Genomic DNA, 458122 nt, shown 5'->3' on the forward strand with positions numbered 1-458122 from the left:
AGAGATTAATGGACGAAAAAAATACGTACAATGCGTACTAATATAATAAATTCACTGATGCCCCCACGACTTCATCTGCATGGATTTAGGTTTTTAAATCCTGCGGGAACTCTATGATTTTCCGAGATAAAAAGTTGTCTATATCTCTCCAGTTCTTTTACTATACCCACGAAAAATCATGTCGATTCGTTGCTCCGTTGCGACGTGATTGAAGGACGAACCAATAAACAAACAAACAGACACACTTTAGCATTTATAATAAGTATGATTAGTGATGCAAAAAGGCGTCTGTCTAAACTAAAGACTAACGGCTGAATCTTGCCGAAATTTGATACACAGACAATTCACATCTTGGAGACGGATCCAGGATATTTTTTGACGTCGAAAATTAAAGGATTTCCACTCAAGTTTTAAATCAAATTCGCAAGGAAGAAGATTGAAGCATCAAATAGGAGCAAATATTATTAGACCTTTCACAAATTTTATACCTACCTATGGAAAGTAGTAAAATGTATAACCTTTTAACATTTTAACTATCGCGAGTCCGACGCATACCATTCCTTTTACGGTTAGATCTCAATTCACTGCGTAACTATAAACAACAGCGTCTTCCATGCTTCAAAATCGAACACCTATAGCTGATGCGGCAATAATTTATACGTAAGACAGTGTTCATACGAATGTATAAATCTAGTCTGATTACTTTCGCAAATATAAGTTTTATGTTGTGATGATTTAGTGTTTAAAGTTACATGCGCAAATGTTTAAATCTAATTTATTTCAATCCATTTCGTTTATTATGAAAGAGGTTTTAGAATTCGAGCGTATAAATAGGTCGATCCTAAGCGTCACCATTCCTTTCTTTCCGAGTTTTGGATACGACGACAACAACAGTCGAAATAAAGTATGTAAGTATTTTTATTTTATATGTTTATTTTTGAATTAAGCAACTAGGTACCTATTGAATTTTTATTTGGAGTTTTCATGTTGATAGTTACTTAAATTGTTTTTCAGGGCCTCTTCATCTTTCATCAATCCATTTGACGAAGACGAAGACCCCATCGCTTTGGTGCAGCCCCCATCAACATCGAAGTCTCTTAAGAAGAAACGTGAGGTGAAGCGGAAGAAGACGATCAAGAAAAAGGAGGTGACTTCTTCTGCTCCGAAGAATCCGTTCGAATCGAGCGGATCGGAATCTGAACCCGAAACGTCTCCAAATACACCTACGAGTCCATCTGTTAAGCGGAGGAGGTTTATTACCGAATCTGAGGTGAGTTGTCTTATTTATATTTTATTGGATTAAAGCTTTTAAAAGACTTCCCAATAAGAATGTTGTTAGGCAATTGGTCTGTATATAAATTTATGAATATAGTTTGTTAAAGTTATTATTTTGTTAGGGATCATATCCGAAGGGTACCAGTGGGATCCTATTACTAAGCTACCGCTGTCCGCCCGGACGTCTGTCTGTCAGCGGGCTTTATCTCATGAACCATAATAGGTAGAGAGTTGAAATTATCGCAGATGATACTAAATTGAATATTTTTCAATTTCAGGATGAATCTACTAGCAAGCCAGTGCGCGCTGCGAAATTGAGAAGTTTTCTCAGTCGGCGCGTTGCGTCGGGGTATACATCCCAATCAGACCCATCGAAGAAAGGCAGCTACTACTTCGAGCTGCGCGTCTACAACTCTGAAGAAGTGGAGAAACTCGCGAACAATGAGCGTTGGAAGCATGCCATCTGCACACTAAAACTTGCAACTGATTTAAATTCGGTGGTATGGAAGTCCCTCACCAAATTAATTGATGATAGTAAGGCTGAACTAAAAAATATTCAGCCCATTTTATACCCTGCAAATGAAAATAATTTCTAAGATAAATTTTGTAAATTAAATTTTGTAAATCTTAGAAATTATTTTCATAAATAAATTCAAAAAATATTTCATCTGCAACATATTGTATATAATAAGTATGACAATTAAATTACTATCTTTATGTTTGTGCCTGTAAATATTTTTTAACGTGTTTTTTTTACAGAAATTACAAAGCCTAAACCATACAAAGCCTAGACCATACAAAGCCTAGATCATACAAAGCCTAGACCATACAAAACCTAGACCATACAAAGCCTAGACCATATGAAACTAGAAATATAAAAACTAGAACCATATGAAACTAGAACCATATAAAATTAAATTAACGTGTTTTTTTTACAGAAATTACAAAGCCTAAACCATACAAAGCCTAGACCATACAAAGCCTAGATCATACAAAGCCTAGACCATACAAAACCTAGACCATACAAAGCCTAGACCATATGAAACTAGAAACATAAAAACTAGAACCATATGAAACTAGAACCATATAAAATTAAATAAAAATGTCTAAATGTTCATATCGAAAGATTTGAAGTTGGGATATTAATAACGTGATACTTACAGCCCTTATACTCTTACTAAGTCTGCACATTGTCTGAAAATAACTAGATTACTTTATTTTAATACAGTCATCTCATAACTATCCAAAATTTAAAATCTAGAACTGAGAAACTAGAACCATACAAACTAGATACTTGACATGTTTGAATGTTGATATCGAAACATCGCATTACTTCCATTCTATTAATAACTGTTTACTGTTTATTAGCCAATAGCTTGATTTATTATTTAGCTGTATTTCCTTACCGATTTTTTATACGCAGAATATTAAAACCAGAACTGAGAAACTAGATACTAAATAGATAAACAAGATAAGCAATTCTATGAAATTGAAAATGTTTTTCTGCAAAGAGTGTAACCTTTATGTTAAAACATCTATATCGTCACATAACAGAACAAATACTCATAAATCTAATAGTTTATTTCAATCTAGATATGAGAATGTGCAAATTATAAAAACGGCTTTTAGAAACAGAATAATCAGTTACAAAGTAAATCCGACCTCTACAACTTTAGTTCCAGAGAGTTTTTTTTCACAAATATTTAAAACCACACGCGAGATCATAAATATATCTCTAAAGAAACACACTGCCATTAAAGTAAATTTCGAGTTATTTGTTTCGTATATTTTACCAAAAAATTTTGAAAAGTCTATTAAATCTTTCAGTACTAAATATGGTATTATAGTCCAAAGTACTGATATTGATAATTTTTTATTACAATGTGCTCAAAAGTTAACTTGCAAATGCGCAGAATTCGAACAGTCAGAATCTGGTTGGACAATTGATTCTATCAGTCATTTGGAGATAAATATTAATAAATATAATCCTCTGAAAGGTGGATCATATTTGGCATTACCATCACATATAAGAAATACAAAATCATGTCTAAATATTCATAATTTCGATGATTGTTGCTTTTTATGGTGCATTGCTGCTAAAATGTATCCTACAAAACTTAATTCCAATAGAGTTTCATCATATCCTCATTATTCATTGCTTTTTGACATAAGAAATATGACATTTCCTCCGGGAATTGAAGATATTAAAACCTTTGAGAAGAACAATCCAACTATTAGTGTAAATGTTTATGGGTTAGAAGCCAATAATACAGTTACAGGTCCTTTGTATGTGACTTTAGCTCGAAAACTTACCCATGTTAATTTATTATATATTACTAAAAATGACAAAGCCCATTACTGTTTGATTAAAGACTTTGGCCGACTTGTGCGAAGGCAATTAACAAAACACAAGTCTAAAATATTTTTATGTGATGAATGTTTTTTATATTTCGCAAATGAACAAAAACTACACAATCACGATTGTGCTAAAAGACAAACTGTACTTCCAGAAGATGGTAGTAAGTTGCATTTTTCAAACTATGAGAGAACTCAAAGAATTCCTATCGTGATATATGGCGATTTTGAGAGCTTGCTTTGTAAATATTCAAACGAAAATAAATCTCTTTATACTGAAGATATACAAACACATGAACCATCTTGTTTCGCTTATTACATATGTTGCCATTCTAAACCTGAGCTTAATGACTTTGTAAGCTATCGCGGACCAAACTGTGGTAAAAAATTTGTTGAAAGCATTACGCGAGATGTAAAAAGATTGCACGGTATTTTAAATACAAATAATCCAATGTTTCCTCTTACTACCGAAGAGTTGACTTCATATAATGAAGCAAAAATTTGCTGCATCTGTAAAACAATGTTTAAAAAATATGATATAATAGTAAAGGATCATGACCATTTTACAGGTAAATACCGAGGCCCTGCTCACAACACTTGTAACATAAATGCAAAAAAATGTACGTTTATACCGATCATTTTTCATAACTTGAGTGGTTATGATTGCCACTTATTTATTAAAGAATTATCAGAAATTACCGGAAAAACGAGCTTGATACCAAAATCTAAAGAAAAATATATATCATTCACAAAATTTTTACCTATTGATAAAACAAATGCTGCTCAACTGAAGTTTATCGATTCATTTAATTTTTTGAGTTCGGGTTTGGATAAACTGGCAAAGAGTCTTCATCCGAATGATTTTCAGCATATGCGTGTATTTATTAAGGATGAACACTTATTAAATTTGGCCTGTAAAAAGGGTGTCTATTGTTATGATTATATGGATGCATGGGAGAAATATAATGAAACAAAGTTACCAAAACATTCGATTTTTTTTAATAAACTCACAGGTGAAAATATTTCCATTGAGGATTACGAACACGCTTTAAAAATATGGAAAACTTTTGGTATAAAAAACTTAGGAGAGTATACAGATTTATACTTACAATGCGATGTCTTATTACTATGCGACGTTTTTGAAAAGTTCAGAAATATGAGTTTAGACTATTATAATTTAGACCCCTGCTATTATGTATCATCTCCATCTTTAAGTTGGGACGCAATGTTGTTATATACTAAAGTTGAGCTTGATTTGATTTCTGATGTGGATATGTATCAGATGTTAGAAAAAGGTATTCGAGGTGGTTTAGCCCAGTGTTCATTGAGATATGCTGAAGCAAACAATAAATATTTACCATCCTACAATAAAAATGAGTCAAGTACGTACTTAATTTATTTAGACTGTGTCAACCTTTACGGTTTTGCTATGATGCAAAAAATGCCAATGCGTGACTTTAAATTTTTAAATGAAAATGAAATTAAAAATTTTGATGTAAGGAACATTTCTAAAAAAAGTCAGTGTGGATATATTCTCGAGGTAGATTTATGTTATCCGGATAATATTCATGATGCTCATTCAGACCTACCATTTGCTGCGGAAAAATATTCTCCTGCTCAAAATCAAAGCAAAAAATTGGTGGCAAATTTATATAATAAACATCGTTTTGTTATTCATTATATGCACTTGCAAGAATGCTTAAAGAATGGTTTATTGCTTTTAAAAATATACAGAGTGCTATCTTTTTATCAGGACAACTTTTTAGAGCCTTATATTTTTTTAAACACAAGTCTCAGACAAAATGCCAAGTCTGATTTTGAGAAAGACTTTTTTAAAAAGCAGAATAATTCTATTTTTGGAAAAACGATAGAAAACAAAAGGAAGCAGGTTGACGTAAAACTAGTAAACGTTTGGAGAGATACTACAAATAATACTAATAAATTGAATGGAGCGGAAAAATATATTAGTGCACCACATTTTCACAGTTTATCAATTTTTTCTGAAAACTTAGTAGCTATTCAATTGAAAAAAACAAAAATTGTCTTAGATCGACCAATATATATTGGATTCACGATTCTTGAACTGTCGAAAACGCATTTGTATCATTTTCATTATTCGGTCATAAAAAGAATCTATGGAAATAATGTTCAGTTATGTTATACGGATACTGATAGTTTACTATATCTTGTAAAAACTGATGATTTTTATGAAGATATGAAAGATAACATTCATTATTTTGATACTAGCAATTTTGAAGATGATAATATTTTTAATATGCCGAAAGCTAATATGAAAATACCTGGATATTTTAAAGACGAAATGGGAGGAGAAATCATTTCTAAATTTGTTGGTTTACGCGCAAAATTATATTGTTTACTTTCTGAGAAAAAAACTATCAGTAAAGCAAAGGGTATCACGAAGCCTGTGACAAAAAAATTAAACTTTGAGAAATATAAGAAAGCCTTATTTTGCAATGAAAATATAAGAGATGATATGTTTGTCATACGATCAAAAAATCATCAGGTTTTTACTCAGAAAATTAATAAATTAGTATTAAATAGTGATGATAATAAAAGGCAAATAATGGAAAATGATTTTAAAACTTTGCCTTGGGGGCATTACAGCACGATTCTTTAGTAAAAATATTATGCTAAGTACCTATGTATTTTACAAATTTTTATGTGTCTAATTTTAATATTAGTTTTAATGGTAATTTAGCATTTAATAAATTTGATTAAGTTTACCACAGTGTTTTATTTCAAATAAAATCACAACATATTTTATATTCCCTTTATTAATTCAACCAATTATTTACATTACTTCATAAACTTAGTACTTAACATAAGATTAACGTATTATAAAAACTTACTACTTAATGGAAAATATTCGGACTACAACTTACTTGCATGATATGAAAATATAAAATATACTTTATACTTTAATTAGAACTCATTTATGCTTTTTATTTTTACAATCGCAAAATAACAATAAAATAATATTAAATTTAACTATTCAGGCACACTTAGCTTTTGTATAATCCTATTAATTAAATCTTCTGTAGCATCCATCATATTGTCATAATTATCACTCACTATGTACTGTACACTCAAATTAGTCTTTGCACTGTTCTCCTGTTCTTTACTATCAATTTCAAGTATTTCAATTTTTATAATGTGGCTTCCCTTTGCTTTATTTTTCCGTATAACAAAAGATGAATCTGGAGCTGGTGAAATCACATGATCTATTTTTGGAAGCTTCTTTTTTAAAGACAATTTATTTTTCTTTTTTATGGTTTTCAAACTGGTGTTATTTTCAAGTGTTTCATTATTTTTTTGCTCACGTAAAGCTTTCAATCTATTCTCTTCTTCTCTTTCTAAAATAGCATCCAAGTCTTGAGCTCCATAAAATGGATTATTCATACTTGTGTTTCTTTCGTCATCCGTGAAATAAAAGTCCGACATGATGCTGTAACAAAATACAAAATTTTATAAATATAACAATAAAACAACATTTATAAAAATATCAATAAACAAATTCTAAAATAGAAAAGAATACAGTCAAAATATTATATAAGTAATTTTTTTCACTAACCAGAAGCGAGTGAGTTCCTTGCGTGAGAAGATCTGGGAATGAAAATTGTTTAGTAACAAATCTATGGAGTCAAGTTTTCAAAACAATTGTATATACTTGTATGACATTCGTCCGCATTATGCAATCTCTAGCGACATGTTAGAACCTGTTTAGTATTAAGTTCTTACGAATTTCAATTTCATACTATTATCACAAGGTTTAAATTAAAATGTATACCTACATTTTAATATAATCATCGACAAATAATAGTGCGCTAGACAAGTGCGAAGTGAAACACGAATGTGATACCTACAAGCAATACCTTAAAATTTAAATCAACTAGCAATAATATGAAGTTATTTAATAAGTTGCATTTTTAAAATTATCATCAATCAGTAATATGAAGTTGATAAAACAGGCTGAATCATTAAAAATAAATTATATAGATGTTGAAACACCACCACCATGCTTTAGCCGACATAGTAAACTTCTACCAAACATAATTCGATGCATAATTTGCGGACCCTCCAACTGTGGGAAAACAAATATTATGATAAACTTATTATTGCACGAAAATGGACTTAAATTCCAAAATGTTTATATTTACTCAAAGTCCACTTTTCAATCTAAATATTGTTTCCTACAAAAAGTTTTTCAAAATACTCCAGATGTTAAATTTATTATGTTCAAAAATAGTGAAGAAGTTATTTCGCCAACTGAAGCCTTAAGAAATTCTATTTTCATTTTTGACGACGTGACTTGTGAAAATCAAGTTAATATTCGAAATTATTTTTCGATGGGCAGACACAAACAAATTGATTGCTTTTACTTGACCCAAACATATTCAAAAATTCCTAAGCAATTAATACGTGACAATGTTAACTTTTTAATTATTTTCAAGCAAGATGATATAAACTTAAAACATATATATAAGGAACATGTTAATTCTGATATGAGCTGGCATGTCTTTAAACAATTGTGTGCAAGTATTTGGAAAGATCCGTTTATGTTTTTATCAATCAACAAAGATTGCGAACTAAATAACGGTCGGTACAGAAAAACATTTGACATATTCGTGAAATTCGACTAACAATTTTACAATTATATACCACATACGAGACACAAATTTAGTCAGTCAAATGAGAGCACTGGTAAGAATACCTACCCATATTTAATTTAAAAATGGAAGCCGTTGTAAAGAAACAATTAATTAAATCAATTGAAACCATCAAAAAGAAAGCAAAACAAATGCGTGAAGAAGAAGATGATTTAGAACTAAAAAGGCGCAAACTTTTTAAATCCATAACGGATTCATTAGAATCCATAGTATTGCAAAAAAAAGAAAATAAAAACAATAGTCACCATGATTTACCAGATACATGTTCACCTTCAACTTCTGATAAAATTAAAAACATAGAAAATGATGATAAAAATTATGTAACACCAAAACCAATAACTTCTACCCAAAATTTTGAAGAAATCGAAGAATTCTATACTCCATCTCCAACGCCTGAAAAAAGCAATGAAATCTATAATTTGAATGTACCTTTTGGTGTACGTAATGAAAATAGTAATTTAATGATTGGAAATACAAAAGTAACATTTTCAGATGGTGATGCTCATAGCAAAAATATGATGGCTAAAATAGGAAATAGATCCTATGAAGTAACCCCAGGTTTGGCAGAATTATTATTTCAGAGTAAACCAGATGTAAAGATTGTATCTGATCAAGATAAATTAGTATATAAAGATATTTTATGCAATACTAGTGCACATAGGAGAGATTATAACCCTACGAATCAGATTAAAGGCGATAAAGGGACAAAATATACTAAAATTGTGAAACCTCTCTTTACTGATAGTGAATTAAAAGAAAAAAAACAAGGTGGTTTTATGCCAACTCTTAAAACTTTGAAAAAAAATACAGATTTCATATACTGGGATGATCCGAATGAGTTAGTAGATAGATTGAAAATTTTAATTGCTTCAAAAGATGCTGGCAACACTAGTCATGACAATGAGATTATATCAATAATTGAAGAACTTAAAGAAGCTGGTATAATAAAATAAGTATATAAAAATAAAACCTGGTTACATTTTTGCTTAGTTCTATAAACACTGTTGAACATGAATGTCAACAAGTTTGGTCATCATGTACACAAGAAACTGAAAATGGATAGCTCTGCCTTAGAAAATATCTTTGATGCTCAACATAAAATCATCAAACATGTTGGTACACCCATTGACCCAAACGACTGTGCTACTAAACTATATGTTGACAAATTCTTAGATGGGCTCTATATACGATTAAAAACAGTAGAGGAAACATTGTTGCAGTTAAAATCAGAAATAAATAGTCTAAAAAGGAATATAGAAGGTGTAAGTCGTAAATTCAAAAAATGAGCAAAGATAGTGTAGTAAATGAAATACATAAAAATGTTAGGAAAAATTTTCCTCGAAGACATGTTATACTTAAAGACATTGATGATGTATGGCAGGCCGATTTAGTTGATATGCAATCATTCTCAAAAGATAATTCACAATATAAATATATTTTAACAGTCATCGATGCTTTTTCAAAGTATGCATGGGCATATCCGCTTAAACTTAAAAATAAAGAAACTGTGACTGAAGCATTTAGTAAGTTACTAGAAAAAGGTCGTGTTCCCAAAAATCTACAAACTGATTTAGGAACAGAATTTTATAATAGTTGTTTCAAAAAATTATTACAAAAATACGGTATAAATCATTATTCCACTTATTCCACTAAAAAGGCGTCAATAGTAGAAAGATTTATAAGAACGTTGAAAACTAAAATGTACAAGCAATTTAGCTTGCAAGGGAATTACAAATGGAATGATGGAACCCTCGAGCACATCATGAAAAAATATAACTCCACATTTCACAGAACAATTGGTACAGCTCCAGATAAAGTTAATGAAAAGAATAAACAAAATATACTAAAAAGATACAGACTACTACAATTATCAGCACCATCGCAGAAACGTTCAAAATTCAAAATTGGAGATTATGTAAGAATAAGCAAATACAAAGGAACTTTTGACAAAGGATATACTCCCAACTGGTCAACTGAAATTTTTAATATAGCTCAAGTTCAAAACACTCATCCAATTACTTACCTTCTAAAAGATGCAAGACAGCGACCTATTTTAGGATCATTCTATACTGAAGAATTACAAAAAACAAAACATCCTGATATATATCTTATTGAAAAGGTTTTAAAAACAAAAGGAAATAAATTATATGTCAAATGGTTAGGTCTGCCGCCTAGTGAAAACAGTTGGATAGATAAACTAAATCTTTTATAAACACATTTTATGTTAACAACTTTCAGTCTCTTATTATCTACGATACTGAGCAGAGTTCTCTTTTATTAAAAATGGAGAAACAACCATCCAAGCGTAAAATGACTTTGAGAAGAAAATCTAACAATTTGAAAACAAGTAATTCTGGTGCTGGTTTTAAGAAAAGCTTTAAGGATATTGTATCTCGCGCGAAAAAACATATCCATAAATTGAAACCTAAATGCAAAAAAGCTGCAATCGAATTAGCTCTTGCTGCTGCTAAGGAATTAGCAGCGACATCTTCAGTTAATGTACCGCGTATAATACCCATACCAAAGACAGGTGGGGTTTTGCCACTAGTCCCCATATTTGCAGGATTGTCTGCCGCGGGCAGCTTAGCGGGTGGTACTGCTAGTATAGTGAAAGCAGTCAATGCTATTAATTTAATGAAAAAAAAATTTCAAGAACTAAAGAGACATAACGAGAAGATGGAAACATTGTGTATCGGAAAAGGATTATTTATAAAGCCCTATGGTAATGGTTTGGGAATATACACAGCAAAGGAAAAAAACTGATTCGGCGGCTACCTAATCGTGCTCTAAGTAACTTGGATATTCTAAAAATTTCAAAAAATATTCCTTATTTCAGAGGTGTATTTATGAGAAATGAACTTCCAAAATATCCTTTTAAAAAAGAGTGTGGTATCATCAACTTAGATAGCTCTCAAAATCCTGGAACTCATTGGGTAGCCTATGCAAAAATAAATAATTACATTGAATACTTTGATAGTTATGGTAATTTGAAACCGCCTAAAGAATTTGTAAAATATGTGGGAGCGAATATTAATTATAATTATGACAATTATCAAGGATCTAATTCTTATAACTGTGGCCATCTATGTATCAAATTTCTTATTAATTTTTGGAATAAAAATTGAAAATAAATAGATGATACAAAAATATGTAAGCTCATTTAACCATCATGTCTATTACACTCACGATCGTGGGTGAAAAATCTATTCTAGAATCATTTTACGCCCCTCCTCTTATTTTGGAAGACGAATATGAGTGTGGCTTAGTATATTTTTCTGCATTTAATTCAATTCCAAATGTAGACTATAATAATAATGTGTTTGAATATGGAGAAGAGAAAAAAAGAATTCTTATTCAACCAGGTGCTTACGATTTACAAGATTTGTATGAATACCTAAAAGAAAGAGTTGAAAATTGTGAATTACAAATAAAATCTAACATCAATACAATGACATGCTCTTTGTACTGTACTGAAACTATAAACTTTAATTCAGAAAATAGTATTGGACCTATGCTAGGTTTTTCTAACGAAAAACTAAAAGCAAATAAATGGCATGAATCTACAGAATCCGTTAACATTCTACCACTGTCTGTCATAAGGATCGAATGTGATCTTGTACAGAGTTCGTACACTAACGGTTCTCCTTCACATATTATTTATGAGTTTGTGCCAAACATTCCTCCAGGTCATAGATTTATAGAATCTCCAAGTAATGTGATATATTTTCCGGTCAAAAGAAAGATAATTTCATCAATAACAATAAAAATTTTGGATTTGGAAGGCAATAATATAAATTTTAAGGGCGAAACTATTGTTTTGTGTCTTCATTTGAAAAAGTCAAAATGATCGTATTTAACAAAAGTAATTATTATAAAGAGTATAACCCAACTATTAAGAAAGTTATTACCAAGGAAAGTGTAAAACAAAGAAGACGTGTTAGAGTATATAAAAAAATTCATCAGAGTAATAAACAATTTCTTAAAGCCCTCGGCTTCAAAGTATGAGCCTCCTTCAGATCAACGAATTACCTGAATTCGATAACTCTATCGAGAGTTATGAGGTTCATACATATAATCCATACAATAACAGTTTCAATGAAAATGATGAAATTCGGATACCTATTCACCAGCAAGATATTTACGTGTTACCATCAGCCAGTTCCATTTACATTGAAGGAAAAGTTTCGGTGACTCATAAAGATCAAGCTGGCAAAGTTCAAAAGAAAAGTGTTGACTTCAGTAATAATGCAATTGCATTTCTTTTTCAAGATATCCGATACGAAATGAATGGTGTTGAAATCGATCGTATTAGAAATGCTGGAATAACTACAACCATAAAATCTTTCATTTCAATGAATAGCGGTGACAGTAAAGCGGCTGCTGCTTGGGGTTGGAATATAGACGGATTTAAAAATCAAAATGGAAATTTTAATGCTTTGATACCCTTAAATAAGATTTTAGGTTTTGCTGAAGACTACAATAAAATAATAATAAACTGTAAACATGAACTCATACTTAACAGAGGTAGTACTAACATAAATAGTGTTGTCATGGGTAGCGATGATATTGTAGACATTGATATACAGAGAATCCAATGGCGAGTACCACATATTAAAGTATCAGATCAGCAAAGATTAATACTTTTAAGGAAATTAGAAAAAGATAATCCCGTACAAATAGCATTTAGAAATTGGGATTTGTATGAATATCCATTATTGCCAAAAACTACCAAACATTCATGGGCGTTAAAGACTGCTTCTCAATTAGAAAAACCTCGATATGTTATATTTGGTTTGCAAACTAATAGAAAAAATGTTAAAAACAGAGACAGCACAATATTCGATCATTGTACATTAACCAATGTCACATTATTCCTGAATTCCCACTATTATCCGTATGATGCTTTAAATCTCAAGTTTGAGGAAAATAAATACAGTATATTATACGACATGTACACCAAGTTTCGTCAGTCGTTTTACAACCTTCCTATTGATCCACTGCTTGATCTTCATACATTTAAAGAAATAGCGCCTTTATTTGTCATAGATTGTTCCAGACAAAATGAAAATTTAAAAACTGGTCCAGTTGATGTTCGTCTGGAAATAGAAACGTCTCAGGAAATTCCAAGCAATACCAGCGCTTACTGTTTAATCATAAACGATCGTCTTGTGGAGTATAGGCCGCTGAGTAACATTGTTCGAAAACTATCATGAAAATTATTGTGGACGTTCAAGGTTTTAAAAATGATCAAAATTACTTTCTGCCTAAAGAGATTGCTATAGTGTATAGTGATCGAGTTCAAGTTTTGTTAATAAAACCACCATATCCCTATGAATGGCTAACAGACACAGAAAAGAAACAAGTTAAATGGATTGAAAAGAATAGAAAAATATTATGGAGCGAGGGAATCGTGCCTTACGAGACCTATAAATACCATCTAATAGATATTTTAAAAAATAATGATATTTATTGTAAAGGCCTTGAAAAGCAGTTATGGTTAAAAGATATATTAAGTAATCCTAACGTACATAATTTAGAAGATAAAGGATGTCCTCGTTTATTAACATTGTATGAGTTGTATAATTCACATTCTGACATATATAGTTGTGTTTATCATCCGACCATCTGTGCGCTGAAAAATGTAACTTGTTTAAAAAAGTGGTGTATGAATAATAAAGTTTTAGATGATTAAATATGCTTGTTTAATTTCCATATACCTGCTTCTTTTATTTAATTTACTGATTATACTCGTATTGAAAACACAATATTTGGTGTAGGTTGTTATAGCCAAATAGTTGTTTTTCATGTTGTAAAAATATTACATTTGAAGAGTAATTTTAAAATTCAAGGTTTCTTAGTACCTATCTAGTTTTATCAACATATTTGCTCGTGCAAATAGAATGAATATTTCGTTCTTAAACCATGTGAATAGTTTGTTCAAAATACGGATAGTTGATTAATTTTTGCTTGGATTTAGCTACACTCCATTTATTTAATGTGTTGTTGAGGACAGTAGTTTAGAATTGGGGAATTCTGTATCAAAATTGGTGGCGATTTTGGATCACGGCGAGCGAAGCGAGCGAGCGTAGCGAGAGTGATCCAAAATCCCCACCAATTTTGATACAGAATCCCCAATTCAACACTACTGTCCTTTGTTTGGAAATGCGGCCGCGGGGAGCGCGCGGCACAGCTGAGTCGCGGTCACCGAGGCCGCACCAACCGGCAACCAGCCAGGGCCAGTACAGCTCCGATCGCGAACACGTGTGCACGTGTCTCCATAACGCACACACCCAAAACTTTCTTACGTCAAATGGATATAACCTAACACAGGAGTTAAACCAACCCAAAATGTGATTACAGTGCACCCTAACAAGTAATATGGGCCACTGAAACGTGTTTTGTGCTTATACAAAAAGTGTTAAGTGTTTCAACGATGTGAAATTGTGACGAAAAAAAAAGGAATAATGAGTATCCAAAAGTGTCTCCTGGATAACTCCAGCAGGATGATCAAGGCTATGTCCAACGCGAAATCATCTAACAATGAAGTGAAAACGGTGAGTAGGATGTGAATAAGGTGAATCGTTTAAACAAAGGCGTAAAACGGTTCAACTTGTAGGTTATCTTTTACACTACGTTTGCGTTTATGGTTAAAAATAGACTAAGTTAATCATTTGGTGCGTTCATTAAGTTGTATTACGATTAATTTGTGGTTAATATACCCAGCAGATGTAATTAAATGCATAATTGTGCGCGAAATGCCTGTAAGAATTTACTTATTTCATAATGAATTGTTTTTGAATGCCATTTCGAGGAATCCGGATTGCACTTCTTTGACATTTTGATTTTGCCGTTTGAATTGTGAAAACATGTATGCTATAGGTATTAAACTTATCCAAGCATGCGATTTTAAAATATTCAACGTTGAATTGTTGTTATTTTGTGTCCTCTACCTGAATTGTACTTTATATTTGACTACGCTCTAACTTGCTAAAATAATATTTGATCAATAGGTAATTTGGTTTATGTTTTAACTATGCATTAGGTTTAACTATTATGCTCGCAAAACAAGTTATAATGTTCAAATGTGTACCTACTGTTTGCACATTGTGATAGATTACCTCAGTCAAGTCTAGTTTGGTGAGGGCAATCTATCATTATATCGCACGGTACAAATGTGTTGCGGATACAGTGTGAAAAATGACATTGACGATATCATGAAAAATGATACTGACAAAACCTCATACCTTCCTAAAATGAAATAGACCGTACCTTATAATATTTGCTCCATAAAACGTTTGCCTAAATTGAAAATCGATATAAGGGTAACTACCTACCTACCCATTTGCCAAATATCTTTTTTCCGCTGGTATAAATTCAATTACGCATCCTCCACAAAAGCGGGTATCTAGGACTCACTGGCAATGCTAAAGCATACTTCAGCATACCCACTAAAAACCCAGTGGTACCGTCCACGTCAAGTATGAGGCGTCTCAGGATCCCAGGTATCGTATTCGACTGAGATGTCCCGCGTTGATCCAGCATAGGTTTACACCAAATTCCCATGCTCTGTAATACCTGCACGCTAACACTCAGTAGGTATGATAATAGTTTTATCTTGACCAATTTTTACTTGATCAGCCAATACTTTAGTCAATTGTTTAGCTGATTATATGAGACGCCAGGGATGTAATCTTCTATGAACGTACACTGTTAACTAGACATAGGCCTTCCTAATAATTACCTTACTCGGTTTACGGCCTTCCTCATCTAACAACTTCCCACCACCCTAAGATTTCTCAAGCAATCTAAAGATCAGCCCAGCTGATTACCTGATTTACAAGCAATCTAAAATTCAGCCAAACTATTGCCGATATTGGCTGATCATTTAAAATGTGTCTGCAGCGGAAGTAATATATCATAATTACTTCAGTTTCTGCATTAACTTTCCATGGCTATGACCCGTTAGCATAATATGTGACCTACTTCGAATAAAAAACTTATAACGCAACATATTGTTAACCAAGCGCGCAGTAATCAAGCTAGGATTGCCGGCTCGCTGGTTTCCACACAAAGAGGTCAGCGTTTAAGGCATTTGACCTCTGTTTCTATCTCCGTTAAACGATTTGATGAGACCAAATGCGTTGTTTGATGTGATAGAGGCATGCGTTGTTTGATAATAAATGTTTGATATTACATGAAAAATAACATCTATAAGGCAAGCATGCTCCAACTTAGACTCTATCACCGCTTTTTATTAGGCAGGATTGTCGTCCAGCGCAAGCCTACTTCACATTAGAAAAAAAAGCTTTGTGTCAGCACGAGATTTCCAACGATTTTTTACCATAGGACTCTGGGGTACTATGGTCACATTACCCGAAGCCTGCCTGGTAAGTCGGGATAAAATTACCTATAGTTGTGGGTAAGGTAGAGGGCAAAATACATACAGTAGATCATCTAAGGGCTGGTCTGATCAGGTCAAGTCTCTCACTGTCCTTCCATTTACAACCGCTTTGAGAAAAGCTGAGGACTGAACAGAGTGGAGAGTTATAATTACCAGCGGTATGAATATACATAATTGAGCACAGCTATGAAGAGTACAACCAAGAAGAAGATAAAAACAGCTGCTTATTGCTAAAATATGGCTGTTCTCTGAATTTCTATCTTATCTAAAGTTTTTAAACCTATAATCTGGCATTAGATCTCCTTATCTCTTGATCTCTTTTGATCCCTGTCTAAAGTTACTTCTCTAATCATTATTATCTACTCGTAAGACCTCCGTCATAAGCCTTTTTAGGTGATACTTAAATCACTTGTATAGGTATTAGTCACTTTAACCGGGAAAGTCTAATTAAATGACGATTCCGACTTCTAAATTGTCTTTGTAAAAATTTGATATATTTGGAAGAAAACTCTTTGCCTGAAAAATGAAAATCGTCACTTGTTTGTATCAAGTATGATTATTATAACCTCCTGTTTAGGATTACTCACTCACTTAGTCAGTTTGACAGGGAAAGATCTCAATAAAAATAATGAAGGTCAGAATAGATACATGTATAACAAATCAATCTCACAGCCAACGAAGTGTAACATGAGCGGACAGTGGACACCGTGATATATGGCCTACCAGCTCATTTAACGCTTACTTGATTAGTATGATCTAAATATATAAAAGGAAAATGTGAGTGAATGATTGCTTTATCAACTCACAGTTCAAACTACTGGTCGGATCGGACTGAAATAAAAATGGTGAATTAAAAAGAATGCCCGGCTGGGGTTGTTATGGACTTTCAGATCATTATCTTCACTTTTTGATTGTCAATGTGGAATTTGTTTCCACATCAAAAAGTGGCAATGGCACCCAATTTGATGATCGCTTATAAAGAATTTTTGAAAATTCAATCCTCTATCAGGTAAAATAGGGTTTTGAAATTTGTGGACGAAGCCGCAAATATAAGCTAGTTAGTTATATTTTACGAGGCGATTTTGATCCTAAACTCACGGTCAGTTTATCTCATAATTGAATCAGTGGAGCGGCTGCACTTCGACCCTTTTGATTTTTTGGTAGACGTACCTTTTTCATCGTTGCTCAAGCAGATACTTCTTCTGAAAATAATATCTGTTATGAGTTTTTTATTATCTATATGACCTCTATTCGATACTGAAACTAATTTTTGGATCATCTACATCAAGGTCAATAGATATACGACCTCTGCTGGACTTAGGTCTATTGTAAGGTCTTTCAGATGCCACGGTCTTTTGCCGCCTGAACCCAGCGGATTCCTGCAATGCGTATAGCACCTTGGTACCCCATCATCTATCTGTTTTTGAACTACGTACCCTAACCGCAACCAGTTCAACCAAAAATAACGGAACGTTGCGTTATCTGTGCGTTGAACTATGTCGATTACTCTGGTTCTTCTTAAGGATTCTAACTAACTTAATGTTTTGTAGTTGGCAAACAGATAACAGATCAATAAGTAAACGACTGAAAAATGAAAAACAAAATTTAAGTTACGTACTTAAAGTGAAAACAAGTAACTGAAATTCTTATAGTTGAAAATAAATCATCTTTTATCCCTGGTTGCTGCTTTTATTTATGTCTATAACCTATCAAACAGTTGATGATAGCGAATCCCTTTGCCTTTGCATTAGTAAACTAATTGCTATCAGGAACTGAGAAGAGGGATCCGACTTTGATCTTATCTAACTGTTAACTGCCTTATCTTATATCGGGATCCACAAAGGTGGAATGCACTTAAACCCACTCAATACGGATCAACCTTTTACCCTTTGCCTTTCTCCTAAGTACTTGTGTTCTAGCTATTAGAGTTGTCTGAATTGCCCACACATTGAAGTAAGTAATATGATAACTTACCGTTTCACTGGAATTCCTCGTGCCGTACATAATGATTTCATAAGGTTTCATAATTTCATCCAAAAATTATGGTAGTAGACACTAAGTACCTAAATGCTACTAAAGTACAAAAGTTAAGTACCAAAAGGAGGGCCAAAAAATATTCTTTTGCATGATGCAAGATATCACTGCACTAAATTTTGTCAAAATCGGTCAAACGGATGAGCCGTGAAAAGGTAGCAGACGGGAAGACAAAGAAACAGACACACTTACGCATTGTAATAATAATATGCCAAGGGCTACACAACGTACCTATTAGGATGATGATATTCGCCATCAGGTGACTCGTAACCCATTGGAGTTACAGTTTTATCAGCGGTAATATAAATCGTGCGGAGTTTTTCACAATGTCACTCTGTGCCGTGGCCCGTGGGACGCGTTGTAGCAAAGAATTGTTTATTTGTCGCATATAACAAGCTTTGTGACGCTAGCTTGAACGTGGATGTGACTCGGAGAAATAAATGTTTTACTGAAATATCCATTCCCACGATGCAAGCTATTTCAGCACGAATCGGCCATAGGAAGCTAGTTTTTTTGACGTGACAACGTCTTATAATTCGATAGAGCCGGCTGCACGCACGAAAAAACATGACTCATGCGGCGTTACCTCGCTCTGAGGCGTTCCATGTAAGGCTTGAAGTGCAAGCGAAAGGGCGGAACGAGCGACAAAGAAGCACAATCGGCCTTTGTTGTCACGTTTAACTATCGTCAGTAAACCGACTTTACAGACAACCAATTTTTTAAATTACTAAATGGGCTTGCGCTTGGCTGCAATCACACCAAACAGGAGATGATAAGCCTGAGGTCTAAGGTGGAGCGCGCCTGCCCAGAAGGTGCCTATTCACTCTTCTTTTGAGGGCACCAATATTATAGCTTGCAGGAGAAACGGAAGCCGGAAGGGCGTTCAACAGTAGGCAGGTAGACACACTTTCGCATTTTTAATATCAGTATTGGGCTCATTCCTACTAGTACAATAGTTTAGTTCAACCGTTGAACCACTACTCTACAATGTGGTTGACCTACTGAGACTTTCAGACGACCCGTTATATTTGCCCGTTGAAGCTACAATTTTATCAACAGTAATATAAATCGCGTGAAGTTTTTCACAATGTCACACTGCGCCGTGGCCCGTGGGGCGCGTTGTAGCAGAAAAATTAATTATTTGTCGCATATAACGAGCTTTGCGACGCCAGCTTGAAAGTTGATGTGACTCGGAGAAATAAATGTTACAGTGCAAATTGCCTCTGTTCTGACATAAGTACATGATACAGTGATGATATTTTATTTATTTGGAAAATTTTATTGCACATACAAACTTATACATATACAGAGAAACATTACAAGAAACTATACTACATGGAGCAAAGGCGGCCTTATTGCTATAGCAATCTTGGGTGTACGGATTTAGTGATCAGAGCGCGGGGTGGTGCACAAAGTAAAATTAATAAGCATAAAAGGGTTATGAGATGATTTTGGGACGCCTAGTTATATCTGCTTCAAAGTTTGATACATATAATTTATGCTTTAATTAAGTAAATGCAAGCTATTTCTGTACAAAATTTCGGCAGAATCGATAAAACGAATGGGCCGTGAAAACCTAGCTGACAGACACGGTTATGCATTTATAATATCAGTATCGCATTCCCACTAGTACAACCGATTAGTTCAACCGTTGAACTAGTGAGACTTAGATGACCCATAACATTTGCCCGTTTGAAGCTACAATTTTATCAGTAGTAATATAAATCGTGTGGAGTTTTTCACAATGTCACACTGCGCCGTTGCCCGTGGGACGCGTTGTAGCGAAGAATTAATTATTTATTTATAGCTTATAAGGAGCTTTGAGACATCTGTGTGCTTGAGCTGAGCCACATTTGTTAAAAGTGTGCTTTCATATTCATTGAAAATGTTAGACTGTGTGAGAGAAGGAAACTTAGGTAACCATAGCGCCTTAATCAGCTGCAAAATGTTGAGTTGTTGGAACTTGGACTCCCCGTATGAGAGGCCGAAATGTTTAACCACTAGGCCACCTAGGCTATCATCGTTACCCCACGGTACAGTGAACCTCAGGCTTAGAGGCTTATAAATATTTGCGTAGGCTCTACACCTAAACTACTGACATAACTGGCTCGGATACGGCCGTTTAATTTATAATTAAGTTAGGCCTTCGCTACTGTGCCTACCAACATGCAAACTTGAAATTCATTAAGCTTAGCTAAACTTTACTTACAACAAATCGCTGCTAGTGGAATTTTGTAATAGTTGCTCTACTGGACAGTGAAATAGTTAGACAAATATTTTCCTAGTGCCTACTCTCGTTTTATACTACTGTCCCCTAAAATTTTGGTCTTAGCGAAGGGTAGTAATGTTAACAATTTCGTTTGTAACAAATAATAAGCCACAAGAGATAGAGTTTACTAAGAAAGAAAGTTAGTATAGGGTTCTCTCTGTTACGCAATCCCATACAAATGACGAAGACAAAAATTTAAATGGGCGGCAACCATTTTGAGTCACAGCTCTTGTGTTTATGCAAGGGCATACTTTTAGGATGAGAAGGGTTAAGGCTATAGTCCACCACGCTGGCCAATTGCTAATTGGAAGACTTCACACACCTTTGAGAACATTATATAGAACTTTTATGCATGTAGGTTTCCTCAGGCTGTTTTCCTTCACTATAATAGCAAATAATTTGCTCATAACGCACATAACTCTCTCTTACTGTACTATTGACTAAATACTAAAACAGCAGCATAAATTCAACCAATACCAACAATTTCCATGATTGCTTTTTCATAATCACCAATTTGCGGTTAGTCACATTGTGATCACCTGTCTCTGGTGCCTCAATGCTTTTACAGTTTACACTCTTTGACAGACGATAAAAAAACATTAAGTATCACACTAATATTATAAAGGCGAAAGTTTGTATGTGTGTGTGTGTGTGTGTGTGTGTGTGTGTGTGTGTGTGTGTGTGTGTGTGTGTGTGTGTGTGTGTGTGTGTGTGTATGTTTGTTACTCCTTCATGCAAAAACTACTGAACGGATTGGGCTGAAATTTAGAATGGACATAGATTATATCCTGGATTAGCACATAGGCTACTTTTTATCCGGGAAAATCGAAGAGTTCCCACGGGATTTCGAAAAACCTAAATCCACGCGGGCGAAGTCGCGGACATCGGCTAGTTTGGATAATATATTTTGAAGGTATTTGGTCTGTAATTGGCTAGTCGACTCCTTATTGGAGTAATAACTCTGCAACTCCTTCCCGAGATCTCGTAAACTTGTAATGGGAAGGTGAGTTCTAACGCTTGTGTGCAAGTGGGGCACACTCGTAAAACAAGATGTTAGGAAATAAATTGGGAACTTAGAACTTATTCTCGAGTTATTGGAACAGGAAATGGAAATAGCTTTATTTATTCAAGAAAAAGTTTTACTATTTTGTAACTATTTGGCTGGTAGATTTTTAATTAAGTACCTAGATAATTTAAGAAAGTAAGTAATAATAAACTTCTGCAAAATACTACCGTGATGTATTTATTAAACCTGTATGGTAAAGGTAAGTGGGAACTACGAACACGTGTGTGCAAGTGGAGAACAGTCGTAAAACGGAAGGGGGCGAAACAAATTGGGAACTTACTGTCAAGTTATTTGCTCATGGAACAGGAAATTAGTTTAATTTACTCAAGGAAAAGCCTTACTTATAACTATTTGGCTGGTACATTTTAATCAAGTACCCAGGTAATTTTAATAAGTAATGAACTTCTACAAAATACTACCGTGGTCTCGTAAGCTTGTGCGGAGAAGGTGAGTTCAAAAGCTTGTGTGAAATCGGAGCTTACCCAAGCAATAATTGGAAACAGGAAATAGCTTTGTTTACCTACTCAAGAAAAAGCGTTACTATAATATTTTATGATTAGTTGGTTGGTGGACTTTTAATCAAACATTCAATTTTAATCAGTTATAAACTACTGCAGAAACCTACCGTGGAGTATTAAGAGGGGTCTCTCCGTCACTCGCTCCATACAAATGTAGTTCTTCTCTCATTGGAATACTAACCAATCAATAATCATACTCAATGGAATTTTGTAGAAACGTTCCGGGAATTAATATCTATGCCTGTGGTTTTTGCAGATTTCCATTAAAATATTCAGTTTCAAAGTTACGCGGTCTTAAAAATTCACCTACAAATCTTTGAGCCCCTGTTATTTTAAAACTACATATTTTTAGAAAAATATCTAAAACACCACATCCACAGATATTAGTTTCTAGAATATGTCTGAGTTGCTTAATATTCAAATGAAATTGGGGCTACGATTGTATGGAGTAAGTGACGGAGAGAGCCCTGTTAACCTTGAACTACGAACACTTATGTGCAAGTGGGGCACACTCGTAAAACAACGTAGAATGAAATAAATTGGGAATTTACTCTTGAGTTATTTGCACAGGGAACAGGAAAATGGAAATAGTTTCGTTGACTCAAGGAAGAGCGTTACTATTTCATATATGTAGTTGGTGGACTATTAATCAAATATTTAATTTTAGTTAGTAATAAACTACCGCAAAAACTACAGCAGTTTTGTAAACTTGTAGACGGGACGGCGGACTCAAAGATCAAACGGCAGTGTGCACTCGTAAAACAGAATGGAACGAAATAGATTGGGAATTTTCTCTCGAGTTATTTGTTCGTAGAACAGAAAATAAAATAGCTTCGTTTACTTTACTTAACTGTTTGGTGGTGGACTTTTAATTAATTAGTTAATTAGTAAGTTATAAATTACTAGCTGACGCCCGCGACTTCGTCCGCGTGGATTTAGGTTTTTCGAAATCCCGTGGGAACACTTTGATTTTCCGGGATAAGAAGTAGCCTATGTGCTAATCCAAGATATTATCTATCTCCATTCCGAATTTCAGCCAAATCCTTCCAGTAGTTTTTGCGTGAAGGAGTAACAAACATACACACACACACACATACACACAAACTTTCGCCTTTATAACATTAGTGTGAAGTCTGATATTAGTGTGATTACAAAAAACTACCGTGATCTCATAAACTTTTAGAGGAAAAGGAGTATGTGTAAGCGGGCGCACTCATAAAATAAGATAGAACGAAATAAATTTGGAACTTTTGGCTTGTTTGGTCATGAAATAGGAAATAGCTTTCCGTTTATTCCAGAAAAAAAACCTTACTTTTTCTATTTGGTTGGTGGACTTTTAATTAATTACCAAGCAATGAACTATTGCAAAAAACTACAGTGATCTCGTAGAAGGAAGATGAGTTCGGACGCTTGTGTGTGAGTGGGGTACACTCGTAAAACAAGATAGAACGAACTAAATTGGGAATTTACTCCCGGATTGTTTGCTCATGGAAAAGGAAATAGCTCTTCGTTTACTCAAGAAAAAGCGTCACTTTAATGTAAGTAGCTATTAAAAAACTTCCTACTACTTCCTTCTTTAGGCGGATTTCTAATTAGAAAGAACTATGCAATTAGCTGGATGTAGGTGAAGACAAAAGGTTAGTACAACGTTTAGTATTTTGTACATACTAAGTGGGCCACGTGAAACAGAAAGAGACATGCCTACATAATAACTTGGAAAATGCCTCTTTAATTTCTACCCGTGTCTTATATTTAGTTCTTGAATTTCTCGAAAATATTTCGTGTTCTGCGCAAGACGTTGAATAAAATGAAGTATTCCTTGGAACTTGGAAGTGACTCAGACCATTAGGACTTAGACATTATAAAGTGACAAAAGGACTGGTTACTTTGCAAGAATGTGAACGCTTTTGTGCAGTCTAAAACTGTAGATCAGGAGTAGATTTTTAGGGTTCCACAGTCAAACAATAGTCTACAATCAAAAGCTAGCCTGCCGGCTTTATATGCGACAGTTTAACTAGACTACGAAGAAAAGCGTCCCAAGATGCCGTTACTGTCGGGAAGCACTCACAAAGAGTCACAAGGTGAGAAGTAAGTGGGAAGTAAAATGGAATGACACTAACTAATATTACTGGGAAAATAACTTGGAAACACTCTCGAATAGCGCCTGGAGGGAAATGTCTTGAAAAATATCATGTTATGCGTTTTGACGTCATAAAAGCGCAGCGCTGAATATGATTCTGTTTACGTACTGTTTTGTACCTACTGACTTTATTGTGATTTTTAACCTATCTATTTTTTTTTATTCAATATAGGCAAGCGCTTGACAACAATCACACCTGATGGAAAGTGATGATTACCTAGAAGATGCCTAGGTATTCGCTCTTGTTTTAAAGATACCCGGATTGTGATTGGTAGGAAACACAGATCGCAGAAGAGTATTCCAAACCTTAGCCATGCGTATTAGGAATGTTGATGCAAAACGTTTCGTGCGTGTAGATGGAATGTCGACGACATAAGGATGGAAACTCTCCCGAGGACTTACAACAAAGCTTTGGTTTTGTTGTCAGGCAACGGCCACATCACGGTTCTGATAGTGAATGTTGAACTTTACGCTTAACCAAACAAGATTATGCTCGTAATCCTTTAAGGGGATAATCATAAAGTAACACGGTAGGCACAGTCTTCAAGCGTTTGTAAGTACCAACCTGTTAGGCAGAAGGCAGTCTTTAAGCCTGTATGTACCAACGTGTTAAGAGCCAGGATGGCATAAGCACGTATCTCATCACCATTGGAGCAGGCTTTACGAGATATAAACGACACGTACATCTAGTGACTGTATTATATTGTCAAGTGTGAAAATTTTTGGTCATATTCTGTTCAATAATACAGTTTTTAAACTAAATTGACATGACAGGTCTAGATGTATTGCTATGCAATCCCTTGTACTATACCTAATGCTACTGTGGAAAATATTAAAATTAGATCTAAATTCTATACCTTCCCATTTCGTTTAGAGAATGTGTCCAGAATTAACAGGGCTCTCTCCGTCACTCGCTTTATACAATCGTAGTTCCAATTTCATTTGAATATTGAGCAACCAAAGTCCATGAAATTTTGCAGACATATTCTAGAAACTAATATCTGGGTCTGTGGTGTTTTAGATTTTTCTAAAAATATGTAGTTTTAAAATTACAGGGGCTCAAAGATTTGTATGTAAATTTTTAAGACCGCGTAACTTTGAAACCGAATATTTTAACAGAAATCTGGAAAACCACAGACATAGATATTAGTTTCTAGAATATGTCTGCAAAATTTCATGGACTTTGGTTGCTTAATATTCAAATGAAATTGGAACTACGTTTGTATGAAGCAAGTGACGGAGAGACCCCTCTTAACATTATTATGTCAAATATTGGCCGCGATGACTCGATAAAGATTGATCAAATCAAACCAAAGTAACAACTCCACTGTTTACCCAAATTCGCAATTGATTTGATTTGAAAGTATTCAAGCCAAGCTTTTCTGACCTTTGGAATGTTGTGCAGATCACCCTCAAACGAATAGGGACTAATTTGCGAACGGAAAAACCGTTCAGAACGTTCAGAAAGCAGACTCAACTGTCCAAATTATAATCCAGAACTTTTTAATGCTAAGATAACGCCATGATCCTTAGAACAGGACACCATTAGTTCCACATGAACTATGGTGATGGTGCCAGCGATGAAGATCAGCAGAAACCGTCGGGAGGCGATCTTGAGTCACTTCCCCTCAAACTCAGTTCCCTCACAGCGTAACTCGCACTCTGTGGTGAGATCGATTGAAAGAGGACCCCGGACGGTTTCGAAACAAGTCGGACTACTCCGACTAACACGTGAACTTGTCAGAGTGAATATTTAGGTATATTGTACTAGATGATGCCCGCAGTGATTTAGGTTTTTTGAAAATCCCGTGGCACTCTTTGCTTTTCCAGGATAAAAAGTTGCCAATATCAATTTCTGGGACGCAAGCTAACTCTGTACCAAAATATAAGTCGATTTAACGGATGGGTCTTTGAGAATCCCTTGGAAACTCTTTGACTTTCCGGGATAAAAAGTAAGTATAAATAAGTAAGCCAATGTCCGCCCCCGGGATGTTAACTAACTGTACCAAATTTCAACAAAATCGGTTAAACTGTTGGGCCGTGAAAAGCTAACAGACAGACAGACAGACACACTTTCGCATTTATAATATTAGTATGGAAGTATGGATATAACTCACGATAGTTTAAATGCTGAAATAATAATAATCAAGGGGATGTGAGAGATCTGTGTATCAGTTAGTTCAATTCCCAGTGTATTGATCGCACTAGTTTCAAGGGTTATTTGTCGCATACAAGTAAACCTCCCTCAAACGCTCTCCGTATTTGAATACCTCTCGTCTAGTTTCTAGGTTAATAAACAAAGGAATTACTAGTACTATTTGTCAACGATTAATAGGAACAATTTGGCAACAATTGTTACGTATATTCTAGCAAGATGTGTTTGCTATTAACTCCAGTTGGTAGCGTTCGCGCGTTCATGTTAGGGCGTTAGTGCACTTATTCGTATTCGATTCTACTGACCTTTATACAAAATGTACGTACGCTTGTGCACTAATTTGGTTCGCATTTATACGTATCCATCAAAATACGAATCAAATGGGTACACACTTCGAAGCGTATTTTTACGAAAACGAATCGAATATGAATGGGTGCACAACCACCCTTAAGATAAAATATTTGGATATTATTCTCTCTTAATATCATGATCATCATCATCATCATCAATCGATAGACATTCACTGCTGGACATAGGCTGCTGCAGGGACTTCCACACGCCACGGTCTCGCGCCGCCTAAATCCAGCGGCTCCCTACGACTCGTATAATATTATGTCGTCTTTTCATCTAGTGGGGGGGGGGTCTTGCGCCGCCTGAATCCAGCGGCTCCCTACGACTCGTATAATATTATGTCGTCTTTTCATCTAGTGGGGGGGGGGTCTTGCGCCGCCTGAATCCAGCGGCTCCCTACGACTCGTATAATATTGGTAAATCTCAATAGATGGCGCCACCTACTTCAAAAATTGTATTAATTGCTTAACAGAAGACGTGGGTATTCCTCACCCATTCTATCCTATATATCCTTTCCTTTCCCACTCATGGACTTCAAGCATACGCAAGTGTAATGCGCTAAGCTGAGAGTCAGTGCAATATAATCCATCGTGTCCGCTGCAAGTGTGCAACATAATCTATTGCTGGCGTGAGACACTACTTTTCGTGCAATAATTATACCTCGTGCGCGCCGCCATTGTGAAGTTATACATACCGCTCATCGAAAACTGTCTACGCCCAACACGACACGGAGTGCAACAGCGATTTACAAATATACCCTGGCCAGGGATGGTGAAAGTGTGGTGACGAGAAAGCTGCAGTTCGGAACAGACCTTTGAACCATTCCAGCCACGTAAGTCCAAATTTACCTAACCACTCCCTGGAGGACACACCCATTTTTCTCCTTCGTCGAATGCTACGTTTTTATGGGGCAATTAACCGCTAATACAGTCCATTAAAATCAAAAATAATTTTGACCGCACGTTTTCAAGTATGGTGGCATAAGGCCCCCTTTAATTTTTATTTTGGAGCTACCATATTTTATGGTCCATTCTCGAACCGGATTTCAGAATCTTTTAATCGGATTTATGGGCTTATCCATCCGATTTCATAATAAAATTGACTCGACTCTTTAATTTAATCAAATTATAGTAATATAATTTTTAGTACCGCCTACCTACGTCGAGTCAATAAGTTTGAATTATTTCAAGTAGCATTCACGATTTATGGATACCTAATGTTGCATTGTGTCGTAATATTGCAGAATTATTAGATTATAAGTACGGCCTACGATATACCTACGTAATTCTATCGTTTGATATTCTAGGTTAGAAGTAATAAAGTATTTTTTATAAAATTTCATATTTACCCGCATGCTTTATTATTTCGGTATAAGATTTAACCATAATATAATTCCGCAAACCTGGGAAATAAAACGTATAGATCTACTTATAGGTACGTAGTAGTTAACATTTAAGTTGTCGTTACTTATAAGACGCGAATAAGGTAGGTACCTACATAAGTTCCGCTGTCGATTTTATGAATAGACTAATGTAGGTACGAGCCATTGCGCGCAGAGTAGGTATTCAACCAGCATTGTGATTATTGTTGCACTCAAATACGCGTTCCGTAAATAATATTTTTACGTTTGCAACGCAATAATTTAACCGCTCGCCTAAATATAGGAGTTGTGTGTTTTCACAGTATAACCAACGCATTTTATAGTATATAATTACCGCTAAACTATATTGGTTACATAATATCGATATTTTTTAATTGACATATTTAACCAACATAGTTAAATACCATATTAAGTTGTGTTCGGTTTATTTAGGTACTTTGAGTTTTAAAAATGACTACAAAGGGTGATTCAGATTTACCGCGTACACATGACGAATGTCAAATGTTAATATTAGAATCGAAACGCGATGCGATGTTTGCTCGGATGCAACGAATCTACGATGCCGCCTTGCAAGTAGAAATTGATTCTAGTAAACTACCTAATCTTTTATGCCAGTCAGGTAACCTAGACACTTTACGAAAGGAATTCGAGCAAACACTAGATTCATATAACGCTATACAGTTAAAATTGAATCCTAAAAATCCTATTAATTATCAATCATGGATGTCATTCGAGGAATTATTTTGTTATGTCAAACAAGTCTTAGCGACTAACAGCAATAAAGAATCTGAATCTAACATGGCGTCTTTGTCAAAGTTCCCTAAATTAAAATCGCATCTTCCGCCTATTGATCTTATTTCATTTAATGGTGATTTAACTAAATGGCCGTTGTTTTATCAGCAGTTTAAAAGTATGATTCATGATAACCCGAATTTAAATAATAGTGAAAGGGTATTTTACCTAGTCGGAAAATTAACTGATAGGGCTGCCGCAGTTTGTTCAGGGTTGCCAGCAACAGCTGAAAATTATAATATCATCTGGGATGCCTTAATACAGAAGTACGACGACCCCCGCTCGCTCGCTTCCGCTTATTTAAATCAAGTGTTGCAATTTAAGCCACTTGCTAATAATAATGATACCGCACTAGATAATTTCATAAACACTTTTGATTCATCGGTAGAAGCACTTAAACAGTTAAAAATTGATTTGACTGATTTTATATTTCTTCATTTGGCTACGCTTAAATTAGATGAAGATACCGTTAAAATGTTTGAGCTTATTAATCGTAAGAAACAAATTCCAACGTATAAAAGTCTTATAGATTTTGTGAAGGAACAGAGCAAGGTGCTGTCTAGAGGGAGCAATATTAATGCACAGTTGCAAAATAAAGCTCGCTCTAAACACATACCCACACCTGTCACGAGGTCTACTAAGTCTACTAAGTCTTTTGTCAATACGGAAAGCGCTCGTAGCTCTCATGAAAATCATAAGTGTGTCGTCTGTAAAAATGAAAAGCATGACCACTTATACAAGTGCGCTGAGTTTATGAAATTAACTCCTAGGCAAAGGTACGAAATTGTTAAAAATAATTCATACTGTACAAACTGCTTAAGTACCTCGCATAAATATTCCGCTTGTAGCAGCACTAAAAACTGCTCAAATTGCTTTCCGCTTAAACGTCACCATTCAAGTTTGTGTTTCGCTAAATCTAGTAAATCAAACTGTAGTGTCGTTGTCAATGCGCCAACGTCACATATCTGTCCGCACCTTTATAATTGCACACTGTCGCAATCCGCTAATTCGGATGATATGTCTCGCACTGTGCCGAGCAATCACTCTGAAAATAATGTAATTCAACCCGCTCATGCGTCAGCTCCGACGTCCTGTCCGACGTCCGTTTTGACGTCCGCTCGGACGTCCGCTTATACGTCCGCTAATCAACCCGCTCATACGTTTGCGCATACGTCCGCTTATACGTCCGCTAGTTCTCCCGCAAAAATTAATGTATCAGAATCGTCCAATGATTCATCCGCTAACATTGCCGCTTCTTTATGTACTATATCTCGTGAACATCACGACCGCACCGCTACAACCGCCTTATTGGGCACCGCTAAAATTAAAGTACTAGATAAGTACAATCGCTCTCACTTTGTGCGTTGTCTCATTGACCCCGGCTCACAAAGTGATTATATTTCTATGACTTGCTGCAAGAGATTATCATTACCTGTTCACCCGCAAAGCCGCTTCTCTGAAGTTCAGGGAATCGGTGGCACTTCTCAAAAGATACTTGGGATTTCCGACTTTAAATTCAAATCTCGTTTTGATGATACTAAAGAATATTACATACGCCCGCTTGTGGTCGAGCAGATTACGTCACAGCTGCCCGATGCGCGTGTAGACGTAGCAGCTATGAAGTCTTTAATACGAAATATACCTCTCGCAGACGATGAATTCTCGGAACCAGGAACTATTGATGTGTTGTTGGGAGTAAATCGCTATTGTGAAATCTTACTTTTCAATAAACTGACAGGTGGTGATAATTCGCCTTCCGCCGTTGAAACCACGCTAGGTTATATAATTCTGGGTGACGCACCAGTCGTCCCTCAGCTCCCGCATACCGCTGCTTTTTGTGCATTTGCTCGCGAACCGCTTCATAAAAATAATAATTTAGAAAACCTTCCGATATTGACAGAACCTGAAATAGGATTCTTGAACATTGCTCCGCCAGATTGCAAAAATATTAACACCGCAACAATTAATCTTAACTCTGACGATAGTTTCGCTGTTGACATTCTCTCTAAGGACACCACTGCAAAGACAATCAATACGTGTATCGCAGGTGAAGAGAATGATTTGATGCTTGATATGAAAATTTCCAAATCTGACTTACGCTTAAGGGACAGTGAAGCTATTCAGAAGGGTTCGGAGAAGGATTCTATTTCAGAGGTTCCCCCTGAGAAAGGTACCGCGTCTGGGTTTAAATTGTCACATAACTCTGTCATATCTAATGATGTTATGTCGACCACTCTCTTCAGAACTCTTCGTTCATATTGTAACCTGCACGCTGAGATTCTTAATACTTTGTTCAATGTTAGGTTTTGTAGAATCGCTTTCTTTGAAACCGTGAGGCAAATGTACATATATTTCGAAATAAATTCCCCGCACCGCAAACATCAAATAATCTTATATAGATTTGATAGTGATGACCCGCCTTGTAAACATACATTTAACCGCGTCACTTTCGAATTGCGCTCCTCTCCCTTTTTGGCTCTTTGCACTCTGCGCGAAGTTGCTAAGAAGGAGAGAGAGAGATGGCCTCTTGCCGCTGCAATTTTCGAAAGGGACATCTGTATTGGTCACCTTGCTTCCGCTGCTTCTTCCACTGAGGAAGCAGTTGCGATAGCAAACGAGCCAATCCAGATGTTCAAGTCTGGAGGATTTGATCTAGTCAATCGGACTAGCAACCCCTCTGAACTGATACAATATACACCGCAGTCTGAAAGTATATCTTTTGCAGATGAGCATGCTTTCAAGCTTCTAGATATACATTGGTTTTCCGCTTCTGATAATTTTGTTTTTAAAGTTTCGCAACCGCCTACATCTTGTATGAAAAGAGCTATACTCTCAGCTACCGCACGTCTGTATGATGATTTAGGCCTTGTAGGTCCAGTCATTTTATTCGCTAAATTAATCATAAAAGAGTTATGGCTTCTGAATATGGGATGGGATGATTCTCCACCACAACACATTGTTGACCAAAATGAAATTGTTTCGCTTACTCGTCTAGTAAATTCGGTCTACGCTACAATATCCTCTCGCGTAAAAATAAAGAAAGTCCTCGCATTCTCAGATTCAGAAGTCGCCCTCTGCTGGGCACTCTCGTCACCGCACAAATTTAATACTTATGTAGCTAACCGCATTTCTGAAAATCATACGCATTTGTCGCCACTTAAGGTGAATTTTTGTCATAACGTAGAGGTTCAAAATCCTGCTGACTGTGTATTTGGTGGTCTTATGCCCACACAGTCCTCAGGATACGCACTTCGGTTGGAGGATCCTTCATTGATTTCTGTACCTTCAGAAGAATGGCTTCTAGCCAAGCGCTCACCTCATGATAATTCATACTTACCTGACGATGAATTTCCTTTTCAAAGGTTTCCACTCGCTAAGAGCTCTGTTTTTATTAAAGGTTTAATTACTAACACCTCTCAAGATTTTGAACATAATTCATATATTGATTTGAGTAAAAGAATTTTAGTTCGAATTATTTATCTAAAAACCGCTACATTTGTGCTAGTTCTTTTAAAAGGCTACCTAAATGCGAGATTATATTCGCTATTATTAAATAGGTTTCTATTATTGTACGCTATAATTCAGTCCTTCTGGAAACATTTAAAATTTAAGCATTTGTACTCATTGCGAGTTCACATAAAGTTCAAAATCACTTCGCATCCAGTTAAGGAAAGAGTTGTAGTTTTCTTTATTGTTGAAAACGCACCACCCCTCCAGTGGCCAATTGGAATTATTATCAAAGTGATGCCTGGCCGAGACGGAGTGGTTCGTGTCGCGCAAGTTAGAACTAAGTCTGGAACTTACGACAGGCCTATAGTTAAGCTTTGTCCGTTGCCAACTCAGTAGTTTTAATTTATATTTAAGTTGTAGTTTACTTAGTCTTAAGTTATCTGCAATATTACGCACCCTTGCAATATGGGTTTAATTTATAAGTTTAACGCTACTTTATATCCTTTTTACTTAATAATTTGATGAAGCAGAGCCTTCATGCTGAGGGGCGTGGTAAATCTCAATAGATGGCGCCACCTACTTCAAAAATTGTATTAATTGCTTAACAGAAGACGTGGGTATTCCTCACCCATTCTATCCTATATATCCTTTCCTTTCCCACTCATGGACTTCAAGCATACGCAAGTGTAATGCGCTAAGCTGAGAGTCAGTGCAATATAATCCATCGTGTCCGCTGCAAGTGTGCAACATAATCTATTGCTGGCGTGAGACACTACTTTTCGTGCAATAATTATACCTCGTGCGCGCCGCCATTGTGAAGTTATACATACCGCTCATCGAAAACTGTCTACGCCCAACACGACACGGAGTGCAACAGCGATTTACAAATATACCCTGGCCAGGGATGGTGAAAGTGTGGTGACGAGAAAGCTGCAGTTCGGAACAGACCTTTGAACCATTCCAGCCACGTAAGTCCAAATTTACCTAACCACTCCCTGGAGGACACACCCATTTTTCTCCTTCGTCGAATGCTACGTTTTTATGGGGCAATTAACCGCTAATACAGTCCATTAAAATCAAAAATAATTTTGACCGCACGTTTTCAAGTATGGTGGCATAAGGCCCCCTTTAATTTTTATTTTGGAGCTACCAAATATTATGTCGTCTTTTCATCTAGTGGGGGGGGGGGGGTCTTGCGCCGCCTGAATCCAGCGGCTCCCTACGACTCGTATAATATTATGTCGTCTTTTCATCTAGTGGGGGGGGGGGGTCTTGCGCCGCCTGAATCCAGCGGCTCCCTACGACTCGTATAATATTATGTCGTCTTTTCATCTAGTGGGGGGGGGGGGGGTCTTGCGCCGCCTGAATCCAGCGGCTCCCTACGACTCGTATAATATTATGTCGTCTTTTCATCTAGTGGGGGGGGGTCTTGCGCCGCCTGAATCCAGCGGCTCCCTACGACTCGTATAATATTATGTCGTCTTTTCATCTAGTGGGGGGGGGGGTCTTGCGCCGCCTGAATCCAGCGGCTCCCTACGACTCGTATAATATTATGTCGTGTTTTCATCTAGTGGGGGGTCTTCCAACGCTTCGCATTCCAGTGCGAGGTCGCCATTCTAGCACCCTGGAAAGTTGGGACCCCAAAGTCTATCATTTGTCGAACTATGTGCTTTGGCCACTGCCACTTACTTTTATTTAGGTAAGATCCATTGTGACATCTGTAGATATGACCATAGATAATTTATTTGACATGACATGATCAATCCATTGCCGGCCCACTACCGAGTACGGGTCTCTTCGAGTGAGGAGGGTTTAGGCCTTAGTCTGCCACGCTGCTGGCCCGATGTGGATTGGCAACTGGAAAGTTAGAGGTGCGTGCCCGGGATCGAACCCCCGACTTCCAATTAGGAGCCGAACGTTCTAACCAACAGGCTATCGCACTTGTACCTAGTAAATTATCTCTGACATGAATAACTACGGAACCTACCTTATCTGAGTTCTAACATGCACTTGGCCGGTTTTTTCTTTAGGTAGGTGTAAGGGTCAGCAATAGTGTTTGTGTAGTGAACAAATTAGTTTAATGCCAAGTTCAGAGGCATGTTGCCAATGAATTTGAACTTGGCAGGATTTTGTTGTACTGCATCAATCCATCATCGTCTTTACTCTTCATAATGATCAACCCCTCATCGGCTCACTACTGAGCACGCAGTAGTCTATGTCCAACTCAAGGACGCAAGCTGGATCTGTATCAAATGGATGATACCCGCATCTTTATCCACGTGGATTTATGTTTTAAAATCCTCGATTTTCCGAGATAAAAAGTAGCTTATATGCTTTCCATCAGGGATGCAAGTTATCTCTCTGTACTAAACGGCCGTAAAAGCTAGCAGACAGATAGAAAGTTTATAATATAAGTATGGATTACAAATGCGAAAGTGTGTCTGTTTGTCTGTTACCTTTTTACGGTTCAACTGTACCGACGCAGATAACCAACCTCGGGTACTTTTTATCCCGGAAAATCAATGAGTTTCCATGGAATTCCAGGCAGACGAAGTCGCGAGCGCTAGCCAGTAGTGTAGGTATTGACTATTGACATACTAGATCCACTTACTACTCATATACACTAGTATCATAATGACATCTGATTCAACTTAGTTATTAGATCTATATTGTTATCAAATGTAAGGGCATTCGTGTGCAAACCACAGACACATGTTAGATAGGTAACCTAGTTAGTTTTCGCTCTACATACCCACCATTACCTATTACATAACATATTATGTATATACACATAATAATATTATGTGGTCTATCTATATTCAATATCGATCTATATTTATAATAAAACTGTAACTGATTTCTGTACCTGCATTAATTACATATATTTTGAAAATTTTAATCGGAGGAAACGTAATTTATCGATATAGACCCCAAAACAATTTTTTTAGAATTTTTGTCTGTCTGTCTGTCTGTGCCCACATCACGCAAAACTACTGAACGGATTTAAATGAAAGGTACAGTACCCATTCCGGTTTAACATATAGTCTACATTTACATTACATTATATAGACTAGCGCTTGGCTGCAATCAGACCTGCTAGCAAGTGATGATGCAGCCTAAGATGGAGCGCGCTTGCCAAGAAGTTGCCTATTCACTCTTGACTTGTAGGTACTCATATTATAGGTGGAAGGGAAAACTGACGCCGGAAGGGCGTTCCATATCCTAGCGGTTCGAATTAGGAAAGAGGAAGCAAATCGTTTCGTACGTGTTCGAGGAATTTCGACTACGTACGGATGCAGACCTTGACGATGGTAGAAAGGTGAAGGAGGAACCAGGTCAAAGTTCTAGTAAACGGTCTGCAAGTGACACATTACTAGAGTGAACTGATGTGTTCAGAAAAGCTAACCTAGATATTTTTCAACACTCCGCTTCGTTATTTAAAAACAAAATTAAAAACCACCTAATGAGTTTTTAAATATTCCATAGTAAGTCTAATATAAAATATTTAAAGATTCATTTTGAAATTGTAGGGTGCTATTTTTAGTCTTTTTGTAGTTTTTATTGTTAGTTTTAAAAATTGTTGTACTTTTGGCTTTAATTTAACTATTATAGATTTTATGCAAAGAATGTCTTAGGTTAAGTTTTACTATTTAGAAGTTTTAGATTAAGCATGTTGAGTTAGCCTGTAAGTGAGTATACATTGATAGTCCTAAGTTTATATAAGTCGTCATAATTACTTTTCTTTGTATACCGTTGGCTTCCTATTAAATAAAATAAAATAAAATAAACTTCATTACTGATTTCATAATCTGACACCGAGTTTGTTTTCACTTACGGAATACAGGTTTTGTTTATATGGTTGGAGTAAGGGATGCGTACATACAGGGCTGTTGGTTTAGGTTAATGTGTATGAACAGGTGTTTTTTAGCATCCGTGCGTTGAAATGAAAGTGTAGTGGAACTTCGAAAATGGATTGGAGACATGTCTTAGATCGTCATCTATCAATTTTCAAAATATCCAATACACTTTCCAAGAAGCGAGTTTTGATAAGTAGTAAATAGTTGTAGGTAAATAATATTGTACTTAATAAGTAATGAGTACATACATACACCATTCATGATTAACCCAGTTCCGCCCCACTACTGAGTACGGGTCTCCTCTCAAAATGAGAAGGGTTTAGGTTATAGTCGGCGACGCTGGCCCAATGCGGATTGGCAGACTTCACACACCTTTGAGAACATGGAGAACTCTCAGGCATGCAGGTTTCCTTACGATGTTTTCCTTCACCGTTAAAGCAAGTGATATTTGATTGCTTAAAACGCACATAACTGAAAAGTTAGTGGTGCGTGCCCGGGATCGAACTCCCGACCTCCGATTAGGAGGCGGACGTTCTAACCACTAGGCTATCACAGCTATACTAGGCTCTCACAGCTATATGTACAATGTACATACACCATTGTTGCCTAGTAATTGTAGTAAATTCACCGTGAAATACCACAACAAAGCTGCTCAAGGCAGGAAAACGTTCGTGAATTTGTCACATTAACATAACTGAAGCTTTTTAATAGCGGACGAAATGTGCATAAAATACGCTTTTAAAAAAAATATTTTATAACTATTTTCACTGAGTATGTTAAAAATATTAGCCCTCTAACAAAAAAAAAATGTAATTATATAATTTTCACTCTTTACAACTTTTTAAGAAAATTCGTATGAAAATGATAAAAACTCATACCAATAATGAATTCTTCATCCAAGAAAAAGTCATTGAAATAAAATAAAAATACTGATTTACAAACAATTTATAATAATTAGTCATTAGCATTACTAAACAGTGAAAGTATAGTCAAATGATCCATAAAAAATGCAATGCACGTGATTTTCACGCCACTTTAAATGCCTCGTGTTTCTGATAAATATTAATTACTGCTCGTATGTGACGAATCTGGGCTCATTTGGTTCTAGGACTTGTACCTACTAAGATAATGTGATTTTTGAAGTCGGTTTTATTTTTCTTTTAAAAAAATTTTATTTCACAATTTTTAGTGGCCCCACTGTACTATAATATGTTATGCCCAGTTAAAATCCTACTGTTCACTAACTATTACACTGATCGCGAGCAATTTGCTCTTATACATTGAGGAGGTTTGTCCTCCATCTCCGAAGATATTCATCAGATCTTCACCAAATTTATATGGGACCACCTGCACAGTATACCCTTTCAAACAAAAAAAAATCCAAATCGGTCCAGGCGTCTTTGAGTAGTCGGGGAACATACATTAAAAAAAAAATTCAGACAACAGAACCTCCTCCTTTTTTGGAAGTCGGTTTAAAAAGGTTGTCGAGTGGCACAGCCACTCGAAAATCTGCCAAGTGAGTCGGAATATGAACTCGTTCATGATCGATATACTTATTGCATTCCTACAATGGCGATGTTTACAAAATATATGACGCCCTGACCAAGATTTTGTGATGTAAGTACTCGAACCTTTAAAGTTCCACGTGTGCAAAGCCATGGGCTGAACACTAGTAAATTAGCAAACCTGTAAAATAATAGTTTACTAGAAAGTCATTGTTTACTAGAGAATGCCCGCGACTTCGTTCGCGTGGATTTCTGTTTTTAAAGATCCCATGGGAACTATTTGATTTATCGGGATAAAAAGTAGCTTATGTCAATTGCAGGGACGCAAGCTACCTCGATTCCAAATTTCATGCAAATCGGTAGAGGGATGGGTATTTAGGAATCCCGTGGGAACTCTTTGATTTTCCGGGATAAAAAGTAGCCTATGCCCACCCCCGGGATATAAACTAACTCTGTACTTACCAAACGTCAAAATCGGTTAAACTGTTGGGCCGTGAAAAGGTAACAGACAGACAGACAGACAGACACACTTTCGCATTTATAATATTTGTATGGATTTGCTCATGAAAATTACAAAGGTAAATGTGTGTTTGTTTGCACATCGCAGTGTCACATTTAGACTCATAACTACTAAACCGATTTTGGTGGTTTTTTTTTACAATTTTATAGGACATCAAATTAAACGCTGACCTGAAAGTATGACTTCACAAGGGTATCAGGGTTGTGGGCATGCCAATCGTGCCCACAACGGTGGATCCGTGCTTGGTCATAGTTGTCAACCAATAGATGTCCATTGCTAAATATAGTCTCTTGTAGGGACTTTCACACGCCAGTCTTGTACCACTTGAAGCCAGCGGCTCCGTGTCTCGTTTGATGTCGTCTTTCCACGCCTAGCAACAACCGGATCCCTAAAAATGGTAGGTACCTACCAAATGGATTCATAAACACATATACATATATCTTCTATATCGTGGGGAAAAAACCGGCCAAGTGCGAGTCAGACTCACGCACTGAGGGTTCCGTACTCGGGTATTTTTCCAACATATTGCACGATAAATCAAAAACTATTATGCATAAAAATAAATAAAAATCTGTTTTAGAAAGTACAGGTTAAGCCCTTTCATACCCCACTTGGTATAGTAATCTTACTTTGAAAATTGAAACACATTTTAATTTTTTTTTTTAAATGATGTTACATCATACAAATTCGCGGGTTTCGGATTTATTCCTGTATTTGTGCTATTTAGACCTACTTACCTACCAAATTTCATGATTCTAGGACTACGGGAAGTACCCTATAGGTTTCTTGACAGACACGCCGGACGGACGGACGGACGGACAAACAGACAGACAGACAGAGAGACAACAAAGTGATCCTATAAGGGTTCCATTTTTCCTTTTGAGGTACGGAACCCTAAAAATTACGATTTACGTAATGTAGATTTTTCCCCACGATTCTATTATCGTTGATCGTATGATTCGAATGGATGAGCGAGGTTAAACCAGCAGTAGGATGCATCTGTGACAAGTGATACGATTGCAACTGCATTTACATACAATAAGAATGCTAAGCGGCTGCAATATTGGCACAAAGAGATTCACAGTTTTGATGCAACCGTATAATGTGTTGATGTTATCTGTCTCGATTGTAGTGATGTGTCATCCTACTTAACAGGGCTCTCTACGTCACTCGCTTCATACAATCGTAGTTCCAATTTCATTTGAATATTAAGCAACCCAAGTCCATGAAATTTTGCAGACATATTCTAGAAACTAATATCTGTGTCTGTGGTGTTTTAGATTTTTCTAAAAATATGTAGTTTTAAAATTACAGGGGCTCAAAGATTTGTATGTAAATTTTTAAGACCGTGTAACTTTGAAACCGAATATTTTAACAGAAATCGGGTAAACCACAGACATAGGTATTAGTTTCTAGAATATGTCTGCAAAATTTCATGGACTTTGGTTGCTTAGTTTCAAATGAAATTGGAACTACGTTTGTATGAAACGAGTGACGGAGAGACCCCTCTTAATATTATAAACGCGAAAGTTTGTATGTATGGATGGATGGATGTATGGATGTTTGTTACTCTTTCACGCAAAAACTACCGGACAGATTGAGTTGAAATTTGGAATGGAGATAGATTATACCCTGGATTAACACATAGGCAACATTTATCCCGGAAAATCAATGAGTTTCCACGGGATTTTTAAAAATCTATATCCACGGGTAATGATACATACTTTAGCATTATTACGGTGAGCGTTACTTCGAGACTTGATAATGATGATGATGATGATTGATCTGCGTTACTTTGATGTCATCAACCAGTAGACGTCCACTGCTACTTACAGGTCTCTTGTAAGGACTTTCACATGGCCACGGTCTTGCGCTGCCTGAATTCAACGATTTTCTGTGACTCGTTTGATGTTTGTCCTTAGGCGGGGGTCTGCTAACGCTGGATTCTCCGGTGCGAGGTCGCCATCTTAGCATCTTGGGAACCCAACTTTATTGGTTCTTCACTCTGTGCCCCGCTCATTGCTACTTCAGTTTCCCAACCCGTTCTACTATTTTGGTTACTTTGATTTTGCTATACGGAGCTCCGCATTACTGATTTGATCATTTTTAAAAGATTATTACTAGCCATGCTTATAATCCCACTTCCCCTCCAACTAAGTGTAAAACTTGTGCTAGGAGTAGGTACGACAATAGTGCAACGGGTGGAGTTTGATCCGCCGATCTTTCGGAATTCAGTCTGCCCTCAACCGTTGAGGTATTGAGGCTGTAAAGAGAAACTCTGATCATAGCTCTCTCATTCGCCCGCTAAGAAACTGAACATAATACGAATAATTTTGAAGCAAATACCTAAAGTCATAAACCGGTATTAACCAAATGATGTATTCTCATCACATAAGCAGTAGATTACTGTGACCATTAATTAGCTTCCAAGTCCGACCTACGAAATTGATTTAATGACATTATGAGTAGTGGCCATGTATAATTCAATGCTAATTATACAATATCACGACTTCATACTGTTATCTACGTGTTGTCTCTGAACCAGGGCCTGGCCCTATGAGCTAATTGCTAATTAGGTTAGGTGACGGGAAAGAGCACTCAAAGATTGATAAGTACAAAATTGAAAATCCCCGACACAAAAAACTCTATAAGAAAACTAGAAAAGAGCTGATAACTTTCAAACGGCTGAACCGATTTTCTTCGATTATAGCTAAGAACACTCTCGATTGGCTCACCTTTCAAACAAAAAAAAACTAAATTAAAATCGGTTCATTCGTTTAGGAGCTACGATGCCACAGACAGATACACAGATACACACGTCAAACTTATAACACCCCTCTTTTTGGGCCGGGGGTTAAAAAAAACGACTTCAAAAGTCAATACAAACTAAAAAAATATTTCTTGTTTATACACGTGTATATGTATGTTGAAGTCGGGCAATCGTCACACTTACTTTTTGCATGAGTAGGTATATCGGTGATATGACCTTGATGTTTTTACCCATTAATACAAGTGTAAATTAAAAATTTACAACACCCCCGACGATCCAAAGTATTTGAGTTTTCCAAAACATCATTTTCAAATAAATAATTATGTATTTAGGACGTTGCCATCTTGACAGCTTGACATTTGTCTATTGACATAATATTAAGAACCTAACGGTTATCTAACCTTCTTTTCTACAAGAAAACTAGAAAAGAGCTGATAACTCTTAAACGGCTGAACCAATTTTTTTAGATTATAGCTAAGAACACTCTCGATCAAGCCACCTTTCAAACAAAAAAAACTAAATTAAAATCGGTTCATTCGTTTAGGCGCTACGATGCCACAGACAGATACACAGATACACAGATACACAGATACACAGACACACAGATACACAGATACACACGTCAAACTTATAACACCCCTCTTTTTGGGTCGGGGGTTAAAAATGGTCCAGTCTACAGAAGTTTTCACTTCAATTAGCGTGTCTTGAACTTTTTACCTATCTCAAAATCACTCGTCGCGTCTAAAGAAGTCTTGACTTCAATAAAATCCGCAAATGCCGCGAGAGGTAACTTAATAGGTACCTACCTTATCAATAAGTCGTCAGTGAACAGGTGCAAGCGCTCGAGCCAAGCCGCCTTTATATTGTTTATGTTAACAGCCGATAGCATGCTATAAACAATGCTGTGGGTGGTCACCATCTATATATACATATAATATAATAAAATTGTAGAAAAGCGGTGTCTGTACAATGGAAATATATAAAAAAAAAGTAGCAGGGGTTGTTATTATATCGATGCCGAACCCGAAATTGTAATTAATTTTTTTTGTCTGTTTGTCTGTGTGTTTGTGCACGCTAATATCAGAAACGGCTTATTCGATTTAGATACGGTTTTCACTAATATATTGTAGTAAGCTTCACTTAACATTTAGTGTTTATTTCATGTCAATCGGTTCATAAATAAAAAAGTTATGTCAATTTAAAGGATCACGGCGAACATTCACCATTCCACGCGAACGAAGTCGCGGGCACAGCTAGTATTTAAATATGATACTGAACTTAACTCGGCTTTTAATCGAAAAACTTTGGGTTCACACAAAGCGATAATTATACTATAGACATTGCTCGATTTTGATAATGCCTTTGATACTTATTCTATTCGCTATCTAGTGAGTTCTGTTAACATAATATTATTATATTCTGGGTTAGTGATGGTTTTATAAGAGCGTAGCGGTTTTATAAGCTTGTTTTAGTACTATTAAGTATCGGTGGTATAGTCAAGACTCGTTTTCTGACCGGTCTGCCGTCGTCAGGGTTGGCGTCCCGCAAGGAGGCATGTCACGTCCTCCTTTATTTATCCTCACAATTTTACTACATTTCTGTTGTAGATGACAGAAATAAAATACATAATATCAGGTAATGGTCAGTAAAAAAAAGCTGTGACAGCCTAGTGGTTGGAACGTCCGCCTCCAAATCGGAGGTCGGGGGTTCGAGCACACATCACTAACTTTTCAGTTATGTGCGTTATCACTTGCTTTAACGGTGAAGGAAAACATCGTGAGGAAACCTGCATGCCTGAGAGTTCTCCATGTTCTCAAAAGTGTGTGAAGTCTGCCAATCCGCATTGGGCCAGCGCGGCAGACTATGGCCTAAACCCTTCTCATTCTGAGAGGAGACCCGTACTCAGTAGTGGGGCGGAAATGGGTTGATCATGATCATGATGAATGGTCAGTAATCAATTATTACAGCAGCACTTTTCTGACTGAAATTAGAGTAACTTCCTCAGTGTGGACGAAGTGTTTCCTTAGGTGGCAAATCATGATACGTTTATGCGTTTATGCTTTACAGCATAATAATCGAGTATGTACATCGGAGTCTTGTCACACCACTCAAGGGCTAACTTAAAATTAAAAATTTATAACACCCCCGACAAGTGAAGGTTACAGTAACTAGAAAAGAGCTGATAACTTTCAAACGGCTGAACTGATTTTTTTGGATTATAGCTAAGAACACTTTCGATCAAGCCACCTTTCAAACAAAAAGAACTAAATTAAAATCGGTTCATTAGTTTAGGAGCTACGATGCCACAGACAGATACACAGATACACACGTCAAACTTATAACACCCCTCTTTTTGGGTCGGGGGCTAAAAATCAATTTGTTTATTTGCCTCTTATCACTGTAATATTTGGTGTACCGATATGACACAGGTGTGGTAAATCATAGGTGAATCTCTGCACTTTTCCGGTCGTAACTAGTCGACGTTGATAAAGTCACGATAACAGCTTTAATCCCAGGGTGCGATAGATTTTCCGGCATAAATATTTAATTTTGTTTGTGTACCCAATAAATAGTAGAGAACTCCTGTTTGTGGAAATGTACTGAATGTGTTTTTTTATAGTACGTAAGCACGGAAAGTTTTATAAAATAAATTAGAGACTTCCACATAATATTATATCTAGGTACTCATGAGCGTTGAACTTTTATTTAAAACCTGGTCCAGTTTGGATATTAAATTTTATCTCTAGAAAAAAACTTTTATGAGTTATTTTAGAATGTTTACTTATTAAATGCAAAATTAAATGATAACTTAGGTCTTAAATTAACAAAGAGAGAAACTTGGGAGAAATGAAGAATGTGCCGTGAATTTTCTACAAATCTTCCGAAATTCTAGCTGGCGTTTCTCAATCGGCAGAATCTGCTTTTCAAGCCAAGTAGCAGACTCTATATTAAAATATTCTTGATTTTATGTTTAATTTATATTTTGTTGCATTTATTTTTAACAGAGGGTGGAAAGTGGACTGAAGAAAGTGGGCCTGGCGATGCTGTCCCTGTCTTTGCCGCTCGATGATAAACATAAAGTCAGTAGCTCGTGTGAGGGATGCTTCTTGTGTGTGTGTGTGTGTGTGTGTGTGTGTGTGTGTGTGTGTGTGTGTGTGTGTGTGTGTGTGTGTGTGTGTGTGTATGTGTGTATGTGCGTGCGCGCGCGTGTGTGTGTGTGTGTGTGTGTGTGTGTGTGTGTGTGTGTGTGAGCCTTTCCTCAACGTCCCCTATTCTCAATGCTTGCCTTCTCCATGAGTGCGTCTACTGCGTCCTCTGCTCAGGTTCAGAAGGACGAACATACCCCTCCCGCTAGGTCATAATATTAGGCTAGCAAACAATATCCCATGAAGAAAGATTGCTAACCATGTTACCGGGGTACTCCGGCACAGGCACTGCTTTTCCCTCCGGACGTATCCGAGAGGGACTCGCAACACTCAGACACATGGGGAGGTTACCTGGCTGGCACCCCGGTGGCCGCTTGATTTATTCCTTTTTTTCATGCGGAATTCCTCATGGATACCACCGCACCGACATAACGTCGACATAGAGTCCGACATAACGTCTGTGCCTCTCCGAGGTATGGACATTATGTCGGATTCTTACCGACTAAACCCCACGGTGTTCCACGCATCGCCTGGTGGCTGGGCTATACGAGGCCAAACACATTCACGCAACCCAGCCAGCGGCGCCTGCTGAGAACCCTCCTCAGGGGACCAATATGGTCCCCTGAGGACGTCTACACACCGTCTGAGGCGCACCACGAAGACCAAGGCGCGCCTTCCGACTCGAAGACTGGTTTCTTTTCGGACGATAGACTCCGCTTGATTTGTCCCTGGTTTAACTCGGAATAATATTCAGTTTCTGTTATTGTACACCATAACGCAAAAATCGTATTCAGCTTTTTGTTTCACACGTGTGATTAATTTTTGTGATCAAATCGCGATTATTTTTGCTGTGATCATGTTTGCTGTGTGTTTTGTTTTGATTTTTATTGACTAACTAAACATTTGCTGATTCCGGCTTTAGGCGTGTGAGTTGTTTGTTTTATTGCCATCGTATTAATACCTATTTCTCATTTTATTTGGTTCAATTTCGTATAGTTGATTTTATTGGACATATTATTTATTGCTGTTTTTATAACTCTACGTTTGTTGTTTTTGTTCAGTTTAAATTTACTGAAATTCACATTTTTTGTAATTTATTTATTTTCATGAAATTGTTTGACTTTTGAGTAGGTTGTTACTTGCTAGGTCCTGCAGAATCGTCCCATCATCACTAATCTATAGCCAGCCAATTACTGAGTACGGGGCCTCCTCGCAGAATCAGAAAGGCTAAGGCTATAGGCAACCACGTTGGCCAGGCGTGAATTGGCAGACTTCACACACCTTTGAGGACGTTATGAAAATCTTAGATATGGAGATTTTCCCACGATGTTTTCCTTGACCGTTAAAAGCAAAACTTTTGCAATCTAAACTGAGTTTTTTACGCCGCTTACTAAGCCTTATCTAGAAATTAAACTATTCAAAATAATCTACTATTTAGTTTTAAAATGTTTTAAGAAAAGATAATGAAAATAGATTATTTTGAGCATTGCAACCTTAATATCACTTAACCTACATTTTAGTGAAAATCATTTTAAAATTTAAATGCAGTGACGGCATTTTTCTTAGTTAGTGTTCGCGTTCTCATATAACTATATACTCAGGTAACTAAAATTTGCATATCGCATCATGCATTTTACACCTCACTTGATGTAGCTACCTTTAAACTTTTATGAGAGTGCACTGCAGATGTCGTAAATATATTATTTTTAAAGGCCTTTTGGTCTACCTTTTTTAATACAACGAGCAATGTGGCAACAGGCGTGGCACATAGTTCGAGGAGCCGATACACGTCGCGTTGGGGTTCCCAAGTCCCAACTGCTCACACCACCGGAAAGATTAGTATTGGCAGACACCATTAGGTGGACAGACGACAAACGAATCGTAGGGAATTCATACAGTGGAAGACCGTAGCGTGTGGTATGGGAAATTTGTCCAGCTGTGGATATCCATTAGCAAGAAATTCAGCAGAAGCAGCTCGAGGCAGATGCAGGGAAAAATCATGAGATGAGAGTGAAAGCGAGCCAGCGAGAGAGAGAGAGAAAGCAAGCGAGAGGGAGAGAGAAAGAGAAAGAGAGAGAGAGAGAATTAATATCAAAACTGTTTAAACGCGTGTTTGTTGGTTTATCCTTTTTTTTACGCAGCAACAAAAAATCGAGGTGATTTTTAGTGTTCCGTACCCGAAGATACCATCGGGACACTATTACTAAGTCTACCGTTGTCCATCCATCCCTCTGCCCGTCAGTGGATTGCAGTTTTCACAGAATGTGTTTTTCTATTGCCGCTTTTTATTATTTGTTGTTATAACAAAGTAAAGTTGCAAGATAGACGGTATGATTTAAAAAAAATGTGTTATTTCTTGTATGATGGTATGGGAACCTTCGTGTGTGAGTCCAACTCGCACCTGGCACGTTTTTTGCATTGATATTCCTAGTCAGAGTTGAACGGACAGTGACATAGCTATTTTTATCCTAGAAAAAAAGGATCCCTCCGGGATAACTTAAATCCACGCGGATGTAGTAGCGGCCAAAAGTTATTAAATTCATAAAATACTAAAATGGTTTCTTTAAGCCACTTTTATTTATTGTATTATATTCTCTGTACAATGCATTAGAGAAAAGCTTGTACATTTATGTTTAGTATCAAAAGATGCTTTCAAGAGCACTTTCTTGATGTAAATAAGTTAAATTGCTGTGAAATAGCGTCTTTTATTCGATTAATTTGAAGCAATTACGGGTAGTTGCTCCGTGTACCGTCTGGTCCTTTGAACCGGATAAATCGTTGTATAACGGGTCATCGTCTTTGGATCTATCCATCCATTCATCTATCAGGTTGTATGCGTCCACTGCTGGACATAAGCTTTTTCAAAATATCGCCTTCAAATGTTTTTGAACTGGAAATAAACTCTTAGCTTTCTATCATAGGGTAAAGTTTGATGAATTTTCTTCACCTAGTACCTAGTAATATTAAGGATGGATTCCAAGGAATCCAGCATCCTCTCAATCCATAACTGGGCCACTACTAAGTACAGGCCTCATCTCAGAATAAAAAGGGTTTAGGCTATAATCCACCACGCTGGCTAATGCAGATTGACAGACTTCAAATACCTTTGAGAACATTGTGGAGACATTTCAGGCGTGCAGGTTTCCTCACATAATTCGAAAGGGCGATAGACGTTGGGGTCCCAAGGTGGAATGGCGACCACGCATCGGAAAGCGCAGCGTTGATAGACCCCCACTAGGTGGATGGACATCAGGCAAGTCGCAGTGAGCCGCTGAATTCAGGCGGCGCAAAACCGTTGCGTTTGAAATTCCCTACAAGAGACCTTTCCAGCAGTGGACATAGGTCTCTTGTAGGGTCTCATAGGGGTGGTGATGATGACGATGTTTTCCAAGCAAGTGATATTTAATTTCTTTAAACGCATGTTACTTTGTATGCCCGGGATCTCACATTCTCACCTATAATGGCACTAGATCTTCATATGATGTGACAAATATGACACCTTACACAATACCACGTAGGTACCTCTGATTTGCGTTCAATTTATCCATATATTTGTAATTATTAAGACGACAATGGGATGAAATATATCTATTAAGAACTTTGTAAATCGTCAGTTATTTACTATGTATCGACAGATTAATTTTGCATCAGAATTCAAGGCCAATCCTTTGAATGTAAGTACTTATTGGAAACGAATGTCATTGTATGCCCACTACCTACCTCGTTTAGCCATCCGTAATAATCATTATTATACTTAGTTATATAAGTACCTATAAAAGACAAATTGACTGACAAACATACCAACATACCTACAACTCAAACTGCTAGATCTGGAAACTTAAGATTTTGCGTACCTTCCTATCGTCGTAACCTATTAATAACGCCATAACATAAACTGAAAACTGAATACTGAGAACTTAATACTGAATACCGAAAAATGAATACTGAATATTGAATACTGAATCCTGAAAGCTGAATACTGAAAACAAAACACTGAATACTAAAAACTGAAAATGAAGATAAAGAAGCTAGAGCAAAAACAAAAACTAAGATAAAAACTACTATTAACCCGGAATTAATTAAATAAGTATTCAATTAAATAATAATTAATTAAACTACTATAATTATCAGCTACCTGCATTGTACTGTTTAAATCTGTTTAGTGGTTTTCGCGTGATGCGCGTACAGACAGACAGACAAACATTCCAAAAAAATATATTTTGGGGTCTATATCTCAGATTAAAATTTTCAAAATATATTAAATGAACAGAAATCGTCCAGTTACAGTTTTATTATAAGTACGATAGATATAAATATATAGCTAATAAAAATAATAATATTCATTGTATTTCAAAGATAATATTGTCATCAATTTCGAATCATGATTCTAATCTAGATGGGAAATGCCATATTGATTTTGGTTGTGATGGTTTTAGTGAGGTTTTAGTCTAATTAGTGCCTAGCCTCGTCGTTTGACGCTTTTAATAAAATATCAGATAAAGTCTTAAACACACATACCGCGTGACGTAGCGTGTCTTTTTGCGTCTCCTTTTTTAGTAAGATACAAGTTAGCCCTTGACTGCAATCTCACCTAGTGGTAAGTGATGATGCAGTCTAAGATGGAAGCGGGCTAACCTAGAATGGATATGGCAGTTTTCGTTAAACCCATACACCTTTGCTTTCTACACTGCTTCGCATCGGAACGCTAAATCGCTTGGCGGCACGGCTTTGTCGGTAGGGTGGTAACTAGTCACGACCGAAGCCTCCCACCAGACCCGACCAGAAATTTAGAAATTATAAAATTCCAAACCCCTGCCGGCAATCGAACCCGGGACCTCCCACTAATAAGACCACAACGCTTACCATTGCGTTAGGGAGGCCGTCCCAGAACTGATAGCACAGCAGTATAAGGAGACAGAGTAGTCCAACGCTTTTGGTCTCGTGGCAAATGTCCCGGCATATGTCGACTATGGATATCCTGAGACGCTCGTTACCAGTTACCGCACTATTGCTGTCTAGACAGCTCCGTTGAACCTCTGGTAGGTAATAACTAATAAGAAACATACCATCCTTACCCTGTGGTTGTAATATAGATGGTTACATTAGCGTTTTCCCCAGCTCACTCCAGTGTGTTCGCTTGAACCAGTGGGTCAGTCAGTAGCAACAAGGAAGAAATGGTTTTTGAAAAAAAAAAAAAAAAAACTGTTAAGTTTTCTGCTGGTATTTTCTCAAAAGGATCGTATTTCGGATTGGTGCAGTTGATAGAGTTCTGACCTATTATCCATATCCATACTAATATTATAAATGTGAAACTGTGCGAAAGTGTGTATGTCTGTCTGTCTACTAGCTTTTCACGGCCCAACAGTTAACCGATTTTGATAGGTGCAGTTTTAGCTTACATCCCGGGGAAGGACATGGAAAACTTTTTATCCCGGAAAATCAAAGAGTTCCCACGGGATAAAAATACCTAATTTAACGCGGACGATGTCGCGGGCATCATCTAGTATTAAATGGTTTTGACTTAGACTTTGGTGAGACGTTATGTCGTACAGGGTGCGTAAACGCGCGTTGCTGCCGTCGCGCTTGTTGTGGGTTGAAGGCCTTAATAAAATATCAGTTAACTGGGTCGACTGGTAATTTAACTGCTATGAAAATAGATTATCTTTTAATGACTTTATGATAAGGCTCGATGTGTTTTATTTTATACGGGGAAAGGTATTTTTAGTTTGCGCTTCAAATAATGAGTATCTATTGCCCAGAGACAGCCGTGACCTGCTTATTTTATTTATTTACTAGCTGACGCCCGCGACTTCGTCCGCGTGGATTTAGGTTTTTCGAAATCCCGTGGGAAATCTTGGGTTTTCCGGGATAAAAAGTAGCCTATATGCTAATACAGGGTATCATCTATCTCCATTCCGAATTTCAGCCAAATCCGTCCAGTGGTTTTTGCGTGAAGGAGTAACAAACATACACACACACATACAAACTTTCGCCTTTATAATATTAGTGTGATTTTATTTTATTTTATTTTTAAACTTATAGAACGTACAGGGAATTTTTGTTACTTGATTTATAACTTTGAAAGTTTCATGCCTAAGGCTGATATTTATAGAGCGCACTTAGACTTTGCTCAGACTTAAGACACTGTTAAAACGAGACAGCGTTATACCGTTAGCATAAATCTGTCTCGTTTTAACTGAAACTTAAGTCTAAGCAAAGTCAAAGTGCGCTTTATAGATTTCAACATCAGAGTTCCATAATATTCCCAAAGGTCTGTGAACTCTGTCAATCCTCACTTCATCGGCGTGGTGGGCTATGGCCTAAACCTAAACCCTTCTCATTCTGAGAGTAATGCTCCGTGCTCAGTAGTGCAGCTACATGAATGATTCCCACAATCTTCACTTAGAACGTATGCCTACTGTCTGATATAATTCCACAGAACTAACAATTTCAGAGGATTATTTCATCCGAAAAGGCCAAGAATTATTGCTTGTACCTACAGTCTAAATACTCTAAAGGATTTTAATCAAGGCTAGGCTTAGCTCAAAGGGTTTAAGCTGATATTATTAAACGCGGCAAAACTCGGGTTAAGTATACCCATACCTCTTGTGAGTTTATCTCCTACCATTACCTCAGCATGGCCACGAAACTAGCGGCAATATCGTCATCATCAAGCCATCGCAGGCTCATTACTGAACACTCATTACTGGTCTCTTCTCAGAACGAGAAGGATTTGGTCATAGTCCACCACACTGGCCAAGAGCTGCTTGGCAGACTCAACCACATCTTTGAAAACATTCTGGAAAACTCCCAGCTCTCAGGCATACCGGTTTCCTCGTGATATTTTCCTGCACTGATATTTAATTCATGACTTATTTCAGATTACGGGTTTTAATGTAAGAAACGCCGCTTTAAACAAACAAATAAATAATAATAATAAAAAATGAACTTTATTTCAAGCAATAAAATAATGACCCATAAAAAAATTATATTGTGACAAAAAATACACAGTATGTAGCAGATACAGAATAGGTAAATTAAATTTATGAATCAAAAATAAAAGTTGAAAAAATAAAATAATTGTAAAAATACTCCTAGAGCTAACAATTTTAATAACTAATCTAAGTAAAGGTGTTGTCGCACCAATGCAGGTTGGTTGGTTTATGCTATACCACGCCAGTCTTGTGTAGGTTGTTTAAACGCTTGTAGCGAACCGCTTAGCTTATACAACCGATGTTTTAATGGCTGCACTTATTGAGATAGCCAAAGTTTCGTCTTACGGCATGAGAAAAGTCGTTTTAAGTATCGTTATATGACTCCTTTAGATCTAGATATTGTTTATGCACTTATAGGAAAATGTTAAAACTGTGGATCTTACTCCGCCTGAGCTTGTGCAACCGATAGTTTAGCGGCCGCACTATTATCACATAATATTACATATATATTACAAATATCATTTTACAGCTTAAAAAACACCGCCTGAAGCATATTATAGCCACACGAGTCCCTTAATATAAGTTTCTTACACTGGAATTCATAGTCAAGATAGGGGTTTTTTTGGGAGATCATTCCGACGACGTGACATCTCATATTGAACCTTAATGCATAGGTTGAGTACGGCACATGCCACCTTAATGGTCCCTTAAAGAAGTCCCTATTTTTAACCCCCGACCCAAAAAGAGGGCTGTTATAAGTTTGACGTGTGTATCTGTGTATCTGTCTGTGGCATCGTAGCTCCTAAACTAATGAACCGATTTTAATTTAGTTTTTTTGTTTGAAAGGTGGCTTGATCAAGAGTGTTCTTAGCTATAATCCAAGAAAATCGGTTCAGCCGTTTGAAAATTATCAGCTCTTTTCTAGTTACTGTAAACCTTCACTTGTCGGGGGCGTTATAAATTTTTAATTTACTTACACTTGTTAAGTATGAATTCCAGTGTTAAAGACTTATTAAAGTTAAGAATTTCCACACCGTTCAGCTCATGCGACCGCTGTTGTAATGGCCGCACTTATTGAGATAGCAACAGTTTCGTCTTACGGCATGAGAAAAGTTTCAAGTATCGTTACAGTAGGTACTAATTCTGTATCCATGTCGTTACAAGACTCCTTTACATCTAGATAGTGTTTCAAAACTTTAAATACTTACATGATATTTAACCCCCGACCCAAAAAGAGGGGTGTTAGTTTGACGTGTGTATCTGTGTATCTGTCTGTGGCATCGTAGCTCCTAAACTAATGAACCGATTTGAATTTAGTTTTTTTTGATTGAAAGGTGGCTTGATCGAGAGCGTTCTTAGCTATGATCCAAGAAAATCGGTTCAGCCGTTTGAAAGTTATCAGCTTTTTTCTAGTTACTGTAACCTTCACTTGTCGGGGGTGTTATAAATGTTTAATTTACACTTGTTATTTATATTTATTCTTATTGCGCTAATGACAGTCCGCGATACTGTCTATAAAATTATAACTTTTTTAATTCGATTTGATTACAATCTCGATTTGATTTAATTTTGATTGCAATTTCACCTGATGATAGGTAAGTAAGGGTCAGACCCCAGTGAAGGTCTATGGCCGTAAAAAAACTGCCTTACCCGTTCCAGGTTAGCTCGCTTCCGTCTCAGACTGCATCATCACTTACCGTCAGGTGAGATTGCAGTCAAGGGCTAAATGGCTTTCAAACGGATGAACCGATTTTCTTGGATTATAGCTTAGAACACTCTCGATAATTATTTAGTTTTTTTGTTTGAAGGGTGGCTTACCCTTCAAACAAAAAATTCAATTAAAATCGGTTCATTAGTTTAGGAGCTACGATGCCAGAGACAGATACACAGGTACACACGTCAAACTTATAACACCCCTTTTTTTGGGTCGGGGGTTAAAAATAAAAATAAACTTAAAAACTCTTTGATTTTACGGGATAAAAAGTTGCCCATGTCAATTTCCGGGATGCAAGCTACCTCTATACCTTTCAAATAAATTGGTTAAACGGCCTTTAAGAATTCCGAATCTTTAAATTTTCAGGATAAAAAGTAGCCTATGTCTTTCCCGAGGATGTAAGCTAACTCTGTACCTGTTATCAAAATCGGTTTAACTGTTCGGCCGTGAAAAGCTAGCAAACATACAGAAACACTATCGCATTTACAATATTAAGTATGCATGATATAGGTATAAAAACATAGGGATTGGTTCATACAGTCAGTCACCTTGGGCTACTATGTATTCTGAGCCTTGGGTATGACGAATTATTCGAAATCACTGTTGATACGGGCGCGTTCGGCCCGCCGGATATTGAATACCTATTACCTAGTCTAAACACACTTTAACCAGAGATTGCTATAGTGCGTTTCATCGAATAGTACTTATGGCGTTATGTTGGTTCCCCTGTCTGTTGGGTGGTCATTGGCACCATATTGGCATGAGAAGATGCAGATTTTGTTTATTTTCATTTGATTTTCATTTCATTCGTTCAGGAAAATCAAATTAAAATAAACAAAATCTGCGTCTTCTTATGCAAATATGGTGCCAATGACTTGGACAGACAGGGGAGCCAACATAACGCCATAGGTACTATTCGATGAAACACACTATAATACAAGTAGGTACTAGATTGCTAATCTCTACCATAACGCCCATAACCTAACTATATTATATAACTGTTGCGTCCTTTATCAGACTTAGTTACACCCGGAACTGAATTTAAATAAAATTCAATATTAATATTATTTAATTAAATTTTTATATTATTTTATTTTATTTGATATTATTTTATTTTATTTTTAGTTCGAAATTTAATTCACGTCATGTCCTATATGATGTTTTTTTTATGCTACATCTGAGACTACCACATGAGTCAAGATCCCCATTTTTGCTCATGTGACTCTACCATCATGCATCAGTTCGGAGAGTAGGTAGATTCTACTGAGAAGAGCTGGCAAATAACTCAGCAGTTAGGTAGATAGATAGGTACTTTTCTCAAATAACAAAGTTACAATATTTGGCTACAATGTCTTTCTTGTAGGCTAAAAGTTCAGCCTTCTACACAAACTTTGTCATAAAGGAATTTATCAATTGTATAAAGTAATGTTATTAAAGCATCGAAGTTATAAGTGGGTAGGTATAGTACGCGACAGGTCGAGATGGCAATCGGCGTGGGGTCACAACGCACACCCGCACAGCCCCTACGCTAACCTTGTGCGGGATAGCGCGGGTGACGTGCGGGGCGTCCCCCACCTCATACCCCGATTGCCATCTCGACCTGTCAATTCAATTCAATGCAATTCAATTCAATTCGCGTGAAATAATGTCGCGTACTACATGTTGTGTAACAATGACACCTCACACCTTGACCTTGTTGGTCCACTTGCACTAACCCGTTAGATAAATAAAGGCGTAAAGTAGGTATTTAGATTTAACCTGCTACCTACCTAGTACTTATCTGCTTTAGGTATGACCTTTCCTTCTGAACTTTGAAATATAACTTTGAATCGAAGAGTTCACATGGGATTTTTGCAAACTTGAATCCACTCGGACGAAGTTTTGAACATCATCTTGTTAAATATCTTAAAGTAAAGCATTAAATACATAGGTAAGTTTTTTGATTAGGAACTGTTGGTACAGTGTTCGGTATTCGGCAGACATCTAAAAATCCGCATTACTCAACTTTAAACTCTTTTTGGCGGATCTTAGTCCGCAAGTAAAAGGAATTCAACCACGCCATTGGTTGATTAGTCTGCCCTTGTTTCCCGTTTTTTTTTTTTTTGGGGTTTGGTCAAAGATGACTCCCTCCCACTCCTGTAAATTATACAATTGCTTAAAAAACACCGAAAGCCACATAAAAAAACCAAAAGAACACCGCTTCCCGAGTTGTGCCACGCTACGCTACTTTTTGCTTAAGTTTTTTGCTAGTCACACGTTTTTAAAAGAAACTGTCCGCAAAACCTAATTCGTGTGGATATCCCCTTATAAATGTAAATATTTAATACTACGGCCCCTTGATTAAACAAATTGTCTGATTGTACAGCTCTTGTTTAGTCATGACTTAACTTATCATGGCCCGGTGCGACGAGGTGACTTTGTACTGACGTCTGATTCGTTTCGGTTTCATTTATTATTTATATTTAACCTTTCTTTGTATAAAGAGAATAATTGAGGTCCTTTGTTAAAGTTCATTGAATATTATCCTCTAAATATTACTTACCTTTCCTTTTTGAGATACTCTATTCATTATAAAAAGATATTTAAGTATTTATATGTTCAGTGTTCCCTTCCAAGTGAGCAAATTATTATTTTCTTCAAAATAAGTACTACTTAGTTGTCATTAGATAAATACTATGTTTACCTATTTAGAAAGAGTAGTTAGGTATTTTTTAGTACAAAACGTAAGATATTATTTTAGTATTTTTATTCTATTTCTAACACAATTTTTCACTATTTGTATTAATAAAATATGTAAGTTATACGTACTGACGGTTTAGATTATTTTTGTTTTCCCCAAAAATATTTTATTTTACCATTTCATTAATTCTCTCTGATATTAAAAGTCAGCCACCGTAAAGAAACATGACAGGGTCTATCCAAGCAAAAATAACAACATTTTAGGCATTCTCCAAGTAAACTTTATAATCAATAGGTTGTTTCAATCCGTTGCTGGTAAAATTACTACAAAGAGATAGCAAACTTATTGAAAATAAACGAATTTCGGGTACTTATTGTGAACACAGTAATTAATTTTGAGATTAAAATTTAAGACAGCGAACTTTTGTTAGAATACCGCTACCTTTTGTACAAATTATAACTTAAAACAAAGTAAAGTAATTCTATTGTGCTTTATTAAGACTTTTTTAGATTTACCACTTACTTTGCGAGACCGTTATCCGCCAGTACTCATTAATCTTCGTTCAACAGTCTTTGTTTTGCTCGTTTTGGAAAATTTTGAACAAAGTGACGCTAACCTAAAAGATAAAGAGGCTAAATAATGTATCCCTCGTTCAATATGTCGTTATAAACTAATTCAAAGGACCGCATGAAATTAAGAATTAATTAATAACTAATGCTTATGACATTTTAAATTAAATTCAACTGCAGTATATTACGTATAAGCCGCTATACACCGGGACTTTAATATGCTCTATCTTCATCCTACCCACGCTAGGAATAGTTAGTAGGTATTCTAGGCTCAGATTAATTCGTTAATCTGAATTTGCATGCATTTTAGCATCCCGAGCACAATCAGCGCCACAACGCTTTCTCGCGTCTTTTTCATCTTATTTTAAAATAGTTATTCCAAAATAAGTAAAATCCACGTCCTTTGTTAGTTTAAGTGTAATCACCATTTTAAATTATCGATTAAACTAAAAAAAGCACGTCACATCATTGTGACGTCACATGCCAGTACTTCATAGGAGCTCGCATACTAAGCGCGTTTTGACATTTGATAAAAAGATACTATTTGACTAGTTGTCAAACACTGGATTGTGAATGTTGACAGTCATCATCATCATCAGCATGTGGACGTTCACTGTTGGACAGAGTTCTTCCCTAAAGAGCGCCACCGCACCCCGTCCTCAGCCTTCCTCATCCAGCCGCTTCCCGCCAGCCGCTTTATATCTTCGGTCCATCGTGCTGGAAGGCGTCCCACACTACACTTGCTTATACGCGGTCTCCACTCAAGGATTTTTCGGCTCCAACGGCCATCGCCTCTACGACAGGCATGGCCTGCCTATTGCCACTTCAGCTTGCTAATAGTTTGGGCTATGTCAGTGACCTTGGTTCTCCTGTGGATCTCCTCATTTCGGATCTTATCCCTCAAGAAACTCCTAACTCTCCATAGCTTGCTGAGGACCTTTGAATTTGTGGACAAGGCCGTTTGTCAATGTCCACGTTTCAGCACCATAGGTGAGGACGGGAATGTTGACATTATAAACATTTAATTAAATAATTGTCGAGTACCGCACGCCAAGGTTACGTCGACTCACTGTAACGTGTTTATTAAATAAAGACACGATACAATTTGCTCCTGCGCAGTATTGTAACACTTAGAAGTTCAGTTTATGAGTAGATTGTGTGTGGAAAATTTCTCCTAAACGTTGCGTAGTGCTGAGTGAGAAGTGTAAAACTGTTAAAAAAATTATACCCAGTGATTGTATTAGTTATGATGTTTTGTTCCATGTTATAATGAGTGGTTTTTAAAATGCTTAACATTTTTTGGATATTATAATATTAGGTAGAAAACTTCTTGTGTGGTAAATGAACTTGTCTATCAATTGTGATTTCTGTAGGAATCAGTTGTTTAAACTGAAACTGATACTTAGTTCTCGTATAAAGCCAAGAAATTGCGCCCAAAATCATTGTCAAGTTCAGTTTAATTTAATATAGGTAGGTATTAGGTACATAAATAATAATTATTTATTCATAATAGACAAATAGGTATTTTATTGCATTTTTTTCACAAAATATTGGAAACCGGTCAAGTGCGGGTCAGACTCGCATGCAAAGGGTTCCGCCATCGTTCAAGTTATAACACCATTTGTCATTTTTTTAAATTACTTTTTAAGGTCAACTCCTGTACCTATTACAGTTCATGATAACCCGCAGACAGACAGACGGACGGACAGCGGAGGCTTAATAATAAGGTATCGTTGGCATCCTTCGAATACGGGACCCTAAAAACAACGGGTTTTCTGTACAAATGATTCACGACTATATTATTATTCAGAGAATATAAAATCAAATATTATAATTTCAAAAATCTTCAGTGATCTTGCCAATTAGGCAGGTAAAACGGTTGGTTTCCTGGGTTTGAGATCTAGTTATGCATAAATAAAGGGTAACTTTGAACGGGTCCAATTTGCAATTCAAGAGTAACCCTCGGCTATCATGATAAGTAACGTTTCGTTTAACGTTGAATACTTAAAACTTGTTTTCTTGTTCACCACTTAAAAACTTTCAAATGTTTTGAATTTCCCATGATTAATTTGAACAATATCAAGTAAACAAAAATCTATCAAAACAAATATATCAAAAAGAAATTAGAAATGCGTCAAGTGCGAGTCGGATTCGCGCACGAATGGTTCCGTACCATGGTACAAGAAATAACACTTTATAATTTATTTATTTTTGAGATGTAAGCCCAAATTCAGTTTTCGGATTTTTCCCCTTACTTGTGCTTTATGAAATAAAAATTAAAACATCCAATGACTTATTTTGATAAAAGAATAAAAATGTCAAAGATAACAGAAACAAAAGTTCAGTTTTAGTGATCAAAAGATAGTGAATTTAGTGAGGCACTTTAAAGATGACGTCACTTGGAATTCCTACGGAAGCTCCGATACATACCATCCTCTACACGTCGGCATATCTACAGAAAACTATTAAGACCATTATAAAGGTAAGCACCTATAAACTTGTTGCAACTTAGTGAGGGACTTTAAGGAGCAAGCGATGGGTCTGCCCGCGAAATTCAAATTTTACTTGGTTTTTCGCTATTTGTAAACTAATACGACAGCGTAGGCTTATGGCACTTTAATTGCAGCAATTTCAGTATCATCCTCACAGGTTTATATAAAAATCTTTACTTGAAAGGGTCCAGTTTAAGAAGTTAGTTCTAGTATCGACTAGTTTGTGAGTTATAGTCGATACTAGAACTAACTTCTTAAACTGGACCCTTTTGTGGAAAATCAAAGATTTCCCACAGTATTTTTAAAAACCTATATCCAAGGGAACGAAGTCGCGGGCACTGGCTAGTCACACTAATATTATAAAGGCGAAAGTTTGTATGTGTGTGTGTGTGTGTGTGTGTGTATGTTTGTTACTCCTTCACGCAAAAACTACTGGACGGATTTGGCTGAAATTTGGAATGGAGATAGATGATATCCTGGATTAGCACATAGGCTACTTTTTATCCCGGAAAATCAAAGAGTTCCCACGGGATTTCAAAAAACCTAAATCCACGCGGGCGAAGTCGCGGGCATCGGCTAGTCTTCTATAAATATCACATCACACCTTTATAATAATCACACTAATATTATAAAAGCGAAAGTTTGTATGTGTGTGTGTGTGTGTGTGTGTGTGTATGTTTGTTACTCCTTCACGCAAAAACCACTGGACGGATTTGGCTGAAATTCAGAATGGAGATAGATAATATCCTGGATTAGCACATAGGCTACTTTTTATCCCAGAAAATTAAAGAGTTCCCATGGGATTTCGAAAAACCTAAATCCACGCGGACGAAGTCGCGGGCGTCAGCTAGTATTATATAAAGGCGAAAGTTTGTATGTGTGTGTGTGTATGTTTGTTACTCTTTCACGCAATCACTACTGAATGGATTTAGCTGAAATTTGGAATGGAGATAGATAATATCCTGGATTAGCACATAGGCTACTTTTTATCCCGGAAAACCAAAGAGTTCCCACGGGAATTTTAAAAACCTACATCCACGCGAACGAAGTCGCGGGTATCAGCTAGTTGTAAATAAATGATTTTGTCTTCAAAATAGCAATATAAAGCAATTTAATCCTTTGTAAGCGGAGCTAATTTTATTCCTACAGAGACGTAATTCGATCTAGGGTTCGGTCCGCGTTATTAAAATCGCAATTTGGAAGGATGACAACATGACGACGATGCTTGTGGAAATATTATCTTTTATGATACTTAAATTTTGCTAAGAGAAGTTTCCCTAGCGCGCTCCCTAGTGCTCTACATACAAACGTAGTTTGGTTCTCATAATATTAACCAATCGAACTGAACGAAATTTTGCAGGCCCTTTCCAAAAACAAATAGCTGCGTCTGTGTCTGTGGTTTGCGAGACACAAATGGAGATATTTGTTTCTAGAAATTTTGACAATTGCAAAGAACAGATTTTTGGAAATTCCACCCCTAAGGGGGACAAAAGGCAATGAAAATTTGTACGTCATTATTATTTTAGTGGATAATATATTAAAATCTGAAGTCTATTAATGCACCATTTTTAGCCATTTGAATTATTATTATATATTATCTTTAGATAAATTATGTTGTTGAAAGCCTAAAATTCAGTGTACAGAACCCTTGTACTTAATGACGAAAAGTTCTTAACTAGGTTTTTTACTCGTAAATAAAGTATGATTTATCAAGGCATTGACGTCATTAGAGAATGATGAACTCTATTTACACTTACAGACCTATTTATACTACTAATTCTAGGAAAGTCACTAAGATTTTGCTAGGCTTTTTTATTTGCTCACTATAAAGAACATTTTCACTACAAACTATTTGTGACAGGGAAATAGCATAAATCGGGATTTGACCATATACCCTTAGGGATAGGTCAATTTTTCACCTTAGGACGATTTAAAACGATAACTCAATTAGACCATTATTTTCACTAAACAAATCTAGTGATATGATAAAACACTGAGCCTAGTTTAGTGACTAGTGAAACACCTCATCCATACTAATATTATAAATGCGAAAGTGTGTCTGTCTGTCTGTCTTTCTGTCTGTCTGTCTGTCTGTCTGCTACGTTTTCACGGGCCAACCACTGAACCGATTTTAATGAAATTTGGTACAGACTTGGGATACATCCCGGGGAAGGACATAGACTACTTTTTATCCTGGAAAATTGAAGAGTTCCTACGGGATTCAAAAAACCGAACTCCACGCGGGTGAAGCCGCGGGCATCATCTAGTAATATAATAATATAATAGAACCTAAGTTAGTAGATAGTAGATACCCAATAGAAACAGTTCACGTAATCCATCCATACTAATATTATAAATGCGAAAGTGTGTCTGTCTGTCTGTCTCTCTGTCTGTCTATCTGCTACCTTTTCAGGGCCCATCAGTTTAACCGATTCCGACGAAATTTAGTACAGCGTTAGCTTATATCCCGGGGACGGACATAGGCTACTTTTTATCCCGGAAAATCAAAGAGTTCCCATAGGATTCCCAAAAACCCATCCGCTTGACCGATTTGTATGTTTGGTACCGAGGTAGCTTGCGTCCCTGTAATTGACATAGGCAACTTTTCATCCCGGAAAATCGAACAGTTCCCACGGGATCTTAAAAAACCTAAATCCACGCGGACGAAGTTGCGGGCATCCTCTAGTCATTTATTTATAAAATAAAACACTTTTACAGTAGGTACCTACTGTGCATCGCCTTGAACAAATGTAATTTTTTCCAAGTGCGGTTTTATTGCCGATTTTACGATTGCAGTTAAATAGATCATGTCAAAATTTTCCAGCATCGACAACCCTGGCGATTGGTAAACGAAACCTTTGACACTTAAAAAAGAACCTTATAAACTGATAAATAGAACGAAATTTCCCTTGCATGATTACGAAAATATTTTCATGTAAGAAAGAACCTTATTTACTTTTTCGTAAAATACGTTTGAATTAGCTTTGCCGTTACATAAAGAAGGAAATTATAGATCAATTTTGTGTTATTTACAAAAAGGAAAAACATAATTTATTATTCTCTTTTAATGCACAATGATTAATGGACCTAGTTAGTACCTACCTGCCACATGATACTAGGTCAACGGGAAGACAAGGTTTTCTTGACAGACAAGACAGACAGACAGATAACAAAGTGATCCTATTAGGGTTCCGTTTTTCCTTTTGAGGTACGGAACTCTAAAAATGAAAAATCAACAAAAACGTAAAGGAAAAATTAACGTCTTTAACTACAGTTAGCGTGTTCCGGTTGAGTGCAGCGGTAATCTTGAGGCTAAGGTAAAACAGTTAGCTTGATTACGGTGTTTCAGCTGGAAGCCTTTTATTGCATTTGCACATTGAGCTACCGATTAAATTGCCGCTTTGCTGAAGGCAAAAATCGTTGAAAATGGCTTTTCTTTAGGTAAGCACCTACGTGTTTTGTTTAAAAGTAGATTTACAAAAGAAATCAATAAGTATGCGAGGACTTTTTAGTTTTTCATCAAGGGCTACATCAAAAATGTTGCCTGGGACTTCGTATGCTTGGAATTTGAATTTAGATATTTTTTGCCAAGGAAACTCTTTGAATACAAAGTTGCCCATATCCGTAACTATACTGGCGTAATTTTTAAAAGAAATTCATTATAGGCAAGCGCCAACCGCAAGATCACACCTGATAGAAAGTGATTATGTGGCCTAAGATGGGATGGGGATCTTGTTATAAAGATACCCGGATTGTAATTGGTAGGAAACATAGTTCGCGGAAGAGTATTCCAAACCTTTGCCTTGCGTATGAGGAATGATGTCGCAAAACGTTTCGTGCGTGTAGATGGAATGTCGACGACATAAGGATGGAAACTCGCCCGACGCGACGTCTTATGGTTGGCTGGTAAAATGATGAAGGGGGTAACGTAAATAATAAAAAAAATTGGTTGTCTGTAAAGTCGGTTTACTGACGATAGTGGAACGTGACAACAAAGGCCGATTGTGCTTCTTTGTCGCTCGTTCCGCGCTCTCGCTTGCACTTCAAGCCTTACATGGAACGCCTCAGAGCGAGGTAACGCCGCGTGAGTCATGTTTTTTCGTGCGTGCAGCCGGCTTATCGAATTATAAGACGTTGTCACGTCAAAATAAATAAATTAAGTAATTATAAGCAAGTAGCTGTAATTGAAACTACGTTTAACACGAGTAAGTAAATAAGTATATAGCGAACACTTCGTCAACGGTGTATTATAATCAAGTTTATTACTCCGTAACTTTGTTTGATGGAGCAAGTTAAATATGGACTGCACTGCACGCGCCTAGCCTGTGCTAACTGAACTACCAGTTTAACTAACAGTTAATGGAATGAAGCACTTGATTGTTAATACCATTTTATAATAACTTTGTAATCCTATATTTTAACTTCAATATATACTTAAAGTTCTGGACTTCTGTTTTCTTTACTAAGGAGTAAGGACACTCTTAATAGGGTGCGGTATAAAAGAACCTTTGCACATCACGACATTTTGACGCGTAATATACTTAAATGAATCTAAATATATGTACGGAAGCAAAAGGTGACCGACTGACTGACTGACTGATCTACTGAGGCGCGTCATAACTCATACTACTGGACGGAACCGGCTGAAAGGCATGCAGATACTCCTAGTTATTAGGTATGACGTGGATATCCGCTAAGAAAGAATTTTTAACAAGATAAAGTTGAAAACTAAAACCCGACTGCGATCGTCTTAATAAACGCTGACATATTGGAGTAAATTGTTTTTCTGTCGCTTGGTATATTTTAATGATGTTGTACAGTATTTCAGAATTTTAGAAGTAACATCCTTTAGGTCAATTTTTTTCGTATAAAATATAGCTATGTCACCCGGGCCCTTACAATGAATCAATTGACACCTCATTCATCAAAATCGGTCCAGTAGTTTAGACACTACGGTGGAATACACAGAATTTAGATACAAACATACATACACACATACATACATACATACATAGACTGCTAAAATCATTACTCTACCTTTTGGCTTTGCCGCAGTCGGGTAAAAATTTTACCTCTAAGGGGGTAAAATAGAGGGTTAAAATTTGTGTAGTCCACGCAGACGAAATCGCGGGCATAAGCTAGTTGAAAATACAATCGCAGTTCGCAACCCCCATATACATAGGGCCAGGCCCTACCACAGTGCGAACCACGAAGTATATAATGTTCAAACGTACGAAATCCAATTGTGTTTCAATAATATTTTATAACAAAACCCCTTTACAGAATTTAATTTAAATTCAAAATGGCCCCTCTAAATTGTAACCTAAAACACGTAGCTTTGTAAAATCGAGACAATGGTTAGTTATTGCGATTCCGGACAATGAAATCAAATTAGTGACTTAGTCCGGTCTAGTGGATCCACTTTATTAAGTTGGCAAACGTCCATAACTAAATATATTTCATTTAAAACTTCGTTACTATTTGATCTGCTCAAAACTATTGCTATTTGATGTTTTAAAGTCAACTAAAGAAGAATGGGAAAAGTACGCTAAATTAATCAAACATATCAATAAAATGTGAGAAGACGATGAATGGGAGAAACAAAGAACACCCTTAAAACCGACCTTGTGAGTCGGACTCGCGCACCGAGGCTTCCGTACTCGGGTATTTTTTTCGTCATTTTGCACGATAAATCAAAAACTATGCATAAAAATAAATAAAAATCTGTTTTAGAATGTACAGGTATGATACCCCACTAGGCATAGTCATGTAACTTTGAAAATTTAAACTTTTTATCAGGTTTAAAGATGGCGTCAATATGCTACAATATGAAGGAATTTATTGGATCTTCTTAAATTGCTTACAAATATTATTTTGTTGTAACATTTTACACGTCTGGATTATTTCATAGGCGCCTGTGGGGCAATAAAATTTATTTAAGGGCATAGCTTGTACTGTTTATAATCGAAGCTCGTGGCACAAGATGTAACGTTTTTTGTATAACTACTACTAATGTGTGGTAGAGCTAATAGATGCCACCACTAGGACGGACTACATTATGTTAAAATGAGGTTCGTTTAGTATCATAGAAAAGAATAAAAATAAAGAATAATGTGATTGTCATGTCAAGATGTCAATATTCGAATAGAGAGTTCCAAAATAAAAATGTTTTAGAAAACATGGCTCTGGTATAAAAATACAATTATCTCACATAATAAAATGTAGTTTCAGTAATTATAATTTACAATACTTTAACACATTAAACGAGATGCAAGGAGCTGCTGGATAGATGCTGCTGGAAGCGGCAAAAGACCGTAGAGAGCGATTTTATTTTCAAAAAAATAAATAAAAGGATTTTCAAGGACCTTAAAAATATCAAGGAGTTTTCAGAAAATGGACGACTAACGGTTGAAATGATGACAAAGACTTTTTAAATCACAAAAAGCCACGCAAAAGCATCGAAAAAGAAATGTCACACTCAAAGCTTGTATGGATTTAGGATGAGCGTTCTTACTAAGATTGCTCTGGGTGTTCCTTGCTATGGTTCCCAAACAAGAAGCTCAATTTTGTCTACGACAGATGTAAAAGTGCTTATTAACTTCTGACCTACCCTGTGAGCACCTCGAGAGATCGACGATTATGTATTAGGCTATGGTGACGTGAAATCATAGAAAAATAGGGCTACCATAAGGCTACATGCGTCAAATGTGCTAACATTTGCCAGTGCCAGTGACCTCGAACTCGACCTAAGCTCACAAAAATCAGACTCACTACTATTGGGAAGAAGCGACAGCTCACTGCTCAGGTGACAGTAGTTTATGGGCCTCCAAAGCGCGTGAATTGTACCACACAAAAAATCTTATCCCAACAAAATACAAGTACAAGGTCGTTTTATTTTGGGAAAACACACTCCCGTGCCATGCGTAAATATTTATTTGATGTGAGTGCATTTTTACATATCGTCTGTTAGAGTAGGTAGCCGCGTGAAAAAATCGAGTAACATTTCTTTAATCAAACTGACCGTTTACCAAATACTGTAAATAGTTTAAATAATAATCAATGTAAAATTTTGAACTGTTCAAATTATCAGAACACAAGTATAAATTAAAAATTTATAACACCCCCGACAAGTGAAACGGCTGAACATGGACTGAACCGATTTTCTTGGTATATAGCTAAGAACACTCTCGATCAAGCCCCCTTTCAAACAAAAAAACTAAATTAAAATTAGTTCATTAGTTTAAGAGATTTAGTAGACTTTTGCTGGTCCATCGTAAAGGCACATAATGTAGTACTTGCCTCAAGAACGAGTCATTCCGAACAAAAATGTACCTACTATGACTCTGAGTCTGACTGTAACATGACTAACCAAGTTTTGTATAAAAAACTTTTTGCATAATAATTAACAAGATTTAGTGTAAATTAAAAATTTTCAACACCCCCGACAAATCATTTTCAAATAAATAATTATGTATATCTAGGCAACGTCCATCTTGACAGCTTGACATTTGTCAATTGACATAATATTATGAACCTAACGGTTATGTAACCTTCTTTTCTACAAGAAAACTAGAAAAGAGCTGATAACTCTTAAACGGCTGAACCAATTTTTTTGGATTATAGCTAAGAACACTCTCGATCAAGCCACCTTTCAAACAAAAAAAACTAAATTAAAATCGGTTCATTCGTTTAGGCGCTACGATGCCACAGACAGATACACAGATACACAGATACACACGTCAAACTTATAACACCCCTCTTTTTGGGTCGGGGGTTAAAAACAGAACATCGCGAGGTTTTTAGAGCAAAAATATTGCTAGTCAACTTGCATATCTTAAGAAATATTTCTATGCAAGAAAAGTTTCTTCAATTTACGTTGGCTGGGTTTCATCATTGCAGTACTTTAAGCAAAGGAACCACTCCAAGTCGTTTTCATAGCGTTTCATAACGAAGCAAAGATGTTTGTGGAACAGATAAATTATTATTTTTCAAGAGCAAGAAAATAAGAAAATGTAAAAGACACTATCCTGTTGCTTGAGAAATTCTATTTTTGGTAGGTTAGGAAAATAAAATTACCTGCAAATTTTCGTTCGCTCGTCGCTATCATAACAGAATAATAATATCCAAAAGATTCGCGCCAGGCAGTTGTCCGAAGTGGATATCCAGCGAAAAAATTATTCCTTACGGTTTTGAAAAATCTCTTGCCGATGCCGGGACGCTACTCTTATAAGCCATCCTTACTCAAAAACTTTATGAAATACTAGTAATACTAGTATAGTATAAACTCTACGACACTGAAGGGACTGCGCATTTTATACGTTATTGAGATTTAACTTATCATTTCAATTAAAAGTTTAAATCTAATGACCTTGATTTTTAATATTGAACTGTCAATTTCCCAATTCTCAATCCAATACGGACTCACTCAATGAGCATGAATCTCCTATCAAAAAGAGAAGAGTAAAGCGATACGTGAAATACTTATTGGAATGTTAGTTAAGAAACTTTGAGAAGAAAAACTGCAATCCCAAAATAAAATTAATCTTAACATGATATAATTTTTTACAGTTGTTTAAAGTTGAACAATAATCTTCTTTTTGGGAATAATCTTTAAACTGAAACCTAAAAAGTGTCTAAGTAGGTATATGTGTGTTGGTCTGACTGACTATTACCTTTTTACGGTCCATGGTCGATCAGTTTAACTGGTTTTGACGAAATTTGGTAAAGACATAGCTTGCATCCCGAAGACGGACATAGGCTACTTTTATCCCGGAAAACATCGTAAAATCAATATCATATGTAACTTACGCAATTAAAGTTTAAGGAACTTAACACACAAAGGTAATTTTTTTATAACTTAGTATCTAACTAATAAGATTTTGTTGAGTTTGATAAATATGCATTGCGAGAGTTTTATTGATTTTTTCAAAAATTCTGTATTTCAAGATAATTTTCGTTTGTTAATAATATAAGTGTGATACCACCTAATCTCGAGCCTCCATCTACGGGCACCTCTAATAAAGACCCGGGAAATTCGCAATTTTCTCACGGAAATGTTATTATTTTAAGATGGGATATAATAGGCATAGCTACTCGTGAGCACCGAGGGATGAGGTCGAACTGGGGAAGAGCTAAATTCTTCATTAACTTTAAATAAGGTTCATAAATGGAAATGAAAATACCTTTTCAGAATCACAAAATTTTTGATTAGGATGCCCTGCTTCGTTTGAGAGTTCACAATTTTTTTTCTTAATGGGGGACTTCGATGAAAAGAAACCCTAAATGTTACACTCAAGAGTCTAGAATCAGCGCGTTGATTCTGGAATCTTGAGGTTTGAGCTGTACCTACATTGCTATAAAAACCTTTTATTTTTGTGATAAAACAACAAATTCACGATTTTTATTCTAGGGCTCTAGGTCAACGGGACCCCCCCATAAGTTTTGATTCCCTTGACGAGTCTTGACAGACACAACAGACGACAGACAACGAAGATATCCTATAAGGGTTCCTTTCGGAATTAAAAGTTGTTCTTCATTTTTTTTTTCTTTTAAAAAAAAAACTTGGCTCGTCCTTTTAAAATCACTTCGGAACTCCTCGGCTTCGCTTCGCCCTTCTAATACTACTCGGCTATAAATGGCTTTCTGTATCTCTGGCCTGGACAGTAATGTATTCCCGCGCTATCCCGCCATCTCGAACTATCGCGAATTATACCTACTATAGTGTATTGATTTATTGAAACTGTCCAGTTTCAGTTTTGTCATAAGTTTAGATATTGCTTCATTGCGATGTTGCGGCGTAGTCCCTGGCGGCCGAAACATGCAACGTTTATAGAAAAAGTTTTTTCATTTCGACTCGTATAAAGTATTGCGACTGTAGATTGCATTTGGACCCTTTTGTATGTACACAGCTGAAAAAATATAAAAGCTGCCTTTTAGATTTTTCTTGTTTATCTATTCATCTATAGGTACTATAGAGTATATAGAGGAAAATATAACCAATGGATACTATAGACGTATTTTTAATTTTACCTCTCGAGTTTCTTGCTGGTTCACATCGGTGGGAAGGGCATTCCAAAACAGTAGTAGATTGACTTGACGATTTAAATTTCCAAAGCACATTATAAAAGTATATTAGACTAGCTGATGCCCGCGACTTCGCGACTTCGTTCGCGTGGATGTAGTTTTTTAAAAATCCCGTGTGAACTCTTTGATTTTCCGGTATAAAAAGTAGCTATATATGCTAATCCAGAGTATAATCTATCTCCATTCTAAATTTCAGCCCAATCCGTCCAGTAGTTATTGCGTGAAGGAGTAACAAACATACACACACACACACACACACACATACAAACTTTCGCCTTTAGGTATAATATTAGTGTGAAGTGTGATTCTCTGCTCTTTTTCTATTTTTTCCAACATTTTGCACGATAAATTAAAAACTGTTATAAAAATAAAACATATACATAAAAATAAATAAAAATATGTTTTAGAATGTACAATTAGTAAAAAGCCCTTTCATATTATAATACCCCACTTTATATAGTTATCTTACTTTGAAAATTGAAACAGTTTTTCTTAGTTTCTGATAAAAGTGTAGATTTCTGATAATAGTTATGTAGAAATAATATAATATCTATTGTCATTACTAAAATAGAACCCAGAGTTAGAACCCCATTTATTCCTGTTCAGTGTGAAGGAAAATGTGCAATATTTCAAACTCAATGCGGCGTGATAACTCATCCCATGATCATTGTACTCGTAAGTTATTCCGATGCCAGCGTAATTCCATCCCACGCTGGGAGTATGGGAATCGCATTTAAATTGGAGCTTCAATGGGTTTAGCTGAGAACTTTTAATGAAGTTAAAATATGATGATCGTGCATAATCAATATATTAGTCAAATATACTTTTTTTTTAAATATTGATGAAGTATATATTATAGACAAAACAAAGTCGCTTCTTGCCGTCTGTCCCTCTGTACGCTTAGATCTTTTAAACTACCGCAACGGTTTTTAATGCTGTTTTCATCAATAGATAGAGTTATTCAAGAGGATGGTTTACCTAGACGTATAGTTTAGTATTGTTTTGTGTTAATTTGTTAAAAAATGACAATAACTGTTGAAGTTGTCGTAAGAAATCAAGACGACTGAGAGCTTCCATTGAAAATGCAGTCTTATTCTTTTGAAATACCTATAACAAAATACTGACACCACATTTTTTTAACCCCCGACCCAAAAAAAGGAGTGTTATAAGTTTGACGTGTTATCTGTATGTCTGCACCCTACTATTTAGCTACTAAGTAGCCGTTTGGCATTCAGTTTGCGTGAATCACACCTAAATCAGATCTGTTTTGGATGGGATTTAGGTCGTTCATCTTATTATCATAATGTTCAAACATTACCGCTTCTATTTCAAAACTATTTTCTTTGGCGTACAATCTCATTGTATTTTCGTATCTTGCAAATTTGGAGTGGGTTTCTGTAATCTCATTGGCAGATCATTCGCAAGCAAATGTTCAGTATTGGCCTGAGAGACAGATTTTTTCAGGAAATGTTTGGTAAATTACAACCATTGAACTAGTATGTATCACCCCTTCTAGTACTAAAGAGAGAGCCAGCGCGTGCCAGGCCTTCATTATTTCAATAAAAGCTAAAAGTTTCTCAGTAAAAAAAAAAAGATAACTATACCAAGTGGGGTATCATATTATGGAAGGGCACATGTACATTCTAAAACAGATTTTTATTTATTTTTTTGCATAATAGTTTTTGATTTATCGTGCCAAATGTCGAAAAAAATACCCGAGTACGGAACCCTCGGTGCGCGAGCCCGACTCGCACTTGGCCGGTTTTTTTTAACTTTCTTTATTTCTGAAATGACTAGTTATTATTCTAACAAAGGATACCTAAAGTTGTAGTACCGTACTACGGTAATACAACAGTTTTACGAATACGGTCCGACCTTAGCGATTCGCGTTCAGATTTTAGTACGAATATGTTATGGTATACGAGTGTATATGCTAAATAGCGGTGACCTCGTCTTGATTAGCGAGTTTTATGTTATGTACCTAGATATATGAAAGCGATGATAGTCTAGTGTTTAAGACATTAGCCACTTAGGGCATCCAGGACACGATCGTCACCCCACGTAACGTCATGGACTATGGCCAACCCCTTCTCATACTGAAGGAGACCCGTGCTATGTTTGTGGGTAATGTTATCTAGAACTATCTAGATCTACTTTTACCGGTACCTATTCATAATGGTATCTAATGTACTAAGATTAGATACCAATACCATTATGAATACCGGGAAAAGTAACAATAGAATAGAATAGAATAGATTAGAATAGAATAGATTTTTATTCAAATAAACTTTTACAAGTGCTTTTGAATCGTCAAATAATTTACCACTGGTTCGGAATGCCGTTCCTACCGAGAAGAACCTTACTTATACCAATACTTACTTATACCGGCAATTACCTTATAGTATCTATGTGACAGGTCAAAATGGCAATCGAGGTGGGAACGACTCCGCGCACCCGCACAACCCCGGGATGGCGCGAGTGGCGTGGTCCCCCCCCCCCCCCCCCCTTCATACCCCGATTGCCGTCTCGACCTGTCGCCGATTATCATCTCGACCTGTCGCGTACTATACTTAGGCTACTCTACTAGGTAACATCAGGATATCTCATTAGAAGTCTGGTGTGAAATAGTAGCGAAAAAACGGAATTATAATTACTGCAGTGTACCAAATTCGGCTTTGCTGGAATATTGTGGTAGAGAGAAAATGCTGGGGTGCATTAGAGTAGACAAATAGAGTCGTTTTTTTGCACGTTTGGGAATAAAATGCAATGCGCGCTCGGTATAATGATAATGAATGTATCCTTTGGGACTTTATTTTAGAAAAAAGTAGGTAGGTACTAGTGTACTGTAGATACGTTTTTGTAGCTTCTCTATGTAATTAACGTCCTAAACTGAGTTTGTTTTTGGCTATCTAGACCTAACATTTATCTCATCATCATCATCATCAGCCTGTGGATGTCCACTGTTGGACATGGCCTTCCCTAATGAGCGCCACCACACCCGGTCCTCAGCCTTCCTCATCCAGCCACTTCCCGCCAGCCTCTTTGTATCATCGGTCCATCGTACTGGATGGCGTCCCACACTACGCTTGCTTATACGCGGTCTCCACGCAAAGACTTTTCGGCTCCAACGACCATCGCCTCTACGACAGGCATGGCCTGCCCACTGCTACTTCAGCTTCCTTTAGTTTGGGCTATGTCAGTGACTATGGTTCTACTGCGGATCTCCTCATTTCGGATCTTATCCCTCAGCACTTATTACCGTGGGAATTTCTAGAAATCAGATCTTTTTCCTTGTCTACATTATAATCTCCGTGCAAAATTTAAGCAAGTGACTTTTTAAGAGTGTGGTGAGTCAATTATTGAATCAAAACTATAAACAACAGTAAAATAATAAAAAATTCAAAATGGCCACCATGAAAATTATTAATTAATGCAGGATTTTGTGATGGCTTAGTAAGAGTATGTAAGACTTAACCTATTAAGATTGTATTTTTCTGCTTACAGGTAAGGCAACGAGGGTGTATGTCATTCAGGTACCCCACGTTATTTGTAAGTAAAACGATTGAAATTCCTACAAGCCCACGTTACCACTTCTATGCCTGTTTTAAATTCTGTGGGCTAGCCCCATCTCTTATTTATTCACGTAGGTTCCTACTAAGTATAACTTAAAACTAAAACTTAATAATTTTAATAACAAAGAAATGTATTTAATAGGGTTGAAATAAAAGTTACTTAATCGCAATCAAGATTACTTATCTATATTTTTCAAACAATAAAATTACACCATAAGTAAAGTAGGTATACCTATATAACACCACGGAATAAAAACACGCAAACATCAAAAAGCTTTCAAACTCCTTAATTTCTAAATTTTTCGAAAAATCCGTAAAATAACAAGTTATGGACGTGTCGGTTTACTTTTTAATTGTAGTATGAAATCATGAATATAGCTAACTTCAATATTAACAGGGCTCTCTCCGTCACTCGCTTCATACAACCGTAGTTCCGATTTCATTTGAATATTAAGCAACCAAAGTCCATGAAATTTTGCAGACATATTCTAGAAACTAATATCCGTGTCTGTGGTGTTTTAGATTTTTCTAAAAATATGTAGTTTTAAAATTACCGGGGCTCAAAAATTTGTATGTAAATTTTTAAGACCGCGTAACTTTGAAACCGAATATTTTAACAGAAATCTGGAAAACCACAGACATAGATATTAGTTTCTAGAATATGTCTGCAAAATTTCATAGACTTAATATTCAAATTAAATTGGAACTACATTTGTATGAAGCGAGTGACGGAGAGAGCCCTCTTAATATTGTACTTTATTTTTATAAGTACAAAATAAAATATATTTATTATTTAATACTTGACAGGGCGTAGAATTATTCATATTAATAAATATGTAGTACACTTATAGGCAAAGGGTAACCATTTTTAAATAGATTTATTCGGGACAAGTATCAAACACATCTTCTACAATTGATATTTTTATATTATTGTTGTGTAGCAAAATAAATGAAATGACAACTCTTCTTCCATTGTAAATGCAATTATCATCTACTTGTAAGATAATATACCATTGTAAGTAAATGCAAATAGTTATTACAAAATAATACATATGAGTATTTAAATCTATAATATTAATTTTAATGGCGCCGTCTTATTGCTCTACTAAATGTGGTATCTAATCTTATCTGTTTGCACTTTACTTATGAGCAAATATTTCGTCCCACTTTTTAATCATATAAAACATATATTGAATGGAAATTATATTGAATGTACTAAGTCAGTTGTTACTTTTTGGTTAGTAGCAATAAAATCATTCCTAAATACTTAAATGTAATTAATAATAATTCCTAAATGTTTTTATTTAATTTTTATTCCTAACTAATTCACATTAATAAATACCTATCCTCAAAGGCGTAAAATTCTTAAAATAAAAGGACGGTTTACAAAATCCGGTTTTAAAAAATTAATTCGTTATTATACATAAAACTTAATAAGTAGTAAATGTAACACGCGGAAATGATCATGCAAAAGACTATCAAATTGAATTGCAAACCAAGAAGCTAAATCAATATTAAATTTTTATAAATGCATCTAATATCTAGACATGTTTCACACCAGCAATCTGAGTAACGCTTGAGTAGTTACAAGCACAAGTCCAAAAGAGAGCAAAATATTTGCTGAAGATACTGGCTTTGGTGGCCGATAGTGAGTCGCGATGATCGGGTCCCAGAACTCTGTAGTTTCCCGGTTAATGTGCGTGAGGAGTTCTTCACTGTATAGAGCGATACGGTTTGAAGTTTCTCCACCACTCATCAGTAGTATTGGTGCCATCTGTAGGGTTATGGGATCCCAGGGTGTTGCCGTTTGTGGGAATGCTGGAGCAGGGTTCCTAGAAACAAAAAAAAATTGGATTAAGTTTGGTTCTTGCATGTACAATTTGTAAAAGCGGTGATATCATAATTGTAAAATTCGGCCCCCTATAAGATGATGTACATTTGGGTGGACTAGTAACTACGCTACTAGATGGCGCTGAGTGTATACTCGAAACACACTATATAATACAAGTACTATCGAAAACTGGATGTACTTAAAGTAATAAATAAAACTTACCCATTATATGCGAACCCTCTAAATCGTTGGGTGATTGACATAGAAGCAGTATTGTCGGCTGTTCTCAAATCGTAGTTAAGTAGATAATTAAGAATTGCCCCATGTCGCGCACCGTTGAGAGGAATTTGAGGGTACGCCCAGTCAGAGTTTTGTGTACCTCTGAATGTAAATTTAAACAGCCAAACATTAGCATTTGATGTCAAAGCTCTTTCCTTAGTTCCTCTTATAACGGGAACAAGTATTAAAGAGTCTCCGTGGTATTCTAGATAGTCTTCAATCGTTTCCATATTAACTGTTCTTTCAGCGAAGTAATACTGACGTATGTTACGTATCACAGCGGTTCGATTATCTTCAGATTCAAAAGCAAGGTCCACCGGTATGAAGTCTCCAAAGGTAGTTTCCATTTTATCAAGCCAGTTGTTGACGGCTGCCTGTCCAGCTCGTACCGTTCCTTCCCTGTCCACGAAACCAGCTATGTATGGAATATGGGTGTAGTTTCCAGATCTTAGAATATTAATCGGTGCATCGGATAGGAACGTGTCGTTTGGATTCAATTTAGCATTCTCAACACATGGAGCAAACAGTAGGGAAGCATTATAAAATTCGAAATCTGATAGAACGCCGGAGAGTAGGCTGATATCAGTAGAGGCAAGCTTCTTCGCCAAATCTTCTCTCGAAGCGTCCGTGTATCCTAATTTTCTTCCTACTTGTTCAGCATAGCCTATAGGATCGTATGATATGGCCCACGGAGCTAATCCCGATCCACTCAGTACAATAGCTTTATGCGTTAAATTTTGAGACATTGGTGACAGGGTAATCAAATCAACTATAGCTGCTCCTGACCCGTGACCTATTAATATGACATTGTTGGGATCTCCTCCAAAACCAGCTATATTTTCTTTAATCCATTTTAGGCCTTGGATGATGTCTTTTAAACCGGCGTTACCTGGAGCATCAGTCACTCCAAGACACAGGAAACCGAAGATTGAAAGACGGTAATTAATGGAAACAACCAGCAGATCTTGTTGGACTAGATTCTTGAAGTTATATGGAGTTCTGCCTGTAGACTCATACTCTTCTCCTTCAATCCATACCATTACAGGTTTGGGTGTCGTTAAATTTTTTGTATGTATGTTGAGTACTAGACAATCTTCTTTGCCAATGAGTCCTCGTGGGCTTGGTTGGGCACACAGTATTGTGTTGTCTATGGCATGGAACTCTCCAGGGTAAACCGGCGGTGGCGTAGGCGCCTGAAAAACAACATTTTTGAATTAATTTTTGATGTCATTAGTCACTTACAACGGTATTCAAATAAATAAAATAAGTTTAGGATATCTTTTGTGGCTTGGCCTTCAAACCCTATTTGGGACAATAAATTGCACTATTGTTTAAAGTTTAAGCCCACTCAATGTAGCAGCTAGTACATTTTGTTGATTTTATCATTTTCTTCATAATAACATGTCTACCCTTTTTGAATTCCAGTCCGTTCTATTCCTGGAACATTATCTAAGTTATCGATACCTCTTATCATGAATCGGTTAATATCTTTAGATTAGACGTCAGATACTTGAACGCTATCGGACTTGGCCCTACTTAGTCTTCATTGGCCATGTTTTTCAATGATATATTTTTACAGAGTTTCTTGAAAGCCTATCTAGTGTATTTCGATAAGTCAAGCAGTGACTAACGCTCGATTCATAGTCAAGATAGGGCTTCTTTAGAGGACGGTTCAAACGACATTGTTTCACATTCAACCTTTATGCAATACATTACGGTTGCGTACATGTTGTCTAAATCGTCCTCCAATAAAGCCCCTAACTTGAATACGAATTCCGTAAGCAATCTTGTTTTTATATTAGTAAAATTATTATCTTAAAAATAAATTAAAAATATTACTCAATTTTTAATTTATAGTTTTTAATTTTTAATTTATTTTTAGTTTTTAAAAATCCCGCAGCAACTCATTGGTTTTCCGGGATAAAAATTACCTACATACTTCCTACTACCTTTCAACTATCCCGATGTTAAAAATAAAGTTGATTGGTTGCTTAGCTAAGGCGTGAAAGAAGGACAAACCAACTAGCCAACATGCTTTTGCATTTATAATATTAGTATAGATATTTACCTAGTTAAATGTAAGTAGATATATTACATACAATACAAGGCGACGATTCATAAATGCATAATACCTAACATGATTTCTTAGTTAATACAAGTGTAAATTAAAAATTTATGAAACCCCCGACAAGTGAAGGTTACAGTAACTACAAAAAAGCTAATAACTTTCAAACGGCTGAACCGATTTTCTTGGATGATAGCTAAGAACACTTTCGATCAAGCCACCTTTCAAACAAAAAAAAACTAAATTAAAATCGGTTCATTCGTTTAGGCGCTACGATGCCACAGACTGATACACAGATACACACGTCAAACTTATAACACCCCTCTTTTTGGGTCGGGGGTTAATAAAAGAAGATTCCTACCTACCTACTGACTGAACGATATTTCTTTAAACAGCTTAAATTAAACTGTTGGGTCTAGAAACTTGAGATTTGGACCTAGATTAACAGAAATTTCCTCAGAACGAAGCTGGTGTGGGTTGGCTGGTTACACTACTTAAATACTATTATATGATATTTTAGTCTTCGCCTATTATGTAACTAACTTTTGACTATTATGTAAAAGTAAATCACTCAACCAAGGCTTTACGGACAGTTTTGATTTATCTAGGTAGATTTATTGAGCAAAACCTTTTGACTTTTTTATTTGAAACGGTAACGAGTTTCTTCGAAGCCAATGAAAAAAAAAAACATTTAAAGTACCGAACCAAAAATCACGTGCATTTATTGGGTTCAACTATAATTTTTGTTCAATTTTCAATCTTATACGTTAATATTTAAAGTTCAAAAATTGTTTAAACTTAGTTCTCCTTAAACAGGTTTTGGACAAATGCCACAGACATTAATAACGGAACGCGTTTGCGATAAAAATTGCAACTTCTGTAGTCATCGATCTTTTGGAAATTTCGTGACCTAATTTTAGCCCTTATGACAAATTACTCAAGGGCTATAATAGTTTAACGTTGGGTTCTTTAACGATATTAAAGCGGAAATCATTGTGTTATTTAGTTGAACTGAAATAGTGCCTATTCTCTTTCCATCTTCCTTGTTGAAGGTCGCAATCCTTCTATTGATCACATGATAATAGGGTTTTATTGGTATACATACATTACTAGGTATGCGGTGAGCCCCCAAATTCTTCTACAAGGTTAATTAAGGTTAATCATTAAGTATGTAGGTCCCCGTAACTTTTTAAGAGACTTTCATTATTTCTTCAAGTCAAGATGACTCTGGAATGGACTCTGAATCCACCACATTCATATTTTAATTGCTTCATACCTTATAGGTAGATGGTCTTTAGTATTGTTATTATAATAAAAGTAATTTATACTGTAAAATCAGAAAAATATGTAGAAGTAGTTACGTGAAGGTTATGCATATATGAAGTATATGTATATCACATGTTACTGTAACTGAGGCAAAATACGAAAAGAACACTGCATTTTTATCCCTATGTCGATTGCAATAAAGTTCAAATAGGTTTATAACAATACAGTAGTACCTACCTAATCACTTGCATAATTTCATTCATGACGCTCTCTAGTAGAGATTCCATTTGTAACTACTGGAATCAGGACAAGGTATTTATTTTCAAAACTTTTTGAATAAACACAGGGTCTGTGTAATCGAAAAAAAATTACGGGGAAAGTATTTTTGAAAATTATGACATATTTAATACCTCAATTGGTCCTATAGAAGCTTTTGATAATAATTTTAAGAATGAAATTAGATGGATTTGAAAATCTTTCTTGTTGACTAAAATTTTTCGTAATATTATGTAAACCGAATATTTGGATGGTCGATGGTCAATTTAGAGCTGTTTTCTTTAACTACAACAATTATGGTAGTTGACGAAAGTAGCACAGTATGATTATGAGTGTAGGACGTAGGTACATCATGCAGAGCCATCTTCAAACTGAAGCTCAGCAGTCAGTTGTGGAAAACTTTTGCTCATATGCTGTTTTCGTCATATACAAATACTTGTGTCGAGTCCACTCTCTCGTATCATCGAAACATTTCCTCCTTCATCGTCCAGGTACTTCTTTACTGGGTATCTTGCCTTTGAGAATCTACCGTGGGTAAAGGGTTCCTCGTTGTATATGATCGAAAAAAAAGCAACTTTTCTTTGTATGAGAGTTGCCATCAGCATCCGTTAGCAATTATCTCTTTCCAGTACACCGTATCGTACTGTACCGTTAAATTTTACCATTACATATCTAACTACATTGACATACTAAACTTTTTACTTAGTTCTTATATTAATATTTTAGTGTCTCAGCGAAATGTCGAAGCACTCACAATTTTATTGATTATCTCTATATGCAGTATTTATTATTATGTAAACGATAGTAGATAATAATATACTAAAAATAATGTAGGTACAAGGTTCTTCTACTTCTGATTCCGTATTTCATTTCGAAAAACCACATTTTATTTATTCAAATGTTCTTATTTTTAGCGATGATAGTATTCGTATCAGTATGTATTCTTGACTTTATGATATCACCAACTTATGATTTATTGATTTATTTTGATTTGTTGATTTATTAACTTATATGTTTTAGACAAGATCTACTCATATTATAAACTATTCAAAATCCTTAATCTATTAATGCCTTTGTTTAGAATCAAACTATTTGTTAAATTATAACATGGGTACTTAGTTATATCTTGAAACAAGAAAAATCCGAGGAAATTTGTGCACATGGCAACACTACAATCACGTGCACTTGTGTTTTTAATCGGCTAAATCTTTTATGTACAAAGGCAAAGGCTTATAATACCTGACGTACCTACATGTATTTCGAATTTAAAATTCTTTTTTTACAGACAAATAATCCGAATTAAGTATAATATTATACAGCAGGTAGGTATAATATTATCAATTTACATTATTATTTTATTTTAAAAATTAAACAATTAGTATATTTTTACGTGACGTTTTCAGTCATGTTTTTCATTTTAGTTTAGCGATATAATCATATCTATTTGCTTACTTTTGTATGAACAGTATTTTTGAATATTATTAGGTAGGTAGGTACCTTTTGTCTTATCAACTGTTAAATGAATGAATGTGATAAGTAAATAATTAATTAGGCACCTACCTAGTAACGGACTCATTATACGAGTAAGTAGGTAATTACTTAAACTACATAGATTAAAAGTTTTGACATTACATTATTCTACCCAGGTAAAATTAAATAACTTAAGAGGGCTCTCTCCGTCACTCGTTTCATACAATCGTAGTTCCAATTTCATTTGAATATTAAGCAACCAAAGTCCATGAAATTTTGCAGACATATTCTAGAAACTAATATCTATGCCTGTGGTTTTCCAGATTTCTGTAAAAATATTACGTTTCAAAGTTACGCGGTCTTAAAAAATTTCATACAAATCTTTGAGCCCCTGTAATTTTAAAACTACATATTTTTAGAAAAATCTAAAACACCACAGACACAGATATTAGTTTCTAGAATATGTCTGCAAAATTTCATGGACTTCGGTTGCTTAATATTCAAATGAAATTGGAACTACGATTGTATGAAACGAGTGACGGAGAGAGCCCTGTTGACCAAATTATGTCAAATTTTTCTACATAGGTACCTACTTACCTACCCATTTTTCTACTTACCTACTATACCATCAAATTGAAACTTTTAGTACATTAGTAGGTGGTTAGTTAATCCTTATTTCTCCAAAAATGTAGACGAAGTACCTTCAAAGTAGGTAGGTACTTACTCAATTAAATACGTGACTAAAATATTGTATTTTTAAACTACGAGTGGGTAATGAACAAAATAATCATGAAATCTTTTTGAATTATTGACCCATTTAATTTAATTTACTTATCGTTTAACTCCACCACAATTTAACGATCTTTATTATAAAAAAGTTTCTTTAATTATTTTTAGGGTTCCGTAGCTCAAAAGGAAAAGAACCCTTATAGGATCACTGTCGTGTCTGTCAAGAAAGTAGAAACCTATAGGGTACCTACTTCCCGTCGACCTAGGATCAGGCAGGCAGGTAGGTCTTATAGCACACGTAAAAGAAAAAGGTAACATCACAAAAAAAAAATGTGGTCATGAACAAATAATAATTAGTATTTCCAACTTTCAATGCAAGATTAATATACTTACCAATGGGGTATCATATGCAAGGGCTTTACTTGTACATTATAAAACAGTTTTTTATTTGTTTTTATGCATAATAGTTATAGATTTATAGTGCAAAATGTCGAAAAAATACGACTGTAGTACGGAACCGGTGCGCGAGCCTGACTCGCACTTCACCGGTTTTTTGGGCTACTTTGTATTTATCGTATCAAAAGTTTTACAGTTTTAGGTATTTCAAATAAACTAACTGCTACTAAGTCTTCAAATGATAATATCAATGACGCTAAGCCTTCAAGTAAAGTGATATCAACAAACGTTACCTTGAACCTGTTTTCGCCGCCTGTACTACCACCATAATGTAGTCCATAGAAGGCCAAATAATCGCCATCTTCAATACGCTGTCCCACAACCACACCTTGGGTAGTGTTTACTCGGGGCGCTTCCTGCGCGTACGCAAGCGCACACAGGCACAGCAATAACCACATTTTTATTACACACACACAGGTAAAACTTTAAACACGTGCGTTCTCTCCAATGAACCGGCGTCGAATGTCTGTAGTGTGAGTGTGCTATCGAGCGAGAGTTTCTTTTATCACACAGATAAAATGTCTAAAGAGCCTAGTACTCATTAGCCCCAAGCTCGGCCAACAGACTCCTCGAATATTTATATGACCAATAGGGTTTATTGACTTACTATTATTATACCATGATTGGGTTGGGTATATTTTTCATGCGCGTCCGACTTTCCAACTTTTGTGAGTTCTCAGTTCTCATCAAAGGATTTTTGCGCAATTCGCAAGCTGCGTTATAAGACTAAGGATGAGTTTCCGCTAAAGTGCTGATATGTGTTTCCAATCGCGTTACTTTTAGACGAAAATAACACGTCTCCGCTCCGATTCCGAAATGTTTCTTACGAATTTGCTTTTAGATACATGGTAAAAATAATATGGTACCAAAATATGTATCAAAATTGATGTGGTGTGCAAATGACAAAATAACTCGATAGAAGCGAAGCTTTTTATGCATCGTATATCGAATCTTGTACTCTATCGCGCTCACTTATATAAGCGTTTAGAAATTCCTTCACTCAATTTATTCACATCGGCCGACACACGCCGAAGCGGCTAGGCTGGGCGAATGTGTACTGAGGCCTTATGAGGTCATCACTTTAATGTTCTGACTTCGACCATTGATATAATATAAAGAAGATTTGCATAAAATGTGCTCTTGTTACGAATTATTATGGGTGTTCTTGACCTTGGCAAGCGTAGACAAAATAAAATTGGATTAAAGTTCTACGAGTGCTTTGAATCTTGTTTATTGCATGGTGTCTTTGGAAGTCTAAATACATGAAAAGAATAGGTGACTTGACTGACTGATCTATGAACACACAGCTCAAACTTGTGGACGGATCAGGCTGGCAGGCAAGGGTTTAGGCCATAGTCAGCCACACGGATTTGCAGACCTCACACTCCTTTGAGAAGATTATGGAGAATACTTAGGCATGCAGGTTTCCTCACGATGTTTTCCTTTACCGTAAAATGTATCGTTAGCAACATTTAAAGTAGGTATAGGAACTATCAGACCTATTAAACGTAAGTACACTGTTTTCTTTTACTTAGCGAGAGTGACATTTTGTTGTTTTCTAATGGCGCGCGTATCTATACTAATAAATAAAATTGGAGTGTCTGTCTGTAATATCGAAATAACTACCGCATATTAAGGTCATATGGTTATTTGAACGATACTATAACTGAATCACACGTTTTTAAAATTTTTGTCTGCCTGTCTGTCTGTCTGTCTATCTGTCTGTCTGTCTGTCTGTTTGAAAAGGCTAATCTTCGGAACGGCTGAACCGATTTTGACGGGATTTTCACAGACAAGTAGAGAATTGACCAGGGAGTAACATAGGCTACTTTTTTAACCGACTTTCAAAAAGGGAGTTGTGTTTTTCTACCTATGTACACCGAAATCTCCGAGATTTCTGAACCGATTTGCGTCATTTCTTTTTAAATCTATAGAGGAACTTTGCGACATTGTTTCATAAAAAATTTGGAGTCCAACTCCTCAATCCTGATGCTGCAGGGGATCTGACCAATCCACGCGGGCGAAGCTGCGGGCATCAGCTATTGTAAATAAATTAAATAGAGAGTCATACTATTTTCTTTTGAATATCGATTTACTATTACGAGTAATAAATTGTGAGGCAATCTAGAATGACGAAGAATTCTATTTCTTATCTTATCAATGAGTAAGGCACTAAGGCCCCTCCTTTTAAGTCCTAATCAATATATTTTTTTTCAACATACCTATCTATACATAATATATAACTCATACACTTTTTTTTGATATATTTTTTTACTGTAATATCAGAAGTATTTATAGAGAAAAATGGGGAAAACATTCGGTGTTTTTCATTCCCATTTTTCACATAAAACTAAATAGGTTTACGATAAAAATATTATGTCTCAAACGAACGTAATTTTATTCTTGAGGGCTTGGCCGAGCCACATTTGTCGAAACTCGAAAGTGTAATGATTCTTTCACAACCATTGAAAATGTTAGAATGTGCGAGAGGGAAGGAAACTTAGCTACCTGAATTCAACTAACTAGGTAATAGGACTTACCCCGTTATGTCGAGCAAAAGTTCTTCTCACAAAAGAATTCAGTAAAGGTCCTGATAAATCAATTCCTGGCTAAAACACTCTAGGCATAGATCCTTAGAATAAGTACCTACCATACCTAATCTACTTACTATTGATCCCGTTAAAAAAGATTACAGTAATTCAGCAACGTTTTTTTAGTAACTTGTTACAGAACCGTAATGCAAGGGATAGATGGTACAAGATAAAGTTGAAAACTAAACCCGACTGCGATCGTCTTAATAAACGCTAAATATTATAGTGAAATTGTTTTTCTATCGCTTGGTATAGGTATTTTAATATTGTAGTACATTAATTATATTTATGAACTCAAAATTTTCTCCTCTTTCATTTGACATCCCACTCGATACAAAAGCAAAAAAAAAAAATTTGGAGACCCTCACTTTTTTCATGTAACATCCGTTAGGTCAATTTTTTTCGTATAAAATGTAGCCTTTGTCACCCGGACTTTTACGACGAATCGATTGACACCTCATTCATCAAAATCGGTCCGGTAGTTTAGGCGCTGCGGTGGAACACACAGAATCTGGATACAAACATACACACATACACACATACATACATACATACATACATACATAGACTACTAAAATCATAACCCTTCCTTTTGGCTTTGCCGCAGTAGGGTAAAAAATGAGATGAAAAAGACAGAAAGCACTCCAATTAAAATTTTATTCCATAGACAAAAAAATGTCCAAAAATATATTCGCCGTTTTTCTTTCACGTATATATCTACCGTTCTTCAACTTGTATGATTTAAAAGAATTGGTAACATGCTGAAATCGTGTATAGTAATGAACACTGAAAAGTTAACAGAAAGACTGACACATCGGCCCACTACTGAGTACGAGTGTCCTCTCAGAATGAGAATGGCTTAGGTCACAGACCACCACGCTGATCAAGTGCGAATTGGCATACTGGATACTTTACCAGCTTTCAGAACATTACGAAGAATTTTCAGGCACGCAGGTTTCCTCACGATTACTTCCTTCAGATTTTTTTAAAATAAGTTGCTTTAATTGCTTTAAAATAATGTATTTCAAAGTACTTAGTGTACCTAATTAAGTACCCAATCCCTTCATTAAACTTGATGACAAACAAAATGTAAGTTGGTAGTGGTAAACCATTATTCTTATAGTTAGGTATAAAAGCTAGCTTATTCAGTATTTAACTAATAGATTCTATACAAAAGACCTAGGTATATTAGTTATTCGTAAAAACTTGGTAAAGTCCATCAAAAGGCTACTTTAATAATGAAAATTTTAATTAGAGTTTCAGTTTCTTATTTCAAGGTTCCTTTTAAAAATGTAAAGAAAACTTTTACCTTGGTTCTATTATTTCTGTTATCTTTTGTAACTCACTTTTAATGATTATTTTTAATAAATAAATAAACTTTTATTTCAGGCCATTAGACCCATAATTTTGTTAGTATGACAAATCACTTAAACTATGTTAGTAGGTACTTATTTCTAGCTTAACAACTAATTCTATAACTAAAACTATAACTAAAAAGCCCGAGGGAGCCTCTTGGCGCCTATGTGCTAATACTGGCAATTTTTTAACTAAGGGTCAGTTGCGTTAAAGGCGATTAACTTTAAATTAAACTTAATAATCACTTTAACTTGTTAAACTAAGGTTACAGTTACAGTTTAATTTGGCTACAAACAAAAAGCAATGTAAAGTACGAGTACACATATTGCGCAAGTCAGTATTCGTACCTCTATGGGAGATGGTAAATTGTCAAAACTTAACAAACTCTGATTTTCGCGCAATCAATTAGCTTTCATTGATGCTTAAATAAAAATTTAACGATAACCTTCCTTTAACTAACTGATGTGCAACTGGGCCAGTCCTCGTGCCTGTCGCTTTTCAAACAAAATAGGGAATAGAATAATTTCCACGCTTTTACGTATTCTGGCCATATTCTGGCGCACGGGTTGTCACCTACAGGAAACCTACAGGCTAACTTGAGTGAGACGTGCCAGAAATAATGTTTTTCGAACCTTCTAGCCTTTTGCGGATAATTTCACAGCAATTATTTTGCTTGCGTTGCTTTATAGAACGATTACCTTTCCTACTGAAGATATAGGAGTAATCCGTTATTATAATCGCGGATTTTAGCCTGTCTGTTACATTTCCACGGCCCATCCATTTAACCGATTTTGACGTTTGACACAGAGACAAGTTGCTTGCTCCCGGAGACGGACATAGGCTACTTTTACCCCGGAATATTAGTTTTCTCTGGATGAATAAAGTAGGTACCTACGTGATTTGTTTCATGTCAGTCACGTCAAACATCATAACTCGAAATTCCAAAAACCCCCGACACAAAGAGCTCTATAAGAAAACTAGAAAAGAGCTGATAACTTTCAAACGGCTGAACCGATTTTCTTGGTTTATAGCTAAGGACACTCTCGATCAAGCCACCTTTCAAGCAAAAAAAAAAACGAAATTAAAATCGGTTCATTCGTTTAGGAGCTACGATGCCACGGACAGATACACACGTTAAACTTAATATAACACCCCTCTTTTTGGGTCAGGGTTAAAAATATTAAATCATGGGACAAAACCTTACGCACACACACGAGTACGTATATCCGTTGTGTGAATAATCTATGTTTTATTCACCTTCTAATGAATTCTTGAAACACTAGTATTATTTGTCATTATGAGGATAAAGAAGATTTGCAGCAAGTAAGTCATAAGTAGGAACCTATTTGGATAAAATAATACACATGTTAAAAAAACCGGCCAAGTGCGAGTCAGACTCGTGCAACGGGAGTTCCGTACTCTGGTATTTTTTTCAACATTTTGCACAATAAATCAAAAACTATTATGCATAAAAATAAAAAAAAATCTGTCTCAGAATGTGCAGGTAAAGCCCTTTCATATGATATTCCACTTGGTATAGTTATCTTACTTTGAACAATTGTAAATTAAAAATTTTCAACTCCCCCGACAAATCATTTTCAAATAAATAATTATGTATATCTAGGCAACGTCCATCTTGACAGCTTGACATTTGTCAATTGACACTTGAATATTATGAACCTAAGGGTTATCTAACCTTCTTTTCTACAAGAAAACTAGAAAAGAGCTGATAACTTTTAAACGGCTGAACCGATTTTCTTGGATTATAGCTAAGAACACTCTCGATCAAGCCACCTTTCAAACAAAAAAAAGTAAATTAAAATCGGTTCATTCGTTTAGGCGCTACGATGCCACAGACAGATACACAGATACACAGACACACAGATACACACGTCAAACTTATAACACCCCTCTTTTTGGGTCGGGGGTTAAAAACGAAACACATTTTAATTTTTTTTGTGATGTAACCACAAATTCACGGTTTTCGGATTTTTTCCTTTTTGTGCTATAAGACCTACCTACCGTACTAGACCTAGATAGATGGATTTGGCTGAAATTGGAATGGAGATAGATTATACCCTGAAACAAATACAGAAAACCTGAAAACATTGTATTTCTCGGTTGGAAAATTGTTTCAAACCTATTATTTATTTGTTCATGCAGTGCTATGGAACTCAAATAGTTCTGCCTACAAAGTTTAATAAAAGTTAAGTTATATTTAATCCTTTGTTTAAGTTACATTGTAACGATTTTTCTTTACTTTACACTTTTACGTTTATTAGTAGTATTCGGCCTGACCTTGTTTTCAGACTTATTACAGTTTTAAATATTCAGGGTTTACGTACTTTGTTTCAGTGTTTTAACAGCTTTATGATTAGTAACTCACACGCCATCACGCCTATGGTAAATCCATTATCTACCTACTGTCATGATTTTTACAATTTTATATTCTATAGCACAGCATTCGCAATATTTTTTGTATAATCTGTGAGTTTTATAGTGGCAACATTAACTAGGATCTGATTGGTCAAGTTAAAATAATCCAGTTTGCCACGCAAATTCTTTGGCCAATCAGAACGTAGAACTCTCTTGGACGAAAATATTGTGGGCAAAAGTGGGGAGAGTGAGAAATTTGAGAGGGGAAAAGGAAAACGGAGCATTGAGCATTCATTCTAGTTCGTCGATCAGTAGAGAGAGCTTGTGTGTTAATTTGTACTAGTGATATAAGTATTATGGTGATCTATGTATTTAATTTAAGTTAGTAAAAGTGATAAACTGAAGTCTCTGGGTTTTGTATTCATCAAAACTCAGAAGTGGTACGAGATCTGCAGTCCCACATATTAAGGTGTGTATTTTATTTCTTGATATACTAAACTACATAATTTTGTGACTACCCATAACCCTCAAATAGTAAAATAACGAAATAGAATAGAATTGGATATGCGGATAAATTGGATTTATATTTGGTCTGGCTACTCCATGACAATGTTTATCTGATTAATTGCGGGTAGCATTTGGTCAGGGCTACTCCCTGATAATGTTACTAAGCGATTATTTCTGCATTCCTTTGATATTCGAATTCTCAAATATTTAATCCCAAGTAGTTAGATATGCAGATAAATTGGATTTACATTTGGTCTGGCTACTCCATGACAATGTTTATCTGATTAGTTGCGGGTAGCATTTGATCAGGGCTACTCCCTGATAATGTTACTTAGCGATTATTTCTGCATACCCTTGCTTTTCGAATTCTCCAAATCCTAAGTCCAAGTCCTAAGAATAGTAATTCCTACAAAAAAATTTACTATTTGGGTGTTATTATTATCTCTTGCTTGACTGTGCAGGTAGTTTTAAATACATTTAAGTTTTTTTATTCAAATATGGCAGTCACCGATGATTTAAAGTGTACGAAGTTATTAATTTTGGTTTAATTTCATTTTTAACCCCCGACCCAAAAAGAGGGGTGTTATAAATTTTTAATTTACACTTGTATTGATATAATGATCAAGCAATTATTGTTGACACACATAACAGACTTGCCTACGCAATCCAATCCAAGTTCAAAACAATGAAATTAAGTCCCTACAAAAGAAACTAAGTAAGTTTTAAAGAGAGTGCTACCTAAAGTATGGTTATGTGTGCCGTAAAGTGCGGTTATGTGTGCCGTAAAGTGCGGTTATGTGTGCCGTAAAGTGCGGTTATGTGTGCCGTAAAGTGCGGTTATGTGTGCCGCAAGCGCAGTTATGTACTGCAGGAGCGGTTATGTAAGCCGCGAGCGCAGTTATGTGTGCTGCATGTTATAAGATACTTACTAATCGTGATAAATACTGGCTATTCTATACTATTTTAATATTTGAATTTAGTATTATAGATAAGATAGATTTAATATTATAGATAGATAAATGTTTTCTGATTTTGACGTCAAAAATATATACATAATAGATATATATATAAAAAAATTATAGATATTAAAAAAAAATGAAAATAAAAAAAATATATATATATATTAAAAAAAATATATATATAAAAAAAAGTAATAATGAAAAAAATATATATATTAAAAAAAAATATATAAAAAAAAGAGTAATAATGAAAAAAAAATATATAAAAAAAAATATAAAAAAAATATATAAAAAAAAAGTAATAATAATAAAAAAAAAAATTATAAAAAAAAATATATATATATAAAAAAAAAAAAAGATTCTAACAACACGTGTTTCGATTATTTGACACTGCAAGGACAGTTAGGTGTTCCACGTGTCTGGTTATGTGTGTCACAAAAAAGAACTGTGTATATTTGATTTACAGTTAGTTGAGAGACAGTTCATAGAATTCCATAATATATTATCAATACATTAAAAATAATTCGGCTAATAATAGCGGTCAAATTATTTTACTACCCCTTTTTTTGGTTGAAAGCAAAATTCATTAATAGTCATTTAGTATCACCATGAATTAAAGGAACACTTTACTAACGTTGCTTATTTTTCTGTCGAGTACATGGAACGAGCCAGTCGGGGACACAATCGGCGTGGGGGCAAGCGCTTGAGAAAGCGATCTCCATCGCCGCCTGAAAGGCGTGTCCGCAAGGCACGCAGGTGCGTCTCTCCATCATGGACGATAGAGGAGATTGAGACCAGTGCCCTGGGGCATGCGTCAGAGGTTCTCATACCTCCAGCATTGCCCACCTCGTCGTCACAAGCAGCCTGAGCAGCAACCAATGGCGCCAGCAACGAGCTTCACAACAGACGAGGAGAACAATTATGTCAATGAGTGAGTCAGTGAGTGAGTGGTAATCGAGCTATATATAGTATTATGCAACCTAAGACTGACAAGAGCAAAATTTTGTACAGCAATCATGTTAATGTGATTCCGGAATTTGACCCGTCTAGCATAACGCAAACTATAGATAGTTGGATAAGAAAAGTTAAAGAATGTGCTAGTATTTATGAATAGGACCAAAAGCAAACCGTACATTTTGCGTTACAAAAACTTGTGGGCCTTGCAAAAAAATGGTTCGAGGCTTTGCCTTCCGTCAATTACACATGGGACGAATGGCGAGAAAAACTTCGAAAGGCATTTCCGAACGAACAAAATTACGGTCGGCGTTTGGAGGAAATGCTTGCACGCACTTCACGAAGTAACGAAAGTTTAAAAGAATACTTTTATGACAAATTAACACTGATAAATCGCTGCGAAATCACGGGAAAAAAAAGCAGTAGACTGTGTTGTTTATGGTATTTACGATAAATCGGTTCGGAATGGCGCGCAAGCATTGAATTGTAGTGAACCTGAGGATCTATTGTTCTTTTTGAATTCTCAGCGACCTACTAGTGATAACCTTGTTAAAAAGCGTGTTGATGGAAACCAATCTAATCCTGTTGCTCAAGAACTGAACTTGCCAAAATTTGTCTATGACCTACCGGTAATTAAGGGCTTCGGTAATTCTTCCGTTCCCCCTTTGTATAGAAGTCCAGTTTCGTTACAACTCGACGATGTTGCAGCTTGTATTGAAGTACTTGTAGTTAACGATAAGTTCTTGCGTACTCCTCTACTAATTGGCCAAGACTTCACGGAGTTACCATGCGTAACAGTTTTAATAGACTCTAATAAGTTGATTTTCTTTAACAATAGACATTTTTCAACAAGATAGTCAACCACTTAAATTAAAAACTGTGGGTTCTACAGAAGTACAAAGAATTGGGTTAGTTAAAGTGTGTACTGAAGATCCTAGTTACAGTGGTGATGTTTATATAGAAGGGTATAGTTGCGCAGAACCAGGAAGAGAGTACCATATGCACCAGGGAGCTTACCGAATTAACAAGGGCAAGGGGCATTTATTAGCATCAAATTTAAAATCTGACGCGTTGCGTATAGTCCCACAAACTCTGGTGGCTAGGGTCACGCCTTTGGTAGAAAAAGCTATTTGTAATGTGAATAGAACCACTAAACCGCGCGGAAATAAGAGTTGGAAAGGACGTTAATGCAGACACTTTGGATAGATTGTAATTTGTTGCAGTCATATCGTGACTGTTTTGCGATGAATCTTAGCGAGATTGGACTAACAAAAGATACTGAGATGACTATTGACGTGACGGACATCAGACCTGTAGTATACCGCCCTTACCGGCTCTCACACCCGGAAAGACAACAAGTACCTGAAATTGTAGAGGATCTTTTACAAAATGAAATCTTGAACAGGGATTCCAAAGACTGGAAGAGGTTCTTCAACTATTTCGAAATTATGGGTTAACTCTAAAATTGTCCAAATGTAGATTCTTTGATAGCTCGATAAACTACCTGGGTTACGAAATTTTAATTAATGGAATAAGACCCGATGTTACTAAAATCCAGGCCGTGAAGGATTTTCCGGTGCCTCAAACAGTGCATGAGGTTCGACAATTTCTTGGTTTAGCAGGCCTTTTCCGAAAATTTGTTAAGGGGTTCGGTGAAATTGCACGACCCCTAACAAATTTGTTAAAAAAGATACTCCTTTTAAATGGTCCGAAGTAGAAGCGGGGTCGTTTAATTCTCTCAAGGATAGGCTTATAGAACGCCCCATATTATCTCTCTACAATCCCAAGTTAGACACTGAACTTCATACAGATGCCAGTGCATTAGGAATAGGCGGAATACTGTTACAATGGCAAGAAAACCCGCGAGTCCTAAAACCAGTGGCGTATTTCAGCAGACAAACTACTGCTGAAGAACGACATATGAGTTAGAAACTCTGGCTATAGTGTGCTCTCTAAAAAAATTTAGGGTGTATTTAATGGGAATCAAGTTTAAAGTAGTTACAGACTGTCACGCTTTACGTACAACATTAACCAAGCGTGATCTCGTCCCAAGAATTGCTAGGTGGTGGCTCCAAATAAGCGAATTTAACTTTGAGATCGAATATAGACCAGGGGTACAGATGGCTCACGTCGATGCATTAAGCCGAAACTCTAAGTTGCCCGGGGTAGATGAGGAACCCTCTTTAACGGTATATAATATCAGTACGGAGAATTGGCTCTTAACCATGCAGATGTCAGACCCAGAAATTAACCGTATCATAAAAATCTTGAAACCTGAGAACGACGAGGAATCAAAAGACATTAGAAAGAACTTTGTTGTCAAAGATTATAAATTGCACAGGAGAGTCAAAGATAAGTTATGTCTTGTGGTTCCTCGTGGTGCCCGGTTTCAAGTGTGCAAAGCTAACCATGATGATATCGGACACTTAGGTGAGGCTAAGACTGTTGACAAAATTCAGGCTTTATATTGGTTTCCTAAATTACGCAAATTCGTAAAAAAAAAATATGTTCGATCATGTGATGTATGATGTATGTAACAAAAACTCTTTGTATATTTTTTAATGTCAATAATAATAAATAAATTTAAAAAAAAAAAATGTATTCACTGTGCATACCATAAGGATAGTACTGTTAAGCAAAAGGCTGGTTACTTGTTTCCAATTCAAAAGGCAGACATCCCCTTTCATACGATTCATATCGACCACCTCGGTCCATTTGTGAAAAGCAGGAAAGGGAATGCCTACATTTTGACGATAGTTGACGGGTTCACCAAGTATGTTTTTGTAAAACCTGTTAAAGATACTAAAATCAAAAGTACTGTAAGGGTACTTGAAAGCATATTTTATGATTTCGGGCTACCCACTCGAATTATTTCAAATAGGGGTACTTCTTTTACCTCAAGAGATATTAAAAAGTTTTGTGAACTTCAGGGTATCAGGCACGTACTAAATGCAGTTGCATGTCCACGATCCAATGGTCAAGCCGAACGCTTCAATCAGACCATATTAAATGCATTAGCTAAGAGCAATTCGTGTAAAAATGATCGTGATTGGGACACGCAGCTGGGTCAGATACAATGGGGTATTAACAACACCATAAATGCTTCCACTCGCAAAACGGCATCAGAAGTTTTGTTTGGATGTAGACTTCAAGACAGTTTGTCAAATAAGCTTGATGTTAGTTCGAACATATTACCGACTGATATCAAATCATTAAGAAACGAAGTAAGCACAAATATCAAAGATTGTCAGATCAAACAGAAACAATACCATGATTCGGGACGAACTCCTGCTGCTGTTTTTAAAGAGGGTGACCTTATTAAGATAACTAGAACAAATTACTACAATAAGGGCAATAGCACTAAATTGTTATCAAAATTTATAGGACCATACAGAATTGTTCAAGTTATAGGAAATGATAGATATAAAATTGGTACTATTCCTGGATTTGATAAAAAAAACTAAACCGTTCCAGACTGTTGTTGCAGCAGACCGAATAAGGCCATGGGTATAAATATTAGCCTTCCAGAACTTAAGTCGAACAAGATGAGTAATGATTCAATTGAGTCTTCTGACGACGACACTGATGATAATATCCTATTATCTGTGTTGCAACAGCAGTCTCGGTTACGTAACGGTTGATCAGTAATCAAAATTGTAAAGAAATAATAGTTGTTAAGAAACCGAATGTCATGATTTTTATTATTTTTCCTGATGTGTGATTTGCTTGTATGTATAGTTATTGTATGCTTACAAAAATTGAACTATAAATGTTGGTGTTTAACATTATAAGTTAAATTATTATTTAGGAATTATTATTTGATTTTTTTTTTTGTGAGATTTTCCGATTTGTGATTTGCTGTATGAATAATTTTCTTGTCTTTACAAAAATGTAACTATAGGTGTTGATGTTTAAAATTATAAGTTAATTAATTGTTAGGAACTATTTAATCAATTTTGTTCCTATACCGATAACCGAGTATTGATGTAATAAAGCTAGGTTTCATAAATATATTATTGTACACCGGGAGGTTGCACAAAAGCGGATGGCCGAATGTCATGATTTTTACAATTTTATATTCTATAGCACAGCATTCGCAATATTTTTTGTATAATCTGTGAGTTTTATAGTGGCAACATTAACTAGGATCTGATTGGTCAAGTTAAAATAATCCAGTTTGCCACGCAAATTCTTTGGCCAATCAGAACGTAGAACTCTCTTGGACGAAAATATTGTGGGCAAAAGTGGGGAGAGTGAGAAATTTGAGAGGGGAAAAGGAAAACGGAGCATTGAGCATTCATTCTAGTTCGTCGATCAGTAGAGAGAGCTTGTGTGTTAATTTGTACTAGTGATATAAGTATTATGGTGATCTATGTATTTAATTTAAGTTAGTAAAAGTGATAAACTGAAGTCTCTGGGTTTTGTATTCATCAAACTACTATTAATTTTATATACAACTAGAGGATGCCCGCGACTTCGTCCGCGTGGATTTATGTATTTAAAGATCCCGCGGAAACTGTTTGATTTTCCAAGATAAAATCAATAAAATGCCTATGTCAATTACAGGGATTAAGCGGATGGGTTTTTAGGAATCGGATTTTCCGGGATAAAAAGTAGCCTATTGTAAGGTTATTTTTAAAAATTGATTTGAGTTGTCAAAAATAATATAAAATTATTAATTTATCTAATGCAGGTAGATTGATAAAATCGATATTTGGCTCATTCGATGTCATACAATCTGTTGCTAGGAGGCCAACAAGATTGAACTTGCATAAATACGGGTGTTTCGAAGGTTTTAGTTCAGTCTCCTTCTGAGATTCGGAGCGATATCGCATATTTTCGGTATTTGGATTGTGAACTGAATAATTAGATGTTGTGATAGCAATCACGCTCTAATTAAATTATTTATTTTGGCATTAGTTTGTTTAGATTAAAACTCTCGGATAACCTTACACATTAAACTTGTGTTTTTTTTGTGTTGGTTTTGGAGAGGACATTCCAATAATTCGATAAAAATATTTAAATAATACCTGCTTTTCTGAGTGACGCCAATAATTCAGAAGCGGGACGTGTCTCACGTTGCCTTAATTTCGCTTTGGTATCTTTTTTTAAACAACCCACATTTGATTAAAATTTTAATTGAGTTTGATTTGGTGATTAAAATTTTTAGTTTTTTTTTTAAGAATTTAGTCTTTTGTGAAGTGGAAAGTAACTTGCAATAAGTGGTTCAGATATTGTATACATCGAATGGGAAGTTAGTCGTTTGGATTTATTGTTGACTTGATATTAAAACTGAGAGTTCGGCAGTTCAAGGGTAGGTTTTAATGATTTGACGGAGGGCAGGATAGCCCATGATTTGGATTTGACTTAGGGCAAGGAAGCCCGCGACTGACATGACAAGATTGATTAGAAACACGAGGACGTGTTAAATTCAGGACGGCCGAACTGTAAGGTTATTTTTAAAAATTGATTTGAGTTGTCAAAAATAATATAAAATTATTAATTTATCTAATGCAGGTAGATTGATAAAATCGATATTTGGCTCATTCGATGTCATACAATCTGTTGCTAGGAGGCCAACAAGATTGAACTTGCATAAATACGGGTGTTTCGAAGGTTTTAGTTCAGTCTCCTTCTGAGATTCGGAGCGATATCGCATATTTTCGGTATTTGGATTGTGAACTGAATAATTAGATGTTGTGATAGCAATCACGCTCTAATTAAATTATTTATTTTGGCATTAGTTTGTTTAGATTAAAACTCTCGGATAACCTTACACATTAAACTTGTGTTTTTTTTGTGTTGGTTTTGGAGAGGACATTCCAATAATTCGATAAAAATATTTAAATAATACCTGCTTTTCTGAGTGACGCCAATACTATGTCCGTCCCCGGGATATAAGCTAACCCTGTACCAAATTTCGTCAGAATCAGTTGAACTGTTGGGCCATGAAAAGGTAGCGGACAGACAGACAGACACACTTTCACTTTTACTCTGTCTTATCCACCCGCTCGCCGCCACCTTCGTCAGGTCATGGGTCCAGTGGGCTTGAGGTCGTCCCACACTGCGCTTACCAGTAAGCGGTGTCCACTCCAGAACACTACCAGAACAGAACCAATAACTTATAAGTAATGCTTTGGGATAGTCAGTCAGACTAAAAACTATCTGAAGACAGGAGACCTTTTTATTGGAGTATTTTTGGCATCCTGTGTAGCTATAAGTGACCTACAGAAGAGTGTGATTAAGAGCAAATACATAATATATTATGTACTATATCATTTAGGGCCGTGATCGTAGCTTGTTGTCTGTGTGGGGGTTGAATTGCTCATATTTGGCCGAAAGCCAACGCTAGTGGTAATAACTTTTGATACGCGGTTGTGTGCAAACAATATTTTACTTTTTCGCAAACAATAACACCAGACACTACAATCTCTATGTACTAGATTAGATAGACTACATTAAATACTAGGTTGTCTGTATATTGTAGAGCCTTGTAAAAATTCGGACCTTAGTGATCCGTATTTAACAGGCTTTTAGGTCTGACCTAGTAACCCTCAATAGTAACCCTAAATACTTATTTAAAAAAAACACTTAAAAATATCCATCCATCCATCCATCAGCCTGTATATGGACATAGGCCCTTAAAAATATGATACATTAATTTTTAGTTGATCTATGTTTGCATTGCATCCATCTCCATATTAAAGAAAACGACAAAAATACTTAAGGTAATTGCTATTTGACAAATCGCAAAAATGCTGTACTTTGAAGTAAATTGTTTATTTTTCTAAAGCATTAACATCTATTGAATACATGCAATTAAAAACTTCAGTTTGTGAAGATTATAAGGGCCTTTTTTAATTTAGTATACATTATCCCAATAATAAAAAAAAACAAGTTGAAAACATTGCTGTTCGCAACTTGTTCTGTAAAAGTTTTCTTTAACATCTTGATACTTTGAAGCCAACCTCCAGAAAATGATATGTTTAGGTTTAGCAATCAATTTGAACTGTTAGTTTTATACTAAATGTTTTTCATTTCTTAAATAATCTAAAACTAACCAAAAAACTTCCTGTGCTATTTATTTTCTTGCAGGCGCTCTATGGAATTCAGTGTCCACTGGACTGTCATGGCGGAAGGACTGTGCGCGTCATTTCGTCGCAAAATATTATTTAAAATGAATTTAAGCTTATTATTTTTGAATGAAAGTTGTGTTTATAATCGTTGAAAAATAAAATAGGGATTTTTTCATTTCTAAATGAAGCCTGCTTATATACTAAAATTTATTCGAAAGTTACGGTTTTACCAGGTAAATACTCGGAGGTTGTCATAGATTATGATGACAGATAGTAAGTGTTCTAAATAGGTATTATACCTATGTTTTTTAGGAGATAGCGCGCCTCGTTTCGGGCGCCGTGTTCCGAAATGGATTTCGTAGTAGTGCAAGTTTGGTGCAAGCCCCACATGACGGAGGGGTATGCGTCAGGCATTTCCTGTGTACAAAAAAAGACCTATATTTCGGATCCATTTTTCATCACTGACATCATGCACTATTCAAAGACTGGTCTTCAAGCATTGAGGAATTTTGGACGAGAGACATCTCGAAGGTTCCCGAAGGCTGCCTAACTGAGTTAGATTTGTCGGCTAGCTAGCTTTTTTTGAAATTGGACCTACTTAGCTGGATTGTGTGTTAGAGATTTCTTATGAGATATTATATGTACATAATATAACCATCATAAGGAAGCTCAGATTCATGCTGCGGGCAATGGGGAGAGCCTAAAGGTTGGAACGCCATTTCGGCGGCCGTGTTTCCTGCCATATATACCATAGATACCTGCAAGCCAAGAGTGAATAGGCATCTTCCAGGTAAGCGTGCTCCAACTTGGACCTCATCATTGCTTTCTTTAAAGCATGATTGTCGTCAAGCGCAAGCGCAAAGATTCAGGCGGCGCAAACCCGTAGCATGTGGAAGACCCTATTAAAGACCTATGTTCACTGTGGACGTCTGTCGGTTGATGTTGATGATTATGTCTTTAGTGCAAGTAGTTCAGTAGTTTCAGAGTTTATCGATAACAAACAAACAAACCTTTCCTCTTCATAATATATGTACTTAGTAGCGCAAACTTGGAAAAAATCTCGTGGAAACTCTTTGATTTTCCGAGATAAATGTAATTTTACCTGGCAGCCCTAATCAATTTTATCACTGATAATAATAACTAATTCATAACCGTTAAAACTAAGAGTCAAAATCTCGTTTTTCTAGTCGAGTTCCGTAGGCTCTTTGAACCCACCGCATTATTATCCCAAGAAAACCTACCATTAGATGTAGGAATAATGGAAAGAGGTCACAACCCTCAGCAATAAAGAATACGATGCGGAGAGAGATGTCACTCTCAAGGTCTTTAAATGTATCCATGCAAAAAACCACGTCGACTGGTTGCTCCGTTGCAGCGTGATTGAATATTAAACCAACAAACACACTTTCGCATTTGAAATATGGCCAGTGATTATAAGAAACAGTTTAAATCTCTCTCTGAGAGACGTTAGGCAAAGTGAACACGAATTATGACACTTCTGTGTTCTTATACAAGCTTAGGTCTCTCAATTTTGTCAATTAATGTCAAATTTCTTTCTCAGATCAAAACCTAGTAAGTGGTTTAAATTCAAGAGAAGTTTAGGCCGTAGTCTTCAACAAGAAACTCGGCGGTTGCTCTTTTCAAAGATTTGATGTACAATATTAAATTGCTTAAAACGCACATAACTGAAAAGTTAGTAGTGCGTGATTCCAGGATCGAACCCCCGACTTTCGATTAGGAGGCGGACGTTCTAACCACTAGGCTATGACAGTTTTTAAATTAAAGGGGTTTAAATATTTTAGTGTGAAGACTGGCCTACACATTTATTCATTAGATGTGCATCACTTTCTTTTTTAGGGTTCCGTACCTCAAAATGAAAAACGGAGCTCTTAAAGGATCACTTTGTTGTCTGTCCATTTGTCCGTCCGTCCGTCAAGAAAACCTATACAGTACTTCCCGTTGATCTAGAATCACGAAATTTGTTCTCGGATTTATTCCTTTACTTGGGCTATGAGAGTTGAGACCTATCTACCTGCCCATAATTCTAGGTTAACGGGAAATACCCTATCGGTTTTCTTGACAGACACGACAGACGGACAGACGGACAGAAAGACAGACAACAAAGTGATCCTATAAGGGTCCCGTGTTTCCTTTTGAGATATGGAACCCTAAAAACATTATGTAAGTATGCAAAGTATTTCCCTTGCAAGCCATATTTAACAGTTGACATGTAGAGGTCATTGACTTTTCCTATCTTACTTTTAAGTTTTAATGCATCATTAAGTATTTACTGTTTTGACATGGTATTTAGATAATGGGTGATATTTATTTTATTTAATCTAATTCCTTTGAAAAACTTAGTAAGGCGCATTAATCTATAAAAAACCTAGCCAGTTCATAGACTTACTATGTTTTAAAATGGTCAAAGCGACTTACTAGCTTTTAATTTTACTTTAATGTGGGTGTCCTTACAATACAACGGGACATACTATGAAAGTTAGGCTTATGACATAAAACGATTTTCGGAAAAATGACATTTACTTTGTTTTTTTTTTTTTTTTTTTTTTTTTTTTTTTTTTTTTTTTTTTTTTTTTAATTTTATGTTTTTTAATGTGTGAAAATATTACAATAAAACTTAAAGCTAGCCTTATCTAATTACTGTACAAATCATGCCCGCGTGGAATGGTGCCAAGAATACTGGCTGCATTTCCGCGTTGGACAGCCAGGCTGATCCGTTGCGCAAAAAATGAGCCAGCCCTTCTGTCACCCGATGAGGCTATTAAACGCGGTGAAATGTCTCGTAAAAATTTCTTTGCACTAAGACTCCATGGCCCCAGGGTCTCCACGGCAAACGGAACAAAAATGTAACTCTCAATAAGAGAGGCATACTTGCGCCGCTTGCCGTTTTCAGCCATTTCTGCTGCGGCTCCCGGTCTTGATACTGTCTCCCTGATATGACACGGGGCCAATGTGTCAACGCACGTTGCGTCCCACATTAGCGCCCGTCCCCGTTCCCAGGGAACCAGCGTCAATCCATCAGGTCTCTTGCCATCATCCCGACTAATCCCTGCCGGCTCAATGAGCGCAGGAACGTCTATGGTGGCAAGAGCCCTTTTGATCGTGTCGTTAAGAGAGCCATGCCTAAATAGCCTACCAGCGCTCCTTTGGCAAGAGAGTCCGTGAATTCCAAATTTATCAACCTCTTTTCCACACGGACATCTGTGCTGATGGCACAGCGGTGTTCCCAATCTGAGACCTAGAGCCACACGAAAACTTTCATTATCTAAAAGGGTGCCGAGATTTTTGGATGGCAAGGCATGAAGCCAATACCCAGATTCCTTTTCCGATAATGCTAGGAGCCTGGCTTGATCTCTGTCACTTGTAAGATTTTGCAGCAAATTTGAATGTGTCAGCTGAACCAATGGCAAATCCCAAAGTTTTTGTGTAGAACGTTCCTTTGGAATATCGACATTGGGACATCTGACCTTCCAACTCTCTAGGGCCTCTGTGGCATAGGTCAATGATATTGAATTTGATTTGAGAATTTGAGAGCTAAGCTCTCTTATACTATGCACAGAGGACAGAAAAGCTGGAAGAGCTACACTGGAAATTTTCCTCACGCCGATGCCACCGTACTTGACCGGTAAAGTAGCTTGGTTCCAGGAGTGCTCATCAAAAGTTAAATTTAGAATTTGTTCTAGTGTACTTTTAAGGGTGGCATCCATATTATCGAGTAGTCCAGGAAATTTCCAAATTGGGCTCGCGCGAAGGATATAAATTAATTTAGGTACGAAAAGGCAATATTTTAGGATCGAAAATGCAATGTGAGAATTTAGAGCGCCCAATTTGTCGGTATTAGCCGAAAATGTTCTAATTTTTTGATCCAAAAGTGGTTGTATGGATTCATTATAAAGAGGAGCACCAAGGAGGCAAAGTGAATGTTTATCGAGTATCTTAATGCTAGGGGTAATTTCGTTAAATAAATCAGAGGCCAATCGTATTCTATCTTGCGACAGTTTTTCTGTGAAAAACAATTCGCATTTCGAAAAATTTAGTTCTAAACCAATTTTGCCAAACTGTTGCTTAATATGGTTAAGATCTTTTAGAACGTCATCCACGTTGCCCCCAATGGTTCCATCATCAAGATACCATATGTTAAATTTAGATGTTAAATTTGAAATATGGTTATGGATCCCTAAGCTGAACAGGGCCGGACCTAAAGGATCCCCCTGCTGAACGCCTACAGAAGACTTAATATCGCTATCTCCAAAAAATAATTTTGAAGCTGAGCTGTAACATTGCCAGACATATGGATAAATTTCAGGAAGTTGCGTTGAGACTTCGGTCAGCAAAGTTGCCCTGTCCAAAGAATTAAAGGCATTCTTTACATCTACTTTCAGCAGTACTTCAACCTCGCCATTCGCTAAGAATGTACGAGCCGAATGAACTGCTGCTTCACAACCTCCTTTACTGCCGAATCCAACTTGAATAGGTTGGAATTTATCCTTTAGGGTAGAGACTATGTGTTTACACGCTAATTTTGACGCCAAACGGCGAAACGTACAACCAACAGCGATGGGACGGATGCCGCCATCTTTCTTATTAAAAGCACAAAGCCTCGCACCATAAAGGAATGGTAAAAAGGATGAATTTACCTCGCCAGATAACATGAGATTACAAAGTCTGGTAATGTCGCTCAGTAGCGCCCTGCCGGCGTCCCCAGCAGTAACTCCCACAAGATCCTTAAGATGTTGTGGCGTTATGCCGTCCATGCCGCCAGCAGAGCCACTAGAAAACGACATTATCGCAGCGTAAGTATCTTCGTCCTTTATCTGTAAGTGAGAAGTGTTAGAAGGTGGGTCTGGCAGCAAAGAATCGATATTTGGTAAAGGATGCTTTTCACGTAAAGCTTCTAGCGTTATATCATTGAATGGAGCTAGTGTATCATTAGAAAACAAAATGCGGGCAGCGTTTTTAAGATCCCCATCCATAACTTTGTTTTCCACAATTTTCTTCAAATTATAATTTTGTGTACGAAAAGAGCAGTCAGGAATTGGAAAAACGCGATTAGCCAAACTATTTTTTTTTAATTTACTACATAACGACCCGCTTTCTGTTTTATTTACATAGAAATGTCTGTATGCGAAAAAAAAGAGGTTTTGCCAATCCAAAAGTGAATTTGATAGTACATTTTGGATAGTATGCGATAAGGATCTAGCTAACGATATCCTAGCTCCACGGGGAATGCGTTTTACTAATGGGATATTTTGACTATATTTGGATAATACAATTTCAAATGGTACCTGGTTATCGCTTCCTGATTGGGTTTGATCGCACATTAAATTTGGGCATGTAAGAGGCCGTGTAGGCGGTCCGTGACAACGTGTGATGTGAATATTAAGGCCTTTGCGACCCTTAAACCGCCTGCCATCGCTACAGTGGGAGCATTCTAGGTATTCACCTTGAGAAGCATTGGGGTTCATACTTCAAAACACGTAAAAAGAAAAACACTAAAACACTACACAATAGCGTCTATAAGCGCGCGGAGCCCCGACTGCGGCAACCAGGAAGCCCGCAGAGCAGGCGCTGCCCGTTGAGGCCCCTGAAACAAAAAGTGCTGTTAGTATCGCATATCAAAGGTGAAAATAATACCACGGGGTATTTCGCGAATAAGAGCCAATTTGATGCCAATATTACTCCAAAATAACCGCGCCAAATATTAAATAAATAAAAATTTTGAAACGAGACAATTTTTCTCATTGACATCTCATTGACATCTCCATCATCATCTTTGTTTTGATATGGGGCGGTCGATATAATTAGGTACTAGGGTAAAGGCTCAAGTAAATGAACAGATTGGACGTTTTTACATGTATTAAGAGCTGGAATAAAAAACCGGCTGATATACCTTTTTTAAATATTTTCTTACAAATTCTTACACTTTTTTCAATTTCAATTTCGAAACCGTTTTCCGTTCAAACCGTTCAAAAGTGTGTGTGCGTGCGTCCATGTGTGTGTGTGAGTGTGTGTGAGTATATACTTGTCTGTATGTTTGTACGAGTGTTTGTTAGTGTGGTATTGCGTTGTATAACCACATGAGTAGCGAACAGAGTCAAAGCTTCATACAAGCGCGCTACGATAGGTACACTACTACAAGCTTGAGGCGCGTGTGTGCGTGAGCACAGGCGCTACGTCGCGTACGGAGAGAAATCGGTTTATACCGGCTCGGCCTGTGCTCAAGCTCAGGGGCTGCAGTACACGTCGCGCGTCGTGTTTTCATTTAATTTAATGTTAATGATAATAATTTAAATAGTGTTTAAAATCTATTTTCTTGAACTGTCATAGATTTTGTTCAAAATCAATATTTGAGGATCCCTAGGATCACAAAACAGGATATTGTTACCAAATTTAAAAAAATCGACGCCATTTTGAAATTCTTTGTTAATTGACCGATTTCGTTCAAAATCGATATTTAGAGCTCCCTGGGATCACGAAATAAGAAACTGTTACCAAAATTTAAAAAAGTCGACGCCATTTTGAAATTCTTTGTAAATTGACCGATTTCGTTCAAAATCGATATTTAGAGCTCCCTGGGATCACGAAATAAGAAACTGTTACCAAAATTTAAAAAAGTCAACGCCATTTTGAAATTCTTTGTTAATGGACCGATTTCGTTCAAAATCGATATTTAGAGCTCCCTGGGATCACAAAATAAGAAACTGTTACCAAAATTTAAAAAAGTCGACGCCATTTTGAAATTCTTTGTTAATTGACCGATTTCGTTCAAAATCGATATTTAGAGCTCCCTGCGATCACAAAATAAGAAACTGTTACCAAAATTTAAAAAAGTCGACGCCATTTTGAAATTCTTTGTTAATTGACCGATTTCGTTCAAAATCGATATTTAGAGCTCCCTGCGATCACAAAATAAGAAACTGTTACCAAAATTTTAAAAAGTCGACGCCATTTTGAAATTCTTTGTTAATTGACCGATTTCGTTCAAAATCGATATTTAGAGCTCCCTGCGATCACAAAATAAGAAACTGTTACCAAAATTTTAAAAAGTCGACGCCATTTTGAAATTCTTTGTTAATTGACCGATTTCGTTCAAAATTGATATTTAGAGCTCCCTGCGATCACAAAATAAGAAACTGTTACCAAAATTTAAAAAAGTCGACGCCATTTTGAAATTCTTTGTTAATTGACCGATTTCGTTCAAAATCGATATTTAGAGCTCCCTGGGATCACAAAATAAGAAACTGTTACCAAAATTTAAAAAAGTTGACGCCATTTTGAAATTCTTTGTTAATTGACCGATTTTGTTCAAAATCGATATTTAGAGCTCCCTGGGATCACAAAATAGGAACCTGTAACCAAAATTTAAAAAAGTCAACGCCATTTTGAAATTCTTTGTTAATTGACCGATTTCGTTCAAAATCGATATTTAGAGCTCCCTGGGATCACAAAATAAGAAACTGTTACCAAAATTTAAAAAAGTTGACGCCATTTTGAAATTCTTTGTTAATTGACCGATTTTGTTCAAAATCGATATTTAGAGCTCCCTGGGATCACAAAATAGGAACCTGTAACCAAAATTTAAAAAAGTTGGCACCATTTATAATTCTTTCTAAATTGACTGATTTCGTTCAAAATCGATATTTAGATCTATCGATCGATATTTAAAGATCGATATTTAAACTAGGCAATCACAACAAAAACAAACTTTACCATCTTGTTGAACAAATAACTATTGTTAATTAAATTGTATCCTCCAGTGCCAGCCCTACCAAAATAGTTATAAATTTTGCTCGCTTCTTAGAAGCTTTGCCTCTGTTTGCTACTCTATGGTATAACACCATGTTAGTAAATCTTAGTATATTTTTAACCGACTTTAAAAAAAGGAAGAGGTTCTGAATTCGTTGGTATCTTTTTTTTTATGTATGTTCCCCGATTACTCAAAGACGCCTGGACCGATTTGGATTTTTTTTTTGTTTGATAGGGTATACTTTGCAAGTGGTCCCATATAAATTTGGTAAAGATCTGATGAATATCTTTGAAGATGGAGAACAGAACTCCTCAATGGATAAGAGCAAATTCAATTTTTTTTTAATGTATGTTCACCGATTGCTCAAAGACGCCTGGACCGATTTGGAATATTTTTTTTTTTTTGAAAAGCTAGGTATACTTTGCAGGTGGTCCCATATAAATTTGATGAAGTTCTGATGAATATCTTCTGAGATGGAGAACAGAACTCCTCAATGGATAAGAGCAAATTGCTCGCGATCAGTGTAATTGCTTAGTAAACAGTAGGGTTTTAGCTGGGCATGGCATATTATTATAGTAGAGTGGGGCCACTAAAAATTTTGAAATAAAAAATTTTCAAAATAAAAATAAAACCGACTTCAAAAACCACAATAACTTAAATTATTTTTTACTTTTTAGTGTTTGTGATTTTGAAGTCGGTTTTATTTTTCTTTTGAATTTTTTTTATATTTATTCTGGTATTCTTCTTTCTTGTATATGGATCCCTCTTGGGTATCCCCATTTCTCTCTGTCTTTGGTACTATCAAGCTAATTTTCTCTCGCGATTTGCACAATAGCATTAGACCAACGCGTCTTCGGTCGACCTACCTGTCCTTCTTTCATCTGTAAAAATCGATACAATATGACCATTTGCATTTCAGTTTTAGGGCATGTCTCAAGGTGTCTGTAGGCTTTGTCTTTTTTCTTATGTCTTCAATTCTCACTTTGAATATTTTTTGCTTAATTTATGCACCTTGCCATCGCCCTTTAGCAAGTCACTATTTCTTTTTATATTCTTTGTCTGGACCCATGTTTGGCTGGCATAGGTAAGGCATGGCAGGATGCATGTATCTATAACGGATCTTTTAAGATGTACTGGGTAAGCTCCTTTCATTCTTTCCTTTTGTGCCCAGTAAAACAAGCATACTCGGGCTACTTTGAGAACCCATTAGCAGCTAACAGCAAGGCCTGGACTCCAATTTTTATATGTGGAAGCTGTATTTCCTCGTTGCGTTTATGAGCAAATAAGAATAGTTAACTACTAAAAAAAAATTATAATTTGGCGCAAACCATCTAAACACCATGATGATTATTATTTCTGCGTTGTGAATATTACCAGAAGAAACAGCAAAAAAAATTGTTCCAAGCGGCTCTATTGTAACTTGCAGTCTGCAATTTGAACGATTCTGACTTCTGGTGATAAATCTGTACCTCAGCCCCAACCCAGTACCTCTAATCTACCATTCTACTCTTAACACATTCAGTAGCTGATGTTGCACTTCCAGCGACTTGGATGCAACAAGGGCGTTAAGTTTCATTTTCTCTGTAGTCATTTGGACTGTTTTCCAGAAAATTTAGGTGACTTTCAAACTAAGATAACTATACCAAAGGGGATAATATCATATGAAAGGGCTGTATTATACATTCTAAAACAGGTTTTATTTATTATTATTATGTAAAATAGTTTTTGATTTATCGCGCAAAATGTAGAAAAAAATATACAATAAGTCAAAAACTGAAAATCTGACATTTTTTTTAAAATTCCAAGCCGAAAATATACTTAAGAATTTATTAATAGGAATCGAGAGTTTATGCACTAGATAGAGTTCGTTCATTCACTGAAATTCCCAGTTCATTTACTGGCAATTTATCCTTTTGTTAAATAAAATAATTTATAATAATTAATACCACGCATTTTTTTGCGTTTTTGATATTTAAATAATTTAAGAGTGTATACCTACTGTGTATAGACACAGATAAAAAAAAATATAAAAATTATATATAGAACGATTCTCATAAATCTTAATTTTAGGTCAAAGTCAGGGTAGTCCTTATTCGTTCATTTACTGGATCTTTTACCCTCCTACGTCAAAATACTAAAAGTCCGCGTAAATTTCGCAGATTGAAATGTCTGCTTGATTAATTGTCAATAGAGGGTCATGACATGTCAAAATTGCTAGTTTGAAGGGGAAATCGTCAATGTCATTCGCATAGGTTTTCCTCTTAATCTTCAATATTTGAGGTAAGCTATGGGTTAGCTTGAGAATTACCCAATTCACGTTTCACCATGGTTCAAAATATGATGTGTGAAGAAAAAAGTACCTATTCAAACAAAGATTTTTTTAAATTCAGATACAAGTTAGTCCTAGCAACGGATCAGCCTGGCTGTCCAACGCGGAAATGCAGCCAGTATTCTTGGCACCATTCCACGCGAGCATGATTTGTATAGTAATAATTAGATACTAGCTTTAAGTTTTATTGTAATATTTTCATTAAAAAATAAAAAAGTTAGTCCTTGACTTCAATCTCACCTGGTGGTAAGTGATGATACAGTCTTAGATGGAAGCGGGTTAACCTGGAAGGGGTATAGAAGTGAAAAAGGTGTAACGAAGTGTAAATGCATATCGTTTTGGGCTGTAAATTGTAAACCTAGCTTCTCGTCTGTGTAGGGGTTGGTTGCTCATATTTGGCTGAAAGCCAACTCTAGGGAGAATAATTGCTGTTATGCGGTTGTCTGCAAACAATGACATATTACGAACAAACTATAATGAACTTTATTACATATACGAGAATTTATCCGCGAATTCATCTCTGAAATGCCTACTATGCCTCTAATATACCTAAAATGTCTCTAAAATGCTACTATTTCAGACTTTAGTAAACTTAGTTCAAAGTTATCAAGCATTATTGATTTGAGCAATTATTCACTTCCGTCCGAACACGGAAAGGCATAGACTCTTTTGAATTGGCTTATTTTTGTACTAAGTATTCATTATATATTTAAGGTGTAACTATTTTACACTAACACTCTTCACTTTTGTAAAATCTAAGTGAAGATAGTTCTCAAAATTTATGCATTCTATAGATATTATTATTTAGATTTGAAAACGTAGCTTTTCGGTTGTGTAGGGCTTGAACTGTTCATATTTGGCCTAACGCCAACTCTAGTGCTTAATAACTGTTGTGTTTGTATGTAAACAATGAAACAAGACAATACATAATATGCTCAAGTAAGCTATAGGCAAACAGAAATACTAGAAAATATTAGATTAGATTAAATATACCTAATTTCTGTGGAGCGCTAGAAATGAGAATAGAAATAGACTAAGAGCCCGCAAGGGTCAGACCATCGTTATTTTATAAAAGCAGAAACTTTAACTTGTGCATGTCTTTTCAATGTTTTGTTGAATTTCTAAGTTTTTGGTACAACATTAATAAGTCTCTATATTCTGATGCGGATGTACCTAACAACTTAATTAGCATCATGGATACCTAGGCAGTCTAAGAGCTTAAATAAATAAAGTAAACCTGTTCTGTAAACTGTAGTTCAGTTGAAACGTTTACCAATCCGCAGTCCGCACTAAAAGGATTAAATCGGCTTTGGATCTGCGCTCTTTTATCTCTATTTCTACATCCAGTTCCGGTACAGAGCCTTGTCTATGTAGGTAACTACTAACTAGGATTTTTCCTACGACTTCATCCGCGTGGATGTAGGTTTAAGAATCCCGTGAGGATTCTTTGATTTTCGAGGATCTACGTGAGATCGCAATTCGCTATCTGCTCTCTCAGTCTCAATCCTAAAGGTGTTTGAGATCTGCCAACCCACACTAATTGGGAGTGTGATAAACTATGGCCTAAACCCTTCTCATTCTGAGAGCAAAGTCGTGCTTAGTAATGGCCCTGTAATGATGATGGTAATGAGATGAGATTGCACTCAAGATATTTTTTAAATAAAAAATAGCGAGCAAACAAGCAGGCGGGGTCACCTGATGTTAAGTGATTATTACCGCCGCCCATGAAAATTTGCAGCACCCGAGGTCGATGCGTTGCTGGCCTTTCAGGAATTTGTTGGTCCTTCGTTTGAATAAATCCATATTGTAATCTATTGATTGTAATTTGTCATTGATTAAAAAGTTTTAACTGAAATCGGTTTTTAAATTGCGCTTTTTTATCGTTATAACCCGTTCCGCTGTAAAAGCTCGTCCATTTAGGTATCTAGGTACTTACATTCTACGCGAGCCTGAATAGCCTTTGAAATTTAGCGCACGTCCGTGACCAATCGACTGATTTGAAAAATTGGTTTTCTACTTGCATGGATCGTTGGCAAGTTACCGTTAGGCATAGCTATAAATTGTCTCTTTTTAGGTCGTTCCTGTGATCGCCTACCTGAATAAAATATCTCACTTGTACCTTTAAAAGGTAGACTTTGAGCCATGCTACCGCGACAGGCGACACAATAGAACGCACTTTGGCTTGTTAAAAGGAGACAGCGTTATATCACTGGCATAAATCTGTCTCTATACATGTAGATTGTAGACTTTGGGGTATGCGACCGCGACTAGCGACGGCGGCATGCGACATCGTAGACAATATCCCGCGTCGTGGTCTCTCACCTTAAAAATGTTCTTCTAAATATACAAAAGGAAAAGCTGACTGACTGACTGACTGACTGGCGCACTTACTGACTGCACGGCATCGTACCGGAACGCTAAATCGCTTGACGGCACGACTTTGCCGGTAGGGTGGCCACGACCGAAGCCTCCCACCAGACAAGAATATTGCTAGAATCGCAATAATGTTGTGGTCTGTATTTATAGTACTCCACATTATCTTTTATTCTTTCTTTTACCATATTTAACGGTAGTTACATCGGTACCTTGGGTCCAGATAGAAGATACAATCAATGCTGTATTTGAAAAGAGCGAAATATTTCTATGTTCTATGTTCTAAATTATGCTTTATAGGCACGACTTACGTAGGCACTGTTGTATGATGTTTTATTTCAAGAGAGAGACCACAGACAATAGTGACATAGACAATAGACAATATATAACATTCTGCTTAAGTGACTTTACACGACAGTAATGGTGACTTTATACAACATCTCCCTTTTTAAATAAATAAATTATTACAATTTTTTAGTTGACATTTTAAGAAGTTGAACACTATGACATGACATGACATTATTGAGTAAATTGCTAATTAGTTAATTACAAAGAGACAATTTTTTACATAGGTACATAAAATAATAGTTTAAGTTTTACATATAAAAGTATAAGTTTTAAATTACATTTAAAGTTACATTTAGTTAAAAAGTTACAAATCATATTTCATAGGTAATTTAATTTCTCTACCAGATCTAGTCACATACTTGTAAAATTCCTTAGGTTTATGAACTGAATCCATGAATGAATCTGTAAATGAATCATGGTCTGCTTCCACCTGTCTCTCGCTTGGTTCCTCTTCCCTTTGATTAATTTGGGTTTCAGAAGCATTGGATGGCACCTCGGAATCGAACTTGTGACAACTTTCATTGGACGTGAACCTTATCTGTACTCTATTTCTCCTGTACCTATTACCTTTACTGTCTTCTATTATGTATGACCTCTGACACTTTAACCTTTCTTTAACAATAGCAGGAAGCCAGTCTGAATTAGGATTCTTTTTAAAAGTGACATGATCACCAGGTTGTAAAAGTGGTAATGGTTTTTTATTTCTATTGTAATAACTTCTACTTTGTGCTCGGTCTTTATCAAAACTTTTTTTATAATCACTGAAGGTGACTACTTTAGGTTTAAGCTTTTTATTAGTGACTGGTATATGCATTCTTAGATTTCTGGACATTAATAACTGAGCTGGAGATGGAAAGTTAGCTTTAGGTGTATTTCTATACTGTAATAAAGCCATGTATGGATCTTTATTAGACTCCAAACATTTTTTTAATAAATTTTTCATAATTTTGACAGAACTTTCAGCTTGACCGTTAGACTTTGGGTGGTATGGACTTGTAAGTTTATGTTCAATATCCCAATTATATAGAAATGATTTAAACTCTGCTGAATTATAAGGTGGACCACCATCGGAAACCAGGGAGACTGGTATCCCGTGGCGTGCAAAAATAGATTTTAACTGTATTATTATGTTAGAAGCTGTATATCTACTGTTCAGCATTGCTAATTCAATAAATTTTGAATAATAATCTGTGACAACTAAATAAGTTTTGTTATTAAAATGCATTAAATCAATACCTACTTGCTGCCATGGAAATTTGCTTATATTATAGCTTTGCAATGGCTCTGGCTGATTATTAGGCTTAAATTTAGCACAAATAGAACATTGATCAACTAAATTTTTTATATCTGCACTCATGTTTGGCCAAAAAATAATATTTCTAGCAAGACTTAGACACTTATTGATGCCTTGATGACCTTCATGGACTTTCGTTAACATTTCATTTTGCATTGACTTTGGAATAATTAATCTATCATTTTTAAACAATAAATCATTAATGACATGAATTTCCGCCTGAATATTCCAGTATGACTTCAATAAAGGATCTACTTGATTTTTACTAGTAGGCCATCCATCCTGACAGTACTTTTTTAACATTTGCAATTGACCATCTAATTTAGTAGCTTGTAAAATTTTATTTTTGTATTCTTCACTTATAGCCAAGTTAGAATATACTGCATTTACATGACATGACAAATCTGACTCATAATTTGGAATATAGTTTTCTTTTAAAGCTGCCCTAGACAATGTATCTGATATGTACATTTCTTTACCAGGCACATGAATTACATTTAAATCATAAGCCTGTAAGGCAAGCATCATTCTTTGTAGACGTGCTGGTACATCGTGCAAAGGTTTTTTAAATAAATAGACTAAGGGTTTGTGATCTGTATGTACAGTGACCCTATTGCCATAGACATATTGGTGAAATTTTTCACAACCAAATTGAATAGCGAATAACTCTTTTTCTATTTGAGCGTATCTTTCTTGAGTTGTAGTTAGAGTTTTAGAACTGTAGGCTATAGGCTGTTTATTTTGCATGAGCACTGCTCCTAATGCTTTCTTTGATGAATCGACTGACAAGACTATAGGTATATTTGGGTTGTAATGAGCTAAGACAGGTGCATTTGTGATTGCATTTTTTAAAGATTGGAAACTTTTTTCACAATTTTCATCCCAGACCCAGACTGAGTCTTTTTTTAGAAGATTTCTTAAAACTTGAGTTTTTTCCGACATGTTTTGAATGAAAGGACCTAAATAATTTATCATACCTAAGACTCTTTGTAGTTCTTTGACATTAGTTGGGGTAGGCATGTTGACAATAGCCTTGACTTTTTCCTGATCGACCTTAGCACCTTCTTTACTAAAGACATAGCCTAAAAAACATACTTCTTTGACTGAAAATTTGCATTTATCTTTATTTAATTTTAAATTGACTTCTCTTGCTCTCTGCATGACTTTATATAATCTTTTGTTATGAATTTCTTCTGTTTCTCCATATACTAGAATATCATCGACAAAAACTAAGACTCCTTCAAGATCAGCAAAAATTTCTGTCATTACTCGATGAAAAATTTCTGACGCAGCATTAATACCATAAGGTAATCTTAAATAACGATAACGACCAAAAGGTGTTTGAAATGTGCAAAGATCTGAGCTCGCACTATCTAGTTTCAGCATCCAAAAGCCAGAAAAAGCATCAAGATGTGAAAAATAAGAAGCACCTTTTAATATTGACCTAATTTCATCTATACTTTTAAGAGGATAATGTTCTCTGATAATGTATTTATTTAAATTCCTAGGATCAAGACAAATTCTTAACTGACCTGACTTTTTGACAGTGACTACGACAGAATTTACCCATTCAGTAGGATGTGTGACTTTTTCTATGACGTTCATTTCCGACATGCTATCCAATTCTTCTTTTAATTTGCTATATAATCCAAATGGAACTTTTCTGGGAGGATCAACGCATGGTACTGCATTGTCCTGAAGCTTCAAGCGACAAACAGGAGGTAGACATCCAAGACCCTGAAATACATCATTAAATTCTGTTAATATTTGACTTTGAGACATTTTTTTATTGTTGATCGCAAAGACTCTTTTTAAGACACCTATATCAACACATGTAGGTAGACCTAAGACTGTAGAACAACTAATGTTAGCTATATAAAATGATATTCTTTGTTGACAACCATTAAAATTGCAAATTAAATCACATTGACCTAAAACTTCTATCGACGACCCATCAAAACCTTTTACATTGGCTTGAGACTTTTTAATTATTGACTGTGACAATTTTAATGTTTTAAATGTATTATATGACATGATATTTATATCAGCACCAGAATCTAATATACATTTGACTTTTACATTGTTTATAAACATGCTAAGATACCAAGACTTATTAGAATTTGAAGAATCACTGCAATTTTTCACCATTCCTATAAAAAATTGTTCACTGTTAGACATCTGTTCTGTAGAATTGACCGTTGACTGTAAATTTCTAATGTTATTTTTGTTAAAGTAGCAAAATTTTGAAAAATGATTGAGACGATTACACGAATTGCACTTAACTCCTTGAGCTGGGCATTTGAAGCGATGAAATTGACCACACCGTCCACAGGTTTTGTTATTGGCACTGCGCTGACTAAATGGACTCTGACTGCGTTGCCTTGACTTGACTTGACTATGTGACATACTTTGTTTATTTGAAGAACCTCTGGACCTTGACCTTGGTCTTTGCCTTTGTATGTGCATGACTGTGTCTGGACATTGTGTACTCTCAATTTTTTGAGCATTTTCTTGCGCCATGATGACGGTTTTTGCTAGTGTAAGTGTTCTTTCAAGAGTAGGGTTGTTTTCTTGCAGTAATCTTTGCTTCACATTAATCAATTTGGAACTCATGTTCGCTATAAAGATGTCTCTGATTAATGAGTCTTTTAGCTCTCCAAATTCACATTTATTTGCTTTGTTCTGCAAGTCAGTGATGAAACAATCAATAGTTTCCTCATCTTTTTGGACCCTCGTGAAAAATGAATGACGTGTCATCGTTAGGCTTTTTTGTGGCTCAAAGTGATTGTCAAATTTGTTTTTTACTTCCGATAATGTTATCTTCTCTAAATCCAAGTTAAAAGAATTGTAAATCTCCACGCCTTTTTCACCGACAGTGTGTAGCAATATGGCTATTTTACGTTTTTCGGACGCAGCTTCCAGGTTCGTGGCGAGAAGGAACATTTGGAAACTCTGCCACCACTTCTTCCACTCCACTGCATTGCTCTGGCTATCAGCCTTCGAGACGACAAGTTTGGGAACATTATTAAAAATGTTTGATGTCGAACACGTGTCGTTTGCCGACATGACTTGAGGAGTTTTTTCTGTGTTCGGCATTTTGTCTAAATTGTTTTAAACTGTAAATTATTTGATTAACTTTTACGACTGATTTACTAATTTTCGACAAAATCTTGGTACTTTTTAGCAGTTTGACTATTCATTTTAATTTTAATTTTTATAATTCTGACACCATGTTGTATGATGTTTTATTTCAAGAGAGAGACCACAGACAATAGTGACATAGACAATAGACAATATATAACATTCTGCTTAAGTGACTTTACACGACAGTAATGGTGACTTTATACAACAGGCACTACGGTTAAATGGTTCAATTTTGGATGTAAGCCAAATACAGCAAAACATGTCTAGTAAACGCCTTCTGTCCAAATCTGAGAAATAGCTTTGTTTTGGAAAGGTAAATATTTAGTCTGAAGAAAGACTAGCATATATTCTAGTTCTTCTTCGACCTAGGGTTGTCACAAAGGTCTTTAATCATTGAAAACCGGTTAAGTGCAAGTTAGACCCGCATATGAAGAGTTCCGTACCATCGTAAGATATTATAAGTTGGTAGGTAGATAAAACACTACATATATGTTTTTTTTTAATTTGCATGGCCACTATGCAAATTAAAAAAAAACATATTTATTATTATTTGTAGGTATGGCGGTAATATAAATACACACTTTGTAAAAATTTCAACTTCCTACCTGCCTCTCCCTTAAAGAAGCCCCTATCTTGAATATGAATTCCAATGTAAAAAATCCATAATTCTATTTTTGACAGATTTACATCAACTCTACGTCGATGTAAATCTGTCAAAAATAGACTTTATTTGACAAATCCTAACAAGATTGACGCATAGGTAGGATTTTTCGTACAGCTACTGAAACTCAACGCATATGCCTACAGCATATACCTATCTTAGTGTCTCCTTTTTAGCAGCGTTTCTCCACTTTTTTATCTTTTTCCCGTAGTGTATGGTTTGGAAAATTTGATTGGTAGAATCCCTTGATCGACATAGGATTCTCACTCAATTTCGAAGCTTACCGACTGAGCTTCACGGAATCGGTTTTGTACTGTTCAAAATTGGATACGTAAGATAAAAGAGCAATCGTTGAAAAGATCGGTTGAATACCTTTGGTGGATTATATTATGTACGAGCTGACGCCCGCGACTTCGTTCGCGTGGATTTAGGTTTTTCAAAATCCCGTAGGAACTCTTTGATTTTCCGGAATAAAAGTACGTCGGAATCGATTAAACTGTTGGGCCGTGAAAAGCTAGCAAACAGACAGACAGATAGATACTTTTAATTTAGTAATGGATTGGACAACCTTAGTAGGGGACTGGTGCAGTAAACCTAGCGATAGCGCCCTATAGAATTACCGTGTATGTAGTTATTAACCTAGATCTTATCTTTGTAGAAAGCAGCTAATTGTAAAACAGTAGTTTCAAGTCAAGGACGAGTAGCCTTTTGTGAAGGTCAGAGGTCGAGATTGCAATTGTAGAAAATGGGTAAATAACAGTTCATATACTATGTATATGTATTTCTCTATGTTATATTCATGGGTTTAGAGGTCCGATCGAGTGTAATCCATAACAATCAATGACTTTCTATACAAAAGTCATTGATAACAATACATAAAATGCGAAAGTGTGTAAAAAGTTGTATGTTACATTTTTGCCGAGTTTCTTGCTGGGTCTTCTCGGTAGGAAAGGCATTCCGAACCAGTGGTAGATGCTTTTGACGATTCAAAGTATTTGTAAAAGTGTAATTGATTAAAAATATTTTGTATTTGAATTTGTAAGATACGATAGTCTTCGTGGGGGGTTTTCTGTGAAATTTCTAAAGCTCGAAATCCTTTGCTCAAAAAAATTACTTAAATGTAGTTTGAGTCATAAAACCGTATCTGTCATCAGTCTGTCTGTTACCTTTTCACGACTCTTTACCATTTTTTATTTTTTATTTTGATACTGTAAATTTCCATAGGAATAATAAAAATCCAAAGGTGGTACTGAATAGTGATGATTGTTACGTGCGGGTTTTTAAAAAGTCCTAAGTATGGTTTTACGCATTTTGTCACATACGATACGATAGTTTACGTGTGAACTGTTGAAATTTGTCTAAAGCAAAGTTATAGGAATTTTGCCACATACGATAGTTTACGTGTGCGCCATTACCTAATGTTGAAAGCACAGAATAGAACCTTTTAATGTCGCTGATAGACAGGTTTGTAATTTTGTGGATGGTGAAAAATGTGGTTAAAATGTTAGAATCAGACGTAGGTGCGGTGTTTTAATAATAACCCAGCATGATATAACTGACCTACTTAGCGAGTCAGCAATTGAACCAATTGATAAGAGTTGGAGCTTCGAGCCAAGTTGCTATCAAGGAATGAAGATCTTTTCCAGTTTGCAGATTGTACCTATTATATTAGGTTGATAGCGAAGTTACTTTCACAGTCCGACTTCTAGGTTTCTTTTATTTTCAGTTAAACACAAGAAGATATTTTGGTAAATGTACTTTTCAATATTTTATTCTTACCTAAGTAGGTAGGTATTTAATTATTCATATAGAAGTCAATCGATACCTATACAGTGACGTAAAATGAACTAGAAGCAACTATAAAATTTTGATACTTTGTGTGTAGGTATGACATAGTTTTGACAATAACGTTTATTTTGTTTCAATCACATGTTGCCAGAGTTGTTTAGAGTTTTGTCCTGCGGTTATTGTACGTTGATAAAAACGGAATATTATGACAAAAATGGGCATAATTTTAAAGTAAAGCACAAAATCATTAATGCCAGTCACATAATTAGGCACATTGTAAATTCTTGCTCTTATGAAGTTCCTGATTTTTTTGCTTGCAATGCATTGATGACAAATCGTAATAAAGACAACAGGTTTAATTAGAGGTAGGTAGAGTTCGTCAAATTAACAAAAGACTTGATGCTAATATTAACAATACGCTGTCAAAGAATGTCCCGTTTCAAATATTATAATGTTTTGATTCACCCTACCCATAGGATAAGAAGTTGGGAAAAAAAAATCTATTGTACTCTACGGCAACAATGATTATACGTCAACCATAACAAGACCCTTTTCTACATACTATAGTAGTTAACGAAGGTGTTTTGTTAAAATGGAGATGTAGGAACGAGATAGGAATACGCAAAACAAGAAAACGGTGCATTGATAGAAAGGGACAGACATGTGTTAAACTGTTACATGTCCGTTGCAAACAGCTGTCATCTTCAGTAACCGCGTGGTGCAGTATTGCGTAGCTTGCATTTCTGTTTATCTATGTATTACACTCAAAATAGTATCATGTGATATAAATAATTATGATAAATATGTGTTTCCTTTCGCGAATTTAACGTAAATTGTTAATTTAAAAGTGTAAACATGTGTGCGGATTTGATAAGGCTTCTCAAGGTAGATATTTTATTTATCTATTGCATTTATATGTCAGATTATTAATATAATATAACGTAGGTTACCTAAATTATTGTATGGTGTTTACTTATCTGTATTAGGTGAGTTGAATGAGCTCTCTGACGCAACGGTTTGCAGTTTGCACCAATAAGCGGTCCCAGGTTCAATCATTCGATGAATGGTTAGGTCGGTTTGGAAACAACTGAGCAAAAATCAGATGATTGACTTTACATTGTTATTTCTGAAAAGCTGTAATGAGAGCTTTACCACATATTATTCCGCGTAGAACTTCAATTGCCATTATTTAAGTAGGACATGCTGAATGTAAGATAAGTACATAATTCCTTTAAAAAAAAAGGTAGGTAATTGGTATCTTAATTATTTTTAGAATATATATATACCTATCTACAATTTTTTTAGAGGATAGGTGGAGTACTATCAGGGTTCTGCGATGATATTGCTATCCCTTCTATCCTGCCTAAATCAGTTTAGTGTTTTGTCTTCCTGAAGCAAATCTAAATCATGCCTTATTTTCTTCGTGAAACAGGTGGAGTACCAGCAGTCCACGGTACTATTTCTTTCATCCATCCCACCTTAGTTAAATTACACTTTTTTCTGAAGCAACCCTAAATCATGTCTTTACAGGACGGGAATGAATATGACCCCAACATGTAGGGCTTATAGTGTCGGTTGCTACATGCTAGCTCATATTCTGGTATCCGAATATCTTTACAACAATTTGGCAATCCGACATTTTCTTTACACTCGCCGCCACAACCTTTAACCCGCTTTACCCTAATTTAGACTAGATCTATCTAAACTATACCGTATTGCTCATACACGATAGCCCTAGATAGATAAAGTTCAGGCTATCAACCTATTATTATAATCTATCAAGCAGTCATCTGATTCGGGTGAACAATTTATTCGACCATACACTAAATTAGTAAATAAATACTATTTTATTTATAGAATGGACACAGTGCCGACTTAAAAAAGGCAAGTTGCTATACGACATATGCCCAGAATAAAACTGCGTACAGAGTTTCTTTAGCAAAACTTTTAATAGGCGTCCGGCGATGTCTCAATACTGTGAGCCTCGCTTCAGAAAATACCTACCTTGTTAGGCGTCAAGACATCTTCTGAAAAAGGTTATATTGTTACGGAGCAAAACTTTTACAAATTACTTTCGGAGATCCCTTAGGTATAAAAACATTTCAACTTATTATTTAGGCACGTCAACCAACATGCCCGGCCCGCCAGGCCATAGTTATTTTAGTTTATCTACTTGGATCTTATGATGTCTTCTTTTCCTTCGAGAGCTGAGAAGTAAAATCCTCATGGATGTCTCAAGCATACACCACGCAATTATATAGATACCACATCCCCACCATTTCTTTGCATTTTGCACCTCGTGTCAAAGTCATCAGCCAACAGTTAAGAAAAGAAGGATCCTCCTTCCTTGTAATTAAAACGAAAACAAATTGTGACTGCTCTATCATGACTATCATAGTCTCTACTAAAGAGAATGGAGTAGGTAAGTACCAGCTACCTATTTACTTGGCCTGTTGCCTGTACTTTATGATATCCTAATCATTCTGACTGGGTACTACTCCAAGCTCAGCACTTCACAATAATTTTGAAACCATTATTTTGTACAGTTTCTTCAATAGTTATTTTAGTCTACATGTGACCTTTGATGCCCTAGTAAAAGAAATGGGTGGATCAGTGCCAACAATCTTATAGTTCAATCCTAGCAAACTTTCTTTCTAAAAAGCATTATAAAGATTAAAAGCAAAATATTAAACAAGAGATATTTTTAATAAATAATAATTATTCTGTGCTAGCACGAAAATCATTTAGAGATAGAGATAAATGTATGGGCTTTTAAAATCTTGTGGCAATTCCTTCCAGATTTAAGTGCTAAAGTTGTCATCTACAAAAAATATTGATCTTTCAGTTCAACTGGGAATCGAAGTTTTCATTGAAAACGTTTTAATATTGAAGATTTACTTAATTCTAGCATGTTTCTTGTATTTAACTAATCATGATATCCTTCTTATTCACCATAATACCTATATAGGTTCTGATTTATGTATGGTGCCTTGCCAATAAATAGATATAGGTTTCTATAAACCGACCATATGAAATATGATCGATAGTCCCGTGATTGTGAAGGGACTAAGGGCGGGCTAATTGGAGCAGCCTATAAATACGAAATGCGTATGTGCTGATAGGTGATTGATTTCATCGATCAACGGTTTGTAATTGAATTTTTGAAACGCTAGAACTGATGTGAATGAAATGGCAAAACATTTTAAAAGACTATTTTTTTTCAAAACTGGAAATGTAACAATACAACTTAAAACTACCCTTATCTAATTACTGTTTATAACATTCTCGCGTGGAATGGTGCCAAGGATAGATGAAGAGATAAACTAATACTTTGTTGCTGCGGATTTCTGCAGACATAAATTTTTTCTTTCTCTACTTTAAAAATATTTTAATAGGTAGTTTGTATATTTAACGTACATGTGTTTAAATGCAGTAGTGTGTAACGATGGAAATAACGTAGTAGTATTCTATAAAAACCCTTTTATATAGAATGAAGACTTGGCTGACTTGAAGCAAGAGAGATTTTTAAATAAAAGTAAAACAATAATATAATATGTATACATAGTAAAAAAAGTTGATCGTAGTTTCAAAGCAAAACAACCTTTTATCTACTCAAAATGTGCTTGAAAGTAACTTCAAATGCAGCAATTTGTAGGAAGCGTCAGATGTCAGCATAACCAGATTATGCTAAAATATTCCGCATCTCACCCCTCGGGTTCACTTCGCTCGGAACAACAGGTGCGTGGGTATTAAAAAAGTAATATACCCCTAGTATAATACAGAATTGGTCGATACGGAGTTTTAGAATTTTTTTACGGGATATAACCATCACCTTGCCCACCTATCTACAAATACAACATTTAAATCGTGACTAACTTCGATATAACACCTTTGACCTGTTTTCATGAAAAATTGTCGAGCTTGCGTTAAAAATTAGCATTTTTGTGAATGAATCATTCATAAGACTTGAGACAACGATATTGGCTGAAAATTGAAATGAATTATCAGTTAATTCAGGGGTTTAAGTGCAGAAATTCAACCAATTACCTACGACAATTTCGATTCTCGCAATGCTATAATCAAATGTTCAATGCTAGGGGACTGGGCTTAGGTACTAATAAATGGAAACAATCGGCTATTGAGCCATTTGTGTTTATAGGTCAGTTCAATTAACCCACCCTGAGCCCCTAAACAAACAGTCGTATTGTAGTTTACTCATATTTCACTGAAATTGATCTAATAACCATTTTACAGCACTGCCGTATAAGTTGCATATAAAATAGTTTATTAACAATTTTTTTATTGTTTCAGGTATGATAATGACGTTTGAAGCTACTCTGGAAATCAACCTAAATCTTAAGCCCGTACAAAATTAATAATCAAAATTATTTATTTGTTCAGCGTCAATTTTTACCTGTTCACTAAACAATAAGGGTTCTACTAGAGGTTCGACTCAAAATATAGATTTATTATTGGTATGGTAGTTTTTATAACAACTTCCATTCTCCATCTACGAGAGAAAAGTTTATCTTTTTTTAAAGAATATAGCACATTTATAATTTCAATATGGCAAAATAGTGCGAAGCATTTGAATACGCACACTGACGACGTAAAATCCTCTAAGTAACACTAACGATAGTTTACTATAAAAAATTGCAAGACACGATTTTTATTATACCTATGCGCAAATTATTAACTACGTAAAAAGTCATAAATTTAACACACTATAATTTACAGACTGCTCAACCTGTTTGAACTAACAAACAGAAAACAGAATAGTGACATAATATAGTGAGTATAGTATATCGTGACAACTTAACCGTGCTGTTTCCAATAATCTGTTAATCGCCTAACGTTATCATGATTGATGGATTACAATAATTGAACATGTTAGGTACCTACTGTTGAAGATATTTTGAGCACAATTGGAACAGAATTTTTTATTAATTTTATTTAAGTGCTATGTAATAATTTTTAAAATAAGATCAGAATTGTAGAAAATGCGGGAAGTTTCTAAGTCCATTTTTGTCATATTTAAAGTAGCAATGCAAGCTAATAGAACTTATTCTTACTTTTTATGCTAAAACTGATAACTCCTATGAAAGACCTGACCAATGCAAAAAGTCTATACAACCCTTTTAGACGCAACTATTGTTGTTCTTCGAATTAAGAATTTTTGACTTATCGATTTTTTGCATCAGAGCCTCCATTGCAGAATCGCCACCACATACTCGTAGCTGGAAATTGCGCTCTTAGTGTCTTGCCGTAATACCGTTAAAATTTAGAACTAAAACCATGATACCAGTAACATACCATCCTTACTCAGTGGTACCTCGGTTGACTTACGATTGTTTACGTAGATGCCAAGAATTCTTATACAATATACATATCTGTCTTTTCCAACTTTCTTAGAAAATTTTTGTGTGAAAATTTAGTATTTTATTTATAAATTTCCATCAAGCAACACTTTTAAAATTAAATATAAAATGTAGGCATTATTTTATGCGTACAGTGACCCCTTGTGAGTTCACAAAATACAATGGAGGGCGCTGAACGCCAGTGAATCTGCGTTTTTTGCCATAATTAGTCTGAGTGATTAATTGATTTAATTATAATATTTACCTAACCCTTTTTCACACCGCGACCTTTGTTTAAGTTTAATTATTTTAACTACCTATCTAAGCTATAGCCTAGATAAAGACTCTGTTGAGTACATTGTATGTACATTGTTAATATTGAAAATACAAAAGTGTGTCTGACAGTCTGTTGTTTTTTCATGGCCCACCGGCAGCACCCTGGAGATGGACATAGGCTACTTTTTATTCTGAAAAATTCAAGAGTTTCCGAGGGTTTAAAAAAAACTAAACCCACGCGGACTAAGTCACGGGCATTATCTATGTAGTGATAAAATAAAATAAAAGCTACCTCGTACCCGTTTAATGAGAAACTAGGGGTGAATTTGAGGTGGCAGTTGAAAAAGTTATGTAAGCCGCTATTGTGTGGAGTTGAAAGTTTGGCCAGACTCAGCTGATGCAAACCTACAGCTCTGAAACAATAATATAATTCCATCGAATACATCGATGTATAATTCACAATTAGAGATCTAATTTGTTCATGTTGTTCGTTGCATGCAAAACAAATAATATAATTATTATTCTATAAATATATAGTACAATCATTGATTTTGAAAGAGCCACCCCTAGGAGCACAATCAACTTAATGGACTACACACAACGGCTCATTCTAAATAGAAAAATCATAGATAGACAGTTTTGTATTTATGATATTATTTAGATGAATTTAATTGCCTCTATATTTCTTCCCTCAGACGACTATGGCAGAGAGGAACGTTGTGTTAATCCACCCTCTCCCTCTTGAGAAGAAAGACCGCGTTGCTCTTTGTCGGGAAAATTCCCACCCGGAAACAAATTCAATAGGTCTGAGCAATTCAATGGGTCGTCCTGAGAATAAATCTCGAAAACGAGTGCCATTTCGTAAGAGTTCAAGAGCTCAAATAAAAAAACACTTGCATTAAATTGGAACTTTTCCAATTTTTACTACGGAAGGCAGTACGATGGAATTATTTAAAATAGTCGTACTTTTGAAAACGCATTTCAAAAACAGATCCACGAGACACATTTATGTTTTGATTTGGTGTTATTGACAGCCAATGAACAACTTGGACGATTAAAAAAAAAATATTGTCAAATGCGAGTCGGCGTTACACACGAAGGGTTCTATTTGTAAAAGAAACACTTTTTTTTTTCGAATTTTTAGGGTTTCGGTATCTCAAAAGGAAAAATGGAATCCTTATAGGATCACTTTGTTGTCTGTGTGTGTCTGTCTGTAGAGGGAGATTTTTAGTGTCTGATTTTTTTTGGTAATATTTACAGCCCATTTTCGAACTACTTTTGAGATGTATTTTATGGCTACCTATATCAAACAATAAGCAACGAGGCGGCGCAAATGCAAAGGCGTCGTATAATATTCCCAAGATTTCCCTCCGGCCTGCATGTACGTAGATATTGGACGTGTATATTTGGCGCAGTACGACAATTGAATGCAAGGTGTAAAGTGTAAATTATCGTAACTACAGTCACGGTAATATTATGTATCAGTATTCCAACTTCATACAAACGGACGAAACGCGAGCTATACCTACGCACCTCGATGTCGGCAGGCGCTCGACACGCAGACAGTCGCGACTGTGCCGCAGTGACGAACGGGCGGTGTTTTGTTTTTCTAACAATAACCGCGCGATTTTTTCGTTGTATGTGAAACCCGATCAAAGAAGCCACAATTTCAGCTCAGAATGTCGGTATTTAAGGTACCGGGACTACAATAAGATTAATTCGCAAATTTTTTGATTGTACCCAGCGATGATTTTGTGGAATATATAGAAAAAATGGAGAAAATATTCCGAACTTCATTTAAAACCAAATATATAAATTGTAAAGTAGCTGTAGGTATCTATAACCAATTAAAATATATTCATTTTTCTCCATCTTGTCCATGTTTCCCAAAACAATTTTTAATTAAAAGCTTTATACTAGAATGCGGATTTTTTAAACTTTAAAATTTAATAATTCGTAACGTTCGTTTTCTACGTCTCAGTCGAGGCGCAAATATTTTTCGGTCTCAAATGTATAAGACCGATTTGTTATTCAATCATAAACATGGTTTTTTAATTAAATCTACCAATTAAAAAACAACACGCATTTTTATTGAACATTTCCTATGCAATTCACAAAGTATTTTATTTGTTTATATAAAAAAAAGTATATTTACAATCACAAAACTAGATGGAAACACAAAGTAGGCAAGTGTAATTAAACTGCTGGAGGCGGGCAGCCCTACCGCATGTTTACGTACCGCGCAACTGTAGGTATCTATTTCAAAGATACGGCCGAGTTAGAATACTGTATAGATAATATTACCGTGCTACAGTCATTGCTTATACAGAAACTGACATAGATGTGGCGCAGATACATACTTAATATTATTTACTGGCGGGTTTTGATGTCTTTAGCTAAACAAAAGAGTATCTGCATCTTTTTCTTTTTAATAAAAAAAAAAAGATGCTTAAACTAAATGCTAAAACAGGACAGAAAATGAATTTAAAATTAAAGACTTTTTAGGGTTCCGTACCCGACCCAACAGTACCCTATTACAAAGCCTCCGCTGTCCATCCGTCTACCCGTCCGACTGTCTGTCAGTGGACTGTATCTCACTAACCCATAAACCGAAACCCGTAGAGAGTTGAATTTTTCACAGAGTCCGTCATCTCTGTACCTACCTAATAGTTACTATAAAACTACTGTTGGATAAAGTAGTTTTCTAAGAGTGAAAGAATTATTAAAATCTGTTCAGTAGTTTTAGAGTTTATTGATTATAAACAAACAAACAAATCTATTCTCTTTATAATATCATAAAACTATTGGATAAAGTAGTTTACTAATAGTGAAAGAATTATTAAAATCGGTTCAGTAGTTTCAGAGTTTATTAATTACAAACAAACAAAATGAGTAACAAGGCGCAGTTGAAAATGGGTTGTGTAATAATATTCCCTAGATTTCCCTACGGCATGCATTTACGTAGGTATTGGATGTGTAAATTCGCGCAGCGAGAGAATTCAATAACGCCGTAAACTATCGTAACTATTTATAGCCACAATATGTGTGCAGACTGTAGTGTAAGCGAAACATGAACTAATAGGACGGATGTAGCCTATGTCGGTGCTATTTAGGTATGTGAAGTATTTTAAGAATATTAGGCAGGTTCGTCATGCTGACTAATATATACCCCTTTCCCCTCCAATTAAGCGTAAAGCTTGTGCTAGGAGTAGGTACGACAATAGTTCAACGGGTGGGGTTTGTACCGGCGACCTTTCGGGTCTCCTCTGACCAAGTGACTTCATACAACTTTCTCAACATTATCTACAGGCAGCGGACCTACAGTGCCTTGCGTGTTCAATATAACAATGTGCTGAGAGCGGTGTTGAGGAAGCCTCGACACTGCAGTGCGTCGGCAATGTTTGCGGATGCTCGCGTGGATGATTTCTACGCGATCATGCGCAAGCGTGCCGCGTCCATGATGCGCAGGCTAATGAGTAGTACCAACACTCTTCTCAGCGCATTGGCCAGGAAACTAGATAGTCCTCTCTGGAGGTGCTGGGGGGGTGCGCACATAGGCGCCAAGAGGCTCCCTCGGGCTTTTTAGTTATAGAATTAGTTGTTAAGCTAGAAATAAGTACCTACTAACATAGTTTAAGTTATTTGTCATACTAACACAATTATGGGTCTAATGGCCTGAAATAAAAGTTTATTTATTTTTTATTATTTTATTTTATGGAGAACTCTCAGCCATACAGGCTTCCTCACATTGTTTTTCTTCACGTTAAAACAAGTAATATTTACCTAATACAATCCATACTTTCATAATAATATTATAAAACGGAAAGTGTGACTGTCTGTCTGTTAATTGGTTTGGTAGTTGTCCACTACCGATCCGTTCAACCGATTTTGAAGAATTTTGATACAGGATATATTATGCTAGTTTTGGTCCCGGAAAATCAAAGAGTTCTTATGAGATTTCTAAAAAACCTAAATCCACATGGATAAAGTTGCAGGCACCATGAGCTACTTGGTACAGAAATACCGTGCACCCTGGAAACGAGAATAGACTGCTTTTTATTCCGGTTAATCAAAGAGCTCCCACGGGATTTTAAGAAACCTAAATCCATACCGACGCGGGCATCATCTCCATACTATTTAACATATCCATACTATTTAATCCATACTTATATTATAAATGCGAAAGTGTGTCTGTCTGTCTGTCTGCTACATATTCGCTACCCAACAGCTTAACCGAGTTTGACGAAATTTGATATAGAGTTAGTTTATATCCCTGGGACGGACATAGGCTACGTTTTATCCCGGAAAATCAAAGAGTTTCCACGGGATTCCTAAAGACCCATCCGTTTAACCGATTTGTATGAAAGGTACCGAGGTAGCTTGCATCCCTTTAATTGACATAGGTAACTTTTATCCTAGAAAATCAAACAGTTGCAACGGGATCTTTAAAGACCCAAATCCACGCTAATGAAGTCGCTGGCATCCTCTAGTTAACAATAATTTCTTGTTAAATATTCGGTTGGATTAGTTTGGCAATCCTATTAGTCCCTATCCCTATTATTGGGTCCAACAACTCCCGTGAATATCGGATATTTTGTATCGGCAATAAATATACAGTATTATTACAGCTTGTAATAACTAAAGCCGTTACTTATACCCATGTCGAACAAAGCGCGGATAAACAGACTAACATTATTGTTCCCTAATCTCTATAGGTAACCTATCCACGGAGTGAAGTTAGTAGAGCGCTCTCTTTGTTACGTAATCACACTAATATTATAAAGAAGAAAGTTTGTATGTGTGTGTGTGTGTATGTTTGTTACTCTTTTACGCAAAAACTACTGGACGGATTGGGCTGAAATTTAGAATGGAGATAGATTATAGCCTGGATTAGCACATTTTCCTTTTTTTTTTCATTTGACTTTTTATCCCGGAAAATCAAAGAGTTCCCACGGGAATTTTAAAAACCTACATCCACGCGAACGAATTCGCGGGTATCAGCTAGTCCCATATAAAAACAGAGAACGCTAATACTAACTGATATTTTTTTTCTCTCGTCTGGCTTTACAAAGATTAGCCAATGTCAAGTTTGTAGTTATTTGTAACAAGTTAGTTAAACTATACAAGTATGGACCCCGTCTGTGCCGGCGCTCGCCGACACACGCACGGCACCCCCTTAGAGCGCTTTCCAGTCAGTTTTAACAAAAAAAACACTCCCAAAAAGGCAGCACGCCCACCAGCTAACACCAACGCAGACGAAGTCCACTGATATTTTGACTACCTCCCTGGCCCAGTGGTAAGCGCTGTGGCTTATTAGTGGGAGTAGCGGGGTCGATTTTCAGCAAGGGTTTGGAATTCTATAATTTCAAAATGTCTGGTCTGGTCTGGTGGGAGGCTTCGGCCGTGGCTAGTTACCACTCTACCGGCAAAGCCGTGCTGCCAAGTGATTTAGCGTTCTAGTACGATGCCGTGTAAAAACCAAAGGAGTGTGGGTTTAATGAAAACTGTCATACCCCTTCCAGGTTAACCCGCTTCCATCTTAGACTGCATAATCACTTACCACCAGGTGAGATTGCAGTCAAGGGCTAACTTGTATCTAAATTTAAAAAAATACTAACTTCATTCCGCGGATAGGGTATAGGGCCAGTCTGAAGTCAGAATTACTCTGAAGAGTAATTAGGTATTCTCAAAATCAGTAATAATTTCAGCACCCCAACTCAATCAATTACACCCTTGTCAGAGTTTGAACATGTCATGCACTCAGCGAGTTTTTTCAATTTTTGTTGTGACGTATGATTTTTTTTTATAAAATTAAAAAATTCATCTTCTTTATTACAAGTTCAATTTTTCATTATCACATTCGACGGAAAATGTGAAACAAAATCTGTTCGTCATCATACTTCGTGCAAGGTCACGGGCTGACTGCCTTCTTATTTTTAGAAAGCTTGACAGATTCCCATACTTTTTTTAAATATGAAATATGAATCGTGTCATACGAGCAGGCGTGTCACCTGATGCTAAGTGATTACCGCCACCGCGGAAGCTCATAAAGGCCGTGGCATGTGGAAGTTTCTATGAGAGTGAATAGAAATAGAATCAAATAAACTTTTTACAAGTCCTTTTAAATCGTCTAAATAAATACTAATGGTAAAGGTGGAAATGGAAAAGGTGTCTAGTTGGTATTACACTAATGCATATTATGTTGGTATTACACTAATGCATATTATGAAGGCGAAAGTTGGTATGTGTGGATGTTTGTTACTCTTTAACGCAAAAACTATTTGTTGGGAATGGAGATAGTTTAACCTTGAATTAACACATAGGCTACTTTTTATCCCGGAAAATCCAAGAGTTCCCACGGTATTTAAAATGTTTTACTTGCAATACAAGACTTCATAAAGTAGTGAAATAGAGCCTATAAATTATAAGCCCCTAAGCCGTTAGTTATACCCGTGTCGAACGAAGTTCAAATGCCCCCAAACTTATGGCGATATTTACTTCCATAATGGTACAGGGATTTGTGACAGATTATCCCTTTATCAAACTTTCTGTTTACTTTCCTCACTCTTGTCTCTTCGTGGAAATCTTGGTATGTAAGTATTATAATTAATTATAATCACATTAATATTATTACGGCGAAAGTTTGTATGTGTGTGTAAGCGTGTTACTCTCACGTCTCTCACGTAAAAACTTCTGGACGGATTTGGCTGGGGATGGATAAAGATTATTCTTTGGACAAAATATAACTTAGGCTACTTTTACCGGGATCGCGTGGGATTAAAAAAAAATGTAGCATCATCTAGTGACTATTCCATACTAATATTATAAATGCGAAAGTGTGTCTGTCTGCTGCGTTTTCACGGCCCAACTGCTGAACCGGTTTTAATGAAAGGTACAGACTTGGGATACATCCCGGGGAAGGACATTTAAGCTACTTTTTATCACGGAAAATCAAAGAGTTCCTACGGGATTTCAAAAAATCGCAATCCACGTGGGCGAAGCCGCGGGCATCCTCTAGTCACACTATAATATTATAAAGGCGAAAGTTTGTATGTGTGTGTGTGTGTGTGTGTGTGTATGTTTGTTACTCCTTGACGCAAAAACTACTGGACGGATTTGGCTGAAATTTAGAATGGAGATAGATAATATCCTGGATTAGCACATAGGCTACTTTTTATCCCGGAAAATCAAAGAGTTCCCACGGGATTTCAAAAAACCTAAATCCACGCTGGCGAAGTCGCGGGCATCCTCTAGTTTAATATAAAATGTTTCAGTTGCAATACAAGACTTCATAAAGTACCTCGTGAAATAGATCTCATAAATTACGAGATGTACCCCTTTAAGCCCTTACTTATACCCGTGTCGAACGAAGTTCAAATGCACCCAAACTTACGGAACCCTAAAAACTGTCTTTAAACCTTGCTTGTAGTTATATCCATTACCTATTACTATCCAACTGGTACTATCCAACCCTAGCACTTCTCCTTTCAGCAAAGGTTGCCTGGTAGAGATTGCTAAAAGCAATAAGGCCGCCTTTGCACACAATTGTTTTTTCTGTTTTCTTCTCTCTGTGTTGTGATCCTTTACATGTGTTTTTGTGTTCAATAAAGTGTTTCTATCTATCTATCTATTAGTTGATGCCCGCAGCTTCGCTCGCGTGGATTGGTCAGATCCCCTGCTCCATCAGGACTGAGGAGTTGGAATCTAAATTTTTTATGGAATAATGTCGCAAAATTTCTTTATCGATTAAAAAAAAACTACGCAAATTGGTTCACAAATCTCGAAGATATCAGTGTAATAGGTAGAAAAACACAACTCCTCCATTTTTCAAAGTCGGTTAAAAGTAGCCTATGTTACTCCTTGGTTAATCCTCTACTTGTCTCTGAAAGTCCCATCTAAGGCTAATCTTCGGAATGGCTAAACCTATTTTGGTTTAGCCATTCCGAAGATTAGCCCGTTCAAACACACGGACACTTCAATTTTATTTATTAGTATAGATTGAAAAGTCAACGACCAAGATATTAGAGGTATCGATCCATCTCAATAGCTCTAGAAGTTTATAATGGAGAAGTTATTGGTGTTTGAGTTGGAACTAATTGCGTTTTAATTGCTCTCAAGTATTTCGAATTAATGAAAACGTCTTGGAGGCGCGATATCTGATATTAGATTTTTAACCCCCGACCAAAAAAGAAAGGTGTTATAAGTTTGACGTGTGTATCTGTGTATCTGTCTATGGCATCGTAGCTCCTAAACTAATGAACCGATTTTAATTTAGTTTTTTTGTTTGAAAGGTGGCTTGACCGAGAGTGTTCTTAGTTATAATCCAAGAAAATCGGTGCAGACGTTTGAAAGTTATCAGCTCTTTTCTAGTTACTGTAACCACTTGTCGGGGGTGTTACTAATTTTTAATTTAAAACTTGTCACTTTGAGTAATTATGAATCTAGGGTGGATTTTTTATTTGACAGCTTTGACTTGTAGCATTCCCAATATGACTTGTCTCCAACTTCTTCCGTCTGGATTTAGGTTTAAAAAATCCCGTGGCAACTCTTTGATGTCCAGGGATGAGAAGTAACCAATGTTACTTTCCAGGTCTTTAACTATATCCAAAAAATTATGTAGATCCGTTGCTCCGATATGGTGTGGATTGATCGACAAACCAACAAACAACACACACTTTCTACACAGACTTACAAGATCCAGCGGATTTTATAGGTTTGCTCACTATTTATATACAAAACCTCAATAGCTCAGCGGTTATCGGAGCGGTCTGAAATCCGAAAGGTTGGCGGTTCAATCCACACCCTTTGCACTATTATCGTACCCACTCTTAGCACAAGCTTTAAGCTTAGTTGGAGGCGGTGGTAATAGAAACTCTGGTGAAAATTTCAATTATTTACCTATTACGGTTCATGGACATGAGATACAGGCCGCTGACAGACAGACGGATAGCGGAGGCTTATTAAGAGCATCCCGTTGTACGGAACCATCCAAAGATGCAGTATATGCTGTTGCTTACAGCTGAAACAATTTTCCTGTAAATGGGAGGCAAGTGTTTCAAAGTGAACATGTTACTCTAGCAAAGGGTTACGCCGTGAACTTCAAACGAGGTGAATAAATGTTGCTCCTGTTTTGCATTGCAGCACTTGAACTGTGAACTTCTCGTTTGAAACTGAACCTCTGCTTCTAAATGCGTGTCTTTGATATTTCAGCTGGGTGCTTTCAGCTTAATTAGTAAAATTGTATCTAGTGTAAATTATTTAGACACTCGAAATGGGGGCGGTCCTTTAGCAACAGTAAAATGCAATTTCTTAGATTTATACGAACGTTTATACACAACTAGCTGTTTTTCGAAATCCCGCGTCGATTTTCCGGGATAAAAAGTATCTTATGTGCTAATCCAGGATATTATCTATCTCCATTTTAAATTTAAGCCTAATCCGTCTAGTGGTTTTTGCGTGAAGGAGTAACAAACGTACACTCTTTGATTTTCCGGGATAAAAAGTATTTTATCCCGGAAAATCAAAGAGTTCCCACGGGAATTTTAAAAAACCTACATCCACGCGAACGAAGTCGCGGGCATCAGCTAGTGAGGGATAAATGCTGAAGAGGCTTTAATGAAAGTTTCACCTTAGCAGAAAGGCAACAGAACTATGGTATGTTTCAAAGTACCTACCTAGTTCAGCAGAGTAAAGGATTTCGCGGTGAACTTTAAGCGTAGTAAATGAATGTTCCTGCTGTTGAACCATAACTTTCCTCGTTTGAAATAAACCCGTCGTCGAAGTTTTACGTATTTCACGGTGAAATTTTCACCGCCGCGTTCTAGTTTTATTGCGCTCTAGACTAACACCCGTATTCACAAACGTTACTATGAGGTCTCATAGTGCGCTCGAACGCACAGTGTCCGTTCCACCAATCAGATGGCTGTATCACGTCAATTTACAATGATCTGATTGGTGGAACCTACACTATGCGTTCGAGCTTACTGTGAGACCTCATAGTAACGTTTGTGAATACGGCCGTATGTGCGGCGCCCGATACTTATTGCGATCTAGATTAGGTGAGATCTCATACTAAGGACTAACCTACCTGTTCCCACGTGTAACGACTATGTAATCCTCTTTTTGACCATCTTGAAAAGTGTTTCAAAGTGCACAGCTTCGACATTGAGTGCAGTTTCCAATGCAAATGATTTCGCGGCGTGGTAAATGAATGTTCCTGCTCTGCACTTGAACCATAACTTTCCTCGTTTGAAATAAACTCGTCGTCGAAGTTTTGCATATTTCACGGTGAAATTTTCACCTCCGCGTTCTAGTTTTATTGCGCTCTAGACTAACACCCATATTCACAAACGTTACTATGAGGTCTCATAGTGCGCTCGAACGCACAGTGTCCGTTCCACCAATCAGATGACTGTATCACGTCAATTTACAATGATCTGATTGGTGGAACCTACACTATGCGTTCGAGCTTACTTTGAGACCTCATAGTAACGTTTGTGAATACGGCCGTATGTGCGGCGCCCGATACTTATTGCGATCTACATAGATTAGATGAGATCTCATACTAAGGACTAAACTACGTGTTCCCACGTGTAACAACTGTGGAATTCTCTTTTTAAACATCTTGAAAAGTGTTTAAAAGTGCTCAGCTTCGACATTGAGTGCAGTTTCCAGTGCAAAGGATTTCGCGGTGAATTTTAAGCGCGGTAAATGAATGTTCCTGCTGTTCTACACTTGAACCATAACTTTCCTCGTTTGAAATAAACCCATACAAACTCGTCGTCGAAATTTTGCGTACTTCACGGTGAAATTTTCACCTCCGTGTTCTAGTTTTATTGCGATCTTAGACTATGTGCGGCGCCCGATACTTATTGCGATCTAGATTAGGTGAGATCTCATACTAAGGACTAACCTACGTGTTCATACGTGTAACAACTATGTAATTCTCTTTTTAAACATCTTGAAAAGTGTTTCAAAGTGCACAGCTTCGATATTGAGTGCAGTTTCCTGTGCAAAGGATTTCGCGGTGAACTTTAAGCGTGGTAAATGAATGTTCCTGCAGTTCTACCCTTGAACCATAACTTTCCTCGTTTGAAATAAACTCGTCGTCGAAGTTTTGCGTACTTCACGGTGAAATTTTCACCTCCGCGTTCTAGTTTTATTGCGATCTAGATTATGTGCGGCGCCCGATACTTATTGCGATCAAGATTAGGTGAGATCTCATACTAAGGACTAACCTACGTGTTCATACGTGTAACAACTATGTAATTCTCTTTTTGAACATCTTGAAAAGTGTTTCAAAGTGCACAGCTTCGATATTGAGTGCAGTTTCCAATGCAAATGATTTCGCGGCGTGGTAAATGAATGTTCCTGCCCTGCACTTGAACCATAACTTTCTTCGTTTGAAATAGACTCGTCGTCGAAGTTTTGCGTATTTCACGGTGAAATTTTCACCTCCGGGTTCTAGTTTTATTGCGATCTAGACTATGTGCGGCGCCCGGTACTTATTGCGATCAAGATTAGGCGAGATCTCATACTAAGGACTAACCTACATGTTCGCACATATAACAACTATGTAATTCTCTTTTAAAACATCTTGAAAAGTGTTTCAAAGTGCACAGCTTCGATATTGAGTGCAGTTTCCAGTGCAAACGATTTCGCGGTGAACTTTAAGCGTGGTAAATGAATGTTCCTGCTGTTCTACCCTTGAACCATAACTTTCCTCGTTTGGAATAAACCCGTGCAAACTCGTCGTCGAAGTTTTGCGTACTTCACGGTGAAATTTTCACCTCCGGATTCTAGTTTTATTGCGATCTAGACTATGTGCGGCGCCCGATACTTATTGCCACTTTCCGAAGTAGGGAATAGGAACCCATTAGGAAACTATTTGCCCTACAATCTACCTACCTTAAATATTTTTTCTTGGTGTTCTTTTAAATTATTGTGATATTATTATTAATTATTTTACGAAATAATTATTTTCAAGTATGAGTCGTACAGTGCAGTTACTGGTTAGTGACTCAGTCATATTGCACGAAATAATTTCAATGCCTCCCGATGGAAGTTGTTTATTCCATTCGATTGCATTCTCACTATATAATTCTATTGATTCGCAATTAGCAAGTAGCGTGCGTGCGGCAATTGTCGAGTATGTCTGTCAACACTGGCAAGATTTGAGCGCATGGACGTGCAACGAACACGGCGAGCCTTACGATTCTGTAGAACAGTATCGTGCGAGTATGCTTCAATCGAATACCTATGGGGCTGTTTCTGAATTAAAGGCCGCAGAGAATTTGTATCCCATAAGGATCGAAGTGTACCACGATGGCAGCTTGCGTGGTATATTTGATATTTGGTGAAGAGGGCCATCCTATAAAGCGTTTTCTCTTTTCGGGCAATCTATTGTCAGGACATTATTATTATTATTAGTGCCACTCTCAAGAAATACTTTTAAAAGCCTTAACTTTAAAAAGATCTGAAAGATAGTTAAGGTAAGTAAAGTTTTTAGACACCCTATAAGGTTAGGTACGGAAATCTGGTTTTTTAGATGAAGTTCTTTCTTGGTTTGTTTCTATTATCGTGTTGTTTTAAAGTTTAATTCTGTACAATATTTGTGAAGTAATTTTAATAAGTTCATGAAGAGAAATCAACTTCACAAAAAGTTATGATATCCCATCAAAAACATAAATGTGAAAAAAGTGCCAAGTTCGATAGAGAAAATGAGAGATTGTAAGCTTCGCCGATAAAAGGTAAGCTTCGCCGATAAAAGCATTGATATCTAAATAGGTGCCAAGTTCTTATAGGTCTTTATATCATTCCTACAAGAATGTACAAGAAACTTTGATCGTTTTAAAATATTATTTTATGTTATTGAGTACATATAACTTGGCAAGTTTTAATAGTCGGTAAATTACATTTAATGTTTAATATAAAATATAGTACACTTTGCAAGTTTTGATATTTGCCAATACATTCTTAAGCTTAAACTAAATTTTATGTTAAACGTAAAATGTGATTTACTGACTTTTAAAACTTGCCGAGTTATATGTACTCAATAACATAAAATAATATTTTAAAACGATCAAAGTTTCTTGTACATTCTTGTAGGAATGATATAAAGACCTATAAGAACTTGGCACCTATTTAGATATCAATGCTTTTATCGGCGAAGCTTACCTTTTATCGGCGAAGCTTACAATCTCTCATTTTCTCTATCGAACTTGGCACTTTTTTCACATTTATGTTTTTGATGGGATAAATTCATACACGCAGTGAAATTCGCGGTTGGGCGTAATTTATGACCTGCCGTCGGTTGTTATGAACTTAATAGCTAACAATAACCGTTCTTTATACAGCTTTAACGATAGAAAAAGAAATAAAGTAGGTACTTAATTCACTTCTAAAATTCTTCTTCTTCATCATTGTCATTATCAACCAATAAGCACCCATTGCTGGACTGCGTCTTCCACACGTCGTTTGTCCACCTAGTGAGGGGTCTTCCAGTGCGAGGTCGCCATTCTAGCACGGAGCACCTTGGGACCTCAACGTCAACCGGGTTTTTGAACTATGTGCCCTGCCCATAGTTATGCCGATTACTCTGGTTTTCTTTCATTCTGATTTTGATCACGTAGAGAATAGAATAGAATAGAATAGAATAGATTTTTATTCAAATAAACTTTTACAAGTGCTTTTGAATCGTCAAATAATTTACCACTGGTTCGGAATGCTGTTCCTACCGAGAAGAACCAGCAAGAAACTCGGCGGTTGCTCTTTGCGGGTTGAGAGACTCCAAGCATAGCTCTCCGTCACTCCGATGAGTGACTCTTGACTTTTCTTATGAAATATCAGAGTAGAGTCTCATTTTCCATTGCAGATGACGTGTAAACTGTAATGGGCAAGTTAGTGCGAGTTCACCCCTAAGAAAGCCTCCCTAACAGAACTATTTCTACGTGATGAAGGGACACTCACTCACCTTCGTCAATTTACCTTCGCCCGAAACGTAAGGCCATCATAATATTAACTACATTATCAGAGGTCAAAATAATATTTACTATATTATCAGAGGTAAAATGACTCTGAAACACCCACAAATAAAAATAGTTAAAAAAAATATAGTACTGCAATAAATTAAATCTGTCCAACTTGGAAAGTGATAAATATATCGCAGTCTAAATTGGCGGTTAGGTGAAGATTTATGGATAAATTGCAGCCTGTGAACTTAGCAGTTCAGCTGTTAGTTAATAGGTTAAATTATGCAGCTAGTAAAAACATTACCATCTAGGACCTAAGAAGTATTTGCTTAAATGGTTTCCACTTAGATCTTGTTACACTTACACACTGTTAGAAGTGACAATATTGGAAAATCTTAAACTAACTGTAAAGAATATCAATCGTAAACATTTTATGTATCAAAATATGTCAATTTCTTAAACTCTGGTCAAGTCTAGTGAATCTAATCGATCAGTCTACCCTCAAAACTTACCATCAAGCATTTCTCGTAACCCTACGATGGAGTATAGACACCGATTTCTTCCGAGATAATAATATGTGTGCTTCCATCGCATCGCCTGCATCTTTGTTTCATCATGAGTCAAAAAAATTTACTAACTTGATTAAAAATTTAAAAAACTACTCACATATTTACAAGAGTATATAAAATAAACTAGAGAAATACAATTTTCAAGTATCTATTTGCAATCCTAAAACTAACCTATCATACAATTCCGTATAAACACTATTGAACGTGTCATGTCTTTTACAGGAATTTTCACTGGTTGTCACGCATATTGGATGTTTTCCATCATACATTACTCCATTGTATGATATCTTATACTTCTTCACTTCCTCCAGTATATTTCTTAGACATGCACATTGCCAAGGGTTCTGATTGAAGTAAAACTTTGTTAGTATCGCCCCAGAGTTTCTTAGTTCCAAACAAAAGTTGTCAGTCAAATATGTAATACGGTTGCTTGCCAAATTCAGGTTTTTTAACGATGTCCCACGAAAAGCATTTACAGAAATACTTGTTATTTCATTGTGTGACAAATCAATATTACCCACGCTCTTCATATCCTTAAATAGAGTATCTGGTATATTAGTTAATTTATTGCCTCGTAATACTATTACTCTGAGCTTTTTCAATGACTTGAATGTATTGAAATCAATCGATTTTATAACGTTGTAGGCTAAGTTAAGTGTATTTAGATTTTCCAGATTAATAAATGTTGTTGCATCGTCGAGTTTCGTAATCTGATTGGTAGATATGATTAGTTCTCGCAATGTTCTAAGATTGCGTCCAGTAGCAAATGCAGGTATTTCAGTGAGTAGACACCGATCTAAATTCAACGTTCTCAGATCCTCCAAAGCACTTAATAGGTTTTCTGGTGATTGATTCATGTTATTTCTTGCGAAGCTTATGTAATTTATTTTCGTGGATTGATCAAAAATATAAGGATTTATATCTTTACCTTTCAACGCATTATCTGATAAATCCAACCATTTTAGCTTCACTAGCGGATCAAATATTGCAAGCTCTAAATTTTCTATTTTGTTCCCACTTAAATCTAAAGTATTCAAATTAGGTTTCTGATCGAATAGCGAAAATTCGGTTAGCAAATTATGTGATAAATTCAGATGGTTAACTTGTAACATGCCATCTAGGACTCCCAATTTTAGTTCGGAGATTTTATTTTGTGATATATCGAGGTATTCTAGTGCAAATAGGTTTTCGAATGCTTCTAATTCTACTTGGGAAATTCTGCAGGCGCGAAGAGTCAGTTTTATAGTATCGTTGTTATCAGATACTAGACCTCTTTGTAGGTTGTAGTCGGAGTTATCAGTTGGAGTGCAAGTGACATGGTGTTCTGTTTGCTGGTTCGTGATTTCGCATTTCGGGGTCGCTTTTACGAAGATAAGGAAAAAAAGTAGGAGGTGACAACTGCAATATATTTTTGATATCGGCATCTGGAAGGAGACAATTTTTTGGGATTATTACGACTCATCAAAATCAACATAACATTTGGACGAAGTCGCGGGCATCCACTAGTGGTTAATACTCTGTATTCTATAATATGAACACGTTTCAAAATATTTGGAAATACACAAACATTTCCTATTCATCTCTTGGAGATCATACTCGTAGTCTCACCCTAATACAAAACATTAATGGTATTTTGTGTTTCTATTATGCCTTTGGAGGAATAATTTATGATTTCTATGATTACGCTATAATGCTATTTTTATGACCTCCTTGGCTCAGTGGTGAGCGCTGTAGTCTTTTAAATGGATGGTTCTGGGTTCGACTCCATGATAGGGCCATTTGGTAAATTCTTCAACAGGTCTGTAATGGTCTGGTAGAAGGCACTCTAACGGCAAAGTCACCGCGAAACTACTTATTTAGCTTTCTGGTAGGATGCAAAGTCGCGTAACTGCTAATGCATAGATAACGAACAGACAGACAGATAAACATTAATATTTTAAAATAAGAAGACAATATTATATCCCAATTCCCATACCTTAGTCAATCTGCATCTTTTAGACACCACAAAAGTTCACAGCCGTGACTTTTATCCTTCACCAATGGAAGTTTCACAAAGATTTCACTGTGAAAGCTTTGATTTTGTGAAAGTTTCACAAAATCATCACCCTTGGAATTAATTTCCTTTGTTTTCCTCACTGTCACTGTCTTGATCAATGTTTTAACTTTGAAATAGTATTGCAAAATGATACGTCCGTAGTCCGTACGCGTTGTACGCGTTTAGTCTCTCTTTATAGCGGTGATGCTAAACTGGTTACTGTCACTGACCTGTACAATACAACTACGCTGGACTTGTTATTGCCGACCTGTTATTGAAGCAACTTGATTGTCGCTATTTGTTGCCCAAATAGTAGTGAGCGTCTCGTGTCCATAGTCGGAATTTAATGTTAGAGATGAGACATTAAGAGGGCTCTCTCCGTCACTCGTTTCCACTCGTTTCATACAATCGTAGTTCCAATTTCATTTGAATACTAAGCAATCTAAGTCCATGAAATTTTGCAGACATATTCTAGAAACTAATATCTATGTCTGTGGTTTTCCAGATTTCTGTTAAAATATTCGGTTTCAAAGTTACGCGGTCTTAAAATTTTCATACAAATCTTGGAGCCCCTGTAATTTTAAAACTACATATTTTTAGAAAAATCTAAAACACCACAGACACAGATATTAGTTTCTAGAATATGTCTGCAAAATTTCATGGACTTTGGTTGCTTAATATTCAAATGAAATTGGAACTACGATTGTATGAAACGAGTGGAAACGAGTGACGGAGATAGCCCTGTTAAGACATAATTTGACACAAATTGTCAATTTTAATTTCCGATACGTTCGGTAGGGCGCCTTGAATCGGCACTAAAATAACTGTCATTGTGTGTGGCACCTTATCTAGCGTATTTGTATATGTCTATATCTGTCGTTAATGTAGACATAGTGGTTATTTGTTGAAAAATAGACTTTATTTTCTGTGTCATTAGACTTTATAATGATTTGGCATAAACATCAGGACTCATGATTCTTCAATCATCATAACTGCAGTGGATACAAATTGAACCTTGTCATCCTATTAATAAGGTTTCGGTACCTATTCAAGGAAATCCAGAATTTAAAAAGGTTTTACGATAATATTATATTTACATACTTACTTAAATAACAATATAATATTATTGTTAGATATTATGTAATAATTACTAATTAGACTTTGCGAAACGATTAATAAATAGTTATTACTTACTGGAATAGGAATTAGGCATCCCTAATATGTAGGTACATACTTCATAAATATACACATTCGTCATAGATAGCTTTTATCCCGGAGAAGGACATGGGCTAGTTTTTATCCCAGAAAAGCAAAAAGTTCCAGCGGGACTTTTGCTTTTCAGTCCATCCGTTTAACCAAACTAAAAACTTGATGCTTGGGTATTGAGATAACTTGCAAATTGCATCCCGGAGGTGGATAGGATTGGAAATTTGAAAAAAAAATAAGATCTCCGATTCAAAAAAATTAAAGAGATCCTGTTTAAATCAGAAAACAAGTTAATTTTAAAACACTTGTTTTCAACTCTGAAATAAGCTACTTTTCCTGGAATATCAAAGAGTTTCCAAGTGATATATAAAATCTAAATCCACGCGAGCGAAGTCGCAGTCAACACCTAGTTATGTAGATAAGTAATACTGATAAAATTAAAACAATGTCGCACCCAAAGTGACGACATTAAAAATCGCGTGTTCAATTTAGTTTGAACAATGGAAATATATTCATAATTAATTATATTCATTATAAAATTGTGTCAGGTTCGAAATAATTTCACTTTAACATGCTAGCCGTGTTTGTTCTCGATGTTCTATTTTGTTTTGACCAGTACCTATTTAAAGCTATGGCCACACCTGCGTGTTATGAACGCAGGAACGGGAGCGCGATGCGGAAGCGTCCACGATGCGTAGGTAACGGTAGGGCTGATAATGGCTAACACTAGAGTGGCAAGCTGGGCAAAATGCCATGGGCCCACAGATCAAGGGGTCCCACCCTGAACCCCAGATGGTGGTGCTGAAAAGGTGCTTCTCTCGTGGGCAATATTACAAAAAAAATGACGCTCACTTCGCTTCCGCTTATTCTTTTCTTCTCTAAGTTCATTTTTATTCTGATACAAGACTGCGATTTCACCTGGTGGTAAGTGATTTTTTATAAAAATTTCAAGGCCATTTTGAAATTTTTAATATTTTTTGTTATAACGGAAATAAAAATACGTATTCTATGAACATTTCAACCTCTATACCTAAAACGGTTCACGAGATACAGTTCGCTAACAGACAGACGGGCGGACAGCGGAAGCTTAGTAATAGGGTCCCGTTGGCACGCTTCGGGTACGGAACCTTAACAAACGCAAAAAGAAATAAAATCTTTGCTAAAATGGCTTAATGTTGCATAATGAAAGTTACTTTGTTCTCTATAATTACATCATTAGCTTCAGAAAGTCTGAACTCTGAATATAAAGCTGAACTGCTAGTGACAAAGAAAATGAACGCTAAGCTCCTTGCTTTGAAAAGGGACTTTCTGTTACATCATAGGTATCTTGTTAGTTCTTTTCGTAGAAATTTATAAAAAGCTATCTTCTAATGCCATTCTTCACTAGCGGGCTTGAATGAAGGCACGTCCGAGATATTCTCAAGGATGACAGAGAGGGAAATCGGATGACGGAAGTCGGATCTAGTACGTAAGCTACCATACAAATAGTTTTATGACTACTTCGGTACGTATTTTCACGAATTCGGATCGGATGAGTGCGTAACTGCCCTAAGCAAGTGATAGGTATTTAATTATTTATTCTGAAAAGTTAGAGGTCAAATCCCGGGCCCCCGAAGTGGAGGCCAGAGTTTTTAAGGATTAGGCTACATTATTCCTACGGTTATCAATAAAAACAATACATGTGGCGGTAAATATTTCATTGGAAATGAATAAAATTCATTCGTTTTCATTCAACTTACATTTAATTGAATATTCAAACAGTTAGTGTAAACTGTGATAACAGTCAATAAAATAACAGAACGGTACATTTACCGAGCGATAAGTACTAAATAAACATTAAAATATCAAACATTCACGAATATTTACAAAAATAACATCAAGTTTAATTGGAAACTATAAATGATCTCCACTGTAACAATTACGAACAATACTATAATTTTAAAACTAACCTAGCTAACGTAACTATTGTTTTATTACAATGAAATAATAACTTTATATGTTCATGTCACGCTACCGAAATTGTATAATATATATGTTGTTGTTGATGTTGTATAGTTTGTTATTTAAATTATTTTTATGTTACATGATGAGTGATGACTAATATCATGACAAGTGATGATGCATAGGATATAACTGCAAATCTAGAACGGGAAAATGACTATAGGCTAAGGAACGTATTTGTTTGAGTAAAGTTAATAACATTACAGAATAATTTTAAATACAGATAAAAAATTTCAGCGATCACTAATCATCACTAAAATACGAGTATGTAATATCACTGGTAGTAAGTGAACCGTGGCCTCCAGGCTCGATTCCAAGGGAGGTGAAGGTTTGAATCCTGCCGGTTCCACAATTTTTGATATGTATTTAAAATTATCTAGAAATTAACTTGAAGTGTAAGTAAAAAGTAAAAACACTATCATAAAAATTGTAAACATTATAGAGATATTAATGGGTCATCGGATAGTTACCGGATAGATATCGGATACCTACTTAAACAAGATAAATAAATTTTCATTTCATTTCACTTTAATCGAATAACTAATGAAACACAATAGCAGAATATCAAATTAGATTTAGAATAATAAAACAAAGCAGGATAGTAAAATGAGGTCATAGCTCATTAGAGCCACCCGGCACCCGACCTGCCGGGCGATTCAGAACACTCGATTCGGTAAGTTATCGTACGATGAGATACCGAATACCGATACCGATACTTTCAATTGAAAAATACATCTTATCGTACGATAACTTATCGAATCGAGTGTTCTGAATTACCCGGCTGCACGGACTCGTGCGGTTAGTATTCTTATGGGTATAGGTACTTTATATGGACTTCTATAGACATGCGCTCACTACATCAACTCCGTAGCGTCAGCGGATCGCCACGCTCGTCTAAATGGTCAGGAATTAAAAGCAATGCGTAAATGCAATGAGAATGAATGCAAACAGAGGATGTTTTCACGGACACTTTTCCGCTCCTCTTGTAATTATTTATCAAAGCTCGACACAGCATTTTCCTTAAGGCGCTGTGGTTATCTTAGCTTTGTTTCCTTCTGTCATGCACATTCTAATATTTTCAATGTTTGTGAGAGAATCTTTTTACAAATGTTGCTAAGCAAAGTCTTAAACAATAAACTTGAGTAGGTTACAACACATAAGACATATTTTCATTGTAATATCAGTAGTATTTCATAAAGAAACATGGCGGAAACATTCAGTATTTTACATCCCTATTTTTCTCTATCAAATCTATATGTATACTCGTATTTCGAAAAATATGTCTAAAATGAGCGTAATTTCATTGTTTAGGATTTGTCTGAGCCACATTTGTTAAAGAAAAAGATTCCGACGAATTGAGAACCCCTCCTCCTTTTTTCCAAGTCGGTTAAAAAGTGTACGGATTCTTTCAAAATCATTGAAAATGTTAACATGTGTGAGAGAGAGGGAAACTTAGGTAACCGAAGCGAGTTAAGTGCCATTTTTCGACCAATAGAGCAGAAAGAAAGAGATCCTGTTCAGTTCAGCTCATTTTGAAATTTTTCCGTCCTCGTTCAGTTCCTTCAGTTCGTCCTCGTATTTCTGCGAATAGACTCCTTCAGGGTCATACTTTTCGACGAGTTGTTTCCAGTAGTCCTGTTCATGCTTCACCAGGTGTGCGATGACTTTACGGACCCCTTCCTTTTGCCCGTCTGTACACGTATCGCATCCACTCTGTAGTGCTTTTGTTATATGAGCTAGAATATAAAAAATATTTTTATAGGGTAACGAAGTAAAACAATGCAATATAGTTTCATCCAGTCCGTCTGTCTGTCTGTGTCACAGCCATTTAAAAATAATTACAATATGGGTAGAGCTGTAAGGTTGTACAGTTATAGAACTCTAAGCTACAATAATTAAATTTTGAAAAAAATAAAGTACTTAGATACCTATAAGTCCTGAACATGAAAAGCGAAAAATTAATTATTCTTCATTGAAAGCCTCTATATTATTAATAGCAGTGACAAGTTTTTATAACTATAGGTACTAAACAATATTACAGCTCTTATAGTTTATTTTTAAAATTACTGTGATAAATAGACAGACAGACAGACGGACTAGATAAAACTATGAGGGTTCCCTGTTTAACTACGGAACCATAAAAACGGCGTAGATTAATCATTGAAGCATGGAACTTGGGTATGTTGGAGAAAACTGGGTTCTGCCTATTCATCTTGCTCCAAGGGATCGTCCCTTTCTTAATCGTTGTACCAACCCCTAACATAAATCTGTGAAGAGGGTTAAGGGATTTTTGGTTAAAAATTTATTCCTTTAACTTACATTTTAATTCTCTGCCCTCTGGTGTACACCGTGCTTTATCCAGAACGCATTTTATATACGCTGTCAATAACCTCTTGTTTGCTAGAACTTCATATATGTTTACGGAATTGAACCTGTCTTTGTTGGCTTGTGCTTGAACGTGTATGATTGAAGCTATCAGGATCACAGCTAGGAGCAGCTTCATCCTAGAACAGAAATATTGTGTTGCATTTCTCAACTATATCAAAGGGTGCGTCATGGAATTGGTATAACCATCACTAACTAGTGGTGATAATAAAATAAAAAAAAGAATACCCGGCTGAGTTTGTTGTGGGCTCTTCTCAGACTTGGGCGCCCTGGGCGACTTGGAACCCTCGTAGCTTTAGTTTTAAGTTTACGTAATTAATTATCACTATTCATTAAATTTTTTACTATTAAAAAGGTATTATCACACACACAGACAGACGGGCAACGAAAACGAGATTGAAGGATCCTATAAAGGTTGCTTTTGTCCTCTAAAGAGGGAAGGAACCTTAAAAATAGTCTTTTCTTAATACACCGCCCACGCCCAGAAATCTTATTCACAACCTAAAGGTCATCCTCAAACTTACTAAAGTGAATCTGTGAAGCAATTTAGAGGACAAATAGCGAGAAAAGGGCATGTAGCTACATTTCATTGAAAGGGAAACTAAAATAGCTATATTGTGGCTTATTCTGTTGTATCTTTAGAATTTATGAACTAAACTAAAATGAATTAGTATAATGCCTGCGGAAAAATGTAGCACTAGATTTTAATCCTGTTTAGGGATTGTATCCAACAGAATTACCTAACCACACTGATGCCACACTGTCCATTAATCTTACGGCTTTAGAAATAAGTTAGGTTTTGGGGGCCCGTTTATAAAACTAAGCTTATTTAATTTTTTTTATTCCAGGTAAGTTACCCGAACGCACCAAGCTCCAAGACTTAAGGACTTCTAGGCTGAGATCTATAGTGTACTTTGACTTTGACTTTGTTCAGACCTAGAGTTAAAACGAGATAGAATTATGGTTCTAACACATTGAACCAGCTATTTCAATGTGTTAGAACTAGTGGGACACAGCTGGAACTAGTTGGGCTTACTTTGACTATAATCACGTGAGTCCAGCCGGTTATTAGTTATGGGGCAAGGGACGGGTCTGCCTGCGAAATTCAAATTTTATTTGGTTTTTCGCAGTTTGTAAGCTAATACGACAAAGTAGTCTTATGGCGTTCTAGTTGCGACGATGGCATTTCATTTCCACGTGTTTATATAAAAATCTTTACTTGATAAGGTCCAGCTTAAGAAATTAGCTCTAGTGTCGACTAATTTGTGAGTTACAATCGATACTAGAGCTAATTTTTTAAACTGTACCCTTTCAAGTAAAGATTTTTATACAAATAGGTGAGGATAATACTGCCATTGTCGCAAATAGAATGCCATAAGCCTATTTTGTCGTATTAGTTTACAAATTGCGAAAAACCGGTCCGACCCGACGCTTGCCCCTTAATTATTTTTGTGCCGATTCGAAGCGCCCCATCGAGCGTACCGGGAATTAAAATTGACACTTGCCAAATCGTCTTCGTGTTGAGAGAAGTTTCATCACTAACATTTAGTTCCGAATACGCTCACAAACGGTGACTGCAGCTGTTAGCGCCAAGATGGTGAAAATTAGATTGCTTCAAAAACAGATCAGCAATAGAGCCCAACGTACATGTATTAGAGAGGTCAGTGCTCTAACATAAATCTGTCTCGTTTCTATAATAGGTAAAGTCTTAGAAAGTCAACGTACACTAAATCACAGGTTTCAGCTTACACATGGTTTCAAAGTTCGTAAGTAACAATCAAAACCACACTTACTTGATCCTATAAATCCTTTAACACACTCATGAACTGAACTCCTTAAATAAACGTTCTGAACTAATGAATCATTAACGATTTTCTTCATTTTATACCCGCCGGCAATCCTTGTGACGATTTCTTACGATAATTAACATCTGCTTACTTTATCAGACACGCGATCAGATTTTAATTCGATAGAATTTTCTATTCAATGTCAACTTCATTAAAATTTATGAGAAAATTTTCTGCGTTCCTTGACATTGTATGGACCAGTTTTTTTAACTAACTAGCAAAGATGTTTTATATTAATAGAGGACTCTTCGTCAATTGGTTTATACAAACGTAGTTTCATTCTCATTTGAATGCTAAGCAACCATAGCCTGTAGAGACTTTGTGTAGTCGGGGTTTTAGTTTTGAACTTTATCTTGTTCATGCATTTAAAACCCAGTATACAAATAAAAATACGAGTATATTCGGAAATATATTTTCCTAAAGCCACAGCCTAGTTTATTACGAGCTTACTGGGGAATTTATTAGCACGAAGCCCCCAAAAGACTCATTCACCACCCGCCTAGCCGGGCTTCGGACACCTGAAATTCTGCACAAATATATCACACTGCGAGAACATTCTAAATTAGTTTTAGAAATAACGGATATTTTAGAATAGTGTCAACGGATCAGCCTGGCTGTCCAACGCGGAAATGCAGCCAGTATTCTTGGCACCATTCCACGCGGGCATGATTTGTATAGTAATTAGATAAGGCTAGCTTTAAGTTTTATTGTAATATTTTCATTAAAAAAAAACTAAGTAAAAAAAAAAAGTTTTAGAAATAAGTTGCTTATTTATTTTTTCCACGCACATGCAAACTGTGGAATCAATTTCGATCGACGGTGTTCCCATTAGATATTACAACATGGGGTTATTCAAGGGGCGGACCAACAAATTCCTGAAAGGCCGGCAACGCATCGGCTTTAGTGCTGCAAATATGCATGGGTGGCGGGTACTCACTTAACACCAGGTGACCCGCCTGCTCGTTTGCTCGCTATTTTTTATTATAAAAAACCGCACAGGGTGCCACCATAAGCAATTTCACCCTCGCCACCTGTGTGCCTGGTGCACCAAATTTCTTTTCCAGGCACATGCAAACTATGGAACCAAATCCCTTCGGCGGTGTTTCAACTAGATTTCCACATTGGATTATTCAAAGGGTGGATCAGTAAATTCCTGAAGGTTTCAGAAAAAATGTAGAGTGGAGACTTAATATGCTAATATCTACTTATAAAGCATTATTAAGATAATAGAAAGTTCACTAGGGAATATAGTAGGTATAATATACTAACTTACAGCACATACATAAAACTAGGTCAAAAGTGCCATTTAGTAGCGACTTAACCGGTAAGCTTATGCAGCTGGGAAGTGCTTCGGAATATAAGAAAATGTTAAATAATGATCCTATTACTTTCCAAGCTTACGCTAGGCACTTTTTTACCCGACTACGGCAATGTCAAAAGGATGGGTTATGATTTTAGCAGTCTACGTATGTATGTAGGTTTGTATTTATGTGTGTTCCACCGTGCAAAACTACTGAGCCGATTTTGATGAATGAGGTGTCAATCGATATGTTATTATGGTCTGGGAGACATATACGAAAAAAATTACCTGGCGGATGTTACATCCAAAAATTGCTATTGTATTCGGGTACGGAACCCTTTCAAGCGTAATGAGAGTTTTAAAATTAATAAAATTCTCCTGTCTAAAATGATTTACAAAGGACAAATATTTAAGCACTTAAGGTTAATAAAAGAAATTTTGCACTGAAATGTGGAGAGCTAAAACTGAAATAAAAAGATAACGATGGGCGAACTGTTACGTGGGCAAAACGTGAAAATGCTAGAAAATAGGGTTGTCACCCGCGTCTGTACATAATAATATACCTATGTATATTATATATGTCTTTCCTTAATTAATGTATGGTAAAGATAGATATTTTTTCTTGACTTTTGATATAGATTTTTTTTTGAAAACGCGTAAACGACGCGCTTAGACGTTTAAAGTTTGGGTTTCACGTCTTCATGATTAGTTTTTCGATTTGATGTTTAGTTCGCAGTAATGCCGATCGCATTTAGCATGCGTTTTCTGCAAGCTTCCAACCTAGTACGAGAAGGTACGAGTAGTAGTACTTAACGGAAGGTCGCGATTGTTAGTACGACGCAAATTCGTACGAACACGCATCAGGCCAGAGAAAGTTCTAAATGCCGTACTTTGCGGGTAGTTCTCCTCGCCATTTATAGAAATTGGTAATCAAATGGTTCCATTCCATTCCATTCCATCAGCCTGTATGCGTCCACAGCTGGACATAGGCCTTTCCAAGAGCGCGCCACCAAACACGGTCCTCCGCCTTCCTCATCCACCCGCTCCCCGCCACCTTCTTCAGGTCATCGGTCCAGCGGGCTGGAGGTCGTCCCACACTGCGCTTACCGGTACGCGGTCTCCACTCCAGAACACTTCTGCCCCATCGGCCGTCGGTTCTGCGACAGACATGACCTGCCAAATAAATCAAATGGTTACTCAATCTTTTTATATTATTGATCCGATTATTTTGAAGACACGACAAAATTTAGGGAATCATTTTACTGAAATATACTACGTTGAAACTTGAAAGTTAGCAGCCGAAAAGAGCATAATATAAAAGTTTCAGTAACTCCTAAATTTTCCGCATACAAAACATTTGACATGAATGGGAGAACTTTTTAATAAAATGCTCAGTTTGAATTTTAAAATATTCTTTGCTTACCGTAGACCAACGGAACAGTTCTACGGCATTGAGTGCCGCCTTATCCTAACAGCCGACTCTTCGTAGCATTATCAAGTGGTCAGGTCGAACAAGTAAAATAGTGCAATGTATGAATTGTATTATGCACTTTGTCTATCAATTGCAACGTAGCGAATTGTCACAGGCAGATAGAGCAGCTAATTTTGAAAGTAGGTTTTTTTTTTGGAAATCTAGTACATACAAGATAAAGTTGAAAACAGAACCCGACTGCGATCGTCTTAATAAACAATGAAACATCATAGTAATTTTTTTTTCTGTCGCTTGATATATTTTAATGTTGTAGTAGGTTTATATTTTTGAACTCAGGATTTTTTCCTCTTTCATTTGACACCCCACTCGATACAATAGCAAAAAAAAAAATTTGAGACCCCCACTTTTTTCAGGACGTAACATCCGTTTGGTCAATTTTTTTATATAAAATGTAGCCTATGTCACCCAGACCCTTACGACGAATCGATTTACACCACATTCATCAAAATCAGTCCAGTAGTTTAGGCGCTACGGTGGAACACACAGAATCTGCATACAAACATACATACCCACATACATACATACATAGACTGCTAAAATCATAACCCTTCCTTTTGGCTTTGCCGCAGTCGGGTAAAAATGTCGCAGCCCTAAATCATCCTGAATTACGAAATCAGTGTTGACACATTGATTTAATTTGTTATGCCTTTCTATTGTAACGTTTGTGTATTTGAATTTGTTAGGAGTAAATTGGGCGTGTGTTGTTTGTTTGCGTTGGTAAATCAGCCTGATTAGGCAGAACAAATTAGCAATTAGTAAGATTCTGTATTGTAAACAGCTACGGTGGAGAGGCTTTTGAACAGAATACTAATTAATTGTGCTACATTTAATACAACGAGAATTATTAAGAAAATCAACGTATAGGTATACCTACTAGCTGACAACCGCGACTTTGTTCGCGTTAATGTAGTTTAGGACTAGTGGTTGCGTGATCAACCCATTTCCACCCCACTACTGAGTACGGGTCTCCTCTCAGAATGAGAAGGGTTTAGGCCATAGTCTGCCACGCTGGCCCAATGCGGATTGGCGACTTCAAACACCTTTGAGAACATGGAGAACTCTCAGGCATGCAGGTTTCCTCACGATGTTTTCCTTCACCGTTAAAAAGTGGACTAGTGGTTAATACGTCTTTTTTATTCGAAGGTCGGGGGTTCTTAATCCTGAGCATACAACTCGAACTTTTCGGAGTTGCGTGCGTTTTAAGCAATTAAATATCGATGTGAGGAAGTCTTCATGCCTGAAAGATCTCCATAATGTTTTCAAACCCTTCTCATTCTGGGGGAGAAGTGCTCTGTAGTGAAGAACTTTAGAATTGCATTGTTAAGAAAATAGAGGGGTCTCTCCGTCACTCGTTCCATACAAACGTAGTTCGTCTCTCATTGGAATACTAATCAATCATACTCAATGAAATTTTGCAGAAACGTTCCGGGAACTAATATTTAGGCCTGTGGTTTTCCAGATTTCCGTTAAAATATTCGGTTTCAAAGTTACGCGGTCTTAAAAATTCACATACAAATCTTTGAACCCCTGTAATTTTAAAACTACATATTTTTTGAAAAATTTAAAACACCACAGGCACAGATATTAGTTTCTAGAATATGTCTGCATTTCATGGATTTTGGTTGTTCAATATTCCAATGAAATTGGGACTACGATTGTATGGAGTAAGTGACGGAGAGAGCCCTGTTAAAAAGAAAAGTTTGCGGATCTCTTCAATCAAGGACAAAATTGATACGCCAATGGTTCTGAGTTTATTAAATGAGATCAGATCAGACAATATTATCGTATCATCTTGTACCGTGTCCGTAGAATCCGTTGTGATCATCGGGCTGTGATTGAATGGTTGTTTTACACTCTACGACGACGACACGACTTCTATATTAAATTTCTGGATTCTACCAGCTGTGTTCAATGGAACCACGTATCTAACAAAAAAACTTGCTGTTTCCACAGATTTGGGTTGTTATGGATACTTGCAGTTGTTTTTTTTTTTTTTTTTTTAATTTATAGACTAGCGAGTGTTTGGTTGGCAAAACGATAGTGCAGCCAAGATGCAGCGCGTTCGCTAGAAGATGCCTATTTCTTTAAGAGTGCCTGTTTGACGTTTTCATTACGTACATCTCAAAAGAAATTGAGATATTTCAGTATATTTATTCGTTTTTCAGAAAATACGTCCAATTGGTATCGTTCCGTTTAAACGTCCTCAGCCGGGGCTCTCCAATTATTCTAATCCTTTCAGTCGATCTCAATACGTTTCAGTGATTCGAGTGTCGTACCGATCCACTTTCATACCACATTGAGTTTTAATTACTGCTTCCAGTTCAATGGAATATTATAATCACTATTTTCTTTATTATAAAAAAACCGGTCAAGTGCGAGTCAGACTCGCGCACTGAGGGTTCCGTACTCGGGTATTTTTTCCAACATTTTGCACGATAAATCAAAAACTATTATGCATAAAAATAAATAAAAATCTGTTTTAGAATTTAGAGGTAAAGCCCTTTCATATGATATCCCACTTGGTATAGTTATCTTACTTTGAATATTGAAACACATTTTAATTTTTTTTTAATGACGTAACCACAAATTCGCGGTTTTCAGATTTATTCCCGTACTTGTGCTATACTACCTGCCAAATTTCATGTTTCTAGGTCAACGGGAAGTACCCTATAGGTTTCTTGACAGACAACAAAGTGATCCTATAAGAGTTCCGTTTTTCCTTTTGAGGTACGGAACCCTAAAAATGTTCAGTGACCAGCTGTATTTTTAAGGCCCAGCGCTTACAGACCAAGTGGACTATAGCTGACTAGAGTCAACTCAACGCTAGTCACTTTTGAACTAAGTCAAAGTAAATTTATTCACAAATGTGAATTAAAAATTTATAACACACCCGACAAGTGAAGGTTACAGTAACTAGAAAAGAGCTGATAACTTTCAAATGGCTGAACCGATTTTCTGGGATTATAGCTAAGAACACTCTCGATCAAGCCACCTTTCAAACAAAAAAAACTAAATTAAAATCGGTTCCTTAGTTTAGAAGCTACGATGCCACATACCTACACACATCAAACTTATAAAACCCCTCTTTTTGGGTCGGGGGTTAAAAATAGGTACTTTTGTACTCTTTTTGATTGTCGATTGTTGGATTTGTAAGGTAATGTACCTAATTGTGATAAATTGATTACGTACCCTTAAAACTAAAGCTACTAAACTAAACGTAAAGAAACGCGCTTCGTCCTTACAGTTTTTATTTATTGATCGATGCCCAAAAGATGGTGTAATTGTATTGTTAGTATATTATTGTAACTTTTAAGATTTGAAAAGAGCAACTGCTGTGTTTCTTGTCGGCATCCCGAACCAATTGTAGAGTCGCATTCATAGCATTAAAGACACTAGTTTTTCTAGACGAAATAAACCTAAATTTTGACTTAGATTTATTATTTTGATAGTTTTGATACTGAAGAAGGTGTTATTAACTTGGAGATATGACGTCAAGAACCGCAAATTAACGGTTAAACTTTTCTTTCTAATTGCGTCTGTATAAAAACTCTTTATTTATGGACGGCACATGAAACCCCGAGGCCTGTTATTAACGCGAAATGTTAATATAGGTGTTCATTTATCATGTTTTTGCTGCACGACGTTGGTTTAGTTAGGTGGTTAGACATTTTTATGATCTACATACAAGGTATTTATATTAAAAATGGCCGCCATACAAATTAAAAAGTGTTATTTCTAGTGCCATGGTTATACCTACGGAATCCTTCGTGTGCGATACCGACTCTCACTTGACCGGTTTTTAAATCCATACTAATATTATAAATGCAAAAGTGTGTCTGTCTGTCTCTCTGTCGATCTGTCTGTCTGTCTGCTACTCTTTCACGGCTCAACCGCTGAACTGATTATAATGTGTACATACTTAGGATACATTCCGGGGAAGTATATAGACTTCTTTTATCCCGGAAAAACAAACACTTCCCGCGGGATTCCTAAAGACTCATCCGTTCGACCGATTTTTATGAAATTTGATACCGAGGTACCTGTAATTGACAAAGGCAACTTTTTATCCCGGAAAATCAAACAGTTCCCACGGGATCTTTAAAAACCTAAATCCACCCGGACGAAGTCGCGGGCATCCTCTAGTATATAATAAACTGTGATATTAAAAAACTTAAAAAACCCGCGCCCAATTTATTGATTACTACCACTTAAATACACAGTGAAAAGTAAATTATTATGATTCAAAAGGCCGGAGACATCCTTAGGTTTTGTGGGAACATTAATATAAATAATTGGGTAATTAAATCCAAGGCTTTAAACAAATGGTGTGGTCACATTGTGTGAGGGTGTGTTTTTTGTTCGTGTTTTATTCCACTAACAAAAATGGGTTATAAAACGCAACGAATAATATTTCTTACTAGCTGATACCCGCGACTTCGTTCGCGTGGATGTAGGTTCTTTAAAATTCCCGTGGGAACTCTTTGATTTTCCGGGATAAAAAGTAGCCTATGTGCTAATCCAGGGTATAATTCTATCACTGTTATAAATTTCAGCCCAATCCGTAGTTTTTGCGTGAAGGAGTAACAAACATACACACACACACACACATACACACACACACACACACACACACACACACACACACACAAACTTTCTCCTTTATAATATTAGTGTGATTAGCCCATAGGCTGGATATGTAGATAGTAGCAATAAAGCTGCCATTATATAATGGAGTTTTATAGTAAGGAAAAAAAAACGCAAATGGGTAGGTACTTAGGCTGGACAAAAAACTGCTCTTTAGTTTTCCTTCCTGGGCCCAGCTGGTCTGGTCAAGCTATTCGTAGAAAAAGCACAGAACGAGTAAAGCACTAACAACCATACTGATTCTGATCGCAAAATTGATGCAATTTATCGAGGATTGTAATCTTTGAGAATATTCGCATCTCTTTCTTACCAATCTAATAAGAAAAGGATAAAAAACTAAAATTGATTTAAAACTGTCAAACCTCTCTGTCAAAACTTTAGAGCACAGCATTGAGGCTAGAGGAGAGATTTTTTTTTTGATTGGGAGATATGAGCTTGAGATTAGAGTTTGAATTTGAAAAGTAGCACTAAAATTTTGAGTTTTTAATTTTAAATTCATTTTCCGTCCTCTTTTTAACCCCCGACCCAAAAAGAGGGGTGTTATAAGTTTGACGTGTGTATCTGTTTGTTTCATCGTAGCTCCTAAATTTTAGTTTTTTTGGTTTGAAAGGTGGCTTGATCGAGAGTGTTCTTAGCTATAATCCGAGAAAATCGGTTCAGCCGTTTGAAAGTTATCAGCTCTTTTCTGGTTATTACTGTAACCTTCACTTGTCGGGGGTGTTATAAATTTTTAATTTACACTTGTTAGGAATATTAGAATGAAAAAGATGCCGATTAAATTTAGTTTAGAATAACATCAAAATAGACACCATTATAGTTTCTTTAATAAACTTATATGATGTACGTTCATATTATATGTGTATGATATCGTACCGATATTCACGTATGATGTGGATAGGTAGTCATCCGGGCTCGTTTCGCCGCCCGGGACCCTTAATCATCAGCTCAATACGTGACGAGCTGTCGCAATAAATTTCATACGTGTGTATTGCTCGGATAACGTTTTCCAGTAAATTCTGTAATTTGGCTAGGGTATCGAACATCTACCTATATTTGCCAGTGGCTCTTGAACGGGGAACTACTGAAAGATTGTACCTAATATTATACTAATGTCCATAAACTAGTTCTTATGCTACAGGGTTGCTGCCCGTCTAAGTTATTAGAATTCAGGAACGGTTAATTTTGAAATAATATTTTACGCGCCGCGTTCATGATATGAAGCTACAATATGAATTGTAGGTAGGTATAACATCACAATTCACATCCATTCAAATACTTTCTGACTAACAGAGTTGTTCATATATAATTATATAATGTAGGATAGAAGCAAGCGTTATTTTACGGAAGCCCATGATATACAAGGAACCAAAAGCTTAATTTGCTATTATCCGCTAAACCAAACAGATCGGTGCAACATGCAGCATGCGACATGCATCGCCAAAACCACCAAAACTTCAAAACCAGTTCAAAACAGAAATAGCTACTCAGTTTGACCTAAATTACTAAACAGGTGTTAAATATTAAAAATGGCTGCCACGTTAGCGTGTCGCGCGCACCTTGCTACTTAATTAGTAATCATTTAAATCCACGTTTCACGTGAACTTCAGTGCATAATGTATATATTACGGAACGGAGTGTAATATGCAGAATTTTTTAGATATGTGTCTGTGGATTGTCAGATTTTCGTAAAAATGTGTCTGTATTTAGTTTCAATGTCACACCGACTCAAAGACTTTTATCTTTGAGCTCGTGTTACTTTTTAACTAAGTACTCATTTTCACAGAAATAGAAAACTACAACCACAGAAAAGTAGCCGAGCGACAATTGCTTAGAAAATTGCTGATGTAAGCGCACCATAAAGAAACGCTTACACGGGCAATCGAAATTCCGCAATTCCAGGCAATTTACATTACTTTGCATAACATTGCTGAAGTTTTCATGGGGTATTGCAGAAAATTGCTTTATGCCATATTAAGCGTACCTTAAAAGAAACAAACTCTAGCGCGTTCTCCAGCGCTTTCCATGTGATAGTTTTTTTAAATTCTCATTTAGAGAGCTGGGTCATTAATGCGACCATGTTGCTCTCGTAAGTCTATACTATATTATTGTAATAAGTACTTAAAACTAGATCTAAATACTATTTAATGATTATTTCTACGATTTATGTTACTACGAACCATTCTGTGGTTCCCATTGAATATTTAACCAATCAAACGCAATGAAATTTTGTAGATAATAACATACCAGAGCGAAACTCAATAAAGATATAAGAATAAACAAATACAACCCTTATTGCTTGATCAAGGCTTGATACCGAGCAAAACTAAATTAGTGCAATCTAACTATGTAATTGATATATGTAACACGTTTGCAGCTCCGATCGTCTCAGCCAAAAGTGTCGAACGCTCGACGGCCATTGCCAATGTAGTTTTCCTAGATGGCGCCTCGGACCTGTTCGTGAAAACATTACCGACATATGTTACGTGACTTCCGTTCAAAAGAGGCGACAAGGGCGCTAACATAGACATGTTACGTTACAAAGGTACAGAGAGCATATCCCCAAGTTTCACGCGTTCATATCACAGCTGATCCTTTGGGCTGTGTTCGCTATTAATATAACAAACGAGCTACGATCCTCACACCCCTTCCTCGTCGAAGTGGGTCATAACTGGGGACCGACCAAAGATACTCTATTACTGGAAATGTCTTGTATGGATGCAAGCGTTACTTTGCAGAAGTCCATAATATACAAGGAACCAAAAGCTTAATTTGCTATAATCCGCTGAAACAGACAAATCTGTATGGTGCAACATGCAGCAAGCAATAAACACCACCACCACGCAGAATCACTCAAATCCTAAAACGGAATCGGTAGGATTTGAATTTACACCCATACAGACAAAACAAAATAATTCAAAATAGTATTATGAATTTTGCTAGCTGTCAAAAATTATAATAATGGGGCTAAAGATAAAACAATTTTTATCTTCGAACAGACGGATAGGTTGAGTTTTCTAACAATATCTTTGAATAATTTTATCAGGATCTGGGAAACGAGCATGGCATATCTAGTTGATATAACTAACTCTGCGTAAAGTATGCAGGTGCGATACAGCATAGTTTATGCCAGAACTGCTGTTTAGGGTGATAAATTGTTTTGCAAACTAGACTGAACATCTATTTGCTACTTTAATTCGTGACAAAGTTAAAATTGTAGAGCTGTGCTTTAGAGGAAATCACACTTTTTTCGTTTCTCAAATTTTGGCCTGTCGCTTGTCTCCCGTGTAATATTATCATGACGATTTCGCCGCTAAAATCCAATTCCAAACAGCCAAATCCGTCCATTAGTTTTTGCGTGAAAGAGTAACAAACATACATACATCCATTATCCATACATACAAACTTTCACGTTTATAATATTAGTAGGATCCTAGTTATTCTAGATTCTAGATGCTTTCCAAAGTGAAAATTTGTTACAAGCTCTGGAAGAAACGTGCCATCCTTTAACAAGTATTATTGTAAGGAAAATACATTGAAAACTAGTTTCCAAAGAGAGGAAAACGAAGTAGTAACAAATTCAATTTGTAAATATAAGGGAAATGTAGGGAAAATCCGAAACGGATGTGGGAAACATCAGAAGGTTTTTATCGAGCGATATATTATTACATTTTCTGGGAAACATATTTTCAGAATTTGCCGATAATACCAGTATTGATTGAATTAACCCTTTGGTACGCACTTGCGGTTAGGTTGTAAATATAGTATATTTATGTTTCCATTGGTCTCTTTATCACTTGCTCCTTGCTCCATACAAAATATTATGTAGTTTAGCTCTCATTAACCTAAGGAACGAAATTTTGTAGACAAGTTCAAAAAACTAATATCTGTGTCTGTCATTTACTAGTTTTTCGTAAAAGTACGTATCTAGTTTTAGGGTTACACGAGTTAAAAATAAAACCGGCCTAGTGCGAGTCAGACTCGCGCACCGAGGGTTCCGTACTCGGGTATTTTGTCCGACATTTTGCACGATAAATCAAAATCTATTATGCATAAAAATAAATAAACATCTGTTTTAGAATGTACAGGTAAAACCCTTTCATAATATGATACCCCACTTGGTATAGTTACCTTACTTTGAAAATTGAAACACATTTTAATTTTTTTTAAATGATGTAACCACAAATCCACGGTTTTCAGATTTAGTCCTTTATGTGTGCCTAGACCTACCTACCTGCCAAACATGATTCTAGGTCAATGTGAAATACTCTATAGGTTTTCTTGACAGACACGACGGACCGACGGAAGGACGGACAGACAGACAGACAGACAGACAGACAGACAACAAAGTGATCTTATAAGGGTTCCGATTTTCCTTTTGAGGTACGGAACCCTAAAAAGATTGTTTGTAAATCTTTCTGCCCGTATAACTTTGAATATAAATAAATATTTTATTAGTAGTTCGGGGGAGGTATTGGGAATTAGTTTCCAAGGAGGGAAAACGAAACCAAATTCAAGGAGATGTAGGCTGTAGGGATTCAGGGAAATGTAGGGAAAAAGGCGTAACGCCTTTTGGGGAATTGGGTACGAAACCCTAAAACCATACCAATCCATCCAAAACCAAACCATCGTCTTTCCCGGCTCAGTGGAAAACCTATTTCCACTTAAGTTAACGCAATGTAAACTTCTATAGCTTGTAAGTACCCAATCCTAAATTGGATTTATTCCCCCGCGGCGCGGCTTGTCGTTGTTTACAAGATATTCAACAGGCGATATTTCCATTTGTACCCTTCATCTCAAACAGTCAACAGTTTAAATTTTTATATTTCTCTTGGCGAAAATGTTTTTAACCGACTTCGAAAAAAGGAGGAGGTTCTCAATTCGTCGGAATCTTTTTTTTTTATGTATGTTACCCTATTACTCTAAGGCTGAGACACAGGGCTGAGATCTATAGAGGGCACTTTGACTTTGCTCAGTCTTAAGACACTGTTAAAACGAGACAGCGCTATATCACTAACATAAATCTGTCTCGTTTTAACCGAAGCTTAAGTTTAAGCAAAGTCTCTATAAATCTCAGGGTAAGACATCTGAACCGATTTGGAAACATTTTTTTGTTTGAAAGGATATACTTTGCAGGTGGTCCCATTTAAATTTGATGAAAATCTGATGAATATCTTCGGAGATGGAGAACAGAACTCCTCAATGGATAACAGTAAATTGCTCGCGATCAGTGTAATAGCTTAGTAAACAGTAGGGTTTTAACTGGGCATAGCATATTATAGTACAGTGGGCCACTAAAAATTGTGAAATAAAAAAAATTCAATTTATTTTTTTATTTTGGGACAATTATATACTAGTGAATTAAGATGAATGAAAATGTTGAAAAGCAACATAACCAATGGTAGGTACTGACTACTGACTCTTATCTTTTATGGTTCAAGTATTTTCAGCAACAAGTTTTCTAGGTTCAAGTATTTTCGCTAACAGATACCCTCTTTTTTAGGTTCAAGTATGGTTCAAGTATTTTCAGCAAGGGTGATACTCCACGGGCCCTCAGTGGGTCGTAAAGAGACTAATAAATTAAGTAGATAGGTATTTATTGTCGATCGTCCCAACGTTTGTGTTTACTACAATGCTAGCCAATTACTTTAGTTCTTTGTACGAATCACTAAGATTTTGTTATTTTAAGGACATGACCTGATAGGTCGTTACTGACCGACAGGAAAGTTGAGATTATGATATTGGTATAGTCGGTATTGTTTTTAACCCCCGACCCAAAAAGAGGGGTGTTATAAGTTTGACGTGTGTATCTGTCTGTGGCATCGTAGCTCCTAAACCAATCCTAAACTAATCGGTTCACTAGAACCGATTTTAATTTAGTTTTTTTTTGTTTGAAAGGTGGCTTGATCGAGAGTGTTCTTAGCTATAATCCAATAAAATCGGTTCAGCCGTTTGAAAGTTATCAGCTCTTTTCTAGTTATTACTGTAACCTTCACTTGTCGGGGGTGTTATAAATTTTTAATTTACACTTGTAGTTGTCGAATTTATGGGTGTTCTGCTAAAACTAATTCTGTTATATATGATTTCTAAAGTAGATTACGTTGAGAGATCTAAAGCTAGTGCTATCCTTTTACTTTCGGAGCACTATGAAAGGGATAGAAATTAGCCACAGTGTCAGCCAATCAAAGGTAAGGTGCCGCCAAACGATTTAACGTTCACAAGGTGACATTGCAGTCAAGAGCTAATTTGTATCTGAATAAATAAAAAAATGCGATTTAAGTGCAGTAGCTTTTCTAACACTTATTATACTAAAATACATTTATCCCCATTTTTCACCGACTTCAAAAAAGGAGTAGCTTCTTAATTCCTCAGTATCTTTTTTTTACCGTCTTATGGTCATCCTACACCCAAACCTCGTTGTTTATGGAACCTGTCGCAGTTCTGTTACGGAGCCTACATTAGCTCGGAGTGGTGTTAGTGACAATAAACCAACCGAAACACTTAAAAATTTGCTAAAACATTTGAGCCTACAACGTTCCTAAATTGGGGAATTTCACGTCCTAATGAGTCCATTAGGCTTAGGTGTTCAAGCTAGTGGAGTCTCGCTGCTTTAATTTCTTCAACCATATTAAATTTCTTAAAAAGTTTCTTGTTCTTTAAGAAATTAAATATCACTTGCTTTTAACCTTGAAGGAAAATATCGTGGGGGAACTTGCATGCTCAAGTTCGCCTTAATGTTCTCATAGCTGTGTGAAGTTCGCACTTGGTCAGCATTTTAGACATGGCCAAGCCCTTTCTGAGAGGAGACCTATGCTCAGTAGTGAGCCAGCGATGAGTTGATCATGAAGATGTGATGATTCAAAAGTATATTATCTGTCCGTCTGTTGCCTTTTCACAGTTCGACCAATATAGACATTTGGCGACAGAGCTTGCATCGCAGTACGAACATAGACATTTTATTCCGTAAAATCAAAGACTTCCCACGGGATTTTTGAAAATCAAAATCCACGCAAACGAAGCCGCGGGTAATAACTAGTGCTTAGTAAATTAAAGCAGCTTTTAAAAATAGTTACCTGACTATTTTAGCAATTAGTAACTCTAGGACATGTCACTTAAACTAACATGGCATCTCTGCTCATCTCAAGAAGCTGTGTAATTAGCGTGTCATTCAAGAGCATTAAAGGCCTGGTCAGATACAACGCGAGTTGGCTCCGACGTGCGGAAGCAGCTTATGATAGACTCTTCCTTCGTTTGAATCACGTGACGCGACATTCTCTATGTACTAAGCACTAGAAACATAGATCAATCCAAACTATAATTTTTCAACATGAATTGATGATAAGATATTTTAATAAACAAAATAGCTCGGCTACTGGCATTGCCATACTAACATCACTCGGGTAACATCAAAGCGAAAAGCAGTAATGTTGCTCAGGTATTGCGTTGTCTCACTCAATTGGTTACGCTCATACTGGCCGGTGTTCCTGTAGTTGTAATAGGTAATTAATTAAGTTCGCTTGTATGAAGTGTCGGGAGTGTGTGTTGAGTTTAAATATTTATGGAAGACCATTTTTGTTCGGAATGGCCAGTGTATTACAAGAAACTGTATGAGTCGTTGCGCTTTGCTTCGTAAAGTTGCAAAGCGCGACTGTGACGCTTGCAACAGTAGCAGCGCGACTCCTACCTGCCCACCGCAGTGTGAGCTTTTTTAGAAAGTTCCATGTATCACAATTCTAAGATCCTATTGGAAACGTTGCCATCGCGCGTTTTATTTGACCAAGCCTTTACTCGCTTCTCTTTGTAGAAGCAGCGCAATTAAAGTGTCAGTCAAGAGCATTAAGAGAACTGAATACCTAACTTTATTCAAAAACCTAACTTTGAATAAGGTAAGTTAAAGACATTGAAATCTTCACTCAGAAAACGTGCTCTTCTTCGGTGAATAATTACAATTCAAAACAACGCGACGCAAATCACTTTTATCTATTAACATAATAGATAAGTATCTATTTTGAGCTGTGCGTTGATAGATAAGCCAGTCAGTCAGTCAGCTTGTCTTCTTTAACCTATAATATTTAAATGAACTACCATCCCTGAGTTAACACTACCAGTAACTTGATTTTCAATAACATATATATAATAAAGTTAATGCATTGACACATATCTACCCACTAAATAGAACTAATTGCAAAAAAACACTAATTTCATACTTACATAAATTATCTTATGAAGACACCGAAAATTTACTTACCACTTTTAAATAACTTATAGAAACTGAAGTTATAGATTTTCTCCAAATACCCTCGAAACTTTTCACACTATTGTATCTTACACACCCTCTCTCATAACACACATACACACACATATATAGCAGACATACACTATAGGTACTATATTAGTCTATTTCCCAGAGAGATCATCTTGTATGTATATATGTAGGTATATATTAAACTTCACTGTAACATAATGTCAAAAATGTTTTTGTTATTAATAATATTTTCTTATTTTTATTGTTTTTAATATTCAAGTCTGTAAGGGGAGAGCCCTGATGCCTATAACACGAGTGTACAACTTATTTTAGGCATCAGTGGTTTAACCTAATTCTTGGTGGTAATTTTATGGTGAAACAATAAAAGATTTATTATTTATTATTTATTATTATTTAAATGAACTACCATCCTTGAGTTAACACTACCAGTAACTTGATTTTCAAGTTACAAACTAGGAAGTTACAACAGAACTAGCAACTAATTGCAAACACGAATTAGTTATCAAAATGTTTCTCTAACCGACAGGTATTTTAGGAATCTGTATTCTGGATTGTTATTACGGCAGGTAGAACCAGGACTTTGCCTGTAAGAGGGGAAAATAATTTAATATTTTTAACAAATTCACAGAATTTTAAATAAGATAATAGAACTAGATGGTGATGGAACAAGATAAAGTTGAAAACTAAAACCCGACTGCGATCGTCTTAATAAACGCTGAAATATTATAGTAAAATTGTTTTTCTGTCGCTTGGTATATTTTTATGTTGTAGTATTTATATTTATGAACTCAGAATTTTCTCCTCTTTCATTTGACATCCCACTCGACACAATGGCAAAATAAATTTTTGAGACCCCCACTTTCTTTCATGTAAAATCCGTCAGGTCAATTTTTTTCGTATAAAATGTAGCCTATGTCACCCGGACCTTTACGACGAATCGATTGACACCTCATTCATCAAAATCGGCCCTGTAGTTTAGGCGCTACGGTGGAACACACAGAATCTGGATACAAACATACACACATACATACATGCTTATATACTTCCTTTTGGCTTTGCCGCAGTCGGGTAAAAAAAATAGGTGGTAGACTAGCGGTTATGACGTTGGCCTCCTAGTGATCGAGCCCCGTACCCCCGTACGGGGTTCGATCACGGATACTCACTCCGCACCTCTAATTCGGGATTATGTGCGTTTTAAGATTAAATATCATTTGTTTTGACAGTAAAAGAAAATCGCGAGGAAACCACCTGCAGAGCCCTGAGTTGGTTTAAATACCTATTTGAGACCGTTTAATTTTGAAATAAGTTTTGAAATTAACTAACTTCGTTTGTATAGAGCGTGATAAGAAACCACTTTTCTTATAAAGTTACATAAGAGTCCCTTTTTAGGGTTCCGTACCTCAAAAGGAAAAACGGAACCCTTATAGGATCACTTTGTTGTCAGTCTGTCTGTCTGTCTGTCTGTCTGTCTGTCCGTCCGTCCGTCCGTCCGTTCGTCTGTCCGTCGGTTCATCCGTCCGTCCGTCGTGTCTGTCAAGAAACCTATAGGGTGCTTCCCGTTGACCTAGAATCATGAAATTTGGCAGGTAGGTAGGTCTTATAGTACAAATACAGGAATAAATCTGAAAAGCGCGAATTTGTGGTTATATCATGTAAAAAAAATGAGTTTCAATTTTCAAATTAAGATAGCTATACCAAGTGGGGTATCATATGAAAGGGGTATCATACCTGTACATTATAAATTAGCTTTTTATTTATTTTTATGTATAATACTTTTTGATTTATCGTGCAAAATGTTGGAAAAAATACCCGAGTACGGAACCCTCAGTGCGCGAGTCTGACTCGCACTTGGCCGGTTTTTTATTTACTTTATGCGCAGCGACCGCAATTACCATTTCTGTACGGATTTTGAATTCTACGGTTACTCCATAGCAGTCGTCGGATTGAAATATTATGTTTTCAAAAGCTCCCCTTTCTTTTGTTTTCTCGCTCTTCAGAAATACGTCTTTGTGCCGTTCGCAGTCAAGACGGGAAAATGTGGAAAAATCTAGGGAAAAATGAGTGAAATTTTTCACTTCATCTGTTAAAAGCATAATAACTTCTGTTTGTTCTATATACAAACATCTTTGTGAGTTTTAAGTTGCGCAAAAATCTCTGAGGTGTTATGCATACGAATGGAATGGAGTGGAGTTGAGTCGATGCATTTTTTAACCAACTTAAAAAAAAAGAGGATCTCAACTCTTCGGATTTTTTTTTCACCATCCTTTTGCGCAAACGTTTGCCTGGCTGTCGGCTGTTCATCGCAGATATGCAGCTAGTGTTCGTGGCTCTATCCTACACCAAAAAACCAGTCAAGTGTGACTCTGACTCTCATAAGAAGGGTTCCATACCATAGTACAAGAAATAACTACATATCTATGGAAATAACACTTTTCAAATTTTTTTACGACGTAATTGACGGTTTTCGAATTTTCCCTTTTACTTGTGTTATAAGACATTGCTACCTGCCTTTCATGATTCTAGGTCAACGTGGTACGTCTTTACTGACAGACAGACAATGAAATTATCCTGTAAGTGTTCCTTTTCTCTGGATATACTTACGGAAACTTAAAAATAAAAGTCTCTTGCCCAAAAAGTATTCATTACACCGAACTGTATATAACAAGTTATAACCGGCTTATTATATCTCAGGAGCAACTTATCACTGTCTGTTAATTTAATATCACAATGAGCCGTCAGCAAAACGTCCGCTTAGCTCACGAACTTTCTGATAGGTATCAGGCAAAAGCTCTGAGCTTTGTACTGTTGCAGAGTTAGAAATTCTAAGTTCGAGTTTAATGAGTTTAGAATTGTTTTAAATGTCACATAGGATATTATTTTGAGGACCTTTGACACATTGTAAGTACCTAGTTGTGTCAGAGTGAGGGAACTCACGAATTGATCCTGAATTGATTTCAAATATTTAGACTATGGTGACCTGAAATCGAAGAAAGCAAAATAGGGTTGCCTGCATCAAATGTCCTAACATTCGACGTCTGCCAGTGACGTTTTGTTAGAAGTTCGGGATAATCGGGGAACATACATAAAAAAAAAAGATTCCGACGAATTGAGAACCTTCTCCTTTTTTTGAAGTTGGTTAAAAGTGGCTTTTAGTCGCTAGATATCTTTTCACAAGTGGCAGGCACGTTTTAAGAAGATTATAATATGTATTTCACTGGAGTGTGTCTGGCGTTTATATTTTATGCCCTTCGCTTCCGTTGTGCGAGTTTCGGCTTCCGAGGGTGAATTTTGTATTAGAATTTACTACACGCTTGATTTATGCTTTCCTGGCATCTATACATCAAAGATTGATAAGGACTCTACTTTTCAATTTCATAGTAGTCACACTTAATATTATAAAGGTGAAAGTTTGTGTGTGTGTGTGTGTATGTTTGTTACTCTTTCACGCAAAAACTACTAGACGGATTTGTCTGAAATTCGGAATGGAGATAGATTATACCCTGAATTAACACATAAGCTACATTTTATCCCGGAAAAATCAAAGAGGTTCTACGGGAATTTGAAAAACCTAAATCCACGTGGACGAAGTCGCGGGCATCAGCTAGTACTTAATATTTTATTTTATTATATTTGAAAGGAAGAGTCAGAAATCAATCTACGGTGCAGTTCTGATGAGTGGGTTGTGGTGCATTCATCACAATCAGTTATCTCTCAGGCAGGTTTCTTAACAATGTTTTCCTTCACCGTTAAAGCAAGTGATATTTAATTGCTTAAAATGCACATAACTCAACCCAACAAAAGTTTGAATGTAGTTAAAGACCTGGATATTGACATAGGCTACTATTTACCCCGAAAAACAGTTCCCCACAGGATTTTCACAACCTAAATCAACGCAGACAAATTCACGAGCATAGGCCGGTACCTATAATATTATTTACTTCATACCTTACCTGCGTATACCATAGTAGGTATAAAGTAATTAAAACACTCTCCCTAAAGTAATATCTAAATGTAATAATTAATAACACTTCGCTTTCAGAACTCTCGGAACTTGTCACCAATATTCCGAGCTTGAGCTTTCTGCACGAAAGTCGCATACCAACCAATTAATACATAACACATTACAACTCCTATTAGTTAGAACTTTGGATGAAATGGCGGTGCTCACTGTTAAAACTTTTGCAGGAAAAACAATTATTTTGTGTTGTTTCGAATACCTCCTTGGCACTGTGGCCTACGACCCAGGCTTGATTCCTGGTAGGGTTTGGAATTTTATAATTTCTAAATCTCTGGTCTGGTCTGGTGGGAAGCTTCGGCCGTGGCTAGTTACAACCCTACCGGCCGCTAAGCGATTTAGCGGTCCGGGACGATGCCGTGTTGAAACCAAAGGTTAATAAAAACTGCCATACCCCTTCCAGGTTAGCCCGCTTTCATCTAGGACTGCATCATCACTTACCACCAGGTGAGATTGCAGTCAAAGGATAACGTGTATCTTAATAAAAATAAAAATAAATCTTTTATTTTCCGGGATAAAATGTAGCCTCTCTCCAGGTCATTAATAATATCTATTCAAAAACATCACATCAAGTCAAAGCAGTCTTTTGAACGTAGTTGGATAAAAATTAAATCCTTTGAATCTATTGATACCCAGGGATATAATATAGTAATTTCGCTTGCATAAAAAATCTAAAATAACATTAAAAGTTTTTTAATGTAAAAGATCGTCTAAAATCTCTATTACAATAATAAAGGTAAGTAGAAATATTTTAACGAAAACACCCTTCTTAAAAACTTTTAAATTAATTAGAAATCGAGGCGATATTGGATAACTTAAGTTATAAACTTCAACGATTCTTCTAATAATAATTAATTTAAAAGCAAAGTGGAAAGTTAAGTACGTACTAGAGATAATGAAAAGTTTTATCTGAATTTTACAGTAAAAAAATGTTTTTAGGGTTCCTTTATATCTCTAGAGAAAAAAGGAACCCTTAAAGGATCACTTCATTGTGTGTCTGTCTGCTTGTCTGTCAAGACCCGTCAACGGTTTACGGCCAGTAGGCACTAGTCTATTTTGTGTCCTTTACAAAAATCAAGGGATTTTACTGCAATTTGCAAACAGCGTTTACACATTGGCCGGCACTGGCCAAACGTATTGGTGGTCCAATGTATACTGGCGCTTTATGCAGAGCTTGGTAGTTATATATAATGAAAGCCCTGAGAGAACAAATAACCAAATAATCTAGGTTATTAACATTCGCTCGAACAACCCTAAATTGGACTCCAGGCGAAAACGAATATTCAAGTTTAAACAGGGCAAAGTCCAAGCCATAGACTTGGAATGCCTAGATGCCGCATGTTGTTTAAATATATGCACGGATTTTTGTCATACTATAGTAGTTTTCCCTATTTACAATGACATCACGCAAGTCATTTAGTTTCATTTTTAACCCCCGACCCAAGAAGAGGGGTGTTATAAGTTTGACTTGTGTATCTGTGTATCTGTCTGTGGCATCGTAGCGCCTAAACGAATGAACCGATTTTATTTTAGTTTTTTTTATTTTAAAAGGTGGCTTGATCGAGAGTGTTCTTAGCTATAATCCAAAAAAATTGGTTCAGCCGTTTAAAAGTTATCAGCTCTTTTCTAGTTTTCTTGTAACTTTGAAACAGACCGTTAGGTTCATAATATTATGTCAATTGACAAATGACTAGCTGTCAAGATGGACGTTGCCTAGATACAAAATTATTTATTTGAAAATGATGTTTTGGAAAACTCAGATACTTTGTCGGGGGTGTTATTAATTTTTAATTTACACTTGTAGTATTTAAATTATCGTGAGTGATATTTATTATAAATGAATGACGCCTTAACTTACCTGTATGTCGGAGTATGCCCGACTAGTTTCGAACCCGTCCTGAAACCTTATTCAGGGGCCATGGGATATGGGCACCACATCGCGAGCAGAGGTCCCACAAGGACCCCGTACAGGTTCAAGACTAGTCGGGCATACGCCGACAATCAAGTAAAGCCAATGTATGACACATTTATACATTGGCACAATTTTATTTAGAAAAAGAAATTCTAATACATATTGACAAATGAGTGAAAATACAAGTGTAAATTAAAAATTTATAACACCCCCGACAAGTGAAGGTTACGGTAACTAGAAAAGAACTTTCAAACGGCTGAACCGATTTCCTTGGATTATAGCTAAGAACACTTCTCGATCAAACCACCTTTCAAACAAAAAAAAAACTAAATTCAAATCGGTTCATTAGTTTAGGAGTTACGATGCCACAGACAGATACACAGATACACTCGTCAATCTTATAACACCCCTCTTTTTGGGTCGGGGCTTAATAAAATAGGCCCCTGGCTCAAGCTTCAGCTCAGCTCAGCTTGGGATATCATCACGGATGAAACTGGGAAACAAAAAGTGCATAACAATAAATTGGAGTTAAAAATTAATAACCGTATTATTGACTCCAATATTGAAATTGCAAATACATTTGAGAATTTTTTCCAGAACATTCCAGTCATCACTACTAGTTCCCTTAGCTCTTCACCAACAGAAGCCTATGATCTTCTCAGGGCCAATGTCACTGAATGCGGTGTGTTGTTTAGGTTTGAATACGTTACTCCATATGACATTGTTAAAGTGTTCAAATCTTTACAAAGCAAAAAAACCGGAGATCTGTGGGGAATATCAGTAAAAATAATTAACAATATTATTGATATTATTGCACCATATCTAGCCTTAATTTTTAATGAGTCTGTGGATACAGGCGCTTTTCCAGATCTCATGAAATGTAGTAAATTGATACCTCTTTTTAAATCGGGTAGCAAAAGTGACCCAAACAATTACAGGCCAATTTCAATTTTGCCAACACTGAGCAAGATATTTGAGAAAATCATGCTCAACCAACTGCTTCAGCATTTCAATTTAAATAAGCTACTCCATTCTGAACAGTATGGCTTCACTAAAGGTCGATCAACAACCGACGCGGCCGCAATGCTGTTAAAGCATATATTCAATGCGTGGGAGGGGTCACAGAATGCCATTGGTATTTTCTGTGATTTATCCAAGGCATTTGATTGCGTTGAGCACGAGACTCTTTTAGTTAAATTGAGCCACTATGGAATCAAAGACACTGCGCTTGGTCTCATTGCGTCCTATCTTAGTGATCGTATTCAAACAGTATGTGTGAATGATGTGAAGTCATCCGGATCAGCCTCACTAATGGGTGTTCCTCAAGGCTCTATTCTAGGTCCTTTCATGTTCTTAGTATACATAAACGATTTACCATATGTAGTCCAAAATATTTGCGATATCGTACTATTTGCTGACGATACGTCTTTGATTTTTAAAGTCGATAGAAATAAGGACAATTTTGACGATATAAATGGTGCCATATCTCAGGTAACTCACTGGTTTACTGTAAATAATCTACTTTTAAATGCAAAAAAACTAAGTGTATTGAATTCGCACTGCCCAATACCAAGAACACAAGTAACATTAATTTAATGATAAATAATGATATTTTGAAAATAGAAGAGACTACTACATTTTTGGGGATAACCTTAGATGCGAAGCTGCAATGGGGCACTCATATATCAACTCTTGCTGGCAAACTAAGCTCTGCTGCTTACGCGGTTAGAAAGATTCGACAATTAACTGACGTGGAGACCGCAAAGATAGTATATTTTGCTTATTTTCATAGTATTGTCTTATGGAATCTTAATATGGGGTAGAGCGGCAGATATTGGGAGAATTTTTGTATTACAAAAAAGGGCAATACGCGCAATTTATAACTTAAAACCACGCGATTCACTTCGAGAAAAATTTAAGGAAATAGGTATCCTTACCGTAGCCTCTCAATATATTTACAACAACATAATTTTTGTAAGACAAAATATTCTTAGTTACAAGAAGGTTGGCGATCTACACAACAGGCTGACTAGACACCGTAACAGGCTTGCGACTCCTACGCTCCGTCTCAGGAAGGTCCAAAAGTCATTTGTGGGAATGGGTATAATCTTCTATAACAAAATTCCTCAGTCAATTTTGGATTTGCCTTTACACAGGTTTCAAAAAAATCTATTAAAAATATGCTCCTGAGAAAAGCATATTATACTATCGAAGATTATGTAAATGATAAAAAAGCGTGGATCTGAACTTCGATTCGCTCCAGCAATGCGCAGGACTTCAATTGCTTGTATACATGGCATAATATTGTATATCAAATCATTGAAAAGAGCAACCGCCGAGTTTCTTGCTGGTTCTTCTCGGTAGGAAAGGCATTCCGAACCAGTGGTAGATGCTTTTGACGATTCGAAAGAACTTGTAAAAGTCTAATTGAATAAAAACATTTTGAATTTGAATTTGAATATGAATTTTTCGGGCACGCCCTGTACGTACGGCTAGCGGTATCTGGCTACTCTAAGTCCTTGGTCCAAGTCAAATAATTTATTAATGTAAAGCTGTTGCTGTTGCTGAAAAGTTCTGGACGATAGCGAGAGTACAACGAGTTTTGTGTTTTATTTGTTCAATGTTAAGGTTCGAAACAAGTTGTCTCGTTACAATATATTCAAATTCCTGCATTTTGGGGTTCTGCATATTGAAATGCAGTGCATACTAAAATGGCAACACGATATTTTAAAAACTATGCTACTATTTTATAAACTAAGAAATTTATATATAGAAAGGAAAACCTAACTGACTGACTGATTGGTCTATCAACTCACAGCTCAAGCACTGGACGGATCGGGCTGAAAGGCATGCAGATAGCAATTACGATGTAGCCACACGCTAAGAAAAGATTTTTGGAAATTCAACCCCCAAGGGGGTAAAATAAATATAACTAGTAAAATAAATATAACTAAGAAATCACTCTTCACACTAATATTATCGAAAGTTTGTGTATGTGTGTGTGTGTGTGTATGTTTGTTACTCTTTCACGCAAAAACTACTGAATGGATTTGGCTGAAATTCGGAATGGAGATAGATAATATCCTGGATTAGCACATAGGCTACTTTTTATCCCGGAAAACCAAAGAGTTCCCACGGGATTTCGAAAAAACTAAATCCACGCGGACGAAGTCGCGGGCGTCAGCTAGTAACTAATATTATCGAAAGTTTGTGTATGTGTGTGTGTGTGTGTGTGCATGTTTGTTACTCCTTCACGCAAAAACTACTGGACGGATTTGGCTGAAATGTGAAATGGAGATAGATAATATCCTAGATTAGCACATAGGCTACTTTTTATCCCGGAAAATCAAAGAGTTCCCACGGGATTTCGATAAACCTAAATCCACGCGGACGAAGCCGCGAGCGTCAGCTAGTAATGAAATAAAGGCTGCATAATTAATTCGTAGCACACAAACTAACTCTACGTTTGTAGTTCGGCTACAGGCGTAGTACTGCTACAATAGTGCTACGAAAAATGCGTAAACCAACCAAAAAGTAATTATTTATTAATTGAAATGAAACCGTGATAGCCCAGTGGGTAAGATGTCCGCCTCCTATTCAGGAGGTCAGGGGTTCAATTCCGTGCATGCCTCTAACTTTTCGAAAACTTTAACAGTGAATAGCGTTTTAATTCAAATTCAAATTCAAAATATTTTTATTCAATTAGACTTTTACAAGTTCTTTTGAATCGTCAAAAGCATCTACCACTGGTTCGGAATGCCTTTCCTACCGAGAAGAGCCAGCAAGAAACTCGGCGGTTGTTCTTTTCGAAGATTTGATATACAATAGGTATTATGCCATGTATAAAAGCAATCGAGTTCCCGCGCATTGCTGGAGCGAGCTGCAGGTCAAATCCACGCTCTTATGTCGTTTAAATAATCTTCGATTGTATAATATACTTTTCTCAGGAGCATGTGTAAAGGCAAGTCCAAAATTGATTGAGGAATTTTGTTATAAAAGATTATACCCATTCCTTTACCCATTCCCACAAATGACTTTTGGACCCTCCTGAGGCGGAGCGTAGGAGTCGCAAGCGTGTTACGGTGTCTAGTCAGCCTGTTGTGTAGATCGCCAACTTTCTTGTAACTAAGAATATTTAATTACCTACACCCTATATTATTATTTTAGAGAAGGAATTATCTAGATTGCATCAGCGATATACATGGATTGCATTAAGTTTTCGCTTCGTACTACTTAGTGATAATTGCTTTTTGCTAAAGTAATAAAAACGTTCGCGAAATTTCAACTGCAATATTTCAGACGAGTATTTTATGTAATTTAATATCTGCGAAACCTAAATGCAGGGAGAATTTCAGTAATTTTTCTACTTACATTAATTATCATAAGATACCTACTTGCTTAAAAAGTATTTAACATTTTTTAATATCCGTAATATTATCTGCAATACCTACTAGATTTAAAAATAAAGAACATCTCTTCAAACTATAGAAACACTATAGATATAAAAGCCGGTTGTTAATCTGCATGTCATAGGGAGATTACGCACTGCATCCGATCCGAATCTGTGAAAATACGTTCCGAAGTAATCATAGAACTACTTGTATGGTAGCTTACGCACTAGCTCCGACTTCCGTCATCCGAGTTCTCTCTGTCATCCGTGAGAATATCTCGGATGTGCCTCGGATTCAAATCGAACATAATATGACGCAGACATGTCAAAGATGTCCACTGAATAGCTTGAATTTGGATCAGAGATCGAATTAGTGCGTTAACAAGTGTAAATTAAAAATTTATAACACCCCCGACAAAGTATTTGAGTTTTCCAAAATATCATTTTCAAATAAATAATTATGTATCTAGGCAACGTCCATCTTGACAGCTTGACATTTGTCAATTGACATAATATTATGAACCTAACGGTTATCTAACCTTCTTTTCTACAAGAAAACTAAAAAAGAGCTGATAACTCTTAAACGGCTGAACCAATTTTTTTGGATTATAGCTAAGAACACTCTCGATCAATCCACCTTTCAAACAAAAAAAAGTAAATTAAAATCGGTTCATTCGTTTAGGCGCTACGATGCCGACAGACACACAGATACACAGACACACAGATACACAGACACACAGATACACACGTCAAACTTATAACACCCCTCTTTTTGGGTCGGGGGTTAAAAATATCCGAATTCGGTCCGAGTTTTATGTATCCGTATTTTTACGGACTTTGATCAGATGAGTGCGTAATCGCTCTAACAGTTAGTTACCTATGCCTTCGTGCATCATTCGTATAGATTTTGGTATGCCAAACAGATTTGTCTATTTTGGCCAATTACAGCGAATTAAGTTTGTTATTCCTTGTGTATCATGGACTTCCGCAAAGTAATGCCTGTTTCTACCAAACACTGTTCATTTAATTGAGTTGAAACTTTGTACATTTGTTGTTGGCACTTGCGGTTAGGTTTTTTACGTGGTACATCTATAGTGGAACGAGTCGCATTGCAACGCATGGCGGGCATTAGCTAATAAGTACTTAATGTTGTTTAATTATTCTCGAATTTAGTCCAATGGTAAATATTTGTTAAATTATTATTTAATGGCCATTCCGTTAAGCAAACCGAAAGTTTCGGTAGAACTAGTCTACAACTTTGGAGAAGTCTGGAACTGCTGCCTCGTATGTCGCTTGAACATAAATATCGGAGTGGCTATTAAAACTAAACAGCACAACAGCTATTATTAATTACCTATTTATTAACGACTTAGGTTTTGACCTTTTGTCCTTATGCGTAACGGCCATGGTGAAATATTGTAGGCAGAGTTTTTTGAATGGATTTGGGACTTAATTACCTATTTAAAAAAATACGTACAATTACTCTCCAAGGCGTGGGCCGGGGTATAACACCCCCATAGATATTGGCATATACACTTACTCTAGATATGGTGTGCCTTCACGGATATAAAAATTAAAAATGTAATATCTAGTAAAAATCCAGGAATCTGGAACTGGAATCCAGTTCTTTTCTATAAGTTATTTCATACATTTTGCAGTAGTAAATATTGCCAACGAAACAAAAAAAAAACCAAACTGCCCTTTTTTCGAAATGGGTTTTATAAATTACTAGATGACGCCCGCGAATTCGCCCGCCTGGGTTAAAACATGTGAGAACTCTTTGATTTTCCGGGATATAACCACTAAGTCATCAAAATTACATCGATCCGTTGCGACGTGATTGAAGAACAACCCAATAAACCAAAAATTATACACACTCTCGGATTATAATATGGGTAGTGATAATTATGTCTTTCAGGACTTTACAAATTACAATACAATACTGTAAATAAACAAAACAATTCAATACTCGAACTCAATAGAGATTGCGTTGGTGCTTAAATTCCATAATAAAATAACCAATAGTCCAACACACGCTGCGCGCTGCGATAAAGCTATTTTCTGTATAAAATATTTCGCTGTTGTTAACCCACTTCTATAACTTACTATAGCTATGATCACAGATTAGCAATCATACAGTCGGAAAACATTGCCACTTCAAAACACGCTGGATGTCAAAAACAAAGCCCACCGTAAAGGATGCACGCTGCATGCGGTGCGTTCCCCATCCGATAACTTTTATTATTTATAATATAAATAGCGAGCAAACAAGCAGGCGATTCACCTGATGTTAAGTGAGTACCGCCGTCCATGAACATTTGCAGCACCAGAGGAACCGCCAATGCTTTGCCGGCTTTTTAAAAGTTTGTTGATCCGCCTCTAGAATAACCCCGATGTTGAGATCTAGTGAAAACACCGCCAACAGACGTTAGCTCCACAATTTGCTTGAGGGTGGAAAATAGATCTGGCACAAGGGGTGCTCAAGTGCACCAGGTACCCTGGGGGATGTGTGCGGTGCAGTTATAGAAAAGGACTGCAAACTATATATTTTTCTAGTGTCTGTGACCAATAAATGTAAAAGTATAATAAAGTGCAATTTCTTTTGAAACTGTGTTAAGGGACGTATCATTTGCGCAGAGAACATGTGTGAATGGTTGGCAAAATTCCTTATTGTGGCGTCGAAGCGATTCGCTTCCTCGTTTCTAGTCCGGATCGATAGAATATGGAACGCCCTTCCGGCATCAGTTTTCCTTCCAGTTTTACTATGGGTACCTTGAAGTCAAGATTGAATAGGCAACTTCTAGGCAGGCACGGTCCATCTTAGGCTGCATCATCACTTACTAGCAGGTCTGATTGCAGCCAAGCGCTAGTCTATAAAATTAAATAAAAAAAAGGCGTACGCCGGTGCATTTCTCAAATATATTAATCGCCTCTCTGTACGATTGCTAATCAGTTGTCATAATGCTGAACAAGTACGCAGCGTTATTGCCCGATAACTGCCGACCCAAAAAGGTGTAAACGATATGAAACTAAAAACATCATATTCGCCTTCAATCTAGATATTAAAAGGTAGGAATTTGAGTAATCAAAAACTATTATGCACAAATATAAATAAAAATCTGTTTTGTACAGGCAAAACCCTTTCATATGATACTCCACTCGGCATAGTTACCTTACTTTGGAATTTAAAACCCCCAATTTTCCCCTTTATCGCTAAACAAAAAAAAACGTTTTTTTTTTTTGTTTCCAATGATGTTGAACTGCTATTATACACAACTATTCCGAATTTTCGGGCGGACGGACGGAGAAAGTCGCAGTGCATAAGCACGGTAATACATAATATTACCGTGGCATAAGGGTTCCATTTTTACCATTTTGTTACGGAACCCCAAAAAGGAGGTTGTGTATCGCGAGTAACAATTTTCGTTTGTTTGTTACAGAAAACAACACGCAGTTGGATCGAGAGCACATTCCAAAAGCGGGAGTGCAAATGCTTCGTGCCCAGCGCTAAAGATGAGCATGTGTGAGTAACCACTACAGCTACTTATATCAGTCATATGCTTAACAGATAGCTAACCTTCGTCGTTTAGACGAGCATCGCAAAGTACCTAATATTGCTGTAAATTTTTAACGGTGAATCCATGTTTTGTCTCGGCTAGCTAACTCAGATGCCGATGAGTTGAGAGATGAGAGAGATGCAGGTCCGAGCTGACCTTCGTCATATAGACGAGCATCGGAAAGTAATATCGCTGTAAATTATTAACGGTGCATCCAAGGTACTCGTACATCCGGATGTTTTGCCTCGGCTAGCTAACTCAGCTGCTGATGAGGTCGCTGCAGTGGTGTAGGCACTGGACAGGCAACTGTTATAGTTTTAGATAGTTGAGCTTTTCCTGTCTTTTAGATGCAGTTGTTGTTGTCATTTTTTATTATAATAACTTTTTCTATTTATATGCGCCATAAAATGCCAAAATCCAGATGTTCCTTTTTTTAGTTAATTTTGCATATTATATTTATGAGAAAATTTCTACTATTCAGTGGTCTTAAAAATTGGAGTTCATAAATAAATAAATAAATAAAGTATAATACAAAAAAAAACGATTTTTCATTGAAAATCCTAGTCATCAATAGTGTGAAACATCAGGAGCATTAAGCAGATGTTCATACAATCACACTAATATTATAAAGGCGAAAGTTTGTATGTGTGTGTGTGTGTGTGTGTATGTCTGTTACTCCTTCACGCAAAAACTACTGGACGGATTTGGCTGAAATTCGGAATGGAGATAGATAATATCCTGGATTAGCACATAGGCTACTTTTTATCTCAAAAACCCAAAGAGTTCCCACGGGATTTCGAAAAACCTAAATCCACGCGGACGAAGTCGCGGGCATCAGCTAGTACCTATTATTGTATGAAAAAAAAATACTTGTCAAAAAACTCGTCGATTCGACAATAGTTAGCGTCAATAGCCAAAGCCCCGAACTGTTCTCAGTAGTGAGCCGGCGATGTATGAAAAAAGCGCTTCCGTGGCGTGCACTACATAAACTCGGTGCAAAGCCGGGACGGATCGCTAGTACATAAAATATATCGCACGTTGTTTATAAATTCTCATGAACCAACTAATATTGTTAGCAGACATTCTCGTAACGAGGTGAAGTTGCAAACTATCTCAATTTGCAACACTTACTCCACTAAATCATAGTTTCCGCTACTGGCTTAATGCGAAGTTCAGCTCACAAGTACAAGTACAAAGTAGATACCTGCCTTGAGGTTTATAAGGCTTTTAACAAACTTTCTATATAGAGTGAATATTTTTAAATCTTTGTCAATTTCACAACTTCCCTATTGCTCAAATTAGGATGATGCCTACGTCACAAAAATAAATTATTTCTTTAGAAGGTCTTCCGAAATTCGTGATATCCACGTCCTTATGAACTACTTCGTGGGCAAGCTCCAGTTTTGATTATTAAAACGATCTAAAACTGTCAAAAAGTTTTATTGCACAGATACATACATAATATTACATACATTCACAAACACATTAGCACAAAATATATATCACAAAGGTATATTTTTAAGGTCCATGGAAAGATCGTAGGAATCATTTGTTTCAGGATTAATGAGTAAATGCCTTTAAATCATGTCTTCGTCAAATGTAGTCAACGTTTTTGGTTGGGCTTGATGTTTCGTTCTTGGCTTCTGAGTTTTCTGAAATAGTATTCACAAAGTTAATCTAAGTAACCTTAAAGCAGTAGTAAAAAAAAATACTTGAATCTATACTAATAAATAAAATTGGAGTGTCTGTCTGTAATTTCGAAATAACTACCGCATATTAAGGTCATATGGTTATTTGAACGATACCATGACTGAATCACACGTTTTTAAAATTTTTGTCTGTCTGTCTGTCTGTCTGTCTGTCTGTTTGAAAAGGCTAATCTTCGGAACGGCTGAACCGATTTTGACGGGATTTTCACTGACAAGTAGAGGATTGACCAGGGTGTAACATAGGCTACTTTTTTAACCGACTTTCAAGAAGGGAGTTGTGTTTTTCTACCTATGTACACCGAAATCTCCGAGATTTCTGAACCGATTTGCGTCATTTCTTTTTTAATCGATAGAGGAACTTTGCGACATTGTTTCATAAAAAATTTGGATTCCAACTCTTCAATCCTGATGCTGCAGGGGATCTGACCAATCCACGCGGGCGAAGCTGCGGGCATCACTAATAAAGACTAAGAAAAGTATGACTAACACGCCGGAATGAGCGTGAGTACGTTCTGTTTGTTGAAGCGCGAACTACTTATAGCGCGCGTGTAATAAACTCATATATGTATATTGTATATGCCAAAATCAGAGTGAAAGAGTAAGGAAAATCTTGATCCTGAATCGACATCTGTTAAATCATAATAAAAGAAACTAGAAATCTAAGCGTGAAGCTCACCCGACTTCATACATACATACCTACACGTGTAGACGGTGTAGAAACAAAAAATATTTTTTACTTTGTAGTTGTTTTGGAAGTCGGGTTTTTGATCCAAATTTTCGGATTCTGTCTAAACGGATTGGCATGCAAAAAGCTATTATGACGTAGACATCCGCTAAGCAAGGATTTTCGGAAGTTGAACCACTGACGGGGTGAAATAGGGGTTTGAAATTTGTGTAGTTTACGCGAACGAAGGCGCGGGCGTCAGCTAGTCCTGTATATGTAGAAAGAAAAATACTTACAATGTCTTTCTTCTTGATTGGTTTAAGGGTGTCAGCATACAGGTTCCAGAACATAGTCACATGGTTCGTAGTCAGCATGCGGTTTTGCAGCTGGCAGCTGATTCTCCAGGTTTCGTTTGGCGCTTCACTCACTATACCTGGAAATCCATACAATTATAAATGCGATAGTGTATATCTTTGTTTGCTAGATGTTCACCGCCCATCCGTTTAATTGATTATGACGTTTGGTTTAGAGGGAGACAGAGAGAGAGAGAGAGATCTATAGTAGTAGTCTCTATCTATAGTAGTAGTTGTCTCGGTTATGAAAATCGGTTAAAGTTTTTAGCATCATCATCATTACCTATAAGCGTTAATGTTTTTCAAGGTCTTTGGGTCGATTTTTCAATCGTCAAATCACTTTTATCTGAGGAATAAATTTGACGTTTTGATAGATTTCCTGTAGAAAAATGACAAAAAAAAGTTATTTAGCGACTGAAAAATCAGGCCTTAATATGTAGATAATGCTGGGTACGTAACGTGTTGTACGTAAAATTCAAACAACCCATGAGAGTTAAATTTGAAACAGCTTATAAAACATGTTTATACTTAAAGTAGAATGAATTCAAAGAAATTTATTTCTGCCAAGTTAAATGTGTGGCATTTAATTTACATCAAGGCAAGTAGATTGTTCCCCTGATTCCCGTAAGACTTCTTCATTGCAGACAGCGGTGCAACAATAAATTACTTACAGCTCCTTTATTTCCTTGTTAGACAGCTAGAGAGGAGGGAAACGAGAAAGTAATGTAGATACTAGACACCGACTATGTTTAGATAGACTAAGAGAGCATTCTCCATGGAAACATATTTTGGGTCTCATCTAAATCAAAAACTAATCTAATAAATAAAAGGAAAAATGACTGACTGACTGATCAATGCACAGTTCAAATTATAACTCAAAAATTTAAAAACCCCCCATAAGAAAACTAGGAAAGAGCTGATAACTTTCAAATGGCTGAACCGATTTTCTTCGATTATAGCTAAGAACACTCTCCATCAAGCCATCTTTCAAACAAAAAAAAAAAACTAAATTGAAATTTGTCCATACGTTTAGGAGACGATGCCACAGACAGATACACAGAAACACAGACACGCAGACACACACGTCAAACTTATAACACTCCTCTTTTTGGATCGGGGGTTAAATATTGGACGAATCGGGCCGAGGCATGCAGATGATTGATTGATTGATGATGATATTATGATGTAGACATCTGCTAAGAAAGAGTTTTTAAAATTCATCTCCTAACAGGGTAAAAATGGGGTTAGAAATTTGTGTAGTCCTCGCCGACGAAGTCGTGAGCATTCATAAGCAAGTTTGAATTAAAACCAATGAAACTCATGAAATTTTATAGACAACGAAAAAAGAGTGAGCGTGGTGAGAAATGAGGGTCGGGTACTATTGAATGTTGTAGCTTACCTAACATAACACAGATCCTCAATTTGCCGGACAGCTCATGTAACAACGCTTTCTTGTCCCTATTCACTGGATAATTTCGCTGAAACAAGCAGTAAAAAGAAATTATAGAGCTAGGATCTAGCAATTTCTAGACGCAATTGTGTAGCCGCGAAGTTATCCTGTAGGAATCCTGCATATATGAATCCTGTATATAGGAATCCTGCATATAGGAATCCTGCATATATATGAATCCTGCATATAGGAATCCTGCATATATATATGAATCCTGCATATAGAAATCCTGCATATATATGAATCCTACATATAGGAATCCTGCATATATATGAATCCTGCATATAGGAATCCTGCATATATATGAATCCTGCATATAGGAATCCTGTCTACCTCGGAATGAGGTAATGGAGAGTCAATATGCACCTAGTCTGAAATATGTTAGGATAAATAAGAAACTAACACTGATATGATCTAGAATAGAGCTGGTTGGAACATCCTGTCTCCACATCGATAGGTTTCTTACTGCCTCGAATATCATTTCAGGAGTTATCTGTAAATAATTCTTAGCTTCTTAATCCGAAAATTTTCGATTTGAACTAACTGTAACACCAGAGTTAACTAGAGTGAACTTTCGGTTTGATCCTTAATCGACACCTGAGAAATATTAGGCTGGGGAGGGTGACGTGAAATCTAAGATACCTAGTCGTTTCATAGCCTACCTAGCCTACCTAGATTTGAGCCGGCCGGTGAAGGTGAAGTCTTGAAGTTTTGTCACAAGTTTCATAACTGATGTGATCTGTGGTAGTAGATACTATTTGTATGAGGCCTAATAAAAAAAACTATTTGAAAAAAATACCTAAAGAAGGCACTGCAATATAATATCATCATCATCATCATCATCATCATGATCAGCCCATGGCCGGCTCACTACAGAGCACGGATCTCCTCTCAGTGCGAGAAAGGGTTAGGCCATAGTCTACCACGCTGGGCAAGTGCGGATTGGCAGACTTCACACACCTTTGAGAACTTTATGGAGAACTCTCAGGCATACAGGTATCCTCATGATGTTTTCCTTCACCGTTAAAGCAAGTGATATTTAATTACTTAAAACGCACATAACTCCCAAAAGTTAGAGGTGTATGCCTGGGATAGAACCCCGACCTCCAGTTGTGAGGCGGACATCCTAACCACTAAGCTATCACAGCTTGTATAATAATATAATATATCTACCCACTTGTTATTTTTCATCGATTTTCAACTTGGGCTATTGGTGAAAGCTTTCAGCCGAGTCGTAAAAGTGGGGTAGTAAAATATTATTTTTACATAGAAGCTTTTTAGAACTTTCCTCCGACTGGCTTCAAAAGCACTCGTATAAGCAATGGCAGTAAAAACATTTTCATGACATTTCTAAATAATTGTACCTACATACAGGAAAACTTTTAAAAAGACGTTTCCTTAGTTTTTAAGCCCCGACCCAAAAAGAGGGGTGTTATAAGTTTAACATGTGTATCTGTGTATCTGTCTGTGGCATCGTAGCTCCTAAACTATTAAACCGATTTTAATTTAGTTTTTTGTTTGAAAGGTGGTTTTTTGATCGAGAGTGTTCTTAGCTATAATCCAAGAAAATTGGTTCAGCCGTTTGAAAGTAATCAGCTCTTTTCTAGTTAAGAGCTGTAACCTTCACTTGTCGGGGGTGTTATAAATTTTTAATTTACACTTGTAGGAACTGTATTTCAACTGCAAAATTGCAGTCACAATACAGTTTTACTGCAGTTCACACAATTGTATAGCAACTGTCGACTGACTGCGCAGTCCGCGTGCAGTCGGCGAGCAGTTCTATTAATGTCACTCAGTGTGAACTGCACGCGGATTGCGCAGGCGGTCCATAGTTGTAGTTGTGTGAACTGCAATAAAACTACATCCCAATTGCACTTGTATACTATAACAGTTCACGACAGTTACCAAAAATTACTGTCGGCTTAAATAATGAAAAGATGAATCGTTAGTGACAATATATAGAACAACAATTACGCAAGTAATATGTAGAAGATTCGGCGTAACAGTTGTATGAAGAAGCGCGTACATGAAGTATTACCCTAAGGTTGAAACCTATAGAGCGCACTTTGACTTTGCTTAGACTTAAGTTTCAGTTAAAATGAGACCGATTTGTGCCAGCGGTATAACGCTGTCTCGTTTTAACCGTGTCTTAAGTCTGATGAGCAAAGTGCACTCTATAGATCTCGGCCTATGGGCGCAGCGCAGAGCATGCGCGCGAAGTTTTCTAATCGCGTGACACATTACGCTAATTTCTACCAGAGAATGCGCGAGCACGCGCGGGACTGCGCGCGGATGCGCGAGTATCCGCACGGATGCATTGATTTTAGATATTATTTCAATGAGGATAATGTCGATAATATTTGGACTGTGAAAAATGCTCTGCGCTGCGCTCCGCCATACGTGCGCCGGCCCTAAGAGTACTTATTACTTGCCTCGCTATATTGTACTTCGGTGTTCTCAACAGGTTCAGAATTGGAAGCGATGTATAGAGGTGACAGCATGCTACTTCTTGTCCCCACCTGAATGGTTTCTGCAACGGTTCACGAAAATATACAGCTTGGCTAGAAGGCCAACGTCTCAATCACTAAGCTATAACCATATGAAATAATATTCATTACTAGAGGATGCCCGGGGCCTCGGCCGCGTGGATTTAGGTTTTTAAAGATCCCGTGGGTATTGTTTGATTTTCCGGGATAAAAAGTTGCCTATGTCAGGACGCAAGTTACCTCAGTACCAAATTTTATACAAATCGGTTAAGCGGATGGCTTTTTAGGAATTCCGTGTGAACTCTTTGATTTTCTGGGATAAAAAGTAGCCTATGTCCATCCCCGGGATATAAGCTAACTCTATACCGAATTTCGTCAGAATCGGTTAAACTGTTGGGCCGTGAAAAGGTAGCAGACAGACAGACACACTTTCGTATTTATAATATTAGTATGGATTACATACATTGTTTCAAAACAATGAAAATCTAACCTGATTTCATTAACTTTTTATTAATTGGAACTTTGTCCTCTCGATGCTTGTATTCAATATAATTCCTAACTTTATTTCTGCAGTTTTCACAAAATTCCGTTCGCAATACGTACTCGAATCTAGTAAAGATATATCACAACAAGATGATGCCCGCGACTTCGTCTGCGTGGATTTAGGTTTCAAATATCTCGTGGGGACCCTTTAATTTCCGGGAATAACAATGGCATAATATTCCGTATCCGATGCAAGCTATCTCTGTCCCAAATATGAGTAAGTAGATCCGCCCGCCCGCAACTTTTTCCAGGTGAATTTAGGGTTTTTTTAATAATCCCGCGGGAACTCTCTGATTTTCCGGGACAAAAATAGTCTTCGTCAATCCCCGGTATGCAAGCTGTTACAGAAAATCAAAGAGTTCCCATGGGATTTTAAAAAACCTATATCCACCCGGACTAAGTCGCGAGCATCGTCCAGTTTAATACAATTTCACGAGAATAAAGTGAAAAATTATTTTTTACAGTAACAAGCTAAATAAATATTGGAACTCATCGCACATTGTACCTATAGTACGCGACAGGTCGACATGGCAATCGGGGTATGAGGCGCTACTAGCCGATGCCGGCGACTTCGCCCGCGTGGATTTAGGTTTCTCGAAATCCCGTGGGAACTCTTCGATTTTCCGCGATAAAAAGTAGCCTATGTGCTAATCCAGGATATTATCTATCTCCATTCCAAACAGCCAAATCCGTCTAGTAGTTTTTGCGTAAAGGAGTAACAAACATACACAAACACACACACACACACACACACACACACACACACACACACACACACACACACACACACACACACACACACACACACACACACACACACACACACACACACACACACACACACAATCTTTCGCCTTTATAATATTAGTGTGATAGTGTGATTTTACTTGGGCATTTTAAGTTAGACTATACCTCCGTTTATAGCTCCTTCGCCTCCTGCAGCTGCTACATACGTCCGATGCGGCAGGCGACCGTCGATTGGGGCTTGATCTAGAAGTCCCTCTATGATCTTTTTCGTCCAGCCTTTGTTTTGACGGTGTACTTTCCGGACGCCTAGGCGCTGGTCGCTTTCTTTTAACAACTCTTCCCCTCTTAGTTCTTTGGGGTTTTTTTCTGCCACGGCCTTTGGCAGCCAACTGTCTCCCGTAGTGGGATGCCAGCAGAAGCTCAACCACACCAGTCATTTTAGGCTTTTTAGGTTTACTTCCTAATGAGCTTAAACTGTCACTGTATGAGTAGATTGAATAATTTCCTTCATCTGAACCCGGTTCATCGTCCGAATCCGGTCGGGCATGTTGGTCTTCGTCCTTCTGGTCCACAGAACTGCTTGTGGTTGGTTGTTGATGGTTTGGTACGTTGGTGTTGTTTATACTAGTTGTTGATCCTTCATCGTTCTTGTCCGCGTTTTCGTCTTCCATTCTAAATTTATTTCTAATATACCTGATAATATTGATTGATTTTTAAACAGTTGTACGGAAAATTTAATAAAAATATACAAATAAATATATATTATAAATTAAGCAAAATTATCACATCACATAGATTTTGAAAAAAATGTTCAATTGAATTATGAAAGAAACAAAAGAATTTTTGATTAAATCGAATGTCAAGGCACTTCAAGAAAAGAACATAAGAAGTCAGAAAAGGCCATGAAAAGGCCACATTATAAGAAACTTCTTTACAAATTAAAAAGACTTTCCCACTTTGCTATCCCCCAGTCCCCCAGTATAATAATTTTAAATAAAACTGTAATCTTGTTGTCAACAGATGCTGGTGTGGGCTCAGCAAAACGGCTCATGGTAGCAACATTCCAACAGCGCCGGCGGGTGAAGCATGGGTGCCCACACGACACACCCAGGCTGCACCCACGGACGCATACGGCACCGTAGAATTTCAAGGAGGACCACATCCGACCAAAGCACAGGTGTGTACTATTCCCACAGCGCCACCCGCGCCGGGTGAAGCATGGGTGCCCACAAGACACACAAAAATCTTCTTACATAAGGAACCAAAAGCTTAACTTGCTGTAATCCGCTAAACCAGACAAATCTGTATGGTGCAATATGCAGCATGCGATATGCACCGCTCGCCCTCCCACTGCTAAACATGCAGGATAAGCCAGCCACCAAGCAAGCAAAACGCACCTCCACCACGCAGCACACACAAATCCTAAAACCACTCGATGCACGTTTCGCCCCGACACCGGAGCATCCTCAGGAGATGTAGACCTTACAATGCCCAATTGCAGACACAAAATACAAAAGAAATATACAAAAATGTTCTTGTTTTAGTACGTCCGCCTGTCCCACGACACACGACCAGACCTTATAGTCCAGCTGCTGACGCGGGAGTGGGCTCTCGACCGACCCAAGCTGCTCATCACGATACAGGGTGGCAAAGCTAACTTCGACCTGCAACCCAAGCTGAAGAAGGTGCTGAGAAAGGGACTGCTGAAGGCTGCGAAGACCACCGGAGCATGGATATTTACTGGAGGGACCAACACTGGTGAGAAAATCTTATTAAAAGCTCTTTAGGGTTCCGTACCCGAATGGTGCTAAACTGCCTAACGGGACCCTACTACTAAACCTCCGCTGTTCGTCCTTCCGATCGTCTGTCTTTCAATGAGCTGTATCTCAAGAACTGTAACCGAGAGAGAATTGAAATTTTAACAAAATGTGAAAAGTGTTATTTTTAACCCCCGACCCAAAAAGAGGGGTGTTATAAGTTTGACGTGTGTATCTGTGTGTCTGTGTATCTGTGTATCTGTCTGTGGCATCGTAGCGCCTAAACGAATGAACCGATTTTAATTTACTTTTTTTTGTTTGAAAGGTGGCTTGATCGAGAGTGTTCTTAGCTATAATCTAAAAAAATTGGTTCAGCAGTTTAAGAGTTATCAGCTCTTTTCTAGTTTTCTTGTAGAAAAGAAGGTTAGATAACCGTTAGGTTCATAATATTATGTCAATAGACAAATGTCAAGCTGTCAAGATTGGCGTTGCCTAAATACATAATTATTCATTTGAAAATGATGTTTTGGAAAACTCAGATACTTTGGATCGTCGGGGGTGTTATAAATTTTTAATTTACACTTGTTATTATTAAAATAAAAGTGTTATTACGATACGATGGTACGTAACCCTTCGTGTGCGAATCTAACTCCCAGTTGCTGCAAGCCGAGACGAGTTGATTTTTAATTGATGTGGAAACACACCCCCATTTTAGTGATTTAACATGCACTTTATCATACATATTGACACATTTGTTGTTCTAAAACAGGTGTAACGCGACAAGTGGGCGACGCGTTGCAGTTGGAGCGATCGCAGCGCGCCGGTCGCGTCGTCAGCATCGGCATAGCGCCTTGGGGGATCGTGGAGGGGGCCAACGAACTCATCGGCCGGGGGAGAGACGTGCCTTACCATGCGATAGCATCGCCAAGGTATTTCTTTTATTTTACATGTATCACGACAAGTAGCGACGCATTGATCGCAGCTCGGAGGTCGCGTCGTCAGCATCGGCATAGTGTCTTGGGGGATCGTGAAGGAGGCTAAGCTAGAGTAGAGTCGAGTCGCTAGAGCTAGGCTAGAGTCGTGCCTTATCGTAACGCGACGAGGCAATGATCGCAGCGCGCATGTCGCGTCGTCAGCTACGGCATGGCGAATTGCCTGTATCTACATATTTTCGCGTATGTAAATTTTTTTTTCGTTTGGATAACAGGACGATTTAACTCTGGTCTTCAACCCTGCCCATAGGCCTCTTTTGGGTCGTTTTAATAAAATAGACCTGCTGTCTGGTGGGAGGCTTCGGCCGTGGCTATAGTTACCATCCTACCGGCAAAACCGTGCCGCCAAGCTATTTAGGTTAGAATTTAGGAAACCAAAGGTTTTAATAAAAATTGCCATAGCCATTCCAGGTTAGCCCGCTTCCATCTTAGACTGCATCATCACTTACCATCTGGTGAGATTGCAGTCAAGGGCTAACTTGTATCTGAATAAAAAAAATAAAAAAAGACTTTGTTGTTATCGAATACTTTATTCACAGCACGTCTTGTTTGAAAGGGTCCGGGGTCGTGATGACAGTTGAAGACTGCAGGCCGTTCATCTGGGCTTGGAACAATACATCGTTGATCAGTTTCTCAGCTAGTATCCTCATGTTCGGAGGCAGACCTCTTAATTTTGCCGCTACGTTTATACCTAGAACAAAAGCGTAAGCATAAAACAAACTATGGGACGCGTCCCCAAGCTGCGACTGACAGCCGCAGATAGGTGTACACAGTCGCCTTGCAAGATACAGGGTGTGACTAGAACTTAGATACTAAAAAAACTAGAAAAACTTAGATCACACTAATATTATAAAGGAGAAAGTTTGTATGTGTGTGTGTGTGTGTGTGTGTGTGTGTGTGTGTATGTTTGTTACTCCTTCATGCAAAAACTACTGGACGGATTGGGCTGAAATTTAGAATGGAGATAGATTATATCTTGGATTAGCACATAGGCTACTTTTTATCCCGGAAAATCAAAGAGTTCCCACGGGAATTTTAAAAAACCTACATCCACGCGAACGAAGTCGCGGGCATCAGCTAGTACTACCTAAACAAAATCCAGCGCTAATAACCTTAATAAATAAATTGCCCTATTTTGATTTTGTATGATGTAGATTTTGTTAGTCATTTAGTATTTTTCAAACCCGCAATGTTTAGCGTGCAAAATTCGAGTCATTGCCTCACCTACAACGCGGCATTTACTCCGAGTGACCTACTTACGCAACGTTAGTTGACCTCTAGCGTCAGTCAGATGTTTTATTTGCAATATAATATAGTGAACTTTAAAAAATACAGGATTCTATATTTATTTTTGTCGCGGTTTTTTGTGTTATCTTATCAGTGATCATCAGTACTATCATGTCTTCATTTTTGCTAGCGTTCTGGTATCCTGTATGTCTCGGACGTCCGCGGTCATCGTGTGTTAGTATTGTCCAGATACATAACTGATGAAGGCGCCCGTCAGCCGCGTCCTATAATTTGTTTCAGCCTATAAAATTGATAAAGAATGGGTCAAGTGTAAGTTAGACTCGCAGTTCCGCACTCAGTTAAATTTTTTATAGTTTTTATGGCGGCCATTTTGATTTTTTATTATTCGTTGTTATCATACTGTATATTCTGTGAAATACATATTCTATGAACATTTCAACTTTTTACCTATCACGGTTCACGAGATTGTTCAGTCAGACAACGAAGTATAAGGCTAGTATGCTATAAGGCTTCCTTTTTCCCTACTAAATTAGGTACTGAACCCTAAAAAAACTTGAGTTTTGAACATTTTAACTTACCAATCGCATCGTACTCGTCGTCAACTTCAGTGCAGTGCCTTTTAGACTTGTCTTCCTCAAAGTTGTATGGTTTCTGTATGGGCGAGCCGCTTACTTCCACCATGGTTTGCCCGATGGCGTAGTGCTGATAGTTCTGCATCTCGTCGTACGAGTCCTCTTGCTCTGGCTCCGTACTTGGTTCGTCAGCATCGTCTTCCTGTTCCTGAAATCGATAACAATGCTTAAGATGCTGTTCATTAAACTGGTAACGCGGCTATGTTGTCTATGTAAACTTGTAATGTAACGAATTCTTTCATCATCATCATCACGATCAATCAAAAGCCTTAATAGCTCAACGGTTACAGGAGCGGACTGAATTCTGAAAGGACGCCGGTTCTAGCCGCACCCGTTGCACTATTGTCGTTCCTATTCTTAGCACAAACTTTACGCTTAGTGTGAGGGGAAGGGGAATATTGGCCATTATTATTACTGTGGCTAATACTCTTTTATAAAACCCCATTACCGGTCCACTACAGAGTACAGGTCATCTCCCAGAATGAGAAAGGCTTAAGCCATAGTCTGCAACGCTGGCCAAGTGCGGATCAGCAGACTTCACACACCTTTGCAAACATCATGTTATGTCATCAGTGTAAATGTTATTGCTTAATACGCACATAACTCCTAAAGGTTAGAGGCACGTGCCCGGGATCGAATCGCTGAACTTCCTAATAAAAGGCCAACATCTAGGCTGCCGCCGCTTTATATGTCTCTGCTTGTTCTAATCCTGTAATTTGTTGCAGATCAAAGTTGGCAGTACTGAACAATCGCCACGCCTACTTCCTGTTGGTGGACAACGGCTCAGTGGGGCGGTACGGCGCTGAGATCGTGCTCAGGCGAAAGCTAGAGAAGTACATCGCTGCCCAGAAGTTACACCCTTGTACGTACATTAGCTATTTCCGTGTATACTGGGAATTGATGGCAATTGTCCCACAAGTCTTCGTTTCTGATTGTTAGGGCAGAAAATGCGGAGAATAACCTTGAAGCACTTATAAAGGGATACTTGAATTCTGGGGATTAGCGATCCTGGATACCAGAGTTTTCTGTAGGTCCATTGAAGCAGATTTTAAAGGACATGGAAAATAACTGCAACAGCTTCTTCATCAAGTACATAAGAAATAGGTAAATCTATTAATAGTTGATCGCTGACTGTGCACATTATCACCGAGAACTCTCTCACCACTAGTTTGTCGTAGCGACAAGAGTTATGTATGTCTCGCTGACTGGTTCGACTATCGCCCGTCAAACTCTTACACTCGCTTATAGCCCAGCGACAAAACTAACCTAACTACACACTCGCTTCTCGTTGCGCGCCAACCCGTTTCTAATTAACTCAACTAGACTCTTACTAATCGTCGGTCAGATAAATGTGTAGAGATACTTAAACTGCCATACAACTCCCAAGTAATAAAACTTCGATAAAAATGCAATTTTATAGGCCGACCTACTTACATTGATTGAAATGCAAAATGGAATTTCTATTGCAAATGCACTGTTTGCAAGTTTTGCACTGTTTGGGTACGCTTGAGTGGAATTTCTAAAGCCTTAGTGGGAGTCTTTGTTACCGAGAAAACCTACATTTTTTATGCTGCAATCAGACCTGCTGGTAAGTGATGATGCAGCCTAAGATGGAGCGCACTTGTCAATTAATTTTTGATTTGAAGGAACCTATATTAAAAGTGGAGGGGAAAAAAGAGGTTCCATATCCTAGCAATTCGAATTTTCGGCAGCGTGCGGGTGCAGACCTGGACGATGCACCGAATTGCGGTGCGATAGTAGAAACGTAAAGTAGGAATTTAAGTAAAATAATCATCAACAACCGATGCACCGAATCAAGCATACATGCAAAATCTCAAGCTTCTACACCTAGTGCGCGGTTCGCACGCGGTTCGAGAGTTGGATCTTTACTTTGTCATTCAGTCTATCCTTGCCATTATGCTAATAGGTACATATTATGCTATTTTATGGAGTATGTTGTTAGCAGATATAGCTCATCCACATTCGCGACAACCCGACACAAGTATTCGGGCTTATTAGTCGGATAGTAATGCCCGATCTAATAAGAAAACTAGAAAAGAGCTGATAATCTTCAAACGGCTCAACAGATTTTCTTGGATTATAGCTAAGAACACTCTCGATCAAGCCACCTTTCAAACAAAAAAAAAACTAAATCAAAATCGGTTCATTCGTTTAGGCGCGACGGTGCCACAGACAGATACACGGATACACACGTCAAACTTATAACACCCCTATTTTTGGGTTGGCGGTTAAAAATAAAATCAAATAGTTCGATACGCTTTTGAAATGTACTTCACGCAATGAATAAAATTCGTTTGGAAGTATGGATAAGCAGCATCTTGCTGAGGCAGGGCCTTTTTAGCTCACAGACACAACATAGTATAATAGTATTTTCTAGTTTTAAGATTAATTAATATTCAAGTTTAATTGTATTTTTATTAACCCCCGACCCAAAAAGAGGGGTGTTATAAGTTTGACGTGTGTATCTGTGTATCTGTGTGTCTGTGTATCTGTGTATCTGTGTATCTGTGTATCTGCCTGTGGCATCGTAGCGCCTAAACGAATGAACCGATTTTAATTTACTTTTTTTTGTTTGAAAGGTGGCTTGATCGAGAGTGTTCTTAGCTATAATCCAGAAAAATTGGTTCAGCCGTTTAAAAGTTATCATCTATTTTCTAGTTTTCTTGTAGAAAAGAAGGTTAGATAACCCTTAGGTTCTTAATATTCAAGTGTCAATTGACAAATGTCAAGCTGTCAAGATGGACGTTGCCTAGATATACATAATTATTTATTTGAAAATTATGTTTTGGAAAACTCAGATACTTTGGATCGTAGGCGCGAAAGTTATCAGCTCGTTTCTAGTTACTGTAACCTTCACTTGTCGGGGGTGTTGAAAATTTTTAATTTACACTTGTTTTAATTCTTGTTTTTTTGTTTTTGTGTGTGAGTCTGTATATGAGCTGAATAAACCTTGATTTATTTATTTATTTTGATAAGTACCTATGGATGGATTATTATTACAGAGTATTAATTACGGCCATTAGCTGGGGAGATTATATTAAATGCAAAATGGAATATGTATTTGGAGTATGTATTGAATGCGACCGCGCTCCAGCGTCCAATGAGAGAGCAATTAAGGCTGACGATCGATTTGTTTCCGCCTGACGGATTGCCTGCGGATTGCGTAATTGACGCGCGGTTTTAGTTGTTTTGGCAAAAATACTTGGAATATCCACCATAAATATCATCTTAACCCATCGCGGCCTGAGCAGGGGTCTCTTCCCAGAATTACAAGGGTTTAGGCCGCATTCCATTCACGCTAACCATCGATGTATAACCAATTACGGATTGGCAGAATTCATACACCTTTGAGAACACTACAGAGAACTGTCAGGCGTGGTTTCCTCGCGATGTTTTCCATTACCATTTATAGCTAGGTGATATTATGAGCATATTTTAATTGCATAAGGGTTTAGAGGAATAAATGCAAAAAGGCTGATTTTTCTGTCATTTAAATAACATCACTTATATTACCTGAGTTTACTGTCAAAAGTTATTATTCCTAAGTTAAAGATTCATTTGATAATTGAAAAATCGCCGATCATAACTCAAAATTTAAAAAACCCCCGACACAAAAACCTCTATAAGAAAACTAGAAAAGAGCTGATAACTTTCAAACGGCTGAACCGATTTTTTTCGATTGTAGCGAAGAATACTCTCGATCAAACCACCTTTCAAACAAAAAAAAACTAAATTAAAATGGTTCATTCGTTTAGGAGCTACGATGCCACTGACAGATACACAGATACACAGACATACATATACACAGATACACACGTCAAACTTATAACACCCCTCTTTTTGGGTCGGGGGTTAAAAATATAACTGTATATTGTCGTAAATTAAAATTGCATCGCGGAAGGGTATTATGCCAGATTAAAGTATAGACACTACTGTATACATATACTGGTACTTTTATAGGTGTATATGTAGATAGGTGCCTTTTATAATAGCTTGGATAAATAAATTGGTTCCATCATTCGATTGAACTGAGAGGATTGCTTATCAATCAATATTTAAACGATGAGATTACTTATGATAGATTGCCGCGAAGCTCGCTCGAAGATTAATATGATTGAAAAAGCTTACTTTTTTAGCGAGTGGAATTAGCAATAGGTCCGTTGATTTAGTGGAGGCATTCCAATACGTAAGTCCTCTAGTCAATTGCTGGAAGTAAGATAGTGGAGAAAATTGAAACTTGAAACTAAAGTTGCAGGCTACTTCAAAATTTTTTACCAGTTAAATAAATCGTGATCTTTTTTAAAGTAATTCCATTACGATTTTGCGGTTTTCCAACAATAACCACTAGGCAGTGGTTATGGTGGTTGTGTATGATGTATGTTTTTAACCACCCACCCAAAAAGAGGGGTGTTATAAGTTTGACGTGTGTATCTGTGTATGTCTGTGGCATCATAGATCCTAAACGAATGAAACGATTTTAATTTAGTTCTTTTTTTTGTTTGAAAGGTGGCTTGATCGAGTGTTCTTAGCTATAATCGAAGAAAATCGGTTCAGCCGTTTGAAAGTTATCAGCTCTTTTCTAGTTTTCTTATAGAGGTTTTTGTGTCGGGGGTTTTTTAAATTTTGAGTTATAATAATGCCAATACTTATGTGATATTGTCTCTGACAATTCTTATTCTCTTTTGACGATGGGTTTGATTCCGGGCACGCTCTTCCTTACCTATTCTATCCGTTTTAAAAATTTGCATCAACTAGCTTTAGCGATAAAGGAAACATAACCTGCTTGCATGTTCTTCATAATGTACTCAAATGTGTGTGAAGTCTGCCAATTACACTCGGGCAGCGTGGTGGATTATGACCCTTCTCATTCTGAGAAGAGTGTATTAGGCCGGCAATGGGTTAAAATAATGATGACAGGGATTTAGACGTTTTACAGGCCACAGTCAACCACGCTATGACCACGGATTGCCAGATTTTACACAACTTTGAAAATATTGGCATGCAGTTCCTTACGATATTTTCCTTCGTCATTAAACTCATCAATCAATAATGTTTGTTAATTAATTGCTTTGAAGTTAAAACACACATATAGCACGCGACAGGTCAAGATGGCAATCGGGGTGGGGACGCCCTGCCCAACCACACAGCCCCCGCGCTAATCCGCGGGTGACGTGCGGGTGTGCGGGGCTTTCCCCACCTCACACCCCCCCATTGCCATCTCGACCTGTCGCGTACTACCACTCACCGGCTCAGGTGACTGTTGTTTATCGTTTTCATCGCAAATCGCCTCACTCCCGTCCTCTCCAACCACGAACGACAACAAATCGTAATACCACAAGTGCGGAGAATAAACCTCGTTGACATGGCTAGCCTGCATACGGCTATCCTGCACTTTCTTGTGTTCCCGTCTCATGCACGCCCGCAAACTTTCTATCTTCCGCAAAACGTGGACCCTGGTCGCCGTAGGTTCGTACTCCTGCACTAATTCCGTCAATTTCGTAATAGCTTCGTGCCGTTTCTTCCTCTGTTTGTACATCAAACATTTTCTGTCCCATAAACATGATAGCTCTTTGTATAAAAGGATGAATTTTCTTAGTAATTTGCGCGGGAATACGACGTGGTTAGAGTCGGCCATCTTGTCTTGCGAGCGGCGCGGCGCGCAGGTCACTGAACGTGTTGGATCGGTCGTTCGGCTCGGTGGCCCCTCACTCCGCGCCCCTCGCCCCGTCGCTTATCTCTTCCAACATGTATGGCAAACTCGCTCGATATAATAAAACATGCTCCGACTCGGTCGCACCGCTAGGTATACTACGAGTTCCTACGTCCGGTTATTACACCATGTTGCTCTCCCGAGCCCATACAAAGCAAACTGAACCACAAGTACACAATTTTTTTTTTTTTTTTAAATATTAGCCATGTTAATCATGACTAATATTCCCCTTTCCCCTCCAACTTAGCGCAAAGCTGTATTAGGAGTGGGTACGACAATAGTGCAACGGGTGGGGTTTGAACCGCCGACCTTTTAGAATTCAGTCGGCTCCTCAACCTGTTGAGCTATTGAGGCTTATAATTGAAGCGTTTCAATTCAAAGTGCACGTCGCGTCGTACTTTTCAATTTTTTAGGGTTCCGTACTCGAAAGATGCCAACGGGGCCCGATTGCTAACCCTCCGCTGTCTGTCTATCAGCGGGATGTATCTCATGAACTGTTATTAGAGAGAGTTGAAATTTTCACAAAGTATTTCCATGTTGCCATGAAAATTTCAAGAAATTAAAAAGTTTTTGTACGGAACCCTTAGTGTGCGAGTCCTACTCGCACTTGACGGATTTTTCTCTTTGACTTTATATTCTTTCTATCTCAGGTTGAAATTAAAACATCTTAGCTTTGTATCTTTTCGATCTTTCGTACCAAAAATTCTGTGCAAAAATATTTTTATTTTTATGTCATTATCTCTTGAGACATTTATAAGATTTTTAAGATAAAATGATGAAAGATAAAACTTTTCTTTTATATTCCCAGGTAGATAACTTTGTTTTCCTCTTAAGGCTTGCTTTTAAACTTCAATCAAATGCGAATCGATCGAAGCTTTTAAAGCTTTGTAGAATTTTCTAGAAGGAATTTAATAAAAATAGCGCAAAAGTTTATGATAAAAATTGGCTGCACGGCATAGTAGGTACCTAACATATCGGTACATGAAGAAGAATATGCCAATGAAATGCCATGCCATAAAAATGATAGACAATGAAATCTCATTGCAATTTTATAAGCGCTTGTGAAACAGGCCCTAAGAATGAAAATGAAAATGAAAAAATATTTACTAACCGAAATACAACTAACTTAGCCCTAATTCACACGAGCGTTAAAAAAGCGTTGCGTTAAAACCCGGCGTTGCGCTGAAAATACAAAGTGCGCGTTAAAAAGGCGTTGACGTCTGAACAGATACTTGGGAATGCATTTGTTCTATTTGAACGCTTTTTTAACGGACGTTAAAAAAGCCCTCGTGCGAATGAGGCCTTAAGAAGGAATGTGATCGCCCATTTCCTTTTGTTACAATAGAGAAACACCTAGCTCTCTCCATCGCTCGCTGCACTCAGCGGGCGATGGAGAGAGCTAGGTACTCTTACAGGAAAAATACACCAGGACTTAATAAATTCGCCAATCCCTAATGGAAGTCTTTTATGGGTTTCGAAATGAATTCTCTCGGAGTGCATAAGTCAAGAAACACTTGACTTCATGCCTCCCTGGTGGCCATAAAAGATATTATACGACCATTCTCCTTTGTGTGTTGGAGTGGAGCGCTATTTTTCTTAGAACTCACATACAAACATATAAGCGCTAGTTTTTACCAATAGGGTATTTTACTCTAATTTTTTATTACTTTATTATAAACTAGGATAAAAATAATGACGTAAACTGAAAAAACTAATTAAATCGATCAAAAATAAAAAAAGTTATAAGCTTTATATATTTCAGATTAGACAGAGATAGCGATAATAGCATTATGACGTCACTCCGTCAATAATGCCATAGTAGCTTCGTGCGGTTTCATACAAATCGTTTTGCGAGAAAGGGATAGAAGACCCTCCCGCACCAAAATCAAAATGCCTGTAACTTTGTAAATCTTTGTTGGATTTTAATATTTATTTCAGCGTACGTCATTATTTTTATCCTAGTTTAAAATAAAGTAATAATATTTATCAAATTTAAAAGTAGGCAAATACCCAATTTCTGGATGTTATCGTGTAGCCAGTGAACAAGAGTGGGGGAACTCTCGGTTTAATCCTGAATCGAAGATATGTCAAATAGTAGGCTATGGGGGATGGGAAATCCATGGATTTAGCAAGTAATAATTCCTACTAAGTATTAGTACTTAATTTGATTGATAAATACCAAGCTACATACCTATCTGAAGTCAAGACTTCACATTTGTAGAACGTATTTATTTGTTTTTTTTTTACGGTTAAGTCCTACAGACATGTCAGACCGCTATATCCATGATATAAAATACTAGCTATATCTCTTTCACTCTCGTGCGTTTTGTATCTGTATGGCCTACTCACCATGGAGTTCATATTTTTGCAACGTAATATAATATTATGAACGTAATACGTCCATGTTTGTATCTCTGTTAATTAAGTAAGTAGGTAAGTAGACAATAGAATTAATGACTCCAAACATCAGTATACCTCATACAAAATTTAGTTGTCTCCGTTTTCATTGTCAATCGTAAAAATGGGGCGTAAAAAATAGAATATTTTACGACTCCGCCGTAAAAAAAGGTGTGACACCTAATAAAAAGCATCTTTGAAAGTTTTATTTCGCGTCTATAACTCTATACAGACTGAGATATTGCCTGTCTTCAATATTATCTTTACGAGGTTTTTAAGATGCCGAAATGTCAATTTATTCGTTATAAGGATGGCGTGGTTTTAGTGGATAAGCCATAATAGTATTTATTACCTATGAATGAACGGTGAATCCCAATCTGCTGCATCTGGTTGTTTGAAGACGGTCATTTCAAAAAGTGCTCAAATCTGTGCAAATTTATACATACTCACCACATATACACAAACACACATACACACAAACACACAGACACACTCACACATATACAAATCCTCACACACGTGCACGCATGTAGCCACTCACATCGCACACAACGCGCACGCACTCACGCATTCATGCACGCACGCACTCTCCCTCTCTCGAACACATGCACACACCCACACACACACACACAAACACACACACCCACACACACACACAAACTAACGTTGACCAAAATTTTATTGAAAGACCAATAAGTACTTTTGGAATTCTACATGTTATTTTCTATTTTGTAAACAAGTCAAACATTCATTTAGCCTAACAGCTCGAATTTAGAATCGCTTGTAAATCTCATTTAAAGATTACGACCCTGTAAACGTAATCAAAATACCAATTTCTCTTTGTAATTAACTTCAAAGCTCGTTAAAGTAACCTACTTTAATTAACTTCATCGCTTGAGCATCTCTGAAGATTAGGAATTTCATAATTTATTTAAGCGATGCCGTGAACAACATACAGACATATTACTAAATTCCTATACTTACATACTAACATTATAAATCAGCTAGTGCCCGCCAGATAGGAACTATCACTTGCCAGCAAGTCTGATTGCAGACAAAAAAAAAGATTTGACTGAGTGAGGAGTAGCATCACCAAAAAAAGTATATGGAAGTGTGCTATTATACTCTTATCTTCTTTGTTACAGACACCCATTCATCAACACCAGTTGTATGCCTCGTGATAGAAGGCGGAACGAACACGGTGCGTGCCGTGCTGGAGTACGTGACAGACAATCCGCCGGTGCCCGTTGTGGTGTGCGACGGCAGTGGTCGAGCGGCAGACCTCATCGCTTTTGTGCACAAGTGAGTCACTGACAAAGTGTCAAAAATGGGTCTTTTGTGAGAGAAATATACCTCCGTCTCCTTTTAACTATGCCCTACGTCTAAGCAAAGTCAGAGGGCGCTCTATAGACCTCTGCCTCAGTTATAAGATGTGATCTGAGGCGCAACTTAAGAAATAAACGGTTTTCTTTCTTTTTTCTTTCTTTAATCTCCAACGTGAATGCCTCCATACAGTTCCTTATATGACAATTTCAAGGAACCTCATTGGGCATGTATTTGGTTCACATCGGTTCACCCTTCACTCACATTAACATTGTGTTTACGGAAGATCGCACTAGTAAAGACTTCTCCATAATACAAACCAATACGTAGATCGTAGGTCAGTTAAAATAGCCGTCTGCCTGTATTTCACGCGTAGTTAGTTCCTGGAAAAGGATAGTACATTATATTATTAAAGGACCCTTATTCAAAGTTCCTACTTTACCTTTAAATACCTTTGCAGGTATATTATTTTGACATAAAGGAAATATTATAAACTTTCCTAACCGCTTTCCAACTATTACATAGAGAGGTTTGCGTGCTGTAAAGTTTTGAATATCACCCCAATACGAATTTCTAGTTCCTACCTATAGAATTTTGAATGCGGGTGATAGGACGTATGTTTCACTAACATTTTGACCCTGAAAATAACTTCAAAAGGTCCTTACTGACTAGCTTTTGCCTACTGCTTCACCTTTTTAGATATTTAACCTGTCATCGCGACCATTTTGACTTCCTGTACTGAGCCTAAGCCCTTCTCAATCTGAGAGGAGACAAGGACTCAGTAGTGGGCCGGCGTCGATGGGTTGAGATGTGGATGCTGACATAGAAGAGTTGCATTGATGAGTTCATTGATTCTTTTAATAATGACAGATTTAGGGATAGCTACAAGTGACACGAGAAGCCAAAAATATATTCATCATCATCATGTTCCATCGCCGGCACACTACTAAGTACGGGTCTCCTCTCAGAATGAGAAGAGAGCCCAAGTGCAGATTGGCAGACTTCAAACACTTTTGAGGGTAATATGAAGAACTCTCGGGTACTCGTATTTTCACCGTTAAAGCAAGTGATATTTAATTGCTTAAAACCCCATAAGTTCAAAAGTTAAAGGTCCAGGAAACGAACCCCCAACCTCCCGAGTAGGAGGCGGACGTCTTAAATCCTAACCAGTAGGCTTTTTTTTCTCGTGGGAGGAAAAAATCGCTACGCAATTCTGTCTGCTGGCAGGGTGTGTCCGACTCGTACGGACTAAAATGACCTCCCCATGTCTGCCAAGGTGCGCACGGAACTGAATGGCATTAATTAGCTGCCACCATTTATTAGTAACCTATCACGTCTAAAAATTTTCTTTATTCTATTACCAGATATGCGTCAGAGAGTGGGGAGCAAACGGTGCTGGAGTCCATGCGGGATTACCTGATCGGCACCATCCAGAAGACCTTCGAAGTAGGTCTGCAACAGGCCGAGTGTTTATACAGCGAACTGCTGCAGTGCACGAGGAAAAAGAATTTGGTTAGTATCACACTAATATTATAAAGGCGAAAGTTTGTATGTGTGTGTGTGTGTGTGTGTGTGTGTGTGTGTGTATGTTTGTTACTCCTTCACGCAAAAACTACTGGACGGATTTGGCTGAAATTTGGAATGGAGATAGATAATATCCTGGATTAGCACATAGGCTACTTTTTATCCCGGAAAATCAAAGAGTTCCCACGGGATTTCAAAAAACCTAAATCCACGCGGGCGAAGTCGCGGGCATCGGCTAGTATAATATGTGAAGAAAAATGCCGATTATGCCGAGTAAGTCACGCTTGGATGGCTACGGCAGATTTCTATAACTTTTTCTTAGGGTTAAAATAAGATAAACCGTTTGACGATCGCCTTGGCACAGTGGTAAGTGCCGTGGTCTTATTAGAGGGAGGTCCCGGGTTCGATCCCCGGGGGGGATTTGGAATTTTATCACACTAATATTATAAAGGCGAAAGTTTGTATGTATGTGTGTGTGTGTGTGTGTATGTTTGTTATTCCTTCACGCAAAAACCACTAGACGGATTTGGCTGAAATTCAGAATGGAGATAGATAATATCCTGGATTAGCCCATAGGCTACTTTCTATCCCGGAAAATCAAAGAGTTCCCGCGGGATTTCAAAAAACAAAATCCACGCGGGCGAAGTCGCGGGCATCGGCTAGTAATTTATAAATCTCTGGTTTGGTCTGGTGGGAGGCTTCGGCCGTGGCTAGTTACCACCCTACCCGGTAAATCCGTGCTGCCAAGTGTTTTAGCGTAGTACCAAAGTAGTAAAGGTTTAATTAAAACTGCCATACCCAATCCAGGTTAGCCCGCTTCCATCTTAGACAGCATCATCGCTTACCACCAGGTAAGATTGCAGTCAAGGGCTAACTTCTATCTGAATTAAATAAATAAAAAAAAACCTCCTTTGTTGAAGCCGGTTCACTATGGTAGCGGAATTATGACTCGCAGTGATTAATCTTTGAGGTCTGAACAGCCTTAATTCCGTCAGCTGTGAGACATTTCATCAACTGAGACCCCAATTTGTCCTCATAGAAAGAGATTTATATGCAACGGAGACTCTAATTGAAACAACTGGGACGGAAAATCGAACGATTTATTATGTTTCACTGCGCACAAGTACTATAATAATACGAAATTATATTAGGAAGCTTTACCTAAATTACTAGCTCAAGCTCTCGGCTTCCCTCGCCTGAAATTTAGGTTTAGCAATAAACTGAAACTTATTAGAAAAACGAATTTTCATAAGAGTACCTAGTAAAGTAAATTAGTTGTTCTTTTTGTTATTTTTTTTATTCACTATAGGTAAACGCTTGACCACAATCACACCTGATGGAAAGTGATGATGTGGTCTAAGATGGGACGCGTTTACCTAGAAGGTGCCTATTCACTCTTGTTTTAAAGATACCCGGATTGTAATTGGTAGGAATATAATAAATTATAATAAATATAATAAATATAATAAACATAATAAACATTCCAGTTCCTCCTATCCTATCCTTCTATCCCTCCTATTAGAGAGAGAGAGCCAGCGCGTGCCAGACCTTCGTTATTTTATAAAAACTTATAGTTTCACTGACACTAATTAATATCATGGCAACTCCCTGCCAGACACCCTTAAACTTTTAAACTGGCAGGGGGTTGCCACGACACAAGTGTCTGGTAATGCATAACGTTATTTCTAATACCATTCCGAAGAAAATATAAGAAAATTTAGCTTTATACTTTGACATACACTTTATACTTTACACCTTTACTACCTGTTATCTCCCAAAGCCACCATGATCCAAACTTCATAGTCGCTGATCGTTCCTCCCTTTACCGGGGACAATACGCAGAGAAACTTTCAGCTTTTATAAAATTACGAAGATCTGATACGTGCTGGTTCTTAATCCATATGATCCTATTGTAAATAGACAAGACCAATAAACTCGGTATACCAAACAAATCGATATGTAATTCATATTATATAATAAACTTTTCAATGCAAAATATCGCCCGCTGTACCTATTTTCTGCTTCGCGGATAAGCTAAACAAATTCTTATCGAATATTACGAAATATGGCAACAAAAATATTCTAATATTTACTGCTGCACAACAGTAGAGTATTTCAATATATTTACAGTCGACTTGGCGGATGCTATTTTAATATTGGAGTTTCTAGACCAGAAATAGTAATAAAACAACTACCTACCTACCTAGTCGTTTTAGAAATCGATAGATTCTGAGATTTATCAGACCGTTAACTGCAGACAAGTTGTTTTACGGATTTTAATTTTAGTTAAAATAATAATAATGGCTCTTTTGTCCAAGTTCTGGCTTTGCTCATTGCTGAAGATCATGATCCGTATCCCTTCTAACGGTAGTCAAAATCAGTCATCCATTTAGTTACTGACTTGATCAACGTTTTTTGACCATCCCAATCCATTTATTTCTGTTGTCACAACTAGATCACCTGTCCTTCAAATAAAAATTTATCTAAGATATTTTTTTAAAGGATAACCATGTTAATCATGATTAATATTCCCCTCCCAATATCCCCCCTCCAACTAAGCGTAAAGCTTAGGAATGGGTACGACAAAAGTGCAACGGGTTTGATCTACTTTTCTCGGGTTTTGTATTTTTACTTTTATTCTTTTTTTATGATTTTGTTGAGCTGAATAAACTTTTATTTATTTATTTATTATTTATTTATTTTCAGATTTGAGTCCGCTCCTTAACTATTGAGCTTTTAAGACTAACTAACTATTCTCCATACAGATCACAGTGTTCAGGATACAGGAGCGAGCGGAAGGCGGCGAGGTCCAAGAACTTGATCAGGTTATACTGACGGCACTGTTCCGTGCTCAACACCTGTCTCCAAGCGAACAGCTCTCCTTGGCGCTCACCTGGAACAGAGTAGACATAGCGCGGTCGGAGATCTTCGTGTATGGACAGGAATGGCCACCAGGTAGAACATCTTCATCTTAGTGCTAAGTCATACTTATAATCTAAGTCTATGGTCGAAGTCCAAGAAATTGAAAGTTTTTTTTTTTTATTCACTATAGGTAAGCGCTTGACCACAATCACACCTGATGGAAAGTGATGATGTGGTCTAAGATGGGACGCGTTTAACTAGAAGGTGCCTATTCACTCTTGTTTTAAAGTTTTCTTACGCACTCAGCGCCTGTCTTCAATCGAACAGCTCAAATTTACTCTAACATGGAACATAGTGGATATAGCGCGATTGGAGATCTTCGTATATGGACAGGAATGGCCACAAGGTAAAACATTTCCTTAATCTCTTGGTATTTGACCAGGGTGTACTTAGAACAAGTCCACGTTTGAGGTCCAAGAACTTGACTAGGTTATGGACCTATACCAGGACTGAGCAACTTGATTATCGCCATTTTGGCGATGTTAGCAGCAGGGAGCTTACTAATTCTAATTCCCGTTAGAGCGCTTCGAAGCAGCACAAAAAATAATAGCTATAATTTTTTATAGTACGCCTTATCTAGCGTACTATTTAACAGTATTATTATATATCTATGTCAGTACCCAAATTAATAGCCAGCTCCCTATCTCATTGTGCTTTGTTCCAAAAGAATATTTTTTCCTGCTTCCGTAATCCGTCTAATCATGACTGGACGGGCTTTCGTGTTAAATTAATGAACGCCATCGCATCCCTTTCGTGCGTATTTTCCGTGCGGTTTAATAAATTATTCCTCTCTTCACAACTGGACTAATACTTTATTCCACTGGAATATGTATAATAATGAAGCCCCGAACATCCCCCGAATATCCGGCTCGGACGGAGGTCCATTGTTCGGAATTGCCTGTGGCTATGCAAGCCTAATAAATGCCCGTATGTACCTATGTATCAAGCTGAATAAATATTATAGTATGTTAATACAATAATAATGTTATGTTTGACTAAATGATGCCCCCGACTTCATCTTCGTGAATTTACGTTATTTTACTACCTACCTATTTGGTTAGGATAAAAATCCCGTGGGAATTTTTGGATTTTTTACCTAAATCGGTCTTCCTAAACCACACAATTTAAACTAGCTGCTACACTAATTAAAGTGAAACCAAAGTTAAAACTGTTTTTAAGATGGTGGTTAGACTTTACTCAAACAAGTTGAAGAAATTGCCTGTAAATCCCTCGGGAGTTTTTAATTAAAATCGCATTAAAATTGTCTCGGATTTTAATTTGAAAGTTCTGTCGTCTGAATTATTTAATTAAGTGTTAGGGCTAAATGAAACAATGTTATGAAATTCACAGATTTTTATAAAACGAACTAGTAACAAGTGTAAATTAAAAATTTATAACACCCCCGACGATCCAAAGTATTTGAGTTTTCCAAAACATCATTTTCAAATTAATAATTATGTACTTAGGCAACGTCCAACTTGACAGCTTGACATTTGTCTATTGACATAATATTATGAACCTAACGGTTATCTAACCTTCTTTTCTACAAGAAAACTAGAAAAGAGCTGATAACTCTTAAACGGCTGAACCAATTTTTTTAGATTATAGCTAAGAACACTCTCGATCAAGCCACCTTTCAAACAAAAAAAACTAAATTAAAATCGGTTCATTCGTTTAGGCGCTACGATGCCACAGACAGATACACAGATACACAGATACACAGACACACAGATACACAGATACACACGTCAAACTTATAACACCCCTCTTTTTGGGTCGGGGGTTAAAAAATAACTAAAAAAGTTACATCTATCATATCGATTTTGTTCGTATAAAATGTAGGATATGTCACCTAGGCCATAATAACGAATTGATTGACACCTCATTCATCAAAATCTGCTCAATAATTTAGGCGCTACAGTGGAACATACACAAATACATACATACGTAGACTGCCAAAATCATAACCCTTCTTTTTCGGATTTAGGGTAAAAATTACTTGGAATTTTATTGAGGACCGTTTTAATTAATCGAAGTTTATTTACTTGTTCAAAGTGTGTTTAGAGCCCACAGCCTTTTGAGAACGTAAAAGGCGATCATAAAACACGAAGGAGGGACAATGTTTGCGAAAGGAAAATTAATAAAGGTCCATTGAACGAGATTAAATAAAAAATCCTTTATCCTGCCAGTGATTTTATGATCAAAGACAGTTTATTGGAAATATCTACGTTGATGACCAACTTCGATTTTTTTGACAACAAAAGGAAAGGAGTTTTCCGCCCCAGCTCCGCTCGGTAGATTTCTGAAAATCCTTTCAACGTGAGCATCATCCTACTTATTTCTAAACTAGCTGATACCCGCGACTTCGTTCGCGTGGATGTAGGTTTTAAAATTCCCGTGGGAACTCTTTGATTTTCCGGAATAAAAAGTAGCCTATGTGCTAATCCAGGGTATATTCTATCTCCATTCTAAATTTTAGCCCAATCCGTCCAGTAGTTTTTGCGTGAAGGAATAACAAACACACACACACACACACACACACACACACACACACACACACACACACACACACACACACACACACACACACACACACACACACAGACACACATAGACACAGACAAACTTTCTCCTTTATAATATTAGTGTGATAAGTCAAGTAGATTTTATATGTAGATTTTCTCTATAACGTAAAGAGCCATCTAAGCCGACATACCACCGCGGTTAATTAGGTCTTGGACTGTAGTAAAAATCGGCCAGGTGCGAGTCAGACTCGCGTACCGAGGGTTCCGTACTCGGGTATTTTTTCCGACATTTTGCTCGATAAATTATAAACTATCACACTAATATTATAAAGGCGAAAGTTTGTATGTGTGTGTGTGTTTGTATGTGTGTGTGTGTGTGTGTATGTTTGTTACTCCTTCACGCAAAAACTACTGGACGGATTTGGCTGAAATTCGGAATGGAGATAGATAATATCCTGGATTAGCACATAGGCTACTTTTTATCCCGGAAAACCAAAGAGTTCCCACGGGATTTCGAAAAACCTAAATCCACGCGGACGAAGTCGCGGGCGTCAGCTAGTTATGCATAAAAATAAATAAAAATCAGTTTTAGAATGTATGTGGTATAGCGCTTTCATATGATTCACGCTTGGTATAGTTATCTTTTTTCTGTGACGTAACCACAAATTCACAGTTTTCGGATTTATTCCTTTACTTGTGCTATAAGACCTACCTATCTGCCAAATTTCATGATTCTAGGTCAACGGGAAGTACTCTATAGGTTTTCTTGACAGACACAACGGACGGACGGACGGACAGACAGGCAGACAGACAGCCAAGTGATCCTATAAGAGTTCCGCTTTTCCTTTTGAGGTACGGAACCCTAAAAATGTAATAGCTCCATACATATCGTAGTTTTATGGGAAAGCAGCAGATGGGAGCTGGTTCTATAATAATAATAATTTGCATGTGCGTGGTAGTTTTTATGTAAAAATACAGATGGAACAGATAACTAAGCACTAAAACTACAAAACGTATTTGTATACTGAACTTTAACAAAAGTGATGTTGAAAGTTTTGCAAGCCAACAAAACATGCTAAGTATTAATGTTATGAAAGCTTTTAGAATAAGCATCAGATGCAAAAACCGACCAAGTGCGAGTCAGACTCACGCACCGAGGGTTCCGTACTCGGATATTTTTTCGACATTTTGCACGATAAATCAAAAACTATAATGCGTAAAAATAAATAAAAATCTGTTTTAGAATGTACAAGTAAAGCCCTTTCATATGATAGACTACTTGATATAGTTATCTTACTTTGAAAATTTAAACACATTTTAATTTTTTTTAATGATGTAACTAAAAATTAACGGTTTTCGGATTTATTCCTTTACTTGTGCTACAATTCTGATATGTGCTATGATTGTGCTATGATTTCTGTATTGTCTCTGGTCTGGTCTGGTGGGTAGTTACGGCCGTGGCTAGTTACCATCGTAGCGGCGAAGCCGTGCCACCAAGCGATTTAGGGTTTCGGTACGATACCGTTGATAATATTATAGTGTCTTCTTCTTTTTCTGCTTGGTGGCTTTTAGTAGTGCCAGACCAACACAATACACTTCGCCAGTATCGAGTAGCTTGAGGGAGGCACATAGGAGATTGGTCGGTATAAATATATATCAATATCATTTATTCATTCTAAGTTCTTAAACTATTTCAGTGCACAAATAGTTATTCTAAATATTATTTTACAATATTTTCCTATGTACTATTTGTTAGTAGATGTGCCTTATAAACCTGTATACAATGTTAAAAAGTTGGTAAGAACATAAGAATAGGTTTAAAATTTTAAATGTGCCAGTTCTCTGAGTATTGTTCTATAATAGAAGGCTTCACATATTTGTTAGTAACAAGTGTAAATTAAAAATTTATAACACTTCCGACAAGTGAAGGTTACAGTAACTAGAAAAGAGCTGATAACTTTCAAACGGCTGAACCGATTTTCTTGGATTATAGCTAAGAACACTCTCGATCAAGCCACCTTTCAAACAAAACAAAACTAAATTAAAATCGGTTCATTAGTTTAGGAGCTACGATGCCACAGACAGATACACAGATACACAAGTCAAACTTATAACACCCCTCTTTTTGGGTCGGGGGCTAATAAACTGTATATTATAATATGTAGGTGAGATCGCACTCAAGGGTCAACTTGTACCTAATCGATTAAAAAAATTCAGCCAAGGCATATATGTCTTTCCATTCTATATTGATCTACTCCATTGAATATTGATTGCCGTTTGTCTGGAAGGCACAAGCGTCCTTTGTTCCCAAATTACGGCCTTTAGCATAACATGTAAGAACGAAGCGAGCTCTTTGGGAACTAAGTTGCTTATAAGTTGGACTATAAATTGTTACTTAATTAGGTAAGTTCTTGATGGCCTTTTTCATTCCAGTAAGTTCCTAGCTTTGTTTGAATATGACTGCAAAGTGCAAAGTAGTGTTTTTCTCTCACAATGTCACAAAATATAATTAAGATTGGTTTAAAGTCACAATGTCACAGATTTTTTCTTCGTGTTTTCGTAATGTTTCTAATTTCTGCTAAGTAAGAATAATGCTTTTTTTTACCTTATTTTTCCAAATCCAGAACTCTAAAGTTACTGTTAAATAATTTATTAAAGCAACTTGTACCTATTGGTTGCATTAATTTACTAAAAACCGTATACTCAAGTAAACACTGCTAGTAGCCTGGCCTTGTTTGGTTAATAATTCTGTTTCAACCGAATACTCTCGTACTTCGGAATAGCCATTAGCTTTTATTTCTGGATACAAAAAACTTAAAGTACCTAGTTACAGTTTCGGATAATTTCAGATTCTCATACCGTTTTTGCAAAACATTTCCGTCTCTTTCTTTCTCTTAATAGTAGAATTTCCTAAAATCCTTCTTTAAATGAAAGAAACCTATTGCAAAAATTTCAAGTTTCTAACCCCTGCCGCGTGACTATGCGTTGATAGATCAATCAATCAGTCAAGACAAATTTTCTTATATCCATACTAAAATTATAAATGCGAAAGTGTGTCTGTCTGTCTGTCTGTCTGTCTGTCTGTCTGTCTGCTACGCTTTCACGGCTCAACCGCTGAACCGATTCTAATGAAATTTTGTATAGACTTAGGATACATTCCGGAGAAGGACATAGGCTACATTTTATCCCGGAAAAACAAACAGTTCCCGCGGGATTCCTAAATACTCATCCACTTGATCGATTTGTATGAAATTTGTTACCGAGGTAGCTTGCGTCCCTGTAATTGACGTAGGCAACTTTTTATCCCGAAAAATCAAACACTTCCCACGGGATCTTTAAAAACCTAAATCCACGCGGACCAAGTCGCGGGCATCCTCTAGTGTATGTATAATTTAGGAATCTCTAAATCAGTCTTCTCTTTCAGGTGCTCTGGACGAAGCGATGATGCAGGCCCTCGAACACGACCGAATAGACTTCGTCAAACTCCTTCTAGAAAATGGTGTCTCGATGAGAAAGTTCCTCACCATACCGAGGCTAGAAGAGCTCTACAACACCAAGAGTGGTCCCAGTAACACCCTGAGGTATATCCTAAGGGACGTAAGACCGCACCTGCCTAGAGGATACGTGTACACGCTTCATGATATTGGCCTGGTTATAAATAAACTTATGGGAGGTGCCTACAGGTAAGAAATGATAAAAATGATTTATAGCTCGTTCACATGCGTTGCGTAAGCGTAGACGTAGCGCGTACCATTGCGTCGTAATGTATGGAACTGTATGAAAAATGGCACACCGCTTGCCTAAAGCATGGACTTATGCCTAACCCGGCGTGTTAGGGGTTTACGCGCGTCCGTACGTGTCACGGGTACGTGCTTGGTGTAAATCGGCCTTTATAGTACCCGTTCCGTGTCGTTTGCCACTGACTTGTCAGTCTTAACGACAGAGACAACGCTCTACAAAACCGAAGCTGTCGATTATCTCTTTCTACCGATGCTATTTAGTACCGAATACCTACTAAGTGCATTCCTCTTTTTGCACTCAGAACCTTGCAACAATCTGGGCACCAATATGTTGGATTCTACGAGTAACCAGCTGAGACTACATTCTGGAAATGCCTTAATTTCATCCTCTGTGTCATTCTCGTTTGAGTTTGATTTTTTACGAAATTATTATCATATTATCATATAAATTGCCATGTTGTAATTCAATAGAAATGTTGATGAGGTCTTTGGCTTCTTTAGTTGCAAATTCAAATCTTAGATCTTTAGATTTTTAGTTCGAGCTTATGGTATAAACAATTGCAAGTTTAGTATCTTTGACTACATTAGTATTTGTTTTAAAAGATCTTTTGCAAGAATTCTCCAATTGGTTTGTATTGTTGAAAGTTCATATTTAAATTTTCTCTTTATCGCTCAAAAGGCACTAGAAAATCAGTAACTGCGCGCTGTATAAACAGATAAGAAATAGGTTTATTTATTCCGTCGACATCGCATTTTCATGAGACCCGCGGGTTAGTGATGGATCGCTCTTTGTGACTTACAAATACAATAGAACGAGCTCATATCGCGAAAATACGCTTTGGGGTGTTGAATGAAACTTTGAGCATTGTAATATACTTGATTTGATCTCAGTTAGATTGATGTAGTTCTAATTTAAATTGCTTGCTTTAACAGGGCTCTCTCGGTCACTTACTCCATACAATCGTAGTCCCAATTTCATTTGAATATTAAGCAACCAAAGTCCATGAAATTTTGCAGACATATTCTAGAAACTAATATCTGTGTCTGTCATAGACTTACGAATTTTCACTACCTGTGGTGTTTTAGATTTTTCTAAAAATATGTAGTTTTAAAATTACAGGGACTCAAAGATTTGTATGTGAATTTTTAAGACCGCGTTACTTTGAAACCGAATATTTTAACGGAAATCTGGAAAATCACAGGCATAGATATTAGTTCCCGGAACGTTTCTACAAAATTCCATTGAGTACGTTTGGATAGTATTCCAATGAGAGACGAACTACGTTTGTATGGAGCGAGTGACGGAGAGACCCCTCTTAAAGAGGCGCGATAGTCTAGTGGTTATAACATACGCCTCCTATTCGGTAAGTCACGGTTCCATCCCGGGCAAGCACTTCTAACTTAACTTTTCGGAGCTACGTGCGTTTTAAGTTTAAATATCACTTGCTTTTGCTAAAACTGTACTATGGTGTTTTTACAAGTAACTTATCTACAGATAACAGATATACCTAGATTGAATATCGAAAATGGACTTGTCAAAGTGAACTGCTAATGCTAAACTAATGGAAAGTATAGTTCGCGACAGGTCGAGATGGCAATCGGAGTGGAGACGCCCCGCTCAACCGCACAGCCCCCGCGCTAACTCGGCGCGGGATCGACCCCTCACCTCATACCGCGATTGCCACCTACACCTGTCGCGTACTATAATTTCAATTCCATGCACAAGTGTCAATAAAACAAATGAAAAAAATATAAAGGGAACAAGTGAAAAACTATCTGTCGATATTTCCAGTTCATATCAGCAGATTTGTTGAACGCGTAGATTCGAGCGATCGTTTCAGTTTCATCGCTTTTAAATTTCCGAGTGGCTTGTAACTGGCGTTTTAATTATACTCGGAACATTCCACGTGAATTACATTTTGGATCCAATGTTTTTGCGGTAGTTAAATATTAAAAGATCTCTCTGTAAAAAGCTGATGGTAAAAAGATACCATACAATGCGCCATATTATTTTAGAGACGAATTTTAGGTAATAATTTATTCATTCCCAACAATAAAAATAATAATATACTAGTGTGAAACATCGATGTGACTCGGAAATTAAGTAAGTAAATAATTGAAACTACGACATTTGGTTTGCAGACCGCCGTCTGTTCTCTCATTCTCTCGTGTGTCTTATATCTTCTATCTTACTCACCACCGAGCACGAATTTTTTACGCTATGTATTATGAACGTGATTATGTCTAGTTCCATCCAATTAACGCAAAGGCGATGAAAAGAAAAGGTGAAACTTTCTTCAGCTAAAGCAATTTTGGTGATGTCTAACTCATCACCGATTTCATACACACTCTTTACTCATCACTGTTTATAGTACCTATAGAAGCAGGCGTTATTTTGCGGAAGTCCATGATATAAAAGCTTAATCCGTACTTTCATACTAATGTTATAAATGCGAAAGTGTGTCTATCTGTCTGTCTGTCTATCTGTCTGTCTGTCTATCTGTCTGTCTTTCTGTCTGCTACGTTTTCACGGCCCAACAGTTTAACGGATTTTTACGGGTACAGAGTTAGCTTATATCCCGGGGATGGACATAGGCTACTTTTTATATTTCGGAAAATCAAATAGTTCCCATTGGATCTTTAAAAACCGAAATCCACGCAGACGAAGTCGCGGGCATCCTCTAGTTTGCTATAATCCGCTAAACCAAACAAATCTGTATGGTGCAACATGCAGCATGCGACATGCGCCGCCTGGCCTGCCTGCCTGGCTTTTCCTGCATGTTTGTCAGTGGGAGGGCGGGCGGTGCATGTCGCATGCTGCATGTTGCACCGTACAGATTTTTTTTGTTTAGCTGATTATAGCAAACTAGAGGATGATAAAAGTAGCCTATGTCCGTCCCCGGGATGTAAGCTAACCCTGTACCTTTCGTCAGAATCGGTTAAACTGCTGTGCCGTGAAAAGGTAGCAGACAGACAGACAGACACACTTTCGCATTTATAATATTAAGTATGGATGGATTAAGTTTTGGTTCCTAGTACATCACTGTATGTGTTTATCGTAGGTGCTACTACACTCGCCGCAAGTTCCGTCCAATCTACGCGAAGGTGATGAACAAGAGTGTGAATGTTCACCGCAACAGCGCTTCGTTCACCCGCCACAACGCTGGTGGACTCTCACTCATCACCGGCTTCATGCCTGTCACCACCGAAATGGCGCTTTTCGACTATCCCTTCAACGAACTATTGGTGAGCATAACCTGGTTTTGGGACTTTGTCTGTGTTGGCGTTTGCTGGCGCGCGTGCTATGCCTTGTTGTGTGTTGGGGTATTTTTTTTTTGTGTTAAAAGTGGCCGGTTTTTGTGTTAGTTCGTATTTTTTGGTGGTAGTACTGACTGGGAGGCGCTCTAAAGGGGCGCCGCGCATGTGTCGGCGAGCGCCGGCACAGACGAGGTCCATACTTAAATATAGTTTCCCTAACATGTAAATAACTACAAACTTGACATTGGCTAATCCGAGTAAAGCCAGACGAGAGAGAGAGAAACCTTATTTTGAGGATAAAATACGTCATCAAAGTTAGATAGGAAAGTGGCTAGTAACCACCTTATATTTAGACGTGCTTCCAAGCGATTACGTTGCGGTATGATGCCGTATAGAAACCTTCAATCGATAAGGTATCATACCAACTTGGAAGAAGTTAGCCCGCTTCTACTTTAGACTGCATCATCAGTTATCACTTACCAGGTAACTGGTAAGATCGTAGTCAAGACCTAACTATATAACCTCATGGAATTAATAAAAACTTAATAGCACACTAATTGAGAACTACACTAAAGTTCCTTTCTCTGCCTCCATAATTTTATGTGGTACCATACGATTCGAATTAGGATGCTCTTTAACTGAGTCTCACGCCAGCCTCTTTTTTGAACCATAGGGTTTTAAAATTTTATTTATTTTTAATTAAAATTTTAAAATTGTAGTGTATTGGGTTTATTTGTAAAAAAAATCTACAGCTATGTCAGTTCAAAAGCAAAATTCGTTGCTTCGAACAAAATGTCCAGAATTTTTAGAGGTCTCTAAAGAAATTCTCGAGCAAACTACATAATAGTATAACTCTCTAATTGGTGCTAGGAAAAAAAACCAGAGAGGATGTTTTATGGAATTTATTTTCGGTCATTTTACAAGATTTTATTGCAAAAATTTCATTGTAGCAATAAAAGATCATCATTCTTACTTAACCTTCAATATCAAAATATAACCTAGAATAAAAGCTCGCCGAAGGTCGCCATACAATTTACTGAAAATTACTTTCACTGGGGTTTCATAATGGCAAATTCTAAAGCGTATTAAAACTTGAAAGTAATGTGCTTTTGCGTGTTGTGCCCAATTTGCCCGACACGCAACACGATACCTATTTCCGCAATCCATTGTAGTATTTATTTATTATAATCTTTTGCCCCCGGTTTCGACCTCGTTTAAGAGGGGTCTCTTCGTCACTCGCTTCATACAAACGTAGTTCCAATTTCATTTGAATATTAAGCAACCAAAGTCCATGAAATTTTGCAGACATATTCTAGAAACTAATATCTATGTTTGTGGTTTTCCAGATTTCTGTTCAAATATTCGGTTTCAAAGTTACGCCGTCTTAAAAATTCACAAACAAATCTTTGAGCCCCTGTAATTTTAAAACTACATATTTTTAGAAAAATCTAAAACACCACAGACACAGATATTAGTTTCTAGAATATGTCTGCAAAATTTCATGGACTTTGGTTGCTTAATATTCAAATGAAATTGGAACTACGATTGTATGAAGCGAGTGACGGAGAGAGCCCTGTTAAGGTTTTTCAAAAACTCCGTTCCGTTTGTTTTTCAGGAAGCTTTTTGCCACATGTCGTCAAGATAGGTTTAAAGGTGAACACGTATTAAGCAATTAAACAAACAGACATTATTACAGACTAAATTATATTATCAATACTACGTACCTAAGTACTTATTATTAAATATAAAAGTGTCTGACTATCTGTTACTTTTCACGGCCGAAAGTTGCTTTCACACTCAACCGAAAACCAATGTATTGAACAAGATTATTACAGCTCTATGCTAGTCGATCGATTTAAGTAAAGAAGCACAAACAAACAGACAAACTTTCGGATTTAGTATACCTATTATGAGTGGTATGGATTACATTAGCAAAATTTCAGGGATGAATAAATACCGCATTAATCACCATAGTACTCCCTAAAAGCATTTAAATATAATAATCAAAAATAGTGTTTAGTTTTTTTATAAAGAATTCCATCAAAAGCATGGTTTATTAGATCAAAACTAGGCTAGACTATTGAAAAACCTAAATCAAGTCTAATTTGCTGAAATGACTTGTATTTTGTAAAGAAAACTTTTGTAAAATCATACTAGCGACCTATCGCTTGAAACACATTACATACATTTGAAATAATTCTATAAAAATTAGTTTATTATTTAAATCATTTATTAATATGCTGATCATGATAGCTGATAAATAAGGCCCGCAAATTCAACCGCATTGATTTAGATTTTTAAAAACTACGTGGGAATTACCTACTCTTTAATTTTCCGGGATAACAAGTAGTCTATGTCACTCTTCACCTCTTCACACTAATATTATAAAGGCGAAAGTTTGTATGTGTGTGTGTGTGTGTGTGTGTGTATGTTTGTTACTGCTTCACGCAAAAAGTACTGGACGGATTTGGCTGAAATTCGGAATGGAGATAGATAATATCCTGGATTAGCACATAGGCTACTTTTTATCCCGGAAAACCAAAGAGTTCCCATGGGATTTCAAAAACCTAAATCCACGCGGACGAAGTCGCGGGCGTCAGCTAGTTAAATATATCCTTGCAAAAAATCACGTGGATCCATTACTCCTTTACACAATTTCCCATTTACAGTACATTTTTTACATTTTAGGGTAGTGATATTCACTCAGATCAATTAAATGTGGTATTATTTGTAACCTTTTCTAACGGTATTTTTCTATGCAGATGTGGGCAGTGCTAACAAAAAGGCATCAGATGGCGTTACTGATGTGGACCCACGGCGAGGAGGCTCTCGCAAAGTCCTTGGTAGCATGTAAGCTGTATAAAGCAATGGCACATGAAGCTGCTGAGGACGATATGGAGACTGAGGTGTATGAGGAACTGAGGCATTATGGCAAGGAGTTCGAGACCAAAGGTAACAAGAATGACCTCCCAACCGAATCCCAGCCACAGCGGCCAATATCCATAGAGATTTTTTTTCAGATACAAGTTAGCCCTTGACTGCGATCTCACCTGGTGGTAAATTATGCAGTCTAAGATGGAAGCGGTAATTGAAAGAGGTCTGGAGTTTTCATTAAACCCATACTCCTTTGGTTTCTACACGCTAAATCGCTTGGCGGCATGGCTTTGCCAGTACGGTGGTCACTGGCCACGGCCGAAGCCTCCGACTACACCAGACCAGACCAGACCAGTTTAGAAATCATAAAATTCCAAACCCCTGCCGGAAATCGAACACAATAGCTATCTGCAAGCCAAATTTCAGCCCAATCCATCCAGTAGTTTGGGCAGTGCGTTGATAGATCTGTCAGTCAGTCAGTCACCTTTTCTTTTCATATATTAAGAGAAACATGCTAGGGCCAAAATTCGATTTTTGATTCAATAATTATAAATTCAAAATTTAAAAACTCCCGACACAAAACTCTCTAAAAAGTAAATAACTTTCAAACGGCTGAACCGATTTTCTTAGATTATAGCAAAGAACTCTCTGGATCAAGCCACCTTTCAAACAAATAAAACTAAATTAAAATCGGTTCATTCGTTTAGGAGCTACGATACCACAGACAATACACAAACACACAGATATACAGATACACACGTCAAACTTATAACACTCCTCTTTTAGGGTCGGGGGTTAAAAAAATGTTCTGAATAATGATTTGTGCAAAAGCGATTACATTTTGATGAAAATAACAAATATTGAATCAATTTCCCAATGATCCCCGATTCCCGCTGGGATCAAAACATAAGCTGGACGGGTAAAATGGCGATCTTATTACGTTGTTATCCAGATCGATGCGAGGAAATAATTTTATGACGCCATAAAACCCCTCGTTATTTTTATGAATATTCCTGTTACATAATAATAAGTAGTATTTATTAAGGGTTATTAAAATTTGAAAAACCCCCGACAAAAACCTCTATAAGAAAACTAGAAAAGAGCTGATTTTCGAATGGCTGAACCGAGTTTCTTCGATTATTATTATAGCTAAGAACACTCTCGATCAAGCCACCTTTCAAACAAAAAAAACCTAAATTAAAATCGGTTCATTCGTTTAGGAGCTACGATGCTTCAGACAGATACACAGATACTTAGAAAAGACACTCAGATTCCCCAGCGAATGCACCTATAAAGCGTTGCCCTTTTTCCGTTCAGAAATGAGGAGATCCGTAGAAAAACCGACTTAGCTCAACAGGTTGTAAAACTAAAGTGGCAATGGGCAGGGCACATGGTTAGAAAATCCGATAGACGTTGGCAATATGTTTCCTGTAGGTATGATGTATCGAAGGTGTGGTAATAACACTTAGCGAGAACTAAAAAATGGAAGCGGGATAGGTTCGAAGAGGTGTGAATTTTGGTTATATTTCTGTACTAGCTGTGCCCGCGACTTCATTCGCGTGGAATAGTGACTTTTCGGGCAGCATATTTTGAATTACATATACCGTCGTTTGGGTAGCTAATTCTTTAAATGTTAAGTGAAGGTTACTACAATATATTAGTGAAAACCGTATCTAAATCGAATAAGCCGTTTCTGATATTAGCGTGCACAAACACACAGACAAACAGACAAAAAAAAATTTAATTACAATTTCGGGTTCGGCATCGATATAATAACAACCCCTGATACTTTTTTTTTATATATTTCCATTGTACAGACACCCCTTTTCTACAATTTTATTATATGTATTGATATAGATTTACTATTCACCTTATAAGGCTAATGATTACGTAGAACTTGCGTGCGAATACTAAAGGGAATTTAAGGGAACTCTTAAATAAATATTCCGAACAATTATGCATTTCAGATTGGATAAGATAGACAAAAAAATTTGGTAACCAGCTATTTTTTCTTTTGTTACAGCACTTGAATTGCTAGACTACTGTTACCGACAAGATGACGATCAAGCGCAACAGCTGCTGACTTGTGAACTCCAAAACTGGTCCGGACAAACTTGCCTGAGCCTAGCCGTAGCAGCCAACCACAGAGCCCTACTCGCCCACCCCTGCTCACAAATCATCCTCGCCGATCTATGGATGGGCGGCTTAAGAACTCGAAAGAACACCAACTTAAAGGTGAAAAACAACAAAAAAAAACCCTCCTTAAATCTTTTCTTTCATCTTATTAACGCACAGACTTGTATTGGCACGTACTTAGTAGTGTTTAGAGAATAACAACGCTCCATCGTAACAAACGATTACGAGATAGATGTCTGTGTGTCAATGAGTCGCTTTAATTAGCATGCAATCGACGCCGATTATCCCAAAAAGTCTAGATTTAAAAGATTATCTATCTAGTATCTAGATATATATCTAGAGATAGGATTATTACACTCATTTTGGTTTATTTAGAGACATAACATCGGGAACGTAAGAGCTGATAAAATAAATTCAGGGGCTCAATTACAGTAAAATGACAGCTACAGTGTGACGATCGTAATCATCTCTGATTTGCCGTCGCTTGTTCGCTATTGGCTACAATGCATTGTTGCAACAGGAATACCCTAAATTCAGCCAATCACAACAATTGCGATTGTAGTGTGATTGATACCGGTCTTTCAATACAACTGTTAGACATTTGCAGTAACTTATTCTAGCTTTTTTTTTCTTTTAAACTGTTTATAACGAACTCATGATTTAACTCCAAAATTGTTGATAGTAAAATATACACTTCTATTACAATTTAAGCATGATAATCAAAATTCTAAACCAATAATATGAATGAAGTTGAATTTGGTATATAGTTTGAGATAGCAAAGGGAAGACCTTTCTTCCAGGCGAGGCGTTATATCCGGGGAATTACCGATCCACTGATTTAACGTTGAAAGTTTGAGTCTAAAGTGCTTACGCTTGAACACTTCATTAATCCGGTAGTTACGTATTATTTATTGGGTAACTAGAACTAATGTGGGAACAACTCCAAACTAAATCCATCGATCGATAAAATTTTATCACGTAAGAAAAAAAAATTGGCAGACGGTGGGGATCGCTGAAAGAAGGGAGAACTTAAAACTATGAAATGACCGTGAATGTTCTGATTTTCAAAGTTAATTTGTAGTATCAAAAATTCAAATTCCATGATTAGCAAACTAAAACCATTACATTAGTTAATTTTTACACATATCGGCAGGCCGAACATTTTAAAATTAACATGTCGGTGATGCGACGTTGAAATTCTTTTTATCTACTTATCCCAAATTCCCCCAACTCGCCTAAAGAAGTTTCTCATCAATAATTCGCCCATGTTATGTCTCTAAATAAGAAAGTTGTTCGTGTTGGTAAAGGATGAGTTTTCATATTGGCCTAAAGACCTGGACAAACAAATCGCTATGGCAGCAGCATACCAGATTGTTACACTAAACGATGTCTACTTACCTTAAGTAAAATATTTGACTTTGACTTTGACATATTGCTATATTTCAAAACATAAGATATTAAATATGGGACTCAAAAAATAACGATTAAGTATATCAGAACAAATAAGGAGATATATGCACGATTTATGCTCGTGGCGTATCGTATCGTACGTTCGCAATTGAAAATGCGAACAGAACAGCTCCGCTATTGTTCGGTTCGCCTAGCGTAGACATGCGTTTGATGCGTTGCTGTCCCGCGTTGTGTCTGTCTAGGCCTTAAAAGGTTCCTTAGTGCGTATGAACATAGCGTATACACGCAACACGCAACGTATGAACGATCACGTCGAATAATAAATAATGAAATATCGATTTCTCAACGCTAACTTTTTGTACAATTTTACAGGAGAGCTGTCTAAAGTTTAGATATAACTGGCACTGAACTTTAAACAGCTCTCCTGTAAATCAATTGTGTAGTTAATGCAATTATGAACTAGGTATCAATATTATTTATTTATTTATTTAGCAATAGACTTAATTTAAAGAGAAACATTTTTCACCATTTTTTATAGACCAAAGCACTAGATAAAAAACAGACTGGTGTTTGGAATTTTGCAGCCCAAATAGACCGTAGTCTGTGCTAGGGCTGACAAAAAAGAAAAAAAGATTAATTTATTTTATGATTTTACGATTAAAAAGAAAAAAAAATTAAGCCTATATTTCCATTTTTTACAAACAAAAGAATAAAAAAATTTTTTTATTTTTATTTATTTTAATTATTATATAATAGTATGCGGGGTTATTTCTTCACTTTAAGTTTAGCGTACATTGCGTAGCGTGTATTACCTATGCGTCGCTTTTATACGCATCAAGAGCTTGTTTTAAAGATTGAAGGCACTATGTTGACTCAGCTAAAAAATTGTTACAAATTGGTTTGCATTAAGCATAATCGGCGTCGAGAGATTTTTTCAAAATAGTTGATACTCGTACCTTATTGTGGCATGCTGATGCTTAAGTCAAAGTGATAGTTAGCATCCACCGAGCAGTCTTCCTTTGCAACATCGGCTTTGTCGTGTACTCAAAGGTAATTCTGAGCCTGCTGTGTCCGCTGTACATTCTGCAACTGGAATTCAAGTCGAAGGAAGAGTTGCAGCTGATGCCACAGACTGAGGAGGAGCATTTCGAGAACGAGTCGCTGGAGGACGACCGCAGTACGAAGGATCCGAACGATGCCGAGGTAACGTTTTGTGTTTAGTTGCTTACCATCCGCTTCAAATACATTCATTCTATGGAACTACTTAGGCGTAATAGAAGACCGAGTATGTTTTTTGATTGTTGCCCGAAAAAAACGGATCCTATATCCGTTGGATTTTCGAGGACTTCTTATTTATGATTTTTTTAATTTAGACACGTGTAAGTACTTGTAATTTGATTAAGGTATTTCATGCATTCAAGAAATATAATGAATGTTAGAGTTTATTAAAATTATATTGCCATCGTAAATCTGAAGTTCTTGAAAACAGTTTGAATAGACAAGTTCGTAAATAACAAAAAAATAACTGTTGGAAACTGCTTGGATCTCCTTAAAATCTCCACTAACATTAAAATTTACAGAAACAAAACAAATTAATTAGTTATCTAGGTACATTAATCTTTTAATACAAACACCACCATAATTAATTGAGTAATTTTATTGAAAAAGTTTTTGATAGTGCTGCAGTACAGATGTATGAAAAAACTAGGTAGATATCAAATATCGTTTTCCAAAACTAACCTATTGTAAAAAACTGCACTCAAATCGATCGAAATAGGAGCGTGAAAATTGCGGACAGAGATTTTGTCAGTTGAAAAGTGGGTGTGAGTGAGATTTCACTAGGAGCGATCTTCACATAGGTGAAATTTTTAAACTGGCCTAGACGCAAATTGGTTAAAAGTTCGCGTTGAATATGTAAAAACACTCCGTTAGAAATATGGCAACTAGTGGGTAATCAAAGTGCGCCAAAGGCTCCTGCATTCTGACGTGCTCTGCTTAGATATCCGCATAGGAGAAAACTGGGGCAGGAATAGGGTAAGCAGCCGACAGGATTTGTCAGGACATGTCAGGACTTTCACTGGCACATGGCTGAATTCACGCTGGATTTTGAAAGTATCAATTTTTTAGTAAAACTTTAATGAATAACAGTTAAAGGATGAGCTTATGGACATCAAAAAGTATCCGTGAAAATATCAGCTCAACCACGATAGGGCGTATTCATATATTTGTAATTTAAGCGGTTTATATTATCTGATTAGGTACGTATAATTTCTCAATACAATATTCTATTGTTAACAAAATTAAGTCAAAGAAACACTTTTAGTCAGATCTTGTACGTGACTACTATGTCACTTTGTACAAAGATACGTAGTCAACGTATCTTTGTACAAAGTGACATACATGATCTATGGTATTCAATCAAAAACTGAATCTTATAATTATAGAGACAAATCTTCTATGTTACCATAGTTAAAACTGAAAAAGCAGCAGGAAACACTTATACGGAGTATATAGGCGCGCGTTCTTAGCATAATTTCAGGGACTTTTCACTAAATGTCAGAAGCGTACCGCTGTAGTTTGACAGCTATAGTGTGACGATCGGAATCACCTATGTGTGCGACACTTACTCACTATTGGCTAAATGTATAGTTGCAACAAAAATACTATAAATTCAGCCAATCACAACAATTATTGTAATTGCAGCAATCAATTTAGTGTAATAGGGACAGTCTTTTAGTCAGGACTTTCCAATTTTACATCTGGTAACCCTAGTCAGAAATAAAATATTCCCGCTTTTTGTACTTATCTGCAATACTCACATTTCTAGGACTTACTGTGTACTCTGCTTTGTAGTTATTCTAAATATGCGGATAAACCCGGTAGTTTATGTTTCAGATTATTAAATTCCTCTCGTTTAGGTATTTTGTTCTGTATCTAGTTGTTTCCCGTGTTAGTAAATGATCCCATGGAACTAAAAATACAGGGTGAAACCAAAACGCTAGCAGCAACGAAGATATTTGATAGTACTGATGATTACTGATAAGATACCTTAAAAACTAGCTTTTTTCAATCCCGTTTTTTTTAAATTTCAAATAAAACATTTGATTGACGCTAGAAGTCAACGAATGCTCCGTAAATAGGTCACTCTTTTCTTTTTTATTCACTAAGTAAGCACTTGACCACAATCAACCTGATGGAAAGTGATGATGTGGTCTAAGATGGGACGCGTTTACCTAGAAGGTGCCTATTCACTCTTGTTTTAAAGATACCCGGATTGTAATTGGCAGGAAACACAGATCGCCGAATAGGTCACTCGAAATCAATGCCACGTCGTCATAGGTGGGGCATCGACCCGAGTTTTGCACGCTATACAATGCGGGTTTGAAAAATCATTTAAAGGACAAGATAAGGCAAATGGTTATTGACATTCGATTGTGTAATAATAGTACCTAAACGTTAAGTTTTTGCTAGCGTTCTATCGTTTATAGCCTGTATTTTCCGCAAAAAAAAAGTCTAGCCTATGCCCATCTCCAAACAAGGCTGATTATGTGGCAAATTCTATTAAAATTCTCACTCTCTCTCTAGTCGAAACAAGGTTTAGCCAGACTGTATAAAAATAGGTTTTCTTAAGGTGATGGACCTCAGACGCAGATTAGATTATCATGGTTCTAAAACGGATGGACCTATTTCGATGAGCTTGCATACTTTTGATTTAGAAGAAAGCAACGTGGGGCAATCTGCAATAGTTAAATGGATAGAAGCAGGAGTTAGGTACTTTGCGGAAATCTATTTATCCATACTTCCATACTAATATTATAAATGCGAAAGTGTGTCTGTCTGTCTGTCTGTCTGTGTGCTACGTTTTCACGGCCTAACCACTCAACCGATTTTGATGAAACTTGGTACAAACTTGGGGTACATCCCGGGGAAGGATATAGGCTACTTTTTATCCCGGAAAATCGAAGAGTTCCTACAGGATTAAAAAAAAACAAAATCCACGCGGGCGAAGCCGCGGGCATCCTCTAGTTCCATATAAGCCGCTAAAACATACATACCTATGGTACAACGTGCAGCATTATAATCGCGTCCGCCGTCGAAGATTACTTGTTTTTCCTGCTTTTTAGTATTGGGAAGGCAGCTGGTGCATATCGCATGTTGCACGCTGTCTGTTTTGGCAGATTAAAGAGGATTAAGCTTGTTGTTTCTTGTGAATGCGCCAGTGAGAGATTCATATACACGTATCAAGGCTTTGTGTACATAAAACTGTACTTTAACTTATTGTTTATACTTCATTATTTCGAACTAGAGGTTGCCCGCGACTTCGTCCGCGTGGATTTAGGATTTTAAAGATCCCGTGGGAACTGTTTGATTTTCCGGAAAAAATAATTCCCATGTCAATTACAGGAACGCAAGCTACCTCGGTACCTTTCATGCAAATCGGTTAAGCGGATGGGTCTTTAGGAATCCCGCGGGAACTGTTTGATTTTCCAGGATAAAAAGTAGCCTTTGTCCGTGTCCGGAGTATAAGCTAACCCTGTACCGAATTTCGTCAGAATCGGTTAAACAGACAGACAGACAGACACACTTTCGTATTTATAATATTAGTATGGATTAATTAGAATCGTATCACAATCGTGTTATTGAGTACTTAGGGTAAACCTAGTAGAACGCATTTTGGTGATTTGCGTGTAGCGAAATTAATTAAGCTATTTTTAAGTAAAACCGAATAGTAAAAGTATAGTAAGAATTGTTAAAAAATTGGTTGTCTGTAAAGTCGGTTTACTGACAATAGTTGAACGTGACAACAAAGGCCGAATGTGCTTCTTTGGAGCGTGGAACGAGCGGTTCCGCGCTCTCGCTTGCACTTCAAGCCTTACATGGAACGCCTCAGAGCGAGGTAACGCCGCATGGGTCATGTTTTTTCGTGCGTGCAGCCGGCTCTATCGAATTATAAGACGTTGTGACGTCAAAAATGCCTTAAGATTTCTCACTTGGATCGCGAAACCTCAAACATATTCTATTAAGAAGATTGCCCCACTCGAGCAGTATAAAAACACTCAGGTGTGCCGCTAAAACCATCTACAATAACGAGCTTAAGAACTTTACGCTTTAAAAGGGTATATAGACCATGCCTTAAGCTTTAGTACTCGCAAGAGAACTTTTGATCTTATCATGGTGAATTTCTATGCCAAATGCGATAAAGCAGTATTAAGGCTATGAATGCTACAGTCTAGAATCTAGACTTATACTATTCTAGAATCTGGACTCTAGATCATTATTTACTATTGTGGTAACCAGTGACGGATTAAGACTACTCAATGCCCTAAGCAATCCATGCCTGTGGGCCCCCCTATCCGTATGTCAACTAGAATCGGTCTGTAAACCTTTACCGCCTAAAAAACATTAGTTTTTTGTAAAATAAGATGATGAGATGTAACGTACTCTAGAAGTGGAGTAGGTGCGACAATTGCTTAATTTGATTAAGGGTTAATCCGTCACTGGTGGTAACGCGTGACTCGACGTTAAAATATGTAAAAAAGTAAGGAAAACATTGTTAGGACACCGGTGAGGTTCACAAAAGTGTGTTAAGCCGCCGCACTTGTCCAGGCATGATGGACCATAGCCAAAACCTTTCTCATTTTGAAAGTAGATCAGTTCTTAGTAGTGGGCCGGCGATAGGTTGAGTTGATGATGTTACGTGAAATAAAAACGTGAAAATTTATCAGCCCGAGCCCAGACATCTTTTACGATCTATACATTCCCACGGATTTTTAGCAATATCGGCATAATATGCTTGACTGCAATCACACTAAATTAAAAAAAAAATAGAGTGGAGCGCGCCTGCCTAGAATATGCCTATTTACTCTAGACAAAGAATTATAAAGGGGGCTATGCCCCATCAGGCTTCGTTCTTACTTCCCGAAGCCTCTTAATATGCGCTGAAGGATGGCTCCCGAGAGGGTTTTAGTGGGTAGAAATCTCTCCTCAAAGAACGGCTGAACCGATTTTCTTGAATTATAGCTAAGACACTCTCGATCAAGCCACCTTTCAAACAAAAAAAAACTAAATTCAAATCGGTTCATTAGTTTAGGAGCTACGAAGCCACAGACAGATACACAGATACACACGTCAAACTTATAACACCCCTCTTTTTGGGTCGGGGGTTAAAAAAGGCTGATCATATTATTTACAATTTAAATAATAATTTATGTTACATGCTAGGTGGGTGTGGTGAAACGATGTACTATAATTAAGAAGATTATACCTCCAGGAGCACAGACTAAGACCACTCAGGTATCTACAAGCTACAGAGTTTAGACACATTCGTTTTGTCGTATGCATTGTTACTTTGCGAGACAAAGCACAGTGTAGTTCACTCTGTCATGTCAGTGCGCGGTGCTTTGAACTTTGCACTTTTAAATTGCAACTTCCCGCCTTTTTTCTTTTTTTGAAGTTATTGCGGCTGTGAACAGTTTGTTTTCTTAACACGACTTTCCAAAAAAAAAAAGAAACGTAATGTTTTCAGGGTTATTTATGTGTTTCTTTACTCCACTATATTTATATTTTAGCTCATTAACGCGATATTTGGCGCCCAATGGCACAAAGACATACCGTGTGAGATTGTGTCAGTGTATATGGTAACACGTGAAAAATCAATTTAGGCGTGTTTGTATGAATCTGAAAGGATGGTTTGTATAAACTGAACGAACTGTACTTCAATGTCGGTGGAAGAATATTCTTATTTTTTATAACGTCAGGGCCATTGTTCAAAGCGGCGTTGTTCAGCAAATTGAGCGATAAATAGGACTGAATCGGCGCTTTTTTAAATGGAGCTTGCCTAAACAAATGTGTAATAAATGTAATCTAAGGAGAACGTTTCACTCACAAAGGACCTGAATTGACTGGAAAGCAAATACGTCCTGATTTTACCCGAAAAAGTTAAAAGCTAAGCAGAAAAGGATAGTAATTTTAGTTATTTAATATTTATATTCATTAGTTCTTCTGTTCGTTTACTGTACGGATAAAAATTAGGTCCGTTTTCCACCAAAGCGGAGCGGAGAGGAGGTATTATGTTCTGTCGACCAATCAGATTCTTAATAAATGACCTGAAAAAAATATCATAATAGGTATCACTTTTTAAAAATCTGATTGGTCGACTGAACACATCTCTTTTCCGCTCCGATTAGGTGGAAACTGGGCCTTATTGCGTGATTATAGGAAGATACATGGCACGACGTTACATAATATAATCAAGAGGGGTCTCTCCGTCACTCGCTTCATACAAACGTAGTTCCAATTTCATTTGAATATTAAGCAACCAAAGTCCATGAAATTTTGCAGACATATTCTAGAAACTAATATCCATGTCTGTGGTTTTCCAGATTTCTGTTAAAATATTCGGTTTCAAAGTTACGCGGTCTTAAAAATTTACATACAAATCTTTGAGTCTATGTAATTTTAAAACTACATATTTTTAGAAAAATCTAAAACACCACAGACACAGATATTAGTTTCTAGAATACCTATGTCTGCAAAATTTCATGGACTTTGGTTGCTTAATATTCAAATGAAATTGGAACTACGATTGTATGAAACGAGTGACGAAGAGAGCCCTGTTAATAATGCGTGCAAGTTACAATCAGCCATATAAAAAATCCATATAATAATGCCCAATAAAAAATCTAAATGAAAATTATAGTAGGTTCGTACGATTTTTTCATGTTTATTTTTAAATTATAGGGTTGGGTTCGTTTGTTTTGCTTGTTATATCACGGTTCATGAAAAAATTCAAAATGGTGGAAGTAACGAAGAAATAAAAATAAAAGTCATAGGTTTATCTAAGCATTATTGTAATGCCCTTTATTTATAATATCAAAAACATTTATTTTATGCAATTAATCTGTCTTCTGATCGGCAAAATTATAGGGTACCTAGGTACACATACCTACATGTTTTTTAATCTCGCTTAAGCTTTTTTTACTATTTTTTTTCTAAACGTAATTTTTTTTATATGACTCTCTTTTAGTCACTACTAATCACTTATTACTGATATTTTCTAGTATTTTTCGGCTTCTACTTTATACTTGTGACTGTCTTATAAAAAATGTATTTCGTTTCAGTGATATTTTAGCTTAACTTTTACGTGTACTGAGACTACAGAAATAAAAGTCACCGCGTCGGTAAAAAAAATTCTAAAAAAATTTTTGCAAGTTGAACCAACTATCTTATGTTATGAGTAATTATGACAGTCCCCCCGCAAAAAAAAAAAACAAAAAAAACATGTTTTTGAGATTTTTGAGAGAATATGCTTCAACTTACTCGCAATCTTGAAATACAGAGGTTATTGGAATGCTAGCGAAAACGAAGATAGATTGCAGTAGGTATTGAATAATCCTATTACCTACTGATAAGATAGGTACCACAAAAAAAAAACGCGAAAAAAATTAAAAATCCAAGCAGCTGTATTTTTAAAAGTTCGCAATGTACCTATTGAATATAAAATGTCTGACTGACGCTATAGGTCAACGAACCATGCGTAGTTAGGTGCTGCAGGGTCAATGCACTCCTACAACGTGGCATTGACCCCGAGTTTTGCACGCTATACATTATGGATTTGAAAAATACTAAATCACTAAATCTACAAGTATAAGGCGAACGGTTATTGGTTAGTAATGTGTTTAGGTACGAGTAGTATTATAATAGCGCGAAATTTTCGCTTGCATTCTAATTTCAGCCTGTATAATATCTGTATTTTCGTACCTATATCAAAGATTTTGTGTGACTTTTGTTTCTATGTTATGTTATCTATGCTATGTTTATAGTTAAAGCAGGTGTTGCTTAGCTTCAACTTCCCTGTTGTTTCTAAATGCTACATTCTAACTAATGGCCCTATTGTGCTCTACTTCTCTCTTGAACCACAGACGGAACGAAAAAGGTAGACGGAGCCCTCGCGAGCGTTTATGAAGCCAGTTTTTATAATAGGTACCCATGTAGAGAACATTCAAGTGTTTGTGTGTGTAAACTTACTACAACCGAGACAGAAACATCTCTTCTATTTAAGTATGAATATATATTTGTTTATGGCTTTCTAAAAACTATCGATCGATTAAAAAAAAATTGATTTTATTAAACTTTATAACATAGAAGTACAAATTTATTCATCTCTATCTTCTCTTGTAAAAACTCTAGTTGCTTGGAGGCTTCAAAAGTAATAAATATCGAAATATCAGCTTGGGGTGATTAGAGCTAACCAAGCCTATGCATAATAATCCCTTTTTTATTGATATTGGTTTTATCGGGAAGGCTTCATATTCTGGAGCTATTAACAACGTCTACCTTTTCCCTTTAGTCTGAGTCTTGGACATGTCGTGGTAACCTTTATACGATTTTCTCTATACTCAAGCAGGCGTTGATTGGCTCAGGAGCCGAATGCGAAACCAGGGTCGATCAGAACGGAAAAGTTGGTAAAATTGGGTGGGACCCGACGTACCGGGACCTCCCGGAGTACCACGCGCCGGAGGACAAGAGGATGCGACCTCTGAGGCTGAGGAAAAAGATTTACGAGTTCTTCACGGCGCCCATTACTAAGTTTTGGGCTGACTCGGTGAGTGGTCTTTCTAGTTGTATGTATATCTATGTTTCGTAGTTTGAGTAGTTAATTCTACTTGTAGATTTCCGATTTTGGTCTTAACGTGGTAGTTGTGTGGCTATTAAAAATCACTTCTTTTTAATTTCCATATAGTTACCTAGATACACTAAAAAAATACTTTTTGGTGATTCTTTCTAACGCCGTGCTTTTCAAAAATTGACGTAGATTATAGTAAATCTAACCAATGATCATTAAGCATTTTTCTCAAGTAAAAGCTGACCAAAGACTTGACTAATGCTCTCCCTTTCATTCATAAATCTGACCGATTGCAATGTGGTGACGTAACAATGTTATCTATACTTCTATACTTTATAATATTATAAAAAGGAAACCTTTGTATTTTTGTATTTTTGTATTTTTGTATCTTTGTATTGAATAGGCTCAAAAACTACTGGACCGATTTCAAAATTTCTTTTACCATTACTTAGAGGGATTCTTCCGAATCCGTATAGGCTATATTTTATCCCGGAAAATAGATAGGATTTTTCGTGGTAGTGTCCACCGGTGCGAAGCCGGGGCGGGTCGCTAGTGATGATATACAAACGCTTTTTGCACCGACCGAATTGCCACTTATTTTACTTTTTCTTGCAGATCGCCTACATATTGTTCCTACTGATGTTTACTTATACAGTATTAGTCAAGATGGACCTGACTCCATCTTGGCCGGAGATATACTCCATATGTTATATACTCACGTTTTTGTGTGAGAAAATTAGGGAAATTATTACGTCCGAGCCTGTTGCTATTAGGTAAGTATCCACAGCATAATATTGTCTACACCCTCGACCTAGCTTGTTCCGTATTTCACCAAAGTCTGCCTATTTGAAAGACCAAAGTGCGGGGTGATTGCTATTTTGCCTTCGAACCCGTCATACGTAGGGAATTGAAGTGGTTCTAAATTTCTATGATTTTATTGAGACTGATTTCAAAATTCAATCTCCTAGACCCGAAAGTAAACGGCCTTATTATCTAGATTTTCCAAAAAAAAAAATTTTATTTTTAATTAACGAATATTAGCCATTTTTAATCATGACTAACATTCTCCTTTCCCCTCCAACTACGTGGGTACGACAATATAGTGCAACGGCTGGGGTTTGAACCGCCGACCTTTCGGAATTCAGTCCACTCCTATAACCGTTGAGCTATTGAGGCTTTTTGAAATTGGCTCAGCATGTGTTAGTGCTGCTTTTACCGTCTATGATTTTCTTTATATTATACGAAACGATTTGCCTCCTCATTTTTAATTTGAACTGCTAGGATATGGGATGCTCTTCCAGCATCAGTTTTCTCATCCAATTTTAATATGGATACCTTCAAGAGTGCATAAGCATCTTCTAGGCAAGCTCATTCCATTTTAGGGTTTTTCCACTTGCCACTAGGTCTGAGTGCAGGCAAACGATAATCTATAGTGCTATAAATTAAAAAAAAAATTAAAACTATAGACAAGATGTGGTTCCGCAGACATAAGTTCAGCGTGTGGGCATGGAACATGTGGAACACGTACGACGCGGGGTTCATCATCTTCTTCCTGGTGGGGCTGACGCTGCGCCTGCGCGCCGCCTCCATGGATGTGGGGCGAGTGATCTACTGCGTCGATATCATCTATTGGTATTTAAGGATCCTCAATATTTTGGGGGTTAATAAGTACTTAGGTAAGTCTAGCATGGTAAATTCGTTTCGTAGTTTCAAATTCATATATTAATCCCCAACCCAAATGATACCCCACTTGGTATATCTTACTTTGAAAATTAAAACACATTTTTTTTTTAATGGTGTAACGACAAATTCTCGGTTTTCGGATTTATTCCTTTACTTGTGCTATAAGACCTACCTACCTGCCAAAGGACATTGTTCTGCCTCCATACAAGTTTCGCCTAAAAACCAACAGTCATAAAATATTGATTAACGGGTTCAAAAAAACCTCTTTAAATCCCCGAAAGTAGATTGAAACAACGGACACTTCTGAGAATTTAGTTATTATCAGAAATATTTTCGATTTTGAGGTTATATTTTACCTCGCTAGTCCCGTTTCGGTTTCGGGTTTCATTAGGTAGGTACTTATTTATGGATACCCAATGACTTCTATGTATTGGATACCTATGTCTTTGAGGTTTCCGTTTTAAATGCTGTCAAAATCAATGACTTCTATGTATACATAGAAGTCATTGGTCAAAATAGCTTTGGTTTAGGTAGGTAGATAGGTACTCATTTTACTTATTTGGCACCTACTCGGATATTCATTCGTAAGAGGTAAGTAGGTAGGTAAACAAAGGTAAACAAAAATTCAAAACTCAAAGTAGCAATTGACTATGACATTTGATTGTTTTCTGTCATTAAAGCCCATAATGAGCATCAACTGAACAACATAGAGTAAAGAATACAAACACGATTGTGTTCCATCTCACTCGAACGTTAACATAAGCCGTATTTGTTTCTCGCTCACAACCAGCCCTTTCTCCTGTTGCACTTAGCGCTTTAACCGACTTGAGCTCTTATCTTTTACCATAGGGATCAAGCGCTGAAAGCGATGATTGGATAACGGTGAACGGAAACGTATGGGAATCAATTAAACATCTATTTAATTATTTTTATTAAATATTCTGAAGTGTCCGTGAAATTCTAATATTTGGAATAAAGGTTTTAAATTATGCTAAGAATTATTGTATATGTCAAATGAATGTTGATTCTTAGGCGAATTATGACAATGTCCTTTCATGATTCTAGGTCAACGAGAAGTACCCTATAGGTTTTTTTGACAGACACGACGGACGGACGGACGAATTCTATAGTTTTTCTTGACAGACACGACGCACGGATGGATGGGCGGACAGACAGACAGACAACAAAGTGATCCTATACGGGTTCCGTTTTTCCTTTTGAGGTACGGAACCCTAAAAATGTGCCAAAAATTGAGGAGAAGGCAGAATATTAATCGAGACAATGATTTTGTTGGCAGGTCCTCTAGTCACAATGATGGGTAAAATGGTTAAGAATATGATATACTTCGTGGTGCTCTTATTGGTTGTGTTGATGTCGTTTGGAGTCGCGAGGCAAGCTATCTTGTATCCCGACAGAGATGCTAGCTGGTACTTGATTAGAGAGGTGAGTGGTTTGGAGGGATTAAGTTTAAAAAAATTGATGCTAATTCTGTTTTATTCTTTGGAGCTAACAAAATTACAGATCATTAAAAATAATAAAATAATATGACGTAACCTACATTAAGTTGTTCTGAGTAGGTATCTCTATCTATTTACAATAGCCATTGACCATTGAGAATCATTTTTATTACACCCTTTACGACTTTCACAATCTTGTGAGACATACAGAAAATTTGAAAGTATTGATATTTCTTGAATGTTAATTTAAATATTATCATGGAATGTTTCTTCAGAACCAATGATAGATTCATATTCGTATTATGACGATTCAAAAGCATTTGTAAATGTTTATTTGGATAGTAATATTATATCTTAATTGAAGTAGATTTTTCCACTATAAAGCTATGATACTTTATCACATCACTTGTAATTCTCATCAAATCACATTGAATTGAATGTTGAAACGCATTATGAAAATATCAGATAGGTAGGTAGGTATATCAGGTAGTTCTATCATCTAAAGCGATTGAATGTATGTAATAGTTGTAACTTGTAATATGTCTTTCCATACGTGTTTTACTAACAATACAAATTATTATAATACCTACTTACACTTTGGTTTTTTTTTATTATTATTCATTACTAGCTGATGCCCGCAGCTTCGCCCGCGTGGATTGGTCAGATCCCCTGCAGCATCAGGATTGAGGAGTTGGACTCCAAATTTTTTATGAAACAATGTCGCAAAGTTCCTCTATCGATTAAAAAAGAAATGACGCAAATCGGTTCAGAAATCTCGGAGATTTCGGTGTACATAGGTAGAAAAACACAACTCCCTTTTTAAAAGTCGGTTAAAAAAGTAGCCTATTTTACGCCCTGGTCAAAATCGGTTCAGCCGTTCCAAAGATTAGCCTTTTCAAACAGACAGACAGACAGACAGACAGACAGACAGACAGACAGACAGACAAAAATTTTAAAAACGTGTGATTCAGTTATGGTATCGTTCAAATAACCATATGAGCTTAATATGAGGTAGTTATTTCGAAATTACAGACAGACACTCCAATTTTATTTATTAGTATAGATAGGCAAGCGCTTGACTACAATTACGGTGACCGATCAATTAACAAAATTTCACTCCAATGACAAAGTCTCATTCCACAAACAAATTTTGGCAAAATTATGAATCATTTATTCATCGTTATAAAACTTCTGGGTCTACATATACGTTTTTTGTTAATCATGAACCTTACAATCACACCAGATGGAAAGTGATGATGTGGCCTAAGATGGGACGCGTTTACCTAGAAGGTGCCTATTCACTGTTGGTTCAAAGTAATCGTCTAGTGTTTTCCTATCACCACTAACAAATTACAGGTATTCTTTCAACCGTACTTCATGCTGTACGGGGAGGTGTTCGCTGAGCAAATGGCGCCGCCTTGCGGGCTGCCGGGGCTCGAGGAATGCCGCGTGGGCCACTGGGTGCCCCCCGTGGTGATGAGCATATACCTGCTCATAGCTAACATATTGCTAGTCAACCTCCTGATAGCTGTCTTTAATAATATCTTCATCGAAGTCAACGGAGTGTCGCACCAGGTTCCTTGACAACTTTAGATTGTAGACGTTTCTTGTTCTCCGTAGTTGATTTTTGTTGCGGTTGTTATTACTTTCTTTTTTTTCAAAAATATGTGGATCATATCGTGATTGATAAATGGATTTTAATAACAACTTTACACAACAACTAGCACATCAACTAACTACACTTTCAAACCTCTATTTTACCCTCTTAGGGGTTGAATTTTCAAAAATCCTTTCTTAGCGGATGTCTATATCATATTAGGTATCTGCATGCCTTTCAACCCAATCAATCAAGTAGTTTAGGCTGTGCGTTGATAAATCTATCAGTCAATATAACTACAAATTTAGACGCAAATTGGATTTTTTTATATAAAAGTTCACCAGAATTAAAAAAAAAATTGAATTTGATTCAGAACGATTGCATAATATTGTAAACGGTTTTTTTTATTAATAGTATTTCAAAGAAGAATAGAACAAAGAATCAGATTATAGTTCAACACAGACATTTAATTTAATTCTCTACCCAAGCGATAAATTCATTTGAGTTGTAGTTTCAAATACCTAGATCATTTACAGTATTTTCTTTGTAATTTTCTACTTAACCTATTCATTATTTCAAGCAACTCATCTCATGAATAGATAAAACTTTCATAGAATATCTAAATTAGAAACTAATCTCACAATCAAATGAACCGAACGTTTAATTTGAGTTCTGCGAATTTCTCATCTGGATTTTCTTTGTTTTATTTATACTTTCACTAGTTTTCATTTTTGATTTATCGATATATGGAAAGGTACACAAGACTTCAATATGATCTTCGATATGATCCATAGTATAGATATAGTATTTAAAGGATAATATTTGTTGTACATTAGTTGCCTGTTGCGAGATTTGATTAGCTGTAAATGCTAAGTATGAGAGGGTGAGGGTGGTTTAGTATGTATTCAATAGCATATTCTTTTTTATATTTATTTTGTAGATATTACTTTTATTTTATTATAATTAATTACAATTGTGCCAGTCAGTAATTAGTTTTGCTAGTATTTTTTAAGTAATTCGTTGAGAAACTATTTTTGTGATCGTATTTACCATTGATAGTTTTATTTATTCTGAGGTATTTACCTACGAGTAGGTACCATCTAATTTTGCGCTCTGCTTTATACGTTATTGTAATATCAAATTTTGTTATCTAAGCACTTAGTTTATTAAATTATGTTTTGTTTTTGGAATAATAAATAAAAAGTGATTTTGTTTAGTTAGTTTAATTTAATTTGTCTTTTTCACTTTGACATATTTTTTATATTTTTGTATAAGTACTTAGATATTTTATTTTGGACTTTTTTAACTAACATTTTCTTAAATCCACAGAATTATTATTTTAGTTGTTTTTATAAGCATTCTAAGTATTTTTTATTCTGTTTGAACGTTTTAATTTTAGTGTTTTTTTTTTAAACTTATACCCACTTTTTTGTAGCAACGTTGTTTTCCGTTTCTATTTCTTTGACCCCCGCCTGTTATTTGTAGATATTCTACCAGCCGTACTTCATGTTGTACGGCGAGGTGTTCGCACCGGATATCGACCCCCCATGCGGCATGGACGTTGGCAACCAGAAGTGTGTAACGGGGCGTTGGATCACCCCCATCGCGATGACGGTGTACCTCCTCGTGGCCAACATCCTGCTTATAAACCTCCTTATTGCCGTCTTTAACAATATATTTAATGAAGTCAATGAAGTCTCGCATCAGGTTTTTTATTTTTTGCTTTTTATTTTGTTTTGTCGCTTGTAAGCAGTGAACGACAAAGCATAGAAGGCGCCTTTCTAGCAAATTGTCATTCTAAAATAGCCCACAAACTCAAGTCTCTTTTAATTGTTTAATCTATGATTGGCTTATTTAAAGTGACAGCTACGGAGTTTGCCACCTACCACGGTAGAGTATTTGGTACGCTGTAATGGAGGATACGATATTTTTCTATGCTTTGTCGTTCACTGTTTGTAAGGCCCGAGTGCTATTTTAACCCTTAAATATGGATGCTAACCGCAGCCAGCAACGAATGAATTTATGTAAATCAACATGAATTCAAATGTTGACATAACAAATTAGATACTAAATTATCCAACGAATTACACCAAATATATCGTTGTTTCCGATTATGTCATATTTACACTGAAATGGACATATACAAAGTACGCTGGAAGAGATGTGCCATACTAAATGACAATTATTTTTTGTAGCGATTTAAAGCATGGGGCGCTTCGAATCGGCACAAGCCGGTATACTGTGATTGTAAATGTGCCAAATTGTGACACTATGTTGACAGTTATCTCTTCTTCTTCTTCACTTGATTGGTGGCTTATTGTAGTGCTAACCCAGCACAGTGCACTTCACCAATGTCGAGTAGCTTGAGCACTATCATTTAGTCCCGAGTCCGCTCACATGACGCTCACGGCTACTATCAGCGCCATAATCGTGTTGCTTTAAAATTTCAAAAAACAGGTTGGACATTGCAGCTCCAGCGTACTTACAGGTCCAGTGCATATTTTAGATCGCTTCCATATCCAGTGCATATTTAGATAGCTCCAAATTTGTTCCAATTTATATGCAAATCATACATTTTGCCGGGAAGCTGTTGTTCCTGAAACCATAAAACGTGACAGATCTCATCCATTTGAATGTATTACAACAATGCATTGCACTAGGGTGTCGCTTTGAGTAATATGGAGTAATATTTGTGAGCTTTCGTTGTCTAGTTTTAGTAGATTGATCTGATGAATATTTTACTAACTTATTCCTGTGGTTGCGTCCGCGTGATATATGTAACACTCGGGTAGGTTATGGGTATAATGTAGCTATCTTTCAATGAACGCTATTTTTACAAGACTGCCCAAAAGGAGTGTTTTTATGTGAGGTTTTTATTCCATCATAACTCCTAAAATCTAAATGCCTGAAAAGCTTTGGATATATTAGGTAACTAGCTGATGCCCGCGACTTCGTTCGCGTGGATGTAGGTTTTTCTAAAATTCCCGTGGGAACTCTTTGATTTTCCGGGATAAAAAGTAGCCTATGTGCTAATCCAGGGTATGATCTATCTCCATTCTAAATTTCAGCCTAATCCGTCCAGTAGTTTTTGCGTGAAGGAGTAACAAATATACACACACACACATACACATACAAACTATCTCCTTTATAATATTATAGTGTGATGTGATAAATATAGGTATCCAAATCTTGTTTATAATATTAGGTAAAGCCTGACCAGAATAAAATACCTCGCCATAATATAGCAGAAAACCTGTGGAACTAATTTATACAAGAGCATAAACTTATTGACTTAAGACCCAATAATTATACAACTAGTGGCGCCCCTAGAGCAAGTTTTTTATATTTCTGGTCAGGCTTTATAAGAATCCTACGACTATCCCGAGTGATACTGGCTATTTTATGAAAGAATTCAATATAACGGCTATATTATATTAGAGCCTCGATGGAGCGGACTGAATTCAGAAAGGTCGGCGGTTCAAACCCCACCCGTTGCACTATTGTCGTACCCACTCCTGGCACAAGCTTTACGCTTAATTGGAGGGGAAAGGGGAGTATTAGTCATGATTAGCGTGGCTAATATTCTTTAAAAAAAATGGCGCCATATTCAAATGTGATTTTTTCACTATTTACTTAGTTCGTTTTTGGCAGGGCATTCGTGTTTTTAATTTTGTATCACGATTTGTTACTCGTCATTTCTTGTTCTAACTAAAACTTCATCTTTAGGTATGGATGTTCCAAAGGTTTACCGTAGTTATGGAATACGAACAGAAGCCTGTGTTGCCGCCTCCCATAATAATTTTTTGCCATATCTACGCTACTTGTAAATGGGTGACCAGAAATGTATCGCACCAAAGATTTCAATACGATAATGGGTTAAAGTTGTTTTTGGAGAAAGAAGACATGGAGAGGTTGTACGATTTTGAGGAGGAGTGTGTGGAAGGATATTTTAGGGAACAAGTAAGCTTCTTTGTTTTAAATCTTTATTGCACACTAGGTGATCCGCCCGGCTTCGCTCGGGTCTTTGACATAGATACATGGTGTTACCAGAATGCTAGCAAAAACGAAGACAAATAGTACTGATGATTATTGTCAAGGTACCACAAAAAACGCGATTTTTTTAAAAACCTGTATGTTAAATTAAAAGTTCATAATATATTGCTAATAAAACATCTGACTGACGCTAGAGGTCAACGAACAACAAGTGATCACTCGGAGTCAATGCCGCGTTATAAGTGGGGCATTGACCCGAGTTTTGCAAGCTATACACTGCGGGTTTGAAAAATACTAAATCACTAAAACTACAAGAAAAGCAAATGCTTGATTTTGGATAGTATAACAATGACCCTAGGTTTTTGCTAGTGTTTTGGTTACACCTTGAGTAGTATATAACCTATTTTACCTATTTCTGAATAAAGTAGCTTTCTAATGGTGGAAGAATTAAGATCGGTTCAGCAGTTTCAGAGTTTATCAATAACAAACAATTAATGTCAAATTACGGTTAATTTAGCTATGTTATTATCATGATCAACCCAGCACCGGCCCATTACCGAGCACGGGTCTCTTAAATTGGTGATTACTTAGTGCTAATTTTCTACTCTTGTTCCAGGAAGTTAAGTTATCAAATTCTATAGAAGAAAGAGTGAGAAATACGACAGATAGAGTAGAACATATCACGACCAAAATGGAAGACTTAAATCAAAAAGCTAATTGCCAAATACAATCTATACAGGTACGTACTAGCTGATCCGCCCGATTTCGCTCGGGTTAATATACTTGATCATCATCATCATCATCAGCACATTACCTTTTCACTACTGAGCACAGAACAACAACGCGACCTATGTCAGTGTAAATCAGAGCTGTATTTGAATAACTACATACTCTTAATTTCGTTTGTGTCCGCCGTGGGTATGGTTTCCATACTTCAGTGCCCGTTTACCTTTATAATTAATTTAAAAATCAATGTCCGTCCTTTTTTAGCAATATTAAAAAGAAAAAGATGCAGATACTCTTTTAGTTAAGAGAAAAACAACACAATCGATGCGATATAGTTTAGCTAGAAGTGAAACATTTTTTTTTATTCAGTTACAAGTTAGCCCTTGACTGCAGTTTCACCTGGTAGTAAGTGATGATGCAGTCTAAGATGGAAGCGGGCTAACATGGAAGGGGTATAGCAGTTTTTACTAAACCCATACCTCTTTGGTTTCCATACAGCAACGTACCGGAACGCTAAATCGCTTGGCGGCACGGCTTTGCCGGTAGGGTGGTAGGTACTAGCCACGGCCGAAGCCTCCCACCAAACCAGACCAGTGATTTAGAAATTAAAATTCCAAAACCCTGGCGGGAATCGGATCCGGAAGTTAAAACCGGAACCCTTGCAAAAAAGTGCCAAAGGAACAATTACTATTCATTCTATCATTAACTGAATAAATCGCGATCCATTGCTATCGCGCCCTCTCAGGAAAGTGCACATCCGGAACAATGAATTAGGGAAGGATATTCTGCCTTTCATGTCAACCCTGCTCGGCGCTCGCTCCGGTCCATTGAGCTCATTCTATTGTTTTATTCAGTGCCACCTTTTGTATTTTTCTGGTTCCTTTTCCACTTTTATTATATGCTTCAACCTTTGCTCAGTTTGAATATCGTTCACTAGATACGATTCGAGTAAAATTTTGAAAATCAGTGGGGACTTAAATTTGCAAAAAGCCTGATTTTTGTATTTGACCGAAAGCCCAAATACCAATTTTTATTTATATAATGTTCTCAAAGGTGTGGAGATCTATCAGGCATGCAGGTTTCCTCGATGTTTTTGTTCACCGTTAAAACAAGTGATAGTTCCGAAAAGTCAGGATGAAATCTATAGACCGCACTTTGACTTACTTAAGTTTCAATTAAAACGAGACAGATTTATGGCAGCGGTATAACGCTGTCTCATTTTAACAAAGTCAAAGGGCCCTCTATAGATCTCAGGTTTAGAGGTGCGTGCCCGAACCCCCGACCGCTCAAACAGGAGCCAGGACGACTAAACCTCTATGATTTGAAGCCATATGCTTGAGTTCGGACTAATTTAGTAGATTCTTCCTTTTTTCTCCCTAACGTCATGTATATTACTAATTACAGAGCCCTAAATAACTTCCGAGACAATCAACCGGCTTGAGTCAAGCATTTTGACCATTTACAAAGTTTGCTTTATGCTCGAGTCAAGCATTTACGTGCTTGACGTGTGATTGATGCGATTTCATATTTTTAATTGCCGCGACGTTCGAACAGTGTTTGAGATATGAGATAACTTAAAATTTATAAAACCCCCGACACAAAAACCTCTATAAGAAAACTAGAAAAGAGCTGATAACTTTCAAACGGCTGAACCGATTTTCTTGGATTATAGCTAAGAACACTCTCGATCAAGCCACCTTTCAAACAAAAAGAACTAAATTAAAATCGGTTCATTAGTTTAGGAGCTACGATGCCACAGAGAGATACACAGATGGGTATGTATCTATACACAGATACACACGTCAAACTTATAACACCCCTCTTTTTGGGTCGGGGGTTAAAAAGTGCCATTTGCTTGATCAAACCGCTTGATAGGTGCATCAAGCTCGCATCAAGCAGCTTGATCAAGCAAAATAAAACGACGTGCTTGACGTCAAGTCGCTTGATCGTCTCGGAAACTCTTTAAAGCCGTTTTTCACGGCCTACATTTTTTACATGGAACGGACCTCTGACCTTGGGCAAAAGAACGTACTTATCTTTACAAAATTGCTTTCTCCTATTCTTTCTGTCATAAAAGTGATAGATACAAACGCTTTTCTGCCCGTTACAGTAATTTCTCCGGTTCATCTAACCTCTCGTCAGTGTCATAATATGAACCCTCTTCTACGTCAGACGTATGAACTTTCATATTTTAGCGTTTAGCGTGTTTTTTATAACATTCGGATTGTTTTATTCATCACGACTTTTTATGAACTTTTCTCATAGAAATATCACCTACTTATATATTTCAAGTAACCCCCACCATTAAGTAATTATGAATGCTGATAGGCAATTTACAGACATAATATTATGTGGTACACTATATACAATCCTTGATCATAGGTTTTGGAATTGAACCCATTTTTTCATTCATTTTCATTCAAAAAAAATATAATGTCACTAAAAAGTAACTTGTACTCAGGCACGCCGCCGCGCCGCCGCCGCGCGTCCTTTGTTTTGTTTTCATTAGGTACACTAATTTTAACCGTATATCCAAGTACATAACCCTGAAATTATGTTTTTGACAAAAAAAAAAACACGCCTCCACTCCGTCTGTATACATTAGCCCTTATAGTACTTAGTAGTAATAGGTTGTTTATTTTTCAGAGTGTAGAATTTAGGTTACGCAAGTTAGAAGATGTAGCGGAGCAAACTATGAACCACCTCGCTGTGATACACCGGTTCATGGCCACACACCCGTCCCTGGTCAACCGAGGGTCCACCGACACCCTGGGACCACCTCCTCCGAGCTTCGCGACTGGTGGGCCACGGCTTCGGACGGCCAGTGATAGGTCTGAGGTGAGTTCTTATGATTTTAATTAATAAATATTCTTTTATTTTGTACCATAAAGCAATGATAGGGACTTAGTACAAAGACACATACAGACAAAAATAAAGATCATGAAAATTTAATCCTACAACCCACAGCTTTCTATGCATTTCAAACGAGATAACCATTGTTATAGAAATAATAAAATCAATGAGCTAAAATAAAGACTTCGTGATTCTATGGGTTACTCTTACATTATATGGGTTGTTAGTAATATATTTTAGAGCAATGGGGGATTCATGGAAGAAAATTTCACAAACCTCCATTTATGGGGATTGTCAGTGGGGATTATTGGAATAACACCATTTCGGGTTCTGCTCTAATAGGTAGATAGATACGTGTGTACAATGGCGGCGATCATGAATTGCATGGAACCACAATTTAAAAAAAAGTGTGGCATAAGAAACCCAATGCGTGTCTATTGCGCACAATTATCCCAAAAAGGGAATCGCCTCAGCAGCGTAATGGTACACCTACCTAAAGTGCCACAGCGCCGTTTTTCAGACTGAAAAATCCCCTCAAAATACTAACACTCAAAGCGTTTTCATATTATCCGATGTAAGAAATATAAGATTTATTGAACGGCACACAAAATGTATGATTTTATACCTTTATATTTTATCCGTTGAAAATATTACTACAATGTGAAAGGTACAGGTGCAGTACAATACAATAATATGTTACGGGCCAAGCGCGCAAGATGTGTTATTTCATTACTCCCGGGCATTGTTGAATTTACAACTAAATTATTACATACAATCGATTAAGTACCTTTCCTAATTTCTATTAATTGGCTTATTCGTTTATCCACCCTAAAACAGCCAGCCTAGCTGTAAAACTATTCGGACTACCTAATAAAAAATCTTGATCTAACCTAGCATTTAGTTAGCGTATTTTGGTATTCGTCAAGTTTGAATGAAATTCACAGACGGAAAGTTTATCGACAACAATTCATCGACTGAAAGTTTTCTCATCCGCTACCAGATGCAGGGAAAAGTTAAAGCCAAGCGTTTTGGCATTTTGTCACTTAAAAACAGATTGGTGTATGAATGTCATACCTACTTAATTCTTTCGGATTAGCCAGCTAACGAAATTAACCATAAGATTAGAACAGTCTAGGGTTCTTATCAATTAAAAAAAAAAGTAATTGTTTATCATCTAGTAGGTAATGGTTCATTAGTTTTTGTGACCATCGCAAATGTGCTTACATGGTTACATACATACAGGTCGAATACAGAACCTCGGAATAATATGTCGTTCGGAAAGGTTACTTAGACTCAGAAATAATAATTGCATTCGGAAAGGTTACTTAAACACAAAAATGATTGCTATTAGAGAACTCTATACCCAGAGCTGAAATAGTGACCGGGCAAAGTCAAAATTGCGCATCTTGCAGTTTATTCTGTAACACACAACATTGGACTACGAATAATAAAATGTATATCGGATAATGTAGAGATGCTGTCATAAAGATGTAATGTTCCAATGTTTACTTTGCAATGTGTTATTTTGTTGCGAACACAACATGTATTAATTCAACATCTCGTTTTGGTTCAAGAGCTTGTTAGAAATTTTGAGCAGGTGCTTGAAATTAACGGAAAGTTTGGTAGTTCTTCTGTTTGATAAACTAAACTATCCAGCTTAGTTGCGGTGGGTTGTCGAGATTTTAAAACTTCGAGCTTTTTATAATAAAAATAATTAAAACTGATGTAGATATTGGCGTCGATTCTCATGTTTTCCTTAAACTAAATTTAGAGTACCTGTATCTTTTCATTTAAAAAAAGACGAAACACGAATTTTAAATTTAAAATTTTTAAATAATGCGCGCTACTTTCAACAGTAGGTTTGCGACTGGCAGCTAAAATCATGAGGTTTGTTCTAAATTAAAGTAGGTTTGTCTGTCCTTTTCTTATTACACTGGTAAGAAAATGATGCGAATACTCTAAATTTTAGTAACGCTCAGAATCAAGTACCATTGTCTAACTTTTTAAAAGTGTATGTTAAAAGAAAAGTGGCAAGTAATTTTGCCGGTACTAGTATATTTTGATAGTAGATATTAGTAAAGTCAGAGTTAGTTTACCTCACGCCAACTGAACTTTTAGCTGTATCAATCACCTCTTCAAAATGTTCTACGGGCTCTCGGACTATTTGCTCGTTTTTCAAGCATGGTTACATTTAACATTAACAATGTTATATGTTTGTTGCAATTTCCTACATGTTTACGTGTTTGAATGGTTTTCCAGATTTTTGTTTGTGGTTCGCATTTTTTTGTTACTGGAATTCCGTTCGCGCTTTACACAATTTGTGATCTGTTTTTTCGGGGATGATTTCATTACGGGGATTGAAAATTCCATCTATGGTGTTCCTTTAAAAATTATGATACTACATGATCAAGATTTTCAAAAAAGGAAATATAACAAGTGTAAATTAAAAATTTATAACCCCCCCGACAAGTGAAGGTTACAGTAACTAGAAAAGAGCTGATAACTTGCGAACGGCTGAACCGATTTTCTTGGATTATAGCTAAGAACACTCTCGATCAAGCCACCTTTCAAACAAGAAAAACTAAATTAAAATCGGTTCATTAGTTTAGGAGCTACGATGCCACAGACAGATACACAGATACACACGTCAAATTTATAACGACCCTCTTCTTGGGTCGGGGGTTAAAAACTTATAATAGAGGTCAATTATTGAATAATTCGTACACAATCGTACACTCAATCAATCGTAGGCGTGCAGGCTAAGGTTTATACAAGCTGGCTACATAGCTATCTATTTTATCTCTATATCATATCTCTCGTTATTTTTACAACTCAGTTCTGTAGCTCTTCAAAAATACCTTTTTCCTCCAAATAAAGCCTTTTTTTGTTATGAACCTCGGAAGTGTTCCGCTGGGTGCTCATTAAAATGTAAATTAAGAAATTTCGCTTTTGAACATAACAATACTGTTTCGTTGTTGAACCAGGGCAAATAGACTTTCCTGTCTCTCTTGAATAAACACTAGGCATAAAAACATGTTATTTGCACCAAAATAAATGTTGTAAATGAAAAACATCGTGAGGTTACCTGTATGTCTGAGAGTTCTCCATAAAGTTCTCAAAGGTGTGTGAAGTTTGCCAATCCGCGCTTGGCCAGAGAGGTAGACCAAACACTTCCGGAGTGAGCTCCGAGAGGAGAACCGTGCTCTGTAGTGAGCCGGCGATGGGTAGATCGTGATAATGCTGAAATATTTGTAATTTTTTTCTAATATGTTAAAAAAGCGTCGATACCCTAGTGGTTAAGATGTCGTCCTCCTCTTCAGGGGGTCTGGGGTCATTTAAAATTGATAAATTTTTGTTTTGGCACGAAAAGTGAAAACTGATTAAATCTCATGCCAAACAACTAAAATATCCTACTTAAAGTCTCCAAAGCAATACTGTTATTAAATCTGATCTCGCTCGAACACGTTAATATAAAAAATCTAGAAAACTTTTCTCGTTACGTTTAATAAAAGAAATCAAACAGAAGTAAAATCACGGGGTTCCCCGAACACAGATCACGAATTGCGTACTAGATGTGCCTTCGTGAAGCCTGTTACACACTGCGGCACCTACCAGAAAAGCCTTTATACGAAACACCATTTACAATAAAAAATCAATATTATAAGTATTATAAAGGATTAAACTAAGTATCTAATATAAAAAAGAATCAAAATAAAGCTAAAGATAAAAAAAAAACTAAAAAAAGCTTTCGAAATTTTTGAACATTTGGCAAGTATTGGCAAAAAGGTCATGGTTTATAAACGTGTCGTAGTTTGTACCTAGCTTTACCGTAAGATCACACTCGCTCGACAAGAATTAGATCAAATCAAGTGAATTAAAAAGCTTATCTGCTGGAGTTCAAATCTGGAAATCGTACGAATTTTATCGCGATAAGACCGCGAAAATTGGAAGTTTATAGCAGTATGTATATGAGATAGCAGTTCTCGTTGGTCGAAATGTAACGTTGTTGGGAATGTAAACACGAAGGTACTAAGCCTACCGGACCATAAAATTTTGGAAGTTTTCATGAAAGTGTGATCTTACGTATATCATGGTCGCGGCAGGTGCTGTCGGACAGCGACACCGGCGCGGTGGCGCGCTTCGCGGTGCGCCCGGTGCAGGAGGAGGACGAGCACGCCTCGCAGGCCTCCGAAGTAAGCCCCTTCCAGCTGATCTTATTCCGCGTTTTATTGCCAATAGAGACTTTCATCATACATACATTAATGTAGGCCTACCGTTTAACGTCGGGTTTCAATACTCAATCTACGTATATTGCCAATAAGTTACTTAGTTAGTAAAAAAAGGCGATACAATTTTTGACAAATATTTATGCTGCTGTAACTTATCGAAATATTACTAATAAATCATGGAGTACTATATAATAATTATATTGTCTTCTCATAGTCTAATTTACTGTATTGAAACTGGACGTAACTGTGACATTTCTAAGGTAGAGTGGTAAGGGTACATATCTTAATCAACGTTGCTATTTTGTCAAAAATTGTATCACCTTTTTTTTACAATTAAATAAGAACTTTGCTGAGTATCGTAACATATTGCAGATAAATTGATCAATATTATTTTGGCCGTTAACTGCAACAATGGTTACAGTTTTGGCCGTTAACTGTAACAAGGGTTACAGTTGTCGACCAAAATAATAATAAGGTATTAACCATCCCAATCGCCTCGCAGCACGCTCACAAGCCGTCTCAGTTAAATGGTAGTCCTACAACAATGATTTGGTTTTGTTGACGATACTATGATTGATCTATTTATTTTAATTTTTTTTCTTTCTTGCGTCTATAAGGGGACGATTGTGGAGACAGTAAGTCAATATAATAAGTTATTTGACGACCAGTTTGGCTTTAAAACATAGGAAATGGTAAATATTTGTTAAAGCACGGTATTCTGCAAGGGACATACGAAGAACCCATTTTATTTATGTTTTATATGCACTAAACTATAGTATTTAAATTTGATATAATTATTATTATGTGATATTAAAACTTGGACACAATTATTACTATTTTCATGTAAATTCAGTTTTGTGTTGAAATTCAAGAAATAAAAGAAATCTTAAACAATTATTTATTGAAGGAATACTTACATGAATCTAATTTTACTTTAAGAATTAGAAAAAGAACCAAGTAAAAATTTTATATTCCAACGTTTCTAAACGTTTTTTTTTTCTTTGTTTTTAACTACACAATCAATAAAACGCGGAAACCTTAGTAATTTTGATGAATAGTGTCTGATAGTAAAACGGGGTTCCTGTCGTACGTGAGATGGCACCGATACAATATTTGTGTTCTTATTTGTTTCATCTTATCCATAAACTTTTAAAATCCTCTTTGCTTCTCATAAATCTAATACTTCACTTTTACTGTATGTATTTATTTAAATAATTACATGTATATTTTTTATTACTCTATACATTTTTAATATTTGTGGCCTCGTATTTGTTTAGTTTCTATCATCTCGTTTGTGGATTTTGATAAACTTTAACACTGGAATTCCTTGTCATCCCATCACACTTCACAATAATATTAAAAAGACGAAAGTTTGTGTGTATGTGTGCATGTTTGAATGTTTGTTACTCTTTCAAACAAAAACTACCTGACGGATTTAGCTGAAATTTAGAAGGGAGATTGATTATACCCTGAATTAACACATAGGCAACTTTTTATCCCGGAAAATTTAAGACGGATTTGTGAAAACCCTATATCCACGCGAGCGAAGTTGCGGGCATCGGCTAGTATTGCTTAAAGGTTGAATATGACACAAATGTCGTCTTAATGGTTCACTAAAAAAGTCCCTATCTTGACCATGAATTCCAGTGCACCTAAGTCACAGTGCATTCAAAGCGATAACCAGTTCAATTCATGAGAGATGACGTGATCACGCCATCGTACAATAATCTGTTGGTTGGATGGTTGTTTGGTGATTGGGATTATTGTGAGCTTTAGAGGCTGAGATCTTATAGAGAGTGCACTTTGACTTTGCTCTGATTTAGGATTGAGTTAAAATGAGACAGATTTATGTGAAAGATATACCTCTGTCTCCCTTTAACTCTGTCTTATGGCTAGGCAAAGTCAAAGTACACTCTATAGATCTCACTCTAAAGTTCGGATGCTGTGTGATACTAAAGTTTATTAAAACGGATGTATTTCCAGTTTGACTCTATCAGCTATTGATACTATACAAGCATTACTTATCTAAGTAAATGTTAGCCATTAATTAGCCTTACCCTTAGCACTAATTTTTGATATAAGTATAAAGTACCTATTTTATTCCAAATTCAAAATCTTATTTCAAATTCAATTTAGTTTTTTTTACTATAAGCAGTTATTATAGTCATCAGCGTAGTTCTGCTTCCTTATTATTTTTTAGATTCCGGCTTATTACACTATACGCTCTATAAACAACCTTAGTGTTCGGGAGTTCAATCAGTTTCAGATTCATGTTATAGTTCTTGCATTTCAGGAGTGCGCGCGGCTCTTTCTTGTGTTTTAATCAGTATAAGTAAAGCAAAGTAAATGTGTGCGTTTGCGAGCCCTTGCTCGTCACTGATTGGTTCGGCAGGCACGCACACTTACGCAATGTGCTTGTACGCGACGTAACCACAAGTAAAGTTCTTTTGCAAGGACTATATAAAAAAAGTTTTGCTATTAATATAGGACGAGTTGCCTCATTCCGGGCCTGAAGCCGGGCCTGAAAAGGAGGCAGAAGCGGATTCCATATCGACGTCATCAGGAGGAAGCGTGGCCGGGCCTGATGTGACGGTCATCAGACCAACAGCGCCTGTCACTCCCGCCAGGCAGAGGTCTTCTGACAGCAACAGGACTGAGCCTAGCGATGAGAAGAAAGGTATAGGCGATGTAGATTTCATTGTTTTGGATCTCGATAATTCTTAAAGTTCAATAGAAGATTGTAAAATGTGATAAGAGCTTCAAGTGATGAAAGAAACAAACCGATATAAATATTACTTATAGTATGATAATAAGAAAATACTATGAAATCGTATAGTTATTGTAATACAAGAAATTCTAATTATTTAAAGAATTACAACACGCGTTGCTAATAATATCAATATTATTAAATTCACTGGCAAAATTGAGACAAAATTTTTGATGAAACTTTAAAGCTAACGAGAAAGATAATTTGAAACTCTCCTTTCAATTAATTAATAAATATTATTAGAACTTGGTGGACACTGGCGTGTGTCTTGATTATGATTCTGAGTAGGTTAATTAAACATGACGTGTGTCTTGATCATAATTACTGAGTGATATTGTGTTAATAATAACAGATTTTTAAATATTGATAAATTCATAACTCAACGATATCAAGTCTAGATTTTGATGCAGATAGTTTTCAAAATTAGCAAAATGTACCTACTTTAAAATAAAATCTAGATACTTAACATAAAAAATTATAGCATAAAAACGTATCCTTAAATTTTAAGGATTAAAAAAAGGCAGTTAAACCATAAGTCAAAATCAAAGTCAAAATCATAATCATTTATTCAAAGTAGGTACAATAATTGTACTCCTTTTGATGGTTGAAATTGTTAAATTTGTACGATATAGTGGTGATAATTAAGTTTTAAAACACTATAGTGTCATCAACGGCCGACGATGCGTTTCTACCGGAAGTTCGTGAGGTACCTTCCGATACGCACAGCCTCCGTCCTCGGACCACTTCCGCCGGGACCCGACGTACAGCCAACACCAGACGGTAAGACAACACTCCCCTTTTACAAATGACGGTAAAATAAGCTGATATAGAGCAAAGCTTAAGGCTCGGTTTACACTAAGGTTCTACTCCGTTTTACTTATTTTACGAAGACTAAAGTACAAAATAGATGGAAAATCGAATGCCAGAATAAAAATCTGACACGATTTCTTCATAGAAGCCAGTACTTCAAGTTTACTCTACGCATTTCAAAATAACCACATAACAATTAACGGAGTGAAATCGTCTAGTTGTAAACCTTAGTCAAAAAAATTACAACACCATTTCATTGAAAGTACAAAATTAAGAGAGCTTAGTTAAATTAGGCACCAGCATCAGGCAAATTACAGAATTAATCATCACTATATTGTAAAAACGTGTAGATTATATCGAAAACAGCAATATCACAAATTACTACAGTTGAAAATATAACAAAATTGGAACAGAAAAAACAGTAGAGTTGACAAAATCAATTTATTGCTTCATAGGATCTAGATACATTCATCTCGTGAATTTTATTTTGTAGCATGTCAGCCACTTTGTTACGTTCATGTTATTTCCTGAAAAACAAATCGTTTATTTTGTTGTTCACTCACGATATTGGCATAGAGCGATCTTTCGCGAAAACTAAATTTATCATCGCCATGATTGTTTTAATTTTATTATTTGTTACTTTCTTGCATCTGTTAGGAGACGGTTGTGGAAACAGTAAGTCAAATAGTCATTTGGCGAATGGCTTTGCTTATAGCGATGTAGATACGAGTAGATCTAGAGCATATTATTTTAATGTTTTAATAATAATTATAAGTACAAATTATACTTTATCAGTAGTTTATTATTTTATACACATATGCTCATTTATTTCGACTTGGTGTATTTTATTATTTACATTAACACATGCACTTTTATTCATATTCAGTCACACACACAATTATTATTATCACGTCACCTTTACATTAGCGGTTGAAGTTTGATTTGTTAAAACACTTGTATGATTATGTCGTATTTTATTGTGATTATTTGAAATTAAATAATATTCTTCAAATAAACATTTCCTGGTCTTGATTATAAATAAACTTGGTATAATAATATTTACCTGTATGAATGCAGTTTTACGTTTTGTGTAATATATAGTACTTCCTTCAAATTTTAACTATTTCTCTCTAAATAAACTATCAACTTCTTCTGTAACAATTACTTTATGTAAAATTAAAAAAGTAAATTGAAGGTTATTCTCTATTTTTGTTGATTTTTGCATTTGTAACAAAGTACTACTTATACTTAGTAAAATAATACCTACTATTTTTAATAATAAAAGGTAAGAATTAGGCTAAATTGTGAAACATTTAATACTTGCTCACTTTTATGAATTTATACATCACAAAAATTTTACTACCGTGGTCGACTCCGGCATATTAAAACTAAACCAAATTTATGTTCAACGCATCTGTTCCTTATATAAATTTAATCTTATGAAGACAGTTTTTACTTTATTTAGTGCAATTTGTACCCTTTTGGCTTAGTTTTGATAAGTACGCCCGAATCGATCTGACTTATTGGTACGCAAGAAAAAATATTTTCTTCTTTCTTACGGAATCATAAATTACAATCTCAAAAATCCTATGACACCTTTCTTCTTGGATCAAACACATATTTTCGTTTTGATCTTGCCAATGATTCGCTGAATACCACAGTGGTACCAAAAGTAAAATACTTTTGCAAGTTACTATCTTACACAATTTATTTTCTACTTGCTTTAAACTACTTAATATGTCAAAAAATGCTTCGCAACAGCCACACGTCTATGTCATCGCAAACTTTACAGAAACACTTTATCTTCAAGAAACACGTTTTCCCTTTATTCATAAAAATTTGAAACGTTCTATAAACCTTTCGTAAACTTTTAATATTTATTGATAATAATAATTGATCTATCTATAGTTTTCGGTTAGTCCAAGGCCAAAGTAAAAAAGGTTTAGCCAAGGGCAAAGGTTGGACTGACTATAAAACCACGTTACCTGTTTTTGACTTCGTACGATTTTGCTAGGTCTATGCCCAATCAAAATCAGCACTTATCTACTTTATACTTGGTATTCATATAAGGTTTGTATAACGTTTTAATTTTTTTGAAAAGGGAGCCTAATAAATGAGTAGTTTTTGCCAGTACGTACATAAAGTAGTATATTCCGCAGGCGTTCTGAAGGTGGCAATGACTGTGGTATGGGCGGACATTACTCGGCCCAACATCTAGCTCCGAGGAGACAGCACAGTCAAACCCACTCCGAGCCTGACAACTCTGCTGTAGATGCGTGCTCTTTACAAAACTCAGTTACAGGTATGTACTTTTCACACCAAAAAAGGTTTCACTTTTATTTGCGTGGACTCTGTCTATATAATTCCTGATAGTCTGAGTTCCTATAGAAAAGTGCTTAAAATTGAGCTGTTAAAATTCCTATTACATTTCAACATGGCCATGGATTTAAATGTTCATGCACGTTATCACTTATCATCAGGTGACCTGCCTGCTCGTTTGCTCGCTATATTAAAAATATTCTGTACTAATTACAATACGGACAGTTCCAGCAAAATAACTAAAGTTTAAACTTTTTCTGTAGGACAACAACCTTTACCTACCAAAGTTTTTCCGGTGACCCACTTAAAATTTTTGTATACATTGCAAAAATGTTTTTTTCGGGGTCACGTAAAAATACCTCTACTATTTTTATACTCTCTAAACTATGCCCTAACTTGCTGCGGTTTTCGGATCGTTATCGAAAATCGGAAAACGTTCCGTTTTTTATACTCAGTCCAGGGGAAGAAATTAGCATAGATCTTTCTCTGTTACGTAATCCTATACAAATAACAGAGACAAAAATCTCAGTGGGCGTTAACCGTTTGGAGTTCAAACCAACCAATCACAAACGAAACTATGTTTCCGAATTGAACTTCGAATGTTTTTTGAAAACATGTTTGTGATTGGATGATAACAATAATAATCTTCCGTTTAAAAAGGAAAATCTCCAGCCATCTGAAAAGGAAAAGCTCCAGCCATCCTTATTAAAGTCCCCGGAAGTCATTCCACTTCTGAACCGCAGAACTTTCTCGTTTAAGCCGAACATAATTTTCTATTAGGTAAACCAGAGCCTTAGAAAGTGAACTAAAACTCAAATAACTTAGTATAAAAAGTTCGCTGCGCGGTGCGCCGCGTTTTCCATTTTCACAAAACATATAAAGAAGTTTTAAACTTAGAGAAAGGTTCTTTTACTAAGACTTCTATGGCATGACGGCGATGAAGTCGGGCTTCGTTTTATGGGATTTCGAAGAATTTAGGAACTTAAGTAAGTTCTTTATATTGGCTAAAAAGCTCGGTCTACTAGCCAAGCCAAGCTAGGTATTATATTTCCAAAGGTATTTCTTTTTAATAAAATTTATTTCCTGCTTTAGTAGAAAGCTACTGCGCTAGTTTAAAGCCGAAACGCGCACATACCCGCGGCACTTGCTTGTAACGCGCTTGAATCCGTAGACATATCGGTATGCCATGTCTCATACAGTTCCATACATTACAACGCAATGGTACGTGCTACGTCAACGCTTACCCGACGCATACACGGCCTGTGAGGCCGGCGCTTTAAAGTAAACCCGAAAGTTTGAGTCCCAAGGTGTCTGAATGGCAACCTCGTACCGGAAAGCGCAGCGTGAGAAAACCTCTCTTTTAGGGCCAGCGCACATAAAAGCGTACATACATAGGAGCGTAGCGCAGAGCATGCCCGCGAAGTTTTCTAATCGCGTGACACATTACACGAATTTGTACCAGAGAATGCGCGAGCACGCGCGGGACTGCGCGCGGATGCGTGAGTATCCGCACGGATGCACAATTGATTATGGATATTATTTCAATGAGGACAATGTCGATAATATTTTGACTCTCTGAAATGCTCTGCGCTGCGCTCCGCCATATTATCTCTACAAGAGACTTATGTCTAGCAATATGAGTCTATTGAATGATGATGATGATGAACAGAAAATTTGCCATAGAATAGGTTCAAAAGCTTGGTATTTTTGATTAATATGAGGAATTCTCAACTTGGCAGCAGGTCCTCAATCAGGCTGGGAGGCGACGGGAGGCGCGACCGGCGTGCCGTCGGGTCGCACCCGAGTGGGGGGCGCCCCTAGATCCCTGCTGCTAGCCATGCACGAGTACACCAGCATTACTGACGAGCTGGAGACCGTGTATGGGCTGTTCTCACCGCCACATACGCCGAGGTAATCCATAGTATTGTACTATAGAATAGAATAGATTTTTATTCAAGTAGACTTTTACAAGTGCTTTTGAAGCGTCAGAATAATTAACCATGCCGTTCCTGCCGATAAGAACCAGCAAGAAACTCGGCGGTTGCTCTTTTCAATTGTTCAATTTACAATAGTATTCCATACTATACAAGCAATTGCAGCCCCGCGCATTGCTGGAGCGAGTCAAATCCATGCTTTTTTAACATTTACATAATCTTCGATTGTATAATATGCTTTGTAGTATAATAGAAGACAACATAACATCAAAATTGTGAAAAAGCTGTAGCATTTCGTGAACATTTTATACTAGCTGATGCCCGCGACTTCGTCCGCGTGGATTTAAGTTTTTCGAAATCCCGTGTCGATTTTCCGGGATAAAAGTGCTAATCCAAGATATGATCTATCTCCATTTAAAATTTCAGCCTAATCTGTCACGAAGTTTTTGCGTGAAGGAGTAACAAACATATACACACACACATACACACATACGCATATACTTTCGCCTTTGTAATATTAGTGTGATAAAAACATTACACTGCATCTTTAGACAGTCGTAGGTAAGAACAACAAAACCCACGTTCGGTTTATGAAAATATTTTTTTTTAAGTAACTACGAGTATATAGTGTGGGTAGTCATTACTTTTGATCAATACGAACTTTTGCCTCCCAGAACACCTATCACGACTCGTCTCCTGTCACCCAACCACGCGTCGTCACCATCGACGCGTCGAAGGCACGCCAGCGAAATGTCCAACCCGGAGTTCGCGTTGTTCATGGAGAAGGAACACTTGCGAGGCGCCGAGGAAGATGACTACATCATCATGGAGAACCTTATACAGCGTCGGTATGGCTATTTGATTTACCTATCTGATACTAAAAGTTTTGTTTTAACACAAATACAAAATAGTTCACAAAAAAACCCGGTCAAGTGCGAGTTGGACTCGCATACGAAGGGTTCCTTACCATCGTACCATAGATCTATCGTAGATATACCTAACAGTTTTATGTAGAGCACTGCAAGTCAATGACGAACTGCGCCATCTACGAGTATATTATGTGCTTTAGTAGGTAAATTAATTTTGTTCTGTAATGTAACCACGAAGTCACCGCTTTTGGATTTTTTCTTTACTTGTGCTATAAAAACTATCTACCTGCCAAATTTCATGTTAAAAGGTCAATGGAAAGTACGGGCGCAGCTGAAATTCTGGCTCTATTAGGTTTGCCTAGTCTATCTAAGGTTTACCTATTGCCAAGAAGTTTGACTAAAAATTGGGCTCTTGGAGATGTCCAAGACTTTCAAAGTTTTGACCGTAACTAACCGTTATTTGACCAATCGAATCTGGAAGAGCTTCGAGCGTTGATTCCAACATTTATATAGAAAAAATCACTGTTTCATTTCAAATCTCAAATCACCTATCCTAGCATGAGCATTAAGAAAAGTTTCACACGGGATTCAATAGAGTAGAACTCATTGTGTTTTCGTTTGCTTTAACAAGGTACCTCTATGTTCCGAAGCAACATAGTTCCCTAGCGGATAAACCGCGTTCAATAAGTTTTTTTAGCTGAATATTGGTTTACCCGGAATAGTAAAGTAAAAAAACATCAAAGCTCTGTTTTTTCGAGGTCCTGTAACAAAACAGACGCTATTAGTGTTTGGGTTTTTTCATAGAAAGCAAATAAATTAATAAAACTTTTATTACAGTCATATTTTTATGGAATACCTATTTCTTTCTTATTTTATTTATCCTTTCATATCGTTATGACAGATAAGTATGCCACGGATTTGATTGAAACTAATTTATTTATCAATTTTCCCATTAGGCAAATCAGTTATTATAATGTTGGTAATCATTTCACTGTTTCTTTAGTGGTTTTTCATCAGCTTAGTTCTAATAAATATTTATCTTTGTTGTTTATGAAACCTTATCACTTTTTGTAAATTAAAATTTAACTAGGTAGTAAATAAATTAAAACAGTTGAGTCCATGTATTTTCTTCTGCATACAAATGACACAACACTTTGTCCTGTAACTTATCACTTATCGCTTATTACGTTTATCCTCCTAAAATAACACCTTAGGGTGTCTAGGGTGTATACTCGGCCACGTGTATTCGCATATAATGAGGTGGAGTTTATCGTTTATCCACCCTAAATAGCCATCCTAAGGTGTAAATACGTGTCCGAGTATACACCCTATAAACTAAGTAGTAAATAAAAACAGTTGAGTCTGTTCCATGTATTTTCTTCTGCATATAAATGACACAATACTTTTGGGCTGTAACTTATCGCTTATTACCTTTATCCACCCTAAACAGCACCCTAGGGTTACTCGGTTACATAATATGTCCGTTTATCACCCCGGACTAAAAATAATAAGCAAATTCCGTTAATAAGGTGGAGAGATGGATGCATGTATACGAGTCTACACCCTAAAGTGGCTGTTTTAGGGTGGATACGTTTATGCACCCTAAAACAGCCACTTAACACAAAAGCCTTATTAAGCCTTATTAAACACAAAATACAATACAGAGATTATTCAATAGCTTATGAATACCTACATGAAATTTTCATTATAACGGCATGTTATTATAATCTACCTACTCAACATATAGGTAGGTAAAGGGTTGACCGGGTCACGAATATTTAATGCCATATCATTGCATCTTGGTGGTTTTCATCTCCGCTTTGAGTACAAACTGCCAAAAATTTACTAATAAGGATGTAAAAAGCATGTGTTCTAGTACCTACATATCTTTTTGCTTTACCTTCAGAGGTCCCCGCACCTAACATTGACAATTACTTTGCGATTTTCGTATTCCCTTTCAATTGGCTGAAACTTCCGCTAAAATTTCGAGTATGCTTAATGACACGGTTGCAGAAAAAGTAACATTTACCTAATGATATGATAATCCATATCAATAATAAAATGCTATAATTATGCTTATGGTTAATGGACCACAGGACTCACAAAATTCGTTCGTCCAGAAATAAGAGGGAAAGTATCGCAACGCTGTAAAGAATAGAATGTTTAGGAAACTCGGATTAAAATATTCATGTGGAATAGATAATAACTAACACATAAAATCAGTCATTGCTACTAACATAAATACTAATGGGAGAATAAATACATGGGAGCAATCTGAACTGTAGCCTAGAAATGGAGTCTGTCCTGGGCAGATACGAGGAGGAGGAGGCTGGGGAGGGAGAGGTCAGCGGCGTCAGCATCAGCGTGTGCGTCAACACCAGTGCGGAGGAGCCCACGCCGCCCCAGACTACCACGCTGCTCACCGTCAGCGATAGGAGACTGCCGCACCAAAGGTAAGAGGAAATACTCCCACCTCACCCACAAGCATCTCTAGAATCCAGATACGAGGATGAGGAGGCTGGGGAGGGAGAGGTCAGCGGGTGGGTCAACACCAGTGCGGAGGAGCCCACGCCGCCCCAGACTACCACGCTGCTCACCGTCAGCGATAGGAGACTGCCGCACCAAAGGTAAGAGCAAATACTCCCACCTCACCCACAGGCAGCTCTAGAATCCAGATACGAGGATGAGGAGGCTGGGGAGGGAGAGGTCAGTGGGTGTGTGAGCACCAGTGCGGAGGAGCCCACGCCGCCCCAGACTACCACGCTTATCCACGCTTACACATACCCTTTCACACAGGTAGGTAACTCTTGAGTTCAGATACGAAGAGGAAGCCAGGGAGAGTCGAAACATGCCGAAAATTATTATCATCTACATTTTTTTAGGTGTATGATGAATGGATCTGAATTTAAAATGAATAATTTATACGTCATGGTATCCGCCTTAACCTGATCTCGAGGAACCATGGAATATAAACAATTGTCGGCTCCTTGTTTCTCCGGAGCCTATATAACAAGGACAATTTTTACATTGCTCAACGACCCGATTGCTCAGCACCAAGAATTAGGTGTTTTTAATGTACCATTGACTCAGTATGCGATTTGGCGTTGCTGTAAACATACTGAGGTGTTATTTAATAAATTAATATGGTGCTCTTTTGTATTTTGGTTGAATAAAGGGTATTTATTTATTTAATTCAGGCATTCGCTTCGAAGATCGTCAGCTATCGACACTCGTGACCTACCCTCGCCGCTGCAGCCGCTACTGGGCGATGACACTTGCGGAGAAGTGCTGCTGCCAGTTCCGAGACAACCGTCAGGTAAACCTGCCAACTGCTGTGAAGTTTGTAGGTATAGCGCTCTCTCTGTTACATAATCCAATACAAATGATAGAGACAAAAATCTCGGTGGGCGCTAACAATCTGTAAGTCTGTAAGCTTAGGTATATTTAATAGTTGAAATTTTAATTCTTAAAATCTTGTAAGAATGCAAATGTTTTACGCAATAGGTACCTACCTACGCTACAAACTAATAAAAGTCGAGCAAATCCATGAAGTCGAGATGTTCAAAGAAATTAACGTTGTTGAAAATATAGCACCTTTTCATTTACGCCAACGCGGAACTATAATAGCAACAGGTCGTTTGCATAATAGATAATAACCTTCCTTTTATGACGGCAGAAATTGCAGCAGAAAATAAAAGTAAGCAGAAACTCGTTAATATTCTATCGCGAGATACGTCCTAGGTTCGTTTTTAATAAAAAGAGCATTCCGACTATTGCAGAAAATAGGTAGTCATCGGAATTATTGTTTATTTTTAATCCCCGACCCAAAAAGAGGGGTGTTATAAGCAGCATTGTAGCTCCTAAACTAATGAACCGATTTTAATTTAGTTTTTTTTTTGTTTGAAAGGTGGCTTGATCGAGAGTGTTCTTAGCTATAATCCAAGAAAATCGGTTCAGCCGTTTGAAAGTTATCAGTTCTTTTCTAGTTACTGTAACCTTCATTTGTCGGGGGTGTTATAAATTAATTTATACTTGTTAACAACATTGAAAAGTTCAATACGAATATCTTAATCTAATTGCGTAAAAATGTCAATAACTATTATTTTAAACCCAATATCTTTTCAAAATGTTGATGCCTGTCAATCACTGCTATTTCAGCGTAGAAGGCATTTTAATCAGGCTCTAAAGATAAATTATTCTGACAGGTGATACAAACGCCTCAAGCGAGCTGTCTCTCTCGCACATGGTGAGCGAGAACCTCCCACCGCGGCCCTCCATCGTGCTGGACTCCTCACAGCTGCCACGACAGCGCTCTGCCGAGGCGCCGCAACCCACGCCCGCGCCCCAGCCGGCCAGGCCGGAAACCATGTGCTAGAAGTAAGACAACCAGGGCCTACGACCCTCCTTACGGGTACGCGGTTTCTTCTCGCATCGGCAAGGAGGCGAAATGAACCGATTTCTTTAATTAATACATAGATATGCGCTTGACTACGATCACATCGAATAGTAGGTATATCTAATAATAATGTAGCTAAAGGTGGAGCGCGCCTTGCTAGAAGATGCAAATTCACTCTCTTTTGAAGGTCCCAATATTTTACTGGTAGAAGCCGGAAGGGAATTCCACATTCTAGCAGTGCGTGTTAGTATTAGTGGAATTTCGACTATACAGAGGTGCAGATATACGAAGCCGCACGGTCCGATAGTAGAATGGCAAAGGGGAAACTAGATCAAATAGCACTCTCCGAAATATACCTTGTAGAATACCAACAGGCAGACAACCTTGCACTGATGTTCTAAACTTTGGGGGCTTAAAACTGACGGGGTGCTTGGTCATCAATGATTCTTCTAGCACAACTATCCACCAAAACCAAGCCTCAAGCTCAAGTCAAGCTCAAGCTTGAGTGCATCAAGCCGGCACTTTGCAGAGCCATCCCACAAATGGCTGCAGTACTCCATGCACGATCAAACTTGAGCTTGGTATATGGTTAGAAGCTATTCCGGTGTGAAGTTACGCTTGACTTTCAAGTGCCAAGTTTCTTGCCAGCTGTTTTTGCTTTGGATTCAATGCATTGTCTGACTGAAACTACTACTTGACCTGCACTGAAATTGCAGTCAAAGGCTTGTCACCATCTAAAAGCTATCTTAAGGATCTCCAAAGTTAGGTTAAATTAAATAAAAAAAATTCTTTTCCAGGTATGTTCCAGAAAAGTTAAGTTTAGGAAGCAATTAATAGAAGATATGCTCTACAATAATAATGACCAAAACTTTAAAAAAATACTTAAGAGACACTACAGCGAAATCGCCAAAAAATTGCAATTATTTTATTATTTTAAATTATATTATTTATTATTTTAAAGACAATGAAATTTTAAAACTGATCAATTGTAATAGGACCTTGAAATTTGTGTCTGTTTTTACTGGACGTGCTTCTACAAACGTACCATAGAATAGAAGTACGTTGCGTGCTCCGAGCTGTATAATCTCTAACCTGTAAGACTCCGTTCTCCCGGCATTTAAAACGTACGTTTTTCGCAGGTTAAATCTTACCGAACACGTAGTAACTACTTTAAGTATAGGACCATTTACACGTTGTTTGTACTGTAAAAAAGTATAGATACAGTTATAATCGTGCGAACGGTTCTATATTCAATGTTTACGCAACTAACTACGTATTTGGTAAGATCTGGTTTCACGCGGCATTACATCAATAATATAGGCAAAGTCAGACCCCGTTAACGGCATTAACACTGCAGATTTTTTCAGGATAATAATCCTTTCACACGGCATTAGCACCGCACGTTTTATTTTTGTAATGAATCTTACTGAATACGTAGTGGCTCTTCTATACTCATTGTATGGTAGAGTCTAATGTATACTACATAGGTATTCGGTAATCCTGCAAATAAAGTGCGATGTAAATGCCGTGTGAAAGGAGTCTTATACCTACTGAAAAACGGTTTTAATATTGTTAACGGGGTCTGACTTTACCCCTATTATTAATGTAATTAAATATAATTATGCAGTGTTGAATACTGTGCGTTAAAACATCTCTTATTACGAACGCCATTATAAAACCCCTTTTTCCCACTTCGCCTACAGAAAATGGCATGTTTTTAACCAAAAACCCTTTTGTAATCCCACAAAGACCATTAGGAAAATTGTAAATTAAAAATTAATTGTAAAGGATAATTCATATTTTTAAGCTTGATTAGCAAAAATCGTTAACAAGAAAACAACATTTAAAACATGGTGCTTTTAAATACTTACTTAATTATTTTTGTGCACCTATTTACTTCTATCATAATCTATTTCTACTTATTTATTTTCACAAAATAGTTATGTTTAATAATTAACAATGTCACAGTGAAGAAAAACAGAATGAAATATATTGAATTTTTAAAAAGTTCGCATAGAAAACCGGCGATCCCTACTTATCAAAGTGACAACGCACACTTATCTTCGCGGGCAAATCTACGCTACCTGCAGAATAAAGGAAAAAAGACGCGCTGACGCGTACAAATAATATTAGTCACAGCTTGTGGAAAATAGACTGAATTGAACACATTTCTCTTTTCATATTCATATCATAATTTTATCTATCACTTTCTTTGTTGTATTAGAAAAAATATTGGCTTTGTCACTAAGGCCGTGGATACTCTTGTAAGTTTTACTCATGTAAGTAGCTTACATGATTACCTTACGACAAACTTACTAATGTAAACACTTATAAGTAGGTACATTAAGCCTCAACGGTTGAGGAGCGGACTGAATTCCGAAAGGTCGGCGGTTCAAACCCCACCCGTTGCACTATTGTCGTACCCACTCCTGGCACAAGCTTTACGCTTAATTGGAGGGGAAAGGAGAGTATTAGTCATGATTAGCATGGCTAATATTTAAAAAAAAATCTACACCTTAGCATAGTTGTGAATTAATTACGTAAGCTACTTACGTGAGGAAAACTTACAGGTGTACGAATTCGCGGCCTAACAGGATAATATTGAACGTTAAAAATCACGTATTGTAATCGCAACGCCCTTTGAATCTTCAAAATTAGTTTACAATTTCCATAAAAAGCCAAGCTACAATATTGATTTAAATCACACTAATATTATAAAGGCGAAAGTTTGTATGTGTGTGTGTGTGTGTATGTTTGTTTGTTACTCTTTCACGCAAAAACTACTGAACGGATTTGGCTGAAATTTGGAATGAAGATAGATAATATCCTGGATTAGCACATAGGCTACTTTTTATCCCGGAAAATCAAAGAGTTCCCACGGGATTTCGAAAAACCTAAATCCACGCGGGCGAAGTCGCGGGCATCGGCTAGTAATAAATAAAAAAACATTTTATAAAGAAACAAATCACTGTCCAATAAGTCTGATACAACATTGTTCAAACTCGAATCGGTCTATTCATTTGATTTCAAGCGTAAATTGAATTATTGTCTCGATCATCTCCAATAAAGATTTTAGTGAAACAATTTCCGTTACATAGCGACCTAACGAACCATTACAAAAATCGTATCGTAACTTACGTTCGTTGATCGCACACTGACGCAATAGACGCACTAAGTGCGTTTTAAGTACAAAAAATGGATATGACTTCAGCTGCACGAATTGAGAGAATCGGATACACTGAAGGAATATCTAAGACATCAGCTGCAGTCTTGCGGTTTCACCTGCGGCTCTTGCGGTAGTCACACTAATATTATAAAGGCGAAAGTTTGTATGTGTGTGTGTGTGTGTGTGTGTGTGTATGTTTGTGTATGTTTGTTACTCCTTCACGCAAAAACTACTGGACGGATTTGGCTGAAATTCAGAATGGAGATAGATAATATCCTGGATTAGCACATAGGCTACTTTTTATCCCGGAAAACCAAAGAGTTCCCACAGGATTTCGAAAAACCTAAATCCACGCGGACGAAGTCGCGGGCGTCAGCTAGTATGCAATAATCTTTAAAAAATCGAATCTAATATGAACGCTTTTGTTTCCTAAAAATCTAAACGTAATAAATCCAAATAAATAACCAAGATTTACAGACATTCACAAGGCGTACTTGAATATTTATTACAAGCATTCATTTTATAGCTATAAAAGTGATAAAGGTAGATTTATTTCTGAAGAAAGCTCTAATAAGATTTTTCTATATTTGACTAAAGAAAATGTTAGATTACCAGTATTTGCCTGTGGAATTTTGTGTTTAGATTTTTTCTGTGAGTCATTTTAAGATTTCACACTATTCTGGAAACTTTGTTCAACAAGATTTTTCTCATTAATCTGTACTTAACAATACCTTTTTTATTAAAATGTTGGTTAAAGCTCAATCTGCAGACCTTTGTTTTAAACTGACATGAGTTTTTTGCCTATTTTCAGAATTAGGTTGACGTTCCACCAAAATCTCCAGCGATATGAAGCGTTAAAAACTCATGCATTGTTTTTGTTCTTTGTATATATTTACAAGCTTCCAATAACATCTCTTTTCATAACTATCACTATTTCTGTTACATGCAAATTCAAAATTTCCGTGTAACATTTACACTTTACACAAATTTTAAATCTCATACTTTACCTATTGTAAAAAGGAATTGACACTGTACATTGTAAAACTACTGTTATTGATGATTCTTGTACATAATAAGATATACCCTAGACAATGACAATACAAAATGTAGTGCTCACGATGTAAATAATATCCTATATAACATATAAAATCGGCATAGAACTTAAAATTGTTGTAGAGGTTAGGACTAAAATCGCATGTGACCAGGTAAATGAGTGAATTAATTAAGGAATATTCAAAAAATTTTGTTAAACACCTCTAGATTAGCTGGCAACAAAAAAAATGGCGAAAATGAGCGGTTAACTAGAAAAATAAATCAATAAGATCAGCTAGCTCAGTTGTCTTCGCATAAATCTGGATAGTCAGCCTTAAGATTTGTATATAGTACTTAAGCTGTTTAATAGAATTAAAACAATAAGATGATAATTTTTCCAGATCTCTTCTTAAGATTTTTATCTAAAAATAACGCTTTTGAAAAACTTAGCTCTTTTTTCTAAAAATTTACTGTAATGTACTTTGTATGTACTTAAGAATTCTTAATATTTTACATATCGAAAAAATCTGTACAGTATCTGGTATTAGTGCAATAATTGATTCAAAACATAATCATTTTGTAATTATCAAATTAATGCTACATAAATATTTTACTGTCGTTTTTTAAAGTTCTACTAGATTCTAGAACAAGCTTTGAACTTGTCATAACTTTTAACCATTTCCAACAAGAATATTTGCAGAGTATAGGAACTTGTCAGAGATGTTGCAGAGCCATAATCTGTAAAAAAATATAATTTGATACATTTTAATTTTTAACGTAACGTGTATGCAATTATTTTTGACAAGTCATGGCCCTGGCACATCCGTAGCACGATATGGTACTACATAAATATTCTCTTATGTATAATACTATATCATAATATATAACACGATAAGTAGTGTATATGAACCAGAATTTATTTTTTGTCATATAAAAACAAGAAATAATATGTACTTATGTTATTTTAAAAGTTATAATTTTTGTATAGTGTTGACTTTGCACAGCTCTATATATTTTATTATACATCAAGATATCTGATATATGAACCAACCGTTCATAGGTATAAAGTAAGAGTTTTATTTTATAATAATTATTTCATCACAATGTGTTCAATTAAACCAAATATTCGTGCAAATTATACATATACACACGTACAGCAAAATAATTTTCACCCCTTTGTATATAAATATTAAATGATAATCAAATGAATAATTTTGTATATTTGCTAAATATTTTATATTGTTGTTTATAAAATAAAAATTGATAAATGAAATGTTCTCTTTTAAAAGTTTTTAGTTTACACCAACTAAATATAACTTATAATATATAATGTATAAATAACATAAAATATAATAATTATAAATGAACAATTTATATATCCCGTTATCTGTCTTTTTACTATTATTTTTATTGGTTTTACTATGCGTATGTTTAAGCAAATAATTAAAAAGTAATAGGAATAAATTTTTAACTAAGAGGTGCTTTTAAAAATATGTAAATGAAATTCACATAATTATTATTAATGACTTACTTGTATTTTTTTATCTGTGTATATAATGATAATAATGCAATAATTACGTTCCAGTTGTTAAATAAATAAAATTAAAACGAAAACCATTGAGTATTTATTGCAAATTATCAATTTTAACTAGTTGAACGCGTTTTTCTTTATAAAATAAGAATATTTGATATAATAAATTAAGCAAAAATCATTTATAAATGTAAATAATTATTATGTAAATGTGAAAGTGTTGTTTTATATCAAATGAAATGACTGTTTGATGGGAGGGCCATAGCTTTCGTCATCTATGACTTCTATATACGACGCACTCTACCCATCTAATGAATCCGTTTTTTATATTAGTGTTAATACTGGCTATTATGTTGTAAGCGTAAACGGGTTGCGGCCCACAATGTTTTTTTTTGTTCGAAATTATCCGTCTAGTGCGTAGTACTTGCATGGAGATCATTATCTAATACTAAATCCAGGCAGATCGAATAAGGATGAGTGAACCATTCAGAAGTCTTTGAGACCTATGTTTTTATTGAATGGCAATTTATCCCTGTGGTTGTATTCAATGACCCATACCTAAATAAAAGTCTATTTATGTCTCTAAAGGTCTACTTGGGTCATTTTAGAGTCACTTTATCCACCTTTAATAGCTCACTTTTCTTTAAAGATGGTTAAGTACTTACAATTATTATTGAAGTGAAACTTTCTTTAGGCGCGTTGAGCGACTTTGGAATGGGTAAAAACTTCAAAAAGTGTCAACATGCTAATATTAATAGTGATTGGAGTGCCGATGAACGTGAACTATACTAATGTTAGTGGTTTTAGTTTAAAAATAATGAAATTTTAATTTTTAATACTACAATTAATTTTAAAATCTGAAAACAACCACTGTTATTGTATGATTTTAAGTTTTAACTTCTGTTGGCAGTCCACTCTGACTGCCAATTTTTTTTAATTTTAATGCAACGTTTATTTCAAATCTATTGCACGATATTTGTGAGTGAATAATGTATCAAAATAATAATAATTATATGATTTGCGTTGTTATAGTTACAATTTAATGATACTTTCTGATAACTTTATCAATCCCTTCCTAGTTCCTACCAGTTACTTTGTGCAATATCATGATATTTTCGTTGTATATTTTTAAAATTAAATTAAATTGGCTTAATTACATAATATATTATAATCATGGACGATTATATTATAAACATATCACACAGTACGATATTTAAAGTATGTAGTACCTACATATTATATTTATCGCTACGCTTATGCTGGAAAGGTGACCTTATACTTTAATATTTTAATGGTAGCACAACTTAATATTGTAATAAATTGATTCTACATAATCGATTTTGCTTTTAGTACACAATGTTTTAAATTTTTAAGCCATTATGGTTCAAGAGTTGGTGGAAAATTATGGGGAGACACTAAAATAGGGGGGGGGGGGACTTATTTGCGTTTCAAGCAAATACGTCCCCCCCCCCAAATACCCAGGTAAATGTCACTTGCTTTAACGGAGAAGGCAAACATCGTGAGGAAGCCTGCATGCCTAAGAGTTCTCCATTATGTATTGTTCTCAAAGGTTTGTCAAGAACATATATTTAGTTAGTTATAAAGTTTCAGCTTTCATGAAGTAGTATTCTATTTTTTCCATCAGCTCTTAGCCATCTCAAACGTATTCTGTCCTTATTGGGATTTCTTAATAGACACAACTATTTCTCAGAGTGATAGTAGGTACTATGTCTGTGTTATGTAATTATTGTACCATGATACAATAAAATATATTTGTGATAAAAAATTTCATCTTTTATTTTACACCACCCGCCTATTCCTATCTACAAAGTCGTGCCGCCGAGCGATTTAGGATAAAATCTATAGAGAGCACTTTGACTTTACGAGACAGATTTATATGCAAGGCATTATAACGCTGCCTCGTTTTAACAGTGTCTTAAGAGGGCTGTCTCTGTCACTCGTTTCATACAAACGTAGTTCCAATTTCATTTGAATAGAAATTTTGCAGACATATTCTAGAAACTAATATCTATGTCTGTGGTTTTCCAGATTTCTGTTAAAATATTCGGTTTCAAAGTTACGCGGTCTTAAAAATTTACATACAAATCTTTGAGCCCCTGTAATTTTAAAACTAAATATTTTTAGAAAAATCTAAAACACCACAGACACAGATATTAGTTTCTAGAATATTTGGAACTACGATTGTATGAAACGAGTGACGGAGAGAGCCCTGTTAAGTTTGAGCAAAGTCAAAGTGCACTCTATAGATCTGAAGGTTAGTGTCGGTGCGATGCCGCGTAGAAATCGATAAGGGGTATGGGTTAAATGAAACCGCCATACCCCTGCCAAGTTGGTCCGCTTCTATCCTTGGGCTGCACCAACACTTACCACCAGGTGAGATCGCAGTCTAGCTTGTACTGAAATAAATCTTGAATGATGATGCTTTATGTTGGGAATATGACCTCATTAAGAAGTACCTATATTCTAATATATAAGTAGGTATGATTTTCCGACTTTGTCCGCGTAGACTTAGGTTTTTTAAAATCCCACGGAAACTTTTGATTTTCCGGCATAAAAAGTAGCTTACGTCCCTCTCTTGGATGCAACTCTCTACTAATCGTCAAAATGGGTAAACAGATGAGCCATGAAAAGGTAGCAGACAGACAGACCTTAAGATGAGCAAAACAGGTTTCATTTGTTTTATTTACATGCTAACATCAACTCGTCTAGGTACATTATGAGGTAAATCTTCTTATTTTCCAAATAAACTGGTCCATTTCATGTTAGGTGGTTATTATCTTATACTTCCTTATAACGTTCACAACACAACCACCCTGCCTTTTTAGTACAAATATTTTCTTGTTCCGACGTAGTTAGCGAGATAAGCGGGAATATTTCATGGGATAGTACACGCAATTTTGGTCGGTCGGATAATAAAGCCCGGCAGTTGACCTATTCCGTAATTTTGTATCTATGTAATTTAGTAGTATTAATGCGTCAGAAATAAGGGCCGGCGCACATATAGCGGAACGCAGCGCAGAGTATTTTTCACTGTCAAAATATTATCGACATTGTCCTCATTGAAATAATATCTAAAATCAATTGTTCATCCGTGCGGATACTCGTACATCCGCGCGCAGCCTCGCGTGTGCTCGCGCATTCTCTGGTACAAATTCGCGTAATGTGTCACGCGATTAGATTGATTAGATAGATAGAAAACTTCGCGGGCATGCTCTGCGCTGCGCTCCGCCACATGTGCGCCGGCCCTTAGGCTTCGAATCTTTTCTTTCTTTCAGTCAAAACGAGACAGATTTATGTCTCGTTTTAACAGTGTCTTAAATCTGAGCAAACTCAAAGTTCACTCCCGGATCTAGATCTTAGAGAAGGGAAAAGCATAAAAAAGTTACTCCATGTTATGACGTCTTAGCTAGAAATAATAATATCTAATACCTTGATTCAATACATTTTAAATATAATTTTTGTAGAATTAGAACAAACACAACAAGGATAAAATATTAGCTATGCAAAGTATTTTCCGTCCATCCATAATTTTCAAGAAACAGTTGACAGACTCAGCAGCGCCCCGATATTCTGTAAGTATGGCACGATCCCCTTCAAACCACACTAGCTTCACTGAATTATCATAGTTAGTTCTTTAGATTAGTGTTTACGACGGCAACCCTGACAAACGCTGCTATCAGTCGATGAACTATCCGACGTATCTTCATATCTGAAAGCAGTTTTATTGCATTCACACTGCTTTTTGTACGACCGCACTGACCTGCTCGACTTTGTCTTGACTTTAGAACCCTCACGGGTGCTCTTCGGTGTTTTAACACCAGTACTCTTTACTGGATTAAGTAAACCACGTATTATTTTTAAAGCTTTTGCTTTTGACTCTCTTGGTATCGCTGATCGAGATTGTTCGTATCTGCGTTTTCGTGGGCGGTTTTTTACCAAAAGTTTTCCATTACTGGTACCTGGTTGCGATTCTAGGTTTTTGATCTTCACAACCTTATCACCAGTATATAAGTTTTTTACTGTTACATCTAGGTTTTCGTCGTCAGCAACCTGAAAGCCAACTGTTTTAAGTCCATCTATAACAGTTATTGTAGTACCATCGCCGTTGCTTACAGGGTCGACTACGTAACCATGAAAGGATTCTTCGTCTTGTGCTGTTGCGTTGCGTACAGGGCGATGGACAGCCATGCGATCATGTGTCTCTTCCTGTTGTAGGGATTTTTCGGCATCGTTTTCAATATCTTCCATTTATAGATAAAATCGAACAAATATTAAAAAAAAAATTGTAAAAAGTCTGTAATTAATAAATACTTTCAAAACATTCAAAACAACTTCACAATGCAAAATATTAGAATTAAGAATGAAGCAGGTATGACATTCTTTTTCTTCTTAATTTTTATAAACTTCTAGGCAGAGTAAATACCATGTAAATACAGAAATACGAGGTTTTATTGTGTCTAATCGTGAATCTGTTGAGATGGTTGAGATTGAGAAACAAATCGAAGAGAATATTACCACTAAAAACCTAGTTTTCTTAATTAAGAATCTGTATACAAACATACATACCCACATATATACATACATATACATACATACATACACTGCTAAAATCATAACCCTTCCTTTTAGCTTTGCCGCAATCGGGTAAAAAGGACACGCTTTTTTTAAAATTGTTTCCTAACAGAAAAATCTATTATTTTAATTGGTCTTTCGCCATCGATCAGTGGGTTTCTAAATTATTCCTTAGTATCTACGGGAGGTCGGGGTTCGACACCGGGCACGCACCTATAACTTTTTGAAGTTATATTTATATTAGTTATATTTATATTTATATATATTTATATTTAAAGAAATTCTATATCTATCTATACTATTGTGATGAAACCTGCATATAAAAAAAACCTGAAAGTTGGCGATGGGTTGATCATGATGGTGTAACAAACCAATTAAGTGCCGAATCTGGAAGTTTTGTTCGCGTGATAAATAATAATAATTAATAATTAATTAATAATTAATATTAATTAATTAATAATCACATCACACTATCACACTAATGTTATAAAGGCGAAAATTTGTATGTGTGTGTGTGTGTGTGTATGTTTGTTACTCCTTCACGCAAAAACCACTGATCGGATTTGGCTGAAATTCAGAATGGAGATAGATAATATCCTTGATTAGCACATAGGCTACTTTTTATCCCGGAAAATCAAATGGTTCCTACGGGATTTCAAAAAACCTAAATTCACGCGGGCGAAGTCGCGGGCATCGGCTAGTAAATAATAAATAATCTGCCACTACACTAGACAGGTAAGTTTAAGACACATTAAAAATTAAAATAGATAGGTTTACTAAATGAGGTTAGAAAAAAACGATACGTAAATTAAAAACTGTACTTTATTAAATATATTACTTTGTATGTGTATAAATAAAAAAATTTGCTATTTAGTAATTTATTCTTATAAACCTATTTTTACCAACTATTATTTTAATATATATACATAATAAGAATTTTTTAGAATGAATGGATTAATAAAATTTGTTTTTTTACTTTTTTTTATTTTTTCATACAGTCAGAATTGATAAAGTTTCATATTTTCACTAAATACAATTAATTAATAAATTACTTTCGCTACAAATAAAAAAATTAAGTAGGTAGTTAAATTATGTTCATCCATTTCTTTTCTTTATTCTACTATTTTTATTAGGTCTTTTGGATTTATCATAATTATTGATTTTGACTGTACCATTATTATCAACAAAGCTTTACAGAGGAAATTATCAAAGGTAGACAAAGTCATGATCCACATCCAAATTCTTGTTCTTGATCGTAGGCGGTAGTTCTGACACGATGTTAGTGGGAATTTTATCTGCAAGTAGATAAAAAAAAAAAACAGTTTATACAACTTCGGATATCGATAGGTACCTATAGGCCAGCAGATTGTTATTATTACAAAGAAGACGCTGGTCCTTAAGATGGAAGCGACGCGCGACGGGTCTGCCCGCGAAATTCAAATTTTAATTGGTTTTTCGCAATTTGTAAACTAATACGACAACGCAGGCTTATGGCACTTTAATTGCGGCAATGGCAGTATCGTCCTCACAGGTTTATATAAAAATCTTTACTTGAATTTTAGTATCTAAAACTAACTTCTTAAACTGGACCCTTAGTTTATGAGTGATACTAGAGCTAATTTCTTAAACTGGAACGCAGCATTGGAAGACCCTTAGGTGAACAGACGACATCATCACACTGGATTCAGGCAGCGACCTCTGTCTCTTGTAGGGTCTTGCTCTAGGGTCTAACAGTGGAGGTCTATCGATTGATAGTGATGGTAATGATGACCTGAAGAATTTGGTTGGGTTGGTTGGTTGAGGTTAATTTTGATGCAAAACTTACCGTTACATCTGTAAACAAGGTTCGACCAGATAATCATTTCCTGCGAGAAGCAAAAGACTCCGAGTCGTCCGCCCTTAAGAGTGAAGTCGTACTGGTTGCCAGAGTCAGCGACTAAGCGGTTGTTTTCATAGATTTTCAGGCGAATGAGACCAATCTTGGGACGATGGAGCAGTCTCCAGCGATAAGCGGTTCTTTCACGCCACCCGACGTTGCGTGGGTCTTTCCATAGCAGTTTCACCTAGAATAAGATGCTATTAACTATACCATATTATTTACTTAATTTATATATTTGCTGTTTATATATTTGACGTGTGAAACGTTTTTGTTCAACTTGATATTACTAAAGTATGGAATGTGGAGAATGTCACGTATAACTTGAATACTTTCAAGGCAAGCATAAATAGGCAGCATCTTAGCAAGCATGCTCTAACGTAGACCTCAACAATGCTTTTATCGTCAAGCGCAAATCTGTCTTATTTTTAACCGACTTCTATACATCAAAACTAATACTTCTCTGTCTATCTGCATATTCGGTACCCATGCGTTCGAACATCGTCATTAGTTGACACTTTGTACAGTTGTTGTTAGTACTTGCTGAAAGGTTCATGATATAGTACCATCAACATACAATAGGTGGTGCGTGAGCCACATTGCAAAGAATGCCGTGCATTTGCTAGTAATAAATAAAAATGTAACTCCCTAGTAATAAATAAATCCAATGTAACGATGCAAAACTACAGTCACAAACTCTAGTCCATTGTCTGATATAAAGCGTAGTGGTAGTCCAAAATTCTTTAAAGCCTATGTAGCCTATGTAAGATGCATATAGCAGTCAGATAGGCATTTTACCTGGTCAGGAGTAGACTCTGTTTTCCAAAGAGCATTTCTTAAAGTCTTTCCTGGGCCTGTCTTGGAGTTGACCAGTTTGAGTTGTATGCCGGGCTCAGCAACGGCGCGGAAGGGTGTCGTCTGCCAGTACGTTTGAGTGTTTTTCTTCCACATCACCACGTAAAAGCGTTTGTTGTTTTGATATCTACAATCGTAATATACAGATGTACTTAACTAAATTAACTGAGTTCTTCAGACGCAAATCAAATGACAACCTTGATACGGGTTTGGTACGCATTGGAAGAGCATTCTGTTGATTTACTTATAAGAAAATTATCCAATCAAGAGGATTGCGATAAACTGACCGTATTACTTACCCAAATATAAAGCCAATATAATCGTCATCTATTTGTGAGTCTACAAAAAGTGTTCCCTCAAAATCAACTCCACCGATGCTATCGAATCCAACCGCAAGTCCTGGATCTGAGTTCAGAGTTTGTAGAATTTCTGCTCCTTCATTAGCTATCTCCCAGTTAGGGTCTTGTTGTGATGTGCCTTCGGGGTCCAATCGGACTGTCATGTAGTTTCTGAAAGTACATTAAAAATTATAACAACGCCATACATTACGTCAGACCCTTATAGATTTTACGGCAGCAAAAAGTACCTGAAATCTGTTCTAAATATCCTTGAATTATTGGGGCAGTTGTCCAGAGCATTGGTCACATTGTCGCCATCGAAATCGTCGTCACAAACGTCACCTACTCCATCCGCTGTTGATTGAATGCAGATAAGATCAATAGATAATATTATAATATATACAAAAACTTATATATTAGATTAATCTTTCGCATTAACTTGTTAATTAAACTCTTTTATTTTGTGTCCTTCAGTTTTAAAGTCTTAATTTCTCTCCCATCTACTCCTTCAGATGCTTTCCTGATGCAATGCTTAGTGCAGGCAGATGTAAGCGGAGAAATCGGAGAAAGGATTTGGTTTTGAAAGTCAAAGTCATTTATTCAAATTGAGTACTGTTGTACACTTTTTGATTGTCAAACAATGATGTAGTGGTGATACCTGATTACGTTAATTTAAAATTAAAGCTACCAGGGTTCCAAACGCGGTTAAGTCTGAGAAGAGTCCACAAAAACCCAGTTTTTAGTTTGTAAGTCTGTTACCTAGCCTAAGTACCCGTAGTCTTAGTCGAGTTGTATGTGAAAGCATTTGGGATCTCACTGCCTTATTAACCCGAGGAACCCCATTATGTGATTTATCAGAAAGTGTTTACTATTGTCACCACACTCAATACAGTATGCGGCGTAGAGAGAATAACTTAATTCATCTTACCATTGTTATCGGTCTGATCAGGGTTGTACACCAGCGGACAATTGTCTGCCAGGTTGGGAATGCCGTCATTATCAATGTCGTCATCACACGCATCACCCTTGCCATCATTGTCAATATCCTGCTGATCACTGTTCGCCAAGTTCGGGCAATTGTCCAATCCGTCTTGGACACCATCTCTAAAAGTTCACACAGCATCAAAGGAAGTCACGGTTCTGAATAGCACTTGTGAATGTGCATCTTCTGTGTCTTATCCACAGGAAATTTATACAGAACCGTAGACAGAGAGGAAATAAGTAGGAGAAGAGACCGTTGCAGAAACAATGTGCTAGGTGACCATAAGCTCTCAAAAAACCTCAGAACTTATGAAAATGTGAGTCCTGGCAATTGCCAGCAATTGTTCAGCAATTGCTGAAACAAACTACTTGCCTAAATAACGTTATGAAGGGTTCTCGAGGTTCTGTATTGATAACAAGATAGATTTTTTTTTGACGCTAAGGAAATAAATAATATATAGAACATATCGCTTCTCCATCAATAATTAGTATCATTATTAAATTTCGTGAGTAGTCCTTTTCCACTTTATTCTTTCAAAACCAAGAAAATATGGTATTTCTTGGTTGGATACCTACTTCGTAAAATTAAACTATTAAGGTCAAGAATAGAGGAATGTGCAGCGCCTAGACAAGTCGACAAGACTTCTGGTGTTAAGAATTTATGTATCGATATTTATCTATAAGAGTTATATTGATAAGATAAAATAAAAGAACTACGAGTGTTTCGTATCAAATATCTCTTGCTATAACGGTGAAGGTAAACAACATGAAGAAACCTGCATGCCTGAGAGTTCTCCATAATGTTTGCAGAGATATGTGAAGACTATAACCTAAATCTCTCATTCTGAGAGGAGACCCTGGCTGATCATCACGATGCCATTCATCATGGTGATGATTTTCGTATGGTTGCCATAAGTAAGACGATGCCTTACTGATCCCGATCCACGTCGCTGTCGCAGGCATCCCCTACGTTGTCCCTGTCAGAGTCTTCCTGGGACGGGTTCCGGACTCGCGGGCAGTTGTCGCACAGGTCCCCGATCCCGTCACCGTCCATGTCCTCCTGATCTGGGTTGTAGTTGCGAGGACAGTTGTCCATGTCGTTAATGATGTCTGAAATAAAGGTAGATAGATTACAGATCTATTGGTGCAAAAAAAAACATGATACTTTCATGTTACCTAGGTACATGTTTTCCAAGAATTCACAGTATATTTTTTCTGGCTGATGAGTTGCTGGTCCAAAAAATTTTTCAGTTTGGCAAATTAAAAAATCATGCGCCTTTATATCATTTTTTGCAAATTCTCTGCTACGAAAATTCTTGATCCTGGGATCTTTAATTTTTCTAAATCTGGAGGTAGATCATGGATCATCATGATGATATCATCGATTCTAAGGTAACTCTAAGGATTAAAATTACAGCTACCGCAGCTCAAACCTAACTGCCTTTAATCTTTATATTCAGAACCTAACAGTTCATCTAAAAAAAGCCAAAGCAAAGAGGCAATTCAAAAAGATTTTCCGTTTTCCAGTCAAAAAAGGACTTCTTACATAAAAGCGACATCACGCCATGTTGAGTAAGGGAACAAAATAAACTTACTATCATTATCCATGTCAGGGTCACAAACGTCTCCAATGCCATCCCCGTCCGTGTCTTCCTGTTTAGGGTTGAACTTCCGTGGACAATTGTCACAGGCATCTCCACGCTTGTCGCTCCGGTCCTCATCGCGGTCGAGTTGGTCCGGGTTTGGCATTAGGGGACAGTTATCCTGGAAACAAATCGAGGGGTATATTGAACTGTACACTGAAACTGGGCGGTGAAACTTTTTGAAATTAAAAGACTTGGTTGGCTTGGCAGCAATCAGACTGCTGGCTAGTGATGATGCAGCCTAAGATGGAGCGCGCTTGCCTAGAAGATTCATATTCACTCTTAACTTGAAGCCTTGAAGGTACCCCATATTCTCACGGTCACAAAATATGGGAACCCCCTTGGCAAATCCTTTTACTCACTGGTATATTAGGTATCCCGTCTCCATCAGCATCACTGTCGCAAGAGTCACCAATGCCGTCCTTATCAGCATCCTCTTGTCCAGAGTTGGAGACATGTGGACAGTTGTCAGCATTGCAATGGATGTCAGAACACGATAGCTGGTTGTCTGGATAGCCATCCAAATCACTATCGGGGCCGCATACAGTTCCGTTCCCTGCCCATCCAGTCTGCAAAAACATGACGAATTTTCTACAAAAAGAAGTGGATTAAGACAGTAAGACTTCGGCCTCTTATTCAGGGATTCCGGGGTTCCTTTAGTTTTTTGGAGTGCGTTTTCACTTGCTATTACAGTGAAGAAAAATATTGTGAGGAAACTTGCATGTCTGAAAGTTCTCCGCAACGTTCTCAAATGTGTATGAAATCTGCCAATCCGCACTTTGCTAAAGTGGTGGACTATAATCTAAACTTTTTTAATTCTAAGAGGAAACCCATAATCAGTAGTGATGGTGATACTTACAGCACAAACGCAGTGAATCCCGTAGCCACAGACTGCGTTGAAGCGGTGACAGCGTGCCGGGTCACAGCGCGGACGGATCAGCGAATCTGCCTCGAAACATGGCCGAGACGTGTTCACATAGTAGTGGCCTCCACACGGCACGCACGTGAACGAGCCCTGTAATCGAAAACAGTATTAGAACATAGGATAGTAAAGGACTGTCCAATAAAGTCCCAAGTCCAATAAATAGTAGAAAAAGTAGATTCATGGTGTAAAGTTTCATGTATGATTCCCGCTCTCTTAATAAATAAATAAACTTTTATTTCAGGCCATTAGACCCATAATTGTGTTAGTATGTACTTAAACTACACTTAAACTATGTTAGTAGGTACTTATTTCTAGCTTAATAACTAATTCTATAACTAAAACTATAACTAAAAAGCCCGAGGGATCCTCTTGGCGCCTATGTGCGCGCCCCCCCAGCACCTCCTGAGAGGACTATCTAGTTTCCTGGCCAATGCGCTTAATAAAACTACCCACAATTTTTGCTCATTTATTATACAACTTTGGGGTGACATAGTGACTAGGTCCTGATATATATTTACTCAATACAGTATACAAGGAGATGATGCCGTCAATATTTGCGAACGAGGCGGTTTTACGTTCGTAGTACCTTCATACCCAAACCACTGATCTACTCAGAGTGGACCATTCCTAACTTTTCTGCCGATTGGTATTATCCCTCGTTCTTTTGAACTCGCACGATCTAGACGTCTCCGTCAAACTGTTTGAAGTATTTATTTGAGCGTAGTTCAGTTTACAGTAACCTAGTCTAGCAAGTCTGTGGAAAAGCAATTTACCAGAGTATTAACGCAAAGTCGTCCTCTAGGGCACACATCACGTCCTTGTGAACATTCATCCACATCAGTACAAGTCTCCCTCCGCCTCTCGTCCCCTGCCCCCTGCCAGCCCGAGCTGCCGGAGTACCCCGGCGGACAGCCGCCGCATATGAAGCCTCCGTCCACATTCCTGCATGATACCAACTCGTCGCATGGGCGGATCAAGTCACATTCGTCCATATCCACGCATGTGTATCCTGTAACAAATGAAAGGTTGAGTTAGGCCTCCGCTGCACAAGAGCAACTGCCGAGTCTGTGCTGGTTCTTCTCGGTAGGAAGGCATTCCGAACCAGTGTGATACATTTGGCGATCCAAAAGTGTGCTGACAATAATCTAAAAGACCTTGTTAAAATTCGAGTTGAAATCTGAGGTTAACAAGAAATAGATACTTTGATAGGATCTTACCGTTCCACTCGTAACCCTTAGGACAGCCTTCGCACTGGTAGAAAGGGCTGCTAGAGGTGGGACTGCAACGTCTCTCGCCGCAAGGCCTTCGCGCTTCACATAAGTTCTGGCACCGCTGCCCGTCGCCGAGGTATCCGCTGGGACAGGACCCGCAGCGAGGACCGGACGATGTCTCCTCACAAATTACACCTGGAAAAGTAGCACATTGGAACTAGAACTACTAGCTTTGTCCCACCTAGGTGGGGTCCACTGCGGGGTCCTGCATTTTACCGCCCACTTTACCCAACCTTAACACTGACTTTTTGAGTCTATTGGCTCTCAAGTCTGCACTTACGATGTCCAGTCACTAAAGCGACTGGCAGTCAGTGCTGTCTTCGGCGAGGCGCTTCGTGATTTATCTCCCTTGACTTGACCCTTGACTGCGATTTGGTGGTAATGATAATTATTTTCCACCAGACCTAACCAGAGATAATTGACCAGTGCAGTGGGCCGACGATGCACGATGGGTTAGTGGTGATGAAATCATGCACGTGCTGTAAGATGTAAATCATAATGTCATCGTATTTACCTGGGAAGCAAGAGTTTGACTGACACGCTATCCTGATACACTGCTCGCCGTTACCAGTGTAGCCAGCGGGACAAGAACCACAGCGGTACCGTCCATCGGAAAGCTCGTGACACTCCACGCCTGAAAACAATGCTTATTGGAAGGGGTATGGTGGTTTCTAGTGTCGGCAGTGAGCAGATGTTGTGTGCTGGCTTCTATTTGTCTAAGGTAAATTAAACGACATAGGTATAGTGCAAATATTAGCAGATAAGTTATTCATATACAAAATTGGCAGTGAAGGTGGCAGATAAAGTGAAAATAGAGTGAAATTAGTATGTGAGAAACAAACGACACACTAAAGTTTCAGGTCATTCAATGATAATAGTAGATGGTTCAACAAGGGACTAAAACGAGTTATTTCGGTATAAGTAGGTATCCTCAGCAAGTTCAAAGTTGGAAATCTTTCAACGTGACACTAACTGTAGCTAACATGAATGCTCCCTAAGAGCATAAATAGCTCTTTCAGTACGCTTACACTCGGCGTAAAGAAGAAAACGAGCATGAGAAGTGAATGTATTATGTATTGTCATATGAGACATCGTACAAACCTGGGAAGCAAGAGTTTGGCTGGCAAGCTATCCGGACACACTGCTCGCCGTTACCAGTGTAGCCAGCGGGGCAGGAACCGCAACGATATCGTCCATCGGGAAGGTTCTGACATTCCACGCCTAGAACATTGTTAATGTATCAGATTTTCAAATTCAAATATGCTTAAAATATATACAGTCGAACTTGTAGCGCTATGTCAAAACTCTACCCAATGGTAACTCCTTAGATTACAGAGATAACTCTACCATTCATCATCACCATCGTCAAAGCATTACAGGTCTGGGTGGGTCTTGGCTTGGTTGGAAACTCCGCCATCGGTGGCGGTCAGATGAAGCTTCCTTCCAGCTCCGAACCCCCAGAACCCTCACGTCCTTAACTCCACTCCATAAATGCACCGACCTCTAGGTCTTACATTGCGTAGAGTTTTGATGTTACGTGGTCGAGTTGCGTAGCGCTACAAGCGTGACAAGCGCTGCAAGGCGTTCTTCCTTCGAAGAAACAATAGAAGAATCTGCTTAGAATAGCTGGCAAGAGACTCAGCCATTACTCTTTTCACAACACAAATGATATAATTGGTAGCAATATTAATATACCAAAATATACTGCCTTACCCAAATTATGAATTCTTCTTCTTCTTCTCCCCGCCCCACCTTGCTCCCAAATGAATCACACTAACCTGGAAAGCACGTGCTTGGCTGGCAAGCTAGCCTCACGCACTGCTCGCCATTGCCAGTGTAACCGGCAGGGCAGGACCCACAGCGGTATCTCCCGTCAGCAAGTTCATGGCACTCCACTCCTATAATAAGGATGATTTGAGAAACTGGCGAACAAACGAAACAAACGGCAAATCGTGACACTGAACTCCATTTTTTATTTTATTCCGATACAAGTTGCCCTTTGACTGCAATCTCACCTGGTGGTAAGTGACGATGCAGTCTAAGATGGAAAGCATGCTAACCTGGAAGGGGTATGGCAGTTTACCCATACCCCTTTGGTTTCTTCACGGCATCGTACCGGAACACGAAATTGCTTGCAGGTGACATGACTTTGCAATAAGGGTGGTAACTAGCCACGGCTGAAGCCTACCACCAGACCAGGCCAGAAAGAAATTATAAAATTCTAATCCCGTGCCGGGAATCGAACCCGCGACCTCCCATTAATAAGACCACAGTGCACTGCGGCAGGCAAGTCGTCAAGTTCACCGAGGAACTCCCTAGTTTACCTAGCGTCGTACAAACCTGGATGGCACGGGTTTGGTCGACACGCGAGTCTAACACAGTTCTCGCCGTCACCAGTGTAACCAGCGGGGCAGGAACCACAGCGGTACCGACCATCAGGTAGGTCTTGGCACTGAACACCTAAAATACATACAAAAAAACTAAATGGCTGGGTCATTTCTTGCGCAAAGAATCAGCCTGGCTATCCAGCGCTGAAATGCAGCAATACTCTTGAGACCATTTCTGGCGGGCATGCTTTGTACAGAAATTAGATAAAGCTATATATAGCTTCAAGTTTTATTGTGACATATTCTTTTTTTTTTTTTAACTGAAATATACAATTCAGAACTGTCCAGTCCAAAGCTGAATTGTTAAAATGGAGTTTCGGGGTTGCACTTGAGTGGCCTGAAAACTCGTTAGGCTAAAAGCAAAAAGTTTTGGTTTCATGCTAAGTGCTCTGTGTATTTCTGAGGATTGCCTAGGCCAATCGCGATGTGCCGGCATTTCGGATTTATGGTATATAATTATAGTTCGTTTCTTTAATTTCAAACAGTTTTTCTTTATTTTACAGTTATTTACTTTATTAAAAGTTACTCGTGACTGCGATCTCACCTTGGTTGGCAGTCGGTTGGACAGTCGAGTCAGTTGGAAAAGAAAGATTTAAGGGTAACAACTTACGTCCTCCGAAACAGGGATTGGAGCTGCAAGCCGACCTGCATGTCTGTCCGTCACTTCCCTGCCTGCCCGGACATCTCTCGCATCTGAACCCTTGGTCCGTGTCGATGCAGAATTCCACTAAAAATACGTTGAATTTTACTCAAAGTCAAAGTCATTTATTCAAATTGGGTACTGTTGTACACTTTCTGATTGTCAAACAATGATGTAGTGGTGATAATTAATTACGTTTACTTAAAACTAAAGCTACGAGGGTTCCAAACGCGCCCAAGTCTGAGAAGAGCCCACAACAAACTCAGCCGGATACTTTATGGAATTGCTTTTGCTAAGTAGTTTAGAAACTTGTCGAAGATCTGATAAGTGTACTAGGGTGAAGAATATTTCGACTTAGATTAGATCAGTAGGTATAGCACATTTTATTTTCAAGAGTTTCTGCGCTTTTTTCTATAATTTTTTATTTTTTTTACCCATCGTTTAATTTTTTTAACCTTTGTGCTTGTAAATAATTTTAGTTGGACAGAATCATTTTATTATGTTAACTTCAAATATAGATAATATAGTATAATAAATAGTACCTATAGGATATGACTTCCACCAAATAATCCGTATGTGGTTTCGGCTGGAGTCAACAATTTTCTATTCAAAGCCTTGTAAAATATCCAGCCAAGTGCGAGTCAGACTCGCGCATCGAGGGTTCCGTACTCGGGTATTTTTTCCGACATTTTGCGCGATAAATCAAAAACTATTATGCATAAAAATAAATTAAAATCTGTTTTAGAATGTACAAGTAGCCCTTTGATAATTATGATACCCCACTTGGTAGAGTTATCTTACTTTGAATTTTGCAACACATTTTAATATTTTTTTGTGATGTAACCACAAATTCGTTGTTTTCAGATTTTTTCCTTTACTTGTGCTATAAGACCTACCTACCTGCCGAAATTGATGATTCTAGGTCAACGGGAAGTACCTACCCCATAGGTTTTCTTGACAAACACGGCAGACGGACATACAAACAGACAACAAAGTGATCCTATGAGGGTTCCGTTTTTCCTTTTGAGGTACGGAACCTTTAAAAAAAGTAGAAAGTTTAAAGAAAGTCTTGAACTGCTTACCTTGCGAACAAGGCCTCCTCCTGCAGGATATGGGTCTGCAGCGCTTGCCGTCGCCCTCCATCGCCGGCGGACAGGGCCCGCATTCCGCGCCGCTAGCGGTATTGCGGCATTCCACTCCTGTTCAATCCCGATACAAGCCCGGTAAAAACTCACTACTTTCCTGTACCACTAATTATTATGGGTTGAACGGGACTTGCGAATGTAGCGTGCGAAACTCTTTAAATGGGCGGATTACTGTTCATTTATTTCGTAAATAAATAAATAGAGCCAAAACCGTTTATAATAACCGCTAGGATGGTAACTAGCCACGGCATTTCAGAAATATAAATTCCCAAACTGTCTAAGCCGAGAATCGAATCTGGGACCTACCACTTATAAGCCAGGAAGTTCGTCAAAATAGACATTTCAATCTTTGAGGAAATCATATTTCATCTATCAATGATTTCAACTTAATAGTACTTTAGTAGGTATTGAATTACTTACATAATTAATTCATTAGGTAACAAATCCATACTAATATTATACATGCGAAAGTGTGTCTGTCTGTCTGTCTGTCTGCTACCTTTCACGCCCCAACAGTTTAATAGATTTTGACGGGTACAGAGTTAACTTATATCCCGGGGACAGACATAGGCTATTTTTTATCCCGGAAAACCAAAGAGTTCCCACGGGATTCCTAAAGACTTATCCGCTCAACCGATTTGTATCAAATTTGGTACCGAGGTAGCTTACGTCCATGTTGTTGACATAGATAACTTTTTATCCCGGAAAACCAAACAGTTCCCACGGGATCTTCAAAAACCTAAATCCACGCGGACGAAGTCGCGGGCATCCTCTAGTTGTTTCATAAATGGTGATGCAGAGCCAACACTTTACGATTAATGATGATCCATCCGTATAGGTTTGAACGTTAAATCATTTAACAATACTGTCGAGAGCAATCTATCTAAACAACAGCAAAATCTCAGGCAATTTCCTAAATTGACCCATAAAGATTACTTGAAATATTTAGATTAATTTTCTTTTATTATTATCGACACTTTCAAAATAATTTATCAATTATATTGATAGCAATTCATGAACAGAGTTTTGTCAATAATTAATAGCAATTCATGAACAGAGTTTCTTGTTATCCCATTGATAGAATCGCGAACTGACAAACATTTATGTAGTTACAAAGCACTAAATTAAAATCAATAACCCGACATTACCTTTTAAGTCTCTGCCAAGGATAATCAAGCAACTTATCTTATACAAGCGTGGGCGATACGAAACTCTGTCATGAATATGCTAACTTTAGGTTCAACAAAAAGGGATTGAAAAATAAAACCCGTATTTATGTTTTTCTAAAATTTAATTAAACCCACACAGACAACGTTGCTTGATTTACCTTCACTAGATCTAATGTTAGAAAATGCACAGGATTAGAATAATATAAGTATTTAAACAATCCATAATTAAAGATGAAAAAAATTAATTAAAATAATGTGTACCTACTCCGAATTTTTTAAATAAGCATCCGTAACAAATTAGTTACTAGAATACAATAAAGGTAACTAAACTCGATCACCAGAACTAAATCTAGTTAACAAAGACAAAAAAGGTGAATAAGTTCAAAGAAGTGTTTCACATACAACTTTGGAACTACATATATGAAAAAATATACATTGGTGGAAAATATGACGCCTATTAAACCTACTTTTTTTTTTTTGTTATTTTCAATTTAGTCAGTCATTCTCTAAAAAGATGTAATACTGATTTCATTGACTGACGGAAAAGAATCCCAAAAGCTGTAAATTTTAAGCTGATTAAGGTTACGTCCAATAATGGCTTAAAAACGTATTTAAAAAAAATGTTTATGAAATCAGAAACATTAATTCTACAGTGATCTTGAATAAAAAATCAAAATAGGGATTATGACTATTGACTGTACTAGTCAAATCAGTAACTTTTTATCAAAACGCTCGCTTAGTAAGGGAGCTTGTATGAAATTCACGGATGTGACGTCATAGACAATTGACATAATTTGATGTACTTTATTAGTTAAATTGATAATTTAAAATGGTAAACAACGGGCGTAGATTTTACGAATTTTGGAAGGCCCTCTAAGAAATAATTTATTTTGACATAGGCATCATCCCACTTGAAAAATAGTTAACGAATGAAAAATTAGAGATGAAGTTGTTAAATCAAATGTTAATAACCAGGGTAACACGAAGAGCCAGTGCATCTTTCCACCGGCGGTGCTGGTACTCGGTTACAGCATGCGCGCAGTTGATTCTGAAGGTTATTGATATTTCCTTTCTGATCAGCTAACTCTCTGCGTAACAGTTCTATCGTCTGACGTAGGAGTTTCAGTTGACGAATCACTTCATCTGCAACAAGTGTAAATTAAAAATTTATAACACCCCCGACTAGTGAAGGTTACAGTTTCTAGAAAAGAGCTGATAACTTTCAAACGGCTGAACCGATTTTCCTGGATTATGGCTAAGAACTCTCAATCAAGCCACCTTTCAAACAAAAAAAACTAAATTAAAATCGGTTTAGTAGTTTAGGAGCTACAATGCCACAGACAGATACACAGATACGCAGATACACACGCAGATACACACGATCAAGTGTACCGTCAAGGTTGCACCGGACATGAAGCGGCGTCCAGTAAACTTGACGGTGTGTGGCTATCAGTGTGCATGATGTCATGCACACTTGACGGTGTATAGCTGTTAGTTAACTGGACACCGCTTCAAGGCCGCTGTAACTTGTATCGAAGGCCAGAGTCAGGGAGACAGCATCAAGATTCAAGATCGACAGCTGCAGCAGAAATAGCTGAGACCGGTAAGCGACGCAAGTATGCCTCTCTTATCGAGAGTTATTAATTAGAGTATTTTTTTTTGAGTCTCAATGCTGAAAAAATACTAACCGTCACAAGATTCAATATCCCCAGAAGGTATATCCCCTCTTTGCGAAGATGGTGTTGTATTAGGGAGAGGCAAGGGCTGGTATGGATCTATGTAGTTATTCCTAGGATCGTCCCCCTGCATCTCTTCCTCGTGTTTCAGTTTCTCTTCCTTCTTCATAAACTCTTGGACTTCTTCTACGTCTGAATCTACAGTGACTAGAGTCGGTGGTTCGAGCGATTCGTGGTGATTGCATTTTAAGGTACTTAGTACGGCTTTTTCGCTTTTGTGTACTTCTATTGGCGAATTCTTTTCGTAATACTAGAAGTAAAATAAAATTGTATATTAGTGAAAAATATTTTCAAAATCGATTTCAAATTTCGAAATAATTAACTTTTGTCTTAGTGTTGGTGGTTCATATTATAATGCACAATCAATGACTTCAATTTCGCAAAAATGACTTCATACATCGGGCACCTAATGTGTTTATTAAATACGAAAACCATCCTAAAAGTTTGTAGTTTACGTTCGTGTTTTCACTCATCAAAATTTGTTCATTGATTTACGGGTCATACGGGTCAAATAGTTCAACACTTCCTTTTTTATGAAGTCGGTTAAAATTGAGCACCACACCTTCTATAAGACCTCCATATATTTTTTGGCTCATTGATGGCATTAATATGATAGTTTGATAAAGGGAAACTCTACATAATTTCATATTGTATTCATTATAATAAACTTACCAACTTCAGTTTCTGACTAGCCAGAAGACTGAGAATGCTATGTCTGCCAGACATAGAATGCCAATGCAGAGCCTTACATCCTACGTAGATCTTCACCCTTGAGTGACTTACTATCAGGGTTATATAACCATTAGCAGTTCCCAGACTCCATGAGACTGACTTTATGTGACCACCATTCAGACTCTCGAGGTAAACTAGAATAAAAAGGAAATGGCTGTGACACAGAGACAGACAAACAGACAGACGGGGATTGATAGACTCTTTTACTACACAACCCTAAAATGCAATTAAAATATTTATCACTAGCTTAATCCCCTATTTTACCCTCTTAGGAGTTAAATTTTCAAAAAACCTCTCTTAGGGGTTCCTATGTGTTAATACAGGGTAAAGTCTATCTCCATTCCAAACAGCCAAATCCGTGAAGTAGTTTTTGCGTGAAAGAGTAACAAACATCCATACATCTATCCATAGGTACATATAAACTTTCGCGTTCATCATATTAAAGTAGGTTATTATGGATAAATAAATATGGCGCTACTTAAACGAGGCCTATGTGTAACAGAAGATTGGATGTATATCGGATGTTGATGAGATCATCAATGGATTGATATGCAAGGTCGTAGGTTCACTCACCCTTATTGGTTTTTGAATTAAAATACAATGAGATAGAGTGGTCTTCAACACCCTTAGCGTATAGCAGTTCTTCTCGGCCCGGAATAGTTCCGAGAGGCTCTCGGACCAAGATAGCAAGCTCCCCATCTTCAGCCGCTGTTGCTGCTGCTATGACATCGTCTGTGGCTTCTGAAATCACAATTGGAAAATATTTTTAGGTACAAGACATGCAAAGCTCCATCACAATATAATCAAATGTGTCATAGTCCTCAGATTATTCGAAGGCCACAGGGGTAAAATTTGGAACATGTATAAAAACCTCCATAGATTTTATTCATCAACTGTACTAAATAACTGTAGCAGCATTTGCCAGGGCGGTGGACTATGACCAACACCCTTTTCATTCTGAGAAGAAACCCGTGTTCAGTAGTGGGCCAGCCCACGATGCAGATGCCTACCACTAGATCGAAACCAGATCGCAGAGGTAGGTAGTTCTCAAAAATTCTATTATACCTAATAGGTACCTAGTTGTTTTAATTCTAGTTCGTACTTATTCGTAATCGTTCGTATTCGTAGTTTAATCGTAGTTTACATACCTACCTATGTAATGAGGTCAATTGAACCATAATCACGCTTAAAAATATAGCCGACTTATTTATATTAAGTAGGTACTTAAGTGTAAAAAATATTCCTAGGCCTAAGGAACTTAGAGGAACAAGATAATAATCAAAGAAATTGTAACGTGTCACAGTTCAGAATGATAAGAGAAATATAGTGTAGAATTTGTGAATTGCGGTACTGATAAACGTTTTTTGACCTACTGAACTATTATTTAGTACGAGAATGATAATTTGGTATACTTATTATTAGCTTGTTTTATTTAAAAATCTTTCAAAGTAGGTATTATATTTTGTTATGGTCAGATTTGTCTTTTCATACAGGTTGGAACTTGGAATTTAAATGTATCTATCTATACTAATAAATAAAATTGAAGTGACTATCTGTTTGAACGGGCTAATCTTTGGAATGGTTGAACCTATTTTGACGGGACTTTCACAGACGTGTAGAGGATTAACCAAGGAGTAACATAGACTACTTTTTAACCGACTTTGAAAAATGAAGGAGTTGTGTTTTTCTACCTATGTACACTGAATCTCCGAGATTTCTGAACCGATTTGCGTAATTTTTTTAATGGTTAAAGGGAACTTTGCAACATTGTTCCGTAAAAAAATTTGGATTCCAACTCCTCAATCCTGATGCTGCAGGGGATCTGAGTAATCCACGCGGGCGAAGTTGCGGGCATCATCTAGTAAATAATGTAGAAATAAGTAGGTATTCTTCCTCTTGGTTTGGTAAAAGTATACGGTCTACTAAAGTTACGAAGCTCGCCTTCTCATCTGGAACTCAAAGTATGTTATTTCAGATTAGTGTAGAGTTGTAGTCTCACACGTTCGCTATCCGAAGTTATTCTTGACTCGAACGACACAAACAAGATGTTTGACTCACGAAAGCTTGTCGTTTTTGTTTTACTTCGGGCTAGAAACTTTCTACAAGACGTGAACAGAAATAATTCGCTTTTTAAGAGAAGTTTCCCTAGCGCGCTCCCCAGCACGGAAATGAAAATACATATTATACAAGTATGCTGGAAACAATATGTACCATTAAAAATCATAGAATATTTTTTAACCCCCCACCCAAAAAGAGGGGTGTTATAAGTTTGACGTGTGTATCTGTGTATCTGCCTGTGGCATCGTAGCTCCTAAACTAATGAACCGATTTTAATTTAGTTTTTTTTTTGTTTGAAAGGTGACTTGATCGAGAGAGTGTTCTTAGCTATAATCCAAGAAAATCGGTTCAGTCGCTTGAAAGCATAGATATGTATTTGAAAGTTATCCGCTCTTTTCTAGTTACTGTAACCTTCACTTGTCGGGGGGTGTTATAAATTTTTAATTTACACTTGTTATGCCGATTATTAAGGAATTAAAATTGACACTTTGTATCAATTTTGATTCAGGAAGCCTCGATTCCGTGTAAAACCTGCATTAATCGTTATTACAATCGCAATTGTTGTTATTAGCAACAGCTAGGTTTTTTGTGAAATACGTCTTAGGTCTAAACAAAAAGACTGAAAACGAATGTGTTAAAGAAGACTAGTCCGACGAAGATGTGTTATAATTTACAAACTCCTTACAAACAATAATTACGCAATTACAGATAGCACCATTCATGCAGGCGTAACGGTGACCGGCAAAAAACGCTCCGTGTATGGTCTTCCTGCTCGGGCCGTTCAAACACGTTCGTTCGTAGATGTAATGACGTGTACTGCTAGGATTTAGAGCCGTTGTAGGACGCCTTATGTGGATGATTGCTGTAGGTACTTATAGCTATAATATTGGTAAACAACTTTGTGACGTCGACTTTTTTCCTACTAGAAGATTAATACCAGCATGGCAGAACTAAAGGCCGCTATACACCAGCAAGTCGATTACGGAAAAGCTACATCAATCATTGGCACAATCTCAATTGCTGTGATTGGTAGACGTTACAGTATTATTGATTCAGCAATGCATTTTAGCCAATATTGAGAGATTGTCGGCCAAAATAAGGTTTTCAAAGGAGTGTGAAGTCAGAGAATCCGTACTTGACGAGCATGGTGGACTATGGCCTGAACCCTTCTCCTTCTGAGAAGAGACCTACCTTCAGTAGTGGATATGTGCTGAGATGATAATAGATAAGTTATATTTAGGAAAATCTGTGCTACTTTTAGCATGCAAGAAAAAAATCTGCTTGTCTTTTATCATTGATTAGATCGAATAAGGGTAAATCACCATCATCATTTCATGATCTACCCATCGCTGGCCCACTACTGAGAATGGGTGTCCTCTCTTTAGGCCATAGTCTACAACGCGGACGAACTGCGGGTTGGCATTGTTGGCAAGACTCCACACACCTTTGAGAACATTATGGAAACTTTCAGGTTTGGGTTTTCTCACAATATTTTCATCCACCATTAAAGCGAAGCGATTTTTAATTGCTTAAAATGCACATTAACTCCGAAATAAGGGCAAATTAGAATAGAATACAATAGATTTTTATTCAAGTAGACTTTTACAAGTGCTTTTGAATCGTCAAAATAATTTACCACTGGTTCGGAATGCCGTTTCTACCGAGAAGAACCGGCAAGAAACTCAGCGGTTGCTCTTTTCAATTCTTCAATTTAAAATAATATTATATGAGTAACTAAATACTTAAATATCTCTCAAGGTATTTAAGTACTTGCAGGTATTTAGTTATTCAAGCTTACAACAAAGTACAAGCAACAAAAACAACCGTTGCGTGCGTGACAAAAGGGTGTTACCAAAACACAATTGTTATGCCGGGCAAAAGTTGTACGTGGGATGACGGTGATTGTAATCCGTGGGTTCACGGTGTTTACAAAGTTACCCTACCTTTTTTGGAAAGTAGTGCCAGAAATGTACAACTGGAATTGGACATTGTCATAAACGGCACAGTTGTACGGTCTGTGTCGGTAGTCGGCACAGTACCTACATTACTTATATTGAGTGACTAGCCGATGCCCGCGACTTCGCCCGCGTGGATTTAGGTTTTACGAAATCCCGTGGGAACTCTTTGATTTTCCGGGATAAAAAGTAGCCTATGTGCTAATCCAGGATATTATCTATCTTCATTCCAAATTTCAGCCAAATCCGTCTAGTAGTTTTTGCGTGAAAGAGTAACAAACATACACACACACACATACACACAAACTTTCGCCTTTATAATATTAAGTGTGATTTTGGGATGTTACATAATAGTTCAATGTTTTGATACCTACTTACAGTATTTACCTATAGTGCTAACACGGTGCAATTAAGTACGAAATTAGCTAATCGAAATCTGGGTTTATAGTGGACGGCATTGGACGGTAACCGGTGAAATCAGCATTTTCAGCATTTTAAATAGATTAAAAATAAAATATTATACCTACTTTTTGTTTTAAATCTCACATTTTATAAAAATATACTATACTTATTAGATATATTTCAACAATTTATCGTTTTGGGTTTTCACAAGAACATTTATTGTCACCCTGTCAAACTGCAAAGTGCACTAATTGGACGGTATCCGGGTTTTCTACCCTACCTACTGAAATACTGAAACCTTATAGATTTTGCTTAGAATTTAGAACGAAACAACTACTCAATACTTTTAGTCTTACTAGTTAAAATATTCAACAAAAGGTTAAACACAATTTGTTGAGAAAATCCGTTCAAAATAGATCCTCGTAATGAACTTGTAGAACATGTATCTAGTAGGCACTAGGTAGGTATGCTTAGATATTAACTATTAATAAAAGATTGTATCACTTCATTAACACCGGCGTTCGGCGAAGACAAAGAGCTCTATCTTACTTTATTCACGCCTAATGGAATTAGCAGGGCGTCCTGACTTTTAATAATAGACTTGAAAATTGTTTCATTAGAAGGTGCGAAAAACTACAACGCCAAATAGCTATATATCTACTTACAACCTTTTTTGGCTGAGTGGTACAGATTCTAGTTAACTAAGTAGGCACTGAATGATGGATGAAAACTCAGCCTTAAAAACTTAGCCTTAAAAAAACAGGTTAAGTGTGAGTCAGATTCGCACACGGAGGGTTCCTTACCATCACACATGGTATATACCTACTTACTTATATGTATATTCACTTTATGTGAATTAGTAGATAAGTCTTTTTTTCTTAAACACATTGATTTTATTTGTGATGTAACCACAAATTCGGTTTTCGAATTTTCTTCCTTTAATTGTGCTATAAGACCTACCTACCTGCCAAATATGATTCTAGGTCAACGGGAAATAGGTACCTACTACCCTACAGGTTTTCTTGACAGACGGACAGACAGACAGACAGACGGACGGACGGACGGACGGACGGACAGACAGACAGACAGATTGCCACCATGCATTACGACAGTCAGGCCACACGCCTTTCAATTATCTCTGTATCTTTCAATCCAACACATCAAAAAAGGTCTATGACGATGCATTTAAACAGTACAAGTGTAAATTAAAAATTTATAACACCCCCGATAAGTGAAGGTTACAGTAACTAGAAAAGACCGAAAAGACCTGATAACTTTCAAACGGCTGAACTGATTTTCTTGGACTATTCCGCGCCTACGATCTAAAGTATCTGAGTTTTCCAAAACATCATTTTCAAATAAATAATTATGTATTTAGGCAACGTCCATCTTGACAGCTTGACATTTGTCAATTGACATAATATTATTATGAACCTAACGGTTATCTAACCTTCTTTTCTACAAGAAACCTAGAAAAGAGCTGATACCTCTTAAACGGCTGAACCAATTTTTTTGGATTATAGCTAAAAACACTCTCGATCAAGCCACCTTTCAAATAAAAAAAAGTAAATTAAAATCGGTTCATTCGTTTAGGCGCTACGATGCCACAGACAGATACACAGATACACAGATACACAGACACACAGATACACACGTCAAACTTATAACACCCCTCTTTTTGGGTCGGGGGTTAAAAATATTCGCGCAAATGCATCATAAGTAGCCACCGGCAGTGACATCAGCTCAATTTACTTCAACACCTACACGTTCGAGTGAATTGACTGCGAATGATATAGTCGTATATTAATAAATTCGTAATAACTAAGCTGTTTGATCATATTTACGACTCCAGGCGTTTCTATGTTAACGTAGGTTGTGTCTCAGACAAGGAAAATGTATACGTACCTACTGGGAGCCACCATAATATTCAAAATCAAAATTTATATCATGTAGGTCAGTTACTAGTGTTTTCTTAGTCTTATACTACGTCTGTGATTCTAGCACCTGTTTGGAATGGAGCTTCTACTGCTTGCTAGAAGAGCCGGCAAGAAACTCAGCAGTTGCTCTTTTCAAATCATAAAAAATTACAGTATGTAAAAATAGGTACCAACAACTACACGATCATATGGGCAACTGAAAGCTCAACCGGTTGCTTCTAAGAAATGGTTGCACTAAGGATAAGGAATTCATCCTATTTTTAACCCCCGACCCAAAAAGAGGAGTGTTATAAGTTTGACGTGTGTATCTGTGTAAATGTGTGTCTGTGTATCTGTGTATCTGTGTATCTGTGTATCTGTCTGTGGCATCGTAGCGCCTAAACGAATGAACCGATTTTAATTTAGTTTTTTTTGTTTGAAAGGTGGCTTGATCGAGAGTGTTCTTAGCTATAATCTAAAAAAATCGGTTCAGCCGTTTAAGAGTTATCAGCTCTTTTCTAGTCTTCTTGTAGAAAAGAAGGTTAGATAACCGTTAGGTTCATAATATTATGTCAATAGACAAATGTCAAGCTGTCAAGATGGACGTTGCCTAAATACATAATTATTTATTTGAAAATGATGTTTTGGAAAACTCAAATACTTTGGATCGTCGGGGGTGTTATAAAGTTTTAATTTACACTTGTGTATACAGGGTGTAACCAGAACGCAAGCATAAACTTAGCATTATTATTATACTACCAGGCCAATAACCATCGATGTAAATAACCATTTGCCTTATATTGGAGTTTTAGTGATAGTATTTTTCGAACCCGCATTGTATAGCGTGCAAAACTCGTGTCAATACCCAACTTACGACTTCGAGTGGCCCATTTACGGAACGTTCGTTGGCCTCTAGCGTCAGTCAGATGGGCAATAATTATATGGGCAGTAAAATATAAGTAGGTAATTATAGTATTTTGCCTTCATGATGACTATGATATAGTTATTATGAAGGCAAACATTAAAATGTGGGTGCTAAACTATTCTTATAATATTAAACTAGTTACTCTTTATTAATTTAACAGATGATTTGAACGTTATATGAATCACTAAAGATTTAATTGTAACACCATATTGTGACCCATTGCGTATCTAATGACTAATATTCACGGGAATAAAATTAACAGTTTGTTAATTTTACTTGCATAAAGTATCTAATTCTAGAATTATTGTACCTAATTCTGTTCATGCCCTATAATTATTAATTGATCATTCAACTTATTTTAAGTCTACTTCGTCCAAGTAACTCCATATTGTTAAACAAACAACACAGGTGAACAATAACATTCCATCTCGTAGAGGTTTTCGAAACGATTGATTCACAAAAGCTCCGGCTTGCGCAAGCGCAACTCCCCGATATGGCCACCATCTGCTTCCCTGACCCACTGACTCCTGCCCTGTTGCTGGCTGATTGACCGTTAAAAATCACTCTTTGAGCCACGGTTTGGAGTAGGAATCTTATTTGAATTGTTCATTTTCAAAAAAGCTAGAGCGTGAAAATGTGAAAATGCGCTTTTAAGGGACAAGCGACGGGTCTGCCCGCGAAATTCAAATTTTATTTGGTTTTTCGCAATTTGTAAACTAATACGACAAAGAAGGCTTATGGCATTCTATTTGCGACAATAACAGTATCATTCTCACCTATTTATATAAAATCTTTACTTGAAAGGGTCCAGTTTAAGAAATTAGCTCTAGTATCGACTGTAACTATATTTTAGTCGATACTAGAGCTAATTTCTTAAACTGGACCTTATCAAGTAAAGATTTTTATTTAGATACGTGGAAATGATACTGCCATTGTCGCAACTAGAATGCCGTAAGCCTACTTTGTCGTATTAGTTTACAAATTGCAAAAAACCAAATAAAATTTGAATTTTGCGGTCAGACTCGTGGCATCCACCTTAATGTTTAAAAGTTTAAGGGGGCAGGGGATTGCCTCGATACTAAGGTTGAGATCTTTAGAGCGCACTTTGAATTTTTTCAGACTCAAAATACTGCTAAAACGAGATAGCGTTATACCGCTGGCATATATCTGTCTCGTTTTAACTGAAACTTATGTCTGAGCAAAGTCAAAGTAAGCTCTATAGATCTCGGCATAAGTGTCTGGCAGTGCATGACGTGATTTCTAAAAACTATTCCGAAGAAAATATATAAAAAAATTAGACTTTAGGTACAGTTGAGTAATATCTTTTTTGACGTTAGATTTTTTAGACATTTATTACAAACCTGTTATCTTCCAAAGCCATCATGATCCAAACTTTATAATCGGACTTCGTCTGCGATGGCGTTTGCTGGCGCGCGTGCTGTGCTTGTTTGGAGTGTTTTTTTTGTTGAGAGTGGCTGGTGGTGGAACTGACTGGGAAGCGCTCTAAAGGGGCGCCGCGCGTATGTCGGCGGGCGCCGGCGCAGACGGAGTCCATACTTGTATAAATTCAATAACTTGAAAATATCACAAACTTGACATTGGCTAGTCGGAGTAAAGCCAGATTAAAGAAAAAAAAAAAAACTTTATAATCGCTGATCGTTCCTCCCTGTCTCCGCGGAGAAACTTTCAGCTTTTATAAAATAACGACTCTTCTAGTCCATTAGTTATTCTCCCTGATAAAAATTGAGTAATCGTGTCAACCTTGCCCTAAACAACCGTTCCTAATCTATCTGTCATAGTTAGTTAGGCCACATTCTGATTATGGACGCAGTTGTCACGGGTGCCTGTGTCCTTGTATCATATTATTAGGTATACGTATTTTTTGAATTTTGACTACTAAGGTGAGGTAAAGCCCTAGGGCTATTTAAGTACTTAGGAATTTTTTTTTTGAAAAAAAAAACCTACTTAGTTTGCGAAGAATGCTTACTTGAAAATTATTTGAATCTGGAATTAAAATTCTGAATTCATTAATTCGAAATTCGTAATTCACGAATATTTAAAATCAGCCAATGGCGGAAGAATTATGAAAATGGAACATGCTCATTTAAAAATGGCGGCAATGCGACGGGCTAACAAGTCATAGATCGAGACTATTTGCGGTATCATTAGTGAGCCGGCACTCTGGACTCTGGAGACAGCGCGAAATAGAAAACGAATACGAAAATATACAAATGGATGAATCGGACGAAGCGGAAATCCGGGAATGTCATAGACGCTGGACTCTAGAGAAATTAACAGCTAGATTTTGCTCTACATACGATTGAGTGCTTTTTAGGGTTTCGTATTTTAACAATGAAAATCTTTCATCCGATGATTTTATTTTGGGGCTTATTCAATGGTGGATACAGAAGTTACCCCCGCGATGAATATCATCAACAAGCGTTACGGCTTAGTGAAAATTAGTGATGGGTCATTTCACAAATAGCGTGTGAAAAATCACGTGAACGGTGAAAAGCTGTTCCATATGTAACACATTGCTACCTTACTTGTAGCCTGTGAAAAATCACGAAGCAGAATTTCACAAAATTTGAAAAGAAATCCCGCTTTAAATTCGGTTCACGGTCATCGACTGGAGCTAAGAGCGCGTAAGCGAGAACACTCTCAAACCTACTGTGTTAATTTTATTATTATTTGAATTAATGTACCAAACCTTAATTTGCTAAGTTTCACAAAAGGCGATTCGCACTTACAAGCCCATGTACAAGCCTGTCTCGCTCACTCTTTTTTAACACGCAGTTAATTGGCTGGGCAGCATGCAAACTGCCCAGCCAATTAACTGTTTCATTTGTTACCTAGTTTAACTATTTGCTGGAACACGAACCCAGGTAACTAAAAATCACCTACTTGAAAAGAGATAAGTATTTTTACGAGTATTATATCTTCATTAACCCTTTCAGCAAACCGTAAAGACGACATTTTCTTTTTATGACAAGAAATAGAGAGCTACAGTAATAAAAAGGGCATGTGAAGACAAATTGATCCTTAAAACTTTATAACTTAGGTAGTAGAGGTTTGATTGCAATGTCACTAACCTTCGTTCAATGTGAGCGAATTTGAAGCGGACGCCACAAGAAGAAGCACTAACACGCCGCATATGGCTTGCGAAGCCATATTTCCTGCGAAAAAGGAAATTGTGAGACATAATAGATATTATTAGGTACGAATTGTTGGTAGGTAACAATAAAAAAAATGTTTATTGGAATTAAATGACCGCATAAAAAAGCGGTGATAGCCTACTGAATATAGACAATCTCCTTAAACCTAAATAAGACCTAAAAAACCTAATTAAGACATCGACCTCTACGAGGGCGTCGGGGGTTTGATACCAGGTACGCACCTCTAACTTTTCACAGTTATGTTTGTGATATCACTTGTTTGGTGAAGGAAAACATCGTGAGGAAATAGGAAACGCATTCCGAACCAGTGGTAGATGCTTTTGACGTTTCAAAAGTAGGTACATACTTGTAAAAGTTTAATTGAATAAAAATATTTTAAATTTAGAATTTTGACGAAACCTGCATGTCTGAGAGCTCTCCATTACGTTCTCAAAGATTTGTGAAGTCTACCAGTACACCGCACTTGGCCAGCTTGGTGGACACTGGCCAAAAACCTCATTCTGATAGTGCTCCGTGCTCCATAGTGAGCCAGCGATGGGTTGATAGTGAAGAAATTATTATACCTAATGATCGCTAAAGCAAAGACTTGGCTGAGGAACCTAATCTACCTTAAGATGTTAAGTTCTGACAAGTACTCGATTCGATTTAATAACCTCGAGTGAAATTCAGGAGAAATCGTAAAATAGGTGAACTTCCTAGGTAACCCAGGTATATAAAATTATCCAAATCCGAAGTAATTTCGGTGTGGTTGAGTAATAAAAGTCTCTAATGAATGACGAATCTTAGACTCAATGAAAAAAATCTATGTAGTAAGATTTCGAAATGCCTATCGTTTAATTTCAATAAAATGAGAATAAAAGAGCATGTACCTACATAATTAGTAGGTACATGCGTATTTTAATTTGAAAATACTTAAAAAAAGCGTCAGAACAGAGGTATTTATTTAATTAGATATTTAGCAAAAAATGCTTTTAACAGGGCTCTCTCCGTCACTCGTTTCATACAATCGTAGTTCCAATTTCATTTGAATATTAAGCAACCAAAGTCCATGAAATTTTGCAGACATATTCTAGAAACTAATATCTGTGTCTGTGGTGTTTTCGATTTTTCTAAAAATATGTAGTTTTAATATTACAGGGGCTCAAAGATTTGTATGAAATTTTTTAAGACCGCGTAACTTTGAAACCGAATATCTTAACAGAAATCTGGAAAACCACAGACTTTGGTTGCTTAATATTCAAATGAAATTGGAACTACGATTGTATGAAACGACTGACGGAGAGAGCCCTCTTAAAAGCTTAAGTCATATTTTTAAAAGCTTTTCTTATTATTTTTTATTACAATTTACTGCACTGTTATTATTTCAATTAATTTTAATTAATTAAGATTAGGTAAGTGGATAAGTATAGTTAATTTGAAAAATCTATTACCTTAAAGCTAAATACTATCACTAAAAATTATCGATATATTTTTAAATTTGAACTTTTTCAACCACTATTTTCGCGCACTGATATTCGAAATTCAAAGTTCGGAGCTTTTCGTAGCGAGTGCGCGTGCGCGAAGTGCTTACGCGCATACTCGACTGATTGAGAAAATAATGGCGCGTAAGTGTGAACTATATTGGTAACGAAACCTAACTATAATTTAAAAATGAAAGAGGCAGTAAATATATTGATTCATCTTCTAAATATATATCTCGGAACCTCGGAATCTCGGAAACTCTTTGATTTTCCGGGTCAAAAAGAAGGCTATGTCCTTCCTGGTAGGTATGCAAGTTATCTCTGCACCAAATTTTGTCAAAAACTGTTAAACAATAGGCCGTGAAAAGCTAGCAAATAGACAGACACACTTATCCATTTATAATATTAGTACAGTATGGAGTACGAAAGGACGTAGGTAGGTATGCATGGAAGATGGAGAAGTATGGAGTGGGTACGAGATATGGATTAAAAATCCATGAAAGTCCTAACTCACTGAGTGACATATCAACGGCCAACCGAAACCCTTGGACCTAGAAAGATGAAATTTTGCATATAGGTTTACTTATAAGGTCCTTTTATAAGGTAGATAAGGAATTACCTAAGCCGATTATTTTTTAAATGCCCATGGGTGCGAAGCTGCGGGCAGCGCAGGTCATTATGTTGGTAGATATTATTATATTATAAAAAGAAACGCCTAACCCAAACCCATGGAGCTAGGAAGCTGAAATTTTGCAGTTCTCTTTGTACTGTAGATAAAGAATAAAATCGAATTTTTCTAAATTCCCATGGGCGATCCGCGGTCGCTACCTAGTTACGTGAATATATTTTTTTTCGATTTTGTACCTCAGTGGTTTTTAAAAATAGTCAGGGAACGTGTCCCGAGAAGGCAATTTGATTTTTTTTTCTGAATTGTCTAGCTGGTTTAGTTTTAGTGGCTTCGGCCATGGCTATTTTTAGGTACCTACCGACATACCACCCTACTAAAAAAGATGCACAGCCTATCGAGCATTTCGATACAATACAGCTTAAAAACCAAGTAGGGGTACTAGATGGGTACTAGGGATTACATTTTTTTCCCCCCTCGTCTGGCTTTACATAGATTAGCCAATGTCAGGTTTGTGGGATTACATTTACGAATAGATATTTCATTTAAGGGTAGGTACTACCTGTGGTGCTACAAAACAACTGACTTGAAACAATGCTAGAAACATGTTTCGTTGTGTAAAGATTTCTTAACAGAATCTATGGTGTCATTTTGGCAGATTAGGTACTGCATTACTGTTACGGGCAATTGGCAACACTATCTCTTCTCGCCTCTCTTTGTCTATGGTCAAATGTTTGAATGTCATATTACAAAGAATTGAAGAGTAGTATTTTTTTTGAGTAATTTTGAGCTAAATAAAATTAGAATGGCTGAGAACCGAGAAGAAATTCTTGCAAATTTTCAGGTAAATAGTGATACTGATTACAAAAACCATATACATTCGAGTGAACGTTAATTATTTTATGAAGTGTGCAGGTTATGTGGTGAACAAAAACAGTGACTGGGTATTTAGTATTATCTCTTTGTACTACGTCTAACGCGATTTTTATTGGTTTTTATAACTATTAGATAAGACTATTTAAACATTCTGCCGTTCACATAGTTTGGAAAACGTGTATTCTATAATATTATGTGTATTTTCGCGAAATTTCCACATTCGTTCTTTGTGTTTAGAATCGAATATAAAAATTGGTATTTCCAAGGTAATTGTTGGAATTTTTAGCGCATTACTTTATTATGCTGGTGTAACCTTGGTGGGGAATCACCACAAACCCTTTGTCTTATTAGAACAACAAAAATTTAATATGATAAATTTTAAATGGTCACCTTAAAAGTTGGTTTGTGTTTTGCAGGGAATCACAAATATCGAAGATGTTGCTGAAGCCATATACCACTTAGAAGAAACGAATTGGGATTTACTTGTGAGTATTATGATACCTTTTTAAATAAGGATTTGTAGAGATCTTAAGACCCAAGTACAACAAAGAAAATTACATTTGTATTTATTCACTTAAGAAATAAGTGTTTTTAACATTACATACAGTGGACTTATTATAATGAATGTATGGATAGAATATTTTATAAGGTTGGCAATTGTTATAGAAAACTTTTGTTATACAGAGATTTTTAAGTAAAGGCAAATTATCCAAGTAAGTATAAAACTCTAGTAAGAGATATGGTTATGGAGTTTAAACACTGTATATATATATTATTATATATAATATAAAGAAAAACAATTATGATTTTCATAACCTTTTTTGGGTAGAATTTCAAATGCATAGTCAAAAGTCAAAGTCAAATAATTTATTCAAAGTAGTGCTGTCATAGCTGTTGTACACTTTTTGGTTGTCAGTTGTTTGATTTGTAAGATGATAATGATAATAATTAATTACTTATTAATTTTTGTATAATGTATATCTTCCTAAAACATAAACTAGCTCCTACTGAAGCCTACCTCCTGATCAGAAATAATAAAAGTCCTTATTCACCGACTGACACATCTATGCCCTGGCCAAACCTTTGGACTTAAGAAGGACTGGAAGGCTAGATAAAACTAATTGGCACCTACTTGTGATTTGTTCCAGTCTGCAATCAATAGAGTAATGCCACAGGATGGCAGCAGCTCCGTGCCTCAATCCAATGACACCCATGATGTGGAGATGATAGATGATGATATATCTGTGATAACACCAAAAACACACCCACCTGGTAAGACATTAAACCTTTTTTTTTTAAAAAAAAAAGAATATTGGCCATGTTAAATGACTAATATTCCCCTTTCCTCGCCAACTAAGCGTCAGGCTTGTGCTAGGAGTAGGTACGACAATAGTGCAACCTTTTGCAACCAAGACCTTTTCCGTTTTCAGTCCACTCCTTTACCGGTTGAGCTATTGAGGCTCTTATAAGTTATCATGCATTCACAATTACCTAATCTATTATCAGCCTCTGACTTAGTGAGCTTTACACTATTTATGATATGATAGGTGTGAACACTGCCTAGTAGCTTTTTCTGGCATCTTCAACCATGTGGATTATTTTAAATAAATAAATTATTCAATTAGTCTGTATTATCAGTATACAAATCATTATTATATATTTTTAATACAATTTTCATTTAAAGGGTATCTTTAATTTATGGTATGATGATGATATCAAAATAAAGATGGTCTCCTCTTCCACTCTTCTCTTTTTATTGCTAGTCTTGTATAAGTTCTTTCTGCTATGACCCTAATTTTATTTCTTTTGATCTTTCATCCCTTCACCCCTCTTTCTTTATAAAATCTCTAAACTAAAATGGCAGACCTAAATTTATTGCTATCCCTTTTATAATTTTCCCTGGGGAAAAAGATAACACTAGATTTAGACCTGACCATTTAGTTTAGAGATTGTGTACAACAGAATTAGCCATACTTTTGAGATAAGTGGTATTTGTGATTTTGTTATCACATCACACTAATTTATTTATTTATTTATTTATTATTATAAGGTACGCCCACAGCATGTTAAACTTAAAAATACAATAGTATAATAGTCTTATTCAGTGTGACACACCACTTACGGGCACACACAACTCATGCAGGTAACACAATGTAATATACATGACCGATCGCATAATATTAGTACATAATAAATTTGGAAAAACTATATAGCTCCGAAGGATAATAAAATAAAAACAAGATAATATTAACAAATATTACCTAAAAATAATGACTGAATTTACTTATTTCTAAATATTTGTTATCAGTAAATAAAGGAGAAAGTTAATAAAGGAGAACTAATATTATAAAGGAGAAAGTTTGTATGTATGTGTGTATGTTTGTTACTCCTTCATGCAAAAATTACTGGACGGATTGGGCTGAAATTTAGAATGGAGATAGATTTCACCCTGGATTAGCACATAGGCTACTTTTTATCCCGGAAAATCAAAGAGTTCCCACTGGAATTTTAAAAAACCTACATCCAGGTATCAGCTAGTAGGTATTAAATGCAGCATATTATAATGTATAAGTTGATTGCAGATCGAGAAGACAGTAATCAAGCGTCGACCTCGTCGCCTAGAAGTAATTCCATTGACCTAGTAGAGCTACAAGTTCATTGTAATAATAAAATACACGAGATTAAAATGTCCGGCTCAGCAACTGTCAGTAAGTACATACTTGTATTCGTTTTTAGGGTTCCGTATCTCCAGAGAAAAAACTGACCGAGTGCAATCAGACTTGCGCACTGAGGGTTCCTTATTTTTTCCAACATTTTGCCACACGATAAATCAAAAACTATATATAACACACTCAAAAATAAATAAAAATCTGTTTTAGAATGTGCAGGTAAAACCCTTTCATATGATTCCCCACTTGGTATAGTTATCTTACTTTGAAAATTGAAACACATTTTTTTTTTTTTGATGTAACCACAAGTTCATGGATTTCGGATTTTTCCTTTACTTGTTCTATAAGACCTACCTACTAGCCAAATTTCATGATTCTAGGTCAACAGGAAGTACCCTATAGGTTTTCTTGACAGACACGACGGACGGACGGACTGACAGACAACAAAGTGATCCTATAAGGGTTCCGTTTTTCCTTTTGAGGTACAAACCCCTAAAAACTTGTTTTATTCTGCAGGTGATCTAAAAAAGAGGTTAGAAATGGTATGCGGTGTGCCAGTCTGCAGACAACAGATATCAGGTCTGGGTGGTTCTCGTGCCACAGCCACTGCTACTCTTGCCAGCCTGGGGCTGCCCCGCAATGCGGTGCTACGGCTCAAGGCTGCGGACAGACTCATGGCGGATGATGAGTAAGGCTCAAGTCATATTCTACCATCCTTATACTCTCCATCTGGGTTGCATTCCTCATTGCTGAGTGTCTGATCCCTTACCATTGCATTAGCATTTTATTGCCATAATAATGGCAGGAGCTTTCTCAGGACAATGATTTTAATAAAAGTAGGTTCTTCCACATCCAACTCGGGTCTAAGAAAACGGTGTTTCGAATCTTAGGTTTTACAGATATTTGTGAAATGATAATGCTTAATGTGTTCTGAGAAGTATGGAGGAAACAAAAACGCGAATTTTGAACCTCCAAGATCAATCACCCATCCAGTTACCAGATTGGATTGGGTGGAATATTTATTACACAAAATTTATAGAAGACTAGCCGATGCCTGCGACTTCGTTCGCGTGGATTTAGGTTTTTAGAAATCCCGTGGGAACTCTTTGATTTTCCGGGATAAAAAGTAGCCTATGTGCTAATCCAGGATATTATCTATCTCCATTCCAAATTTTAGCCAAATCCATCAAGTAGTTTTTGCGTGAAGGAGTAACAAACATACACACACACATACACACCAACTTTCGCCTTTATAATATTAGTGTGAAGTGTGATAGTGTGATTAGATGGTCCCTGAGACTTTGGGGGAGGGTGGTTTAGGGTATTCTCTTGGGGTTCTCTCCATCCGCACTTAGCAAGTGTGGCCTAAACCATTCTCATTTTGATAGTGATCAGTAGTAGACTGGTAATGAGTTGAGATGATAATGCTAATTGTTTGTTACCAGGGTAGCAGAAAGGTTAACTACCACATACATGTTGAGAGTTAAACACGACGAGAGAGAGTACTCACTGAAGTACCCCGGCACCAAAACAGTACAGGAAGTCAAGAATGACCTGTATTCACTCACAGACATTCCTGTTCGACATCAGGTGAGATCAAAGACTATTTTGAGCTCCTTAAATTCATGAAGTTAGGGTGTTTGGTTCACAGAAATATGTGTAAATACTGAACTCGTTTGACACTGATGTCAGCTGCGATTCTTTCTACGCTGATGCTGATGTCGGTCGCGCGTACCAATTTACAATGTGTTAAAAACTGCTATGCTGATGTTAATGACAGCGTACAAATAGTATGCGCGACCGACGTACGCACCAACAGATTGGAAGATATTCAAACCAAAAGGTTAATTCAAGTGAGTGAGAGGCAAATAGGTTTATACATACATATTAGTGGTTGGGCCACCAAATTAGTTGTGCAACCAAGCAGACATCAGGTGAGATGGTCCCCAAAGAGCTATATAATATACATTTTGTTCGTAACGCGACTGGTAGCGCCGCCACACACTGGTGTCCTAATCAGATTTTTGTATAAAAATTTTCAAACAGATTTTGCTTCCTTATTTTTTTTTTTTTTTTATTCACTATAGGTAAGCGCTTGACCGCAATCACACCTGATGGAAAGTGATGGTGTGGTCTAAGATGGGACGCGTTTACCTAGAAGGTGCCTATTCACTCTTGTTTTAAAGATACCCGGATTGTAATTGGTAGGAAACACAGATCGCGGAAGAGTATTCCAAACCTTAACCATGCGTATGAGGAATGAAGGATTATTTATTACTGGCAACTTAATTAAAGTAGCAACTATATGTTCCATTTTTATGAAAAGGTTTTGCACATGATTTTTCACACGCTACCTGTGAAATGGCCCGTCATTTGAACATAAACTTGATAGTTTTATATGCTCCTTTGTTCAGGTATGGACAGGCTGGCCTACAGTATCGGGGCTGGATGACACAGTACTAGCCATGGTAGGATTAGACCTGCCGCAACACGAACTGACCGTCAAACGCGCGCCTAGCAAACAGAAGGAGTATAAAAGGGTGAGAATATGTTTTTTAATACAGTTGCTCAAAAAGTAGCGTATTGCAGGGACGTATAGCGTTCGGGATGTGGGCTATTACATAATCGTGCTTTTTTTTTACCTTTCCCGCACTCGTGCTTTTTCTTTCCCAACTGTCAAAATATTAAAAAGAAAAACCAACCATGAAGTTTTTACTAAAAAAATTCATAGAAGTTTTTATGATACATGCAAATACGTATATTTCTAAAAAGAAGCTACTAATTTGTTTCAATATTAGATTTAATGATTTGATTGAATGAGTTTGGTTAGGTTTCATTTCATTTCATCTCATTAAATTTCATTTTCATTTCATATCAATAAAAAACTTCTACTGAAGACTTGGCTGTATGGACATAGTTCCCTTTGCCTACCAGAATGGGTGAAGAAAAAAAACTCTACTTATATTCTACGGTTGGCGCCATTTTTCAGAAATTTTCTTTGCGAGTTTAGTTGTTGGTTGCCTAAAATGAGTAATTTCGACCCTAGTTTTTTATATCTATTAACAATAAAGTTGTTTTAAATTAAATTAAATTAAGTTAGTTGAGATTATTGTGTTTTTATTATTTTATTAAATTGCTTCATTTTTTCGCAACTGTATTAAAAATAGTCGTTCAGTACACGTGCGGAACCGTCATTGCAACTCGTTCCGACTGTCAACCCTCGCCTTCAGCTACGCCTCGGCTCGGGTAGACATTTGTCGGAACTCTTTGCAATGACAGCCTTTCCGCACTTGTAATGAAATATACTATTGTCTTTAAGGTAGTTATTACCTTTAAACACATTGTACTTATAAGTCTCAGTATACTTTCAACAAATGTGGCTAAAATAAACTCTTCACAAAGAAATTACCTTTTGGACATACATTTAGACTACACTTTAGACATATTCTTTAATAGGGTTCCGTATCTCAAAAGGAAAAAGGAACCCTTATAGGATCACTTCGTTTCTGTCTGTTTGTCTGACTTATAGATGGCGCAGTCTGTAACTTGAACTGTTCTACTTAAAAGAGTTAGGTATATCTTGTAAGATGGTACGGAACTCATCGATGCGAATCCGACTCGCACTTGACCGGTTTTTTATTTGGCGAGAAAGATTGAAACAAATTCTACCTATATCTCTCTATCAACAAGTAAATATTATAATAAAAATATGATTCACACGTCTGTAATTCTATTGTCAAGGGGATATGTTTTTCTGTTTAGTATGGGGGTATGTAAGAAACCCTTCTTATTCGGAGAGGAGACCAATTCGGAGGAGGTTCTGTATTGGTCCAGGTTGAGATGATGATGCTGATGAAGTAGAAACTGTATTTCTAATCGTGAACTGTCTTTTCAGATAATAGTAGAAAGTTCGGACAGTGAAAACAGTTCAGTGGAAGAAGTGGAAGACGGAGACAGCTTTCCTACAGAAGACGACATGTTTGTGGATGTGCCATCGGAACGGTTACAGCCACTCAGTAAGTCTATACTTTTTATTTTTCACCAACTTTCAAAATGGAGGTGGTTCTCAATTCGGCCCATTTTTTTTTAAATTAACTTTTGCCCGCGGTTTCGTCCGCGTGATTTAATTAATTATAGCCTATAGCACTCAAGAACAGCAAGAGTAGCTATTTTATCAATTAGTTAAAGAACTTTCAGAATCGGATCATTAGTTCCAGCGATTACCCCCTAAATCCAAACTTACAAACTGTACCTTTTTATGATGTTAATTTAGACTATTTCACAAAAGCAATCTAGATTAATTTTAGACTTCGTCGTCCCTTCATTCAGCTTCACCTACTCGGCCTTTGCTATTTCGGCTTTCACGATACATAACATACATGGCATCCATGGTTATATGCTTGTCTACTAGCGTAACACTGCCCATTCGTTTAAACGATTTTGACGAAATTTGTTGCATCCCGAAAAAAGACATAGGCTATATTTTGACTCCGAAAAACAAAGAGTTCCCATGGGATTTTTAAAAACTAAATCTACACCAAAATAGTCACAGGTATTATCATTTTGGGCATCCCAGAGACTAGATAAAGGATACTTTTTATCCCGGAAAATTAAAAATTCCTACAGCATTTTTAAAAACTGACGCTTATGCGGACGAAGTCGCAGGTATCGTCTAGAAAAAATAAAATGAAATGAAATGAAAATTTATTTCACAAATTTAGATACACGCATTTCATGGAGTCCTGGCCCCTAAACTAGGACAGCCCGTATTATAGGGGCCAGTGCCCCTATGTGAAATTTCATGTTATTTTCTTCAATTTGGGCAATATTAAAAGCAATACAATGTGTTATCTAGTGTCAGAACACGTGGACGACGAGGCGCTAGGCTGCATAGAGTTTGCTCAGAGGTTCCGCGCGAGGTACGGCCCCAACACGCCTAATTTCTTCGAGGGAACCCTACAAGATGCCATTAAGGAATCCTGTTTAAAACCTGCTAGAGACGTAAGTTTGTGAAATATTATTACCGAATGAATTGACAATTTTTTATAAACTGTAATTTTTTTGTTATGAATACGTATTTATTTATTCATAACAAAAGTTGAAATTTTATGATAAAATTCCATAAAATTACTTCTAAATAATAAAAAAAAAAAAAAATTATAAAAGAATATTAGCCATGTTAAATGACTATTATTCCCCTTTCCTCTCCAACTAAGCGTCAGGCTTATGCTAGGAGTAGGTACGACAATAGTGCAACGGGCGGGGTTTGAACCGTCGACCTTTCGGTTTTCAGTCCACTCCTTTACCGGTTCAGCTATTGAGGCTCAAGGCTTTTTTAAGTTAAAAAATTAGTAATAATAAAAAGAAAAACAGAACTGGACATTACTTTTTATCCTGAAAAATCAAAGCTTTCCAACAGGGTTTTTATAAATCTAAATCTATTAAAATATATTATAGACTAACTGATGCCCGCAGCTTCGCCCGCGTGCATTGGTCAAATCCCCTGCAGCATCAGGATTGAAGAGTTGGAATCCAAATTTTTAATGAAACAATGTCGCAAAGTTCCTCTATCGATTAAAAAGAAATGACGCAAATCGGTTCAGAAATCTCGGAGATTTCGGTGTACATAGGTAGAAAAACACAACTCCCTTCTTGAAAGTCGGTTGAAAAAGTAGCCTATGTTACACCCTGGTCAATCCTCTACTTGTCAGTGAAAATCCCGTCAAAATCGGTTCAGCCGTTCCGAAGATTAGCCTTTTCAAACAGACAGACAGACAAAAATTTTAAAAACGTGTGATTCAGTCATGGTATCGTTCAAATAACCATATGACCTTAATATGTGGTAGTTATTTCGAAATTACAGACAGACACTCCAATTTTATTTATTAGTAAGTATAGATGTATGTTGGCTATAAGAGATATGTTTGTTTCAGAGAAAATTGCTAGGTGTATATCTACATCACGAGCAATCAGTGTTGTCAAACGTGTTCTGTGCTCAACTGTTGGGATGCGAGACCGTACTACAAACACTGTCAGCTAACTTCGTACTGTACGGGTGGGATCTGACGGACCCGCACAATAATAACTTGTGAGTACTTTTATTTATATAATAGTAAAAAACAACTTGAACCCAACTTGGTACAAGTAAAATAAACTAAAAAGAAAGAAACACGATAGGCTTAGTGATATCATCGTCTTGAGTAAGATAAGTCTTATGATGTGTTAGATATCTGTTTATTTAGGGCTATTGAAGTCTTCTGGCAGTTTCACATTAATGACGTTATATAATTCAATACAAATGCCGTTGTCGTGCGTATTTCTTATCCTTGATTGACGGCATTCCCAATGATTTTATTTGTCTACCAAATTAGAATGTTTTCTTTTTGCTGTCGACAACGCACAACCACAGCATTTGTATTGAATTATATAACGTGCAGTTAACCTAATGGTAACCTTAAAATAACTTTGAATGTACTTTTCAGATTGTTAACGTCAATAGCGAGCGCACTGGGACCGGTGGCCAGTATGACAATCCGCAGCATCCCCGTGGAGAGATTACCCGCGTTGATCATCATCATGCGCGTGCGCTCCAACACTGAGATATACTCTGTGATTAACGGTCAGTATGTTTTCCACACTTATCTCGTGAACCTTAATAGGTAAAGTTGAAATTTTCACAGAAATGTATTTCTATTGCCGCTATAACAAAAAAAAATTCAAAATGGCTGCCATATAAATTAAAACGGCCAAGTGCGAATCAGATAGTCAGATTCACACACTGAGGGTACCATACTACAGACGTATTTTTTTGGCATTTTGCACGATAAATCAAAAACTGTTATAAATAAAACGTAATAAAAATCTGTTTTAGAATATACAGGTAAAGCTTTTTCATATGATACCCTATTTAGTATATAAATCTATCTTTGAAACCTGAATATACTAATTATTTGTTTATGAAGACATTTTTTTTTGTGACGTAACCACAAATTCACAATTTTTGGATTTTTCCCCTTACATGTGCTATAAAACCTATCTACCTGTTAAACATGATTCTAGGTCAACGGGAAGTGCCCTTATAGCATTCTTGACAGACACGACAGACAGACAGAGAACGAAGAGATCCTATTAGGGTTCCTTTTTTTCTTTTGAGGTATATAACTCTTATACCTTGTGTACGAGTTCGACTCGCACCTGACCGATTTTACTTGTGTTAATTCAGGTAACGTAGGAGTATCAGAGCTTGTGGGCGGGCTAGTGGAGGCGTTAGAGCGGTTCGCGGCGCAGAAAGAGGAGGACGCAAAGATGGAGCGCGAGCGAGACGCAAGACAACGCGTCAAGCGCGAGCAGGACGAGGCGTACCAACGCAGCCTTGAGGCTGACAGGTGAGGTCCAATCCTATAAAATGTAGGATCCTTCCTTCCTTCCATCCTTATGTCGTTGACATTCCATCTACACGCACGAAACGTTTTGGAATACTCTTCCGCGATCTGTGTTTCCTACCAATTACAATCCGGGTATCTTTAAAACAAGAGTGAATAGGCACCTTCTAGATAAACGCGTCCCATCTTAGACCACATCATCACTTTCCATCAGGTGTGATTGTGGTCAAGCGCTTACCTATAGTGAATAAAAAAAAAAAAATGTCTTTATCCACGCTCTTATCTTAAAATCGTTACTATGAATCCAAAATTCTATTATCACTTGACATACTTTATTCGCGTACATCTTTATATTGCTTTGTATATATTAAAGCACTGTTTTGTCAGCAAAATAATCAAACATAATGTTTTTGTCCCGTTTATGTACAGTTAGAGAATAGAGTACCCAGAGCCGTGAACCTGCTTCACGGCTATTCTAGCTATTTCTATGTTCTAGCTATTTGGAGCCATGGCGGCAAATCCTAGTTATTTGAAGTAAATTCAATTTTTCCCTTACATAGAGCAAAAGAAGAAGTGAAAAAGCAGCAGGAACTAGAAAGAAATCAAGAACTGGAGAGAGCAGAATCTGAAAGACTAATGGAAGCGGCCAAGAAAGAGGTTAGTTTTCCAAACTCATTTCATTAGCCTAGCTTAGGTTGAAATCTATAGAGGGCACTTTGACTTTGCTTAGACTTAAGTTTTAGTTGAAACCATACAGATTTATACCAACGGTATAACGCTGTCTCGTTTTAACAGTGTCTTGAGTCTCAGCAAAGTCAAAGTGCACTCTCTATAGATAGCCTCAGACTGCCGGCTTTACAATGTCGCAAAAAACAGCTGCCTTTCAAATAATAACTAGTGTCATTTCAGAGTGCTGATTACGACAATGATGCCTTTTTCAAATCAAAACTTCCGTCTTATTTATTTTAAATGCATGCATATTATAGTATAGTAGTAGGGCCTCGATAGCTCAACGGTTGAGGAGCGGACTGAATTCCGAAAGGTAAGCGGTTCAAACCCCACTCGTTGCACTATTGTCGCACCCACTCCTGGCACAAGCTTTACGCTTAATTGGAGGGGAAAGGGGAGTATTATCATATGTGGCTCCTATTTCCGGGGTTACCGTGAACTGACAATGAAATCATAATACAAGTGAAAACCTAACTCCAGAAAGTCAAATCGCGTCGCTTGCGCGTTTCTCTGAGAAGATCTCTGCGGCGATTTGTTTATCTTTTAAGCCAATTATAGAAAACCGGCCTATAGTATTTGGTATGTTCGCAGGCGATGCGCGCGGGCGCGGAGGCGCGCGTGCCGGCCGAGCCGGCGGAGGGCGCAGCGGAGGTTGCGCGCGTACGCGTGCGTCTGCCGCCGCCGCACCACGAGTGCTTCGAGCGGAGATTCCACGCGCAAGACACGCTGGCCGTAAGTATCCCAACACGCCAAGAGCAAGTAGCTGGGGGCTCCCCCGGGATTCGGCACATAACCGAGACGAGAGTTTACTGGGGCCATGGGAGTGGTGGTGCACTTTAGGGCAATTCGTGATGGACTGTTTCTTCTATGATCTATCTTCATATTTGCCAAATCTAATCAATCATCTATGTAAAAAGCCTTTTCCTGACTGATTGATCTGTAACCGCATTGCCTACTGGAAGGGTAAAAACTTAAAATTTTACATTAGATTTCATTTATGACAAACTAGGCATATACTAAAAAGGCATATACTAAGAAGGAATTCCGCCCCAAAGGCTAAGTAGAAGATAAAAGTTTGTCTTAAAATCTGTTAGTTTTCAACTTATATCCACGAAAATTGCTATTTGGGCTTATGAAGAATTCTCTTCAAGAGATTTTCTCAATCGAAACGGGGTGGATCAGCTAGTCTATTTGATAAAACTGTAACAATTGACTGACAACTTAAACCGTTGGTAATTTTGCACAGGCACTCCTTGTGGTCTGATATTTTTATTATCTAACTACCATTTGTGTCTGTCTTCTATATATTTAGACGAATATTTTGTTCCAGGCGTTATTAGATTACCTCGCATCGAAAGGTTACCCCCAAGAAAACTACAAGGTCATAGCTAGCTGGCCTAGAAGAGACGTGAGTATCTCTTTTATAGATGTTTTATAATGCATGCATTTTGAGATCTCACCCGCCATTTTTAACCCGACCAAAAAAGAGGGGGGTATGAATTTTCGTGTTGTTCCAGCTCACAATGGAACCTCCAAGCAGCACGCTTAAAGCTCTCAAGCTGTACCCGCAAGAGACGGTGATGCTGGAGGAGCGGTGAGCGTGCCACCACTATGCTGTACCACACACCGCCGAGCGTATTCGTTTCACACAGGCAAAACCACAACTACCCTCTTATGTTTTTAAAAATACCCTCTTAAATAAATATTGTAGGGCGGCACAACCAAGAGACCACGACATCACTTAGTATTGAAAAGAACAACGGTAATCGTTTCACAACAGAATAATTCACAACTACCCTCGAATTCTATCTTTTCAATAATACCCTCTGAAATAAATGAAAATAAATATTATAAACCTACACAAACAGAAACCAAAATGTCACATCACATTACTTAACATTAATCAAGCGTATAATAGGAATAAACCACAACTACCTTCGAATCTATCTTTCCAAAAAATCCAGCCAATTATTAATTTTGGCTAAAACACAATTGATATAAACTGTTCTACCACCAATATGACACGTTATATTGTAATTTAACGATAAATCTAAATAGTACGATGGCAAGTTCAACTACAGTAGAATTTTTAATTAAACAAAGCATTTTGACAGGAGCTAAATGTCAAATTGTAAAATAATGATGCGGTATTTTAAAGTAAGTGTTGTGATGTGGTTCTGTTCTGTCATTGTGAATGGATCAAGTCTACTTGTGTATACTTTTTACAACAATTATCACACTATTATAAAGGCGAACCTGTGTGTGTGTATGTTTGTTACACTTTCACGCAAAAACAACTGGACGGATTTGGCTCTGGAATAGAGATAGACTATGACCTGGATTAACACGTATGCTACTTTTTATCCCGGAAAGTCAAATTTTCCACGGGATTTTAAAAAAACCTAAATCCACGCGAACGAAGTCGCGGGCAACTTCTAGTATCAGCTATCATCTTCATAAAAAAGTGACACCTAGACTCAGGAGAAACAACTGTACCTATTTCATCATACAAAGGTTGGAATCTACGTTCCCAGACTGGGAATTGAACCCATAATCAATCTTATCTGCAGATCCTCATTGTACTGAGTCAATGATTCATTTTGTCCCAACCCTTACTTTTCGGAAAAAACAGGCAACTGATTAAAACCTCAATTTTTTATAATAATTAAAAATTCGACTGTAATTACGTCTCGAAATAACTCGTAAAATAAATTTTATAGAAAGTAAACACAAAGGTCCCTGAGGAAATAAAACACTTTTTTTTTATTATTAATTACATACAAAACTCGATACCAATATCATAATGATTATATATACCAATGTGTCCTGTAATTTTTAATTGGTAAATAAATTCAATATAATTATGTATATGTTTTAAAGACAATATTTATTCATTTAATTGAAATCTATCACTGTATGACAAAATTAGCGATTTACTTATACTTTACAATTGGTTTTCATTGAAGCAATATAATATCTACCTTATGTTATAGGAAATAAAGCTATAATTTGTATGTCGCCGTGAAACTATATAGCTCCTTCGGTTTAGGGTACTTAGGATTCCAATCGCTGCGTTATTTAATACATACTATTATGTTGTTTCGATAGAATCTACACAAAATCGCAAACGAGTATTTCTTTCATACTTTACCCGCTAAAATTCTTATATTACCAGTAACGATGTAAGCAGTTTTGGGCAGTTTACTCGATAAAATCTTGTAACCGACAAAACTATGATTTGATAATAGTTATCAGCATAATTTACAGCAAATTTTAGCCAGAATAACATATACAGTTTAGAAGTAATGCAATTTTTTCCAGTGAAAATTGCTAATGAAATTTTAATTTTTCGTTTGCTTTTGTGTAGTTTCTATTCGAGGCGACCGCTGGGTTATAATATTCTTTGTAAACAATTCCTGGTTGAATTGTATACCTCAAGAAAGTTTTTACGTGTTTAATTGCGGCTATATTAAAATAATTCTTGAATTATATTTGTATAAATGGTACTGTACGTGAATTGGAGTAAAACGATTTTAATAAATGATGTACAATAACAATGCATAGTTAATTGTGAAACCTAAAAATACCTTAAACTAAAAAGAAATGATAAACACCAACTACCCTCTTTTTCATAAAAATTGCAATCGAAACCTTTCCATGGTAATAACGTTTTTAGGGTTCCGTAATAAAATGAGGACCTCATTTCGTCACAGTGCAAGGTCTGTCTGTACCTGTGCATATTCAAACACTTCACTGACCTCTACTAATTAATACAAGTACGCTGATAGCAGCACTGAGCGTCATGTGAGCGTACTTGAAACTGTTAGTGAGCGTAGTCGTGTTGTCAAAACGAAGACCAATCGCTTCGAATCGGCACAAAAAACTGTCATTTTTAACCCCCGACCCAAAAAGAGGGTTGTTATAAGTTTGACGTGTGTATCTGTCTGTGGCATCGTAGCTCCTAAACTAATGAACCGATTTCAATTTAGTTTTTTTGTTTGAAAGGTGGTTTGATCGAGAGTGTTCTTCGCTATAATCCAAGAAAATCAGTTCAGCCGTTTGAAAGTTATCAGCTCTTTTCTAGTTACTGTAACCTGCACTTGTCGGGGGTGTTATTAATTTACACTTGTAAACTGACGTTTTTATGGCACTCTTCTTCCATTCGCCATATTTGCTCTATGTACTCCAACTCTTGTATCAAAAATATAAAAAATTCACATTCTGTAAAAATTTCAATTCTACCTATTGCGGTTCACGAGGTACAGCCCGCTGTCAGACAGACAGACGGGCGGACGGATAGCGGAGGCTTAGTAACTGTCCCGTTGGCACCCTTAGAGTAGGAATAAGGGACCCTAAAAATGCGTTGCATTTGGAATGGTGTCGATTGATGTACGATCAACTTTAGAATACGAAAAATCGTAGCATGTTTAGTGTCGAAACTGGAAACTCAATAGCGTTTATTATATTCATATATGGCGATTTCCGCCATCAGAATAATCACAGCCAGTGCAACACCAAACCCCAGTAAAATGAGGGCGCTCGAAAACTCCCTCAGTGTGACGTTGAAGATGCTAGTGTCGGGAGTGTGGACGCACGGCGGCTTCGGCTCGTCCCATATTGATTTGAGTCTGTGCATCAACCCAGCTTCGTATATCTTTCGGATTCTGAAACAACGGTGTAAAAAATCGATCAATGATGACGAAAATGCCAATCGTAGGATTTTGACATACCTACCAACTCGTGTAATGTGAAATTGTCTGCCCAAATCTATCGGAACCATTTCAATCAATTCAAAATAAATATGGAACGCTGTCTACAGATTCAATTTCCATTTGATACCTATTAGTTTTCAAAAGTAATGAACAATCACACTAGGCGAAAGTTTGTGTGTATGTGTGTGTGTATGTTTGTTACTCCTTCACGCAAAAACTACTAGACAGATTTGGCTGAAATTTGGAATGGAGATAATATCCTGGATTAGCACTTAAGCTACTTTTTATCCCGGAAAATCAGAGTGCCCACGGGATTTCGAAAAACCTAAATCCACGCGGACGAAGTCGCGGGCATCGGCTAGTAACTTATAAGTCTAAATATATTGCTATCCCTTTCGTAATGCTCGAACACTATACCAAGTAGGGTGTCATATGAAAGGGTTTACTTGTACATTCTAAAACAGATTTTTATTTATTTTATGCCCCATTGTTTTTGATTTATCGTGCAAAATGTCGGAAAAATACCCGAGTACGGAACCTACAGTGCGCGAGTCTGACTTGCACTTGGCTGGTTTTTTTGGTTTCAAGTTTCTTACCCAATAGCCACATGTTCTCTATAAGGCGAATGCTTCGTCAACGCCGCTGCCATGGTTTGCGGAGGATACAGCTGGATCTCATGAGCATCGCATATCTGCCGCTCGCTGAAACTACTCCTCATGATCTTATATCCTGTGACACTATCTACATGGAACGCGAAACCTCCGCGTTTGACCAGCGCCATGCCTTCATCAGGAGTGAAGAAGTTGGAATGGCTTCTTGTTACTATCTTCCGATGGTAGAGTTTTAATGCCAGTGGATCTGTTGTGCGCTAGAAACAACGGTCTCAGTAGAAGAAGGTCCCAGGTTCGATTCCCGGCGGATTTGGAATTTTATTTCTAAATTTCTGATTTGGTCTGGTAGGCTTCGGCCGTAGCTAGTTACCACTCTACCGGGAAAGCCGTGCCGCCAAGCGATTTAGCGTTCCGGTACGATGCCGTGCAGAAACCAAAGGGGTATGGGTTTAATGAAAACTGCCATACCCCTTCCATCTTAGAGTGCATCATCACTTACATCCAGGTGAGATTACAGGAAAAGGCTAACTTGTATCTGAATTTAAAAAAAAAAACACATTTTTTATGACACTTACTTACAAACATACCTATCTAATACACTGTAATAATGAAAAATTGCTAATGGCCCCTTTTGAAAATACTTGAATAGTGTTTTTTGACTTGAAGCTTGAGAGTGCAGCATAAGTATAATACTTAAGTACATAATTTTTTTATACGTTTGTTTTACAAAAATTGGCTGAATTTAATTATGTACCTATCTAGTAGGTATATTGCAAAAGTGCTAACTTGTTATTTTTAAAACTACCCCAGAAGTGGAATAAATTAATTTGGCATCGTTATCCTGATTATGGCTCTTAGCTTAGTCGACAAGGGGTTTTATTATCATAAACCTTTACCTTGCCATTCCTTGGGATCACAATCTAAAATGAGATTGAAACTGTTGAAATGTTTAAAGTCAATATAATTACAAAGAAGTGAAGAACAAACCTTGAAATAATCTTTATTATAAAGAACATCCTCTACTCCAACCTCAAGGTTGCTGTTCATTAGATCCTTAAGACTTCTGATACTCTTCGGAGGTTCTCTCAGTAAAGTAGACACGACAGTCGCATTGTAGTATTGATACAAAGTGAGGGAGAGAATAAAGGTAATGAATATAATGATCTTAATTGATAAAGATCCCCTGTTAAGCGTCGAACCTGCAATATGAGGGTATTTTTTACTCTTATCTCTCAGTAAAAATGTAATATTTACAGACACACGAAACTGTAAAATAAGATAATTCTCTGCTCTGCTGATCATAGAAGCATATTAAACTTTTGCAGGAGAGCGGGCATACAACCACTTTCAACAAGATTCCTTTATTATTTCTGATGAAGTGAATTCTGCAATGATAATAATGTATGTAAACCAATAATGTTCTAAATCAGCCTGGATAAAAGCTCCAGTCGCAGCTGCTTACATGTATATACTTTGTTAGTATCTGAAGTCACCGCACCACGAAGGTATTAATATATCGAACACAAAAAAAATGAAGATCCGGCTCGAAGGACCGAAATATGAAAAGCAAAACAAGTGCAAGATGATAAAATTATTGGGGTCACAAGGTGAGTGCACTAGAAAGCGCAGCGTTGGAAGGAACCCCCCCACTATCCCCCCCCCCCCACTATTTGGTTGGACAGACGACACCAAACGAGTCGCTGGACGCCGCTAGATTCAGGCGGCGCGACACCGTGGCGTGTGGAAGTATCTACAAGAGACTTATGTCCAGCTGTGGACGTGTATCGATTGATAATGATGATGATGATTAATATAATAAGTACTTAGGTACCTACCTTGCTGACTAACCGCACTGAATATGAATATAAACGCCATAGAAGTCGAGGAATCCTGATTATCCCCCGGTTGTCTCAACACCTTGAGCTTCAGCATGACACCCAGCGTGACTCCAATCGCAGTCAATGTAGCAATGATGCAGTACCACACTATGTCTGTGAGCGGACGGGTGTATATCGTTGAGAAACCACCAGGATATTTAGGGTGGCGAAGTATGAAACATGGCCTGTAATCGAAAGATGTTGTAATAAAGTTGTGCATCCCACTTCTGATCTTTTGTTTTAAATGTGTGCTGAGTAGGTAAATGCAAAACTAATAAGGAAGCAGTATGTTAGATTAGAATACATAATATCTCTTCACAAATAGAAATCAGATTTATACCCTAGGTATAAAATGCGTCCAAATCTGATAAATGAAGGAAATGATTTTGAGAAAATATTCTGTTTCGAAAAGACAAACGATAAATAAAAATCCCATTGGAACTATTTGTTTCTCCGGGATAAAAAGTAGCCTATGTCCTTCCCCGGGATGATGTCAAAATAATTGGTTATTAAACGTATGGACCGCACAAAGCAGACAGACAGATACTCTTTCGAATTTGTGTTAGATATTAGTAAGTATGGACTATGGATTTAATTTCATAGAAAGACGTCGGCTTAGTAATTTTGGTGTCTGCTAGTAAACCATACCTAGATTGCCACGTAGAAGTGATGTAGTCTATGAACTGGGCCCTGTCCGACCTGTAGAATATAGGGGTACCGCCAATATCCGCCTCGCGACGCTGCAGGGTGCCCACCATACCGTCGAAGCTGCCATTACGCAAGTAACCCCAAGAGTTCGTCCTTCGGAGTTCATAGCTAGAAAAGTGCATCCTATATAAGTATATTTCATAAAACCCAAAGAGTAGAAATTTTTCTTGATAAGTAGGTACCTGAAGTTGAATATGCTCCCCAGATATTTTATTAATGTAAAGAACTTCAGTTTATGCAAAGAATCCACCTTAGAGTCCTCTGGTCTCGTATTTTCCAAGTAGTGTTCAAAAGTTTGATTTATTATGGGATCGATCACAACTACAACGCATTTCAAAACTACCCCCGTTAAATTGGTCCTTTTCTTTTGATTCAAATACAGTTTTGAGTCCCAAAGCCCAATCTTGGTTACTAGGAAAGAACCTTTAGTGTAAAACCCTTGATTGTAGGCTTCGTGCAAATAAAACAAATTAGGTTCTGCGCTTTTTGTTATAAGAATAACATCAGAGTTAATCTCAAATGGGAATTTTGACAAAATGCTTGCAGTAGATACAAGATTATCAGTTTTAATCAACCAAGTGTATGATCTTCGGAAATATGTTTCGTCGATCAATCCAAAAGTCGTGTTCCAGAATTCGCAGGATGCATCCAAAATGAACCCAATTTTAGAATATCCAGTTTGTTTAGGCCTCGTATCTGATGTGAAACTCGATACTTTAATATTGTTATCGTTAAAGACCTTCTGAATAGAAACAATGTTGTAGTTATTGTAGCAATTAAAAATAAAGCAGTTTTCTATGTTTTTGAATTTTAAAATGTCTAATATTATAGAAATTGCGGATATAGGCCACATATTGAGGAGAAAGATCATTGAGACTAAATTCATCTTTACTATGTCTCAAAAGTAAACCACAAATGCAATAAAAAATCTAGAACCCAACTTGAATCTAGGTAACTAGTTAGCTAGGTACTTAATTTATCAAGCTTCCAATGACAACAAAATTGCAGACGAGTTATTACTGTCAGCAGAATGATTTAAATGTGTAATGATATAACGATGGTTTTACGTTTTATAACTGTGGAGCTATAAGAATACCTGTCCATTGAAGAGAATTGGAGATAAGTGTGCATTATAGATAGATATATTACCATAGAGACACTATCCTACGTTGACCTCTCGCTCTAATTTGTTAGTCGAAGTAAGATAGCGATAACTAGGTATTTGATTCAAGTAAGTATTAGAAGCGCCTGATCCAATTGGACTAAGAGCCCGCGAGAGGCTCTCTCGCTCCAATTTGTTAGAGAGAGAGAGCCTCTCGCGGGTTGAAGTGGGATAGTGATAAGTAGGAAAGTATCACATAATTATATCATTACATAATATTCTCATTGGTAACCTGAACATTTCTCCGCTCCACTTTGTTTTAGTGGACAGGCATCCTAAAGAGAGTTCACCTATTATTTGTGATTGTGAGGCATCTCAGGCTAAAAAGAGGACTTTTGACTCCGAGTCAGTTTTGAGTTCTTTTGTTATTAGTTGGCCTATGGGAACTGCAAATTGTATGAATTATTAAATATTTGCTAATATTCGTATTTATTATTTTACAAGGTGTAGAGAAATATGTTTTATCACCTAATTTTCTACAGAAATAAACTTAAATAAAAAACCCACAGTATTGGTCTAGTCAACATAAATCTATTTTTGACTTCACAAAGAAATTACAATTGTAATCAATTAAATAATAAATAGGCAAAAGTTATCACATATCAAATAACATTATGTTAAATATTTGTACATTAAGAGAAAACATTTTGAAAGGGAAACGCAGCAGTATCTGGTACCAGAAGATCAGCTAAATAGCACACAGTACCAGCCGTGCCTTCATACAGACTCTCTGGATTATCAGGGAGCCTTGCATCCCTCAAAAACTCGTCTGTGGTCATAAATGCAGCAAACAAGTTAGCTCTGTGTAGATATTTCTCATCTCCAGTTAGTCTGAAGAGTAGAAGAAAGACATATCCATTGCCCGCTACACCATGACAAATTCCTGGACCCTTTCTAAGTAACCCTTTATTCCAAGTAACTTCTCCAGCCTTGATACAAGCATTGCGAAACTTTTGATCTTTAAATACTAAGTATGCTTTAGCCATTAGGTATACTGTCCCAGGTGCCCCATGGCACCAGTGTACGAGTTTGTGCTCTGGTAAACCTATTTCTTCCATACAGCAAGGCCAGTTACCTTCTTCTGTCTGTAATGAAGCTATGAAGTCAACTGTTGACTTAATATCATGGGCAGCAGACTTATTGTGTTCCAAATAACCAGGTACAGATAGAAGCATCTGCAATATGAAGCTAATGCCATGGGCAGCGCCTATATATTCTGTGTTATAATAATGGTACATCAAAGGGCACCGGCTCCCGTGTTTTCTAGAATATTCTCGCCCAGATGCAATCATAACATCACATATTTTATAAAGCTCTTCGTTTGTGAAGATTTGAATTTGTATGTCACGAGCTACCCACAACGCTCCAGCTAAATAACCAGCACGACCCACGAAGAATTCGTCACCACCACATTTAAGAAAATTAGGATTTAAATACTGACTGTATAGAGATTTATAAGACTTCAGGTGGTCAGCGTATGTCTCGTCTCTCAATTCACGCTTCAAAACGGCCGCCAGTGCATGTGTGCCGGCGTCACCCAGGAGAAATGATGTCCGGTCGCCCGCCGATGTCTCTAACGCCGGAGAAAGGTATTCGACTGCCTTCTCAAGGTAACTGGTTTTATTCTCCGACAACAACGGGTTTTTCGCCAAATAATAGAACATGTACGAAACGCCGGTAACACCGACGTAAAGTCCACCGTCAACATTTTTGCGATGCGGCTGAAGACGTTTAGCTATATTTTGAGTGTGCTCGTTTATTTGTGATACTATCCCATTCTTGTCCAGCGCCAGGCTCGCTCCATGTTTGTAATCTTCATATGGATTACGAAAGAATCTCACCATTCTTACGCCGAACGGTGTTGCGGCTGACAAGAAATTACGAAAAACTCGAAATGAAAATACCTTTCGAAGCAGTTTACTCATCAATAATTGGACTCTATTCTTTCTAAATATTTAATAGCACACAAATATTTTTTGTTTCTTCTTCAGACTTCTATCAGAGAAGAAAACAAAGGAAAAATGAAAATTGCAAAAATTGTTATTGTTTTGTTGATTTTGTCAGTTTTGACATTTACAGACGAATAAGCGAAACCGAAACTTACTTGATTCAACCTTAAAAAACTAGAAAATAACGTAGACAAAGCAAATACTATTATTAGTCTGTGGAAAAAAATAGTAATTGGTATCGTTGCGTTCAAATTATTTGGCGGTTGCTTAGCTACAGTTTGGCTACAGTTTTATGAGAAGTTTATGATAAAATGGACCAAAACTGCCTTTTGTACGAATTTATTATTATAATAGGACAAAAGTCATATGAAATGGGGCCAATTCAATAATAAGATTTTATAGTTTCTATTTCTAATGCCTATTACATACAATCGTGGAAATGTAAGATTATGTATATTTTATTTTAAAAGGAAACTTTATTAAATCGTTAGAATGATTACCATAAGTTGAACACTTTTTTGTTTATAAGGTAAGAAAAATAGCTTTTCGGGCTAGAGGAAGATCAGCACAATCTTTAGATGTCAGTGGCCCACGAGTAGACACAGGAGCAGGAGGCGATGGACGTGTATTCTTACATATACGGCCTGCTTTGGCTGATTCTCGGTCTACATTGCAACGCTCTAACACTACACTCACGGGGTAAAATACATTTTTTTAATATATCTACAATAATTACTGCACTATCAATCCTCTATTAATAAAATATTAATTTCTCGTGTCTCTATTATTTTATTAAGTAATTATAATTAAGTTCAAGTAATTTACAAAATTATTAATTTTTCCCAGAAATAATTACATGTGTAAAGAAGATATCAAAGATGATTCTGTTAATTTGCAAGCTGTGGGCGAGGGTAAAGTACAGTTATCTCGAACCCCGCAAGAAAAAGACCGTTTACCCGACAGGATAAGTTTAGACAGGTACCCTGATAAAATCACATTCACACAACTTACGGCCTAAATTGATAAAATACAATAATACATCAGATAGATTCTATCTAGTTATCTCTAATTGGTCAGTAAGTTAGGTACTTATTGATTATTAATAATTTCGGCTGTTTGTAATTTCTCTTAGATCTGATATCAATCATCAAAGAAACAATTATAATGCTGTTTGTTTTGGACAAAGAGATCGGGCATTATTTCATGTCTGTAAAAGCGAATAAGAACACTTTTATCATTAAAAATTAAAAATATCAGTTTTACGGTGTTTTTAATGTTTACGTGTAATGCAAATAATGCTCAAAGACATTTAATACTTTAATCATCGCTATTATGACGAGTTGATCGCTTTACAAGAAATATAATTAATTCTAGACTAAAATTTACAGACGTGGTCTCTCATCGATACCACATATAGTCGGCGAGCCAGGTCTACGTCTCTTATCACTACAACACAATTTAATTAATACCTTATCAGGACTTTCTCCTCTGGATTTAAGTAAGCTTGTTTTCCTGGACGTATATGATAACCAGATTGATAAAATTACGTCGCTTGAGAAATTGTTTAGCTTGAGAGTTCTACTATTGGGCAAAAACAGGTAATGTTATAGCTAAAATGTTTTTCACATAAACTGAGGAGTTGGCGAACAAAATGGAGTAATTACACTCGTGATGAAAACGCTTCTTTTAATACAGACGTTTTTGGTCCACTGAGTACAAATCTAAACTTATTTCCAAGCAAAATGTCCTAAAATTGTAAAACTTTATTTCATACAATTATAACTACATACCTACATCGTTTTATTCACCAGCTCCTATACTTCAATTCAAGATATACCTAATTATACGTTAAATAAATTATTTATTTTTAGAATAAAAAGAATAGAGGGTCTATCGAATTTACTGAAACTAGAAGTGCTGGATTTACATGGCAATAGGATAACAAAAGTCGGATGCTTGTCCAATCAGACCGAGCTCAAGGTCCTCAACTTAGCAGGAAATCAAATAAAATGCATAGGACCGATGGATCTACAGGGATTAGTCTCTTTGCGTGAATTAAATCTGAAGCGAAATCGCTTAAGAAAGTTACTTGGCTTTCAGAATACAATGAAGTTACAAAAGCTATACCTCGGAAATAATGATTTACAAAGGTAACAGAATCACTGCTCTTAATTTATTCACCTTAAAAAATATATTTCTTAATATTACTCTTTTTATTTACACAGTATTGAGGATGTTTCAACATTAGCTGAAGCTACGTCACTTATCGAAGTTTCTTTGGATGGTAATCCGGTAGCTTTGGGTGGCGATTGCACTCCTTTTCTAGTATCTTATCTGCCAAATCTTATTACATTGACAAACATGCACGTCAGTGATCAGGTAATAAGTAATTTTAGTACTAAACAATATTCTACAGTAAGTACAGTAAATTGATTGACACAAGGATTTTAAAACATTGTAGGTTCGTCGTGCTGCTATGGCTTGGCGCAATAATAAGGAAGCTGCTCATGCTGCATATTGTGCATTAAGTGGTTCAGCTCAACAAGCTGCCCGACGTGATCAAATAATTAATAATGCTCGAACTAATTGGGAACTACTCAGGTTTGTACGGATCAGGTGATGTATACTCAACCGGAGTAGGAAATCCTTCTTCCAGACTATTATTATATCCGGGGACCCAAATGATCCAATCCCTGTAACTTCTTTGTTAACTACTTCGAAAACTTCGTTAGTGCGATCTATGGTTATAGATTGAAGACCTGTGGCGACATCTAATTCGTGCGTTGTAAGTTACTTCATCGTAGCGTGCATTGGATTTAGAATCCTTTGAAAGCATTTGAGTAATGTCATCTAGTGCCTGTATAGTATGGAGAGTGAAGACCACCATAGCTTTATTGTTTAATACAATGTTAAAACTCGTGTATTAGAAATGCTTGTATGGCTTAAAATTTAAATCTTAATTCCTAATTCACGCCCCATTCCATTTCCAGATCAGAAAACAAATGTTTTATAACGACGGCCACAAGTCCAGTTAAACAAGATGATATCGACAAAGAGTTGGAAATGGAGTCTGTTGCTGAAACACATTGTGATGAAACTCAAACAGTAGAAACAAATGTTATTCCTGATTTAATAGCGTCTACACAGAAAGCTGATAATGGAAAATCAGATTGCAATATAAACAACATTGATACTAGTACGCAAGGTTTTTCTAACATTTCCACTCCTAAGCCTGTAACGCAAAAGTTGCAGCGAAGCTCAACTGCTCGAAAGCCTTCTGATAGACGTGTCAACTTTTCTGAAAGAAGCGCTTCTCAAGATACGGACGCTTCTCATTCTACTTCTACAAGTAGTGATCTTAGATTACCACCAATTTTACTGCCAATTATATCGTCACTGGAAAATGTTAAATTAAATGACAGTACAGAACCTGTATTAAAAAGATGGGAAAGTATTTCCAGTGTTGAACCAATAGGTGATTCATCAATAAGTTCCATGCCTTCTTCGTCTAGTGATAGTGACGATGATACTAATATAAAAAGACAACTTCGAAGAGTGCCTACTGTAAGACGACGTGAAAACTTTAGTTCAATGCGATCTAAATCTGTTTGCGACCCAGAAAGTCGGCGGGTGAAAGCAGGTGCTAGGATATCCGATAACTGTGAAAATACTAGTAATATTTCATGCACTACAAATGTTGGATCCATTGCCACATCTTCGACATCAGGAAGTGATAATAATAGTAAATGTTTGAAAAGACAAGGTTCTTTAAATAGCAGATCAAACACAAGAAATATTCGCAGCGCGACTATAACGAGAAGAAACGAGAGAGCGTCATCAGCTCACCGTGCTTCAACTGCTAGAGCGAAGTCTACTAAAAATTTAGCAAGTCTAAAATCGTCAGAGCCTGTTCCCAAACCCCTACCTCAATGTAAAGACAGGGAACAAGGCGTTGATTATCTTGTAGAGGTTTGTGATGGCCTCGTTAGCGCTTGGGGTGCCGGGGCAGTGCGGCGTCTAGCTCGTGATTGGGATTGGGAAAGAGCACGTTCTGTAACTCGTGCAGCCTTTCATTATGTACATTTTCACGCTGTTGCTCAGGCTCTACCGGAACTTAAAGCCAAGTAAGTTAAAAAATTAACTTATAATGATGCATATTGTTAAAATCTACCTAAACAGTAGGTAAACATATATCCACATTTTTTTTTTAGATTTCCTAATGTGACGCATATATCCGTTCGCGCTACTGGATTACAACATTTGGGTCAATTGCATGCCTTGGCTGAACTGCGAGGAATAACTGGTTTAAATATAATGCCTGAAGGAAATCCTATTTGTGTCAAAATTTGGCGAGAATATACAATATATAGACTTGCCCATTGGGGTCTTAAAGAAATTAACGATGAACCGGTAAATTACACTTATAGAAATTATAAAAAGTAACGTTGTTGTATATTAAGTAACTTTAATATTATCTTACCTCTTGATCAGATTACAGATGAGGAAATGAAACTAGCTAATAGAACATATAGTGGCTTAAGTGATATGGTTTTACGTGCACTGCCTGACGCTCCGTTACAACCTTTATTATCAAGATTAGGCAAAACTGGAAACAGCGGTTCTAGTGCTAAGGCGTGGTTAAGAGCTGCCGATCCAGCACTACGAGATGTTATAGCTAAAGAAGCGCTACAATATAAGAAAGGACATGTTTCGCAGGTAGGTTTATTTTTTTATGGATCGTGAAAGTTGCCAAATAATCCTGAATACTTATGTGTTTTAGTAATTTTACTGTATCACCTACATTATGGTTACATTTTGAATTATCAATAAAATATTGATTTTAAAATATATTCGACAGGAGGACATGAGTTGGAGAGTTCGTGGCCGAGGTCAACTATCGCATGCGATTGATTTGGCGTGTGGAGCGGCTATACGACTGCGCACACTTGAACTTCTGTGGCCCACAATATTTGTAGAAATGATTGAGGAAGTCTTACGAGATTTTGCCAATATGGAAAATCACGTTAAAGAACAAATGCGCATGCTTATGGACTCTTTGTGACACATTTCGCAAATGTTTCTTATGAAATTTATAAAGCTAAATTGACATAGTTACAGTAGGTATCTACTTGTTACGAAAAACACAGACCCGTATTGGTCTGAGAAATTTTTCACTTTTTTAAAATTAAAGAGGACATAATTTACGTAGTAAACCAACAACACTAATCCATTACGATTTACGAACTGCACGGTATTTAATAGGTAGGTATATTAGAAGAATCCCTTTTTGGACAGTTAATTCATGAGTTCTAAGACTCACACTGATGGCAATAGACGAGTTTTAATGTTAGAAATAACTAGATACAAAATAAAAATATTTTCCAAGATCAGTTGGTATTTGGTAATGTTGTTGCAATAATTAAAAATTAATCATAATCTTTAAAATTGTAATTTTAGTACAACTTGGAATGAACACATATCTTTATTAATAACATATGAGTATATATTTTTCAACTTTATAACCATTATTTTGTTAAGAATTCATATAGAAAGTGCTTATCGATATTAGATATAGCTAGCCCATATTTTCAGAACTGATACATTACTTCACATAGTTGCTCAATATTAATAAGACAAAGAACTAGACTTAGAGCTAGAATAAATAGCCAATTAAAATACATATGTGTAATAATATTTTGTTTAAAAATTCACCAATTTGCTATTAAATACGTACCTACTAATTAATGACAGTGTAATTAAGTAGTTACATTGTGTTATGTAGAAATAAAACATTTTTGTTAAAAAAAAAATATTATTAAAATACCTTCGTAATTCCTCACATTCGAGCTGTACCTACCTACCTGACAATAAGACGCTCGTTCTTTGAAGAAAAGGCAGGTTGCTTGCTTGGGATGCAACGTGTGCAGACACTTTAACTGCCTTCCACGTTCAGGTGACCTCTATGGCAGGTGCAACGGCCACCACAGCACACGGGCCAAGAAGCGCAAATATGACAAACTCGATGAGAGCTTCAAATTGATTGTGTTTTTTGGCTTGGACACCATGGGGTTGTGAGCTCGAGCGCTTTTTGAGGAAATTTGAAAAAGCGCTAAAAAATTATTAAAATACCTTCTTCGTCACATTCGAGCTGTACCTACCTACCTGACAATATGACGCTCGTTCTTTGAAGAAAAGGCAGGTTGCTTGCTTGGGATGCAACGTGTGCAGACACTTTAACTGCCTTCCACGTTCAGGTGACCTCTATGGCAGGTGCAACGGCCACCACAGCACACGGGCCAAGAAGCGCAAAAATATGACAAACTCGATGAGAGCTTCAAATTGATTGTGTTTTTTGGCTTGGACACCTTGGGGCTGTGAGCTCGAGCGCTTTTTGAGGAAATTTGAAAAAGCGCTATGGGGTTGACCCAAGAGACTTTGGACAAAGAATTAATGATTATTTTGGCCACCAGAGATCTTGGGTATAATGCCTAGCTGCGGTGGTCTCGATGAGATTTTAAATTAAATTAATTTAAGTTTTTTAGTTTGTTTTATCTAATAATACTATTACAGACAGAATATGCTCAGAATACAGTTTGTTATTCTGAGATAACTACTATTTTTACTTTTCAGTGATCATCTGTTATGCGAATGCATCGTATTCCCAATCGTCTCAACATGAAAATGTTGAATAGTATGTTGTGTCAACTGTCAAACTAGTTTTTTGTCTGTGTTCTGTGATGGTTGTATCTCCGGATTCGTGGTCTGTGGTTGTAAAAAAAATACTAAAATAATCAACTTATCAAGTATTTCTTGTCGACAGAAGTAAATTGTTGGTAAATGCTAAATGGTTAATGATTATTGGTTTTTAAAAAGACATGGACGACACAGAAAGCACCACAACATCCGCTGATGAGAATACCGGCAACTTGTGTGATAATCCAACAAGGGATACTCTAGCAGAGGGTTTGTTAGGTTTACTGAAGCCTACTGTAGACCAACTTGACGAAAGAGTTAGAGCTACAAGGTAAGCTTTTTCTAATTACATATTGATGGGAGGAAGTAGGTACTCCGCGGTAACGAACTTGCAGGCATTTTTTATAAAAATCCATAACCACAACTACATAAACATCGTCGCTGAAGAATGTACTATGCGTGCAGAATATCGTGAAATCTAGCCCGGTGTTGTTACTGCCTAGTTTGCTAAAATGTGTCTGTCTAGCTTTAAAAATTCCCTAGGAACTCGTGTTTCTGGGTTAAAAACCAAAAAATTAAGTTTTTAAAAATCCCACAGGAACTCTTGAAGAAGAATGTACTATGCGTGCAGAATATCGTGAAATCTAGCCCGGTGTTGTTACTGCCTAGTTTGCTTAAATGTGTCTGTCTAGTTTTAAAAATCCCCCAGTAACTCGTGTTTCTGGGTTAAAAACCAAAAAATTTAGTTTTTAAAAATCCCACAGGAACTCTTGAATCTTTGGGATTAAAAGTAGCCTTTGTCACTCTTCAGGTCTCTAACTATACCCATGTAAAAAAAAACACGTTGATCCATTGCTCCATTGGGATGCGATTGAAGGCCAAACCAACAAAAACAGTTCCACATTTATAATTTTAGTATGATGATCATTTTAAACCATTAATAAATGTCGTACATATTTTATTAGTTTTTATATATTTTCTTTTATATTGATTAATTTTTAACTCTTTCAGGATATCACAATTAGAGTTGAAGCAACAGATTGACTTGTTGAATGCAGAGCTCCAGAAAGTGCGGGAAGCATTGAACACTCACCCTGATCTAGATCCTTATGTCAAGAAACTGATTGCCTGTAAACATAAAGTCACTGTGGTACTTAATGTTTTACAAGCTTCGCAGGTACGTTAGCAATGAATTCCCTTTTACAAACAACTTTGTTTGCGTAGATATAGGTTTTTAGGATTCCATACCGTCCTACCTTTTTGAAAATTCAACTCTTAAGGGGGTAAGATAGGGGTTTTTAAATTTGTGTAGTCCATGCGGACGAAATCGCGGGAATCTTGTATATAATTGTCTAATGAGTCTTGTATATAATTTTAATTTGGAATGATAATAATAAAACACTGGTTAAACAGTACAAAGAAAACTAGGTATCTAAATGTGCAAAATAGGCTGCAAGTAATTTTTAACCCCCGACCCAAAAAGAGGGGTGTTATAAGTTTGACGTGTGTATCTGTGTATCTGTGTGTCTGTGTATCTGTGTATCTGTGTATCTGTCTGCGGCATCGTAGCGCCTAAACGAATGAACCGATTTTAATTTAGTTTTTTTTGTTTGAAAGGTGGCTTGATCGAGAGTGTTCTTAGCTATAATCTAAAAAAATTGGTTCAGCCGTTTAAGAGTTATCAGCTCTTTTCTAGTTTTCTTGTAGAAAAGAAGGTTACATAACCGTTAGGTTCTTAATATTATGTCAATTGACAAATGTCAAGCTGTCAAGATGGACGTTGTCTAAATACATAATTATTTATTTGAAAATGATGTTTTGGAAAACTCAAATACTTTGGATCGTCGGGGGTGTTATAAATTTTTAATTTACACTTGTCATAAGTTTCATAAGTAGTACTTCATATTTCAGGATAGACTGAATGATATAAGACGTATGATTCAAAAAGAAAAAACAGTCCAAACAGTACCCGACGCAACACCCCAGGAACCTGAACAAAGTACAAGTAGTATAGCACCAGACCACGGAAGCATTAATTAATATACAGAATGGAGACTCCATATCAAAACCATATTGACAAAGCGGACTTTGACCATGTTTATGAGCCAGCTGAAGACAGTTTTCTTTTAATTGATGCTTTGGAAAAAGATCTCGGATATTTAAAGTTGAAAAATCCCACATTTTGCTTAGAAGTTGGATCTGGTAGTGGTGTGGTTATTACAGCGTTTGGAATAGCATTTCCCAATACCTTTTGTTTCAGCACTGATATCAATTTTAAAGCATGTATTATGTCACGAAGTACTGCAATTAGAAACAAGGTATTATTGGATGCTGTTAACATGGATTTAGTCACTTCCTTTGTTGATGAAAAGTTTGATGTTGTTATATTTAACCCTCCATATGTTGTGACAGAGACAAATGAATGTGGAGGGTGCGGTATCGCTGCAAGTTGGGCTGGAGGTGTGAAAGGTAGAGAAATTACTGACAGGTTACTCCACATGATACCAAAGATTCTCACTAAAAATGGCACCTTCTATCTTCTGCTTATAAAAGAAAACATTCCACTGGAAGTTGTTCATATTATGTCTCAATATGGATACAAATCTGAGACTGTTATTACAAGAAAAGTTAGGAATGAACAACAAATGGTTTTAAAGTTTTGTAAGTAAGAAAAAGAGTTTATTATTATTCTTAATAACATAACAATATTTATAGATATAAGAATAGGCACCCTGTATTTAATATACTTAATATGATGTATAGTAAAATAAAGTGTGTTTATAAAGATTGTTTAAAATTTTTCTTGAATAATGCAGCAAAAGCTTTAGCACCTTCCAAATTTTCTTCATAACCACGTAACGAAGCAGAGTCTTTCAGCCATCTTTGGATATTGGAAAATTGTGAAATGTCCCAACCCACTTCCTGCAAAAATACCATCAGATATATTAAAAAATTTATTTAAAGACAGAAAAATGTAAAATGTTGGATAAAAATATAGCTAGGACTAGAGATGGACCATTTCACAGATACCATGTGAAACACCTTTTATATAACTCTACTTTAGAAGCCTATCCAAATGCTTTATATGGCCTGGGTTAAAAGTCACAGCAAAATTTCAGAATGTTTGAAAATTATTACATTTAATACTGCTTAGTAATTGTTAAGTGAATTTCACACGCGCACAGTCATCGACCCAAGCTAAGACGCTAAAGAGCGCGCAAGCCAGTAAACTCGCATGATTGCTTGTTAGGATAAATATCTAGTTAATGTAGCAAATGATTATAAGTGTTAAAATCAAAAAATCACTTGTAAAACCAGGAAAAAATCACAAAATAAAAGTAGCCACAGTGCCCATCTCTAGCTAAGGCTATATTACAGGGAGATAAACAAATATTACCTATCTCAAATAGAGAACAGTTTATACTGTACTGTTTGTACATAGGTTTTAGCACTTATGTGCTAGCCCAGAAATCTTATCTAGTTATCATCAATGATAAGCGTCAAAACTTTCCACAGTCCATAATACATTATTTATATTATCATTCAGTTCACACAGACATTTCAAATTTCCTTCTGGTTTTTCTAATTAAAACCATGGTTATTACCAATAACTTGATTATTCAAAAACAAAAGGCTGCAACTGTTAGTTTAGGTTATTTTTAGACTCTACTAAATTTTTTTGAAAATATTTGCTTTACTTTTAGATAAAAATCACTGTAGCTAAAAAGATTATCTCTTGAACTAGCACATGTAAGCTAAAGAACGGGTTTCCGTGGGTACACTCACCTTTTAAAACAGCAAAATGACATCAAAAACAAATTTTCTAAAAAATTGCATGGCAGATTTTGCATGCAAAGTGACAATTTAAGATATTAGTATGGTGTATGGTTAAATTGTAAAAATAAAAATCTTACAAGAATTGAAGTCAATGATGCCAGTATAGCAGTGTCAGCTACTGTCACATGGTCTCCGGCAACCCATTTGTTACCCTCTAGGAACTGGTTGAGGAAGCCCAGAGTGTTATTCAGGTCTTCCTTTAGTTTATCCTTAATTTCTGTTGCACCCTCGAATATGATTGGATACTGGAATGAAATAAACACATTTTAATATTGCAACAGCTGAAAATTTAATACTCCATATAAAATTAGTTATAGATTTGATTTAATAACTGAATTATTACTCTACTGACTGAATCTAGGGTCTCAATAATCTAGAGCAGCACATAATATTACCTATAGTTCTTGCAGCAAACATTGTACATACTACTACATATTGAAATCAGGACACTATTAATAACATAGGTATTTAAAATAGTAAGTCTTGTTCAATTCCTAGCAGTGGCATTATTAAAATCTGTATTTTCTAAATTGTTTGCCCTTTTCTAAAGGGACTTGTGTGGCTAATTAACAGTTACCACTCTTCAAGCAGATGCGCTTAAAATTCTGGTGCCACTCTGCATGCAAATGAATAACAAGGAATCAAAAGCTTAATTTGCTATAATCTACCAAACCAAAGAAAGTATGCTGCAACATGCAGCATGCGACATGCACCGCCCACCCTAACTCTGATAAACATGCAGGAAAAGCCAGCCACCAAGCAAGCCACACGCATCACCACACAAATCCCAACACCACTCAACGCACGTTTCGCCCAGACACCAGAGCTTTCTCAGATGTAGACCTTACAATGCCTAATTGCAAAGCTAAAACAAATAACAGAAAGGATTTTTATTTTGCTGGCATAACCATTCATCCAAATTAGCCCAGTTCCAAGTTAAGACTGCATTATTAGTTTCACTAACTTAGTGCTAACTTATCATTAAAAATAAAAAAATTTGGTTAACTTACACAAATAGCTCTTATCCTGGGATACAAAAAGGAGCTATCAAAGTATAACCGTTGGTTAACGACCGCACGGCGTTGCAAATCCTTAGGATACAAGGTGTCTTCCTTTCCATACTTATCAGCCAGATAACAAGCTATAGCCCTGCTCTCCCAAATAACGAAACCATTATCATCCAGTGTAGGGACACAATGCTGCGGATTAATTTTTATAAAACTTTCATTCATTTGCTCCTTCTTTGTCAAGTCTAGAATGATAATTTCAACCGGCACACCTATAATTCTTGCAGCAAAAACAGCTGCTCGCGAAGGTGAACTCACGGGAAAGTGGTACAATTTAATTGTCGACATTTTATTGTAAGTGGTATTCTGTGCACTTAATCACTTCAATGCTTTTAAAATTAGGTACCTAAAATATTTGTTAAATTTATTTAACGCACTTAAGAGATTGGCAAAGGAAAGTGAAAAGCTGGAAATCAAATTCAAAATTACTTTAGAAACTTTGAAAGCTGGAACTTGGAATCACCAATCACAGATCAGTAATTTTGGAACTGTCTGGAATTGTCTTGGTGGTCTTGGAGTTCTTGCTTGATTTTTTTTTTCAACTGGCCTTACGGCTTTGAGTTCTAGATCTATTGATTATTTTTTAACTGACTTTACGGCTCTGGGTTCTGAGAGGCGGAACAAAGAGAAAGAGAATATTATAAAGCCAATTATAGCCTGAAAGCTGCCAGAAACATTAAACTAAAGCATGACCTCTCCTCTCATTCTGCATTCAAGTTGACCTGCCATGGGAGTTAATTTTTTTTGACTAGAGTAAATTAGTTAAAAAATTAGTTCTCACGCACCATTTTATCTTTGTGTTTTGACACAACCATAGATAAATGGACTAAAATCGTACTTTTACGTACGATTTTAAATGGTTTTAGTCGAACTTTTGACATGATAGTTGACCCAATAGAGTTAAAATGGCGTGTGAGAAGCTGTTTTGTACGGAATAGATGAACATTGGTTTTATTCAAAGATTAAAAGGAATTCATAGGTCTATTCTATAAAATTATAGAAAATAGATAAATCATTATAAAGTGATATGGACAGGAATATCCAGAGCCATATTATATGTAATCAGTTAAAAAAGTAAATCTTTGCTCTATGGTTAAGAGTATTGTCTAGAACCCAAAGCCAAGCCATAAAAAACCAATTTAAAAAAATTGTGTGTTATTGTTTTTTTTTGCACACATTTATTAATTTTTAATTTTTTAATATAATTTTTTGACTTTTGTCATAAAATGGTTCACGAAAAATGTAGAATATGCTTAGAGACTAACAAATTATTAATAAATTTATTTGATGGCTCAGATGCAATAAGACTCTCTTCTAAAATTATGAATCTGACAAATGTTCAAGTAGGTACCTACAGCTATCCGACTTATGTACCGGGGGGGTACATAGAGGGTAGTGCCCCCCGCCCCTGGATTATTTATATTTTAGTAAGTAAATAAAATAAAATTTAATATTTAAATTAAAGTACTTAAGTACTTTCCATTTTCCAGATATATCACGACGACGGTCTTCCAAATTCAATATGTATAAGGTGTAACAAAAAATTAGATGAATGTATCGAATTTATAAATCTTTGCAAAAAATCTGATAAAGATTTGAGAAGCAAAACTAATAATATAAGAGATGAAGAAAACAGTACAATATTTGAAGACAATGCTGATGAATGTAAATTTAACCCTAAAAATGATAATAATGATAGTGGATTGGCAGATGCTGATGGTATTCAAGAAAAAGATAAAACATCAAAAGAGGAGTATAGCAGCAATCTATATGCTATAAAACGGCTCTCTCAAAAACAGCAGTGTTTTACTTGTGGCAAAGTTATGTCATCTAGGTACTCTTATTCATGGCTGTTATTTCTTTAAAGCCAGAAATCTCATCTAGCAATTTCTATAAAACCTAATAACTAGGTACCTCATTTTTCATCTAGAAATTAGTTACTTACATTTGGGTACCCTGCCTATATAAAAAATATTTTTATACTTTACTGAGACATTTTTAGAAAGAGTTTGTAATAAAACTGTTTACTTGAATATTATATTTTAAAAAGAAGATTGAATTTATGTATATGTATCTTGTAATCATTCAATAAATTGTTAGTTGTATTGCTAAAATTTCAGATTTCGACTCCAAACTCATTTAGCAACACACCTAAAGGAAAAGCAACATTCATGTACCTATTGCAAGAAAAGGTTTACAATAGTAGAAAATCTGAATGCACATTTAAGAATTCATACGGTAAATGTAACTTTAATGATCATTTAAATGTTTAGTAAATAAGTAAATAAATTCTGAAAAAAGAATTGATTCCCTTTCTATTTTTGTAAAATTAAATATTAAAAAAAATAAGTAAAGAAACCTATATTGATTGCTTTGGATTGAAACAACCTCTACTGTTTTTAACCAACCCCTAATACTTTTTGTTTGTATTAACAGGGTGAAAAACCATATCGCTGTGCCACTTGTGGAAAAACATTTGCACAATCTTCAGGATTAATTGTACACAAACGTAAACATACTGGCCAAATGCCATACCAGTGTGTATTGTGTCCACGTAGCTTTCAAACAATAGGAAACTTTAAATATCATGTCAGGTTGGTATGTAACAACTAAATTGAAATAAAAAAAGTTCAAGGCCATATTGTTCAATTAGTAGAATGATTCTGTTATTTTTACATTTTCAGGGTGCACACTGGAGAAAGAAATTATGATTGTAGCACTTGTGGTCGCGCCTTTATCACCAGCGGAGACTTGAAACAACATAAAGCAACACATAGCGGAGAAAAACCACATATTTGTAGTATTTGTGGTATAAGATTTTCGCGTGCTTCCAACCTAAAACGTCATGTGAGCTATTTGCACAATGAAGAGAAATCTGAGAAATCTTTTATATGTCAACATTGTTCCTTGAAATTCCTACGAAAAATTGATCTCACCAAACATGAATTATATTGTCAAGTAAATAAAACAATATTATGAACCTTACTGTTTTTTATTTACCTACGTTAAGTCAGCATACTACATAGTTATAATTATTGAATTAATCGGGAAAGTGGACATCTGCAGGCATGCACATAGAGGCATGCAGGATTAATCCTTGTCCCGTAGACAGCTATCTTAGAATTCAAAAATCTTTAGTGAGGCCAGTGTATTTCATCTTACGTCTGAAAGAAAAAAATAACTGCAATCATCAGCATCTGCGAAGTGATGAAAATGGTGCATGTGACGAAATGGCAATTGCTACTTATCAAACTAAGAGGCCAGAGCAGTGAAATATGCATAAAAAATAGAATTGTCTATGGTTTCAGATGACATTTCTGACGTGAGTTTGAATTTTCAAATTCGTTATTCGTTAACGAATTATCGAGCTGTTGAGAGATTCTTTGTGTTTTGTTTGTGAATTTTTGAAAATTCGTTGAAGAAAAGGCTGTTTATCGTAACTATTTATATTTTTCATAATACATATTATAAGCCACGAATACTTTTACAATTATCAAACAAAAATGTCGAGAGATATTTACTATTCTGACAAATACTATGACGAGGATCACGAATATAGGTTTGCAATTTTATTATGTTAATTAGCGATTTAACAGTGTATTGCACGAAAACTATTTTAATAGGTATTATGCAGCTAGCACTGCAATTATTACTTAGGTAAGTAACTCTAAGGTAACTCTTTCAAGTGTTGGTTTCACTGGTTCTATGGATCTCGTTTCTGACATGTAAAGACAATTCGAGGATGGCTCTCGGCTTTACCCTTTATACTAGAAGGTATAATAATGAAATACACAGAATTTTAAAACGAAATACTAACTAAATATAGTTCCACTATTTTCGGGAACATTCCAAGAAATAAGTATGCCTTGCGTTTTTTCACTGTCACATCTTTGTTCATTTGATTAGATTGAGTACACAGGCCTAATTGATTAATTAGGTACCTATCCATTACTTTTTGTATGAACAAAGTACTTATATTTCACTTTTATGTGAAGGTTAGGTTATGATGTTCAAAAAATCTGACTCTCCTTTTGATATCTCAATCCTAATCATTTTTGTTATATTGCTTAGATATCTTTGTAATTGCTCACTCAAAAAATAAACATACCATCCATACATTGAAGAAGAGGATATAGCCTACTTTTTAACATGGAAAATTACAGAATTCCCATTAAATTTTCTAAACCTGAATTCACAATTATACATATTGTAACTTAGTCATGGGCATTATGTAGTTTTTTGGCAAAAATTAGGTACTTTTGAATATAATTTTTGTGAGCTAGCTGTTATTGATTCCTTACTGTGGAAATCATTTCAGGCATGTGGTGCTGCCTAAAGAGATGGTGAAGCTGGTGCCGAAGAATCACCTCATGTCTGAGCAGGAGTGGAGGAGTATCGGTGTGCAGCAGAGCCAGGGATGGGTACACTATATGACACACACACCAGGTATGAGTTATTATGCTCAATATTGGCTCATTCTGCAGTTGTTCCTTCATTACTGAAGATTGTGGTCTTGTGCAAGATCCCACCCTCAAATGGATCAGCTGATTCCATTTTATTCTATTGGTGTCTATCTTAGTGATAGTGTAAATAGAATAAAGAAGAAACCTGCACTAATAAGGCTGCTTTAGTTGGTCAGACCATCTTGTTGGAGTCAAGTGCCCTCTCTTTTTTCTACCCTCAGTCCATAACTATATTGAAGTGTGTGAGTAAGTTAATAAACTCTTAAACATTACTAAAACAAAGTCATTCAATAACCTTGGATGGTTCTATTAAAATAACAATGTTACGTCAGTTAACAAACCATACCATCATACATGAAATAACACTTTAATTTTTTTGTGATGTAACCACAAATTCACGTTTTTTTTTGGATTTTTCCATTTACTTGTGCTATAAAACATTGCTACTTGCCAAATTGCATGATTCTAGGTACTTCCCTTGAGGAATCTTGACAGACAGACAGACAGACAACAAAGTGATCCTATAAGGGTTCCTTTTTTTCTCTGAAATGATAAGAACTAGTTAACTATTTGGTAAGATTCCTCAATTGTTGCAGAACCTCACATCTTGCTGTTCAGGCGTAAGAAGACAACCACAGAACAGGTAGACGACAAAAACATAAGGAGGTACTGATTGACAGCCTGTACAGATTTACCCTGTACAGCCACAAGATTAGACTTAATTACTTCTCGTTTGCCTCATAACAAACATTACCGGCACTATTTTTGTTTGACATGAAATTAACACAAAACTTGCATGACATTTTTATAGCCTGCAAAGATGAGAGACAGTACTCAGGATAATTTTTTTCGACCTCAAAATAGATCTAGGACGCACACAAGGGTGTAAGGCTTCTTTTCCACCAGAGATGTGCTATGCTACGTTGCTATGGATGCGTTTGATATCCACCAATCATATTCATTGGTGCACATAGCACTGGTGGAAACGGATTCAACTAAGATATGTTTTTATATGGAAGGATGCGTGCTGTGGATGCCTGCTATGGGCCGTCGCGAGTGGTGTAGCTATGTGCAGGTACGGCAGGTCGCGTGAGCGCCTCTCCTCACCGCGTCGCTCTCACCGCTTCCCTATCAATTCCTCGCATAGCTCGAGCTGCGCATCTTTCTCGCGCAGCTACTTTGCGGCGGCGCATCTTTATAGCGCATCCGCCTCGCTACATAGCTTAGTATTGGTGGAAACGGTCACATATTTTCGTAGCGTAGATTTCTTTATTCTTTATTCTTTTTTTATTTATTTGCATTCATGTTTTACATCATAATAAAAAATAATTATAATATTACAACATGAAGCCCCGTCAGAGCGCTGCAAAGTGATTACATATAAATAAAATGTCACGTATATAAAAATAAAAAAATAAAAATAAAAATTAAAAATTAAAAAATGTTATGGCAATTCCTAACTAATTATGTCCTATTAATTATATTATTAGTCAATCTTTAAAAAAGTATCAATAATTTTTTTTTTTTTATAACTATATCGTGTTATTGAGGTCTATTCGTTCAAAAATTCTTTCACGCTGTAGAAACATTTCACATCTTCGTAGCATAGCTGCATAGCACATCTCTGGTGGAAAGGCACTCTAAAAGTACACCATACATAAAGTCCCCAAACTAGGACATAGGACAAGGACCAGACTGCACAAAAGTACAGCCGAGTCCTCGAAAAAATAGAATAAATGTTCCAAGGTGCATCAATGCACACTGTGGAATTTAGTCCGCAATGCGAAGAAAAGGGATGGACACAGTATTCTCTTTGGAAACATCTTCTCTTTCAAGTATTCTCAGCAGACATTTTGACTCCGTTTTGGACATTTGTGTCCTCCACAGACTAAAGTCCCTCATCTGCGCAGGCCCTTATTCAGTATGTAAAAACCAATTGTGCCTTTTGTAGGAAGTATAAAATATTTCTCTATCTACTTGCAACAGAAACATTAGACTTATGATAGATTGTAATGTTTTTAAGCTATATATGTTTAATTAGTATAAAAGCTTGGAATATTATTTTTTCTAATAATGCCATCTTTATTAAGTCCTTGAAAACTTTTAAATATTGTAGGTTATCAGCACTGGTTTAAATATGCAAAAGAATATTAAAACAAGTTTGTTAGATATTTGTAATCTCATACAAACTGTCACAGGTGGACAGATTGTGGGGCTGTTACACTATCAATAACACTACCGTCACTATTCTGGTATCTCAGGATTTGAAGCCAGTTACATTGCGGTATATTGTCAATACCAGTATTTCTTTGATACAGGACAATTGACATTGTCTGTTAACATTAATAGTGTAAAAAGTCCCATTTATGCGCAGGCCCATAATACCCTAGAAATTGTAATTTTAAGTGCTGTGACTAACACCATTTGGTGGTTCTTATTTCATAATGTTTTAGAGATGTAAGTATTGCAGACAGGGGCCTGATTGTTAAGGTTGTTTATATCAGTAGCTACTCAATCTTCAGTTTCATACAAATCGAAAAAAGCCTTGATAGCTCAACGGTTGAGGAGCAGACTGAATTCCGAAAGGTTGCAGTTCAAACCCCACCTGTTGCACTATTGTCGTACCCACTCCTGGCCCAAGCTTTACGCTTAATTGTAGGGGAAAGGTTGTAATGAAAGGGGAGTATTAGTCATGATTAGCATGGCTAATATTCCTAATTAAAAAAAATCAGTGGGGATGGTATGTAAATGGCGATTACTGCATTGTGATGTTCACAATAATAATCAGCCAATCACAATAATTATTTTTGCAACTGGCTGATGTATTCTTGCTGAACTTGTGTATTTTAGCCAATAATCAGCCAAGAGTCAGCCAATCAGGTAATTGCATCATCATCATCATCACCGCAGCATCCTGTTTGTCCACTGTGTAGTCTTGTCATCCTGTACAAAACGAATGCCAGGTTGCTACCAAGTAGCTACTGGAATGTAATGAACCTTACCGAATCAGCCAGCAGATTAGTACCACGATTTTCAGATTATATTGGTTTGTTATGGGTGTAATGATCTTCATTCTCATTCTTATAAGATTTAAATTTAGTCATTAATTTAAGTTCGATCACAACCTTTTTCCCATTGGAAGATTACACTTAATAACAAGTGTAAATTAAAAATTTATAACACCCCCGACGATCCAAAGTATCTGAGTTTTCCAAAACATCATTTTGAAATAAATAATTATGTATTTAGGCAACGTCCATCTTGACAGCTTGACATTTGTCTATTGACATAATATTATGAACCTAACGGTTATGTAACCTTCTTTTCTACAAGAAAACTAGAAAAGAGCTGATAACTCTTAAACGGCTGAACCATTTTTTTTAGATTATAGCTAAGAACACTCTCGATCAAGCCACCTTTCAAACAAAAAAAACTAAATTAAAATCGGTTCATTCGTTTAGGCGCTACGATGCCACAGACAGATACACAGATACACACGTCAAACTTATAACACCCCTCTTTTTGGGTCGGGGGTTAAAAATGTAAAATAATCTGCCTACTTTGTCAGCATTTGTTCAATGCTCAAGCATTAACTTTTAATCATAATTTTTTGTTTGAATAAAAATGGGATCAGATTTGAGTTGATTTGTCTAGAGTGTAATCTCTCAATCAAATATTAACATGAATAATTTCATATAATAAATATTAATTAGCTTTTTAGATGTGACATTTTTAATCAGATTTAATGTGGCTATACAAAAAATACATGTAACACACTTGTAAAATAAAATTTAAACTTTATTCTCTACCTCTCACCAGAACTAAATACAATCAGGTTCAGTAATTACAGGTAAATACAGTCCTACTTGTATAAGTAAGTGGTAAATATAATCACATTTCGTAAGTTCAGTTAGAAAACAATAGGTATGGCGCAAGTCAAAAGGCGATTCGAAGATTTAAACTTATTAGATCATGGATTTATCATTGTAATAATATGTATTAGATGCAGTTTTTACTTGTGTTTCTATCTACCTATCAGATTCAGCCATTATTCAAAATATTGTACCAGGATTTAAATAAGTCAATATTTCTGCACAAGTCATTGTCATTCCTTCGTGAATACTTAGGACCGGCGCACATATTATGGCGGAGCGCAGCGCAGAGCATTTTTCACAGTCAAAATATTATTGACATTGTCCTCACTAGGATACTCGCGATATAATGTGTCACGCGATTAGAAAACTTCGCGAGCATGCTCTGCGCTGCGCCATATGTGCGCCGGCCCTTACTGCCCCCCCCCCCCCCCCCCCCACGTGTAGAAGCTCCAAAATGAAAAAAAATTGCCAAAATAAATTTATACAGTTTTACCTGAAAAGTAGCAAAATATTACTTGTGCGGTATTGTTTGCTAACTGACAATTTGTACGCCTTTAAAAATGGGAGGTAAATATAGGTAGTTTCATTTAAAATGTAAGTAGAGTTAAACATTGGAGAAACTGAAAGAGCTAAAATAGAACAAAATGCTAGTCCAAGATATTTTGTTGCCACATATGAAACAATATAAATCTGTTTTGTTTACATAATTAAGCAGCTAATTAGACATCTTTGTATATATGCGATTTAAACAATAATAATATAAATGATTAGCTGTTTTAATCATTGTCTTGTCTTCTGATGTTAATGAAATCAATTTGGTACAAATAAATTATTTGGTGCTATGTTAAGGAGTTGTTTTATTTAATCTTTATTTCTATTTTATCTCAGACCCTAATAAAGTGTTACCTGCATATAAACTGCATGCTGCCAAGTTGGAACTGAAGTCATAGTAATTAATACTGCACTTTTGCAGTCTTTGAGGTCTTGGTTTCAATCCCAGACATCTATCTCTTTACTTTGAGTTAAGTTTTTCGAACAGTTAAGAGTTTCGAACAAATATTTGAACAGTGAAGGAAAATGTAGTGAAGAAATCAATTTACCTGAGGTTCTCCATGATTTTAAAAAGGTGAACTCTGCCATGATATTGTATAGGTACTTATCAAAACTTTGAAAAGAGCAACCGCCGAGTTTCTTGCTGGTTCTTACGTAGGAAAGGCATTCCGAACCAGTGGCATCTACCACCTGCTTTTGATGATTTTAAAAGCATTTGTATAAGTTTAATTGAATAACATTTTGAATCTCATTTGACCAGCTTAAAGTCTACTATGGCCTAAGCTCTTCACATTCTGTAAGACTTGTGCTCAGCTGTGGGCCCTTAGTGGGTTGATGATTAACCTTAACCCTAAGTGAGAAATTTTCTAGCAGATTAGATAACTGGCAACCTGTAGATGGCATACCTATGTGTCGGGTGATTACCTCTGCTCGACTAAGCTCATTTGACATTAGATTGGTTCTACATTGCTGCTTCACTGAGTGATATTAAAATAATTTTACATAGAAAACTTTCAATGGATTAAAAATAAATGTTGAATGAGCTAGGTGGCTATCATTCAGTGTTGATCACTGAGTTAGAGAATCATCCGGCTGATTTATTAAAATATTGGGCTATAGACGGGGTATAATAGTTGCAGCAAAAAACAAAATTGATGAATCCAATCATTTATTTTCTTTTCTTTTTAGCAGTAGGAGACAATGTTGGCAGTTTCGTTGTTTCTGGTTGTGAGAATTCCATTACATCAACCTTTATATCATCTGTGGTGACAGTGTCTAACAGTTCAAGACCTTGCAGCTGTTCTTGCTCTAAACTATGCAGCATTTGAAAGCCAGGTTCTAAGGAAGGTGTGAATGCACCATCCAGCACAGCTGGAAAGTGTAACTCTGGTACCTCTTCAAGTTTCAATTGTGGTGCTATATCACCTATCGCTAATGCTTCACACTGGTTCCTTAATTCTTCACATCTATTTTTTACTATGCCATGATACCGGACAACACGGTTCTGATAAAATTCATGAAGATTGCCAACGTTAAGATCTGTAAATACTTTTGACACAACATCAGGGAAGCCAGACTTAAGTCCGCTTGCTTCTCTATCTACAACTGTTCTCATTAGTTTACACATATTTGTCATATAAATGTCCAAAGCATCCGCTACTGTGTCTAAAGCTGTGTTAGTGGACATTGCAAAGCCAATATGTCCTATGCCAATAGCTGCACATTGCTTCAATGCTCGTCTGTGGCTTTCTGGAGCAAAAGGTAGTATAACAGGCCCTTTCCCAAGAGAAAAATCACAGTATTGTTTTGGTAAGAAGTTTATAGGTGGTTTTGCTTCATGTTCGATTTTTAAAATAGGTTCTAAAGGTGCACTTGGTATATTCAAAGCATCTATTCTCACGCCTTCGAAAATTGCATTCTCGGTATGGTCTATTATATCCGATAGTTGTCTCGCATATGCGTGTAACTGTATTGTATGCGTAATTAAATTCGGTGTTGGTAATTCGATAGGCGATGTCTTTACTGTGATCGGTATTTCGGGTATATTTTGTAGTCCTAGTTCGATTATGGGGCTAAAGTTTACATTTTGCATTATAGTGTCATCGCCGTCTTCAGTTTCAAACTCACCCCAAAGCTGATTTGTGGTCATTTTTGAATAATAAATTCTATTTATTAATATAATGACCACTTATCACTTTCATTGTTGATCATCTCCAATGTTGCAAATAAGTTTATGTACCTACTTTAAAAGAACTATCAATTATCATTATTATGTCTCTAAGAATTGTAAAATTTAATCTATATAATTTACCGTCTGTCCGTCTATGAGTAAAAGATAAAATTATAAATTATTTTGAATTTCTATCATTGAGAAATTGGAAATTATGACAATGACAATGACTGAACAAACTTAATGATTGACAGTTGACAGTCACCGATTAATTTACATTTTCGTTTAGAAACAAGTTACAATCTTATGGACGCGCCTTACGCTTGTTACAAACAACAAACAAAAATTATTCTCGAAAGAATAATATTATAACTTAGAACATGATTATAACTTAAAACTTAGAACCATATCAGCATATTGATTTGGTATATCTAATCAAAGGATTTATAAAATTAAATAAAAGGTGTCAAGCGGCGATACCCCGGAACATGGAAGTTGGAACGTACTTATACCTAATACAGTAGATACGGATAACATTGATATATTAAGATGCCCTTTTAAAAGTTGTGCGTAATACAAAACAGTATAATTAGGTGTTCCCAGAGAATTCTAAATAATTTAGAATACAAAAGAAAAGGTATCTAATTAAAAAAAAATGTAAAACGCACTATTCAGACAGGTATAATATCATGGTGTAACACGTAACTAGGTACCTTTTAGGTACAACTTGGTTGGCCTAGGAGCCAAATACTAGAGGCTTAACTCGCGCCGCGCTTTGTGGATTTCAACAGTTCGAACTCAAAGGCAAATGAAAGCATTGTGACGATTTCTACTTTCCTGAGAGTTCTCTATAACTAAGTCTATAATATTTGCAAAGGTATGGCCTAATTTGGCTAGCTTGGTGGGCTTTGGCTTATACCAGGGTCTCATTCTGAATAAAAAAAAAAACAGGCAAATTAAAAAATAAGCCTGACTAATCTATCTCTCTTGATGATATAAATATGAAACATTTCTCCCAATTTGAGGAAACTTCAAAACTAATGCCAAAAATTGTGTTTTTTTACACACAATTTATAAATAAACTGTATCCGCAATTTGCAAATTTAATGAATGGCGTCGGATGTGGCAATTGTTAAAGGTCGGAATCATAAAACACGTTAATTACACTAATCCACGGCCTGCGATCATTTGTGGGTATATGGCGCGAGGCTGTTATATAATATTCATTTAATTGCTTCAGAATTCAGATGACGTTATTGTTTTCGCCTAACTACAAAAATTTGAAGGGCTAGGCTTTAGCACTCGGCACTCTAATTTGCAAGCTAACTCTGTTTACTTAACCTTAAAATCGTTTAAAGGTAGGGGCCGTGAAAACGTAGCAGAGCGTCCATTTTCGGTATAATAGTCGTAGTAGTATGGAAGTAGGTACGTACGGATATGAATTTCCAATCCTTCCCAACAAACAAAACAAATAAAACACCAGATTGGTGAGATATAATATTGTAAATAAGTAATAACAATGCAAATAATAATAGTTGAATCAAATAAAAAAAATCAACATCTAAATTCTTAAATGCAGCAGTGTATAAGTCATACGAATATTTCTGTTGCGTAGCTTCCAAAGCTCTACGGCGTAGCCGCCGAACTTATCACACGACGTGAGAGCTTTCCGTCTTCCATTCCTTTGGTTTCGCGGTATACTTAACGATATATGGAGATACATACAATTTTAAAGTAGAACCCATATAATTATTACTTATTATATACCTACCTATAAATGTATTATCAGTCTATTCACTTAAGAATGGACTAGATATTTTTCAAATACTGTCATTGTCACATCATTAAATCATCGTCGTCTCACTACTGAGGACGGGTCTCCTCTTAGAATGAGAGAGCTTGGCCATAGTCAGACACGTCAAACGATTGGCAGACTTAACACACCTTTGAGGTCATTATGGAGAACTCTCAGGCATGCAGGTTTCCATTGAAAAGATAGAGGTGCGTGCTCGGAATCGAACCCCATACCCCCCCTGACTTTTAAGTCGACGTCTTAATCACTACATTAGAATAGAATAGAATAAAATAGAATAGATTTTTATTCAAATAGACTTTTACAAGTGCTTTTGAATCGTCAAATCCACTGGTTCGGAATGCCGTTCCTACCGAGAAGGACCAGCAAGAAACTCGGCGGCTGCTCTTTTCAATTCTTCAATTTACAATAATTATCACAGCGACCACTGTACGAACTCCGATATAAGTTGATACTATAGGTACAGGTATGAAATGGGAATCCACAGCTCACGCATAGGACGCGGGCGTATTACGCGCGCTTTCATTCAGGACATGGGACGCCGGATACCGAGTCGCGATCAATCGCGCCTCTCCCCCCGCACGCCGCATCTCCCCGCCCAGCCTCCAGGATCCGAGGATGTCCAGAGCCAGAGTACCAGACAGGCTGGCTCGCGAAACACAAAACAATTTCAGTCGTATCCCAGCGGCCGATCGACGCGCGCGTCCCGCTCTCCAAAAATAAATCCCCGGTATCAGTTATGCAGTGAATATTACACACGATTAAGTGATACGTAACAAATACACGCTTTTTATTCATAACGGTGAGTTCTGTATGTACACTTGCATATATGTTTTCAGTTATAATGCGCAGTTGTTGAATGCCACTTGTTGCGTGGAGAGATTTTCCAATTTAAAGCGACTTAATTCTGATCGAAGACTGATAGAGAGAGAGCCAGCGCGTGCCAGACCTTTGTTATTTTATAAAAGCTGAGAGTGTCTCTGCGTATTGTCCCCAACTCAGGGAGGAAGTTCAACGAATATGAAGTTTGGACCGTGGTGGCTTTGGGAGATACAGGTAATAAAGGTTTAAAAAATCTTACGTCAAAGCGTAGTCTAATTTTTTTATATTTTCTTCAAGGACTCCCCTTAAATTTTCGTTCTTCCTAAGGCCATTCACCCTTATAGTTTTAAGGGCGTCTGGAAGGGGGTTGCCACTAAGTGTCTGGCAATGCATGACGTGACTTCTTACACTATTCCGAAAATTAGACTACACTTTGACGCAAGATTTTTACACCTTTATTACCTGTATCTCCCAAAGGCACCATGATCCAAACTTCATAGCTGCTGATCGTTCCTCCCTATGCTGGGGACAATACGCAGAAAAACTTTCAGCTTTTATAAAATAATGAAGGTCTGGCACGCGCTGACTCTTAGTCAATGACAAATCTGATTGGTTCTTAATAGATTCTTACATTCGTAGTTCGTACCTATCTACTACGAGTATAAGTACCTACCTACCTATGCGTGGGCGCATCTTTTGTCAGTAAGTATAAGTTTTCCGAGTTCTAATATGAAAAAGGAATGTATGTTTTCCAAATATTTTATGCCTATAATCGTTATTAAGCTTAGTAGGAAACACGTGGTTGCAAGTTTGAACTTAATAGTTCAAACTTGTTGAACTTGTCGTTGAAGTAAGTTTAGCGACCCGCTCCAGCTTCCACGGGTAGCTTGAGAGGACTTATTTTTATACATTGTTTTCTTGTAACTTTAACTAAGTATTTACTTATCAGTGCACGCTACGGAAGCTTTGACATGGGACCATTTTTTCCGACTTATTTCACAATCATCATGAAACTGATAGCTTATTTTCATAGAATGTTCATAAATTACTTTCTAGATAATTCTCTTTCTATTGATAAAAACTGTATGAAAATGTGTACAGTAGGCACCTACTTAGTTTCTGAGAGTTCGAACAAACACGAACTCAGCGCGGTGGGAACTTTTTTAATTTATAAATAACAGGGAATTTCCTGGCAACCCTTCTGATTTCTCCATCCAAAACAGTTTCTTTTTAAAAGGCAACAAAAATCGATTAGGTAAAGATCGATTTCGGTAGTAATTCAGCAATTTTCAGATTCGGTGGCTAATCGATGACGCAAGGGGTTTCTCTTCTGAAAGGAAAGCCTTTGAAAGGAGTTAATCAGAAGGAAATTTCGCTCATGGAAAAAATAAATATTATTGGAGCAAAGTTGTTTTAGAAAAGAAAAGCTTTAAATATCAACGAAAGAATTTTATTTCAAAATGGTGAAAATTACTTACACGGTCCGATTTGCTAATCTCACCTTATAGGCTGCGCTCACTTTGGATGCGAATTATATCGTACGTAAACGTATGAACACTGTTCGTACGAATTGAGTGCGCACACTGAATACGTTTTTCTCCGTCAAATACACAGAGTACCGGTGTGAACATTATGAACGCACGAACGCGTAATAAAATCCCAACAAGTTCGGATTGGTTTCGGACGTCGGACTTGCACGTACGTATACGTACGACTAACTCGCGCGCAGTGTGAGCGCTTTCATAGTACTCAGAAGGTCGGGAATGTTCGTGCGTGTTCGAACGTTTCTGCACGAATGGAATTCGTACGAAAACGTATCCAAAGTGAGCTCGGCCATAGCCTTGGGTTTAAACTCAATTGTTAGCACTAATCGATAATAAAGTATAAATCAAATGTATTGCGAATCGTTTAGGAATAAGTAATTATAATGACTTATTATTACTAATAAATTACTGTTGACTTCGACTCTACCTACACATAAGGAAAATAAAAGGACAGTATTGAAGTCTCTAAGCAAAAGATATTATAGGTAAAGCCCATAGAAGTGCATTTTAAAAAGTTAAACCAAATTCGTACGCATTTGTGTATGTCTAAGGTACGAGACGTCTATGTACTTACATAGCGCGCGGTTTACGCACCTTTTAGCATCTACGAGAGTGCTTCAAAAAATGACAGCCGGTTACCAGAGTCGTTTCTAAGATTCGCTTGGATTTTATTTTCGTAAAAAGAATGTGATCCATCTATATGAAACAAAGATAAGTCATCATCATCATCTACATAGGTTTTGTGTGGTGGGAGGCTTTGGCCGTGGCTAGCTACCATCCTACCGGCAAAGCCGTGCCGCCAAGCGTTAGCGTTCCGAAACGATGCTGTCTAGAAGCCAAAAGGGTATGGGTTTGATAAAAACTGACATACTCCTTCCAGGTTAGCCTGCTTCAATTTTAGACTGCATCATCACTTACCACCAGGTGAGATTGCAGTTAAGGGCTAACCTTTATCCATACTTCCATACTTGTTAATATTATCAATGCGAAAGTGTGTCTGTCTGTCTGTCTGTCACCTCTAACTTCTCGGAGTTATGTGCGTTTTAAACAAGTGGGTAGGTATAATAATTATATTATTACTTGCTAATGGTGAAGGAAAACATCATGAGGAAACCTGCATGCTTGAAGCTTGAAAGTTCTCTATATGTTCGCAAAGGTATATGAAGTCTGTCAATTCGCAATTGGCGTAGGTACATGGTAGACATAGATGGCCTAATTCTTCTCATTCTGAAAGAAGACCGTGGTCTGAGTCGGCGATGGGTTTATACTTGACGATTAATTATTATTATCGAAACACGGAGTTGGTTAACCATGGTTAGTTTGGCTGCACTTTATATACAGGCCAAGATCAAGATCACAGACTGCATACTTTAAACGCCTACAGCTGCAATGCAATGCCAACGATTCGTTTGACTAAATAAATTCATTGCAAAAGCCTTGAAAATAGATTATTTATGCATTTTAATTTTTTAACATTTATTTATTTATCATCTTTATTGCTCAATACTATGACAAAGAATAACAAGTGTAAATTAAAAATTTATAACACCCCCAACAAGTGAAGGTTACAGTAACTAGAAAAGAGTTGAGAACTTTCAAACGGCTGAACCGATTTTCTTGAATTATAGCTAAGAACACTCTCGATCAAGCCAGCTTTCAAACAAAAAAAAACTAAATTAAAATCGGTTCTTTAGTTTAGGAGCTACGATGTCACAGACAGATAGACAGATACACACTTCAAACTTATAACACCCCTCTTTTTGGGTCGGGGGTTAAAAATACAGGATACAAACAAAGGGCGACCTTATCACTACAGTTAGCTCTTCCAGGCAACCCATACTGAAAAACGTATAGAACTGTAAGACTATGTATTTAAATTATTTATTTTTTATTTTATCTATTGCTTCTGTACTAATATTTCTTAGTTGGCCCCTTTGAATAATAGTAGGCATCTACTACTTTACTCCATCTACACGGAGATAAATTAGATAATCTCTCTCTATTCCGTACTCTCATACAAATGACAAAGACAGAAACTCAGTGGGCGTTAACCATTATGAAACACCAAAGAATCACAAACGAAACTATGTTTTCGAATTTTTTTGAAAATATTTTCGATTAATTTCAAATTAATTAATTAATTTGAAATTAGACGTTAAATAATTAATTATTAATTAGTTATGTTTTAATTTTTAAATTAATTAAATTATTTTTATTTGTTTTTAGTTTTAAGTTTTTTAGATGTAAGTTTATTTTATATAAAAAAAACTCCTATGTTGATGTCTATTTCACATAAACAATAATTGACATTTCAAATGTTTTTGAAAAAAATTTCGAATTTAATTTCAAATGTTTTTGAAAACATGTTTGGATTAGTTGGCCTTTAAAAGTAGTTAACACCCAGCGAGTTTTATGTCTCTTTCATTTGTATGGGATTACGTAACAGAGAGAGACCTAAATACTAGAACGCCTGTCTATTGATAGAGTATAGGTAGGTGTGAACTCGTGTAAGTTCATAATATTAAGGCACTTGGGTTTGCTGCGCGTTGAAGTCTTTTCTGAACTTGAAGAATGAGGTTGGCTTTAGGGTAGTTTCAGACTGTCGTTATTTTCGCGCGTCATATGCTCGTTTTGGTTCATGACAGTTGGAGAATTTTTAACAAAACGTCTCGAGACTTCACCAGCCAGTGTTGGTGAAGTCTTGAGACGTTTTGTTAAAAATTGTCCAACTTACTTATAAACTACTTATAATACGGGACAGGTCAAGATGGCAATCGGGGTATGAGGCGGGGGGGGGGGCGCACACACACACACACACACACACACACACACACACACACACACACACACACACACACACACACACGCCCTGCACACCCGCACGTCTCCCGCGTTATCCCGCACGCACCGGGTTAGCGCGGGTTTCCTTACTCTAGTTCACGCTAATTTTGGCATATACGAGCTTATTAACACGTGCGCTATATTTCGCGTTTCAATAAACTGAATGTGCTCACCTCATTCCGACGGTCATACTTTCATAGTCTTATTATTATTAATAGTAATCGCAAAAAAACACTAAGACACTTTTCACTAAGACACGACTAGACACTTGCAATTCAAAACAAAAGATTCCGACGAATTGAAAACCTCCTCGTTTTTTTAGTCGGTTAATAAATTAAATTCAGCGCATATATAACATTCTGCAGACAATGTGGACCAATCATAAAGCAATTGCGATCACGTGAACATAGTTCTAAAAAAAAAATTTCAAAAAAAATTATTTCTACTCAGGTACCTACCTACATTTTTTTTTTGTTTTGTTGAATATTTTAAAATAAAATTCTATTAGAATTACACCAGCATTATATTTTTAATGTAGTTAAATAACCCATTATTATAGTTTGATTAATTGATTTACTTACATCATCATTATTAATTGAGTAGGTACAACCACCTACCTACAATTTGTTTTATGGAAACGGCAGAATTATTATCATAATTGTGATGTCGCATTTTGCATTGCAAAGTAGGTGTTTGTTTATCCTACCATACTGATACAATAAATAAGAGAATCACCTGTATTTTCCTGTAGGTAATGGGAAAATAAATAACTTATGTTTTAATTCTTTTTTTAAATTATAGTAAACTCTTTAAAAGGTTAAGTAGGTACTTAATGCGGAGAAATGGGGAGGTTCTTAGAAACACAGCAATCGACCTAGCCCAATGGGTCGCGAAGATAAAGCTGCAATGGACGTGGCACATAGGGTGAGATCTATAAATCGCACTCAGACTTTGCTTAGACTTAAGCCAGAGTTAAAACGAGACCGATGTATATCTCTCACATAAATCTGTCTCGTTTTAACTCAATCTTAAGTCTGAGCAAAGTCAAAGTGCGCTTTATAAATCTCACCCATAGATTAGACGATAGACATTGAGCATCCTAGGTAATAGGTGTGAGTCAAAGTGAAATGATGGCCTTGCACCGGAAAGCACTGAGTTGAGCCGTGAGCGTTGCATTGACAGGGCTGAACCACAAAGTAAGGAACTGACCTGGTTCCTCCTTCACTTTTCTACCATCGCAACGCAAAGCATCGTCAAGGTCTGGAGCCGTACGTAGTTGAAATTCCTCGGACACGTGCGAAGAGATTTGCTTCCTCGTTTCTAATCCGAACTGCTAGAATCGGCATCAGTTTTCCCCTCCTCTTTTAATATGGGTACCTTCAGGTCAAGAGGCATCTTTTAGGCAAGCGCGGTCCATCTTAGGCTGCATCATCACGTGCTAGCAGATCTAATTGCAGTCAAGAGTTAGTCTATAAATTAAAAAAAAAACTGTGCGTGTTCATATCAAATCAAATCAAAATCATTTATTCAAAGTAGGTACAATTGTACTCCTTTTGATGGTCGAAATTGTTAAATTTGTACGATATAGTGGTGATAATTAATTACGTAACTTAAAACTAAAGTTACGAGGGTTCCAAACGCGCCCAAGTCTGAGAAGAGCCCAAAACAAACTCAGCCGGTTTAATTAACATACGCAAACATACGCACTTCATATTAACCATGAACCGGGCTCGATTGCGATAGAATGACAGCTACGATCGCAATCATCTGATTGGTTTATGCTCGCCTATTATTGGCTACAATGTATTGTTGCAACAAGAATACCATAAATTCAGCCAATCACAACGATTCCGATTCTAATAATGATTGATGCAGTTTTCCCGCAATCAAGCTGGAATAACGCTGACAAGTCACTACTTGTTAGATTACTAGCGCAAATGATCAGCGTGACAAGAAAACTAGCCCAAAAGACTATGGAGTATGGAACTCTAAAAGAAAATGGACAAAAAATGTATTGTCATTCGGCAGTGAATACACTTTCAATGTCACTCCATTCAAGAATGGTATAAGTGCACGATTGAGCCGCTCATCGCCACTCGCCCCGTTTCGCTGAAAAGAAATATCGGCCTACATCAGGGATTATGCTCGTCAGCCGTGCTGAGTTCAATAAGAGCTTCCGAAGTAGTCTCTACCGAGATACGGGTGTATTGCAAATGTGCTTGATAGAATAATCTCACACCTAACGACGTGTCGCTCAACAATTGCTTGAATACGACTTATTGCCCTTTTTAGAGTTTCGTACCCAAAGGGTTAAGCGGAACCCTATTAATGTCATTCTGTCTGTCTATCTGTCTGTCCACGTGTCACAAGTCTCTAAGCTCGTAGACGAAATGAGTTATAAACCTCAAATTTTGATATTTGGTGTAGAACGTTGACCCAAAACCAAATATTGAATTAGAAATCAATCAAATTCTTTTTCAGGGGACTCCCATACATGATTTTTTTTTCTTACCCTAGCATGTGGGGTATCATAAATCATTGTATACCTAGAGCTTATTGAGTAGAGTACGAATATTTTTATTATTATTTTTAATCACAAAATATATATTCGTACCAAAATTCGTACAGGTTCTTTACTTACATTGTTCAGGTAAAGTTCTTCAAATGAACCACCACTTCTTTGAAAAAATAAAAAGCTGTCCATTAGGCATTGTTACCTTGCAAAAGAGTGATACCTATTGTATTACCAAACTATAACTTTTCTGACTATATTATGTACAATTTAGCTGTATACAATGTACATTATGTACTCGCAAAGTGCCCTAAAAGTAATCGGCGTCCATCACAATCATTTATCGTCTTACGACAAAAATTAGTACTTACCTACCTACCACAGAATGTGGTACCTACCTACCAGTACCAGACATAGAATAGATACTACTGGATTCGGTCTAGGGCGCAATCTATCTTAAATCCATTCGTGTCGTTAACCACTTGACTCTGGCCACTTACATCTTTATGCTATTTCAAGAGTCCGTAGCATATTTTCACGAGGTAATTGATAAAAAATTTTTTTTTTATTCCGATAAAAGTTAGCCCTTGGTTGCTTGATTGCGTTCTCACCTGGTGATAAGTGATGATGCAGTCTAAGATGGAAGCGGGCTAACTTGGAAATCGGTTTTCTATGTGACATTGTACTGGAATGCTTAATTCCGGAAGCCTTCGACCAAACAACTTCCTCTTTGGGGGTTTGAGGTCTGACATGGTGTGAGGACACACGTCACACATCTCTAAAATTTCGGAAATCCCTACAAGGAATCTTCTATGTCCAGAAGTGGACGTCTATCGGTTGACGACGATCAAAATGATGATGACCAACTTTTAAAGCTCAAGCTTTTAACAATCATGTCCTCAAAAGTTTCTACGGACTCTTGGGTCATACAAGGATACATTTTTTCACGCAACATTATGGCCAATTGTTGAAGTAGGACGTAATGTAATTGTCGATTCATCTAACGCATTTAACATCAAGAGTTCAAGACATTGCTGATTGGATATCCGTTACTAACTGTTGAGTAGAATCTAATATAAAACTTAATTTTATTGGTTGCTTACATGTTACAAGTACCCACTTACTTTTTAATTTGCAAGGAAGGTGGTAGAGTTATTGAAGTCTCGGCATTTTGGCCCCTATTTAATACGGGCTATCCTAGTTTAGAGGCCAGGACTCCACGAAACGCATGTACTTACTTTTTGATAAATAAATTTTCATTTCATTTCATCAACTAGTAACTTATTTTGAGGTACGTACTCGGTTCAGTGTAGCCTGTCCATATTATATTGTGCTCAATTTCCCTCATTAATGGAGAAGATTGGAAAAGGTGCCTCGATGCTCGAAGTAACTGTCAAGGTACGACGATGCCCCTCAGGACGCGACTCCATAGGTGATCGCACAGTTGTGACATGTGGGCATACGATTCAGTTGATGAAAGCGATTAGCGGTTGAAGTGGCTAAAGTTTAGTAGCACGAGTGTACACTTCCAGCCAGGCTCGGCGCAGGTAGGTATGCTCGTTACGCGGATCGCGGTGCGTGTGAGCGAGGGGAGATCATGCGATACTAAATAAAGATTTCCGCGGCGACATCCGCGCGGGACTCATGCGCGTGTGAGCCCGCTTTATTCGTCATGGATACCTGTCAACTTTTTGGACTTTTTTCTTCTCAAAAACTAGCTATAAGTGCTATAGGTATTACCTGGTATTACCGTTGTACTGAGACGACTCGTGAGTTGGGGCGCGGGAATAAATGTTGGCTTTATGAAAAATACTAGCCGATGCCCTCGACTTCGCCCGCGTGGATTTAGGTTTTTCGAAATCCCGTGGGAACTCTTTGATTTTCCGGGATAAAAAGTAGCCTATGTGTTAATCCAGCGTATAATCTATCTCCAGTCCGAATTTCAACCAAATCTGTTCAGTAGTTTTAGCGTGAAAGAATAACAAACATACACACACACACACATACAAACTTTCTCCTTTATAATATTAAGTGTGATAGATAGTAGAAAAAGTGTAGGTAAAAACCACTATCATAAAAAATTAAAAAATATAATCTAGATAGTACGCGACAGTTCAAGATGACAATCGGGGTGGAGACGCCCCGCACACATGCACAACTCCGCGCTAGCCCGGTGCGGGATAGCATGGGTGACGTGCAGGTGTGCGGGGCCCCCTTGCCTCATACCCCGATTGCCATGTCGACCTGTCGCGAATTTATATGTGTCTGGGTGTGGGTTGCGGGATGACCGTTGACGTAAAAACCAACGCTTTTCGGGTGAGATTTACAGCGGGCACTGAGTTAAAACGAGACAGATTAATGTGAGAGATATAGCAAAGTCAGAGTGCGCACTATAGATCTCACCCTTTAATGTCGCTGTCCCCTCCCCCCCTCCCCCTCCCGGGCCCCCCCCCCCCCCAGCCAACCAGAAAGCTGAGGAAGGGTATGTGGTACCCAAAGCATAGACATTTTCCTTTTTGAAAACAGTATCTGCTGAGTTCCTTGCTGGCTCAGTTGAATCTGCTTTCGAACTTAGTGGTAGAGTCTTGGCTTTTCATAAGCGCCATAAGTTGGCCCAAATAAATATTCTTAATTTTATTTCAAAACTAGCAATAAACCTTATCTTATATTTTATGTCTAAATATAAATTATTTATTTCTATTTTTTTAAAAAAGGTAGTGTTGTTTTCATGTAGTAAATGAATACATAATTTTTATTTTAGGGAATCAATAACCTATCCTTACCTACAATTACACAGAATTACATAAACTAAGTAAACGAAATAAAAAATATAAAAACAATAGTAATATTACCTTTGAAAACTAATTTTGTAAGTTAATAAACACACAATTAGTTTACAAAGATAGTTTATGTCGTGTCAAATACATTATTATGTATTTAAGAGTTATCGGTAAATAAACTTATTAATCATTCTATGAATTAAACTCCCACACTCTACGACTGTCGCCAAATTTTATTGGCAAATGGTTTCTAAATACTCGTAGGTACCTCCTTTCTTTGGTTGGCAAAAGTCGTGCACACAATAAACTGTCTAGTACCGGTTAATTACTATGTATTTTGTCGGGACTTTGGAATATAAGAGTGAGGGAATGGTTAAAGAACTTTATTCTCACTAAGAATTTTACAAATTCACTTACATGAGAAAGAAACAAATTGATAAGTAACTTATTCATTTCATTTAGAATAAAGAGTGTACCTATCTGTGTTTGCATCACTTTTGCACTATGATATTTCCCGCGCTGGTTATAAATCTCTGTAGAGATTCTAGCCGCCGATGAAATCCTGCCACAAGTGTAAATTAAAAATTTATAACACCCCCGACAAGTGAAGGTTACAAGTAACTAGAAAAGAGCTGATAACTTTCAAACGGCTGAACCGATTTTCTTGGATTATAGCTAAGAACACTCTCGATCAAGCCACCTTACAAACATTAAAAACTAAATTAAAATCGGTTCATTAGTTTAGGAGCTACGATGCCACAGACAGATACCTACACAGATACACACGTCAAACTTATAACACCCCTCTTTTTGAGTCGGAGGTTAAAAATATCAAATTTACTCTCGGATAAGACTTATTTTACGGGCGTAATTCGCGTGTATTATTTATTATCTATATTAAATGTGTAATATTCTGTCCACCTTGAGGAACCTGTATTCTCTAGATAAATGCAATCTTTTTCTTTACAGTAACGACGGCCTCAAATCAAGATGCCGCTTCAAATACGAGGAAATCGCTGCACCTCATTCCTTCGCGGTAACCTCCTGACCCTTCTCACTGTCATCGGTGTCCTGTCCGGCACATTGCTGGGCTGGACCCTAAGAGCATCCGGCTATGAGTGGACCCGGCGGGACGTCATGTACTTTCAATACCCTGGAGAGCTGTTCCTTAGGATGTTAAAGTGTTTAATTGTGCCACTTTTGGTCTCCTCAATCGTATCTGCGATTGGGTCTCTGGATCTCAGCCTATCTGGCAAGTAAGTTTTTTTTAAATCCCTATTTTCTTGTATCTATACTATTCCTACACGTGGTTTAAGACCAACCCGGTCGTGAAATTCGCATATCTGAGGCGCGTGGACGGGTTTGATACGAGATACGAACTTCTATAACTCATCATGTTGGGAAAAGTTGCTAGAAGAAGAGAAGTTGGATGCAGAAAAAGTGGCTACGCAATACCCGATACCCGCACGCATATTGTGAGTGCCGCAAAACTATTATTTGAAGTTGACCTTTCCAACTAGAAAGGAATCTTCGCTAATAATCGGAGAGACATCCCAAGAAGAAGAAGCTAGGCTATTGCTCCGTAGCTGTTCTAGTTCTTTCCATTAGTGATTGCGGTTATTTTGAATAACTAAGACTGAAGGAAAGAAACAAGAAAACATCTGGTTCCTTTGCTTATTATGAACTTGATTAGCCCCGACTTCGCTAAAGTGGAATTTTCGAAAATCGGTTGAGGGGGTGGATTTTCTTGTTTGTTTTTACCCAAAAGCCCAAATGCTAGTGTCATAATAACTTGAAAAATGACAGACTCAATTCATCTCACATTATTCTCCTGCTAAACCCCTTGGGATGTTTTTCCAAAAAAAAAATTTCTAAGTGAGTGCTTCGTCTTATAAGTCGAATCGATTATCCAAATTTCAAGTTTCTAACTTTAGCGGCTTAGGTTGATAGATTAGTCAGTCGGTCATCTCAAGTCTTTTTAACCCCCGACCCAAAACGAGGGGTGATATAAGTTTGACGTGTGTATCCGTGTATCTGTGTATCTGTCTGTGGCACCGTAGCGCCTAAACTAATGAACCGATTTTAATTTAGTTTTTTTGTTTGAAAGGTGGCTTGATCGAGAGTATTCATAGCTATAATCCAAGAAAATCGGTTCAGCCGTTTGAAAGTTATCAGCTCTTTTCTAGTTACTGTATTGTTAAATGTATTTTTTTCGATCATATGATCAGCTGTTAGTTCAAACCATATTCTCTGATTAACATTAATCGCCTGTTTTCTGTTCCACAGGGTCGGTCTCCGAGCCATTATCTACTACATGACGACGACGGTATGCGCAGTCATGTTGGGAATCGCTCTAGTCACCACAATCAAGCCCGGAAAGCTGTCCTCCGACACCTTCGCCACCAACACAACCAGCATGAAGATCACGAAAGATACCCTAACATCGGACACCCTGCTGGATTTAATAAGGTGACAAATTATTTTGATCTCTAACTGTGGCCTTACCTATCCCTTCCACATTGATGGTGCTTTGACATAATGCTATTCCCAGAACATGACGCTCAACACTATTTTTAACCCCCGACCCAAAAAGAGGGGTGTTATAAGTTTGACGTGTGTATCTGTGTATCTGTGTGTCTGTGTATCTGTGTATCTGTGTATCTGTGTATCTGTCTGTGGCATCGTAGCGCCTAAACGAATGAACCGATTTTAATTTAGTTTTTTTGTTTGAAAGGTGGCTTGATCGAGAGTGTTCTTAGCTATAATCCAAAAAAATTGATTCAGCCGTTTAAAAGTTATCAGCTCTTTTCTAGTTTTCTTGTAGAAAAAAAGGTTAGATAACCCTTAGATTCATAATATTCAAGTGTCAATTGACAAATGTCAAGCTGTCAAGATGAACGTTGCCTAGATATACATAATTATTTATTTGAAACTTGATTTGAAAATGATGTTTTGGAAAACTCAGATATTTTGGATCGTAGGCGCTTATAAATAAATTTTTAATTTACACTTGTTATTATTCTAAGCTACTATTAATTATTGACACCTTGCCTTTCTCAGAGCGTTTGCAAGTTAGTTATTTTATTTTACTAAACAACTTCAGAAAAGGAGGAGGTTCGCAATTTTCTTTATTTGGTAATCCAACAGCTTAGTAACTTAATAGCTCATAGTAGCTTGGTAATTAAAAACCTAAACGGTTTTAAAATGAAATAACTTATGCTAATATTATAATAATAGGTATTCACAGATAGAATTATCCAATCAGTTATGGTAAACGGAGTACAGTTAGTGGTAAATTTGATATCTCTGATAACTTAAGTCACCACTGACTTTATTATTGCAACTAATATTTAATCACTGTTATGTATGACTAGCTGACGCCCGCGACTTCGTCCGCGTGGATTTAGGTAACATACACACACACACACATACAAACTTTTGCCTTCATAATATTAGTGTGATATAAATATGATACAGGCACGCTGAGTAGGTGTTTTCGTGACATAACCAGATTCAAAACAAAATAAAGTTGAAAACTAAAACCCGACTGCGATCGTCTTAATAAACGCTGAAATATTAGAGTAAAGTAGTTTTTCTGTCGCTTGATATATTTTAACGTTACTGTACATTTATATTCATGAAACCTTCCTTTTAGCTTTGCCAGAGTCGGGTAAAAAATCCAAGTGATTGTAAAATGATGCCGCTACGTTACAAAGAGTTGCAAATTATTTATATGCATGATAAGTCAACACAATCAAATTCAATCAATCAATATACAGATCAAGGTTACATGGTAATACCTACTACTTAGTATCGTCCGAAGTTCCGTGAAAACTGAAACATGAGACGATGATGATTCAAAGTCTAATTCCCTAGACCCTTAAACATCTATGCCTAAGAATATCAAATAACCAGATGAACATTGATAACATTGTTCCATATCCCGCTAATGAATTGTCACAATTGCCTGTATGTAATATCACACGTAATTTGCGTATTTACCTACTCACGCAGAACGATTGGCTTAATGAACCTAATTTTGCCATCCGGGAAAAATTTGCGAAATTTGCCACTAAAATATAATTAATTTATAGAAACTAGATGTATGCAGCCAAAAGTTAGAAATATTTTTGTTTTGTTATGCTAAATGGAACTTGGAGCGGATGGCTTAGTGGTTTAAGACATTGGCTTCCTATTCTGGAGGTCGGGGATTGATTCCAAACATGCACCTATAACTTTTCGAAGTTAGGTGCGTTGTAACTTTTATAGAATAGAATAGATTTTTATTCAAATAAACTTTTACAAGTGCTTTTGAACCGTCAAATAATTTACCACTGGTTCGGAATGCCGTTCCTACCGAGAAGAACCAGCAAGAAACTCTTCGGTTGCTCTTTTCAATTGTTCAATTTACAATAATATTCCATACTATACAAGCAATTGAAGTCCCGCGCATTGCTGGAGCGAGTCAAATCCACGCTTTTTTATCATTTACATAATCTTTGATTGTGTAATATGCTTTTGCCAGGACCATACTTTTATTGGATTTTTAAACTTTTGTTAAGGCAAGTCTAATATTGATTTTGGAATTTTATTATAAAATATTACACTCATTCCCACAAATGACTTTCCCACTTTTCTAAGGAGCGTCATAAGTTAAAACGCGCACGATATTTAATGTTTATGTATTAAATAACACTTGCTTTAACGGTGAAGGAAAACATGTGAAGAATCCTGCATGCCTTATCTGTTCTCCATTCATTGTTCTCAAAGGTTTGTGAAGTTTACCAATTCGTAGGTACTTGTGTATCTATGTGTAGAATAAAATTACCCATTAGAATAACGAATGAGTTTTAAAAGGAAATCTTTTTCAAAAGATCTCTTTTTAACCCCCGATCCAAAAAGAGGGGTGTTATAAATTTGACGTGTGTATCTGTGTATCTGTCTATGGCATCGGTTCTTTTACCGATGAAACCGATGGAACCGATTTTAATTTAGTTTTTTTTGTTTGAAAGGTGACTTGATCGAAAGTGTTCTTAGCTATAATCCAAGAAAATCGGTTCTGCCGTTTGAAAGTTATCAGCTCTTTTCTAGTTACTGTAATCTTAACTTGTCGGGGGTGTTATAAATTTTTAATTTACACTTGTTACGATTACCGGCTACTGCTGAGCATAGGACTCCTTTCAGGATAAAAAAGAGTTTTGATCATAGCCCGCTACGCTGACTGCAATCTAAGTGCTTCCTACCAATTACAATCCGGGTCTCTTTAAAACAAGAGTGAATAGGCACCTTCTAGGTAAACGCGTCATATCTTAGACCATATCATCACTTTCCATCAGGTGTGATTGTGGTCAAGCGCTTGCCTATAGTGAATAAAAAAAAAGTGCGCATGGGCAGAAAGCTTAAGAAGCCTTTATAAGGTCTCAACAATTTTCCAATTTGTATCAACGGCTTTATTCTTTAGCATCTTATTCGTTCTATTTCTGTTTACCCATTGCTAGGGTTAACCAAGTGGGTTATTTATCCATTTCAACTGAATTTATAAGTAAATTGAGGTTGATGAATCAAGACATTTACGGACGTGTCCGGTTAACAGTGCACTTAGAGTCTGTATGTTACCTTAATTCCCTGATTGGTCTTTTGTGGTACAACTTGTAGGTACATCTGACAGGTTAACTGTATTTAAGTGCATTTGATAGTTTGCTCGGGTACCATTTTGTTATGCTATTAAATAAGCTAAGCTAATTCCTAGTTCCATGAGCATAATACATAATTGAGGAGTTTTAAGTGTCAAGACTCAAGAGTTGAATAACTTTTGAGGTTGTTTTACAATTATTTTTTCGGGGTTTGTTAAGGATAGCATATAACATGTGTGTAGAGCGCGTATACAGTACCTACCTAGACTTACTACCTACAATCTAAGTATAAGTAAACTGGGCTTTGCGTTAGAAGTACGACGTCTTTAATCTCGACTATCTTTTCTTAGTTATTATAAGCCCCCGACCCAAAAAGAGGGGTGTTATAAGTTTTACGTGTGTATCTGTCTTTGGCATCGTAGCTCCTAAATTAATGAACCGATTTTAATTTAATTTTTTTTGTTTGAAAGGTGGCTTGATCGAGAGTGTTCTTAGCTATAATCGAAGGAAATCGGTTCAGTCGTTTGAAAGTTATCAGCTCTTTTCTAGTTTTCTTCTAGAGTTTTTGTCGGGGGTTTTTTAAATTTTGAGTTATTACCTACTTTATTGACGACTGAAATTTTAAAGTTGATGAAGGAATAAAGTTTTAATGAAACCATGGCCGATGAATAGAGTCACGACAAAGGAGATTTCAATAAAAAACTGTTCAAACCTAGTGGCGTCAATACGCTTACGTGTAGAACAGTAGTAATTGTCAATTGTGAAGAGAAGCGGCGCAAGCGTCGGTTCCCTGCGAGTCAGTCTTCATCAGCCCGCGCTATTTATATAGCGCCCTAGATATTACCGCGATATTAGGGCTGTCCAAATGTCCACACCTTGCTAAAGCGATTTTAAGAATTTGCAAATGGTCGAGAACCACATCGAGAACTGAGACCTACACAAACTACAGCAATTAAGTTAAAACTACTAAATATACTGTTACTAATATAAGTACTGTTTAAATGTTAATAATATACTAAATATACTAATATACTGTTTAAACTACGGAATATAATATCATATATAAATATCGCTCACCCTACTTTTAAATGTCACTGTTCACACTGTGAGATGTAATAATATTACATCTAAGTGTGAACAGTGACATTTAAAAGTAGGGTGAGCGATATTTATACATATATTATATTATATTTCCGTAGTTCGAAGGCAACTTTAACATCAATACACAAATACATCAATTTTATTGACTAACTTAATTTTTACCACGACAGCGTGTAAAAAGCTCAGTGGCAGTGTGTATATTTGAATCAATATTTCGCTTAGAGTGAAATTTCTAAAAATATTTTCTTAATGGGGTATTTGGTAGAGAAACTCTATATGCAAATGCAAAATTGCATATAGAGCATTGAGGTTTGAGTTGCAAAAACTGCAAGTTACTTAGTTAGAATTGTACGTTGATAGGTATATGTAGGCTCTATATAAATTATAATACACATTATAAAGAAGTAAAGTTTGTAATTTTGGGTGTCGGGGGTAATGTCAAGTTCTCCTAAATCCTGGCAAAAAGTGCCGAGCTTGAATTTATTTTTAACTTTTACACCACAACACACACTAAAGCTACGTATAATAATCTAAGCAATTTACGCATAGTAAGTAACTGAGCTCATGTTTAAATCTAGCGAAAACACCGCCAGAGAGTTCTGGCACAACAGGCGGTCAAAGTTAACCAGGCACCCAGGTGATGAATGAGGTATAATTATTTGTGTTACAAAGAGCCAAAGTAATATTTTGTTCCTCGAGGGCATTATTTTGAATTCAGAACTAAGCCAAGAATTCTATAGTAGAATCCTGAGCGTAGCAAGGAATTCGATATACGAGTGACACTCTATTTTTCATCACTAACATGAGAGAAAAAAACAAAACACACACCGCCCGAACGCGGACCAATCAGAAGAGAGTAAGCTCAAACTCACAATTGAGAACAAAATGGAATATGGTTCCCGCTAATGTCAATTTTTGTTTTTCGAATAGATATTGATAAAAAAAAATCTAGTTATTTGCAAACCCTGTTCACGTTATCAATAAAGCAAAACAACGCGACGGATCGACGCACGAATTGCCAGGTGACATAGGTCATTTGATCGCGACCGCTGTATGCTAATTCGTTTTTGGCACTGTTACCGTTGCAAATCTTTGTACAACGATAAAGTTGCCTTCAAACTACGGAAATATAATATTATAATATTTATTACATAATATACCTACAATATACATATACATATATAATATTACATTTCAGTGTGAACAGTGATATTTCAAAGTAGGTTGAGCGATATTTGCCTATATATTATATTATATTTCCGTAGTTTGAAGGCAACTTAAAAATATTATGTTTATGAATGAAGTTTTGACGTCCTCCCTGACGAAGTGGTGAGCTCTGTGGTCTTATAAACGAGAGGTCCCGAGTTAGATTCCCGGCAGGGGCAATTTGGGAATTTATAATTTTTAAATTGTCTCTGGTCTGGTCTGGTGGGAGGCTACGGGCGTGGCCAGTTACCACCCCACCGGCAATGCCGTGCCGCCAAGCGATTTTTAACGTTCCGGTGCGATGCCGTGTAGAATCCAAAGGGCAAATGTAAAAAAAAGATTCCGACGAATTGAGAACCTCCTCCTTTTTTTGAAGTCGGTTAAAAAATAAACAAATCTTGACAATACAGCATTGTAAAGTCGAAATCTCCTGAGGATGCTCCGGTGTCGGGGCGAAACGTGCGTCGAGAGTAGTGGAAAAGTCTTGTGTGGTGTTGCATGTGAATGGTGGTGGCAGTGCTTGCTTGGGAACTTGGCTTTATTGCTTGGTTGGGGAGGTAAGCGGTGCTTAGCTTGTAACTGCATGTTTGACCATACAGATTTATCCTGTTGGCGGATTATAGCAAAATAATTTTTAACTGTTTCTTGCTAAACATGAACTTCCGCAAAGTAACGCCTGATTCTATCCAAAATCTTAATGGTTTTGATTTACAAATTATGAAACTTTCATTTTCACTTCCATTGGCAGTACCCACTGATCGACAATTTTTAATTACTTAATTAATTGAACTAACATTACATATTGTAGCATTGACATTGAACAATTCAATTTTAAATATTTTATCTAAGTACATCTTAAACATTTTTTTGAGGAAATTTTAACATCATTTGTAATAGGTATAATGAAATAGCGACAAGCTTATTGTTAAAGTACCTAAGTAAAGTAATTCGCATGGTTTAAATTGTTAGTACAATGAACACCAGAACCCCTCGGCCTCGGAGTCGCACTTCTACCTAATCCGTTTAAGAGATTCGTCCTTCCTTGCATTAGATTAGATCTATAGAACTATTCATTTATTATACATATGATTCTTCTTTATACAAGGAACCAAAAGCTTATATTGCTATAATCCGCCAAACCAAACAAATCTGTATGGTTTAAATGAATAAATCCAATTTTTTCCAGGAACGTGTTCCCGGAGAACATAGTGCAGGCCACGATAGCGTCGTACAGGACGCGGCTGGTCTACGATCCGGACGACAACAGAACTGTTAAAGGTAATGCTGGTTATTTTTATGAAGTGTCTATTCGTTATTATATGTGAATATTACTTAGAATAGTTATGTATGTATGTATATTTATTAGTTTATTAATATAATATTAAATATAGGTATATTTCTTTTAAAAATTCCTTGCGACTTGGTACTATCCAACACTAGCTTCTCCTTTCAGCAAAGGTTGCCTGGTAGAGATTGCTCCAAGCAATAAGGCCGCCGTTGCACACAATTGTTTTTCTGTTTTCTTCTTTCTGTGTTGTGTTCATGTGTTTTTGTCTGCAATAAAGTTATCTATCTATCTATCTATCTAGATTCTACAGTAAACTCCAGATACATTTCCGTCCTTCTTCGCTAATGTTGCTACATTAGTGAAGAAGGACGAAAAACAAAGGACGAAGAATGGAGGAGAGTTAAAAATCGGTCAAGTGCAAGTGTTACAGGAAGGGTTGCGTACCGTCGCACAAGAAATAACATGTTAAACATTACTGCACAGAGACTTATTAAATTGTCACCAAGATTGTCATATCATATTATCAGCTATTTCAGGGTAGAAAAAAACCTTATTAATACATATAAAACACAGAACTGACTTTTTCTATTTTATTCAGAAGTAAATCAACAATCACTGAAACAAAAATTCTAGCTAAAATGTACTGTATTCTAATTTCAGGTCACCTAGAGACGTATAAAATCGAAGGCAGTTACCAGAGCGGGAGTAATGTGTTGGGGTTGGTGGCTTTTAGTGTGGTGCTTGGAATCACCCTCGGCAAAATGGGGGAGCAGAGTCGACCGCTGCAAAACTTCTTCCACTCACTCTCCGAAGCGATGATGATTATCACTGGATGGGTTATTTGGTAAGCTAACGGTTTTAAAACAAGTCAGAAATATTAAATGTCGCTACTGACTAACTGTGCGTCCACACACTGCTCTACTCGCGCAATTAATCGCTTGCGCGCCGCACTAGGTCGCTTACCTTTGCAACACGATGGACGTCGAAACTGTGGCAGCGTGCGCGCTATCGCATACTTACCGACAAAATAGGGAGCGATGGGCATTAACAAGGAACATGCGAGTAACGCGGCCACACTACGTCTCTGTCTCCGTTCCTCGCTCCTTCCTATGCCACACGGGCAGTGTGTGGACGGGGGGTAAGAATCACATTCATCCCCATACTCCAAAGTAAGGGGAAATAAGGAGGAATAACGATACGAAAAAGAAAACAGTAGTCAAAAATAATTGGAACAAAATCGGAGCTATGTGCGTTTTAAGTGTTAGGCAATAATATCACTTGCTATAATAATGAAAGAAAACGAGACGAAACCTACATACCAGAGAGTTCTTTATAATGTTCTTAAAGATGTGTGAAGTCTGTTTGTCTATACTTTGCTAGTGGTGGACTACAGCCTAAGGCTTTTCATTTTGAGAGGAGACCTGCTTTCAGTAGTATTCTGGCAATAGATTTTAGATGATGTTGTGATTCTTTAAAAAAAACGCGAAGAAGTGGAAATTATTGATCTTTTACAAATTCAGTGTGCTTCATACTTTCAATCAGATTCGTTGCTTTTCCAGGTTATCACCACTTGGAGTATTCTTCTTAGTAACAGCGAAGATTATGGAGATAGATTCATTTGCGGAGCTGGTCGGTCGACTGGGATTGTACTTTATGACGGTGCTTCTGGGGCTTTTCCTCCACGGCTTCGGTACTCTTAGCGTCCTCTTCGTACTGGCCACTAAGAAGCTGCCGTGCAAATATATAGCCAAGATGGGACAGGTTATGGCCACTGCATTTGGTACTGCGTCCAGGTAAGTTGCCTTTTTAATCAACTTCAAAAAAAAAATGAGGAGGTTCTTAATTTGAATGTATGTTTTTTTTTATAGGTTTGTTACGCGATAGTCCGCCAAATATGAATTGATTTTAATAATTTTTGGTAGGTATGTCATACTTCCGAGGTGGTTCCATTTTAGTTTGGTGAAGATCTGATGATTATCTTCGGAGATAGAGAACAGAACTCCTCAAAGGATAAGAGTAAACCGCTCGCGATTAGTGTAATGGCTTGGTAAACAGTAGGTTTTTAACCAGGTATAGCATATTTTAGTACCACTGACTACAAAAAGTTCTGAAATAAAAAATAATAATAAAAAAACCGCCAACACTAAAAAGTAAAAAATAATTTAAGTTATTATCGAATATAAATATTATTATGTAGTTTGATAGTAACATTTTTTGGAGTCGATGCCAATTAGTCACATGTTTTTTTTTAATTTTTCCTTTTTTCAGTTCAGCGACAATGCCAATCACGATCGGATGCTGCGACGACATGGGTTTGGACCCTCGTATCACAAGGTTCGTGATTCCCATCGGAGCCACCATCAACATGGACGGAACAGCGCTGTACGAAGCCGTGGCAGCCATCTTTATTGCTCAGTTGAGGCGGGTTGACATGTCATTCGGAAAAATTGTTGCAGTGAGGTAAGCTTTTTCTTTCTTTCGAAGTTTCTCACTTTTTCTTCTTTTTAGGAGGAATGACGATGGCCTAGTGGCGATTCGGCCATTATTCGGGGGACCCTCTTGAAGTTTCAGAGACCTAACAGAACACACCTACTGATAAGAGTTACTTAGGTCTGTTTTAAACAATAAAATTTCACTTGTTTTAATGGTGAAGGAAAACATATTTTCATCATCATCTGAAAACAACAGGAATTTTGCATACCTGAGAGTTCCTCATAATGTTCTCAAAGATGTGTGAAGTCCATCAATCCGGTGTTGGCCAACTAAATCTATATATAAGCCTAAAAAACCTTTCTCGTTCTGACCTTAGGGTGTACTCTCAGAATGAGAAAGGTTTTTTAAAAAGTCTGTGTGCAGCGAGGTTGAGGTGATGATGATAAAGTACTATACTATATCCGCGGAAAGGAGTTAGTATAGCGCTTTCTCTGTTACGTAAGCTCATACAAATAACAGAGGCAAAAATCTACGGCATTAACCCTTTTGAGCATCAACCAATCCAAAAAACCAACCAATCCAAAAACATTTTTGGATTACGAACATGTTTTCAAAAACGTTCGAAATTCAATTCGACAACGTTTTCAAGAAACAATCCATTTAAAAACATAGTTTCGTTTGTGATTGGTTGGTGACTCAAAATTGTTAGCGCCCACTGAGATTTTTGTCTCTATCATTTGTATGGTTTGTATCATACGTAACAGAGAGAGCGCTATACTTTCCGCGAATAGCTGGTGTGATATTGTCCTTGACCTTTGTTCCCAGTGTGACAGCGACAGCAGCTAGTATAGGTGCGGCGGGCATCCCGCAGGCGGGGCTGGTTACCATGGTGATGGTGCTGGACACCGTCAACCTGCCCGCTGAGGACGTCTCCATTATCCTCGCGGTCGACTGGTTGCTGTGAGTATACCTACCTACATAATACCTGTAACCAGAACGCTAGCAAAGACTAAGCGTTATAGCCTCAGTAGCTCAACAGTTGAGGAGTGGACTGAATTCCGAAACGTCGGAGGTTCAAACCCTTGCACACTATTAGCACAAGCTTTACACACTAAACATTTTCTTTTCATTACAGTGATCGATTTCGCACCACCATCAACGTGGTCTGCGACGCTCTGGGCGCCATCATTGTGGCGTCGCTCTCACAAGGGGACATAGAAAAGTCTCGCGCCCTACACAACGACCGGGAAAACGCCACTACCCACGAACTCACCGAATTAGAGAAGGGAGAGCGTTGAACGAATTTATAACGGTATTTATACCAGTTATTTGTAACGGTTACGTTCTGTGTTCAATAACGTTACTCCGTGTCAGGACTATAAATAGAAAAAAAATTGTTGTGATTAATTTATTGCGTTGTTCTTGTTACATTTTTCTTAGTTTCTGAAGGCTTATTATCAAATTTTAATTGGAGAACTAAACTTGAATGCTTTAAGTTAAAATACGTTCAAACTGATTTCATGCAGTCGTCATTCAGCACACTCAGTTTTTAAATTTTCTTTCTACCAATAATGCTGCAAATTTTTGTTCGAAAAGTAAATTCCGAGTGACGTTTGAAGGGAAACCCAATTATATCAGAATTTTCAGATAACAATTGATAATAGGCCTATTGTTCGGAGTTATGACGTTGTTTGTTAACTATTTACTCATTTATCAGTATTGTTTTCTTGTTATTTTAATTATTCAACTTTATAAAGTAACTAAACAATGTTAAATGCATACCAATGGTATGATATCACTGTGTGTTACCATATCAAATTATACATATGGAAATAAATTGAAGAAATGTGTACATGAGTGTTAATAAGTGTATGTGTTTAAATATTAATTAAGTTTTTCCAATATGTACGTACCATTGTAATAGTTAAAAGTTGTGTTCGCAATGTGCCATTTATAAAATAAAATTAAAACGCATTTTAGTAATTGAAATTCGTGACATCGTACTTAAAAACTATTTCACGATTTCTCAAAATAGTTTATTTATTTGCTGTTAACTGTTTTGCGATATCGTGAAACGGGTTTTGAAGAAATCGACTTCACTGTCGGATTACCAAATAAAAAAAATACATTTTTGGACCACTTACGAGTAGATATACTATTGTGTTAAAGTCTCGTAAATATAAAATATATTAAAAATACATCTGTATTTAGTAGACAATATTAGTCGTATTATCTTACAAAGTAAAGAGCCTTCTGAAATATTATATCGATTTGAAACGTATATAAAATCTGATAAAGAAACCAATCAGCTATTTTTGTATGAATGTATTGCGATTTGTGATCCTCTACAACCGTGAATTGTATGTAGTTCATTGTTATTCTAGGAACTATATGTTATAATATTTTACGGGTCACACTATATTCACCTTATAATAATATAACATAATATTAACATAAATAAGACGTTAATTGAACAATCTGTTAAAGAACAGTTAAGCAATTCGTGGCAAAAAAGACTTGAATATAATGATAAATTAGCCGATGCGCACTTTAGCGAAAAAATGTAATAAGTATGTTGGTGTGGCCCGATATAAAAAATAAATGTGTCATAAATTAAGCGTGTGTTAAATAGTCTTTTAATGTTGAGTCATATTGCCACTGCATTCCAATTAGCTATTTATCTATTTATTTATTTTACTATAAATACTAATATCACTTTCTTAGTATCATTTTTGAAAATTTAATAAGTTATCAATCGTTATGAACGATTTAAAAATTGTATAGAACATATTAATTTTTTTACTTTATTGAAAAAAGAGAAGGGGAATATAAAAATACATAGTATATCATAAATTCTTTATTTTTCGTAAAATGACCTTTTCAAAATGGCCATAAACTAGTTTTAAGATAAATATTTAATGTAAAAAAAGAGAATGGAGCTCTATTTCGAGATTTTATTATATGATGTTTATTATCAATTATTGTTGTAATGTATAGTAATTAGATATTTTTAGTACCGTGACACTTATTATTTATTTATAAAAAAACTTTTAGAATAATACTTTTTCATTACCTATTTCTGTGTAAGATACCTATCCATATTATGAATTATTATTTTTTGTTATTCGAACTTCCTTAAGTTAGGACTAAATTTTTCTGTTTTATCTTTGATAAAAATCATAAATAATAGATTTTATATAGATAACTGCAATATTTATACTTCACTTTTATGTTATATAATATATCACTATAGTTGTGAGTGATATATTTTAAACTACTATAACCTAGACTTTCTAATAGTCCAGTATAATATCCTGATAAAATAAACGTGAGTTTCAACTGGTTATAGTAGTTTATAATTTTACTGTAGCTCGTGTTCGATTCTTTTTGAAATGTTATTTTAATAAATACTTACTTATTGTAGCAATTTTATTATTAATTTTCCTTTTTTATCGAAGGCAGATTTAAAGTGGATACAGTTTAATTTGATGGTAAATGGTCTTTAAAGAAAAGGTTTTTGAATGAAACAGAATTTATGAAAATCTTATATATTTTATTAATCGGATTACCTTGAACTTTTACTTAAGGCTTAAGTTGGTATAAAAGTTTGATTCATTTCACAATTTTCTAACGATTTTTCTATTACTTCACAGCCAACGGACAAATTGCACTAAAACAAAATACCTAAAATAAAATAAAAATTTTACTTATTTGCATGCACAATTTGTCTCTGACAGTTTCATACAATATATTGATTGGTAGGTATACCGATAAATATAAGAGTGGCTGATTATTTTGCAACAATTTTTCCTTGACATTATTTATTTATTATTTGCTGTTCAAATTCTTGATCATATTCATTTATTTATTCTAGAGAAATAAAAATATCGTGGTATTCACATAAAATGTCCCAATCTTACACTGTTTATGGTACACCGTGCTTATAACCATGTTCAATCACTGACAAGTAACAAAAAATTACAAAAAATAAAATAAGGAATGTGCTTGGTAAGTAACTAATATTAAGGAATGTCACAAACATTTTTTCGACTAAAACACTTACAAATTATTTGAGTATCTACACCAAGATATAAACATAACAATTTGGATTTGGAAACCGAAATAACTAATTTGTAATCGAATATTTTTTTTAATTTATTTTAGTTTCATTTATAAATTTTAATTTATTCGATTAAATTTAATTGGCTTCAACTCCAGCTCACAATATTTGGTATCGTATCACGAATCGTAACTATTAAAAAGACTATATATACAAAATAAAAATCCTATGCCTACCTAATTATTTACTACATTAAAGATATGTATAAAGAACTTTAAAGCTCTCTTTTAAATATTTAACAATTTAACATTCTTAACAGAGATTCTTAATTTATTCATAAAGTTTAATTTTACAATTTAAATTATATCTACACGTTATTTTGTTCATTAACATGAAAAAAGATTGAAACTGTATTTTCATAGAGAAAAACCAAATTAATTTTGGTTCTTTGATTACGTAGGTTTTTAATTTTTAATGCCTTGACACTTTAATAACCAACATACAATGTTATCGTTTTATAACGCGTTAATATTATAACTTAAACTGGTAACGTTATTGTTACCCTGCACTACAACATTGATATTTCGGTATTTTTTGACAACACCACTATTGATATATTAACTTTATTCACTGTTCCGTTTTTTACACAGTCTGCTTAGACAATCCATGCACGTTATTGTTATTATTTAAAATTTGTTTTTGTGAACCGTTATAAATAAAAGCAGAATCTCTTCTGCTTTGACGATCGTGTAGTGAATTTCTTGCACGAGCTAATGTCGCCGCCGATATCTCCATGGAATCGCCGTGTGGGAATCGGGATCCTCTTCTCCAGCCGTTTCGACACCGAGCGTTCTGTAATAATGATATTAATTTTTAATAAACTGCTTACAGGTAACGTTATAACAATAACAGTGACATTAAATAATTTATTGATTATTTTTGATGACTTTATTACTCATCTAAAAATCAACTTTTATTTAACTATCAAATAATAATGTAAATAACTGCTCTCTTTTGTGGAATACTACGACCACTATCTCCACGTCACATGTTCGTAGTAGATAATATAACACTTGGCCTTGAAAATACTAAGATTTGATTTGATTTGAGTCAAAAAGTTGCGTGATATCGGGTGACGTATGTAAGTATGCTTCCAGCTTAAAGCTTACGTTTGAACGCCACGTCCAGCGGTTCCTGTTAAACACGCCATAGACGACGGGGTTCGCGCACGAGTTTGTACACGAAAACAGCCACATTGCCTTCTGAAACGCTGGATCTAGTTGGTGCACGATATCGTTGTCTATCCAAAACCTGTTACAAATATTTTTAATAAGTATCTGTCAAATAACTTAAATCGATAACTATCGTTAAAATATCGGTATGGCTCATGGAAAAATATTCTGATATTTTGGTTGAATGTTGATTTACACAATATGATGCAGATGGTAATTTAAATAGCACTCATAAAAATTGCATCAGAACGATACGTAGGCACGCACCTCCAACTTTTCGGAGTTACAATGTAGTTCTCCTTATTGTTTACAAATGTGTGTGAAGTTTGATAATCCGCACTGGGCCTGTAAAAAGTTATAACTTTTTTGGAAAGAGTAATCTGCGGAGTTTCTTGGGAGTTCTCTGTAGAATCTGCATTCTGAATTGATGATAGACCCGATAGTAACCGAATACGTAGCCATAAGAGACACTACTTGTCTTATATAACATTTTCATTTTGATTTTGATCAGCATTCGGCGGCACTTTGCCGATATCTTATCTGTGGATAAATTTTGTGATTTACTATAACTTACCAGATACAATAAAAGTAGTAAGGAGTCCAGCAGGCGAAGAAAACTAGTACAATGGTGACTGTCATCTTGAGCGTCCTAGCCCTCGCCCGGCCAAGGATGCCCACTCCACTTCGACGCATCTTATCTGAAAAAGCAACAAGCTTTATGTATTTTTAAATGATATTAAATAAGTTATGATATGGAATGCTCTTCCAGCATCCGTATTTCCTGCAACATATAACCTTCCAGGCAAGAGTGAATAGGCATATTATAGACAAGCGCGCTCCTAGGTAGCATCAATTTCATCATTGCTTTTTGCAACGAGCAATGAGTATGATTATCATGAAGCGCAGCCTGTCTTGCAATAAAAAAAAAACTTATTCAAATATATGACAACAAATTTCAACTCTCTCTGTAGATTCTGCTTTCCGAACCGGTGGCACAAGTTGTCCTATATGTCATAACAAATTTAAGTTCTCGGTCGCCACATTGCTGACAAAACATTTTCTTATGTTCCATTAAGAATTTTATATTAACATCATTTGGTATAGATAGGTGTATAATTTTATCGGTATGTGTATTATTACTATCACCGGTATAAAGATGTTATTAATTATCAAGATATTAGGGTTAGGATGTATTGGTATCGTTATTTTTAGCATTACCAGTTATCAGTACTGTGGTAAGGTTATACGAAAAAAATACCGGCGATTCGGTCTTACGTTACGGCTCTACCGATTTAAAAACAAAGACGCGCCACTACATCAGAAAGATCGACCAAATATTAAAATTTGCAACTGGAATTTTCTAATATGTCTGATATTTTCTTCGTATACGTGTCCAAAGCTTCTGTACTCTGTATGAGATTTTACTTTTTACCAACTATGATAGAACTTGAGGAAACTTCCTTGATTTCTAGTCATAAATTCTGTGCCCCGGTATCACATAATCGTAATCAGTATTTTTTCGCAACGTTTAATAACCTTATAACCATAATTTATAACATTATGCTGTGAAAGTAACTGAAATATACAATTCTCGCCGTTTCTATGTCTGATAACTGGCGAATCTTTTTAACCGCATAATATGCAACAGAACTAAGTCTGTTTGATAAGTTATTTATATGAGAGCCCCATTGAAGTTTAGCATCTATTCCCAGAAAAATAGCGGAACCCACTAAATCTAATTCCTCATTATTAAGGTGCATACCCTACATAGTACTTGAGGTTTAAATGGCGCAAGGCCGTGGCGTGTGGAAGTTCTGACAAGGGAGCTTATATCCAGCAGTGGATAATGATGCGTACCATTAGTGGTATTCGCTCGCCGAATGATCTCGAGTAACGCGGCAGAGGAGCAGTACAGCGTGGAGATGAGCGGCGCAATGTACATCAGGGTCATGTTCAGCAGGAAATAGGCCAGCTCGTGCCGGCGCGTCGGCAGCGAACCGTATGACACACATTGGAAGTACCTGAAGACATGATATACATCATATTATACTATTAGGTTTAACGGGAAAATACGGATGTAATGGTCATCATCAATCAGCCATGATAGTAGTTAGGAATTAAGACATTCGCCTTCTTTTTGCGATGTCGGGTTTTCGATTCTGGGCACACATCAAACTGGGAAAACATCGTGAGGAAACCTGATGCCTGTATTCTCCATAATGTTCAGAAAGGTATGTGAAGTCTACCAATCGCACTGGGCCAGCGTGGTAATCTCTGTCAATCCGCATAGTTCTATGAGCATACGCTCAACTCCGTAGCGTCAGCGGATAGCCTCGCTTACTACTGTCACCTTACTCGGTCGAGTGTTAGATGGATCTAATAACTTATGACCTTTATTTTCAATCCATTTAAGAATTTTAACAAAAAATATTTTATTCAGTGAAGCAGCAACATAGCAGAAATGATAATGAGTTCGGTGGCTATCATTAAGGGTTGAAAACTTAGTTGAACATCGAGTTAGCGAGTGTGGCAATTTAATTAAACACATACCTACCTTCCCCTAATCGATTTCTACGCGGCATCGTAGCTATCTGACAGTTAAATCTAAGCTTATAGCGGTAGGTACGTTTTGTCGGGAGGGGGTTTCCACTTGTGTTTCAAACCTATGAACTTTCAGGTTAAACGTAGCTTTCGCTTATCACGGTATAGAAAACTGTAGGTCGATTCCGTAAAACCTGTATGAATCATTGTTACAATCGCAATTATTGCAATTGGCCAAATTAATGGTATTCTTGTTGCGGCAATGCATTATAGTATAGCCAATAGTGAGCGATTGACAACCAATTAAGTAGATGTGATTGCGATTGTGACATTGTAGCTGTCATTCTACCGTAATCGAGCAGCTGTTTCATTGCTGAGTCATGTTCAAATCGTATTGAAATAAGGATAGTGATTCTATTTGAGTATCACTTAAGATATTGGCGATTTATTAGACTTGGCAACGCGCCCATATCTGCGTTAGAGTTGCACATACCCTTAAGCAACCATTTCCTATCAATAATTCCATAAGATGACCATAAATTAGAATATTTTAAAATAGTTTAGTACTATGTGATTCAGCTTGTAGACTGTTCAACTTTAGGCCTATGAATTTTAGTCAAATAAAAGTTTCTTCTTCTATAATGGAAACCGTTTCTTATTCTACGTACTTTACTATATTCATCGATGTAATTATATTATTATACAGAGAGAGATGCAAATGCTTACCCTTTGACGTCAGGGTGCTCTTCCAAGTGGAATATGAAGCTCTGAGGCAGACTGGCGAGACCAGCGCAGATCCAGGCTATCGTGAGGGCTCGACGCACCCTAGCCTCCCAGGTGACGTTCAGTGGCTTAAGAATGGCATAATATCTGAAAGAGAGAACCATTTTTTCAAGTCAAATGTTACACCAAATATTTTTTGGAGGGTGGTGTGGCTTATATCGTCGTCCGTCGTCATCATCCAAGAGACATCCATTGCTGGGCATAGGTCTCTTGTAAGGACTTCCCCTTCCACGGAAGAGCTTGAACTTGTAGAGGCCGAAGGTGCGCGTGAACATCATCAGGCGGCACATGAGTTCACCCGCCAGCCACGCCACGGTGACCGCCCACGCTATCTCCAGCAACATCAGAAGTATCATCTGCTTCTACACACAGTATAAGACACGTGTGGTTGCTCACCTGTCGATCGCTATGCATATGAGCACGAAGCTGGACAGGTAGAGGCCGAAGGTGCGCGTGAACATCATCAGGCGGCACATGAGGTCGCCCGCCAGCCACTGCACGGTGCCCGCCCACGCTATCTCCAGCGGCATCATCAGGAATGTCACCTGGACACGCGCACTGTTGCAGTTTAATCAAACAGAATGGATCTAAATCTTAATTTTGTCATGACAGGACCTAACACTTGCAAGTTCCTAAAATCGTATGTATACTTAAAAGGGGTTTAAGAGAATTAAATGGATATACAGGCTAAGGTCTGATTTGTACTTTTGCTATAACATCGCAGTTATTAAATTTTGTTTGTAAATTATTATAGGTACCTACTCATCGTCTCAATGTAGTACAAAATATATAAAAAATAGATGCCAGATAGTTTTCTAATTCTTCATCATCAGATAGGCATACTCTGAATAATTCAATAAATAAATCACATCCATTTAATCGGCTAGTAACGGGGTGTTACGACTCTATGACAAACGTTGGTATTATCAGTAGATATCGTTGACCTAAAATGGAAGGTTTTAAAATGTTTTTGCTTGTTTTATATTAAAGTTAATTGGAAGCAAAGATCAAATGGCGATTAACTATACCTACCAAGAGCACATTATTTTAAGTAGGTACATCAATCAAAATATGATCAATTACATAGAATAATAAGATTAGATCGATTAAGTATAAGAATATAGTAAGCAGATTTAATTAATTGGTTTTCAGAATAATGAATGGTTAAAACGGTAGATTGATGGCCGAAATTAATAATTAATCTTTATGTAAATGTACAATTTGGCGATAGATTACTTAACAGCGCTGTTATTTGAAAAAAATGTAAGGTCTTTTTAACGTTGCCGAGTAACTTATCGACGATTACAGATAGAGTATTGAAATCTTGAAAATATAATTGAAAAAAAAAAACAAAATACATAGAGAAAGTAGCGCGAAGTACGCGCACCTAGGGTTCCGTATTATAATCATATTTTTCGACATTTTACATGATAAATCAAAACTATTATGCTTAAAAATAAATAAAAATCTGTTTTAGAATGTACAGGTAAAGCCCTTTCATATGATATCCCACTTGGTATATTTATCTTATTTTAAAAATTGAAAATGCTAAATATTCGTTCATGAACACTTTTAATTTTTTTTCTTGTGATAGACCCACAAATTTACGATTTTCGGATTTTTTCTTTTATTTATGCTATAAGACCTACCTACCTGACAAACATGATTCTAGGTCAACGGGAAGTACTCCATAGGTTTTCTTGACAGACGCGACAGACGGACAGACAGACAACAAAGTGATCCTATAAGGGTTCCGTTTTCCTTTTGAGGTACGGTACCCTAAAAACAAAAGGCAAAGAGAGCGTGTCTTAAAAACATTATAAAAACTTACCATAAGATCAGCTACAGCCAAATGCATGAGTAGTACATCCAGCCTACTCGCCCTTCCCATTTTCCTTCTCTTCACCAGTTGCGACAGCACTGTCAAATTCCCCGTTGCTGATATCACCATCAATACACTGAACACCGTTATGGACACCATGTGACCATGGTTGAACTGCATATCTATTGGCATTTCATCTGTGGCGTTCAAATGGGTCCAGTTCTTCTGGGAGGCCCCACCGGGCCCGGATACTTTCTCGTCTATATCCATATTTAATAGACCTATGTTATTTGTTACAATTTAATGTAATATATTTGTCATGATTCTAAAGGATGTTTGGCATCTGCTTTGAGTATTCATTTTCTCAGGTTGATGAAATTGTCTGAAACAAAAAGTAGTAAAGTTATATTTTGTGGTGTTGTTAATCGTAGTTCAAATTAATATCGAAAAAATGTTTTATTCCTATTTTGGAAGCAATTAAAAGGCAATAAATACATAGAAGTACCTAGTAGTAGTAGATAGCACATCAGAGTTACTCTTTCGTAAGTATTTTTAGTCAGGCTTTGCGAAAAACAAGTCTCTTGAGTCTAAGCGAGAATGAAAGTTTTATGATTTGATTTTTAACTTAAGTGTTTGGTATCTATTGTTACTAATTAAGTATTAAGTAGGTATCTATTGCTAGTTGCTACTTTAATGTAAGGTGAATAACTTCTACGGTTAAACAAATAAGCAATCGTATAAATAAAAGTTATTTATGATAAATTTGTTTATTTTTATCATCATTCAAAAACAAATTAGGTAGGCCTGCGTGGACTTTGGCAGTCATTATTTCTTAAGCCGTAGTTTTTTAAATAACTTTCTAAAGGCTGATTTTTATCCGTCAAATATCTTTTATTTGAGGAATAAAAGCATATTGACAGATTTTCTATACAAAAACTAATTTATTCCTAAGATCAAAGTTATTTGACGATTGAAAAATTGGCCCTAAGAAACTTAAAAAAACTTTACAGATTTTAAAGTATATAACTCGAGGAGGTAAACCAAATAAATTTTTCAACTCTTACTTTTCATGTCCAAAAATGTTTTTTTTAGTTTTAAACCTTTGTATAGCGGTAAAAGCTTTCAACAAGTTTTAAATTGCAGCTTTACAGCTCATATCTTAGAATAACTATAACATACAGACAGACAGGTGGAAAGACTGACTGGATGAAACTGTAAAGGTTCCTTGATTTACTACAGAACCCTAAAAAGTGGCTACGTTTCATAAATAGTCGGCCATAAGAGGGGTCTCTCCGTCACTCGCTTCATACAAACGTAGTTCCAATTTCATTTGAATATTAAGCAACCAAAGTCCGTGAAATTTTGCAGACATATTCTAGAAACTAATATGTATGTCTGTGGTCTTCCAGATTTCTGTTAAAATATTCGGTTTCAAAGTTACGCGATCTTAAAAATTTACATACAAATATTTGAGCCCCTGTAATTTTAAAACTACATATTTTTAGAAAAATCTAAAACACCACAGACACAGATATTAGTTTCTAGAATATGTCTGCAAAATTTCATTGACTTTGGTTGCTTAATATTAAAATGAAATTTGAACTACGATTGTATGAAGCAAGTGACGGAGAGAGCCCTGTTAATTCAAATCCTAAAACCTTTGCTTCTACCAATTAAGATTATTAATATGATGTTCGTTAAAAGCAGCATATAACTAGTATTAGAATGATTTATTATCAAAACAGCCAGTGCGATGTAAAATTACCCACTTTACGTATCAGCTTGAGTTATTGATGTTATGGAGTGCTAAATGAATACAGGCGAATGAAACTTTTATCACACTAATATTATAAAGGAGAAAGTTTGTATGTGTGTGTGTGTGTGTGTGTGTGTGTGTGTGTGTGTGTGTGTGTGTGTGTGTGTGTGTGTGTGTGTGTGTGTGTGTATGTATGTTTGTTACTCCTTCACACAAAAACTACTGGACGGATTGGGCTGAAATTTAGAATGGAGATAGATTATACCCTGGATTAGCACATAGGCTACTTTTTATCCCGGAAAATCAAAGAGTTCCCACGGGAATTTTAAAAAACCTACATCCACGCGAACGAAGTCGCGGGTATCAGCTAGTATTTATTATAATTACATGATACCTTGTTAATACTGCGTTTAGATACGATTTTTGCTTATCACTAATTACTTTCCATATTATAAATGCGAAAAGGTATTTACATGTTGGTTTAATTTGTCCTTCAATCACGACATAGCAACGGATAGTTATTATTTTTGGGTATGGGTATAATTCTACTAATCCGCACTAGGCAAGCGTGGCAGACAATGTCCTAATTTCATTCTGACAGGCGACCCGTGCTCAGTAATAAGCCGGCAGGGGGTTGACCGTGATGATGATGTTGGCATCGTATTTATAAATATTAATAAGTACGCAACGCACGCAAAAGGTATTCTCCATCGGTCAGTGAGGTCGAACTTTAATTTTTAACCCCCCACTCAAAAAGAGGGGTGTTACAATTTTGACGTGTGTATCAGTCTGTGACATCGTAGTTCCTAAACTAATGAACCGCTTTTAATTTAGTTTTTATTTTTGTTTGATCGGTGGCTTTGATCGAGAGTGTTCTTAGCTATAATCCAAGAAAATCGGTTCAGCCGTTTGAAAGTTATCAGCTCTTTTCTAGTTAATGTAACCTTCACTTGTCGAGGGTGTTATAAATTTTTAATTTACACTTGTTGAAATAGAGCAAGATCTAATTGACCACCGCCGGTGTCAATTTTAGAGAAAAAAAGAATCTAAATTAATCGTAAAGAAATAACATGCCTAGCATCTGAAAAAACAGTGAAGCAGGACCATTTTCCAAATTAATTTTATATATAGATTTTATATAGCGGTACAAGAATTAGCAACTTAGTGATGCCCTTATTAGTATCGCTTGAAGCGTCTTGAATATTAACTTGAACTGAAAATGGAAACCAAATACAAAGGGACAAATAAGAGGCTATTTACTTTGAGAACAAGTACGTACATATGACTCGAGGGGTTTTATTTGGGACCTCATTAGTCTCATGAGTCTAATAAGACACAAACCTCAACTCAATAGCAAAAAGGGGGTGGACTGAAATTAGAGTAGTCAATTCAAAACCAGGTCCGTTGTGTCTATAATTTTCGTATGAACTTTAAAAAAATGCTCAAGGTTTAATTGGAGTGAAGAGAAATAACATAATAATAATTGTAACCACTTTTGTCCATTTATATTATGTCCAGTGACTGTAAAAGGGACTTTATAAAGATATTTATTTTAGGTTCCATTACAAAATAACCTTTTTTTAAATAACTGTTCTGTTGAAGAAGCCAGATTTTTTCAAATAATTTTATCCTTTTGACAAAATAAAGTATAGATAAATAAGTAGTTTACGTAGCACGTGCGTAGCATCTTCGTAGCACATTCGAACCTCTTATTATTATACACCTTGCGCGGTATTCACTAACTATCAACAAGAGTTCAGAGTTCTGAGTTCTGCGTTCCGCGTTCATAATTGTTATTGTCACTTACAATACATGAATGGTAAACGCAGAACTCTGAACTCTTGACGTTACATACATTGTTATTGTTTATATTATTGTACGTTGCGGTCTGATTATATTATTTTGTGTGTAGAAATTCAAGCCATAACTTGGATTTCAGTGAACTTTGATTTCAGATCTGTAGATCTTGGGCCATGGGATGTTTGCCTAACTCATGGTCGAAAAAATCCTTTTGCAGAGGAAGTAAAAAATTGTAGGTAGATACCGCAAATTCACAAAGAAAATTACAGAGCACGCTTTATCGTCAGCTTCATTAGAGAGTCGACTAAAAGGCTACATAAGCGAAAGCTCTTTTTGTGAATCTTTTCTCTAAAATGCTATAGTAAATACCTGACATAGTTACATTATCCCTGAGTTAAATAGGGTATAAGATAATATCCCGAAGTTAAGTACAAGTTACAATATTTACATTGCAAGTAGGTAGTTTCAACTTTCAAGTTTCTTAGTAGAAACGTATAGGAAACTTTCCGTCACCATCACATCTTTCAGAGTCTTATAGTCGAAGTTTCTATTTATTATTCCATCAGATTACAAATAGAATAATGAAGAGGGGAAAATATTTTTTCATAATAATGTAAGATAGGTATTAAAAGTAAAATAATCAAAACACAGCGTAATACGAGTAAAAGAGCCTAATTACTGTTCTAAGATAACAAAGTCTTAATTAGCAAAACTTTGTCTTTAAAAAAAGTATTGATAAAATTAACTTTGTGAATGAAAGTGTATGAATTTGTTAGTGATTCTCTCAAATTGTTGTAGTTTTAGATATAAACCTAGTTTAATTTTAATTTAGATTGTACCGATGGGGCTGGCATATAGGACACCTATAAAAGCCCCTTAAAAATATTAGAATAAAAAAAAAAAAAAAAAAAAAACTTTGTGAATATATTAATTAATACACTGACGTTTTATAAAGATAATATTATTATCAAACCTCTTGAATAAGACTTCGAAATTATGGATCTGCAGAAAATTTTAGATTCAGAGACATTTTAAGCCTATTTACATAAGGGGAGTGCTAATGGCATTATACAGTTTCTGGTACATGGGCGTTCTTAGAAATTTGCCAAAATTCTTTTAAATGTTTTTAAGAGAAAAAAAACCCCTTTGTTCCTGGGTGAAAAGATAGTAGGTAGGCTGAATCCGGTCGGATTAGTAATTTACAAATTAAACATCATCAAAACGTTATGAAAACTTATGTTTAAGTAAATAGTATGTAATAAAGTGGTAGAAGGTAGGTATGACTTCTGTAAGAGAATACTTAAATACTTTAGGTACTAGAAATAACAAAAAGAATTCTATTAATAAAAGGAGCAAAGGCAGAAGTACGTCGATAAAGTCACAAGTATGAGGTAGGTGTCTGTGTTGTAAACTAAAAAAAGGTAACCAATTGAGATCGACACGTGTACCACGCGGCATATAATGGTGACATCGTGAGACACGAGTATACCAACTTGTCGCCAATCATAATATTTTACTCACGTTTTCCTTTACGTGGATATTGGAATTTGAAGATGGAAATTATTATAGGCGGCGTCGCATTTGACTTGGCGACTATAGGTACTACCCAATTATATAAACTCAATAATTTATAACCAATACTTCCGTCCATACTAATATTATAAATGCGAAAGTGAATCTGTCTGTCTGCTACGTTTTCACGACCCAACCGATTTTACTGAACCGATTTTAATGAAATTTGGTACAGACTTGGGATACATCCCGGGGAAGGACATAGGCTACTTTTATCCCAGAAAATCAAAGAGTTCCAACAGGATTTAAAAAAAAAACGAAATCCACGTGGGCGAAGCCACGGGCATCCTCTAGTACTTAATAAAATTATAAATGGGAAAGTATGACTGTCTGTCTGTTAGTTCCCTTGGGATTCTTAAAAAATCTAAATCCACGCGGACGAAGTCGCAGGCCGGCGTCTAGCAGTCTGTAAAATACCCAAGTTCTAGTATGGGCCTTGTCTCTTTATTAATCATTGTACCTAAATGATAAAAGAGCATATTTGACCTGCAGCCCGCTCCAGCAATGCGCGGGACTGCAATTACTTATTTATACACGCCATATAATTACATATCAAATCGTTGAAAAAAGCAACCGTCGAGTTTCTTGCTTGTTCTTCTACAGGCAGGGAACCACTGGTAGATGCATTTGACGATTCAAAAGTATTTGTAAAGTTTAATTGAATAAAAATTATTTCTATTCAATGCTATTCTATTCTCTCTATACTAATATTATAAAGAGGAAACCTTTGTATTTTTGTATGTTTGTATTGAATAGGCTCAAAAACTACTGGACCGATTTCAAAATTTCTTTTACCATTACTTAGAGGGATTCTTCCGAATCCGTATAGGCTATATTTTATCCCGGAAAATAGATAGGATTTTTCGTGGTAGTGTCCACCCGTGCGAATCCGGGGCGGGTCGCTAGTAACTCATAAAATAGGTACAACTTTCGATAGTAACGAAGTTACCTACCCAGTGACATTGACAAAGCTCAAAGGTAAAAGTACAACATAATCTCAAAATCTTTAAGGTATTTTCTTCTTGCTGAAAAAAATGCTGAGGCCATTGCCTCCGATACAACCTTACAGCAAAAGTCGTCTGGCGATCTAAATAATATTTTTACTCCTGATAACATTATGAAAACTGTAAGATGTATAAAACGTGGGAAATCTCCGGGACACGATGGCCTCAGCATTGAGCACATACTCTATGCCAGTGATGAAGTTTATCGGGTCCTGTCCATTATATTTAGGTTGTGCTTAAAGCACAGCTACTTACCAAAGGGCCTCATGAAAACGATAGTAGCCCCCATCGTAAAAAATAGAACCGGCGATCTGTCTAATCTTACCAACTATAGACCCATATCGTTAGGCACTATTGTCGGAAAAATACTGGAAAGGCTCTTACAACCCGAACTGACTGGGAATTTTAATATTGACGATGCTCAGTTTGGTTTTCGTGCTGGACTCTCTACAGATGCAGCCATTTTAAGTCTCAAATATACTGTGAACTATTATGTTAATAGGGATACTTCAGTATATGCATGCTTTCTAGACCTAAGCCGGGCATTTGACCTCGTTAACTACAAAATATTATGGCGTAAACTAGATGGTCATGTACCGAAAAAATTAATGAACTTGTGGAGATTTTGGTACGAAAACCAAACGAACTACGTAAAATGGGGCGACGCACTCTCTAGTGAATATAGGCTAGAGTGTGGCGTACGTCAAGGAGGGCTGACGTCTCCGGATCTATTTAACCTCTACATCAATGACCTTATTGGGAGACTGAGAAGTACCAAAGTCGGTTGCCATATTGGTAACGTCTGCGTTAACAATTTGAGCTACGCTGACGACATGGTGCTTCTCAGCCCCTCAATAAACGGGCTTAGAAAACTGCTCAGTATTTGTGACCAGTTCGCTAAAGAACATGGCCTCAAATACAATGTAGCGAAAACCGAAATGCTCATTTTCAAAGCGGGTAAGGGTCCGGAGACCGTTCCGCCGGTATTTTTGAATGGGTCGTCAGTTCGGGTTGTTAAGAGCTTTAAATACCTGGGTCATATTCTAACAGATGACATAAAGGATGATAAAGATATGGAGAGGGAGCGCAGGGCTCTCTCGGTGCGGGCTAACATGATAGCGCGCAGATTCGCGCGTTGCTCCGATGACGTGAAGGTGACGTTATTTAAAGCTTTTTGTCAATGTTTTTACACATGTCAGCTGTGGACAAAGTTTACCAAGCGCAGCTATAATGCGCTTAGGATACAATATAACAACGCCTTCCGCATCCTAATGAAGCATCCGCGTTTCTGCAGTGCTAAAGCCATGTTTGCTGCGGCGGGGGTCCCTGACTTCTTCGCCATACTCAGAGCGAGGACGGCTTCCTTCTGGGAAAGACTAAGACACAGTACTAACTCCATCTTGTGTGCTGTTAACGAAGATCTGAGTAATCCTTTTTTTAAAAATTGGTCAAATCTGCATCGGTGCGACAACAACAGCTTTATTTAGATTAGTTTATACTATGTATATCTACATTATGCTGTAAATTATTTTGTGTTTTTTCTTTTTCTTTATTGTTTGTTATGGGTTGTCTTGTGACTTATATTGCCTGAAATAAAAATTATTATTATTATTATTATTATTATTAAATGTTGGAACTAGCCTACAGGGACGTTTGTCTGAAGAGCTTAACTTTTTAGACCCTTTTTTGTAAGTTTGTTATTTTTTGCGAACTGTTAACAGGTTACAGGACATAGATATTAGTTTCTAGAATATGTTTGCAAAATTTCATCGACTTTGGTTGCTTAATATTCAAATGAAATTGGAACTACGTTTGTATGAAGCGAGTGACGGAGAGACCCCTCTTAAATAATACAATGTGCAGGTGCTTCTATAATTCCATTACTAAATGGATGAAGCCTTTTAGAAATATGATTTTTTTGTATCAACGAATGAAATTATTTATGCCATTTCTGAGTAAAACTTATATGCAAAGTAATCTAGAAAAAAATTTGAATTGATATTTCTATACATACCTAAATGAGACGCAATTTTCATCTGCTATACAAGCCATACATTGTAGGTAGGCACATTGTAGAGTAGTCCTAGCATAATCAGTGCGATAGCGCTTTCTCGCGCTGTTTTTAACCCCCGACCCAAAATAGGGGTGTTATAAGTTTGACGTGGTATCTGTGTATCTGCCTGTGGCATCGTAGCTTCTAAACTAATGAACCGATTATAATTCAATTATTTTGTTTGAAAGGTGGCTTGATCGAGAGCGTTCTTAGCTATAATCCAAGAAAATCGGCTCTTTTCTAGTTACTGTAACCTTCACTTGTCGGGGGTGCTATAAATTTTTAATTTACACTTGTTATCGAAAGTACGTAACAAACTCACGAGAAATATAATAAATATTATGTCGTTCGGGCTACATTTAAAGCTAAAAAGCTTTCAAGTGGTTTCCTTTGAGATTCACATCCCATGTCGGTGGTGACCCATCATTCCAAAATCCAACTCCCAGTATCTTCTATGGAAAGTTTTATTTAGAAATATATAAATATTTCAATCTTTCTCGTATCCTTCACAAAGGTCGCCGCTATCGACAATATTTATTCCCTGTCGCCATTTATCGATATCTAATCTATCAAAACTTATCGTGCTCAATCTTGCAGAACCAAATTGGAGACGGGTCATTACTCATTGCGATTCGGGAACGCTGTCCGCAACGGGAATCAGTAACCCTAGTCAGTGACGGATTAAGACTACTTGGTGCCCTAAGCAATCCATGCCTGTGGGCCCCCCTATAGCCCAGTAATTTGGTCGTCAAAAAGGGGCTTATCTGGAAAGTTTTCAGAATGTTATGCAAATTGGTGATTTTATAGATTTCGATGTGCTCTTTCCGAATTTTTATTTTGCCACCTCGTACCTTTGCCGCTCGCGCCGCCATCTTGGAAAAATGGCGCCCAAAAACAGTTTTTTCACGATAACTTCTTTCCCACTCATTTTACGATAAAGATGGCTATGTAACAATTAAACTAGAGACAATTTCCTACAATTTGTGTAGTCACCTTTTTTTGTAGACTCAATAGTTTCAGCGTACGAGCGCCACAAAGCCCACTCCAACACACGTTTTGGCTAAATAACTCATTTCCACACCACCATGTGGTAGAGTGAGTGGCGTGATTTTTTTTATGGTATCTCCAGGAGACGGTAGTCACCTTCAATTTAAGCCATCACTTCATTCAGAGAATACTAACACTCTTCAGAATTCTGCTCGAGATAAGAGTAAATATACTGCATTGCAGTTTCGATCTCATGTGAATATGGACCTTTTTTTTGGGTTTCGAACCCAAAGGATGCCAATGGGACCTTATTACTAAGTCTCCGCTGTCATCCGTTTGTCCGGCCGTCCGTCCGTTTGCCTGTCAGCGGGCTGTATCTCGTGAACCGTAATAGATAGAGAGTTGAATTTTTCACAAAATGTGTATTTCTATTGCCGTTATAACAACAAATAATAAAAATTTCAAAATGGCTGACATGAAAAAAAAACAAAAAAGTAATGTTATTTCTTGTTTGATGGTACGGAACCCTTCGTGTGCGAGTTGGGCTTGCACTTGACCCATTTTTTTATTTTTTTAGTTTGTAGTGCGAGGTAAAATTTTTCATGCATGAATTGCGATATTGTGTATTGACTGCGACCACATTATAAACATGCTCGAGACACCGAAAAATCGGTCAAGTGCGAGTCCAATTCACATAGGAAGGGTTCCGTACCATAATACAAGAAATAATGCTCTTTTTTATTTTTTTTTCATGGCGGCCATTTTGAAATTTTTATTATTTGTTATTATAACGGCAATAAAAATACACATTATGTGAAAATTTCAACTTTTTACCTATTACGGTTCATGAGATACAGCACGCTGACAGACAGACGGACAGACGGACAAGCAAACGGATGACAGCGGAGGCTTAGTAATAAGGTCCCATGGGCATCTTTTGGGTTTAAAACCCAAAAAAAAGGCTCATATGTACGTGAGATCGAAACTGCGATGCAGTATATTTACTCTTATCTCGAGCAGAATTCTGAAGAGTGTTAGTATTCTCTGGTCGAACTGATGGCTTAAATTGAAGGTGACTACCGGTTCCTGGACATACCATAAAAAAAAATCACGCCACTCACTCTACCACATGGTGGGGTGGAAATGAGTTATTTAGCCAAAACGAGTGTTGGAGTGGGCTTTGTGGCACTCGTACGCTGAAACTATTGAGTCTACAAAAAAAGGTGACTACACAAATTGTAGGAAATTGTCTCTAGTTTAATTGTTACATAGCCATTTTTATCATAAAATGAGTGGGAAAGAAGTTATCATGAAAAAACTGTTTTTGGGCGCCATTTTTCCAAGATGGCGGCGCGAGCGGCAAAGGTACGAGGTGGCAAAATAAAAATTCGGAAAGAGCACATCGAAATCTATAAAACCACCAATTTGCATAACATTCTGAAAACTTTCCATCTCATATTACAGAATTACTGGACTACTATCCGTATGTCAACTAGAATCGGTCTTTAAACCTTTACCGCCTAAAAACATTAGTTTTTTGTAAAATAAGATGATGAGATGTAATGTACTTTAGAAGTAGAGTAGTTAGGTTCGAATTGTTGAATGCACAAGCGGGCAGCGAGTGGGCAAGCGGGAGTGGGGTTATGACTCTAGATTGGACTCTATGTCAACTTAAAATGAGCGAATCTTCAAATTAGTCCCAGAAACTTTTTTTGGTGTGGTTTTTGGTGACGTGAGAGTGAGACGTGATGCCCTAAGGATGGATTTTTTTTGTGCTTCTTCTGGTGCCCCCTCAGACGTGATGCCCTAGGCAATTGCTTAATTTGTTTAAGGGTTAATCCGTCACTGACCCTAGTACGAGTATACACATATCTCGAAAACTGGCAATTGCTTCGAAATTTTTGGTAATTTAACTTCAGAGCGAAATGGGCCTAAGTCCTTTTTTCACGTTTTATATTAAGGTTAACATTCGCGGGCGAATCACAGCTATGATTTACTCGTAGACCGCGATTCGCGAGTGATTTCTGTTCCTGCACAGAAAAAATAATGTCTCTACAATAGTAACTTCTTCGCGAAACTATCCTCACAATTTGAATTAATTTAAGCCAATAAGGGAATTTTCATAACTTCAGGGTCAACATCATTTCCTTAGCTGGTATGATAGATAAGATGGGAGGAGCGTTAGAGAGCCATTGAGGCTAACATTGACTTTGGTTAAGCTAATACTAGTCCTTTGATAACTTTATTATTGTGATTCAAAAAAATTATATCATTATTGAGATCATTGATGGAGAAAATGGTCATGATTTTTTTTTTAATTTATAGTTTCAATGTTTTTTAATTATAAAACTTAAATATGCAATACAAGTGAGAACTCAATATTAGATTTCGTTTTCACAAACTATAAGAAAAATCTCGTACGAATGGTAATTGGTACTTGTAGAATCTGGAAAAGTAACATGGGTAGCAGCTTACTTTGATTTTACTGACCAGTTTACTTGTTAAGAACAATACTTGGAAAAACTGGTGATTGACAAGGGTAGGTACTAGGTAGGCACTTACAGGAGCAAACTTTTTTCGATTATCGCCTTTCCTGATGTTTCTTTAAGATATACGAATAAAGACATTTTCAGGGTTCTGTATCTCCAAAGTAAAAAAGAACCCTTATAGGATCATTTCCTTGTCTGTCTGTCTGTCCGCGTGTCGCAGGTCTCCAGATTGTAGGTGTAAATGAGTTACAGACCTAAAATATTGGTAGGTATTTGGTGTAGTACATTGACCCGAAACCTAATACCGAAATATAAAGAAGAAGAGTGGCATTAATAGGGCTCCGTTTTTACTCTTTGGATACGAAACCCTAAAAAGAACCCATGGAGCAACACCGCGTGATAAAAATCCTCTTTTATCATAAGCGTGAAAAGGAAAAGGTCGTGATGTTTTCTGATGCGTATCAGTAGGCAAGTATTTGCAATTCTAAGTATATATAATAATAAGCAAATACGACGGAAACGTTTTTATGGGTTCTCATTTTATGTATTCCTTTTCTCACAACCAAACCAGTTAGTTGTATAAAAGGTGGATTTATGGCTCGAGAATAGTAGAGCTCATTCAAACTTGGGTACAGTTCTTGTAACAAATCGTCAATTCAATTCAAATTATTTTTATTCAATTAAACTTTTACAAGTGCTTTTGAATCGTCAAAATAATCGTCGTCGTCGAGGCGTCACCTACACTGGCAGGCGTCAAATGTTATCTACATTTGACGCTAGGTAGGGTATCAAACGACTAGGTATCTTTGGTTTCAGGTCACCCCTAATATTTGACAGATATAGATTCAGGATCGAAACCCAGAGTTTCCTCGCTCTGGGTCACTCTGCCTAGGTTTGAAAGTTTTTTCATATTTTCAGTAGGTACCTACTTAAACCTCTAGGTAATGCTATATCAATCATGAACATTGAATAGGTATACTTTTGTGTCACGGATACAATATAAGGTCGGATTTCGGTATCAAACCGTATTTTCAAACGCCAATACCTACTCTCCACAACATTTCGCATATCCCAAAGCCTGTCGAGATTTTACATCAAAGAGCTCTTGAACCTTTGCGAATATCCCTGGAAAACTTACGTTATATGATATAAATAGGAATCATATTGATCTACATAATGTATTTATTTCCATGTGCAGGTATAAAGAGGAAATCTTTATTCTTTATGCATATTGCATATTATGTGACTGGTGAGTTAATCGATCGGTTTTAGATTTTGGAAGTGGTTTAGAGGTGTCGTAGGCAAGCACGCTTCTTTGTACAAGCTATCTTTGCAAGCTATTTGTGGTAAGTACAAAAAAAACGTAAGATGTCCTCGGACACCAAAGCGAAGTGAAGCTTACTCACACTATCTTGTGCACTCAATCGGGCAAATGAAAATGGATAGAGCGAGAAAACATTCCCTCTCTTGTGCTCTGTCTAGCTCACGTCCAATAAGAAATTTCACTTCAAAAATCATAATATATTTGTATGAAACACATTAAATTTCACGCCTTTCTACCAATTACTGCAAACGCCTCGTAAATCGTTTATCATTGAAAAACAAAACAAACCGCGCTCATTAGTTGCAGACAAAGAAAAAACAACAACGAAATGTGATGTCCTGACAGTAGACAGTTGTTTTGACAGCGCAGATTTCAGATAGCGTTTACGTTAACCTAACGATGTCGAGCGTAAACGTACAAACACCATGATTTTTTGCGTTTTAGTCTTGAACGTCGGCACTAAAGGTATTAAGATACAGTGAACTTAATACCTAGAGGATAAAGATCTATCTTTACCCTCTAGGTAGATTCCATTCCAATTAACCTTTGGTAATGTGGACAGGACGATAGAACAATAGATAAAGTGAATGAGGTAAAAAAAAAAACATAGTTGGTAATAGAGTTAAATTAAAATGACTTCTTTCGTTCCTATTTACTACAACTAAGCTTATCCTAAACCAAAAATTATACCGACTTGTATTGTTTTTAAACTCGTAATAGACTTGTAACCCAAAAAGAGGGGTGTTATAAGTTGTGTATCTGTGTATCTGTCTGTAGCATTGTAGCTCCTAAACTAACAAACCGATTTTAATTTAGTTTTTTTTGTTTGAAAGGTGGCTTGATCGAAAGTGTTCTTAGCTATAATCCCTAGTTACTGTAACCTTCACTTGTCGGGGGTGTTATACATTTTTAATTTACACTTGTAAATTAGGTACGTACCTACTCACCTATGTTTGGTAAAGGACATGCAAGTTATGGGGAGACAATGACCCTACGCGTCTACCAGATTTTATATTTTAGGAGCAAAAAGGCTCACTTGATAAGTTCCCGAGGGTTTCATATCGAACTGTGTTCGGTTGCTTCGTAAGATGATATTGAGTATGACTTGGGAGCAATATACGCTCTGACAAGGGTAGATAGTATATACTTATTATGAATTATTTATAATTTCCAGTTGGAATATAATTGTTTATCTCACGCTTCAGGCACGTTTCTAATTTACGCTACATAAAAACTTGGGGTGAAATGCCCTTGGAATCATTGATAAAATCATTATGAACCTACAACTTGACATTTTGGCGTATTTAAAACAAATAGGTAAGTAGCATGTACGATATCTTGGAATTTAATAAAAAAATTTGTAAAGCATAATAATATAGGTAGGTACTTAGGACTTTATCCAATTTCAAAAATCAGTTTTCACTGATTGATAGCTATACCTACATTATCCCCGAGCGTTAATAATCCGATATAAGTTATATTCACGTAGGTATATATGACGGACGAAGTCGTGGGCAAAGTATATAAAGTTAAAGTCTTGGATGAATATTTATTACGCTAAGATTTATTTAGGAGAAACTTCATAATCCAAACTATAAGCAAAGTAAACAGCAAAATCTTTCAAAGTTAGTATGATCAATCATGTTTTGTTTTTGTTTATTTACAGCAAAGTTGTACCTAGTTATACGACCATGATAAACTCAAAATCAACATTGGTTTAAATTATAAGTTAGTTTTGCTTACATTGCAGCCAACAATAGTGGAAGTTAAACTGGTTAGTAGAACACTTCCGCCTCTCTCGTGGGGTGTATTATGTAGTAACTCATCTGTAGTTGGAGTTCCAACTCTCCAAGGAACTCAAAAAAAGAAAAATAAAACCGACTTCAAAAACCACAAACACTAAAAAGTAAAAAATAATTTTGGTTTCTACACGTGTAATGTATGAAGTCGAGCGAGCAAAGTAAAAGAAACTAGAAATCTAGCTCATATTTGGTGGAGGTACTTAGCCGGGTACAAGGTATCCCCCTGTACATATATTAATCTGACGCGCTCGAATAAATCCCGAAATCCCCTCTTGGGCTCCCCTACTATTAGTGTTTGTGGTTTTTGAAGTCACTTTTTAACTTTTTTATTTCACAATTTTTAGTGGCCTCACTGTACTAAAATACGCTATGCCCAGTTCAGTTATAAAACCTTACTGTTTACTAAGCTATTACACTGATCGCGAGCAATTTACTCTCATCCATTGAGGAGTTCTGTTCTCCTTCTCCGAAGATATTCATCAGATCTTCACCAAATTTAAAAGGGGACCAACTGCAAGGTATACCCTTTCAAACAAAAAAAAATCCAAATCGGTCCAGGCGTCTTTGAGTAATCGGGGAACATACATAAAAAAAAAGATTCCGACGAATTGAGAACCTAATCCTTTTGACGTGACAACGTCTTATAATTCGATAGAGCCGGCTGCACACACGAAAAAACATGACTCATGGGGTGTTACCTCGCTCTGAGGCGTTCCATGTAAGGCTTGAAGTGCAAGCGAGAGCGCGGAACGAGCGACAAAGAAGCACAATCGGCCTTTGTTGTCACGTTCAACTATCGTCAGTAAACCGACTTTACAGACAACCAATTTTTTTGAATTCGGTTAATGACGATATTACACCGGAAAACGCTACGCAACGAAAATATATTGAAATCTTACAGAAGTGGAGGTCAATGATACCAACAAGCACTCACTTGTTTAATAAACGTGTTTCCTTTCACCCAAAAACATTAAAGTAAGTATTCGCTGCTTGAATTTCAAATCCTCTTCAATATTATAGAACTTAGGTAAGTACTTACGCATTGGGTAATTTGAAACGTGTACAATGTGAAGAATATTCAATTTTTGACGTGACAACGTCTTATAATTCGATAGAGCCTGCTGCACGCACGAAAAAACATGACTCATGCGGCGTTACCTCGCTCTGAGGCGTTCCATATAAGGCTTGAAGTGCAAACGAGAGCGCGGAACGAGCGACAAAGAAGCACAATCGGCCTTTGTTGTCACGTTCAACTATCGTCAGTAAAGCGACTTTACAGACAACCAATTTTTTAAGTGTTTTATCAGGCTCATTCAGATTATAATTTCATTGAAGATATGTGAAATTTAAGTAGGTCATTTTTTTACTGGAAAACGGTATGGAAGGAACATGAATTGTTTCGATATTTCTATTTTTTAACCTCCGACCCAAAAAGAGGGGAGCTATAAGTTTGGCGTGTGTATCTGTATATCTGTGTATTCGTAACATCGTAGCTCCTAAACTAATGAACCGATTTTGATTTAGTTTTTTTTTGTTTGAAAGGTGGCTTGATCGAGAGTGTTCTTAGCTATAATCCAAGGAAATCGGTTTAGCTCTTTGAAAGTTATCAGCTCTTTTCTAGTTACTGTAACCTTCCCTTGTCGGGGGTGTTATAAAATTTTAATTTAAACTTGTAACAAATTTATATACCGCATACACTGAAATCTTAAAAAAAAAATCTGTACGTACAATTCTACCCATAGACCTACAAGCCAACTGTAAGTTTACAAGATTAGGTAATAAAGTACCTACGGTAAATAATAAAATTCCTCCTACGTAAAGAACTACTTACGTAAGAAAAGCTAAAACATTTTTCAATAATAGCTTGCTTTCTAATGGTTGTCGAAGCAAATATCGCGTAAGATTCTCTTGATAAATACTCGTTAAGTATTTAAAAATAGTTCTTCTTTGAGTAGGTTCCTATATAACTGAGAGCTTTGAGCTTTTGAAAACCCACACTTTTCCAAAAAAATGATAAGTGATTTTATTGTGGTAGTTCCTTCTACATCTATGATGGTAGTCGATATACTCATCATGATCATAATCAACAACCGATGACGTCACATACGAGTAGGTCTCTTGCAGGGACTTCCACACGCCCCGGTCTTGCACGGATCTAAAACTAACTTCCAAAAAGTAGGTAAAGAATTTAGGTAGGTACTAGGTAGGTACCTAGTTTTACTTTGAATAAAATATTTCATTCATCATCTGCACGACCCATGCTCATCTAGTATTCCAGCTAAGAATCGGCCCAATAAAAAAAAATTCTTTCAAAAAAAAACTTTGTACATTAACATAGCCAATGCTTCGCATTTAAATATTATGCGACGAATGTATTCCTTCCTAGTTAAATCCATCAATACCACTCACTATTTTGTATAATTAATTTTTAGGGTTCCGTACCTGAAAAGGAAAAAACGGAACCCTTATGGGATCACTTTGTTGTCTGTCTGTCTGTCTTTCTGTCTGTCGTGTCTGTCAAGAAACCTATAGGGTACTTCCCGTTGACCTAGAATCATGAAATTTGGTAAGTAGGTAGGTCTTATAGCACAAATACAGGAATAAATCTGAAAACCGCGAATTTGTGGTGACATCATTAAAAAAAAAATGTGTTTTTATTTTCAAAATAAGATAAAAAGTGGGGTATCATATGAAAGGGCGTTACCTGTACATCCTAAAACAGATTTTTATTTATTTTTATGTATAATAGATTTTGATTTATCGTGCAAAATGTTAGAAAACATACCCGAGTACGGAACCCTCAGTGCGCGAGTCTGACTCGCACTTGGCCGGTTTTTTATTATAAATCCTAGTAAATTTTGCTCATTACTACAGTCACAATCAACGTATACCTACACTATAATGAGGTAAACATTGAAACCGAAGTTTAAAAATCACGCTGCATACAAGGGATGCGATATCAGGGGTCAGACCCCGACCTTCCGAATAAGAGATAATTATATTTTGTTTTTATGCTACCTACTTGTTTTTCAACCAATTTATTGCTTTGATAAAAATACTGCTTGTTAATTAGGACACTGACCGCGTTGTCTTCTTAATTAGCTACGTTAGGAATCTCTACCTAGGTACAAAGTTTTAACCGACTTCCAAAAAAAGGAGGTTCTCAATAATTATCAGCGGCATTTTTATAGTTTTCGAAAACAAGATTCGAACGAAAATTCGAATTCCAAACGCCACTAGCGAAACTGCCTTGAAACTTTAATTACCGACTTAATACAATAAAGTTTAGATGATTACTTAAGTAAAGTCTATAGTCTTGTACCTAGGTAAATACTCCAGGGAATTCTGGGAAAGACGTATCTAATTAGCCATTAGGAACTATAACGTTAGTTTTGTCTACGAATTTTCGAATGTGACTGGGGTATTTTTTTGAAAGTTGAGGGAGGAGTAACCAATAGAGTCAATGACTTATTGAATAGAGTAGATGCGAGAATCTTCCAATTATTCACTTACCTCGTAACAAAAATACATAATAACTACAAGAACATAATTAATATTTTATCGCTAATAACATGATTTGCAATAATAGATACGTTTTACTTACTGAAATCTTTTCGAAATAAGTATTGATTATTATTTACTCATGCAGAAAGGTTTATAAGAAATACAATAACATTCATCTAAAAAAAACATTCGAAGCTTTTTCGTGAATAAGCAAGTATTATTTTCAAATTCCTACCCCATCTCGAGGCCCAACGTTTTTTAATTTAGCAAAAGAAAGTACCAAAGAAGGAAAATGAGTTATTTCTAAATGAGACATTCACGGTAGATGCCAAAGATTATTATATTAGCCTAATAATTGTTTTTGTAAATACCTTTGTGTGAATAACCTCAATTAATGATTTTTATCCAATAAAATACTTTATTTGCGTTATTATAAAAATAGATAAATACATTAAAAATACGCTTTTACCAGTTGCGCTCTAAAAAGTTAGAAGTTAGTGGATGATATTTTCGCTTCGCGGACACTTTTTGACGTCCGTAAGCTCGAATCGCCTCGTTCAGGAAGTCGAGCTACATATTATTACAATAGCTCTCTCAATTGTATAGAAGTGAAAAAGATACTGTGATGGCCATCTTGATTGGTCAGTAGATTTGATCATTCTTTAAAAATGTCAGGGTAATGAACAGGGTTTAGTAATTTAAGGTAAATTTAATCAAGCTGGACCCTTCAACGGGTCGAACAGGTGAAAATCATCCCTTCACTTTACAAACTTCGAACGCATACTCAAAACATTTGATTGAGAAACTTACCCAAGGGTTCTTCCAACTCTCGTCAAGTTTGAAGCACGCCAGAAATATGAAACGTAGAGAGAATTTTTAAAAATACGAGCTTTGTCCAAAAATCTTGATTGGGTCCTTACATCTGAATTGATTTTAACTTTTAGGTAAATTTACAGAGATTCAATAACTCAGTGCTCAATACTGAATGACCGCCACTGAGCTAATTTGGCATTTATTTTTAATCTTTTGAAGGTTTTCTATCAAAAAAAAAACCATTCGTAAAGTGCAGTGCATAGAACTGATATGGATTTAATTTCAAGCACACGTTATTATAATTTAAATACTAAATAGTTAGACTTAAAATGCATAGGTACTGAATTATGTTTTTAATTAAGTTTGCTGTACCGCGCTTAAAATAATTAAACTATTATTCATATCAATCCCTATAGGCCTAAATATATTTTACATTTCAATAAACTTTCATATCTTGTTTTCGAAAATAGCATTTGATTAAACAAGAACAATAATTAGATTGTTTAATGAAATGATTTTACTGATAATTTCTATTGTTAAGAGTTAATCACTCGTCGCTTCATTGAATTACCTACTGATAACATTGTAGGCTATTTCAGCAGACTGTCCAAGATATATATGACTGATAGTGTAGGTAGTACATAAGGGTTTGGAAAGACAAAACGCTCGAAGGAAATGGCTCGTGTCCAACTCGGCACCAAGAAGTTGCAACACGGTAGGTTTTTGGTAAAAAGTGCTCTGTTTGATAGTAGGTTCAGATGTTTGCGCATACCGTGCAGCTTTATTTTTGTATGCGGAAAACGAAAGGGTGGCTGACGATAAATTACCTGCTGCGCAAGTTTAGGCTCCTAACTCTTTTTGGTGACACTAACTGCACTAAAGAATGAAGTCGTTTACACTGCGCTTTTTGCCAATGGAGAAGGGAAGAAGCGGAGAATTTCTTGGAGGAGAAATCAGATTATGTAGAATTTTTATTTTTTACTTATTATACTATCTTACGTTTTTAATTTTATTTATTTATTCAAATTAATTTTACAGGGCCCGCTGGAGTCATAATCTGCCGTCTCGCGATGCGTTTGTCCAAGTCTTTGCAAAGGATTGGTGCGTCACAATAGGCGGTGCTGCTACGTAGGCATTTCGTCAATCTCCAATCTTGATTTTGCGTTGTTGGTTCGCTGACATTGGACTGTCGTTTGTTTTTATAGGTAAAATGATTTACTACGCATCTGCTTTGACCTTTATATTTACCACTGGAGGCCTGTTCGCTACGCCTTCTACGGCGTAGACCGACCAACGTAGTCCGGCGGTATATAAGTCGCCATTGGTACTTAAATGTCTACGGGATTGGCGTAAAAACCCGCAAAAGGGACTAGCTGATGAACCTATTTTTCTTTAACTTAAAAATAAACAAGTTGAAATCTTGTTGATCTATTTAAAACTTTAGAAAGTCAGCGCGTTAGGCAAAGTGCTCGTTTTCCTAAGACGGTTTCTACAATTTGTGTACCTTATAAGTCAGCTAGGAAAATTAGACTGTAATAGATTAGTGGCGTGCAGCTCACAGAGGCATACAAGCCCTCCATACACTTGTTAAAAAAGCTTAATGCTCATATTTCATTCTGACCTGCCAGTAAATAGGTACTTACGTAGCTAATGTCTACCCTGGCTTTGGACCCCGTGTACACCACTGATATATATGTACCTACTTATATTTAATCACTGCAAGGGAACATAAAGCTTCTTTCGTATCGAATATGCCTACCTAATACTTTTCAGGTTCTTGCGGTTATTGATACAAAGTCTTACAATTTTAAAAGTCTAATAATTTCTAACAAACTTCAGGAAGGTATTCAGTTTCAAAGCTTACATAAGACAAAATATTAGTAAAATGACAAGGTCTCATTAATTCATTACACTGAAATCATAATCAATACTTACTTAACTTTTTAAATCAATATAATGAGTAGGTAGGTATACCTTCTTTTATTAGAACAAGCTGAAATAATATATCATTAGGTACCTACATTTTCACGACTGTAACTACTTACTTATTTTTACAACTAACATTAAAAACTGTAGGTAATATTAGTGTTATCCTCTGAATAACACCAATTACACGTTTTTGATTGTCAGTTGTTTGATTTAACAACTAAATTGACGTAATAGTAAGTAATTAGGTACATAATATCTATCAGATGTAAAAATAAACGCTCTTTCTATCTGTAAGATAAAAACGATGGTAGGTACTTAACACCACAGATGTCTAAAACCGTCCTACTAAAAATTTGAAGTCCCCCAAGCACTTTACGAAAGAGGGTTATCGTATCTGAATATCAATTCTATGGAAAGATGAAAAAGTAATGCAGCTCCTTTCTTAGAAATGAGTTGCTATAGACAACGTCCCATCTGACAAAATAGAGGACCACTGGGTCAAATAAAATATCGCGCGAGGACGACGCACGCACGTTTCTGTGTGTTCGGTCTAATTTTCTGGATAAAAATTTGTCCGCTTCCGGGATGCAAGATCGATTAAGTGAATAAGCCATAAAAACATAAGAGGCAGACACACTTTCACACTTAATACATATTAGTATGGATGTAAAGACTAGACTGTAAGTTGCATATCCACCCATGTTGACAGCTTTTCAAAGAAAATTAGCTATAGTAAACAAGATATTAATATTCCCCTTTTCCTACAAGTTGAGCGTAGCTAACGTCCGCGTCGTATCGTTTTACTAGCTGACGCCCGCGACTTCGTCCGCGTGGATTTAGGTTTTTCGAAATCCCGTGGGACCTCTTTAGTTTTCCGGGATAAAAAGTAGCCTATGTGCTAATCCAGGATATTATCTATCTCCATTCCGAATTTCAGCCAAATCCGTCCAGTAGTGTTTGCGTGAAGGAGTAACAAACATACACACACACATACACACACACACACACACATACAAACTTTCGCCTTTATAATATTAGTGTGATGTGATGATATAGTAGGCATATTGTTTACTATAGTACTACTGATAGCAGTAGGTATGATAAAAATAATAAATGAGATTGAATACCTACGATTTTCAGTGTCTGACCGTTATAGACTTACTCGTATGACGAGATTTTTTGAATGAACTTGCTACGTCTACTACTAGACGTGTGGATTATGCAGTGTGGATGTAAAAGATGGATTTTATTCGCATCACTCTTGGAATTCGATTAAATTTCTTGTCAATAATATCGGATAAAAAGATTTGGGTCCGCGGTCCTCTCTTGCTTGGAGTGGATATTATATTAATAAATCTATGCGGTATAAGTATATCTCTTTCAACTTAGATAAATTACGAAAACGGGAAAAAAATCAAGTATCAAGTATCTTTTATTTAGAAATCGACGACATTGCTAGAAAATTGCGTCTTGTGCAATTTATTACTAGGTAGTTTTTAATCGACTTATCAAATAGTTGAGATGGCAAGTGTAAATTAAAAATTTATAACACCCCCGATAAGTGAAGGTTACAGTATCTAGAAAAGAGCTGATAACTTTCAAACGGCTGAACTGATTTTCTTGGATTATAGCTAAGAACACTCTCGATCAAGCCACTTTTCAAACAGAACAAACAAAATTAAAATCGGTTCATTAGTTTAGGAGCTACGATGCCACAGACAGATACACAGATACACACGTCAAACTTATAACACCCCTCTTTTTGGGTCGGGGGTTAAAAATCCTCTACACTATCGTGATTGCTTCACAACAGAATATCTTGTGAATTGGAAAATTAAAAACATATCCAAGATAAGAGTATTATTGAGTAGGAATGCTTAAAAAAAATTAATTAGTATTCAACGCGGAAATACAGCCAGTATTCTTGGCATCATTTCACACGGGCATGATTTATACAATAAAGATAACGCTTTAAGTTTTACTGTAATGTTTTCAATTAAAAAAATTCATATTATTAACTTAACACAATATTCATTGATTTTTAAGATTGTTACATACATATATATTTATTTTTCTTGTCTTTAGTACCTCATTTTGTTAATCTGGAGGTGGGCGTTAACAACTGCAACACAGTTTGTACCTAACTAACGCAGTTGTTATCGTTGTTTATTTTAAGGCAAATAAAGATATATTTCTCTTTTTTTTTTCATTACAATAATAAATACATTTAAATAGGTACTTACCCTGTTAATCATAGATCAGACTTGCAGTCAGTTAAATTAAAAAGGCAAAAAGTCATTCATATTGGACCTAGTACCACGCGTACCGACCTAGAATAGTTTCCAATCGCTAACAGTCGGAGGAAAGAAGAGAAGAAACACAGAGAATGCTCAAAGTTGCGATAACTTTTACACCGTATATTGTTATTGCACGCGGTGACCTTCAATTAGTAATATTTGATGGAAAAATATGATCTAACTCTGACCTATGAACCTATGATAACAGAGCCGTGAATATTTCAATGTTCCGAGTTTTTATATCATGAATTACCTAACTACATGGTCAAAACTATTAGATAAAAATAAATAAATACCAAGTCACTCTAAAAAAACACTGATAGAAAACCTACAAAGGACCACACTAATATTATAAAGGCGAAAGTTTGTATGTGTGTGTGTATGTTTGTTACTTCTTCACGCTAAAACTACTGGACGGATTTGGCTGAAATTCGGAATGGAGATAGATAATATGCTGGATTAGCACATAGGCTACTTTTTATCCCGGAAAACCAAAGAGTTCCCACGGGATTTCGAAAAAATCTAAATTCACGCGGACGAAGTCGCGGGTGTCAGCTAGTATATTATAATACGTACCTAAGTATTTTTCATCCACAATGATCGATGTTACAATACTACGCTTACTAACTAAGTAACTATAAGTACGATGGATAGTGGAGACCCAAGGGCTACGAAATAGGTTTCAGGTTTCCCTACGATGTTTTCCTTCACCTTTAAAGCAAATGATATTCAATAGCTTAAAACACACATAGCTCCGAGAAGTTAGAGGTGCATGCCCGGGATTGACCCTCGACTTCCCGAATAGGAGGCGGATGTCTACTCACTGGGCTATTACTACTTTTATATACCTAAGTAGGTGTAAATGTTCAATTTATAACCCCCGACCCAAAAAGAGGGGTGTTATAAGTTTGACGTGTGTATATCTTTGTATCTGTCTGTGGCATCGTAGCTCCTAAACTAATGAACCGATTTTAATTTAGTTTTTTTCTTTGGAAGGTGGCATGATCGAGTGTGTTCTTAACTATAATCGAAGAAAATCGGTTCAGACGTTTGAAAGTTATCAGCTCTTTTCTAGTTACTGTAACCTTCACTTGTCGGATGTGTTATAAATTTTTAATTTACACTTGTGATAGCCCGCCTTCTAGAGTGCACCAGGTATAGTTTGCAATATGCACCCTGACCCTGTCAGAGCAGACCTGAAGTGAAGCTAGTTACATTATCGTATGGATTCTGAAACAAGCCTTATAAGCACCAACGCATCAATGGATTAAATTATTAATAAGCCTTTTGTGTTAGTTTTGGAGGAGGCTTAGGTACTGAACAAACACATGGATCTGTATTGCGAAGATAAATAATGAGTACCTACCTATCAATTTTACTTCATACTAATAGAGCTAATTACTTATTGGATAAGTTTTCAAGCAAAGTTCCAAAATTATAATTATTATTTGCATTGTAATGACTAATGACTGTAGATCGCAATGATTGTCATTAGTACCTACGTTACGTGTGACCTAAGAAGACCAGGTCAGGTCGTGCATGGAGTACTGCAGTCACCTCTACGATGGCTCCGCTAAGTACCAACTAGCGGCTCTGGATGCCGTTGACCGTCGAGCTAGGAGACTTATAGGCGAAGACTCTCCTTTATTGGCGAAACTTCAAAGTCTCGATCACCGCCGTAAGGTCGCCGGCTTATCGGCGTTTTATAGGATATATTTCGGAGAGTGTGCACAGGAACTTTTCGATCTTGTCCCCCCTTCACCATTTTACCACCGTACCGCAAGACGTCGGGCGAGTTTCCATCCTTATGTCGTTGACATTCCATCTACACGCACGAAACGTTTTGCATCTTCATTCCTCATACGCATGGCTAAGGTTTGTAATACTCTTCCGCGATCTGTGTTTCCTACCAATAACAATCCGGGTATCTTTAAAACAAGAGTGAATAGGCACCTTCTAGGTAAACGCGTCCCATCTTAGACCACATCATCACTTTCCATCAGGTGTGATTGTGGTCAAGCGCTTACCTATAGAGAATAAAAAAAAAAACCATTACTGTACAAACGTGAGCTAGCATCCGAAGGTGTAACCTAGCTCCCGAGGGTGTGAGTTAACCTGAGGGTGGTGCGGCTCCATACTCAATAGAGACCGTGCAATAATCATAGATATGTAAATAATAGATTTAAACTTGATTGGATATACTGTGTGGTGTTGTGTGGTGGTGATGAGTGTTGCTTGCTGTTCCTGCATGCTTCATATCGCAAGCTGCAAGTTGCGCCACGCATTCGTATATATCGGCGGATTATATAAAATGTATAAAAGGAAAAGGTCACTGACTGACTAATCTATCAACGCACAACTCAAACTAAGGGAGTGATCGGGCTGAAATGACGCGCAGAATAGCTATTATAACGAATTTTGAAAAGAAATGAAATGAAATCATTTATTTCGCCAAATGTGAGTATGCAAAGTATGGTACATTGAATGAATGGTCTCTTTCACATTTAGCCCTTTATGTGTGGCGTGCAAAAGTGCAGTTAAGCTGTTGAATATGTTGAACCATACTGTATACAAACAATTGCAGCGCCATGTATTGCTTTTTTGTCATTTACATTATCTTCGATTGTATAATAAGCTTTTTTCAGGAGCATACTTTTAATAGATTTTTTAAACTTGTGTAAAGGCAAGTCTAAAATTGACTGTGGACTAAGTTTACGGTACCTTGCATATCATGGATTTCCGCAAAATAACGCCTGCTTCTATACAAGTTTCTTCCTTTCTTTCTTTTGAAGCGATGTTCAACTTCCGTGCTCTCGTTGCAAACACTCTTCAATCACGGCACACAAACAGTCCGTGCACACATACCTATAGGAAAATAAGTAGCTCTTAGTCACACTCCAGAGTCCGCCTACGCACCCTCTGACCCGCTTATCTGTTGTTTTGAGAAATTAATTAGCGACTAATCAACCGACCTTCTTTTGTATCGTTCATTTTAGTAGGTATGAAGATGATAGTCATGTAACTGTGAATCTTGAAAAACAACTAAGTAAGTATTTTAAACTACTTCACTTCCACTTGATTTCAACATGGGTTATTCAAGGGGTGGATCAAAAGATTCCTGAACACGCATGCAGATAGCAGACGACGTGTAGACAAGAAAATTCAACCTCTAATTCCTCGTTTACACGACAGTTTTTTTTTACCGTCTGTTAAAAAAGCATCCAAATAGAACAAATGTATTCCCAGGTATGTGTTCACATGTCAACGCTTTTTTACGTGTGAGGAGATACTTGGGAATACACGCTTTTTTAACGGATGTTAAAAAGCTCTCGTGTAAATGAGGCCTAAGAGGGTACGATACTCGTAGAGGTTTGAGTGTAAGTACTTAGTCCACGCGGACGAAGTCGCGGACATAAGCTAATACATGAATATAATCAGTTGAACAAAATATTAGACTGCCAGGTTATACCGAGCGTTCATTGCTAATTTCGTTCTTATAAGCTCAGGCCTTCTCATAATTGCCAATAATATTGTGTGCCGGCTACGCGGCCGACCGGATATCGTGGTCATTGGATCGTAAAATGATATAGATCTGTTTACTTTAGGTAATTCGGTGGTTGAATAAGCAAATGATTTTTTTATTAGTATAATGGACACTTGACCTCGTTCCCGTTTTTGTACCAAAATTGTTTGGGAATACGAGGGGAAAGTTAGGATACGATATTGTACTGTGGTGTACCATGGGTATAAATTTTGAGAACTCACTCTCCATATTGGCTCTATCTGTCATGTTAAAAGTACGGTTTGCCCAGCAACTCAATTGCGGTAGTGATTGGTTGACGCGCTCTTATTGGTTACAATGCATTGTTGCAATAAGAATAGCATTTTAGCCAATAAAAACGATTGCAATATAATGATTGATGCAGGTTACATTGTAACTTGTACCTACTTGTTTTATTGTAACTTGGCTTATTGTAACTTGCAGTTCCTGTAGCGAAAACTTACACCTAGGTACTACCTACTTTGTTTAACATGTTATGTAGGTATACCTATAGTTCGCTTTCACATCAAAGAGAACAGGTAAGTACGGGTTTCTAACGACCTCCCATTAAATAACATAACACTTAATATTATAAAGGCGAAATTTTGTACGTGTATGTGTGTGTGTGTGTATGTTTGTTACTCCTTCACGCAAAAACTACTGGACGGATTTGGCTGAAATTCGGAATGGAGATAGATAATATCCTGGATTAGCACATAGGCTACTTTTTATCCCGGAAAACCAAAGAGTTCCCACGGGATTTTGAAAAACCTAAATCCACGCGGACGGAGTCGCGGGCGTCAGCTAGTAAGTTATTAATTGTACGAAACATTTCCATTAAAATAAAATAATTGTGGCATAATTTTATACTGAGTTCGATCATAACTTCAGAATGGCCACTTTACTAGAGTTTTGGGAATATCATAATCCTCAAAGCAAATTAAACAGAAAGTTCTGTGGTCCAATTTGAATAGTAGAACATGCCTCACTCATTTTAACACGTGGTTATACAGCGTGTTTGATAAATCATATAACATGACAGATGAGATTATGTATAGGTACTGGTACATGGTACCTACCATATAGTGCCATAGATTCTTTTATTATCTCTGAGTTTAAAGAAGCTTTTTACGAGCTTATTTCCACCGGCTGTTTGTTAGGGTTGTTACATTGGAGTTTTAAACAAATACTTCCTATATTAATCTCCCACGGGTATCACGCTACGAGGCTCATTATCTTTGGTATCACACTAATATTATAAAGGCGAAAGTTTGTATGTATGTGTGTGTGTATGTTTGTTACTCCTTCACGCAAAAACCACTGGACGGATTTGGCTGAAATTCGGAATGGAGATAGGTAATATCCTGGATTAGCACATAGGCTACTTTTTATCTCGGAAAACCAAAGAGTTCCCACGGGACTTCGAAAAACCTAAATCCACGCGGACGATGTCGCGGGCGTCAGCTAGTCTATAATACATCGGACCTCATGTCAGATAGATAATTAGGTACGAGACTAGGAGTGGGACGTATAAAGCAAATGACCCACCGGATTTATACATCCTTGTCATGCGACCCTATCCTCTTTACAATTCAATTAATTTCTTAGGTCAAGGGTAAAATAGGTGTAAGTATATGAGAAGGTAATTTCTTCAAAAATCATTAAAAAATTAAAAACATTAAATGGTGGTTAAATTGAAGAGCCCTCAAGAAACAGGAGATGTGCAAAAATATTTATTTTGAGCCGTGCTGAACAGTTAACTTTTACCTTTTTTTTGTGACTCAACCAACCACTTTCAACCAATCAAGTTCATGGCAATCTGCATTGGCACCCTCGCCTCTCGGCTATCGCTCTCTGAAGTGTAAAGGAAAGATTTACACTTCAAGTGTCATGGTCACTGAGGCCAATCGATTACACATTTATAACTTCTACTAGATGATTTAGGTTTTCGAAAATCGCGTGGAAACTCTTTGATTTTCCGGGATAAAAAGGAGCCTTTGTCACTCTTCGTCCTTTGAACTACCTCTATGGCAAAAATCAAGTCGATTGGTTACTGGAGGATGCTGCATTATTTTTTATTTTATTTTATTTCATATTTATTTATTTTTATTTTATTTCAAGACCGTGGCCGGTGGAAGTCCCTACAAGAGTCCTATTTCCATTTGACTATCGGTTAACGATGATGATAATGATGAAATACGAGTGGCTACAAAGTGGTATACCTACCTAATAATGTCTGATAATGGTGTTTTGCATATGCAAAAGGATTTTCTTATATTATATTCCTTTCCCCATTCCTTCCGACATTCCTTTCTTGGTTAGTATAGCTAAATTATAAAAAACCAGCCAAGTGCGAGTCAGACTCGCGCACTGAGGGTTCCGTACTCGGGTATTTTTTCCAACCTTTTGCACGATAAATCAAAAACTAATACCTAGATAAAAATAAATAAAAATTAGTTTTAGGATGTACAGGTACAGCCCTTTCATATGATATCCCACTTGGTATAGTTATCTTATTTTGGAAATTGAAACACATTTTAATTTTTTTTTAATGATTTAACCACAAATTCGCGCTTTTCAGATTTATTCCTGTATTTGTACTATAAGATCTACCTGCCTACCAAATTTCATGATTCTAGGTCAACGGGAAATACCCTATGGGTTTCTTGACAGACATGACGGACAGACAGACAGACAGACAGACAACAAAGTGATCCTATAAGGGTTCCGTTTTTCCTTTTGAGGTACGGAACCCTAATACTATTTATGTGTAATAAACCCAAAACAGAGGGCTATCTTCTAACGAAATATCCTTAATATTGTCAAGTCGGAACCGTAACAATGTTATACAATATATTTTGTCGAGCTATTTCTGAAGGTATGCTTTCCAAATTGTATTACGCCACATATCTACACATGTACGTACACACAATAAAAGACAGGCTCCTATAAGTGAATACACACACATTAACATTGCTTTGAAAAATTTCGTTCATTTCTTTTCATTTATTTCTTTGCCTTGGTAGAGGTGGTGACGGACGGACGGGCATTGGAGGCTTGTAATACGTCCCCTTCGGTCACGGAATCCTATAAAGCTATTGCTTACAGAATAAAAATTAAGCTCTTTACAAAAAACCGGCTAAGTGCGAGTCAGACTCGCGCACTGAGGGTTCCATACTCGGGTGTTTTTTCCAACATTTTGCACGATACCTAAATGAAAAATTATTATGTATAAAAATAAATAAAATCTGTTTTCGAATGTACAGGTAAAGCCCTTTCATATGATACCCCACTTGGTATGGTTATCTTACTTTGAAAATTAAAACACATTTTAATTTTTTTTACATAATATAACCACAAATTTGCGCTTTTCAGATTTATTCCTGTATTTGTACTATAAAACTTACCTACCTACCAAATTTCATGATTCTAGGTCAACGGGAAATACCCTATAGGTTTCTTGACAGACACGACGGACAGACAGACAGACAGATAGACAACAAAGTGATCCTATAGAGGTTCCGTTTTTCCTTTTGGGGTACGGAACCCTATAAATACGAGGTCAGTGATTTTTATTGGAAAAACGTTATCTCATATCATCACACGAAAAATGTTATTCATTTGACATGTTTCAGCGAGGGGAGCATTTACTGGCGGCAGGTTTTGACAAAATCAGCGATATCTTATTTAGGGATAGTACTGTTCAAAATGATTGCGGAAAATGTTGTTGTTGAATAATCTACGTGCATAGAACATAGAATACCTATAACTACTGATCGCATTTTTCCCTGAATTTTACATTAAACCAAGTAAGTACGTACCTGTACATAAGTTTAGATTACATAGGTAAATTAAAATCTTTTTGTTTATACTAGGTAGGTACTTTTAACCTTAAATAAATCAACATGGGGCAGACAAATTAATCCACAAAACCTCTTATATTCGCTTGTTTGTAAATTATTCAAATTGTAGCAAAATATTTATGCGCCAAGTTATGATTTATGTTGAGAACAGCCCTAAGCGAGGGCAACCGGACATCAACATATTTTGGGAATACGTAATTTGTATTTTTAACCCCCGACCCAAAAAGAGGGGTGTGGCATCGTAGTTCTTAAACAAATGAATCGCTTTTAATTTTGTTTTTTTTTTTGTTTGAAAGGTGGCTTGATCAAGAGTGTTCTTAGCTATAATCCAAGAAAAACGGTTCAGCCGTTTGAAAGTTATCAGCTCTTTTCTAGTTACTGTAACCTTCACTTTTCGGGGGTGTTATATATTTTTAATTTACACTTGTTAAAGTGTCATTTCCGCCTTTGAAGTTTGAACAAAAGTAGGTAGGTATAGACTATAGAGTATATATAGCAGGTATAGACTATACCTACCTTCACGATGCATGTAACTCACGCGGTTATATAACCGTAGAGAGAAAACGTATCTATGGTCTTCATGCACACAATATGACCATGACTTAGCATCTATCTACCTATGCTAAAGTCCGCCAATTCGTTCGCACTAGGCCAGCGTGACATTTGACCTAAACACTTCTCATTCTGAGAGGAGACCCGAGCTTAGTACCTAGTGGATTGATCATGAAGATGATGATGATGATGATTTTTTTTTCTCTCTCTCGTCTGGCTTTACAAAGATTAGCCAATGTCAAGTTTGTAGTTATTTGTAACAAGTTTGTTAAACTATACAAGTATGGACCCCGTTTGTGTCGGTGCTCGCCGACATACGCACGGCACCCCCTTAGAGCGCTTTCTAGTCAGTTTGAACAAAAAAAAAAACACTCCAAAAAGGCAGAGCACGCCCGCCAGCTAACACCAACACAGACGAAGTCCAGACATGGTTCATACATCCAACCCGCGAAAGTTACGCGCGTCGGTAAAGCAGTAAGTAGGTAATGCATGCATTACGAATTTACACGTTTACACGTGCAATTGATAATGAAATATTTAATGTCGTGAAAATAATTTCGTGCCACTAATTTCGTAATGTAAATTCCGCTTAATATATGTACGTACATGCAGCATGTACCTAAACAAAGCATAATGATTAATGATCAAATGTATGTTTGGAGTAGGGATGTAACGGAAGCAGTTTTATCGGAACCGAAGCCGGAATCGGAGTTTTTAAATTTGCTTTCTCGGAATCGGAACCGCAGTCGGAATCGGAATCGGAAGCAGGGTGACATGAGAGAGAATTATTATTTAAGGACAAATAAAACATTATGTAGTATTTTTTTTTTATTTTAAGTTTCAGTTGTAACATAAAAGTTTTATGTTTTATGATAAAACATAAAAAATGAACAAAATTGGCATATAAACAACAAGTTTAAATAGAATGAATTTAAACCCGAAGTAGCATGTACTAATCAATTAGTAATTAAATTATACTAACGAACAAAAGCTTTAAAAAAATTAAATCGTATTAATTGACTCTAAAAGTAGCGTATTATATTTGACGAATAAAAGCTTTGAAGCTTTGTCAATTCCATATTCAATTTGTCAATTTCCATAGATTTAGGATTAGAAGTGCACCATTTTGTATTCTTCGCCAAAGTTTCTTTCAAAGTTATTTGTTTTTTAGCATCCTGAAGGGGCGTCGAAGTCGAAGGCTGTACACTTACAGTATTTTTTTTTTCAGTTTCTAACTTTATTAATTCTTCATATTCAGTGGCATGGACAGACTTCAAATGGCTTTTTAAAGACGTTGTCGTACCTCCCTTTCTTGAATACGTCTTCATACACAGTTTACACTTTGCCGAATCCGAATTAACTTGAATGAAGTAGTTCCAAATACAACTTGATTTAGGTTTCATTGTCCAACACAAAAACAGATGACTTTCATTGATAATAAGCCGCAAAAATCAAAACAAATATCTATTTAACCAATGAACGTGTCGTACTGTCGTGTGCGTTAACAAGTGAAAAAATAATTGACAATTGAGTGCGCGGGTCGGGGGAGGGGCGATTCCCCGCGCGACGCGTATGAACCTGTCGAATCATAACAGTCGGTCGGCACACGCCGCCGCACTCGCCCGCTATCTATGCTTCGACCTCCGATTCACACCTCCGATTAAAAAATGTCGGAGCCGGAGTCGGAACCGAAAGTATAATAGTAATCGGAAGTTCCGACTTAACGGAACCGGAACCGAAGCTCCGTACCATCCCTAGTTTGGAGTTAGAGATCACTATTGCAGCTTCTGAAACCTTTCCAAATCGCTGAAAGTATTGAGTATTTTATCCAATGAAATCCAAATCTCCTCCATGTTTTGAATTCGAACACCGAAATTGATCGGGACATCAAATATTTTTATACTTTTCTCTCTCAATTAATGCTCGAAACGTTTTAATTGTGACGTATCTAGTCTTTCAAAGATAATTTTGTTAATTCGCGTTGCGGGGATGATGGATATTAAGGCTTCCGGATTTTTAGTACTTAGATAATGTACTTACTATGGTGGAGGTCCCTAATGCCTGAAGAACTTACACGGAGAGAAGCATAATTGCATTTGTTAAAATGTATATTATCTTTTAAAAAGCGCGAACACGTGATTTTTCATATACATATACCCCTTTATAAAAAATATTTCACGCTTGAATTAAATAGACAAGCGCGAAAATTTTATTAACATAACATGCATTGCAGTAACATACCTAAGTAAGTATATCCTCTTGTGATAATAAACAACTAACTAACAATTTTATTCTCTTGTCGTAATATAAAGTCATTCAGTAGCTTATTAAGATAAAATCAGATATCTAATACATATAAATATTTTAATACAAACTATATAAGTAGGTACCTACCCACTTAGCTAAACAAAATAACATTATTTTTTTGTATTATGTTTAAACAAAAATTTAAAACAAAGCTTTTAAACTGGTGACTTGGTCCCTTAAGTGGGGAGAATATTTTTATAAAAGGGATTATAATGTTGAGAAATCCTAGGTACTTTGTGCCATTAGCAAGTTGTATATTACGTAGGTAGATAGTCAATCTCCTAAGACTAAAGGACAAACTTAATTTCCCCTGGCTATTCACAACAATCGTTTGAAATTACTTTGAGTACAAAAGGTATTCAATTTACTAACTAATTTTAGATCGAATTGGCATCTTTGAAACCCTGGCATTGGGTAAATAATGATAAATATCTATAGGTACCAATAATATATAACTCAAAAAAAAAACCGACACAATAACCTCTATAAGAAAACTAAAAAAGAGCTGATAACTTTCAAACGGCTGAACCGATTTTCTTCAATTATAGCTAAGAACACTCTCGATCAAGCCACCTTTCAAACAAAAAAACTAAATTAAAAACGAATGTACATTCGTTTAGGAGCTACGATGCCACAGGCAGATACACAGATACACACGTCAAACTTATAACACCCCTTTTTTTGGGTCGAGGGTTAAAAAGAGAAAGTATGTTTGTTTGTTAGTTTGTCCTTCAATTACACCTAGGCTACTTCTCAGTTCGGATAATCAGAGTTACCACGGAATTCTTAAAACCCTAAATTCACGCAGACAAAGTCGTACTTATAGCAGATATTTCAAATTAAGCGGGTCGATAGCTAAGCTTTTATGTAACAGACGATTTACATTGAACCAAAGACTCAATTAATTAGGTTTCATTTTAAACGGATCTCAAAGGAGGTAGGTACTTTGAGACGTTAAACGTGAAGACAGTCTATTAGTGACTTCTTCAACGGTCGGAAAATCAGATGTTTGTAAGTCTGAATATTTATAAATACACTGCTAAATACATTTTAAAACTCTTGGAAATGAATAACAACGTAGATAAGTATAAAAGTTTTAAAAGCTTCTATTATTAGCGAAGGCCCTAGAGGCGTAGGTAATTGTTGAGAGATAGATAAAATTTATTTAATTTAAAATGGGTTGAACATCCATCTAAACCGTAGACCTACACGATCATTCTATGCATTGGCATCAGCCGTACCGCAACAGCAGATTTTGTCAGACAAATTGATCAAGAGATCAATTCAAATATACGAAATGATTTTGATGTATGCGTGCATTGATAACGTGTTGTTATAATTGCCTTTGTCTATAATAATTATTATTAGCGACACAGTATTTTTCATTTTATTTTATTGACTATTTCATTTAACATTAATAACCACTGCACCGTGGGTGCTCATTGACACTTGTTGAATTTCCATATTCGTACTTACATTAACTTCTGACTCTATCTTTTCGTCTATTTGATTTATGTTTTCAAGCAATTATATCATTTGCTTTAACGGTGAAAGAAAACATCGTGAAAAAACCTGCATGCCTGAGAGTTCATAATGTTCATAAAGGTATGTGAAATATGCCAAATTGCTCTTGACCAGCGTAGAAGAAACGTAAGGCCTAAACCCTTTTTATGAGAGCAAAACCTGTACCTACTCAGCAGTAGGCCGGCGATGGGTTAAGATGATGCGGGTTGAACCGCCATATTGATAAACCTAAAGATCCTAATGAGGGGCCAATTGATCGTCTATTGGTTGAAGGTTGCTTATTATCAAGCGGTTAGTTGCTTATTATTGACACACCAACATCACACTGATGTTTATGGTTTGTGAATTCATCAGTAATTTTTTTTTTTTTGAAGCGCTTGCAGGTATTGCTCAAATACATTTAATTAGAAAAAAACATTACCTAGCGCTTACGTTGTGACAGATAATTCAATTAAATATTCAGCTCATTCAATGGGAAATTTTATATTGTGTTGCAATGAAGTACTAACTCCCTTCGGCGGTGTTTTCACTAAATTTCAACATGGGGTTGTTCAAGGGGCGGATCAACAAATTCTTGAAAAGCCGGCAATGCATTATAGCGGTCACTATAGTGCTGCAAATGTTTATAGGCGGCGGTAATCACTTGACATCAGGTGACCCACCTGCTCGTTTGCTCGCTATTTTTATTTTAAAAAATCGGACAGACGGACAGACGGACAGCCCGACAGACAGACAGTGATAATAAGGGTTCCGTTTTTCCTTTCTAGGTACGGGATCCTAAAAACAATAATTTCGCATTTAAATGTGCAGCATGTGCAGCCACTTTAACTAAACCCATCGATTAATTGTGACGTCACAGTTTTTTATAGAATGACGCCGTGATGGAACGTCCCGAAAGGGTATTGGATACGTCATTTAGTTTTATGATATTATGCTGTCACGAGGAATCTGATGCGTTTAGCTAAACAACAACTTGACCTTTTTATATCACTCTACCAACGCACAAATGCATTCCAACCTACTTTTATATGTCTAGGTATACTAAGGTACCTAGGCTGTTTTATAACGATTATGTACATATACAAACAAGTAAGCCCTTCACTACGATCTCACCTGCTATACCTGCAAAATGCAGTCAGACTAATAACCTGAAAACGGTAATTTATTAAATCATGGCAGTTTCGTATTATTAAACCCATACCGCTATGGTTTCTACGGTAATTTTCATTATTGGCAATATAAATACACAATCTGTGAAAATTTCGACTCTCTACCTATTACAGTTCACGAGATATAAGCCAACGAACGAACGGACGGACGGAGGGACAGCACAGGCTTAACTAAAAGATATACTCGTAGGTAAATACCTATTTACTCACACACGGATACCTAAATCCTAATTTGTATTAGCGTAAATGTCGTAAATGAAACGAAATCCTACCGAAATCGTCTTTTCGGTAGGTAAAGGAATAAATAGGTACCTACAACCTACTGCTAGTAATAAGTAGGTGAACTAGCTACTCATAAAGTCCAGCATTGCGTATTCCTGTTATAAGCATAAGCCTAGCGTGTTTTACAATGAGTGGGCCAGCTTTGTTCAGTTGCAATATTATGTAGGAGTAAAATACGATTTCCTACGACTCCATCGATGAATCTCGTTCTACTATCGATCTACTCGATTGGTTTAATGTAGAAACCTCCCTAAAGCAGAATTTACATTACGGAATTAGTGGCACGAAATTAGTTTCACGACATTAATTTCATTATCAATTGCACGTGTACTAAACGTTTTATTTCATAATTCATGCATTATGAAATTAATGTAAATTCCGCTTTAGTCAAAGAGCTCTTTTATGTAGACGCGGCGCGTTGTGCGTCGCGTGGTGCGTCGCGTCAAGCTGTTAATTCAAACTAATGACCAAGTATGAGAGTGAAAAACACGCGGTGGAGCACGCAACGTTATTCGTAAACGAAACCATAATTTATATCGCCATATAATACTGCATTTTTCATGCGTGACACCGCGGCCATCGAAGCGGGTCCCGTCGCTGGTGTATGTCGCTACGTTTCTCGCAATACCTCCCCATAAACGGAGAATCGCTTGACGCACCGCGCGACGCAACGCACAACGCGTCGCGCAACGCACCGCATGTCCAGAAAAGAGTCCTGGGGTCTATTATATCAAATTATTTTTCTTTGGTCTATTTAATTTTATATTGACACTCCTGAGTCATGAACCTTTACTCTTTAAACATGCAGCTGGGAAAGACATTTTAATTAACTTAAACTCTATAGACGCCCATAAACTTATCCAATTAGGTGTATAGCAATTCGTAAGTATAAATAGGTGTATATTTAGTTACTTATTGGAAATTAGTTAATGAAATATTATATCTAATTCAAATTCGTAGCACTTAGCACTTAGCAGTGAAAATTTAATCTCAAAGTACTTACGTACCTAAATCGTGGAATTAAAAGTTTCTAAGTCTACAGTAGGTACTAGAGTTCGAGAGGTAGCAATACCTATGTAAGTACATCTATAGCGTAAGTGAGTAAATTATAATAACTTGATGCCCGCAACTTGGTCCACGTGGATTCAGGTTTTTTTTAAATCCTGTGGGGTTCAAAATGTAAGTACTTCCCTGGGATGGGAAAAACTCTGTATTTTCAAAAAATCGTTTAACGAGTGGGCCGTGAAAAGGTAGCAGATTGTGAGACAGATACACTTTCGCATTAATTATTATAATTTTAATTATCTTCGTAGACCTATCCAAAGGATGCGTGTTGAGGAAACATTCTTCAATTAGGTATGTAGGTCATAGATGATGTAGGTACATTGTAGAAGACATAAAGGAAAGCTCGTAAAGGAACGTCCTAGAACATTCCTAATACGTTTTTATGGTTTTTACTACATTTGGGTCTCAAAACAGTTGAAATAACACGTTACTCGGTATGTTGTTTACCGCGGGTATATTTTTCAGGAAGTTTCTAAAAGCTATAACTTTTTACGGTTATTTATTGAAAAGTTTTATGACTTGTCTGGAATCTATTTAAAAGTTAATTTAATAGAGATTTTTTCTCTACGTAATAAATTCAGTATGTGGAAACAAACATATTGTGGCAGTTACATCTACGTAGACTCGTATGATTACAAGGTCATTGTAAACAACTAAATCCTATATAGGCTCAAAACTGATAGCACATTACAACATAAATTGCTAGGTACCGTATAGGTATATTTTTTAATGATTCCCTAAAGCACCGGAGGGCCTCTTAATAGGCTTCTAATAGGTTAAATATAATTATCTCATACCGTTTCTTCTCTGAGATCAGGGTATCGTTAAAATTAGACCCTGAGTAACAAACTTTTTGCACGGGGATACCTAAGCTCACTAGAGTTATAACTTACGCTTGGAAAAATAAAGTCCCATAGTAGGTTATTTAAAAAGCATTTTTCGCCATTTAAATACAAATCTTTATCGATACAATGAACAAGTTTTCTTTACGCAAAAACTTAAATACACTAGAGGCTCTGATGTTCTCAGTTTTAGATTGAAATATAATTGTATTCGGAAAGTTCAGCAAATGTTTACTTTATATCTATTTATCGACGAATATGATTTTATTGAGGTGTTATTATTGCCTCTTGAGTGGGATTTCGTGAACGCGTGATATTTATTGATTCGGTCGAATCCTTTGATATTGAATACTCCCGTTTACACAGAATGTTCGTTTCACCGTAGTTTTGTAAAAGATACGTGTTATTGGCAATTGTCGAGTGCCACCGATTGACACAACTACAAGTGTAAATTAAAAACTTATAACACCCCCGACAAGTGAAGGTTCAGTAACTAGAAAAGAGCTGATAACTTTCAAACGGCTGAACCGATTTTCTTGGATTATAGCTATGAACACTCTCGATCCAGCCACCTTTCAAACAAAAATAAAAACAAAATTAAAATCGATTCATTGGTTTAGGAGCTACGATGCCACAGACATACACAGATACACGGATACACACGTCAAACTTATAACACCCCTCTTTTTGGGTCGGGGGTTAACAAATAAATAATTTTATATTCTGTTTATACTCAAAACTTTACTCAGGCTCAGGTTTGAATACCTAATTGATGATGGGGCTGATAATAATATATATTAGGTATGTCCACTTCGGATGGGGGACTCAAGTTAAGACTTTCAAAAAGTGTAGGTAAATATTACCTAATACCTATTTTGAATAAATTATTTGAATTTTGAGTGATTTGAAATTTTGAATTTTAAACTCTAAGCATTTATTCAAAATGGGAAGGTCAATTGTTGAATTTGTAGGAGAATATTTTCTAAGAGAATGATGTAAATTGACGATGATTAATATTTATATACGAGAATATTGGACGGATCATTTTTCGGTAAATGTCTTACACCATAAAAAAACACCATTTATATTCCAGACTTTTGCTTTTGATATTTTTATTTTCGTCGTAAGTGTTTAGTGAGCAGCCGAAAAAGGAAGCCACGATTCATTTTTTTCCGTGAGGATAATGGAAAAATAAAACGTGAATAATCTAATGTACCTACAGAATTTTTATGCAGGCGGTCATTCTTGAGTAGGTAGATAGAGGTACCTATTATTTTTGAAGCTTACATAATACATACGTCCTAATATTAGGTTGTATTCACATTCATTTTGCAGGTTATGACCTACCATTAACGTTTAATAAATTGATTAAAAATTATGATGATAATTATGAAGTGTTCTGACTTCTTATAATTATTACTAAGTAACTTATTGATTTCAATGAATTTATACTAAACTTAAAATTATGATTAAAATGACCATGAAAGTAAAGTTACGCATAAATCCAATATTGGAAATATTGGAAATTCAAATTTCGTAAATTACAAAGCGTTTTTCTTTAAATTAAGACACTTCGAAATTTTAAAAAGGTTTTTATACATTTTTCAAATAAAAACTGCAAATAACTTGCTTAGTGTAATAATTAGGTATACATTTTTAATGTTATCCTTTCCAATGTTATAGATAAGTAGGTACCTACTTAATGGATTATGGATATTAGTAAGCATAGTAGTTTTAATATAAAGTTTCTTCATATTGCTGTCGTACTTTGGTACGACCGTATGACAGTATGATGATTTTTTGGTACAGAGTTAGCTTACATCCTGGGGACGGACATCTAGGCTACTTTTTATGCCGGAAAATCAAAGAGTTCCCACGGGATTCTTAAATGCTCATCCGTTTATCCGATTTATATCACTACTAAGCATACTCTGAGCACTACCTGTTCTCCCTTTAGAATGACAAAGGGGTCAAACCATCCAAGTGCGGATTGGTAGACTTCACATACCGTTGTGGACGACGATATCAAGCGAGTCACCTGAGCCGTTGGATCAAGCGATGCACGACCGTGTGGCGTTTTTTTTAAAGAATATTAGCCATGCTAATCATGACTAATATTTTCCCCTCCAATTAAGCGTTTTAGCTTGTGCCATGAGTGGGTACGACATATTTAGTACAACGGGTGGGGTTTGAACCGCCGACCTTTCGGAATTCAGTCTGCTCCTCAACCGTTGAGCTATCGAGGTTATGGCGAATGTAGAAGTCCCAACAAAAGATCTATGTCCAGCTGTGGACGTCTATCGGTTGATAATGATGATGATGACACACCAGCTTTTTTTTTTTAAAAAAATCAGAATGAAGAACTCTCAAGCATGCAGGTTTCCTCGAGATGTTTTCCTTCACCAATCATTGAACTAAGTGATATATTTTGATTGCTTTAAGATAAATATACTTGCAAAAAAGTTAATGAATACCTAATAATATGTTACCTATAAACATGTTTTTACATATTTCTCTGTAAATAACGATGTAATATCCAACATTGACGTAAACTTATTGCGTATTGAACTGTAATCTTCCTTGACCTGGGAACTTATCCATTTAATATCATATAGCGACATGTTATTCAGTTAAATAATATGTACAGTTTTGTGAATAATTTATGTATAGTTTTAACATTGTTAATTTATTATATTTTAAAACACGCTTAAAGAAAAATATAATAATATAGAAAGAAAAAAAATCCAAAGAAAAAATGCTAAGCTCTACCGATTTCCCAAAAAAAAAAAACCCTTAAAACTATTTAAAAAAACGATTTACCTATGATGAATGTTTTTGCATCGAAGAATTTACTTAATGAATCTACGCCAATATTATAAAGAGGTAAAGTTTATGTTTGAATGTAAAAACAAATATCTCCGAAACTACTGTCCAATTTCAAAAATTCTTTGACTGATAGATAGTTATAATATTATCCTCGAGTGTTAAAGGCTATAAATCATATATTTATCGCAGACGAAGTCTCTGGCAAGAGCTAGTAAGTAATAACCACAAAAGCACGTGACTATTTAATAATTTTAAAAATACCGTATCCATATTTTTTTTTTTCAGAAGATTAACTCTGAAATTTACCTTCAATAAAAAAAAACTTTTTTTTATTTAAAAAAAACTTAAAGCATCTACTTACCATAAAGGTATTATTAAAACATCCGTTAAAAGTTCGTACTTTCCACTCGCACTTCACTATAACTCATTCACCCCGAAGTTCTGAAGAGTCAAGAACTGAAGCGTTAGGCAAGTGTGCGCGCTTCTTCGCTACTGGACGTTAACGGGCCGCCCGCCCTGCTGTTATCAGAGGGCAAGTGTTAAATTACTAGCGGTCGGCGAATGGGGTTTTATCTCTCATAATATGTGGACTAATTGGCAGTCTGCTTGCGATAAATCTCAGTTTATTGGGTATAAGATAAAATACTTGATTGTTTTTACATTTCATTCCTGTTCTATTATAACTAGATGTCTACTTAGTTGTTGTTTTTTTTTTTAAAGAATACTAGCCATTTTAATCACGACTAACATTCCCCTTACCCCTCCACCTAAGCGTTAAGCTTGTGCTAGGATTGGGTACGACAATAGTGCAACGGCTGGGGTTTGAACCGCCGACCTTTCGGAATTCAGTCCACTCCTGTAACCGTTTAGCTATTGAGGCATAGGTTAATTATAGGTTTTCTCAGAATTCGCTTCCAGGACATTACTTTATGTCCAGTTTGCCTTGAATTTTCCTCAATTTGTTGATTTTTGTGCACAAAACTCTTAAAGTATATTTTTCAATGGTTCCGAAAACTTAGCTAAAAGAGCTACGACGTAGCTACGTAAAATAATCTATGTGCTTATCATTGAGAGATAACTTTGTAAGAACAAAAGCAAAACTCACTAGGAAACACAAATACTTCCGTACTAGGAACTAAGTTTAACATAATGGAGTAGACACAAAATCTCTACCAAAATCTACGCGTAGGCTTTCGTAGCACCCGTAGCAAGGGCCTACAAAAAAATTTCGAATAACGTTTCTACCGCTGCGCTAGTGAGCCGTGACGCGGTCGTCGTGAAATTTTCCAAGAACCAGTTCCAGGTACAGAAATATCACTCCGCAAATATGTTTAAACAAATATCTACTCTTTTTACGACGCAATAAAGTGCACAGTACAGCTCCTGCGAATAAACGCCTCTTTTTCTATCGAGTACGCTCTCTTATCCCTTTTCTCTCTCTCTCCCTCTCCTTGTCATAAGAGTTACACCAGCGCCGTCAAAGGTGCGCACCGCTATAGGTATATTTTTCGGGTCATGTGACTAAGTGAGCCCGGCCTCAAGTGTCTAGTGGTTAGCATGTTCGACTGCAGATGACGAGGTCCTGGGTTCGCTTCCCGGGTCGAGCCAAAAAACAGTTACATTATTCTGTACAGAATTTCTCAGTACTAGCCCGGAATCAGGAAGTTGGTGGCGTTTCACCCCCGTGTCTCGGAGAGCACGTAAAGCCGTTGATCCCGCGCCTGATCTCTCTCCGGTCGTGTCGGATTTCCGTCCCATGGAGTGGCTAGAACGTAGCTCAGTATCTCAACTCTCTAGCTGCATGCACTCATGATATTCTGCGATCTGAATTCCAATCGTTCTAGAACAAAGTAGAATGTGTCGCGGCCGCTCATGAATTCCGCCACGCGTCACCCCCAGGACTCCCTGTCGGATGGAAGGCGCCCGTAAATACGGCTTAATGATGGCGTCTGCACTAATGTTACGCGTTGCACTTCACTTAAATACCTACTCTACGCTTTTATATACAGGATGTTATTAGAACTGACTAGATTACTAAATGGCATTAACAGTCACTTCAGTACTGAGTGAACACATATATCTCTAATTTCGGCACTGGCAGCAAACCTGTCTTGGTTTGCCTAGACTAAAAACCCGACTGCGATCGTCTTAATAAACGCTGAAATATTGAAGTAAAATTGTTTTTCTGTCGCTTGATATATTTTAATGTTGTTGTACACAATATATTTATGAGTTAAGATTTTTTTTCTCTTTTATTTGACATCCCACTCGATACAAAAAAAAAATTTTTTGAGACCTCCACTTTTTTGAAGTAACATCCGTTAGGTCAATTTTTTTCGTATAAAATATAGCCTATGTCACCCGGACCCTCACAACGAATATTGATTGTGGCACCTCATTCATCAAAATCGGTCCAGTAGTTTAGACATACATACACACAAACATACATACATATATATATACACTGCTAAAATCAGTACCCTTCCTTTTGGCTTTGCCGCAGTCGGGTAATAAAATATTAAAAATAATTTATACAGATCGAATTTAAAAAGAAAATCCAACTGTAATTTAAAGAGGTTAATTAATGTCCAACAACGATTCCAATAAATACGAGTAGGTAGGTGAATTGATACTTTCCAAAGCTTTATTTATTTGTTGAAACGCAATTTGACTTTGCGAAATCCAAGGATGCATGGCTTTGGAAATTTTCCGGTCTATTTAGGGTTGTAGGTTGGGTTAGAAAGAAAATTTATAAAAGAAAATTTGACCTCTACATCAAACGTAAATTAAAACGTGTTCTGACTACATTTGTTGGTTTTACCTTCTATGATTGGGTTTCGTTCGTTTGACATAATCAGCCCATTGCCGGCCCACTACTGAGAACGGGTCTCTTCTCAGAGTGCGAAGGGCTTAGGCCATAGTCTGCCACGCTGGCCCAATGCGGATTGGCAGACTTCACACACCTTTGAGTACATGGAGAACTCTCAGGCATGCAGGTTTCCTCACGATGTTTTTCTTCTCCGTTAAAGCAAGTGATATTTAATTGCTTAAAACGCACATAACTGAACAGTTAGTGGTGCGTGCTCGGGATCGAACCCCCGACCTCCGATTAGGAGGCAGACGTTCTAACCACTAGGCTATCACAGCTTTTTCAGCTATGCTATCTATGCTATACATGCTGGTAAATAATAAAGAGAAAGTCGTGTGTTGCATTGCCTTTATTTACCACACTTATTATAGATAAGTTAGATAGATATGAACAACCCTAGACTTTGTCATTGGTACTTAACAAATAAACGGAAGGGTCCCACTTAATTACTTTAGAGCAATTGAAGTGAAACTATTGAACCACCATTTAATTTAAATGCTCAATCCCGATCACTGTTCCAAGTTTTGAACAATTCGAACTGAATCACAATTTTAGGTAGCGCCCTTTTTTAACCCTCGACCCAAAAAGAGGGGTGTTATAAGTTTGACGTGTGTACCTATCTGTGTATCTGTTTGTGGCATCGTAGCTCCTAAACTAATGAACCGATTTTGATTTAGTTTTTTTTGTTTGAAAGGTGCTTGATCGAGTGTTCTTAGCTATTATCCAAAAAAATCGGTTCAGCCGTTTGAAAGTTATCAGCTCTTTTCTAGTTACTCTAACCTTCGCTTGTCGGGGGTGTTATACCTAAATTTTTAATTTACACTTGTTAACAAAGTTTGCTACATAGAACCAAACTAAAAAACTAACTAAAAATCTTGGTTCTTCGTAGTTAGTGTTCTTTTTTTAGAATAATTAGTTTTTTAAATTCCCACGTTTTTTGAGCTCAAAAAATCTATTTTTTGGCGATTTTTAGATAGGTACATTGTACAACAGAAATATAGCAGTTCGATCCGATGCATAGGTATCTGTGTTAATTATGCAAATCACTTCGTTAATTAAGCAAGATGTGTACCTATAGGTATGTATGCTGGCTAATACCAACCTGGTAAGAGGCTCGTAGAAATCATTTTAATTAGCGCTTGAAATCACCCAAAAACAAGCGATGTCGCATCAACATGTGTCCAAACAAGCGATAACCCGGCGGCAATCTCGGGTCGCATTGATAGCTAACGTGCTGCGGGAAAATTGCTGTTTATTGAATTGTTTGCTTTGCCTACATATTCGCTCAAATCTAATTGGTATCTGATGGGCAAAGGTGGGGATGGGTGGGTTTCGGCCGTGGCCTAGCATACTGCACAGTGGCAGGGGCCCAAGGAACATTTATACTCTAGGGATATACTCTAGGGCCGCCAAACGATTTGCAGAGTGGAAGCAATGCGTATAGCATCAATTTCGTCGAGGCTTGACTTTTATTTGTATTTAATTTAATTTAAGATAATATTCAAACACCAGTTATAGTGGTAAAATGTTTAAGGCTCATCAGACATTATTTCAACATATTGTACCTACCTACATTTTATTGAATAAATCATTGAAATCATTGAGGCCATCAAAGCGTCGAATAATTAACACGCGTTCTTAATAGGTACTTACATAATATTTAAGTAGGTACCAGACTACCAGGTGTGGCTCGCGGAAGATCTATCATTTATCAATTATGAGCTGAACTCAATTATTGCAACAATACCTATTAGTTACCTACTTGACCTACATAAAGTAAATAACTGCAGGCCATGTGCGTTTCAAAACACACACGGCAGAGTTCTGTAGTCATACTAGTTGCTAAAAACTTTAGCAGTCATAATTGATACTTTTATTTTATTACTAGCTGATACCCGCGGCTTCGTTCGCGTGGATGTAGGTTTTTTAAAATTGCCGTGAGAACTCTTTGATTTTCCGGGATAAAAAGTAGCTTATGTGCTAATCCAGGGTATAATCTATCTCCATTGCCCAATCCGTCCAGTAATTTTTGCGTGAAGGTGTAACAAACATACACACACACACCGATACAAACTTGCTCCTTTATAATATTATTGTGATTATTAATACTGTCCTGCTTGGACAGTTTTGAAAAAAAAATAATCATGATTTTAAAAATGTAACGAGAGCGTAAGTATTCAAAGTTTTTTCGGTTCAGAATTCTCGTGTTCAAAAGTACCTACCTTAATTTTTTTATATGTCTCTGTATAGCAGTAACAGGTTTCTATAACTATAAGTACTAAATTTCAACTTTACAACGCTTATATTGTATTTTTAATAACAAAGTGTAAATTAAAAATTTATAACATCCCCGACAAGTGAAGGTTACAGTAACTAGAAAAATGCTGATAATAACTTTCAAACGGCTGAACCGATTTTCTTGGATGATAGCTAAACACTCTCGATCAAGCCACCTTTCAAACAAAAAAAAAACTAAATTAAAATCGGTTCATTCGTTTAGGCGCTACGATGCCACAGACAGTTACACAGATACACACGTCAAACTTATAACAACCCTCTGTTTGGGTCGGGGGTTAAAAAGATTGTAATACCCAGACAGACGGACAGACGGACTGAACGAAATTGGGTTCCTTATTCAACTACAGAATCGTATTAATGAAACAAAGTAAATATCAAATAAAATATTTATTATTTCATTTTAACATTCTCTAGATCAACATTGAGACCTACATTATTATTCTCAAATATTTTACCGAAAAGCGAACTGTATAACTCATTAGTGCTCTCTTCATTCCATTTCAAAGATTTCTCTGGAGCCATGTAACTTACGAGTGGATTATGAACAACATATTTAATTTTCCGTCCCTTAGTCGCTCTCGTGTCCACTTTTCTTTTCATTTTACTCCTCATTTGTTGCAAAGCTATCCATTGTCGACTGAGTTGGACAGGATCTGATATATCAGCCGACTTACATTCAATAAGCTCCCTCAACAATTGATGGTAGAAATCACTGTCATCAAATATTTCTGGTATGTATTCGTCATTGTCTTTTCTATCTTTTGCCATACCATTCTGTCCTATATTATTTTGTTCATTCTGTTCATTATTCTCTGCCTTGTTATAACCTACAATGTCATAATCTGATCGCTTTAATTGAGTCCTTCTTATAAGTTTGTTTCTATCTGATAGGATGTATGATATTTGTTGAAGAATGGTATTTGTTGGTGCGTTTTTGATATTAGCGGCTGTCGCGAGACGCGTTTTTTCGTTCCATTTTTGTATTGTCGTGTCTCTGAAGGTCTTTAAATTTTTGTGGGTTGTGGATAAGTCACTTTCGTAGTCTTCGAGTTTACGTTTCTTTTGTACCGTTTTATTGGCTTTTATTTTATCTGTTTTAGTTTTGTCTTCTACACTGTCTTCAGGTTCTGTGTCAGATGGTATTTCTTCATTATCTGTGTCACTTGGAATCTCTTCATCACTGTCTTCTTTTGTATTTGCTTTTGTATCTGTTTGCTTTTTATTTGATGATAAACTTTTTGTTTCAGGAAAGTTTTTTAGTAACAAATCTTGGAGTGTTAGAAACCTGGAACAAACAATAGAAGTTTTACAAAAGAGTTTAATCTTTCAAATGTTTGACTACATGCTAAATAATAAATAGGCTAAGTTAGGCCTGTAAATATAAAGAAATCCCTCTATATCAGACAGCCAATTTTTGTGAATTACTCTACTCAAATGCTAACAGGCAAGGTTAAATCGTCTGCTAAAAATTTGGAAAAGAGCAACATCCTTTCTTGCTGGTTCTTCTCGGTAGAAAAGGCATTCCAAACATTCCATTTGATTGACTGACTGGTTTGAATTATAATTCAAAAGCACTTGTGAAAGTTTATTTGAATTCTAAAAAAAAATGTATTTCTATTACATATATTTTGTGAGTAAAGAGGTACCAAACCATATCAATTAGCTTTTGAATACAGAGTTATATATTATTAAAGACTTACTTATCTACAACTGTTGCAATATTATTCACAGCAACACTGCTCTCTTCTTCAAACTCCTTAAAACCTTTTAGTTCAACATATTTATCTGGCATGGGCATCATATTAGCACTGTTCATACACCTTTGTAAATGTATCCTCATTTCCAATAAACTTTCCCATATCAGCAACTGATTTCTAACACAAGCTCCTTTCTTTGCCTCTTCAGAAATGTTTTGCTTTTTAACATGCTCAAATTCTTCCTTAACTGGTTCATCCATCTGACTGATGTCATAACCTTCTCCATCTTCTTCTTCCTCTTCTTCTCCACTTAAATCTGATTTTTCTTCATCTGATTCACCTGAGCAATTCCACACAAAAACATATTTCTAAAGGTGAACTCACACTTATCTGAGCCAAACGCGTCAAACGAACGTTGGGCTCAGGTAAGTGTGTGTTCACCTTTAGAGAGCACAACTGTATAATGAGTTACTTAGATTGTATCGAAGGCAACAACTTGTAACAAGAGTGTGTATAAACAAAAAGTGCAATGTTCAAGAGGGACAAAAGTGTGAATAAAATCACAACTAGCTGAGAAATATAAGGCTGATAATATAATGAATGGCTGATGAAGCTATAAATATATAATTCCAAATAGAATCTTAATCAATCAGTGGAATTGGAATAACAAAAAAATTTATATTAGATTCACCTTGTATCTGTCTTTTAAATATACTATAGTCATCAATTTCTTCACTGCCTTCTTCACTGACCTCGTCACTTACTGCATCTTTCTGTTCACTAAGTACTTTGTCTAATAAAACTTTTCCTCTTATTTTCTTAACTATACTATAGTCATCAGATTCAATGCTGTCCTCATCACTACTTTGACTTTTATGCTTGTTTGGTATGTTGTTTATTAAATCTTCATTGTCACTGGAACCTTGAGAGTTGTCATCTATATCTTTAACAGCCTTTCCTGTAAAATTAATGGAGTTTATGATAAATAAATAATAATAATAATATCCTTCCAATCAAATTTTAGCATCATGACAGCAAATCTACATAGAGATTAGCCAACTGTGTGAGTGCACAAGTCTGTGCACAAACACAGGTTCACTCTCTATTCCCTCACTCTTATAGCCTGATGAGATGGAAATCCAACACAACCGGAAAGAAATCAGGCACAGGACCGGCAGCTTAACATGCTCTCTGAGGCACTGGGGTGACACACCGCCAACTTCATAATTCTGCGCTAGTACTGAGAATTTCTTAACAGAAAAAGCTGGTACTCATTTTTGAACTGACTTTTTGGTTTACACTACAATAGACAGGAAAGACAATCCAAATCAGGCTAATTTAACTTTGAAAACATTTACCTATTTGAATTTTTAAAAATCTATTCTATTAAAATTTCTCTCATTTATTTATTTAATCTTTTTATTTACCCTACAATGTATTGCGCAATTGTAGGACAAAGACGTGATAAATAGTATATTGCCCTGCAGGAACCGTTAGTTTTTCCCGGATAAAAGTAGAAGCAAGTATGCAGAATATTGATAAATTTACCTAAAGGATCCTTTGAATCGTCTTCATCGTCGCTTAGGTCTGAGCCATCTATACTATTTTCAAGTTCTTTCCGAGATACAATTTTTCCTTCATATTTTTTACTGATATCACTCAGCAAATTAGCCGTACGTTTCCTAAAATCACTGATCGTTGCTTCATCTTCGCTTTCAGAGGAGTAATCCGCACGTGAAACCGTATCAGGTTTTGTGTTGAATATTTGGTCATCCTCGATGTCTGCCCTTGGTTTTACGGTTAGGGCATCTGCGATTTTGTCAGATAAGATTTGTTTTGATGATTTTTTCTGTTTCATCTTCATATTTATTATTTGAATTCGAAAAATTAAACACAAAAGCAAATCCTAACCTCCACAATTTTGCAATTTTCTATCAAATCAAATGTCACGTGTGTTGACAGTTGACAAACGACAGCACAGTTGACAGTTAACACTATCCTGCGTCAGTAACCGAAAATCATCCGAAAATAAATTACCGGTTTTAATATTTACTGGTTTTTTAATTTAATTATTTTTATTTTTTTTAATTTAGATGTAAGTTTATTTTATTAAAAAAACTCATACGTTGATTGCAATAAATATGAGGTAACTAGGTATGTAATTTTACTGGATTTATATTTAATATTTAGAGATCACAAAGATAATTATTCAGATACACAGTTTTTGTTAGATAAGCTGCTAAAAAGTCAGGTCAGGTAAGGAATCAGGATGTGTACATTCACCATTATATTATCATGAACTCAAAATCCTTGAATCCATGACGATAATACGGCAAGATAATAAATTGTATGTTTTGTCTTTGCTGGACTTCGTCTGTGTTGGTGTTAGCTGGCGGGCGTGCTCTGCCTTTTTGGAGTGTTTTTTTTTTGTTTAAACTGACTGGAAAGCGCTCTAAAGGGGTGCTGTGCGTATGTCGGTGAGTGCCGGCACAGACGGGGTCCATACTTGTATATTTTAACTAACTTGTTACAAACAACTACAAACTTGACATTGGCTAATCTTTGTAAAGCCAGAAGAGAGAGAGAGAAAAAAAAAGGTCTTTGCTTCTATGGAAAGCCAGCCCATAGCCCTTGCCAGACGAGAAAAAAAAAGTTTTGTCTATGGTTGACATTAACAAGAAAAGGCGCGAACTTTCGCGCATTGACAAAAGTTCAAAACTTCAAACCATCAAAGTGGGAGCCATCTTAACGGTTAACCTCACTCAACTGAAACTCAGTGGAGAAAACAACGTGGTAAAAGAAAAAGAAGAACCTCACTCAACAGAATATTTAGAATCTAAATCTAAATTTTAGATTTTCACGTTATTATAATGCCTAGAAAAAAACCAATCAACAAAAACGTGACGTGGCTGAGTGAGAAAATACCAAATGAACACAAGTTCACAACCTTTCATTACTACAAGTAAATACGTTTGTTTATTCATTTACTTAAAATTCGTTCATAAACTTTGCATGTACTAAGTTTAAACTATTCTTTTCAGAAAGTTCCAGTTCAAAAAGATAGTTGGTGAAATAGGCGATTTCGTGCTGATATCGAACGCGGATGCTGCAGAACCTGATACCGAAGGTGGTTGTGATGCAGCTAAAATATTGGCGTTATATGAAGACAGTTCAAATAATAATAATCCGTTTAGAGCAAAAGTGCAATGGTATTCAAAGCCTGATGCCTTGCCTAAGGGCTGCTATAACCAAGCTGAACCTATTAATTTTTATAATAGAGAGGTAAGTAAATTAATCTATCATCTTTCATCCTTTTGCAAAAAAGTGCCTAAGCCCAAAAATTTGTTTTTGAGTTTTCGCTGCTGTTATTCTTCTCATGTTTTTACATGAGAAGAATAACAGCTTATGTTTCTAAAAAGTTTTCTTTTAGGACTAAATTAAATGCTAACTAAAATCCTAGCATTCCTAGCCCACTTTTATCAAAATTTTCCTTAAATATGTATGTAATTTAAACTAGATGATGCCAGAGACAGTCCAGCCCGGCTAGCATGGGCAGTAGATAAAAATTTTATCCCCGATTATATACACTGATTTCTATGACATCAGTGGATATAATCGGGGTGATATAATTTTTATCTACTGCCCATGCTAGCCGGGCAGGTGGATATACGTTTTAATCTCACAGAGACTCTTCGATTTTCAGCATAAAAAGTAGCATAAGTAACATGAACATTCAAACTTAATTAGTAAGTTGTAAGATAAGTATGTACTACTACCTACCTAATTAATCATATTTTTAAAGGTTGTTGAAGACCATCGACCATTTGACACAGATGTATCAATTGAAACATTTTTTAAGAAATGCTCAGTAATACATACCTTTACAAAAGATACAGATGACATTCTACACAATCAGAAATATACCTACATCTGCAGATACAGACTCATGCCACTAGGCAGAAGGAAAACTTACTTAGAACCAGTTTTTGAAGAAGAAAGAAAAGCTATAGAACTTTTATGTACTCCTAGGAAAAATATTACACCAAATACCCCTACAACCCCTAATAGTTTGGTGAAACGTATGAGTCGAGTTTCTATTTCAGACAAAAATTGGAGTGTCTCTAAAAGTGATGGCACTAAACTACTTCTTAAAAGAGCTATATTAGCTGACAAGACTGAAAAAGATACACCAAAAGTTACTACCCGCAGAAGTTCCAAATCTACACCCACAGTAGTAGTCAGTAAGAGTCCAAAAAGTCCTAAACAGACTGTGGAGACAAAGATTCCAAAAAAACCTAATAGTAACAGTGTTGAGGAAAAACTTTGTGGAAATAATAAACCCAAAAACGCTACGCCAAAAAGTTTGAAATCACCAGTAGAGACTCCAAAAAGTTCCAAGAAACTTAATAAAAATAACATTGAAGAAATCCTCTCCATGGAACTAAGAGAAAACTCAGAGGATGAATTACCCACACTTATTATACGACAAAATGCTGTGACACCAAAAAGAAAGACTCCACAACGTAAGATATGCAATGAATCTCCAAAGAAAGTTCTAGTATTTGAGGATGAGGAAGATACTAATATTCCTTGTGAAACTCATGTTACTCGTGAATCCCATGTGACTCGTTCGGGAAGAGTCACGAGGCAACCAATGTATTATCGTGAAGAAGTACTATCTCCCATTAAAAAAACCCCTACAAGAAGATCTGCACAAAAGAGTTCTGAAAGCGAAGATGACTTTAAACCTTTACCTAAAACACCTAAAGTAGCTAAAACGCCCAAAACTCCTAAAACCCCTACAAGAAGATCTGCACAAAAAAGTTCTGAAAGCGAAGATGACTTTAAACCTTTACCTAAAACACCTAAAGTAGCTAAAACGCCCAAAACTCCTAAAACTCCTAAAACATCGATAGCTAAAACTCCTAGGACTCCTAGGACTCCAAAAACGTCAATGACTAAAACTCCTCGAAGTGTCACAAGAAGAATATTAATTAGCGAACTTACACCAACATTGCAAAAAAGGGCACATCCTATTGAAAACATTGATGGTATGTATCATGATATCAAACAGAAAATATATCTAATCATTCTGTGCACACTAACAATCTTCTTATATATAAAAATCAATGTTTGTATGTTTGTGTTCTATAGGCGGCTAAACCGCTGATCAGATTGTTATGAAACTTTGGTAGGGTGTTCTGAGGGCGCCCGAGATGGTTCCTGCATCAAAAAACTGTGTGTATATATATATATATATATATGAAGAAAAAAAACATGTTTGTTTACGGCATTGCAATGCATGCCGGGTACAGCTAGTAATGAAATAAATATCAAAGTAATATGTTGTACTTATAATAATTTTTTAAATTAATTATATAACATAAGAATAGATGATAGAAAATCGTTTTTATTTTCAGGATTTATAATAGAGAACAAATCACTACCAGGAAGAGAGAGACAATTGAGTGAAATATTATCATTTGTAAGAAACAATTTGCTGCATGGTAGAAGTCGGTAAGTAGATAATTTGATTTTTTGCTGTAAATCAAAATAGGAATGTACGTGTACCTATTCACAAAACAGCAAAAGCCCTTGTGAAAGTTTATTTGAATTAAAAATCCATTTCCCTTTATAAAAAAGTAGATGATTCATGACTTCATCCATGTGGATTTAGGTTTCTAAAATCCAGTGGGAACTCTTTGATTTTCTGGGATAAAAAGTAGCCTATGTCTTTAACTATATCCATGAAAAAAATCATGCTGATCCGTTTTTCTGTTGTGACGTGATTGAAGGACAAACCAATAAACTAACAAACAAACACACTCTCGCATTTATTAATATGGGTAATGATAAGGTAACTAATTGAAGAATTTGTTTAATTTGATCTGCATCGAAAATCACACTTAATATTATAAAGGCGAAAGTTTGTATGTGTGTGTGTGTGTGTGTGTGTGTGTGTGTGTGTATGTTTGTTACTCCTTCACGCAAAAACCACTAGACGGATTTGGCTGAAATTCAGAATGGAGATGGATAATATCCTGGATTAGCACATAGGCTACTTTTTATCCCGGAAAATCAAAAAGTTCCCACGGGATTTCGAAAAACTTAAATCCACGCGGACGAAGTCGCGGGCGTCAGCTAGTAATAGATAATTTTATTCTATAGCTCAACGAGTGAGGAGTGGACTGAATTCCGAAAGGTTTGTGGTTCAAACCCCACCCATTGCACATTTGTCGTACCTACTCCTGGCACATAATTGGATGGGAAAGGGAAGTATTAGTCATGATTAGCATGGCTAATATTCTTTAAAAAATTCAACATTCTCAACTCATGACTAGTCCTGTTGGAAAAGCTTGTGAAAACAATCTTTCCCAGATTTTAATTTGGTGTATATTTTGTACAGATGCATGTACATATCAGGCGTGCCCGGGACAGGCAAGACGGCGACCGTGGAGTTTGCCCTAAAGGTTCTGAAGGAGGAGCAGGAGTTACCGGAGTTCCAACTAGTAGAAGTGAATGGCATGATGATTGCGGAACCCAGGCAGGCCTATGTGCAGATTTACAAGAAACTCACAGGTTTAAACAATATTTTTATTATGATAAAAATAGACTAAGCAGCTTTCGCTGATGTGTCTATATCAACGATGTATATGGATTAGCCTTTCCCATACAATTCCGTCCGCAAAAATACGCTTGAATCTTACGTCATCGGCATTGACAAAGTCAAGAGACTTTTGCAAATTCTATTGACTTTTTGAGCGCGTTTTTTAGGGCCCATCCATATCAGAATGCCTCGACCTTCTTTTTTCTGAAAAAAAGAAAACTTTTTATTTGATCACTACAATGAATCTTAAAACGAATTAAACTAATGTACATAGTATACTTATAAGTAAAAATATACTAAATATAGTGTTATTTGTGTGTGTGTGTGATTATGACAGGTTATTTTCGTGTGTTTTAGGCAAATCGGTAGTTTGGGAGCAAGCTTTCACCCTGTTGGAGAAACGTTTCACAAACCCTGGGCCGCGCAGAACACCCACCGTATTAGTTGTCGATGAGGTAAAATTGAACGAATACTACAGTTTTCTTATCTTTTCTTCACTGTGGGCTGGATTCCGCACTTAAACTTTTCCGTCTGCTATGTGAATATCCGAGTGTGCCCCTATCCACCGAAGTCTTCACTTCAGCCATCCAAGCTCACCCCAGAAGCTGAGCAGACCGCCCAAGTTACCAAGGAGTGACTTAAGTATAATATATAAGAATATAAATGACTGTCCTTGTCCGGAAAGTCCTTGAGTGGAGATCGCGTTTAAGCAAGCGTAGTGTGGGACGCCCTCCAGCACGATGGACCGATGATATTAAGCGGCTGGCGGGAAGTGGCTGGATGAGGACGGCTGAGGGCCGGGTGCGGTGGCGCTCTTTAGGGAAGGTCTATGTCCAGCAGTGGACGTCCACAGGCTGATCATGATGATGATGATATACATATAACGGCACAGTACTACCGTTATACTACATATAAATTAAAAGGTATAGCACATAACAGAGTAGGCTCCTGCGGTAATGCGTAAGACGTGTTTGTTGATGTGACCTTTATCACGCCGCAAGGGAGCAATGCAACGACGTGATTTTTGCATGAATGCAGTTAAAGACCCAGTCCTTGACATGGAGTACTTTTAGTTACGGGAAAGTTAAAGACAGTTGCACAGATTTTTAAAAACTTAAATCCATACAAAGTCACGAGCAACATTCATGATCAACCCATTTCCGTCCCACTACTGAGTACGGGTCTCCTCTCAGAATGAGAAGGGTTTAGGCTATAGTCTGCCACGCTGGCCCAATGCGGATTGACAGACTTCACACACCTTTGAGAACATGGAGAACTCTCAGGCATGCAGGTTTCCTCACCATATTTTCCTTCACCGTTAAAAAGCAAGTGATATTAAATGCTTAAAACGTTAGTGAAAAGTTAGTGGTGCGTGCCCGGAATCGAACCCCCGATCTCGGATTAGGAGGCGGATGTTCTAACCACTAGGCTATCACAGCTTATACATTACGTACAACAACGACTATATTACATATCTTATAATATTAACATTAGTAATATTGTTTTACAGCTAGACGCTTTATGCAACAGACGACAAGATGTCATCTACAGTATTATGGAGTGGGCAACTCACAATACTGCCCTGCTGACCGTGCTAGCTATAGCCAATACTATGGACCTGCCGGAGAGAGCGCTGGCCGCTAGGGTGGCCTCCAGACTTGGCTTAACACGGCTATCCTTCCCTCCATACTCGCACACCCAGCTACAGAACATCGTTGCTACCAGACTAGTCAAGGCTAATGTAACACCAGATGCTCTGCAACTAATAGCCAGGTCTGTATAGCTGATTTGCTTCCTCTTTTATAATCCGAACCGCTAGGATATGGAACGCCCTTCCAGCATCAGTTTTCCCTTCCACCTATAATATAGGTACCTTCAAGTCAAGAGTGAATAGGCAACTTCTAGGCAAGCGCGCTCCATCTTAGGCTGCATCATCACTTGCTAGCAGGTTTGATTGCAGCCAAGCGCTAGTCTATATAATTTAAAAAAAAAAATGTTATAAACATCTAAATGATGACTCAAAGCAATGATGGCCTTGAGACAGGCTAATAAGGTTAACTTTATAGCAATCACACAGCCAGCTACAATGCATAGTTGCTATTAGATTAGCCAGAGCAAATATAACACCAAAATACTACCATTTGTAACTAATAGCTAGGTTAGTATAATCAGTGTTAAATAAAATAAATACTGCACAAGTCCTGGCCACTAGAGTGGACTCCAGACTTGGTGTAACGAGGCTGGCCTTCCCCTCATACTTGCATACCTAACAACAGCGCATAGTACGGCATTATATCTTTTGCAAAAAACCGGCCAAGTGCGAGTCAGATTCGCGCACTGAGGGTTCCGTGCACGGGTATTTTTTCCAACATTTTGCAGATAAATCAAAAATAAATAAAAATCTGTTTTAGAATGTACACTCAGTACAGGTGTGATATCCCACTTGGTATAGTTATCTTACTTTGAAAATGGAAACACATTTTAATTGTTTTTTAATGATGTAACCACTAATTCCCACTTTTCAGATTTATTCCTGTAATTGTGCTATAATACCTACCTACCTACCTGCCAAATTTCATGATTCTAGGTCAACGGGAAGTACCCTATAGGTTTCTTGATAGACACAACAAACAGACAAACAGACAACAAAGTGATCCTATAAGAGTTCCGTTTTTCCTTTTGAGGTACGGAACCCTAAAAAACTCCACATACTTATAAAATTGACAAACAGAATTGTATAATTTTTTTATCGAAGCTGTTTAAACTTATATTTTATACAGAAAAGTAGCAGCAGTGTCAGGCGACGCTCGTCGCGCGATTTCTTTGTGCGACCGCGCGTTGGAGTTGGCCGCGCCCAACTGTGCCGGGCTCAGGGAAGTCCAGCTAGCCTTAGAAGAGGCGTCCACGAGCGACACTGTGAGGGCTATACGATGCTGCGCCCCCGCTGAGAGACTCATCCTGCGAGCCATGGCGGCTGAGGTAAGTCTTATATACTGTATACTATAAGGATAAAGGATGCCTGGTGGGGATTGCTCTGAGCAATAAGGCCACCTTTGCATACAATTGTTTTTAGTTTTTTCTGCTTCTTCGTTTTGTCTTATTTCATGCTTTGTATGCAATAAAGTTTTTATCTATATATCTATCTAAAAGTTAAAATAAAACCAACTTCAAAAACCACAAACTCTGAAAAGTAAAAAATAACTTTTATTTAGCTACACGTGTAATGTACCTAGGTATGAAGTTGAGCATATTAAAACAAAATTAGAAATCCAAGAGTGAAGCTCGCCCGACTTCATACCTAGGTACATTACACGTGTAGCTAAATAAAAGTTATTTTTTACTTTTTAGTGTTTGTGGTTTTTGAAGTCGGTTTTATTTTTCTTTTGAATTTTATTTTATTTCACAATTTTTAGTGGTCCCACTGTACTATAATATGCTATGCCCAGTTAAAACCCTATTACACTGATCGCGAGCAATTTGCTCCTATCTATTGAGGAGTTCTGTTCTCCATCTCCGAAGATATTTATCAGATCTTCACTAAATTCATATGGGACCACCTGCACAGTATACCCTTTCAACAAAAAAAAAATAAATTCCAAATCGGTCCAGGGGTCTTTGAGTAATCGGGGAACATACATAAAAAATAAAAAAAAATAAAAAAAAAAGATTCCGACGAATTGAGAACCTTCTCCTTTTTTGGAAGTCGGTTAAAAAGTGCTAGGTCTAAAACCTTGAGTTAGTACGTGTAAAATAGATTCTCTAGAATGTAGACCCAAAATTCCAACATGATTTTTAAATACTAAAACTTAAAAAATCCCGCGGCAACCGAGCGGACCAAGTCGCGGGTATCAGTCTTGTCTCATCTATTTTTACCCAAAAAGAGGGGAGTTATAAGTTTTACGTGTGTATCTGTGTGTCTGTGTATGTGTCTGTGGCACCGTAGCGCCTAAACTAATGAACCGATTTTAATTTAGTTTTTTTTGTTTGAAAGGTGGCTTGATCGAGAGTGTTCTTAGCTATAATGCAATGCATTCAGCCGTTTGAAAGTTATCAGCTCTTTTCTAGTTACTGTAACCTTCACTTGTGGGGGGTGTTATAACTTTTTATTTTACACTTGTTTCATTGAGTTTTTTCCCCTAGGTGGAACGAACCGGCTCAGACGAGACAACCATGTCCCGCATGCTAGCGACCGCAACCGCCCTCGCAGCTCTCGACGGCCGACCGTATCGATCTGCTCCCAATAGCCGAGGTCCCACTTACTCCCAGGCTCACGCTTTATGCGCTAGTCTCTCTGCCATGCAGCTGATACATATGGAGCGTAAGCCATCTGAACCTAGGCTGATGCTCAATTGTAGCGTTGACGATGTTCACTATGCTACTAAAAAGATTACTTTGTGATACGTTCATTATGCTACTAAACAGATCACCGTGTGATATGTTCATTATGCTACTTAACAGATAACAGTGTGATATGTTCATTATACTACTTAACAGATCACCGTGTGATATGTTCATTATGCCACTTAACAGATCACCGTGGATACGTTCATTATGCTACTTAACAGATCACCGTGTGATATGTTCATTATGCTACTTAACAGATAACAGTGTGATATGTTCATTATACTACTTAACAGATCACCGTGTGATATGTTTATTATGCCACTTAACAGATCACCGTGTGATATGTTCATTATGCTACTTAACAGATAACAGTGTGATATGTTCATTATGCTACTTAACAGATCACAGTGTGATATGTTCATTATGCTACTTAACAGATCACAGTGTGATATGTTCATTATGCTACTTAATAGATCACAGTGTGATATGTTCATTATGCTACTTAACAGATCACAGTGTGATATGTTCATTATGCTACTTAACAGATCACCGTGTGATATGTTCATTATGCTAAACAGATCACCGTGTGATGTGTTCGTTATGCTACTGAACAAATTACTGACAGTGATAACAGACTGTGTTCATTATACTACCTCGGGACTGATTACTGTGTGTAAATAAAACACTGGTTTAATTCGATAGCTGTCTTTTATTTTCCATTTTTTACACTGATTATCTTAATTGCGATAGTTACTATAGGTAGGTATCTACTTAAAAAGTCGCCGTAGGTAATGTCCCTCAGCTAAAATTACATTTTGGTTGAGGTTTGGTTACGGTTGAGTGAATACAATATTTTTGTCAACATTATCATGTTTCATTAAATGTCGCCGACTTGTAATATTTTCACTAGAGCTTCCACGTTGTTGTCGCTTACGGCTTTCCTACACGCTGTCACCACTGCTTTGCTGTATTTTCCCACTGTAAATATGAAAATACTGCTATTATAATTTAATAGTTTTAGGGTAGGGTCTATAGGGTAGGTGCTACATTCAGTCCTAACTAGATAACACCCGCAGCTTCGCCCGCGTGGATTGGTCAGATCTCCTGCAGCATCAGGATTGAGGAGTTGGAATCCAAACTTTTTATGGAACAATGTCGCAAAGTTTCCTTAACGATTTAAAAAAAAAATTACGCAAATCGGTTCAGAAATCTCGGAGATATCAGTGTACATAGGTAGAAAAACACAACTCCTTTACTTGTCTGTGAAAGTCCCGTCAAAATAGGTTTAGCCATTCCCAAGATTAGCCCGTTCAAACAGACACGACACTTCAATTTTATTTATTAGTATAGATATAGATATTAAAAAATTCTGGTGACAGAAGGGCCAGCTCATTTTTTGCGCAATGGATTAGTCTGGCTATTCAGTGACGAAGTCGCGTACAAAAGTTATACTCTATCTACAGAAAGAAGAGAAAGAAGTTTGTATACGTTACGTAATCCCATATGCACAGAGCCAAAAATCTCAGTGGGCGTTAACAATTTGAATAACCAACCAATTGAAAAACCAACCAATCACAAAAATAATATTCGAAATTCTATTCGAAAATGATTTCAAAACACATTCGAAATTTAATTCGAAAACATAGTTTCGTTTGTGATTGGTTGGTGCCTCAAAATTAAGAACCGCTGAGATTTTTGCCTCTGTCATTTGTATGGGATTACGTAACAGAGATAGAACTTCTTTCTGTGAATAGATTTTAGTTATTACCTACCTCTTAGCCTGGCTGCCTGTTGAAGAATCGTGTGTAAGCTTTTGAGGGAAGCCACCGCTTGCTCCTGAGTAGCGCGTCGCACGTGGCAACCCAGTAGTAACTCCTCGTTTAGAAGAATCACTTCTTTGTATCTGTTCAACATCTCTTTACTGAAATGTAAGACAAGCGGTTAGATAGCCTGCGGTCAAAACAACGGCCTTCCATTCGGCGGTGTCCTCTGACTTTTCAGATTTATATCTACCTAGGTGTAGGTAATACGTGCGTTGTAAGCAATTAAGTAAGTATATGTCACTTAGTTTAGCGGTGAAGGAAAACATCGTGAGAAAATCTGCATACGAAAGTTCTCCATAATGATTTCAAAGATGTGTCAAGTCTGTCAATCCGCACTTGGCGTGCCTAGACGGTGCCTATTCACTCTTGTTTTGAAGGTCCCAATATTGTAACTGGCAGGGAGAGATTGCGTATCCTAGCAGTGCATATTAGAAACGAGGAAGCGAATCGCTTCGAATGACTCAGTAGAATTTTGACCACAGTACTCGGACGCCTTTGATCTTGTGGTAAATGACGACCACGACTCTAGTCATATAGGTCCCGGAATTACTGGAACCGTCTCGGGTCGCTCCCTTACCCCAGGATTGCTCTGTATAGTTGACTTAGTCGAATTTCAGGTAGGTAATACCTACTAATAACATACTATCCTAACTCTGTGATGATTTCGACTATTTATACTGATACAAGTTAGCCCTTGACTGCGATCTCACCTGATGGTAAGTGATGATGCAGACTAATATGGAAGCAAGATAACTTGAACACATACCCATGATCGGTTTCAACGGCATCGTACCTACCGGAACGCTAAATCGGCCTTGCCGGTAGGGTGGTAACTAGCCACGGCCGAAGACTCCCACCAGACAATATGGTATAGGGATATGGTATTGGGATGTAAAATGGTGAAGGAGGAACTAGGTCAAATAGTTCCTTAATACACTCCCAGATATCCACATACATATCACTAACTGAAGCCCGCGACTTCGTCCGCGTGGATTTAGGTTTTTTGAAATCCCGTGGGAACTCTTTGATTTTCCGGGATAAAAAGTAGCCTATGTGCTAATCCAAGATAATATCTATCTCCATTCTGAATTTCAGCCAAATCTGTCCAATGGTTTTTGCGTGAAGGTGTAACAAACATACACACAAACTTTCGCCTTTATAATATTAGTATGATAAACACTTCCAGATATCGTCATACAGATCATAAGCAGCGGCGTCCTGCGCGGCGGGAAGCAGTGCAGTGATGAGTTGCGCCTTCTCTGCTGTCTCGGCGGCCAGCCTGTACCTTGTCTCTCCTATTTCCGACACTACATCCATTTCTACTCGCAATTTCTCCTCCGCTTCCGGAAAACTGGCGGTAGACTGAAAATACAGATAATATGGCTAATTCTCGTAACTAAAATGCTATCCTTTTCATAATGTTACCTGCAGAGAAAGATGGAACTAGTTTAGTCAATTAGTTAGAGGTATAATAAAACTAGCTGATGCCCGCGACTTCGCGTGGATGTAGGTTTTTCGAAATCCCCACGGGACTCTTTGATTTTCCGGGATAAAAAGTAGCCTATGTGTTAATCCAGAATATTATCTATCTCCATTCTGAATTTCAGCCGAATCCGTCCAGTGGTTTTCGCGTGAAGGAGTAACAAACATACACACACACACACACACATACAAACTTTCGCCTTTATAATATTATAATGTGATAAGACAGTTCAAGGCCCACTCCAGGAACAATGGCCAATGGGGTCATAAACATTATTTTTCTACCACTGAGTCTGATATTCTTTGCTAAGTAAAAATACACCCCCTAAGTAAGAATAAACAAATACAAAAATCTTTCAATTTACGTCCAGTAAAATCATGTACTTGCTTCACTAACACGTATCTGAATTAGTGTGAGAAAATAAGAAATCCAATCTGAAGTTGCAACATGATCAATTAATAAACTAAACATGAAGTACATAAGGCGGGTTGAGATCTGTTTTTGTAGAATGTGCAATTGTGCAGTCGTGATTCATGGTCAGCAGGGTCATTCAGAACACTTGGATTTGGTAAGTTATCATAGGATAAGATTTATTTTCATCAGATGTATATTCGTATATGTAGTATATTCAATTGAAAATACATCTTATTGCATGATAACTTACAGAATCAAAGTGATCTGAATGACTGAAGATTGGACTACTTGTTTTGCACACACTATCTGTTCACTATTCTTATGTATTTCATAAAGTAATTATTATTATTATTAAAATAATTTGATTTATAAAGTATTGCTTTATAAATTGTAAAAAAGGCAAGCCACAATGGAAGGGATACATCATAAAATTATCTTTAAATAATTCATGAAAACATTTCATTACTGAGCTCTAATAAATTGTTCAAATCAATTTTACATGATGCAAGAGATTTATGAAATTAAACAATTTGTTTACTTAAATAATTTTCATTTATTATTAGAATCAGGTTTGCAAGTTACAAATGTCAAAACCAAAGCTTATTGTCCATACAGTTCAACAAATCCAACACATTTGACAGGATTGAAGAAGAACATGTTATTATGCGGGGGTTCCCGCTGACTGACTGCCTTCACCACCTCTTGGCCTATAACACCTCCCACCACCGCTGCAGCCCCAGCCACAACCCCAAACACATCTGTTAATAAGGCATTAGATATAAACCCAGCGGGGAGATTCAATTCCTTAACCAACTCATCTCTCATATGGAATAATACTTCTGTGTCAGATCTTCGTTTAGCTGGATCCGGATTTCTATTGTACTCATCCCTGAATCTTAGGAGTATCTTCATGACGAAGTATGAGGGGTCACCCCGACGTAATCTCGAACGTAGTTCTGGCTTCGACCAGTCAGCTGACAAAGCATTTTGCAGCGGCACATAAATAGCTCTGCGCTTCACATTAATGGTAACAGTTTCTCTAGCATTCTTCTCAGTATCGTCAGGGCCGCGTTTCACAGCTTTGTGTTGGACTATTTCCTCCGAATACTCGTGGTCAAATAAGTCAGCGAACATATAACCAAACATACCCCATACATCGCCGCAAAGGAATTTCTTCGTGTTGTCACGGCAAACGTTGTTTATACGCTCAAGTTGTTCCTGCTTCAAACCTGTCGCGCAAACTACGTCAAACGTTGCGAAATAGCTATCCGGCAGCTCTTCTACTGCCTTCGTCTCCGCTGTAACCTCGACCATAGGGTTCAAAGCCCTCGCGCGTTGCAACGAGGTCTCGGCTCTATTCTCACCTATCTTGTCCGGCGGAGCTAAGAACTGCGAGTACAAATCACTCTCCTTTAACTTTTCATTGTCTAGTAAACACACACTCTTCACTCCAGATAGAATAATGTTCTTAGCGATTTCGGCACCCAAACCGGACAAGCCGATGATCAAAACTTTAGAAGAGCGTATTCTCTTCTGTGATTCCAAGCCCCAAAGACGAATTTGACGATCGTATTGTTCCGCCTCCGCTTCCGAGAGCTCGACTTCATTATTCTCGACCATTTTTATCGATTTTTGTAATGAAAAATAAACTAAAATCAATTAAATTTGCCGTTATTTGACGCCGCCGCAACTAACAAAGTTTGACAAATGATTGACAGTGACATTTCACCCACGCCAAAGTTTAAAGTTTTTACCACAGAATATTAAAATAATTCGGATACATTGATAACTAAAATTCGTTAGAGAACGTATAGAAAATATCATTCGTTCAACTTGGAAATAAAATATTATTATAATTTACAGAATAATATATTTAATTTGTTCTGTACTATAGAGAAGGAATATTACTGACTTAGAGATAATGTTTATCTTAATATTTACATTTAATTATTAGCTTGAATGATTTACCTGCAGATCAGCCAAATTGAGATAAACTGCTAAACTTTGAATTAAATCTCCAGCGAGACGAATATCTGGTGTATTAAACTTGACTTGCCCATCAGCACTGAATTCCATTTCAAGGTGAGACATATCTCTAAGACATAAAAAGCCTATAGTTAAATCTTTGGTGTCCTCATTATCCAATTCAACTTCTTCATCAAGCAAAAAATTTTGATTAATCCAAATGCAGATTCTTTGTACTCTTTCAGTAATACGAAATGTTACATAACTTTCAACCGGGGCTTTCATAATGGACTTAGATACTATTGTGTACATAGAAAACCTAGGCAATTGCTTGGTGACTTCAAATATATGAAATTGTTCACTATCTGCGTAACCAATTAATGCCTGAAAAATATATAAATGTTTCTTAATATTCAATTTTAAATAGGTAGGTATTCACGTTTTTTTTATAATTATTATAATTTACCTTAATATGAACGTCAACTGGAACATCCCGAGGTGGTTTAAGTGGTATATACAGAACAGATTTAAGCTGTGTTTGCTGTGGATGTCTCGCCAGTGTTTCGCCAGTCTCGAAAATCCCTTCTGCCAGTACCAGAGCAGTGCGTACAATGGTCTCGTTGTTTGTTGAAACTACCAGTTGAAGACAATTCTAACGAATTTTTTTACATTTTAATAAAGTAAGATAACTTATGTGTAGTTTTATAAAATATATCTTGGTTAAATATTTGTTATCTAACAAATTATATGTTATAAAATTATGGTAGTTATAAAATTTATATATAATCTATAATAATACCTAAGTACTATAAAATTTATATACAGCAAACATTTATAAAACAATTAAACCGTAATAAAACGTAAATTTACTTTTTATCAATCTTACTTCTTCTGAATCAGCAGCTACAGCAACTTGTAGTCGTGTATTCGTAGGCATTGCAGTCGGCGGATTTTCAATATCTGGATTAGCCATACTTGAGGAATTGGCTTCATAGTGTTGCAACTCCACCAACAATGCTTGTTTTTTGTTCAATAACTCCGTAATGGCTAACCGATCTTCTTCTGATGGAAATCTTCTAGAAGTTGTGCTTACACTGACATTTTCTTGGATTAAAGGATATCCTAGTACTGTGTGAATAAATATCTATAATCAATTTAATTTCTGTGTATGATAAATGATTCATGAGTTGAGATTATAATTGTTAAAAATGTTAACTCCTTTGAATTATATAAAAACTTATATTGTTAGTAACTAAATTCATTAATAACTATAAAAAGATGCTGATTAGATTTTATATTGATAATACATAATACCTTCTCCTTTGTCAGATACGCAAATAAGGTCTGGTGCACCAACAAACCGATAGTCCGCAAGCAACATAGCAGCTGCGTTAGAACGCATCTGCACACGTCTAATTACTCGTCCAGTACCATCTCGCCAGTCAATCCTACCGTTAGTCCAACAACAAGCTAAATTTTCACTCGACCATTGCAGAGAAATCGCATTTTGCTTAGACTACAAGAAATGGCATAGTTAAATATTATCATTTATCAAAAATAGAAGTTTCCAGTATAATGTAAGTTATAGTAACAAAACAGCTATGTCTTACTTTTACTCTCCATAATCGAATACCTTCTTCATAGATTCCTATCGTACCATTTGCTAGTCCATAAGCAAATCTAACATCGCTTATTTGTGATAAACAGATAACAGGGCCAGTTTCAGCAAGCTCGATGATAAATTGATTATTCTTTAATACTTTAATGTAAGAATCTTCACATCCAATGAGGAGCTGAAGTATAAAAAATAAATGAATTTTTTGATAAAGGTTTTTCACTGTTGCATTTTTTTCACTTCATAATTATTTCATACCTCGTTTTCGCCATCTTTATCGAAATCAAAAGTGATCATTGAGCACACTTTACCGCTAACTACGTTCCAAAACTGCTCTACTCCTTGCCAATTTAGAGCCATTACTGAGCTATTGCCCCCAACAATAACTAGCTTCTCGTCATATTTACCGAAATGACCAACAATTATAACATTGACACCATCGGGGGCTTCCTTGAAAAACAGGTCTGAGTTATCGTGAACATCATACGCTGGAAACACATATAGACTGTTATAAGTATATTATAGCAATATTTTATGATTAATTAGGTAATTACTTTTATTGGTTAAGCAATGAAATACCTAATATTTGGGTTGGAGAACCAATTAATAGCATGTCTCTTGCACAGTCTGGTTTTATAGCTCCAGCTGCCAGAGTTATCACTGCCTGACTGAGATTTAGTTCAGATACTTCCCCATGAGCTTGAGATCGCTGAGCGCGCCCGCTTATCATGGCGCCGTGAGGATGATGAATAATAATCTATAAACGTTAAATCATTTATGAATTAATTATGAAATAACGAACAAAGCGTTTTAAATTTTATATTATTATATTAATTTTAATACTTTGTCATATCCAGCAGAGGCAGTAAGACACGAATGAGTTCCATCATACTTCGCGATCGTAACTATACCCGATGTAACTTTATGGTTTAATTCTAATTTAAACACAGGCTGCACGCTGGATGCTTGCATTATATATAGTTTTTAGTTTGTTTTTGTTTCTTAAAGACTAAAATAACCGTAAAATTCATTTGTTTTCATTATTATTGCCATGACAACGGTAACTCTGATTTTTTTTTAATTATGTTTGCTATTATTTTTACAATGTTCAATCAGAATATATTTATATATAAATAGAGTATATATAATATATATAGAGTATATATATATATATATATATTTTATATATATATATATAAATTTCATCATTTCATTTTTCATTTAATTCGAAACACCAAAATCCACTCTTTCATTCGGTCATTCGAATCAATAAATTCGTAATTATTGATGGTAGTGATGGTACGACTATTCGAAATATGTCAAAATGAAAAACGTCATTTCATTGAAGTCGAATTTCGAATGAAAATTGGCATTTTTATTTGCAATTTGCATTTGCATTTCGCCCAAGAAACCATTGATTTGTAAATTTTGAGGAAATAGGAATAAAACAGTACAATATATTTGAAGAGTGATATGTTTTTGCAAGTGTTCAATCAGCCAAATGGAAAGTGAACTAAAAAGCGAAACGACAAATTCCAGGTACAACTCATAATTATTTTAGGATATTTTTTCATTGCAAACAAATAATTATAATTTGTTGCGCAATTTCACTTCATCCTAAGTGTTTTGTTCATTTTTTGCATCGATGTATATGGATAGGCCCTTAGAAGAAAAAAAATGCGCTCACAAGTTAAAGAGAATTGGCAAAAGTCTCTTTATCAGGCATCAGTCGGCCGCACACGCTTTATCGTATCGCACGTGTTTTTGACTGTCGAAAATGCCGTCATGTGCGGTCAAATCTTGCAAAAACCGTACGGAAATCCATCAAAAAAAAGATGGAATAACATTTCACTCGTAAGTATATCGTTTTCTCATTTAATTTAACGTATAAGCTGGGTATATTTTTAATTTTGCTATGATTAAATATTTGCCGCAAAAATATCGTACAATTGGAATACAGAAAGAATGGAGTCGTGTTATTTTTTTTGAAGTAAAACTTTTTATTCGCGTATGACAGACTACTTATGATCATGAATATATTTAACTATGATTGTATGTTTGTAAGTATTTAACTATGTATGTTTGTATATAATTAACTGTTTTACTATGTATGTATATCTGTACTAGTAGACTAGCGATGTTTCCGATATTCGCATCCTCACCCGCAATTGTGAAGATTACGCATTGATTTGGGCATCCACATCTGCATCTACAATAATAATAATCAATGCGGATAGTCACGCGGATGCGGATGTTGCAAGTCGCGAAAACTATACATGTATGTTTGAGTGTATACATGCTTATATGTATTTTTTATGTATGTTTATGTATGTGTTTAACTATTTAACGATGTGTGTATTTTGTATGTATACGTCGTACGTATGACGTAGTTATATTTTAGCGATTTTGCGGGCTTCCGCATCCGCAACGGCGAAGCTGCCGCATTGATAGAGGGTTCCGTACTACAGAAGTTTTTTTGGTTATGGTTTATATTATTACATATAATTTGTGAAAATTCTTTGTTAGATTCATTACATGCTCATATCTGCACTAATAATATTTTTAACGCAAAAAAAAAACTGACGAAATATTGCACAAAACAGCTCCATTCCATCCTTGATCTTTTTAATAATAGAGAGTTGACGCTCGCGTCAAATTCACTGACGAGTTCAATGACGTAATATTTATTTTTTTATAGGCTCATTTTTGTAAACGGATTTATATGGGAATGGCATATCCTTATACATCGATGATTTTTTGTCGTTAAATGCTTTGATTGCTCATGTTGTAGGCACACAAACCATTATCTATCTCAAATTCGTCCCTAATGTCTGGAATGGTACCATATTTAAATACTTGGACAAATTACATTGTATCGCTAATTGATCGTGTTTCGTTAAGGTAAATGCATTGAAATATTGTCTGCACACTCCTCATTTAAGTGCAGCTTCAATTTTTTTTATTTCAACTCTCAATTTGCATCTTTTATTCATATACTACCTGTATGTAATATAAACGGTGATTGCCTAGTGGTTATGACGCCCTTCTATTCGGGAGGTCGGGGAATCATCCGAACAAGCACCTCTAACAGTTGCTTTAAGGGTGAAGGCAACCATCCCCACAATTTTCTGAAAGGTTTATGAAGGCTGCCAATCCACACTTGACCAGCCCAGCGTGGTAAACTATGGCCAAACCCTTCTCATTCTAAGAAGAGACTCGTGTTCAGTAGTAGTTGGCGATGGGTAGATGATTATGATGTTTCATATATACTAGCTGAGCTGCCTCTACTTGGCTGAAGTGGAATATTTGAAAATCCCTTTTTGGTGGAGGCTATGTACATACTATTAGAAAGAACCTTCATGCAAAATCTCAAGTTTTAGATGGAGCTGTGTGATCTATATATGTTAGTCAGACAATTTTCCCCTTTATTATATTATGTAGAGAATGCTGTGACTTCATTTGTGAGGATTTAAGTTTTAAAAAATTCAATGTGTTTAACAAAGCATGCTAAGTTTTTGGTCCAAAAGTGCATTTTACAAGTAACTGTATTGAAAATATTATTACCAATCATTGAAACACATATACCTACCTATTATTCTCGCTAATTATTAAAATCAATTTTTTAAATCAAATATTTTTCCTCCTTATTCATTTGTTACATACTATTTTGAATAATAAGTATTATTATTACATATTATTATATTATTATATATTATCTTAAGTATAATGTTTTATATTTCCACAGAAATTTTTAGCATCTTATATCTAGAAGACTCAAATGGGAGTTGACAAGCAAGTTCTTTGTATTGTAGAGTGGTGTTGCATGTATTTTTTAATCTTTGGCATTCAGTTAACCTCAGACAGGAGAAAGTATAATTATACACCAAAACAAAACTAAATAATATAAAAAAACATGGTGTCAGAGATCTTTGTAATATGAATGTTGTTTTGCTAACTTATGATTGTGATATTATAGTAAACAAGTTGTTTATTTTTTATTAATGTGAGTGGCACTGTTGCATGTAGTGTGAAAACTGATATTGCTCCTGACAAGTGTGAAAAATTGAACCTTAATATTTCATATTAAGGAATAAATTTTAAAAGCTAACAACTACACTGCAGTCAGGATAATAATTTTATTAGAATGTGAATATGCCTCTCTAGTCTCTCTAGACACACTCAATTCAATTTTAATTTATTCAATTCAATTTTATTTCCTATGGACGAAAATATGCTTATAAATTGAAAACTCCTAGACAAAAATGTTATTCTTTTTTTTTTCTCTCTCGTCTGGCTTTTACAAAGATTAGCCAATGTCAAGTTTTTAGTTATTTGTAACAAGTTAGTTAAACCATACAATGTGGACTCCGTCTGTGCCGGCGCTCGCCGACATACGCACGGTACCCCCTTAGAGCGCTTTCCAGTCAGTTTTAACAAAAAAAAAAACACTCCAAAAAGGCAGAGCACGCCCGCCAGCTAACACCAACACAGACAAAGTCCAAATGTTATTCTTTAGTTCATGTACAAATTTATCCTAAGCATTTTACATAAATTATTTCTAGCTTATCTGTAGATCATAATAACTTCAACTTATTTATAATAAATAATATACTGTTTATGTATTATAAGATTGATATAGTAGTTTAAAAAAAGTATTTTGCTGAAAACATATTTTTAACCGACTTCGAAAAAAAGGAGGAGGTTCTCAATTTGTTGGAATCTTTTTTTTTAATATTTTTTTATGTATGTTACCTGATTACTCAAAGACCCCTGGACCAATTTGGTTTTTTTTTTCGTTTGTGATACTTGATAACCCTGTAAGATTCCCCTAAACGTACATGTTATATTTCTGGGTTTCAGTTCTCTAAGCAGAACATGGATGGGGAATATCTTAGCTTTTGTCTGGAAGTAAGATTTATTCTAATAGCAATGCAATACCCCTGTCTGCCTCAGCTTTTTTAATGTTGTGTGTTTTATGCTCTTACTACTAATGATGTTTAATTTTTTTTGCATGGTATTTTTAAGTAAATATTTGTACTCATCTTTTAATGTCACTGAATAAATAAGATTATATTAATTACCTGTTATTTTATAGAAAAAAAAAAAAAACAAAAATCAACTTAGTTTATGAATTCAACATGTATCCATATATAATTTTTCCTCAGCATTTAAAATCAGTTTTGATTGATATGTACTTACTTATTTAAAAAAAAAGTGAGACATACATATTATAGTAATTATTAACTGTGAACCATTAAGAGCAATGTAAATCACGGCCTTATTCACAAACGTTACTATGAGGTCTCACAGTGCGCTTGAACACATAGTGTAGGTTCCACCAATCAGATCATTGTAAATTAACGTGATACAGTCATCTGATTGGTGGAACGGACACTGTGCGTTCGAGCGCACTATGAGACCTCATAGTAAAGTTTGTGAATATGGGTGTTAAACTGTAAGACTAGACAAATAAGTATGTTTTCACAGTAACTCACACTGATGTGCGATTAGACATCTGTGTGGCGACAACCTTCTGCTTCTTTAAAATTCAATCAAGATTCAAAATATTTTTATTCGATTAAACTTTTACAAGTTCTTTTGAACTACTTTACTACTTGAAACATATTCTCTGTCGGTCTATTCTTTATCAAATATTTTGCCAGTGATATTATACATTCGTAAAGTTAGTTCATGTAAAATATATATTTGGGGAGTTTTTATTCTTCTCCTTTGCACAATCAATAGAACAAATACACTTTAATTTGTACAGGATATTATTATTTTTGCACTTTTCCTTATTGTTCTTATATTTTATTTGGTGGCCGTAATAATACCATTTAATTGAAAATTCATACTAATATTATAAATGTGAAAGTGTGTCTGTCTGTCTGCTAGCTTTTCACGGCCCAGCAGATTGACCGATTTTGATGAAATTTGGTACAAGGTTAGCTTACATTCCGGGGATGGACATAGGCTAAGTTTCATCCTGGAAAATTAAAGAGTTCCCATGGGATTCTTAAAAGTCCTTACGTTGAACAAATTTAACAAAATTTAGTAGAGAGGTAGCTTGCATCCCCAAAATTGTCGCAGGCAACTTTTAATCCCCGAAAATTAAATAGTTTCCACTGGATTTAAAAAATCTAAATCCAAGCGGACGAAGTCGCGGGTATCATCTAGTGATACATAAAAATATTGTTACAGACTACTATCAATGACTAAAACTCATGCGTAGTAGAAATTAGGAATCTACTATAGTAGTAGTAGTAGTAGGGTAGTATTTTTTTTTTTTTTCAATGCAGCAGGAATTGGTAGTTGTGTCACTCAACAGTTTAAATACTAACTATTAAAGCCTCAATAGCTCAATGGTTATAGGAGTGGACTGAATTCCGAAAGGTCGGCGGTTCAAACCCCAGCCGTTGCACTATTGTCGTACCCACTCCTAGCACAAGCTTTACGCTTAGTTGGAGGGGAAAGGGGAATGTTAGTCATGATTAAAATGGCTAATATTATTTAAAAAACTAACTATTTTTTTGTTTGCAGTTGGACCGGAGGGTGGTTCAGCTGGACTCGTCAGTCCGATGCCATGTTACGGAACATTGAACAAACAATACTATCATGTAAGCTAAAGTTACTTTGAATATTTTTTGTCACTGCGTTCAACATATTTGTGGGGTTCTGTGCCTCAAAAGGAAAAACGGAACCCTTATAGGATCACTTTGTTGCCTGTCTGTCAAAAAACCCTATAGGGTACTTCCCGTTGACCTAGAATCATGAAATTTGGCAAGTAGGTAGGTCTTATAGCACAAGTAAAGCAAAAAATGCGAAAACCCTGAATTTGTGGTTACATCACAAAAAAAAATTAAAATATGTTCATTAACAAATAAATAATTAGTATTATTAATTTTCAAAGTAAGATTACTATACCAAGTGGGGTATCATATAAAAGGGCTTTACCTGTACATTCCAAAACAGATTTTTATTTATTTTTATGCATAATAGTTTTAGATTTATCGTGCAAAATGTCGGAAAAAATGCCAGAGTACGGAACCCTCGGTGCGCGAGGTGACTCGCACTTTGTCGGTTTTTTACATATAAATGGAATCAGCTAGTAATTCTGGAAAATATTCCTTCGTATTAGCATGCCATTCGTTCCCCCTTACTGCCGGGAAGTTAACTAATGAGATGATGATCTTAAAATAGGGGAGATTACTGTTCGCTTGTGACGATTTTCTGGTTCAAATAACATATAAAGTATATGTAGAGATTTAAATTGCCATTCAATTAATATATTTTGGCGATTGCGAAGTGGGACAGAGGTGCGTGCCCGGGATTGAAACCCAGACCTCCCGACTGGAGGGCCGACATCTTAACCACGAAAACATCACCGCAAAATAAACTTCTCTTTATACTTAGTTCTATTCCTCATTGCTGAGGGTTGTGACTCCTTTCCATTAATCATAATCGTAGGCGTTCTCTTGGGATAATAATGCGGTGGGTTCCCAGGTCCTTTCACATACAACTCACTAGGAGAACGAGATTTCGCCCCTTAGGTTTTACAGTCATTATTATTAGATGTTAGTAATATTAACCGGGACCGACAGCTTAATGTGCTGTCCGAGGCACAGAGTAAATCAGAAGACCAAATTTGGACCTCCAAATTCGGTCACCCAACCAGTTACCGGCTTGAGTCAACATTGCTTACCAATCGCAATCGATTAATATGTGTTGTCACAACTCACAACTAAGCCATACGTCTTAAAATTAACTTATTCATTTTCAATTTTTGTAACGTTGCCTTATCACAACTCACAACTAGGCCATAGTCCTAAAATTAACTGTTCATTTGCAATTCACTTTTTATAGCATATCTATACATATAATAAAATTGTAGAAAAGTGGTGTCTGTACAATCGAAATATATAAAAAAAAGCAGCAGGGGTTGTTATTATATCGATGCCGAACCCGAAATTGTAATTAATTTTTTTTTGTGCGTTTTTGTGTGTTTGTGCACGCTAATATCAGAAACGGCTTATTCGATTTAGATACGGTTTTCAGTAATATATTGTAGTAAGCTTCACTTAACATTTAGTGTTTATTTCATGTCAATCGGTTCATAAATAAAAAAGTTATGTCAATTTAAAGAATCACGCTGCCCGAAAAGTCACTATTCCACGCGAACGAAGTCGCGGGCACAGCTAGTATAATATTATAATATATAATAAATCTTGATCTGCGATGACGATAACCTCCTCGCCACGACCTTGAGCTCGGTCCTCAAGTTCCGGCACGAAAACTGCGCTATTATCAAATGTTATCGACATACGAATAAGTAGGGGAAAAAAACAAAGAACGATCTCTTAAAATATTATATACCTACCGTCATACACATGCAGTTTCCTTGTTTGATAAATAAGTACACATACTAGAGATTCGCCTCTGTTCCGCCCGGGTAGTGCCTTACGCATATTATAAATACGAAAATGTGTTTGTCTGTCGGTTTATTGGCTTGCTATCCAATCTCGTCGCAAGGGATCGGCGTGATTTTTTGCATGGATATGGTTAAAGACCTGGAGATAGGCTACTTTTTATCCCGGAAAATCAATGGACTGAACTTTCGACGATTTAATCGTCAATTTCAGTGAATCCCAGTCTTATCTATTTGTAAAGAATCGTAATTAAAAAAAAAAAAACACGACTGCCCTCCCAAGAAACGACCTAAAGAGTAAAAAAAATCCGATCTGAAAATAGACGCCATGCCATACCTACCTATTGAATTTGTTATAAGTGTAAGTTTCTGAGGTTAGTGCATACAGACAGACAAACGAAATGAAAGGTCTTTGTTTTATGATATTTATTAATTTACAACTATGACTAATGTTTTAGGAAATCTACGTATAGGACTTTAACACCAATGCAAATGTTATCTCGAAATAACCTTGAATGTTTCCAGTTTGCAAAAATGATATTTACTATCAATTTGAGGTCACAAGGAAGTCAGTTTAATCGCGATAATGATATGATAAAATTACGTAGATTCAATTAACAATATCCGTAGGTAATTCATTATGTTATAACTTGTTGTAGTCACCGCTCACTGGAGGTAATCTTATCAGTAAAATATTCTCATTTGATAAAAGATTGCCTCAAGATGTTAACAGGGCTCTCTCCGTCACTCGTTTCATACAATCGTAGTTCCAATTTCATTTGAATATTAAGCAACCAAAGTCCATGAAATTTTGCAGACATATTCTAGAAACTAATATCTGTGTCTGTGGTGTTTTAGATTTTTCTAAATATATGTAGTTTTAAAATTACAGGGGCTCAAAGATTTGTATGAAATTTTTTAAGACCGCGTAACTTTGAAACCGAATATTTTAACAGAAATCTGGAAAACCACAGACATAGATATTAGTTTCTAGAATATGTCTGCAAAATTTCATGGACTTTGGTTGCTTAATATTCAAATGAAATTGGAACTATGATTGCATGAAACGAGTGACGGAGAGAGCCCTCTTAATGATAATGTTATACTCTTACTGAAGCGAGTTATATGATACTAGAGGATTTAGGTTTTATATATCCCGTGGGAACTCTGATTTTCCGGGATAAAAAGTTGGCTATGTCAATATCCGGGACGCAAGCTACCTCTGTACCTTTCATGTAAATCGGTTAAACGCATGGGCCTTTAAGAATCCCGTGGGAACTCTTTGACTTTCCGGGATAAAAAGAATTATGTCCGTCCCGGGGGATATAAGCTGACTCTGTGCCAAATTTCATCAAATAAATTTATTTATTTATTTCATTTATTTATTTTTTCAAAACCTACATCTAGCTTTACAGTGGAAACAGTAAACAGCTTTCACTTCCCAACAGTTAAATTGCTTAAACTGATGGGAAGTGAAAGCTAGCAGACAGACAGACACACTTTCGCATTTATAATAATTGTATGGAAGTGTATGGATTAGTATGTGTAACCAACCCATAAATAGGCCTCTCACATAGGGTGAATGAAAATGCCATGCCATGCATGGAATGATGAAAAGATGCAAACTCACGGTGATATTCAAATTGAAATGACTGTTGAGTCACTTCGACCCTGGTACTTAGACCAGTATCCAAAGGTTTTTTCCAACAAAGAACCGTGAATGAAACCTTAACTATTGCTCATTAATGCTACCTAGTAGATTATATTAATTACCTACGTTAAAAAAAGGTTGTTTTTAGTTTTAAGTTTCTTGTTGGGAGTTTTTAAATTTTAAGTTATTATTGTATCGGCAGGTCTGAAAACAGCCTACAAGCGTTTCTACGTAGACATCGGGTCGGTGGTGGGCCAGTGCGACAAGATATGGACGATCTCTCTGAACGACGAGTCGCCAAAGACCCCATTGGTCATGTTGCATGGGATGGCCGCGGGCGTGGCTATGTGGTGCCCCAACTTGGACGCCCTAGCTGCCACCCGCCCAGTTTATGCTATTGATTTGCTAGGTAGGCAGATATCTTTGTTTCAATAATGATATTTGCCTCAAGTATACTATTTGACACTGAAATGTATGTGCCACTTATGATAAGTGTAAGAGAAGATAAAACTAAAAGAGATAGCAAGAAACTCAGCAGTTGCTCTTTTTTAGGGTTCCGTACCTCAAAAGGAAAAACGGAACCCTTATTCACTCCTCACTTTGTTGTCTGTCTGTCTGTTTGATTGTCTCAATAATGATTGTCAATTTTAAGTATAGAATGTACCAGCTATACTCACGTATTTAGTCGATGTAAGGAGCCGAGTCTCTGAAAAAGGACCCCGGATGGGTTCGAAACTAATCGGGCTTATATCAACTAAATACGTAGTATAGCTAGTACATTCTATACTTAAAATGGGAATCACTTACGATAGTTTAAACATTAAATGATTGTCAGGATTCGGCCGTAGTTCCCGACCGAAGTTCTCGTCAGACGCGGAAAAGGCAGAAGCGCAATGGGTGGAGTCGGTCGAGGAGTGGAGACGCGAGGTCAAACTGGACGCGTTCATCCTGCTAGGACACAGTCTCGGCGGGTATATTGCTACTTCGTACGCGCTCAAGTACCCTGAGAGGTAAGATATCATCCTGTTTTAGGTATCATAACGTTTTCTTTCACCAGCTTGTCGGACACTTTCTGGTTTTCATTGCTCCACCTGGTCAGGAAGAATGACACTTTTCATCAAAATCGGTTCAACTGTTGGGCCATGAAAAGCTAGCAGACATACACCTTCGCATTTATAATATTAAAATCGTTTATTGAAATTTTTTATTTTATTGAATTACTGATTGTTTATTGAATATCAAAACTTTTGTTCCAATAGGGTCCAACACCTAATACTCGTCGATCCTTGGGGCTTCGCGGAGAAACCGGACAACAGCAAAATATACGAGAAGCACCAAATATCGATTTGGGCTCGAATGATTGTTCAGCCGCTGCTGCTACTGAACCCGCTGTGGGCGGTGCGCGCCGCGGGCCCGGCCGGCAAGTGGCTGATCCACAAGACCCGCCCAGACATCGCCAGAAAGTATAAGGCCTATATACCCGATGCTGAGACTGTCATACCCGAGTACATCTACCAGTGCAACTCGCAGACGCCCAGGTATGTTCCTAAAAAGTACTCTATATCCAGTGGCAGTCCTTTAATATTTATATAAATTAACTAATTTATATGTATTTAAAGGTTAGCTTCTTTATAATACTTTACAAATAAAGAAACTAACCTTTAATATATATATTAGTTTCTTTATTTGTATGATGTTTTGAGATTTTTAGTTCATAATGTAACCAGTTAAAGTGAAAATCAGCGTCCTGCATTTTATGTGTGTTAACGCATGTGATGCAAGACATTATATTGAGCAAAGCACCCCTTTGGGATGGTGTCACAGAAGAAAATGTACATTTGTATGCTTTGTTTTTATCTGTGACACCAACACCAAATAATTGCATTTTCTTTCTTTCTTTCGACTTCGTCCGCGTAGATTTAAGTTTTTGAAAATCCCGTGTAAACTAGTTTTCCGGGAAAATAAGCGGCCTATGTAACTCTGCAGTTCCTTCACTATACCTATGCAAAGAATCACGTCGATCTGTTGCTCCGTTGCAAGTGTTAGAAGGACAAACTAACAAACACACACTTTCGTATATGAGTAGTGATTCATTTACTTTTTTCAGTGGTTGCTTTACTGATGTTTGTATTTTTTTTATAAAATAAAAAACAAGGTTAATTAAATCTGTACCGTACTGTTTCTTGCGGGATAGTCAACACCAATCGCAAGACCGTGCGTGTGAAAATCCCTAAAATGAATTTTTAAAAAAAAGAGACCTATGTCCAGCAGTGGACATGTTTAGGTCAGTGATGATGATTATATACTTGTGTTTTATTGCAGCGGTGAAAGTGCTTTCCACTCGATGATGCATGGCTTCGGTTGGGCGAAAAATCCGATGGTGCGGCGCGTCAGCCGGCTCGACCAATCGCTGCCCATCACCGTGCTGTACGGCTCGCGCTCGTGGGTCGACAACGACACGGGACAGCTGCTCGCGGAGAGCAGATCTGCAGACAACACGTTTGTACAGGTACTGCTTGTGTCGTGGCGCGGCGCGTCAGCCGGCTCGACCAATCGCTGCCCATCACCGTGCTGTACGGCTCGCGCTCGTGGGTCGACAACGACACGGGACAGCTGCTCGCGGAGAGCAGATCTGCAGACAACACGTTTGTACAGGTACTGCTTGTGTCGTGGCGCGGCGCGTCAGCCGGCTCGACCAATCGCTGCCCATCACCGTGCTGTACGGCTCGCGCTCGTGGGTCGACAACGACACGGGACAGCTGCTCGCGGAGAGCAGATCTGCAGACAACACGTCTGTACAGGTACTGCTTGTGTCGTGGCGCGGCGCGTCAGCCGGCTCGACCAATCGCTGCCCATCACCGTGCTGTACGGCTCGCGCTCGTGGGTCGACAACGACACGGGACAGCTGCTCGCGGAGAGCAGATCTGCAGACAACACGTTTGTACAGGTACTGCTTGTGTCGTGGCGCGGCGCGTCAGCCGGCTCGACCAATCGCTGCCCATCACCGTGCTGTACGGCTCGCGCTCGTGGGTCGACAACGACACGGGACAGCTGCTCGCGGAGAGCAGATCTGCAGACAACACGTTTGTACAGGTACTGCTTGTGTCGTGGCGCGGCGCGTCAGCCGGCTCGACCAATCGCTGCCCATCACCGTGCTGTACGGCTCGCGCTCGTGGGTCGACAACGACACGGGACAGCTGCTCGCGGAGAGCAGATCTGCAGACAACACGTCTGTACAGGTACTGCTTGTGTCGTGGCGCGGCGCGTCAGCCGGCTCGACCAATCGCTGCCCAGCACGGTTGCTGTACGGCTCGCGTTCGTGGGTCGACAACGACTCGCATGTTCTCAATATTCGATATGAGTTGATTTGTACGACGCGCGTTCAACGCTCGCTTCAAACTGAGCCCTGCTACATATACACATTCGATCCTTTCGACCTCAGTCGGAGGTGAAGCTCCTGTTAAGTGTTAACTTCTATGTTCCTGGTATGTAGAATAAAGTTAATCTTGAAAGAACATTTTCTAACTTTGTTGGCGCCAGGTAAAAAGAGGTCTGGAAGTGGAGGGGGTGTGTCTGCGCATGGGAAACTGCGAAACGAAAGCAGAAATCGTGTTTTTGAATGGCGGGAAAATATCTATCATCAGCCGATCAACAACCAATAGCGGACGGCCGCGCGCTATTTGTACGCGCGAATTATGAGCAAGATAGCATGAGTCTCTGTTGTTCTTGTGTTTAAAATCTTAACATTGTATTTCATTGGTGTACATTCGACTTATGTCGGCGTTAGATTGCGCTTTTCTGCATAAACGAATTTTGCCGATGCGACTCACAAACAGTGAAACGATGCTTTTATTTTTTTAAATACCAATTTATCCATCACAGGTTATCAACGGCGCCGGCCACCACGTATACCTCGACAAACCCGAACTATTCAACAAGTTCGTACTGGAAGCGTGCGCGCGCGCAGACGACGCCCCTATAAGGGTTCCCAAAATAGTGGAAACCACAGACAACAAACCACAGAGCAATAGCAATGAGGACATAAACGAAGTACCCGCTTCTTGATAGCGCTTTGATTTAGGTATAGAAGATGAAATATTTGATTGATTCGATCATTAAAATTCAAGATATGCTCTATTGACAAAAAAATGTGTCCCTGAAAAATTGTGCTCACCGACGACAGATCGAACCAGAATGAGGAAACTCTCGGTTTTGATCCTGAATCGACATCTGTCAAATATGGGGGTGACGTGAATTCAAAGATACCTCGTCGTTTCATAGACTACCTAGCGTCAAATGTAGGTAACAATTGACGCCTGCCAGTGTAGGTAAAGCTTCGACGTTTTGTTACAAGTTTCCTACATGTCGTGAATTGTGCCTACGATTGCGCCTAACTATTTTAAGTTCGAAATGAACTGAAGTTTTGTCATTAATTTTGTGAGAAAGCCGTGTGAATATTTATAATATACCTACTTACACAATTATTATATAGGTAAGGTATATTATATAACGTTAAAAATAAAAGGAAATTATTTTTTTGAAAAAGTGGGTTTAAATAAAAAGAGCAAATCAGTATAATCATACTTATTTATTTTATCACTTCACTCAACACACTGATAATATTCACTCTCATTTATTTGTTACTATTTATACAATTACACTTATTTACACAAACTGACAGAGTTTTGGCTTACATTTGCTCATTTTTTCGTTCTTCTATAACATGTAAGTATAAATACGAATCGGACGCTGTCAAATTTTGCAGGGGACTGCATATCGTGTGCTTTAATGATCGAAGATCGAGTGTTATTTATTTGAAAAGCCGCTAATGTGCCTACCACGACATAGGACAAATTAAATAAAATGTTTTAGGTTAGTTTATGTTCTAACATATTAACAGATTGATGATTGGGCATGTAAGATCGTAAGACCATAATAAGAAGTATTTTACATAGCGAACGTTTTATAATTTTACTACTAATGCTTTATGCTTAGTGCGAGTGCGAAAACGTTGATTTCCTAGTAACGTCAAAATAAAAATGGACTAAGCATTGGACGTAAAGTACGGCGGACAATAGCTAGGATATGCCGGGTGAGACAGTGATGTCGGAATTCTCGCTCTCGCTCGGCAGTCGAAGTGGGATAGCGATATACGAGTACATACCCTATCCGCGGAATGAAGTGAGTTAGGACTCTCTTTGTTACATATACTAACTTCACGTTAGTATAGCGCTCTCTCTGTTACATAATCCCATACGAATGACAGAGCCAAACAGAGACAGCGCTATATAACTTCATTCCGTGGATAGGGTATACATATTATATTATTTATAGATTCGTGGTACCAACTGCTGAATAAATTATTAGTAAATAGTCCTTGTATTTATACAGACCAAGCCATCGTTCTAAATATTATAATAACTTTTCTGGGACGCGCAATATCACTTAATATATTCCATGTAATCTTTCTTTTTCTATCTTATATTACAGAAAGTATTTTTTCTTTGTCCACTGTGATACACAATAATACCTACTTAATATTGTCTTTATTATTTATCTGTTAAGTTTATTTAATAAGCAGGCAATGGATTGTTCTATAAAAAAGCACAATAAAGCTATTGTGAACTGTTTTTCGCTTGTTTACGATTTAAATGTAATAAAGTGAGATCCAGTGAGGACCAGAATTTCGTTCTTTTATAAAAGCTGAAAGTACTGTCTCAACATAATAAAGGTGACGGCATGACTTACACGTAAGATTTTTTACATTTTTATACCTGTTATCTCCCAAAGCCACCATGATCCAAACTTCATAGTTGCTGATCGTTCTTTGATCGTTGGGCA

General features: G+C 36.6%; 25 protein-coding genes and 2 long non-coding RNA genes across 48 annotated transcripts; 11 read left to right on the forward strand and 16 right to left on the reverse strand.

Moving 5' to 3' along the window:
* Positions 1 to 14540: 14540 nt before the first annotated feature.
* Positions 14541 to 259353, forward strand: LOC123875723 (transient receptor potential cation channel trpm). 12 transcript variants are annotated; one of them, XM_045921722.1, is made up of 33 exons: positions 14541 to 14872; positions 44533 to 44607; positions 175714 to 175796; positions 184803 to 184959; positions 185327 to 185540; positions 186309 to 186468; positions 189137 to 189273; positions 197685 to 197841; positions 199227 to 199374; positions 202152 to 202341; positions 208258 to 208516; positions 211636 to 211819; positions 214594 to 214783; positions 216729 to 216940; positions 219302 to 219454; positions 227655 to 227855; positions 228492 to 228649; positions 229362 to 229552; positions 230857 to 231002; positions 232373 to 232591; positions 236340 to 236573; positions 237223 to 237345; positions 239979 to 240170; positions 244289 to 244378; positions 246902 to 247091; positions 247844 to 247961; positions 250151 to 250293; positions 252050 to 252221; positions 252919 to 253092; positions 255399 to 255566; positions 256311 to 256429; positions 257319 to 257490; positions 258307 to 259353. In XM_045921722.1, the coding sequence occupies exons 1-32, from the start codon at positions 14783 to 14785 to the stop codon at positions 257486 to 257488; spliced, it is 5217 nt and encodes a 1738-aa protein (XP_045777678.1). In that variant the 5' UTR covers positions 14541 to 14782; the 3' UTR covers positions 257489 to 257490; positions 258307 to 259353. The 12 variants fall into 12 exon arrangements, with proteins under 12 accessions (XP_045777678.1, XP_045777675.1, XP_045777679.1 ...); XM_045921719.1 differs by lacking the exon at positions 232373 to 232591 and adding an exon at positions 234099 to 234320; XM_045921723.1 differs by lacking the exon at positions 232373 to 232591 and adding an exon at positions 234099 to 234320 and having other exon boundaries at positions 255426 to 255566.
* Positions 73470 to 81567, reverse strand: LOC123875737 (venom carboxylesterase-6-like). Its single transcript, XM_045921757.1, has 3 exons — positions 81324 to 81567; positions 74772 to 76021; positions 73470 to 74550 (listed from the first exon to the last, which is right to left on the reverse strand). Exons 1-3 carry the CDS (start codon positions 81486 to 81488, stop codon positions 74271 to 74273), a joined length of 1695 nt encoding a protein of 564 aa, XP_045777713.1. The 5' UTR covers positions 81489 to 81567; the 3' UTR covers positions 73470 to 74270.
* LOC123875744 (leucine-rich repeat-containing protein 15-like) lies at positions 136916 to 138995 on the reverse strand. The gene is made up of 2 exons (XM_045921774.1): positions 138759 to 138995; positions 136916 to 138207 (listed from the first exon to the last, which is right to left on the reverse strand). The coding sequence occupies exon 2, from the start codon at positions 138205 to 138207 to the stop codon at positions 136924 to 136926; it is 1284 nt and encodes a 427-aa protein (XP_045777730.1). The 5' UTR covers positions 138759 to 138995; the 3' UTR covers positions 136916 to 136923.
* Positions 142671 to 146285, reverse strand: LOC123875767 (allergen Tha p 1-like). The gene is made up of 3 exons (XM_045921810.1): positions 146204 to 146285; positions 144345 to 144529; positions 142671 to 143761 (listed from the first exon to the last, which is right to left on the reverse strand). The coding sequence occupies exons 2-3, from the start codon at positions 144526 to 144528 to the stop codon at positions 143553 to 143555; spliced, it is 393 nt and encodes a 130-aa protein (XP_045777766.1). The 5' UTR covers position 144529; positions 146204 to 146285; the 3' UTR covers positions 142671 to 143552.
* LOC123875765 lies at positions 177255 to 184607 on the reverse strand. 2 transcript variants are annotated; one of them, XM_045921808.1, is made up of 6 exons: positions 183948 to 184606; positions 182439 to 182536; positions 180410 to 180499; positions 179956 to 180034; positions 178500 to 178636; positions 177255 to 177482 (listed from the first exon to the last, which is right to left on the reverse strand). In XM_045921808.1, exons 2-6 carry the CDS (start codon positions 182505 to 182507, stop codon positions 177408 to 177410), a joined length of 450 nt encoding a protein of 149 aa, XP_045777764.1. In that variant the 5' UTR covers positions 182508 to 182536; positions 183948 to 184606; the 3' UTR covers positions 177255 to 177407. The 2 variants fall into 2 exon arrangements, 1 of the variants encoding a protein (XP_045777764.1); XR_006798204.1 differs by lacking the exons at positions 177255 to 177482; positions 178500 to 178636; positions 179956 to 180034 and having other exon boundaries at positions 180419 to 180499; positions 183948 to 184607.
* On the reverse strand, positions 187048 to 194099 carry LOC123875757. Its single transcript, XM_045921796.1, has 3 exons — positions 193678 to 194099; positions 188358 to 188559; positions 187048 to 187222 (listed from the first exon to the last, which is right to left on the reverse strand). The coding sequence occupies exons 1-3, from the start codon at positions 194065 to 194067 to the stop codon at positions 187065 to 187067; spliced, it is 750 nt and encodes a 249-aa protein (XP_045777752.1). The 5' UTR covers positions 194068 to 194099; the 3' UTR covers positions 187048 to 187064.
* Positions 221230 to 226720, reverse strand: LOC123875780. The gene is made up of 2 exons (XR_006798214.1): positions 226675 to 226720; positions 221230 to 221299 (listed from the first exon to the last, which is right to left on the reverse strand). It is a non-coding gene; the product is annotated as an uncharacterized LOC123875780 (long non-coding RNA).
* Positions 259354 to 268635: 9282 nt separating the features above from the next.
* Positions 268636 to 295571, reverse strand: LOC123875725 (cartilage oligomeric matrix protein). 2 transcript variants are annotated; one of them, XM_045921732.1, is made up of 24 exons: positions 295392 to 295571; positions 293878 to 293961; positions 284103 to 284270; positions 283470 to 283663; positions 282750 to 283047; positions 282034 to 282204; positions 279830 to 279946; positions 278718 to 278834; positions 278061 to 278180; positions 277499 to 277618; positions 276822 to 276941; positions 276235 to 276354; positions 275667 to 275855; positions 275223 to 275458; positions 274384 to 274539; positions 273887 to 274093; positions 273477 to 273645; positions 272814 to 272991; positions 271829 to 272004; positions 271149 to 271254; positions 270862 to 271071; positions 270506 to 270689; positions 269657 to 269894; positions 268636 to 269126 (listed from the first exon to the last, which is right to left on the reverse strand). In XM_045921732.1, exons 2-24 carry the CDS (start codon positions 293954 to 293956, stop codon positions 269038 to 269040), a joined length of 3762 nt encoding a protein of 1253 aa, XP_045777688.1. In that variant the 5' UTR covers positions 293957 to 293961; positions 295392 to 295571; the 3' UTR covers positions 268636 to 269037. The 2 variants fall into 2 exon arrangements, with proteins under 2 accessions (XP_045777688.1, XP_045777689.1); XM_045921733.1 differs by lacking the exon at positions 276235 to 276354.
* A 1170-nt stretch (positions 295572 to 296741) lies between these two features.
* On the forward strand, positions 296742 to 311259 carry LOC123875733 (FAS-associated factor 1). Its single transcript, XM_045921748.1, has 16 exons — positions 296742 to 296890; positions 297339 to 297407; positions 298071 to 298194; positions 299505 to 299630; positions 300108 to 300279; positions 301037 to 301181; positions 302006 to 302131; positions 303487 to 303607; positions 304447 to 304592; positions 305525 to 305679; positions 306074 to 306210; positions 306814 to 306976; positions 307534 to 307630; positions 308294 to 308434; positions 309033 to 309110; positions 309220 to 311259. The coding sequence occupies exons 1-16, from the start codon at positions 296852 to 296854 to the stop codon at positions 309298 to 309300; spliced, it is 1920 nt and encodes a 639-aa protein (XP_045777704.1). The 5' UTR covers positions 296742 to 296851; the 3' UTR covers positions 309301 to 311259.
* Positions 310841 to 311561, reverse strand: LOC123875773. The gene is made up of 2 exons (XR_006798207.1): positions 311324 to 311561; positions 310841 to 311289 (listed from the first exon to the last, which is right to left on the reverse strand). It is a non-coding gene; the product is annotated as an uncharacterized LOC123875773 (long non-coding RNA).
* Positions 311562 to 311994: 433 nt separating this feature from the next.
* Positions 311995 to 324728, reverse strand: LOC123875735 (ionotropic receptor 75a-like). 2 transcript variants are annotated; one of them, XM_045921752.1, is made up of 6 exons: positions 324583 to 324728; positions 315551 to 315718; positions 314861 to 315087; positions 314013 to 314224; positions 313011 to 313282; positions 311995 to 312366 (listed from the first exon to the last, which is right to left on the reverse strand). In XM_045921752.1, exons 2-6 carry the CDS (start codon positions 315658 to 315660, stop codon positions 312150 to 312152), a joined length of 1038 nt encoding a protein of 345 aa, XP_045777708.1. In that variant the 5' UTR covers positions 315661 to 315718; positions 324583 to 324728; the 3' UTR covers positions 311995 to 312149. The 2 variants fall into 2 exon arrangements, with proteins under 2 accessions (XP_045777708.1, XP_045777707.1); XM_045921751.1 differs by lacking the exon at positions 324583 to 324728 and adding an exon at positions 315793 to 317233.
* Positions 317282 to 318850, reverse strand: LOC123875743 (lanC-like protein 3). The gene has a single exon (XM_045921773.1). The coding sequence runs from the start codon at positions 318695 to 318697 to the stop codon at positions 317405 to 317407; it is 1293 nt and encodes a 430-aa protein (XP_045777729.1). The 5' UTR covers positions 318698 to 318850; the 3' UTR covers positions 317282 to 317404.
* LOC123875726 (leucine-rich repeat-containing protein 49) lies at positions 318961 to 324529 on the forward strand. The gene is made up of 11 exons (XM_045921734.1): positions 318961 to 319162; positions 319251 to 319420; positions 319568 to 319699; positions 320110 to 320319; positions 320593 to 320871; positions 320947 to 321100; positions 321183 to 321322; positions 321712 to 322845; positions 322933 to 323131; positions 323213 to 323437; positions 323580 to 324529. The coding sequence occupies exons 1-11, from the start codon at positions 319136 to 319138 to the stop codon at positions 323781 to 323783; spliced, it is 2874 nt and encodes a 957-aa protein (XP_045777690.1). The 5' UTR covers positions 318961 to 319135; the 3' UTR covers positions 323784 to 324529.
* Positions 324729 to 325498: 770 nt separating the features above from the next.
* Positions 325499 to 327461, forward strand: LOC123875766 (SNAPIN protein homolog). The gene is made up of 3 exons (XM_045921809.1): positions 325499 to 325745; positions 326426 to 326591; positions 327326 to 327461. The coding sequence occupies exons 1-3, from the start codon at positions 325597 to 325599 to the stop codon at positions 327452 to 327454; spliced, it is 444 nt and encodes a 147-aa protein (XP_045777765.1). The 5' UTR covers positions 325499 to 325596; the 3' UTR covers positions 327455 to 327461.
* Position 327462: 1 nt separating this feature from the next.
* On the forward strand, positions 327463 to 328211 carry LOC123875762 (methyltransferase N6AMT1). The gene has a single exon (XM_045921803.1). It carries the CDS (start codon positions 327463 to 327465, stop codon positions 328081 to 328083), a length of 621 nt encoding a protein of 206 aa, XP_045777759.1. The 3' UTR covers positions 328084 to 328211.
* On the reverse strand, positions 328064 to 330809 carry LOC123875759 (glutathione S-transferase 1-like). Its single transcript, XM_045921799.1, has 3 exons — positions 330262 to 330809; positions 329329 to 329496; positions 328064 to 328336 (listed from the first exon to the last, which is right to left on the reverse strand). The coding sequence occupies exons 1-3, from the start codon at positions 330604 to 330606 to the stop codon at positions 328193 to 328195; spliced, it is 657 nt and encodes a 218-aa protein (XP_045777755.1). The 5' UTR covers positions 330607 to 330809; the 3' UTR covers positions 328064 to 328192.
* A 695-nt stretch (positions 330810 to 331504) lies between these two features.
* LOC123875748 (zinc finger protein 383-like) lies at positions 331505 to 333300 on the forward strand. 2 transcript variants are annotated; one of them, XM_045921780.1, is made up of 5 exons: positions 331505 to 331661; positions 331809 to 332152; positions 332439 to 332562; positions 332755 to 332912; positions 333003 to 333300. In XM_045921780.1, exons 1-5 carry the CDS (start codon positions 331545 to 331547, stop codon positions 333295 to 333297), a joined length of 1038 nt encoding a protein of 345 aa, XP_045777736.1. In that variant the 5' UTR covers positions 331505 to 331544; the 3' UTR covers positions 333298 to 333300. The 2 variants fall into 2 exon arrangements, with proteins under 2 accessions (XP_045777736.1, XP_045777738.1); XM_045921782.1 differs by having other exon boundaries at positions 332439 to 332556.
* Positions 333301 to 333629: 329 nt separating this feature from the next.
* On the forward strand, positions 333630 to 336035 carry LOC123875768 (cyclin-dependent kinases regulatory subunit). The gene is made up of 3 exons (XM_045921811.1): positions 333630 to 333877; positions 334637 to 334764; positions 335378 to 336035. Exons 1-3 carry the CDS (start codon positions 333822 to 333824, stop codon positions 335452 to 335454), a joined length of 261 nt encoding a protein of 86 aa, XP_045777767.1. The 5' UTR covers positions 333630 to 333821; the 3' UTR covers positions 335455 to 336035.
* A 4324-nt stretch (positions 336036 to 340359) lies between these two features.
* LOC123875752 (STAGA complex 65 subunit gamma-like) lies at positions 340360 to 341601 on the reverse strand. Its single transcript, XM_045921788.1, has one exon. The coding sequence runs from the start codon at positions 341355 to 341357 to the stop codon at positions 340377 to 340379; it is 981 nt and encodes a 326-aa protein (XP_045777744.1). The 5' UTR covers positions 341358 to 341601; the 3' UTR covers positions 340360 to 340376.
* Positions 341602 to 343813: 2212 nt separating this feature from the next.
* Positions 343814 to 368774, forward strand: LOC123875740 (excitatory amino acid transporter 3). The gene is made up of 9 exons (XM_045921759.1): positions 343814 to 343993; positions 354660 to 354946; positions 355977 to 356159; positions 362817 to 362908; positions 363579 to 363762; positions 364478 to 364711; positions 365187 to 365378; positions 366177 to 366311; positions 366487 to 368774. The coding sequence occupies exons 2-9, from the start codon at positions 354681 to 354683 to the stop codon at positions 366647 to 366649; spliced, it is 1449 nt and encodes a 482-aa protein (XP_045777715.1). The 5' UTR covers positions 343814 to 343993; positions 354660 to 354680; the 3' UTR covers positions 366650 to 368774.
* Positions 368049 to 417614, reverse strand: LOC123875746 (gonadotropin-releasing hormone II receptor-like). 2 transcript variants are annotated; one of them, XM_045921777.1, is made up of 9 exons: positions 389235 to 389245; positions 381530 to 381531; positions 375799 to 376171; positions 374364 to 374512; positions 373911 to 374054; positions 372501 to 372664; positions 371218 to 371341; positions 370581 to 370722; positions 368049 to 370263 (listed from the first exon to the last, which is right to left on the reverse strand). In XM_045921777.1, exons 3-9 carry the CDS (start codon positions 376057 to 376059, stop codon positions 370054 to 370056), a joined length of 1194 nt encoding a protein of 397 aa, XP_045777733.1. In that variant the 5' UTR covers positions 376060 to 376171; positions 381530 to 381531; positions 389235 to 389245; the 3' UTR covers positions 368049 to 370053. The 2 variants fall into 2 exon arrangements, with proteins under 2 accessions (XP_045777733.1, XP_045777732.1); XM_045921776.1 differs by lacking the exons at positions 381530 to 381531; positions 389235 to 389245 and adding an exon at positions 417452 to 417614.
* LOC123875832 lies at positions 382755 to 389256 on the forward strand. The gene is made up of 5 exons (XM_045921879.1): positions 382755 to 382878; positions 382972 to 383075; positions 383121 to 383346; positions 388649 to 388699; positions 389219 to 389256. Exons 1-5 carry the CDS (start codon positions 382755 to 382757, stop codon positions 389254 to 389256), a joined length of 543 nt encoding a protein of 180 aa, XP_045777835.1.
* Positions 417615 to 422626: 5012 nt separating the features above from the next.
* On the reverse strand, positions 422627 to 425916 carry LOC123875618 (protein AATF). Its single transcript, XM_045921544.1, has 4 exons — positions 425503 to 425916; positions 424646 to 424912; positions 423958 to 424294; positions 422627 to 423542 (listed from the first exon to the last, which is right to left on the reverse strand). Exons 1-4 carry the CDS (start codon positions 425816 to 425818, stop codon positions 422648 to 422650), a joined length of 1815 nt encoding a protein of 604 aa, XP_045777500.1. The 5' UTR covers positions 425819 to 425916; the 3' UTR covers positions 422627 to 422647.
* Positions 425917 to 426666: 750 nt separating this feature from the next.
* Positions 426667 to 435604, forward strand: LOC123875455 (origin recognition complex subunit 1). 2 transcript variants are annotated; one of them, XM_045921287.1, is made up of 10 exons: positions 426667 to 426916; positions 426996 to 427236; positions 427757 to 428690; positions 428793 to 429005; positions 429375 to 429471; positions 430361 to 430533; positions 430919 to 431016; positions 432072 to 432334; positions 433342 to 433540; positions 434702 to 435604. In XM_045921287.1, the coding sequence occupies exons 1-10, from the start codon at positions 426825 to 426827 to the stop codon at positions 434957 to 434959; spliced, it is 2568 nt and encodes an 855-aa protein (XP_045777243.1). In that variant the 5' UTR covers positions 426667 to 426824; the 3' UTR covers positions 434960 to 435604. The 2 variants fall into 2 exon arrangements, with proteins under 2 accessions (XP_045777243.1, XP_045777242.1); XM_045921286.1 differs by having other exon boundaries at positions 427757 to 429005.
* On the reverse strand, positions 435595 to 443224 carry LOC123875456 (Bardet-Biedl syndrome 2 protein-like). The gene is made up of 11 exons (XM_045921288.1): positions 443049 to 443224; positions 442785 to 442962; positions 442464 to 442693; positions 442201 to 442383; positions 441905 to 442106; positions 441477 to 441718; positions 441057 to 441242; positions 440594 to 440974; positions 437927 to 438090; positions 436678 to 436826; positions 435595 to 435883 (listed from the first exon to the last, which is right to left on the reverse strand). Exons 1-11 carry the CDS (start codon positions 443175 to 443177, stop codon positions 435783 to 435785), a joined length of 2145 nt encoding a protein of 714 aa, XP_045777244.1. The 5' UTR covers positions 443178 to 443224; the 3' UTR covers positions 435595 to 435782.
* On the reverse strand, positions 439158 to 440333 carry LOC123875457 (SUMO-activating enzyme subunit 1-like). Its single transcript, XM_045921289.1, has one exon. The coding sequence runs from the start codon at positions 440243 to 440245 to the stop codon at positions 439226 to 439228; it is 1020 nt and encodes a 339-aa protein (XP_045777245.1). The 5' UTR covers positions 440246 to 440333; the 3' UTR covers positions 439158 to 439225.
* Positions 443225 to 443532: 308 nt separating the features above from the next.
* On the forward strand, positions 443533 to 456419 carry LOC123875893 ((Lyso)-N-acylphosphatidylethanolamine lipase). Of its 5 annotated transcripts, XM_045921966.1 has the most exons (9): positions 443533 to 443744; positions 445951 to 445997; positions 447066 to 447113; positions 448746 to 448822; positions 452484 to 452690; positions 453117 to 453291; positions 453541 to 453819; positions 454604 to 454790; positions 456164 to 456419. In XM_045921966.1, the coding sequence occupies exons 2-9, from the start codon at positions 445984 to 445986 to the stop codon at positions 456344 to 456346; spliced, it is 1170 nt and encodes a 389-aa protein (XP_045777922.1). In that variant the 5' UTR covers positions 443533 to 443744; positions 445951 to 445983; the 3' UTR covers positions 456347 to 456419. The 5 variants fall into 5 exon arrangements, with proteins under 5 accessions (XP_045777922.1, XP_045777921.1, XP_045777925.1 ...); XM_045921965.1 differs by lacking the exons at positions 445951 to 445997; positions 447066 to 447113 and adding an exon at positions 444997 to 445106; XM_045921969.1 differs by lacking the exon at positions 447066 to 447113.
* Positions 456420 to 458122: the final 1703 nt, after the last annotated feature.

Source organism: Maniola jurtina, chromosome 20 (assembly GCF_905333055.1).
Source record: "Maniola jurtina chromosome 20, ilManJurt1.1, whole genome shotgun sequence".
Lineage (NCBI taxonomy): Eukaryota > Metazoa > Arthropoda > Insecta > Lepidoptera > Nymphalidae > Maniola > Maniola jurtina.

Excerpts from the sequence above, each read along its gene's own strand:
- LOC123875723 (XM_045921719.1), top strand. The coding sequence starts at position 14,783 with ATGAGTATCCAAAAGTGTCTCCTGGATAACTCCAGCAGGATGATCAAG. Across the intron at positions 44,608-175,713 it reads CGCTCGATGATAAACATAAA|AAAACAACACGCAGTTGGAT; the intron begins GTCAGTAGCTCG and ends TGTTTGTTACAG. Across the intron at positions 211,820-214,593 it reads ATCCCTTCAACGAACTATTG|ATGTGGGCAGTGCTAACAAA; the intron begins GTGAGCATAACC and ends TTTTCTATGCAG.
- LOC123875737 (XM_045921757.1), bottom strand. The coding sequence starts at position 81,488 with ATGTGGTTATTGCTGTGCCTGTGTGCGCTTGCGTACGCGCAGGAAGCG. Across the intron at positions 76,022-81,323 it reads GCGGCGAAAACAGGTTCAAG|GCGCCTACGCCACCGCCGGT; the intron begins GTAACGTTTGTT and ends GTTGTTTTTCAG. Across the intron at positions 74,551-74,771 it reads AGAGGGTTCGCATATAATGG|GAACCCTGCTCCAGCATTCC; the intron begins GTAAGTTTTATT and ends TTTTGTTTCTAG.
- LOC123875744 (XM_045921774.1), bottom strand. The coding sequence starts at position 138,207 with ATGCCGATATCAAAAATATATTGCAGTTGTCACCTCCTACTTTTTTTC.
- LOC123875767 (XM_045921810.1), bottom strand. The coding sequence starts at position 144,528 with ATGAAGCTGCTCCTAGCTGTGATCCTGATAGCTTCAATCATACACGTT. Across the intron at positions 143,762-144,344 it reads AGAGGGCAGAGAATTAAAAT|CTCATATAACAAAAGCACTA; the intron begins GTAAGTTAAAGG and ends TTTATATTCTAG.
- LOC123875765 (XM_045921808.1), bottom strand. The coding sequence starts at position 182,507 with ATGCTGTCACCTCTATACATCGCTTCCAATTCTGAACCTGTTGAGAAC. Across the intron at positions 180,500-182,438 it reads CCGAAGTACAATATAGCGAG|ATAACTCCTGAAATGATATT; the intron begins GCAAGTAATAAG and ends AATTATTTACAG. Across the intron at positions 178,637-179,955 it reads GAGGATCTGTGTTATGTTAG|GTATAGTGAGTGAAGCGCCA; the intron begins GTAAGCTACAAC and ends ATGGATTTCCAG.
- LOC123875757 (XM_045921796.1), bottom strand. The coding sequence starts at position 194,067 with ATGGCCGACTCTAACCACGTCGTATTCCCGCGCAAATTACTAAGAAAA. Across the intron at positions 188,560-193,677 it reads AACAACAGTCACCTGAGCCG|GAACAGGAAGACGATGCTGA; the intron begins GTGAGTGGTAGT and ends TATCGATTTCAG. Across the intron at positions 187,223-188,357 it reads CGACGAGTACGATGCGATTG|GTATAAACGTAGCGGCAAAA; the intron begins GTAAGTTAAAAT and ends CTTTTGTTCTAG.
- LOC123875725 (XM_045921732.1), bottom strand. The coding sequence starts at position 293,956 with ATGGCTTCGCAAGCCATATGCGGCGTGTTAGTGCTTCTTCTTGTGGCG. Across the intron at positions 277,619-278,060 it reads ACCAAACCCGTGCCATCCAG|GAGTGGAGTGCCATGAACTT; the intron begins GTTTGTACGACG and ends TCCTTATTATAG. Across the intron at positions 269,127-269,656 it reads CCTTGTTTACAGATGTAACG|ATAAAATTCCCACTAACATC; the intron begins GTAAGTTTTGCA and ends ATCTACTTGCAG.
- LOC123875733 (XM_045921748.1), top strand. The coding sequence starts at position 296,852 with ATGGCTGAGAACCGAGAAGAAATTCTTGCAAATTTTCAG. Across the intron at positions 306,211-306,813 it reads GATATACTCTGTGATTAACG|GTAACGTAGGAGTATCAGAG; the intron begins GTCAGTATGTTT and ends GTGTTAATTCAG. Across the intron at positions 309,111-309,219 it reads CTAGCTGGCCTAGAAGAGAC|CTCACAATGGAACCTCCAAG; the intron begins GTGAGTATCTCT and ends GTGTTGTTCCAG.
- LOC123875735 (XM_045921751.1), bottom strand. The coding sequence starts at position 316,496 with ATGAATTTAGTCTCAATGATCTTTCTCCTCAATATGTGGCCTATATCC. Across the intron at positions 315,088-315,550 it reads ACTTCTACGTGGCAATCTAG|GCCATGTTTCATACTTCGCC; the intron begins GTATGGTTTACT and ends TTTCGATTACAG. Across the intron at positions 312,367-313,010 it reads AGAGAACATGTGGCTATTGG|AATCCGAAAGATATACGAAG; the intron begins GTAAGAAACTTG and ends CCGTTGTTTCAG.
- LOC123875743 (XM_045921773.1), bottom strand. The coding sequence starts at position 318,697 with ATGAGTAAACTGCTTCGAAAGGTATTTTCATTTCGAGTTTTTCGTAAT.
- LOC123875726 (XM_045921734.1), top strand. The coding sequence starts at position 319,136 with ATGCCTATTACATACAATCGTGGAAAT. Across the intron at positions 321,101-321,182 it reads ACATGCACGTCAGTGATCAG|GTTCGTCGTGCTGCTATGGC; the intron begins GTAATAAGTAAT and ends AAAACATTGTAG. Across the intron at positions 321,323-321,711 it reads ACTAATTGGGAACTACTCAG|ATCAGAAAACAAATGTTTTA; the intron begins GTTTGTACGGAT and ends TTCCATTTCCAG.
- LOC123875766 (XM_045921809.1), top strand. The coding sequence starts at position 325,597 with ATGGACGACACAGAAAGCACCACAACATCCGCTGATGAGAATACCGGC. Across the intron at positions 325,746-326,425 it reads GAAAGAGTTAGAGCTACAAG|GATATCACAATTAGAGTTGA; the intron begins GTAAGCTTTTTC and ends TAACTCTTTCAG. Across the intron at positions 326,592-327,325 it reads ATGTTTTACAAGCTTCGCAG|GATAGACTGAATGATATAAG; the intron begins GTACGTTAGCAA and ends TTCATATTTCAG.
- LOC123875762 (XM_045921803.1), top strand. The coding sequence starts at position 327,463 with ATGGAGACTCCATATCAAAACCATATTGACAAAGCGGACTTTGACCAT.
- LOC123875759 (XM_045921799.1), bottom strand. The coding sequence starts at position 330,606 with ATGTCGACAATTAAATTGTACCACTTTCCCGTGAGTTCACCTTCGCGA. Across the intron at positions 329,497-330,261 it reads CCAGGATAAGAGCTATTTGT|TATCCAATCATATTCGAGGG; the intron begins GTAAGTTAACCA and ends ATTTCATTCCAG. Across the intron at positions 328,337-329,328 it reads CATCATTGACTTCAATTCTT|GAAGTGGGTTGGGACATTTC; the intron begins GTAAGATTTTTA and ends GTATTTTTGCAG.
- LOC123875748 (XM_045921780.1), top strand. The coding sequence starts at position 331,545 with ATGGTTCACGAAAAATGTAGAATATGCTTAGAGACTAACAAATTATTA. Across the intron at positions 332,563-332,754 it reads TAAGAATTCATACGGTAAAT|GGTGAAAAACCATATCGCTG; the intron begins GTAACTTTAATG and ends TTGTATTAACAG. Across the intron at positions 332,913-333,002 it reads AACTTTAAATATCATGTCAG|GGTGCACACTGGAGAAAGAA; the intron begins GTTGGTATGTAA and ends TTACATTTTCAG.
- LOC123875768 (XM_045921811.1), top strand. The coding sequence starts at position 333,822 with ATGTCGAGAGATATTTACTATTCTGACAAATACTATGACGAGGATCAC. Across the intron at positions 333,878-334,636 it reads GACGAGGATCACGAATATAG|GCATGTGGTGCTGCCTAAAG; the intron begins GTTTGCAATTTT and ends AAATCATTTCAG. Across the intron at positions 334,765-335,377 it reads CTATATGACACACACACCAG|AACCTCACATCTTGCTGTTC; the intron begins GTATGAGTTATT and ends CAATTGTTGCAG.
- LOC123875752 (XM_045921788.1), bottom strand. The coding sequence starts at position 341,357 with ATGACCACAAATCAGCTTTGGGGTGAGTTTGAAACTGAAGACGGCGAT.
- LOC123875740 (XM_045921759.1), top strand. The coding sequence starts at position 354,681 with ATGCCGCTTCAAATACGAGGAAATCGCTGCACCTCATTCCTTCGCGGT. Across the intron at positions 364,712-365,186 it reads GCATTTGGTACTGCGTCCAG|TTCAGCGACAATGCCAATCA; the intron begins GTAAGTTGCCTT and ends TCCTTTTTTCAG. Across the intron at positions 365,379-366,176 it reads GGAAAAATTGTTGCAGTGAG|TGTGACAGCGACAGCAGCTA; the intron begins GTAAGCTTTTTC and ends CTTTGTTCCCAG.
- LOC123875746 (XM_045921776.1), bottom strand. The coding sequence starts at position 376,059 with ATGGATATAGACGAGAAAGTATCCGGGCCCGGTGGGGCCTCCCAGAAG. Across the intron at positions 372,665-373,910 it reads GAGCACCCTGACGTCAAAGG|GTACTTCCAATGTGTGTCAT; the intron begins GTAAGCATTTGC and ends TCATGTCTTCAG. Across the intron at positions 370,264-370,580 it reads GCTGGACGTGGCGTTCAAAC|AACGCTCGGTGTCGAAACGG; the intron begins GTAAGCTTTAAG and ends TCATTATTACAG.
- LOC123875832 (XM_045921879.1), top strand. The coding sequence starts at position 382,755 with ATGGTGCTTCTCAGCCCCTCAATAAACGGGCTTAGAAAACTGCTCAGT. Across the intron at positions 382,879-382,971 it reads AATGCTCATTTTCAAAGCGG|ATGACATAAAGGATGATAAA; the intron begins GTAAGGGTCCGG and ends ATATTCTAACAG. Across the intron at positions 383,076-383,120 it reads GTTGCTCCGATGACGTGAAG|CTGTGGACAAAGTTTACCAA; the intron begins GTGACGTTATTT and ends TACACATGTCAG.
- LOC123875618 (XM_045921544.1), bottom strand. The coding sequence starts at position 425,818 with ATGAAGATGAAACAGAAAAAATCATCAAAACAAATCTTATCTGACAAA. Across the intron at positions 424,913-425,502 it reads CGATTCAAAGGATCCTTTAG|GAAAGGCTGTTAAAGATATA; the intron begins GTAAATTTATCA and ends TTAATTTTACAG. Across the intron at positions 423,543-423,957 it reads ATTGCAACAGTTGTAGATAA|GTTTCTAACACTCCAAGATT; the intron begins GTAAGTCTTTAA and ends TGTTTGTTCCAG.
- LOC123875455 (XM_045921286.1), top strand. The coding sequence starts at position 426,825 with ATGCCTAGAAAAAAACCAATCAACAAAAACGTGACGTGGCTGAGTGAG. Across the intron at positions 431,017-432,071 it reads CCGTATTAGTTGTCGATGAG|CTAGACGCTTTATGCAACAG; the intron begins GTAAAATTGAAC and ends ATTGTTTTACAG. Across the intron at positions 432,335-433,341 it reads GCTCTGCAACTAATAGCCAG|AAAAGTAGCAGCAGTGTCAG; the intron begins GTCTGTATAGCT and ends TATTTTATACAG.
- LOC123875457 (XM_045921289.1), bottom strand. The coding sequence starts at position 440,245 with ATGGTCGAGAATAATGAAGTCGAGCTCTCGGAAGCGGAGGCGGAACAA.
- LOC123875456 (XM_045921288.1), bottom strand. The coding sequence starts at position 443,177 with ATGCAAGCATCCAGCGTGCAGCCTGTGTTTAAATTAGAATTAAACCAT. Across the intron at positions 442,107-442,200 it reads TTCGATTATGGAGAGTAAAA|TCTAAGCAAAATGCGATTTC; the intron begins GTAAGACATAGC and ends CATTTCTTGTAG. Across the intron at positions 435,884-436,677 it reads ACAGGCAGCCAGGCTAAGAG|TGGGAAAATACAGCAAAGCA; the intron begins GTAGGTAATAAC and ends TCATATTTACAG.
- LOC123875893 (XM_045921964.1), top strand. The coding sequence starts at position 443,707 with ATGGAAAGTGAACTAAAAAGCGAAACGACAAATTCCAG. Across the intron at positions 447,114-448,745 it reads ATCTTAGCTTTTGTCTGGAA|TTGGACCGGAGGGTGGTTCA; the intron begins GTAAGATTTATT and ends TTTTGTTTGCAG. Across the intron at positions 453,820-454,603 it reads TGCAACTCGCAGACGCCCAG|CGGTGAAAGTGCTTTCCACT; the intron begins GTATGTTCCTAA and ends GTTTTATTGCAG.